At 43.8% G+C, this 576,716-nt stretch overlaps 2 long non-coding RNA genes across 2 annotated transcripts; one reads left to right on the top strand and one right to left on the bottom strand.

Annotated features, from left to right (window-relative positions):
• Positions 1-134,577: 134,577 nt before the first annotated feature.
• On the bottom strand, positions 134,578-429,485 carry LOC146810213 (uncharacterized). Its single transcript, XR_014966562.1, has 5 exons — positions 428,888-429,485; positions 269,786-269,859; positions 170,398-170,566; positions 149,331-149,402; positions 134,578-137,527 (listed from the first exon to the last, which is right to left on the bottom strand). It is a non-coding gene; the product is annotated as an uncharacterized LOC146810213 (long non-coding RNA).
• On the top strand, positions 426,123-499,104 carry LOC146810212 (uncharacterized). The gene is made up of 3 exons (XR_014966563.1): positions 426,123-426,217; positions 431,712-431,785; positions 497,803-499,104. It is a non-coding gene; the product is annotated as an uncharacterized LOC146810212 (long non-coding RNA).
• The last annotated feature ends 77,612 nt before the right edge of the window (positions 499,105-576,716 follow it).

Below are 576,716 nucleotides of genomic sequence, written 5' to 3'. Positions count from 1 at the left end.
GTAGAGGGTGTTTCCGTAGTCTAGTCTGCTGGTGACGAGGGCCTGGGTGACCGTCTTCCTGGTCTCGGACGGGATCCATCGGAAGATCTTGCGGAGCATGCGGAGGGTGTGGAAGCAAGATGAGGAGACGGCGTTGACTTGTCTGGTCATCGATAGGGAGGAGTCCAGGATGACGCCCAGGTTGCGTGCGTGGTCCGTTGGCTTGGGTGCGGTGCCTAGGGCCGGGGGCCACCAGGAGTTGTCCCATGCGGAGGGCGACGGCCCCAGGATGAGGACTTCCGTCTTGTCCGTGTTCAATTTCAGGCGGCTGATGTTCATCCATTCGGCGACATCTCTCATCCCTCCGTGTAGGCTGGCTTTGGCGGTGTCGGGGTCTTTGGTGAGAGAGAGAATCAGCTGGGTGTCATCGGCGTAGGAAATGATGTTGAGGTTGTGTTGGCGTGCGATGGCAGCGAGGGGTTTCATGTAGATGTTGAAGAGAGTGGGGCTGAGCGACGATCCTTGGGGGACTCCGCAGATGACTTCGGTTGCCTCAGAGCGGAACGGAGGGAGGCGTACTCTCTGAGTTCTGCCGGAGAGGTATGAGATGATCCAGTCCAGAGCCTTCCCTTGGATGCCGGTGTCGTTGAGGCGTTGGACTAGGGTGCGGTGGCAGACAGTGTCAAATGCTGCGGAGAGGTCTAGGAGGATGAGTGCCGCTGTTTCACCGTTGTCGAGCAGGGCGCGGATGTCGTCGGTGGCTGCGATGAGGGCGGTCTCGGTGCTGTGGTTGTTTCTGAATCCGGACTGTGATGGGTCGAGGGATCCGCTCGTCTCAAGGAAGGCGGCCAGTTGCTTGTTGACGACCTTCTCGATGACTTTGGCGGGTTAAGGCAGGAGCGAGATGGGGCGGAAGTTCTTGAGGTCGGTCGGGTCCGCTGTTGGTTTCTTCAGCAGGGCGCTGAGCTCGGCATGCTTCCAGCTCTCCGGGAAGGTTGCTGTGTCGAAGGAGGTGTTGATGAGGTCTCGGAGGTGGGGTGCGATGGTAGAAGCGGCCTTGTTGAAGACATGGTGGGGGCACGGGTCGGTCGGGGATCCGGAGTGGATGGTGCTCATCATGCGTGTCGTTTCTTCGGGGGTCACCTCGGTCCATGTTTGGAGGATGGCGGCGGGGTGCGTAGGTTCGGCTGATGGGTATGGGGGTGGAGCGCCGAAACTGTTGTGGATGTCGGCGATCTTGCGGTGGAAGTACGAGGCGAGGGAGTCGCAGAGGTCCTGCGAGGGAGTGATGTCGTTGTTGCCGGTGTTGGGGTTGGAGAACTCCTTGACGATGTTGAAGAGCTCCTGGCTGTCATGGGCGTTCTTGTCCAGTCGTTCCTTCAGAGATTTCTTCTCGGTGGTGCGGATGAGCTGGTGATGTCTGCGGGTGGCAAGTTTGAGGGCGGTCATGTTGTCGGCGGTCTTGTCAAGGAGCCAGGCCTTCTCGAGGGTGCGGCAGGCCTTCTTGGAGTCCTTGAGTTCGTCGGTGAACCAGGGGGCCTTCTTGCTTCTGGGCCTGGTGAGTGGGTTCTTCAGTGGGGCGAGGTCGTCGGCACAGGAGGTCAGCCACTGCGTGAGGTCGAGGGCTGCTGTGTTAGGGTCCGTTGTCCTGACAGGTGGGTTCTGGCTGAGGGAGGTGGCGAGCTGGTCGACGGTGATCTTGCTCCAGTTCCTGTGGGGAACCTGCTTCGGGTGGTGGTGGACCGTGTTCTTTTTGAAGCTGAAGTGGACGCAGCTGTGGTCAGTTCAGTGAAGTCCGGTGGAGTGGCTGAAGGTGACGTGCTTGCTGGATGAGAAGACGGGGTCCAGCGTGTGGCCGGCGTAGTGGGTGGGGGTGTTGACCAGTTGCTTGAGTCCGAGGTTAGCGAGGTTGTCCAGCAGGGCGGTGGTGTTGCGGTCGTTGTTGTTCTGCAGGTGGAAGTTGAGGTCCCCGAGGAGGATGTAGTCGGCGGAGGGGAGGGCGTGGGGGCTGATGAAGTCCGTGATGTCTTCGCAGAACTGTGCGCGTGGTCCCGGGGGTCTGTAGATGAGGGTGCCCCTGAGGGTAGTCTTGGGGTCGGTGTGGATCTGGAAGTGCAGGTATTCGGCGGCGTTGAGAGCGTCGGTGGAGTCAGTTGAGATGCGAATGGTGCTTTTGTGAACGATGGCGATGCCTCCTCCGGTCTGGTTGACGCGATCCTTCCTGATGATCTTGTAGCCGTCCGGGATGGCTATGGCGATGTCGGGGGCTGAGGAGGCGTTCATCCAGGTTTCCGTGAGAAAGGCGACGTCTGGAGATGTGGTGTCGAGGAGGTTCCAGAGTTCCACGGCGTGTCTGTGGACGGAGCGGGTGTTGATCAGGATGCACTTGAGGTGGTTGCTGTTGTCCGTCTTGATGGGTGCGGTGCCGGTTCGGAGGCAGGAGAAGTTGCAGGATCGGCAGGCGAAGGGTCCATGGGTGCGTCGCGGGGATGCTCGGTAGCACCCGGGGGCTCGGGCGGTTTTGAGTGCGATGAGCGTAGCGAAGTCGTAGGTCCTGCGGGGGGGCTGGCGGGCACGGGGACCAGGGGTTCTGGCGCTGGGCGCGGTCCGGTCGCGGACGGGCTTACCTTTGGCGCACCTTCGGCGCTCAGTCGGCGCTCCCGCTGCGCGCATCCGCTGCGCGGTCGCTGAGGGGGTGTCATAAGTAAGGAGCCGGGAGGGGGGTCAGCTGGGAGGCGGGAGGCGGTAGACCAATGGGCAGGGAGTGGGGGCGGGGTCAGGGGTCAGCGGCGGGAAAGGAAGAAGCGGAACCGGGGCCGCGGCGGGGGAGAAGGCGCGAGTGGAGGAGCACCTACCGGGTCAGCAGGTCAGCGGCGGCGGTGAGGCAGAGTAAGCAGAGGACCGGGGGAGCGAGCGAGAGGCAGCAGGAGCAGTCGCGGAGAACCAGGCAGCAGGAGGCGTCCGTGAACAGCAGGCAGCAGCAGGAGGTGAGGAGCGACCGGCCGTGGGGGCACAGGGGGTCAGCTCCGTTTGGCAAAGTTCCAAAATCGGAGAAACTGCTGGGGGGAGAGGGGGAGAGTATACACATGGCAATGTAGTACGACATGTGACCTTGTAGGACCCTTTCACCTGCTCACTGTCAGCAGAGCACACAGTCGGCGCAGTCCGGTGGTACAGCACTATGCAGATCCCATGGACTGTGAGTCGTGTCCCCTGACACAGGGCAATGAGCAGACGCCAAACATCACATTACTCGTCTAGCAAGGTAAGGTGGGCTGAGCGCGTTGACATCCATAATGATTTGTGTTCATTTTTGCCACCCCATTTCTTGCACCTCGACATGTTCCTAAGCTGCCTGTAAGTGTCTTAAACATTGGTCTGCATGTTGTGGCCCTTGTCCGTACTGACACGCACAGTCTAATAAAGTCTATGCAACTTTATTAGTGTACAACTGTGATGAGTGTTGATTATAATGACAAATCGTGTGCCTCCATGATCATTCTCCGTACACATGGAGGGATTGTCTGACGCTTGTTCATTGGGGGTGAGTCCCTATTGCCAGCTCCACCTCTGTGAGCCAGACATTGTGGTTGAGATAGTTGCTGGCAGACCTATGCTCTTACGTGTCTCCAGCAATGTGAGTATGGGTCCAACTTCTTGCCATGTAGATCAAGGTTATCCATCAAAACAGACTCTGTCCACACAGATGTGTGTGAGTAGGTTTGCAAAGAGACGTTCTGTTGTCACATGTGATGGGATCACCATGTTAGGCCTGCTACTGAATTTGACATTTCCACACACAGCCCTATTTAATGCATGGACGTGGGGCTACATTGGGGCATAACAAAATTGTTGTTCATGTGCAATGAGGCCACAGCTAGTTCAAACCTTCACAGTCATCTAATTGGCCATGTGGGTCAGGGTCAAACATGCGCATTGATGACATTTACCAGGGTGTACCTTTTTGTGCAATCAATGTCCCTACATTCATCCATACTTTTATACATGAGTGAACATAGACATGACACATCTGTGTGATTTGGAATATTTTATTCACATTCTGGGGAGTGTCGGAGCTGGAGAAGTACATGGCCATTACAAGCCCACATTACATGGTTGCCCAGTGGTGGGCCAACCAGAGTTTTTGGGGGAATGAAAAGTTAATCTGAAGAGGAAGAGTTCAGTCCGCAGCTGGATTGCTGTGTCATTGATACCAGAGCAGATATGGCAGTCCATGTCGGGGTCCAGGTGAATGTCGCAGAGTGTTTCGGGGGACAGTGGGAGGTGTTCTTCCAGGGCATGTTGCATAGGGCTGAACCAGGCAGGGACCGGCCATATGGCGGGGATGGATGCTACTACCTCCTTCCTCACACAGTCATTACCCTCCACATCTTACTCCTCTGAGACATCTTCTGTGTCCGGTCTGTAAGGTGTGTGTGGTGGTGTTATGGCTGCATCACTGTGTGCCACTGACACATCAGGGTACGAAGGTGATAGGGCTGCATCACTGTGTGCCAATGACACATCAGAGGGCGGAGATGTGTGTGTCGAAGTTCCTACAGCAGTTATCTGGTACAGGCTCAGTGGCAGCAATGTCAAGATGAGGATCTGCCAGGCATGGAAGATCCCAGCTACATCTCGCTGGTGTTCAGCCATGGCAGCCATACTTCCAGCCTGCATCGGCCCCATGGTCTCCATTGTCCTCCGCATCTGTGCCAACTCTGTGCTGTCAACGCTGGAGCATGTCTGACTAGACAGTTCTTGTATCCGAGTAATGGCCCCAGCGATGTCAGCCACGGATTGTTGGTGAGCATGGTGTGGACAGTGGGTGTCCGTTAGGGACTGTAAGTGGTCCCTGATGGGACTCAGACACCCACGTATGGCATCAAGTTTGGCTGCCATGAGATCGAACCCCACCTACAGCTGATCAGCCATCCTCTCCTGGCACCCTAACACACGGCATTGGAATTCCATGTGTTGGTCGTAGGGGTCTTGCGAGCCAGCCTTGGTGGTGTGTGCTTCCTGCTGTGTGGTCTGTGCAGGGGGTTCCTGGCTGGTCCTCCATGGGGCTTGTGGGGTTCAGTGTTGTCCTCTGCATTCGGTCCGGGTGCATCCATGGTGCTACACAGTTTGACTTGGTTTTGGCTTGTTTTCTTTTGTTGCTTTTTTAGTGCATTTTCCCGCATGATACGTGGGAATTGCAGACCTGTCGCTGGTTGTCGCAGATTTTTGTATCGCGATTTGGGGCATCACACGTTTTTTCACGTTCGTGTTTCGCATTTTTTCGGTGTCACGTTAATTTTTAGGCTGTCATTTGGCGCGTTATCCTGCTACTATCGCATGGTGCCGCCGGGTTGGGAATACAACGTTAACACCGTGTTATTTTATCGCGATAGACTGCGATGTGTAGAGTTGCATTAAGCTAATTTTGCGATGGTTATCACACGTTCTTGGAATATGCCCCAATTAATAAGAGGCTGGTGCCTCGAAACACGTCAGGCGAATGAAATGCCTGGTATGCAAATGCCAGTTTGTGTCTCCAATAAAGAACCAGAAGGTTTTATTTCAAGTCAAGTGCATCCTCAATGCTTTTGGGCACTTTGTTGAAAATAAAAAAATTAAAAATAAATATATATATCTATATATATATATATATGTATATATGCATATATATATTACCTACTGGCGGTCGCCAATAGGTAGTTATAGTTAGGACCTAGTTACCATAGGAAAATCGCAACATTCTATTCCCAATAACTTTGACGCCGAATGACGAATCTTCACGAAATTTTAAAAACTCGTGGGGCGCTCCGGTCCGCTCCTATCTTGAAAGTTTCGGGATGATTCGGCAAGCGGGGGCTCAAAACGTGTTTTCCCCATGCAATTTTCCATAGGAACCTTTAGTCGCAGCTACAGCCTGAACTGCTGAACGGAATTACACCAAATTTGGCAAAAAGGTAGCCCTTGGTTCAGAGTCGTGCCTTTTACTTAAATGGTGTAAATCAGTTTAGTAGTTTTTAAAATATTAATGGAAAAAGAAATATGTATATCTGGGTGGAGCCTAACCACACATCTCATCGTGAGATCTGATTGGCTGTCAGCACTTCATCCAAGAAGTGTTGACAGCCATCTTGGGACCAATATACATGAAAGCACCTCATTAAAAAGCATTGCAGTTAATAGAAGGTTTTAAGACTTTAGTTACATTATAAATCATTTGTTAATGGTACCATACTCATTTTAGGAATTGTGGTGTGTTCTAAGGTGATTTTACCATGTGAAAAAGCCTTCTGCTGGGATATCATGACTCATGTTTGAGAGAAAACTATTTTCTCATGCTTTTTCCACAGAGGTTTGGAAGGTGATCTATAAGCTAAACTGAGAGCATATTTTCTGTAAATTCACATTATTTTTCTCAGTCATGTGAGAATGAAGTCTAACATTCTCAGTAAAACATGTACATCCAACAAGGGCAGAGACTGTCAGTTGATTCCTTTGTGTTCTACTGCAGCTTCTCAGAGTGTTCTAAAGAACAACTAGAGTGCTAACATTCCTACTTATGACAAACGTATTGCACACCTGAAGCCATCTTGACTGGAATAAAGTGGTAACTCTTAAAACATTTAATTTAAAAAGGAACAAAATGAGGGGTTCCTTTTGCCATAGAAAGTAAGATTAGTGCTGCAGAAAGAAAAATTAGGGCACATTTTGAGTGACTTCTCAAATCCTCTTCTATTTCATTAAAAAATTCAGACATGTAGACTGAAACATGCACTTTCTATACCAGCAGCAGACTTCCCTGGTGAGCAGTAGCTTTACTACAGTGATCTAATGAGGAACTAGAGTGCTAACATTCTGAATTTATGGCAAATGTGTGACAGATCTGAATACCTTCTTGATGGAATTAAAGTAAAAAACTGAAAGCATTTCCTACTGAGGAGACTGCAGTAAATGAGGAAATTAGGAAACTTCATAACAAATAAATCTCCCAAGATGGCCACCAGAGACAAAAGAGCCCAAATGTAGCACAAATATCACCCAGATGTAGCCCACATGTAGCCCAATGACAGAAGTGTGCAAAACACTTTTTTATTTTTTGTATTTTTGCAGTTTTATATACTGCAGACTTGTCAGGTATTGGAGTGCTTTACATGAGCATTGGTTACATCACACAAGAAAAAATTCCTTTTGGTTGTAGACATGGGGAGATTGAGTGATTTGACCAGAATCACAGAATGTCGAGCTGAAGCAGAAACTCCAACCTGGTTCCCCAGTTGCAAAGCCTGCAGCTCTGGAAGTAACACCACATCCTCTCCCCTAAGAGCAACATTTAATCATGTGGTCAACATAAAGATATATAATTTAAAAGTACTTTGTCGCTATTTGAAAACTCAGAAAATATGTCCTCATTTTAGTTTTTTAGAGCACTAACCATAATTTTGATGCAAATAAGACCCTCTCATATATGTAATTTCTAAAGGAAATGCTCTAGATATTACAGTTTTGATTACATCAAGATGACGTCAGACGTTCCACACTTTTGTAATAAATATAGAATATTAGCAAACTAGTTGTTCATTAGGATACTGTTGAGAGACAGAGGCCAGGGGCACGGACTCTGAAAATTGAAGGCAGGTAGGAGGGTGTAGAGGCAACAATTTGACCACACTGGACAGGCAGGAAGGGCAGTGGCAGCACAACAGACTATGGAGGGCAGTGGAAAGGGGGACAGGGGCAACAAACCAACAATACAGGACTGGCAAGAGAGGCTGTGGCAATATAATAGACCATTGTGGGCAGAAGGAAGAGGCAGTGGTAGTATAACCATACATGCCAACAGACCCGATTCAGCCAGGAAACGTCCAATGTTTTTAAGCCCAAATGGGCTTTATTTGATCTGTCTACTGTCTACAATCTCCTCTTTTTCAATATAAGTCAAAGGGGAAAATCAATACCCCAGTTATTTTTCAAAATCTCCCTCTTACCAAGTTCAAAATGTTAGCAAGTATGGTACATTGGATCATGGAAGGCAGGAGGAATTGGGGTAAGGATATGGACTTGGATAACAGAGGACAGGAGGGACATGGAGAGGTGCACCAAACTGACCCTACAGGGCAGGCATCAGGGTTTGTAGCAGCACAATACACCACACAGGGCATGCGGGACGGGAGTGCAGCACAACAATCCATAGAAAGCAATAGGGAGGGGATAGGACCATGCACATGGACAACAGAGAACAGAGAACAGAGGGGAAAGAGGCAATGGTAGCTAGCTGACCATAATGGACAGGCAGGAGAGAAAGCTGCAGCATAAAAGACCATAAAGGGCAGGAGGGATGGATCAGGGGCATTACAATGGAACAGACAAGCCAGGAGGGAGGGAATAGTGGTCTGCACATGGAAACAGATGGCTGGGGGCAAGGGGGCAGGACAGGAGCAGCAAGATGATCATGGAGGTCAGGCAGGAGAGGCACTAGAAGCAAGACACACCATGGAGAGCAACAGTGAGACTATGATGGCAAACACACAGATCATGGAGAGAAGGTGAGAGGGGGTTAGGGGCAGCTAGCTGACCACACAGGGAAGGTGGGCGGGGCGGTGGCAGCACAGAAGACCATGCATGGCATGTGGGAGTGTTAGTGGCAGCACAATGGCTATGATGGGCAAGAAGGAGGGTGCAGGGGCATGCACAAAGGACCATGGAGGATAGAAGGGAGGGTCAGGACCTGGGCACAGACAAGAGAGTTCAGGGGCCTCATAACAGACCACGTGGGGCAGGCAGGAGGAGCAGTTGCAGCACAACAGACCAGGGAGGGCAGAAGGGTGTGGCAGTAAAATGGACCCTGGAGGACAGGAGGAAGGGGATAGGGGCATGGAATGTGGACAGGCAGGGTGGAGGTGGCAGGGACAGGTTACAGTCATCTGACAATGCTAGGCAGGTGGGAGGGGAGTGGCAGCTCAACAGAACACTTAGAGTAGATAGGAGTGGCAGGTCCATGGAACATGGTGGGCAAAAAGGATGGAGCAGGGGCATGCACAAAGACATTGGAGGGTGGGGGAAGGAGAATAGGGGCAGCAAGCTAAGCACAGAGGCTAAGCAGGAGGTCAATGATGGGGCATACAATTGGGCAATGGAGGGCAGGAGGAGTGGACTGGTACATCATGCTAAATGGAGGGCAGTGGCAGCACATCAGACCATACATGGCAGGCGGGAGGAGGCTAGTCCATGGATTCAGACAACAGAGGATAGGGAGGAGGTGGATGGGGCAGCAAGCTAACTCTTCAGAGAAGGCGGAAGGCCAGTGGCAGAACAACGGCCACACAGGACTATAATAAGGGAGCAGGTACATGGACTTGGACAATGGAGGGCTAGGAGGAGGGAAGGCAGGAGCGGCAAGCTTGGGTGGGGGCAGCACAATGCCAGGCCTTGCTTCCAACCCCCCACCATCCATTGTGATATGCATCTTACTTAACGTTAAAAACAAACCTAGAAATTTGCTGAAAAAACAAAGATTACAGGGACGGTATAGTTAGACTCAGACTTCACTCATACACAACCAGTGAAATTCAGCATTTATAGTTACCTGAGCTAACTTTAACTTACGCCCCCGCAATGTAGTGCTACTGACGTCAGACATTACATCATTCATGACATGGTCAGTTACATCACTCATGACATCACTCATGACATCTCAAATGAGCTGTGAATGGAGTGGAACTATAATCGCTAGAACTTTATTTAGGGATAGTGTGTGTATATTAACACCCCTTTTTTCCTTTTCTTTCGTGTAAGAACCATTATAATACGCAACGTGCCCAGATTAATATGGCCGATAGCCTTTCACTTTAAAGTAATGTGTAGTCCATTGTTCATGTTGATGTTTGCAATTCTAAGTATGTTTATTATGAATAAGTCACGTTGACGAACATACAGGCATGACGGTCATGGGGCAAGATATGCTGAAAAGACATTGTGTGCATATTAACACTTGTTTTCTTTTCTTTATTGTATACATTCCTGAATTTTCACATCATGACCAGGCCAATATGGCCGCCAGCTTTTTGGATTAAAGTAATATGTAGTCCTTTGTTAATGTTGGCAACTGGAGGCATTTGTACATTTAAATAAGGATGCTACAATGACGTCTTGTATCGTTATTAAGGTTCAGACGAGCCGAAACGCGTGGATCACGTCCTTTGCAGATTAAATACTTTCAAACTACAACCTGAGTGCTGATTCCTTGCTTGTAAGAGTGAGAGAAGATTAAATACATATACATAAAATTCACTGAAAAAAACACAAGTTTCAGGACATTATAGTTAGAAATTAGCATTTAAAAAACCTCAGAAATTCACTCAAAAAACCACAGGTTTCATGGACGTCATAGTTAGTTGGACATTCCATTCGTACAAAACAAGAGAAATTCGGCCGTTATAGTTAGTTGTGCTAACTATAACTTGCGCCCCCGCATTGCACTGCTGATGACGTCACATATTACATCACTCATGACATGGTCAGTGACATCACTGATGACATCACTGATGACATCTTAAATGACATCACTGATGACATAATCTACGTGATCGTCTAATGCACCTCCTCACACCCTAAAATACAGACTACCATTCTCGAAACCATAGACACACCAATACTAGTACAGCTACAATATTCTGTGCACTATGCATGCAGACCTCTATTCAGCTATATAGCACTGAGACAGTCTTTTAAATACTCAGTTAGTACCTATGCAGTCTAGGAATCCTTCTGTCTGTCCCATGCACTTGTCCATTCACCCATCCAGCACTATGTACGTATCCTATCACTCTGCCAATATCTAAGCACTTATAAATTTAGCATGCACTCTCTTTGCAGCACTGAAATTACTCCAGTTATTAGTCATATACTTAAGGAATGGCCTAGTCACTAACACAAGTACAGGTACAATGTTTTGTACTCTATGCTTGCAGATCTCTAACATGCTACATACTATTAATACGCTCTTCTAAATACCCAGTTAATACCTATGCAGTGTTGGAATCCCTCTGTCTGTGCCATGCATTTCTCCAATCACCCATCCAGCACTATCTACGTATCCTATCACTCCGCCAATACCTAAGCACTTATAAATTCAACATGTACTCTCTTTGCAGCACTGAAATTATTCTAGTTACTAGTCATGTACGTAAGGAATGGCCTAGCCAGAAAAACTAGTACAGCTGCAATATTCTGTGCACTATGCATGCAGACCTCTAATCAGCTACATAGCATTGATACAGTCTTTTAAATGCTCAGTACCTATACAGTCTAGGAATCCTGTCTGTCCCATGCAGTTCTCCATTCATCCATCCAGCACTATCTACGTATCCTATCACTTCACCAATACCTAAGCACTTATAAATTGAGCATGCACTCTCTTTGCAGCACTGAAATTACTCCAGTTATTAGTCATATACTTAAAGAATGGCCTAGCCACTAATACAAGTGCAGTTACAATATTTGGTACACTATGCATGCAGACCTTTAACCAGCTACATACTATTGATACGCTCTTCTAAATATCCAGTTAGTACCTCTGCAGTGTAGGAATCCTCCTGTCTGTCCCATGCATTTCTCCAATCACCCATCCAGCACTAGCTACTTATCCTATAACTCCACCAATACCTAAGCACTTATAATAACTGAAAAAAATGTTTAGCATTTTTTGATATGTACTACTGTCAAGGTAAGATTAAGTAATCCAAACACTATCAATGCACAACTACATTCAGCTGTGCACTATATATATATAAACCTCTAACCAGCTACTTAGTAAAGTACTACCCATGCAACCTAGGAATCCTCCTGTCTGTCCCATGCACTTCTCCAATAACCCATTCAGCACTATCTACGTATCCTATCACTCCGCAATACCTAAACATTTATAAATTCAACATGTACTCTCTTTGCAGCACTGAAATTATTCTAGTTACTAGTCATGTACCTAAGGAATGGCCTAGCCAGTAAAACTAGCACAGCTACAATATTCTGTGCACTATGCATGCATACCTCTAATTAGCTACATAGCTGTGACACAGTCATTTAAATACTCAGTTAGTACCTATGCAGTCTAGGAATCCTTCTGTCTGTCCCATGCACTTCTCCATTCAACCATCCAGCACTATCTACATATCCTATCACTCTGCCAATACCTGAGCACTAATACATTCAGCACGCACTTTCTTTGCAACACTGAAATTACTCCAGTTATTAGTCGTATACTTAAGGAATGGCGCAGTCCAAAACACAAGTGCAGGTACAATATTTTGTACACTATGCATGCACACCTCTAACCAGCTACAAGCTATTGGTACGCTCTTCTAAATACCCAGTTAGTACCTATGCAGTGTAGGAATCCTCCTGTCTGTCCCATGCATTTCTCCAATCACCCATCCAGCACTATCTACTTAGCCTATTACTCCACCAATACCTAAGCACTTATAAATTCACTATACACTCTGTTTGTAATACTGTAATTATTCTAGTTACTTGTCATGAACTTATGGAATGGCCTAGCTACTAACACAAGTACATCTATAATATTTTGTGCACTATCCAAGCAGACCTCTAAATAGCTACATACTATTGATACACTCTTCTAAATACCCAGTTAGTACTCATGCAGTGTAGGAATCGTCTAGTCTGTCCCATGCACTTCTTTAATGACTTATCTACCACTATCTACTTATCCTATCACTCCACCAATATGTAAGCACTTATAAATTAAGTGTTCACTCTGTTTGCAGCACTGTCATCATTCCAGTTACTAGTGGTATTCTTATAAAATGACCTAGGCACCAACACAAGTACACGTAAAATATTCTATGCATAATCCCTACAAATCGCTAAGCAGATACACACTATTGATCCACTCCATTAAATACTGAAGTAGTACCCATGCAGCGTAGGATACCTCCTGTCAGTCTCATTCAATTCTTCATTCACCCACCAAGCACTATGTTCTTATTGTATCAGTCTGCCAATACCTAAGCACTTATGGGGCAGATTTACAAGCACCCTGCGCCACCAGTAAGTCACTTTTTGTAACGTAGTGATGGCGCCAGGCACTCCTTCATATTTACAAGGAGAGGAAAAGCCACCCTGCGTGTTTTTTCCTCTCCTTGTAAATAAGACCCCTTCATACACAGAACTTTGCGTTGAAGGGGCGTCCCATAGGTGTTGCTGTGGGTGTTCCCACGCAACACCCATAGAACAATACACATCTCCAGATTTATGAGAAATCGTAAATCTGGAGATGTTTGTGAATGCTGCGCCATCCTAGAGTTGGTGTAGCAAGGCACAACGAGGAGTATTGTTTTAATTTCTCCTCATTTTTTCCTCTTTCAATGCATGCTGCATTCCACAGCATACATTGAAGGAGGAAAATGCCTTTACTGATTGTTTTTGCGCAGGAAGGTGTCCCTTCCCGCACAAAAACAATCTCCACACGACACAGACATCCTTGCACCATGGTGCAAGGGTGTCTGTGTCACCGCATGGCTGCAGTTTGTGCAGCAGTGCAGAGGGAAGCACAGAGTTGCAACATATTCATGTACATATGTCACATCCCTGTGCTTCGGAAGTGCCACAGTGCAGTGCAGCTAAAGAGCATGCAGTGTCACGCTGCAGTACTTCCTCATAAATCTTCACCTATAAATTCACCATACACTACTAATGCATTCTTTCAGTCAATCATGCTGTATACATATATTCAACCAAACTTTCACATATTACCTAGCAATTATAGTTCTTTCTTTAACCAGATAAGGTAGTTCTGATAAGAACTTTTTTTTTCTTCTTTTTTTTTTGTATTTTTTTTTTTTTAAATTGAACAATTTTGTATTTTTTTTGGTGTTTTTTCAAAAAAAGAACGAACAAAGCAGGATACATTTGGAATTACATATCATTCCAAAAACAAAAAAAATAAAAAATTAACAACGATGGTTGCGTTGCGCAGCACAAACTGCATCCACCGACTGCTCACTGAAGCATATAAGTTTCTTACACTTCACGCAGTGTTGCTCGCGAAAGGCGAATTCTGGTCTAATGTCCATTGCAGGTGTTCCTGAGGACGCTCCAGATGTACTTTCCACAGCAAGTGAGGGGTTTAAAGCAGCTTGCCTCATTTCCTCCCGAGCAAGATTGAGAGGATGTGTGGTCCAGAGATGCTTGTACATAGAAGCAGTGCCACAAGAGTATTTTTCTTCACTGCCTCTTGACAGGACTCGGTCACAAATTTTGCACGTCACCTTTCTCGCATTTACTTTCTTCTCTCCAGGTGGAAAAGTGAAGAATTTCCACAGGACAGATTCCGGCCTCTGTGGACGTGGTGCCTCCTGCAAGGATTCTTCTTCAGAAGATACTTCCTTCTGCTGCTGCTGTTGTCCAGATGCCATTTTGTTTGATATCTTTGAAAAACACCAAAAAAAAAAAGCAAAAAGGGTTCTTGTAGAAAAAGAGATGTCTCTCTAAAGATGCTCCAACAAGAATGATTAAAATGGGTGGGGTCCTTCAATAGTTATAGTGGGAAATGTTATGAACCAATGAAATCTTTTTTTTTGAGGTCACATGGGATCCGCGCACTCTGCGCTCGCGAAGCACGCACCCGACTCGACTTCGCAAAAATATATTTAAAAATAATATAAGTTTATTAGAAGTACAAATATATTATTTTTATGAATATCTTAGATAGTTTCTTGCCCTAATATGTCTATTAAACACACATAAATATAATTTTAGAACATAAAAAAATTTGGCGGGAGTCGCGCACCCAGCGCGCCCCAGCACGTAAATGACGTCACGCGGGACCCGCCACCGTGCAAGCGTCGCGTACCGTAATGCGCATGTGTCGCCAATGCGCGGGAGCATGAGTCGCAGACTGGTCGCCTACCAATCGCGCATATCACGTAATATTAAATGTATGTGATGTAACTGAAAAACATGCAGCCGTCGCACACCGTACGCGGATCCTTCACGACGTTTCTAAACTGGCGGTTAGAATCCGCGCACCCACCATGAGGTGTACGCTTTGGGTGCGCGATTCCGAAAAAAAGATAGAAAAAAAAAATTTAAAAAGAAAATAATAGGAATATATTAAAATAAAAAAATAAAACAGAAAAATTAAACAATATTTCAGTTTTCATTTTTTGTGTGTGCAATTTTCAGAAAAATATATAATGTTATTTAATGAATAAAATATTTATAAATAAACAGTTAAAAAACTGTAGAAAATCAGTACAAAAAAATAGGTATAACTACTATTACATTTAAAAATCCTTTGAAATTCCCTGAAAAAAACGTAGGTTTCAGAGACGTTATAGTTAGAAATTAGCATTTAAAAAAAATTCACAGAAAAAACCATAGGTTGGAGCCAAAAGGAGCAGGCCCACTAAAATCTCTTCTCATTGTGCTGCATTTGCTATACCAGCTTCTGGTATAGACTGGCCAAACATGGAGGAAGCTAGAAAGGACATGAGTAAACAAGCATTGGCAAAAGCCAATATGTTCCGCCTAAGCATGAGCTATTGTTATAGTCGACAGTGGTGTGGAGTGGCATAGATTGGATTAGCATAAAGTGGCAAAGAGCGGTGTGCCGTAGAGTGGAGTGTCACAGAGTGGCATGTCATAGAGTAGCGTGTCAGAATGGTGTTTCATAGAGTGGAGTGTCATAGATTGGAGTGTCGTAGAGTGGTGCAGAGTAGACTAGAGTGGTCTAGCGTGCAGTGGTGTGGAGTGCAGAGTAGAGTAGAGTGGCACAGAGTACAGTGGCATAGAGTACAGTGATGCAGAGTAGAGTGAAGTGGCTAGAGTGCAGTGGTGCAGAATAGTGCAGAGTAGAGTGGCGAGGAGTGCAGTGCCCTAGAACAGAGTATAGTGGCATAGAGTAGAGTGGTGCAGAGTAGAGTAGAGTGCTGTGGCATAGAGTGGAGAGCTGCAGAGTAGAATGGTGTGGAGTGCAGTGGCATAGAGTGTAGGGATGTAGAGTAGAGTGGTGTTGAGTGTAATGGCGTGATGTGCCCTGGCATAGAGTGGCATAGAGGACATTAGTACAGAGTAGAGTGCAGTCGCGTTTAGTTCAGTGGCATAGAGTGCAGTAGTACAGATTAGAGTGGTGTAGAGTTCAGTGGTAGAGAGTGCAGTGTTGCAGGAGTAGAGTGTTGTAGAGTGCAGTAGTGTAGAGTAGATTGGCATTGAGTGCAGTGGTGTAGTGTAGAGTGGTGCAGAGTAGAGTGACATATAATAGAATGAAGTGGTGTGGAGTGCAGTGGTGTAAAATAGAGTGGGGTAGAGTGCAGTGGTGCGAAGTAGAGTGTTGCAGAGTAGAGTATAGTAGAGTGCACTAGTGCAGAGTAGACTGCTGTAGAGTGCAGTGTCATAGAGTGAATTGGTTTTGATAAAGTGGTGTAGAGTGCATTGGCGTAGAGTGCAGTGGTTTAGAGTAGAGTGCCACAGAATAGAGTAGAGTGGCATATAGCGTAGAGTGTAGTGGCATAGAGTGGAGTAGAACAGCGTAGAGAAGAGTGGCACAACATAGAGCGGAGTGGCGAAGAATGGAGTAGAGTGGTCTAGAGTGCACTGGTGTAGAGTCGATTGTTTCAGAGTACAGTGAAGTGGCATAGAGTGGAGTGGTGCAGGGTAGAGTGCAGTGGTGTAGAGTAGAGTGGGTAAAGTGCAGTGGTGCAGAGTAGATTAGAGTGGCATAGAGTGGACTGGTGTATAGTGCAGCGGCATAGAGTGGAGTGGCATAGAGTAGAGAGGTGCAGAGTAGAGGGGAGTGGTGTAGACTGGAGTGGTGTAGAGTGCAGTGGCAAAGATTGAAGTGGTGCAGAGTGGAATAGAGTGCATTGGCATAAAGTAGAATGGTTCACAGTAGAGCCCCCCTGCTCTTTGGTTTACAGAGCAATGAAAAATTGAAAAAACCAAATGTAAAACTCTGGAAAGGAGCTGGAGGAGGAATTACTCACAGGACTCTAAATCCAACTATAAGCTAGCCTTAAAACATTATCAAGCCCTTTGTAAACTAACTAGAAAGGAATATGTCTCCTCCACTCTCTCCAATGCCCAGAATTGTTTGCATACTCTGTTTAGCATGGTGAAAAAACTTGCTGGCTCTGACACACAGTCAATGCCACCTATTTTAAATCAACAACAGTGCGACAACCTCGCCATTTTTTTTGTGGATAAAGTAGAGCAAATATACTCTGGACTACAAACTACTCAGACAGTGGCATCTGGTATGTCACCTCCCATGATTGAGTCTGACTACAGGGCGAGGAACTCCATTAGACTTGGAACCTGGACACTGTTTGATTTTAATTCTTTTAAAAAGATTTTAAATAGTATTAAATCTGGCTCTCCTTGTGATATTATCCCTGTATCTGTGCTGCAGCAGCTGGACTCATCTTCCCTGATGTTAATTATGCAGCTGCTTAATGCCTCTATTCGAGAAGCCGTTGTCCCCTCAGATTGGAAGCATGCAATGGTTCTTCCTCTCTTAAAAAAGGCCAATGCGGACCCATCTCAGTTATCTAATTTTAGGCCTATTTCTTTGCTTCCCACCTACTCCAAAATTCTGGAAAAACACATTTATCAGCAACTCACTCGTTTTGTGGAATCAACTAGCCTTCTACACCCCTCTCAGTCTGGCTTTAAGGCAGAATATTCTACTGAGACAACTCTGCTTGGAGTATCAGAGGTGCTACGACAGCGACTGGATGCTGGGGACACCGTAGCTCTTATATTGCTCGATTTGATACGGTGTCCCACACCGTGTTAATTAAATCTTTGTAATCCTTTGGCATTATTGGCTCAGCACTCGGTTGGCTCTTGTCTTTTCTTGCTAAGCGGACATTTCAAGTTTTCTCATCCAGAGCCACTTCTAAAATGTACCCCTCTTCCTATGGGGTACCCCAGGGTTCTATTTTGAGTCCTCTTTTATTTAATCTGTATATTAAACCTTTGGCAACAATAGCAGAGGAAGCAGGGCTGTGCCTGTTTTCTTATGCTGACGACACCCAGATCGTCTTTTCCCTTTCTACGGAAAAGATGTGTGGACCTTCTCTGCTTCAGACTGGTTTAAGAAATATTGCATCGTGGATGCAAGCTAATCTTCTTAAGCTTAACGGCGAAAAAATCGAGGTCCTCATTTTGGGGGAAAATAAAAATCTTTGGGGCCCTCAGCATTGGCCATGCGAAATGGGTGATCTCCCTCAGCCCTCTGCATATGTCCGCAATTTGGGAGTCCTGATTGATGATAAACTATCTATGAAACAGCAGGCTGTAAAGGTGGCTGCCACCTGTTTTACCATCTTAAAATGGTTGAAAACAATTATTTGGATGCTTCTGGTTTCCACCCAGAAAACCGTAGTCCAGGCGCTTGTGACCTCGAGAATGGACTATGGAAACATCCTTTATCTGGGATCAAATAAGGATGTTACACGGAAACTACAAGTGGTCCAAAAGGCTGCTGCCAGGCTGCTATGTCAGCTTTCTAAAAACTCGCCAACTTCCAGTGCCCTGCGTAATCTTCATTGGCTTAAGGTTGAAAACCGTGTGAAGTTTAAGGCCATGAGTTATATGTACAAAATTAAAACTGGTTGCTCTCCGAAATACTTACAAACTTTGGTTCACCCTTACCAGCCCTCTCGTGTGCTTCGCTCGGCCACTCAGGGTAAATTTGTGGTGCCTAGTGTTAAACTTAAAAGAATGGGTGGTCGGTCATTTGCCTGTCTTGGTCCAGTGTTCTGGAACTCCCTCCCAATTGAAATTTGTAATGAAACCTCATATCTGATTTTTCGTAAACTTTTTAAAACATGGCTATTTAATCAATAATTTTAATCTGTATTTAGATTCCACTTTAATGCTTTTGGTCCCTTGTCAGGTTTAGCGCTGGGAAACCCTTGTTGGGTAGTTGTGCGCTGTATAAAATTAATCTAACATAACATAACCTAACATAGAGTAGAGAGGCGTAGTGTGCAGTGGCATAGAGTGGAGTGGTGCAGAGTAGACTGAAGTGACTAGAGAGAATTGGCGTAGAGTAGAGTGGTGCCGGGTAGAGTGCAGTGGTGCCATTACAGACAACACATTTTCAATTGAAATGGCCATTACATTTGCACAGATATACAGTTTTACTGATAAAAGTATATAATGCACAAATTATAATGTGTGAAACTGTCATCACCCAGTGATTCATTTTATTTATTTTTATTTTATAGTCTTATAAAGCGCACAGATACCCAAAAAGGCGGACCAACTGAACATCTATCAGAGTATGTAGATACCTTCCTTCAATCTTATGTCAGGAACCTGCCTTCATATATAAGAGATAGCAAGGAGTTACTCTGTAAGTTAGTAGACTTCCAATGGGATACAGACATCTTCACATTCGTTACCATGGATGTGGAGAGTCTGTATACCTGCATTGAGAAAAAACAAGGTCTCAGAGCATTGACCCATTTCCTGTACAAAAGAAATGCTAGTCATCTTGAACACACTCATATGCTACTTGAAATGGCTGATCTTATATTGACACAAAACGCGTTCCTACATGGAGACAAGTGGTTTCTACAGCAACAAGGGACTGCCATGGGCTCCAGGTTTGCTCCGTCCTATGCTAACCTTTTCATGGGACTCTATGAGATGGAGCATGCCTGGGGCCCAGGGGCTCATGACTGGATTGACAACATTCTATTTTATGTCCGATATATTGATGACATCTTATTGGTATGGAAGGGAAATGAAGCAGATTTAAACAGCTACTTTCTGTACCTCAATAACAACACCTTTAATGAAAAATTAACAATCAATAGCTCCAAAATGGAGATTATGTACCTTGACCTGAGACTATATATAGTGGATGATAAGATTCAGAGTGATATATTCAAGAAGGCGACTGCTTGCAACAGTGTTTTACACGCTGATAGTTGTCATCCTAACTCGACCATTGACGCCATTCCCTATGGCGAGATGGTGCGAGCACGCCGCAACTGCAGTCAAGATGCTAATTTTTAAAAAACATTGAATAATATCCAGGAAGATTTCAGGAAGAGAGGATATAGTGACACTTGCCTTGATAGGGCTGCCTCAAAAGCAAAAAGACTTAACAGAAAAGATACCCTGGAAGATAGGATTTCTAAATCTGATAAAAGGTACCAAGAACAGGTCCTTTTCATCACTGAATACGATATGTACAGTGGACATATTTTTAATATACTGCGAAAGAATTGGCATCTACTCCAATCTAATTCTCTTCCTGACATAATTGTTTCTACCAAACCACGGGTTATTTATCTCAAAGGCAAGACATTGAGAAATATGCTCTGCCCTAGCCTTGTCAAAGAACCAGGGACAAGTTCTAAGTCCTGGTTGCCTGATAAACCCATGGGTTTCCACACATGTGGTAGGTGTTGTATTTGCAAATTTGGACAGAATAAATGCAGCAGTTTTTCAATATAATAGCTCGAAAGAATACAAGATATTCTCCTTTATAAACTGCAACACCACATATACAGTCTATGTGTTAAAATGTACATGTGACCTTATTTATGTTGGTAGTAGCATTAGATGTTTAAAGACCCGGATACAAGAGCATGTTATGGATATAAGAAACAAAAGTGCACATTCCCCTGTAGCCCAGCACATACACGATAAACATCCGGACAAACCACAGATCACATTTCATGCCATTGATCAAATTAAGAATAACATCAGAGGGGGCGACAGGGAAACGTGATTAAGACAAACTGAAGCGTTATGGATTTGTCGTCTGAGAGCAGTTGTGTCAGGTCTTAACTACAGTAATGAGTTTCATCATTTTTTATAATGCTTTATGTAGATGCCTGGCTATGAACAATGTACCTTATGATCTATATTATGTCCTTAACTGAAACCGGTATGATCATCTCTAAGTGTGGCATTGTGTTTATGACTAAAGGTACTTGAAATATTAAAGGTGGCCTGTGATCTCTAGAATCTGTATGTCCTATGTTTGGTCTCAGATGTGTTTTTGATTTGCTTCTGAGCTCTATATACATTGGTGAACAAAGTTTAAGCACTGATCCTCGCAATCTTACCCTGTATAACTTCTAACACATAAGATTGCTAAGTAATGGACAAAAATAACAATCATTAGATATAAATGACTGTTTGTCATAAGCATCTTTTAATATGGCAGGGTATTATATGGCCTTATCATAGGTTCTTTTATGAACAAATCATATTAATATGTGGTGCTACGCTATACTAACAAAACCTGTGTGTGGTTGTTGCGCTTTTATTAACATCGTTGACACCTTCAATGTTCTTGTCCACACTGGTTGTAAGATGTGTGGTTACTAGGGTCTTACTGTTGTTTTGGATAATTTCCACCTTCCGCCACTGGGTGGCATCATGACATCGATATACGATTCATGTTACGAGCCGGCATTATGCTGACATCTGATGTGTTGCGAGGTTAATATCAATTGATGGACACATTTTAATTGTCGATACTTCACCTATATAGTCATGTTAACCCCTTGAGTGCCACGCCCTTTCCCCGCCCTGTGCCGGCCCTTTCATTAGCGGGCGGGGTTCATGACGAGATAGTCTCGTCATGGGCACAGCGCAACCGCGGCCCATGACGAGACCATCTCGTCATGGGCACTCAAGAGGTTAAGATGGCGCCCACACGTTCCGAATGAGTCGTGTGACCTGACAGCATCACAAACGAGTACATAGGTGTGAAGCATTATGAACAAGTATAATATACAGAGCGTAACAATGTCCTGTTCCTACACTTTCGTGAACTTCTTGGATTCTTTCCGCTCAGAAACAGCGATATTGCTAATTGCTGGATATGTTACAACTGTTGATACATCGCCCATATAGCCATGCTAAGATGGCGCCCACACGTTACAAACGAGTCATGTAATCTGACAGCATCACAAACGAGTACACAGGTGTGAGGCATTACGAATGAGTATAAAATACAGAGCGTAACAACGTCCTTTTCCGACACTTTGGTGAACTTCCTGGATTCTTTCCGATCAGAAAGAGCGACATTGCTATGTAAGTACTGCGTCCGATACTAGACCCTGTGTGTTGGTTTATGCTACCGTTGTCCTCTAGATTAGATTCACTAGGCACACTTTTTTAGTTAAAAATAAACCCCGTAGATAACATCTGAGGTTGTGATGTGATCAGATTAAGCTATTGAGAACTTCTGGTATGAGTATAATGGCAACATGCCTTTTAACGATATACTGACGGCGCGCAGTTCTGTCCCCATGACTGGGAGATTTTTCTGTTTCTCATGTCACTCGCATCTCTGCACTTAGGATTTAGAGCGCCCGTATTTACCTTTTGACACTGTGGTTTAGTGTTTCAATATAGCATAACATAGCACCTGTTGATATACTTTGTTAACACACGGGTAGGAACGTGAATTTATTTTTTGATCTCTCCACTCTTAGGAGATAATGAGGGCACTTTTACTTAAAATGTACATTTGGACACTATCGTTTTACGTAGTCCTGACCTCGTCTGTTGGTGATGGTTGTGTTTAATCTAAATGTCATTAACCCCTTCGGTGCTCATGACGGAACAGTTCCGTCATGAGCGTCGGTTGAGCTGTGCTCATGATGGAACCGTTCCGTCATGACCACGCCCGCGCAAGAAACCGTCAGCACCGCGGCGGAATTCGCGCCGCATGGAAGGGGTTAACATGACATCTGGGTTCAGATTTGCGTGTTTATAGTCTAGCACGCGTATTCTCATTTTTATCTGTCAAGTTTTTCAACGGTTTGCCCTTAATGGACTTATGTGATAATTGCTCTTGAGATTAAATACAATATGAAACGTATAAGAGTTCTTTTCATCGTGCAAGTACTCATTTGCCTTTACTTTTTTCAAACAGATGCGGCACAAGCTCCTATTTGATAAATATATTCCTTGTAGGCTAGACGTACAATAATTGATGGTTTTTGGTTTAAACTCCATCCAGATTAATGATCGTTTTATCACTGTGTGAATTATAAAGGAACCGTCTAAATACAAGTGTGAGATTTATAAATACACTGCTTAACAATCATGATATTTCTATGAGGGACAGTGTAAGACAAGCACTGTACAGCTTCTGAGTTCTAACTTAAACGTATAGAAATTATGACAAATGACTTGTCACTCTTTGGCTTATTGTTATCAATTATGTCCTGCAGATCGACACTCTTAAATATATTGTGTGGTCTGACCAATACAGAGAACAATACGAGATACCCATTACACGGACGTACTGTGGTCCCTTTGGGGAGAATTCTATTAGTAAGTATTCTTGTTGTGTTCCTCTGAATATATTTATTGTTCGGACAGTGTGCCAACATAGTTGATGTCTGGCTTTGCTTTTTAAGATCTACATCTATATTTAGATGTGTTTACGGTTACCAATTATACCTTACAGATCGCTACTCTTACACACAATACATTGTGTGGTCTGACCGATACAGGGAATAACACAAGATATTTATTACACTGACCAATTGTGGTCCGTCTGGGGAGATTCTCACTAGTAAGTACTTTTGTCTGGTTTCTTTGAATATATTCAATGTTCGGACAATATGCCAACATAGCTAGTGTCTGTCCTTGCTTTCCATTTTTAACCTCCAGATGTGTCCTTTAAAAATTTAAAATTAAGTTGATACGATATTCCTACACAGTGGCAATAATAGACAAACTTACTACGTCATTTAAAGAAATCTGTGCTTTTAGGATAATACTTTATTATTTGCTAGACCAGTTGAGCTGCCACAAATGTAAGGGTCAAATAATATAGAATCTAATATTAGCTAGATCCTGAGGATTTCTGATATGCACATTAAAAGTACAAAAGATATGGTTACTTGAAAAACATTTTACTACTCTTTCTAAGCCTGAAACTTGTTGTTCACCAATAGATATACAACTTAGACAAATATTGCTGTGAAGGGTGCCTTGGAGCTGTACTTATTCATAAAACCAACAACCACCTTATTAAGGTATGGACAAGAGAACCAACGTATTATGGCCTTGATGAACCATTTTCTATCTATGTTTTTTAATATTAAATATTTACTGATGTATTTTCCCTTTTGCCAGGTTAATTAGAGTACTATTAAGTGAACTTCTAGTGAACATTACGTATATTGAGATATGTTTCTCTTTATTAGTTGTAATATTGATGCCTCTCTCTTCCTCCCTTGTCAATGAATGCATTAATTTGTGAATATTATATATATTGAAGAATGGCTTCCTATTGCTAGAAATATGTCTGAACAACTTAGATCCACATGTGATGTAAAGTCAAGTTTTTCTAATCACAAATCCATGTGAACTTATAAAATCAATTAAAATGTATATATGTGTTATTTCTATAATGTATATATCGTAAATATTGTTTTTTGTAATTGCTTCTAGCCCTGAGGAAGTCCCATGGGGACGAAACGCGTTGGCAAGGCAAAGCAATTGTGTGGTGATTTTAACAAACAACGGATTATGAACTCTACATTAAAATAATTTTTTACATTTACTATCTAGATTTTTGTGACTTTTTGCTTTGGGAAGCTATTCATTTATGTACAAAATGTGCCTTTCATTATTAGAATATGTACAATTGTAATACGACAATCATACACTAAATACCTAGCTTGGGTGCAGGGTTAAGTCTTAGGTTTGGATAGTGGTGGTTTTATATCACCTTCTTAGGGTGTATGTGGGTCACATCCTAAACCCGTTGCACCAAGACTTGTTTTGGATTTGATAGGCCAATTACTTGGTTAAGTTTGGTGCTGTATCTCTATAAGCTTTGACCCTGTCCGTTTGTATGACATTTGCACAGACATACAGTTTTACTGATAAAAGTATATAATGCACAAATTATAATGTGTGAAACTGTCATCACCTAGTGATTCATTTTATTTATTTTTATTTTATAGTCTTATAAAGCGCACAGATACTCAAAAAGGGTTTACTGGCACTAAGCATGACAAAAAAACAGATTGTCCACTTAGTATAGCCATGTTTTCAAGCCTTTGCGAATGCAAGCAGAGAAGTACAGCCCCTGAGCGATTAGGGAAGGTAGTTCCACAGTCTTGGACCCAACACTGCTTAAGAAAAAAGGGTCAAACCAGCTCCCCACTATGTCTGCCAAAGGGCAGATGTAGATATTAAATAGCAGAGGACTTAGCACAGAACCCTCAGGGACACCAGAGGTTAAGGCCAGCGTTTCAGATCTAGCGTTGGCTGAAAAGACTTGAAACGTGCAGTGTAGGAGAGTAGGATCTGCTTCTTATAGCTACCCCCGCTTTTTGCTGATGTTTCACTGTTTTTCGGCTTTAGTCTGGCTGGGGCCCTGCTATCCAGGACCACAGCCTAGCTGCTTCCTCTCTAAATTGATTACCTGTACTTTAGGTACACCACAGATTGGATTCGGGGGTACCCTTATAAGTCCTTACTATATGGTATGCTATATACCCAGGGCATAGGTACCCCAGAGGCATCTCAGGGGCTGCAGCATGTATTATGCCACCCAGGGAGACCATTCAAAATGACACAACAGGTCTGCTACAGCAGCCTGTGTAAGGTGGTGTATGCACCCCTTACTTAGATATAGGTTACCTATATCTATCCATATCACTGCACTTGTAAACCTATGGCAGGCCTTAACAATCCTGAAGGCAGGGTACTGGGTTTCATGTGAGAGGGTGTCCATGCATGAGCAGAGCCCCTCTGCAGCTTTCGGAACCTTTATTCCGGGGTTGTTTGTTGTGCAGCCAAACCATACACTTGTAAGTGCATTATAACCTCGCGGTAAAAACTAACTTTGGAATGCCTGCATGAAAACATGTCGTGTTTGGTGTCAAACACCTTGGAATCATACCTCCACACCAGTAACTGGTGTGGGAGGTATGATTCCACCCTACTAGAGGGAGAAACATGACTTCACCTGTACACCCGGTACCAGCTTAACAGAACCCTGGCATCAAAAGATGGATGCTACCAGCCACAGACACGAGTCTGCCCTCCTGCTGCTGGACGAATCTCTAGCAGGGGAGGCCTGGACAATAGGTTTCCTGTCACAGGGCGGTGTGACCACCTCCCAGACAGGCTTTAGTGTTCTGGTGCTGGGTGGGTGCACTCCAAGAGTGCGTTGATGTCTGCACTGGGGGCACATTTGGTGTCCCTGTGCATAGTCCAGCACAAACCGGTTTCAGGGGCACTCAGGCCCTGCTCTGGCATGAAACTGGACAAAGGACATGGGTGAAGCCACACCTCTGTCCTGACCTTCCCATAGGTGGGTCCCCAGAGTTTGTCCCACCCCTTCCTCGGGTATAAAGTAGGAACACCTGGCTACAGGGATTTAGATTACACTCTGATACAGAAACCAAGTGCTTCGATGATCTACACTACGCTGGATGACTGAAGAATCTCCCTTGGAGTAAAGGAGTTACCCCCCTGCAAGGCAGGCACCTGAAACACATCTGACCAGTTTGCATCTATGAAGCTCCTGAAGGACTCTGAAGAATTTGCAACACAGGAGGTGGGTTCCCAAGCATCTCAGAGGCTGACCCGTGCTCTCAGCTAACCTGAGACCTGTAGCCCTCGTGTGGACCATGGAACCGGAACTCCCCGTGCACATTTGCAGCAGCATATGCTTTTTGGCAATCCCTGAGGCTGTGCTTTGGGCTACTTGTAGTCCAAGCCCCGAGCAGTGTTTCCACTGAAGATTACTGGCCTACACTCACTGAGTGTCCCGTTGGCTGGTATTGTGTGATTCCTCTGTAGGTCCCTTCGCGATCCCTGGTCCATCGACTGGTGGGTCCCTGAGAAAGCAACTCCAGATGTGCACTGACTCTCTATTGCTTGGGGAGTCTCCTGGACCTTGCTGGTCCTCACCGAAGCATCTTTTCTCTGATCGCGTGAGTTGCAGTTGCCAAGGCTTGTTGGTGTTCATTCCGTACACTGACCCCCCAGCACTCGACATCCTTTGTGGGACAGCTCACCCCCAGACTTTGGTCATCCTCGAAATCTCCTGGTCCCCGTGGCTGCAGAGTCAAGCTTCACCTCTTTGCACCTGAAGCACCCGACATCGGTGGGCATTCATCTATCATGCCCCTGGTCACTGGCAAGTGACCCAGACTCTGTCCCCTCTGCTTTCAGGTTCTTCACATCTTTGATCTAGGTGTGGATCACACCGTACACTTTTCTTCTTCACGGCAGAGCACTTTGCAGCAACTCTCTATTGGAAACGGCGAAGATTCTCGACACGATTTGACACCTATGCACCCGGCTTCCCTGGGTGAGGTAACACGAGCACTCCGGTGCTCACATGGGTGCTGGCCTTAGAACCTTTTAAGTCTAAAAGGGTTTGCTCAAAGTCCTCTCCTAAGTGTCCTTAAACTTTAAACTTCCAACCGCGACTTCCCAAAGGATTGTACAGAGCTCGCGGCTGTGTTCTCACACTGCACGCGTCCCCCGTGGGTCCCCCATGTGTCACTACCTTGGGTGTTTCCTTGGGGTTCCAGCGATTCTATGTGCTCTAGGCACTGTGTCTAGTCAAGTCGTAGGTCTTATACCACTTTCTTAATATATGGTTTGGTCTCCCCCTGGGGCCTACTGTGTATTGTGCTATTTACTGTCATTTTAGTACTGTGATATTGTGTATCTTGGGCTCTAATCTCATAAAGAGATTAGTAGTGAGTGTTTAGAAATAAATACATATATTTTGTATATACCTTGTGTGGTTCTCCTTTCATTTGGTCATTCAAGGGGTTATAATCTGGTACACCAAGCTGCTTTACACTCCTTCAAGACTTAGCCTGAAGGCTGCTCTCCATAGCTACCACTAGGATAGCTTTCAATAAAGGTTGTCTTAAACCTAATCATCAATAAGGGTTGTTTGGACTGGTGCAATGCGCCCACTATAACTCATGGACAGCATATACCAGGCCAACCTCTCACACTGGTGTGCAGCGGTTGGATCCAAGCTTCCTATTGCTTTACCAGATAATCTCTTTAAGTGACTAACTGAAAACCACTATAGGTACATAGGTACATATAAATCAAGTCTAGAATAAAGTAAGTTCTACTGAACTTAGAGTTGGGTAAGTAAAGGGACCAGCACACCCCTTTTCCCCAACTCAGATAGTTTAGTAGCTCCCACTAGGTTAGGTAGATGACTACACCACACAACTCTAGTATGTCTTCAAGGCCTGAAGCCAGAGGCTACTTGCCATCCAAGTATGACCAACTCACATTCCAAGAATTGAGAATCATGTGTACATCTAGGAAGATGAAGACAGGGAGAAGTGCTAGCACTCAAAGCCTCATAGAGGCTTTGCTTTTAGATGCCCTCAAAAAGACCCCAGGGTCTGATGAGGCAGGCAAGTTGGGTGGGCCAGCAGAAAAGGAAGGGCCAGGAGGTGAAAACACCTATGACCTGGACTCTGATGCTGGTCAGGAGGATCAAGATGATTCTAACCTGGAAAATCCAATCCCTCTTGAAGGTGAGTGATGGGGCCTCAGTGGCCCTCTCTATACCCCCCTTGGAAGGGTGGGTGGCGTGCCAAGAACATCAAGATATCCTTCTCTGAAATCTAATTATTCTGGTACATCTGTAGGGACCTCTATTTCTCATAGGACCTCACCTTCTCAGGAAAGGGAGTCCTCTTATGAGAGGAAATGCAAACTGCTTGAGTTTGAGAAAGCTAAGCTTAGGATCAAGAGAGAGCAGTTGGCATTAGATAGGGAATCCATGGAGCTACAGAGAGCTTCCCAAAGGTGGGGACTAGAGCCCCATGGTGGCAGCAGCAGTGTCCCTAGAGGTAGAGAACATACTCATGAACATAGAAACCTGAACAAGATTGTCTCTCCCTACCAGAATGGGGATGACATCCACAAATGAATAACTGGACTGGAAAGGGCCTGTAAAGTACAGAGGGTCCCTCAGGAGCAGTGGGCAGCAATCTTGTGGCTCTCCTTTGCAGACACAGGTAGAGATAAGCTCCTCACTGTTAGATCAGAGGATACTGATAATTACAAAGTCTTGAAGAGTGCACTGATTGATGGGTTTGGCTTAACCACTGAACAGTACAGGTTGCAGTTCAGAGATACCCAAAAGGCATAGACTCAAGACTGGGTTGACTTTGTAGATTGTGCTACTAAGTCTCTGGAAGGCTGGTTACTTGGCAGTAAAGTGTGTGATTTTAAAGTATTGTACAATTTGATTATGAGGGAGCAGATCCTTAATAATTCTCAAAATTAGCTGTTGCATCAGTACCTTGTGGAGTCTGATCTGACCTCTCCCCAAGAATTGGGCCAGAAGGCAGACAAATGGGTCAGAACCAGTGTGAGGCAGAAGGTTCAGAACCAAGGTGGGGACTCCAAGAAGCAGGATTCTAAAAACTCTGATGGGGTGGGGAGAAGGGTAAGGACCAGAAGTCTTCTCAAGGGCCCCAAAAATCTGCGTCTGGTGGGGAGTCGCAATCTAATAAAGGAAAAGGCCAAAAGAAACCATGGTGCAAAACCCATTGGACAAGTGATTGTACCAAGTCCAAGGACTCAACTCCAGCCACAATTGCCCCTAAGGCAACTGTTCCCCCTAGTTCAGCTCCAAGTGGTGGTACTCAGAATAAGAGCGTAGTAGGATTAACCCTGGGATATGATATGGACTCTGGCTTAGTCAGAGTTCCTACTCAGGCTGTGCTGATCTGTGATGGAGGCATGTATATGGCCTCCTTTGTCAGTCCCAGTAATCTGGGCAAATACAGACAGCAGGCTTTGATAAATGGAAAAGAGGCCTTGGCATTCAGGGACACAGGAGCAAGTGTCACAATGGTGACAAAATATCTTGTGGCTCCTGAGCAAATCATACTTGGTGAGATGTACCAAGTGACCAATGCTAGCAATGTCAGGACAGATCATTCCTTGGCAGTTGTTAATTTCACCTGGGGAGAGGTAACTGGCCCTAAGAAGGTTGTGGTAAGTGCAGACCTCCTTTCGAATGCTTGCTTGGCAATGATTTAGAAACTTCAGTTTGGGCTGAAGTGGTGCTCAGGACTCATGCAGAAATGTTGGGAATCCCAGCAGATGTGTTTGCTATGACCAGGTCACAGGCAAACATATCTAACAATGAACAGGCCCTGGATCCCGGAAGAATGGACCAGGCGCCTTCCAAGAAAACGAGCAGTAGCGGTAAGGCAGTGTCTTCCCCCCTGACTCAGAATCCAGACCAGTCTCTTGAGGGAGCTGATCTTTGTTCTCAAGAAGGAACTGTCCCAGATGAGCTTCAAGTGATCAGGTTGAGTTCTTGGGGACAGGGTGCCCTTCCAGGGCAGATCTGAGCCAGGAGCAGCTGAGCTGCCCTTCTCTTGAACACCTCAGACAGCAGGCTGCTGCTGAGGCTGCTGGGAATGCTATTGGAACCCATAGGATCTATTGGGATGATGGACTCCTATACTCAAAGAGTAGAGACCCAAAGCCTGGAGCTACCAGGAGGTTGGTTATACCTCTGATGTTTAGGGGCTTCCTATTAACACTAGCCATGATATTCCCTTAGCAGGTCACCTAGGCCAAAACAAGACTTGGAACAGAATTGTCCCTCACTTACATTGGCCTCACATGTCTGAAGACACCAAGGAGTTTTGTCGCTCCTGTGTCACCTGCCAAGCCAGTGGTAAGGCAGGTGGTACAACAAAGGCCCCCCTGATACCACTACCTGTGGTCGGCGTTTCTGTTGAGAGGGTTTGGATTGATATAGTTGGTCCCATGGATCCTCAGACAGCATCTGGGCACAGATTTATACGATTGGTGGTGGACCATGCCACTAGGTACCCAGAAGCCATTCCCGTTAGGACCACTACAGCTCCTGTGGTGGCAAGGGCCCTACTTGGAATCTTTTCCAGAGTGGGTTTCCCTAAGGAGGTAGTATCAGACAGAGATACCAACTTTATGTCTAGTTACTTAACTGCTATGTAGAAGGAGTGTGGAGTAAATTACAAATTTACCACCCCTTATCACCCACAATGCAATGGATTAGTTGAAAGGTTCAACAAAACCCTCAAGGGCATGATCAAAGGTCTCCCAGAAAAGCTTAGACGCAGATGGGACATACTTTTGCCCTGCCTTCTCTTTGCCTACAGAGAGGTTCCACAGAAGGGGGTTGGTTACAGCCCAGTTGAGCTTCTGTTTGCACATCCAGTTAGGGGTCCATTGTGTCTAGTGAAGGAGAGATGGGAGTTACCTCTCAAACCCCCTAAACAGGATATTGTGGGCTATGTACTTGGTCTCCGCTCCAGGATGGCTGAGTACATGAAGAAGGTAACTAAAAACCTTGAGGCTAGCCAGGGATTACAAAAGGCCTGGCATGACCAAAAGGCTGTGCTGACTGTTTACCAGCCAGGGCAGAAAGTATGGGTGTTGGAGCCTGTGGCCACAGCAGCCTTCTAAGACAAGTGGAGTGGCCCCCATACCATATTTGAGCAGAAGGGAGAGGTTACCTACCTGGTGGATCTTGGAACTCCCAGGAGCCCCCACAGGGTGCTCCATGTCAATAGGCCCATGCCATATGTTGACAGGGCTGACGTGGGCTTTCTCATGGCTACTGATGAGGAATAGGAGGAAGAGAGTGATCCACTCCCTGACTTTCTCTCTCAGAACCCTGATGATGGATCAGTAGATGGTGTAGCCTTGGCAGGCAGCCTCACTGTCCAGCAACAAACTGATTGCAGAAAAGTTCTCAATCAGTTTAGACATATGTTTTCACTGACTCCAAGTCAGACTACCTGGTGCACTCATGTAGTGGACACTGGAGACATTCTGCCTGTTAAAAAAAGATTTAAAGGCAACCTGACCATGTCAGGGACTGCATCAGGGCTAAAGTCCAGAAGATGTTGGAATTGGGAGTTATTGAACCCTCATATAGCCCTTGGGCTAGTCCAGTAGTCTTAGTGCCCAAACCTCACACCAAAGATGGCAAGAGAGAGATGAGGTTTTGTGTAGACTACATGGGTCTCAATGCAGTCACTAGAACTGATGCCCATCCAATCCCTAGAGCGGATGAGCTTATAGATACTTTGGCCTCAGCCAAGTTTCTGAGCACATTTGACCTAACAGCTGGCTACTGGCAGATCAGACTAGCTGATGATGCAAAGCCAAAGACAGCATTTTCTACCCCTAGTGGGCATTACCAGTTTGTGGTGATGCCCTATGGTTTGAAGAAATCACCTGCCACTTTTCAAAGGTTGGTGAACAATGTCCTTACAGGTCTGGAAGCCTATAGTGCAGCATATCTAGATGATATTGCTGTCATTAGCTCCACCTGGAAGGATCACCTGGTCCACCTGACAAAATGGTTTGGAGGCCCTGCAAAAAGCAGGCCTAACTATCAAGGCCACTAAGTGCAAGATAGGGCAGAGTCAGGTTGTGTACCTGGGCCACCTTGTGGTTGGAGGCCAGGTTCAACCATTGCATAGCAAAATCCAGACCATCATGGCTTGGGTTGCTGCAACCACCCAGACTCAGGTCAGAGCTTTCTTGAGCCTGACTGGGTACTATAGAAGAATTGTCAAAGGTTATGGATCCACAGTGTCACATTTGAATGACTTGACTTCTAAGAAAATGCCAAAGAAAGTTCAGTGGACAGTTAGCTGTCAAAAGGCATTTGATGACCTAAAGCAGGCCATGTGCACTGCTCCCATTCTGCAAAGTCCTGACTACTCCAAGCAATTCATTGTCCAAACAGATGCATCTGAGTTCGGGGCAGAGGCTGTGTTATCATAATTGAATGATGAGGGTCAGGATCAGCCAGTAGCTTTTATTAGCAGAAGGCTGACCCCCAGAGAGAAAGTTGGTCAGCTATTGAGAGGGAGGCCTTTGCTGTGGTTTGGGCCCTGAAGAAGCTGAGGCCATACTTGTTTGGCACTCACTTCATTGTTCAGAGAGATCATAAGCCCCTCTTATGGCTAAAACAGATGAAGGGTGAAAACCCCGAACTTTTGAGGTCGTCCATTTCCCTACAGGGGATGGACTATACAGTAGAACATAGGCCTGGGAGTAACCATGCAAATGCAGATGGACTCTCCAGATATTTCCTCTTAGAACATGAAGATGACAACTGGTCAAGGTTAGTTTAATGTCCTTACGTTTGGGAGGTTGTGTAGGAGAGTAGGATCAATCAATCAATCAATCATGGAATTTATATCGCGCACTACTCACCCGGAAGGGTGTCAAGGCGCTTGGGGGAGGGGGTCTGCTACTGCTCGAACAGCCAGGTCTTGAGCTGTTTCCTGAAGGCGAGGTGGTCCTGGGTCAGCCGTAGGTGGACGGGCAGGGAGTTCCATGTCTTAGCCGCCAGGTGGGAGAAGGATCTTCCTCCGGCGGTGGCTCTCTTGATGCGAGGGACGACGGCGAGGGCGAGGTTCGCGGATCGTAGCTGGTGGGTGGGCGTGTAGAAGGTCAGGCGGTCGTTGAGGTACCTTGGGCCCAGGTCATGGAGGGCCTTGTGTGCGTGGGTGAGGAGTCTGAACGTGATCCTCTTGTTGACAGGGAGCCAGTGCAGGTCTCTCAAGTGGCTCGAGATGTGGCTGCGTCGGGGGACGTCCAGGACGAGTCGGGCGGAGGCGTTTTGGATACGCTGAAGTCTTTTCTGAAGCTTGGCTTTTGTACCGGCGTAGAGGGTGTTTCCGTACTCTAGTCTGCTGGTGACGAGGGCCTGGGTGACCGTCTTCCTGGTTTCGGTCGGGATCCATCGGAAGATCTTACCGAGCATGCGGAGGTTGTGGAAGCAAGCTGAGGAGACGGCGTTGACTTGTCTGGTCATCGATAGGGAGGAGTCCAGGATGACGCCCAAGTTGCGTGCGTGGTCCGTTGGCTTGGGTGCGGTGCCTAGGGCCGGGGGCCACCAGGAGTCGTCCCATGCGGAGGGCGACGGTCCCAGTATGAGGACTTCTGTCTTGTCCGTGTTCAATTTCAGGCGGCTGATGTCCATCCATTTGGCGACGTCTTTCATCCCTTCGTGAAGGCTGGTTTTGGCGGTGTCGGGGTCTCTGGTGAGGGAGAGAATCAGCTGGGTGTCATCGGCGTAGGAGATGATGTTGAGGTTGTGTTGGCGTGCGATGGCAGCGAGGGGTTTCATGTAGATGTTGAAGAGAGTGGGGCTGAGCGATGACTTCGGTGGCCTCAGAGTGGAACGGAGGGAGGCGTACTCTCTGTGTTCTGCCGGAGAGGTATGAGATGATCCATTCCAGGGCCTTCCCTTGGATGCCGGTGTCGTTGAGGCGTTGGACTAGGGTGCGGTGGCAGACAGTGTCAAATGCTGCGGAGAGGTCTAGGAGGATGAGTGCTGCTGTTTCACCGTTGTTGAGCAGGGCTCGGATGTCGTCGGTGGCTGCGATGAGGGCGGTCTCAGTGCTGTGGTTGGCTCTGAATCCGGACTGCGATGGGTCGAGGGATCCGTTCGTCTCCAGGAAGGCGGCCAGTTCCTTGTTGACGACCTTCTCGATGACTTTGGCAGGGAAGGGAAGGAGCGAGATGGGTCGGAAGTTCTTGAGGTCGGTCGGGTCCGCTGTTGGTTTCTTCAGCAGTGCGCTGAGCTCGGCGTGCTTCCAGCTCTCCGGGAAGGTGGCTGTGTCGAAGGAGGTGTTGATGATGTCTCGGAGGTGGGGTGCGATGGTAGAGGCGGCCTTGTTGAAGACATGGTGGGGGCACGGGTCTGTCGGCGATTCGGAGTGGATGGTGTTCATCATGCGTGTTGTGTCTTCGGGGGTCACCTCGGTCCATGTCTGGAGGATGGCGGCGGGGTGCGTAGGTTCGACCGATGGGTGCGGGGGTGGAACGCCGAAGCTGTTGTGGATGTTGGCGATCTTGCAGTGGAAGTACGAGGCGAGGGAGTCGCAGAGGTCCTGTGAGGGAGTGATGTCGTTGTTGCCGGTGCTGGGGTTGGAGAACTCCTTGACGATGTTGAAGAGCTCCTTGCTGTCATGGGCGTTCTTGTCCAGTCGTTCCTTCAGAGATTTCTTCTTGGTGGTGCGGATGAGCTGGTGATGTCTGCGGGTGGCGAGTTTGAGGGCGGTCATGTTGTCGGCGGTCTTGTCGAGGAGCCAGGCCTTCTCGAGTGTGCGGCAGGCCTTCTTGGAGTTCTTGAGTTCGTCAGTGAACCAGGGGGCCTTCTTGCTTCTGGGCCTGGTGAGTGGGTTCTTCAGTGGGGCGAGGTCGTCGGCACAGGAGGTCAGCCATTGCGTGAGGTCGAGGGCTGATGTGTTAGGGTCCGTTGTCCTGACAGGTGGGTTCTGGCTGAGGGAGGTGGCGAGCTGGTCGACGGTGATCTTGCTCCAGTTTCTGTGGGGAACCTGCTTCGGGCGGTGGTGGACCGTGTTCTTTTTGAAGCTGAAGTGGACGCAGCTGTGGTCAGTCCAGTGAAGTCCGGTGGAGTGGCTGAAGGTGACGTGCTTGCTGGATGAGAAGAGGGGGTCGAGGGTGTGGCCGGCTTAGTGGGTGGGGGTGTTGACCAGTTGCTTGAGACCGAGGTTAGCGAGGTTGTCCAGCAGGGCGGTGGTGTTGCGGTCGTTGTTGTTCTCCAGGTGGAAGTTGAGGTCCCTGAGGAGGATGTAGTCGGCGGAGGGGAGGGCGTGGGGGCTGATGAAGTCCGTGATGTCTTCGCAGAACTGTGCGCGTGGTCCCGGGGGTCTGTAGATGAGGATGCCTCTGAGGGTAGTCTTGGGGTCGGTGTGGATCTGGAAGTGCAGGTACTCGGCGGCGTTGAAAGCGTCGATGGAGTCAGTCGAGATGCGAATGGTGCTTTTGTGAACGATCTGCTTCTTATAGTTACCCCCACTTTTTGCTGATGTTTCACTGTTTTTTTACTTTAGTCTGGCTGGGGCCCTGCTATCCAGGACCCCAGCCTAGCTGCTTCCTCTCTAAATTGATTACCTGTACTTTAGGTACACCACAGATTGGATTCTGGGGTACCCTTATAAGTCCCTAGTATATGGTATCCTATATACCCAGGGCGTAGATCCCCCAGAGGCCTCTCAGGGGGATTATGCCACCCCAGGGAGACCATTCAAAATGACACAACAGGTCTGCTACAGCAGCCTGTGTAAGGTGGTGTATGCACCCATTACTTAGATATATGTTACCTATATCTATCCATATCACTGCACATGTAAACCTATCAGTCACCCCTATGGCAGGCCTTAACAATCCTGAGGGCAGGGTGCTGGGTTTCATCTGAGAGGGTGCCCATGCATGAGCAGAGCCCCTCTGCAGCTTTCTGAACCTTTATGTTGTTTGTTCTGCAGCCAAACCATACACTCTTAAGTGCATTCTAACCTCGCAGTAAAAACTAACTTTAGAATGGCTGCATGGAAACATGTGTTTGGTGTCAAATACCTTGGAATAATACCTCCACATCAGTAACTGGTGTGGGAGGTATGATTCCACCCTACTAGAGGGAGAAACATGACTTCACTGGTACACCTGGTACCAGTTTAACAGAACCCTGGCATCACAAGATGGATGCTGCCAGCCACAGACACAAGTCTGCCCTCCTGCTGCTGGATGAAACTCCGGCAGAGGAGGTCTGGACAATAGGTTTCCTGTCACAGGGAGGTGTGAACACCTCCCAGACAGGCTTTAGTGTATTGGGGCTGGGTGGGTGCACTCCAAGAGTGCTTTGAAGTCTGCACTGGGGGCACATTTGGTGTCCCTGTGCATAGTCCAGCTCAAACCGGTTGCGGGGGCACTCAGCCCTTGCTCTGGCACGAAACTGGACAAAGGACATGTATGTAGCCACCCCTCTGTCCTGACCCTCCCATAGGTGGGTGCCCAGAGTTTATCCCACCCCTTCCTTGGGTATAAAGTAGGAACCCTGGCTACAGGACTTTAGATTACACCTGGATGAAACTGATACAGAAACCAAGTACTTCAACGATCTACAGTATGCTGGATCTCCCTTGGAGTAAAGGAGTTACTCCCCTGCAAGGCAGGCACCTGAAACACATCTGACTGGTTTGTATCTACGAAGCTCCTGAAGGACTCTGAAGAATTTGCAACACAGGAGGTGGGTTCCCAATCTTCTTGGAGGCCGACCCGTGCTCTCAGCATACCTGAGACCCGTAGCCCTCGTGGGGACAGTGGAACCGGAACCCCTGGACACCATGCACATTTGCAGTAGCGTATGATTTTTGGCAATCCCTGAGGCTGTGCTTTGGGCTACTTTTAGTCCAAGCCCGAGCAGTGTTGCTCCAGACGTGCCCTGACTCTCCATCACTTGGGTAGTCCCCTTGACCTTGCTGGTCCTCACCGAAGCATCTTTTCTCTGAACGCTTTGGTTGCAGTTGCCAAGGATTGTTGGTGTTCAATTTGGACACTGACCCCCCAGCACTCGACATCCTTTGTGGGACATCTCACCCCCGGACTTTGGTCATCCTCGACATCTCCTGGTCCCTGTGGCTGCAGAGTCAAGCTTCACTTCTTTGCACCTGAAGCACCCGACATCGGTGGGCATTCGTCTATCGTGCCCCTGGTCACTGGCAAGTGACCCAGACTCTGTCCCCTCTGCTTTCAGGTTCTTCAAATCTTTGATCCAGGCTTGGCTCACACCGGACACTTTTCTTCTTCACGGCAGCAGCACTTTGCAGCAACTCTCCATTGGGAACAGCGAAGATTCCCGACACCATTTGACACCTATGCACCCGGCTTCTCTGGGTGAGGTAACACAAGTACTCCGGTGCTCACATGGGTGCTGGCCTTAGAACCTTCTAAGTCTAAAAGGGTTTGTTCAAAGCCCTCTCCTAAGTGTCCTTAAACTTTAAAATTCCAACCGTGACTTCCCATAGGATTGTATGGAGCTTGCGGCTGTGTTCTCACACTGCACGCGTCCCCCGTGGGTCCCCTGTGTCACTACCTTGGGTGGTTCCTTGGGGTTCCAGCGACTCTACGTGTTCTAGGCACTGTGTCTAGTCAAGTTGTGGTTCTTATACCACTTTCTTAATATATGGTATGGTCTCCCCGTGGGGCCCACTGTGTATTGTGCTATTTACTGTCATTTTAGTACTGTGATATTGTGTATCTTGGGCTCTAATCTCATAAAGCAATTAGTAGTGAGTGTTTAGAAATAAATAGATATATTTTATATATACCATCTGTGGCTCTCCTTTCATTTGGTCATTCAAGAGGTTATAATCTGGTAAACAAAGCTGCTTTACACTCTATCAAGACTTTGCCTGAAGGCTGCTCTCCATAGGTACCACTAAGATAGCTTTCAATAAAGGTTGCTTAAACATAATCATCAGTAAGGGTTGTTTGGACTGGTGCAAGGTGCCCACTATAACTAGTGGACAGCATATACCAGGCCAACTTCTCACATGCAGTCCTTAAGAAAAGATGCTAGCCAGCCAAGGCTTTTCCTTCGAGTAAGATTGAGTGAGACACAGTACCAAAGGCTGCGCTAAGGTCTAACAGAATAAGCACACCCATACCACACTCATCCAGAAGTCGTCTTAGATGTTCAGTGACTCCAAGGAGGGCGCATTCAGTGATGTGTCTGGCCCTAAAACCTGACTGTGAAGGATGAAAAAACTCTTGGGTCTCTATGTAAGATGTAAGCAGTGCAGTTACATGCTTCTCCAAAATTTTGGAGAGCCCAGTAGCAGAGAAATTGATTGAAAGTTCAACAAAATCAACGAGGCAAGGTTAGGTTTTTTTAGGAGTGGAAGAACCATAGCATCCTTCCAGCTCTGTGGAGCATGGCCATCACATAGAGGGGTGTTTTGACTGTTTTAAAATATTTGTTTACACCACGCTTCAGAATTACTATTTTTTTCTTTATTTGTGTTTTCCTAATACTGATATATTCTGAAATATCTGCACAGTGCATTTACAGACATTCTAAACTTTGTTGTGTGTTAGAAAAAAAAGCCTGCTATCAAGATTAACACATACATACTCTCGCTTTGAAGTCAGAGAAAGAAAAGTAAACACCAAGCTCCCTCGGAAGACAGAGCCTGACATTTGACCTCTGTGTTTGAATGCACAGCAAATATGAGTAGATAAGAACAAGATTTAAAGGCCTGTTTACAGAAATTGACCACTCGGAAGGATACAGTAAATAAGTAATGCTCCTCGCGAGGGACAAACTCAAGCTATACAGCATAAAACAAATAAAGCCAGCAAATAGAAAGCAAGCAAATGTGAGTTACAAATCACAAACCCATTAGTAAAAAATCAGTGGAAAATATTCCCAGGGAAGTTTTCAAAATGTCCCCAAGGATGTCTTTAGCAAGCCAGACACTGTCTGGTAGGCTTCGATCTCAAAATCAAGGTGCACTGATGCTAGAGAAGGCATACTTCTCACATGCAATGGCACTTAATTTTATATTGGGAATGGGTGGATCAAATATTCGCTAAATTCAGGCACCATAATAAGAGGTCTGCATCAAATGGTGCTGAAGCACCATTCAGTTCAACCATAAAAAAATGATGGCAAAGGATTTCAGCATTGTTAAAAAGCTACAAAACTATTAAATGAAAAATTACGACTCTTCCTTGGTGTGATGGTTATGCCAATAATACTTGCACAGTTGTTCTAATGGGCCTTGGGGCCCATTGGAGGGCATGCAGAAGGTACCCCGAGTTTGTTGCATCTGTTGGGGACTACATTTCCCAGAAGGCAATATGCCTGTGACTCTTTCAAGCAGCCTATCAGAAGGCGAGAGACTCATCATAGCAGCCTATCAGAAGGTGTTTTAATCAATAAAAGTGTGATGTAAATCAAGCAGTGAACTTTGTGCCATTAAGCCTTTGATAAAGGAATATACTTCCAAAACGCGTCAGGCGAGGCAGCTCGAGAGTGATGGATGGCAGGATGTACACTTTTCCCTGAGTGCATCCCCGTTCTTTGGGCAAACTGGAGCATGATGTTACACGGCAGCCCACGCCGTGGGGGAATGCACCACCGCAATCACAGCGGGCATGGACCTGAGGATACACCCAGCATATCCATGAGGCTACAGCACCGAGGATTGTTACCATCCACGCCTTGGGGCCCATTGGAGGGCATGCAGAAGGTACCCCGAGTTCGTTGCATCTGTTGGGGACTACATTTCCCAGAAGGCAATATGCCTGTGACTCTTTAAAGCAGCCTATCAGAAGGTGAGAGACTCATCATAGCAGCCTATCAGAAGGTGTTTTAATCAATAAAAGCGTGATTTAAATAAAGCAGTGAACTTTGTGCCATTAAGCCTTAGATAAAGGAATATACTTCTGAAACGCTGTTCCCTGAGTGCATCCCCATTCTTTGGGCAAACTGGAGCATGATATATATGATATATATATATGATATATATATATGATATATTATCTACTGGCGGTCGCCAGTAGATAGTTATAGTTAGGACCGTGTTTCCATAGGAAATCCGCAACATTCTATTTGGAATAACTTTGGCGCCGGGTAACGAATCCTCGCGAAATTTTCAAATAGGTGGGGCGCTCCGCTCCGCTCCTACCCTGAAAGTCTCGGGGGGATTCGTCAAGCGGGGGCTGAGAAAAAAGGGGGGTCCCAAAACGCGTTTTCCCCATGCAATTTGCCATAGGGACCTTTAGTCCAAGGTACAGCCCGAACAGCTGAACAGAATTACTTGAAATTTGGCAGAGAGGTAGTCCTCAGCTCAGGGAAGTGCCTTTTGCCGGTCTGGTGTCAATCTGTTCAGTAGTTCCTGAGAAAATCAAAAGTAAATTCATATATATATGTGGGCGGAGCCTAACCACACATCTCATCCTGAGATCTGATTGGCTGTCAGCACTTCATCCAAGAAGTGTTGGCAGCCATCTTGGGACCAATATACATGATAGCACCTCATTAAAAAGCATTGCAGTTAATAGAAGGTTTTAAGACTTTAGTTACATTATAAATCATTTGTTGATGGTACCATACTCATTTTAGGAATTGTGGTATGTTCTATGGTGATTTCACCATGTGAAAAAGCCTTCTGCTGGGATATCATGATTGAGAGAAAAATATTTTCTTACTCTTTTCCCACAGAGGTTTGGAAGGTGATCTATAAGCTAAACTGAGAGCTTATTTTCTGTAAATTCACATTATCTTTCTCAGTCATGTGAGAATGAAGTCTGAAATTCTCAGTAAAACATGTACATCCAACAAGGGCAGAGACTGTCAGTTGATTCCTTTGTGTTCTACTGCAGCTTCCCAGAGAGTTCCAAAGAACAACTAGAGCGCTAACAGTCCTACTTATGATAAACGTATGGCACACCTGAAGCCATCTTGCTTGGATTAAAGTGGTAACTCTTAAAACATTTAATTTAAAAAGGAACAAAATGAGGGGGTTCATTTTTCCATGACAAGTATGATTAGTGCTGCAGAAAGAAAAACTAGGGCACATTTTGACTTCTGAAACCCTCTTTTATTTCATTAAAATATTCTGACATGCAGACTGAAACATGCACTTTCAATACCAGCAGCAGTTTTCCCTGGTGAGCAGTAGCTTTACTACAGTGATCTAATGAGCAAAAAGAGTGCTAACATTCTGAATTTATGGCAAATGTGTGAAACATCTTAATGCCTTCTTGATGGAATCAAAGTAAAAAACTGAAAGTATTTCCTACTGAGGAGACTGCAGTAAATGAGGAAATTAGGAAACTTCATAACAAATAAGTCTCCCAAGATGGCCACCAGAGACAAAAGAGTCCAAATGTAGCCCAAATATCACCCAGATGTAGCCCAAGTATAGCCCAATGACAGAATGTCCCAGAGTGTTCTTAAAAACAACTAGAGCGCTTACTGTCTTCATTATGACAAAATTATGGCACACCTGAAGCCATCTTGATTGGAATAAACTGGTAACACTTAAAACATTTAATTTAAAAAGGAACACAATGAGGGGGTTCATTTTGCCATAGAAATTATGATTAATGCTGAAGAAAGAAAATGAGGGCACATTTTGAGTGACTTCTCAAATCCTCTTCTATTTCATTAAAAAATTCTGACATGTAGACTGAAACATGCACTTTTAATACCAGGAGCAGACTTCCATGGTGAACAGTAGTTTTACTACAGTGATCTAATGAGCAACTAGAGTGCTAACTTTCAGAATTTATGGCAAATGTGTGACATATCTGAATACCTTCATGATGGAATCAAAGTAAAAAACTGAAAGCATTTCCTACTGAGGAGACTGCAGTACATGAGGAAATTAGGAAACTTCATAACAAATATATCTCCCAAGATGGCCACCGGAGACAAAAGAGCCCAAATGTAGCCCAAAATCACCCAGATGTAGCCCAAATATAGCCCAATGACAGAAGTGTGCAAAACACTTATTATTTTGTGTTTTTGCAGTGTTATATAGTGCAGACTTGTCAGGTATTGGAGTGCTTTACATGAGCATTGGTTACATCACACAAGAACAAATTCATTTTGGTTGTAGACACGGGGAGACTAAGTGATTTGACCAGAATCACAGAATATCGAGCTGAAGCAGAAACTCCAACCTGGCTCCCCAGTTGCAAAGTCTGCAGTTCTGGAAGTAACACCATATCCTCTCCCTAAGTGCAACATTTAATCAAGTGGTCAACTGGATAAAAAAACATAAAGATAACAAATAATTTAAAAGTGCTTTGTCGCTATTTGAAAACTCAGAAAATATGTCCTTATTTTAGTCTTTTAGAGCACTAACCATAATTTTGATGCCAATAAGACCCTCTCATATATGTAATTTCTAAAGGAAATGCTCTAGGTATTACAGTTTTGATTACATCAAGATGACGTCAGGCGTTCCACACTTTTGTAATAAATATAGAATGTTAGCAATTTAGTTGTTCATTAGGATACTGTTGAGAGGCAGAGGCCAGGGGTACGGACTCTGAAAATTGAAGGCAGGTAGGAGGGTGCAAAGGCAACAATTTAACCACACTGAGCAGGCAGGAAGGGCCGTGGCAGCACAACAGACTATGGAGGGCAGTGGAAAGGGGGGCAGGGGCAACAAACCAACAATACAGGACTTGCAAGAGAGGCTGTGGCAATGTAATAGACCATTGTGGGCAGAAGGAAAAGACAATGGTAGTACAAGGATACATGCCAACAGACCCGATTCAGCCAGGAAACGTCCAATGGTTTTAAGCTCAAATGGGCTTTATTTGATCTGTCTCCTGTCTACAATCTCCTATTTTTTAATGTAACTCAAAGGGGAAAATCAGTACTCCCAGTTTTTTTTCAAAATCTCCCTCTTACCAAGTTCAAAATGTTCGCAAGTATGGTACATTGGATCATGGAAGGAAATGGGGTAGGGACATGGACTTGGATAACAGAGGACAGTAGGGACATGGAGAGGTGCACCAAACTGACCCTGCAGGGCAGGCATCAGGGTTTGCAGCAGCACAATACACCACACAGGGCATGCGGGACGGGAGTGCAGCACAACAGTCCATAGAAAGCAAGAGGGAGGGGACAGGACCATGCACAGGGACAACAGAGAACAGAGGGGCAAGAGGCAATGGTAGCTAGCTGACCATAATGAACAGACAGGAGAGAAAGCTGCAGCATAACAGACCATAAAGGGCAGGAGGGACGGATCAGGGGCTTTACAATGGAACAGACAAGCCAGGAGGGAGGGAGTAGGGGTCTGCACATGTAAACAGAGGGCTGGGGGCAAGGGGGCAGGGCAGGAGCAGCAAGATAGCCATTGAGGTCAGGCAGGATGGGCACAAGAAGCAAGACACACCATGAAGAGCAACAGTGAGACTGTGATGGCATACACACAGACCATGGAGGGAAGGTGGGAGGGGGTCAGGGGTAGCTAACTGACCACACAGGTAAGGTGGGAGGGGCCATGGCAGCACAGAAGATCGTGCATGGCAAGCAGGAGGGTTAGTGGCAGCACAATGGCTATGATGGGCAAGAAGGAGGGTGCAGGGGCATGCACAAAGGACGATGGAGGATAGAAGGGAGGGTCAGGACCTGTGCACAGACAAGAAAGTTCAGGGGAAGGGGCCTCACAACAGACCACACGGGGCAGGCAGGAGGAGCAGTTGCAGCACAACAGACCAGGGAGGGCAGAAGTGTGTGGCAGTACAATGGACCATGTAGGACTGGAGGAAGAGGATAGGGGCATGGCATGTGGACAGGCAGGGTGGAGGTGGCAGGGACAGGTTACAGTCATCTGACAATGCTAGGCAGGTGGGAGGGGAGGGGCAGCTCAACAGAACACTCAGAGTAGATAGGAGTGGCAGGTCCATGGAACATGGTGGGCAAAAAGGATGGAGCAGGGGCATGCACAAAGACATCGAAGGGCAGGGGGAAGGAGAATAGGGGCAGCAAGCTAAGCACAGAGTTTAAGCAGGAGGTCAATGATGGGGCATAGAATTGGGCAATGGAGGGCAGGAGGAGGGGACTGGTACATCATACTAAATTGAGGGCAGTGGCAGCACATCAGACCATGCATGGCAGGAGGGAGGAGGCTAGTCCATGGATTCACACAACATAGGATTGGGAGGAGGGGGATGGGGCAGCAAGCTAACTGTTCAGAGAAGGTGGGTATTAGGAACTCTATTGTTTTTAAAACGTGTGTCTGTGCGAACTACTTAAAATATGAACAAGTATGCAGCATAATCTCACTTTTATTCAGGAAGAAGAGGACGTTTGTGACTGTGACTCCGGGCTCACTTGGCAGAAACACCCCCTGACCCTCCACCCCTATCGCAAAATGTAATGCCCGTGAAAAGGGTAGGTGAACACAGTGTTATATAGAACATAGTCCTGAGAGCACGATTGAAAATGAAAACTAGATATAGTATATGGTATAAACTATGCACCAAAAAGTGTGATATAAGATGAACCGGGCGTGAAATATAATATGCAATACATTGTGCGCAATGACAGATTCATTGGAGAGCGCGAGATAACACAGGCACTAGCGCGTGCTATGTGATGTGCGCCTTGGAGTGTAATATGCACAGGGCAGTGTTGTGTAACCTAACTAGTCTCTAAAGTTGTAATATAAAATATGTGCTGGGGAGTGTAACGTTGCATATGCACTGTGACAAAGATATGGATCCCAGATTGTAATATGTATGGCATAGCACTGTGCGTTATAACATAGGCATCGAGGAAGGCACGTTAGATGGGGCAATATAACCCGTGCCGAAACAAGTGTGGCATGACATATTCACGGGGTGGTGTTACAGTGCACATGGGCTAGAGAGTGTCATAGCATATGCACTAGCTGGTGGAATACAACACAGAGGTGTGTGGCACTCGGCAGGCAATGGTGGGTGTAACACAGCATTGGGCTCTGCCAGGAGCGCGCTGTGACTCTCAAGTGATGTTCGTCCCCTTTCCAGAGAGTAAAATAAAAAGTATTACACATTCGGCAGTGGATGTGTGTTTTATTAACCGCGAGGGGGGTTTCTTACATAGTTTTGGTCGAATTTTTGTCGCATCCCCTTTGAATGGCTTGGTGTGCATGTGTATTAAATGTGCCCGTCAATAGCTACCCATGTTTGTATAAATAAACGATAAGGGTGTCTACCGGGATTAGGCACGGTAGGGCATCAGACATGTCAGAGCTTCACTAGTGGTGTAAATACATTCCACGTGGATTCATTGTATGCATAGTCGCCTTTTAATGAATATCACTGAAATCGTCATGGTGATAGGTACGTACGGTTTGTCCAGCATGTCCTAGGTGTGTCTATAAATATATATTTTTTAAAAATATTAAAAAACAGTGGCCGGCCCTGGGAATTGAGGTCAAAAAAATATAATTAAGAGACAGGCCCTGCGGGATGGGGTCATCAGGGCCAATAAATTAGAATAAGAAGGCGAACCACACAGCCCCCCTTCTTAAAAAATTAAAATAAATAAAAGACTGGCATCGTGCCAGAGGCCACGTCCCCTCCTTGCAGCACTCTGCAAACGCGCCCCCTGGCGAGTTGTAAGTTGGGGAATTAATTCCTCTTCAATACTGAGGGTCCCTGAGGGCCAACTAGCCCAACAGGCATCTCCAGTATGCGCCAGGGAGCTGCGCTGCAGACAGGTGTTCTGAGGCCAAGCCCCTTTTTACACCTCTCTGCAACGCAGCTCTGTGGCGCTTACTGGAGGTACCTAGTGGTCTAGTTTGACCCTAGGGACCCTTAGGATTTAAGGGGACTTAATCTCTCAACTTAGAACAGCCACAGGGCGCGTTTACACAGTGGTGAAGGGAGGGGAAGGGGCCTGAGGTGACGTGTGCAAACACGCACTATGGCACGTTTTAAATTGGGGATATAATTTCCCTTCAATACTGAGGGCCCCTGGGGGCTAACTAGCCCACCAAGTGCTTCCAGTAAGTGCCACTGAGCTGCATTGCAGAGAGGTGGTCCAGGCTGTGCCACTTTTTACACCTCTCTGCAACGCAGCTCTGTGGCACTTACTGGAGGTACCTAGTAGGCTAGTTGGACCCTAGGGACCCTCAGGATTCAAATGAACTTAATCTCCCAACTAAAAATGGACACAGGGCGTGTTTACACAGTGGTGAAGGGAGGGGACGGGGCCTGAGTTAACGTGTGCAAAAACGCCCTGTGGCCTGTTTTAAGAGGTAGTTTAATCCCCCTGCCCTATTATATACTAGGGGCTTACAGAGGAGGTCATGCTAATCACAGGGGGACCCCAACGCATAATGTTCCCTAGTGTATGTAGGTGTTTTCACTGTATTCTAAGTGTCTTTTAACATAGCACTGGCTCTAGGACTGGTTAGTCAGACTCAGTTACCACCAGTATCCGTCTGAATAAGTTGAGGGTACAGGATGATTTTGCAACAAGGATTCTTTCTGCTCTTCTTTTTGTTCTTTCTGCACGTTATCCTTCTTCCTGCAGTTTTCTTCGTCTTTGAAGACTTCTGTTGCTTCTTTCTGCACTTCTTTTTTTTCTTTCTGTGCATGTTTTCTTGTTTCTTCACATGTCCTATCTCTGTAGGCATAGTTAGAAATTAGCATTTAAAAAACCTTTGAAATTCACAGAAAAAAACATAGGTTTCAGGCACGTTATAGTTAGGAATTAGCATTTAAAAAACCTCAGAAATTCACTGAAAAAACCATAGGTTTCAGGGGTGTTATAGTTAGCTGGACTTTTCACTTGTACAAAACCATTGAAATTCCCCCGTTATAGTTAGTTTAGCTAACTATAACTCGCGCGCCCGCAATGCACTGCTGATGACGTCACATATTACATCACTCATGACATGGTCAGTGACATAACTCATGACATCACTGATGACATCTCAAATGACATCACTGATGACATCACTGATGACATCATCCAGTGAATGTCTGTTTTTCTGAAAATTAAATATGTTTTATATATGTATATCTCAAGGTCGATGGAAGAATAAATGGGTATATAAGTGTCTAAATGGATGATTTGTTTTTGAAAAATTGATTGTGTAACTGACTGATTAAGTGTATCATAGTGAATACATGGCTTAGTGAGTAATGTTTAAATATGTAAATATCTGTATCAGTCTCTCACTTTGTGTATAAGTGGCTGCATGGGTTGGTGAGTAGCTACATGGGTGTCTATATAGGTTATTAGTTGGTTTTTTGAGTATCAGTCTGAGTGTCTGCATGGTTCGGTGGGGGGTATTACGTAGTGCATAGGTGCATGAATGAGTGACTCACTGTTTGTATGTGTTGAAGACAGCATGTGTGCAGGACTGTATGGGTGGATGAGTGTGTGTATGGGTGTGTTAGTGAGTGAATGACTGTCTCAATAGTGTCTTTATGAGTAACTATATGTGTTTTAAACTAGTATATGTGACTATTGGTGTATATAAGTGAGTATATGTGAGAGTGAGAGATTGAAAGAGTTCCTGTATGAATAAGTATGTGTTTCTATAAGTGATTGTTTAAAAGACTAAGTATGTGTAAGTTTCCGTAGAAGTAAGTGTGGTGGTGTGTGTATAACTGTATATGCAAGTAAATATATGTTTGATTCTTTATTAGCATGAGTGACTATGTGTGTGAGTAACTCTATGGATGAGTGGCATTGTGTAACAGGATGTATAGGTGTATGAGTACATATGATGAGTGAGTACATGTATGAGTGACTGTATAGGACTGTTGGTGAATGAGTGGATGTGTATGTGGATCTTAGAATTACTGAAGAGGTTGTTGTAACTGGTATTGATATGTCCATTGTTTTGAAAATTTTAGTCTCTATTTTTCAATGTGTGTATCAAAGGTTATATTAGGGTGAGAGGAGGTCTGCCACTCTATCACAAGGATTTGTCATTTGAGATGTCATCAGTGATGTCATGAGTGATGTCACTGACCATGTCATGAGTGATGTAATATGTGACGTCATCAGCAGTGCATTGCGGGCGCGCGAGTTATAGTTAGCTGAACTAACTATAACGGGGGAATTTCAATGGTTTTGTACAAGTGAAAAGTCCAGCTAACTATAACACCCCTGAAACCTATGTTTTTTTCAGTGAATATATATATATACATATATAATCTACTGGCGGTCGCCAGTAGATAGTTATAGTTAGGACCGTGTTTCCATAGGAAATCCGCAACATTCTATTTGGAATAACTTTGGCGCCGGTTGACGAATCCTCGCGATATTTTCAAAATAGGTGGGGCGCTCCGCTCCGCTCCTACCCTGAAAGTCTCGGGAGGATTCGTCAAGCGGGGGCTGAGAAAAAAGGGGGGTACCAAAACGCATTTTCCCCATGCAATTTTCCATAGGGACCTTTAGTCCAAGGTACAGCCCGAACGGCTGAACAGAATTACTTGAAATTTGGCAGAGAGGTAGTCCTCAGCTCAGGGATGTGCCTTTTGCATATATGGAGTCAATCTGTTCAGTAGTTCCTGAGAAAATTGCAGTTAAAAGCACATACATATCTATAGCCGCGCACAGTGCGCGCACCGTGCGAGCACCCTAACGTGCACAAGCGTAATTCTGATTGGTGGTTACATGTTAGTCAACGTACGAATCGGTCGAAATCAGGAGGTATCGGACGCCATTTTGTTTGTTTTCAGTGCGAGAGTGAAAAAGGAAGGTGGCGAACGTGAAAAGGGGGCAGGGTAGAGAGTTCCTGACCCCCTAGCCTTTGTCACGGGGTCCCTGAAGGACCCCGAAGGCAGAAAAAACCATTTTAATTTCTTTTTAAAAAAATCGCGGGGGTGCGCGCACCGTGCGCGCACGGTGAAAAACAAACAAAAAAAAAATACGTAGTTTCTTGTAAAATAAATATATTAAAAAAATAATAATACATACATAACTTAGCATTTAAAAAAACGTACAAATTCACTGAAAAAACCATAGGTTTCACACACGTTATAGTTAGGAATTAGCATTTAAAAAACCTTGCAAATTCACTTAAAAAACCATAGGTTTCACACATGTTATAGTTAGGTGGATATTTCACTCGTAAAAAACCAATGAAATTCCCCCGTTATAGTTAGTTCAGATAACTATAACTCGCGCGGCCGCCACTCTATCACAAGGATGATGTCATCAGTGATGTCATGAGTGATGCCACTGACCATGTCATGAGTGATGTAATATGTGACGTCATCAGCAGTGGATTGCGGGCGCGCGAGTTATAGTTATCTGAACTAACTATAACGGGGGAATTTCATTGGTTTTTTACGAGTGAAATATCCACCTAACTATAACATGTGTGAAAACTATGGTTTTTTAAGTGAATATATATATATATATTATCTACTGGCGGTCGCCAGTAGATAGTTATAGTTAGGACCGTGTTTCCATAGGAAATCTCAAAATTCTATTTTGAATAACTTTGGCGCCGGTTGACGAATGTTTGCAAAATTTTCAGAACTAATGGGGCGCTCCGTTCAGCTCCTACCCTGAAAGTCTCTGGGTGATTCGTCAAGCGGGGGCCGAGAAAAAAGGGGGGTCCCAAAACGCATTTTCCCCATGCATTTTTCCATAGGACCTTTAGTCGAAGGTACAGCCCGAACGGCTGAACAGAATTACTTGAAATTTGGCAGAGAGGTAGTCCTCAGGTCAGGTAAGTGCCTTTTGCAGGTCTGGTGTCAATCTGTTCAGTATTTCCTGAGAAAATAGCATTTAAAAGCATATAAATATCGATACGCGCGCACCTAGCTCGCACGGTGCGCGCACGTACGCGCACGGTGCCGTGCTCGAGCGAAATTCTGATTGGTTGTTAGATGTCAGTCAACATTCGAATCGGACGAAATCAGGAAGTGTCAGCCGCCATTTTATCTCTCGCACTGAAAAGGAAAGGGGGAAAAAAGGTGGAAAACGTGAAAAGGGGGCAGGGAAGAGAGTTTCTGACCCCCTAGCCTTTGTCAGGGGGTCACAGAATGACCCCCAAGGGTGAAATAAACATTTTATATTTGTTTATAAAAATCGCGGGGTGTGCGCACGGTGCGCGCACGGTGCATGGTGCCTGCAGCGCACCGTGCGCCCAACGCGCGCGCACGGTGAAATACCTTAAAAAAATATATATATTAATAAATACATAACTTAGCATTTAAAAAACCGTACAAATTCACTGAAAAAACCATAGGTTTCACACACATTATAGTTAGGAATTAGCATTTAAAGAACCTTGCAAATTCACTTAAAAAACCATAGGTTTCACACAGGTTATAGTTAGGTGGACATTTCACTCGTAGAAAACCAATGAAATTCCCCCGTTATAGTTAGTTCAGATAACTATAACTCGCGCGACCGCCACTCTATCAAAAGGATGATGTCATCAGTGATGTCATGAGTGATGCCACTGACCATGTCATGAGTGATGTAATATGTGATGTCATGAGCAGTGGATTGCGGGCGCGCGAGTTATAGTTATCTGAACTAACTATAACGGGGTAATTTCATTGGTTTTTTACGAGTGAAATGTCCACCTAACTATAACCTGTGTGAAACCTATGGTTTTTTAAGTGAATATATATATATATATATATATATATATATATATATGCATGTTTATTTTTTATTGAACACCTTCCAACATAACAATAAACAATAATACCCCCAGTCTTTCACAGCATTGTACAGTACATTCGGCGCACGTTCACAGCATCATATTACATTTTATATTGGCAGTTAGTGTTACACATCAATTTTATCCTAGTTTACAGTCATATTGATTCTTGGACATTTCAAACTTATGTGGCGGCATGTAATATAAACGCATGGTGGTTAAATTCCTACTGCACTAATATCCTTATTTGTCAGCATATGCGCCAGTGCGGGGACCCACTTATGTCTTTAGCTTGTCATTGGGTCAGGGTTCCCCATTCGTCCTTGTGTCCTCATGACCCCGCACCATTTTGTCTGTTTGAGGTGGCCCCTGTATCATCTGATGTGTACAGAAGGTAGGCTTTGAGGGGATCCCATATATCTCTTGGCCTGGAGGTAGGTGGGAGTAATTCTGCATACGTAAATGATTTTTCCTGCCACAATATCAGATCTTGCAGCCAGTCTTTGAATTTAGGGGCCCGACCCCTACCCCATTTGCATGCAACTTTATGTTTTTCTATCAGAAATCCCAGAGCCAAATATTTCTTATGTCCAGTTCCAACTCCATCTGTGTAACCTAGTATGGCAGAAACTGGAGATATCTGAAATGACGAGCCCACCATCTGTGACATAGCTATAATATTGCCAGTATTCGTATATTACTGGGCACGCCCATGCCAGGTGTAAAAATCCAGCCCTGTCTCTCCCGCACGTCACGCATTTGTCATTATTCCGTAGCTGAAATGTATGCAGTTTGACAGGGGTGTAGTATAAACGATGTAAAAACTTATAGTGGCCGGACACTTTGTCTGAGTCTGACAAACATAAATAGTTCCATAGCTGTGAATATGATGTCACAGAAGAACTGTTCCCTTGTCGGGAATCGTCCATCTACATATAGATCTCCCCATGTCGTTATTTGGAGTTTTTCTAGCAATTGTCTACATTGTCTTTCATAGGTGACCTGTATGTCCGGGTGGTGCACCAGGGGCAAGCGGGGAGAATATAGCATCTGTCTGTCCAGCCTGGTGGCAATTTTTCTCCAAGCGTAGTTGGTGCATGCGACTTTAGTGGGATCGGCATCCCGCTCTTTGAGGTGCATGGAAATGGGGCCTGTCAAGGTAATAGGATCTGTGTATTCCATTTCGACTGCTAGGTGTGGCATTAAGGGGGATGGATGGAACCAGTACATTGCATAGTGTGGTTATGCGCAATAGGTAATAGAGTTCAAGATCCGGTACGTCAAACCCCTCCTGTGAAAATGGAGAGTCAATATTTTCCATTTGAGTCTTGCTTGTCTGCCCCCCATGCTATCCGGATCATTTGCGTTCTCAGAGCCCTGCAATATGGTTTCCCCAGATTATATGGGATATTTGTAATAGGTATAATGTTTTGGGCAATATTACCATTTTTACTAACATAATCCGCGCCGCCATCCAGCGAGTGATGGAGTCTGTGAGGGTTTCTAGGGTCCTACCATAGTTGGTACGCATCAGTTCGCTTTTGTCCCTAGTGATCTTGATCCCTAGGTATTTAATCTCCTTGCTGCACCATTCTAGGGGGTAATCAAGTGTATAGGGTATAACCTTGTCGGTAAGGGGGAATGTGGTTGTTTTACTCCAATTAATATGTTTGCCTGAGTATTCCCCAAACTTGGTAATTTCACGTAGAAGTGGATTTAGGTTGTACTACGGGTCTTTAAGGTAAAGAGTTATATCATCCACCTAGAGTGATATAAGAAAGTGTCTGGAAGGGTATGCTAGTGCCCGTTCCTTATGGTGTTGCCTTAGCTTTGCCTCGAGCGGTTCTCTGGATAGGGCGAATAGTATCGGATATAACGGGCCACCTTGCCGTGTTCCCCTTGTGATTGCAAACGGAGAGGAGCGAGTATCATTGAGGAGGACAGTGGCAGTAGGTTGACAATATAAGAGTTCTATCCATTTGAGGAAACCTGGGGGCATGTGCAGGGTGCCAATGAGATAATCCCATTCTACAGAGTCGAATACCTTGGTGGCGTCGAGAAACACTTCCACTGCGGCTATGTCTGGGTCAATGTTTTGTAAGACAGTAAATAATGTCTGAAGATTATGTGATGTCGCACTCCAAGGTATGAACCCGAACTGATCGGGTAATACTAGTCTGTTCATCAGAAATTTAACCTGTTTGAGAGGGCCATAGCAAGGATTTTGGTGTCACAATTAACCAACAAGAGTGAGCGGTAAGATTTGCAGTGTTCGGCTGGTTTACCAGGCTTAAGCAAAGAGGTGATCATGGCCTTTCTCATGGTTGATGGGAGTATACTGTCTTCACTTGCCTCGTCAAATACTTTTTAAAATATGGGGACTAGCTGTGTTACGTAGGTTTTATAAAACTCAACTGGCAGCTCGTCGGACCCCGGAGCTCAACCAGACTTAATTTGCATAATGGCGGCCGTGATTTCATCCTCCTCCACGTCTGCAGATAGGAAATCTCTCTGGGAGTCTCCCAGCCAGGCCAGAGCAGTGTCTTCAAAATATGGCGTGAAAGTGTGTAAGAGGTCAGTAGTATTTCTGTGAATTAATCCCTTGGAGTCGTTAATTTCGGTAACGTAATTAGAGAACCTAGGTTGCTTGATATAGTCTGCTATGGCTTTCTCTGGCCTGTCTCCCTCTCCATAGCTACGTTCTTTGTGATATTTACTTTTAAATTTGCATTCTCGTTCTGCTGTGTGGTTGTACTCTGTTAATTTGTCACTTAGCGTGGCCTTTGTGATTCTTTCTACAGTAGGCTTGCACATTTCTTGTTCTAGGTCTTTTATCTCAGTGTCAAGCTTGCTAAGCTGCGTGCGAATATCTCTTAATATTTCCCCCCTTTGGCAATGCACGACCCCCTTATGGTGACATTGAATGCCTCCCATAACGTGGTAACTTTGGGTACAGAATCTATGTTATGCTCAAAGAAGTCCTGTATTTCTTGCCAAATTTCAGTTTTAAATACGGCATCTAATAAGGCTGTTGAGTTTAGTCGCCATTTAGTATAGGGCACCTCACATCCCGGGATGGACAACACCATTTTTACTGGAAATGATCAGAATATGTCCTTGCTAGGTGTTCAGTAAGGTCAACCCAATGTCCCATTACCTTTGAGATTATCCAATAGTCGAGCATAGACCAGGTCGAATGTACTGCAGAGTGATGCGTACCTTCTTTAGCGGAGGGGTGTAGAAGATTATCTAGAAGATTATTATCTGTTATAATCCCCGCCAATTGCCCTTGTGCCGCGGTATAATGGTGCGGTGATGGATGGGACCTATCTAGTAATGGTTCTACTACCGTGTTAAAATCTTCCTCCCAGAGGACTAACGTCGACCCTACTGAAAGTATTTCACCCCATAGAGTGACAAAGAAGTGTGGGTCATCTATACAATTGGCAATGGTGACCTCATGGTACCATATATGGCCCCACATAATGCAGTATCAGCCTTGGGGGTCAAGGAGAATGTCTCCCAACACAAATGGCATATTCTTTTTAATAAGGATCGCTACGCCCCTGGCATACGTGGAGTAAGATAAAAGCAGCGCTGTAGTGACCAAAAGTGAGATGGTGTTAGGGTCCAAGTGAGTCTCCTGCAATAGAGCAATTTGAACTTGGTGCCTATCCAGATATCCCAAGATGTGTCGCCTTTTGTGTGGGTTATTTAGCCTGCGGACATTCCAGGACAGGCAGTGAAGTTTGATCAGTGACTTTGGGCCATTATCTAATAATCCAGATGAACCTAAGACTGCCTGTTTTACGACCGCACTCTAAGCTGTGAACCTGCAACGACCTAGCACTTTGATTAAAATGTACATGATACTGTGACTGATGTCCCTTCCCATCCCCCTCCCATGCTGACGTCCCCAACTTGTCAGGTATGCATTCCCTCCCCATCCTTAACATAGAATGAATTTGCAACAGATTACATGTCTTATTTGTAAACATCACTGACAACTAGTCACATACAAAAAAAAGGACACATAGGGTGTTTTCCCGTAGAGGTGCTGCTAGGGGACCCCGTCGTCCCACCACCCCATTTTTGTCCTATTGACTGGGGGACTGTCACTGGATGGAAAGGTGCGGAGGGGGGGGCAAGGCCTGTGATTATGTTTCGCCATTAAATCAAGGGACACAAATTCTAGTAATAGAGATGGGTGCCCTGTAAGCCTTCAAAACTTATAAACTTAACAATACCTTCTGGATCATGTGCGTGAGAACGCCCCGCCCTACAGACTTTCCATTAGATATTAAAAGTCATTTTCGAATGAAGACGATGTTGCTGGTGCTTCTCAGCAATGTTTTGTTTTGCGCCTAATCACCAGTGTGCCGTCTGTATGTCCTCCAGTCCAATTTTGACAGCGGCGGGGTGGTTCGGGATCTGGACCTGTTATGCCTTTGATGCTGTGCGTTGGTTTCTTTTCAGAAAATCTTCTGCTTGTTGTGGGTTCTGGAAAAAGTACTGTTTCCTCTGGTGGGTGACGCAGAGCCGTGCCGGGTACAGCATGATGTAATTGATGTGAGCATTTTTGAAGTTTTCTTTTCACCGGTCTAAACTTCCTTGTAGCTTCTTGGACCATTAATGTAAAATCCAGAAAAAAAGAGGGTAGTATTTTTATATTCAATTGTCTTTATTTCCTGTGCTAGGTGTAGCAGCGTGTCCCCATCACGGTAGTTGAGAAATCTGACAATAACAGGTCGTGGCTGTGCTCCGGGTGGAGGCCACGCTCCCAGTGATCTGTGAGCCCTTTCAATTACCACGTGTTGAGAAAAAGCTGCAACTCCAAACAAGTCACAGAGAAAACGTTCGATGAAATCTTCCATGCGGCCTGTATACGTTGTTTCCGATAATCCTAATATGCGTACATTATTCCGGCGAGAACAGGCCTCCAAATCCTCATTTTTGGCTGTGATAACCTTCAGCAGGTGATCCATTTGGGAGATCTGTTCTTTATTGTTTGTTGCACCATCTTCCAATTCGGAGATTTTATTTTCAGTTTCTGTGATTCTATGATCGTGTTTTTTGATCTTGTGGACTATGGTGTCCATACGGGAGGACATGGCGTCCATTTTGGATTCAATGGACGTACGGTTGTATTTCATAGTGGGCAATAAAGATCTCCAGTCATCGTCTTGGCCGTTGATAGGGGCTTCAGCATCTGTTTGATCTTCTGTTTGTGTTCGAGTGGTTTTCCGCACTTCAAATGGAAATTTCGACTGTTTACCATCCACTCTGCTCATCTTGTCGTGTCTGCTGGTCTGTGCGCACACACTGCTGCTATTTTATGTGGGAGCTAACTGGCGCACTATGAATGGGTGATGCTGCATCAGGGGCTATTTGTTCCAGACCTCTGAATCCTGGTAGCCCGTCCGCGCCTGCCCAGAAGGGTTTCCCATGAGGCATTATAATGGTGGTTGTGTTGGCGTTATTGCGTGCACTTCCCAGCAGTGCGCTAATCACTGATTGCATTGAGGGCAGCTGAAGGCTGTGGGGAGTGGCTGGGCTCACCGGGGCGATGGTGAGGTATCACTGGGTTTCAGACTCGATATGAAGCCTCCTTTTTTGTTTTGTTTTTTTGTTTAGGAATGTCCATAGGAGCCCATCTGTCTGTGAGGCAGGTTGGGAGGGCGATTTTCCTTGACCTCTGGGCCTCTGCGCTTTGCCTCCAACTCCAACGCTCAGTCCCTACAATGGGTGCTCACACCGTCATCCACTTGAAATAAGCTGTGAGACTTCAGGGAAGACACTGCTTTGTGGCTGAGGAGTAGGGAAATTCCCAGTGGAGCTCTCAGCCAGCGATGCAAACAAATGCACGCGATAGGGCCCAGTAATTCATCCGCTCACCTGGGTGTATAATCTTGGAGCAATGGTCTTGGGCTGGTTTTGCGGCAATGTCCCGATTTGGCAGCACATCCAATAATGGGGATACAGAGAGGGTCCCTGTCAAGCCCCCGCACCCATTTACTGATTTTCAGCAGGCCCAGGAGTGTACGTGAACGCCGGCTCTGTGTTTCCACGCCAGCGCTGCAGCAAAATCTCTCCTTCCTCGAGTGGTGGATGTGGTGATAAGGGCACAGGGCCTCAGGGAATCAGCGTCTCCCTACGTTTAAGCCCTGGGTTGGAGGTGCGAGTGGGCGGGTTGTACGGCCTGCATCATGTGCGCAGCACCAGCCTTAATTATCAGCCTCTCCTGCAGCGTCACTGCACTCGCTCCGTCCACTGACTCCACCAGCTTAGCCCATACCCGATTCTCTTACCATTATAGGGGTTTGCCGATCTTGATCAGGCCTGCATCCATATCCCGGCATTTTCAACTACTGGATCCATGTGTTGCATCCCCGGAACTCTGGTGGGAGAGCGTGGAGTTTTATCCATAATTGAGCCCGGCCAGCTCGAGCCTCACTTGCGTGCGGCCATCTTGGTCACGTGCCCATTAGCCAGTTTCAATTAATATATTTGCCTACATGTAAAACACCAAAATTAATAAACACATTTAGTACATGAATAATTGTCAGTTTCACAACACAAGTTCTTCGCTTTAATGTTTTCTGCTAGTTGCAGTCACTTTCTACGTTGATTTTCCACGTTACCTTTTAAGGGCCTAAACACATCATAGTTCGGGTTAATAGATTTCAAACTCTAACACTTCAAGTCTGTACAACAAATGATTATATGCAGGTGCGCTCTACACATGTGATCATAATGCACCTCTACAATAAAATGCAATTTCCGCTGCAACACAGTTAACGCTCTGGCTCTCCGTGTTTGTTCGTTAAGGTGTTCTTCTCAGGCTTTTTCTCTATCGCTAGTACAGTATTGTATCTATTCTCAAACTAATAGTCCTTGTGGAAGCATCTGGAAGGAAAAAGTCATGTAGGCAGAACATAGAAAACAGTATTTTATGCAGACTGGAAAACAGGCCTAGTTAGGATAATTTAAAATGTTAAATCAATGGCGCACATTTAATATGCATGTGCACTTTCAAACGCAAATACATTTAAAATGTCAGTACATTAGACTAATATCAAATTTGGCATATGGTAAATCTTAAATAAGTGTATGTGTAAGTATGGCTAGGAGTAGGAACTACATATAAATGAAATATATGAAACATTAGTGCACGCATTATTTAATTCATTATCGTTGGTAAAGCAAACACATTCTAATAAGTGTGGACGGTTTATTCATCAAGTCTCCAAAGAATATATCATGGAAGACAGTTAGGGTACACTGTATATGAAATGTTTCTACTTCTACAGTGAGTGCACTTTAATAATGGTGTCCAAGGCAACACTCCATATTTGGTTATTAAATCAGGCAAAAAACATGTCATATATTTATGACATGTAAGGGTGGAGGTAAAATCACGCTGTACCAGGATCACAAATCATCAGTGTGGCAAATCTAGAAGCTGTAGTCACAAATGCATATCCCATTTGCAAATGTCTATTTTTCTCCCCACTATGACCTTGAACTTTTCTACAAAATGCTTTGTGTGGAAAAACTGTTAAACTGAACCAACTGAGCTAGGTTTGGCAGGCTCTGCTGGTCCAGCGAGAGGACTTGAAGCACTGGTGCCTTGAAGAAAAGCTCCTAAACCTTTAGCGCTGGTTCTTCAGACAAACATTCATTGGAGCTAGTTTCTGGGTGCCTCCTACAACTCTGCTGTGAGGTCGACAAGATATGTTGAACTGTTCCACTGGAATTCTGATGGAGAAGCAACTGCGTATTCATTTTGTTTAATGTTGAACTTTATTGACATTTTCCTTCATCATACGATTTGAGTATAGGCATTAATGGTATACAGACTTATTACATACATCGTGGAAAGGTCAAAGAGAAAAAGCAAACAATAATTATCATCATTCATCTGAACAGTGTCTTTCTAGTTCCAGCCACACAGTTTCTTTAGATATGACAAGTGGAGCAGTCGTATACAACAAATAACATAGGTATGAATGTACCAAGGAAACAACTAAAAGGGCACTTTGACTGATTGTGAGCCATAGATACAGTGGTGTTAGGGGGAGTGTACCGGGTCCACAAGTGGTTCGATTAGGAAGTAGCCCGATCGTAACTTGATGGTTTGGTCAAGATGAAAGCCAAAAATGGATATGGTGAGGTATTGGGGAGAGGAGTTGGCCTAACGGCTAGGGCGGTCAACATCGAATCTGGGGAACTGGGTTCGAGTCACGGCAATGACGCTGAACATCCTGTGATTCTGGGCAAATCACTTAATCTCCCCATGCCTGACAAAAATGAATGTGTCCTCATGTAATGCAATTGGTGCTATGTAAAGCGCTCTGATACCCGATTCGGGTCAAGTTCGCGCTATATAAAACTCTGCTAAAAAAAATTTGCACTTATAGGAGCTGTCATATTAAACTGTAACATAAAGCCCTGATAAGGAGTTATGGACTAGAGTGGTTTATCATACGACTTGGGTGTTGTGGCCTGGATCAGGGGCTACCAGTTCATAATGAACCCAATGGGCTGCATGTGGAAGATATTGGTATTTAGTTCCATTTGTGCATAGTCACATAGATTTTTCCTCTAGGTAGTGACATCGGGGTGCACAGGGATTGCCAGTTCACGGCTATCGCCCGTTTAGCTAAAATTACGGCAAGATCAATGTAGTTGCTGTTCAATGTACCTTCCTTTGGCCTGGGCAGTAGACTGAGCAGAAAGGCTTTGAGAATATGAGAATATGATGGTGTCACCTGGTAGTTCATGTGGCTAAAAGCTCTGTCACCTCCCCCCACCATTGCTGGATCACCCCACTATACCACACCAAGTGACTGAAGGAGGTCGCTTCTTCCCCACATCTGCGGCAACAAACTGTAGAATTGAGAAACATGGGGGCAGATTTACAAGCCCCATGCGCCACATTTACGCCGACGTTGCGTCACTTCTGTGACGCAGCGACGGCGTAAACCATGCGCCTTGTTGCGCCTTATTTACAACGTGACGCATCTAGGGAGATGTGTTACATTGTAAAGCCCTGCGCCACATGAAACCTGCCTTAGATTTCATGTGGGCGTTCTTGCCAATGGTGGGCGTTCCATCGCAGGAACGCCTCGTAAAAGTGACGCAGTTAAATCTACAAGATTTCACTGAGTCACTTTTACATCCATGCTACGTCAAAACCCTGTGCCTGCTTGAAGCAGGCGTAAGGAGTGATGCAGCATGTTAGGCATTGGGCGCCCCTGAGCATTGGTTGAGCCGCGTCCCGCTTGCGACACGACTTCAGCAATGCGCCGCCCTTACGCCACAGGATGCGACACACATCGCCCTATCCTTGCGCCATGGTGGGCCGCATTGTAAATGCGACCCATTCGTGGTCGCGCAGGGAGGGGAATTGCATGTCACATCTTTTCTGGCGCATCCCTGCTGATTTGCAGAGATGCGCCAGAACTCGTAAATCTGCCCCATGGACTGCAGGCATACTGAGGTCAGGTATGTTTGGTGCATGTAAATAAATTGTAGCAATTTAAGGAAAGAGTAAGCAGATACCGTGCGGATATTGCTAATGAATCTTTGCCACTCCCTCTCCATCAACTCTGTGCCCTAATCACTGTTATATCCTGAGTTTTACTTAATTGTAATTAGCCTAGGTCTTCCTAGCTGCTCAGCCAGAGTGAGAGATGGTAACGGAATGTTGGTGTGACTGTGATGAATGGAATGCCTGGGTGCCTGTGTGGGTGAGTGATGACAGTTGGAGATGGGCTGAGAAGCTAGGCAGGCTGCTCCTGGTGGGGCCGTGATATGGGCTGTTACATGGGCTGACTTAGAGGCTGTAACAAGGGCCTAAGATTGGCTTATGATGAAGCTGGTACGTGGCTGAACCTTGTCTGAAGTGATCTGGAACTGGTACAATAAAGAAGGCTTTGAAACCTACAACATGGCTACAAGTGTCATCCTGTACAGATCACAACATATTAATTTTGGCGACGAGCGGGCCTGGACCCAAGCGTACTCAAGGACTGAACAGAAACCAAGGAACCACAAAGAAACTGTGAACCAGCGCAACTACAAAGAAACTGTGAGAACCAGCGCAACTACAAAGAAAAAAAGAAATGTACATGTAACAGTATGGAGTAAAAGGCAAGCCGGCCCCACCAGTGTCCAGTCATCGGACGGCCCCAATCTGTGACCTGCCTGATCTTACTCCATGGACGTGACCAAAGGTATGGTCTGTATGTTAGGGTGTGAAATGACTGCTTGTCACCCTACCACTTCCTTTTAAATCTGCCGTATGGATGTATCCGGTGGCCGTTCAAGATGTGAGTTGTGGTCCAACTCAGTGAAGTAAAGGAGAGTGGCTGTTCAAGATGTGAGTTGTGGTCCAACTCAGTGAAGTAAATTCACAGGTGCTACACAGGAGAGATGTGGTGATGATAAGACTTCTGCTTTGGTGTCAAGAAGTGCATTTCAAAAGATAGTGCACAAAGTATCTTTCTATTTCTCAAGACCATTTGGTCTGTATGGATCAAGATGTTCCAGGGTCTGCGTGCAAAAGTGGCACACATGGACATTTTAAGTTGGCAACGTGTGTATGTCCTAGTCAGATTCGAGTGAGGCTTTGCAGTTTTAACCACATCTTCATGTTCAGTAAAGCAGTCATCGTCTAGTGTATACTACTTTGTGTTTGCCCTGGATCTGGAGGTCACTACAATCTGCTGCAGTCACTGCTCAAATGGAGAAGTTGCAATTAACAAGCCTAATTCCTTTACGGAGCGAGAATGTGCTCTGTGTTTATGTTTGGTTTAAGAGGCATCTGTTGTGAATGACAGCACAACTTATGAGTTTCTCCGTTTGGTTCTCCTCTGAAACTTTGTGACTTTAATTTTGTGGCAAGCAAATCGGCATTGTGTAAATGGAGTTATTTGTCCAACAAAGTTTTATTCGATTTGGACATGTGTCCGTTGGAACTGCGCTAATGCCCATGTAACCGCCATGCTCAATTTGAAAAGAAACGGAGGCACGAGCCATTCTCTGCACGGGCTCTCTTACCTTGCGTATTTGTCTCCATGGCAACGTGGTTACGTCCTGTTCCCTGAGGCACGGTCAGCTGCCGATGGACGCTCTGCAGCACAGCAACGCCGGGAGCCATCCGGTACGACGTATTAAAAGTGTGCCGCCATCTTGCGGTTAGACGCGCTCCACTTCGTGAGTGCATTTTCTCTGTGGCTCTTAGGCATTATCAATAAAGTTTTCTTATGACGCCTGGCAAGCTGGGGACAATGCGAGATTTTCGTGATGGATTCATCGGTGTTTGTTGGAGGACGGTCAAATTTACGTCGACTCTACAAGGAGGTCTGTCTATTTCACCGAACTTTGTATTTGCCGGTAAACTTCTAAGGCAGGAGACACATTTCAGTTGCATAGTACTTTGTCGATGCAGAAACGTGATATCTTTAGGAGTCCAGCAGTTATGGTGTAACACTGGCCGGTTTGTCAAGGGAGTAAAGATGTGTTCTGTTTCTTTAGTTTTAGTGCGGTCATTTTAAGCTTTTCAGAGTCAAAATAGCACAAGTGAAAATTTCAAAGTTGAGGAACAAGAACATTATGCCTAGTTTAGCACTCGGGTGAGAGGTCGCTCACCGGTGTTGGGTATAGTTTAGTGATGTGTTACAGTGTTCATTTTATGTCGTGATGTCACAGTTGTTTTATGCTGTTGTTAGATGGGACACCTTAGTCTCATGGTGGGTGGTCATCACAGTTCATCCCTTAGGAATAGGGGTGAGGTTGGGTTTTGGTCCCACTTAGTGTCCTCTACATGGGGGTAGGTATATGGATTATCATCTTTTTACCAGTGGGTGTTATTACTGATATATGTACAAGGGTACATTGTTTGTGTATGCCACAGTTTCTCTTATGTGAGGGTGGTTATGGTCTTGGTGGGTGGTTTCCCACTTCTTTGTGTTGTGTGTAAGTCGTCCTGCGCTTCACGTGTTGTTCTGTGTAAGTCGCCCTGCGCTTCAGATGTTGTATGTGTGTAAGTCGCCCTGCGCGTCACATGTTGTCCTGTGTAAGTCGCCCTGCGCTTCAGATGTTGTTGTGTGTGTAAGTCGCCTTGTGCATCACGTGTTGTCCTGTGTAAGTCGCCCTGCGCTTCAGTTGTGGTCGTGTGTAAGTCGCCCTGCGCCTCACTGTGTGTACCCTCTATGTGGTCCATATTTTGGTACATGTGTATGTGTAGTGTTGGTTCACCCTTGTTGTCTGTTTCTGGCCTCGGGTGTTTGTCGTCAGGTGTTTTCACCTTTCACTACATGTATTTCAAATGTTCAGGGGGAAGGATGGGGTCACTGCTAGTTTGACAGTTTAAGTCTTCCCCAAAGTACGCAGTGTTAGTCTGCGTTTTTATATGGTGTAATAATCTTCATGAGGGAGGATGGGTGATGTTGATGCATGTTTTCTATGATATGTCGTTTTTGCCTATCTTTTCTTTATTTGCCTTGTTCTTGCTTTAGTGATGTGTTACTTTTGGTTGCATCCTTGAGTTATGAATACTACGGTTTGTTTTGTGTATAGTACTTTGCTGTAGTAATGTAAACTTTGTTTTCATTTTAAAAGGAAAGGGATAATGTTATATCCTGAGTTTTACTTAATTGTAATTAGCCTAGGTCTTCCTAGCTGCTCAGCCAGAGTGAGAGATGGTAACGGAATGTTGGTGTGACTGTGATGAATGGAATGCCTGGGTGCCTGTGTGGGTGAGTGATGACAGTTGGAGATGGGCTGAGAAGCTAGGCAGGCTGCTCCTGGTGGGGCCGTGATATGGGCTGTTACATGGGCTGACTTAGAGGCTGTAACAAGGGCCTAAGATTGGCTTATGATGAAGCTGGTACGTGGCTGAACCTTGTCTGAAGTGATCTGGAACTGGTACAATAAAGAAGGCTTTGAAACCTACAACATGGCTACAAGTGTCATCCTGTACAGATCACAACAATCACCTTCCCATTTGACCCTGAAGGGAGCTAAATATTTGGCAAGTGTCAAGCCGATGGCTCTGCAAAGCATTGAAGTTGTGTGCCATTGTCAGCCCCAAGTAAGACGTTTTTGTGTTGTTCTGCCAATCTTGCATTCAAAATCTGTGATTTCAATGTACTTTTGACTGCTGGAGTCAGTGTTGCATGGACCCCAGTTGTTGTATTCAGCTCCTAAAATGCAGCAAGCGTTCCAGATTCAAACAGCTGACCAACAGTTCTGAAGTCAGCTCTCATCCATGCAGCCTCATCAGTGAAGCCCGCTATGCACTTAAATCTTTCCATGTCCCATAGGACAAGGTCAGGGGTGTTAGGCAATCCCCTGGGCTGCCTTCCTACATAACGATTTCAGTCATACTTTGACATCAAAAAAAGAAATGATCTAGGCCACACCTGCGTGAGACTGTTAATGATATACTCTTTAGCATTCACCAGAGTTAATTCAGGCCCCACATATGTCAACTCTGAGGAGGCGCCCGGACTATGCTTTGGTTCCAGGGACATATAGTTTCCAGTGCTACTCTGTGTCTTCCTGCCCCCATATCAACGGAATCAATAGGGAAGGAAGGCATTTTGAGGATCAAGGGAATATTTACAAAAAAGTAAAGTAGTCTGGGTAGAAGTATCTTTTTTTTTACAGTTTCACTCATCCTATCACAGACAGTGGTGATTTGCCCCAGTAAGTCGCTGAGGACACGGCAGCAGTTATGATTGTGCCCAGGATTCTGAGATCCTCTTCATCTCAGTACATTCTGACCCCAGACATTTGAACCTATGTCTTTCTCTGCAAGGTATTTAGGGCAAGTTCCCTTGCACTCAATTTAGTGAGTGGAAACAAACATATTTTGGTTTTGTTAATATTTAGACCCCACTAACAAACCCGTCCAACTTGTGTGTACCAACAGAGGCAGTCCACTGCTAGCATTTCTGAAGTTTAACACTATGAGCCTGATTATGAGTTTGGTGGTTGCACTGCCATACCACCACTGTGGCAGTCCCAAGAAGACCACTGAGCTGGTGGTCTTCTACCCGCCCTATTACAATGCCTGCAGCCGGAACTACCATCGACAGAATAGTTCCTGCTAGCGGCATGGTGTACTGTAATGTTAGCAATGCATACTCCTTCGCCGTCAGAGCCGCGGCTTTCCACCAAGCCGATTACGAAAACACAGTTGTACTGGTGGTCCTCTTGCGGTGGTTCCTCGATGGCGATAGGCTGTAGCGGTGTGCTCTCAGCAAAGCATCAGAAAAGTGCCATTGGATGGATACAATAACAACTCAGCTGATATCCATTGACCGAATGGACTCACCTGCAAATCACACTATAAAACATACCCCATCCCAGACTATGATCCTTTGCCTCTCCACTGCTGCACAGCAAGACAGACACCACACTTTTTTGTTCAGATAAGGCAGCCCATTTTTTCCCTATCCCATTTAACACTCTCCACACAATTTTGTTGCATTTATTTCTAAAATCCCTCGGTGTTTTTTGTCATTGTTACTCACTTTAATTTACACTTATGTCACGTTAAAAAAATCCATGTGATGCAGACGTTGAGTTGTCAGTCATGGTGGTTGACATCATAAGAGTAGAGCCACAATTGTTTAGAGCCCACGTCCAACATACTCGTCTCAGTGGGAAAAGGGAAATGTGGGACAGGATAGTCAACAGAGTGAATGTTGTAGGTGCCACCCTGTGCACAAAGGAGGAAACTAGGAAAAGGGCCTGAGGGGGAAGGTGCATTCCCTGGCCTACAAACAACACCCGGAGGCCCAGGGGACTGGATCTGGCCCTCCCAGTGCCACATTACAACTGTGTCCTTGGGAGGAAAAGTCTGTGCCATCCTGCATTCTGAGGGCTTGTCAAGAATAGCTGAGGGGGTGGAGTCTGGTAAGTAACACCTCACTAACTGTCACAACACTTCAATGTCCTGCATGCTCTTTTCTCAGCTTTTGCTATAGTGTTGTCTATCTACTTTCCTAACATGCAATACTGAAAGTATTAGAGATGTTTGATTGTCAATGTTGTCATATGTCCCGTGCAGGCCATTTGTCATTTTCCCTAAGTTAGCATGAGCACATTGCCGACTGTGCTTTCCTTTGCGCCCGCTAATCTACAAACACATTTTACTTGTGCCACACTGTACTTTCACACAGAACATGCTGTTGGTTTTTCATTCTGTTCTTTCCTGGAATTTGGTCTGAACATGTAGACAAGGTCGAACAACAATGTCCCTTGTTATTATTTTCTGGTCAGTCCCTAGCACCTAGACAAAACATGCAAATCCAGCTGTTGTTTGTGAACATGTACGTTTGTCATATAGGCATGCACAGATAGGTAACACACACTTGGAGAGGGACCTTTCCAGGGAAAAGATTGTGACAGCACCTGAGATATAGAACTTTCATCTGTGTATACTAAGCTACAGGGTCCGCTGCTAACACCCAGAGATCTTCTGATATATAATAATTTTGCTTCTGTACAAGGGGAGGGTGGTTAGGATACACTGTCGTATATAATGACAGCCCCGTTTATGATTTACGGACTACTTACTATGCTGACCGTATTTGTATTAGGTATTTTCCTATTTGTCATGGCACGTATACTGCATAGTAGAGCACAATAGTTAAATTAAACATTAAAGTTGTTCTCATGTCTCTGTTAGATCTTATTGTGGACTAGTATGAGTGTGAGAGCGAAAGGGTGATTCTTGAGAGGGTCGGGAGTGTTGTGTTCTTGGGTGTCTAATCACTTATTCCTGTGTGAGTGAGTAGGAGGGCAAGTGAGACACTATAGCTAATCGGTCCCGGGCTTATGAGCACTCATGTGGTAGGATGACTTATCAGGATGTCTACTAAGGCTCTATGCTCCCAAGCATAGTTCTGTGACTCCGCAGAGTCCCTGCAGCAATGCCAAAGTGTATTGTTGCATACAAGATCACATGTATAAATCTCCATTACATGCCACATGTTGGGATGGTGTCTGCAAGTGTATTACTATTAAATTATCATCCCAGAACCCATGATATGGGTCAGTATGTATATGTATTGTCCAGCCTAACTGCATTTTGACAATAGGTATGTTACACTAACCATTTTGCAAGTGTTAGGAAGTAGAGATTGAAATGACTACAACTACCATGAGGCACTGTTTCTGTGACAGAAAACAAGATGCAATAGCGAATTTGCCCATTCTCTCTTGTCTGACATGTGACAACTGATGTCAATTTCTCATGGACTGTGCAATTTACATACAATGCTCTACTCAGAGACATTTCTGCCTATTTAGCTTTATGTTGCCCTGGTCTCCACAACTGAAACTATTGAAGGCATGAGTGACACCATACCAAGTGTGTACCTCAAATATTTGTAAGGCATTAAGCTAAGTCACCTGATTAGCAGTGGCAAGTGACCCTTTGACTGTGCACTGCTCACATGATTATGAATGCTAGATATACAACCACGTTGTATATTCACCTGTTTTGTACACAATTAGGCCTTGGAATGATCAAATAAAGTTACTTTTCCACTGTGTTGCCTAAATGCTTGGAAGAAGTCATGTTCATTCCTTACTCCAAAATGCAACATATCACCACATCTAATGAGCTGCTCAATTCTAGTACATTAGTACATGTATTGAATGTCTCCAAATATCTTGTTAACAAGTTCAATAGCACAGAAATGTATCACAATAGTAATCTCTACCTATTTTGTTTTTCCTAGGTCTCTACTTACTGTGAAACAAAACATTTGGATGTAGATACCACACTTCCATCAATAACAATATTCTCTGTTTCACAACAGGTTGATCTGCCACAGCACCTGAATAGAGCTTGGCCACCGAACAGACTCCCACTCCACCCTCGGATGAAGCGCTCAGTAATGACAACACTCCTGGACAGGTGGAGGTGGATGATGGTCCTGGCACATCTGGTCAGACAGTGGGTCTCACTGTGCCCACAACAACACCTCTCAGCCCAGCTGCAATACCTCAACCAACCCCAGTACTCTCAACCTGTGTACCTAGCAAAGCCAAAACCGTCTTATGCCCCCCAGTCCTTGATCCTGAGGTGACAATCACCAACCGAGTCACAAAGAAACCAGTAACCAGTGGGAGAATGCACCCTGGTCCTAGGGCACAGGCCTGTGAGAGTAGGGTTTGTGGAAGGGTAACTGTGGGCCCACTTAATGAGGCCACTGGGGCCGCTCAGACCCAGGCCACCATCTGCCAAGTCTTGGAAGTCTATCAGGAGTCCCAAGGCATGATGGGTCAGGTATTGATGGAAATCAGGGAGATGAAGCAGCTGCAGAGGCACATACACCAGGAGCTGCCAACCCATAAAAACAACACAGGCCAGATCTTTGGGGTGTTGTAAGATATCAAAACAACCCTCTGCTTGGCTTTTCTACCACCATCTACCTCTTCCTGTGGTCCAACTACATCCAGGCCATAAACATCAGTGGCATGCACAGGAAGGGAGCCCTGTCAGAGAAAGGCACGCTCTGCAGCAGCACATTCCCTCCCACGGGAGGTACGGATGTCAAGACAACCCCAACAGCCAGCAAGAAACCTCAACTTTCATTTCCTCCAGTGTGTGTCACACATTCACTCTCTGGTCAATTTCTGGACGCTTTTCCCTTTCTGATGGGAGTAGTATTTTGGACTTTTGCCTTCCGACAATTTAGGCTCTACAATGATGGTTTCATTCACCATTACTGACTACTTCATTTTTTTTGTTATGTTTGTTTTTGCACAATGTATTTTTTCACCTTTACCACTTTAATAAATACACAAGTCACAAACTCATTGTCTGGTGTGGTAAATCCCATATCCAGCAATGTATATATGTACTTCCACGTGAACTTTACAATGCCAAAACAAGCTACTCATGTAAGCATGGATATGTTGCATGTACACAATGTTTAGCTCATGATCTCAATCATGTCACACCAACACATACATACAAGTGTCTTGTCTTATAACATCTTTATTCCATTGTTCCGATCATAGGCTGGTGTGATGTCAGAAACATAGCAAATCAAACATGACTCAAATATTCTGTCAGTGATCACATTTTCAGGTGCAGACCTTAACAAGATGGAAGGAGGAGATACATCAGACAATTTCCTATAGAATAGGCCAAAATAATTGGTCTATGTTATCAGCTGGAGCCATATCACATACCTCATAAAAGGAATCCCACATCATTTAAACCAATAAACACATATGGCAGTACAACAGTTTCTGATCAAAGAGTCATTTCAATCCAGTGTTGCTGCATCTGGTGGAATGTCACAAACAAATGTCAATGAGGTGCCACAAGCACTTTGGCCTACAATGAGAAGACACATCAACAGATACACTTTATGCACAAAAAGGACTTAGCCAATGTGAAGGGAAAATAGCATGATTTGGCCCCACAACAACATTTTGTTGGTGCACATGATGAACACATATTGCATTAGGACCACCACACAACAAGGAACAAGTCCAATGGATTCCTCTTAACTTCAATCCTATCGCTGTACAAGGTGTCTGTGACAGACGTTCCCAGGAACAATCCATGTCCACTTCGTACGTCCAGACAGCATCATATACCTGTGAATGTCACAACTCTGAAATGTCCAAATAAAGATGTTATGGTGGAAGTAGCTAAAACAGACGAAAACAAAGAGATTAGCTATGCAACCATACATACAACACATTTCACATTGTGAATTTCTGGAGAACACAGCCCATGACAAAATATCAAAGTTAAACAAAGCAAGACTAACAAAATGAGCATGTGTCAAAACATTCCTCCACAAACACCTTCCACCAGAATTTTCCAGAGCTTTAGCTTCCTAATATTTTCCTTAAACATACTCCTCACATCATCACAAGATTTGCTTTAATAGTCAGTCATGACATCTCACAACATACTTACACTCATGAGAAGAAGTCGTAGATGAGATCTTGATCTAAGTCAACTCCTTCCTCTTCACCCCTATCATCATCATTTGGCATTTCAGGATCCTCACCTAGTGGCACTTCATGGTCTCCATCCTCTGCAATATAAGGGATCTTCTGTCGCAGGGGGATGCTTTGAAGCATGCAGCAGACCACGGTGATTTGACACACCTTCTCAGTTGAGTAGAGGAGGGCTCCCCCGGTCTAATCCTGACATCTGAATCTGGCATTCAGGCCCGAAGCCTGATCCACTGGCCATTGTGTTCTTCCATGGGCCTCCTTGAAGCTGACTTCCCCGCGGCGTAGTTGGATTCCTCAGAGGTGCCAACACTCATGGACGGTTTTGATATGCTTTTTCCTAGGTGGAAGTCAGACATAGGTGCATCAGTAAGTTACACACTTTTTGTCATACTACCTGACATCACCCACACAAAGTTAGGACAGATCAAACTTACCAACAGGCCAGGCCCTCTCCAGTAGTAGTTGTGACATCAGCTGGGATATGGTGCTGTTCCATAGTATGAAGAAATCATGGGTTGATCCTGGGAACCTGGCACAGACATTTGAGATATACAAATCTGGTAAGCAGACAACTTGCCAGTTGACTGAATGGAAGTGCTTCCTGTTACTGTAAACTTGTTCCCTGGCTTACGAGGCACTAAGGTAATATGGGTGTCATCAATGGCTCCAACCTCATGTAGGATGCAACCAAATCCATAGAAGTCAACCTTCACATTTGGTAAACCCTCACGTCTGGGGAACTGGATGTAGCTGTCAATGTGTCTCATCATTGCTGAAAGAAAGTCTTGCAGTACACCACTAAACATTGGTTGTGACATACCACCAGATATAGCCACAGTGTATTGAAAGGAAGATGTGACCAGAAAATGCAATACTGCCATAAGTCTAACAATAGGTGGAATACATGTGGCGCTAGTGTTTTGAGGAAGGAGATCAGGCTCCCACTGATGACTTAAATCCTGTATTGTTTGCCTAGTCAAACAAAACTTCTTGATGACATCCCTTTCTTCCATGGTCTGAAGACTGAAGTCTGGAAATGGGCAGAAAACTGGGGTCTGACATCTCCCAGGGTACCTATTGGTGGAGTGAAAACTATTTTAAACATTGGGCACAGTGTCCAGAGTAACAGATATGAAGAGTAAGCCAAAACGTATGTGACAAAACATAACTGCTTCAGAAAGCATTACACATAATTCACATGATAATTGTCTGCTGCCCAACATCCACCTATAATCCCCATATGTGCACATTATACACCCAAAATGTATCATGAGCACTCTAATATTGTAAAGTTTGAATTCTTCTCACAAAATACTGTCACCAGCAGTGTACAGTGCACCGCTGTAACCGGTAGTGTGGTGTTTATGCACAGTAATGTACTAAACTGATATTTGTATAAAGGTAATTACAGAGCAATGGAGTAATACATCTTTAAACATGTTACAACACATTTTTAGTGTTGGTGACACACTTAATAGTCACCAATATTGTACTTTCAACAGCTACAGTGGTGGATGCCTGACCTTCCATAGTGGACATTCAGAACCTGCCTCTGCCAGCAGAAGTCGACCACATGGTGGGTGGTTTCATACACGGCAGAAACAGACACAGGCTAACATTGATGATTATGACAGTTGTGGCCCACGGGCTGTGTCCGTCAACTCTGATGACTGCGTACGTGGCATACATGTATGCCGTGGTTTGAAAAATAACTCACTTGCCTCCTGACCCTGCTGCTATCAATACCTCCTCCACTTTAGCTGCTGTTTGCCACCTCTGGGGCAATCATGCCAGGCCAAGCAGGTGAGAGGGTACCTGCCTTCTCTCCAGAGGAGCTGGAGAAACTTGTTGAAGAGGTTCTTTCCCTGTACAGCCAGCTCCATGACTCACCAGAGGAACAGGCAAGTATCTCACATACATATTTTACTCTGTTGAACTCCATACTTTCTATTCCCACAGGCAACATTGTGCCTCTGAGTCCCAGAGTGAATTCAGATTACTGTTGTTACATTTTGTGCTCCCTACATAGGACAATCATGTAATGGATTGTGGAGCACTGTACTTTGTGTATTTAACATCACCATTGTGATATGTGATACGCCCTATATCCTACTTGTGTTGCATGCACATATCTATGCATGTATACCTTTCATGGTACCTACGATATATTTGCTAATCAGATAATGGTAAATGTGCAAAGAAATGTATTGACTTTACAGCATGAGCTGTGTATGTATACTGTAAGAAGCAGTTGAGGTTGATGTTAGCTATTCGTACAGTCCCACATATCACTCAGCCCACAACAGGGCTCGCCAAACTGTAGTCTGGGAGGTAGCTATACCTCACAGACCCCTTCAGAGTGCCACACAACCTTGAGGTCATGTATTTGATGGCCAGCCCTTTCATTGTGACCTAAGTGTTAGAATGTAGTCTATACTATGGTACCAGCCTGTATGAACTGTATGCATCAAGTCAATGGGCCTTGCTGTAATGGTGTCTGTACAGTCATTCACAAGTAATTTATCCATCATAAGGTAACAATGGTGTGTTGTGTTTTATAGAAGCTCACATCACAGTACATGTAGGATGGCCCTGGGCTACATGATGTTACTGGGCTGGCTTAGTCAGTGTAGGTCATGATCAGGGTTGAGGATAGTCAGCTGATGACGACAAAAGTGTGTATTCATGTCTTTGTAGTGCTTAGCATGTGAGAACTACACTTGTAGTGTGTTAAATATTGATTAATGCTTGTGTGTGTATACAAAATGTGTGTCAACGAAACAGATATCCTAACACTTGCAGTTATAATCTGTTTGAGAGGACCTGAGGTGCTGGATCCGGAAGATCACAGAGGTCCAGCTGGGGATATCCTACTAACGTGGACGGGATTTGTGCCGGACCCTGATCCCCCCTAATGGCCCGCATACTGGCTGTGGCCTACCCTGAGCTTGATGGACTGTTGAGGGCCCAACAGCAGCTACAAGGGAGTGAGTACTGACCAGAGTCATACATTACATTGCCAACCTTGTGTGTTACAGTGAGGCATTTACCCATCAATATTGGTGGTGGTCCATGTGCGACGCACAAGAAGATTTTTTGGTTGTGTAGGTCTGGTAGGTGCATGCTGATTGCTATGTTCCTGGTCAGAATGACAATAGGAAAGCATGAGTCCAGTCCACTACCAATATACTGTCTTGAGCAGACACGTGACTGAGTATAGTGATTAATCAGTTAATGTTTTTTTTAAATGTGTTTATTGGCTTTTTGATTGTTAAAACATTATCACATTACATAATGTTGCACGACATCAGTAGCTGAATCGTGTTGTGCTTATAACATAACAACATCCTTAACATTTAACTCCAGGTCAGTTTCTATTACATTGTTTCTTAGGATCAGCAGACCATTGTTACAATTATTGTACACAGCTGTTTTCCTTTAATACATTTACTACATATTTGCATATTGATCACATCTCGGGGTCAATTGAACAACGTGCATTCATAGTATATACAGACAGCTGAATAAGTTAGATAACTGCATCGTTAGTTTCAGGGCTGGGTGTATTAGTACCCTTGGGTTGGTTTGTGTGTAGCCATTCTAACACAGGACCCCAAATATCTTGAGTCCTGGAGGGTGCGGGCATTAGTTCCCAGAAGGTAGAGAGTTGTGTTTGGCAAAAGGCTACGTCTTGCAACCAGGTATTTACCAAAGGGGCTTTGGGTTTCCCCCAGTGCATGGCCACTCTGCATTTTGCCAGTAGAAGTAGCATGGCATGTCATTTACGGGTACTAGCTGGGGTCTCTTTCACAAATCCTAGTAGTCCCACCAGCAGTGTTGGCTCATCTGAAATCCCCAGGATCTCACCAATCTTGTTGAATATATCTTCCAATATGCGGCCATAGGGGGGCAATTCCAGGCCAAGTGTAGGAACGTTGCTGGTGTGGCCTTACATCTCCAGCAACTAGCATCGGGTTGACGACCCATTCGGTGTAATTGGGCGGGGGTTCTGTAGAATCTATTTAAATGGATCAATCTCAACTTGTAATTAGGCGACAGCATCCGTAGCTGGATGCAGCAGAACCCCCAATGCTCGTCCAACAGGGGGGGGGGGGTAATTTTGGAGTTCCAATCGAGTAGTGCCTTTGGTTTTGTCACCAGGCATATAGTTTGCATGGTGCTGTATAATCATGTAATGAGCCTGCGCGGCGACGAGCTGGTCAGTAGATGTTCGAGGGCATGCAATGTGGGAGGGGGACAAGGGTATGTGGGGCGTGCTCGACGGCAGGCTGCCGGCACTCAATAATATAAGAACTGCTCAGAACACCCTCCTGCCGCACTGGGGGGATGGAAGTTGTCATCTGAATACACATCCGCAAATGTGTTGATTCCCATCTTGTGTGCCAGCACCACACTTCTTTTATCTTCCAGAGGGGGTATGTGTGGATTGTGTGCCAGCAGCACAGAGGGGGCATATAGTACCTCTAATTTGGCTCTATTTCTTAGGCCCTCCCAGCCCCAGCGCAATGTCTCCACTGTGTTAAATTCATCTCGGGGACCTTCATAAGGCTGGTATAGTGCAGCGTGAAGGGGGAGTGGTGCTACCTTATCCGTTTCCACCGCAACCTGTGGCTGGAATGACGTAGGATGGATCCAGTAGTGTAAAAACTGGGCTTGAGCACAGTATGCATATAGCTGAATATAAGGAGCACCTAGTCCACCCTGCGCCAGGGGGAGGGTCAGGAGATCCCAAGATACGCACGCTTGTTTTCCCGCCCAAACCAGAGATATCAGCAGGGAGCACATTGTCCTAAAAAAGGCTTGTGTGAGTGGAAGATTTATGAACAAAAATAGGAATTTGGGTAGTATAATCATTTTTGCTACTGCGATTCTAACTGGCAGTGACAGCGGCAGCCTGGGCCACATCTTTACCTTGCCCTTTAGCCACGCTACAGCCCTCCCATAATTTGTTTCCAACAATTCCTGTATATTCCGGCTCAGCCAGATTCCCAAGTAGCGTACTGGACCATTTGCCCATTTAAGTGGGTACTCCAACAGATAGGGCACTGTGGCCTCAGTTAATGGGAAAAGGACTGATTTTGCCCACTTGATCTGTATTCCCCCAACTTTGAGGATCTCTCTCAACACCGGGTGTAAGTTGACCATGGGATTGTTGATGAACAAAGTTATATCATCCGCATACAGTGATATGATTAGACCTCTAGTTGTAAACCCCAGTCCCCTGGCTGCATGGTGCTGCTGGAGTTTCGCAGACAGCGGCTCAATAGCAATAGCAAAAAGCAAAGGGGAGAGAGGACATCCCTGCCTTGTGTTTGCGGAATTTGCAACTGTTGTGAGACCAATCCGTTTAATCTAAGTCTGGCATTGGTAGCTGTGTAGAATAATTTTATCTGGTTCATTTAGGATGGACTGGATACCATTCTTGCTATTATAGTGAACAGGTACGCCCATGCTAGCAAATCGAAGGTCTTGGTTGCGTCAAGTAGCACCGCAAGAGCCTGTGACTGGGGATCTAAGTAATGCAGAACAGCAAAGAAGGTGCGAAGGTTATGTGACGTGGACCTGCCCGGAATGAAACCTGATTGGTCTGGTCTGGTAATCAGTGGCAATAGGGGCTGTATTCTTTTTCCCAATAATTTAGCGTAAATTTTGGTATCAAGGTTTATTATTAAGGAAAGGGGGTGATATGAGTCTCTCTCATTTGGTAGTTTGCCTGGCTTGAGTAGTGATAATATGATTGCTTCCTGAATTGTTGGGGGGAGTTTTCCAGTTTCTTGTGCTTCCTCATAAAGTGTCAACAATTGGGGTACCAGTAGATCCACATAACTTTATGAAAGTCTGCTGTCAGCCCATCTGAGCCCGGAGCCTTATCAGAAAGCAGGCTATTTGTCACTAGTTTGATATCTTCTGTAGTGAAGGGTTCATTTAAGTAGGACCTGTGTACTCTACCCAACCACAGCAGTTTGAGGGACTCAAGGTAGATCTAGAGTTCTGTAGATATTATGCAGGAGGAGGAAGTGTATAGTTTGGCGTAGAATTTTGTAAATTGGTCAAGTATTTCTTGGGGGGCCCTGACCGGTTGACTAGGATCTCTGGAATGAAAGTAGCATTATTAGGTGAACGTAACATATTAGCTAAAGTGTTTCCTGGCCTATCCCCCTCGCCATATCGTCTAGCTTGGGTAAATTTATCCATAAATTTCACCTCCCTCTGTGCCTCTTCTTCATTTGTTCCTTATCTCACCCAATAGCTGTGCATTGTCTGTGCCATAATATTGCAGTTCTAAATCTCTAATGTTAGTTTTAAGTTTCTTGAGGGATTGCCTAGTGGATTTAAGAACCCCAGCCTGTCTGGATATACATTTCCCACAAATTACAGCCTTGATGGCTTCCCACAGAGTGGCCTGGGTCCTCACAATGCCCGAGTTTGTGGAGAAGTATTCTTCTATGTCCTCTCTGATTCCCTCCCAGAAGACAGTATCAGTGAGGGCATATGGGGGGAGTCTCCAATTAGTTATTTTCGGTGGCCATCCTGATATAGACAATTGTAGTCGGACAGGGGCATGGTCCGACATAGTCCTGGGTAGATGTTTGACATCCTTTGCCCAGGTAGCTATATCTTGAGAAACCAGCCAATAATAAAATCTAGACCAAGCATTACGGTGCGCCGTTATACAAGTACCTTCTGTCGTGTTTGGATACCTTTGTCTTCAAATGTCTGTTAAGTTGCCATCAGCAACAATAGTGTTGAGTGCTGCATTTGACCTTGGGTGTAGCTTACGGACACCTCCCTTTCTGTCCAGGGCATCATACATCAGGCCATTAAAGTCACCACCCCGTATATTCGTATCATATCCCACCATGTTAGTTTTGGCCCAAACCGTATGGAAAAAATCTGGCGTATCTACGTTGGGACCATATATCGCTGCCAAGGTAACATTCACCGTAACTAGCCTGCCACCCAGTATCACATGTCTTCCCTCAGGGTCGATATGTGAAATGATTGTCGACCAGGCTATCCCCTGTTTGACCAATATAGATACTCCTCTTGTGAAATTGGAAGATATGGTGGAGTATATAGAGCCACAGCGTTTGTTACTTAGCTTAGCGCGGTGGGTGCTGTTTAAGTGCGTTTCCTGAATGAAGCCAATGTCGATGTTGTGCCTAGCTAAATAAGAGTGTTTGAGTCTGATCTTCCGATAGTTGTTTAGCTCTCTAATATTCCAGGTAAGTAAATTGTAGGACGTTATGATAAGGCAGGTTTAGAGACGGTATAATGCGATAGAGAGCCTTGCTGCAGTGTACCTCTAATGTCCAAATAATTGTCTGGATGTGTCTTCTGCAAATATATTTGTGTACGTGGCTGCAACCTATGGTATCAGGGCAATTGAGTCTCGCTACTTTCTGTTATCAACTGGTTGAGTAACTCACTGGCCTTAACTAAATAAACATCCCTTCCCTCCCCCATCCCACACCAACCCCCCAAACAGGTTGAGCACAGAATCCCTCCCTCTCAAACAAACTTGGTATTTTGTCCCAGCCCCATGTCTGGGGACAAGAAGTGGGAGTTCTCCCTGGGGGCATGACTAAACCAGCGTACAACCCTGCCTAGAGGCAGGGTGGCCGCTCATGTGTGGGAGAGCTTAAAACAATTGAACAGGTGGTGCAACAGAGACTGTCCCAACCAGTAGCCACGGATCCGTTGCTTTTGAAAAAACATGGCGGTGGACAGTATCAGTAACTACCAATAGCCATAACAGTTTTCATATATTTAACAATACCTTGCAGCGCATCGCACTGCAGTTCAGTCATTGTTACTCAGGCCAGTATATGAAGGGCCCTCTGAGGCCTTTGTAGCCGCCCAGCGTCGGCCGCCAGCATGTTTGGCGAATTTCATGGCCGATTTGGCATCTGTGAAGTGGTGCACTGACCCCTCAAAAGTTACCTTCAATTTGACCAGATAAACCAGTGCATATAAATGAATGAATGAATGAATGAAATAAGCATTTATAGAGCGCATAGCTACCCTAAGGCATCCCAGCGCTATCTGCGGACGTGGACCGAGATAACACCTCTCCTGAGCAGTAAGTTGGAACAGCGAGATTTTAAGTAGTTTCCTGAAAGACAGACGATTGGTTTCCTGTCGTATGTGAAGGGGAAGGGCGTTCCACAGTTTAGGTTCATTATAGGCAAAGGAGCGGCCGCCGCTTCTTGCCCCCTTTATTTTTGGCACTGTTGCAAGTAGCATGTTCATTGAGCGGAGGCTTCTGTTTGGGTGGTAACGGACAGGGACGGCTCTAGGGCCGTGCGATCGGTGCGACCACACAGGGCGATGACTTGGGGTGGGGGCCTCATTTTCGAAAATGTATATTAACATTTTAAAAGCACCTGCTGTCTCGTTCCGGACCTCCAGCAACTTTCAAACATCAATTAAAATGTCCAGAGAAGTCCTGTGATTAATCGTCTTCCTGGAAAGAGACCGGAGGTTTGTCTAGTGGAAATTTTGACTAATCCTAAGGTAGTGCAGAGGGTTAAAATGCCTGCTGCTAAGAACGTGTACCATGCAGATAACGAAGTGCATATAATGTAACTAGGCCAGTGGGTTACTGCTTCTGTAAGAAAGCTCCTTTTGTTACTTGTCGTTTATGAGTCAAAATCCTAATATAAAACTGCTGCAATCTGCAAGGTATTTGCTTGAACTTTGGGGTCAATTAGAATGTTGGGCATATCGCCACCGCCCGCATGGCGGTGGCGATCCACCCAACATTCTCTCCCGCCCGCATGCTATTTACCCCCGCCATATTACTATGGCAGGAGGGACACCAGCGGACGGAAAGACCGTCCGCCGGTTTTCTGCCCGGTCGATGAGTCGACCGGGAGGAAAAGGTTTTAATATTGGGGCGGTGTCTGATAGACACCGCGATCCATATTGAGATACATGCGGGGATTTGACTATCGTTGCGGCAACACCACCACGGAAAGGCATGCGGTGCTTGCCATTGGGGGCCCGTAGTGGGCCCCCAGGAATTTTGGGAGGTGGGGGGTGGACATGGATGGTACCTATGGTACCCCCTGCATTTGCATGCACAATATGGCAGGCACTGCGCGGTGCCTGCCACGTTGTGCATGCAAATGCACAACATGCATTTTTGGCATTGCCGCTGGTGGTGCTGGAAGCACCGGCCGCCGCAATGCCAAGTATGCAGGATGCACGCGCCAGTGTGGCGGGCGCATCCTAATCTCCCCAACGGGACCGCTGCACTTATGGCAGGCAGTCCCTTTTCACGCCCGCCATCCTAATGATGCCCTATATGTTTTATTTGCCCAGTCTTTCATTATCCTAATCTTGTGAAAAAGGTTCATTTGGGTAGAAAACAATACTTATTATGAAAGAGAACCCCTAACAATGATGTTACGTTTTAAATTCTGAACTTTAACTATATTGCCTACCAGTATTGATGACGGTGCGCAGTCAAAATATCGATTTTTTAATATCGACCTACAATAATATAGAGTTTTTAATATCGGAGGGACAGAATATCGATGTCAAGAATATCGGTGACCAGAATCTCGAACTTAAGTTAAGTAATATCGTTTTTTGAAATATCGAAGTAAGTGGATATTGGATATTGGATAGGTATTTATAGAGCGCAAACGTTCGCTCCGAAGGGAGCATCTTGGCGCTGTAAAACCTGGGACCAGATCACTGGAAAGGTGGTGGGGGGCTAAATGGCTGCTTTAGTCCAGTCATCAGAGAGGCTAAAAATCCACGTTTTGAGGTGATATTGTAGTAAGTAGTATCATTAGCAAAAATATCGTTGTTAATAATATCGATATTTATATTAGTGTTATGTATTTTTGTATGCATTTTATATGTATGTTTAACATTTTTTGTAATGTATTTTTATTTTTTAATATATGTAATACATATTTAGAAATTAGCAAATTTTTTTCAGTAAATTTTGCGTTTTAGTATCAGAGCGGGTTGTGGGTTTATAGGGGAATAGGGTGGGAAGTAATTTAATTATAATTAATTAATATGTTTTTATTTATTGTTAGTGATAATTAATTTATTGTTAATTAATTATTAATTGGTAATTTATTTTTATTAATGTATCAAATCAAATCAAAGCAAGCTTTATTCGGTTTTAAACATAAAAATCATAAAAGCAGACATTTAAAAAAGAATACATCGTCAACTATTATATTTTAAAATTCATCATTCTACAGCTTTCGTAGGTAAAATCCTATAAAATGGTAATATACATGTAAACATTCAGTGACTCCCTAAATGATCTATCTCATACTAGTTTATTCCAGCCCAACGCGTTTCTCACAATTCAGTTGAGAAGACCTTTCCTAATCCTTAATGCGCTCTTTAAAAAGCCCTCCATAGAACCAATACAGAAGCAATTATCCAACATCTGTAAATACATAAAGGCAGGGCGACATTGCCTCCAACCTCCCTGTTTTAAAAGTGGTATTAACCATCTATGCCTCTCATTGGTATAGAACTTGCAAAATAAAACCACGTGCATCGTGCTTTGTGATGAGACATTGTCACAGGGGCATAAACATAGTTCCCTTGACCAGTCATTAATGGCTGGGAAAGTAATTAAATGGTGGAAAGTCCCGAACCTAAATCTTGCCAGGAGGTAGTTTAAATATATGTAATACATATTTAGAAATTAGCAAAAAAAAATCTGTAAATTTTGCTTTTTAGTATCAGTGCGGGTAGTGGGTTTATAGGGGAATAGGGTGGGAAGTAATTTAATTATAATGAATTAATATGTTTTTATTTATTGTTATTGTTAATTAATGTATTGTCAATTAATTATTAATTGGTAATACAATTTTATTAATTGATTAATTGATATTTGAAATAATTATGTTAATTTTTATGTGTAGCGGGTTGTGGGTTTATAGGGGAATAGGGTGGGAAGTAATTGAATTATAATTAATTAATTAATATTTTATTTATTTATTGTTATTAATTATTATTAATTGTTAATTATTAATTGGTAATTAATCTTTATTGATTGATTCATTTATAATTATATTAATTATAATTAATGCATTCTTATGTTGCCTTTATTGTTATTGTTAATTATTTTTTGTTAATTTATTAGTAATTGGTAATATTTTTTTATTAATTGATTAATTGATAAATAAATAAATTGTGTTGTTTTGTTATGTGTTGTGGGGTGTTTATGGGGGAATAGGGTGGGACGTAATTTAATGTTATTTAAGTAAATAGTTCAATTTTATTGGTATTAATTATAAAAAATGTTGTCAATTAATTATTAATATGTTATTTATTTGACTAAATTAATTTAAATATTAAGTATGTTAATTTAACACCTACACTATCCAACGTTTTCACTCACTGGAGGGGGACTAGTAATTTTGACCCCTACGCTATCCAACGCTTTCCCTACTGTTGCACTCACTGGAGTGGGAATAGTAATTTTCACCCCTACGCTATCCAACGCTTTCCCTACTATTGCACTCTCTGGAGTGGGAATAGTAAATTTTACCCCTACCCTATCCAACGCTTTCCCTACTGTGCACTCACTGGAGTGGGAATAGTAATTTTAACCCCTACGCTATCCAACGCTTTCCCTACTGTTGCACTCACTGGAGTGGGAATAGTAACTTCTACCCCTACGCTATCCAACGCTTTCCCTACTGTTTCACTCACTGGCCTGGGAATAGTAATTTTTACCCCTACGCTATCCAGCGCTTTCCCTACTGTTGCACTCACTGGAGTGGGAATAGTAATTTTAACCGCTATGCTATCCAACGCTTTCCCTACTGTTGCACTCTCTGGAGTGGGAATAGTACATTTTACCCCTACGCTATCCAATGCTTTCCCTACTGTTGCACTATGTGGAGTAAGTATATATATTAATTTATATGTATATGTTTCATTTATATTAACATTATGGTGCCAATTCCGATCCGTTAAAAAAATTTACCGTCCGACTCGTATCCGTATTTTTTTACGTACGAATCGTACAAGTACCATACAAACTGCGAAGTACGATTCGTACGTGAAAAATACATACGAATTGCGTCGGGAAAATGGTCCGAGAGGGAGCCGTAAATTTTTACGTCCGAATAGCGTCGGGAAAAGTGTCCGATAGGGAGCCGGACATTTGTACGTGCCCAGCCCCGCACCTGTACGCACTGTACCCCAACACCGTAGCACACCCCTGTACCTGTACGCACCGTACCCCCAAACCCCCGTGTAGGTACGCATAGCGCTGGGGGTACAGGGGTGGGGGGACGGCGCGTACCTACGGGGGTGGGGGTATGGCGCGTACCTACATGGGGTGGGGGGACGGCGTGTACCTATGGGGGTGGGGGGACGGCACGTACCTATGGGGGTGGGGGGACGGCGCGTACCTACACGGGGTGGGGGTATGGCGCGTACCTACGGGGGTGGGGGGATGGCGCGTACCTACACGGGGTGGGGGTACGGCACGTACCTATGGGGGTGGGGGGACGGCGCGTACCTATGGGGGTGGGGGGACGGCGCGTACCTACACGGGGTGGGGGTACCCCCACACCCCGTGTAGGTACGCATAGTGCTGGGGGTACGGCACGTACCTACGGGGGTGGGGGGATGGCGCGTACCTATGGGGGTGGGGGTACGGCACGTACCTACATGGGGTGGGGGGACGGCGCGTACCTATGGGGGTGGGGGGATGGCGCGTACCTATGAGGGTGGGGGGACAGCGCGTACCTATGGGGGTGGGGGGACGGCGCGTACCTACACGGGGTGGGGGTATGGCGCGTACCTACGGGGGTGAGGGGATGGCGCGTACCTACACGGGGTGGGGGTACGGCACGTACCTACGGGGGAGGTGGGGGTACGGCACGTACAGGGCCCCCTTTTCCTCGTGCATCGCGGCGTACTTAGCTTTTCCGGCACTTGTTGGCTCCCGTAAAAATATAGCCGTGCGGAGTGCTGTGGGTACGAATCGTACTTGCTGGTCCGTAAAACGCTGCCTGACTCCATGCGGACATCGCGTACGCGCTGTCCAGGATCGGAATTGTATGTATTTTTTAGCCGCACGGTGTTTTTTACGATTCGTACGGAAATGGTATATCTGTACGAATCGTACTTGCTGGTTTGTACGGTGGATTTCCCGGGTACGAGTCGTATGGAGAAAACGCTCCGTACGACCATTTGTACCCGGGTTTTACAGGATCGGAATCGGCAGCCAGGTCTGCCCCTACCTGTGTTTCACTATCCAGGCTTGAGCCAAACCCAGAGGAAAGGGAGGAACTGACCAGAACCGATTTTAAAGTTAGACAAAGGGGTGACTCACACCTACTGGCTGGCACTGGGCACATCTAAGGCATGACATGAAATCAAAACATTCCTGGACTTATAATGACTCATTAAAAGGACTGCCATGCTCTCTGAAGCCTGAATAAATACTGAACCTGCTTGTCTTGAACCCAGAACCCCAGACGTGACTCCAAGAGTCAGTTAGCTGACGTCCTGTGTTAACTACAGGGATACATAAAGTTCCAGAGACCTTTCCTGCTTCCCAGCTGACTAGACAAAACTGGGCCTGATCTGGTCTCTTCTGCTGCCCACATTGAAGCGAGTCCTAACCATTAAGTGCTATCCTCAAGGTCCTGGACTCTTTTCTGGAGTCAAAGTGCACTTCTTCCTGCCTACCTGAAATTTTAACTGGAGCTGATGCAGAGCAACGCAGAGCCATGCAGAGTTGCACAGCTAAAGGTTTACCAAATCTGAAAGAGAGCCCCGCAGAGCAGCATAGCTTCTAACCAAAGACTTCACCAACTTCTAATGCTGCGCTGTGGCAGCTTAACCAGATCTGACACCAAGTGACACAGAGCTACCCAGAACAGGGCTAAGCAGACCGCGCACAGAGGTCAGACGGTAAAACTTCCAGAGGGCCAAACTTGGCCCTGTATCTGGCCCACACTTCATTGTGTTTGGCTTGAAGTTGTGACTTTGTCCTGATCCAGAGAAACGACATACCTTCAGTTGGTGCTTTTCACCTCTAGGCACTATTTGTACCTAAAACTTTAAAGTCTCATATCCCCAGCCCTACTTATTGGATATTTTTTGTTTTGGTGTGATTTTATTTATTAAAGTAATCTCTTTTTCTGAACTAGATTGGGATTTTTCCTGTGTTGTGCTTTCTTTTACCTTTATTACTGTTCAATTACTTCATAAATGCTTTACAGTTTACACATTGCCTCTAGGTTAAGCCTGGCTCCTTGTGTGCCAAGCTACCAGAGGGATAAGCAAAGGTGATTTTTGTGGTCTACCCTTACATGGAGTGTGATTATTGAAGTGGGCTTCCACCCCCTTCAACAGAAAATCCAATTTCGTACAGTGCTTTTACATTCCTGTTATCAATTCCTTTAATTGCTTGTTGAATTGGGTAACGAACTGGAACTGTGATGTGATGTGTGTAGTTATGCAGATTGCAGACAGGAACAGGAAGTGGAACAACTCAAAGTGATCTTTATCGGGCACCTACTTTTTCACATAGTCTATGAGATAGAAAACCCAAGCATTGAATCTCTATCAGTCTGTACAAATGCAGTATAGCCCCCTCCTACCCAGTGCTTAATCTGAGTAAGTGGTAGCAGGCGGGGCCCACTGGCACACATTTTTGAAGACCAGCTCTTACTTTTCCCCATCAGACTTGGACCCAGAGCAAAAGAAAACAAAACAGGAGGAGGAAAGTAGGAGGGAGAGAAAGGTGGAAAAACAGCGACAGCATGAAAGCACGAATGAAACACAACCTGAAACAGTGAGACAATGGGGAAGGGAGTTTCTGGTGGTGGATAAAAGAGGAATGAGGTACAATCAAGACTAAGCAGCCTTGGTATTCATCACCCCTGACATGCAACAGTGCCTGCCATGGGCTTGTGAATAACATTTTAAGCAACAGCACTTATTCTTTTATAAATTAAGCACTGCTCCTACCATCCTAAGGATCGTTACAATACCACATCTAGGCAGAACCAACACCCCTTCCTCCCAATCTTGGCACTCCTCTGTCACTAGGTGAGATGGCACACTCACTTTGTTACTCCAGTAGAGTGTCTGCCATCTGTGCTTTCACTGTGGCTCTTCAGTGTAGGGACAATGCTTTGTATCTGCACTGCTATGTGTGGTAGCACAATCACATAGCACCTAATGCAATGCATAACAGGCCAGTCATTGGTCTGCGGAGGCATTATATTTAAGAATCTTATTCTATTATTTCTGCCCACTGGGCCTGCCAAGCATTGGATGGTACAAATCTAAAATATTGCTTCTAGAACATTCAATATCTCCTTTGGCTCATGAAATCCAGAGTTTTTTGCAGAATTTGAAGTCAGCAAACAATATGTTATTAATGTTAATAAGTGTATTTTGACTAACCCTGGGTGGAGTTCGCGGGATGCACTACGTGGAACTCGGCGATGTGCAAAAAAATCTTCACCGCGCTACGCGGAGCTCCACAAGCGGCGGAGTACGATAGAAAAATGCCGTTTGCGGTGATTGCACAGTGCTGGATTCTTGTCCGCACTGTGCAATCATCGTGAACGGCACCATGCACAGCGCAAGCGGTCCCTGCTTTTCTTTTCTGCCGCTCATGGAGATGTTGACGATCACGAATGAGGAAAAATCTCGCGGGGAGTTTGATTTTCCTCACTCGCAGTCACCAACTTGATGCTGACAAACGCGAGTGAGGCGCAGTTTTTCGGAGCTCTGCGTAACGCAGAGTGCGGAAAACTCAGCAAACTCCGTGAGCGGAGTTCACCGCCCAGGGTTAATTTTGACAAGAGTGCTTCATCTAAAAAGAAAAAAGAGTACATTCTTTTCCGCACTAGTGTATTTTGCAAGTTAAAGAAGGTTGCAGGGGAGAGTATATTACACCAGCCTGAGGACATTGCAATCACACTGGTTCTGTTAGTCACTATGTCCTCCATCAGAAGCAGAACAGAGGGGCATGAGGCACCTACCGGTCCTGATACATACTGACCCCATGCAGGGAGGCATGTACAGTGTCTGGTAAATACCACCTTTCCCACTTTTAAACGTATAAATGGCGCATTGCATGCAGAGTTCGATGCCCACTGCAATGAATTAAATATGTCTGGGTAGTTACTGGACATTATTCCTCTGTTACATTTTGGGAGGTTTGACCTATAATTACCGGGTGCAGCAAACGCCACATTGCTTGGAATTCTGACCCCTGCAAAACAGTGAATTCATCAGGGACCGGAATTGTATAGAACAGTGGCGACGAGATGCAGAAATAAAAACCCTTCACCATTTTCTCGTGTGTTTAAAGAAGTCGGTATGCCTCTCTTTTATATGCCTCTTTGTTTATCATTTGCAGCTTACTTTGGCATTGCTGGTTAGAAACGAGAATCAAAACAAAAAGAAAAGCTAATTACATCCGAGCAGCTTGCCAAGAGCAGAAGAAGTCCTGCCCTCTGCGGCTTCGCGGTCCCAGAACCTGGAGAACAGATTCCTCGCTGGCAGGTTCAGGGGCTTCTCCGAGTAAATGTTTTGTGATTGCATCGAGCTCTTATCTTGACAACCCAGGAAAGTTATGTACTTTGCGCTCACTTTGTTTTGCCAGAGGGAAATTGAATTGAATCTAGATGTGGTGACGCAAAGGCACAGAGGAAACTGGATCTCGCAGAACCGCAGCATCTGTCATCACCTCCGCTGCCGTGATTGTCAGGGGGGCCACGGGGTGGGCTCTCAGCCCCTGCGAGTTCCGCGCTCTGGCTGTGGGTCCTGCAATATGAGATTTACATTCCCCAGTTCTACAATCAACTAATGAAAAGGAAGCCCGAGTGCCTCGGGAGATGCTGACTTGTTCAAGGCAACATTAACATGCATCTTACAGTGAGGATACCGTCTCACAAAAAACAGATCTTTAAAAAGATTTCGTATCGGTCATAACAGAAGAAATACACCATCTGTACAAGTGAAGCCCAGGTTTTCATTCAGTGATTGCACATATATGTTTTATTCAGAGTCCTTATGAAAAATGCTATCAATTAAATATGCTGAAGATGAAGGCAGAGCTATCACCGTCTTTTGGGGGGAGAGGGGGACTAGGATTCAAGACTGACCAGTGCAGGTAAGAGCGGTGCGGCAGGGTGGGGGGACTCGACAGACGCTGACGAAGGAAAATTAAATATACATTTTCCCTCATCGTCGTCTGTCGAACCACACCCACCCCACCCCACCACTGTTACCTGCACGAGCCACTCATGAGGAGTAAAAATATTTTGTTTGGCTCCCACAACCATTTATGTGCAGGATATAGGGTGGGTTTAATGCACACTTCAAATTATTACTTTATCCTTCAACCTTTTCCTTCCTCGACCAACACAGCTCTTTTGTCGTGCACCCTACCCCTCTCTCTGTCACATGCATCTCAGTGATAGAGCGCCATGTGATTCTGAGATTTGTAGGGGTGCATCATATTCACTGTTAGTCGGCACCCGCATATAATCGATGTATGTCTACAAGGGTCATAGAAATATATTTGCTATAATCATATAACATAGAAGTATTAGACATGTAATATAGTTTCACAATCAATGTAATGGACTAAATGTGTGTCACGTTAGAATTAAAAAAGTAGGTTGCTTATTTACAAGATGATCATGTTGAATTAATGCTTAGAATGTGATTTCGTAGTGTGTTTAAATTTGTTAGGTCTAACTGCATATGTAGAAGAGAAGGCCCGTTCATTTCTTATTTTAGCTTTTTTTTACAGCCTGACAGGGATTTCTTGGTTAAGGCTTGAGTTGCCGTGAAATGTAAAACCTCAGGATGTGAAGAGCTTTCCTTTTCGTTCCCATGTTTCTGTTGCAGGTGCAAGGACATTTAGCTCATTAGTGAGAATAAGTCTTTGTTTTAGGAGTTGTGATACGGCGAGAAGCCTACAGGGGAGTGCATTGGAATGTGCAACTGTAACTCTTAGTATGGAAGGTGCCTGGGACCCAAGGTCAAGCTAACGGACGATGGAAGATGGACAGCTCTGGATGGAAATTTACCGGAGGAAGACCTGGTTGAAGAGGTGTGCCGAAGGGCGTGTTCTGTGATTTTGGGGTTTTGTATTAGGGACAGACTCCCCGGGGTTGAGCAGATGAGGTTTAGGCGGGAAGCTAGAAGGAGCACCAAAGATCGAGCTCTCGCTAAGTGAAGACTTCTTAGGGAGTTTCACTTCTGACACCTTTTCCATGATTCTCTTGTTTGGGAGGGAATGCTGAGTAGGGATGCTACTTAGAATAGAGAAGGGACAGAAATGTTTTGACTAATGATTCCTAAGATCGATATCAGCATAACTATTTTTTATTTGATGCTTTTAGAATCTGTAATTCTTTTTATTTTTAGTCGAATGCGAATTCTCCGTAGGCTAGCTTTTGTTTTAGTGCCCATTTATCTTTTGTGCCTCGAATTGAGGTGCCTTTATGTTCAGATGTTTTTGCTCATAATAAAATATCGGAAATTTTTGATCCTGAGTCCTTTGTCCTTTAATGATGACAACTTGCGGTAGTTACATCCTGATAATTGTGTTTACTCCCTCTACGCTATTTGGCAAGTAAAAAGATCCAGTCGGCCTGAGATGGTTCTTGTAGATAATTGGTTAGACAAGAATCCGGCCTTATCAGTTGGTAGCAGAGAAGGATGGTTATTTCCGATAGTGAGGGAAGATCTAGAGTAGGATAAGTGATCCTTGAGGCCCATAGACGCTAAGTGATAGTGAATCATCAGATGGTGAGCAACAGACGACGGCGGCTAATGGACATCGACGAAGAGTAGCAGTGCGGCAGAAAGCAGCAGTTCGAGGAGTGAGTATGAATAGGGTGAGATGTTGTAGATTGCGGTGTCGATTTGTTGTGTGATGTCTTGCGGAGGTGGTGTGAATGTTGAGTGATTGTGAGATCAGGCTGTGAGTGCGCGCAGCCTGGGAAAGTCTTAGGCTCGACGAGTAGCTTAAGCGATTGGGTGTCGAAGACACCCGCGGTAGATTTTGTTGACCACCCTAAGGAGACCGTGAGACGCCATCGATCGCCTGGACCGAGATAGGGGGAGCGAATGTGTGAGTGTATGGCAAACCGACGCTGGTCGTGGGTTGTTGTATGTGGATTTGAGTATTTGTAACCTATCAGAGGCGATCTGTCTGGCCGGACGGGGACGGACAGTTGCCAACCGAGGTCGACAACTTCGAGAGACCGTGGACGTACAGTCAGAGAAGTAACTTATTTGGGACAAACGGTTATTTCAGCGTATGAATGGGACAAATGCAAGGGTGAGACGTGAGTTGTGAAGGAGGGGAATTGCTGCGAGTGGAGAAAAAGTGACGTCAGAGGGTGTCGCGCTGCTATAGGTCGGTTGGCGTGAGTCGCGTTGTCATTGGTGGATTGATATCAGGAAGTAACGGAAAATTGTGTACGTTCAGAATTTGGTCATTATGAAATGCTTTAAAGTTTTCTGAGAATTGTGTAGAGGTGACAAATATGTGGTTACTCGTGGGTGAGAAGAAGCCCCTCCCGAGGATACTCCGGCACATTACATGGCAAGAAATGTGGGGTTGCTTACTATAATTTAGCTTGAAAATTGGCATAAAATGACCCAAGGCGAAGGAAAATTAGCTTTCCCGAGATATGGTTCATTCAGGTTGGAAGTGTTGTACCAGTTGAAGTCTGTGATGGCGGCGTTACGACCTTTGCCAAGGCCAACATAATTTGAAGCATTGCATGCGTGGATTAGAGCAGCGCATGATAGGAAAAGAGATAGAAACCAGGAAAGGATGAAAAAGTCGATTAAGGCGTTCCAGGATGCCAGATGGGATGCAGAAGAGAAAAGATGGAGAGTACAGGCAATAGAAGGACACAGGTTGTATCCCTTACTAGTAAAGACTGATAATTCAAAGGAAAAGAGAGTGGAAGATGAGGATGACAGTGATACTGATGACAGCCTATTAGAGAGGTTATTATCTGAGTGACCACCTCCATACAACCCAGATGCCCCGGAAGGGAGGTCAGCTCAGATGGAAGGGACTGGGGGAGTATCAACCCAGTCAGATGTGAGAGTAGAAGGAAAGATCTCGACAGGGGCTGAGGGTACGAGGAATCAGTCGGTAGCTAGCGCAGAGGTTGGGAGAGGTGCAAGGTTACCGGATGCTCTAAAGGTACCGGTCACTATTGGACCTATTGTTTCTGTTTACGACCCAGATCAAGAGAAGGTCGGAAGCTCAGTACACTCAGCTGTAGGAGTGAGGAGTGTGACCGAGGGAAGTGGGTCAGTGAGTGGAATGGAGCAGACTCCAAAGCCTATAGAATGGAGTACGCCATTGCCAGCCACAGCAGACTCCTCTAGGGGACAGGGAGAGTCGAGACCAGTGAGACCAAGGTCTTTGGCCGAGTCAAGATCAGATTTGCGAATGTGGACACCACCAGTGAGAAACCAGAACCAGAGTGTGTTAACAGTAGAAAGCGAACGAGGCACCATAGTGAATCGTTCTACTCCTATGAGTATGTCAGAAGACAGTAGGTCACAGGAACGAGAATGTGAGTACAATGAAAGGGACAATGTAGGTTGTAGAGAAGTACTGAAGGGAGCCCTGAAAGGGAGGATGTTAGATGTTGTAAGATTGAAGGCAGAGGTGGATGAGATAATAAGTGGAAATTTACCTCTTGAGAGAATCTTAATGTACGAACAAGATGAATTACTCTTTGTAGCAAAGGATGTGACTCGCAAAGCACGAACCGCTCATGAGAAATTGTCGGAATTGGCCAAGCGGTATGATGTGGATTTGTCTAAAACTAAATCATTGCAAGGAAGTCATAGGTTGCAGTACAGTGATCAGGAACTAGAAGAGAAAAGAGTTATGGGATTGAGAACCCATATCAAAGTTTTAATCATAGCAATGCGTGCATGGATTATGCTTGACAAGTGGGAAGAAAGATGGTCCAAGAAGAAAAGCTCTAAGAAAACACAAGGAGAGACACCACCTCCGGGTGGAGGGATGACGGAGATAGGGAATTACCCTTTACGAGAAGTGCAGAATGGAGGATATGTACATGTACCCTGGAGTAGGGGTGATTTGGCTTCCTTCACAAATGATTTTCCCCGACTTAGGGAGAAACCTGTGGAGTGGTAAAATTTCAAAGGTATTGTGGATTGATCTGAACACCTTATTTGACATTGTGGTTCCGAGTGATTTGTGGTCGGCATGTAAAATTGCTGTTGAGTGGCCGACTTTGGAGCCTGACAGCGACCCGATTTCGAATGGTCCGTCGCCTATAGTGATGAAAAAGTTCGAACAAGTGATTACTTGGTTGAAGTCGAAAATCTCACCTCAGGACATCGATTGGGTGAAGATAGATAGGACAGTGCAAGAGCCTAAGGAGACTGTGCATGAGTTTTATGAGAGACCTTTGCAGGCTTTTAAACAGTACAGTGGTCTAGATGTGTTGGATACGAAAGATATGGGACAGTTTGTTTCTAAGTTTGTGTTGGGATTGAGGCCAGAGGTTAGTCTCATGATACAGCAGCATGTGATTTGTTGGCAGAACAAGCCTGTAGATGAGATTTTACGGTATGCTAGATACTGAAGTGATGAGATAGAATCCAAGCACAGGGATGCTTGTGCAGATGCAAACAGCCCAGGGACAGCCTAATGGGGGAACGTTGGGAAGGAAACAGGGAAAAAATCAAGGAGGAATGCAGAATGCCCAGGGTCAGGGAAGGCCAAAGTCAATAGACCCTAAGACAGGAATGGATGTGGCGACATTGAAAAAGACTACAGCATGTCATCTTTGTCACCAGACTGGACACTGGAGATGCGAGTGTCCTCTGAACCCGTTGATCCAGATACAGCAGGAAGGAGAGTTAGACCAGGTTCCTGTGGCGGACGTGGTCCCCACAGTGACTCGACCTAAGATGGTCAAAGGGGGGACGGGTGTACCGCAGATGCAGGTTCCCCAACCACCCAAGATACAGAATATACAACAGGGAGCTCAGACATATTTGCAGATGCCTATGTTTGAGGGGAGTGAGGAAAACGATCTAGACCCGCTGGCATGACCATGCTCAAGAGGAGAAGAGGATTGTGCGCTTGGTGCTGTCCTAGAGGTAGATCAGAAGGGACCCTTTGTGGAAGCAGATATTGACGGTCACCCTACGACCTTTTTGGTTGATACGGGCGCTACTCGGTCGACTGTAAGATCTGCAGTGGTCCCAGACCTACCCCTTTCTGGACAATCAATCAAAGTCGTTAGCGTGGCAAATAAGAAACTGACTAGTCCATTGACGGAGCCAATCCCAGTCAAGATAGGGAATTTCAGCGATCGACATCAGTTTGTGGTGTGTGATTCTAGTCCAGTTTGCCTGTTGGGTAGAGATCTATTGTGCAAGCATAACTGCACTATCTATTGTACCCCAAAGGGAGTGGAAGTACAGACAAGGGATGACGGTGCGACCTTTAAGGTTGCGAATCAGCGTGTGTGTGTGGAAATGTACCCAGCATTGACGGTGGAGGAACTTCCACTTGATCTGAGGGACTCAGTGTCAATTGACGTATGGGACCTCAGTGGAGAGGAGATCGGATTAGTCAAGGGAATAAACCCAGTGAAAATCCAGATTAGGCCAAATGTGGAGTTCCCGAGGACGCCCCAGTATAAGTTGTCACCTGAAACAATTGCAGGGATTAAACATGTAATTGAGTCTATGATCAAGCAGGGAATTCTGAGGGAGATCATGGGGAGCCCATGCAATTCGCCTATTATGGGACTACAGAAGCCGAGTGGGAAATTCAGGATCGTACGAGACTTGCGAAAAGTCAATGAGATAGTTGTTCCATGTTGTCCAGTGGTACCGAATCCGTCTGTGATCCTGTTCCAGATCCCATGTGAAGCTGAATGGTTCACAGTGATTGACTTGTGTCAAGCCTGTTTCTCGATTCCTCTGCATGAGGAGAGCCAATTTCTTTTGCTTTTCGGCTGGAAAATTGTGTGTTAACGTGGCGTCGTATCCCACAGGGGTATACAGAGAGCCAATCTATCTTTCATCAGATCTTGAAGAAAAATCTCGAAGGTCTTGTGTTACCACAGAACTGTTCTGTTCTAGTGCAGTACATTGACGATCTGCTTGTTGCGTCAGAAACTGAGGACGCTTGCAGGATCGATACCGTTGCCCTGTTGAATTATTTGGCGGAGAATGGGCATATAGGCCCACATGCATCAAAGCAAAAACCGGTCGCAAACGGGCAGATTCTCAGAATCTGTCCCTTTGCGACCGGTATTTTTGCATTTGGGATGCATCATCCCAAATGCAAAAATCGCAATTTAAGTAATCTCTGAATTGCGATTACTTAAATTGCGATTGCATTTAAGGAATCTCAAATTGAGATTCCTTAAATGCAATGCATTAAAGTAAAAATATTAGCAATTTCGCTAATAGGGGGAGCAAATTACCATGAAGTTGAACTTCATGGTAATTTGCTAAAACTTTCCATTTCCATTTCACACACACACATGCCCTTGGGGCATGTGTGTGTGCAAGATGTACTCATATGCAGATTTCAGGGGTGCAACAGGGTGTCCTTTTGACACCCTGGCACCCTTTAAATTGCATGAGCAATTTGCGATTCTCTAATTGAGAATCACAAATTGAGAAAGTCTTCCCATTCATTCCTATGGGCCTCTAGGCCCATAGGAATAAATGGGGAGGTATTCCTTAATTGCGAGTCGCAATTTGCGAGTCGCAATTAAGGAATGTTTAGAAATCTCTATTTTGTAAGCGATTTCTACATGCATAGCCTTTTGCTATTCCTTATTAGCGAATCCTTATTTTTCACTAATAAGGAATCACAAATGGCATTGTTGATGCATGTGCCAGAAAGTGTCTCCGAACAAATTGCAGTACTGCTTGAGTGAAGTACAGTATTTGGGTCACAGAATTGAGAAAGGCAAGAGAAAGGTGTCACCAGATCGCATTGAGGCTATTCTGAAAATGCCTGTTCCCACTACTCAGAGGGAAGTCCGAATGTTCTTGGGAATGGTTGGTTATTGTCGCCAATGGATCCCAAACTTTTCCTTTGAAGCGAAGCCTTTACAGCGGCTGAAGCGTAAGGATGTGAGTGATCCGGTACCATAGGACGAAGACTGTTTAAGGTCATTTTTGAGGCTGAGAGAAGCTTTGTGTTGCGCTCCAGCTTTGGGAATGCCCGATTACCACAAGGCATTTGCCTTATTCTGCTGCGAAAGGGAAGGTTGCACATTGGCAGTTCTAACTCAGACTCATGGAAGTGTCCGTAGACCAGTTGACTACTTTTCAGCTACTTTAGATCCAGTAGCTTCTGCGTTGCCCGGATGTCTCAAATCCGTTGCCGCAATGGGTGTCAGTATCGATAGATGTGAGAGCATTGTCATGGGTCATCCGCTTACTGTTTACGTACCACATTCTGTTGAATTGTTGATGACTAGGACTAAAACACAGCACCTCATGAATAATAGGTTGACGCATTATGAACAAGTCATCCTTGCTGCAGATAACGTGACGCTGAAGAGGTGTTCTGTTTTAAATCCTGCCACACTGTTGCCTATTCCAAATGTAGACGATGAAGACTGTGAGGACCATGATTGTCTTGATGTGACTGAATTGTGCACCAAACGAGACCTGACATTGTCGATGAGCCGCTTCCAGAGTCGGATGAAATTTTCTTTGTGGACGGTTCATGCTTAAGAGACAGTGCTGGTCGACTGAAAGCAGCGTTTGCTGTATGTACCCTCACTGGAGTGGTTGAAGCCGCTTGTTTAGAAGGAGTATACTCCGCACAGGTGGCTGAACTTATTGCTTTGACCCGTGCCTGTTTGGCTGCTGATAAGATTCGTATAACGATTTATACAGATAGCCAGTATGGGTTTGGTGTCGTTCATGACTTCGGACAGCTATGGTCACAGAGAGGGTTTATGACATCTTCTGGTTCACCCATTAGAAATGGGGATTATGTGAGGCAATTGTTGGAAGCATTGCAATGTCCAGAAGAAATCGCTGTTGTTAAGTGTTCTGCACACTCCAAGGGGAATGACTTTGTGTCATTAGGTAATAACTACGCAGATGAAGTTGCTCGATTTTGTGCGGAACAGGGATGCATATTCAATGAAAGGCATGTCGAGGGAGGTCAAGAAAGAACCGATCTCAACGTGATGTTAGCCATGGCTGATACATGGGAAGAACTGAAACGGTTGCAGGATGAAGTTTCCGATCAAGAACGGGATAGTTGGGTGCGAGCTGGATGTGAGAAGGGAGATGTGGATGTATGGATCTCGCATGATGGAAGAGCTGTGTTACCGGAATGCCTGTTGAATCCAATGGCAAGATTGATACATGGTGCTGTACATCTTGGCAGAGATGCAATGGTGCGAGTGTTTCGTCAAACGTGGTACAATCCGAAGTTTCGTGCAGTAGCCGAGGCTGTGTGTCAGAGATGTGTTACGTGTCAACAAATGAATGTAGGGAAAAGGACGGCTGTGACGCTGAGTCATATTGGGAGGTCAGGTGGGTCTTTCAACAGAATGCAGTTGGATTTCATTGAAATGCCAAGGTGCAATGGGTTGAGGTACATATTAGTTGTAGTATGTGTCTTCTCTAGATGGGTGGAGGCTTACCCAACACGTAGGTGTGACACGCTCACCGTAGCCAAGTTACTACTGAGAGAGCTTATCCCGAGGTTCGGTTTCTCGACCTCTTTTGAGTCAGACAGAGGAACGCATTTCCATAGTGAGATCATGAAATTGCTTTGTGCTGCCCTGACTGTAGACCAAAGGTTGCATTGAAGTTATCGACTAGAGGCTTCTGGGATTGTGGAACAAGTTAATGGGACTTTGAAAGCCTGGATGGCAAAAGTGTGTTCTTCAACATCTTTGAAATGGCCAGACGCATTACCCTTGGTTCTCATGAGTCTCCGTAGTGTGCCTGATAGGAGGACTGGATTGTCATCTCATGAGATCCTCATGGTGAGAGCGATGCGTTTGCCGGCAATACCTGCCACTGCTTTGATTAACATCACTGATGATTTGATTCTTGACTACTGTAAAGGCTTGGCTGACGTAGTCCGTTCTGTGTCTCAGCAGGTGCAAGCAGCAGCTGTTCCAGCTGCAAGTGACCTGTGCCACGACTTGTGCCCAGGGGATTGGGTACATGTGCGTAAACACGTGAGGAAGAGTTGCCTGGATGCTCGTTGGCGTGGGCCGTACCAGATAATCTTGGTTACGAATACAGCAGTGAAGTGTGGGGGATTGCCGAACTGGGTGCATGCCTCCCATACCCGCAGAGTTCCAGCACCCTTGGAAGATACAGCTCCTCTCGTGAATGAAAATCCAGCTGAGGTGGCAGAGCCATCTGAGAGGGCAAGTCAAGCTGTGAGGGTTGCTGACGCAGTTGGTTGTGCACTAGACCGAGCTGAAAGGGGATGTGCAAGTCAAAAGTCCCGAATTTGACTCAGACGAAGAAAGTGTTGCTGTGGGTGGAGTAGAGTCAAATTCTGCTGAAGAAGGAAGTAGTGCACAGGGTACTCAAAGGGAGAGCAGAAGTGCCACAGAAGCAAAAAGGGTTTGGCCCGTGAGTCAGAGACGGGTAGATTTGCGAGGGGCACCGGGAAGAGATCTTGCCCCAGTTTCCGAAGCGTCTGAATCAGAGCAGAGTGACGAAGAGCAAGCTCAAGGTGGTCTGAGAAAGTCGAGGAGAGCAAGAGTGCCGTGTCGAAGGTACGCCTCACCAGAGTGGACATACGCTGTGACTGATGCCAGGCATATCGAGCACGGGGAGGCTGAAATCCTTGACACTAGTCAGCAGTTCTCCGAACCTGAAGATAGAAGCGTTGCTGAAAATCCCAGGATTGGAGATCGATGGGATATTGACCCTCAATATTCCGAGTCCACCGCTTCTGAGTAAAGTTCGTGAACTGATTTTGGGAACCTTAGTCTTTCCGACTTTTGTTGTTATACCAGCACCTCAAGAGTTGATAACACTTCGAATTGAAATCTTGCAGGGGGTCCTAGAGCTGTTGGGACCGAATATTGTTCTGGACTGATATAAGTTTGAAAGAAGATAACCTAGGCCCGAGTGGAAGAAGAATAAATTTAGGGATTTTCCGTCGGAGAAAACGAAAGAGGGCTAGGGAAGTTTTTTTCTGGACTGTGTAAATAAGGAACTGAAAATTGTTAGGGGTTTTCCAGCTTCCAAGTGGTGACTAAACTGAGTTGACAAGAAATTTTGGATGAGAAAGAGACTTTTACCTGTTGTCATTGAATTGAGCTCTGAGAACTATACGAAGAGGGCAGAAGCTGGAAATACTCACCGTAGGGCTAAAATAGTGATAGGTACACTTTTAGGGGTAGTGATAGCTGCTATAGTTGCGATAGTTGTAGCCTCATATATAGTGTCACACGAGCAGGAGGGGAAGGTACAGGGGACACCTACACCTACCACTTCCAGCCAAAAAGGGGTTACTATAGGAGCTCAAAGAGCTTTGACACTTGAAGAGAGTCGTAGACTTCATGTAGACCTGTCTAGAGGCGATTTCAAGCTTAATGCTTATGCGAAGCTGTTGTATGAGTATGTTGACGCGATGGATGCGAAGGATTGCTATGTGTGTATGCAGTTGCCTTCTTCTGTAGACGAGGGTATTAGATACCATCACCTTCCACTAACATATGGGATTTCTTGCAGCTTATTGCTTAGCCTGTTCTATGAGAGGAAACAGTTTGAGTATTTCTTCTTAAACTATGATGCAGTACTTCCTGAAGTTCGGGCATATAAGCATTTGAACAAGTATGATTATTATAAGTCAGAGGACATACTTCGGACTTATTTCATACCGACTATGAGTTTAGATACAGCTTATGCTCACCGACATAATTTGACGTGCTTATTGTCGGAAACTGAAAATAAGTTTATTGGCCAGATTGACAATAGATATAGAAAACTAACCCAGCAACGAACCACAGGGGAGAGTCCAGTAGATTGGACCGAGGAGGAGAGATTACACAGATCCAAGGGAAGTTATGGACCTATAGCATTAGATCAAGTACAGAGGAGAAATTTGTGCATAGGACCTCCTCAGACCTATTATGACAAAGTTCCAGTGGGACATAGTACGTGTGAGCATACCTTTACTATGGAAGATTCTGCTAAGAACTTTTTGCAGGGTCCGGTGCAAGTGATTCCAACGGTGTATTTCGTATACGGAAAGAATGCTTATGTGAGATTGCCAGTGAATTGGTATGGTACATGCTACTTGGCTATCATTTTTCCGAAGATTTACCATACAAAAGATTTAAATTTGTTAGAGACAGGACATTATTCTAAAGTGCGAAGAGCTGTGAGTGCAGGTGCAGTGATTGGTGATATCTTTGGAGCAATGATACCCGGTTTGGGCGTGGTCTTGAATGACATGAAGATAAGAAAGCTGGCGACTGTGGTTGATGAATTGTCAATGAACACAGCAAGGTCATTGCTGTTGGTTGATGGAGATATGTTATCGATAAGAACAATGGTTTTGCAAAATCGTCTTGCTTTAGACGTGTTATTGGCAAAAGAGGGCGGAGTCTGTAAATTGTTGAAGGTCCAGGAATGCTGTACGTATATTCCAGACAATAGCAAGAATTTGGAGAAATATATAGACAACATTACAACGATTCACCAGTAGATTGTGGAGTTGACTGAAGAGAATGTGTGAGAAAAGATTGGTAAAGGATTTGGTCGTATTGGAAGTTGGTTTGCAAACATGGGAAAAGGGTTCCTCGGATTTGTGCTGAAGCCACTGATTATCGTGAAGAACCAGGGCCTTATGGGCCTGGCGGCGCAGGGCACGCCTTAATCTCCTGAGTTCACCTGCTTTGTTGAACAGAGACACAGAACATTCTGTTGAGCGTAGAAGATCAGGTTTATTAGCTGCAGCTAAGTACAGTTGTCCCAGAAGAACACTCAGTATGTTCTTAGGAGACTGCCACTTTACTCCGAGGCGCACAATCTTTTATAGCACATAGATTCACCAAGAACACTCCCAATGCATACATGGTTATCCAATGAGAAGAGTTTGAAAACAAGATATAACCAATGAGAAAAGTTTGAAAACAAGATATCAAGTAACCCAAATAAACCTCTCTTCCAACTGTTTTTGTCACCCCTCCCCACAAGTTAATCAGTGGTAGTGTCTACAACTCAACTTGCAGGTGGCAGGACATATTTGTATGCTTTGGAGGACAGTTGTGAAATGAGAGAATGCAAGTAGAGATTAGCGAAGGCCAGAAGATAAGATAAAGTCAGGAAAGAATGGTGTGAACCGACAGACAGTTGAGACAGGGTTTAGTCAAACCAGACGAGGATTAGTGGACTCAGCCAGTCCCTGACATCAGTCTCGTAAACAGAGGAAGAAGGTTATTTGACACGTCGCAGTAAGATCAGCAGAAAAACTTTGTTCATTGTGCTGCCTGAGTGAGGGCAACACAAAATGGCGGTGGAACACAAAAAAATGGTGGCTGAATACAAGCGAGATCGAAAATCGAATTTCCTCACACCCTCCTTTTGCCATAACTCAGGCAAAACACACAGATTCACGTTAATCTGAATCAATGTCAATAGCCATGAGGTCGTCAAACTGTTGCTGCAACATCATTTTAATGTTCTCTGTTTTCTGTGACTCAGGTCTTGGGACACACAGAGTGGCAGCGGGGCCACACTGCATACAGAGACAACAGGAAAAAAATGATGGCCAAAACCACTCCAAGGAAGGTTAGTACCTTCCTTCCCCATTTAGATAGTAATCCCCAAAACCATCCTAATAAAGACCAATCTCCTTCGTCTTGATGAATCGATTCGGAGATCATGTGTAATTTGGAGATGGCTTGGTATACTGTAGGGGCGTTGTCAGGTATATAAATACAACAGCTAGATCCGATCAATTTACAGACTCCACCACGATCTGCAAGAATAACATCTAGTGCAATCCGGTTCTGCAAAGTCATGAGACGATCCACCTGAAGTTCAGCTGTGAGATTACTCAAGGCTAACACAGTGACATCTATGGTAGTCTCAACAACACAAACCCCAACAAGCATTTGCAATGCAATAGGTCTCGCATTATAAAAGTTTGAGCTGTTGGCATTGCTAATAATAATGCAACACTAGAAACTCCAAGATTCAGTAATGTGAGACCTATTGCATTGCAATTGTTTTTTTTTTTTGTTTTTTTTTTTATATAGCACGAACTTGAGTGAAAGGTGTGCATTTATGTTGCATTGAGTACAATGTAATTATGTGGCACAGATTGGAATTGTGTGGAGAGTATTTATGTTGCATTAAGTAGAGAGTAATTACGTGGCGTGCAATTATGTAGTACTGAGTGGTATGTGGAGTGTATTTATGTTGTACTGAATACAGGGTAATTATGTGATGTGTAATTATGTGGTACTGAGTGGTATTATGTTGAGTGTAGTTATGTACTCTACTCAATGCAACATAAATACACACCTTTCACTCAAGTTCGTGCTATATAAAAATAAAACAACAACAAAAAAGAAACAATTGGCCCTGAGTTTGTCCTGAATCCGATGCTGCTGGTGTCCGTCTGGTTAAGCCACCACACGGGTCATCGCTCCCATCGTAGCTGGTAAATCACCAATAGAATAGTTAGGGGGTTGAGGGGTTATGCGGACTAGCACATAGTAGCACCATATCCACTTTACAACAGCAGGCACTGCCCTACTCCCATACCGGCCGCTGGTAGTGGTGCTACTATGATGAGTAACAATGGCAGGTGATTGCCCAGTGTACAGCAGAGTAAAGATGGCCTGCGCGGATGAAGATATGACGAGTGTTATGCCCAGCCTACAGTGCAGAATACAGAGGCTGCGCGTGGGGGCTGCAGCCGGGAGTGATGCAATGAGCAGTTACCCATGCAGAGTGGAGCAGAATCCCTACCAACCCGCCTCTCCTGTGTTTCTGGCTCAAATGCTGGTATTTGTTGTTTCACCCCCACTTCTAATCCGTGCAGTTCCTCACGTTCAGACTTCATACCAGATGTATCTGTGTGTGTGGTTTTCTTGTGTGTGTGACGTCCCTTGTGTGTCCTTGATAATAAAGGTAAAGTGAACCAGCTGCAATACTTCACTGGGATTCCCCTGACTGTGACCCAAATATGCTTGCAATACAAGGGTTCTTTAGTTTCAGGTTGGGAGGGGCAGTGCAGTACATGTTTTGCATCGCTGCTGAGTGGCGGTGTGTGTGTCGTGGGATATATTTTTAGCCAAGCCTCACTTGTTAGCCAGCAGTACCTTTCATAGTGTCATTTTGAGCAAATGTTTGCATTGTTGTCGAAAGTTAAGCGTGCAAGCTGTGTGCATCTGTGAGTGCACACAGCGAGTTCCTCTGGTGCGAGGGCCGTGATCTGTGCATTCTGTTCAACATCCTGTGATTCTGGGCAAATCACTTAATCTCCCTGCGTCTACCAAGTAATGAATGTGTCCTTGTGTAACGTAACTGGGGCTCATGTAAAGAGCTCCAACACCTTCGGGTCGAGTTCACGCTATATAAATCTGCACACCAAAAAAATAGATTGAGTTACCTGCGCACTAGCCGTGTTCTCTTGGGTCTTTATTTGCATTCGCTCCTGTGGTAGTTTACAACCCTCATAAATGCAGTGAGTGTTCTTTGTCTAGATGGCTGGGATAAAACGTACGCAGTTCGGCCAACTCCCGTAACACTGTAAAGACGTGCTGCCCAATATTCTTTCTCCACAACAGTCTGCCGTGAATAGGAGGGCTTGTTTACATTAATGTATGGCTGGCTGACTGCCTTGTCATCACATAGCGGCTAGCCGCATCGCCCAGGAGAGTGTATGAGGTCATAACTGACACGTTTTCAGGGTGCATATGTGTGATATTTCTAGGTTTACAGTGTGCTGTTGGGTGGCATTGGCCTGCCTCCCGCGTGACGGTTTAAGTGACAATTTCTGCAAGCGATTCAACAAGAAAACGGGTTTAATGCCAACATTTTCAGAGTCTTTTTTTTCGCTTTGCCCGGTAGGCATTATGTAGATGCTATCCATAAAATGAAGGCTGGGAAGTCCATCAGTTATTACTGCACGTCATACTATCTGCAGTGGACTACCAGCTGTTCCCTGTACAATGCTAAAAGAAAGGCACAGCGTAGAGTGAAAAGGGCTCATCATACAAACTCTCAGATGTACTTTTTCAGTGTAAGAGTCTGCGTCCAACGGAGATTGCTTTCACTTTGTTTCCCGTCACCCCGTGGCATATTGGAACAAGCGTGCACTGAAGCTTACGAGGAGGGAGTGGGAGGGGGGAGTGGGGGCGGGCACAGTGGTGCGGCCGCAGTTGTAAAAGGCAGGGAGAGGGTGAGATTGAGAAAGGGCAAGATAGGGTTCAAAGGAAACAAGCGTCCAACGGAGATTGCTTTCACTTTGTTTCCCGTCACCCCGTGGCATATTGGAACAAGCGCGCACTGAAGCTGACGAGGAGGGAGTGGGAGGGGGGAGTGGGGGCGGGCACAGTGGTGCGGCCGCAGTTGTAAAAGGCAGGGAGAGGGTGAGATTGAGAAAGGGAAAGATAGGGATCAAAGGAAACAAGGACGAACAGGAAGGAGAAACAAAATAGATAGAAACCACACGAGGCAGCGCTTTAACACCTAGCTAGACAATAACAAGCAAGAAGGGGGTGGCAAATGGTGTGCACTTTGATGTCCTCAATGGCCGCGCGGCTCACTGAGGACATCAAAGCGGCCTTTAAAGTGATCAGGCAGTGCTTCTCAGGCTGCCAAATGGTGCGCGCGCCCGGCGCACATGCACTGTATTTGGAGGCCTGAAAAGCACTGTTTGCACTTCCAGATCCCCCTTTTACAAAAGCTCTCGTGAGTGCAGCGCTAAAGCGCTGGCTCAGGCGAGACCTAATGACAGTTCCCATGGAAGGACCTACATGACAGCTGCTAGAGAGGCGCTGTCACTTCTCTCAGACAGAGAAACACGCTCTAGACTAAACGACTAGACTACAGCAGTTTTCTAACAACACTGTTGGATTTAACAGTAAATTGTGAACACTGTTTTTCACTTTTCGTATATTCACGCAAGACAATGCTCGCCCTCGAATGCTGCCACAACAGATGAAACACTGACCTGGCACAAATTAATAGGAATATAATCCGATCAGGCAGAGAGTCATCACCAAAGGCAAGAGCCCGATCACACCACTCCAGGCAGCCTCACCCTGGACCTGGACAGGAACTCCGGGCATCTTACACCCGAATGACCACTTATGCGGAGCTCTGACTTGCTGGTTGCGGGGATTGAAGCTGCGGGCTCTGTTCACTTCCTGATTACTTGCAGCTCCTGTCTGCTCTGAGTTTTTAGGGAAAGATCTGGTAAAACTGAACCCCGTTTCTACTCCTTTCCTAAACACTTTCTTCAATGCCGCCTCTTTCATGGAGCTCTGCCTGGCCATAGGTTCTCGTTAGTCAGCAGGGCTATTATAATGATGACCTTTTCACCAATTTCATGGTACGGTCATGGTCTTTACCTCGGCCTAAGTGACCCATGTTGTGTCTTGCTTTCCGTGTGTTCGGTGTCCCTGCTCCACCAGGTGTATGATGTTCCATGGAATGTTGCTAAGTTACTTGAAGTGTTGTATGGCTCTTACACCAGCTGAGACCAGAGGCTGAGCAGGGAAGTCCTATGCTCCTAGTGGGCTATCCTATAGATGGATTCCTATAACTTGCAGCTGAACCGGATGTTTCCTGAACCTCTATTAATGTGTGAATAAGGAAGCCAACTGCTGCATTGTAGAGTCCAGGCTGGTTACTACGCTAACGGGATTTCATAACACTAGCGGCGAGATTAAAGAAATCATGCGTGTGAAAAGAGCACAAAGAAGAAGAAATAAAGAATTGGGTACCCCACCGGTGCCTTCAACATCAGAGTTACCTGGTAAAGCAACACGTTGCCTAAAATAAACAGGACTTCAGCTGTGCTTTGCCTCTAGTGTCTTAATCATCAGAGTTTACAGTGAGAGAAAATAACCAGATTTCTTACACCCGAGTACCCAGTCATTTTACAAGGTGCAAATTACCTACATCCGAGTACCAAGGGCTGAACGCCTTTCTTGGCTGTGCTAGTCCAGTTATTGCTCTGCCCTCAAATCTGCCAGGGGACGTTTGGGCTTCAGCATTCCTGCTGCTGGAGGGAGCTTGTGAAGGAAGGGACAGGAAAGACCGATTATAGGGACACTGGTAGAAAGGAAGCAGTGTTCTTTCTGCTGTGGTCGTGTACATTAAAGTGCATATCTTCAGGAGTCCTTTGGTGAAAATTACAGCCCTGTTGTGAACTACGAAGCAATCAACAGTGTTTGCAAGCTGTGTGCAGTGTTGTGACGTTCACAGCAGAGTAAACATAAGGGCTGTAGAAAGAAAATATCACACGGTGATGTTGCTAGCCAGTAGCTAGTAAAAAGCCGCAAGCAACAAAAGGAGGCGTTTGGAACACAGTCTTTGCCTGGAATCACAAGGGACACCCAGATGTTTGAAGCATAGAAGCGCTGGGACATGAATAGACTAAGAAAACAAGGCTACACGAGCAAAGTGCTTTGCTGGAGCAGTTCAACAGTCAATACAGCACAGCGAGGAAGAGAGTCACACGATTTTATTGGATATTCGGTATCTTTTTTCATTTATTTAAAACTGGTCTGCATACAGTATGATTCGGAGGTACTGCTTTTGAGACAGGTTTGCTCTTAAAAGACACAAATGTTTTATGTACATGCATCGAAAACGCTCTGTCAAGTAGTGTGTTTGCATTTGATTTACTGAAGCGCTTCACGCGCTCAACATTCCTAGCTCAGCAAGTTTATGGTAAGTAACGACTAGCACGGGCTCACCTCTGTCACAGGAAGAAAGCCTTGTAGTTCCGAGAATGGGGAAGCTTTCTAATGGATAGTAGATATAGAAAATGGACTTCCATGCAGGCCGCTGTCAGAAGGAAAACGGACTTCTGTTTTTCTATCGGAACAGACAATAGAAATCTATATTTGTAAAGGAGAGTTTGTTTTTGTGGCAACACGTTTTTGAGGATGTGCGGCTTCGTTTGTCAGACAAGGAAATAGAGGAGTTAGGTCCTTATTTATAGGTGGTTTACTTAACAAAAGAAAGTGAAAGTGATCGCGTTGGGGAGATGCAAGCAGAGCATCAAAGGGCTGGGTGAGAAGGGAGGGGGGAATGCAATGAGCAGAGGAGCAGCTGTTTTGAGGATGTGGTTTACTTAAAAAAAGAAAGTGAAAGTGATCGCGTTGGGGAGATGCAAGCAGAGCATCAAAGGGCTGGGTGAGAAGGGAGGGGGGAATGCAATGAGCAGAGGAGCAGCTGTGCACGTGCACGCCATCGTGCACTCAAGCTCTAGGCCACCAAACCATGTGGGTAGCACTTTTGAAAACCCACTTACAAAATATCTCAAAGAGACAGCTTTCGCTGTCTCAGCGAGACCTAAAAAGGGCCCCAAAAAGGAAGAAATCATTTGAGGAAATCACTTCCCTCTTGTCCTGCCGTGTCTTTAGAATCAATAATCCCTCTGCCATGTCTGTTTCTATGATGGCCTGAAGGAGCAGTGTATGTAGGAGGGAGAAGAAAAGCTATATAGCATGTTCCTGAAAAATCCGTTGGTAGCCAATGGGTAAGCTCTATCGTGGCAGACAAAATATGTGCCCTGGGATGGCACTAACGGCGGTGAATTCTGAGACGTGTAGATGTATGTATGGGAACAAAAGCTTTTTCTTTGTCCAGTGTCAGTAGTCTGGCCATTCATTTGTAAACAGAAATTACCTTGATGAGGGACAGTCCAAATTGGTGGAGATTTTCCCTGTTTAGTTTTATCTGTAAGGCTAGTAATGTAATGAGCCACGTTCCAATTAGTATATGTTTGTCTCTCGTCAACAGGAACCTTATTATTCTCCACAATTTTAGTCATAGCCACCATTCCCTTTATCAGAGAATTATGACTAAAATCTGGCTTACTACCATAGGAACCAACTGGACGTCTAAATCGGCTCTGATATGCATTTGAAAATATTACAAAATAGGCCCAAGCGGAACCTTCATAAGAAAATGGAAGGGCTAAATATGGCATCCCTTTATCTGTGGTATGAGGCATAAGTCCACACACCCAACAGTCGGTTGTGTTGACTACCAATTGGTGTTGGTGCAACAATTGGATAAATTAATTATTAAAATATTCTGTTCTCCTGATTAGTTCATGTTGGGGAAGTGTATATAATTGATGTGGGGAGATAGTAGAATGAAGAGGCAAGGCGATAGAATTAGGGACAACTTTTTTCTGCATAGCATGAATAACCCAACCTACACAAGCCAATAAGATACACAAAAATATAGAAACACAAAATGTTACGCCACATCGACTGTACAATATTTTACAATATTTCTTTCTCATCTCTTCCTTATTATCCTTCTTTCCTAATTTATCATCCATCCTCTAAAATTGTTGCTCACGACAATCTTCCTTACTCACTTGGCTGTGATTATTAGCCGTCCTATGACACTGCAAGTCCTGGGGGCCTAGACATTATACAGGTCACAAACCAAGACTCCTACCGTGACCCTGCAACCTGGACAGATAATAAATGTAGCAGAAGAGATGGAAATCTCAGGTGTCCTTGACCAATCTAGGTCTTAAATTGTATCTAGTCCTTGTTGGTACAGTTTGGTCTTGAAATAGGGTCTGTGGCTCTGTAGTGTTTAATCGGAGATGGGAAGGTACGGCTTCTTGTAGAATGTCATCATCTTCTTTCTCCGATCGAGTTCCATCCAGGTGTGCACTACTGAAAGGTATGAATCGGGGGACTTTTTCTCCTTCAGAATCACCTATACCCTTACGAACCCACTGATCAAAGACAAGGGCAAGGGCACTTTCTTGCAGTGCACGCCGTGGATCCAGTTCTTTTTCCCTTCGACTTTTACTGCTGTGCGAGTTGTCAGAAGAACTTGTCGAGGCGCCTTCCAGCGAGGTTCCAAATTCTTTGTCCTCTGAAAATTTTTCACACAGACCCAGTCTCCAGGTTGGATGGAGTGACCAGGGTCTGTGGAGGCTTCTGGTAAAGCGTTTTGAACCTGTTGGTGAAGAACACGTAATTTAGTGGTGAGGTCATGTAAATAGTCAATCAGCATTGGATACTGCATATCAGAATACTTTCTAGGGCGAGGGACTCCCCATACATTAGCTGGGTGCCCGAAAACAATCTCGTATGGGCTGAGTCCCAAACGAGAATGTACAGCTGTTCTAGTGGACAGGAGAGCCAAAGGTAAAGCATCGGGCCAATTAAGACCTGTGCTGGCTTGTACTTTTGCAAGCTTTAGTTTGAGAGTGCCGTTATAGCACTCTACCAAACCCGCGGACTGAGGATGATTTGCCGCATGAAACTTCTGCCTTATACCAAGACCGGTACACACCTTTTGCATAATTTGGCCTATAAATTCACTTCCATTGTCACTCCAGACAATGAGCGGCAAACCAAACCTAGGGAAGAACTCTTTTAGAAGAACCTTGGCAGTGGACAAAGCAGTGTTGTCTTTCAGGGGGTAAGCCTCTATCCATCTGGAAAAGGCACATACCACTACCAGAACATATTTAAGATTGTTACATCGATCCATGTGAATGTAGTCGATTTGCAACACCTCAAAAGGATATGTTGGGGGAGCAAAATGACCTGCCGGAGTTGGGGTTCCCTTTCCCGGATTGTACATCAAGCAAATGATACTATGCTTCACCACATTATCTGCACATTTTGGAATCCCTTCGTTCAGCCACACTGGAGCCAGAAGTTTACATATTCCTTTTGCACTGATGTGGGCTGGACCATGCGCCATAGTAACTACAGGCAGTACGTAGGCGTCTGGTAACAGCCAACGCTGGTGTTCTGACAATTCTATCCAACATCCTGTTGCGTCTAACATTCCTGTACTCTCTTTCCACTTTCTCAACTCTTTCTCTGTAGCATCTCCCTGAATCGATCTCACACTTTCTATTGTGTCCTCACACATCCCTCTTTCCCTGACCCAATTCGCAGGGCCCGCAACATACATGCGACTTGTAGCATCTCTGGCTGTCCTTTTTGCTACCTCATCCGCAAAAGCATTTCCGCGACCAACATCATCAGTAATCTTCTTATGCACACTGCATTTCACAATTGCTATCAGGGTAGGCAAAACAAGTGACTCAAGAAGATCAGTTACCAATTGACCATGCTGTATTTTAGTACCGTGGGAGGTAAGGAATCCTCTTTCCTTCCACAAACGACCGAAGCTATGCGCCACACCGAATGCATACTGGCTGTCGGTATACACATTCACTCTCTTTCCTTTAGATAACACACACGCTCTGGTCAAAGCTATCAGTTCAGCTGCCTGAGCTGAATTATGTCTGATGCGTGCTGTCTCCACGATTGTATACAAGGTGGTAACAGCATAAGCTGAAGTTGTCTCACCATTTGGGAGTTTGAAACAAGACCCATCCATCCATAGGATCCCATCTGGATCCACTAACGGTGTATCTTTCAAATCAATCCTGCCTTTTGTCTCCTCCTCAGTATGGAGAAAACAATCATGTTGTTTCCGAATATCTTTCTCTTCTGGAAGAGGTAACAGTGTGGCTGGATTTAAAATATTACATTGTTTGATGTGCACATGACTAGCCAAGAGTGTCAGCTCATATCCAGACAATCGAACACTTGTAAGATGACGTGTTTTCGTCCTATTTAGCAAGGTATCCACTGCATGTGGTACCATAACAATGAGAGTATTATCTAGCACCACTCCAGCAGACTGACAAATAGAAATCGCTGCTGCTGCTGTAGCTTTAAGACAACTAGGCAATGCCTTGGCTACTGGGTCTAACGTAGCTGAAAAATAGGCACATGGCCGCTGTTTGTCTCCAAATCGTTGTGTTAAGACTGACAACGCACAACCCTCTCTTTCATGGACATAGAGCGTGAAGGGCTTACTGTAATCTGGAGTACCCAACACAGGAGCAGAACACAGAGCAGTACGTAAATCAGAAAAACTCTTCTGACATTCGTCAGTCCAAGGAAGGGGTTGGGGTGTGTCTTTCAAAGTGAGTGCTAACAAAGGTTTGGCCAACAAAGAAAAATTCGGAATCCACTGTCTACAATAAGAAGTGATGCCTAGAAAGGCGCGCACCTCTCTTTGTGTAGATGGCACAGACATTTGCGCAATTGCTTGAATTCGTTCTGGGGTTAATCGCCTTCCCTCCTTTGATAAGAGATGACCCAAATAGGTAACCTCTCGACGGACATATTGTAGTTTAGAAGGCGAAACCTTATGATTAAGATCAGACAAGTGACATAACAGTGCAACAGTCACATCCTTGCAGACATCCTCTGAATCAGCAGCAATCAACAAATCATCCATATATTGAATAAGAGTAGCACCTGGGGGCAAAGGAAAAACATCGAGCTGACATTTCAGAGCTTGACTATAAATGGAGGGGCTTTCACAATAGCCTTGGGGTGCGCGCTTGAACCGGAAACTTCGGCCTCCTAGAGAGAAACCAAAAATATCCCTACTCTCTTTGGCAATGGAAATGCAGAAGAAAGCATTTTTCAGATCAATAACAGAAAACCAAGCCGCTGAGGCAGGTATCATAGTTAACAGGGCAGTGATATCTGGAACAACAGGAAACTGTGGTACAACAATTTTATTGACATCCCGAAGATCAATCACAAAACGATAAACAGGAGGCTTAGAAGGATCAGTGCGTTTAAGAACAGGAAGAATAGGACTATTACATACATTTCCTCTCGTTTCCTCAATCACACCCTTAGGAACCAAATCATAAATGATATCCAAAAGCGCTCTTTCACCTTCATTGGAAATTCTGTATTGAGGAATGCATGGCAAGTTAGCATTGGGCTTGAGAGTAACAACATAAGGCGGGATCTCAAGACAACCAACATCATTTGGACACGTAGCCCAGAGCGTTGCAGGAAGAGAGAGCAATTCAGGTGGGAATTGATCTTTGGACAAATACATTGAAGAAGTCAATTTCTGCCCGAAAGTAAGATGCACAACAGAAGGAGAACAATATATCATTGCATGCATTCTTTTCAATAGATCCAAACCCAACAGATTCTCGCCGCAACCAGTCGTTAAAAGAAGAGGAGCTTCCATACCATAAGGGCCAATTGAAATAGGCATAGGACAGGAGACCGGGTTACGAACTGGGGCGCCAGAAAATCCTACCGATACATTTGTTAAGCCAGACAAAGGTGCCCCAGGGAGTTTAGAGTGAATGATAGAACTTCTCATCGCACCAGTATCTAAAAGAAATGGCTCTGAAACACCCATTGTAGTGACATTGACATAAGGCCCATCCTGATTTACTGGAATCGATACAACTCCCTCACTTTGTCTATGGCTGTCCTAGTTAGCGTGAAGGCTTTCATTTTCACCTTCAACATGATAATCATCATTGTAATACTGTGTAGACTGAGTATTCTGCTGATCGAAGTAGTTCGTAGAATTTGGAGGGGGTAAGGAACGCTGTTCTTGAGGCATCACACCTCGACCTCTACCCCTGTATATTATCTGGAAACCACCACGGCCTCGTGGAGCAGATAGTTCTCCCTTACGTTGCAATAAAACCAGGCAGCTATTCTTAAAATGACCTTCCTCTCTACAATAGGCACATTGGTTAGGACCTAATAAAGGTCGCGGAATAAAGGGCTCAGGCTTTTGATACACCCTCTGAAACTGTGGAGGCTGTTGAAACTGGTGCTGAGTATAACGAGGAGGATAAGCTTGTTGCAGAAGAACCTTCGTTTTTAATTCTTTCGTCTTCTTCTCTTGCTTATCTTTCTCCTCTTTATCCCTGTTCTCATAATATTGAGCAGTAGCCAATATCTGGGCAGAAGAAGAAACAGCCCATGAACTCTCGGAGTCTTTCAACTTATGTGACAGTTTGGGAAGCAAATTAAATATGAATTTATCTACAAATAATCGCTGTCCACCCTCCGTAGTCATATCCTGACCACTGTGATCAATAAATGTCTCCTCAAAACGAGTGAAGAAATCAGAGACACTCTCATCTTTCTTCTGCTTACACGCAGCTAATTTATCCCAATTAACTCGCAAGGCGGGCATCATCGTTTTCATTAAAGTAATAATCCTACCAGGGAGTTCTGAAATCAAAACATCAGGCTTAGCACCACCCACTTGGGCTGCATCCGCGCCAGTTATAGCAGCCCAATCGCCACCCAATGCTTGGGCGTGATCGTCTCTACGAATCCGAGCCCATAATGCTTGTGGGACTAGATTTCCCATCAACATATCAATATCGGCTAAATTCATAATACAGGCATCAACAGTCTGGGACAACTCCTTATAATAGCCAGCAGGGTTTTTACGGGGATCCGGTAGAGACTGTTTAAGAGCCAAACCTTCAGATCTCTTCCAGGGGACATGTACCCATATACGCTGGAAGTGCGCGGGAACAGCTGGATTAGCACCTGCTTGTGCAACCGCTTCTCTCCACACTAGAGGAACCTCTCTCATGGGATAATTTTTGGATGTCAGCCTAACAGCCGGATCGGAATCAAAAAAAGTCTGTGAGGAAAATAAGGACCTAAAGGTGACAAGTGTCCTTACGGCATCCTCAACCTTAGAACCCACAATGAGTCCCTTATTGAAATTAGCCTGAACATCTAACAAACCCTGAGGAAGTAAACCCAAATCCATATCCTCCCATTCTTTAGCGAGAGTGTCACACATAACATTAAATACATATCTCTGCGTGGGCGCCTCCCACTGATGAAAGGTGGTCATGATATCTTTCACACTATACTGGGGACCCTTCTCGATCCATTTACGAGCGAGAGAGTCCAATACCACCCGTTCGTCGGAACCTGGGAGTTGACTATGAGACTGTCTTCGATAAAAAGCCGGAGACATATTCAAAGTCTCAAAGAAAGGAGACAGAAACCCAGAGACAGTATCTGTGATTCGTTTGCGCACAGTAGGAGAATTAGACATAAGAACAGGGGACAAGGTATTAGGTGAACTAACAGAAGAAATAACAGTTATAAGGGGAGCCGAAGGCAAAGGAGAATGATGTTCAGGAAACGGAGGCAAAGAAGTCGGTGGCGGAAGAGGTGGGGGTGGCACTACCGGAAGGGGCAAATGCGGAAGAGCCGGAGCAGGCAGAGGCGCAACTAATGGCTGAACTGGTTGTAACAATGGGGGTGCATTAGCGCCTTGTACATAGGGAGGAGGCAATCTCAATAAGTGAGACATCAAAGGGTCTTCCTCCGGATCCTTACTTTTATCGAAAGGGGAAATAGGCAACAACGGATAGCATTTATCTATCGCCATACGATGCTGTCTCTCTGAAATTTCCATTTCATGATTAATCTCATTATCTTTAAACTGCTGGGCAGCCTGTATAATCGTCATACTTTGTGTTTTCTTATCTCGTTTTGCCTGTTTAATTTCTCACTGTTTGGCTTCCTTACGCCAGAGGCGGAAAGAGTCAAACATTGCCGGCCGGGCTTTTCTTTTAAACAAAATTGCTTCCAATTTATCTAATATGTCAGGCTCAAAGCTACCATTCTGTGGCCACTGTAGAACACCATCATTCTTCGTGTATCGGATCCATGCCTCATTAAAGGCAATGGGGCCAACACCATGTTTAGAATTAAGCTCATAAGTGGGAGTTCCAACCGGAGGAATTGGACAAGAGTCCTCCAGCCGGGAATCCGTATCACAACCAAAACAACAAAACTTTCTAAACTTACTCAGACCAGGCATCGTTATTTCACTGGACTGTTCACAAATATCAAGGGGTTAAATCAAATAACACAGCACAATCTGTACTCACCCCTCGGCTTCGGCTTCTGCAATATCCGAATCAAAGGCCCAAAACAAAAAAAAACGAAATAGTGGGAGCTACCCACCAATACTTAACTAAGTGTCTTCTTACGCTAACAGAGGCCCGTCTAACGTCTCGCGATACCATACATCACCAAAAGGGGCCAAAGCAAGGCGGCAGTCAGGGCAGCAGTTGTCAGCAGCCATCAGGAAGGAGAAACCACGCTGAAAAAGACCTTCGGACCAATTCGACATACAGGGGTCGCTTGACGTGGTTCGCGATTCCTCCAGAATTTTCTTGCGGGGTTCCTCACGACCCTCAGGCAAAATCGCTACCTCTGAAGCCGCCTCACAGAGGGCACCAATTGAAGAACCAGGGCCTTATGGGCCTGGCGGCGCAGGGCACGCCTTAATCTCCGGAGTTCACCTGCTTTGTTGAACAGAGACACAGGACATTCTGTTGAGCGTAGAAGATCAGGTTTATTAGCTGCAGCTAAGTACAGTTGTCCCAGAAGTACGCTCAGTATGTTCTTAGGAGACTGCCACTTTACTCCGTGGTGCACAATCTTTTATAGCACATAGATTCACCAAGAACACTCCCAATGCATACATGATTATCCAATGAGAAGAGTATGAAAACAAGATGTAACCAATGAGAAAAGTTTGAAAACAAGATATCAAGTAACCCAAATAAACCTCTCTTTCAACTGTTTTTGTCACCCCTCCCCACAAGTTAATCAGTGGTAGTGTCTACAACTCAACTTGCAGGTGGCAGGACATATTTGTATGCTTTGGAGGACAGTTGTGAAATTAGAGAATACAAGTAGAGAATAGCGAAGGCCAGAAGATAAGATAAAGTCAGGAAAGAATGGTGTGAACCGACAGACAGTTGAGACAGGGTTTAGTCAAACCAGACGAGGATTAGTGGACTCAGCCAGTCCCTGACATCAGTCTCGTAAACAGAGGCAGAAGGTTATTTGACACGTCGCAGTAAGATCAGCAGAAAAACTTCGTTCATTGTGCTGCCTGAGTGAGGGCAACACAAAATCAACACAAAATGGCGGTGGAACACAAAAAAATGGTGGATGAATACAAGCAAGATCGAAAATCGAATTTCCTCAATCGTTGTGGTTTGTGTGATCAGTTTGTGGGGACTTATTAGAGCCTGTAAATGGTACAGGGGAAATAAGGTTGAGAGAGCTCTCAGAGCGAATGAGAGAAGAATGGCAAGACTGCAGGACAGTCAATATCAGAACCTTAAAAGGATGGAGGGGTTCCGACAGAGTAGAATGACAACAAGCACTGTTTAGGTCGGTTCTTTCTCCAAAGGGAATGAAGTTGTGATGGTGTAATGACAATTGTCATCAAAGGGGGGAACTGATAGAGCGCCATGTGATTCTGCGATTTGTAGGGGTGCATCATATTCACTGTTAGTCGGCACGCGCATATAATCGATGTATGTCTAGAAGTGTCATAGAAATGTATTTGCTATAATCATATAACATAGAAGTGTTAGACATGTAATATAGTTTCACAATCAATGTAATGGACGAAGTTTAACGTTGCAAGTTATCGAGAATGTGTTTAGAATAATGTAGAGGATTAGGTTTCACAATCAATGTAATGGACTAAATGTGTGTCACGTTAGAATTAAAAAAGTAGTTGCTTATTTACAAGATGATCATGTTGAATTAATGCTTAGAATGTGATTTCGTAGTGTGTTTAAATTTGTTAGGCCTAACTGCATATGTAGAAGAGAAGGCCCATTCATTTCTTATTATACCTATATTTTACAGGCTGACAGGGATTTCTTGGTTAAGGCTTGAGTTGCCATGAAATGTAAAACCTCAGGATGTGAAGAGCTTTCCTTTACGTTCCCATGTTTCTGTTGCAGGTGCAAGGACATTTAGCTCGTTAGTGAGAATAAGTCTTTGTTTTAGGAGTTGAGATATGGCGAGAAGCCTACAGGGGAGTGCATTGGAATGTGCAACTGTAACTCTTAGTATGGAAGGTGCCTGGGACCCAAGGCCAAGCTAACGGACGATGGAAGATGGACAGCTCTGGATGGAAATTTACCGGAGGAAGACCTGGTTGAAGAGGTGTGCCGTAGGGCGTGTTCTGTGATTTTGCGGTTTTGTATTAGGGACAGACTCCCGGGGGTTGAGCAGATGAGGTTTAGGCGGGAAGTTAGAAGGAGCACCAAAGATCGAGCTCTCACTAAGTGAAGACTTCTTAGGGAGTTTCACTTCTGACACCTTTTCCATGATTCTCTTGTTTGGGAGGGAATGCTGAGTAGGGATGCCACTTAGAATAGAGTAGGGACAGAAATGTTTTGACTAATGATTCCTAAGATCGATATCAGCGTAACTATTTTTTATTTGATGTTTTTAGAATCTGTAATTCTTTTTATTTTTAGTCGAATGCGAATTCTCCGTAGGCTAGCTTTTGTTTTAGTGCCCATTTATCTTTTGTGCCTCGAATTGAGGTGCCTTTATGTTCAGATGTTTTTGCTCATAATAAAATATCGGAAATTTTAGATCCTGAGTCCTTTGTCCTTTAATGATGTCAACTTGCGGTAGTTACATCCTGATAATTGTGTTTACTCCCTCTACGCTATTTGGCAAGTAAAAAGATCCAGTCGACCTGAGAGGGTTCTTGTAAATAATTGGTTAGACAAGAATTCGGCCTTATCATCAGCATCACCTTGGACGCTTGCCTGCACATTGTATAGGCATGCATGGTAAAGGTATATGCATGGTAAACATTTTTGTGGTAAAGGCATATGCATGGTAATAAAGGCGTGGTAAAGGCATGCGTGATAATGGCATGCGTGGTTCTGTGATACATCCAAGACAGCTGTTTACTTCAAAGGTACTACTTGCTCTCCAACAGTGACATACAGTTGACAAGTGGGCCCTCAGAGTCAATGCACCACAGTCCTAACCTGCAGCGACACTGCTGTACTCTGTACCTTTTACTCACAGACAGCTGTGCTTAGGCACCTTATTTGCCACCTACATCAAATCCTGGCCCTTATTTTCCTGTACTTTCACCAGAAAAGTCAGCAAACTTTGACCTGGGGTAATTCATCTGTTTTAGTACTTGGAGCCACAAACACTCAGTGACTCCACTCCTGCCATACCTCTTCCCACACTATTTTAACAATATGACCAGCACACAGCAGTGTGCCTTTGTTAAGTAGAAGGAGCCCACCTGCAATCCCACACTGGAGACCCACACACAGCTCTGCCAATGCACTTCAACATGAAGACATGCGTTGCTTCAGGCTACTCCATTAATTCATTCCTGATACAACTATACTAATACATGTCAATTCAGAGCTGACTTTTAATATTTGAATATAAAAGGATCTCATTATGAACCAAAAATAGACTGTGCAGCATGGAAAATAAAATACTTTTTTTAGGTCTGGCGTTAGCCAACTTCTTTTGATTTTACTAAAATTATATGTAAACTAAATGAACTTTCAGGCAGCTCTCTTCATCCATTGATCTGTTGTATCATTCACATTTTGCTTCCACCCACATAGCATGGGGCAGTGTGTCAGCCTACTTAAGTTATTGGTTAACTTCATTTTGAGTGACTGCATTTTGCTCTCTCACAATCAGCACATTTGCAGACAAGGGAGTTCCCTTCAGTGCCAGTGGTCTTTTTTTAACTGTATTATTGTTGTGTTGCCTCAATGTTTAGAGACTGATGTGATAACAGGACACTTTCTACAGTTCTACAGAGCACTTTCCAGGTGTATCAGTTCCTTCCTCCTGCACATAGTGTTGTAAATTCCTTTTGGAGTGTCCTTTGTTTATCTGAGTGACATTATTTAACACTATACTAGATGGTATCCATTTGAAAGTGTTCTGTATTACAATAGTCTATTTTTATATGCATGCAGTACACAAGGCAGAACACATGTTTTCTGGAATCACTTTCACCAATGATTCCTTAATACATTTTGCCCAGGAAGAAAACTGGCCTTGATTGTGTTTAATTTTCAGAAGCTGTAAAACCTTTTGATTACTTTATTTTTCTTTTCTTTGTCTTTTCTTTGTTTCTATGTTTCTTTTCCTTTCTTTTTCTTTATTTCTGTTTCTTTGTTTCTTTCTCGCCTTATTGTATCTTGATTTATCGCTTTCACTTTTGCTTCATTATCTTCCTTTCCTTTCCTTTTCTTCCTGGCTTCTTTCTTTCCTCTTTTCGTCCGTTCTTGCTCGCCTTCTTTTTTCCTTCATTCTTGCTTCCTTTTTCCCTTCATTTTTCTTTCTTTCAATCTTTCCTTCTTTCTTTCTTTCTCTCCTGCCTTTTTCTTTTCTTCTGGTCATTTCTTTTTTGCCTTCTTTCCACCTTACTTGCCTTTTTGTCTTTCTCTTTTTCCTTCTTTCTGATGTTCGTGACTTCTTTCTTCCTTTCTTGCCTTTTTTCACTCTTTCGTTCTTGCTTTTTTTATTTTTCTTGCCTACATTCTCTGTCTTTCCTTCCTTTTTCTTTCTTTCTTTCCTTCCTTTTTTCTCATTCCTTCCTTTTCATTCCTTCCTTTTCTCTTTCCTTCCTGGTTTTATTCTCATTCCTTCCTTTTTTCCTTTTCGTTCTTTCTATGTTGTATTTTGTCAACTTTTGTTATTTTGTTTTTATTAATCTGCTTTAAGCAGCCAACACCAGAAGAACAGTCATGCAGGCCCTCATCACCACCAGACTGGACTAGGGAAACACACTCTACATAGAAAACACTGCATGCCTCATGAAGAGATCTCAGACAGTACAAAACTCAGTGCAAGACTCGTCCTCAACCTCCCCAGAAGGACCCACATCACACCCCAGCTCAAGAAACTACACTGGCTCCTGTTTCATAACAGATGTCTGTTCAAGATGCTGACACAAGGCCCTGCACAAAAAAGATCCTGCATACATCAACAAACGCCTTACCTTCCTCCAACCTACCAGACACCTTCATTCCGCCTCCTTATCCCTCGCAGTCACCCCATGGATATGCCGAACAACCACAGAGGACTCTCCTTCTCACACCTGGCAGCCAGGGCACGGAACGACCTCCCCCTGCACCTCAGAACTGCACCATCACTCCATCAATTCAGGAAACAACTCAAGACCTGGATGTTCGAATGATCATCCCACCAGCAGCCAACTTCTTCAGTGCCTCAAGCCCCTCACAGGCGATTTGTCGCACTGTATAAATGTTTGATTGATTGAGTGGCAGGTTTGATGGCAGATGAGGCAAATGTTTCAAGACAGGTGGCACCCATTTAGACATTTTCTCTAGTTTGTAATATATTATACACACACACACACACACACACATATTTGTGGAACCTTTTTGTTGTACAAAATGCATCGGTATAGAAGTCCATATATCACAGGGATAATTTTGCACCCGCAAAATATGTCTATATTTTGCAAAAATTACATAATTCTTGTGAAATGTGGATTTCATCCAATGAGAGGCCTACTCAGTGTGTATACCTTACCAAAAGCTAATTACTTTCTAAGCATGACAGTGCATTTAGACAGCCCCAAAGGATTCTGCAGCGCTTTAATATTATTCCTTGTTCATTGATCATTCTATTCATGAATGATAAATAAAACCTTAACATTCCAATTCCAATCAATGGCAATGTTAGTTACACCTTGCAGAGAACAATTTCACTAGTGTCTGTCTTCTGCATACAGGCTTTGGGCCTGATTCAAATCAAGGCAGATGGGCTTTACTCCATAAGGGTGACATACTAAAATACTCTGCTGCTCTGAGGAAGTATTCATCCACCAAATTAAGAGATGTCCCCCAGCTCTGCAGACATCTCTTAACATTGACAGAAACCGTCATCCCATGGAATTTTGTTGTTGAAAAAATAATAAATATGAACTCCCACACCATGGGAGTTGTCTCCCATTGTGTGTGGTCATTTAAATGGTTTCACTGTCCCTCGACTGCCAGGTGTTTCATGGCAGAGAAAGTGGAAGGGCCATTGAATGACCAAAAATCCAATGGCCCGTATTCAGCCGGGCTATTGAAGGAGTAGGTCAATGATGGGGCTGTAGTAGGCTCCGTCACTGACATATTTAAGGTCCGTCCACGTGTAAACTATGTCGGTGGACTGAGGGTTTGGCAAAGAGGGTGTTCCATTGCAGTTGCGATAGAGTACCCTATCTACCAAACTCTAAATCAGTTCCTTTGTTTTTAAGAAAGTAAGTCATTTCTTTTTACAACTATACAGTCTTTTTTTTTGTTTTGTTTTTTCAGTTCAAAATATTTTATTAAATTTTTCCATAATATTAAACAATACAGACAATACAGAAAAAAAAAATTGATCATAAGCGAAAATACCTATGTAAAATAAGAAATTTCAAAAAACAATTCTAAATACAATAGGTAAAGAAGTATAAATAATCAAGTAAAGGAGGGATGACAAACTAAAAAGAAGGGAAGGAGCCAAGAAAAATTGCGATGTCAACTTATTTAGAAAAAAGAGCTATAATCATCATAGAAATCTTGAAGTAGAATGACTGTAAAACGGTGGATCAAGTATAAATAAACAATTATAAAGATAAGTATATATCTATAGGTAACCAGAAAGAGTGAAACAACTTAGAATTATGATTGATCCCTTGCAGGGATAATTGAGCACCTCTTCTTGTAAAAATGACCCATGACCACCAAGCATGAACCGATAAAGACGAAATATCCTTCCAGCAAAAAGTAATGGACTTTAAAGCAGCTGACAGTAGGAAATTAAACAGTTTACCTTCTAATTCAGATAAGTTATGCAAAAGACCAACAGATTTACATATTAATATTTCGTAAGAAATAACATCATGAATATGAAATATTTGTTGAATAATATCCCAAACATCAGACCAAAATTTAAAAATTAATGGACATTCAAAAAGCATATGTCGTAATGATCCAGGAAGTAATTTACAATGCCAACATAGGTCGTCTTGCATCAATTTAGCATGAAATAAACGCACTGGGGTCCATAAACAATTAAATAAAATATAAGAATTGGTTTGGTAAAGTGAAACAGGCAGCCATCCTGAAATACTATTAAGCCAAACAGCCGTCCAAGTATCGTTGGACAAAGAAAGTGAAAGCTCAGCATTCCAGAATGTTGAAATAATATTTAAATTGTTTCCTATAGAATTAGATAATTTCTTATATAAAATAGAGACAGTATGCGATGACATAGAGATAGTTCGAATATATAGTGATAAATCTGCTTTAACATTAAACGGAATACCATGAGGGAAAGAGTCTAAAATTGAATTACATAAAGATTCATATTTAATCAAATCAGAATGAGGTAAACTAAATTTCATTTGTAAAGCTTCAAAAGAAATAAAAACATTGTCAAAATAGATATCTTTAAGATACAAGACATCAGCTTTAATCCAAGCATTCCAAAAATTAACATTTCTATTCAATTTAATCACATTACTATGCCACAATGACAGATCTTCAGTATGATTCATAGGGGTCAAAAAAATTGAATCCAGGTCATATGTTGACCTATTGGACATTGTTAGTAAGGCGGTCAATGGAAAAGGGGCCACAAGAGACTGCTCTATATGAAGCCATGTAGGTTGGTTATTTAAAGAGGAAGGAGGAAACCATATGGAACTTTGTTTCAGTATAAAGGCCTTGTGATATAGAAAAAAGTCAGGCACGCCAAATCCAGCATTGCATTTAGGTATTTTTAATTTCTTATAACCAATACGAGCTGGTTTATTGTTCCAGAGAAATTTGGAAAGAAGTCTATCAATGTCTTTATAGAATTGTAATGGAAATTGAATAGGAATCATAGCAAGTGTATAGAAAATTTTAGGAGCAATAGTCATTTTAATGGAGTCCATTCTTCCCCACCAAGAGAGGTGCAGTGAAGACCATTTAGATGTTTTATCTTTGATATAATTCAGAATAAAGTTACTATTTAATGTTAATGTTGCTTTTATGGAGGACGCAAATAGAATCCCAAGATATTTTAATTTATCTTTTTGCCACACAATATCAGCCATGGGTAACATATCAGGAGTACAAAAAATGTTTAAAGGGAAGAATTCAGTTTTATTAATATTAAGTTTATAGCCAGAAACCATGGAATATTTTGCAATAATGTCTAATAAGGCAGGCATTGAGGATATAGGTTCACTAATAAATAACAGCACATCATCAGCATATGCTAAAGTTTTGATATTAATCTCCTTAATCTTAATACCTTTAATATTAACACATTGTCGTATATGAGTAAGGAAAGGTTCAATTCCAATGAGAAATAAAAGTGGAGAGAGGGGACAGCCTTGTCTCGTGCCTCTAAAAAGAGAAAACTGACTAGATACTTGGCCATTGATAAATAAACGAGCAGTAGGGGCATAATACAGAGCAGAAATCATGCGTATAAACGAAGTACCAAAATTAAATGATAGTAAGGTTTGAAATAAAAATTGCCAGTGAATTTTGTCGAAAGCTTTCTCTGCATCCAAAGCCAAAATTCCTGCAGGGGAACTTAAAGTGGAACTCTGTTCAATAACATGTAATAAGGTTCTTGTGTTATTTGTAGAATATCTATTCTTCATAAAACCGGATTGGTCAAGATGTATAATAGAATCCAATACAGGAGCCAGTCTGGAAGCAAGTATTTTAGCATACAATTTACAATCTTGATTAATTAAAGAAATAGGGCGGTAATTTGAAACAAGAGTGGGGTCTTTATCTGGCTTAGGAAGTACAATAATTAAAGCATCAGTAAAAGAACCGGAGACCGTTCCCGAAGAACCAAAAAAAGTAAAAAGTTGAAATAAATAAGGCAAAAGTTGGGATTGGAACTCTTTATAAAACTCAGCTGGAATACCATCTGGGCCAGGGGATTTATTTTTTTGAATAGATTTAATAGCAGCTAAAATTTCATCTGTAGTAATGGGTAAATCTAGCCCAAGCCTGTCCGAGTGTGAAATTTTGGGCAAATTACATGTATTTAAAAAAGAGTCCAGTATGGAGGGATCATGAGGATCAGGCTTATTATATAAAGTAGAATAAAAATCCAAAAATTCCTTAACAATATCATTATGAGATATTGCAATATTACCATTAGGGCCGTGAATTGAGGTAATTTGCGTTTTATCTTTTTTTATGCGTAAGTAATTAGCTAAAAGCTTCCCAGACCTGTTGGCATTAATACGGAATTTAGCCTTAGAGTTAGAAATTTGGATGCCAGCTCTTGTACTAAGGATTGAGTTAAATTCATATCGAAGTTTTTGTAGCTTGACTTTAAATTGAGGATCATTTGATGAAATAAAAAGCCTTTCAAATTTCGCAATTTGATTTTCCAAACATCTAATACGAGCGTTGAATGTTTTATTTTCATAGGCCATAATTGAGATAGTTACACCCCTAATATAAGCTTTAAAGGCGTCCCATCTATTGACCATAGAAGTGGATCCTTCAGGATTGTGTAAAAAATAGTCTTGAATAGCATTTAAGATTTTAGGCTTATTATGTTCATTAAGAATAATTCCAGTATTCATACGCCACCTAGTTTGGTTTGCAAAAGTTGAAGTTAAGTCCAGAACAAACGAAATCAAGGCATGATCTGAGATGTCAATATTACCAATCTTAGGAGTCTTAACAGATTGAACTAGTTGTGTGGAAATTAAAAAATAATCAATTCTAGAATGTGAATTATGTGGATTAGAGAAAAATGTAAAACATTTTTCCGTAGGGAAGTGCAAACGCCAAATGTCAACTAACTTGGTGGTATGAATAAATGATTTAAAAGCATGAAAAACCTTAGGAGGGCGAAATTTAGTACTGGACATTCTATCCAATAATGGGTCAGTAATAACATTAAAGTCACCTCCAACAATTAAAGGAACTTTTCCCAGTTTTAGAACCTCAGTGGTAATATTAGACCAAAAAAGAGGGTCATCCGCAGTAGGACCATAAACATTGAGTAAAAATATGACTGAATCATGAATTTTAATTTTGGCTATAATATATCTTCCATCTGTGTCCGAAATTTTGTTTAAGACTTGGCAATGTAACTTTTTTGCAACAAAAATAGCCACCCCATTTTTTTTACCAATAGCAGGTGATGAAACAATAGTATCTACCCATTTTTTCTTCATATAAGTTAAGGTTTTGTCATCTATATGAGTCTCTTGAAGAAAACAAATATCTGCCTTACAACTACCTAAATAGTCTAAGATTTTTGTACGCTTAACTGGATGACGTAAACCTTTAACATTTAGTGAAACAACTTTAATATTGTGATTATCAGCCATAATGAAGAAAGAAGGAATAAAAAGGATCAAGAAGAGGAGAAAAAGAGAAAAAGGAGAACAATAATAAGAGAAGATAGTAGCTCCAGAACAAATAAAAAGAGGTGGAAAAATTAAAAAAAAAGAGAGAACAACAAACAGGGTACAAACATATCAAAGATGAGACGCACATACGCTCAACAAGCATGACCGAACCGTTGGAGCCCAATGTAGCATTGACCCATTAACCTGTCAGAAAATACGTAAATTAGCTATAATCAAGTATTAGAGTCATGAGTATCCATGGACTGCTGTGAACGCTGATCCAAAAACTGACGTAAGTCATCAGGATGTTGAAAAGATTTTGACATATTGTCTTTCCAGATACGCATTGTTGAAGGGTCAAAAAGACCATATTTGAACCCAAGACTTCTTAGCTGAGGCCGAAGAGCAGAAAATTCCTTGCGGATTGAGACTGTTTCCTTGGCAAAGTCTTGGTGAATAAAAAATTTATTCCCATTAACCATCAAAGAAGGAATCTCTCGTGCTGCCTTGCGAATCAAAACCAAATGATGATGCCTGAGGACTTTGAAAATCATTTGACGAGGTTTTGTATGTTTAGGATTGCGGTGTGAAGGAATTCTGTGGGCCTTGTCAATCTCAAATTTTTCTGGAAATTTAATTTGTAGAAGCCCAGGAATCAAATTTTCCAGATACAATCTACAGTTACCACCCTCCACATCCTCTGGTAAATTAAAAATGCGTAAATTGTATTGTCTGTTACGATTTTCCATTTCTAGAAGTCGGGTAGACAAAGGAGATATTTTAGCTATCAGTGGAGCGAAAGTCTCAAGCTTAGCCTTATTATCGTGTATTTTAATTGTGTTATCAGAGATTTTCATTGACAGACTCGCCATTTCCCTTCGAACATTTTTAATCTCTGAGGCAATGGAATCTGTGTTGACACGAAGCGCTTGAATTTCCTCTAAAATTAAGGCTAATGAGGGTTCTGTAGACTCTACCGCCTTTGATTTAATTGGCGGAGGCGAAACCTGCTGCTTCCTTTTAGGATGAATATTTTTATTATCCATGTTGATGTAGTATAGTAATAATAACTATAAAATAAAATAACAAAATTGCGAAAATAATATCCACAAAGCAAGAAGATGAAGGAAAAAATATTGCAGCAGTGAGAAAATCCTTATTAAAGCTGGTGCAGCAGCTATAACTGGCTATGGGAGTGGCTAGGCCCAAGCCAGGCCCTTTCCTGAAGGCTTGCTCCGCCCCCTGACAGACAAGGCTGGGAATACCTGAAGGTAGAAGTGGAAGCAGAGGCTGGACACCGAAAAACGCCTCCAACACCGTCCAAATCCAGAAGAAATCACAGCAATCGGCAGGTAAGACTTTCAAAAGCCAAGCGACCTCATTTGCGCCGCAAAACTTACAGGATTCGTCGTTTTAAATCAAAAAACGGGCGAAAAAGCGCCGGAGCTCTCTAAACGGCGGCCATCTTGTTTCGCGCGCTCGCGCGACCTCCCCAACTATACAGTCTTAACTACTTAATTACTTTTCGCTTCCTTTTTCTGCAGACAAAATAAACATTCATTTGGTTTGAAAAAATATGTAAGGAGTAATGTGTAAAATGGTCTACTGTAGTAATCTTGAGGTTCTGGTGGCATTTACAAACCACTTAAGGTTTGAACCTGAATACGGCAATATAGGATCATATTGCATAGTGGTTACTTAATATATATATAATTCACTGAAAAAACAAAGGTTAAAGGTTAAAGTAACATTATAATTAGGTGAATTTTTCAGCTATAACATTAACGTTTTGAACTAAGAAAAACACAAAAATTCACACGTGAATAGTTAGCAGTGATTACTATAACTTGAGCCCCGGCCATGCTCTGCTTATGAACTCCCATATGACATCACTCATGGCATGTTCTATGACATCATTTATGACATCACTGATGACATCTCAAATTACATAATTGATGACATCATCCAATGAGTGTGCTCATTTGGTTATAGTCCAGATTGTGGCAGATAACTATCATATTACTTTTACACTTAATTGTGTACAGTTTGGGTCCAGCTGATGTGTGTAAGCATTTAGAAAACTCATGTCCTCCTAATGCACAATGCACAATAGCTGTGTAAAGGTACTGAACACATCATAAATCCTTGTATTGTAGAGTAACTCTTGTGTACAGGTGACAGAATACTTGTGTTCATTATCATCCACATATGTATTTTGGTGCTGCGAAAACGTTTCCTGCAGGGCAAAGTTTCTACAAACTGCATACAAAGGGGCCGATTCCGATGTCGGACGGACATTGGTTGGAAACTGGAACCGAACGACCTCCTGTCGTCGGTTCCAGCCCAGGAATTAGGATGCGACCGAACCCTGTTTGGTTGCAATCCTATACTTTACAATGGGTGCATGCATTCTGAACGGAATGCATGCTTTCTTTGCAAAGAGCACAGGTGCAGTTTATCCCTGCACTCTGTGGCAGGCACCTCAAGGTGCCTGCCACTGGGTGCAGGGATCAACAGCCCCCTAGGGCACCAAGTGCTGGCCTGGCACCCATGAGGCCCCTGCTGGGGGTCCCCAAAGACATATTCCCAAATCCTTTCTGTGCCAGAAAGGCTGTCACAGAAAGGTAGTGGGAATCTGCCATTGTAATCCCTCGGCTGGCCGAAGGATTACTGCAGGTTTTCTGGATGGGGACGGGCTCTCCGAGCCCATTGGCGGCCATTCCGAAAACCGATTTGGATTCCCTTCCAACCCAACCCATTGAAATCGGTCGGTCGCAAAGGAATCCGACCAGCCTATTACGATGTGGGCTGGAGGGCTCCAACCATTGGTTGGAGCCATTCCAGCCCGCATTGAAATCAGGCCCTAAGTATTGTAAGCTATTATTGAAGAGAATCATCTCAGCATGACAATTTCTCCTTAACATAGAAGACCAGGTACTAACCTTGTTTTGCTTCAGAAGATGGGTATCTTTAAAGTCTTTACCACAGTATGAATGGTGCAGGTGTTAGGATGTTTATCACATTCAGATCTTGGTTATTTTTAGTCAACAATGTATTTTGGCAGCTGTTGCATAGAGTGTGCGCTGTTCTTAGTAGATATTTTCTAATAGTCTATGGTGTATTTCTTATGGAAGTTTCAGTGTTTGCAAACAATGTGGCACAAAGTAAACTCTCTCTATGGAGTAAGCAATGTTTACAGTACTCAGTTCTCTACTGATATCAACTTCATTTCTTAATGTTTGCTCGGTAGGTCAGCTGTTTGATACAGATAAAGGCTGTCCGTAGTAGGGTATTTGTTTTGGAATTGGCATTCACTATTTTGGCTTTCTCTGAACAGTTCTATACAGATTGAACATCATACTCAATGAGAGTTTTCCATATATCTGTGGTTGATTGTTAATGTGAACTATGCTACGTGTAAAGCCAAACCAATTTATACAGCAATATGCGGGAAAACAAAGCTTGGATGATGCCATCAGTGATATCATAAATTATGTCATAGAACATGCCATGAGTGATGTCATATGTGAGGTTATAAGCAGTGCATGGCATGGGCACAGGTTATAGTTAGTGTTGCAAACTATACTGGTGAATTTAGGATGACAGGTGTATATAGTAGGACGTGGGGAGGGACAGCCCTCTCCTTTTAGACCTCTCTCTCAGATGATGGGTGTGTGTAGTGGGGTGTGTGGTGGTAGTGCCCTCTCCTTTTAGACCTTTCTCTCTGATGACAGGTGCGTGTAGTAGGGTGTGTGGAGGGACAAGCCTCTCTGCCGTGACCTCTCTCTGTAATGATAGGTGCGAGTAGGGTGTGGGAAGGGACTGGCCTCTCTTTTTGGACCTTTTGCTCAGATGACGGGTGTGCATAGTAGGGTGTGTATAGGGACTGGCCTCTCAGATGAGATGTCTCTCTCTAATGATGAGTGTGTGTAGTAGGATGTAGGGATAGACTGCCCTCTCTTTTCAGACCTCTCCCTCAGATGATGGGTGTGTGTAGTAGGGTGTTTGGACGGAATTGCCTCTCTGCTGAAACCTCTCTCTATAGTTAGAGGAATGCATAGTAGAGTGTGGGAGGGGACTGGGCTCTACTTTCAGACCTCTATCTTAGATGATGGGTGTGCATAGTAGAGTGTTTGAATGTGCCTTAACTCTGCTCACAACTCTTCTCAAACCAATGAGCATAAATGGTACAGTTTGATAGACACCATCTGCAGTAACACTCCTTCATACAGTAATAAGCATGCATAGAAGAGTGTATTCCAACATCACCCACTCTTTCTTACTTTTCACGATCCTCAAGAGTCTCACGAGATCGTAACATTTTAACAAAAAGATTGTTTTACCTTCCAATCATCACAGTACTTATTTCTCACACACTTCCTCTCAAAAACAAGGACCACAATATTTATTCCTACTAATAGAGTATATTTTTTACTATTATTATTTACTATTACAATCCAGGAGAGTCCCACGAGATTGTAAAAATTAGTTAAAAGCATTAAACATTTATCTTCACAGTAGTTATCCCTTAGACACCTCTTCTCTAAGTCTCGGGGGACAGCATGCCTGTCTGCTTTCAAATCGCGAAAAGCACAATCTGCAAACCAACTTCTAGCTTCCTGCGGAATTTTATGTAATTTCGTTAAGCAGTTTTTGCTAAAACCTGTCTTAAAGATGTCTATGTAAAATGCATGGAGATCTTGTGTTTTGGGACACCCATTATTTCTTAGCCCCCACTTAACGGATCACTGTGAAACTTTCCAGGAAGCAGCAGAGGTGGATGAACTTTGTTTTCTAAACATTTTGTGGAGATTTTTTAAACCCAGCCATAGTTATTAGCAAACCAAAAATCTCTCCAGCCATGGAAAAATAGACCTGACTTTGGCGCTGGTAGTTGAACCTTGCCAGTACATTCCATAAATAGACTTTATCGCCGTATCTCTTTATTGGAAAGGTTCAGGGATATCTGTCAAGCTGGCCAAGAAATAAGGGGTTCCCAAAGGGCAGAATACAATGATGCCGAATCTGGCAGAAAGCCAGAGCTGGCTCGAGAAAGAGTGCTTTTTGGGATTCGGTGTAATTCTGTTGAGTTTTCGAGAAATTAAGGTTAAAAATGTATAGATATTCCAGGCCACAGAATCTTTGCATTAGTACCATGAAGTACTGTGGTACTGTGAGTGCAAAACATGCAAAATGATTGACTGGCACAACATGAAGAGAAGGTTGCACCTGCCATTGTATGACTTGGAGGCTCAGGCCCTGTTTTAAAGAGAAAAAAAATGGAGGTCAGTGCAGCCCCTTGTATTTTTGGGGAAGCTGTACTGGGGCACCAAAATAAAGAAGGGGAGCATGGAGAGCTGCAATACCTTGGGGGTTGGCCAGCAACAGAAGGGAGTTGGATGCCCGCAGGGTGTAAGGAACAGGGCCTGACTTCGTTCAAATATGGTAAATAAATATTACTTCATACTGACAAAAAAACTAAAAATTCACGGAAAAAAATTAAGGTTAAAGTGACATTATAGTTTAGTGAAACTATCAGTTAAAAGCATACATTTTAAACTAGGAAAAAAACACTGAAATTGCACCAGTTACATCTAACTGTAGTAACTCATGCCCTCGCCATACACTGCCTATGACTTCACATCACTCATGACAAATTCTATGACATCATTGCTAACATCAATGCAACATGGAAAACGCCATTGATTGACATTGTGCATTGTGGGGGGAAGAGTGGGGGAGGGCTGCCTTTGATCTCAAGTTAAACAACAACATCAAAGTCACTGGCAACGAAAATACTGATACAGAATGAATTCCTATACATTTATATTTTGAAGTGCAAGCATGGACTGAACTGCTTTCGCAAATGAATTGTTTGCGTTTCAATATAAAAGCTTACAGTTTCAGGGACTCATAAGGAATTCATTGGCAAGCTAACAGGGGGCTAATCACCACTTGCCCTCCAGTTAGCTCTGTTACTAGCTTTCAAATGTCAACCTCTGGGTTCACTGCTATGATGTTTTTCGGTATCTGAGCACTTTAGAATAAATAATGTAAGTGAAATATTCATTGACCTCATCTTACTGTGGGTCTCTGGGTCAAATCAGTGTACCTGGCAAGACCTACTTGGCTTGGGGTAGCAACATTATTATTAAAGGTATTCTGTTGTTTAAGTTGAGTTTTGCACTATAAATGTGTCATTTATTTACATTAAGTAGAATGCAGGAATTTAGCAAGTGTTCCAATGGAATGCATTACGGGTAATATGAATGCAAGGTAGCTTTCTAGTTAGGAGACATATATGAAAATCCTTTTTGAGTTGGCCGAGGACTATAGAGATGTTGGAAAAAAGAAGGATTGTTACCTTTTCATGATAAACTAAAACAATATCTGCTTCCACTTGGGAAATCAAGGGGCTACATTTATCAAAGCGAGTGCCGGCACATATCCCTGGTATACTCCAAAAGAGACAAATATGGGGGCATATTATCAACGGCCAGCGATAATTATCGCTGGCCGTGCTTAGCGATAATTTTGTTATTGCAGGCTATCTCTGGAATTTATCGCCCTGGTAGCGCGTTATTAACAACGCGTTTCTCCAGGGCGATAAAAATTCCAGAGATAGCAAGGTTATCGCCGTTTTGCAGGGAACATCGCTGGTTTTCCAGCGATGTTCCCTGCAAAACGGCGATAACATTGCTGATAGACCCACAGGGTCATATCAGCATAATACGCCCCAATGTTAGGGATAGGTAAGTCTGCATTTTAGCAGATGTTAGTTTTTGGAGAAAACAGTGGTTTTCTCCAAAAAGTAACGTGTGCTAAAAGGCTGGGGCAGCCTTGTAAATATCGCGATGTGAACATCTGCGATATTTGCAAGGTAGTCCATCCGGGGTACGCCCAGTGACGCCCACTTTGCATCTCATTAGAGATGCAAAGGGAGGCGTTGGGAAAAAGGGTGCTAACATGCGATTGTGCATGTTAGCACCTTCTTGTAAATAGAGAGATAGTTTTATCTCCGCTTTTTTGGCTTTTTAAGCCAAAAAAGCAGAGATAAAGCCCTTGTAAATATGCCCCCATGGTTTTGTTAACTGCCCTCCTGACTCATCTTGCCTATCACTCAACTGCCAAAAGTTCCTTTGCGCGCAATGATCATATTCATTCAGAGTTCCAACTGCAGGACTTCATCAGTTTCCCAAAGAAGGGACTTATTGACTGAATGAAAACCAGCTAACATATCGCTAACAGTTAAATACATAAACTCATTAAAAAACCACTTGCCTAAAAATGAACAAAAACAACACAAAAATCTGCCTGATTGTGTTAACCCCTTGCCTAAACTCTCCTTGAACTTGGATAATTATTTATCCATATCTAGGCACACCTGGATGTGCCTCGACAAACCCTTATTCATAAAATATTAAACAAGTGAGTCAAGGAAATTGTTTTTAATAAAAAGGCACATTAAGGTCCATCTTCTTAAAAAATGATAAAGATGTATGTCCCCGGCCCACATTTCTTCTATTTGATATGCAATATTAAGGTCTGCAAAATGCATCAGCCACTCTGTCTTGAAAATCATTAAGTAAAATATAAGATTAATCTGTACATCCTCAAGGTGTCAGGAGTCAAAACTCAGCACAGCCTGTTTCAATATCCCTATGAAAAGCTATCCGAAGCTAGGGCAAATGCCTACTTGTTTGTTATGATCATATAAGAAATCCAGAGAGCAAGGACTTTGCATGGGTACTAAAGGATCCTCTTGTAGGTGCGATACCTTCTTTTTCAGCTACTGGCCATTCCATATTCAACTAGGGATAAGCTCAATTTGGCTTTGTAGAGGCATTTAGTAAAGGGTTCTCTGCAGTAACCCTTGGAACACCTTGATATTTAAAGTAGGGCTCATAGAAGTAGGGAAGACATGTGTTGCTCCAGCCTTGTAGAAGCTGTTGCCTTGAGTCTTCTTAGGTCAGAACGATAATAACGGCAATCTTCATCAGATGGAACTTTGCCGCCCTTCTAAAAGAATAGACAATGAATGGTGGTAATAAGAAGACTGAAGGAGTAAAGGAAGAAAGGGATCTAAAGAGGAGAATGAAATTAGGTCAGAAAAACATCCTAACAAACTTGCTCAATAATCTACACTGTTATAATAAGCAAACAAGAACATATCCAGTAGGACAAATATAGTAAACAAGAGTTACTAAAAAGGTAATGCAGGTGCGATTGAATGGATATTCATGAGCTAAATCCATGCTAAAAATAGTAGATGAAATTTTTATGCAACACAAATTCCATATATCAGTGCTGTTTTCCACCATGAGCACCAGAGCTCAAGTAAACGGTTTTTCCTGCTTTGTGCTAAAGAGTCAATTTTCAACTTTTTCATACAGACTAACCAAAGCATGAATGGTTACTTGGTCTTCTCAAATTTATATTTTGAAAGTTCTCACCGGGGACAACTATCAAAATAATGTTCATCTAACTGGAACAAACAAGCACAAGTCAGATTTCTGTGTTTAAAGAACACCAACATGGAAAATATAACATTCATTGTCAAAGAATGGACAGATAGCTCTTTAGTTAGCAAAATGTAAATTGTACTGCTGACACATATACTGCAGAAAGGATCAAAAAGACCAGGATGTGATCTTGGTGTATTCAAAAACTTTTGTAACGACGTTGTGATTTAATTTGTCCTCTCGCCTCCTCCTCCTCCAGTCATTGTTTCCCTTTCACACCTTGATATATCCCAAGAGAAGAAAAGTTAGAAAGAGGAATAGAATGGCCAGCGTCCCTCAAAACAGAATGATCTCAAACAATAAGATCAAAGGAAATCTTGGTGTTGCAAACAGGGGAAAGAGTGTTAGTGCAGGCAGAAGAGCAGGTATGGTGGAATACAAAGGGCTGGAAAGCTGGCTGGAGCAATGGGAACAGAAGCTGTAAGCTGTGATAGTAAGGAAGATGATTGCAGACAACTCTTTCAAGAAGCTTTGAGAGAAGGGATGAAGGCAAATAGGTTGGAAATTAGCAGGAGAGATATATATAACGGACCTCAGTGACATTGGGATAGAGGGGTGAAGGAGGAGACATGTATTTTGGGCATCGTGGAATCAGAAAAGAGGAGCAAGGAGACTAAACAATACATGTATTAGGGAATCTGACTCATCAGATTTATCTATTTTAGAAGTATAACAAAGTGAAATCAAAAGCTGCCACTGCAGGACAGGAGGCAGGAACACAAGTGTATTTTCTTCCTCAAACCAGGGTGAGGTTCGGGTATATCCTATCCTTTATTAAGGATTTACAAAAAAGTACTGTGCCTGTTCGCATACCCATAGGAGGTTGCTGCACTATATTTGGTTTGCAAATTTGGTTTACACATGTACCTCCTGAGCTTAGCTCATAATGCACTCACAAAGAAGAGGCACACATCATGTAATTAAGGTTGCTCGAATACTGCAATATTGTGTCATTTTGTTAACACCAAAAAAAAAAGTCCAGAGAGACTCTAAAACACTTCATCAGTTGGGCAAAGTATTTACAATCGTGGTAATTTAATAGTAATGCACATCATTTCAGATGATGAATTATTAGATGCATCTGCCAAACTAGATTAGCCTTATTGGCACCTATTCAATACGGGCCAGATGTACGACCCTTTTTTGCGGCCGTAACCGGGAGATCCTCCCGTTTGCAGCCACAAAAAAGGGTAATAGCATGTGCAAATGCTATTTTGCGAGTCACTGACTGTCAAAAACGAGGATTTGCGACTATCGCTATTAGTAAGGGGTGTCCCTTCCTAATAGCGGGTCAACATGCTATGTACTGATATTTTGCGGCCGCATTTACGGCCGCAAAACACTCGCTGTTTACCACCTACTTCAAGTAGGGGGTAAACCACTAGCAAAGGGGAAGGGGTCCCCAGCGGACCCCTTCCCCTTTGTGAGTATGTTGGAAAATATTTTTTAAGAGCAGGCAATGGTCCCAGAGAGCACTGCCTGCCCTTAAAAAAATGAAACTGAAAAGTTTCATTTTTCTTTTTTAAATGAATCCTGTTTTCCTTTAAGGAAAACGGGCTACATTTAAAAAAAAAAATGCTTTATCAAAAGTCACAGACATGGTGGTCTGCTGACCCCAGCAGGCCACCATCCCTGTGAATGCCAGCCAATCCTAGAGGGGTCGCAAATTGCGCCTGCCTCATTAGTATTAATGAGTCATGCAATTTGCGACCCCATTAGGAATCGCAAACAGTGTCTGAGACACTGTTGTGCATTCCAATTAGCGAGTCGCAAATGCGACACAATTTATGACTCGCTAATTGGCGGGTCGTACATCTGGCCCCTAGTATGTATGCTATCCACAGTTCAAGAAAAGGCATGTAGAAACCTAGCAACAAAGGACTGGTGTAAAACCAGGGATGTGCAAAGATTTTTTGGGATGGCAAGGTTTTGCAAAGTTCCAAATGTATTCTGTTTGCAAAGTTTTTTTAAATTCTCAATGTAAAGCGAAGCCATTTTCACTCTTAATTAACCCTGCTAAGATAAAAGAAATGCATGCTGATTTTTTCACCACGAGTTTTCTATTTGCAACTTAGATTGTCACAATAGCCATAGTTTGCACATAAATGTGTTAAAGAAAGCTTTACAACCTTTGACTGGTTGTGACGTTTTACAAAGAAATTTGCAAAGGTTGCAAAAAAGTCTTAGGAACTTTACTCAACCCTAAGTATCGTATGCAGTGAACATCACTAGTACATGCATGTAATCGTCTACAAAATATCACAGTATACTAACCTGCAGAATAAGTAATATTATTCAGTGCCATACATTATAATATTTTACATTTACTGAGCAAAAAAACACAGTTTCAAAGTTGTATCTCTAGCAATTGTACACAAAATAATTAAAACACAGTGCTTGGCAAGCTTTTCTTGCAATAAAAAGGAGAAATAACAACAACTGGCTAAAAGTATCATGGCTTAGGACCTTGGAGTGAATGAGTATGGCTATTTATATTTGAGTTGCTTTCTGCATAAGAGCCAAGGATTTATAAGGGTGTCACACCTATTAAAAATAAAACCGCAATAAAAGCACTCATGGCTAAAATAGAGTAAGGTCACACGATCCTACTCTCTTGGACAGTAGTGTGTTTCCTACTTGCTTTTACTGACCATGGCTTTGAATAACCCAACAGCAGTAAGTATGTTATTATAGTTCAAGTTCAAGTTCCAAATGCATTCTCAAAATCGGTATGGAATACTTTTATTTTGAAGAGGCATCATGTAGAAGAACAGGGAATCAATAACAATATATTTGCATAAGAGCACTCAACAAGACTGCACAGCACACGACCAAACCTGAAAATACTAAAGGAAAGAGCTTTGCTCCCATGCTAAAGCAATGTACTGTTCTGTAGCCAATACTGTATTTGTGTTTTATCACAGCATTCTATTGTGTAGACTTCAAGGCTATCTTCTCAGAGTAATTGAGCCAGGCCTACAAATATATTAACCTTAGGTACTTCAATCAATAGTCCAACACAGCTCCATTTATCTTGGAGTGGTTAAATAGTGGAAGAGTAAAGGAAAATGCACCACCATTATTTCAATGTCACACAATTGTGTTGTCTTTCTACATACCATGAGGTAGTCTAGCTAAAGCTGGTTATTGTGAGAGGATTTCTAATTTTTATGTGTGAGCTGGGGTTTTCATCTTCTATCCTATGAATTTTGCAATTTAATACCACTTTTTTGGTTTAGTTCAATGTTGTTTCTGATAAATCAGGTCTAGTGCGTGCTGTAGAAATTCTATATACATGCATACATACATACATTATCACGCTGATGAGCTAATGTTTTTAGCATCAAAATCACATGGGCAATGTTGAAATCTTGAGTAAATGACCATCAACAAATTCTCTAAAACTGATACTTTTCATAACTTGCATAAAGAAACCAAATTCTTATCCAATTCTTCCACAATCAGCACCGCTTATGTACATGTATATTCATGTTTGTTAGCCAAAACAATTCAAACACTAATGCTACTTGAAAGAACCATAAACATTGATGGATGACAGAATCATAGAAACGCATAGAACAATCATTGAACATTGTGTAACATGGAACAGAAAGTAAGAATTGGAAGCGGGTCACCAGTCGCAGTTGTGTGAATTTCAAAAGCAAAGACAAACGACAATAGTATTTATACCTAATACAATACAGAAGTAGTAGTATACATGCGTACAATATTTGAAGGCTTTGATAGGCAGTTATCAATCCCTATCTTCTAGTACCTGGGGATGGCACTTTGCTTGTTTTAAATCACTGTAGTGAGATGAATGCTCTGATGACTGCAAAACAACTGCAGATTTGAAGGATTTTGAGTAGATATCAAATATGAAACAAAAATTAACAAAATAAGCAGAAAAGAATTTTGGAAGAAAAAGCAAAAGTATTGATAGTTTATGAGATGAAAAGATCAAATGGAGCACATTATGGGTTACCATATTTGATTACTCGGATGTGTTTATGGGTGATAAGGTGAATTAATGGAGCAGATTGAACTAAGGTTAAGGTTGCGGTTGTGGTGGTTGGAACAGTGAATAGTGAGGTCACAGTTTCTTAAATTGCATTGGGTTTGGAAGTAGGATGTGGAATCAGTTGAGAGAGAAGAATGTATAATCGGTGTATGTGATTGAGAGTAGACTGTTTATTATGTAATGCAATGTAATAAAGAACACAAACAGCAGCCTGGGAGGGTATTCTGGCGATTAGTATTGTCAGAGAAGAAGGTTTAGAACCTCTGAGATACAGAGGGCCAAAGAGTGAGGGAAAAGTCTGAGAAGTTTCTGTTTAGAGCTATAGACGGAGACTATTCTATAGCTTTGCAGTTAGATAGAGGTGCAGATAGGGTGTGTGCTTGCAAATCATTGTCTGTGAGTGATGGGATAAGTTTGATGAGTAGCTTTCATGGTTTGTGTGTATGTCTGAGATTTTTGCTGGTCTCATTCTTGCCCCATTTACTAATGAGTGTCCCGTTTGGGTTTTCATGGATCAAAGATTAGACAAAATCTGGGTTTGTGGGCATGAGATAGTGGGGAGGAAAGGAACATGCACAGGGGAAAATATGAATCAAAAGCATGTTTCAGGGCATTGCTAAATTGGTTGAATGATATAGTTTGTTGCAAAGGGGTTTAGATGTAGTTTTGAGTGAATCTTGAGAAGGATTCCTTTTAGAAACATTAGCCAAATTTGCATATGGGGAGAGCAGGAGCAATAGAGACCACTATCTGCAAGATAGTATGGAGAAGGCTGGTTGACTGAAGTCTCAATGATAGGTGGAGAATGAGTCAGTGAGTTAGATATTAATACTGACTCCAATACAAATGACCACTTTAACATTTGCTTTTGATCCCACAAAACAAATTAGAAAGAACTCATAGCAAACATATTTACCAATTACAGTGATTGCCTTCTTCCAGTTTCGATTTCACCAGTTTCTTGCTGCTTACCTTTCAGATGTTTCTGTCCAACCTGTTGAATATTGCAAGAACAATAAGGATTTTTAGGGGCATTATGACTGGGTCAGTAAAACACAGCTGCCCCTGAAAGTCCCTCATTTTTCTTGCTGTCTTTGGTTCCTCTTCAGCAGTTTTGTCTTGGACTCAGGAGTGATGAATCATATTTAAAACCCATATGGTCATTTTTGTAAGAGGCAAACAATGAGGCATCGCAGTGCAACAGTGGCACACCAAAATAGACTTCCAATTTAACATGCAACTGACCACCCAATAGGAGACGAAGCTAACACCACATTTTAAACCAAATAATTATTTCAATAGTAAAAAAGTGCTAAATAATAGAAGAATCCATGGTTTAACATTCATCCCAAACCAATCTGTAGCTTCTAAATGAGACATAATAGTACAGTCAGTTACATTCGCTCTTCATCTCACCCAGAACACCCCACAGATGATTATACTAATTCATGTGTTCAATTGCTCTGATACATGTTCCAAACTAAACTTCATTACTGGACAGAATACTCTTTAAATAAAGGTGAGAATAAAGTGTATAAGATCACAAAAAACTCAAAGGACAGAAACACAGACAACAGTGGCACTCCTCTAGGCTTTCATTTGCATGCGCCGACTGTAGATCACGTTGTAGGGACACACGGAGTTGACTGGTGCTCCTGTAATAAAAGGATTCTTGTATAAGATACAGAGCCACATTCAACTTTTCTCACAATTTATAGCATCCTCAGTTCATCCTATTAGTGTTCAGCTTCAATCAGTCCCTTTTCTGGAGGCTACATTACAGCCCCAGAGAATCCACGCAATATATCACGATTCAGTTACCTTCTGAATGAGGCTGAGGTCTGTAAGTCACCAGTGCATGGGCTGCTTGTGTTAATGTTGACTCTGTGTAGTGCCATTCATGTGTAGGTCAAAAAAAGGGACAGTTAAACAACACGCAGTCGTGTATGTATTTGTCTCACTCACAATTTTGTTGGCTATCTTTTGAGATCATATATATTCTTCTACGAGGATCTCTACTATAAATAGTGATGAGTCTACCTCTAGAGAGGAAACAGGTTTTTACATTTAACAATATGTTATTTAAAAATTTAAAAAAATTAAAGGAAAGAGTTAAGAAGGTGGCACTTGTTTCATTTTCTTGGATTGTATCCGATTGCACAGAATAACTTCGAAAGGGGAAATTCGGGACTTTTAGGAACAAGAAAGAAGTGATATAATAATGTGTTGAACTCTGCCTGGCTATGCAACTTCTTGCGAAATGGACAAGCATAGTGCATACTGCCTGTTGCGAATACTTACATGCAATAATTGGCAAGCTCCTGAAAAGAGGGAGTTCATAGCTGTGTAAAGTTGAGTAAGGTGAAGGATTGGTTTCAGCATTCAGAATTCAAACAGAGGAACTGGGAGAGGGTGCTCGGGGAAGAGGGGTGATTTCTATATCCGTTAATCCATTTTGTGAAGATTGTCTTATTGTTATGAAACAGTCAGAACTGTAATGTTTCATGTCAGGCAGTGGAACATATTTTCTCTGTCCCTTTTGATCCAGTTTTTAGAGAGCCAAACAGTGAATAATTTTAGATGTGAGCGCTACATTGTGAAGTACCCTTTCAGGGATGTCACACTTATGTCTTTAATGTTATGTCCCAGACGGGGAAAATCCACTCAGTGGTTGTGTGGTGCTTCCAATGAACGGTGAGTATTGGTTGCTTGTCCCAGTCTCAGTCCTATTTCCCCTATGTATGAAATCTCAGGGGGTCAGTTTGAGCATACATGATGTTGAAAGAAGTCCAGGTGGGAGAAACCCGTATTATGAAGTCTTGGGTGATTCATGGTATGTAGATCTTATCTGCTGTGATGCGCGCACAGCTTTTGCGCCTTTAGTGTGCACTGTGTTCTCGTTTGGTTTGTGCATTTCACAATCTTTTGTCTAAACTGTGGCTGACAGTGGGTCATTGGGGAACAGGCTTGAGTTGTGCAGGGCTTATAGTTGTCGATGGTAGGTGACCACCGAATAGGTGAAGTGTATAATCATCACTTTCTGTTTGTTGTGTCCAAAAGTTTTTTTCAAGGTATTCAGTTGCACTGCCTTTCTTGGTTCTGTCTGCTGTGCCAGAGAATATCGTTTGTAACATATTCATTGACCAAAAATAGGGGCATAATTACAAGGAGTTAACGCCACCTAAACGCCACCCAAACGTCATTTATAAGGTGGCGTTAAGCCACTTGATGCCCCCTTGTAAATAATGCCCCAATTCACGCAGCACTTAGCGTGAAAGGGGCGGGCAATGGGTGTTGCAGTGGGTGTTCCGCCGCAACACCTATTGCTTTTGACACTGCCCCATATTTACAAGGTATGGGGCTGCGCCAAAAACAAGACCAGGAAATACCTGGTCTTAAACAGGCGATATGAGGAGGAATGTTTTATTTCTCCTCGTATATGCTCTTTCCACATGTGCTGCATTCTGTAGCACACATGGAGAGAGCATATCCCCTGTTAAGATTGTTTATCTGCAGGAAGGTATTCCTTCCTGCACATAAACAATTGCCCCTGCAGCTCAGGCAGCCTACAAAATGGCACTAGGGTGTCTGCACTGGTGCTGGGCAGCTTTTTTCGCTCCAGCACTGGGGGAAAAACAGGGGTGTGCTGTATTTTTTAAATACGGTGCATCCTTGCATTTTAAAACTTTCAGAGCGCTGCGTTACCAATTTTGGAGGAACACCGCGCTCCGCCAATTTATTGTAAATATGCCATAGTTTGTTTTATGGGTGTAAGTTTCAGTTCTATAGGTAACAACAGTACTGTGAGGGTTCACAAATTATTGATATCTATGACCAGATGTTGTACTCTTCCCGTTTGCAAACCAGGAATGTGCAATTTGTACACTGACTGGTTTGTAAAAGGGAATGCAATTTTTACATTTGTGACCACAAGAGAGTTTGGAACATTTGGCCCCATGTTCCTTGTCTGCGTGCATAATATGCTAAATTGACAGCTTCTTGTTTGGGTAAAGGGGCCAGCACTTTCAAAGAATGAAAAGACACAGAAGGATGTAATTAGAACAATTTCAACAAACAGTATAGTGTAATTGGATTGTTTATTAAAAAAGAATCTGCTTAAACTGAACTATGAATGCGAAAGGAAGAGTGTTTCTAAGAGCCAGCAAAACAAACTAGGAGTCAGTCTAATAAAGGTGCCATCTGTTAATGTCACCTTCCTCACTGCAATATTTAGTAGTGGTTTTGTGATGCATTCTGAGTATTAAACATGTTTTAAAAACAATACAGTTTCAGACCAGAAAGCTTGAACAAGGATTGTGTGTAGCGCCCAGGAGGCGAAAGCAACATCTGAAACTGGGCATTTGATTAACACTAGAATGGCTGGTACAACACAGAAGAAAGTAGCTTTATAAATATGCAGTGGAAAGACGAAAAGGTTAATGGAGTTCAGATCTCCTCTTGGTGACAGAACCTTAGTCCCGATCCAGAAGAAAGTAAAAAATATACTCAATCATATTAAAAAGAATGAAAATATAACTGCCTCAACTAGGATACAGCGACTGGATCAACCACTACTTCAGCCCATAACAAACACATTTAGTAAAATGTGTGTTTGCATCCATGTTTTGATGGGCACACACTGCCATGAAACTGCTTGGCATTAGTCTCCTTCAGCATCCGGACCATGTATGGAAAATGGGCATTGGGTGATAGTTGACACATTTATCTACATCCAACTCCTCTACTGGAACTAACAGCTGTACTGCTATTTGCTTATTTTTAGGTGTACTAAGTAAAGTTCAGTTTAGTTTAAAAAAATTGTAGAGTCTTAGAATTCTGAATCTGGCATGAAAGAGCTAATCCGCTTTTACAGGACCCATATCCTACATCTGCCCAAAAATGTATCAAAGTGTTGAAACAGTTTTCTTACACAGTACACTTGCACCGGTGCAAGACATTCTGGAATGGATTTGGTTACAGGAGCTAAGTGAGTGACAGCGCAACCTAACACTACTAGAACAGTCTGGCTCAAAGAATAATCAGCTACAGCTGCTCCAAATGAATGAAATGTAACATTATTACATACAGATATCTCAAGCCACATCGGGATTCTGCGCCCAAACACACAAGGAAGCTGAAGGATGAGTTTCTTCAGGAGGCCACCAAGCTCTCTGGTGCCTAGCATTAACCCTTGAATGTACAGTAGGGGATATTTATTTCCCTATAACAGAGGATCAGATGTGAATCTCCCACACATCCAATTAAGGGCCTCTATGTGAGTTGCCTAATAAAAGGGTGTGGTAACAGTGCATCTGGAATTACCAATAGATGGGGTACTGTAATTACAGAACTATTATGTGTTTGTGCCCTTGGAATGAGGAACAACCACTTCACTGATTTCTGCAGCTTTCCCTTTACTTAGAAATGTGAGGGGGCAAATATATAATGTGTGGCTTTCCTGCTGAACTTAATAATCCAAAAACTCCAATTTACAGTCGCAACTTGTTATGCAGGGCTTAAGTAGTTGGTTTCTTGCTTCTTCTGAGCAAAACAGTCCTCTGGTTGTAATAATGAAGAGTAAACTTGGAATCAAAACTATAAAAAAAAAAAAATCTAAGATGCAGTTTAGAATGTGTCACTATCAAAGCAGTGTCTGTAATTTGTAATGTATGGTAATAAACACATAGATTTCTGTTGTTCTCTGGTAAATCCCAGCACCAGTATCATAAACAAATTTACTTGACCATGCATCCATAAACGCACCCCATACATTGTGGACGCATTTTAAAATCTATATTTTGTGCAATAAACAATAGTGAGTATTAATAATTTTTATGCTGGATCTAATGCGCAAATGTTGAATGAATATGATAAGAGTTGAAACGAGTCTTAATGCGCTATTGAAGTGTGTTAATTAAATCAGTTGTACCACATTTACGCAAAATCTCAATCTTGGATAAAATGGGCGGTGATTCTGTCATTCACTTCTGTATTCCATCTCTCCCACCATGTCTCCTAGCACATCTTCGCTCTTCATAAGCTCAGTGAAACAAAGACAGCTGGTGTAATGTTCTTTTCACTGTTATGAATACAAGGCTTTCAAAGAAACCTTTAGTGTTGCTGATACGTTGCAACATCCAAGGTCTTTCTGCTTTAGTTCTATTGGGTAAACAAGTTGTATTCATTGTGTGAACTGATATTTTCTCAATGTTTCATATTTTGTTTGAACATCTCCAGATGGCAGCGCACGGAGGATGTTGTATGCTTTTTTAAAGTGGGATATTGCTAACTTATTAAAGTAGTGATATTATTCCTTTTTTTTTGCAAAAAAATTGTAACATATGACAATTCTATGATGAATGTCAGGTTCTAGATAATTTGTTAAGTAAGAATTGTGTATAAGACCCTGTTGATTTTGGGAGTGAGACAGAAGATTTGGAACTTTCCTAGATGTTAATACGGATGCCATCTGACTCTTTTATGATTTTACTATTTATTTTGGACTTAAGAATGAGTCTTGGTTTTTTGACTATTCTATAATAACTCTGCATTAGAGCCTATATGGAATTAATTCTGTTCCAGTTGATTTTGAGAATTTTTTTATAACAAAACTCTTCAGCTTTTTCTTCTTATCTGGAACTCAATGTTTGAGTGGTCCCATGCAATTATTTTGATACACTGCCAAACTGATGTAGGGGAGGGTGCCTTTTTGAGCAATTATTTCTAATGGAAGAACAGAGTGAGTTACATTTTGGGGTTTCTGAGATCTGGGGTGTCGTGGAATATTGGGGTATGTTTTTTGCTTCCAAAGCATGATTAACACCCAATGCATCACACACAGCACTCTTGTCTATTAGTAAAAAAGAAGGCAACCAAAGCAAAGCAAAATACAGTCCTTGACCTTGATGTAAACATTCAATTAATTTAAAATGAAAGGAATATTTCTAGAGGCACCTTAACATATGCTGTGAAAGGGGCAGAATGCCACTAAAATAACCCATGGCATTACACAGAGCAATAGCTCGTGGAAATGCAAGGATACCTGGCACATCTACCTCAACGGTGAAGTAATAATAAAGAGAAATGCATATCAATGGAGGAATCTCAAACTACAGAAACACTGGACAACCTCAATGGGGTATAGCCTAATAATGAACTACAACAAGAGCATTCTGTTGCACGATACACACAACATAAGATCCACAAATAGATCACAGGGAGCCATGGTCTATTACAATACAATCACTATGTGCATTCAGATATTATACCTCAGATTCCATCACTAAGGCACACTTGGAATCTCTCTGCCACTCAAATGCAAGCTGCATGGCTATCAGGAGAGTTGCACAATCAATCAAATCCTATTTGGTACACCAAGTGTCCCAGGTTGGGTTGAGGTATGTGTGGCATGTGGCAGTGAGCAATTTACAGTCTGGACAGATTTTGGCCTTTCCACCTCCATTGATGTATGTCATACCATACATCCTTTCATCTGAGTTGTCTTTTACTCTGTGTGCTTCTGTACATTGGGCACACATGGCAATCCAAGAGGTTTTTTACCAGAGAACTGTCTGAAATATATGTCAGCATGATCTGGGCATTAGCCATAGCTTATCTTGGGCAGTGAGCCTATATGGCCATCTCGTTACCCTGTGCCAGCTTGGACCACTCATATTATGTGTTCCTTTGTGAGACTTGATGCAGAAACCTCTTTCTATTCCGTCATGCCGTCTGTGTGTGTGGTGTTGTTCTGGTGAATTGTCGCTGTTTCTATTCCCATATGACTCTCCTCTCACCCGAGAGTCACTGTGTATTTCATCTAGAATTCAAGCAGTATGTGAATGTGCTCTGCACAGGGCCTGCAGCATTTACTCTCTCAAACTGGTTTTGCACGCTTTCTGTGTTTTGCCTGAATGGTACAGAAAGCGACATCATTCACTAGAATTAGAATTTCATCTTTTGTGCGTTCTTGGTTCCCAGCATCTTACTTCAATCGAACTGCCTCTCTGGCCACTCCCTTGTGGGTACTGTTAGTTACTGGTTTGAGTCAGTGGCACTGGTGCTACTGGAGCTGGAAGGGGTCATTGCGGTCATATGTGGTGTCTGCGCTGCCTCGGGCACCTTCGCTTGTAGTCTGCTGCTGTGTGATATGTGGGACTGAGGTCTGAGCCATCCTATTAGTTGTGGTGACTGGGATGTTGTATTGTCCTTTCCTTGCCCCGGCTGGAGCTGGTACCTTCCTCGTGGCAGTGAAAAGAATAGCCGAAGTGGAAACAATGTCACCTCGGCCAGTAGTAATTACTATGGGGCTGATCATATGTAAATCATTATTGTCTACACATAAAAGTGAAAGTAAGCTGCTAGGCCACATTTACTCTGCACAGGAACACAAGCAATCCCAGAAACCTTCAGCCTTGTAGGGTCAAGCTGATAAGGTGAAACTTGAGCCCCGAGTCCCACGTGTGGGCATTCCTCTTTCGCATAAGGTTACTCACTGAGAAGACCAAAACGTGATGCTTACATTTACCTAAGTCACAGAAAGCTTTTTCGGGGCTACATTCCAGTGTATTGTTTATATTTTTTACCTACCCCAAAAGAGACAGCGCAGCCTCATCTGGTAGTGTCTGTCCATGCATTTCCCTCCTGTCCTCCATATTATTTGTTCGAGTCATGTGTCTTCAGCATTAAGATGTTGTCCACTGGGCATGTGGCATGTTCCATGCACTGCTTTTATGAGGATGTGTGCAGGTATCTCTAGGAGAGGAATTTGCTACTGAATGTGCATGGTGTGGCTCTGCGATGATATTGCAGCTAATGATAGGGAGGGCATGTGTTTTGAGACATTTTGTCCTGGATGCTCAGGAGGAGGGGAGACAGTGAAATATGGGGAATACACTGTGGCCTAAATTTCTACAGAACTCTCTGGAAAAGATATGGCTTTCTAAACAATATCATTTGAAAACTGAGCTGTAAAACTAATTGGTTCATCCCATTTTTAGGTCTCGCCTGAGCTAGCGTGCAGGCGCTGCTCTGTGAGGCTTTTAGTAAGGACTTTAAACTCTGAACACACGCTTGTGCTTTTTTTTTTCATCACCAGCTATTGACCTTTGCATGCGTCTTCTTAAGAAAGACAGCACGTAATTGGCCAATGGCAGGTGCATGTCCCGCTTTCTCTCTTCCCTGACCTAGGGAGCTCGAGAGCGAGCAGCATTGCGGCCGGGTGCCATCTGTTTTTAATTAGCAGGGCGGTGCGCAGTGTGCCAGATGGAGGGCAGGCTGCATTCTAGTCTCAGGTTACTTGTTTAATGTCGAAATCCAAACGTTTTTAACTTACATCAAGAAACGCATGGATTGTTCATAGAGAGAACTTTCCGAATTTTTGCGCTCGCGGCTGATGTTTGCAGTGCTCTGAAGTTCACAGTTACTATCCCGCCAAGGCGGGCTGAGCCTTTCATTTTTCCGTGGCCGATACGTACTGTTCTCATTGATAATGACAACTGATTTTATGTACAGTGCCTAGAAATGACAGAAATGCGGTATGTAACACTTTAAAAATATCATTTTCATTATTTACTTTCTCAGATGAACGAGTCCCGAGTTTTCTTGGACTTAACGCATCCTCTGATAGTGGGTGAGCAGACGCCGAAGGGGACAAAAATAACTCAAATAATTTAATAAACGCACAAATAAATACGTAAATAAATAAATAAATAACAGCCCTTTCTGCACAAATGAGCTGCACTCAGAGGATTGCTCAGGTCCGCTCTCCTTACGTCCAAGTCAAGAAGCTATTTTCTGTTGTGGTCGACCCTTCAAAACTCATGTATACGAAATCTCCGAGCAGTATTCGTCTTATGCTTTCCCGAAGTCAGTAACACTTAGAGATAAGTCGAATCCAACAGATTTTCCTTGTGACTGCGACGGTACTCGTCCATTTACTTCTTTAATCCCCCCACCTATTTTTAGTTTGCTTGTTTTTCCCTTTCAGTATTATCTCATTTATATCTGTATTTTTAGTTTTCCTTCGATTTGTGTTTATTCTTGACACGTTCCGGTTTCCTTTGCTTTATCCTGTGATCTTTCCAATTTCCATTTTTTACTATTGAGTATTTTTATTCGATACTTTTGCACTAAATACTAGACTGTTGCATTAATTTTAAATGACTGTTCACACATAGGGCCATATGTAGGAAGCCAAATACCGGTCGGTAACGGCCGAAATTCGGTAAATATACCGTAACCAACCGGTATTGAGGCACTTGAGATGTAGGTGGCTGATTTCTGGATTCGGTATTTACCGAATCGGAATTTTAAGAAATCGGTAAAATACCGATTCGGTAAATACCGAATCCAGAAATGCTATGTAGGGGGCACTCAAGTGAGTGCATAATTGGTGTCTGGATTCGTTATTTACCACCAACTACAAGTTGATGGTAAATGACGAATACCTTTAAAAAAGCATTTTTGTGCAATTTGTGAAGTGCCATGTGGCAGACATACATGCCCTTAGGGCATGTATGTGTGCCACATGTGCACACATGCACGAATCAGGGGTGCAACAGGGTGTCAATGTGACACCCAGCCACCCATGATAATGCCTCCCCTATTACCGATTCGGTATTTACCGAAACGGTAATAGTAACTGGCTTCCCATTCATTCCTATGGGCCTTCAGGCCCATAGGAATCAATGGGAAGGGATGCATTATTACCGATTCGGTAAATACCGATTCATAAATACCGATATTTACCGAATCGGTAATGATTACCGAATAATTACCTACATACTATTTACCGATTCATAAATACCGAATCGGTAAAAATCAGTATTTATGAATCGGTAAATGTTATGCTACCTACATATGGCCCATAGTCTTTAATATCTTACATATATAAGACAATAGTAAAAATCAGCATCGTATTTCACAAATATTCCAAATTATAACGTGATGACTTATTAGTGTAGTATGCAGTCATGAGAAAACCCAAAGTAAGTCCACCCCATAACCTCTTGTTTACCAATGCACTCCGTCTCGCCACATAAAACATCATTTTCGGAATAGTACTCAAGAGTATTTTAATTGTATCTATCTAGTTTGTCTGCACTTTGGCGTCTTCGTTCCTCTTTCATTTTTTGTGTCAGTTTCCGTTGTGTTCTTTGTTTTCCTTATCAACATTTGTTGGAGTTTCTACAGTTCTTTACTCAGACCACATTTACCTATTTCTTTTTATTGTCTTTTTGGACTCAATGAGAATTAGGAAACTCATATTACTATATCAGATTGTGTTTTAGGGTGCAAGGCACAGGGAATGGTATTCTGTAAAAAGTGTATCTTTATAGCCCATTTTTTGTCATATGCAGGCTCTCGTCGCCACCTGTTAAATAATGCTTCCATTGCTTAGCAGTAATTTCATTATTCTGAGTACCAACCTCCTTATTCCTAGCACTGCAAACCGAGGTGCCAGTGCCTCCATAAACAGATATTAGTAAGCCTAAAACCAACTCCTCCCTCCCTCCTTATGCCTCCCCTTAACGCACTCTGCCTGTAGACTGTGAAGCTAAAACACTTTACACTCATTCCTTCCTCTATATAACCATTTGATCAAACATCCAGGAAGAAAGGGAGGGAAGCAAATATTGGAACAAGGAGGTCTGAACTTTGAGTAATAGAATTACCAGTAAGTAACTTATTCCTAGCACTGCAAACCGAGGTGCCAGTGCCTCCATAAACAGATATTAGTAAGCCTAAAACCAACTCCTCCCTCCCTCCTTATGCCTCCCCTTAACGCACTCTGCCTGTAGACTGTGAAGCTAAAACACTTTACACTCATTCCTTCCTCTATATAACCATTTGATCAAACATCCAGGAAGAAAGGGAGGGAAGCAAATATTGGAACAAGGAGGTCTGAACTTTGAGTAATAGAATTACCAGTAAGTAATGTAAGCATTACCTCGTCATCCCCATCCTCTTTCCTCTCATTACAAAAGTGAGGAGTACTCAAGCTAAATCATCAAATGATTATCAATAACAAGCATTGGCAAAGCCAATCAATCTCGCCTTTGTGACCTTATAAGAGTCGTATGCCAACACATTTATTTCTAAATTTGAAGATGATCATATTTTTACAAATCCAGAATGGTCTACAAACCTGGCATTTTATGTCCGGTTCATAGACGACATTTTTCTGATTTGGAAGAACTCACAGTCATCACTTGAATTTTCCATCAAAGAATTGAATAAAAAAAAACACGGATACAATTCACACATAATATCAGTTCCGTGTCATTATCTTTTCTGGATGTATTGATTACCCAAAACAATGGGGTGTTAAACACCTCAGTGTTTTCCAAACCAACAGATCGCAATAATTTGCTGTTGTTTTCCAGCTTTCATCCTCCTTCACTATTACAAAAGTTGCCTTATTCGCAGGTTTTAAGAACAAAAAGAATTACATCAGACAGCAGTCAGCTAGATAAGGCTATTAAAGAGCAGTGCGCAAAATTCATATCACGTGGTTATCCCAACCACGTTGTAGTAAAGGCAGTGGATAAAGCAAATTTCACGTAACACATTACTTTCTCCTAAATTAGGAATACAAAAGACACAACAAAGATTGGTGTTCGTTTCCAAATATTCCACTGAATCAGTCAAGATCAAAAAGATTATAAAGTCAAGAAGGGAATTACTCCAGCAAGAAAATGAGTTCAATGGTTTATTTGATAACCAACCTTTGTTCTCATACACAAGAAGCAGTAATTTGAAAGAATTATAAAAAAAAACACATTATCCAAAGTCAGAAATGCATACAGGTATGCGTAAGTGCCAGAACTGTGTCAATTGCAATAATGTGATAACGGGCAACTCTATCAATCCCCACATTCTGGAAAAAAGATATTGTTGAGATACACTCAATAGCCAGTGTGCAGTGTATGCAGTAAGAGTCTTTTGCGTACGTGTGAAAAGGGGCACCCTCACTGGTGGTCTCCACATATATGTTTAGCCGAAGATTGCACTGTATAACAGAAGGTAGTTGGCACATAGGCTTGTACTCATTTTCCCTTTGTCCACCTACATATCTCTGTGTTGCCCTCTGCTGTCATGAACCCTGAACCAGCATGCCCCACACAATGACTGGGGACAACAACCTCACACAGTGCAGTATGGATGAAAGCAGTTCCTGCATACCTGATACATGGAGGAACATTTATGCACTTTGGCTTGGGGCAAACAGTAACATAAGGTACCCTTAGTGCAGGCCCAAATATTATTGCAACCAAAAGAACACTACATTTCCCACAAGCACCAGGACAGAATCCCATAAAGTGCATGGGCAACCACCTTATTCTCCCATCTCTATATGAACCTCTCTCACTGCCTGACGTGCTCTTCAATCTGAAGAAACGAAAGCAGAAGCTTACAGTGACTGCTCTCACAGCCTTCAGCTACGACTGACCTCACCTGCTTACAGCTCCTTTTTGTTAATCACACGTCCCCTTTTGGTGGTCGGTCACGCACCTCTCAACGTAACATCTGCAAGAAAGAAAGCAGAGAAAGGTGAGTGATGTTAGCGCTGCCAGCAAGCACAACAGTGCATTATAAGTCGCAGATTCCATGCCATGTCCTAGCATCACAAGTCTTCAGAACTGACTACAGCACTATTGAGAGTCAAGAGTCACCGCCCAGAAAGGCATAAGTACGAGTGCCCTCAGCAAAGGAAGGAGGGATTATGATCTACAATCAAAAGGCGTTGCAGTTTGGGACTACTGAACAGTAGGAACAATACAATTCTGCACAAGCGAATCATCAGGCAGAGCTGTCAGAAACATTTCAGACCAACGGCGAAAGTTGGTAGAAGCGCGGTACTGAATCAGACTTTAATAACACAAGGAAAGCGCTCCTCTCCGCAGACTGATCCTTGGCTTCAAACCATTAAACAGGAAAAACTGGAACAACGGGAAGGCGTAACTAGATCTATTGTCTCAAGGATACAATTGTTCCTTACAAACACGAAGCAAAACCTCAGAACACAGCTGGCCAAATCAATCAAAGGTCCAGTGTAGTGCAGTGTACCTCAAAATTCAACTTGTGCCTGTTGTTCAATATCTACGTACACCCCTTAGCACACCCCCAGGTTCTTCCAAATGTATGCACATGATGTGAGTATTCCAACTGGACGACAGACCAGACACCTAACAAACTTTACTGCTTGCTTGAAGCATTTTCTGATCTGGATGGAGCAAAGGCTTCTCTGTATGAACTGAGCCAACATTGAGATCTAAGTAATGCAAGTAACTGAGTTACTCTTTACCTTTTGACTTACAACCAAGCATTTGAATACCTCCCAAAATTTTCCAAAAGTAAGCAATCTAGGGATACTTTTTCACTCTGATCTCTCATTCGTTCCTCAGATATATACAGTAATTGATGGTATCAACTTTCAAATCTCCCTATACTGAAAAACACTGAAAATAACCGAACATTTCAGTTGACATAGCTCTAGCCATTGAACATATGGACTACTGTAACATCATCTTCACTTGTCTCCCAAAAACTCATTACCTGCCTACAAAAGGGTTAAGAATCAGTCCTATACCTCAGAATGTGTAATAGCATCAAACCTACCTTCAAACCTCTGGCTTCTATTTGATGCCGAGATTAAATTCAGGGTATTTCGCACTGTCCAGAAAGAATACTGGGGCAGAGGCTAGTATACCTGCAGAAATTAGCATTCATCACTCAGGAGTCAGCAACCTCCATTCAGCCTCCTTCCAGGGGATTAAACATGCAATCAGGTCCATTTTATGCACTAATAATGTGAAATACCCTGAACCACAAGCAGATATCTGAACCCAATAACAAATGTTTTAGGAAACTTATAAAAACTGAACTACTTAGATGTTGTTATAAATGGGATTCCTGGTTGGCTGAGGTATGCACTCAGGCCAGGCAGGAACCACCATGCTAGTCAGGGTAAGCTAGATACACACATAAAAGATAACCTGTGCTCACCCTCTGGTAGCAGGACACAGAGCAGTCAGTCTTACCTAAAGAGGCAATGTGTAAATATTTGTGCAACACACACACACAGTAACAAAATGAATACACCACAAAAAGACTCCACACAGGTTTAGAAAAATAGGAAATATTTATCTGAGTAAAACAAGACCAAAACGACAAAATCCAAAGTATAGAAGTTGAGATATTGAATTTTAAAGGAATAAATGCAGTAAAGTGCTTATAAGCAAGTAGCGCTAAAAAGGTTACTTTAGGTTGCGCAGGACCGGGGCAAAGTCAAACTCTGGGTCGACCTCATGGAAGCGCAGGCTGGCTACAGGACCGACACAGGCCCCAGCAAACAAAGTACCTTTCCGGGTCGCAAGCAACTAAATGCGTCGATGTCGGGTCCTGCAAATGCAGGATACGTCGATCTTCTCCATGCAGTGAAGTCTATGTGTCAGTTCCTAAGACAGGTGCTGGATTTGAGAGGTGTTGAGCGATGCGCCATATTCTACCACGCAGTAGAGGGGATGCATCGATCTCAGCAAGCTGCAGCGGCGTCAATACGATGTCCAGTGCGTGTATCTCTGGAAGCAAAGTGTGGGTTCCAAAGCGATGCGCCGATCTTACTCCCGCAACCAGATTGATGAGCCAGTTCTGCTACAAGCAGACAGGAGATGCGTCTAAATCTGTGTTGCAAGTATCTAGGCCATTTTCAGTGAGCCAGGCACAGGAGCAGGGGTAGAGACTTTGATATCCCTGAGTCTCAAGCAACAGGAGGCAAGCCAACGGGCCCTTGGAGATCACTTGGAGTGAAGGCAGAGTCCAGCTCTCCTTCAGCAGAGTCAGAGAGCACCAGGGCAACAAGCAGGGCAACAAGCAGAAAAGCAGTCTGGTTGAGTCCTTTGAGCAGCACATTAGTCTTTGTCATCAGAATGCAGATAAATCAGATGAGTGCTTGGAATGCAGATGAGCTTAACTTACCTGTGTTTGTGGCTGCCTAGAGGGAATGCACAATGTGCAGCTGTCACCCAACTCAGACGTATATTGGAGACAGGCTGCAAAGCAGGCACAGTTATAAGCACAGAGGAATGTCTACTTTCTAAAAGTAACATTTCTAAAACAGTAATGCTAACTCCAACCTCATCAGTAAAGAGGATTTGTCATTACCAGTTCCAAGCGTGAATCGACAGGCATGCTGTAAACTGGATCCGCCCGCCGATCCGACTTTTACCTCATGAAGGTTGCTGCAGTGGATGTCAGAGTGCGTCTCCACAGGTGGGAACCATGGAGATTTGAAAAAAAAAAAATATATATATATATATATATATAAATACACATATATGCAATAGTTACCTAGATTCACTGATCATATTATAATACAATCTTGCCATAGTGCGCTTTATTTTTCTACTTCAAAATATCAAACTACAGCCCCTTACACATTTGGTGGATAGTGCCTAATATATACCTGACAGTTGAAACATAAGTACTGTTGAAACTTATAATTTCAGTACAAGATATCATACCAAAATAGGCTACAACTTCCTTTTCATTCTATATAAATATATTAAATTTGTAATAATCTGTGTATTCCATAACATATACAATCCATGATATCTGTCTCTTCATTCAGTAGCCTCTTGCTCTGAAGCTGGTCTAGCACATGTTTGTGCTTTAATACATTTCTCTTCAGAGTTACAATTGTGTTTTAATCTGACCAGCTCCCCACATGGGATGTTCTACTTCACCTATCTTGGATTGCTACTCAAAGCATGTAACACTGTGTACTCTACAGTCTGTATTCTAAATAATAGGATATTTATTTTCCATGCCTTCACCTCTAACCTTATATCAAGAAAATGTATTGAAATTGGACTGTGTCATCATATACATAATATTTATCATTCAAAAGCTTGACAAAGTACAACAGCTTTTTCATAGGACAATTCCAAATCAAGATTAAATCATCTATATAGCTTATCCATGTGAGGATATCTGTTAGATAGGTTCTTATCCTTGAATAAATGGACATGTGTTCCTCCAGCAGGCCATCAATAAATTGGCATAGCTTGGAGTCAAACAGGCACCCATGGCAGACCCTTGTATCTGCTGTACATGAATTCATTAAACAGAAACACATTTTCATGTAAGCAAAACAGAATCATATTCAACAACATAACATTGCGCTCAAACTGACTTATGGGCCTGCCCTAAAAAAATGCTAACATGCATGCATGCATGCATGTTTGATATTAGTATAAAGTGAATGTACATCTAACGCTACCAGAGTATAATTTTCATCCCAGTTAATGTGATACATTTTTTTTAAGATATCTGAGTTGTCACACAGGTAAGATGGTAGAGTTTCTACAAAGCGGACACAATGCAGCCTATATATATAGAGGCCCTTTCCAATGTGCTCCCTACAACTGAGACTGTAGGTCATCTTCTTAGATTGACCATGGTTTTATACACTTTTGAAAGCACGTCAAATATGGGAATGGTTGGATGGTCTGATCTCAAATATTGATATATCTCGTAGTTTGAGACCCTTGTTTTTCCAATTAGTGAAAAGCTCATTATATTTCAGGAACCAAAGTCTGTGGTAGTTCGTATATACTTAAATGTACACTGTTTGTCTTTCAGTTGTCTTAAAGCTTCTTGTATGTACTTATGTTTACTCTACAATACAACATTCTTTCCTAGAATGGATGCAGTCTGAAACAGCAGGGAGAGCTGTTTTAATATATATAGGTAATATATATTAGAACAGCTCTCCCTGCTGTTCCCGACTGCATCCATCCAAGGGAGGAATGTGGTATTGTAGAGTAAACATAAGTACATACAACAAGCTTTAAGTTGAGAACAGCATGGAGAGCTGTTTTAATACACATATATTAAAACAGCCCTCCCTGCTGTTCCAGACTGCATCCATCCAAGGGAGGAATGTGGTATTGTAGAGAAAACATAAGTACATACAAGAAGCTTACTGCCTAGGGTAGTTAATGTACAGAACAACTGAAAGACAAAGAGTGTTACATTGAAGTAGATACTTCTATCTCTCTCAATATATATATTTATATATCTATCGCTCTCTCTCTTTCTCTCTCTCTCTCTCTTTATATATATATATATATATATTGAAGAAACCTCGAACCTGACGCGTTTCGGGTATCTAGTACCCTTGCTCACAAGTCAAGTAAGAAACGATATTCGCCATTTTTAAATACATTGCAGTGTTAAAGTGCCATCACCATGTGATTAAAAAACATAGAAAAAACACTGGCAGACTTATTTAAAGGCAACAGGTCCTGAAGCACACATTTCATTCTGCTTACTGTATTCATGTAGTGCAATGGTGGCGCTACATTGACAATGTTTTTATTGTGTGGAGGGGAAATGAGAAGAGTGCTATGGATTTTATTGACAAAATCAACATCAATACTGCCAATTTAAAATTCACTTCACAGATTAGCAGGCAACAGGTGGAATTTTTAGATGTTAAAATATACATCAAAAATGGCAACATAGCGACCACTCTTCATAGGAAGGCCACAGCTGGCAACACAACTCTACATGCCAGCAGTGCACATCCTCAACACTCAATAAAAAGCATTCCGTTTGGAGAACTAATACGCCTTAAGCGAATTTGCAGCACAGATGAGGATTTTGCTATATGCAAACATGATGCCCTAGAAAGATTTAGAGCTAGGGGCTATAGTGAGTCCAGCCTTGCTGAGGCAGTTAACAAAGTAGATATGAAACCGAGGGAAACACTCTTACCCAAAGTAAACCACGTGGAAAATTGCGATACCACCATGAGTACACCAAGATTAATTACTGCCTTCAATAAACAGGAGAGAAGAATCAGGTCCATCATTAGGCGTAACTGGCCCATTATCATGACATATGGAGTTTTGTCTCCTATTCTACCATCTCAACCCACGATCACATATAGGAAGGGGACCTCCATGACACCACAAATTGTGAAGACTTTTCCCGAACTAGCTACAGCAAAAAAATGGTTACAACCGAAGCAGGGGTTCACTAAGTGTTCCTCCTGCAGAGCATGCAGGTTCGGTGTGAATACTGCCTCTTACTCGACTCCTTTTAGTCCAGACTTGGTTCTCATTAAGGGCAGTTTTAATTGCAAAACTGAGTTTGCAGTTTATGTTCTGACGTGCACCTGTGGCCTCAGATATGTAGGGAGTACCAAGCTACAGGTGCATGTCAGAATACTGCAGCATTTGCGGGCCACTGTCAACAACGATTCCACATAGCTGGCCCGGCATTTTAAATCAATAAATAATAATGATCTCAGTTGTTTGCAGTATTTTGTCGTGGCAGCCATTCCAAAGCCCCGAAGGGGAGGTAATAGGGAAAAAATGTTGAGAAAACTAGAATCGAGAATGATCTTAGAGCTGGACAGTAAAACACCTAATGGCCTTAACAACACGGAGGACTTGTACCATTTTCTATAAAACATTTCTCGCAGTAATGGACCCATTTAGATATGAGTATTGTTGTTTGTGTTCTCTTGAATTAGGACTGATTTAAAATGCCGCCGGTTTTTAAGGTTTTAGCCCTGTTTTTAACTTTGTTGAATAGGGTCATTACCTCTTTACCCAGTGGTTTTAGTTGTAGTATATTTTATTAAATAGTATTAGCACTAGCACTTTATGGGGATCCATTTGGATCTTTTTGCACTTTACAATATATCTTGGCACTTTCTTTTGCGTGTTTGCACATCTCAGCCTTGGAATCAGATAGGGTCATACCCAGCATTTAAGCTGAAAGTTGAAAACAGACTAGTACTGCACAAGGCATTTACATGAGTCTAATAAATATACTGTTTACATAATAATTATGCACAGCCATAATTTTTACTATCAATACGGTTTTTCATGTTTCTATTAATATATAAATATATGGTACATGAATTTCATATGCATTTTTGCACATTTAGAATGTGAATTTGAAGCATTCGTTATGGCTTAGGTATTTTTATAAATTCTAATTATTTATTTATTTATAATATAGAGTTATTACCTTGAAATTAATTGCAATATTATAACATCATGTTTTGTGCATTTATGCAGCAATATTATGTCTCATGTTTACATTGGGAACCCTTTGATGGCTGAAACTTAAAACGATTGGAAAACAGACTCGCTAGTGCCTTTATATAAGTCTGCCAGTGTTTTTTCTATGTTTTTTAATCACATGGTGATGGCACTTTAACACTGCAATGTATTTAAAAATGGCGAATGACATTTCTTACTTGACTTGTGAGCAAGGGTACTAGATACCCGAAACGCGTCAGGTTCGAGGTTTCTTCAATAAATACCATCTGGCCTCATGTCGCTGGGTTCATGTCTCTGTTCGCCAGGTGCCTGGAAGTGCAGAGTTTCAGGATTATTTTATATATATGTATATATATATTCACTGAAAAAACCATAGGTTTCACACACGTTATAGTTAGGAATTAGCATTTAAAAAACCTTGCAAATTCACTTAAAAAACCATAGGTTTCACACATGTTATAGTTAGCTGGACATTTCACTCGTGAAAAACCAATGAAATTCCCCCGTTATAGTTAGTGCAGGCAACTATAACTATAACTCACGCGACCGCAATCCTCTGCTGATGACGTCAGATATTACATCACTGTATTTAGACACTTATTTACCCATGTCTTCTTCCATTAATTTTTAGCTATACATATATTACAAATATTTTTTTTTCAGAAAGACACATGTCATCAGTGATGTAATATCTGACGTCATCAGCAGAGGATTGCGGTCGCGTGAGTTATAGTTGCCTGCACTAACTATAACGGGGGAATTTCATTGGTTTTTCACGAGTGAAATGTCCAGCTAACTATAACATGTGTGAAACCTATGGATTTTTAAGTGAATTTGCAAGGTTTTTTAAATGCTAATTCCTAACTATAACGTGTGTGAAACCTATGGTTTTTTCAGTGAATTTGTACGTTTTTTTAAATGCTAAGTTATGTATTTTTTTTTTAATAAGGTTTTTCACCGTGCGCGCCCACGTTACGCAGTTAGCGGAATTTTTCCGTTTCTACCGTATGCGCACGCTATGCGTACTCCGTGATTTTTCGCAAAAAAATTAAAGGACATTTTGGCACTTGGGGGTCCTTCTGGGACCCCCAAACAAAGGCTAGGGGGTCAGGAACTGTCCACCCTGCCCCCTTTTCACGTTCTCCACCTTTGTTTTTCACCCCCTCAGACTGCGAGAGACAAAATGGCGGCCGACACTTCCTGGTTTCGACCGATTCGAATGTTTACTAAGATCTAACAACCAATCAGAATCGCGCTCGCGCACGGCAGCGTGCGCGTACGGTAAGTTTTACCGTAAGCGCACGGTGCGCGCTTATAGATATATATATATGCTTTTAAATGCTATTTTCTCAGGAAATACTGAACAGATTTACACCAGACCTGCAAAAGGCACATCCCTGACCTGAGGACTACCTCTCTGCCAAATTCCAAGTAATTCTGTTCAGCCGTTCGGGCTGTAGCTTGGACTAAAGGTCCTATGGAAAAATGCATGGGGAAAACGCATTTTGGGACCCCCCTATATATATATATATATATATATATATATATATATATATATATATATATATATATACATATATTATCTACTGGCAGTCGCCAGTAGATAGTTATAGTTAGGACCGTGTTTCCATAGGAAATCCGCAACATTCTATTTGGAATAACTTTGGCGCCGGTTGACGAATCCTCGCAAAATTTTCAAAATAGGTGGGGCGCTCCGCTCCGCTCCTACCCTGAAAGTCTCGGGGTGATTCATCAAGCGGGGGCCGAGAAGAAAGGGGGGTCCCAAAACCCGTTTTCCCCATGCATAGGGACCTTTAGTCCAAGGTACAGCCTGAACGGCTGAACAGAATTACTTGAAATTTGGCAGAGAGGTAGTCCTCAGGTCAGGGAAGTGCCTTTTGCAGGTCTGGTGTCAATCTGTTCAGTAGTTCCTGAGAAAATCAAAAGTAAAATCATATATATATGTGGGCGGTGCCTAACCACACATCTCATCCTGAGATCTGATTGGCTGTCAGCACTTCATCCAAGAAGTGTTGGCAGCCATCTTGGGACCAATATACATGATAGCACCTCATTAAAAAGCATTGCAGTTAATAGAAGGTTTTAAGACTTTAGTTACATTATAAATCATTTGTTGATGGTACCATACTCATTTTAGGAATTGTGGTATATTCTAAGGTGATTTCACCATGTGAAAAAGCCTTCTGCTGGGATATCATGATTGAGAGAAAAATATTTTCTCATGCTTTTCCCACAGAGGTTTGGAAGGTGATCTATAAGCTAAACTGAGAGCATATTTTCTGTAAATTCACATTATCTTTCTCAGTCATGTGAGAATGAAGTCTGACATTCTCAGTAAAACATGTACATCCAACAAGGGCAGAGACTGTCAGTTGATTCCTTTGTGTTCTACTGCCGCTTCCCAGAGTGTTCCAAAGAACAACTAGAGCGCTAACAGTCCTACTTATGATAAACGTATGGCACACCTGAAGCCATCTTGCTTGGATTAAAGTGGTAACTCTTAAAACATTTAATTTAAAAAGGAACAAAATGAAGGGGTTCATTTTTCCATAATAAGTATGATTAGTGCTGCAGAAAGAAAAATTAGGGCACATTTTGAGTGACTTCTCAAATCCTCTTCTATTTCATTAAACAATTCTGACATGCAGACTGAAACATGCACTTTCAATACCAGCAGCAGTTTTCCCTGGTGAGCAGTAGCTTTACTACAGTGATCTAATGAGCAAAAAGAGTGCTAACATTCTGAATTTATGGCAAATGTGTGACACATCTGAATGCCTTCTTGATGGAATCAAAGTAAAAAACTGAAAGTATTTCCTACTGAGGAGACTGCAGTAAATGAGGAAATTAGGAAACTTCATAACAAATAAGTCTCCCAAGATGGCCACCAGAGACAAAAGAGCCCAAATGTAGCCCAAATATCATCAGATGTAGCCCAATGACAGAATGTCCCAGAGTGTTCTTAAAAACAACTAGAGCGCTTACTGTCTTCATTATGACAAAAGTATGGCACACCTGAAGCCATCTTGTTTGGAATAAACTGGTAACACTTAAAACATTTAATTTAAAAAGGAACACAATGAGGGGTTTCATTTTGCCATAGAAATTATGATTAATGCTGAAGAAAGAAAATGAGGGCACATTTTGAGTGACTTCTCAAATCCTCTTCTATTTCATTAAAGAATTCTGACATGCAGACTGAAACATGCACTTTTAATACCAGGAGCAGACTTCTATGGTGAACAGTAGTTTTACTACAGTGATCTAATGAGCAACTAGAGTGCTAACATTCAGAATTTATGGCAAATGTGTGACATATCTGAATACCTTCATGATGGAATCAAAGTAAAAAACTGAAGCATTTCCTACTGAGGAGACTGCAGTACATGAGGAAATTAGGAAACTTAATAACAAATAAATCTCCCAAAATGGCCACCGGAGACAAAAGAGCCCAAATGTAGCCCAAAATCACCCAGATGTAGCCCAAATATAGCCCAATGACAGAAGTGTGCAAAACACTTATTATTTTGTGTTTTTGCAGTGTTATATAGTGCAGACTTGTCAGGTATTGGAGTGCTTTACATAAGCATTGGTTACATCACACAAGAACAAATTCATTTTGGTTGTAGACATGGGGAGACTAAGTGATTTGACCAGAATCACAGAATGTCGAGCTGAAGCAGAAACTCCAACCTGGTCCCCAGTTGTAAAGTCTGCAGTTCTGGAAGTAACACCACATCCTCTCCCCTAAGTGCAACATTTAATCAAGTGGTCAACTGGATAAAAAAACATAAAGATAACAAATAATTTAAAAGTGCTTTGTCGCTATTTGAAAACTCAGAAAATATGTCCTTATTTTAGTCTTTTAGAGCACTAACCATAATTTTGATGCCAATAAGACCCTCTCATATATGTAATTTCTAAAGGAAATGCTCTAGGTATTACAGTTTTGATTACATCAAGATGACGTCAGGCGTTCCACACTTTTGTAATAAATATAGAATGTTAGCAATCTAGTTGTTCATTAGGATACTGTTGAGAGGCAGAAGCCAGGGGCACGGACTCTGAAAATTGAAGGCAGGTAGGAGGGTGCAGATGCAACAATTTAACCACACTGAGCAGGCAGGAAGGGCCGTGGCAGCACAACAGACTATGGAGGGCAGTGGAAAGGGGGGCAGGGGCAACAAACCAACAATACAGGACTTGCAACAGAGGCTGTGGCAATGTAATAGACCATTGTGGGCAGAAGGAAGAGGCAATGGTAGTACAACCATACATGCCAACAGACCCGATTCAGCCAGGAAACGTCCAATGTTTTTAAGCTCAAATGGGCTTTATTTGATCTGTCTCCTGTCTACAATCTCCTCTTTTTCAATGTAACTCAAAGGGGAAAATCAATACCCCAGCTTTTTTTCAAAATCTCCCTCTTACCAAGTTCAAAATGTTCGCAAGTATGGTACATTGGATCATGGAAGGAAATGGGGTAGGGACATGGACTTGGATAACAGAGGACAGGAGGGACATGGAGAGGTGCACCAAACTGACCCTGCAGGGCAGGCATCAGGGTTTGCAGCAGCACAATACACCACACAGGGCATGCGGGACGGGAGTGCAGCACAACAATCCATAGAAAGCAAGAGGGAGGGGACAGGACTATACACATGGACAACAGAGAACAGAGGGGCAAGAGGCAATGGTAGCTAGCTGACCATAATGGACAGACAGGAGAGAAAGCTGCAGCATAACAGACCATAAAGGGCAGGAGGGACGGATCAGGGGCATTACAATGCAACAGACAAGCCAGGAGGGAGGGAGTAGGGGTCTGCACATGTAAACAGAGGGCTGGGGGCAAGGGGGCAGGGCAGGGCAGGAGCAGCAAGATAGCCATGGAGGTCAGGCAGGATGGGCACTAGAAGCAAGACACACCATGAAGAGCAACAGTGAGACTGTGATGGCATACACACAGACCATGGAGGGAAGGTGGGAGGGGGTCAGGGGCAGCTAACTGACCACACAGGGAAGGTGGGAGGGGCCATGGCAGCACAGAAGACCATGCATGGCAAGTGGGAGGGTTAGTGGCAGCACAATGGCTATGATGGGCAAGAAGGAGGGTGCAGGGGCATGCACAAAGGACGATGGAGGATAGAAGGGAGGGTCAGGACCTGTGCACAGACAAGAAAGTTCAGGGGAAGGGGCCTCACAACAGACCACACGGGGCAGCCAGGAGGAGCAGTTGCAGCACAACAGACCAAGGAGGGCAGAAGGGTGTGGCAGTACAATGGACCATGTGGACAGGAGGAAGAGGATAGGGGCATGGCGTGTGGACGGGCAGGGTGGAGGTGGCAGGGACAGGTTACAGTCATCTGACAATGCTAGGCAGGTGGGAGGGGAGTGGCAGCTCAACAGAACACTCAGAGTAGATAGGAGTGGCAGGTCCATGGAACATGGTGGGCAAAAAGGATGGAGCAGGGGCATTCACAAAGACATCGGAGGGCAGGGGGAAGGAGAATAGGGGCAGCAAGCTAAGCACAGAGTTTAAGCAGGAGGTCAATGATGGGACATAGAATTGGGCAATGGAGGGCAGGAGGAGTGGACTGGTACATCATACTAAATTGAGGGCAGTGGCAGCACATCAGACCATGCATGGCAGGAGGGAGGAGGCTAGTCCATGGATTCACACAACAGAGAATAGGGAGGAGGGGGATGGGGCAGCAAGCTAACTGTTCAGAGATGGCGGGTATTAGGAACTTTATTGTTTTTAAAACGTGTGTCTGTGCGAACTACTTAAAATATGAACAAGTATGCAGCATAATCTCACTTTTATTCAGGAAGAAGAGGACGTTTGGGACTGTGACTCCGGGCTCACTTGGCAGCAACACCCCCTGACCCTCCACCCCCTATCGCAAAATGTAATGCCCGTGAAAAGGGTAGGTGAACACAGTGTTATATAGAACATAGTCCTGAGAGCACGATTGAAAATGAAAACTAGATATAGTGTATGGTATAAACTATGCACCAAAAAGTGTGATATAAGATGAACCGGGCGTGAAATATAATATGCAATACATTGTGCGCAATGACAGATTCATTGGAGACCGCGAGATAGCACAGGCACTAGCGCGTGCTATGCGATATGCGCCTTGGAGTGTAATATGCACAGGGCAGTGTTGTGTAACCTAACTAGTCTCTAAAGTTGTAATATAAAATATGTGCTGGGGAGTGTAACGTTGCATATGCACTGTGACAAAGATATGGATCCCAGATTGTAATATGTATGGCATGGCACTGTGCGTTATAACATAGGCATCGAGGAAGGCACGTTAGATGGGGCAATATAACCCGTGCGAAGACAAGTGTGGCATGACATATTCACGGGGTGGTGTTACAGTGCACATGGGCTAGAGAGTGTCATAGCATATGCACTAGCTAGTGGAATACAACACAGAGGTGTGTGGCACTCAGCAGGCAATGGTGGGTTTAACACAGCATTGGGCTCTGCCAGGAGCGCGCTGTGACTCTCAAGTGATGTTCGTCACCCCTTTCTAGAGAGTAAAATAAAAAGTATTACACACACAGCAGTGGATGTGTGTTTTATTAATCGTGAGGGGGGTTTCTTGCATAGTTTTGGTCGAATTTTTGTCGAATCCCTTTTGAATGGCTTGGTGTGCATGTGTATTAAATGTGCCCGTCAATAGCTACCCATGTTTGTATAAATAAACGACAAGGGTGTCTACCGGGATTAGGCACGGTAGGGCATCAGACATGTCAGAGCTTCACTAGTGGTGTAAATACATTCCACATGGATTCATTGTATGCATAGTCGCCTTTTAATGAATATCACGCAAATCGTCATGGTGATAGGTACGTACGGTTTGTCCAGCATGTCCTAGGTGTGTCTATAAATATATATTTTTTTTAAATAATAAAAAACAGTGGCCGGCCCTGGGGATTGGGGTCAACAAAATATAATTAGAAGACAGGCCCTGGGGGAAGGGGGCATCAGGGCCAATAAATTAGAATAAGAAGGTGAACCACATAGCCCCCCTTCTTAAAAAATTAAAATAAATAAAAGACTGGCATCGTGCCGGAGGCCACGCCCCCTCCTTGCAGCACTCTGCAAACGCGCCCCCTGGCGAGTTGTAAGTTGGGGAATTAATTCCTCTTCAATACTGAGGGTCCCTGAGGGCCAACTAGCCCAACAGGCATCTCCAGTATGTGCCAGGGAGCTGCGCTGCAGACAGGTGTTCTGAGGCCAAGCCCCTTTTTACACCTCTCTGCAACGCAGCTCTGTGGCGCTTACTGGAGGTACCTAGTGGTCTAGTTTGACCCTAGGGACCCTTAGGATTCAAGGGGACTTAATCTCTCAACTTAGAACAGCCACAGGGCGTGTTTACACAGTGGTGAAGGAAGGGGACGGGTCCTGAGGTGACGTGTGCAAACACGCACTATGGCACGTTTTAAATTGGGGATATAATTTCCCTTCAATACTGAGGGCCCCTGGGGGCTAACTAGCCCACCAAGTGCTTCCAGAAAGCGCCACTGAGCTGCATTGCAGAGAGGTGGTCCAGGCCGTGCCACTTTTTACACCTCTCTGCAACGCAGCTCTGTGGCACTTACTGGAGGTACCTAGTGGGCTAGTTGGACCCTAGGGACCCTCAGGATTCAAATGAACTTAATCTCCCAACTAAAAACGGACACAGGGCGTGTTTACACAGTGGTGAAGGGAGGGGACGGGGCCTGAGTTAACGTGTGCAAAAACGCCCTGTGGCCTGTTTTAAGAGGTAGTTTTAATCCCCCTGCCCTATTATATACTAGGGGCTTACAGAGGAGGTCATGCTAATCACAGGGGGACCCCAACGCATAATGTTCCCTAGTGTATGTAGGTGTTTTCACTGTATTCTAAGTGTCTTTTAACATAGCACTGGCTCTAGGACTGGTTAGTCAGACTCAGTTACCACCAGTATCCGTCTGAAAAAGTTGAGGGTACAGGATGATTTTGCAACAAGGCTTCTTTCTGCTCTTCTTTTTGTTCTTTCTGCACGTTATCCTTCTTCCTGCACTTTTCTTCGTCTTTGAGGACTTCTGTTGCTTCTTTCTGCACTTTTTTTTTTCTTTCTGTGCATTTTTTCTTCTTTCTTCACATGTCCTATCTCTGTAGGCATAGTTAGAAATTAGCATTTAAAAAACCTTTGAAATTCACAGAAAAAACCATAGGTTTCAGGCACGTTATTGTTAGGAATTAGCATTTATAAAACCTCAGAAATTCACTGAAAAAACCACAGGTTTCAGGGGTGTTATAGTTAGCTGGACTATTCACTTGTACAAAACCATTGAAATTCCCCCGTTATAGTTAGTTCAGCTAACTATAACTCGCACGCCCGCAATGCACTGCTGATGACGTCACATATTACATCACTCATGACATGGTCAGTGACATCACTCATGACATCACTGATGACATCTCAAATGACATCACTGATGACATCACTGATGACATCATCCAGTGAATGTGTGTTTTTCTGAAAATTAAATATGTTTTATATATGTATATCTCAAGGTCGATGGAAGAATAAATGGGTATATAAGTGTCTAAATGGATGATTTGTTTTTGAAAAATTGATTGTGTGGAGTATGGAGTCAATCTGTTCAGTAGTTACAGAGAAAATAGCATTAAAAAGCACATACATATCTATAGCCGCGCACCGTGCGTGCACCCTAACGTGCGCAAGCGTAATTCTGATTGGTTGTTACATGTCAGTCAACGTTCGAATCGGTCGAAATCAGGAAGTGTCGGAAGCCATTTTGTTTGTTTTCAGTGCGAGAGTGGTAAAGGAAGGTGGCGAACGTGAAAAGGGGGCAGGGTAGAGAGTTCCTGACCCCCTAGCCTTGGTCAGGGGGTCCCTGAAGGACCCCGAAGGCAGAAAAAAACATTTAATTTTTTTTTTTAAATCTCGGGGGACGCGCACCGTGCGCGCACGGTGAAAAACCATTAAAAAAAAAAAAGAATTTTTAATACGCAGTTAATTGAAAAATAAATATATTTAAAAAAAAATAATACATACATAACTTAGCATTTAAAAAACCATACAAATTCACTGAAAAAACCATAGGTTTCACACACGTTATAGTTAGGAATTAGCATTTAAAAAACCTTGCAAATTCACTTAAAAAACCATAGGTTTCACACATGTTATAGTTAGGTGGATATTTCACTTGTAAAAAACCAATGAAATTCCCGCATTATAGTTAGTTGAGATAACTATAACTCGCGCGACCGCCACTCTATCACAAGGATGATGTCATCAGTGATGTCATGAGTGATGCCACTGACCATGTCATGAATGATGTAATATGTGACGTCATGAGCAGAGGATTGCGGGCGCGTGAGTTATAGTTATCTCAATTAACTATAACGGGGGAATTTCATTGGTTTTTTACGAGTGAAATATCCACCTAACTATAACATGTGTGAAACCTATGGTTTTTTAAGTGAATATATATATATATATATTTTTTTTAAATATATTTTTGTATGTACTCCTTTACGGCATTCATCTCAGGAACTACCAATGCAGTGGCACAGCAAACTCTCAGCAACCAGGGGTAATCCTTATATTTTTAATTCCATTCTGTTTTTTTCGTTTTTCCTTGTTTTGCGTGCAAACTCCAAAATTATTCACAAAACACCAAATAAATAAAAAGAAATGACTGACACGTTTCAGCTGACGCTTTCCACTGGGTGTGAAGGGCTCTGTGATGCAATGCAATTTAATACCAGTCCTTTCTCCACTTTGATGACCCATAAACAATATAGTGTCAATTCAATTCATTACATAATGGCAGATCGTGTCAACCATGTTTTCATTCAAGAACATTAGAACCTTCAAATACAACAATCCATCACTTTTACAAGCAATTCCTCTTTGCATAACCATTTGCAAGCTTTGTCTTAATGTAACTACTATGGTATTTCATGTGACACGTTCCATTGCTTGTCACTCATCACTTTTGACAAAAAATGGATAGAAATACAAAAACCCATTATCAAAGCAAGGTTTCTAGATCTGAAATAACATTTGCATAGATGTAAAATGAGATTACCCCCAAATATCTTTCCATGTCAGCTATTGCACAAAATCATAATTGTTATTTCAACCTACACCGTTATTTCAATTATATGAACCTCTATGAAGACCTTATCTTTCAAATTCAATTATTACACAAACTCATAATTGTTGTTTCAACATACATTGTTTTTTCAATTACTTAATCGTCTACAAAGATCTTCATGCACTAAATCAAAAGCCTCAGGTTGAGAATCTATATTTCAACTGCCATCTCAGAAAGTATCCCACGCAATGAGTCATGGTGTTATTAGCTCTATACCTTGTGTGTGGGCAGAAATTCCATTGTGCATTTAATCATTAGCAAGTATGAGGTGCATCATATTTATTCAGATGCTCCAAACGTAGCCAATTATTAACGAGCAAAAAAGGTCATTTTTCATGGTTCTCATAAACTCAACGTTCCCCGCTTCCGAGGTGTCTACTTTGAATCATGATACTACCCCCGTATGTTTGAAAATCAAGGCACATTACACAGTAAATTCTTAAGATGTGCAAAAAATGCGATATATCAAAATTCCAGTATCCAAAGTGCACAATGTAGCATAGTAAAAAATCAATCAAGATGTCATGACATCATGTAAACATCCAAAGTGCAAATTGCTCTTAAAGTGCACAGTGCTTGATTTCAAAAGATCCTTCAGTACTTGATATCATGGGGTACAAAACTCCTAACCTCATGGGCGGCAATATCCTTAATCAACCATCTGTAAAGTGCATGATATGAGGTCCTATGTTCCAATCATGTATAAAGTGCAATATATCTGACAAGTGCTGTATTTACAAAGTGCTCTATGCAATATAACTACAAAGTGCAATATTTAAAAAATGTCCCGTAATGGGTAAAACCAGTCTTTTCCTAGACCCTTGTGAGCTCATCTTTTTAAGGAATCTTTAACATATTTTTACTAACCAGCAAATCCTGCATTGTAGATTGATGGAGGAAGGAAGAGAGGGCAAAAGAAGAGGAGAAAGAAGTCCAAAGGAGAGGGAGGATGGCAAAAAGACGAGAAGGAAGCAATGAAAGTCAAAGCGGGATGGAACACTTTAAAACCTTCCCAATTATTATAATCTTTTCAATCAGCTTGGTCTCTTGTTTAGTGCTGAGGAGTAGTAGTCCCAATCAATTTCGTGGTTACAGATGGGCATAAAGTTCCGCATCAGTATTGTGGCCACATGGCACCTCTGCTTCTATAGACAATATTATTTGTGATTCTTATCTCCTTAATTCCTTTTCCCGATCACCTCCCATTGGGTGAGCTCGAATGTGTTTGATGCCACAATAACTGAACGTTGCCAAGAATCGATTGTGGAATTATTCAAAATGGTGTGCCAAGGGATTATTCCGGTCCCCATTTTTTATGGCTCTTATGTGCTGCAAAATGCATAATTTAACCGTTTTAATTGTACTGCCCACGTACAACTTATCACAGACACATTTGAGAACATAAATGACATGGTCCAAGTTGCATGTATCTCTGTCCGTGATAGCCACCTCATGGCCCTCCATGGTTCGAAAGCTTTTGCAGTTTGTTCCATATCTGCATGCCTTACAGTAGCTAAACTTTACAAAGCCTCCCATGTTCATAATGAGCCAATTCTTCTACTCCTTCTTGCTGTTTTAGTGACTAGATACAAGGATATCACCCCAAGATCTTCCTCTCTTTCAGGTTATTCGTGGACCCATCTCCACCATCTCCCGGAGATGTTCATCCTTCTTCAGGGCTGCAAGTTCTTTAGAAGAATCCTTTTGATATTGGGTTGCACCATATTTTATTCTAAGAATAACCTTTTCACTCAATGACCTTGTTCACTCAAACTGTTGTTCTGTGAATACAAAAGTAGCTCCCTTCTTTTTTCATTGGCTCTCCTCTTTGCATCTTCCAATACTCCATTGGGATATCCTCATTTACGATTAAATGAAAAGATATACATCACTTAATTGGTCTGTTCTTGAAATATGTTCTCTGGAGCGAGGGAGCAACCTTGAGGAATGTGTGACTACAGGCGTCCCTCCTCCCCAGTTTGTACTCATGATGCCTCATTGAGGCGTATAACAATACAGTGAACTTTATGACTAAGGGAGTAGAAACAGGGAGTAGCCTTCCTAAGTCCTGACGAAAAGCCTTGGGGTAGGGTCAGGGCTGGACTGGGAACCAAAACCAGCCCTGGCAAAGTGCTCGGCCTGCCCCCCTGGGGGTTGGGAGTGTGGCTGAGCTATTTGCTGGGGCCGTTTTCTGCCGATTTTGTTACAGGGGCTGATTTTGCAGCATAACTGCAAAATCGGCCCTGTAACAAAAACTGCCTCTCAGGGGCCCAAAACCGGCCCCCACCCCACCCTTGCGGCCCACCGGGAGAATGCCCGGTGCCCGCTACAGCCAGTCGGCCCTGGGTAGGGCTTGCAACTAGTTGACCAGAGAAACCCAGGGACATGACCCCATAGAGTATCTTTTATCTCACTTATTTTAGCCATATCGACTATAGTTGATAATAAATAATATTTTAATACTAGCCAGATATCTTTAATTCTTCTTTTTCCAATAATTCCCCCACTCCTATTTTCTCTCATCTGGATAGGTCCTAACATTATCAGTGCTCCCACATACTCATAGGTCGAAGCACAACCCGGTCCGCAGTGGGGTGGGAAGAACCCTATGATGAAGCATGCCACCGAGGGTTAAGCCTGGTGGGTGAGGGTTATTTAAAGAAATGTGTTTATTTTCTCTCAATAAACATTTAGGAGGGTAGTAGGAATAAGCATAATTCACTTTGGACTACAATGACTCTCTTTGCTTTATGTGTAGGATGAGAGTAAACCATGGTATTACCCAGCGCTATAACCCCTACAAACCCTACTTACTGTCTAGGGTAGATAATGTACAGAACAAATTACATATTGCTCAACGAGGATGATATTTTTCTCTATATATAGATGGCCAAAAGAAGTAATGATGCTGAGAAAATTGGAGAAAATATCAGACTTGGGGGTCAACTGGAGCACATCTGTACACTTACTAGTATGCATGTGAGAACCCTCAGTTGAGCAACAGGTGATGAGAGGTGACCTGAAGTGGGAGGCAAATACTATTAAATAGTTGGGGATCCAAATTTACTGGACAGAAGAAGATCTGGTAGAGGGGAACATAATGACGGCTACCGGGAACATGAGGAGTAGTGTGAACGCTTGGAAAACACTCCCATTAGCAGCATTAGGAAGGATAGCTTTTGCAAAAATTGTGACTCTGCCCTGGTTACTTTACTACTTCCCCACCCTCCCTGTGAAACTTGGCATGAAACTATTTCTAGAAATAGACATTCTCATTTGGAGAGCCAGAGGCCACTGGCTATCATTGGCAAGATTACAGCTGTCTTTGCAGGAGGAGGAAGCTACAGCCCCAGATTATGAAATGTACTATCTGGCCGGACAGCCCGATGCTTTACCAGATGGGTAGACCTTTCGCTTTTGCATAGAGTGGAGCAGAGGTGGAGTATACTATCTCTTACTGACATATTGACCCTCCTGACTAAACCCAACGCTAAAGTCCAGAACAAGTCGATACAGATCCGGGTGCTCCACTATAGCTGGGACAGAGCACCAAGACGTTCAACCAATGCAGTTGGCTACAGGAGGATGGCAGCAGAGGGCATATTGCTACACATAGAGGCAAAATGAGGAATAAGCCTCCCCCCGGCTTTACAAGGGCTTGGGATGCCTTACAGGCAGACTTGGAAGATGCAGAAGGAGATACCCTCACACATCGCATAGGATGTCAAAGCCCAGAAGAGGGGCAAGGTGAAAATCACACTGCACCATTGACTGACTCAAAGGGATAGGCTCACTCTTGTATAGAAGCTTTGATTGACTGGGATTACTGGACACGTGGAGCTCGAGGAACCTGACACCGGGGGGGAGAGGGGAATGGGCAACACAAAGCCAGCAAGGGAGGGAGGAATGAGAGACCCGGGACTGCATACCCCCTTTGTTGAGACAGGGACCATTGAAACAGAATTGATCTGAGGATTCCTCCCCTCATTGGGACTTTATAACTGAGATGCATTTGGATGTACAGCGAGAAGAGAACCCCCATGTATTATTGGAATGGTGTAAATGCCACTGTTTACTTTTTCATTGTTCATGTAAGACCAATTAAAATATGTGTTTAAAAAAAGTATATGAAGTATCTTCAGCTGCATTATATGTCTTGAGAGAAATCAATATCTACTTTACAAAGAGTTTGAAAAAGATAATCTCAGTGGTACCAAGTGCTTGAGTTGCATAAGATTACAGTCACTCACCAGGCGGATGATGATTCCATGTATACACAGGGATGGGTTGAAGTTCAACATCATTCTATTGGCGTTATTTTCTTGTAATAGTGTCTTACAGGGGGTTATCACCCAAATCACATGCCATAGTGACATATACTGGTTGCCTTTTCAGAGTCTCTGATCCTGGATTCAATACCTGAAAAAGTGAGAAAAGATTGGCAAAGAATCAAACGCAAAAAACACAGTTCACCATTCACAAAACCTTTACACACAATTTAGTGCAAAACAAATCCAAGTAGATGAGCTACAACCGCAACAAGAATTCTGTTCAGTCATGAGGCATACAGACTCAACAGACTGTCGAAGAATGTACAAGTAACATTTTCCATGCTCAATTCCAAGTTATTTTTTCACACTTTGGTTTTCCCATAAATCCTCTTTTCAGACACTGAATACTGAGTCTGAGCAGACAATGTCTTGGATGTACATAGGATAGGAGTCACTCAATGTGCATTTGCAGATCAGCTGGTTGGAACAATTCAATTGTGTACCTTTCTTCCCCTCTCAGTACAGACAGAAATCTCACTTTACCCTGATTCTGATATCCCTGACAATGTCCCATTAGATCTGAAATATCATGCCCAGACAGTAGGGAAGCTATTTACATAGTACCTATTTTGCCACCAGTTCCTATTTCTTTCCCATTGTCAGAGCTTACCATGTCACCAGTTTAGATTTAACTGCATGTGTACTGTCTAGCCAATGATCAACCTTTGCTCTCAAGATGTGACATGCAGCGGATGCTGAGGCAAGGTGGATGGCTGCGTGGCCTGAGTATATATATATGTGGTAATTATTGCACATGTTCAGACTCACAGCATGGAGAGATTCCTTGCTCCACCACAAGCTATTGGTAGTTCCTATAAAGGAATTGATTATGAATGACTCCTTAAAATGTGCCACTCCCGCGCAAAATCCCGTTTGCACAGGGGCAGCATTTGCAAGTAGGGCAATATAATTTACACCAGGATTTCCCCCCCTTTAAATTCTGCTGAAGAACCTGTCAACATTAAACACAGAAATAAGACCAACTATATACCAGGAATTTGGTGTGAAAAACACCAAAATCCCATAATTTCCCTATATTTAGGAGTAGGCATGCACCTAGTGAATTCTAAAATCCAGAGTATGGGATTCGCGAGGTGCTACAAATAACCCCAGACCCTCTGGTGCATTTGTAATCAAAGCTTTTGTGGTAAATTAAAAGAGAGCGTAAGAACAGTGAGAGGTCGAGGGGGTATTATGGAAGGTATAACTGCATGTGCTGCAAAATGTACTTATAGATTTTAAAGCAAGCCTGCCTGTTTATTAATGATAAAGCAGCTTCCAAATCTACAACACTATGTGGTGTCAGATGAGGGAGCAGTCATGGTTTCTCTTTCACTCAATGATGTTTTATTTGAACTTAGAAACAGATGCTGGCAAGTCTGCTTCTACAGTGACTCCGTGTCGAGACATTCCCTAGCTGAAAAGGATTCCTCAGGGTGAGCAACCTTTTTTGTCTGTTTGCCTCACTGCAGTGTACAAATGACAGCTTGATGGCACTGGAATTTTAGAAAGAGATACAGTACTGTGTACTTCAATATCAGTCTGTTTATATCATTACTGTGCATTTTGATCATATATACTGCAGGTGGTGCTACTGACAATAAGTTACTGTACAAACAAACAAGTAAACCTTGTATAGGGATCATTGGTATAATTAATTTTAAAGGAACATTGGTCCCTACAAAACGCATACGTGATTTGGAATAAACACGATTGTTATTGTTACAAATGTCAGTCTCCGTTTCATAATTAAGAAAAATTATTTATTGCGTAATCAAACAATATAGTGGGTAGTACCAAATGAAATGGCTTTAACTTTTCTTTAAAAACTCAGGCACTTACTAACAAGTGACAGAAAAACACAATTACCCATATATGTCGCAATAAACAAAATCACAAACCAGCCCTATCTCATTACATATACAATAGAGGGTCAGTGTGTTCAGTAGATGACGTTTCGATCCTCCAACATTACAAGGATCATCATCAGGACATTATATTTGAAATGCCTGCAACACAACTAATATAAAAAAGAAAGGAGAAAAGGAAAATGAGGAAGAAAAAGGAAAGTAAGAATCAAATCAGAGGGTTACTCAATTGTCACTAAGAAGATGAAATACAACCATTGGTGATAATAACAGCAAAACATTACGATGAGTGCCCAACTAATCATACCAAGAATTAAAAAGAGTGCATGCTAACCATCAAGCCTGGGAACCACATGCATGTGAGCGGTAGCAATGACCTCATGCAGCAACCCTATAAGGAGAAGTGTATTACCAGGAAGTGAGTGGGGTGAATTGGGGTGCGCGTACCTACACAGAATTGTCATTGCCGTCACACGGCGCATGGAGATCTGGCGCACCTGTATAACAACAAGGAGGAGGGCGCATCTGAATGACAGATTAGCCATGTCCTAATGAAAAGGAAATAACAAAGTGACAACAATATAAATCATGGCAGACCCAACACAGTGAGTGTACAATCTAGGCCAACCGTGATTTTAGCAATAAAAAGGAAACAAGGGATTAATTCCTGAAAATAGGAAATTGTAGCTGCACCAGGGAGTGAGGAGTGCCTGTGTCCTGTAATTAAGGAAGGAATTCAGACCTGTGAGTGCAACTATTCACTGAACGCTAAGATCCAGCAGGACGCATCGGAAATGTCCTGCGTCTGGAATCAACGCGAACAGCCCAACGCGCAGAGTTGCGCATCTTGGGAAATCAACGTGAAAGGGAGCAATGGGCGGGGGCGTGGTAGAGTAAGTGCCCCAATTTCAAGCCGCTAGGAAGTGGGCTGGGCCGTGAGATGCAAAAAAATATCATAGAAATAAAGAAGGGACAAAATAAAGACAGAATGAAAGATAAATTGACCCGATAATATAATGAAATCAGGTACACTTACAATATGGCATTGCAGGAATAAGTAAGAAAGGAAAAGGGTTACAAGACTCAGACATTTGAAACAATACCAATAGTGTTTATTCTAAATTAAACATTCTTTTTGTAGGGACCAATGTTCCTTTAAATGACTGACAATAAGTTATGCACTACTTTTATGTTTTTATTCATACTGCCTTTTAGTGTGCAGCATCTGGGTGTCATCTAGGATATGTCAGAGCCTGACAGAGGCATTTAAGGTTTGCAAAAGTTAGATTTCTCATTCTACTAAGTGTGTCACATGAAAATTACTTCATGAAACAAATAATAGTAAACATATGCAAACATGTAATAGTCTCAGAGGTCCTTTTAACTTCTTAGTTATTAAAACAGCTTACCATTGTCTTCCAAGGCCCTCATTACGAGTGGCAAGGAGAGGATGTGAAAATTATCTTTCCTTTTTAAAAGCTGACAAGCCAGGAACTGGAATTTAGCAAGTACGATAATTATAGCCTATAACAAGAGTAAACACTTTAAATAAGATCCATAACGTGCATTTGGTGCTTTGTCCACCAACATCTGCATGTTCTGGGATGTAGCGAGCATTTTTCCACAATGAATTTTGGCGAGCATTTTTCCACAATGAATTTTGGCGGGTCCGACCTTGCAAGGGATCTCCTGACTACAGCAAAACCTATGATTCCGATCCCTACACATAAGACGAGTACATGTTTTGCCAGTTCCAGAAAGCTGCAAGTTTATCAGAGCCCACGCGCACATGATCCAGAGTCAATCAACCAGCTCTGAACAGGAGTAGCCATGGTGGGCAGGAAAGGGCCAAGCTCACACAGGGCCCACACAGAGGGACAAGCTGAGCCAGACGGTCAGTCATGACACAGTCTTCCACGGACACCTCTTATACTACTGTGCCGTGGCGCAGCAAACGTCTGAAATTGACAGTGCCTTGGGAAAGTAGGCAATCTCACATGGGTGCAGAGCAACACATCGCGGCTGGGTCTTCGTGTTCATTTCGTTTACCTAGTTTGCAAAGTGGTGGACAAGGAGACAGGGTGGAGGTGGGGCCCTCAGCGAGCTGCCTCTGGTGCTTGGTTTACTCGGACATTGGGCTCCAGCGGTGCTAAAAGAGCATCACCTATGTGTGCACATTTAGGATGGCCCAGGCAACAGCAGCACATCATGCAACCGAGGACATCTCCACCCTTTCCCCTTTCTTCACCAGGAGACTCAAATAGTCCTGCCAAGGTGAATACAGTGAGAATGAGAAGGGATAATGATATGTTCTTCTCTGAGAAGTGCCAACAAATAAGGTGCAGTGGCAGTGAGAGCTGTGAAGAGAAAATGTGTGAGCAGCACTCCCAGCTGCCAAGCTTTCAGTTTGTGACATTTCCACATGTGAGCCCTCTCTTTACTTGCATAACCGCCACTCAGTAAAATAAAAATGAGGAAACAGAGACTGCTTTGGCAGGCTTTTCTCCTTGTTAGTGCATTCAACAATAGCATTTAGAGATCATCAGATTCATTTCTTGCGGCATACAAATTCAAAGGTTGGTGTTTTTGACACAATCAAGAAATTGTAATATGGGACTTGAAGGAGTTGTATGTCACTATATTGTGGTAGAGAAACTGACCAACAAAAAATATCACATACACTATATTATCAAGTTATGTAACTATTTAGCGCCTCATTTACAATATTTTGATGCACAGCGGCGCAGCAAGCCTTCCTGCTGCACTGCCATCCTTCCAAAGAAAGGGGCTGAAATGCGCCGTATGTACAAGATAGAGCGCATTCCTGTCCTTTTCCCCTGTGTTCGTGCACAATGGGCTCCCATGCTCCAATGCAGGCATCCTCGTACGATGGTGCAAGGGTGTCTGCGTTGTAGGGGGTCATTGTTTTTGTACAGGAAAGGACACCTTTGTGCACACAAAAAATCACAAGAGGTGTTTTCCTCTTTCTGTGTGTGCTGCAGAATGCAGCATACATAGGAAAAGGAAAAACGAGGCGAAATAATATTTGTATTTCTCCTTGTTGTGCCACCCTTACGCCTCCCCCGGGGAGGCGGAGGAATCTGACGCATTCTCGGTTTACAAAACCTTATAAATCTGGGAATGCATTCCATGGATTTCGTGGGAGCACCCACAGCAACACTCATGGAACGCCCCCTTTACGCAAAGTAATGAGTGAAAGGTGGCCATATATACAGGGCATGAAAATCCATGCAAGGTGGCTTTACGTGGCCTTGTAAATATGGACTGGCACACAGCGCCGTCGGTGCATCAAAAAAAGTGCCGCACCGGGGGTGCAATGGGCTTGTAAATAAGCCCCTTACTTTTTTTAAACTCAACTTGTACTTAAAAAACAAATAGACGTTCCCGAGCAAGAACAAGGCAGTTAAGCCAGTAAGCAATAATTCTCAATGAGAGTGACAAGAATAATTCAAAGTCCAGTGAATCAAAAAAAGGTTTCTTGTTTATTTCCCTTAGTCTTCTTTGTTCGCATTAACAGCACCAAGATAAGAACAGTAGCCAACACGTGTTTCGTCTCGGGTAGGTTGCCCGGCGACTTCCTCAGGGCATAAAATTAATCACATACAAAGTATATGTTCGTTGATCCGCCACATCTATAATGTATTTTTAATGTGGGTCCATACAATTTTGATCGTCTGTGTACAAAAAATATATATCTTTGAACACTTTCTCAATCCCGATCAAAAAATCAGATGAAAAGGGTAGGTTAACGTATCCAAGAACCGAAAAGAAGGGGAAGGGAGAGTGCTCCGATCGCCACCAGTATTCACTCTCATTGAGAATTATTGCTTACTGGCTTAACTGCCTTGTTCTTGCTCGGGAACGTCTATTTGGTTTTTAGTGTTTTCCTCCTATCACCTGTGTGACGGAGAAATATTGGGGCATAGGTGGCTGTCCCTCTTGATGTTTCCCTAGAGCACTTCTCTAATTTAGAATCATACAATCGACAGGATCTTGGATATGCGCGAGGGTGTAACCCTGCCATGGTTCTAAGTTACATTGTCAACTTGTACTTACCTTGATGGTACAGTGACAGTTGACATAGTGAATGCAATAGTTTTGCAGGTCACTATATCTATCACAATATAGTGGTATTACACCATTGAGGGAAGTTTTCAATCTATGTTTCTGAAGGTTTGCAATCATTATATTTTCATGATCACCAAAGGAAATGGTAAAGAAAAGTTGGAAGTACATTCTCTAAATTTAGTAACATAAAATATTCCTCTGTCAAAGTGGTTGGGATTGTTGCCATCAGTCTCTAGTTTTGCAATGCATCTTATGCACTATTAAGTTGCATTGTAAAATGTACAGTCGCAGGCGGTTGCATAAGGACTTATTCAATGAATATGAATAATAATTAGGCAGGTCGCTATTTGCAACCCCTTGTGATTGGCTAAAAACACAGGGATAGTGGCCTGCAACTATCAGCCGGCCAACATCTCTGTAGTTTGCCTTCCCAAACGGGAAACATTTTTTAAAGCCGTTTGTGCTCCCTAAAGAACCAGTGCTGCTTTTAAAAAAGGAGCACAAACTTACAAAATGGGTTTGTTACAGTGTTGAATGAGGGCCGGTGCCCAAAGCTTTGCTCAGAAGCCCGCGGCTGGTGCTATTAACTGTTGACATGCTGAATGCCAACGCTGGGTATTCTTAAACCCACCTCACACCTCTTTAATCCACTATCAGACACTCCCACCCCTTTATCACCACCAATAGGCTCCTCTGCAATGGCGGAGGAGCATCGCCCCACTGCAAAAAGCAAACAAAAAATTACATTATGATAAAACAACTTTTTTTTTGTGTTTTTTTTGCTGTCTGTCAGCTGACACGAGCATAGAGCGGGGTCCGGCCATGTTAAAAGTGCAAGGACTGGGAGGAGGAGTAGTAGGTGCCCTTGAGTGTGCATGTCAGTTAGGCACCAGCTGTCTGAGGCAGGTCAAACTGACGTGCACACACTTAGGTTTCTCCACCCGAACTGTGCTGCATAGCCGAGTGGAGAAAAGGCCCAGGCTCCCTGTCCCTGACCGAGCATCAAAGCAGCCCGCACAGGCCATTCCCCACGCTGCTCTCATGATTGGTATATATAGCATGAGAGCAGCGCGGGGCTTGAGTGGGGACTCAGGGAGCCTGTGCCAGGAGCAGAGGAGCACTGAGGGGGCTGGCAGCATAAGGTAAGCCTATTTTTTATTTAGTATTAACCCCCCTTGTGCCCTTTACCCTTCACCCCCATCCTGCCCTCTCCCCCTGTACCCGCACTCCCCAGCCCATCACTTATTACTTGTATCAGCCACCACTGTTTATCTCACTCTTGCTTGTTGACGCTTTCTCCCTTCCTGACAGTTTTTCAGTTTTTCTTTTCTTCCTTCTTTCCCCTTTGTTTTTCCCCTCTCTTACAAAAATGTCTAATAAAGAAAAATATGATCTGGTCCCCACTGGCAACCACCGGCTCAAATCAAAGACTGGTTCAGGACCCCAATGCAGGTGTCCCCTCAGGCCACAGTACTTCCGTTTTCTGCTGAAGGGACGTACGGTTCCCAAGATAGTTAGCTGATCTTGTGCAGCCGGCTGCTTTAGTACTACTGCAGCGGATATCAATGACATTTCAGATAGGGCACATTAATGAAACTGCAGCCAGTTGCCAAGACATAGGGGAGGCAGCAGTGTAGCACCACTTAGTGTAAAGCTCTTCTCTTTGTCACTGCATCAGGTTGCTGAGCTGAAATCCTTATTGATGAATCAGCACAGTGACTGTTAATGACATATGACAGCCATTTGGATTCAGTAGTCCTGGGGCCCTATCATGTATAGGGCACACTTTCCCTGTTTGCATCCTGGCACACCTGTTTTAAACAGGTGCGCCAGGCGTAAACAGAGAAAGTGCGCCCTATTACATATAATGTGCTGCTCCTAGGGCAGCCGCTCCGTGTTTCACTGTGCAGACGGCAACATGCCTGCACTTTTATAGGGGATTAGAGATCTCCTTGCAGGCGGGTGCAGTCAGTGACTGCACCCACATGCAATGGGGTGTCTGGTGGATCCATGGGACCTCCTCCCCCCTCCCCTCCAAAGGGCCTCTATCAGGGGGCTCACTCCTAAGAGCTTCTTTTCCTCGACGCCCACGTTTGTAATACAGCATAGGCGCGGAGACAAAGGGATTCCCTCATTTGCATGGGGTACACCCCATGCAAATGAGGGAATGCGCTCCTGAAAAAGCTCTGGTGCTGTATGTGCGGCAACGTTTTCCGTATTATAGAAGGGGCCGCACAAGCATCGGTGGCCCCTTCAGTAATACCAAAGTGTCCCGGGGGCACGCAAAGCAGGTGCAAAGCCCGTTGCGCCCCCGAGGCACTTTGTGTAATACTGCTCCTGGTGTTTTTAGTGCAATCTAGCCAAGCAAACGAAATCAGTGAATGACAGTGGTGCTGAGCCCATCACACTGCTCTGAAGGTGGGCTCGGAACTGGGAATCTGAGCCAGGATTATTGCTCATTCAGTGATAATCAGTACAAATACAGCTTAAACGTGCAGTCAGCAGAGAGTGATGGTTTGCATGAGCTGGCATTGAAGCAGAGACTACACTCATTCACATTGGTCTAACATAGAATGCGGGTCACTTGTCAGGGTTGAGCACTACTGTAGCACTGTTGACTGTATTCTCCAGCATTAGGGTTGAGGGTGTTTTTGCATCAAACGCACCTATCTTCCCTTTATTCTATTTCTGATATTTCTAACTTGCCGAGGGTGCATCCCTTTGGAAATATAATGCAGAGCCAAGGCAAGAAAATCATTAGGATATTTTTGATTCAATAATCTACTGCGAGTGGATAGCTGTCACGAATTGATAGGACACAGCGAGGCAGTCGAGGATAGGGAAGAGGAAGGCAACGCGCTTCCCCCTCATGTTTCTCCTCTCCTCTGTTTTCACTACTATACTACATTGATATTCCCTTTGTTTTTGCCAGCCTCGCTATGACAATACCAGTCATGGCAGTAAAATACGTATGCAAATTCTGCTTTGGTGCTGGCTGCCACTTTTACATATGCAGCAGTTAACATGTCCAAGTGAACCTAAATTGCATGCAAATTATTTGGGCAGTGTCTGCCTTAACATTATTTCACAATTTGGATAATAATACACCTGTTGGAAACGGCCCTTTTTGCAGGGTTATCCCCAAACTTTTTGCTTCTTCCTCCTGTATTTTTTCTAACCCGTGGTTGTTGGCAATAGAACTCTGGGCACTTTACCACTGCTGATCAGTGCTAAAGTGCATATGCTCTCTGTATAAATTGTTATATTGATTGGTTATCCATGATTGGTATATTTGTTTCACCTGTTAGCCCCTAGTAAAGTGCACTTTGTGTGCCAGGGCTGGTGATTCAAATGCTACTAGTGGGCTGCACTACTGATTGTGCCACCCACAGGAGTAGCGCTAAAATGATGTCTTAGGCCTGCTTGCAGTGCCTATGTGCAGTCCAGGACTGCCATGTCGACCTGGCCAGTGTACCCACTGACCAGGCCTTATCCTTCCCTTTCTGTACATGTCAGGCATCCCTATGGTGGCCCTAGGTACCCCCCTGGGCTGGGTGCAGTGTATCTGAAAGGTAGGGCATGTACTGAGGTGTGTAACATGCCCTGGTAGTGAATTACAGCCATTTTCGTTTTTCACTGCTGAGAGGCCATCTTGCCCATAGGATAGAATGGGGAAGGCTGTTTACATGCCTATCTTCCCATAAGGGCAAGATAGAAAATCCAAGTTTGGTATCTCTGTGTTCAGAATTTAATTATACATCTTTTTAGCAAGATGGTTTTTAAATTCACTGTGTGAGAATAGCACTTTTTAGAAAGTAGCTATTCTCCTGTTTAACCTTCCTGTGTGCCTGTGTGCTGGTTGGCTGAAGGGTGTCATGTGATGGGCTAGGTGGCTCCAGGAGCCTGGATGAGTCAGCAACAGGGTGAATAGGGAGATCTGCCTTAGATGGGTGGGAGGAGTAGTCCCTGGGTTTGAATAGGGCTGCCCATGCCAACACAAAGCTGGCTCCACCCCCTGCTGGCCAGGCTGAGGACTCTGCCTCTGCTGGCACAAAGAAGGCTCCACCTCCTGCTGAGCGTCTAACGACCCTGCCTCTCACTCTGAAAGGAACCAGGTGCTCCAGAGCAGAGCACACCCAGGAACCGGTTTGAGCAGGGGAATCCCCTCACTGAAACACAAGAGACAAAGACTTGGAGGGGTATAAGAAGAGGACCCCAGACACCTAAAACTTTAGATCACTTTGGAACTAAGAAGGAACCTCTGCCAAGGAGAAAGCTGAAAGGACTGAAGAGGAGAAGACTGCCTGCTTGCTGTTTTGCTTTGCTGCCAAGGAGAGGGGAAGGACTTTGCTGTGTCCCCTTCTGTTGATTCTGATCTCCAAGGGCCTGAGAAGAGCTGGCTCCCTGTTAAGAAGTCCCAGGAACAAAAGGACTTCACCACCAGCTCCCCTGGAACTCTGCTGAGAGAGTTCTGGCCTGCCTTGGAGTGCTTGCCCAGTCTTCGGGCCTCAGGAGGTCGTTTTGCTGTGTTTGGGAGCTGGGAAGCAGAAGCGTGAACAAGAGTGACTGGTACCCAACGCATCATCCGATTGCGTGTCGCAAGATCGAGAGTGCGTGGAAAATCTCATCGCGGCACCATTGCAACACGCAGGGTCCCCGCATCGCCGAGTGCGTCGAGCATCGTCCCGAGGCGTGAAGATTCCTGGCATTGCGAGGGTCGTCGCAGAACCAGTTTGCGAACCGCACCACTGCCGGTGCGTGAAAGTCTCCAGTCGCTGCGTGCGTCGACGCAGAGTCCCGTTCCGTGGTGCATCGAGAGTTGCGGCGCCGGAAGGCAACGCTGCGCCACGCATCGCACCACATCGAAGAGTGTCGCATCGAACCTGTGCGTGAAGCTTCCCCCTAAGAAACCTACGCAACGAAAGCCAAAGGTATCGCATCCTCCCCCTACAGATCGGAGCCGGCGCATCCACCTCTGCTGCGTGAAGCAGGGCTGCTGCAAAGCCTCCCCAGGATCTCAGGAGTATCGCATCGCCTTTGCCATCTTCCTTGTTATAGCTTTTGGGAACCTTATCGCAACTACAGGTACTGTTGGGCACGAGAGTGTCGCATTTTGTGCATTGAGAGTCGCATTGTGCAGGACACTGATTTTGACATCCTGGAGTACTTTCTGCAAACTCTTGAACTATCTTTAAAGTAACCTTTTTGAATTATATGTTGGTTTGTCTGTAGTATTTGGTCTTGTGAAGTTTTTAGTAAAGATACCTTATTTTTCTAAAACTGGTGTGGAGTAAATCTGTGGTGTTTTCACTGTGTTACTGTGAGTGTTGGTACAAATACTTTACACATTGCCTTTGATAGCCTAGACTGCTCAGGCCAAGCTACCTAGAGGGTGAGCAGGGGTTATCTTAACAGTGTATCCCCCTTTCCCTGACTAGAAGCAAGGGTTCCTACTTGGACAGTGGTACCTACCCTGCCAACTAGAGACCCCCAGATCTAACAACACCTCCTTATTCCTTCATAAATAATTTCCATGGTTCCTGTAGTGGACTGACATCATTTTATCATTTAAAGAATCTTGGATTTACTGATAGTGAAGTTCTGAACCCCATGAGAGATATATATGGGCCGGATTCACAGAACTAACTTAAAACAAAATCCTAAACTTACTACCATTTTGGTATTCACAGAAGGCACTTACTCATTTCAGCATTCACAGAAGTTAGGAGTCCTAACTTTAGGACTCCTAAATGCCTTCTGTGAATACCGAAAGTCTTAAAGTTAGGATTTTTCTCAGTTTAGGAGTCCTAAAGTTAGGAGTCCTCACTTTACTACTCCTAAACTGAGAAAAATCCCAACTTTAAGACTTTCGGTATTCACAGAAGGCATTTAGGAGTCCTAAAGTTAGGAGTCCTAACTTTACTATTCCTAAACTGAGAAAAATCCTAACTTTATAACTTTCGGTATTCACAGAAGGCATTTAGGAGTCCTAAAGTTAGGACTCCTAACTTCTGTGAATACCGAAATGAGTAAGTGCGTTCTGTGAATACCAAAATGAGTAAGTGCCTTCTGTGAATACCAAAATGGTAGTAAGTTTAGGATTTTGTCTTAAGTTAGTTCTGTGAATCGGGCCCCATGTGTTTATGACATCACTTTTAATGTAACTTATGACTTCAAAAATTACAAAAATAAGCTCTCAAGTGAAGTGACATATTACCTCATCATTAACCCCTTCCATGCCCAGGATGCAATGGTTATGTCCTTGGCTGTGATGCTGGTATGCTGAGGACGTAACTGTTACGTCCTCTACACACCAGTCAGAAATCCCTCTGCTATATACAGCAGATGGATTTCCTTTTTTCTTTTTCATCCTCGGGAGCTGGGGAAGAGCTTCTCTAGCTGACCGAGGAATTTTCTTTTCTTCAGTATAATGACGATCGGCTCACATGGCGTGCCGAAGTAATTACACTGAAAGTGAAATGAGACAATCGGCTCATATCACTTTCACTGCCTCCGTGTTAGTGGGGCTGTCTCAGCCCCACAAGCACTTGGGCAGAAGGGAGAGGTATCATTGGAAAAAGGAGAATCTCCCCTTTCCAGTGGTACCCTTCCCTGCTAGGGGATCACAGCAGGAGGGCAATACCCAAGCAGGGATCCACTAATTGGCAGCAGGGAGGGGGAAGCTGACCCTTGGGCAAGGGCCTGTGCTACCCCAAAACATATTTGGGCATATTTAGTCTTTCTACCTCCCATGGGGGGCAGATGGGGGCTATAACCCCCAATCTGCCCGCGAGGGCAAAAAGCCCACTAGGAGCCAGGGATTTATTTATGTAAATTTAGGGGTGGGGGCTGCCCCCGGCGCAGAAAGTCCACTAGGAACCAGGGATTAAATGACATTTTTATGTAAATGTATGGGTGTAGGCTGCCCAGAATGGATATACCAATGCCCCACCCCACTCAAAAAGAAATAGACAGTCTTTCTGCCCCCATGGCATAAGGGGGAAATAGCCCCCAAACTGCCCTCTGTGGGTGCAGAAAGCCCACTAGGAAGCCAGGGACTATTTTGTTTAGTTCAGGGTTGGGGGCTGCCCAAAGTGCGGATGCCAATGCCCCCAGCCCCCCCTCCAAAAATAGCCACAGTCTTTCTGCCCCCACTGGAGGGAGATGGGGCAGTATCCCCCAACCTGTTCCACCCGGGGGGACAGAAAGCACACTAGGCACCAGAGATATGTTTATGGGCATATCAGTGTCAGGGAGCAGCCCCTTAGGCAAGAGTCGCTCCCCTTTTTTTTGTGTACACATTTTGGTTACTTCGGCCCCCTTGGGGGCAGATCAGTGATATTTTTAGGCTCATCCACTAGACACTAGCGAAAGTTTCTGTATGTGTGAACTGGATCTCGGCTGGCGGTCTGTGTGTAATAGTGTTTGCCTGGCTGTGTGTGAACCTGCATTTTGCTGGTGGTGTGTGTGTGGACCTGCGCCTGGCTGGCAGTGTGCGTGGACTGTCGCTTGGCTAGCAGTCTGCGTGAATGGCAACTGTCTGGCGGTATGCGTGGACTGTGGCTTGGCTGGCGATGTGTGTGGATGGCGCTTGGATGGCGGTGTACGTGCATGGTGCTTGGCTGGCAGTGTGCATGGATGGGGCTTGGCTGGTGGTGTGGCTTGCGTGGACCCTCCAGCATTTTATTACCCAGAATCCCCTGCAAACCTCAAATTTAGCTAAAAAGTTACACTTTCCTCTCATTTCTGTGTGGAAAGGTTATGGGATCACCATGCTGGCACACATTTCCTACCACCCAGTGTTCCCATCGGTCTAGGCTAAGCAAACCTATCAAACCTGCACATTTTTTAAAACTACACACCCAGGGGAAGCCAGGATGGGGTGACTTGTGTGGCTCTCTCCAGGTTATGTCACCCAGAATCCCTTGCAAACCTCAAAATTCAAAATGTATCCAAAAAATACAACATTTTAAACATATTTCTGTGATGGAAAGTTCTAGAATCTGCAGGGTGCCACAAACCTCCACCCACCCAGCATTACCCCAAGTCTCTCGATAAAAATGGTACCGGACTTGTGTGGGTAGGCCTAGTACCTGCAACAGATAATGGCCCAAAACGCAATGTCAACACATCACATTTTTACAGTGAAAACTGACCCTTTTTTGCAAAGTGCCTATCGGGAGACTGAGGGGAATGCCGGGTGTCTAGTTTTCAAAAAAGTCTGTGTTTGGTAGGTTTCCATAGATGGCTGCCGAGGAAAATGTTTTTTATTTTTAAAAAGTTTGAGCTTTGCAAGGGATTCTGCATAAAAGAACCAGGTGAGAGCCACACAAATCACCCCATCCTGGATTCCTGTGGGTATCTAGTTTTCAAATATTGTTTGGTAGGTTTGCTTAAGTGCCGGCTGAGCTAATATGGGTACCCACTAATTCAGAGATGCACAAATACCCACTGCTTCTAAACTCCACATCTTGTTTCCATTTCAGAAATACATTGATTTCTTTGATACATATCTTTCACTCTTTATATTTTACCAATTGAATTGCTGTATACCCAGTACATAATGAAAAACCATAGTAAGGTTCAGCTCAGTTATTTGATCTGGGTACCTTGAGTTCTTGGCGGACCTACAAGCCCTATATATCCCCGCAACCAGAAGAGTCCCACTGACGTAATGGTATATTGTTTAAAAAAATCTACCATAGTTAGAAAAAGTAACAGGTGAAAATTTAGAAACAAATGGCTGTTTTTTTTTCGACTCAATTTCAATATTTTTTTATTTCAACTGTTACTTTCTATAGAAAAACCTTGAAGGATCTACACAATTCTATCTATTTTTCATAAATGTATAGCTATCCAGGATACATTATTGGTTTCATACCCATTTTTGGTTTTCTGACAAATGTCTGCCTGTTCTTGAAAGCTGGGAAGATAGTGATTTTAGCACCACAAACTCTTCATTGATACCATTTGCAGGGAAAAAACTAGATGCTTTCTTCTGCAGCACTTTTTTCCATTTTTCCCCAAACCCCCAAAATTTTGCTGTATTTTACGTAATTTCTCAGTCTCCTCCAGGGAAATCCACAAACCCTGGTTACCTTTAGAATCCTCAGTATGTTGAAACAAAAGAACGCAAATTAGACGTGGATAACTTATGTGGACAACATTTTATGAGGGCCTAAGTGCGTACTACCCCAAATAGCCAAAAAAGGGCGTGGCACCGGGGGAGCCCTGGCAGCAAAAGGGTTAACATTATAAATGACACAACCTTGGCTACAGTACACTCTCTTTGTTTGCATATGTGTTGTGATTTAAAGATGTGGTATAAAGTCCCTGATCAGGTTCACCCATAGCAGGTCTCCCGGACTCTGCTTATGCCCACTGATTTGCTTAGTGATTCCTCGTTTTACCTGGGACTGACAACTTGCTGCCATCAGCCTCTAAACTTTTGAAGTACTGTGTTGCCTGTTAGCCTTAAATGTCTTTTTGCCTTTCAGGTAATTTTGCCTTTAGTCCATTTTACCTTCGTTTGCAGTTTTTGCACTTCTCTGTTCTAGTTTTCTGACTGTCCGCCGCGCTTTTTGGAGCTGCCTGCTTCTTTCCCACCCACTCTTTCCTGCCCATTTTTCCCTCCCGCTTCCTGCCACCCAGCGCCCTTCCCAGGACCTACTTAATGGAGTCCGCAGTGCAACCCCATTAAGCAGATCCCTGAACAGATTCGCCTGTAGCAGATCTCCCAGACTCTGCCTACGCCCACTGTTTTGCTTGGTGCTGCCCCATTTTGCCTGGGACTGACAACTGTTTCGCCATCATACTCTAAACTTTTGAAGTACTGTGTTGCCTATTAGCCTTAAGTTTACTTTTGCCTTTCAGTTAATTTTGCCCTTAAGTCATTTTACCTTAGTTTTGTAGTTTTTGTGCACCTCTGTTCTGGTTTCTTGACTATCCGCCATGCCGCTAGAAGCTGCTCGCCCCTTTCTTGCCTGCTCTTTCCAACCCGGTTTCCCCTCCCTCTTCCCACCACCCAGCACCCCACCAAACTCCCAAGACCTACCTAATAGAAGCCGCAATATGGGTATGCCAAAGGCAAGCCTGTCTGCGCCAGGACTGCACCGAGTGCCAGAAACCCTGGCTCTCCGGTCGTCCACAAATACTCCGCTGCAGAACTCCAAGCCCTGGAGCTCGGACGCCGCAACAATTTCTGCCTCGCATCTCCTCTTTTAATGGTAGGACCGTTCACCTGCCACCAATGTCTCTTCAACTCAAGACCACCCTGCCCGCACAGAAACCAGCACCACTCCCAAATCACCAACAGCGACCACCCTGGAATGACTCTGATGCCTCCTGCTCAACACCCGATGTCTTGGCACACATTCCACAGAAGTCTGTGATTCCATCTCCACCCTTGCCCCAAAGTGATCTTCATCACAGAGACCTGGTTCAACCCCTTCTCCACCCCCTGCATTACCACCGCTATACTCAAGGGCTACAAGATGTCACACTGGGACTGCACCAACAAAATGGAGGAGGCACCTCCATCATCCACAAAAAAACAATCAGCTGCACCACCACAGAAGGCGACACCACATCGATCATGGAACACCTCAACTTCCAACTCAACACCGATGACAGAACAACCATCAGAGACACCCTCCCCTACAGACCCCCAGGACCATGCACCCACTTCTGCGACAGCATCACCCACTTCATCATACCACTAGCCATTGAGTCCAAGCACTACATCTTTCTCTGAGACATCAACTTCCACCAAGATGGCCCCACAGGCACAAACTCCGCCAACCTCCTGGAATGCATGGGCAACACTGGCCTCACTGAGGTGGTCACAGACCACACACAAAGAGCAGGACACACACTGGACCCGAACTTCACAGCCAGCAACAGAGTCAAATCCAGCCATGTCACAGAACTCACCTGGACCGACCACTCCATCGCCCACTTGACCATTGCAGGATCACCGTGCACCACCACCAGGCCTCCCAACACCTCCTCCTGCAGCTGGAACGGAGTGACACAGACCCAAAGGATGGCTGGCCTTAACACCATGCAGCACGATCCTGCAACCAACCTGACACAAGCAGCCCAGAACTTCAAAATCTGGATCACCAAAACTGCCGATCTAGTCGCCCCCATACAACTAGCCAAGACTTGCAGATCAACCAAACAAGCCAGCTGGTACACACCAGAACACAGGACAATGAAACGCAGATGCAAAAAATTGGAGAGAAGATGGCACAGCAGCAGAGACAACACAGATCGACTCACCTTCAAGTCAGGCCTCAACAAATACCACCAATAACTCAAAAAAGACACCCTAGCAACCACATCAAAGCAAGCACCAAAAACACCAAGGAACTCTTCAGCATTGTCAGAGGGTTCTCCTGCCAAATGGCCACTGAGAACAAGATCCCTCCTTCACAGGAACTTTGCGACGCTCTACCGAACCACAACAAGATATCCACCATCTACAGGAACTTTGAGCCCCAACCCACCGACCTCCACAGCCTCCTCACTCCAACAGATGACTCCCCCAACCAGCCACTCACTGCATGGGAACAGTTCACCACACAGAACACCACAGCCATCATGAATCCATCCACTCAGGAGCACCCACAGACCCCTGCCCCCACCGTTTCTTCAACCTAGGAAGCAAGAATATCAGTCACCAACTCACCACCATCCTCAACGCATCTATCACCACAGCCACCTTTCCTGATGCATGGAAACTCGCAGAAGTCAGACCTCACCTCGAGGAACCCTCTGCTGACCCCAGCAAGCTCCAGAACTACTGCTCCATCTCGCTGCTCCCATTCCCCACCATGGTCCTCGAGAAGGCCATTAACCAGCAGCTCAACGAACACCTGGAGAGAAACAACCTGCTTGATGCCTCCCAATCTGTTATCTGTGCACCGAGACTGCCCTGATAACCGCCACTGATGACATCCGCACCCTCCTCGACAGGGGAGAATTGGCAGCCTTGATCCTCCTCAACCTCTCTGCAGAGTTCGACACACTCATCAAGAGACTGCACTACATCAAGATCCAGGGAGCCTCCCACAGATGGACTGCATCGTTCCTCACAGGACAAACAGAGAGAATCCACCAACCTCCCTTCACCTCAGAACCCAAGAGCACCGTCTGCGGCGTCCCTCAAGGTTCATCCCTCAGCCCTGTTGAACACCTGCATGACACGTCTAACCGACATCATCAGGACCCACGATCTCAAAATGTTATCCTACGCTGATGACACCCACCTCATCCTCTCACTCATAGCAGACACCATCCCCATAAAGACAAACTTCCCCAACTGCATGAAGAATGTCACCGACTGGATGAAGGCCAACTGTCTGAAACTCAGCACCTACACGACCGAGGTGCTGATCTTTGGCAACAACACCTTCCCTTAGAACAACGGTTGATGGCCCACCAAACTCGGATCCACTCCAAAACCGACTGACCATGCCTGCAACCTCGGCTTCATGCTGGATAGCAAGCTCACTATGAAATGACAGATCAACGCAGTCTTCTCCATCTGCTTCCACACACTCCACATACTCTGAAGTATCTTTAAATGACTCCCCATCAGCACAAGAAAAACCGTCACCCAAGCCCTAATCACCAGCCGGCTGGAATACAGCAATGCACTGTAGGTAGGAACCACCACTGAACTCATGAGCAGACTCCAGACAATACAGAACTCAGGAGGAAGACTCATCCTCAACTTGCCCAAATGGACCCACCTCAGCCCACACCTTAGGAACCTCCACTGGCTCCCCATCCAGAAAAGATGCCAGTTCAGGATTCTGACACATGCCTACAAAGCCCTCAGTGACCTAGGAACATCATACATCAAGCACAGCCTGAACATCCACCAACCATTTGGGGGCATTTGCTCCACCTTCCTCACCCTCACACAGACACCGAGCATCCACTGAAGCCACAGTGGAAGCCATTCCTTCTCCTATCTCGCTGCCAAGTCCTGGAACAGCCTTCTCCTCCCCCTTCGGACATCCCCCTCGCTGCCAGAATTCAGGAAGAGACTAAAGACCTGGCTTTTTGATTGAGCCCAGCAAACCTAGCACCTGGATAATCTCACTAGTGATCAGCAGCACTTTACAAATATTGATTAACTGATATGTTGTGATAATAGTGTAAGGCCATAAGCACTGCATATGGTGTGTGAGTTAGGGTTTGCATTGCAGGTGTTTGAGCTATTGCCATATGCCTCCCTCCCTTAAAAAAAAATCGGACCCGGGATGGAGTCCCCTGGGCTTGCCAAAGTCACAGAGAGGGGGGCCTCCCACCCATTTAAACAAAAGCAGCTCCCTAGGATTTGCTACCAGGTGACTACAAAAGGCTCAGGGAGGGCATATCCCCCATTGAAATAAAAGTGGTTCAAGGTGATGAGGTCCCCAGAGCCTAAAAAAGGCTCAGGGAGGAGGCTGCATGCCCCCTCCCCAGTAAAACTATAACCAACAACACCCCCCTGTTCCACCCCGGGGGACTCGTTCGGGGGACTCGTTTTTCTTTATTGGCGTTACAGATCTAAATATCTGTATAAATAATAAATATATATAAATATATATATATATATATATATATATATATATATATATATATATATATATATATATATATATATATATATATATATAAAAGAATGTAAGGTTTGGAAGACGAAAGAACGAACCCAAACTTCGGTGCCAATCACTGAGATTTTTATTCAAATTTCTCTGTACCAGTCCGCCATGACGCGTTTCAGCCCCCACTCGGGCCTTGATCACATATATATATATATATATATTCACTTAAAAAACCATAGGTTTCACACATATTATAGTTAGCTGGACATTTCACTCGTAAAAAACCAATGAAATTCCCCCGTTATAGTTAGTGCAGGCAACTATAACTCACGCGACCGCAATCCTCTGCTGATTATGTCAGATATTACATCACTGTATTTAGACACTTATTTACCCATGTCTTATTCCATTAATCTTTAGCTATACATATATTACAAATATTTATTTTTCATAAAGACACATATGTCATCAGTGATGTAATATCTGACGTCATCAGCAGAGGATTGCGGTCGCGTGAGTTATAGTTGCCTGCACTAACTATAACGGGTTTTTTAAGTGAATTTGCAAGGTTTTTTAAATGCTAATTTGTAACTATAACGTGTGTGAAACCTATGGTTTTTTCAGTGAATTTGTACGTTTTTTTAAATGCTAAGTTATGTATTTATTAATTTTTTTTTTTTTCAGGTTTTTCACCGTGCGCGCGTTGTGGGCGCTCGGTACGCTTTGCGCACCGAGCGCCCAGGTTCAGGTTTCGCAGTGCATGCCGCGATTTTTAGAAAAAAAAAATGTTTTTTTCGCCCTTGGGGGTCCTTCTGTGACTCCCTGACCAAGGCTAGGGGGTCAGGAACTGTCCACTCTGCCCCCTTTTCACGTTCTCCACCTTTTTTTTTCACCCCCTCAGACTGCGAGAGACAAAATGGCGGCCGACACTTCCTGGTTTCGACCACTTCGACTGTTTACCGACATCTAACAACCAATCAGAATTGCGCTCGCGCACGGCAGGATGCGCGCACAGTGCGCGCATGTTGCGCGCGTATAGATATTGATATGCTTTTAAATGCTATTTTCTCAGGAAATACTGAACAGATTTACACCTGCAAAAAGCACTTTCTTGACCTTATGGCTACCTCTCTGCCAAATTTCACGTAATTCTGTTCAGCCGTTCGGGCTGTAGCTGCGACTAAAAGTCCTATGGAAAAATGCATGGGGAGAACGCGTTTTGGGACCCCCCCTTTTTCTCGGCCCCCGCTTGACGAATCACCCCGAGACTTTCAGGGTAGGAGCTGAACGGAGCGCCTTATTAGTTTTGAAAATTTCGCGAGGATTCATCAACCAGCGCCAAAGTTATTCAAAATAGAATTTTGAGATTTCCTATGGAAACTAGGTTGTAACTATAACTATCTACTGGCGACCGCCAGTAGATAATATATAAATATATATATATATATATATATTTTTTTTAACAATACTTACGTCTTAACATTTCCGATTCAATGTTGAACCGACAAACACCTCTATAAAATTACTTGCAGTTTATATCCAATTTTTGATCAGCATATCTGTCCTCTGTGCTTAGAAAGGCACCATTTCCCTCAAAGCTCATTAAGATGTCCTTGGAGGACAGGTCTCAGATGCCCCACTGTTGTAAAAGTCTTCAAGTGCTAACTAGTGTTCTGATTCAGTGTTTCATTCATGTGCAACTTTTATCAGTTTTAAACCCATGTGCTAGTGAAAGGTGCTTTAAAATTCCCTGAAAATGTCCCTAGACAGTTGGCTGTAAGTCGTATTTATCCAATAGTACCGGCATAATGAATGCTTTCTCAGTCAGAACTCCTTTGGGGGACTCCCGAAGTCCCACTGTGAAGGTGTTTGTCAGTCTAACAGTTTATGTTCAGCCACATCAGCCACAAATTCGTAGCTGTCCTTGACAAACACAGTAGTAAGATATGATCATTATTTTAGAATAAAATGTTCGTATCTATTGTCTCTCCTTCAAAAGTCAGCTGGCTGAAAACGTGCAAGACAATAACATTTATAAGAGAAAGAATCCAAAAGTTCAAGAATTCAGCACCATGCGCATCAGGCGTAGACCCCTCCTAAGTATAGTGCCTTCTCTGTCCTGTGAACCTAGTACAAGCACCTTCCTATGTTTGTACTAAAAATGTAGCCCTCGCCCTAAAAGATGGGACCCCGTGCACATCTTGGACAGAACTCTGTTCATTACCAATGCCCTTTAACGAGTAAGTTGACCATGTGTTCCGCTGGTCAACGCTAACCCTACTCTACCGTAAAGCCTGCCATGAGCTGGCATTTACATTCAGAGGACCTGAGTGGCAGCCTCTGCATCAACTGCAGATGGCTCAGGACACCGCGGGAGTAGTTTCTATATTTGAGGACTTTCATACCGCAGAATTCACTGCACACTGTCGTTGGAGCCACTGTAATTAGTGTACTAATGAGTAGAACTGCCATAGGAAATGGCTCCCAGATGCTTGGCAATGTACCCAACATGCAACATTCAATACACTAACTGAATGCACAGCCAGGCCAGACTAGCAGATTGTGTAGGATAACAAGTATTGGCATCTACCCACCTAACATAAAGACACACCCTGGAAAATACAGAACATTTAAACATTCGCTGAAGCTTCCTATACGTAACTCACTCCTACTGTACCAAGTTTGATCAACACGCGAGTGTAAAGATCAGTCAGTCAGGCAGTCATTTTTAAGGGTATAGGTGGCACCAAGTGGAGACTGTACAGCAAGTTATGCTCTTGAGCTTTAGCTGTTTGGGGTGCACGTATGGCACCATGTGAGTGTGACAGAGCCAACAGTGCACCAACAAATTGACCACCACTTGGTGGACGGAATGTCCTGGCTGATGAGAGCTGGTACCCAAGTACCAAACACAGCAAGTAGATTAAGTATTCATTTTTACACGGCTTATGTGGCAATTTAGCTGATACACCAAATACTATAAGTCACTGAAATTGAGCCACTTTATGAGTTGACCCTGCCTATCCTAAAGTAGAAGCATCGCAACAGAAGAAGGGAGGGGCACGTGCATGCATAGAGTTGTGATCACGGTCTACACCTATCCTTCACTGTGCTCATGTACACTTGGTGAGGGTCAGTCACAAGGCGTTCACCAACATTTTGCTTCCATTTTTTGTAGGTGATATAGAGTGATTCCTTCAAGATCTCTTTCCTGTTCAGTGGCCTTAAGAGCCACTATCTTATCATTTGCTGTCCTTAGATTCTACAGCATCAAGGGAATACATTTGCACTAGATTTTGCCAAAACTTAATAGTTACCATGTTGGCCACTTTCTCTTTCGAGATGGCCACTATGTCTCTCAAGACACTCATCGCATTTTGCAACCCCAATGTAAATCCTAATGTCACCCAGCAGTGGCCGGTGCAGGTAAGCGTGGAGGGGCAGGAGGGGGGGAGACGACGGAATAGGGAAAATTAAATAAATAAATAACTCCTAGTCCGTTGACTGTCGACATACCCCACCACCCCACACCCGCCCTGCCGGCCCCCACTGTGCCTACCTGCACTGGCCGCTGCTGATGTGAACTAAAATACAGACTCAGAATGAGAATCATTGATCAGCGCTCTCAGCCAATTCGAATCTAGTTTATGTTAATGGTTCCCATTTCATGGATGTTGGACTGACTTACAAGGTTTCTGCATATAACTGAAGCAAAGGCTGTACTTAAATCCAAGTAGATCACATATGTCATTCTAGTATTTTCTGTATGCCCGGTTATAAACCCCGATTAGGTTTGTTTGATGCAACTTCCCCTCCTGAACCTATGCCACAGAAAGGGCGGAATTCGTTGACCCACCAAATAATTATTTCGGGTCAGGTTTTCTGATTGGGTGGGATGTATGCAAACACTCTACATTCATTATATGTAAATGTTTTCTCCTGCATATTAATTATGGAAATTCTTGATGGATTTTGCTAAGCCTGGCTTTAGTTGTAGTGCAAATCTCCTACCTCTGAATGTAATGATTTTTGCTATATTTTGCCTTGATCTGTTGCCTGATCCACAGGCTGAATGAATAGCCGTATAAATGCGCTCTGTTTCCTGTTTTGCAGAGACAAATCACTGCTGTCATTCATCAGTCTTCCGGTGTACTTCCTTTTATAAGTAAGTGATTCAGCAGAGCTGCTAGTGCTGCTGCTACAAGCAAACATCTGCAAACGGTCTGCTTGTCTTCATCGCTCCATCTGAGATCTTGCAGCAGGTTTGCATACGTTATTACCATATGTAACAACTGTGCTGCTATCCATCAAGCATGATGGGGCAATGTTAATCCACATGTTAACAGAAAAAAAACAATATTCTTTACCTTGACTTTTCTTTTCACAACACAGACCACAAAGTCACAGATTTCATTTTTCACACTAATCTATAACACAAAGCACACATTCCAGACTTAGAATTCAGATCTCACCTTATCACAATAGTTACCAATCCTCCAAACTATTTTAGACGCCCATGTGTACCGATCTACCCTTATACATTTTGTCAACAGTGGTGTTGTGGATTTCTGTTACATGTTAGACAGTGATCTATCTACATTTTATTGCACAACAAATTCTGAGTCGTTGTTGCCATTGTGTCCATATAAAGATTTAGAAGAATTCAGACCTGGAAATAGAACCCTCAATTTGGCTTTTTGCATTTCACCATAGTTAGCATGTACATCACTGTGCTATCATAATAAAAACAAAAAGGGCAACAGTGGTGTCTTGCACTTGTGGAAATGTAATGGGGTAATTATGCTCCAGCATAGCTGGAAATGAAATGCTATCATTACCCTCACAGATTTATTGCATATATAATTAGAATATAGATTACATATTTCATTGTGGATGAATGGAGTATTGCCAGTTCTTTGAGAATCTGCTAAAACATATGACAGATTTTTCTTGAAAACAATTTCAAGCTATAAATACAATGTAAAACTGCACTAAAAGTATAAAAGTATTTTAAAAGGAAAGACAGCCTCCTTAATTACTAAACCTGCAAGAAACATCGCCTTTTTGTGTCACAGAACAGAAGATGACAGCGAGAAAGACTGCAATGAGATATTGAAGATAGTTGGTAAAGGTTGGGGCAATCCAGCAGAAATTGTGCACAGCTGCTAGAGAGAGAATGCACACATCTGCTAGAGAGAGAATGCACATAGCTGTGAGAATGCACACAGCTGCTAGACAGAATGAACACAGCTGCTAGACAGAGAATTCACACAGCTGCTAGACAGGCATGGCACACAGCTGCAACAATGCACACTGCTAGACAGAGAATGCACACAACTGTTAGAGAGAGAATGCACACAGCTGCGAGAGTGCCCATAAATGCTAAACAAATAATGTACCCTGCTACCCAGCAGAGAATGCACACAGCTGCAAGACAGAACATGTTACAGTTGTGAGAATGCACATAGCTGCTAGACAGAGAATACACACAGCTGTGAGAGTGCACACAGCTGCTAGACAGAGAATGTACACAGCTATCCAGCAGAAAGTGCACACAGCTGCCAGATAGAGAATGCACACTGCTGCAAGAATGCACACAGTTGCGAGACAGAGAATGCACATAGCTGCAAGAATGCACACAGTTGCGAGACAGAGAATGCACACAGCTGTAAAAGTGCACACAGCTGCTAAACAGAGATTGTACACAGCTGTGACAGTGCACACAGCTGCTAAACAGAGATTGTACACAGCTATCCGGCCAGAGAGTGCACACAGCTGACATAAAGAGAATGCACACAGCTGCTAGACTGAAAATGCACACAGCTGCTACACAGACAATGCACACAGTTGTGAAAAATACACACAGCTGCTAGACTGAGAATGCACACAGCTGCTATAGAGAGAATGCATGCAGCTGTGGTAAATGCACACAGCTGCTAGACAGAGAATGCACACAGCTGCAAGGATGCACACAGTTTCTAGACAGAGAATGCACACAGCTGCTAGCTGGAGAATGCACACAGCTGCGAGAATGCACACAGCTTCTCGCTGGAGAATGCAGACACATGCTAGACAGAATGCACAAGGCTGCTAGGCAGAGAACGCACACAGCTGCTAGAAAGGGAATGCACACTTAAGCAAGAATGTACACAGCTGCTAGACAGGGATTGGACACATATGCAAGAATGCACACAGCTTCTAGACAGGGAATGCACACATATGCAAGAATACACACAGTTGCTAGAAAGAGAATGCACACAACTGCGAGACAGAGAATGCACAAGCATGCTAGGCAGAGAATGCACACAGCTGCTAGAAAGGGAATGCACACATATGCAAGAGTGCACACACCTGCTACACAGGGATTGCACACATGCAAGAATGCACACAACAGCTAGAAGTTTGGGCGCAACTAGTAGACAAAGTATGGGTTCACAGCTAGGAAAGAGGACAGATAACATGAGCATTTCATGGCGTGGGTGAAGCAGACGGCATGGGTTTATTCAAAGTGTTTTTCCTACAGGTTTATTTTTAAGGTAATATCAGACTTAGGAGATGTTTTATTAAGTCTTGCTTACAACTTTCACAGAAGAAACTGCAGGTCCTTCATTGGCTGGACGGTTGGGACTGATCTTGAAGCAACAAGATAGAGTTTTCCTTAAGTTCTGCTCCTCTGTGTGAGACCATCCCATCTACTAACATATTTCTTGTAAAGAAATGTGAGCCTGTGTTGCAGCAAATGGCGAATAATATCGGAAGTCGACACGTTTTTATCTTTTCTCAGGAGATAGGCTATATTACTGAATAAAAAGCAAAAATAAGAAAAACAAAGAGTGAAGAATCAGCCAACACGTCTCTCGCTCCGGCTTAGTAGGTGATTGCGCTTTTTTCAAGGCAAAGTCGTTTCAGTCAGTCGTTTCTCAAACGCTAGAAGGTCAGCCTTCTTCCCGAAGCCAGCCCTGTTCCCGATTATAAGGAGCAAAAGAAGGGGCACCTCACGGTCAGGGTCGCACTGGAAGTTAATGCTATCAAATATGTCACGTTTTCTTTCAGAATGTATGTTAGGAACTGTGACTCAATGGGATGAAATCTTCCTCTTGTACAGACTTCTACATGTACATCATTTTCGGCAATCCAAGATTATGCCTGTGGAACATAAATGATACATTCCGTCCCTTTACTTTTCTTGGGAAAAGTGCCTTGAAATGGCTTATTTTGAGTGAAGAGCACATTCGGTCCCCACTAGACCAAGCATTAAATATTATTAGCCCTGTGAAAAAGAACAATGTAGGTCCCTGCTGCTAAACATTTGCATAGGATGAACATCACTAAACATGTGTTCTTTTGCAATGGCATACAATGAGTGGCTGATCCACAAAACACGTGTGATCACCGACTCATCCGAATTCCTCGTCCCAGTGCTTACATTGGGAGATTTGCCTTGTTACATAGACAGGATGTACCTATCTGAGCCCTAAAACAAACACTCGCACCCAGACCCTAACGTAGGCTCCACCTCCTCCTTTGGAGCCATAAAGAGGAGCTGCACCGATGATACTCCCTGAAGTAACAAACACCTCTGCAACCTTAGTTACCGGTCCTCTCAGGGTCACGAGAGCGACAGTGACTCGGATGATCTTCTCTATTTCTCTTGGAGATCACACATCCTAAAAGCAGGTGAAATAAAGGTGGGAGACGAGGAAGGGAACTCAGGACTGGAATTACCAACTCACCCAGCAAGTCCTCTTTTCTGAAGGGAAACTCAGGGTAGGTACCACTTGTAATCTGGTAATTCACTCCACCCCTGGAGTTACCTGGACCAGCAGTATCAATACCATTAGGGTTAGGAGGTTACCAGTCAAATTCCCAGGCCACTATAAGGAGACACTTATGGCCATATCAGAATACGAAGCAACTGAGGTCTCCGGGTGTGACTTTAATGCCTGCGTCAACCTGCCCCACGTGATACCTTGCTTCCAGGTTGTGATCTTACCTTGTGTGACACGTCAATACAAAGACGCGACGCTGCTTCAGGAAAGAGAGTGACAGGAAAGCAGTGTAAATCAAGAGATACCCAATCTATGTCGGTTCTTTCAGGCGGGGTGAAGCTAGGATCATGGACGTTGCTGGTGAACTGGAGCCCGGATGGAGAAAGGTTCCATACAGAGGGTCAATGCCTGGGTAGGTGACATGTGCATGCGGGTGCCGCAGCAGGGGAACTAGCAGCAACCATTACTATACCCAAATCTTATTCCTTCAAGAGTAGTGCTGATTGTCCATTAACAACATCAGAGCTGTTAGCTTTTCTGGTGACAAGCGCAGGGCTAGCAGGGGTGTAATATCAAATTCACAGTGATGGCACAACTTTACTTCAATATTTCTTGAAAAACGGTGGCCACCTGGAAACCACAGGGTGAGCCTACGATCAGTGCAACAGATCATTGAAAAAAATAATCATGAATGGTGACGTTAATCTCTGCCAGGGATGATTGGCGGCAATCTTCCTGCTCAGGGGCGTAGCTTCGATGGAGGGTGGTTGTGGTGTTCCATCCCTCCTAATAAATGTATTTTGTGATAAATGATGGGTGCATGCGCTTTCAGTCGGGTGCGTTGAGCTGTCTGTTGTATTTCACCAGGAATTGTTACACACACAGACAAAAAAGCACACACACTCTCTACCTCTCTCTGTTTGGAAAGACTTCAAAAAATGTTGGTTATTTCACTTAGTACCACTACCAATCCGCATTCCTCTCCCTTTTGGCGCCCTGCTTGTCGTATATTGTATTCTAACATGTCCCAGCGTGATCCTTAGGAAATCTGAATCTCACCCCCCTCCCCCCCCCCCCCCCCAATCCTACTGACCACACTGCGCCCTTGTTCTGCTGGTCCTCTACTAAAGTTATCGTGAATCAGTTTATGGATGATATATCTGCTCACTCTCAGGTCCAGCTTGAACATGGGACGTCTGACTGAACTCGGGGAACATAGAATCCGCTCCCAGCTTTTTTCACTCAAGGCCTCCCCTTTCAAACTACTGTCAGCTCACTTGCAACTGTTTGCTTTCAACCAGATTCACTCCATAGTAGATTATAACAGACAGGTTGAATTACAAAAGACAGCACCCTCCCACTGTAAATGGAGCCAGGTGGATGTCCGCTTGTGTCCATAAATAGAAATTGTTTGCATATATTTAATTCAACAAGCAAATATTTAATTTACTGTAAATGTTCCCTGACACTTATTGAGTAATTTTGCAAATCGAGTAAGTACCATGTCAACAAGATTCCCCCGAAACATACCATTGCATGGCATTACAGTAATATATAGTAGAACTCAGATAGCATGCCTAGGTATTATATTATGTAATCTATGAACATCGAAACAGAACAATACATTACTTTTAGGAGCAGCATTACTCAATGGAGCTACACATGCACGCACACCCACCTACAGACTTGTTTTTATTTAGCACTTTTTTTTTGCGAGGATGTACATGTTTATTGATAAAACTATGTAGCTCATAAACAATAATTTGTGGAAATCAGGTTTTAGTGAATATTTGTCATTTGCGCATCACCAAGTAGATCATTACAGAGTACACTGTGCCAATTGTAAACCAATGGACGAGTCACATCGAATGGCTGGTGCCAACGTCCTGCGTTGTTTTCACACCCCTTAATGGATGTCGGCAGTTCAAAGCCTTGGAAAACGTGCTGGAAATCCACTATCTACAGTGATTATCCGCTCATTTTCCCTGCCACCGTGTGATATCGGCTCATCACTGGGAGACCGCATGATGGGAGCCGAAATCATATGTCACACGGTGGCACCGTGTGAGTTGGCAGGTATGGATGGACTGTCTCAAATCATAGCTCTTAATTGTATGCCGTTCCTCCCTATTGATCTGTTTGTCTAGTCCCTGAAACATTTCTTCTTAAGGCTCACTTTTGATTGGATGAGGCGTGTCATCAACTGCTGACATCATGGAAGTGCTTTTCAATTATTTTTCATGTATGATTTGGTATTTAGCACTGAATAGAGGCGCATGTGCTGCTCACTCCTCTTGCTGGGCTCGCGCTCTTTCTCTTGAATACCAAACGTTCTCACCTCATGTTGTCCCTCTCACCCACCTTTCCAGAAGTGTCCAGAGATGTGCATAACTCCTCCATAGCATAGTTCCTGAGGGCGTGCTTGGTGATGCCCTGGATGTTGCCCCCAGCGCTTCCTCCTTGTACCTCTTGGTGCACTCATTCCCCCAAACCTCTACCAACTTGTATCTCCCCTCTTATTCTCTAGCCAGAGATATGCTTGAATCGCTCCACACACTGGCTGGCTGGCTTGGTGATGCCCTGGATGTTGTCCTGCACCGCTTTTCTGTACCTCGTGGCATCCCCTTGCCACCGTCGTCCCTCTCCTGCTCCATGATGTCCAGTGCTGTTAGCTTGACCAATGGCAGATGCCTTTAAAATGTGGCAGCATTGACCACACCAGTAGCGGTCGCGAAACTTCTTAAAATTGTAGAAAACAATATTTTCAAACTTTCAAAATGACCACCACATGGGATGACACAGCAGATGGTCATTGATTGTGCATTTCAAAAGCATCAGCATTGGCAAAGCCAAGAACGCTTACTTCAGAGCCACAGCGAAGCGAGACAGATTCATTTTGCCAATGTTTGTTATTTAACTCCATTGTTTGAGCAACGTATGCATCAAGATACAGGAGAAGCCAAAAACAAGACACTGTATCGTTTGCACCAAACTAAGCACAGATCCTGAACATGAGGATACATGGGCATGTGATGAAGGAAACAGAATCTTAAACCAATACATATTTCAAGGTCCGTAGGCACGAGTGTGAACTGTGAACACATTATCACTTAGCACTGATTAAGAAAGGTCACTCGTTTACAGGAAAAAGTGTAGTCTATAAATACGGCTATTGTCGCCAATGCAGCGAGTCAATGTTTTAAAGGTGTAACTAGTTATGAGGCTCCTCAAAGCGAAGGAGATATTGCAATAAGGATATTGTGTTAGAAGAAAAGGATCGACAATAGCAACGAAATGTAGGTTGCAATTCCGCAGTGTGATAAGAACAACAAACAATGAATACCTGGATATCTCTGGGGCTGATCACAAGCTTAGGTGCTATTTATCACCTGATAAATACAATACCACGGGGTCGTTATTTATCGGGTGCAAAAAATATCACCTATTATCAGTTGGTGACGATTCACAAATGCGGAGTTTGGTGGTTAACATCTCATGACTGACTAGAAAACATTGTATCTGAAAATTAATGAAAAATGGATGACTAAACAGCTCTGGTTAAGTCTTCCTCTCAAAGACCATACTCTATGAACTCAACAGACTAAGGGGCTTATTTAAAACATGTCAGGCTGTACTCTGTTCTTCCAGATCAGCAGCCATGTACAGTCCTCCATAGTTAGAGATTTCTGCCAGGAAGAGGAGATATCTGTGCCTTCGCCGATCCACCACCATGGTTGTCCTGCAGAAGGCTCAATGTGTATCTTGTGGACAAGAGGTTCAATGCACCTGCACAAAAAAGGTTTTTGTTTTTCAAAAGCAAAATGGCAAAGTAGTAGTTTGTTGTTGAAAACCCCCAAAAAGGCAATGACCCTTTTGAGCTGGGAGTTTTTTTCCCCACAGTATGGTAGTTATTAATTCTAGGTCCTGTTCAGGATTGTTAGGGTTGCCTGGAGGTCCCAAACACGAAATAGTGACGTTGGAACATCTGCCTTTAACATGGAGGATAGTTTTTTGGTACACTGACCAATGGTCCAAAGTCAGTGGTGCCATCAGTCAAAGGTTTTCCACAAACTAGACCTGCTGTCAGAAGCATGGTGGATCCCCAAAATCTAACTAGAGTGGGGAACCGCAAACTTTAGAGGACAGGGCACGCTGCCACATTTTTGGTGACGGACCCTCTATGCCAAACTTTTAATAAGGCCTTTGGAAGCTTGATCTGTGTCTGTTTGGGATTTAATATTTCAAAGTTCATTGGTTTCCTAATTCCTACAGAATGTCCCTATGAGCAAGAATCCCATAGGATTCGAGGCATTGATAGTTAAACATAAGAAAACCAATAACGAACAGTTTATTTTTGATTCTTTAACATTTCTTAGTCAATATTCTTTCGAATTTGAAAAGCATCCTCAAGTTTCCACACTTCCACTAACAGCAATCTGCCTATGAACGTGAGTGTTATTGACCTTATGTATTCAAAGGATAGCAGTGGATAACAGTTCTGTTAACGAGAATCAAAAGACAGATTATATATGGAAGTGTGATATGTAAATGAGCAATGTGATCAAAAATATCAGAAGTTAAGTTAGTGATTACATACTGAAGCAGGACCTCAGCCTAGGATATTGCACAGCAGTGCTGCTGTGCGCGAACCCAGCATTGTCACCGCACAGGGTGGAATGTATCTGTCTGTCAATAGCCAATCTCTGAAACCGTTTTATTGTCATAAAAAATTATGATGGCCAATTACTGTTACTTGCAAAATCTTTGGCTAAACACTTGTATATACTTGGATTTTATTAGTAAATGGCAATTTTAAATGCCTATTTTATCAGCAAGAACAAAAGTGCAGTCAATGGCTCAAGTTAACAACACGGCTTTGCTCACAACTATAAAGAACCCACAAGGCCCAAACGATAAGGGAATAGGGTGGGCCTTAAAGAGAGTCATAAGAAAAAAATAGCACTTTGTTGTTCACGTCCTGGCCTCCTTTCAAGCTTAACTTGAATGCTTTGAGCTGATCATACCATTCTGGCATTTTTTATTCAGTTAGTTGGCTACCCTACACAAAAATAAAGGCCGAAGTGTTTGAAAATGTTACCAGATCCCCGAAATGGCTTTACTGCAGTGGCGTAAGAGGGGCCCGAGGGGCCTCGAGTTCAAGGGGCCCCCCTCAGCACTGTACCTTGGATTGATTGCTCCTGTGTGAGTCCTGATATGGGCCACTCCGTGTACTTTGCAAGGGGGGGAGGGGGCTCAAGTTTTGTTACGCCATTGCTTTAATGGACAATTGTGCACACTATTATAAAATAATTATTAGTCTATATTCAATTATCTCAATTATCATAATCAGGTCAGTAAAATGTAAAGACACATGGGAATTAAAACATGGAACCCTGGGAGTATACATGCAATGAAAGTTTCAGAAGAAGAATGTTCTAGATCTTAATGACATCCTTACACTGGGTGTAAAGAGGCCCATTGGCCATGCTCTACAAACCAGACAAGATTCCAAATAGTAAGGTCTGATGTGGTGCAAATCGGTATAGGCAGTAAAGGTACCATGTCTCTAGGGAGAAACCACTACTGTTGTTATTTTGCTATGTTCTGTTTTTAATTGGAAAGGCTTTTGGTATGTTATATTATGCTATGTAAAGCTAAATTACATTATGGTTTGTTGCATCACACTTCAAGTTGTTCTCGAGCACTTTCAAATGGGTAAAAGAAAAAGAAACATAAGTCTATATGTTAAAATTTGATGAGATATTGAAATCTGACAAATCTTATTTTACCCCCTGATCTAATTTACATATCAGTTCCTTTGGCACAACAAAATAATGTGATTTGGCCATTGGCACACACAGTGGAAAATGCCAAATTATTTTTGGGCCCATACTTGAAGATGCGTTGTGCAGCGGCGTATCCGAGGAGCTGTGGTGGCCATGCCATGTCCTGGGTGGAGATGCATTGTGGAGTGGCGGTTACGAGGGCTGGGATGCAAAGTCCTGCATCAGGGGTGCGTCATGCAGTGGTTCCGACACAGAGTCTTGCGAAGCGATGCATAGCATTGCATCTGTTCTGATGGGAGCCACAGCTCAGATGGCAAACCACATTCAGGCCCACCTCCAAGAGTCCAGGACTAGAGTGGCACCACTTGGGGGGACAGGGTTTACAGCTGGCAGAGTCCAGGTGCTGGGCTCAACGTTGTTGGAGTCTGTTCTGTCCCTGAGGCTCCGATCAGGAGGCCAGCCAACTGGCCCTTGGATCACTCTGCTACTCCCGAGTTCAAGATGCAAGTCCAGTCCTTCACTCAGACAGCAGGCAGCAGGGCAACAGAGTAGCAGTCCTTTTTGCAGAGCAGCATGGCAGTTCTTCTGAGTCTTCCACAGGTCGAGAGATTTACGGAAGATTTGGGTCTGATGGTCCTTTATTTATACCTGGGGCCTGCTTTAAAGTAGGAAAAGGTTCTGGAGGTTTGTGTTTGGAATGTCCCGCCTCCCTGCACTGGATCCAGATTGTGTGGGGTCACAATAGACTAGTTTCAAAACCTTTGTGAGTAAGCTCAGGCAGAGCCTTTGTGATGTGCAAGTGTGGTAGGAGACAGCTACTCCCCCTCATCAAGTCAGAGATGGCCCATCCTGCCAACAGTTATGGCCCTTTGTTGCACTGTCTGGGACAAATACAGTGATGTGACCCAGGATACAAGCAGCAGACACCATATACTTAGGAGAAGAAAATGCCAGTTTTCTAAAAGTGGCATTTTCAGAATGTGACTTAAAATCCAAATTTACCATTCTTAAAATCATTTAAGAGGGCTTTAAATTACATTTCTTTAGACACCAAACTCGGCATTTGTAGCTGCTTCCACTTGAAAGTTATTACTTATTAAATATAATAAGTAACTCCAATGTTATCCTATGGAAGAGATAGGCCTTACAGTAGTGAACAACTAATTTGAGAGGACCAGGAGATGTAAAGGTTAAAAGTACATGTTCAACTTTTTAAATACACTGCACCCTGGCCTACGGACTTAATAGGGCCTACCCTAGGGGTCACTTATATGTATTAAAAAGGAAAGTTTAGACCTGAAAAAAGGGTCATTTTGCCAGGACACAATGGCAGTTTCAAACTGCAGTCACAGGCTGCATTGTCAGGCCTGAGGTAAGTTTAAAAGACTACTTAAGTGGGTGGCACAACCAGTGCTGCAGGCCCACTAGTAGCATTTAATTTACAGGCCCTGGAGACATGTAGCACCACTTTAAAAGTGACTTACAAGTAAATTAAATGAGCCAATTTGGTGTAAACTAATTTTTCCATGTTTAAAGGATAGAGCACATGTAATTGCGCAGTGGTTACAATTGGGTAAGTGCAAAGAGCCTTAAGGCCAACAAAATCAAAATCACCAAAAATGGAGGAGAAAGGCAAAAAGTTTGGAGGAAGACCATTGTAAGGATGCCACGTCCAACCCTGGTCTGAACCCTGTTTAATGTTCCCTTCAAGAAGGGCCTGTGGACACAATGTAACAGCTTCTTGCTTCTAGCAGAAGCATTTTTTAGTGCAGGTGGTGATGTCAAGGATGTTCAGGATTTGTTTACGCACCCCCTCCCTTTCCCTTAAAAACAGGAAAGGCCCCAAGCCTAGTGACTCGGGATAGGGGCTGCATGCCCCCTCCCCTTAATAAAAATGAAAGGCTCCGGGATATATAAAATAAAGTCATTTCTGGATGGGGTCCCCAGGCCATAAAGGCTTGGGGAGGGGGGGCTGCATGCCCCTCCACAATCCTTTTTTAAAAAGGGTGTTCTGGGAGGACACCAGGACACCAAAATTAATAATAATAAAATGTGGCAGGAGCCGCTTATTTATAATTCACTTTGTTAGCTTGGCGGTGCCCCTAGAATAGGCACCATCAAACCTTTTTTAATGTTGTGGGGAGCTGCAAGAAGTGTAGCAGCTGCCCAGAAACATTAAAAAAAGCAAGTCTTCTTGGTCATGACCCCAGGAGAAATGTATCATATTTTTTTAAAGCACTCCTGGCTGGAGCTCCATGCTTTTCATCTGGAATGCAAGGCTCTCTAGTGGCTGCTTTTATGATTGCATTTTTGGGCTAAGAAGTTAAAAGAAAGACTCAAAGACATGTTTTTTTTTTTTTTTAAAGTATCTTAGGGGCCCATTAGGATCTCGGGCGGATCAGCCCGAGATCCGTCCCCGTCCGCCATCCATTTCCCCCTCTGCCATATTACTATGGCGGGGGGACCGCGGCGAACGGAAAGACCCTCCGCCGCTTTTCCGCCCGGTCAACAAGTCGACCGGGCAGAAAAGAGTTTAATATGGTGGCGGTGTCTGTGAGACACCGCCAGGCATATTACTATGGACGCGTAAACATGCCTTTCCATGGCGGCATTGCCGCCACGGAAAGGCATGCGGGAAGTGCTTGCGGGGGCCAGTTGCGGGCCCCCCGGGACTCTGGGGGGTGGGGGGTGCACATGGGGGGTACCTATGGTACCTCCCTGCATTTCAATAGACAAGGTGGCAGGCACCGTGCGGTGCCTGTCACGTTGTGTATTGGAATGTGTGACATGCATTTTTAGCATTGCGGCGGGCGGTGCTTACAGCACCGCCCAACGCAATGTTAAATATGCGGGATGCGCCCGCCACTGTGGCGGGCGCATCCTAATTGCCCTCACGGGACCCCCGCCCTTATGGTGGGCGGTCCCCCTTCACGTCGGGATGGCGGGTGGACTTTCCTAATGATGCCCTAAGTCTTTCTTTTAACATTTTCAGGCTGCATGATACAATATTAAAACTATGTTACAAAAAGACTCACAGATGTGTTTTTAAAAAACTTTATTAAACATTTTGATAATAAACACTATTATTAAACATTAGATTGTGTGAATTACTGAAATGTACACAAGATTAAAAATATTGGTAATTTTTGGAGAAAGATGATAGATCTGCTTTCTGTATATATTGATACGCTTACCCCTTGAGAAAGGCAATAGCCTCACTTTTTATATTTTGGTGTAGTCACTCTCTGACAAAGTCAGTAAGTTTGCCTTAGTGCTACCAGAACCTGCAAGAGCAATCGGACGCTGCGCATGCCAGAAGGCCATGTGTGATGTGGGGTTGGTTACTCGCAAAGGGTTTGAATGCAGGGCCTGGCCTAAGGCCTGTCCCTGTAGTCAACCTCACACCATCCATGGCTGGGGTTGCTATCCTGTGACAGGCTAGATGCAGGACCTGGCCGCAGACAAGGCTCTGCAGCCAACACCACACTCTGATCGGCCTTCAGTGAAATCGCAATGTTTTTAACAAAAAAAACCACTGAAATTCACCAGTTAAAGTTATCTCTCATAGCTATAACTCGTGCACTAAGTAACTATAACTTGAGCAGTCACCATTAACAGCTAATTACCCCACATAAATCATTCATGACATGTTCTATAGCATCATTGATAACATCCCTTCAACAACTGAAATAACATCTTTGATGACACTATTGAAAACGCCTATGTTAGGAGTAATGTACATACGTTTATGTTTAAATAAAGGATATGCTAAATGCAAAATTTGGAGTAGGTAACTATACTGGAATGTTATAGACCTGCACTAGATAGATTGCTGAATTAAGTTAGCATAACTGTCGATGCCCGGTTAAAAGAAAAATAATGCATTAACATGGGAAGGCCTGTTTTTCACATTGAACAAGTTGTTTGCGCAAGAAGTTTTTCTTCTTTTCTGCTGCCGATGTTGCAACTTCAGAAGCCCACTGTTAGCTAGTGAATAGACACTTGCTTTGTATTAGACAACTGATAGTGAGGTTCTCATCGGGAGGAGAAGAAAACGACAGGAAGGATGATTCAGGGGAAGAAGTTTTTGACTACAAGAAAACAATGTTTTAACCTTTCAAGGACCAATATCTGAAAGTCTATAATGTTCTGGTGAGAGCATGAGCACAGAACTTGTTCCCAGGAGTCTGCTGATATTTTATTGGTGTATGATAGAAGTCGAAAGAAAATAATGCTGCAAAATAGAATTTGTGTGTTTATATTAGTGTGGGTTCCTAGAGTAGGATGTAATGTAATGTAATGTAATGTAAAATAGCATTTATACCGCGCAGCAGTCACTCCAGGGAGCATCAAGGCGCCAGATACTGATTTAGTGATGAAGGAAACAGGTAGGGATAGGATGGAGCTCACCCAACTGTTACACTAGTGCTCTAACGCGGGAGTCCTGTAGCTTGAAAATCCAGGTTTTCAGTCCCTTTCTGAAATCTTTTTCCCTGTCTAGGGCACGGAGGTCGGGGGGAAGAGTGTTCCATGCTTTTGCCCCAAGTACTGGAAGGGATTTGCCACCTCTTGTGCTGAGCTTGAACCTCGGTACTGACAGAAGATTAGAGCTAGATGAACGGAGATTGCGAGAGGGAAGGTATCTGGCGAATCTCTGCTGTAGGTATTTTGGTCCCAAAGCATGGGTGGCTCTAAAGGTGATAATCAGTACTTTGAAGAGGACTCTCTTGTTAATTGGGAGCCAATGTAGCGTATTTAGTGCGGATGATGCAGAAGATTTCTTCGGCCATTTAAGGACTAGCCTAGCAGCGGCATTCTGCACCATTTGAAGTTTATGTGTGGTGATTTTTGTGGTACCTGCATATAGACTATTACAATAATCTATCCGCGACGTCACCAAAGCAACTGTTACCGTCTTCCTAGCCCCGACATTCTGAATAGAGACTCATCTCAGATCGCTTAGACTTCTTTACATGAGAGGTTACTTAGCAGAATTCTATATGTCTGCTGAATTATGACTGTGAATACATTTCCAGTCTGATTTGCAAAAGTGTTATGCTTGAGGATTGATCTCTCTCTCATCGGAACTCTTCATTGAGTTTCTGAACGCACACCTTTTCTCTCATTCATTCCTTTTCATTTAGAATGGGGAGTTTCCTTTATGTAACACGCTGTTTGTATTATTACTATATTGACTGTGATTTTAACAAATATTTTATTCTATTTTCTAATCCAAATATCGATTGATGGATTATATTAACTTTTGATATTGAAATCTCAGTCTAATGCCTAATGAATAAATAGATGAAAAACTAAGAGATTTGAAAATAAAACCATTTAAATCACACTAACTCTTTATTGATTGAAAGTCTTTAATGATGTATTGTCTATGCAGATGAATGCGCCTCATTCCTCTTCATTGACCATCAAAGGTCCATACGACCAGTGGTGGTGGTTATTTAATGATTACACGCAAAGATTGAGATACAGACAACCCCGCTCCATCAAGTGGAAGCGAGAGGACGGTTAGTGTCACAAGAGAGAGGAGCTGAAATAAGTTGTCCTAACTTAAAATTGCTCATATCCTTTAGGCCCAAACCCGAACTTGAAGACCAAAGGAGCTGCGGTTTTGAAGGCGGTTGCAGTGGTGGAGGTGAGTATCAATAGGGTTATGAGTCACCATTGTCTTTCTTTTGTGATTACGGTCTTATGTTGAGATTATGAGCTTTATTAAATGGCGGTTTTTGCTTAAACGTTGAGCAGTTGAAGTTGTTATCAGACTTGAAGTAGTCCAAGATCCTGGGATACACAGTTGAAATTGTGCTGTTATTTGTATGCAAAGGTTTGTGGTGCCGATTTGTGAGGTACCATCAACTGAACAATTGAGATAGGGACTATAACGATTTGTTGTGGATGTACTCATATTGATTGGTGCTAGTGGAACCTATTGCACAAAGGGACAGCTACATGTGTCATGGTGATTTCCCGCATTCGTGTGAATGTGTTTGTATTTGAGCTTGAGAGGAATGTATGACATTACAACGCATATATTTACAACGCATGCCTTTATAACACAGTTTTTGGATCGCAGCATCCTTTACAACGCATACATTTACATTGCATGCCACTAAAACAAATCTTTTAAAACTACATTTACAACGCATTCCATTACATCGCATTATACCTTCACAATGCATAGCATTACAACGCATACCATTACATTGCATTTAAGGTAAGTGTTGGCTAGTGTAGGGGTAAAAATTACTATTCTAACTCCAAAAGGGTGCAACCGTAGGGTAAGTGTTGGATAGTGTAGGGGTAAAAATTACTATTCTAACTCCAGGGGGTGCAACAGTAGGGTAAGTGTTGGATAGTGTAGGGGTAAAAATTACTATTCTAACTCCATGGGGTGCAACAGTAGGGTAAGTGTTGGATAGTGTAGGGGTACTACACGTTGTAATGGTATGCGTTGTAATGACATGCAGTATAATGCCTGCGTTGTAGTGACATGCGTTGTTGTGTCATGCGTTGTAGTGACATGCAATGTAATGGCTGCGTTGTAGTGACATGCGTTGTAAAGGATTTTGCGATGTAAGGACTGCGTTGTAAATGTAGTGCAATGTAATGACTGCATTGTAAAGGTTGGTTCCTGCTTGAGAGTGTTAAATTCTTATTTCCAATTGTTTTTGCATAAATGAATTAACTTTAATTTCTTTAGTGGAGCAGACAACAGTTATTTGTTTATTGGCTTGCTTAGAGCTGTAGAATTTGTGTACGAGAAAATTGTGAAGGAGGATGAACCACTGCAAGGAGTGAAGAGGTACGTCATAAAGCGCCACACTGGGATAGGTCAGTTGTCTTATGTGCCATGCCTAGATTGGTTGACAAGTCATCAAGTACTAAACTGTGATAGGTTTGCGAAAAAGGGCTGTGACAGGATTGGATTGACGTATACGGAATTAAAAACAGAACCAAAACATTGAAATTCTGAAATTGTTCATTTATTGTTGAATTATTGTAAAGATGAAATGTTTTAAAGCTCTTAGAGATTTGATGAGAGGAGATGTGAGGTGAGGAGGTACCACCGTAAGGTATGCCAGCTCTTATATGGCGACAAATGTAGAGCTCCAAACGTTTGTCGCTTCATCAATGGTACAAGATCACTGAAAATGAAGGATCATTTACATTTCCCCAATATGGTACTTTATTTTATTATTTTAATCTTGTGATTTAAAGATTACTGAAAACATACGAGAAAAGATATATGAAATGAAGCCACCTCCTACACCTATATAAAATACTGGTTCAAGATAAAGACCACGATAATCGGCCCACCGCTTCCATACTTTCGGGTGTTTCTGGGGGTGTCCGCGTGCCTTAAAAATTGGAATTTCAAGCCCCATGGAGAAGTCAAGGCCACGCTTCCAGGCCCTAACCGAAGTCGGGGATGTCGCCTTACATGCCCTTGCAATGTCACGCTTAGCAAGGGTAAGCCGTAAAAATAGCAGGTGCCTGTTTCCTCCGATTTCGTCAATGATGTGGAGCATGATTAAACACGGCGATTGTGGGAAATCCCTTCCCAGGACCTCGGAAAGGCAGGTCAGCACCCCATGCCAAAAACGTGACAGGGCTGTGCATTCCCAAACCGTGTGGAGGAAGGCGCCCTCGGCCGATCCGCGGTTGAGGCAGGAGGGAGAAGCATCATCCCAGCGCGCCAGAGCCGATATCGGGTTAAATATTCTCTATGGAGGTATTTGAATTGAATGAGTCAAAGACGTGCTTCTATGGCCGCACCGCGTGGGGATTCTAGAACCTCCACCCAGTCGTCTTCATCGAGGGGACCCAAGTCGTCCTGCCAAGCCTCCCTTGTCTTGTGAAGTAAATCATGACTGTTAATGACCAGGGTGCGGTATAGAGCTGTGATTTTGTGTGCGCCCATCTCGCCCATGAACACCTTGGCCTCAATAGGGCTAAAATCGGGAATAGTATCTTCTCGTGAGAGATAGGGGGAAAAGGCATGTCAGAACTGAAGATATTTTTAGAATTGGGAGCGGGGCATCTGGAAGTCAGCCTATAATTGTTGGAATAACTTGAGAGTCTGGCCCTGAAGGACATCCCCAACCATTGAGATTCCGATGGCATTCCAGCCCGCAAACCCAGGGAGGTCGAGCAACTGCGGCAGGAGGCCATTATGCCAGAGGGGAGTCTCCTTGGTGAGTTTGCCCCAACAACCGATCTTACGCAGAGCCTGCCAACAGATCGCCAAGACAGTCCGGGTCAGGGCGGCAGCGCAACGAGCGTTGCGTTGGAGTAGAGTATCGTGTGTAATGATTTAGGGTCCATCAGCCATCGTTCAAGCGCATAGGCAGAGTCCTGCCGGTCGCTGTACCACCAGTCATTTAGGACAAGGAGGTGGGAGGCTGCATGATAAAGCTGAACATCCGGGGTCGCGAGGCCCCTGCCATAGGTGGATTGAAAACATGTTCGCAGGGCAACCCGCGTGGGGCCTTCCCCCCAGAGGAAATGCCTGAGAGCTGAATTCAATTGTTGGAACCATGTGTAGGGTATGGGTAGTTTTGAAGGTGGTAAAGTAGGTACGGTAACAAAACCATTTTAAAAATGGCCGACCTGCCAAACAGCGTCAGGGGCATAGACGACCACGTGCTCACCTGTTGTCTAATTCGAGGCAGTAGGGGATCTAGATTTGTAGACCAGGAGTCCGATTGGGATGACAATAAGAACACCCCAAGATATTTAAAGCCATCAGGCACAACCGTGACCTGTTGCGCCCAAGCCTCCAGCTGATCACTCCCCTGCAGAGGCCATAAAAAAGACTTGTGTGCATTCATTTAGAGGCCAGAAGTTTGGCCAAAGATTTCCATTATCGAGTAGTCGGGGGCCAGTCCTAATTGGGCGTGTAAAAAAGAATAGGACGTCGTCAGCGTATAGCGCTATATGATCGGACACCTTACTCGACCACTCAAAGCCATACACCTGGGCATCTACACGCACCCAGGCTGCAAGTGGCTCGATGGCTAGGGCGAACAAGTAGGGGGACAGGGGGCAGCCCTGCCTGGTACCCCGCCCGATATTGAATGGCTGCGAGATGGAATTGATGACTCGCACCGAGGCCATGATGTCAGTCTTTAGGAGTCGAATGTACTGTAGAAGTCTGGGTCCTATGTTTAATGGGTGAGAAGTGCGAGTAGATAGGTCCAACTGAGGGAATCGAAGGTCTTATCCATATCGGCTAGAAGGAGCACGGCCGGTTCATTTAACCGGTCTACGGAGGTAATCGCGTTGTGCACCCGACGGATGTTGTGCCGAGTCGCCCGATTTGGCATAGAGCCCGCCTGGTCGGGATGAACAAGCATAGAGCTATCCGGGAGAATGCAATTAGCAATGATTTTGACGACGAGTTTGGCCTCAACATTCAGGAGGGAAATTGGTCTGTAAAAGGCATGGAGCTCAGGGGGTCAGCCAGGCTTTAAGAAGACCACTATCTTGGCGTGGTGCCAGTCAGCTCGGAGGCAGCCATGTAGACCGTGGCCTGATGAGCCGCTGGGTAGTGTGGTGATATGTGGGACGAGTATTTCTGGAAGAACTCGCACAGAAACCCGTTCGGTCCCGGTGATTTACCAGAGCGCTTGTCCGTAAGGGCAGATGGGACCTCTTCCACAGTGATCGGGGCATCTAGGTCGCCCCGCACGTCATCAGCTAGAGATCGCGAGGGCAGGTCAGCCAGAAATGGGTCAACGGTGTCCACAGTAAGAGTCTCCTGCGTGGCTTATATATTCGCATAATAGTCGGCGAAGCTAGTAGCGATACCCGCTGGATCAGTAAGTACCTGGCCCGTCATTCCAGGAGGGTGCTAGATTTGTCCCTCCATTTATAAATGGGACTACGCATGGCCAGTCAGTACAGCCTGGCCTCATCCAATAGGTCGCTGGTGTATAGCTGTTGGGCGATGGGAAGCTGGCGATGAGCCGCCGCAACATCAGCCTCCCGACTCCTGCGTTCCAGGTCTAAGATTTGTGCTTCCGAGTGGAGCAGCTTCTTGCGGCACTGCCGACACCGTGCGGTACAGAAGGCAATGTCCACCTCTGCAGAGTTGGTTTCATCACCTCCCACAGGGTACCGGGGAATCTACCGTACCAGTATTGAGGGAGAAATATTCAGTAAGGGCTGCGTACATTTGTTGGTGATATGAGTCGTCCTGTAGCAACCAGGAAGAGAGGCGCCAACGGGGCAGAGACCAAGCCGGGCCCAGCCGCACTGCCAGCGAGATGGGAGAGTGATCAGACAGACCTCTGGGCAAAATCTCAGCCTTCTCAATCTTGTGAGCGTGTGAGGGAGATATGAATATGTATTCGAGGCGTGAGAAGGACTTGTGGGTGGCAGAGAAATACGTGTATTAATTTTCAGTAGGGTGTAACTTACGCCAGGTATCAACCCACCCCAGACCCTGTACTAGCGGATGTAGTTTGGATTCTCGTGTGCCTGTCAATGGCCCTGTGGACTGACATCTATCGACCGAGGGACACATTACATCGTTCCAGTCACCCCCAGCCACCAGCAGGACCTGCGGAAAGTCTGCCCATAGGGAGGACACTTGTTCCACCAGGGAAGACGACAAGGGTGGGGGACATAGACAACACCAACATGAGAGGCTCACCAAAGAGCGTGCCAGATACCCCAATATACCTGCCCTGGGGATCAGACCAGGATCGGTCATGGATAAATGGTAGTCTGCGATGAATCAAGATTGCCACCCCTCGGGACCACCTGAGGAAGCTGGAGTGTTAAGTCTGAACAAAGCCAAAGCACGTCAGGCAGTGCAACGTTACTCAAAAGGTGTGTTTCTTGGAGCATAAGAATATCAGCGTTGTAGCGCCTAGCCTGGCAAAGCACCACCCCACGCTTAACCTTATCCAGTATGCCCCAAACATTCCAGCTGACAATAGTTAAGCGCCTATCCTGGGTGAGAGTCATGTCAGGTCAGCAATGCATAAATAACCTAGGTTTTCCCCCTGCTTTTACTCACCCTCCGCATTGCCGCACTTAAATTGTCTCCCTCACCGCTATCTGGCGGCTCTGGCCCTCGCGTTGTGCAACTACTGGGCGCCATCTTGGGTTGGTTCCAGGGAAGCTCTCTCCTCACTCGGCGCTCTAGCGCTCTAGCAGTCAGGTGGTTAGGGCAGAGGCAGTTTCTGGACATAGCTTTATAAGCTTGGACTGAGGTAGGAGCGCCCTATCAGGCTCTACACTACTGCGCGTTGTGCTGGCTTTAAGACGCGTTAGCAATTCTTAAAATATCCCGTTTTGTATATTATTTTGTTTTTAGTTTAACCTAGGTTTTCCCCCTGCTTTTACTCACCCTCCGCATTGCCGCACTTAAATTGTCTCCCTCACCGCTATCTGGCGGCTCTGGCCCTCGCGTTGTGCAACTACTGGGCGCCATCTTGGGTTGGTTCCAGGGAAGCTCTCTCCTCACTCGGCGCTCTAGCGCTCTAGCAGTCAGGTGGTTAGGGCAGAGGCAGTTTCTGGACATAGCTTTATAAGCTTGGACTGAGGTAGGAGCTCCCTATCAGGCTCTACACTACTGCGCGTTGTGCTGGCTTTAAGACGCGTTAGCAATTCTTAAAATTTCCCGTTTTGTATATTATTTTGTTTTTAGTTTAACCTAGGTTTTCCCCCTGCTTTTACTCACCCTCCGCATTGCCGCACTTAAATTGTCTCCCTCACCGCTATCTGGCGGCTCTGGCCCTCGCGTTGTGCAACTACTGGGCGCCATCTTGGGTTGGTTCCAGGGAAGCTCTCTCCTCACTCGGCGCTCTAGCGCTCTAGCAGTCAGGTGGTCAGGGTAGAGCCCTATTTTAACTGGACATTATGACGCGCAGCGTTTGCGCGCAGCGTGAGCGCCACAGTGACGCCGGAGTCACGCCAGAGTCCAGCCCGTCTGCGCCCGTCCGCGCTGAGGACGGGCTGGCCGGCTGGACATCAGGTCAGTGTAGGGAAAATCCTATACCTTCTTCGTATTCTATGAACGATCTTCTCAGGCTGAAACCTCCCAGACTCCCATGTTCCCACAAGAACGCTCCGGATGAGTTTCTATTTCCGTTAGGCTGTGGATGCTCACTGAGAGGTTCTGGGGATTTGATTTCCCCCCCATCCTACCACTCGTCAAGACATAATACCGATATTGGAATCAGTCTGGTGAGTGATGACTGTATCCTTGTTAATGCCCGTTCACTGATAAAGAACAATACTGCTTTTAGGGAGCTTGTACTGGACAGGAAACCCTCATGGGTCTTCGTCACGGAGACATGGGCAAGGGACTCCTCTGGTACAGACCTTGTGGAAGCGGTCCCTATGGGCTACTGCCTGTCTCGGCAGGATAGAATTGGCCGTGTGGGAGGAGGTTTAGCGATTCTGTATAAGGACAGTTTCTATTGCCATACTCTATCTCTATCAGACCCTAAAGATAATTTCCAGGCCATGTATTTTTCTCTTAAAGGTGTTCTTGAGACCACTTTTAATGGGATTTTGATTTATTGTCCCCCTGGTCCCAGAAGGGATTTTGGACTTCAGCTGCTCCACATTTTAGAACCCTATTTTGGTCGAAAAAATCTAACGGTTCTGGGAGACCTAAACTATCACTTAGAGTTGCAGGAGACCACTGATACTCTTTCCCTGTTGGAGGTCATGTCTGCTTGTGGATTGACTCAATTGGTCAGAGGTATTACCCATCGAGCGGGTCATACGTTAGACGGGATCTTTTCGAATGATGAGAGGTTGGTGGTAAAAGACCCCTTCTTCCTCTCATGGGCCGATCATTTGGCTGTCCCGTTTGAGGTGTCTTGCCCGAATGTGGACAGGCACGATAAAGCTCTGAGCAAATTAGAACTCCGTAGGGACTTTAAGAAAATTACTGACAGTTCTTTTGCCCCTTGGGCTCCCAGCCTGGCCATTCCTCAAGAGGAAAATGTTCAGGTGGCGGTTATGCAATTTGAAAAGACTGTCACTGAGGCACTAGATGAGTTGGCTCCTATCCGGGTGCGTTACTCAGCGAGAAAAAAGCCCTCTGCCCCTTGGTTTTCGGAACACCTAAGATCTCTCAGACAGGAAGTTAGGCTTTGGCATACTAGCTGGGATCGGGTGGACAAGGAGGCCCACAAAATCCTGATGAGGAAGTATAAGCTGGAAGTGATAAGGGCTAAACAGGAATACTTTACGTCCCTTACCTCCTCTTTGTCCTCCCCTAAGGAGCTCTTCAGGATAGTGGACTCTCTTATGTCCCTTCAAACCCCGGACCCTGTTACTGCTTCGCAGCAGCTCTGTGACAGCATAGCTGTCTTCTTTCAGATGAAGATCTCTGATATTTATTCCGCCTTAGAGCTGCAGAGGACCCTGACTACTGAGCCCCCTGTATTTAGGGATGTGGCCCCTGTTCCCACGGTTCCCACGGAGAACTTCTCTCTGGGACGTTTGGAGTCCTTCCCTTTCCTCTCCTTGCAAGATTCAGAGATCCTCCTGAATAACATCAAGTCAGGCTCACCTCTGGATATTTGTCCTCTTAAGATCCTTAAGCAATGCAGGGAAACCCTTTTGCCCCCCCTTGTTGACATAATGAATAGGGCCATGAAGGATGGTATCTTCCCCCCTCAATGGAAAAGGGTGGTAGTGAAGCCTTTACTCAAGAAACCATCTCTTGATCCTGGGGTCTTAAAGAACTTCCGCCCCATCTCACTACTCCCTGCCCCTGCGAAGATGTTAGAAACTCACCTTAATAAGCATCTCGCAGCTTTTGTAGAAAGTACAGGCTGCCTTGATCATTCCCAGCATGGTTTCAGGAGGGAACATAGCACCAAGTCGGCCCTCACCATGGTGCTGGATAATATCCGCACACGTGTGGATGGGGGCCAGACCGCCCTCCTTATCCTGCTGGACCTCACGGCAGCCTTTGATACCCTCTCTCCCTCAGTCTTATCATCTCGTCTGAGGGAGATTGGGGTTGAGGGAGCAGCCTTGTGTCTATTGACCTCTTTCCTCGGCCAAAGAGAGCAAAGAGTGAAGTTGGGCGAGTTTCTATCTCCATCCATGTCTGTGCAATGTGGGGTCCCTCAGGGGTCAGCCTTAAGTCCGACCCTTTTTAACATATATGTGACCCCCCTTGCCAGACTAATTAGATCTTTTGGGATGGAGGTAGTTTCCTATGCAGATGACACACAGATCCTCGTCTCTCTCTCCCAGTCAGTTAGGTCGACTACCTCCAATTTTAAATCTTGTATGGAGGCAGTGGGACAATGGATGATCCATAATTCATTGAAACTGAATGGGGAGAAGACGGAGGTGATGGTGTTTGGAGGAAAGGAAGAGGTTTGGTCTCATGATTGGTGGCCGGACTCATTGGGAATGTGTCCTGATCCCGCCTCGTCGGCCAAGAACCTAGGAGTTTTGATCGACCCCACCCTTAACATGTGTCAACAAGTTAATAGAACGGTCTCTACCTGCTGGGGCATTATATATATACTGAGAAAAATTAGACACTATCTCTCGCAGCAGGCAAGGAAACAAGTTGCTGTTGCTCTTATTGGTTCCCGGCTGGACTATTGCAATGCGCTATATGCGGGACTTAATAGAAGTCTGCTGCAGCGCCTGCAAGTAGCCCAGAATGCAGCAGCTAGGTTTGTCCTTGATCTGCCCAGACATGCCTCGGCTACTTCTGCCAGAAAATTGTTACACTGGCTTCATATAGAGGACCGGATACTTTTCAAGACCATGTGTATGACCTATAGGGCTCTAGCTAATGGTAGCTCTTCTGGAGTGGGATCTATTCTGTCTCATTATAGCCCCTCCAGGAACTTGCGCTCCTCCAACAGACTTCTCTTACTAGTCCCCCGTATTCGGAAAGCTAGATGGGGAGGCAAAGCCTTCTCTTTTCTGGCACCTAAGTGGTGGAATGATCTTCCACTGGAACTCAGGTCTCTTCCCACCTTACAGCTTTTTAGAGTTGCCTTGAAAACCCGTCTTTTCGCAAAATCATACCCGTAGTGGTGCTCTGTTTTCTGATTTTGATCTGTTTGTAGGCGCTTTGATGCCTTCGGGTTTTAGTTGCGCAATATAAATCTATCTTCATTCATTCATTCATTCAGTGAGTGGGTATCAGGATATGCGCAAACTCTAAGCAAGAAAGAGATCAGTGTGACATGAACAAACAACAAACAATTCCCAAACACCCCAACCCTTCCACCACCCACCCCCCAATACCTCAAAACCATTGAAGCATCTGTCGCGGCATGGCGAGCTTCCCGCCCCCAATGGGGAGTAGGATCCACTCCCATCCAATGGATCCCAACAAACCATAAAGTGTACATCTATGCAATTAGAGTCCTGCCAGAAAGTACAGAACTATACAGCCCAAAGTATATTGCCATCAAGAGTAATGCAGCTTTAACAGGAGTTCAGAAGCATGCCATCATGTTGGGGACCGGGAGTGCTGACCATCTGTTGCACCTCTACGAGAGCCACTGCGGGGTCCGGATCCGTGCCTCGAGCATGACCGGCGCGGCTGTTTCCCAGTGGGCCTAGGCCCATCCCGATCTGAGCCTGCTGAAGTAGCATCACAGTCCATTCCAGAGGGGGTATTAGCCTTCCGTTTAATCGACTCTTCTGTCCACTGGAAAACCTCTTCCGGAGAGTCAAAGAAATATGTTTGTGATTTAAACGAGATGCACAGGGGGGGCCGGGAAAAATAGTGAATACTGGATTTTCAAGCCACGCAAACGGGCCTTGGCCTCAGTAAACGATTGTCGGCGATGCTGGACCAATTTGGTATAATCGGGGAAAATCATGATGGGTCGTGAGGCATAGGTGAGTACTCCTTTGATCCGGGCCTGCTGGACAATCACATCCCGGTCTCGGTAGTTGAGGAAGCGGGCAATCAATATGGCTTCTCTTGTAAGACGCGATGGGCCCACTCGATGATAGAGCAGGGAGACAAGGATTCAGGAGGGAGCCAATCCGCAAGCCATTTGGTTTAAAAGGCGGCAGCGTCGTTGGACTCGCAGCCCTCGGGAAACCCCACAAAGCGGAGGTCGTTCCTCCGAGCCCGGCCCTCTGCGTCTTCCACCCTGTCCGCCAGGCCATGCGTCAAAGATGAGACTTTTTTCTGGAGTGTGGTGATCACGTCCTCCGTCGCGAAGATCCGCTTTTCCGCCTCGGTGATCCGCTGTACAGCGTTATAAAGGTCTTTCAGGAGGAGCATGACGTTGGATCCCACAGCACCGATTTTGGCTTCAAGGGCATCTCCGGATTGTGTAATGGCCACCAACAGTGCAGCGTTATCAGGGGCGGCAGGTGCTGCGGCCTCCAGGCTGGGAGGTAGGGCGGCAGCCTCGGTGTACTTGTCTACGGTAGGATGCTCAGCCGTGGCTCTGGTAGGTTTATCCTTAACCATCATGTGCAATGCAGGGGAGGATATTCCAGCTGGGAAAGGTGACTGGAAGGGAGAGGGTATCCTGGCCAAGATTGCAGTAGAAGAGTAGGAATAACACATTTAGAAGAAGATTGAGTATGGCTAGGGATGTCTAATGCCGATATCTGTATATAAAGTGAAATAACTGCAAGTGATAAATGAAGGTCATGTTTCCTTGCCGAAAATAAAACATATGAAGCATACTGGTTGAAGTAGCTCACATTTCACTTCTGATTGAACAATGAGAGGGAATATTCATGCATATATATCACATATATCTATATATATGTGCATACATATCTCTGAACATTCTATGTGGAATATTTGGAATAACTTTGGCGCCTGTTGACGAATCTTCGCGAAATTTTCAAAACTTGTGGGGCGCTCCGGTACGCTCCTATCCTGAAAGTCTCGGGGTGATTCGTCAAGTGGGGGCTGAGAAAAAAGGGGGTCCCAAAACGTGTTTTCCCCACGCAATTTTCCATAGGAACCTTTAATCGCAGCTACAGCCCGAACTGCTGAACGGAATTACACCAAATTTGGCAAAGAGGTAGCCCTTGGTTCAGAGTCGTGCCTTTTGGTTAAATGGTGTAAATCCGTTCAGTAGTTCCTGAGAAAATCAAAAGTAAAATCACATATATATCTGGGCGGAGCCTAACCACACATCTCATCGTGAGATCTGATTGGCTGTCAGCACTTCATCCAAGAAGTGTTGGCAGCCATCTAGGGACCAATATACATGATAGCACCTCATTAAAAAGCATTGCAGTTAATAGAAGGTTTTAAGACTTTAGTTACATTATAAATTGTTGATGGTACCATACTCATTTTAGGAATTGGGGTGTGTTCTAAGGTGATTTTATCATGTGAAAAAGCCTTCTGCTGGGATATCATGAATTATGTTTGAGAGAAAACTATTTTCTCATGCTTTTCCCACAGAGGTTTGGAAGGTGATCTATTAGCTAAACTGAGAGCATTTTTTCTGTAAATTCACATTATCTTTCTCAGTCATGCGAGAATGAAGTCTGACATTCTCAGTAAAACATGTACATCCAACAAGGGCAGAGACTGTCAGTTGATTCCTTTGTGTTCTACTGCAGCTTCCCAGAGTGTTCTAAAAAACAACTAGAGCGCTAACAGTCCTACTTATGACAAACGTATTGCACACCTGAAGCCATCTTGATTGGAATAAAGTGGTAACTCTTAAAACATTTAATTAAAAAAGGAACAAAATGAGGGGGTTCATTTTGCCATAGATAGTATGATTAATGCTGCAGAGAGAAAAATTAGGGCACATTTTGAGTCACTTCTCAAATCCTCTTCTATTTCATTAAAAAATTCTGACATGCAGACTGAAACATGCACTTTCAATACCAGCAGCAGACTTCCCTGGTGAGCAGTAGCTTTACTACAGTGATCTAATGAGCAACTAGAGTGCTAACATTCTGAATTTATGGCAAATGTGTGACACATCTGAATGCCTTCTTGAGGGAATCAAAGTAAAAAACTGAAAGTATTTCCTACTGAGGAGACTGTAGTAAATTAGGAAATTAGGAAACTTCATAACAAATGTCTCCCAAGATGGCCACCAGAGACAAAAGAGCCAAAATGTAGCACAAATATCACCCAGATGTAGCCCAAGTATAGCCCAATGACAGAATGTCCCATTGTGTTCTAAAGAACAACTAGAGCGCTAACCGTCTTACTTATGACAAACGTATGGCACACCTGAAGCCATCTTGATTGCAATAAAGTGGTAACACTTAAAACATTTAATTTGCAAAGGAACACAATGAGGGGGTTCATTTTGCCATAGAAATTATGATTAGTGCTGCAGAAAGAAAAATTAGGGCACATTTTGACTTCTTAAATCCTCTTCTATTTCATTAAAAAATTCTGACATGCGGACTGAAACTTGCACTTTGAATACCAGCAGCAGACTTCCCTGGTGAGCAGTAGCTTTACTACAGTGATCTAATGAGCAACTAGAGTGCTAACATTCAGAATTTATGGCAAATGTGTGACACATCTGAATGCCTTCTTGAGGGAATCAAAGTAAAAAACTGAAAGTATTTCCTACTGAGGAGACTGTAGTAAATTAGGAAATTAGGAAACTTCATAACAAATGTCTCCCAAGATGGCCACCAGAGACAAAAGAGCCAAAATGTAGCACAAATATCACCCAGATGTAGCCCAAGTATAGCCCAATGACAGAATGTCCCATTGTGTTCTAAAGAACAACTAGAGCGCTTACTGTCTTACTTATGACCAAAGTATGGCACACCTGAAGCCATCTTGATTGGAATAAACTGGTAACACTTAAAACATTTAATTTAAAAAGGAACACAATGAGGGGGTTCATTTTGCCATAGAAATTATGATTAGTGCTGAAGAAAGAAAAATGAGGGCACATTTTGAGTGACTTCTCAAATCTACTTCTATTTCATTAAAAAACTCTGACATGCAGACTGAAACATGCACTTTTAATACCAGCAGCAGACTTCCGTGGTGAGCAGTAGCTTTACTACAGTGATCAATTCAATTCAATTCATGAAGCTTTATTCGGTTCATAACATATGATGACCATAAAAGCACACAGCAAAAGACAGAGATACAAAGATACAGACTAAAAAGAAACATTTAAAAAATCATACTTTTCCTATAATAAATAGCTTTACAAATAAAACTTGCAGTATAAAAACATATATCAGGGGAATTCATATTAAAAAGCAACCTCATTGCATCTTCCGTATTAAAAATACCATATTTTAAAAACATGGGTTTTAAAAATGTAATCCTTACATTCAAGAACAGAGTGCAAATAAGCATAAAGTGCATACTGCTTTGTTTGGAGTGTCCGTCGCACGTGCAAGAGCCAACAGGGTATCTTTTTTGTTGGGGGAAGGCCACCAAGACATGCACCATTCCTAGCCTTAATCTGGTTAGGACAAATCTATGCGCTGGGCGGGTTACCATGTTCAGGTACTGCTGAAAACCCTCATTTTCAGTGTATTTATTATATAGTTCAACAGTAATAGAGGGACCAGACTCAACTAAACTTTTTTGGGTTCTAGACAACAAAAAAGATTTTTTCATATCATGTTTGACTAGAACTCGTGGGGAATAACAATCTAATAACAAGTTCAACCTAAAAATAGCCTGATAGCTCTCGACAACATACTTAAGCCAAGGGATTTTCATACAGTTATCTAATTTAAAACAGTCCTTGATAACAAGTTGGTTGAACTCAGTCTCTTCCTCAAGCCAAATTGCTTTGTAAAGTGACAGGGGTCTAAGGGAAACAAGGTCACTCAAATAGGCAGCCCCGACCTCTTTATGAATTAACTCTGTTGAGGCAGAAGCGGGAAGACACATTAGTTTCTTGAGGAAGGTGTTTTCTTCCCTCTGAAGACAACCAACGTTAGAATAACCCCACAACCCTGCCCCATATAGGGCAATGGAGACACTTTTGGCCTTATATATCTCCATCATGTCTCTTATTTGTCTATCCCCTATTTTTGCGGCAAATTTAAATATGCCGTAGGAACTTTTGGCTATTTTAGTTCTTACATTTATTAAATCCTGGGCCCAGCTACCATCGTCCGAGAAAGTGACACCCAAATAGCAGAAATTTCTTACTTGCTGCACTTTCACTCCTTCTATAAAAAAGGCGTGGTTCTTACTGGGCTTAGGCCCGCAAATCATAATATGAGTTTTACTTTTATTTATCAATAGCTTCCTCTCCCCTATAAATTCGGAAAACCGATCCATCAGGCGCTGCAAACCAATAGGTGTCCGAGATAGGAGCACAGCATCATCCGCATAAAGCAGAACCGGCACACCTATCCCGGTAACCTGAGGAGCATCAGCCTTAACTGTTTTCAGGCTGGTTTCCACCCCATTAATAAATAAAATAAACAACAAAGGGGCAAGGACACAGCCCTGTCTAATTCCCCGTTTCACACTAAAATTCGGGGTACACTCACCATTGACCCCATATCGAACGCTTGCTTGCATCTTGTTATATACTCTAGCAAGGAAGAAAATAATTTACTTAGGGGCGCCTAATTCTAACAAAACTGACCAGAGAAGCGGATGATTAACTAGATCAAAAGCGCTACTTAAATCGGCAAAGCAAAGATACAAATTGCCACGCATAGCCTTGGTATACTTGCCGATCAATAGTTCTAAGTTGAGGCACTGGTCCAAGGTCCCACAGCCCTTTCTAAAACCATATTGGGAGTTGGCAAGAATCCCATTCTCCTCTGCCCACGCTTCCAATCTAAACAGCAACACCCTGCTCATAATCTTCACCGATGAATCCAACAGGCTAATCGGTCGATAATTACAAGCTAAAGCCTTATCCCCCTTTTTATAGATAGGGACAATAATTGAGTCTCCCCATGTGGGCGGAATCAAAGTGGTTACCGCTGCATTGAGGACCAAAGTAAGTATCGGTCCCCAAATCCGCGGTTCGGCCTTATAGACATCAATAGGGACTCCGTCGGGCCCCTGGGCCTTTCCCCCCTTGCTAGCCTTAATACTGCATTCCACCTCACCGAGGGAGATGTCTAGTGGAAGCATGGGCCAATGCCTTTGCTCATTATCAGTCGAGACACTATCTTGAAAAATAGATGAGAAATGTGACAACCAGGCCTCACTTCCCACATGAGAAGAGAGTTGGGGAATTGTATCATCATGTAGGAAGGGGGAATTATTAGTAGACCAGAATAAGCGGCTGTCCAAAGTTTCTGCCGCCTGAGTTAAGTTATCCCAGGCTTCCTGCTGTAGTTCTTTTTTCCTTCTAGTTAGTGCCATTTTGTAATCATATCGTAAGAGTGTGACTAGATTCTTGTCCCTTGGGGTAAGGGCTAGCGCTTTTTTAAGCTGGGAAAAAAAGGGCTGTGCAAGCATGATCAAACCAACCCTTACCCTTACCTCTCATACCCGGCTTATTTCCCGTAAATATATTATTAATAATCAAATTGATATTAATAAAATTAGTCACAACGGAGATAGCTGAACACCCTGGTGTTAGAATGGTATTAATATCTTCCAAACTTTTAGATATGATTATAGGCAGTACTACTGCAGATTTTTCCCCTTTCCACCTAAGCCTAGTTCCGTTAGCTCTATGCGGTTCAATATTAGCTACGGTTCTTGGCGCTTTCTGGTCTCTGCAATTCCATGACTCAATTCGCATGGTAATGCAATTGTGATCACTCATGCTGGAAACATCCTTTATCATGATCGAACACTGGGGCATTAGACTAGATGAAACCAGAATATGATCAATGCTAGAACTAGCGTCCCTCCCAGTAAATGTAGGGATAAAATAACCACTAGCCTCTACATCAGGCCTCACCAGCTCTAAATCATAGGTTGCCATTATACTATTAATAGCCTCCCCATAGGTGTTATGTGGGAAATGAGGCGTATTTTCGCCACTATTGTTTTGTACCCCACAAGCCCTAGAGGAGGACAAACTGCATATTGTAGAATTAAAATCACCTAACCAAATAAGAGTAAGAATGCATTTTGCTTCTGCTACAAGCTTCATGAGGGCACTATCAATCTCAGCTATTACTTGATGCCGGGAATTGTTACTACAGTGATCAAATGAGCAACTAGAGTGCTAACATTCAGAAGTTATGGCAAATGTGTGACATATCTGAATACCTTCTTGATGGAATCAAAGTAAAAAACTGAAAGCATTTCCTACTGAGGAGACTGCAGTACATGAGGAAATTAGGAAGCTTCATAACAAATAAATCTCCCAAGATGGCGACCAGAGGTAAAAGAGTCCAAATGCAGCACAAATATCACCGAGATGTAGCCCACATGTAGCCCAATGACAGAAGTGTGCAAAACACTTTTTATTTTTTGTGTTTTTGCAGTTTTATATAGTGCAGACTTGTCAGGTATTGGAGTGCTTTACATGAGCATTGGTTACATCACACAATAACAAATTCATTTTGGTTGTAGACATGGGGAGATTAAGTGATTTGACCAGAATCACAGAATGTCGAGCTGAAGCAGAAACTCCAACCAGGTTCCCCAGTTGCAAAGTCTGCAGCTCTGGAAGTAACACCACATCCTCTCCCCTAAGTGCAACATTTAATCAAGTGGTCAACTGAATAAAAAAACATACAGATAACAAATAATTTAAAAGTGCTTTGTCGCTATTTGAAAACTCAGAAGTCCTCATTTTAGTTTTTTAGAGCACTAACCATAATTTTGATGCAAATAAGACCCTCTCACATATGTAATTTCTAAAGGAAATGCTCTAGATATTACAGTTTTGATTACATCAAGATGACGTCAGGCGTTCCACACTTGTGTAATAAATATAGAATGTTAGCAATCTAGCTGTTCATTAGGATACTGTTGAGAGGCATAGGCCAGGGGCACGGACTCTGAAAAGTGAAGGCAGGTAGAAGGGTGCAGAGGCAACAATTTGACCACACTGGGCAGGCAGGAAGGGCAGTGGCAGCACAACAGACTATGGAGGGTAGTGGAAAGGGGGGCAGGAGCAACAAACCAACAATACAGGACTGGCAAGAGAGGCTGTGGCAATATAATAGACCATTGTGGGCTGAAGGAAGAGGCAGTGGTAGTACAACCATACATGCCAACAGACCCGATTCAGCCTGGAAACGTCCAATGTTTTTAAGCTCAAATGGGCTTTATTTGATCTGTCTCCTGTCTACAATCCCCTCTTTTTCAATGTAATTCAAAGGGGAAAATCAATACCCCAGTTGTTTTTTCAAAATCTCCCTCTTACCAAGTTCAAAATGTTCACAAGTATGGTACATTGGATCATGGAAGGCAGGAGGAATTGGGGTAGGGACATGGACTCGGATAACAGAGGACAGGAGGGACATGGAGAGGTGCACCAAACTGACCCTACAGGGCAGGCATCAGGGTTTGCAGCAGCACAATACACCACACAGGGCATGCGGGACGGAAGTGCAGCACAATCCATAGAAAGCAATAGGGAGGGGACAGAACCATGCACATGGACAACAGAGAACAGAGGGGAAAGAGGCAATGGTAGCTAGCTGACCATAATGGACAGACAGGAGAGAAAGCTACAGTATAACAGACCATCAAGGGCAGGAGGGACGGATCAGGGGCATTACAATGGAACAGAAGAGCCAGGAGGGAGGGAATAGGGGTCTGCACATGAAAGCAGAGGGCTGGGGGCAAGGGGGCAGGTCAGGAGCAGCAAGATGACCATGGAGGTCAGGCATAAAGGGCACTAGAAGCAAGACACACCATGGAGAGCAACAGTGAGACTATGATGGCATACACACAGACCATGGAGGGAAGGTGGGAGGGGGTCAGGGGCAGCTAGCTGACCGCACAGGGAAGGTAGGAGGGGCTGTAGCAGCACAGAAGACCATGCATGGCAAGCGGGAGGGTTAGTGGCAGCACAATGGCTATGATGGTCAAGAAGGAGGGTGCAGGGGCATGAACAAAGGACCATGGAGGATAGAAGGGAGGGTCAGGACCTGGGCACAGACAAGAGAGTTCAGGGGAAGGGGCCTCACAACAGACCACGCAAGGCAAGCAGGAGAAGCAGTTGCAGCACAACAGACCAGGGAGGGCAGAAAGGTGTGGCAGTAAAATGGACCATGGAGGACAGGAGGAAGGGGATAGGGGCATGGAATGTGGACAGGCAGGGTGGAGGTGGCAGGGACAGGTTACAGTCATCTGACAATGCTAGGCAGATGGGAGGGGAGTGGAAGCTCAACAGAACACTCAGAGTAGATAGGAGTGGCAGGTCCATGGAACATGGTGGGCAAAAAGGATGGAGCAGGGGCATGCACAAAGACATCGGAGGGCAGGGGGAAGGAGAATAGGGGCAGCAAGCTAAGCACAGAGGCTAAGCAGGAGGTCAATGATGGGGCATAGAATTGGGCAATGGAGGGCAGGAGGAGTGGACTGGTACATCATGCTAAATGGAGGGCAGTGGCAGCACATCAGACCATGCATGGCAGGACGGAGGAGGCTATTCCATGGATTCAGACAACAGAGGATAGGGAGGAGGTGGATGGGGCAGCAAGCTAATTGTTCAAGAAGGTGGGAAGGCCAGTGTCAGAACAACGGCCACACAGGGCTGTAATAAGGGAGCAAGGACATGGACTTGGACAATGGATGGCTAGGAAGAGGGAAGGCAGGAGCAGCAAGCTTGGGTGGGGGCAGCACAATGCCAGGCCCTGCTTCCAACCCCCCACCATCCATTGTGATATGCATCTTACTTAACGTTAAAAAAACTAGAAATTTGCTGAAAAAAACAAAGATTACAGGGACGGTATAGTTAGACTCAGATTTCACTCATACACAACCAGTGAAATTCAGCAGTTATAGTTACCTGAGCTAATTATAACTTACGCCCCTGCAATGTACTGCTAATGACCTCAGACATTACATAATTCATGACATGGTCAGTTACATCACTCATGACATCACTCATGACATCTCTAATGAACTGTGAATGGAATTGAACTATAATCGCTAGAACTTTTTTAGGGATAGTGTGTGTCTATTAACACCCCTTTTTTTCCTTTTCCTTCGTGTAAGAACCATTATAATACGCAACGTGCCCAGATTATTATGGCTGATAGCCTTTCACTTTAAAGCAATGTGTAGTCCATTGTTTATGTTGATGTTTGCAATTCTAAGTATGTTTATTATGAATAAGTCACGTTGACGAACATACAGGTATGGCGGTCACGGGGCAAGATATGCTGAAATGACATTGTCTGCATATTAACACTTGTTTTCTTTTCTTTATTGTATCAATTACTGAATTTTCACATCGTGACCAGGCCAATATGGCCACCAGCTTTTTGGATTAAAGTAATGCACTGCTGATGACGTCACAAATTACATCACTCATGACATAGTCAGTGACATCACTGATGACATCTCAAATGACATCACTGATGACATCATCTACGTGATGCACCTCCTCACACCCTAAAATACAGACTACCATTCTCGAAACCATAGACACACCAATACTAGTACAGCTACAATATACTGTGCACTATGTATGCAGACCTCTAATCAGCTACATAGCTTTGATACAGTCTTTTAAATACTTAATACCTATGCAGTCTAGGAATCCTTCTGTCTGTCCCATGCACTTCTCCATTCAACCATCCAGCACTATCTACGTATCCTATCACTCTGCCAATACCTAAGCACTAATAAATTTAGCATGCACTCTCTTTGCAGCACTGAAATTACTCCAGTTATTAGTCATATACTTAAGGAATGGCCTAGCCACTAACACAAGTGCAGGTACAATATTTTGTACACTATGCATGCAGACCTTTAACCAGCTTCATACTATTGATACGCTCTTCTAAATACCCTGTTAGTACCTATGCAGTCTAGGAATCCATCTGTCTGTCCCATGCACTTCTCCATTCAGCACTATCTACGTATCCTATCACTCCACCAATACCTAAGCACTTATAAATTTAGCACACACTTTCTTTGCAACACTAAAATTACTCCAGTTATTAGTCGTATACTTAAGGAATGGCGTAGTCAAAAACACAAGTGCAGGTACAATATTTTGTACACTATGCATGCACACCTCTAACCATCTACAAGCTATTGATACGCTCTTCTAAATACCCAGTTAGTACCTATGCAGGGTAGGAATCCTCCTGTCTTTCACATGCATTTCTCCAATCACCCATCCAGCACTATCTACTTATCCTATCACTCCACCAATGCCTAAGCACTTATAAACTCACTATACACTCTGTTTGTAATACTGTAATTATTCTAGTTACTAGTCATGAACTTATGGAATGGCCTAGCTACTAACACAAGTACATCTATAATATTTTGTGCACTATCCAAGCAGACCTTTAACTAGCTACATACTATTGATACACTCTTCTAAATACCCAGTTAGTACTCATGCAGTGTACAAATCGTCCAGTCTGTCCCATGCACTTCTTTAATCACTTATCTACCACTATCTACTTATCCTATCACTCCACCAATACGTAAGCACTTATAAATTAAGTGTTCACTCTGTTTGCAGCACTGTCACCATTCCAGTTACTAGTGGTATTCTTATAAAATGACCTAGGCACCAACACAAGTACACATAAAATATTCTGTGCATAATCCCTACAAATCTCTAAGCAGATACATACTATTGGTCCACTCCATTAAATACTGAAGTAGTATCCATGCAGCGTAAGATACCTCCTGTCAGTCTCATGCAATTCTCCAATCACCCATCCAGCACTATGTTCTTATTGTATCAGTCTGCCAATACCTAAGCACTTATGGGGCAGATTGATAAGCACCCTGCGTCACTTTTTGTAACGTAGTGATGGCGCCAGGCACTCCTTCATATTTACAAGGAGAGGAAAAGCCATCCTGCGTGGTTTTTCCTCTCCTTGTAAATACGACCCCTTAATACACAGAACTTTGCGTCGAAGGGGCGTCCCATAGGTGTTGCTGTGGGTGTTCCCACGCAACACCCATAGAACAAGACACATCTCCAGATTTATGAGAAATCGTAAATCTGGAGATGTGTGTGAATGCTGCGCCATCCTAGAGTTGGTGTAGCAAGGCGCAACGAGGAGAATTGTTTTCATTTCTCCTAATGTTTTCCTCTTTCAATGCATGCTGCATTCCACAGCATACATTGAAAGAGGAAAATGCCTTTACTGATTGTTTTTGTGCAGGAAGGTGTCCCTTCCTGCACAAAAACAATCTCCACACGACATAGACATCCTTGCACCATGGTGCAAGGGTGCCTTTGTCACCGCATGGCTGCAGTTTGTGCAGCAGTGCAGAGGGAAGCACAGAGTTGCAACATATTCATGTACATATATCACATCCCTGTGCTTCGGAAGTGCCACAGTGCAGTGCAGCTAAAGAGCTTGCAGTGTCACGCTGCAGTACTTCCTCATAAATCTTCACCTATAAATTCACCATACACTACTAATGCATTCTTTCAGTCAATCATGCTGTGTACATATATTTAACCAAACTTTCACACATTACCTTGCAATTATAGTTCTTTCTTTAACCAGATAAGGTAGTTCTGATAAGAACTTTTTTTCTCTTCTTTTTTCTTTTGTATTTTTTTTTTTACATTTTTAACAAATTTGTATTTTTTCAAAAAATGAACAAAAAAAATATAATAAAACAGGAAACATTTGGAATTACTTATCATTCCAAAAACAAAACAACAAAAAAATTAACAATGATGGTTGCGTTGCGCAGCACAGACTGCATCCACCGACTGCTCACCGAAGCATATACGTTTCTTACACTTCACGCAGTGTTGCTCGAGAAAGGCGAATTCTGGCCTAATATCCATTGCAGGTGTTCCTGAGGACGCTCCAGATGTACTTGCCACAGAAAGTGAGGGGTTCAAAGCCGTTCGCCTCATTTCCTCCCGAACAAGATTGAGAGGATGTGTGGTCCGGAGATGCTTGTACATAGAAGCAGTGCCACAAGAGTATTTTTTTTTGACGGGACTCGGTCACAAATTTTGCACGTCACCTTTCTCGCATTTACTTTCTACTCTCCAGGTGGAAAAGTGAAGAATTTCCACACGACAGATTCCGGCCTCTGTGGACGTGGTGCCTCCTGCAAGAATTCTTCTTCAGAAGATACTGCCTCCTGTTGCTGCTGCTTTCCAGATGCCATTTTGTTTGATATTTTTTGAAAAACACCCAAAAAACCAAGCAAAAAGGGTTCTTGTAGGAAAAGAGATGTCTCTCTAAAGATGCTCCAACAAGAATGATAAAAATGGGTGGGGTCCTTCAATAGTTACAGTGGGAAATGTTATGAACCAATGAAATCTTTTTTTTTTAAGTCACATGTGATCCGCGCACTCTGCACTCATGAAGCACGCACCCGACGCGACTTCGCGAAAATATATTAAAAAATAATATACGTTTCTTATAAGTACAAATATATTATGTTTATGAATATCTTAGATAGTCTCTTGCCGTAATATGTATATTAAACACACATACATATCATTTTAAAACATAAAAAATTTCACGGGAGTCGGGCACCCAGCGCGCCCCAGCACGTATATGATGTCACGCGGGACCCGCCACCGCGCAAGCGTTGCGTACCGTAATGCGCATGTGTCATGAATGCATGGGAGCAGGAGTCGCGGACTGGTCGCATACCAATCGCGCACATCACGTAATATTAAATGTATATGATGTAACTGAAAAACACGCAGCCATCGCACACCGTACGTGGATCCTTCACGACGTTTCTAAAATGGCGGCTAGAATCCGCACACCCACCGTGATGTGTACGCTTTGGGTGTGAGACTCCGAAAAAAATTTGGAAAAAAAAAATTAAAAAAGAAAATAATAGAAATATATTAAAATAAAAAAATAAAACAAAAAATTTAAACAATAGTTCAGTTTAAATTTTTTGATTACATTTTTTTGCAATTTTCAGAAAAATATATAATGTTATTTAATGAATAAAATATTTATAAATAAACAGTTAAAAAACTGTAGAAAATCAGTACAAAAAATTGGTATAACTACTATTACACTTAAATATTACCATTTAATAAACCTTTGAAATTCACTGAAAAAACCATAGGTTTCAGAGACGTTATAGTTAGAAATTAGCATTTAAAAAAGCTTTGAAATTCACTGAAAAAACCATACTCACTCATGAAAAAAATTAATCACACTTACATTTACTCACTTACACAATTATACAGACAACACCTCATTTATTCAAACACATAGTAACTCATAGTTAATATGTTAAAAAATCACCATTACAATTATACACTCATTCATATAGTTACTCTCACAATCACTGACTCTTATATATACTTATTTATATACACCAACACTCACATACAATGCCTTTTATTTTTTTCCTTTTTTGAAGATGTACAACTAAAACATATAGTCGCTCACCAACACACAAATAAACTCAGTCACCCAAACAACTGTTTCCACATGCACTCTTAAACCTATACATCTAGTCAATCAACCATTCACACATATATGCTTAGAGTTACACACACCCCATCCAACCACACACAAACTCAGTGTCCCATACAAATACTCACCCAACTAATCAATAACTAATATACACACTCATGTAGTTAGTGACCAACTGATGCAGCATGTTATACAACAACAGAGACAGTGATGCACACATTCACATAGTTTAGTTACTAATCCATGTATTAAGCGCGACATTTTTAATTACTCACTTAAACAGACAGTCAGACAGCTATTAAATCCTCCATCCAGACAATTTTATATCCACTCAATCTTCAATACAGATTGGTATTTATATAATACATATTTAAATTTCAAACTAAACCACATTCACTGGATGATGTCATCAGTGATGTCATCAGTGATGTCATTTGAGATGTCATCAGTGAGGTCATCAGTGATGTCACTGACCATGTCATGAATGATGTAATATGTGACATCATCAGCAGTGCATTGCGGGCGCCCGAGTTATAGATAGCAGAACTAACTATAACGGAGGAATTTCTATGGTTTTGTACGAGTGAAATGTCCAGCTAACTATAACACCCCTGAAACCTATGGTTTTTTCTGTGAATATATATATATATATATATATATATATATTCACAGAATACAGGCATGCTAGCATCCATTAAGGATGGATTACTTTTTTGTATGTCTACTGACTATCAACAACATGTGGACTCTACCCACTTGGGTATTATTTTCACAAATTGCTAATTTTGCATAATTTTGTCCAATGTCGCACATACAGGTGTTCATTTTTATAATTTGAATGATTTTTAACCTGTTCTCTTTTGGTTTTACCTTAAAATTAGATTGCACTTAACATATGTGTTTTCTTTGTTTTTAAGGATTTTTTAACCAATTGTAAATATGTGCTTGCATATCTGATGCTGATGTTGTATTGATTGACGAATTTCACCGTCTGTAGACTCAAAATGTATATATTTCTTTCATGTCTACCGTGCTATTTGGGCGTCAGCCAATCGTTTCACATTTTTCATTTGCACTTGCACTTTAAATACAAACCTGCTTAGCCTTGGCGTCATGTGATCAAGGCCTCCCGAAGGCTGAAACGCGTCATGCAGGCATTGCTGTGAGATAAATAAAATCCCTATTACTCACCTGCATTCTTGGGTCAGTGTTCGTCTATTCCTGCTCTTTTCGTGATTGCTGGTCTGCAGGAGTGTTTCTGGCGAAGTCTTTAGATATATATATATATATATATATATATATATATATGTATAAATATATATATATATATATATATATATATATATATATAAATATATATATGGGTAGGGTAGGGATTCCTTGACCTCCTAGGCCCCACATAGGTGGCTAAAATAAAAACAAACCTAGCAAAAATTGCTGCATAAAAAAAATGGCAGCCGGGCCGCTTTGTTGTATTAATTGGAGGGGGTGCTTGACCTCCCCCCTTCCGAGCCATCAGAAGCCCCGGGGAACCCACTGCCAAAAACATTGCATAAGGGGAGGAGGGCCATGCAGCTGAGCCATGGCAGTCCTTGGGGAGCCTACTCAAGGGTCAAAATATGTCAAAAAGGGGAGGGGCTGTACGTCTCCTATCCCTGAGCCATTAACGGCCCCAGGAACCCCATTCCCCGGGGCCGGCTCACTAGCTATGTCCCAGGGAGTCAATCCCGGGACATAGAGGTTTCACTTCCTGCACCAGCACTGGCAGGGAAGCCTGTGTTTGCTCCTGGTTGGCGGTTTTCAAAACTCGCCACATGGGAACAAACACTGACTCTGCTCCCAGTCGGAGGGACTTTTGAAAATGCTCCACCCAGCTGATAGGGGGCTTTTGATCTGCTTCCCTGCCCATACTGATGCTGGCAGGGAAACAGATCAAAATATTGGTCCCACCCTCAGGGAGCAGCATTAGTAGCTGCTCCCTGCAGGCGGGAGCAATGCCGGCTCACACTGCAAGCGGGGAGCTGGCTGAAGCTGCAGGGGACTTGGGGCTCCCCTAGCAGCCCCCAATGAACATATGTTGGGTGCCCTAGGTGGGCACCAGGGCACCCATTTTTATTGATGTGGGCCCCGGGGAATGAGGTCCCTCGGATCAATAACGGCTCAGGGAGGGGGGTATTTTAAAGAGTTGCCCCAAGGGATAGGGTCAGCAGGGCCTAACAAGGCTCTGGGAGGTGGGCCACTTGGCCCCACTCCTCTTTATTTTAAGGAGTAGGCCTGACAGATGGGGTCCCCAGGGCCTAACAAGGCTCAGGACGAGGAGGAGTGGGGACGACACGGCCGCCTCCCCTTTAATTAAAATAAACAACCCTAGGGGATGGGACTCCCAGGACCTACGAAGGATTGGGGAGGGTGGCTGCATCTTCCCTTACATTTAAGTAGTGGCCCCAGGGGATGAGGTTCCCAGGGCCAATTTGGCTCATTGAGGTGGGGCTACGTGGCCCCTCCTCTTTAATTAAAAAGAAAGCCCTGGGAGACCTCAGGGCCTAATAAGACTCAGGAGGGGTGCCACTTGGTCCCATCCCCCTTCATTACCAAAAAAAACATCCTGGGGGATGGGGTACTCTAATTAGGCTTGTGGATGGGAGCTACATGGCCCCCTCACGTTTAATTAAAAAAAAACCCTGGGGGACCCCAGGGCCTAATAAGGCTCAGGGAGGAGGGCCATGCTACCCCCACCCCTTTAAGAAAAAAAGGCCCTGGGGGATTGGGTCCCCAGGGCCAAATAAGGCTCGAGAGGGGGGGCATGTAGCCCCCTCCCCTTTCATAAAATAACTGCCCGGGGTGATGGGGTATCCAGGGCCTAATAATGCTCAGGGAGGGGACCATATGGCCCCCCTCCCCTTTAAAAAACAAAAGACCCTGTGGTCAACCTCCCCCCTTATACATCCAAAGGCAATGCACAGCTGGGTTTGGCTTTACATATGTAGTAAAATACTACTTTACATTAAAATAAACATAGAAATTCACTGAAAAAGACAAAGGTTAATGTAACATTATAGTTAGATAAATATGTCAATAACAACATTGCTTTGAACTAAAAAAACACAGAAATTCACCAATTATATCTAGCAGAGCTCACAATAACTTACACCTCTGCCATGCACTGCTTCACATATTGCATTTCTCATGACATGCTCTAGGACATAATTTATGACATCACTGATGACATCACTGATGACATCACTGATAACATCATCCAATGAGTGTGTCAGTTTGTTTTTCAGTTCACACAGTTGCCGGTAACAACTATATTACTTTTCTATCTAATTTTGTATAACCTGTGCCCAGCTAATCAGTATAAGTGTTAACAAAATGCATGTGCTCCTAATGTTATGTTTATGTTTAATATATGTATGTATATATGACCAAGGCTATGGCTGAAACGCATCAGGGAAGCTATGCATTCAATTGGATTACCGCATACAAGAAGTGTCTGAGTATTCCTGAGTGCGACTCGCCTCTCTACTGGTAAACAGCATCTTTGACAAATATATATATATGTATGTACAGACAGATTAGTGCCACAGGGTATTCCTACAGAGCACTGCCCTAATTGGGAGCAAGGTATTGTGTTTGAAAGGGTTGTAGATAATAATCTCCTCTGCCAAAATGTAGAGTAGATAAGTGTTGTAAATAATAGGTAGTCCTGAAAAAGTCTTATTTAACATGAATGTCTATGCCAGGATTTATTAATCTTTCATACAACACAGAAAACAAATTCTCTGTGCTGTTTTGCACACGAGGAAAAGAACAGCACAGAGTCATATCTATTAAGAATGGTCTGCTGCTGCTATTTTTGGCTGTTCTGGTGCCCTAGCATGGTTGACAGCTTTGCATATGGTGCAGAGAAAATTACACCTTTTGAGGCCAAAACACATTTTGCACTGGATAGAAAATATGATGAACCACTTTGCAATACTTTGTTTGGCACAAAACCTTAGTAAATCTTTGCCACAAATGCCTTCACTTATAGGTAACTCTTTTTAACATTAGATCTGTTTTTAAAAATTAAAAAGTGCATTTATTTTATACTTTAGTGGGGTGTATTCTCTTTCATGCACACCACATGCCCCCTTTCCAGGCTCATCTTCCCTTGCTCTGCTTCTCTCCAACCCTCATCATGCTAGTATGTGCAGTTTTTGTTTCCTATTTTAATTCTTCCCTTCACCCTCCCATCTCTAGTGCCCTCTTCATTTGCCTCATCATATAACCTACTTCCACACTCTCTTGTCTGTGCGTTTGTGTCTCTGGATGCTCCACTTTAGAAGTGTTTCCTTCCACTTTACGTCCTGATCTTGAAGTAGACCTCTCCTACTTGAGAGGTCTCTGATATCTGGATCTTTGCATAGCTTGAGTTTACATTATGTTTGTGGTATTTATTAAGTATAGCAGTGTTTTCCGAAGCAAGCCTTTATTCTGGCTATGACTTTTCTAGTGAACTACATTCTATTACTGCTTTTGTTATTCTCAGTTTTCACTACCAATCATCAAAGGGATTAGGGGTATTTTCCTATGAACCCCCCTGTGCTTGGCTGGTCCCATCAGGCATATACTTGTAGGTACAGGTTAGTAACTGCTGCAATGTAATGGCCTGCAAAGTCCCTCTCCCGTTTGGCCTAATTCCAGTAAAGCAATTATGAAAGTCTGTTGGTTAGTCGGGACAAGAACATTCTGACCCTGCAATGCAATAGAACAGTTGGTGACATTTATCCAGAAACTATAGTTATCAATGGCCAGGCCTAAGCAGTTTCTATTTAATTGCTAAATAAATACAATCATATGAAAATTGAAAAGGATTTTACACATTAGAAGTGCAAGAAAGCAATAGGTTCAGAATGATAAAAAACAAATAATAGCAGGTAATATCGTTAGAAATCAAATTCCACTGTGTGTAATATGTATAGCAGAAAATTTACATTGCTTGCCAAACATAAAATTACAAAAGAATCACACTGATTAAAATCTAACTGTTTTGATTACAACACCTGCATTTTAATCTTTCCAAAACCATCATTTTCAGCCATCTACATTCCAATGATCGGTAGATATGACAAAAGAAGAGAAAGAAAATCCAGTAGAGCATTGTTAAACATATCAATAAATTAGGCCAACAAGATAAAATTATCCATCTGTGCACGGTTGCACAGAACAATTACTGTGTATCCTGTCTGACCAACCCAACCATTGTTTCATCTCCTTAAAACTGGGTTTCAGATAATCCCCCAATTTGGAGGACTGAATATAACAGTATTCTCATCTAGGTGCTTATTCTGGAAGGCCAAGGGTCTAACACTGTCTAATAATGTAAATGTTCAGCTGACATGTTGGAAATGTTTGCTCTCTATGGTTTCTCTCCCCCTTCCTATTCATAAGTATAATTTAATTTTTCATCTCCACTTCTCCAGAGAGACACTGCCCTCCTGCTTGCCCTGTATGGTTTATTGTGCAGCCACTATCCCTGCCAACTACCCTGTAGGGTCAGTTTGCTTCCTTTCTCTTGCCCCCTTCCCTGCCCTTTGCTGTCATGTGCATAACCCTGACCCTCCCCCCTGCTCAATAAAGGTCCATTGTGCTGCTACTGCCCATCCTGCCTGCCCTGTATGGTCTATTGTGCTGCCACTACACCTACCGCCTGCCCAGTGTGGCCAGTTTGCTGCCCCTTTCACCAACTACCTGCCCTAATTGTCAGAGTACATCCCTCTACCCAATCCCTCCTGCCCTCTATAGTCTGTTGTGCTACCCTGCCCCTCTCTCCTAGTCTCCATGGTTTGTTGTGCTGCCAGAGCCTCTCTCTCTAGTGTTGCATAGTTGTCTTGCTGCCCCTCCCCCTGCCCTCGATGGTCTGTTGTTCTGTCACTGCCCCTTGTGCCTGTCATGCATCTTATGTTGTGTCGCCACTGTTCCTCTCACATGTCTGGCGTGGTCAGTTTGTTGCCTGTGTTTTCCCCACTCTCTGTTGTCTGTGCACCTTGCCACCTCCCTCCCCACTATGTTCTAGTGAACAACTACAGCCCTATCATTCTGTATTGATGACAAAAGTAAGACACATCTAAAATCATCTAGATGGAATCAAAACTGTAAAACCTAAAACATTTCCTTTAGAATGGAATAAAATACGGGGGTTCTTTTTCACAAAGAAATTATGGTGCTACTGAAAGCTAAAATGAGGACACGTTTTCTAAGTTCTCAAATAGTGACAAAGGGCTCTGAAACCAGTTGCTCTTTGTAATTATTGTTTATCCAATTGATCTCTCTATTGTTTGTTTCACAAGTTACTTAAGTGTTTTGCATACTTCCATCATTGGGCCACATTTGTGTGATATCTGGGCTTCATTTGGGCTATTTCTCTCAAGCACCCATATTGGAGGACTTTTTATATCAAGCTCACTCATTTCTTCACTTATTGCAGTGTCCTCTGTAGGAAATGCTTTCAGTTCCTCAGCTTTGATTCCATCAAGATGGTGTTCAGATTTGCCACATTTTTGTCATGAATACAGAATGTTACAATTCTAGTTTCTAATTAGATCACTGTGGTAAACCCGCAAATTGATCACCATGAAGTTAACTGGCAGCCTGTTTCTGGTGTTCAAAGTAAATGTTTCAGTTTTTAATGTCAGAATGTTTTACTGAAATGGATGAGGATGATGTTTGAGAACTCATAAAAAATGTGTCTCAGTTTTGCATTCTACAGCACAAACCATAATTTATATGACAAAAAACCCTAATTTTCAACAGAAATGTTTGGATTCAATCACGCTGGCTTCAAGTGTGCCAAACTTGTCATAAATAAGAATATTAGCACTTTAGTTGTTCATCAGAGCAATGTGGGAAGCTTCAATAGAACACTAGGGAATCAAATGATAGGTTGCTGATGCTTTTGGAAGTACATGTTTTTCTCAGTATGTCAGACTCTGTTCTTACATGGCTGAGGATGATGGTGTCAATTTACAGAACATATGCTCTAAGTTTAGATTTTTGGTGCAACTTCCATTACCTCTATGAGAATTCTTAAAGCTAGTATGGTACCACCAACAAATGATTAATATTGTGACAAAAATCTGTTATCACTCTTTTTTGTGCTCCTTTTTGCAACCCTCAAAAACAGGCTTTCTCTACAATCCATTTCAATGGAAACCAAGTCCCAGTGTCATGTAATGGCTGCCAGAACATGCTGTTCATGATTTGGCCAGCCTATCAAGGTGAGGTCCTTTGGGAACACCCCTCATGCCCTTTGGGGTCAGGGTGTGCTCACCCTGCCCCCTTGTACACACACACACACACGCACATATATATAAATATATTTAATTCGTATTCAAGACACAGGGTCCACGCCTCTGAGTCCTGTAACGGTTGCTACAACATATTGTTCAGGTTGTGAACAACTACTCAGGATTGACTAGTCCCCTTTAAAGGGGCCAATCAGAACATATCTGGACACGCCCCCCCCTCAGATATTGCTAACGTTTGAACCTTAATCTCTCAAAAACGGTTGAAAGGATTTACACCAAATAACAAAAAGCAAGCTTTCTGAGTAAATATCAAGCTTTCTACCAAAGTTTGTGCAATTCTGTTCTGCCATTTTTTCTGTATCCATGAAGTAAATGTGTTTTGGGATCCACCCTTTTTCTTGGGCCCTACTTGACAGATCATCCCAAAAAATTTCAGGAAGGAGCTGAGGTGAATGAACTTTTTTTAATGATTCATGAAGATTTGTCAAACTGCACCAAAGTAATTAGTTTAACAAAAAACAATCTTCCTATGGAAAGTCTGAATAGCTATAACTAAATATTATTGACCACCACTGTGGTTACAGCAACGTTGTAGTTTATATTTATGTATGGTACTAGGATCATATGTTACGTTAAAAAAAACCTCAGAAATTCTTTGAAAAAAACAAAGGGTAAAGCGACATAATTAGGTAAGGTAGTAAGATTTTAGCTTACGTACAAAAATACAAGAAATTAACTGTAAAAACCAAAGGTTAAAATGATGTTATAGTTAGGTTAAAAAACAAAAAATATTAATGTTAACATTAATAGTAAGTTAAAAAACACACACAAATTCACCAGTTATAGTTTACTGCGCTAACTATAACTTTCTGCCTGGCATGCACTGCTTATGACCTCACATATTACATTGCTTATAATATGACGTCATATTTCATGATGTCACTGAGGACAACTCTGATGGCATCACTGATGACACCATCCAAGCTACTTCTTCTTAAACTACTCTATAAACTGCTATATCAATTTAAAAAACAAATTAGGTAGTTAAGGCCCACAATCATATACAGGATAGATTGACTGTATGTACATGTGTGTATCTACAAAATACAAATAGCGCAGTTGTGGATTCAACTATGATTCAGTATTGTAAAAGTTATATGACATGCACCTTAGTGATAAACTTTTAAGTTGAAAAACTACTTCATTTGAAGAAGGAAGAGACTTAACACAACTACTGTAAGTTCTGGACCTACATCTTATGACGTAATAAAAAAAACACACTTTATGAGTAAAGATCTAGATTTCTGCCAAATTTCTGTATAATTCTGTTCAGAAGTTTTTTCTAAAATGCTTCCTAAAATTCCTACAGGAAATTGCATGGTGAAAATGCGTTTTGGGATCCCCCTTTTTCTTTGCCCCGACTTGCCAAATCAACCTGAACTTTTCCTGAAAAGAGCTGAGGTGGATGAACTTGTTAGGAATTTTTTTTTTTGAAAATTCATAAAGCGGTGCCAGAGTTCTTAATGAAATAAAAATGCTGTTTCTATGGAACTCTGATGTAACTATAACTAAAAAGTTTATATGTCAAACAGAGTGGCGGTAGCCACTCTTTGGTTACAGCTATGGTGACCAGAGTTAGGGATTTGTTTTATTTTTGTCTGTGAAAAATTTTGCACAACTTTGCATTCCTACAGCCCCCGTTTCATTCTCATAGTACTGAAAGTTTTGCAGCGTTTGGACAAGGAGATCCAAAGAAAAAAGGGAGATCCCAAATCAGGCGTAAAATCCAATGCATTTTACATAGCTTTTTGTACTTCGTGAAGCACAAAAAATGTTAGTTGGATTTCTACAACATTTGGCAGGATGATATATTATGGTGCGCAGATGATTCTGTGGGACTACAGGTAAGTAGGGGGAGTATTTTGTAAGTGTTTTAAATTTAGCTATATCTGTGGCTGCTGTAGTACAGCGATACTGCCCAGATATATTGTGATGAGACGCCATTAGCTGATTGCTATTGACTGCCTTTATAAAAGTTGAAGGCAGCCATTTTATTTTCAGCTTGAGTTTCCCTCTGTTCAGCATTACGCCTTCCAATGAACATAAATATTAGGAGTGTTATTTTTTCATACCTATTATCACTCCACTAATATAGAAAGGGAAAATACTTATGAGTTTATCTATATTTTATTTTTAAAGTACTGCAGTACCAAAAATAAATTACTGATAATTGGATAATGCACTATAAGACAATATATTTTATAAATATTGTGTGCTAAAGTGTATTTTCACATTTTAACATATTTAAATATGCTGAAAAATGTGTACAGATTAGTGCGGTAATTACTAAAAACTATTCAGCTACTTAAAAAAAAACACTGTTCCCCATAGAGTGCTACAAAAATATAGAAAAAGTTACAGATAAAAATGGCAACCTTAAAAAGTAATTCTCTGGTATTGTGGTAGTACTGTGCTACTCCCTATTTCTACAAAAAATATAAAGAAACATAAATATTTAGCAAAACCTATTACCACTTCAGTAAAGTGCTAACAGGTGGGGCAAAAATACCAAATCAAATATTTCCCTATATAACCCGTTTATATGTAAAGCTCACATTCACCCAGAAGGGTATCTTGGCACTGAATAACAGATGTTTATATCTGTAGGTGTTACACCTTCGGATATAAACATCTGTTATTATGCAGGACACTGGCAAAGTGGACCTAAAAACAACATGCCTTTCACTTTTGTAGAGGCAGTCATTACCCAATCAGCTAAACAAACCATGCAACCAGATCTTACAAAGTTTAAATAAATTAAAACTTATAAAGTAGTTACACCACTTACCTACACTACCCAAAATAAACATCGGCACCCTATAATATCTAATTCAGGCAAGTTTTAACAAAATCCGAATGACGGCGCAATACGCACGCTAAAACTATTTATGTTAAACACATTGAATTGAAGCACATTTTGGGATGCCCACAACATTTACATAATTTAATATATATTATAAGGAGAAAACATGTAAATCTTTTGACACACTTTAACACTAAATTTTCTTTAATTTACATACTCCAGTTTCTGCCGCTCCACTGTCTAACTGTTCACTTTACATCACTCCACTGCGCGCATTTTACAGTTCACTATTCCAGTTCACAACACTACAGACTCCAGTATATGCAACTACATTCTACGCTAATCCACTGTACATTACTGCACTCTACTTCACCCAACTGGACTGTATGCTTACAATTTACACCACTATGATTTTATATTGTTCCCCATTGTATTCTTTTACACTTTCGTGTATGTCACTTTACTGGATGCCCCTAAGCTGTAACACTACACTTTACCACACTCCAGTTTATGTAAACCCACTGTACACCAATCAGCTGTACCCCACTACACTCTATAGCAATACAGTATACTCCACTCCAGTGTATGCTATTTCAGTTTACTCCACTTCACTGTTCCACACTTACCTGTACACCACTCCACTCCAGTACACAATATTCTAATATAGGCCCCTACACTGTACACCACTCCACTGTATAGCACTCTGCCGTACATCACTATACAAATACACTACAATATTTACAGGACAGAACTCCACTTTGCCACACTCCACTTTATGCTATCCCACTCTATACTACTGCACTGCACTGCACACCACTGCACTCTATGCCACTCCAATATACGCCACTCTATTGTATCCAAGTTCACTGTATGTCACTCCAATATATGCGACTTCACTCTACGCCACTCCACTGTATGCCATTCCACTATACACTACACCAGTATGCTTTTTTCCACATTACACCACTATACCACGATATCTTGGAGCAGAGTACACTTTACAACACTATCCGCCACTATATTGTACCACACTCCATTTAATAATACTTCACTCAACTAAACTGGACAAATATTACAAAATTGTTACTAACATTGTAAAAACCATTGAAATTCACACAACAAAAGCAAGGATTAAACATGTTACAGTTTGGAAAACTTTATTTAAGTTTGGTAAAGAAACCCAAATTAAACTCCACAAACATTTGAAATTTTACAGTTATATTTATGTCTTAATTGTATAATTTATATGCCACTTACACACTTACTTCCTTCTTACTTCTGCCAAACACACCTTATACTACACAACCATAACAAATTCAAAATGTATACTTATCTATTAAATTATCATTTATGCACTGCATTCACGTTACTGTAAGTCATACTTATAACTCACATTTATACTTATGCATCACCTTTAAATTAATATCACTCGCGCACTTCCGTATAGTCTTGTCACCTCGCTCTTCACACTACATTAACTATAATTCAACACCTTACCATGCACTGTGTTCTGGCAAATAATATCATTTCTCGTGTCACAAGTGTTTTATTTTCTGCAAAAATGTAGGGTTAGCTAGTGCATGGAGAAGCAGCGAGTTATAGTTACTGTTGTATGGCGAGTGAGATGACAAGACCGTGTACGGAAGTGCACAAGTGATATTAATTTAAAGGTGGTGCATATGTATAAATGTCAGTTACAACTATGACTTATAGTAACGTGAAATCGGTGTATAGAAGATAGTTTCATAGAAAAGTATATGTTTTAAATCGGGTTTTTTCTGTCAATTTGTAGGATAACGTAATATTTTACTACCATACATATAGTCAACCATGCATGGTCTGTGGCCAGGCACTGCTCCAACCCCTTGTGAGCTGCCAACTCCCCACTGTGAACAGCCGTCGGCCTGTGGCCAGGTCCTGCAGTCAACCTCCCTGCAGCCAGGCCCTGCGCCACACCCATTGCGAGCAACCAACCCCACGAAACACTTGACCTTCTGGCATGCGTAGCGTTCAGTTCATCTTGCATGTCCTATTAAAACTCAGCTGACCCCATTCTCTGGGGCGGATTTGTCAAAAAAAGGGTAGTGGGTATGTGGGTTACCCATGGACCCAATACCGGGCTGCTGTATTTTTTTTATTAAGGGGTGGAGCACGCAACACTCCTCCTTGAGTTTTTGCAGGCCCTGGAGACACTATCCCCATGGACTTTATTTTAAATTTAGGGGACGGAATACACAGCCTCCTTCCCCGAGACACTACCGGCCCCCCACACAAGTCTTTATGGCCTTGGAACCCCATCCCTTGGGCCTTTATTTCTTTAAGGGAGGGAGCACGTGGCTACCCTCCCCAACGTGCTCAGGTCCCTGGGTAGCCCATCCTCTGGAGCCAAAACAGATATTTAGAGGACAGCGGGATCAGCTCCATCCTTCACGAGCCACTGCGGACCTCAAAGACCCCATCCCCTGGGGCCTTTTTTGATGAAGGGGAGGGAGGGGAATGGCCACCCTCCCTGAGCCACTCTGTGCCAAAGGGATCACATCCCCTGGGGCCTTTTTCTTTTAATTAATGGAGGGGTACACGACCCCTTCCCTAAGTAAATAGTGGCCCTGGGACCACATTCCTGGGGCCAAAAAATACTTGTAAAGGGGAGGTGGCACACAACCCCATTTCCTTGAGCCTTTAAGGGAATGGGGTGTCAGGCCTCCCTCCCCGATCCAATAGTGGTCCCGGGGACCCCATTCCACAGAGCCTTATGTGGGGCCCTAGTGCCCACCCGGGATAACCACAGCGCACTATGATTGGGGCAGTAGTAGGATCCCAGGGTACCTGTGGCCCACCAGTTCTCCACATTAACCCATCCTGGGTGATGCCGGGCGGGAGCAATCTGAGTGTCCTTGCCAGCAAGAGTGCAGGCAGAGAAACAAAAGTCTGCTTCCACCCAGCAGGAGTATTTTCAAAGCTACAGCCAGGTTAGAGCAGACATGTTTCCCTACCAATGCTCTTGTGGGTAGGGAAACCACAGAAGAGCCGGCCCAGGGGATGGGGTCTATGGGATCTTTAGAGGCTTTGAGACAGGGTCACATGCCCCCCTCCCTTCTAATTAGATGCCGGCTCCAGGGGATAGGGTTTCTGGGGCCTATCCAGGCTTGGGGTAGTGGCAACACACACCCTTTCATTTAATTTCTAAATGGCCGGGGGATGGGGTCCCTGGGGGCTCAGTGAAGCTGGGGGAGGGGATGCCATGCACGTCCTTCTCCTTTGTTATTCACAGTGGCCTCTAGCCACCATTTAAAAAAAAAAAAAACATTTTAAGTTGTGATCCTGCAGGAGTCCTGCAGGACTCCTGCAGGATCGCAGCTTTTTAAAATGAATATTTATATTTAGGCCCCCCTACAAGGCCTAAGAAGGCAGGGTATCGGTACCCTGCCCCCTTATAAAACATTTTTTAAATGTAGTCCGGACCGGGGACTAAGTCCCTGAGTCCTCTAATGGCTGCCTGCAACATTTTTCCTCATGGTGCAGGCAGTCAATATTCTCATTGCTAGCTGCAATTTGAAGAAACAGCCCTTTTAAGATAATTAGCCCAAAATAAATATGTAATATGAACTAAACTGTAGTAATCACGCAGGTCAGAAGAATAGTTTGTAGTACTTATTTATAAGTACATCTTCTTCATGTAGTAACCTCCAGCAGACTGGCAAAACAAACTGCTGTTAACAGAATCTCAACATAGTAATAATTCTGAACACATCATCAATGTCCAGGCCAACAGTAGAACATCTCCACACATCTCCCCCCTTATAATATAATCAATATAACACAAAATATATCATAAAAAAACAAAGATTTACATAAACATTAAATGTGAGTAACATCAACAGGGCCTTTGACTTTGCAAAGACTTCCTTCACTCCAGAACTTTCCATCACTCAACTGAAGAACAGAATTTCTCACATTGATCACTTTTTGTAATCGACAAAATTTACTTTCACCTTTCCTTATGTGACCAAACGTTTTTATAGCCACCCAGTCACCACAACTGACATCCAACTCTTTAACCGCTTTCCTGTTGTCATAAACCATCTTATTTCTCCTCTGGGACTCCATTGCTTTTGTTAACATGCCCTCACAATCAACCCACACTTGATTTTTCTTGCACAACCACAAAGGTGAATCCTTCGTTGCAGGTTCCCTTCCTTTGAGAGCTACAAATGGAGATACGCCTGTTGTAGAATGTGGTGTAATTTTATGGGCCCAAACCATTTTATTCAATTCAGACTTCCATGCAACACCATTAGCTAAGGATAACTGGATATTCTCCATGATTTTTCTGTTGCCCTTTCCACTAGTCCATTTGCTTGTGGTCTAAATGATACAACTTTTTCATGTTTAATACCAAGTCCCTCAAGACATTTTGTCATGACGGTAGAATTGCACTCCGTTATCAGAAACTAACACTTTAGGAATTCCTTCTTCCAAGAAACCTCCCTTCAAAAACTCTACCACGCTCTGACTAGAAGTGTCACTCATAGACTTGACCACAAACCATTTACTGTGATAATCCACCAAAATTGCCAAAAACCTGTCTCTCATGCCCAGCTTATCCACAGGACCAATAACGTCTAAAGCCACTCTTTCCCATGGACACGTAGGAATATCAACACATCCTAATGGTGGTTGTCTAACCACTTTACATTTGTCACTATTGCCACAAGCAACACATTCACTAACCACTCTTTCAACTTCTTTGTCCATTTTAGGCCACCAGAAGTACTGTCTTAACCTTTTCTGAGTTAAACTTCTTCCTAAATGTCCCTCATGGACAATTTTCATAATCTTACCTCTCAATGTTATTGGTTGGAGGTATAATGCGACTACACCGAAAAACTTTATCCTCATGAATGCACAACTCATTCTTCACCACAAGATATTGCTTCAAAGACTCATCAAGAGTACTTAACCCTTGCCATTCATTGGTAATCAGAATCTTCAATTTTCTGTATTCATCATCATTAAGAACAGCATCACTCCACTCCTCTTGTTTCAAAGCTAACTCCTCATCCACAGGACTGACAATAAACTTGTCTGACAGAAAAACATCCTCCTCTTCCTCAGCAACTGGTAAATGAGACAAACAATCTGCCACCACATATTTATTTCCCCAGACAAACTCCACACACAAATTAGGATCAGACACAGACAAAAACCACCTGGAAATGCGAAGAGTGACATTACCTTCCAATCCTCTACCACAATTGAATATGTACAGAAGCGGCTTATGATCAGTCTTAAGCTTAAAGTGCAAACCCCAAAGATAATATCTAAAATAGTTCAAACCCCAACAACAAGCTAGAGCCTCCTTCTCAATAGCTGAATAGGACAATTCATCCCCTTGTAATCTCTGTGAAGCGAAACCAATAATCTTCTCTTCACCTTGGACCATTTGTGTCAAAACAGCCCCGAAGATCACATTACTAGCATCAGTTGTCACCGTGTTTTTTTTTGTAATGTCGAAATGTCCCAATGTTGGTGCGGTGGCAAGAGACTGTCTGACAGAATCACAATCAGTTCCACACACATACTCCACTCCTTCTTTTTTAGTGAGATCCTCAAAGTCTCTACTATATCTGCAAAGTTAGGAATGAATTTAGAACAATAGCAAGTCCTAAAAAGGACTTTAATTGATCCTTATCTTTAGGTTGAGGTGTATCCATAACAGCTCTTACAATACTTTTCTTTGGTTTAGTACCTTTTGCTGAAATTTCATGGCCTTAATAAGGCACTTTTTTTTCACGTAATTGACATTTCTCCCTCTTCACTGTCAAACCATACTTCTCCATTCTTTTTAAAACCTCATTCAGCAAACCATCATGATCACTTTCTGACTTTCCCACCACCAATACATCGACGTGAAAACACAAGACATTTCCCTTACCATGAAAAATCTTCTGCAAAACCCTCGGAAGAACTGCAGAAGCTGAGGCTAGACCAAATGGCATGCGACAACAACGGTAAGTCCCAAGAGGAGTTACAAAAGAAGTTAATGGCCTAGATTCTAGGAGTAAATTCACTTGATGGTAAGCTGCAGACATATGAAGAACACTAAATACACTTACTCCTCCCATCACACTCAACATTTCATTAATATTGGGTAAGGGTTGGCGATCTACCCAAATATTCTTATTCAAATCGCGTAAATCAATGCAGAGACTAATCTTATTATCAGATTTAGGAGCGATCACGATTGGAGAAAGCCATTCTGATGACTCAATAGGTTCAATAATATTTTCTTTCAAAAGCTTATCAAGTTCTCATTGAAGAGGTTCCCTCGTGAGAAATGGTATGGGCCTCAATTTATGGACCACTGGAACAGCATTTTTTTAAATTATCTTGTGGGTAAAACCTTCTAGCATATCTATTTATCCGTAAACACATTTGGATAAGATTGAAATAAATCTTCACTCCACGTAGTATCATCATCTTGCTTGAATATAACATTGTTTTTCCAAATTCTATAGCCATCACAGGTTCATCTGCATTGGGATTCAAAACAATATTCAAATCATGTTGATGACGCCATCCCTGGAGACTGGACCCCTTTCTCAGTCACAAACTCTCCCATGAACACCATTATCCTTGAAAAATATATTCATCCACGTCACACCAATGATATTAATTTCCCTTCCTCCATACCCCACTGCTTTCACATCAGTTGGCAATAACTTCTCCAGCTTTCCTGGATATCCTTCAGATAAGTTTCTTTTGAAATCAAAGTAAAAAAACTCCCTGGACCCGATTCACAGAATTAACTTAAGACTAAATCCTAAACTTACTACTTTGTGGTATTCACAGAATGCACTTACTACTTTTGGTATTCACAGACTGCACTTACTACTTTTGGTATTCACAGAATGGATTTACGACTACTAACTTTACGTCCGCACTCGGGCCGGAAATTCCGGCCCGGAGGTGGAGCTTCCGGCCTGGAGGCGGGGCTTCCAGGCCGAAGGCGGAGCTTCCGGCCCGGAGGTGGGGATTCCGGCCAGTGGCGGAGATTTAGCCATGGCCGAAATCTCCACCTCCGGGCCGGAAGCTCCGCTTCCGGGCCGGAAACTCCGCCTCTGGCCCGGAAGCCCCGCCTCCGGCCCGGAATTCCAGCCCGAGTGCGGACGTAAAGTTAGTAGTCGTAAATCCATTCTGTGAATACCAAAAGTAGTAAGTGCAGTCTGTGAATACCAAAAGTAGTAAGTGCATTCTGTGAATACCATAAAGTAGTAAGTTTAGGATTTAGTCTTAAATTAATTCTGTGAATCGGGCCCCCTGAGTCTGCCAACACAGTAACTCGTGCAGTAACTAGAGAAACAGTACAATAAGGTTTTTCTAGGGGTTCAGAACTTTCTCTTTTTACTCCTTGTAAATTACTACCTCCATATACAGGTTCCTGAACTATAGAACACACATTTTCACTTACAGACACACAATCATCAACAGTAGAAATGATTTCATGTTGGATTTCTTCCATAACCTCCACTACTTTAAAGAAGAATCTTGCACATAGAAATAATTCTGAACACATCACCAATGTCCAGGGCAACAGTAAAACCTCTCCACATAAACATGTCTGGGAAAATGTGAAATATGGTCCTATATTGCCATGTAGTGGTCCTGATGACAATCACAATCTGGTTTATGATGTCATCAGTATCACTCAATGGCAATATTAGACTATATTACAAGGTTCTCTGTTATGTATACTCTCACTTTGTGTGTGTGCCTGTGTACTGTCGTTTGGACAATGTTTATGTTTCACTAAAATATATATCAACTATTTGTTTCCAAAAGTCTTCTCAATATATACTTTGCAATCCTTCTTTGTATGAATGTATTTGCCATTAGAAATAGATATCCATTACTAGGTGTTTTGTCCGGGTATGAACCACTATATCTTTAAGACCGAAATGGTCCCTTTCTGAGCAAATGTAAAAATAAATAATCTTAATTTGACAATTTTCTTTTCACTTTGTTAGAAAATAAAGTCAACAGAATTACATATCACAAAACAATATGATTCTCCACCAGAAGCGAGCAAGGCGATGTATAAGTAGCCAAAGAAATATTATTACATTAGCTGGCTACAGGTAATGGTCCCAGGATAAAGAAAGAAGTACAAAATAAATCTGGACAACCATATTTCCAACATGAATGAGCATTCAGTGACACCCTCCCTCCCTCCCTCACCCCCGATTCAAATCAATTCCACCACGCCACAGCCTACAAGGTCAGCAGTAGTTATCAGACCCTGAGCGCACACCAGCGCTTATCGAGTTATTTCACATATGTCAAGAAGGGGACCCATGTTTTGTCGAAGCACAACTTTGTCTGTCATACCGTGACTGTCAAATTCTCCATAGCATATAAATCCCAATTCTTGACCCACCACACAGCCATAGTAGGGATCTCTGGACCCCTACATCGGAAGCCAATCACCAATCTTGTGGCCAGCAAACATTGTGTGATCAGTTTACTTGAAGAGGGGTTGAGCTGGTAGAGTCCCTCCTCATCTGACACCCCCAGGAGCACCTGAAGGGGGTGGGGATAACTTGTAGGATAACAGAGATTTGATGGAGCACCTGCTACCAAAAATCTGAGACAAACGGGCATTCCCATCACATATGGATATATGTGCCCTGAGTCCCACACCCCTGCCAACAGCTGTCACTCATCCCCATCATGTGGGACGGATGAGCCAGGGCGAGATATTAGAGCAGGAGCGATTTATAAGCACTTTTTTTGTATTGGACATAAATAGAGGTCTTAGCTACTCTCTGCCACAATGCGCCCCAGTCACCCTCTTTGATTTCCATACCCAGATCCTATTACTACTGTACGATATATCCAACCTTAGTAACATCTAGGTGGGGTTTCCAATGCTCTATAGAAATGTGAAATCACTTTTCCCTTGTCTCCTCCACTCAGAATATCTTCTAGCAAATGCATCTCCTTGTCTTCCCCCCCGAGAGTTTTGACCTGATGAGTCCAATGGGTCAGCCACATCGCTCTGTTCAAGTCAGTGCGATATATTGAGAAGTCAGTCATACACTGGTCCTTGGTCTTGGGGACCCCATCTACATATAAGTCTTGAAGGGTGAGGTCCACATTCCAACTCCACCTGCGGAACCTCCCCTCAAAGTAGAAAGTCTGAGTTACCAAGAACTGGGGTGTGGGAGGAAGGGTATAGCCTAAACTGATGAGTGTGGGCAATCTGTCTCCAATGATGTAAGGAGAACAAGTTAGAGGGCAGCAAACTGCCAACACACGAAAGGCTGCTTAGCGGGAACCATGATAAATGCTTAAGAGGGAGCTGTTCTAATTGAACCCAGGGCTTAGTGGGGTATGAGATCCAGTCCAACGCCTGAACAATATGGGCAGCCATAATATAGTGAGCCACATTTGGAAATCCAAACCTACCCACCCACAAGGAATGATAGAGGGCCGCTTTAGCCACCCAAGGGGGCATGTTAGTCAATGTCCAAAACTTCTTCTGGATGAGTATGACCCCCGCTTTCGGAATATGGAGTAGGAGAACCCAAACTACATATTGAAGCCTCAGTAAGAAGTTCATTTTGAGACAGTTGCCCATCCAGGAAATTACTAATCAAACCTATCTATAGAGGTCCTTAAAGAGAGTGTCCAGCAGAGGCAGGATTTTCAAAAGGAAGACATACGAAGGGTCCCACAAGATAGAAACCCATAAATACTGAAAATCGCCTGAGGCCCAAGCAAACCCCCTGGACTCGACCTGTAGTTGAAAAGCAGTCATCAAGGTGCTCACTCCCATACTGATCAATTTTTTTTATTGATTTTGAAAGTTGCACACCTCCCTATACACTCTGAGAGTGGCCTTGAGTGAGTCTAAAGAATCAACAGGGTGAGTCTGTCTTCCGCGAACACCATGATCTACCCATAGGAAGCCCCTTTTTGTCTGTAGTTTGCCCAGACTCTCTGTATAAGAGGTTCAAAACAAAGGGTGAGTAACGTGGGAGATATGGGGCACCACTGAGGGGTCTCTCTGGATAGTGTAATCGGGTCAGCCATGAGATCTTAGGTCTAAATCTTTGTGGATGGCATTGCAGATTTGGCCTAGATACAGAACCATAAACATGGGCCCAACTTCGTCAGGGACAGGACCTTGGTCAAAAAAGGACAGTTCACTCTATTGAATGCTTTCTCCACATCCAAAGACAAAATGACCAACAGCACACCGTCCGTCGTGGCTCGCATTACGTGCTAGCGGAATGTTGTCCCCTGTCTGAATCCAATCTGAAGCGGGTCATCTTTGTCTCTAAGCGCCAGGATACCCGTTGGGAGATAGTCGCGCTATATAAAAGAGTTATACAATACAATAAAATATAAGCACGGGCCAAACTCTGACTAAGAGATTCGTTAGAATCTTAGTGAATATTTTGTCATCACTGTTTAAGAGCGCAATCGGTCTATATGACCCACATTGGTCATGGGGGTTTGGACAACTTCAATATCATAGAGAGAGTGGATTCCATCATTGATGGGGTAATCTTGCCAGTGTCCAGGAAAGAATTAAAGACCTTTGTTAAATGAGGGACTAACGTCTCCCTGAAAGACTTGTAAAAAGAATTAAGGAACCTGTTGAGACCCGGGGCTTTATTTTTTGGCAGGGACTTCATCACCTCCTCCTCTGTAACAAAAAGATCCAGTTCCTCCCCACCCTCTTCAGTGATATCCAGGAAGAGGAGGGCTGCTAGGTACTGGTCTTGCTTAGCTGAGTCCAGGATTCCCCCTGGTACAGCTACTTGTAAAAGGAGACGAAAGAATCGCTAACGTCTGCATTTGAGGAAAAATAGGATCTCTCTGCTATCGTGATCCCCTTTATGTAATTCTTGGCCCGGACTTCCCTAATCTTGTAAACCAGCCATCTGTTGGCCTTGTTCCCTTTCTTGTAGTACAATTGTTTAGTTCTCAACAATTTATAGGCTGCATCTTTGTTCAACAGGGATTCTAGTTCTCCTCTCGCTTTGCGAAGCTTTCTAAAAGCAGCTAGCAAGGTTGTCTGTTCTTTTTTAGTTTTGAAATTGCATCTTCTAGTTCCCCCTGTTGGAATTTACAAAGATGGAAAAAGGTAGGACTATACGCTATAAACTCTCCTCTAATCTCTGCTTTGGCCACGTCCCACATCGTGGCCCAGAAGAGATCGTCAGTTAAATAAAGCTCAAGCACCTCTTTTATGTTGGAACAAAGAACTGGATCGTGGAAACCGTTCTTGTTCATTTTCCAGGGGCAACATGACAGACCATGGAGGCACGGTCAAAAGCGACAAAGTGACGAATGCATAACGGGACAAAACTTGGGTCCCAATAGTTGTATTATCTACTCTAGACAACAGGCTGGCAGAGATCAGAAAAAAATCGATTTGTTAAAAAAATATGAATAATCCTGCTCATGGGGGTGAAAATGACGCCAGGCATTCACCAAGTTCAAGTCGGTCATGCCTTGGGAAAAAAGACTGTGGAGGGTGAGATGCTCCCCATGGGGGGGGGGGGAGATCCAACTCTGGATCTAAAGTCACATTATAATTCCCTCCCAGTATTATACGGCGGCCAGAAGCAGCCGCTGTGGCTGGGAACAAGTCAGCAAAGAAGGGAGCCTTGTGGTAGTTGGGACCATACATGGAACCTATAGTGTATGAGATGGTGTCATCAGAAGCTTTTGAATCATAACCCATCTCTCCTCATAAATGGGAGAATTAAATTGATGGGGATAGAGGCGCGGCCTGAACCTGGGGACATCTTTTGCCAGCAAGTGGGTCTCCTGGAGAAGCACGAAGTCTGCATGCCCGGAGAACAGCCAACAGAGAAGCGTTTTGCTCTCACAGGGGGAATTGAGGTCTTGCACATTGATGAACCAGAATTTTTGCATAGGATAAACTGCCATGAAGGGGAGTTAACCAGAGGGGCCCTACCCACTCTGACGAATAAACCTTGATCAGCAAAGAAGCAAGCGATTACAGCTGCACATAGCTAAAGATGCACCTCTATTAGTCATGAAATACCAGTATCATACTGCACCACAGAGACGGTCTAGAGCCCCAGGAGTCAGCAGCATCGAGTCCCAAGCAACACCATCACCAGGGTCAAGCAGGACCACCTTGGAGATGGAAAAAGATTTAAAAAAGGGGGGGGGGGGAAAGAGAGACAAAGAACTCCCGGTCATCAATGATGCTTGTGCCCATCTACAGTTCACTGTTCATGCTATGTTGGCCATTTCTCACTGGCATCGTAGCGATCTGCGGGAGCACTGTATCTTTCATTTGGGTTGGATTGATCCCTGCGAGCTTGTGAAGTCACCTTCTTCAGATAACAGTCCCAGCAACCACTTTCCTTCATTAACAGAAGAGAGCGCCACAGGCTTGTCCTGGTAGCGAAAGAGGATTTTAAAGGGGAAACCCAGATGGTAGGAAATGTTAAGGCTCTGAAGATGGTCTGTAATGGGCTTAAATGACTTGCAGGGTAAATGTTGATATTTGTAGGTGTACGTGACAGAGGTGAGGACAGTGAGCTAGAGACACAGAAAGAAGTGGAAGGGTGTAGGTGGCAGAGGTGGGGACAGTGAGGTAGAGACAAAGAAAGGAGTGGAAAGGATTTAGGCGGCAGAGGCGGGGACAGTGAGGTAGAGACAGAAATAGGAGTGGAATGGGTGCAGGTGACAGAGGCGGGGACAGTGAGGTAGAGACAGAGATAGGAGTGGAATGGGTGAAGGTGGCAGAGGTGGGGACAGTGAGGTAGAAATGCCAGAAACCGGTCCTAGGAAGCTTGTTTCCGGTCCAGGGAAGACATGGCTTGGCAGTTCGGGCTGGACTGTTCCCATGAGGCACAGGGTCAGACTGATTTGCATATGGCCATGTCTGAACTGGGGTGGCAGAGTGGGCTAAAGAACGGTGGTGGATTAAACCCAGATCAGTTGACTGGGGGTGAGTGCTTGCAATGTTCAACACTCCGTCCATCATTTCCTTTGGTTTTGCTTTGTTCGCCATAAGTTGGCAGGGTATGCTCAGACGTGAGTCCCTTGCTCACTTTGCCACTGGATTCAAGCAAGCCTGGCTGAAGACGGCTGAAATGCCAGAAACCGGTCCTAGGAAGCTTGTTTCCGGTCCAGGGAAGACATGGCTTGGCAGTTCGGGCTGGACTGTTCCCATGAGGCACAGGGTCAGACTGATTTGCATATGGCCATGTCTGAACTGGGGTGGCAGAGTGGGCTAAAGAACGGTGGTGGATTAAACCCAGATCAGTTGACTGGGGGTGAGTGCTTGCAATGTTCAACACTCCGTCCATCATTTCCTTTGGTTTTGCTTTGTTCGCCATAAGTTGGCAGGGTATGCTCAGACGTGAGTCCCTTGCTCACTTTGCCACTGGATTCAAGCAAGCCTGGCTGAAGACGGCTGAAATGCCAGAAACCGGTCCTAGGAAGCTTGTTTCCGGTCCAGGGAAGACATGGCTTGGCAGTTCGGGCTGGACTGTTCCCATGAGGCACAGGGTCAGACTGATTTGCATATGGCCATGTCTGAACTGGGGTGGCAGAGTGGGCTAAAGAACGGTGGTGGATTAAACCCAGATCAGTTGACTGGGGGTGAGTGCTTGCAATGTTCAACACTCCGTCCATCATTTCCTTTGGTTTTGCTTTGTTCGCCATAAGTTGGCAGGGTATGCTCAGACGTGAGTCCCTTGCTCACTTTGCCACTGGATTCAAGCAAGCCTGGCTGAAGACGGCTGAAATGCCAGAAACCGGTCCTAGGAAGCTTGTTTCCGGTCCAGGGAAGACATGGCTTGGCAGTTCGGGCTGGACTGTTCCCATGAGGCACAGGGTCAGACTGATTTGCATATGGCCATGTCTGAACTGGGGTGGCAGAGTGGGCTAAAGAACGGTGGTGGATTAAACCCAGATCAGTTGACTGGGGGTGAGTGCTTGCAATGTTCAACACTCCGTCCATCATTTCCTTTGGTTTTGCTTTGTTCGCCATAAGTTGGCAGGGTATGCTCAGACGTGAGTCCCTTGCTCACTTTGCCACTGGATTCAAGCAAGCCTGGCTGAAGACGGCTGAAATGCCAGAAACCGGTCCTAGGAAGCTTGTTTCCGGTCCAGGGAAGACATGGCTTGGCAGTTCGGGCTGGACTGTTCCCATGAGGCACAGGGTCAGACTGATTTGCATATGGCCATGTCTGAACTGGGGTGGCAGAGTGGGCTAAAGAACGGTGGTGGATTAAACCCAGATCAGTTGACTGGGGGTGAGTGCTTGCAATGTTCAACACTCCGTCCATCATTTCCTTTGGTTTTGACAGTGAGGTAGAGACAGAGAAAGGAGTGGAAAGGGTGTATGTGGCAGAGGTGGGGACAGTGATGTGCAGATAGTGGTAGGGGTGGAATGGGTGTAGGTGGCAGAGGCGGGGGCAGTGAGGTGGAGACAGATAGGAGTGGAATGGGTGCAGGTGACAGAGGCGAGGACAGTGAGGTAGAGACAAAGATAGGTGTGGAATGGGTGCAGGTGGTAGAGGCAGGGACAGTGAAGTAGAGACAGAGATAGGTGTGGAATGGGTGCAGGTGGCAGAGGCAGGGACAGTGAGGTAGAGAAAGAAATAGGAGAGAAATGGGTGCAGGGAGCAGCAGTGGGACAGTGAGAATGTCAGATAGAGATAGGTGTTTGGTGGGTACAAGTTTACAGTGGTGTGAATAAGAAAAAAATGTGTACATGGAAAGAAATAGGTTGGGAGAGAAGCGGGCTGGGAATTGTACCAGGCAGAGCGATGTATGGCCACAGCAATGTACAGGCAAAAAGATATTAAGTGACATGGACAAACTTTGCCATAGTCAAAAAAAGAAATGCATACAATTAATCACTAAGGGGCACATGCATCATTCTATATACCAGTCACAATGCGAATCTGCCCATTTGCGACTGGTATTTTTGCATTTGGGATGCATCAACCCAAATGCAAATTCGCAATTTGCGATTACTTAAATTGCGAATACATTTAGAGAATTGCAAATTGTAATTCCCTAAATGAAATGCATGATGCAATTTTAAATTGCGATTTTGCAATTGGGGATCGCAAGTTAACATCAATTTAAACTTGATGGTAGTTTGTGAAAACTTTGAACAATGCACTGAAGTGCATTTTTCAAAGTTTCATGTTACACACACGCAGATGCCCTTGGGGCATGTGTGTGCACAACATGTGGTCATATGGCAATTTCAGGGGTGCATCAGGGTGTCGTTTTGGTACTGAAGGCCAATAGGAATGAATGGGAAGCTATTCCTTAATTGCGATTCACAATATGTGAGTCGCAATTAAGGAATGTGTAGGAATCGCAAAATTGTTTGCGATTCCTACATACAAAAGTAATCACGATTCCTAAATTGCGATTTCTTAAAACTTGCAATTTAGGAATCGCAATTTGTTACTTTGATGCATATGGCCCTAAAACCCTTGTTTTCTAAAGTTGAAATGCACCACATTTATAAAGCATTATTAGTTTAGTTTCAAGAAATGCAAACCACAGTAAACATGCTTGCTTATTAGTTGAAAACAGAAAAATTGTGCTGTCTCACAAAAAACTTACACAAAATGTCAGATTTTCTTGCACTTTTAAAATGTCTAAGTGTATGCAAACGCTCTGTATATCAGACATAAGTTCAACTCTTAATAACAAAATCGCAGCATATCAATAGCCGAGATACCTAGACAGAATGCCAGTATCTGGTGCATTTTTCAGACGTCCTATGTGTGTGCGAGTCTTGTTATAAAAATATGCTGTATAACTCACTTTTTAAAATCTTTGTTAAAAATGTTTTTAGTGAATCATTTCGCTTACACTATTGTGTTACAGCGTTCGGAATATAATATGTAAACTTTTATTTGGCTTCCTACAAAGATTACAGGATACAGATTGAGAAAAGATAAGCGTTAGCGCTGTCCAGCGGTTCTCAATTAAAAGCTACAGGCCATGTCCCATCTACAATCTCTCCGAAGGACTAATTCGGCCTCCATCTCCAAAACCTGATCAGTATACAAATAGAACAATGTATCCATCTATAAAATGCCAAGGACTCGACGGACAGCCCATCCAAGCAATCACCAACCATGATTAACACAAGCAAGCCAATTCCGTAAGGGGCTGACCCTGAACTCATTCTCTCTACTTACCATCAGTGCTTAATTTGTAAAATATGAAGTGCAGGTGCTCACATTTGTTTAGGATGCCACCCCCACTTCCCCGGCTCTGCCAACAACCTCCAGTGGCTCCACCCACTTCCTTTATTGGCTCAAGCCACATCCACAAGCCTAAACACATTAGAGCTACCTCCTCACTTCTTGAGGTCCGCAAGAAGCTGAAGACCTAGTTCTTCACATAAGCACCTCGAGGACCTCACACCTACACACCTGCCCAAGGGCCTGGATACTCTCTCGGGTGATTAGTACGCTATACGAATCAATGTAACATAACATATTATAACATATGCGAAGCCTATGACAACAACTTAAAAGTGAACTTAAATGAGAGAATGTATGTAAATCTCAAAATGCAGCTTCAGTAGGGTCATTTGAGGATCTGAGGCAGCTTTACAAACTAAAGAGAATGTGTTTGTTCTGTGCGGTTTAAAAGAAATGGATTTATGAAGGAAGGAATACATTAAAGTAGACCGCAACGAATACAGGCAGGAAGGTGAGTACTGGAGTGAGGAATTAAATGAGAAATGGATGAAAGGAGGAGGGAATAAGAAAAGAATGTGAAATGAAAACATGATGGGATAGAAGGAATGAGGTAGAAAAGAAGTGAACGATGTGTGATGGATGAATTGAAAGAAAAAAAGGAACTGAAAAGCAGAAGGAAGGGTTGAGGATAAGAGAAGAAATGAAAGAAGGGGAGAAGGAAGGAGCAGGAAGGAGCAGGAAAAAAAAGTAGGAAACGAAGGAGGAACGGAAGAAATGCACACAGGGAGGGAGGAAGGATAGATGGGGAATGAATGAGGGTGTAAGGAAGCAAGAATGGAAAGAGGAAAGGAGGCATGGCTGGAGGTGCTGAGGAAGAGAACAAGGAAAGAAAAAGATGGCACGAAGGTAAGGAAAGGAGGTCAGGGGAATGGATACGTGTATGAAAGGTACTGGATCAACAAGGGACAGAGGGCTGGACAATACTGCAAAGAAATTGAAAAACAGAAGATTAAAATACATATCGGCGTCCTTAACACACATTTATGCTTGTAAAGCACATACTAACCAGAGGGGGCCTTGACACAGAATTAAAATTATTGTTATCCAGCTCAATGGCACTAATTTTATCGACCTAAGAAAGAAAAAAGACTGAGTGGCCACACCAAGATTTAAATTTGTGGCCCTGACATCACAGATTCCTGGAGTGGATATAAATAATACGCTCAAGAAGGAAAAGCATAAAAGAGAGTGAGGAAGGAGGAGAGGTCTGAAGGCAAAGATAGATACAGTAGACAAAGAATGTGAAGAGAAGCGGAAAGCAGAGATTGAGTGTGCAAGACTGAATTTGTACATGATGAGAATGAAAGGTGGAAACAGGAGATAGTCAAGGAAAGGAAGGCAGACAGTGGGGAATATGTAAAAGGAAAGTGAAAGGCAAAGAGTTAGGTGAAAAGGCGGCGATTAAGAGGAAACATGGACAAATGGCAGACGGTGAGGGAAGAATGGAGAGAAGGGCATGAGTGAGGTGTGAAGAGGAGAAAGGAAAGCAGATACTGAGGGAGAGCAAGAAAAGAGTAAAACTCTGCCTATACAGTACTTCATTATGTAAAGTTGAGGGGTGACAGGGGTGTATCATTCTTTGGCCTGTCTCACCAATGCATAGCTGTGCTGTCCAAGACACACAATAGTAATTCATTAACTGTTAAGGTTTTATGCTATCAAAAGATGTTTTGTGGCATCATAATTGGTACTCCTGCTAAAAGATAAGTGTCAGTTAAAGGCCCGAGTTCAGGGCAGAGGTGGCACAGCAGAGCTGTGTGTGAAGGGCCCATGTCCAGCCAGTGGGAACTACGGATCAGGAGATAGCAGCACCGGCACAGACCTGGGGATGCGCTGATGCTCTGGAATTATCAGAATACCTGTGTTGGTTTATTGTGCTGTGGCCGTCGGGGGAGAGCTGGAAGCAGGCATGAGTGTTGTGTAGGCTCCTAAACTGAGCTGCAGCATTAGGGGAAACTGATGAGACCAGGGCTGCGCATCCTGGGCACAGGCACCCTCTGAAATATCACTTGGTGCAGGCCAGACTGGGCCCCTCCCACTCTGCCCCTGCTATCATCCATTAGGACCAACTTGTCTTGCTTCTGTTCCTCACTGTTTTGCATTTCTGCTTCCAGTTCATAATGTGTATTTTGTGAAACGCACGCTCAGTCCTGTGTTTCCAACTCAAGAATACATATTGTCGACCTAGAGGATGAAAGCCTGCATGGTCTTGCCAGGTTTCGAACTTATGACAATGAGGCCAAACACAGATAGATGCAATGAATTAATTACTCAACTGACTCACCAGACCCTGCATCCAGGCACTCTCTCCATCATCATATAATTTGGAAATTGCTGACTTTCCTGTTATTTTCTCAACAGTGCCTCAAATTATTTTAGGCTAATGAAAATACCAACTCCCTAGCCACCTATCTGAAGTGTTTCATCTTTTCTATTACTTCCCTGGGTTTTTGAAACTCACCCTTTCAAAAATTGAAAGAATTCCAGCCTACACTATGTTTCACAGATTTTCAAAGTTTTGATTCTAATAGTAGCTCATTCACCTGCGTGGCATGTGCCCTGCTTTGGCACCTTCCACACCGGGCTAAAGACAGGCCAGCAGCCATGGAAAGACTGCTTGTAGGCCCTCTGCGAGACTGGCATGAAAACAAGGAAAAAACACCATCTCTACATGCAGCACACTGACAAGGCAGTTGTTAGATGCTCCCATTGCCCATTTACCACCAATTAATATCGCCACACAAGCAACACTTGACGCAGCCCGCCATTCAAAACGTATAGTGCAATGACATCTTTTCCGGTACAGCTTCAAACTTGTGCACTGAATGTGACATCACACCTGGCATGAAATGGTAGCTCTGATCGTACAGCTCCTAAGAAGCATGCTGCAGTTTCTCAGAAGAACCCTGGGCATGTTTTGGAGGATGGGAGGGGGGAGTGGAAATAAGGGATTCACGCTCAAAACCTGCATCACTTTTTTTCCCTGCAGATTTATTTAGCTCTATCTCGAAGCATTTAATGCCAGGTACACGTGAGCAGTTGTGCTCAACGGTTTCAGTTTCTATTCTCTGCCGTTCGCTTCAACTGCATGCACTGTCCAGGGACACGTAAATAAAATAATTTTCTGAGCTGCTGGTGTTTTGGCATCTGCGCTGAATTAAGTTAGGTGACTGCAAACTTCGTGTGAGTGGAGAGCAGAGCTTGGGTGGCACCGCAGGAACTCACAGCCCAGCCTGTGACTGGAGCACCTGTCTCTGGCGTCGCACATGTATACTTATGCGTGTGCATGTTTCTCTGGGTGTCTGTTGTTTTGCTCTTGTGCCAATATGGTTGTTGTTGGCCCCTCCAGTACATGGCCTCAACCGCTTGGCTGGTCTTGGTGTTAATGCTCTGCACGCAAAGCATAGGTTCTGCAACTCCACCTGCCTCGGTGATCCAGTGTTTCTTTGACCCGTGTCTAGCCTGATTAAAAGTGAAAACAAGTGCAAGACTTAGCAGAAGAGCCCAAAACAAGACAGGCCCACATAACGAGGAGACCGGATTAGATTGGAAGCTTTCGGCGTGCATCAAATTGGAATTCCCCTGCTGAATATTTATGAATGTTTAATTCTGTCCTCCCCTACATAGACCCGGCCCTGAGAAATAAGTGCTGGTGCTCAGCACCGGAAAGCACCGGCACAAATTAAGCACTGCTTACCATCTTATTGTACCTTTTGAGAGACTTGATAACATGATGTCATAGCCACTCCTAAAAAAGGGGCTGAATTCCCAGTAGACTGAGAGAGAGAGAAGGGGAGAGAGAGAGAGAGAGAGAGAGAGAGAGAGAGAGAGAAAGAAAGAGAGAGAAAACAATGTGAAGCAATGAACCTCCAATGCAAGTGCTCCCACTCTGTCTCTTCCAGATGCTACGCTGCAGTTCAGATCTGGGACAGGCAATGGCACCCATCAACACATCTGCACCCTGAGGTAGGATCAACACAGAGGCCAAGGCCATAGCACTGAACTTGCACCTTTGTTCTAACCTGCAGAGGCAGATCATAGCCTCTAAGTCTGAGATAAAGAATTCAAGGCACTGTGTCTTGTCTACAAAGCCTTGAATCATACAGGCCCCTCTTTTCTTCAGAATCTCTTTGCATGGTACCAACCGACCAGACATCTTCGGTTGAAGGGGGCAAGATTGCTTTTGGTGCCTAGAATTCGTACTGCACATTGGGGTGGCAGCAGTTTTCATTACGGTACATCTAAACTCTGGAACTCTCTTCCACTGGAACTTAGGAATGCCAGCTCTTTAACTGGTTTTAGAAAAAAATTAAAAACTTGGCTTTTCTAGTGTTAGGCGCAGAGCTTGCTGTTTGAAGTCCCCAGTGCCAAGACACCCGTGGGTATTTGTGCGCTTTTATAAATCTCATTAACATTAACAATTGAAGACCTCCTTGATCAGGGATATCTTCATCTAGGCCTCAATCAATTATCTGCACCTGTGTTTATCTTTATACATCTATGTTTCCTTAACCCCTTCGGTGCCCGCCCCTTTCCCCGCCCTGTGCCGGCCGTTACATTAGCGGGCGGGGTTTGTGACGAGCTGGACTCGTCATGGGCACAGCGCCACCGCGGCCCATGACGAGTCCAGCTCGTCACGGGCACCGAAGAGGTTAACCTAGTAGAGATTGTATGATAAGGCAGCAAGCGCCAACACCCTGAGGCAAACAAAGGCAAGGAACACAAACTCAGGGCATACACACCCGACAGATGTATGATGATACAATGACATTTATCGAGCTGATGGAACCAGATCCAACAGCGGTGTGTGTATGCCTAATTGTTGCTGTCATGTCGATGGAGTCCAGCGGACCACGCAAAGACAGGTAAAGACGGATCGTGGTTTGGAGAGCTCTCTCAAAAGCTGAAAGGGTTTCTTGGAATGGATTGCAGCTGTTCCTTCCCATTGAGGTTTGTGTCACGTCCAAAGGTATTACATTTCTTCAACTTTCCAGCCAAAATGTAATTGCATTAAATCTGCTCAAAGGCACTATTTATTCAGGGAAATTATCATGGACAGCAGCCAATTGATCTTGTATACAGCACGTGAAATGATTCTTTTTTGTTTGAGATGCAGCAGGCTGGGAGCACTGCTGAGCTGGCTTCAGGGCAATGCAAAGTCATCTACATAAAGGGGGAATTCAGACTAAGTCCTCCTCACCTGGGAACTGGAGCTCACCCTGGGGCCTGCTGCATGTCACACATCTAAGGTGAATTGGCATGAACATCTAATGACTTCTTAACGGTATAACCCTGCTGGCAGTTACACCATTTTTTTTGCTATTTCTTAGGAATGGCACCAAAAAAACAAAAAGTTCACTGTTGCAGCAGGCAAATGCAAAGCGTTATTCATTGGAGTTAACCAGACAAGTTGTTAGAATTTGCAAAGCAACTGGGACGTTGGTAAGTTTTTAGAAAATTAATAAATTATAAAACCGAACTTTGCAAATATTAGAAAAATGGCGCCGTTCCTGAGTTTATAGAAAACGATTAAATTATAAACCGAACTTTGCAAATATTAGAAAAAATGGCGTCGTTCCAGAGTTTTTAGAAATTCATTAAATTATAAACCCGAACTTTGCAGAAGTTAGAAAAATAATTATACACGCTGAAATATGCCATTTGATTTCAGAAATGGCTGTGTAAACGATCGTTAGAACATGTTATTGCTAGCCAACTCTATAAGATCTTATTTTTATTTCCATGCCAGTATCAACATGGGAGAGTAAGTTTAGAATACAGAGAGAGAGAGAGAGAAAGAGCGAGAGAGGGATGGGAAGATGGGGTGAGAGTAGTATGTGTGGAGTTTTTGTGTGAAATAAAAGGGCATCCTCTGTGAAACTTCGGACATATATGAAGGCCCTTCTTTATGCACAGATATGACTCATTATTTTGCTAAAAAAATGAATGTTTTCTCAAGGAATAAACAAAAAGATTTAAGATGTGACATTGGACATGTACGAAATGGAGTCTTCAGGGAGTTTACTGGACTCCAAGCAAAATGGGACAAAACGAATTGCTAGATTCTGGGAAACGCTAGTGATGTCAAATCCCTCAAGCAGATTGTATTCCTGCGTTTCTCGACTTCCTGTTAATTTGAGAGAGTCGAAAGGAAATATTATTTGAATAAATCTGATCTTAAAATTTGCTATAACTCTGCCCTCTATAGAAATTCTTTTCAAAGACTCAATAAATCTAAAGTTACTCGGAAAGAGCTAACAACGATGGCTACAGTAAAGTCTTCTAGACTTATTTAGAAAAAATAGAACCCCACACGAAAGCTACCTTTGATACTGGAACCCTTGAGGTGGCAAACCTAGTACAAATACATTGGGGCAGATTTACAAGCGTCAAATTCTTATGCCTGCTTGAAGCAGGCGGAAGGAGTGACGCAGCACAATGAGGATAGGCCTCCCCCTGCATTGCTGGAGTTGTGTTGTGCTTGCGGTTCGACTTCAGCAATGTGTGACTTTTGAGTCTACAGATGCGTCAGAATTTCTGACGCATTTGTAAATCCTTGCGCCATGGTGCGCCATATTGTAAATACGGCGCATCCATAGTGGTGCAAGGGTTTCTAATGGTGGCGCAGGAAAAGTGACACATCTTTACAGATGCGTCACTTTCTTGTAAATCTGCCCCAATATATTTTGCTCCAACTCAGAGGTCAATTGCATTGGGAAGAATTTCTAGCTCTCTGTTTACATTTTAGGAAACCAATCTTTGACATATTTGTAATTTAAAGCAGTCTTCAGTGTTATCTTACTATAAATGGAGCACAACAAGGGAGTATTTAGGGAACTGTATTACTTTACTGTGTATTTATATGTTACCTATGTTTGTATGTCATGGACGTTTCTACTTACTGCACTTCTGATTGCTGTTCAGCATTGCCCTCATCATTCCATTTGTTATGCTTGTAACTTAAACCTTGAGAACAAGACGCTGTTTATAGTCCTGATTCTCATCTGAATGTTTAACCTCTTCTATGCCCATGACGAGATAGTCTCGTCATGGAGCACGGTTGCGCTGTGCCCATGACGAGACTATCTCGTCATGGACCCCGCCCGCTAATGTAACGCCCGGCACAGGAGGGGGAAAGGGCGGGGCACTGAAGGGGTTAAATAGTTAAATGGATAAACAATAAGTTAAATGTGTTAAGCATTAAGAGTAGACAAAACATATTAATAAAAAAATAATGGAGCAATGGCTAGCAAATGGCCACTAGACTGGTGAACCATTAAGGAAAATAGAGGCAACCGCCTTACGGCGCTAGCACCATAGGCAGCAAGATAGTGCCAGACTGCAACAAATGGCCTTGTTAGAGAGTGTGGGGAGCACCTCAATGACAACATATAAATGTGCCTGAGACTTCATAAATCATTTCCCAAAACTAAAAAGCAAAGCCCATCTGAGAGGTACATGTTACAATATACATTTCATCAACGTAAATACCATGGTAGTACTGGATGTGGTGTTATAAAGTTGGGGTAGAGTGTTGGCAAATGATTACTTGGTTTTTGCAAAGATGGTTGATAAAGCATGTAGATAATGAGTAGTTCCCTGATTTTCTAGGCTGTGAAGGAAGAGAGCACCAGTCAATTTGTCACTACAAAGTGCATCTGAAAGGCCAGGCAACCCAATAATTCTCATCACACAGCTGTATTAATTGAAGTATTCTTTTAGTTAGAGGTAAATGTTAAGAGCTAACAATAGCAATACGTCCATTAGCTGGCAGACATGTCCTTGTAAAAGGGCACGAAGGCAACACATTGAAAAAGTCCCATCTCAAGAGAAAAACCTGGGTTAAACAGTGGTGATGGGCACTATTCTCCCTGACTCTAACCACTAAAGCAACACTAGTTGATTGCAGTGCATGCATTGAAATCTGACTGAAAGTCTAGCTTCAGTGACTATGCAGGGGTCCATATGAATCCTGATAGGTACAACATAGGCACTGCACTGGTCCAGTGCCTTCAATGCACCTTCATATAGTCAATATATGGCAAGTTTACTCAGATTACATACCTATCACTTAATGCCCAAATTGAGACAGACACCAAGGTAATAATGAATCGGGATAGGAAAAACAGACGAGTCTCAGCAGCTTCAACTGATGTGCGAAATATGTGCACCATCTTTTGCCTGAGAAAATTCAGTTGAATGAAAAGGTTGCCAATATGAATGTTTTGTGATTTTTTATCCCAATTTCTGATTTAAAATCTGTTCCATCCTCTACATATGCTAGAATTGATTTTGGATGCCTTCTTACAAACATCGAATGTCACCTAGAATGCACCCTACAGGTTTACTGATGAAGAGCCTTCTTCAGATGCCAGAAAATCATAACAAAGATGAGTACCCACTATCTGTCAGTCAACCACACGGAGGAGGAACTCGAATGGGTAGCCCTGGCGACACTGGATGACAAAAAAGATGCAGAGCACACTCTTTTCCAGAAGGAACAACGATGGACCTACCGCCTATGAACCTTTGACAAAGGACTTGATGATAATGGCTATCAGTTATTAACTAATAGCATACAATGTTTCTCCTAGGATGTCCAATGAGCCTCCAATGTGCCCTCTATTATAGCTATTTTTTTCCTTTATTTCATCTATATGTATCACAGGCATCTATATCAATAAAGAAGAAAATCTATTCTCTCCACCCATCTCAAATCCAAAATTTAGCAGTAGTCAATCTTCTTTTTGGAGCAAAGACACATTTTCAACATCTTTATCTATTTCTCGCCTATGAAAATAACAGCCGTCTAGAACTGGACATCAGTCCGACTGCTGTTCAAAATTCATGTTCAGAGTTCAATGTTTAACATTAAAAAAAGAAGGAATTTTCTTTTTCATATAATAAAAATAATTTAAAAAATCACAATTTTTTATTTAGAAATCTTTCTTCTTTGAAGATACACGCCGCACTATCGGCGTCGCTTTAAGATTACGAGCTCACACTGAGCCAAGGCAAATTTTTTCATAATCTCTATCTCGCTTTCTCATCTATGAAAAACAGATGCTCAGTACTTAAAATCAGATCGATGGCTCTCTAAAATTCACACTATAGAAGTTTTCTTTTTGAAGAATTTCCGAAATAGGCTATTTCAGTTATGAAAGTCTTTCATCCATTAAATCGCCCTTTTGGAAGGTACACGCCAAACTCTCAGCGTCGTTTTTTCGTATTATGGGCTCACATTCAACCTTCTTTCTACGCTCTCTTTGAAGATACATGGCGTACTATTGGTGTCGTTCTTTGATTATAAGCTCACATTGAGTTTTCTTTCTACATCCTCTGGTGCTCCAATTAGGGATATCTACGTAGGGGACACACACCTGTGACCAGTAGAAGCGGGATAGTCTGTATATATACTCCAGCTCTCTTGTCTCTTCTCTGCATTCAAGACGGGAGAGACACAAAGAACTTCTCCATTCAACCTTTCTCACAAGTAAATGAAATAATCCTGGGTACAGAAAGCTTGAAATTCACCTTTTCATTTCCGTTATCCTTGATCTGGTTCCCCACTTGGGTTTTATGTTTTTATACATCTCTATTCAGATGTGAAAGACCCGTATTTGGTCCTCCCCAACCCATGAGGCATTACACAATCCTACCATGTGGTATTTCTGTACCCGTTTTTACTGTTTATTGCATGTTCCTTTTTTAAGAATACTAATTTTAAAGAATATCCTTTGGATAAGAGATCACACTATACACCGCCTAAGCTTGTAAGCTCTAGTCTCCTTCTCTTACTTTACCTTCACTATAGATTTGACAAAGAGTCCAATTACAATTTAACTGTTTATTTTGGATTAAAAATCCATAAAACACATCAAAACAAGTACAGTTCTGTGTGGACATTAATCACATATAAAACATTCTAAAAATTAGTAGAGTATACAAATGTTAAAAACACAATTGTAACAATTAAAACGAAATAAGATGTTAAAAACGCAACCAATAGAAAGTTTATACTGTACCCTTAATGTGCACAATAGTATTCTTGTGTGTGACAGTTGGTGTGGAGACGGTCACTGGTGAGTCCCCACACCAACTGTCATTACCCAAGATTCCACCCTTGAGTCCGGAATCATTGCCTAGCAAGATTCCATCCTCAATCTTCTTAGCATCAAACCTAAAGTACTAAAGTGTCACTAATCCTAAAATGGGAGAGAAAACAGATGCCAGTGACAGTAAGCCATTTCCTAATAAACAGGCACGCAGGCAATGTCTTACCATTTTTAGAGTTCTGGATCTCATCAGAAAATTGAAGCCACTTCCCTTAACATGGATTTAGGAATGCAATACATCTGTAAAGACACAAAGCAATATATTAGTCCCAGTATTGAATTTGGCACTATTTTATGCAAACCCAAACAGAATAAACAAAATACCCAAATATATATATATATATATATATATATATGGTCACTATTTCATGTCAAGAAAGTGGAATGCAATGTACTCAGCAGCCAAGCTCCACCTACATGGCTGAGAGTAGTTATTCCTATTGAAACCTTCATTATATTGTATTGTACTGTAATTGCATTTATATAGCGCTTGCTACCCCTGACGAGGTGTCAAAGCGCTTTTTCGGCAAGTAGCACGCTACTCTGGACCCATAAAGGATTAATGTTGAGTTAGTATAGTGAGATATGAAAGTAATTTGAGTGGTGGATAGGTTAGTCAGTTATTTGGATTCAGAAGGATAGCGGAGGTATAGAAGATGGAAAAAAGGTTAGCATTTATATCGCGTTTGTTACCCCTAATGGGGTGTTGAAGCACTTTCTTGGTGAGTAGCACGCTACTCCGGAACCCATAAGGATTAGTGGTGAATTAGTATAGTGAAATATGAAAGTAATTTGAGTGGTGGATATTAATCAGTAATTTCGATTGAGAAGGATAGCGGAGTAGCAGCCTTTTAAACATGTCTGTCTTTTCAACAGCAACAGGAATTCACAGCCACTGCACATGGAACAGGAAGAAACTCATTGTAAGCCGCACACCAATATTCAGGAGGCATTTGTTTTTAAGAACATAATCCAAATATAGATTAAAATAGATTACTAAAAGAGGTAGCTCCAAATTTAGTGATAAAGCCTCTGACACACTCTCCCTACACCAGTGAAGGCATTGGGCAGAGGCTGTTTGCCAGTTTCCCATTCCTGATAGCAGATGAGGGAATGACGGAGGGAAATAATATTGTTGATACTGCACCCAGTTCATGCTTTACTTCTGAAATACCTAGCTCTTCCCCTGAGCTTCTAAAGGTCGAGAAAAAGGTCTCAGGAGAGCAGGATCGTGAGGGCAGGAATTGCATTTATGTTTTTTGTGGAAACATTTACCATTTAAGGGATGAAGAATCTGAGCAGTTAAGAGATATAGCAGCCTACATTTATTTGGACAGCCCACCATTATTACTGGTATCAGAGCATACTTCACCAAGTTGTTGGTATTAGAGGGCTAACCCTATTGATTTGAGTGGCCCTATTCATTCCACATCCAGAGACGTTTTAAAGCATGGGCAAAGTGGGCTCTGGCCCAGGGCCCCAGTCTTTCAGGAGACCCCTGATAGAGCCACCTCTTTACTGCAGAGAGTCTTGCCCTGATGACCTTGAATAATTCTTAAACAGATTGTAATGGACTCTCACACATCACCCGCTATTCCAAATAAATGAAAGGAAAATGATTTTTGAAACAGACATTTTGCAGGGAAATGTTGCATTTATGTTTCATTCTTTCAGATCAAAGCAGGACCTAACATATTCATGTCACAGGTTATTTACAGTAATATTAGTGTGCTGCTGCTGTGTTACAATATTGAAAACACACCTCACTATCTCTTAAATATTAGATGTAAACACATTTAGAATATGGACCGGTCTGCCTGTCCACTGTCAATGACCTGGGCAGAGAGGGCATGAAAGAGCTGAAAATGGATCATAGATTCAAAGCTGTTGCGAACAGGGGCCCCCAAAATACATTTGGCCCAGGGCCCCCAAAATCCCTAAAATGTCCCTGTCTACATCGAGTTCTTCGACAAAGCCCATTAGTCTCTAAACTGACAAACACTGTCCAGGGAACCAGGCAGCTTCCCCATGCCAGGATCCTGCGTGAGTTGCTGCACATCTCTCTTCCTCCCCTCATTCTCAGTTGCTCATCTTCCCCAGGGTGCCTTTGTGGGCTGCCTGAAGGCTTTATTCCAATTTGCTCACAGAAAATATTTCAGATTATAGCTCAGTTACGATTCAATTCCAAGAACATGGAACTCATAGCTATGGCACACAGAGATGTCAAGAAGTTTGCAGGACTTCTTAGGTTCTACAGACTAGTCACATAACTCAATATTTAAGAGTTTATACTTATAGTATGTTGATTGTATTGATGCTCACAGAGTAAAGCTTTGAATAACCACAGTGCTAGTCTATGTGTGTGGCCTTTAAAACTCAGATTTTGCATTAAGCATAGTACCCTTCTCCCATCATTCCCTCTCTATTTCACTTTCTTCTGCTTTCTTCTAGCTTCAGACACGTTTGTCAAAGGAGATCTGACCTATTAATATCTATGTTCGGCTGCAGATATCATTTTTGATTTCACTTATAATATACTTTACAGAATCTTCAAGTTCTTATATTTACTGATCTATCATAGAACTAGCAAACTAGCAAAACAGCCTATGATCTCACAACATCTATACCAATAAATCTCAACACCTAAAAGCACAAAAAATATTCAAACAAATAAATAATACTTTATCCATAGCTGTCTCATTCATAGTGTTGATCATAATGTGAAATGTAACCTGACGTTATACATAATTTTTAGGTTTTCGTTAGCTAAGACCTTCTGATTTAAAAATATATATAAGTACAATATACTTATTCAAAGGGCTTTAAGCCAGCTTTCTTCATCCATTAATCTGTTTGTGTGTCATTCACATTTTGCTTCTGCTCACTACAGCATACAGCATGGGGCAGTGGGTCACCCCACTTGCGCCACTGAATTACTTTACTTTGAGTAACTATATTTGATTAACTATACTTTGCTCCATCTCAAGGAGCACATCTGCACACAAGCTAGTTTCCTTCGCTGCCAATGTTTTTGTTTCTAATTTATTACTTTGATGTTCCCTTTGTGTTTACAGTCTGATGTGATATCAAGATGCTTTACACAGTGAGCCAGGTGATGGGACAGGCCCCATTCCACACTTTATAAGTTCAAGTATCTGGCCAATTCTGTTGTAAATTCCTTTTGGATTGTCCTTAATCTGGCTGCTAGCATTCACAGCATTACAGATTGCATCACTTTGAAACTGTTCTGTAATAAATTTTGAGAAGCTTTAATATTATACATGTTTATTCTGGACTCAATTTCAACAATGGTTCTTTAATAAATTTTGCCCAGGAAGAAAACCAGCATTTATTGTGTTTAATTTGCATCACTTATAACTCTTTTTAAAAATGCTCTTCTTACTTTCTTTTTTCATTCTTTCCTTTCATTCCTTTTATTTTCCTTTCATTCTTTCTTTTCCATACCTTCATTCCTTCTGTCCTTTTATCTATTCGTCTTTCATTCCTGCTTTCATTCTGCTCTTCCTGCTTTCTTGCTTTCCTTTTTTCATTCATTCATTCACCCCTTCCCCCCCCCTTTTTTCCCCCGGAGTTTTATAAAGACTGAACTTGACCCAAAGGTATCAGCATGCTTTACATGAGCACCAGTTGCATTACAGCAGCCACATTCATTTTGTTAGGCACAGGGAGATTAAGTGATTTGCCCTGAATCACAGGATTTTGAGCGTCCCTTGCCGAGACTCAAACCTGGTTCCCCTGCTTCAAACACTCTAGCCATTAGGCTGTATCCTCTCACCCTCTTCTTTGCTTTCTTTTTTCTTTCATCCCTTCATTTCTTGCTTTCCTTCTTTCTTGCTAACTTTTTTCTTTGAATACTTCTTTCTTTCTCTCTTGCCTTTTTTCTTTTCCTCTGTCTAGCTTTCTTGCTTTCATTCTTGTTTCCTTCTTTCTTCCTTTCATTCCTTCTTTCCTTCACTCTTGCTTTCATTCTTCTTTCTTGCTTTCATTTATTCTTTCCTGTTTTCACTCCTTTCTTGCTTCATTTCTCTCTTTCTTTTTCTCTTTTCTTTCTTTCTTTTTCCCTTTTCTTTATCTTTCTTTCTTTAATTGTTTCTGTCTTTTTTTCCTACTTTCTCGCTATCTATTTTCTCTCTTTCCTACTTTCATTTGTTGTTTATTTCTTGCTTTCATTCCTTCTTCCTTGCTTAGTCTTTCTCTTCTTTTTTCTTCCTTCTTTCTGTCTGTCTTTCTGTCTTTCTGTCCTCTGTTCTTTCTTTTTAGTTTTCCTTTCTTCTTTTTTACCTTTTTTCTTTTTTCCTTCCTTCTTTCTTTCCATTGTTCTTTCCTTCTTTCTTGCCTTCTTTATTTCTTCGTTGCTTTCTTTCTTTCTTTCTTTCTTTCTTTCTTTCTTTCTTTCTTTCTTTCTTTCTTTCTTTCTTTCTTTCTTTCTTTCTTTCTTTCCTTCTTTCTTTCTTTCCAATGCAGCGTTGTGATTTGTTTGAGCGCCGTGGTGGGGAACTTACAAAGAGCGCATGAACTATTTGGCTGGCCCAAGAGGGCCGGCCAAACAGTCATGTGCACTTAGGGAGTGCAAACCACTCCTCCCCTGCTCTGGCTAGCCCCATGAAACTCCACATTAAACAGTGTCACTGATTGCAATAGGAAAAATAAAATGATAATAATGATACGTAATTGTCATTTTATTTTTCCTTTTGAACAGTGGGGCGATGCTCCTCCGCCTTTGCGCAGGTGCCGCCACTGAGTTTGTACTATAAGCAGTGGGTTAGGGCATCTGTCCATTGTCCCAGACCTTTCTGCAAATTAACATTTGGTGTAATCTGTGTACATATTTATCCTGCTTCCACATCATCCACCATTTTGTTTGGTTTGATAAAGCTTTGGGATGATGTGTCTCTCAGGGATTCAACGATGATCTGCACAACCTAAGACGCTAGAATAAACTTAATTGATTTAACACAATGGACGGGAACAACATCCACAGAAGAGCCAGAGGGCTACTAATTGTCATACATCTCTCATAATCGTCAGTAGAGAGTAGCATGAATTCAGAGAAGCCAATACCCTAAGCACTCATTGGTGGAGGAACGGAATATGGAGTAGGGAATATTGAGAGACCAAAATGTCTTAGCCAAAATATTGATGATCAAAATATTAACAAGTATGTATATACGGATAAATGTAGGTTTACTTCGCTTAAAATCTATATCTATACATCTTTAAGGTTCGTAGAAGGAGTTAGGAATAGTAAATCTATAATTTATTTTTATATACGTACCTCCTCAATAATTAAGTTCTTAATATTGACTACAATATTCTAGAATGTCAATATTCCCTGCTATATATTTCAGACTACTGACGCTGTCCAATAAGTCTTGTCCTTACGATTCTTTTCTTTTTCACTGTTCTTAGGATCTTGAGGTGTGCCTTTCGTAAACCCTCCAGTAGTTGAAATCTGATCTTCTCCACTTTTTCAGAGAAGAAAGTAGATAGATTATTTACCATCTTTTGCGATGGTATTATTTTTTTGGCCAACACCACTGGTATTTTGAAGACATTAATAGTCTTAAAAATTTCTCTAAATAAACCTTCCTCAAGAATACATACTTTTGTGAATAATAGGCTTTTTTCGCTCAGCTACCATATAATTAAATATTTCATAAAATTAAGGGCATGTCCATTTGTTTATACCATTTTATCTTAATCTCATCTGTTATCATATTTTCTCTATTTTTAGGTCAGAGTTGAACCATGGAAATAAGAGAAATTTAGTTTTTATACCTTTTTAAAGAGGTGAATTGATGTTAATGAGACAGAATCTATGTACTTTTTGCAGCAGGGTTCATTATTAAGAACAGTGATATAGTGAAGCAAGTTCATTAGTTAATATAAATATGGGCAAAACAAAATGAAGGAATAATTGCAACAAAAACAGTGTTGTGATGTGAAGACAGTTCATTCTAGTATAAGTTTATGGATGAAATAAAGAGCTCAGACATGGAGTTTGGCAAACCAACTGACGAACAGCTGACGTTTCGAGGTTCCAACCAGGCAATGCAATGTAGAAAATTGAACAAACTAGGGGTTTCAATGACAAGCTCCATACATTACCAGTGAATTTAGGGCATTTATATCAATGCCTTTATGGCTTTTTTCAAGATCACAGGACCTTTGAGTACATGTTGTCACATGACTTAACTACCAATGAGATTGAGCTTGAGGTGCCGATTGACACCTTTCTTTCCTAGGAAGAGAGGGTGTTGCAATTATGCTCTATATTTTTCTCTTTGGAGGTCTCTCTAAGCTCTTGGTCAAGGGAGAAATTATCAATGTTAACTTTGGAGAACATAACCCTGTGTCTGCCTCAATTGCACACCCTTCGTTGACTTTCAGCCATTATGCTGAGACTCCAATTCGCATGCAGTCCCAACACAGCGGCTTTAGGCTGGCATTATGTCTCCCCAATCTTAATACATTTTTAGCTTTGCTGATCAGGAATGAATTTAATATGTCTTACTGGACGACTTTTAGGGGATCATATAATGGCTGTTTTTTTGAACTTATGTAACAGCATTAGAGTTGCTTTACTTAGGCCTGTGCAAATTTTCATCATAATCATACCTTGTTGGTTTGATGCATCTTTATTCTTTGGCAAACAGATGTTTAAGCCTTGCATTTTCTTCTAGACCAAGAGTTGCTACAGAGGTTACATTCTCTCATGCTTTTAATAAATTCGGGGTTTTTTCAAAAAAAGGAAAGCAACGATAGTAAGAGAAAAATGGAAACCTCTGGATTTGCTGCCTCATTGAAGAACCTATAGTAGCTTTGGTCAACCATGAATTCAATTCGAAATATTAACAGCTCAGTCTCTAACATCAGCTGTTATATTATTGGTGATGATTAGGTTAAACATTTTAGGGCATTTATTACCCACCTTCTCATTCTTATACACCTATCTCTTCTATTGGTTACTTGGTCAGGGGTCGCATGTTCATTTTTACCCTGGATGAAGTGACTGAAGCCATCTAGTTGAGTACTGAGAGTAAAACCCCTGGACCCGACAGGGTGCTCATTAATGTGATTAAATATAATATAGAGCTATGGGCCCTGCTCCTTCATTAATGTGTTTAAAAATGTGGATACCTTACAATTTCTTAGTTCATGGTCCACTTTCATTACAGTACCCATATTTAAAAAAAGGAAAATCAAGCGGAACTTTTTGTTACAGGCCAATCTTGCTGATTGACTCCAGAGTCAAAATTAGAGGCAGTCATCTACAATAGGATGCATGATTAGGTCTGTGACAACAATTTACTCAGCTTTTGTCAGTATGATTTAGGGAGTGGCTTTGTACAATGGAGCAGTGCATAAGTTTACTTCTGATCATGAGTAAATATGCCATTGCTAAGCACTGCCCATTGTACCTAGTCTTTAGGATCTCATGTCTACATTTGACTGTGTCAATCGCACAAAGCTATGGACTCCACTGTTCGAATTAGGGCTTGATGTATACATGATACATTCTCTATCTGTCCTTCATAGTGATTTCTCAGCCAGAGTGAGATTTGGATCTTGTGGCGACCTTCCTGACAAGTTTTATTTACATGGAGGTGTTCTTGCACCCTTACCTTTTATCTTATATATTTACAAACTCAACTTCTGCCTGATTAAAAGCATGGTCAGATGTGGCTGGTGTTCGTACGTCAAATTCTTTTATAAGCAGACAATGCTGTATTCATTTCCAATGCCTTGAACGCCCATCGTCAATTAGTTAGAGCTCTCCCCCAATTTATGGCGCACTTAAATATTATCGTTAACTTTTCTGGCTCCCATATTATGATGGCCCGAAATGTCCAAGATTGACCAATTTAAGCTTTAACAAGAGTGGGTAACTTTCCTTATTTAGACATCTTTTTGACACCTCAGGGACTTGGGATAAAAACTTTACTAACCGCTGTCTGATGTTTACATAAGCTGTGGGAGATATTCTTAATTCATCACACTGTGTAGGTGGGAAACCTATCATCCCCTTCTGCTGTCTGATGGTTAGACAAGCTGTGGGAACTATTTTCAATTAATCACACTGTGTAGGTGGGAAACCTATCTTCCCCTTTCTTGAGGTATAAAAAAGCCAATTTGTACCTACGCTCATCTACAGGGCAAAGGTTTGGGGGTATTTCAACAGCTGGTCATTACAGGCAGAGCAGAATCGCTTCTGCAGGTGTCTTCTCTCTGTCCTGCCCTCTACACCACAATATATTTGCCACAAGGAGACTGGCCTTAATTATATGGAAGATCTAGTAAATCTGGACCCGATCTGTTTGTCGCACTATATTTGGCTTAATCCCAATACAACATTTAATCATAAGAGTATTAGAGATTGTCTGTCATTTGAAAATGGACACACACTTCTGTGGGTGGCTTATAGCCCAAGAGAGCTCAAATAGCTTAGGGCAGGCCCATCTTTTTGATGATCCATCTTCTTCGCCACAAAGATAAATCTCAGATTAAGCGCTTATTTATGGAGAAAAGGCTAATAATACGGGAAATGGATGAACTTGGAAAACCTATAGTCAGGTTACACGCCGCCCTTACGACGTGTCATGGCATGGAGCCTAACCTGGTTCTAGTTCCAAGCCACTGCGAGAGATCCCTCGTACTATAATTTAGAGCAGGCCCGATTAGAGACCTGTCTTAGGGGTGGGGCTGAACTCACAGAATTTCACTCCAGGAATACTACAGAGTTACATTAAAAAAACACAAGATTCCGCGGAGTTTGGCCATTGGGCGGAAATTTGCATGCTGCGCTGCTCGTGCTGTGATTTAATGCCGGGAGCAAGTCTTGTGCTGAAAAATCTATGCGAAAGGCACCACACAGTGCACAAGCGTCCACAGCAATTCAAGTTGATTTTGCCTCTGCTTGAGTAGAAAATCTACTTGAGAAGTAGCCCTTTGGCTGCTCCCACAACTGGTCATGAGTGCCCATGTTAGAAAATCTCACTGGAAGTCCTGCTAGCAACCGGAAATCACGCTAGGGGATGCCAAATCTCACGTGCTCACATTTTTGAAGCCTCACAGAGAATTAATTCCGTTATGTGGCAACTGGCAGAATTTGGCTGGAACTCTGCATTGCAAGAGTAATGTAGAGTCGCCAAATTCCGCCAATTCCGGAAGCTGACATTTTCTGCCCAGGCCTATTTCGGTGCTTGCCTTGAAGGCAACAGTGATAGTGCCTGTTTATGTCCCTGTGATGGAGCCTCCAAACAGTCTTATGTTGTTTGCACCAAACAAACTTTAGATTCCCTCCTAAGAAATATCAACTTTAATAAGTGCAAGGTTGCGATATGCTATTTACAGCTATTGAATGAGCGGTCTCATTTCTTGAATCTGCTGTATACCATCAAAATTCCATGCTATTCTAAGCTAGTCCTGTTTATTTTTATGTGTCTATATTTACTGGAATTTGCAGCTGCTTGTATTTTATCTTGTGCTTTAATGAGTGTCCGTGACATCTGAATAAAGACAATTTGAATCTAAGTTTGAATTATGGCTAAACAAGGTCAGAAGCAGCTGGAGGATAGAGGCAAAACAAATAAATTAGTAAACAGTTGTGTTACATCCTCAGATAAGAGTTGTCGAGTCGACATGCGTCTAGAAACTGAGTGTCATTTTATTTGAAGGCTGTGGCATTTTGAAAGCTACAATTGTGTTAAAAATGGACAGCTGTGTATTCTTTCTTAGCAGGCAACTTTAGAAGCTCAGTCGAGATACCGCGGCCAATATCACTCCAAGTCAGATAAATCTGACTTTTTATCAAAAGCGTAGGAGCTTCAAATAAAACTAAATTAAGAATGCAGAAGGAATTGCATCTCCAGTGTTGCACTGATATATGTGAAATGTTTCAATCAGGACTGATCACAGCTAAATGCATAATGTGGTGTTAGTGGCAGTTGTGTAGCGCATAATCTGCCATAACTATGGCCCCATAGAGCCTTGTGTGGAACAAAAATCTTTATAATCCATAAACAATAGTAGTTTCCAGTAACCCAGTTGTCTTTCAGGCTTATGTATGTCGCTACACAGAATACAACTACATTGAAATACAACCACATCTAATCCACTATATGTTAATCACTAGTCCTGAGATTGCCACTATCAACAATACCACTACTAAGAATACCTCTAAAGCGAAAATGGTAAATTACAAGCGTATGTGTACTAATCTTACTCTCATCCTAAATCTTATTATGATCCTAAACCTTGCTCTGTATACTGACACTAAGCCTAGTCCTAAATCTTTATTGAATTGTACTCCTAAAGCTAAACCTACCCCACAACCAAATCTTAATCCAAATGCTAACTGTATCGCACCCAACCTTACACCTACAACTATCCCATACTCAAAACCTGCTTTTTCTGAATTGAAGTCGTCTCCAATGATAGAGACTCTGGGGGCTATTAACAAAGATAAACTTACACATGAGTATATCAACATGTCTACGTTTACTCTTACACTTCGTAGTAATTTGACTACTTTTGGCGAGTCACCATATTCAAATGTAGAACAGAAGGCTACAGTAATATAAACGTAACTGTAAATGAATTATTTATTTAGTTGATATACAATAATTTATATAAAAATTATTTTTTAAGATATTTCATTTACACAGCTAAAGTAAAATGTTTATATGTATTTATTATGTAGACAAAACATATTAAGTTATATATAGAATTAATTCCAATTAGTTTAATGATTTTTTTAAATAAAATAATTATTATCAATTAGTATATACAAAATGTTAAACATTTAATTAAATATATATATTTATATAAGAAGTCAAAATAAATCTATTTATTTTAACATTATGTCTTCTGAGCTGCCCCATTATTTTCTACGGGAGGGTATTTAAGTACCAGTGGTTGGCCGTGGGTGGTGTTGGGCTTACTCCAGGTGTGAGCTGGAGTACATTTACTACTGATTTGGTACTTTTGTTTGACTGTAGTAACTTTAGAAGTGCTGTTTGTGAATAGCTATAGGCTCACTGTTTTGTGGGTGGGTGCATAACCTCCCAAAACGTCTTCTTAAACTCTCAATATTCCTCCTAAAACTCCTCACATTTAGTAGTAAATATTCTTCATTTTCCAGCTACGTCCCCTTTCCCTCCCACGCTTACTACCAACACATATGCACGAAGAACAATTGATGGACAGAATGCGAAACAATGTCAAACATTCACCCCAGTACAGAGACCTGGACCTAAAACATTCACCCCAGTACAGACATCTGGACTAAATCCATAGTTTGTTTTGTTTGCTCTCCATGCCTTTCCAGTTTAGACCCAGCCATATGCAAATCAGTTTTGACCCTGTTCCACATGGGAACAGTCCAGCCCGAACTGCTAAGCCAGGTCCTAGGGGTGAGTGTCTGAAAAGTTTCAGTGCTCCGTCCATCATCTCCTTGAGTTTGTTTTGTTTGCCATAAGTTGGCAGGGTATATCCAGACGTCGGTCCCTTGCTCACTTTGCCACTGGATTCAAGCTAGCCTGGCTGATGAGGGGTGTTACCCCGAAACCGGTCCCAGGATGCTTGTTTCTGGTCCAGGGAAGACCTGGTTTGGCAGTTCAGGCTGGACTCTTCCCATGAGGCACAGGGTCAAGACTGATTTGCATACCACTGAGTCTGAACTGAGGTGGCGAAGTGAACTAAAGAACGATGATGGATTCAACCCAGATCTGTGACTGGGGGTGAGTGTCTGAAAATGTTTCAGCGCTCCGTCCATCATCTCTTTGTGTTTGGTTTGTAAAAGATATCTGCTATATCAAAACTAGTGAAAGACGCCTTTACATAAGAAATCCAGGGCATTTTATGCACGTTGTCAAATAACAGACAATCAGTCAAAATCAGACGATTTAATTGGGCACCCTCCCTAGACCATAACTTGACCCAACACAACAGGGGCTTTACCGCCACCAAGTCGGCAATGTATTTAACATTCAACTCTACGTGTACAGAGAAGGACGGAGTGGTCTGGGCCACCCTCAAGATCTGCATTAAAAACTTGTTCTGTGCAAGCTGTATCTTATGCACGGGAGTGTACACCCACACTGCACTTCCATATCAGACCTTAGAAAGACATTTAGAATGATAAAACTTTATTAGTACACTTGGCGACCAAGAGCCCAGTCTCTGGGCATAACTAGCTAGGGCGCCCATTGGCTTGTTCATCTTGCACACCTTTCCCTCTACCGGGGACTTCCAATTCAATTTAGCATCGAAGAGCATACCAAGGTAAGAGAAATACGGGACCTTTGCCAGTATAAGACTCTCCACCTGAAAGGTTTTGGACCTAGTCGACCGAGGGTCAACTTCCAGAACAAAAGATTTTGTGAAGTTGATCGTCAGGTCTAATCTGTCCATAAAAAAAAAAACCTGTCTATTAAGCCCTGCAAATCCATGGCTGTACGGGCCATAAAGGCTGCATCGTCTGCGTACAATAAGACTGGCAATGATTTTGTGCCAACTCTAGGGCAGTCAGACTGTACTGAAGAGAGAGCATGTTCTAAACCATTAATGTACAAGGTGAACAGGAACGGCAAAAGTATGCACCCTTGAAGAACACCTCTTACACAATTGAACTGATCTGTAAGGCCCACCCCTTGAGAATGTCTAACCGCTGCTGTAGTGTGGGCATGGAGGTTTTTAATAGGGTTGCAATGTCCGGGTCAGAGCCAAATGAGAGGAGAACTTCCCAAAGCTTCTTTCTATTTACCCCACCGAAAGCGGAAGTAAGGTCCATGAATGCTAAAAACAAAGCACCAGGCTGGGCCACAGTATATTTATTAATCATTAGATGGAGGTTTAAACACTGGTCAGCCATTGATTTGCCCAGACGAACACCATACTGGACCCTACCAAGGACCTTAACAGCAGCATCAATGAAAGAAATGGGACAATAACACTGTGGAATGTTCTTATCACCTTTCTTAAAAACAGGTACTATAATGGCTGAAGACCAAGATGACAGGGCACCCTCCCTTACTGCAGCATTTAAAACCAAAGTCAAAACTGGTCCCAAAACCTCAATGTTGTCCCGAAAAAGGTCCGGAGGAATACCATCGGGCCCTGGAGCCTTATTGCGGGAAGGACCTGGTTTCCCTGACAGAACTCCTCAAGGAAAAATGTAACATGGGTTTTCCCCAATATCAGATCTGTCTCCTCCTCTGCCCTTTCATGGAGTCCAAAGTTGTACACACCCTTAAAATGTTCCACCCATTGTTGAGCAGTAATATGATGACATAAGACTAGCCCAATGGACTCAAAAAAGCAAGGTCTATTTATGACTCGTCAGAATAGCGCACTATCCATCAGCTTGGTTTACCAGATTATAACCTCATGAATGACCAAATGAAAGGAGAACCACACAAGGTATATATATAAAATATTTATTACTAAACACTCTTTGCTATCCTCTTTATGAGATTAGAGAGCAAGGCACACAATATTACAGTTCTAAAACAACAGTTAATAGCACAATATACAATGGGCCCCAGGGGGAGACCAAACCATATATTAAGAAAGTGGTATACGAACTACGACTTGACTAGACACAGTGCCTAGAGCATGTAGAATCGCTGGGACCCCAAGGAACCACCCAAGGTAGTGACACGGGGACCCACGGGGGACGCGTGCAGTGTGGGAACACAGCCGCGAACTCCGTACAATCCTATGGGAAAGTCGCGGTTGGAATTTTAAAGATTAAGGACACTTAGAAGAGGACTTGGAGCAAACCCTTCTAGACATAGAAGGTTCTAAGGCCAACACTCATGTGAGCACCGGAGTACTCGTGTTACCTAACCCCGGGAAGCCGGGTGCATAGGTGTCAAATTGTGTCGGGAATCTTCGGTGTTTTCAAGAACCTGAAAGCAGAGGGGACAGAGTCTGGGTCACTTGCCAGTGACCAGGGGCACGATAGACGAATGTCCACCAATGTCGGGTGTTTCAGATGCAATGAGGTGAAGCTTGACTCCACTGCCATGGGGACCAGGAGGCATCGACGATGACCACAGTCTGCAAGCGAGCTGTCCCACGAAGGATGTCGAGTGCTGGGGAGTCGGTGTCCGGATTGGAGACCAACAAGCCTTGGCAACGGCAACCCACGCAGTGCGAGTAAAACAGCTTCGGTGTGAACCCGCAAGGTCCTGTGGACTCCCCAAGCGATGGAGAGTCAGGGCACATCTGGAGCATCCAGGTAAGCCCATTGAAAGTTAAAGTACCCTTCTCAGGGACCCACAAGTCAACGGACAAGGGATTGCGAAGGGACCTCGAGAGGAATCACTAAATACCAGCCCACAGGACACTCGAGGAGTGTAGGCCAGTAATCTTTGGTGAAATCACTTCTCGGGGTCTGGACTACAAGTAGGACAAAGCACAGCTTCAGGGATCGCCAAGAAGCATATGCTGCTGCAAATGTGCATGGTGTCCAGGGGTTCGGGTTGCACGGTCCCCACGTGGGGCTTGGATCTCAGGATTGCTGAGAGCATGGATCGGCCTTAGGGAAAATTGGACACCCACCTCCTGTGTTGCAAAGTCGTCGTAGTCCTTCAGGAGCTGCGTAGTTGCAAACCGGAAGATGTGTCTTTGGTGCCTGCCTTGCGGGGGAGTAACTCCTTTACTCCAAGGGAGATTCTTCGGTCATCCAACGTCGTGTAGATAGTACAAGTTCTGGGATTCTGTAGCAGAATTTTGTCCAGGTAAATCTAAAGTCCTGTAGTCAGGGGTTCCTACTTTATACCCAAGGAAGGGGTGGGACAAACTCTGAGGACCCACCTGTGGGAGGGTCAGGACAGAGGGGTGGCTACACCATGTCCTTTGTCCAGTTTCGTGCCAGAGCAGGGGCTGGTAGCCCCTGCAACCGGTTTGAGCTGGACTACGCACAGTGACACCAAAAGTGCCCCCAGTGGAGACATCAAAGCACTCTTGGAGTGCACCCACCCATCCCCAATACACTAAAGCCTGTCTGGGAGGTGGGGACACCTCCCTGTGACAGAAAACCTATGGGCAGAACCGTGTCTGTGGCTGGCAGCATCCATTTTGTGATGCCAGGGCTTACAAAGCCGGTACTGGGTGTACCGGTGCTGTCAGGTTTCTCCCTCTAGTAGGGTGGAATCATACCTCCCACACCAGTTACTGGTGTTACTGGTGTGGAGGTATGATTCAAAGGTGTTTGACACCAAACACGACATGTTTCCGTGCAGCCATTCCAAAGTTAGCATTTACCGCAAGGTTATAATGCACTTAAGAGTATATGGTTTGGCTGCATCACAAGCAACCCCAGAATAAAGGTTCCGAAGGCTGCAGAGGGGCTCTGCTCATACATGGGCATCCTCTCACATAAAACCCAGCACCCTGCGTTCAGGATTGATAAGGCCTGCCATAGGGGTGACTGATAGGTTTATATGTGCAGTGATATGGATAGATATAGGCAACCTATATCTAAGTAAGGGGTGCATACACCACCTTACACAGGCTGCTGTAGAAGACCTGTTGTGTCATTTTGAATGGTCTCCCAGGGGTGGCATTATACATGCTGCAGCCCCTGAGAGGCCTCTGGGGTACCTATGGCCTAGGTACATAGTATACCATATACTAGGGACTTATAAGGGTACCCCAGAATCCAATCTGTGGTGTACCTAAAGTACATGCAATCAATTTAGAGAGGAAGCGGCTAGGCTGGGGACCTGGATAGCAGGGTCCCATCCAGACTAAAGTCGAAAAACAGTAAAACATCAGCAAAAAAAGTGGGGGTAACCATAAAAAGCAGATCCTACTCTCCTATACGACCCCCCTCAAATATAAGGACATTAAACTCACCTTGACCAGTTGAGTCTTCATGTTCTAAGTGGAAATACTTGGAGAGTCCATCTGCATTGGCATGGTTACTCCCAAGTCTATGTTTCACTGTATAGTCCATCCCCTGTAGGGAAATGGACCACCTTAAAAGTTTGGGGTTTTCACCCTTCACATGTTTTAGCCATAAGAGGGGCTTATGGTCTGTCTGAACAATGAAGTGAGTGCCAAACAAGTATGGCCTCTGCTTCTTCAGAGCCCAAACCAAAGCAAAGGCATTTCTTTCAATAGCTGACCAATGTTTCTCTCTGGGGGTCAGCCTTCTGCTAATAAAAGCTACTGGCTGATCCTGACCCTCATCATTCAATTGTGATTAAACAGCCCCTACCCCCAACTCAGATGCATCTGTTTGAACAATGAAGTCTTTGGAGTAGTTAGGACTTTGCAGAATGGGAACGGTGCACATGGCCTGCTTCAGGTCATCAAATGCCTTTTGACAGCTGACTGTCCACTGAACTTTCTTTGGCATTTTCTTAGAAGTTAAGTCATTCAAAGGGGTCACTATGGATCCATAATTGTTGACAAATCTTCTGTAGTACCCAGTCAGGCCCAAGAAAGGTCTGACTTGAGTCTGGGTGATTGGAGTAACCCAGTCCATGATGGTCTGGATTTTGCTCTGCAATGGTTGAACCTGGCATCCACCCACAAGGCGGCCCATGTACACAACCTGTCTCTGCCCTATCTGGCAATTAGTGGCCTTGATAGTTAGGCCTGCTTTTTGCAGGGCCTCCAAAACATTTCTTAGGTGGACCAGGTGATCCTCCCAGGTGGAGCTAAAGACAGCAATATCACCTAGATATGCTGCACTATAGGCTTCCAGGCATGTAAGGACTTTGTTCACCAATATTTGAAAAGTGGCAGGTGCATTTTTCAAACCAAAGGGCATCACCACAAATTGGTAATGCCCACTAGGGGTAGAAAATGCTGTCTTTGGCTTATTATCATCAGCTAGTCTGATCTGCCAGTAGCCAGCTGCTAGGTCAAATGTGCTCAGAAACTTGGCTGAGGCCAAAGTGTCTATAAGCTCATCTGCCCTAGGCATTGGATGGGCATCAGTCCTAGTGACTGCATTGAGACCCCTGTAGTCTACACAAAACCTCATATTTCTCTTGCCATCTTTGGTGTGAGGTTTAGGCACTAAGACTAGTGGACTAGCCCAAGGGCTATCTGAGGGTTCAATAACTCCCAATTCCAACATCTTCTGGACTTCAGCCCTGATACAGTCCCTGGCACGGTCAGGTTGCCTGTAAATCTTATTTTTAACAGGCAGACTGTCCCCAGTGTCCACTTCATGAGTGCACCAGGTTGTCTGACTTGGAGTCAGTGAAAACATATGTCTAAACTGATTGAGAATTTTTCTGCAATCAGTTTGTTGCTGGACAGTGAGGCTGCCTGCCAAGGCTACACCATCTACTGATGCATCATCAGGATTCTGAGATAGCAGGTCAGGGAGTGGTTCACTCTCTTCCTCCTGTCCCTCATCAGTAGCCATGAGCAAGCCCATGTCAGCCCTGTCAACATATGGTTTGAGCCTACTGACATGGAGCACCCTTGGGCTCCTGGGAGTTCCACGGTCCACCAAGTAGGTAGCCTCTCCCTTTTGCTCAATTATGGTATGGGGGCCACTCCACTTATCTTGGAGGGCTGCTGGGGCCACAGGCTCCAACACCCATACTTTCTGCCCTGTCTGGTAAACAGTCAGCACAGCCTTTTGGTCATGCCAGGTCTTTTGTAACTCCTGGCTAGCCTCACGGTTTTATTTGCGTTCTTCATGTATTTAGCCATCCTGGAGCGGAGACCAAGTACATAGTCCACAATATCTTGTTTAGGGGGTTTGAGAGGTAACTCCCATGCCTCCTTCACTAGACACAATGGACCCCTCACTGGATGTCCAAACAGAAGCTCAAATGGGCTGTAACCAACACCCTTCTGTGGAACCTCTCTGTAGGCAAAGAGAAGGCAGGGCAAAAGTATGTCCCATCTGCGCCTAAGCTTTTCTGGGAGACCTTTGATCATGCCCTTGAGGGTTTTTTTGAACCTTTCAACTAACCCATTACATTGTGGGTGATAAGGGGTGGTGAATTTGTAATTCACTCCACACTCCTTCCACATAGCAGTCAAGTAACTAGACATGAAGTTTGCATTTCTGTCTGATACTACCTCCTTAGGGAAACCCACTCTAGAAAAGATTCCTAGAAGGGCCCTTGCCACCACAGGTGCTGTTGTGGTCCTAAGGGGAATAACTTCTGGATACCCAGTGGCATGGTCCACCACCACCAGTATAAATATGTGCCCAGATGCTGTTTGAGGATCCATGGGACCAACTATATTAATCCCAAACCTCTCTAAGGGAACCCCCACCACAGGTAGGCGTATCAGGGGGGCCTTTGTGGTACCACCTGCCTTACCACTGGCTTGACAGGTGACACAGGAGCGACAAAACTCCTTGGTGTCTTTAGACATGTGAGGCCAATGAAAGTGAGGGAAAATTCTGTCCCAAGTCTTGTTTTGGCCTAGGTGTCCTGCTAAGGGAATATCATGGGCTAGTGTTAATAAGAAGCCCCTAAACTTCAGAGGTATAACCAACCTACTGGTAGCTCCAGGCTTGGGGTCTCTACACTCTGAGTACAGGAGTCCATCATCCCGATAGATCCTATGGGTTCCACTAGCATTCCCAGCAGCCTCATCAGCAGCTTGCTTTCTGAGGGGTTCAAGAGAAGGGCAGCTCAGCTGCTCCTGGCTCAGATCTGCCCTTGAAGGACCCCCTGTACCCAAGAACTCAACGAGATCAGGTTCAAGCTCATCTGGGACAGTTCCTTCTTCAGGACTGAGATCATCTCCCTCAAGAGACTGATCTGCTTTCTGAGTCAGGGGGGAAGACACTGCCTTACCCCTACTGCTCCTTTTCTTGGGAGGCGCCTGGTCCATTCTTCCAGGATCTGTTCAGTGTTAGACATGTTTGCCTGTTACCTGGTCATAGCAAACACATCTACAGGTATTCCCAACATTTCTGCATGAGTCTTGACCTCCACTTCAGCCCAAGCTGAAGTTTCTAAATCATTGCCAAGCAAGCATTCAACAGGGAGGTCTGCACTTACCACAACCTTCTTAGGGCCAGTTACCCCTCCCCAGGTGAAATTAACAACTGCCAAGGAATGGTCTATCCTGACATTGCTAGCATTGGTCACTTGGTACATCTCACCAAGTATTATTTGCTCAGGAGCCACAAGATCTTTTGTCACCATTGTGACACTTGCTCCTGTGTCCCTAAATGCCAAGGCCTCTTTGTCTTTCTTATAGGCTGCTGTCTGTATTTGCCCAGAATACTGGGACTGACAAATAGGGAGGTCATATCCATGCTTCCATCACAGATCAGTACAGCCTGAGTAGGAACTCTGACTAGGCCACAGTCCATCTCAGATCTCAGGGTTAACCCTACTACACCCTTATTCTGAGTACCACCACTGAGGTTCCGTGAGAATCGTAATGACACTTTTTGGGTGTGTTCGAATATGGACGAGTTTGGTATCTACGAACCGCAAATGACGAGTTTAGTGGGTGTACGCGTTTTCGCTACGCTACTATGTACGGTTCGTCTCATTCCTAGGTATGTCCATCTGAACCCTCGGGTTCCATTTTAGATGCGGCATCCATTTTGTTTCTTGCCCTCAAGTAGCCAGCGCACGGACCTTGTCCGCTTTGTGACCCTGGGATTCCCGAGCTTTCGCGGAGGACACGTGCTTCTTTGAAGGTGTCTTTTATGATGAGGGGGCTGACACTGCAAGGGCAGATGGCTCCGCTCGAGGCTCATCTTGCCGTGTTAGTCTATTGTTTCAGTCGTGCATGCATTAGGCGAGTCCTTTGATCCTGCAATCAAGTTCCCGATATTGCTCTTTTACACTCTTTTCCAAATCTGTTGTGCATCCTTGTTTTTCCTTTGCATCTGTTTCTGTCCCTTCTCCTAATTCGTTTACAGTCAGAATGGAATGTGCTTAATGTGGGGATAATGTGCTTTTACAGTTGGGAACCGGCAATGTTGCTGTAATTATGTTCCGGGCTTCTGAAACATGAATGCGACCCTTTGAAGTTTACTGTGGGAACTGAGTTGTAACCTTTTGTTCGTCATGTTGTGCAATGACGAAAATGTGTATAAAAGGAGCGATCCACTTGTACAATTTGAAGCAGTCTCTCAGAACCTACACGTTGTGTACTTCTTGCGATTACTGTCTCCCTGCAGTAAATAAACGCTGATCTTTGACGCCGCAGGAAGTGTCCCGTGTCTCTGTGTTTTGTACGCCGGAACAGGTAACCCACGAAGGTTTCAGGTGTTGTCCCCTGGCACCGCTGGGCCTTAGAATAGGCCAGTCCTTCAGTTGGTGCCCAACGTGGGGCGACATCAGCGGTACCTATCGTATATAATGAATATTGGATTCGTTATACTAAAAATGATGGTGTTCTTAGTTGGCCATCACATGGTAGTTTCGAAACTGCAATATTAGATAATCTTGAAGCTAAATTGTTTAAAAAGAAGGCGAGGCCGGCCATGTTTGATTCCTTTCGGTTATGGCGTAAAGAGGCCAAGCAGAAAGAAATCAAACAGATCAAGAAAAATAAGAGAGATGGTGTTATTACGGTGATGCGAAATGCAGAACAGTATCAGCGAGACAAAGACGAAAAGGAGCAGGAAGTTTCTGCTCAACTGCATCATATGGCGGTGGATAAATGTTATCCGGTTTTACCGTCTAGTTCTGATAAGACGGGAGAAGAAGCGGTAGAAGTTCCCATATTGTCTTATCTATTGAAATCACCACCTCCCTATGCACCGGACACTGTGGGTCCTGTGGGTCCTCCTGTTCCTCAACCTGTTGTTCTGGCGGCTTCTGGTCAGCCTGTCGTTCCTCCTGTTCTTCCGAATCCCCTTGTGCCGCAAATTGTTCATCCTCCCTTACCCGCTCTTTTTCCTACTGCTCCTTTGCCAGTATCTCATCAGCCCAATCTTACTACTACTCCTGTTATCCCGACTACTGCTACTGTTTCTACGTTTACTCCTAATGTCGTTGCTCCCCTTGTGCCTTCTTCTTCTCCTTCCGTTCGTAGTCGTATATTTAATGCTGTCGCTAATCTCTATTCTCCACTTTTTGGACCGATACTCGGGTCCGATCTTTCTGATGTCGCTTAGAGGCGCAGTCAAATTCCTGATGGTAGGGAACGTGAGTCGTTAGTGAAAATGGCGCGTAAATGGATTAGGCATCCTGCGAAGTACACTTCGCGTATAGTTTTTGAGACATTTTCCCAGTTTAATGAGCCTACACAAAGATTCGTGTTCGAGGAAATGTGTAAATCCTTGAGAGAAGAGTGGGATAATGAGGAGGTAGACAATGTACCGCCCAAGATCACAGAGCTTCAGAATCAATTTTCGACTGGTATGATTGTGGGTGGTAATGTCCAACGTGCTTTAGAGCGTCTGTTATCTTTCCGATCTACAGTACAACCTCGAGCATTGTTTAAGGACGAAACTGAGGAGCGGATGGCACAACCTGGTCAGTATCCTATGCGGGAAGTTCCCCCAGTATGGATGCCGGGTGATCCTGCTGCTAATCCTGTTGTTCTACCACACTTTCAGAGAGTTTGGATACACCTCCCGTGGAAGCGATCGGAAGTTTTGCAGGTAAAGCAAACTTTGCCTGACCCCCGCAAGAATCCTGCAGGTTATTATAAGGAGTTATCCCAATTAGTGGATGCTACTGTCATGAACCTGGCCGATATCGACATGTTGTTTGGTAACGTAGTACCTCAACCGATTTGGGCGAAGATTCGTCAAGAGAATCACGCAGCTGAGTTAGGCGGTGATTGGGCTGCTCTTGCGGCGGCTGACGCCCGGCAAGTTGGTGGGGCTAAACCTGAACAGATCATTGAGAATCTGCCCCAAAGGATAATTACACTTATGAAGACACTTATGCCAGCAATGAGAGTTAACTGGGACAAATTGTCTGCGTGCAAACAAAAGAAGGGCGAGAGTGTCTCCGATTTCTTTACGAGATTTGAGGAGGCATTTATCGATCATAGTGGTCAGGATATGAGCTCTGAGGGAGGTCAGCGATTGTTCGTTGATAAATTTGTATCGAATTTGTTGCCTGAACTAAGCAACAAGTTGAAGAATTCTGAAATTTCGTGGGCCGTTTCTACCACTGCTCAGATATTAGCCACGGCCCAATACTATGAAAATAGAGAGAAAGAAGAAAGCGAACGCGCAGATAAGAAAACGAAGGATCTTAAAACTAAGGTCTTATTGCAGCAAGCGTATCCCCCGCGCTCGAATCAAAATGACTCGCAACAGCCAAATCGATTACACTCACAGTTTTCTAGGTCGCAGTCACGTACTGACTCCTCTACACCTCGATCTATGTTGGGGTATAATCAATGCGCGTATTGTAGGGGTGAGGGCCATTTTGAAGTTTAATTGTCCAGTTTTGCGTGACCGAAACAATGGTGTTTCGGCTCGAGGAGGTCGTAGTGGTCCTCAACAAGCGTCACGTGGTAGAGGTCATGGTGTTACTCAGAATCAGAATGAGCGTTTTGCCACTTCATCAGACTCACAAATTTGCTTTGATCGGCGCGATTCATCGTCTGGTAGATCTGGACAGTATCATGTGGACGATTATTATGTTGAGCATGATGTTGATGCTGACGGTAATTACTAGGACAGCCATAGACAAAGAAAGGGAGTAGTATCAGTTCCGGTTGATCAGAGAGGGCCTTATGTCGCAGTTGCCACATTGGGCGTAGTTGAGCCTTTTCTGTTGGACACTGGTGCAGCGAAAAGTTCCATCATGCATTCGAAACTCCCTGGCGCGCCTTTGTCTGGCCTAACGAATGTTTCTGTTGGATTCTCTGGCGCCCCCGTTAGCAATCCAGTTTCTAGCCCTTTGCCCCTCACAATTGGGTCTCGTGAGTTAGAAGCTCCTTTGATTTTGACTACTGGTTGTGGTGAGAATCTTTTGGGCCTGGATTTGTTGAAGCGGTTATATGCGACTTTGTACTGTTCTCCTGCGGAAGTGGAGCTTATGTTGGGTCAGAGAGTGATCTCTCCTATGTATTTGTCAACTGGTAAGCTCCCACCGGAATTGAGTTCTCTTCCTGAGTCTTTGTGGGCGGCAGGTCCCAATGACGTGGGCCTGCTGGATATACCACCTTATGTTGTTCAATTGAAATTAAATGTGCGATTGCCACACATTCCCCAGTATCGTATCTCCCTTGATGGAGAACGAGCACTATTAGCGATCATTTACGAATTGATCGATAAAGATGTCATCGAAGAAACTCGGGGTAACGTGTGTAATAGTCCTGTGTTACCTATTTTGAAACGAACTGATCCATCCAAGCCTCCTGTGTATCGTTTTGTTATTGATTTAAGGGAGGTAAATAAGATTGTTATTCCACAGTTTCCCGTGGTGCCTGACATTACAGCTTCTGCATCATGGTTCTCGGTAATTGATCTGAAGGATGCTTTCTTTAGCATTCCAATTGCTGAGGAAAGCAGAGATCTATTCGGTTTCTCATTAGGTGGTCGCAGCTTCAGGTTCAAACGCGCACCTCAGGGCTACTGTGAGAGTCCATCGATCTACAGCCAAGCTCTTAAGAGTCAACTTGATGCATTTGTGTTACCGGCTGGTGCGGCCTTGATTCAGTACGTTGATGATCTGTTGGTAGCTGCTGACACTGAACAGATTTGCAGAACTGCTACAGTATCACTGTTACAGCATCTATGTGACTTACATCACAAAGTGTCACCTTCTAAACTACAATATTGTTGTCAAGAAGTAACCTATCTAGGTCACTTATTGTCAAAGGCGGGAAGAAGGTTGACCCCTGAAAGAATCGCAGCAATTGCTCGAATGACTGTGCCAATAACTCAGAGAGATGTGCGTGCCTTTCTAGGTATCACGTCATACTGCAGGCAGTGGATTCTGAACTTTTCACTGTTAGCGAAGCCATTGATAGCTCTCACGTGCAAGGATGTTTCGACTCCTTTGCCATGGACGGAAGAATGTCAGAAAAGTTTTTCTGAACTACGTGATGCGCTGTGTTCAGCTCCTGTGTTAGGTACTCCTGATTACAGTAAACCATTTACACTATACGTTCACGAGAGAGAAGGTTGTGCGTTGAGTGTTTTGACGCAACAATTTGGTGGTAAGCAGCGTCCATGTGCATATTTTTCCTCGACCTTAGACCCGGTAGCTAGAGCGTTGCCAAGTTGCTTGAGAGCGACAGCGGCAGCTGCGGTGTCTATTCGACAATCCGCAGGTCTGGTCATGGATAATATGCTCATAGTGATGGTTCCGCATGCAGTTGACACTCTCCTGAATCGGACAAAAACTCAACATCTGACGAGTGCAAGGTTGTCCGGGTATGAGTTGACACTTTTGACAAGTCATATACAGATCAAGCGTTGTAATGTGCTGAATCCGGCGACATTGTTGCCGACTAATATGGAATCAGATGATGTACCACAACATGATTGTTATTTACGAACTGAGGAAGAAACGAAGGGTCGGGTGGACCTGAAAAACACTCCATTGACAGACCCCGATGGCACTTTGTATGTTGATGGTTCATGTTTCAAGTTGCCGAATGGTGATGTGACGACTGCGTATGCTGTAGTGACGTTGAACACGGTTGTGGAAACTGCGAGACTGAGTCAGAATTCAGCGCAAGCGGCAGAATTGATTGCGTTGACAAGAGCGTGTGTTTTATCTAAGGGAAAGCGAGTAAATGTGTTTACCGACAGTCAGTATGCGTTTGGTGTTGCACATAGTTTTGGTCGATTGTGGAGAGAAAGAGGATTTATGACATCGCATGATACGAAGATCCAGCATGGACAGCTCGTGAATAATCTTTTGGATGCACTTACATTGCCTAAACAGGTGGCGATCATTAAATGTAGTGCGCATCGAAAGGTTACGGATGATGTTGGTCGTGGTAATGCATTTGCGGATGAGATTGCTAAGGAAACGGCTAAGAATCTTGCAACCCGAATGTATGTTACGAGTTCAGTGAGGTGGCCGACGAAGACTGGTATGTGTGAAGACACTGTTGAGAGCGTGAAAGCAATTCAGAATGAGGCCACTGAAACTGAAAAGACCAAGTGGAAAGAAAGCACAGGGAAGTTAGACACGCATGGATGTTGGGTTGACTTGTCAGAACATCAGAGGTGGATGTTACCGGATGCATATGTGCTAGCCGTTGTGACTATGGCTCACGGTTTGTCACATATTAGCGCGAAAGGAATATGTAAGTTATTGTCCCCTGTATGGAAGAACGATGGTATTGCTAAATGTGCTGAGAGAGTGGTTAAGAGTTGTATGGTGTGTTTGATGCATAATCCTGGCAAGGGCACCCCCACTCCACCCGGTCATTTTTCTCCTCCTGCCTGTCCCTTTGAGGTTATCCAATTGGACTTCATCCATATGGAGAGATGCAATAATCTGAAGTACGTTTTAGTTGTGGTTTGTGCATTCTCCAGATGGATCGAGGCCTATCCTCTAAAGGATAATACTGCCCTGTCCACAGCGAAAGTCCTACTGAAGGAATACTTTCCTCGGTATGGAATGCCACGGATTGTGTGGTCAGATAACGGAAGCGAGTTTGTGGGAAGCGTGATGCAGAGTGTGTGTAAGGGCCTTGGAATTCGACAGAAATTCCATAGCGCCAATCATCCCCAGGCAGCGGGTTTGGTTGAAGGGTACAATGGTACTCTGAAGCTGAAACTTGCGAAAATACAAGTGACGACTGGTTTGTCATGGCCTGATGCTTTGCCTCTGGCTCTCTTATCAACCAGAGCGACTGTGCACTCTCGAGTAGGGCTCAGCCCATATGAGATTGTGTTCGGCCGCCCTGCAAACATTTGGGGAGTCCCGAGGCCTAAGGCCTTTGATAGTCTTGAGTATCCAATGCTAATTGATTATCTTCATGATCTGACTGCTAAACTGAGGTTAATTCATCAACAGGTCTTTGAAGCTTTACCGGCACAGACAGAGGGTCCTGGACATCGGCTTCAACCGGGTGACTGGGTTGTTACCCGCAATTTTGGCAGAAAACGTAACTTGGAGCCGAGATTTGTGGGTCCCTTCCAAGTGCTGCTGGCTACAAGGACTGCAGTTCGGTTGGAGGGCAGAAAGAACTGGGTGCACGCCACCCATACCAAGAAGGTTCCGATCCCTTCACCAGCAGACAATTGGGTGAGAACTGGTATTGCGGCAACGGAAACCGAGACCCCTCTATGCTTTGTGCCGTTTAGTGATGCTCAGTCTGTAGGAGACAATTCATTGCGGCCAGACACATCTGTTGAGTCGTCAGTTTTGGAGAACTCAAGGTCTGAATTGTCATCTGATCGACTGAACACTGTTTCACCAGTTGAACAATTATTTGAGGAGCAGACTCGACCTGGAAGAAGTCGATATTTTCTTCGTTCACGCGACAAAGACTAATAACATTTTTCCTGTATTTTCCTTTACTGTTGCTACGAACATTGAGAACGATTGCATCCTTTACTGATTTTCAAGTTCCTTTCTACGTGTGCTTTTACAGCTGAGAGATTTTTTATTAAATTGGGTGTTTGTTTGAGAAAACCTATCATCCGGGTTAACCGTAGGGCCGTGCGGGTACTTCTTTCTGTTTAACAGGTTCCTGACACTAGGTCGGTTACTTTTTATTGACTCCTGGGAACTCCTGGGAATTGATAATCGCTACTCAGAACGAAGTGCGTCAAGGACGTCACGGACGGTTTTTAGAGGATTTCATTCTCTAAGCTGTTGGAAGTAGAAAGGATGTCGGCGCAAAGATCGAAGTTGCATAAGATTGTACGAACGAAATGTTTTTTGTTTCAGGTATTCCTGCTGTTTCTGACGGTTTCTATGCTATTGGTGGGTGGAGTGTATTTTGGAATACAGTCGATATTGCCTTCCATTTCACCTACTTTTCCTCCTAAACTAAGTTCTATTACCACTGTTTCTCCACATTCCTTTCATCCTCTGCCCCAACATGAACAGGTTAGACGTGCGGAATTCATGAATAACTCCTTCGTTCAACTCCTACATCAGCATCAGTTGGTAATGAATACTACCAACTGTTGGGTGTGTGGGTTAATGCCACATACCATGGATAGGGGTATTCCGTATTTGGTTCTTCCTTATAGCTCCCAAGGGTCAGCTCGAGCATTCCAAACTATGTTCCGTAGTGCACTAGATTCCTACCCCAGTCGAGAGCCACGCTCTGCAAATTTCGGTCCTGGTCCGTACCACAAGCCTTTGGCGATAGCGATTGCTGATTTAGATAGAGATATTTTTGATGCATCGTTTATTCCAGATGAAGAGGTGCAAGCCTATAAAGATCTGAGTGAGGCTGAGTATAGTATGTCAGTGGGTGATAGACAGCTTAAGAGCTCGTCTCCAATATGGATCGTACCCCACCTCTGTCATTTCTGCTTGAAAGGTCTTGGTAAAATCTGAGAGCTCAACTTGGGAAGAGTGCTTGTACTGATACGTATGTTCTACCGATGCTCTCTTCCCCTGTTTTCTTGACTGCCAAGGGTACCTATTTCGTATGTTATGAACGTGCATATACATGGTTGCCCTGTGACTTCTCGGGTACCTGTTACATTGCGAATCTTTTGCCACCGACTTTTACGGTTGCCTCAGACTATCACAAGACTAGAGTTGTGAGAGGCGTTATTAGCGTAGAAGACACTGCCGGTCAAGAAGCAGGAGACTTCTTTAAGGGTTTCTTGCCGTTTTGGGGACCTATGGTTAATAGTAGGAACCTGAGACAGCTGACCCGTGTGGTAGAGTCGACTGCTAACATAACTGCGAGTGCTCTTGGTAATTTAACAGCAGAACTTCAGGCGGATAGACTTATGACGTTGCAGAACCGTATGGTTCTAGACGTTGTTCTTGCAGATAGAGGTGGTGTGTGCAAAGTGATCCATTCGAGCTGTTGCATTTTCATTCCTGACAACGCTCCAACTGTTTACCAGGCCATCTCGAAGTTACATAAGATCTCCGAGTCCATACACGTGGACGAAGGTGGTTGGACACTTCTAGGATGGTTTTGGGGCCTGATATCAACTTGGCGTTGGAAGATTCTGATGATCGTAGGGGTTGTTGTAATGTTTCTGTTCACGTGTTGTCTTTGTGTGCAGTGTGGTCCTGCCTTATGTGGTCTTTGTGCCACAACGTGTATAAGACGGCCATCTGTTACCAAGGAGACATTGATGGATAGAATGATGTTCCAGCAACAACTGAACGATTTGATGAATATCGAAATCGATTCTGATCTCGACTAGTGCTTGCCTACATGAGGGCAAAAGGAGCGTCTGAGGTTCCGTGAGAATCGTAATGACACTTTTTGGGTGTGTTCAAATATGGACGAGTTTGGTATCTACGAACCGCAAATGTGAGTTTAGTGGGTGTACGCGTTTTCGCTACGCTACTATGTACGGTTCGTCTCATTCCTGGGTATGTCCATCTGAACCCTCGGGTTCCATTTTAGATGCGGCATCCATTTTGTTTCTTGCCCTCAAGTAGCCAGCGAACGGACCTTGTCCGCTTTGTGACCCTGGGATTCCCGAGCTTTCGCGGAGGACACGTGCTTCTTTGAAGGTGTCTTTTATGATGAGGGGGCTGACACTGCAAGGGCAGATGGCTCCGCTCGAGGCTCATCTTGCCATGTTAGTCTATTGTTTCAGTCGTGCATGCATTAGGCGAGTCCTTTGATCCTGCAATCAAGTTCCCGATATTGCTCTTTTACACTCTTTTCCAAATCTGTTGTGCATCCTTGTTTTTCCTTTGCATCTGTTTCTGTCCCTTCTCCTAATTCGTTTACAGTCAGAATGGAATGTGCTTAATGTGGGGATAATGTGCTTTTACAGTTGGGAACCGGCAATGTTGCTGTAATTATGTTCCGGGCTTCTGAAACATGAATGCGACCCTTTGAAGTTTACTGTGGGAACTGAGTTGTAACCTTTTGTTCGTCATGTTGTGCAATGACGAAAATGTGTATAAAAGGAGCGATCCACTTGTACAATTTGAAGCAGTCTCTCAGAACCTACACGTTGTGTACTTCTTGCGATTACTGTCTCCCTGCAGTAAATAAACGCTGATCTTTGACGCCGCAGGAAGTGTCCCGTGTCCCTGTGTTTTGTACGCCGGAACAGGTAACCCACGAAGGTTTCAGGTGTTGTCCCCTGGCACCGCTGGGCCTTAGAATAGCCCAGTCCTTCACCACTTGGAGCTGAACTCGGGGGAACAGTTGCCTTAGGGGCAATGGTGGCTGGAGTTGAGTCCTTGGACTTGGTACAATCACTTGTCCAATGGATTTTCTGTTTACAGATTTTACACCATGGTTTCTTTTGACCTTTTCCTTTGTTAGAATGGGACTCCCCACCAGATGCAGATTTTTGGGGCCCTTGAGAAGACTTCTGGTCTTTACCCTTTTCCACACCCTTATCAGAGTTCTTAGAATCCTGCTTCTTGGAGTCACCACCTTGGTTCCGAAGCTTCTGCCTCACCCTGGTTCTGACCCATTTGTTAGCCTTCTGGCCCAATTATTGTGGAGAGGTCAGATCAGAGTCCACCAGGTACTGATGCAACAGCTGATTTTGGCAATTATTAAGGAACTGCTCCCTCATAATCAAATTGTACAATCCTTTAAAATCACACACTTTACTGCCAAGTAACCAGCCTTCCAGAGACTTAGTAGCACAATCTACAAAGTCAACCCAGTCTTGAGTCTGTGCCTTTTGGGTGTTTCTGAACTTTAACCTGTATTGTTCAGTGGTTCGGCCAAACCCATCAATCAGTGCACTCTTCAAAACTCTGTAATTATCAGCATCCTCTTCTCTAACAGTGAGGAGTTTGTCTCTACCTTTGTCTGCAAAGTAGGGCCACAAGATTGCTGCCCACTGCTCCTGATGGACCCTCTGTAATTTACAGGCCCTCTCAAGTGCAGTTATACATGTGTGGATGTCAACCCCACTCTGGTAGGGAGGGACAATCTTGTTCAGGTTCCTATGGTCATGAGTATGTTCTCAACCTCTAAGGACACTGTTGCTGCCACCAGGGGGCTCTAGCCCCAACCTTTGTGAAGCTCTCTGGAACTCCAGGGATTCCCTGTTTAAGGCCAGCTGCTCATTCTTGATTTTGAGCTTTGCTCTCTCAAAGTCAAGCAGTCTGCACTTCCTGTCATAAGAGGACTCCCTTTTATGAGAGGTAGTGGTCCTTGTAGAGAAAGAGGTCCCCACAGAAGTACCAGAATGATTAGATTCCTGAGAAGGAGATCTAGATCTTTTTGGTAAACTGTTAACCCTTCCAGGTGGCGTAAAGAGAGGGCCATGAATGCCTTCTTCCTCACATTCACCTTCAGGAAAGATTGGATTGTCCAGGTTAGAATCATCTTGATCCTCCTGGTCAGCTTCAGAGTCTAGGTCCTGGATGTTTTCACTTCCAGTCCTGTCATCTTCTGCTGTCCCACCCAACTTGCCTGCCTCATCAGAACCTGGGGTCTTTCTGAGGTCACCTATAAGCAAAGCCTCTATGAGGCGTTGAGTCCTAGGGTTCTTCCCTGTCTTCAATTTTCTAGATGCACACATATTTCTCAATTCCTCAAATGAGAGATGGTCATACTTAGTTAGCAAGAAGCCACTGGCTTCTGCTCTTGAAGACATACTAGTTTTGTGAGGTGTTGCACATACCTAACCTAGTGGGAACTACTAAACTCTCTTGAGTTGTAGAAAGGGTGTGCTAAGCCCTTGACACACAACTCTAAATTCAGTAGAACCTACTGTATTATAGACTTGATTTATATGTACCTAGTGACTCAATGAGATTATCTGGTAAAACAATAGCACGGTTGAATCCCACCGCTGCCACCAATGTGAGAAGTTGGCCTGATATATGCTGTCCACTAGTTATAGTGGGCACCTTGCACCAGTCCAAACAACCCTTATTGATGATTAGGTTTAAGACAACCTTTATTGAAAGCTATCCTAGTGGTAGCTATGGAGAGCAGCCTTCAGACTAAGTCTCGAAGGAATGTAAAGCAGCTTGGTTTACCAGATTATAACCTCTTGAATGACCAAATGAAAGGAGAACCGCACAAGGTATATATCTAAAATATATGTATTTATTACTAAACACTCTCTACTAACCTCTTTGTGAGATTAGAGAGCAAGGCACACAATATTACAGTTCTAAAACAACAGTAAATAGCACAATATACTATGGGCCCCAGGGGAAGACCAAATCATATATTAAGAAAGTGGTATAAGAATCACGACTTGACTAGACACAGTGCCTAGAGCACGTAGAATTGCTGGGACCCCAAGGAACCACCCAAGGTAGTGACACAGGGGACCCACGGGGGACACGTGCAGTGTGGGAACACAGTCACGAGCTCCGTAAAATCCTATGGGAAAGTCGCGGTTGGAATTTTCAACTTTAAGGACACTTAGGAGTGGACTTGGAGGGTCCCTTTTAGACTTAGAGGGTTCTAAGGCCAGCACACACGTGAGCACCAGAGTACTCGTGTTACCTAACCCAGGGAAGCTGGGTGCATAGGTGTCAAATGGTTTCTGGAATCTTCGCTGTTTTCAATGGCGAGTTGCTGCAAAGTGCTGCTTCCGTGGAAAGAAGTGTCTGGAGTGATCCAAGCCTGAATCGAAGATGAGACGAACCTGAAAGCAGAAAGGACAGAGTCTGGGTCACTTGGCAGTGACCAGGGGCACGATAGACGAATGCCCACCGATGTCGGGTGTTTCAGATGAATAAATGACGATACAACGTGTTCCATTACAACGCGGTATGTTACATCGCGGTTTTTACTTTGCAATTCATTACAATGACTTGTGCTCGGGCGCTGGACTTTGGAATAGTATGATTTACTATTCCAACTCCGGTCTGTGTTGACAGTAGGGAAGGTGTTGGAATAGTATATCAAATTATTACTTAGTGTACAGTGCCATCCAGCGCAAGTCGTTGTAACGACTTGCGTTTTGAAAACCGCTATGTAAAAGTATCGTGTTGTAAATGTTGCGTAGTAAAGGATGTCTCTCGTTTCAGATGCGATGAGGTGAAGATTGACTCCACTGCCACAAGGAGCAGGAGGCATCGACGATGGCCACAGTCTGCAGGCGAGCAGTCCCACAAAGGATATCGAGTGCTGGGGGGGTTCGTGTCCAGAATGGAGACCAACAAGCCTTGGCAACGGCAACCCACGCGGTGAGAGTAAAACAGCTTCAGTGTGGACCCGCAAGGTCCTGTGGACTCCCCAAGCAATGGAGAGTCAGGGCACGTCTGGAGCAACCAGGTAAGCCCATTGAAAGTTAAAGTACCCTTCTCAGGGACCCACAAGTCGACGGACAAGGGATCGCGAAGGGACCTTGAGAGGAATCACTAAATACCAGCCAACGGGACACTCGAGGAGTGTAAGCCAGTAATCTTCAGTGGAATCACTGCTCGGCGTCTGGACTACAAGTAGCCCAAAGCACAGACTCAGGGATCATCACGAAGCATATGCTGCTGCAAATGTGCACAGTGTCCAGGGGTTCGGGTTGCACGGTCCCCACGTGGGCTTTGGATATGAGGATTGCTGAGAGCACGGATCGGCCTCAGGGCAGATTGGAAACCCACCTCCTGTGTTGCAAAGTCTTCGGAGTCCTTCAGGAGCTGTGTAGTTGCAAACTGGACAGATGCGTCTTTGGTGCCTGCCTTGCGGGGGAGTAACTCCTTTACTCCAAGGGAGATTCTTCGGTCATCCAACGTCGTGTAGCTAGTACAAGTTCTAGGATTCTGTAGCAGAGTTTTGTCCAGGTAAATCCAAAGTCCTGTAGTCAGGGGTTCCTACTTTATACCCAAGGACAAACTCTGAGGACCCACCTGTGGGTGGGTCAGGACAGAGGGGTGGCTACACCATGTCCTTTGTCCAGTTTCATGCCAGAGCAGGGGCTGGTAGCCCCTGCAACCGGTTTGAGCTGGACTATGCACAGGGACACCACATGTGCCCCCAGTGCAGACATCAAAGCATTCTTGGAGTGCACCCACTCAGCCCCAATACACAAAGCCTGTCTGGGAGGTGGTCACACCTCCCTGTGACAGAAAACCTATGTCCAGCTTCCCCTGCCGGAGTTTCGTCCAGCAGCAGGAGGGCAGAACCGTGTCTGTGGCTGGCAGCATCCATTTTGTGATGCCAGGGCTTGCAAAGCTGGTACCGGGTGTACCGGTGCTGTCGGGTTTCTCCCTCTAGTAGGGTGGAATCATACCTCCCACACCAGTTACTCGTCTGGAGGTATGTTTCCAAGGTGTTTGACACCAAACACAACATGTTTCCGTGCAGCTATTCCAAAGTTAGCATTTACCGCGAGGTTATAATGCACTTAAGAGTATATGGTTTGGCTGCATCACAAACAACCCCAGAATAAAGGTTCCGAAGGATGCAGAGGGGATCTGCTTATGCATGGACATCCTCTCACATAAAACCCAACACCCTGCCTTCAGGATTGATAAGGCCTGCTTTAGGGGTGACTGATAGGTTTATATGTGGAGTTGTATGGATAGATATAGGGAACCTATATCTAAGTAAGGGGTGCATACAGCACCTTACACAGGATGCTGTAGCAGACCTGTTGTGTCATTTTGAATGGTCTCCCAGGGGTGGCATAATACATGCTGCAGCCTCTGAGAGGCCTCTGGGGTGCCTATCCACTAAGTACATAGTATACCATATACTAGGGACTTATAAGGGTACCCCAGAATCCCATCTGTGGTGTACCTAAAGTACATGCAATCAATTTAGAGTGGAAGCAGCTAGGTTGGGGCCGTGGATAGCAGGGTCCCAGCCAGACTAAAGTCAGAAAACAGTGAAACATCAGCAAAAAAAGTGGGGGTAAACATAAGAAGAAGATGCTACTCTCCTACACAGGACTAACCCTGTGCAATGACCTCTGCTCCGCTCTCGGAGTTTGCATAGATTTGTTAACTACAAATGCAAAAACAACAGTTGATGGACAGAATGCAGAACAATGTCATACATTCACCCCAGTACAGAGATCCGGTCCAGGGAAGGCATGGCTTGGCAGTTCGGACTGGACTGTTCCCAAGAGGCACAGGGTCAGACTGATTTGCATATGGCCATGTCTGAACTGGGGTGGCAGAGTGGGCTAAAGAACGGTGATGGTGATGGATCAAACCCAGATCTGTTGACTGGGTGTGAGTGTTTGATTGGTTCTGATGCTCCGTCCATCACCACCCCCTTTTGTACCGCTTTGTTCGCCATAAGTTGGCAGGGTATGCTCAGATGTGAGTCCCTTGCTCACTTTGCCACTGGATTCAAGCAAGCCTGGCTGAAGACGGCTGAAATGCCAGAAACCGGTCCTAGGAAGCTTGTTTCCGGTCCAGGGAAGGCATGGCTTAGCAGTTCGGACTGGACTGTTCCCAAGAGGCACAGGGTCAGACTGATTTGCATATGGCCATGTCTGAACTGGGGTGGCAGAGTGGGCTAAAGAACGGTGATGGATCAAACCCAGATCTGTTGACTGGGTGTGAGTGTGTGATTGGTTCTGATGCTCCGTCCATCACCAATCCCTTTTGTACTGCTTTGTTCGCCATAAGTTGGCAGTGTATGCTCAGACGTGAGTCCCTTGCTCACTTTGCCACTGGATTCAATCAAGCCTGGCTGAAGACGGCTGAAATGCCAGAAACCGGTCTTAGGAAGCTTGTTTCCGGTCCAGGGGAGGCATGGCTTGGCAGTTCGGACTGGACTGTTCCCAAGAGGCACAGGGTCAGACTGATTTGCATATGGCCATGTCTGAACTGGGGTGGCAGAGTGGGCTAAAGAACGGTGATGGATCAAACCCAGATTTGTTGACTGGGTGTGAGTGTTTGATTGGTTCTGATGCTCCGTCCATCACCACCCCCTTTTGTACCGCTTTGTTCGCCATAAGTTGGCAGGGTATGCTCAGACGTGAGTCCCTTGCTCACTTTGCCACTGGATTCAAGCAAGCCTGGCTGAAGACGGCTGAAATGCCAGAAACCGGTCCTAGGAAGCTTGTTTCTGGTCCCGGGAAGGCATGGCTTGGCAGTTCGGACTGGACTGTTCCCAAGAGGCACAGTGTCAGACTGATTTGCATATGGCCATGTCTGAACTGGGGTGGCAGAGTGGGCTAAAGAACGGTGATGGATCAAACCCAGATCTGTTGACTGGGTGTGAGTGTTTGATTGGTTCTGATGCTCCGTCCATCACCACCCCCTTTTGTACAGATTTGTTAACTACACATTCCATGAAAACCACGTAGTCAGGCACAAAATCCAATCCACCACGTAGCGGAGTCAGTTTCTAAACTGCACCCACAAATGCTTTGATAAAGCAATTTTACATGTTAAAAAGCATAGAACCAATTCACAAAAGTGAACTTTGAAATTGAAAAATATCAGGCAATGAGAGAGGTGATGATTTTGGGGTCCCTCCTAACCTAGGGGGAAGACCAAGCAGATGCCTTGAACACAAAGAGCACATCTTGCTGAACGATTCAGTGATGGTCCCATCTTCTTAGGACCACCCCAAGCACAGTTATTATGGGCAAAAATACAATCCCAACCAAAGGCCCTGCAAAGCATTATGGGAGGAGATTAGCAGTGGGCAGTGAATATTATAGTATCCAATATCAAAATAATTCTACAAAGAGCTGCAGTTCAACTCGTCGTTACTAGGTGTCCCTCACGAGTCAAATGCAAAAGCATTGAATCAAGCTGCAGTTCCACTAGTCGTTACTAGATGTCCCTCACGTGTCAAATACAAAAGCATTGAAACCCTTTCATGAAGCTGCAGTTCAGCTCTTTGTAGAATTTATAGTATTAGCTCTCAGCTCAGGGTTTCAATGCTTTTGCATTTGACTCGTGAGGGACAGCTAGTAACGACTAGTGGAACTGCAGCCTGATATAATAATTTCAATGCTTTTGCAATGCTTTTGGTAAAAATGGAGAAAAATAAATGAAGCGGGGTCTCACCCGTTCATTTAAATGAGCACACTGGTGGGTAATGTTCCGGGGCCAATCCTATTATTATATTGCGGGGTCTCTGCAGCACTGGGGATCCTAATCTCACATGTAAATTAGGCGCGGGAGGGCACAGAGACGTTACACACACTAGGGGATCGACACCTCCCCGGGTATTGTTTACGAATTGTTCGGGGGGCTTCGAGGCCAACTCAAGACCAGGGATCGGCAACTTACGGGGCTTTATTTAAATATGCAGGGTGGGACTCGCCAGTACTTGAAGCCTCGGTGGCCCTAGGCAGTGCCTTATTGGTTCTGAAATCACACAGGCAGTTCTCATGGTGTTATAAAGTGATACACTCATAGAACTCTTGCCGTTGTACAATAACCCAGGCTTCATTTATGTAATAGTCTGTTGGTTTATATTTGGTAGATGCACCGGAAAAGTAAACAAAAATTCCCTTATAACCTACTATCAACTGCCGATTCTCATAATAAACTACAGACAAGTGTTGTCAGAAAAAGAAGACCCATACACTCAGTTATTTATTGGTAAAAAAAAATTACTTTTATTAACACAACACAAATAAATGGAAATGTAACTTTATAAGAGCAACAGTAAAACATGAAAGAAGTGGGTGGTACTCCTCCCGAAGCAGCGTACAAAACCTGCAAGACAAAAAAGAAACATAAGTATGTGTGCCATGTCTAAGAGAAAAAGAAAGGTAGTGAGAATGAGCGGAGGAAAGTGAGAATGGGACAGAGAGTGAGTGGGTGGAAGGGAGAAGGGGAGGGAGAGTGAAAAGAACAGAGGGAGGAGGAGACAGAGCACCGGCCTACTGCACCCAGCCCTCACTGTTCATGTCCCGTCACCCGTGTGTCTGGGACGCTGGGGTCCACTAGAAAGAGTGCGGTCCAGCAAGTCCTTAAAATGAAACAGAGATATGAATGAGGTCAGAGATTGCATTATTATCTATGGCAACATCGCTTGCCTGCACCTGTGCACCCAGGCTGCTGTACCCCAGCCCCTTTCTCCGCTCTTTGCTCAATTGCAGCTTCTGCGTGCCGAGGCTTGACTGCTCACCTGCCACAACCGGTGTGTCCAAGGACGTGCCGGTGCAAGCTCCAACGCCGGGGTGCCGCTATCAGGGTGGCCCAGCAGGTCTCCGGTCAGGGACGGTGTCTTGATACCACGGTGGAAGGCGTCAGAATGCCCAGGGCATCATCACGGGGAGGGCACCCGCTCCGCCCATTTTGGCTTCACTAACCCAGTGTCTGAAAAGGGAGAAAAAATATAATGTTGGAAACGTCTTGAAGTAAATGAAGGTTTCTTTCAACGTTAATAGAGAACACCAGTTGAGTGCATTCTTCCTTCTTGAAGTACGATCTTCGAATTGTTAGTGGTAATCGTGGTTCAAAGAGGAGTTGGAGTGCATGAGAATACACAAGGTTAAATAATAATATGTTATGCCAGCGTTCACATACAAAGGAACAGAGCGCATGCTAGGAGTATAATGTGCATGTGTAATGCAGTGGCGCAAGCCTGTGTGAATGTACACTTAGTAATCAGCTCACTACAGTGCCCCAAAAGCCAACGCCACGTGTCTGTAGGGCAGTGCTGCCCTCTGGCTCAGGCCTACAGTACGGTCCAGCAGGTCCTTAAAATGAGACAGAGATGTGACTGAATGACGTCAGAGATCACATCGGTACGCAGGGTAACATCAGTTGTTCGCACCTTTGCACACAGACTGATGCACCCCACCCCTCCCGCAGCACTGCGCTCAACACATGTCTGTAGGGCAGCCCTGCCCGCTGGCTCAGGCCTACAGTACAGTCCAGCAGGTCCTTAAACAGAGACAGACATGTGACTGAATGAGGTCAGAGAACACATTATTAAGCAGGGCAATATCACTTGTTTGTACCAGCGCACCCAGGCTGATGCACCCCACCCCTCCCGCAGAATCGCGCTCAATTGCAGCCCCTGTGCACCCAGGCCCCACTGTTCACCTGCTGCCATTGTTGTGTGTCCAAACACGACTGGCAGCAGTGTTCACAATTCAGGTGCAGTGTTGATTGCGACGATGGTGTATGTGTCATGGATCCCTTTTTTTTATTGCGCATTGTGATGTGCGAGGTGGATGCGGCCATATCACCTGAGGCAGTGTAGAAGAGCGGGGACATGTGGCGTCGTCGTTATCCTATTTATACGTACGCAAAGTGGGCTGGGCTTGCGTACGCCAGGCGAGCGTAGGAGTGTGAATAATTGTTCCGGGGACCTGGGCGTTGTTCAGTTCCTGCCTGGCCAGGAAGTGTACTTATGTGTGTTTCTGTTGCAGTTTTGACGTCGCAGAATGCGCAATTTACATTAATGTAGCATGTACCGGAAGAGCGGCAACTATCGCTAATGAGATGCTGTTCGAAAACATTGAATGGCCAACATCACATGTCGTTGTCAAGGTTGTGGATATGCCCAGACACTCATGTCAATGGTGTGCGGTATTATTGAAAGTGTTGCTATCGCGAAGCGCACACATGTGAATGTGTTCGGATGGAGGGAGGATCAGCAGTGAGGCTACATCATAAATAGTGATAATGGTTATTATAGTTAAGCAATGCATGCCAAACGTGAATCTGAAAGTCTCACATATGACACACTACTATACTGGTAAAGCCTGACAACAGAGAATACAGCAATACAAATGTACACATTACTGTTTACTGTTTGTCACATTTGATCTAGGATGTGCACTCTGCCCGTGGCTGATGATACCCCTTCAGGCCAGCAATACCCAGGCCGAAAGGCAGCACAATAATGTGCACACACACACACCAGGGGCATCATGTAACACACATTTGATTTTTGATGTAAAGTTTGAGATGCATGGCCATCACAAGTGGAAGGCTAATATACAGACCATGAATATTGATCAAGATGATCGTTGCATGTTGTGTGTAGTAGAAGATATGTGTACACAGCAAAAAAACGTTTCAAAAAAGCTCTCTTAGCAGAAGGGGTGTGTCTCATCAAATGCTGTAGAGAGAATGACTAAAATGGGTGGGGTCCTCCAACTGTTACAATGGGAAATGTTATGAACTAATCAAACGCTTTTTTTTAAGGTCACATGGCAATCACGCATCGAGGGCGCAAGGAGAAAATATATTTATCATAATATAAGTTTATTACAGTTAGAAATATATAAATGTTTAAAATATTTTAGATTTTCGCTTGCTCTCATATACAGTTTAAAGTTATTTAAGATATAGTTCTGAGACATAAAAAAAAACGAGGGAATGGCGTACCCGGCGCGACACCATATGTATATGACGTAACACAGGGCCTGGCAGCGTGCACTCGTCACATACGCAACGCGCAGTGGGCGCGACCCTATATGTACATGACGTAACGCGTGGCTTGGTACTGCGTACCCGTCGGATACCTATCTAGCAGCTGGCGCGAACTCATACGTATATGATGTTACGCGGGATGCGGTGCCACGAATTAAAACAAAATGCGCATCCTTTACGAGTATAGCAATGTGGCGGATAGGATTCGCGTGGTGATGGAGCTTGGTACACTACCGGTATGGGAGTGCAGTTTTCTAAAAAAAAAATAAAGATATACATATTTTTGGGGGAAGATATAAAACATTACTTAATTTTTAAAGTTAAAAAAAAGAAGTATAATAGAGTTCCAAAATATTACAAAAAAGAATAGAAAAAATATAGGTTTTAGAAACATTAAAATATGAAATTAACATTTAAAAACCTTTGAAATTCACTGAAAAAACCATAGGTTTTACAGACGTTATAGTTAGGAATTAGCATTTAAAAAATCTTTGAAATTCACTAAAAAAAAAACATAGGTTTCAGGGACGTTATAGTTAGTTGGACATTTGACCAACTAACCAGAGAAACCAGAGAAATTCACCTGTTATAGTTAGTTGAGCTAACTATAACTCGCGTGCCCGTAATGCACTGCTGATGACGTCACATATTACATCACTCATGACAAGGTCAGTGACATCACTGATGACAACACTGATGACATCTCAAATGACATCACTGATGAGACATCACTGATGACATCATCCACGTGATAATCTGATGCACATACTGATGCCCTAATATAAACTTTGATACACTCATTCTAAAATGCAGACTACAATTTTTGAAACTATACACACAACTATGCCATATACTACATACCACTCACTGTTTCCTAGGTCTACACACACATCCAGTCACTTATACATGTAGTTACTCATCAATACAGAAGTATAATATGCACTCATACATCTATACATGCAGTCACACTCTGCCGCTCATCCATAGAGTTAGTCACACACCTAGTCAGTAATGCAAAGAATCAATCACATATCCATTTACTCATGTATACAGTTATACACACCAAGTCCGTTATTTATAGACACACCATATCACTTATTTATAGAGATACTAACACATATTTACTGTCTTATACAATTACTGATACAAGCAGACACTCATTTATACACAAACTCTTCAAATAACTTACTCTCATGTAGAGTCATTTATATACTCCAACACTCACATATAGTGCCTTAAAACATATGTAGTTAGTCACACATATACCACTGAGACATTCATTCACTCACCAACACACCCATACACACAGTAACTCATCCATTGAGCCCTTCCCAGATGCGCTTTTGAATCCATACAACCAGTGAATCACCCCCTCAGACATCTATGCACAGAGTCATACACCCCCCCATACAGATACTCAGGGACGCATACAGATAGTCAGACAACAAATCAATAACCAATATAGATACTCATGTAGCTATTTAGCAACCCAAGCAGTTGCTTACACACCAACTGAGAGTCTAATACAGACTTTCACACAGTGTAGTCACTAATCCATGTATTCAGTAAGACATGTTCAATCACTCACTTATACAGTCAGTCACGCACCTACTAAATAATCCCTTCAGGCACTTGTAAATGCCTTCATTCTTCAATACACCTTGGCATAGATATATATGAAAAATATTTAAAGTTTACAGAAACATACATTCACTGGATGATGTCATCAATGATGTCATCAGTGATGTCATTTGAGATGTCATCAGTGATGTCATCAGTGATGTCATTGACCATGTCATGAGTGATGTAATATGTGACATCATCAGCAGTGCATTGCGGGTGCGCAAGTTATAGTTAGCTCAACTAACTATAACAGGCGAATTTCTCTGGTTTTATATGAGTCAAATGTCCAACTAACTATAACGTCCCTGAAACCTATGTTTTTTTTTGTGAATTTCAAAGGTTTTTTAAATGCTAATTCCTAAATATAACGTCTGTAAAACCTATGTTTTTTTCAGTGAATAGATATATATATATATATATATATATATATATAAATATATTAATCCTCCTTCGGCTCCTTTCGCTGATGTGGCGTTCTGTCAGCTGTGCGTTGCCTCGCGACCGAGCCTGGCCGCCGTCAATTATCATACCCTTTCTGCAAAGAAAGAAATAGGTCGCACTCTGGTAAAAGTTTCCCACTTTTGTTGGTTTTATTTTCAATGTTTTCAGTTGTACTCCTGAGGCAATAACAAACCAATGCGTTTCGGTCTCCACCGAGACCTTGTTCACTGTAACGCTCCTTCTGGAAATCACATGTTATAAACATTTGTTTATCATTACATAATTTCCTGTGTCTCATACTGGGGCATTATGGGATTTGTAGTGAATTCTTTCTCAAATTGAGTCCAATAAAAAATTCACATTATAAATAATAACCAAATTTAAACAAAATTAAAACTTTAAGGCTAAAATAACCTTTCCTCAACCTTACACTTCATATATTTTATAATTATGAGTGCATATATTTTATTTTTTATTTTTGTTTATCTTAAATTATGTTTATATTCTTTTTTTATTTTTATTATCATTTTAGGGTGCCCTTACATTCATCAGCAAACTTTTCCGATATTTTTGATTTCATAATTTGCATTTTTTGCTTATTTTTATTATTGTATATATATGTGCCTCTAGTGGATTTATCAAGCATCAACACACATTTTATATTAATTCCCTTAAACAAACTATAAAAGTTTTACAACTCCTCCAGTGGAGAGTCATTCCTAATTGTTTGTTTTTTAAGGAACCAAATAAATTTACCATTTCTTACTTGTGGCACACAAATCATGATTAAGTCAAAAACGAATGTTTTATAAATTAAAACATATATGAAAATTAACGAATAAACTAATAAAACTTTAGTTCATATCACTATATAAACGAGGGGTTCAAGGCTTTTCTTATTACTGCTTCACCTTATTATTCTACCAATCATTTTTTATATATTTTACAAGTGCGTATAAAGTTCTTCACTTTGATTGAGTCCATGTGGGGTGAGAGACCGTAAATTCAAAATATGACGTGATTCTTTCTGTCTCAATTTTCTCTCTCTGTCCCCACCTCTTTCCTGCTTCTTTACTGTTTCGATGCCAAAAAAGTTCAGCAATTTCCAATTACTATTACGGTACGTTTCCATTAGTTTTGCAACCGCGTTGCTCCTGTCTTTGTGTATGGTTGCTCGCACATGTTCAAGTATACGTTTTTTTAGTTCACATATGGTACTGCCAACATATCTTAGGTGGCATGGACATTCTATTACATAAACAACATACTGACTTTTGCACGTAATAAGTTCTTGTATGTTCCAAATTTTTCCATCTGCCATTGTTGTTTCTTGGGTATTTTTTGCAATTGAGCATACTTTACAGTTATGGCATTTCTTAAAACCTTTACTCTGAAGCCATGATTTGCTTTTTTCTTTCCAGAAATGGCTGTGTGTTAAACGATCCTTGAGGTTAGTAGCTCTTCGATATGTTATACTTGGTGTGTTTCCCATAATTTTTCCAACTGTAGTATCCAACTGTAAGATCTTCCAATTTCTTTTTAAAATATACTTAATCTGTTTGGATTCTTTGGAAAAAGTTGTGATGAATCTTATTGGTTCTACTTCAGGATTTTCACTTTCATTATTCATATTTGATCTTAATAGGTCTTTTCTGTTTACTTGGTTTCCCCTTTCCCAACCTTTGTTGATTTGTGTTTTTGGATAACTTCTTTTTTCAAATCTTTTTGATATTAAGCCACTGTGTTTGAGCCATTCCTTATTTTCAGAGCAGATTCTCCGCAGTCTTAAGAATTCACCATATGGAATATTTAGAACAAACATTGTTGATGAAAACTACTTGCATGTAACATTGCATTTGTTGCAGTAATCTTTCTGTGTAAAGTTGTTTGAATTTGATTTTCTGAGATATAAATTTCATTGTCCAGAAAAGTAACTCTCGTTTGACTTAATTCATATGTGAACTTAAAATTTGCTGATGTTGTATTGAGAATTGCAAAGTATTCCTTGAACTCCTGGTCCGATCCATCCCAAATAATCAGGAGGTCATCGATGAAACGTAACCAAAGAATTTTATTTAAACATTTGTCATTATCGGATTGCCAAGCCCATCTTTGCTCCCACCAGCCCGTTGTGAGGCAGGCGTAGCTTGGGCTGAAAGAAAAACCCATAGCGGTGCCTTTTGTCTGATAAAAAATGTCCTCTCCAAAATAAAATACATTTTGTGTTAGGTACGTTTCAATCATTTTTTCCAACATGATGTTATGTTGATTATGGTGGATGTTTCTTTCTTTTAAGAAAAATTTGCAGGCTGAAATCCCAATCTTATGGTTTATATTCGTGTACAAAGACACAACGTTCATCGTTATCAATTTGTAAGATGTTTGCCATGGGGTGCCATTCAGATGTCTCAACATGTCGCTAGTGTCCTTGATGTACGAGCTTAACTTGGGAACAAATGGTAACAAAAAATGATCTATGTAGTTGGCCATCGGTTCAAATAAGGATCCATTTGCTGATACTATAGGACGCCCTGGTGGTCTCGTGCAATTCTTATGGATCATGGAGAGAAAATACATTGTCGCTGTTACGGGATGTTCAACTGTCAAATATTTACATTCATCTTGATCTATTAATTCCAAATCTAGCCATTCTTTCAGTGTTTTGTCCAGATTGATCTTCATTTTTGGTGTGGGATTTGTTTGTAATTTTTCATAATAAGTTGTATCATTTGTTCAAATGCCACATTTATATTGTCTTGTTTATCCCAGATGATAATATTTGCACCTTTGTCGGCCATTTTTATTTCGATTTTTTCATCTTGAGTTAAGGTTGCCAAAGCTTTACGCTCCTCCACCTTCAGATTATCCACATATCTTTGTTTTTTTATTTTATAGATATCTTGAATGATGGCTTCATGAAAGACATCTATCTTATTTCCTGCTGGCAATTGTGGATAGAAGTGGGATTTAGGTCTCTTTTTGGTTAGGCCTGCTCCCAATTGTGTGCATACTTCCTCCAAAACCACATGTTCTGACTCAGCTCTTGCATCGAAATTCATTAAAGTTAAAAAACCTTCTGAATCTTTTGCTGAGAAAGTTGAAGTTGGTGTATCAATTGGCATACTTTGATGTTTAAATTCATTTTCTTTTTTTTCTTAAAGATTTTTGCCAATTTTATTTTTCTTACATATCTGTACAAGTCAATACGAGTCTGTGCAATGTCCATGTGTGCACTGGGGCAAAAATTGAGGCCTCGTTTTAACAAAGAACTTTCTGAATCTGTGATTGGTCTGCTGGATAAATTCACAATTGTTAATTCCTGTGTGTCTTCTAAAAGGTTTTTTTCACTCGCATACTCCGAGTAGTCACTCCTACTTTTTCTCCACAGGCAGCCCCTCCTTCCTCTTCTTGTCTGTTTACATTTGTACGTTGTTTCCCTTTCCCTCTTCATTGACCTCTTTGATTCTGCGACTGGTATCCCAAGTATAAAATATATGAAGTGTAAGGTTGAGGAAAGGGTATTTTAGCCTTAAAGTTTTAATTTTGTTTCAATTTGGTTATTATTTATTATGTACATGTTTTATTGGACTCAATTTGAGAAAGAATTCACTACAAATCCCATAATGCCCCAGTATGAGACACAGGAAATTATGTAATGATAAACAAATGTTTATAACATGTGATTTCCAGAAGGGGCGTTACCGTGAACAAGGTCTCGGTGGAGACCGAAACGCGTTGGTTTGTTATTGCCTCAGGAGTACAACTGAAAACCTTGAAAATAAAACCAACAAAAGTGGGACACTTTTACCAGAGTGCGACCTATTTCTTTCTTTGCGGAAAGGGTATGATAAATATATATATATATATATATATATATATATATATATATATATATATATATATATATATATATATATATATATTCACTGAAAAAACCATAGGTTTCACACATGTTATAGTTAGCTGGAAATTTTACTGATAAAAAACCAATGAAATTCCCCCGTTATAGTTACTGTAAGCAACTATAACTCACGCGACCGCAATCCTCTGCTGATGCTAATACTGTATTTAGACACTTATTTGCCCATGTCTTCTTCCATTAAATTTTAGCTATACATATATTACAAAAATTTTTTTTCATAAAGACACATATGTCATCAGCAGAGGATTACGGTCGCGTGAGTTATAGTTGCTTACAGTAACTATAACGGGGGAATTTCATTGGTTTTTTATCAGTAAAATTTCCAGCTAACTATAACATGTGTGAAACCTATGGTTTTTTCAGTGAATTAGCAAGGTTTTTTAAATGCTAATTCCTAACTATAACGTGTGTGAAACCTATGGTTTTTTCAGTGAATTTGTACGGTTTTTTAAATGCTAAGTTACTTTACGCCATTCGTGGCGTGCGCGCCCACTTAACGCAGTTCGTTCAGTGCGCGCACCGTGCGCGCACAGTGAGCACGTGGTGCGCTTTGCGCACCGCGCGCCCACTTTACGCAGTTAGTGCCGTACACGCAAGGTGGGCACGCAGTGCGCTACGTGCACCGCGCGCCCACTTTACGCAGTTAGTGCCGTACACGCAAGGTGGGCACGCAGTGCGCTACGTGCACCGCATGCCCACGTAACGCACCGTGCGCACATGGAGGACATATTATGCGCTTCCTTGTGATAGGTAATCTGTTAAATTTAATTTGTAAGTGATGACAATAATATGCCATGCACAGAGAGTGCGTTTTTTTTTTTTTATATATTTTTTAGCGTAAGCGCACGGTACGCGTACGGTAAGCGTAATCGGCGAAATTTTCAAAAAATAAAAATTTACCGTTTTTGGCCTTGGGGGATCTTTGAGGACTCAACTAACATGGCTATGTGCATGGGCGCTGTCTAAACAGCCCCTTTATATGTTTTTTCCCTTTGTTTACAGCCCCTCCCTCACAGTGCGAGAGAGAAAATGGCGGCCGCCGCTTCCTGGTTTCGACCGATTCGAATGTTTACTTAGATGTAACAGCCAATCAGAATCGCGCTCGCGCACGCCACCGTACGCGTACGGTAAGCGCACCGTAAGCGCACCGTAAGCTGGCTCAGATATATATTGATTTAAAGGCTATTTTCTCAGAATCTACTGAACAGATTTACACCAAACCAACAAAAGGCACTTCCTTGACCTGAGGACTACCTCTCTGCCAAATTTCAAGTAATTCTGTTCAGCCGTTCGGGCTGTAGCCCTGTCTAAAGGTCCTATGGAAAAATGCATGGGCAAAACGCGTTTTGGGACCCCCCTTTTATCTCAGCCCCCGCTTGACGAATCCCCCCGAGACTTTCAGGGTAGGAGCGGAGCGTAGCGCCCCACCTATTTTGAAAAATTCGCGAGGATTCGTCAACCGGCGCCAAAGTTATTCAAAATAGAATGTTGAGGATTTCCTATGGAAACGTGGTCCTAACTATAACTACCTACTGGCGACCGCCAGTAGGTAATAAATATATATATATATATATATATATATATCTAGAGAGAGAGAGTTGGCCGGGAGCTTTGCTCACGGTAATGATAAGAGGCTGAAGTGACCATACATCATCATGGTCACCAACAGTAATAAACAACAGCAAATCGTATAAGTGTAGATTAGAGTTCAAAAGCGGCTGCCTTTTGACATTACGTTCATTGTATTGAATCATACATATAATCCACACAATCACGTGTGCTGTGAACATCAAATAAAATTATATTAATGTTAAACTGCGTACTTTCAGATTAATGTGCGTTAACATTAACAGATTGCAAGTGATAGTTTGTTTATCCATCACACTGCAATGTAGATATTGGGCACATTAGACAAAATAAAAATAAAAAATATATATATATAAGCAATAGGGTGCAAAGCAACCCTCTCACATACGACATGTAAGGCAAATCCTAATCAGTATTCTGTGCCCTGGTGTTGTATGAAAAGGTGTTGTGGTGACAAGCCCGTAAATGAGATGACTTGAAGTGAGGCCAAATAGATTGCTAGTGGAAAGGTACAGTATGTATCCAATCCCACATGATACCCTCCAAAAAATGTAATTGGCTGTGACAATCATAGTTTGGGTGTAACAAAAGAAGCAAAGTAAAGATGGAAATACCGCAGTGCCCATATGTGCAGGGTGGTTTGACAGTTCCGGATCTTGAAACCTACTATCATGCAGCACAACTGCAGTTCACAGCTGGCTGGTACGATATGGAAAGCTGCATAGCAAAAGCCTTGCTACAGGGTGTGCCAATAGGAGAAAATCACAAGAAAGCTGTAAAAGAGAGCAAGTGCTGGGGTGAAGGAACTGCAAATAATACAGATGGCATTATATGCTTGGAATACGTTGAAGGCTAGATGGGGAAAGGCACATCCCTACTCCCAAAGACAGCTGTTGTGGGAACTTCCAGATTTCAAGCAGACAGACAGAGAACTGGGCATGAGTTGATGGAAAGATGGTTGCAAAGAAGTAGGAGACTAGTATGAGAAAAAGGGCGTTCATCTAGGGAGTGGACAGTTTTTTACACTATTGAACAATCTACAGAATAGCCAAGAAGTTATGAAGAAGAGTTTTGGTCCAACTCACTAGAATTAATAACTACTAACAGATAACAGCAGGGGAAATATTACAATGATCTATATCGCGTTGAGAGCGAACTTGATTAAATCCCCACGGAGGACCTAGCACAAGTGGGAGGCGGACTATGATAGACGCTTCACAGACAAACAATGGAGGTAAATTTATGTTGGGTAATGCATCTCAAAAGAAGTACATTTATGCTGAGTAATTCATTTTAAAGGATAAGAAGAACAAGGATGATGGATTTGTCTCTCAGGCAATCTTTATGTGACAATATCGTATCAAGATGTGTGTCACATGATTGCATGGCTGCACTGAAGTAAGCAGTATTGATTGTAAAAGGAACCTCATGTTGGAACAAATTTTGTATTTTTCCTGCTTTTTCTTCTTGTAGTTACAACATAACTTGTAACAGTGTTTGCTGCAAACCAAATAAATCTTTTTTTTAGTGTGAGTGATATGAATTTTAAAGCATTGCTTAGTAAATAATATTAAAAGGATAATTAATGCATTAAAAAAATTACAATTTAATACAAAGTTAACATTAGGAGGTATTTTATGCTAAATTATGTGTGTTTTTTATGTTGTAATAAACTTCATTACATTTCCTATAGTTTCCTATATGGAGATCTGACAGTGGCAGTGATTGTCACAAACAGGTGGAACGGTATTAATGGCAACTTTACACTCATAAATTTAGTCATTTGGAAATTTTAAACATAAGTGAAGGGGTAGGTTTATACATGAATCAGGCCCTACATATCTAAAATCCAGTTAGCAGCAGGTAAAATAGAGACTACCATGTTTACCGAGCCAAAACATACATTTAAGAGAGCGGAAAATATAGCAGAAGTGATTCAATTATCAGACTAATGCAATTTCTTTCATAGTGTACTATAATCAGATTTTCTCGTGCTCTGAAGGGTACATGTGCTTCAGCTTCAAGGTAACTGCCTGAGGAAGGGATTTATGCAGCCCTAACAGCTTGCAGCCTAAAGAAGTGTTAGATTAATATAAGACAATCTCAGCAAAATTATTTTTAAACTATAAAAGAATGGCAGAATTCAAAAGCAATTGTTACTTTTTCATGAGGCCTGAAGTTTTAGATGCTGTGTTTCTTGATAAATCTTTGGGCTGCTACAGCCTGAACATTACAGTGAACGTCACATCTGCTGCGTTCACCACAGCTGTGCAACCCTATTTGGGATTTGCAAGCCCTTCTCTTACGCCTGCCCATTATCATGGACCATGAGGCAATTAGCCCTGTGTAAGGAGAAAGTATAGGGAAGGGTGCCGCTCCAAATCTGCTTATTTGGTAACTCAGACTTTATAACTTCAGAAATTGTCTGAGCAATGTCATAGTGGCACAACTGCATGATGATTAGTGTACAGTGCTCAAAGTGAGATGCTACTGTGCCATCAAGTGTGCTGATCAGGAACCACTGTCTTTTAGGTCAGATCAATACGTCAAGACTTTAAGATGTACAGCCCTCATTTAAAACTGAGGAAAATTCAAGGTAAAACAATACTGAGTCCGAGTCCCCACCAGTAGATTCAGGAATTGCAGCAACAGACTGAAAAAACAAACAAGCAAGTAACAGTTCAATTGCAGAGTAATTAAGGCGAAGGAAGAAGCTTGAATTCAGAATCAGATCATCACAAAATACCATTCTATTTTAGCAATACCTCCGTCATGAACCAATCTTTTTCACAAAATGTTGTTCCCTATCTCCACAAATTTAAAATACAAGATTCTTTAGCACTTTCAAAAACTTTAACAGAGGAACCCTATGCAGAGAAATTCTGCTTCAAAGACCTTGAGGCAATTACTAATGCCCTTTCTTTAGACTAAATATTCAGATGAAACAAATGAACTCTGTTGTTGACTCATGAGTTACAATTTCAATGATCATTTCAGCTAGAGTTACTGAGGTATCTGACACCAAAAGATATGGATATTAACATTCTGAAGTCGAAGAAGTCCTCTCTTGCTATCTCCAGGATTTCCCCTCATACACAAATTAGAAGATTTAATGCAGTTATCTTCTGTAATTGACTCTCCTCCCCATGAACCATTCCACCTTGACAGGACTCCACCAGATTATATATTTAATAATTCCAGCATGCCAAACTCTCATTGATGCTGCCACGGCTAATGAATTTTAAAAAGTGGTTAACACCAAAACTTGGTTTGTCAGTAGACTTCTTGATAAGGAAACCTTGGTTCAGGAGTCCCATGTCTGCATGGTGTTAGCATCTTATAACTCTCCAAGAAGGCAAGAGTATCTGGAATGGAACTATTCATAACAGACAAAGAGTTGACTAATGGCTCTGACAAAGGTGGACCATATCCCGAAGTGGCAAAGTCGGCCACCTGATGCTATGTATAGGCTATGCTGAAAGGTCATGGAAATAATAGTACATGTAATAGTACATTAATTTCTTGGAAGTTCTAACACGTGGGTAGGCTGTTATTATGGCCCTGAACCAGCATAATACTGTACTGAATGATAATTTAGTAAAGTTTATGTCTGTATTTATGAGTATGCTTAAGTCCCAAGAGCTCAAAGATTGAGTAGTGAGCCATCCTTTTATACTTCTTCCTCTTATTAGATATATATATTCATGTTTTTTTAGGATTACTCTTAGCTGCTACTTTGCTGTGGTTATTTATAATAAGTGAATGTTCTCTCTCCTTCCATTTTTTGTAACATGTTTTAAATATTATTACACAAATCTCATCATATATCAAATTTTCACGATAAACACATTTTATTTGACAGGTTTCATTTTAGCTCCATGCCTTAGGTTTGATTAGTTAAAACATATGGCAATCCAAGCTGCCATTCTGCTTATCATGGACTCTTATAAACAGACCTGCTCTCCTTGGCACTTTGTTTTTATAAAGGCACATTGGCACTTTGATAATTATTCTGTGTTTTAGAGTAGAGTTGAATGTTATATGATATTTCTTTCTAACCTTTGTAATATTGCCTCAATGATATTTATAGTTGTCCTGCAAAGGCTTTTACTGTAATTTTTGTAATATGTCTTTGTCATACCTGTCACTACTGCTGGGAGCCTTTCTTTGATGGATCCAACGCCCTGCTGGTGGGAGGCTGCGCAGGTTATTACATTTCTGGCACTCCAACTTAGAACTGTCCCACCGCCCAGGAGGAAGCCTACAGCATCCAGGGTGCACCACATCAAGCGCAGCTGCCGCGAGTGAGGGGGAGGCGTGGTGATCACGCTTAAAGCTCTGCCTCTCCACCCGCGGCGCGGGATGCGCGCAGGACGTAGCCCGGACCAAGCCTGGACCAAGGGCGGGCCCGTCTGAGGCCGTCAAAGGCTGAAGGAGGCTGGGCCACGTAATTCGGCTTTGGCAGAAGCCATCCATGTTGTTCTGACCCCTGTTCTGGGAATATCCAGCCATGAAGCTGTTTGTCAGTTACTGCCCCCCATTGTATTGTTCTGCGGGTGTGCAATTGGGCCACTTGGCAATTATTGACACAAAATGAGTAAATCAAGAGGAGTAGCCGGGACTCTAGACGCATTTATTGTGAAGGCTGAGTCGCTGCTAACGCATGAAATTGAACTGACCGAGAGACGGCTGTCTCAGGACCCTGCCACGCTACAGTCCCGTTTATCACTAGGGGGTCCAATTTCAGTTAATGTAACACATCCAAACACAGAAAATGTATTACTAGCTTAGACCGGTTCTGTTTCACCTAATTCACCCCTGTTAAGCTTGGACTCACCTAACACATCTGTACCATGTGCGTCCTGTATTAATACCAGGGGACAAGTTGCAAAGTCCCAAAGGAATGTTAAATCAAATGTTCAACTTATTAAAAGGAAGAGAAATGCCGACATCGCTAGGACTAAACCCAAAAACACAAAAGGTTGTCAATCTGCCAGCAATACAAATGACCATGGGGTTGTCACTACAAACTCAGTAGCTACCCAGACAGACATCACTTCAGAACTTTCGTGCAATGAGGCTAACACAGACACTGTCGGGGAAGCCACATTTGCAGGGCCTGCAATGAAAGTACTTGAAACTACGCTGGCTAACATTAAGGAGGTGATTGACACAAATTGTGATCTGCTTTGGGGAAAATTAAAGCATTTGGACTCTGTTATGGACAATCTGAAGCGGTAGAAAGGTGAACCATGTTGCCAATGATGTGGGGGAGGACCCTATAATATCTGTGGTTAACAAACATGGGTCTGATTCGCAATTGATGGGTATTGTCCCTCATTTGGATACTCCCCTTGCTAACCCTTGTGTACCTTGTTGTTACCCAAACAAACTTCCTGTGTTGAACCCCACTCTTGCGCAGAGGGAAAGTCAAGATATGCTCCGAGTGCATAATGTAAATAACCCAAATTTGGCCCTAGGGAGCGTTAATTATAACCAGTCACAGCATGGCGTCATTGCGGTTGACTCAAGCAGAGATATTATGGACTGTTCCAGGGGCACATGCTTGAGCCCAAATACTGATGTCCTGAGCCTACCCCCGGCCTCTAGTCCTTATGTGCTAGTTTTGGCCATCGTTCCCAATCTTGCTGGGTGCCAGAGGGAGTCTCTTGGGTAGATGTCCGCAACAAATCTGAAGACTGGCTATGTAAACATAAAGGTTTTCACCATTCCTTTATGGATGAAATCATTATGGCCAGGAGAGTAGGGTGGGTTGGCCAATCGGATAAGAACATTAACGGCGACTGTATCGTCCTTAATTTCCGTAGACCGCAAATGGTCCGTCGTTTATTAAGTGTTCGAGAGCAATCTTGTACACAAAGCACTGGCATTTGTGCACTCCCTTTAGGCTATTTTTACAAACCACCATCTATACCGATTAGGGATGCTTACGCACTGCCTCTGGCAGCCAATAGGTTTCATGTACTTTCCAGTCTAGATGCCCAGGATTGACAACCACTATTGATGACCAACACACAGGATCATGAGGAGGATCACCAAGGTACCACACTCCCATCTTACAATGACAAGCCAGTTCCAACTAGGGCTAATATGGGAACTGACTTGAGCATCCTAAGTTGGAATGTAGCAGGGCTACAATCCAGGCTTGGTGACCAGGACTGGCTGCGAATAATAAAGGAACAAGACGTAGTCATGTTCCGGGAGACTTGGGCTACTGACGACTTATATATTGAAGTGTTACACTGCTTTAGTGTAGTAGCCTCAAGCCCCAAATAGGGCAGACCATCGGGGGGGCCTATTTATTGGGATTAATGTGGCTGTTGGAGGGAGTTTCAAGGCCTTATCAACTAATAGTCAAAACTATCAAGTTGTGGTTTTTAAAAGGAGAGTTTGTTTTTATCTGGTAAGTTTTTATAACAATGAGTTCCATTTTGTCCCTAATAGGAATTTTATTGGGCTTTTTGATTTTATTTCTAATTTAGATTGCAGGCAAAGCTTGGAAGGGCCTATTGGGATTCTCTTGGGTGGAGATTTTAATGCTAAATTCACTGATATGGCGCCTGATGCGGGGACAAGTAATTCAGGTCCCCCTTTTTGTAGGGGTGCAGAGCTGGCAATGTTCTTAAGATCATATAATCTGTCCAATGTTATGGATTTGGTGGGTGGTGCAAATGTCACCAACCACAAACTACCAACATTTAGGGGAAGGGGTTGTTGTTCAACTCTAGACTTTATTTTTATTTCCCCTTCTCTTGAGGATCAACTAATGGCCGCAGAGGTCATTGCCACGGACCATGGGGACCATAACCCTATTACAATAGTATTGAGGTTGGCATCCCAGCCCGTGTTTTCTTCTGAATGCGGGCCCAAAAACCTCACGCCCTCAACTGACAACTTAAGGCTAATATGGAAGGGCGCTGATAGTGGCGAACTGTTTAAATCACTAGTCAAGGACAACATGCATCTCATTAACTCTTGCTTGTCATTACAAATTGCACATACAGAGGTAGTTCACGATTTCTCTAAACTCTGTCTGGCCACCAAAACTCTTCTGTCGAAACCTGCCCTTTGGGCAGGAAACAACCCCAGATGGTTTGACCGTGAATGCTCAGTGGCTAATAGGAACCTCCGCAGGGCATTGTCATCCAACCCAAGGTGTGCCATAGATGTGCAATTGGCAAGGCGGAAGTATAATACAGTGATTTCAAATAGGAAAGGAGCCCTTTTGAATGAACGCTGGGAAGTCCTATCACAGGCCGCCACTATAAAAAAGGGTAATATTTTCTGGTCCGCAGTAAGGGAATTCCGATCCATGGGTCAGCTACTAACCCCTATCAGTTGCAATATCTCTAGTGAGTCTTGGGAAAACCATTTCTCAAACATGTATGCCACTACCTCACCAGAGACAGATCAGTATGACTTTGGCCCACTGACCAACATAGAGCTAACTATTTCTGAAGTAGAAGAGGCTATCCATCAGAATATCGGGAACAAAGCACCTGGCCCCGATAGGCTGCCAATTGACTTAATAAAATGGAAACCAGGTTTCTGGGCCCTGTTACTTCTGAATGTTTTTAATAGCCTAACCCATGCCACGCTACCTGATACGTGGGCCAAGAGTATCATAGTTCCAATTTTTAAAAAGGGGGATCGGTCCCAGCCTAGTAATTATTGGCCGATCTCACTAATTGACAATTCTCTAAAAATACTGGGAAGAGTTTTATACAATAAGATCTTAGGCTGGTCAGAGGAAAATGGTATTTTAGAGCCCTGCCAGTTAGGCTTCCGTAGCAAGGTGGGTACAAATGAACAATGTCTTAACCTCAATTTGGTAATTTGGAAATACACCATTGCGCGGAAGTCCCCGGTCTATTTGGCCTTCATGGATTTGTCCTCTGCATTTGACCTTGTTAATAGCTCAATGCACTGGACTATCATTTTGGCATATGGGCTGGACGAGCCTTTGGTACATTTTTTAGCGTACATTCATAAAGATCTCCAGGCGCAGGTGAGGATTGGCATGGGTGGCGAGGTTTCGGGAGCCATTAAGGTAGGAAGGGGGGTCAGACAGGGCTGTGTCTTGGCCCCCCTCCTTTTTATTATTTACATCAATGGGCTGAACAACTCGCTAAAAACCTCGACCCATGATGTCCCCACAATCAATGGGAAAACTCTTCCTGTGTTACTATACGCAAATGATGCAGGCCGCACCCCGAATTCCCTGCGTATTTTAGTACAGACTTTTGTCAAGTATGTGGATAGTTTGGATCTATGTGTTAATTTAAAAAAATCATTTTTAATGTCCTGTGGTCCTGGGAAGCGCCAACTAAGCTCCATTGTTGTGGGCAGCCAGAAATTGACAAACCCCCGCACATTCCCTTCTCTTGGGTTGTTCTTTGCTGCAAACGACTCCTGGGCTGAGCATCTTGCCCACTCCAGGAGCAAGTTCTCAAAGGCCATCAATTCAATTCTTAGCGTTCCCCGCCCAAAGGCCACTGGTGCTATTTTAGCTATTCAAAAAAAATGTAAACTACAGTGCGTTCCAGTAGCCACGTATGGGACGGAGATTTGGGGTATTGCAAACAGTTCCTGTATTCGGCAGGAAGAAAATATGTTCTGCAGATAACTGCTGGACATCCCAATCTCCACCTGACAATATATCTGCCAAAGAGAACTCAATCTTAATTTTATATCGGATTTTATACGTGCCTGACCGGCTCTTTTTTGGTTATCAGTTTGGAAGAATCAGGCAGCTTCCCTTACCAGAGAGATTATCACCGACTGTTAAGTGTGAGAAAGGGATGGATGGTTGATTGGAGTGCACCAAAGCTTGCGCAGTGTCAACAAAGAATGCATCTTTTTAAAACCAAGTACAGTTGAAACAGTGCCCAAAAAGGAGCTTAGAGATGCTCTCTATTCTTTATATAATACAGAAAAGATTGGTACGGAATCTAAGAAATCTTCTGTTCTTAGTTACATGTCCATTGAATAGTACCACCATCCCCTACCTATATATCTCACCCTACCCATGAGCCATTGGGAAAGGAGTCTACTATTCCGCCTAAGAGCAGGAACTGTTAGATTTGCACTGTGTTTTCCTCTTGGTTACCATCCCAATCTTGATCACGTACCATGTCCTTGTGATGGGGTGAGTGGCCAATCAATTTTACACTTCTTATTTTTCTGTAAATACTATATGAAATATATTAAGTGGCTTTTATACCCATTTTTTAAAAAGAAGAGGCCCATTAGTCTGGATAATGCCTACTCGTGTTTACTCTCCTTGGTTGATGAAGAGTTGATTTTTCGCATAAGTACATTTTGGAGAATCGCCACTAGAGAACGCAAGACCATGTCCAATCCCTGAGATTTCATTATGATTGAATATTTTTGTATAATTGCTGGATGAAATAATATTTTATATTATAGTAATTTATTTATTTATTACCAATGAAGTTCTTTTTAACTTGCTAAACTGTTATGGCTACATCATTGTAATCTTTTTATTACCATGTATCTCTTACTCTCCGCTTGTCATTTAATTTGTTATGATGCTGTGCTTTTATGGGTACTAGCTACCCGAATAAAGTTTATAAACTGAACTGAACTGTAATATGTCTTCTTTTTGCTTTAATTCTATTATATGCTTGTTTGATTTGTGAAGGTTTTTATTAACCATGCAATTAATATATACGTACTGCCACTGCTAATTGGTGAACTTTAATACACACGTCACAATATTACTAACTCTTAGAGATCATGTTATTGCTTTCAATTGTAGACATGAGAGATTTCTTGTGACTACATATATTAAACAGGATAATCCTCTTAAAATATAAATTGGAAGTAAATTGTGAATTGGAAGCCAACCTAGCAATGCACAGTTTAATATCACCACTTTGAACGCAAGGATATTCTAAATGAGAACCTCAGAATCATTGTGTGTGAGAAAGAGGAATGTAGATTTTATTCAAAACATACTGATACTCCTGATGCAATTTTACATTTTGATGAACAACACGATTAAACAAAACCTGGCCCATTGAGCATTGTTTTCCAACCTGAGCAATAAAAAACTTGCTAAAAAATTGGAAAAAAAGGTCAAAAAGCGAGAAAAGATGCACAGTCTAGAAGTCTCTGCGTTCATGCAACCACAATGTATTTCTTTATAACATACACATGGATATTAAGAATGGCAACATGAGTAAATATAGGTGTGTGCAAAACGAAGGAGTATGGCCTTAGCAACTGGTGGGATGGTGATTTTTAAATTTTTATATCAAGCATTTGCACAAAAAGAAGAAGAAGAAAAAGAAAGAAAACATATGGTTGCATACATATGGCAGAAATATACTTCCAATGCAAATCCTATATAAAAATAAATAACCATTACATATAAATTTAATAGAAAATTACAGTTTTACCTAGCAGGCAGGTGCGTGTAGAACAGTTATAGATATGTTTATATCTCTAATGCAAGTAACAGTAAAATATGATTATTATTGGGGCAAGCAAAAGGTATTATTGTCTTTACATTATTGTAATCTGAAAACATAATTTAATCACACAAAGATCGTTGAAAGAAAAAACAATGTATAGAAAAAGGCATTTGCAGACATTATTTAGGTGTATGTGCACATGTGACAAGAGATATGCCATCACTTGCAGAGTAAAAGAGCCAATGGCTGAATTGGGATGACTCACTGGCCCATGAGGAATGCTGTGATGGGTGGAAGCAAAATATGAATAACAGATAGTGTGACTAATCAATGATGAATGAAGAGGGGTGACCCTAAGCCCTTCTATGTACATGTACTTTTTCTTTGTCAGATTTTTGATAACATGAAGTTGGTAAGAAACTAGGCCAGATCTTAAAATAGAGTAATCACTGCTATGTGCACCGAAATCAAGCTAATATTTCTGAGAGGTGTCCAGATGATATATTCAGGGTTCTGATCCATGACACATCTGATTCTTCTAATACAAACAAAATGAGATGTGTCTCAAGTATGGAAATAATAAAACGCTTGCTGTCTCTGACAAAAGCATTAATTATTTCCTATGAGGTTTTGTCTGATTCTTCTGAGCTGCAACTAGAACTGTATCTGTAAATGTTATATATAGTATGCTCCCAACAATTCATTTATTTGACACTTTTTTTAAAGTGCAGCCCTACCCAAAAGGGTGCAAGTATCCTGTGCAAAACCAACGTTACAGATGGCACATCTACAAAGAATACAACGAATAGCTAGAGAACCAAGCAAGAAACATTGGTGGTATATTTCAGGTATACAACAAGGGTAAACAGACATCTGTGGAATGGCAGAAAGAGTAAGATGGTAATGGGTAAGATGGGGTAGAATGTGGAGAAAAATAAGAGTGGGTAGTTAAAAGGTAAGGATAGAAATCATAAGGGGAAAGAGGATGCAGGTCAAGAGGGCATTGGAGATGAGAAGATCACTGAAAATGTAGGAAGTAACGAAAAAAGAGGGAGGAGGCCTAAATAAGAAAGTAAGGGGAATATAGGAGTGAAGAAAGAAAGATGAAAAATATTACTTCAAATATACTATAAATAGATTCGTTTCAGTTTTGCCTAGAAACTTAGACAGGCCCTTAATGTATCTTTTGTGTAACAACCAAGAGTTCCATAGAGTGTCAACTTCTCCAGAAAATGGTGAGCTGTACTGAAATCGTTCTTAAAGGTTTTTTTTGTCTCAAGTCTAAACGGGATTCTGCTATTGTTTTCATTGCCAACGATTTTCAGGGAGTAGCTGAGGAATTTGTGTTTTTTCAAGGGGCACGGACTTGAAAATGATGCATGCCAATATTAATTTCATTCTTGAGATAAAGAAGAGCCAACATAGTTTTCCAGTGGCCGCATAGTTCTAGTGGCCTTGCTTATATTTTGATGTTAGCATGAGAAGTGTACATATTTTAATGCTGTTAAAAATGATGCCCTGTGTTTTCCTTTTCCTTTGTCTATTTTCCTTACTTATTTGCAATGGTCATGAACATTAAATGCTACTACATTAAAAGAATCTCCCCTCTCATCTGGACCAACTGGGATATAAATGGATGTTTACAAATTAATCTTCTTTGTCAAACTTTTTTACTTTGGTCTTTTCCATGGTTGCATAATTTAGCTTATTTCCCACATCTTGGAAGAGATATGTTATGCAGCCAGTTTTTAAAACAGTGATACCAAAAAAATCCTACAACTATTAATAAATGGCACTTTGAGATAGTAAAATTAAAGCATTTGCTAAAATTGTATTGAACTTAACGTATGACAATATTATGGTGCTTTCCCTGTTAGTAAAGAAATAAAAGGTAAAGGCTCTGTACATGCCATATAGCCTATTCTGTAGTATTTAACAGGATATTTCGCAATAAACTTTAGAAATAAATTTGGGGACTGCATCAACAAGCTCCACATAAAGATGGGTGACCCACTCTGTAAGAAAATATTAATACCAGAGCCTTAAACAAGGCTGTGTCTTGGCACTTCTAATATTTACTTTTTTATAATATAGGCCCAGGAAAAACTGAACACGTAAACCATTACACCTGCTTAGGTATGCTAATTGTGTGCACCCTAACTTGGAATTGGTATCTTGAATCCATCATGCTAAAGTGAAATCTTTTTTATTTGCCCAATGAAAATAGTTAAAAGATATTCATGGCCCTTGCAAATTATGTATTATGAAAGTGTGTGAAATCTCACTACCACATTTGACAGTGTTGTTGCTGCAGGTAAACTACAGCTGTCTTATGTTGTTTGGGTTCCCACATTTGTGGAGTCATTTTATAGAAAAAGTAGTATCATTAGTACCAAACCTTCAATGCAAGAAGAGTTACTTTCGTTTAGAAAAAAAATATATATTTAAATATATTGTTAGCAGTTATTCAGAACTGAGTCCTTTCTACAAAGAAGCGTGTTGAGTACTCTACCAGAACATTCTAATTATCAATTTCTTTCAATAATTTTTTCTGTTCCCAATTAGGGAATTTAGAGAGTTCTGGGGACAACTTCACAAAGTGAAAGGTAGATCTAATGTTTTAACCCTTGCCTCGGCCCACGGTCGGCTGACACATCAGAAACGTTACTTGAAAACCTTTGTTAATATGTATCTAATTTACTCTTTGTTACAGACTACTGGCTTCTGTTTAAAGGGAGCTAAGAAGTGATCTGTGCCAGAGCACTAAAGTATAGTACAAACATGGCCAGTAGATTAAATCTCACTATGGATCAAACAGTTTGAACGTTTTCTATATTATGCACACAATACCTATGTACATAACAATTATATCAGTATATTGTATTGCTTCTATGTCACGTGGTTACCTAAGGTTTTGTATTTGTTATTTTAAGAGCCAGACCTCCCTGCTGCAAGAATACTGTTGGCCTTGCTTCTGTTCTGTTTAAATGTTGTTTACCGTTTACATTTACAGCAGCAAAACTGACAAATACACATTGAATTGTTGGATTGGGTGAGACTATTTTGCAAAAATAAGTGACCATAGTAAGAAATATGCTTTGGTAGCTCCACAGCAGGGATGATTAATTTAAGGTGAGAAAGGACATTAAAATGTCACATTCCTATAAACTAAACGTCAAACTAAGAAATGCTGCTTGACTACTTAAAGAATCTGCTGAAGTGAAAATAAGTCACAGCAATTGGGTGTGTTATTGGAGCTACAGTGTCCATGATCCTATGTAAGCAGGTGCCGTAGCAATAAAAAATGTTTTTACAAAAAAAAAAAGCAGGTGCCCTAGGCCCCTAGCAGCTGCACTTACCTGTGCCTTGGTCCTCCAACCTTTTGTGCCGTATTGGGTTCTAGAGTTTTTTTCTTACCTGTCACTCTTTTTTGCTACACCCCCACTATGGACCTTATCCCGGTCTTCCCTCCATCTTCTTCCAGCATGATCCCAACATCCTTTCCCTGCCTCCCACTCTCCCTCCTCCTGCGCCCCACCCAGCCCTGCCCACTGACCCTTGCTCTCCTACCCTCTGCCAGGACCCCTTATGGCGGCCCCAGTTTGAATGTGCCACTGGCTCGCTGAAGGCGTGCCAAAGGCAAGCCCCTGCGCCTTCACCAAGTCCACGCTAAGAACCATGGTCTTACCCCCACTCACCGCTACCATGCTGAAACCTTGCTTGCTCTCAACCCCTGCCACCTCTCACTGTGATGTTGAAACACCACACAACATGGAGGGAGCAATCTCCTGTATTACCTGCAAATTCTCATGCACTATCCCCCATCCATAACCCCCACACCCTGCTCATGACTCTCACCCACCCACTCTGAACGGCCTCCGGCCACACTTTCCTGCATGCTCCTGCTCACTCAACATGCCACAGAGATCTGGGACTGCTGCACAACCATGCACCAGACCTTCTGTTCCTCACTGAGGGCTGGGTGAACTCTGTGTTGGCTCTGGACATCACCACAGTCACCGCACCGACTACAGGATCACCTGGAAAGACAGACTTAACAAGCCTGTTAGTGGGGTCAGCATGATCAACAAGGGCGCTATCATCTGCACACCTCCTTGGACATGTCATCCACCAACATGAAACACATGTCCTTCAAACTTCACATCGCAACCAACTTCAATCTGACCAACACTCTCATATACAGATCACCAGGGAGACCATTGCAAATTTCCTCGCACTCCTTGACCTCAACTCAAGCTACTAAATTCTACTGGGAGATCCCAATGTCCACCTAGAAGACCCCGCTGACCTCAAATTGATAGCACTCCTCGAGTACTCCGTAAATCTGAGCCTCTCCCAACGAGTGAACAGACCCACTTATGTCACCAGACACCTTCAGGACCCCATTTTTAACTCCATTGACAAAATCTTAGTTAATAAGCCCACACCAATTGCCTTTTTTGTATGCCCCCACTTTTTGCTCCAATGCTGATGGTTATGGCTCTGTTGGCACTGTTTGTGCCAACCTGAGTGACCCAGATAAACTGATGACAGCAGGCCTGACTTTGTAGACTGCAGAACCAGTGCAAATTGCTCGAATTCGACTTTGCCCTCAGCAGGTATAGCAAAGTCAATGCACTATTTTTAATATATGTCAATCACTCCTAGGGAAAGCCTCCTAAGCCCAGGAGGCAGGGTGTATTATATTAAAGGTGTGGACATGTAAGTGCAAGGTTATATGCCCCTATAGTGGCCATTTTCCTTAAATGCTACTGTAAGTGATCAGCGGCCCATAAGATAACATGGGCTGGCACCCTGGTACACTCGAGGTTGCCAGCTCCATTATGGTACCTCCAAAATATGTCATGTTTGGTATCAAATAATGTGCCAGCCTTTCCTGTGCTCTGGCTGCCAGCCCGCAGCTGCTGCCGCCAAGACAGGAATCTGAACCCCTTCCAGGAGGTGTAAACTCTCACAGGAGTCAGAAACAACGGCCTGAACAGGAAGGAAGTCACACCTCCCTCCCTGATAGGATGACTAGTGAAGCGGCACATCAAGGTGTTGAGCTTCAAAGCTTTCACTGTCTGCAATATGCAACCCGGCTGCATCTCATTCACATTTACACCCGGGCAAAAGAGAAAATTAGGTATTCAGGAGGTGTACACCCCCAGAAGGCTAGCCACGCATCTAGGGTGGGCTACCTGATCTGGACAGCTAAGGAAGGTGTGGAATGCAAGAATGAAGGTACGCTGAGATGAAGTTGTATCCAAACGATAGATTTATTCTTCAGTTCAATCAGGACAGGAACATTAGAAGATAAGATGGTTGTAGTAGTATCAGCCCCACCAGGACCAGCATCCCTGCTGCTCAGCCCACATACAACTGACTTTTCATTCAACCATACACACAATGGCTGAGCAGCAGAATACAGAACACGGAGAAAGGACTAAACATAAATGAGAGCAGGATACCACAGAAGGTTTCTGCCATTTTTAAAAGTGGCAGAATAGAGGGTTCGGGGTAGAAACTGTAGAACCCCCCCGCCCAGATGTGGCCACCTCAGGGGCGGATTAGCCACTGGGTGGGGCTAGTAGCCCATTGGACACTTGCACCCACGCCCCTAAATCTAGGTTTTAAGGGCTACCAGTGACACCAGAACCTCAGTTCTGTTCTGGCTTGCAACTAAGGACAAAGAAGAGAACAGTGTATGTGACAGTGGCTGAGATTAATTCAAGTACATCACCCATTACTGTTTTGCATACTTAGTGAGTCACCCTAAGTGGGACAGGTATGCCCACACGTGGGTCCCATGCACACTGTGTCACTGAAAGCAAGCTGTACCCCGCTGATGAGCCCATAACTAGGGTGAAACGGGTACTGGGTTGCTTGTGTTACGGTTCAGGGAAGAACCTGGCTTGGCAGTTCGGGCTGGAGTGTTCCTATTGGAGCAGGGTCGAGACTGATTTGCATTCAGCTGGGTCCAAACTGAGGTGGCATGGTGTGCAGAATAACAATGGATTGGGATGTGGTCCAAGTGATTACCAGTGGCTGAGATTAATTCAAGCATTCCATCCATCACTCTTTTGTATACCTTTTGTGTCACCCTAAGTGGGACGGGTATGGCCAGACGTAGGTTCCGTGCACACTGTGTCACTGGAACCAAGCTGTACCTGACTGATGAACCCATAAGTAGGGCGAAACCGGTCATAGGTTGCTTCTGTTCTGGTTCAGGGAAGACCTGGCTTGGCAGTTCGGGCTGGACTGTTCCTATTGGAGCAGGGCCAAAACTGATTTGCATTTAGCTGGGTCCAAACTGAGGTGGCATGGTGGGTAGGTTAATGATTTGATTGGGATGCGGCCCTGAGTGATTACCAGTGAGATTAATTCAAGCATTCCATCCATCACTGTTTTGTATAGTCAATGCGACAACAGGATCTGCACAAAGTAAACACGTGATGCTCTGCACCTGTTGCAACCTCCCTGGAACTGCATGACTGCGGCTCCTCCCGGACCAAAGACCATTTCCCCCAGACTGAGGGAATCCTTTGAGAGCTAAAGGCATCACCAGACTCCCCTGGACTAGTGGCAGTAGGCCCCTTCATACCGCAGGTAAAAACAACATACTGGACCCAAAGAATCGCTGGGCATTGGGCCCTATGAGGGATCGCCCAAAAGTAGATAGCCCAGTGCATTGTGGGAAATGTAGTCCTGACCTCCAGCAAGTTTCAGGTGGCTGCTGTTTTCCCCTGGATGTTGAAACAACTTCCTTCTGAGTCTAGCAACCACAGCCTTTACTCAATGCTACACCTTGAGGGGACACCACAAAACCTTCATCTGACATCCGCAGTGGCTTCGTTGTTGACTTTTTGCACCCGGTTCCTCACCAGCACTGTGTAAGCTGTGAAACCAGCTCCCCTGCAGCACCCGTTTCAGCACCACGGACAGCCAGGAAAACTCAGCACCCGAGCTTCTCAAGACAGGTAAAATCGAACTGACTGCTGTGGCTTGGTTTTGGGACCCACATCACCCTTACCTTCCTTTGGTTCCAAGCAATTCGACCTGCAAGTGACCGATTGTCACTAATTATTTTTCCCATTGACCGCAATGCTAACATTTTGCAGTGATTTATTATTGCTTTTAAAATCTATTACTCCGGTTGTACTTATTTGATTTACTTTGCATTGGTGTCCAAATTTATATAAAAATCTGCTTTAATTTTATAAATTTGTGTCAGATTTCTTGCAAGTCGTGTCAATTACTTATTGTCCTTGTTAGTTCTCTGAAATGCTTAACACATGTTCCTCTAGTAAAGCCTGACTGCTCTTTGGCACTCTACCAAGACTGAGCTAAGGATTTATTATTGTGAATCCTAGCACCATCTTTGGAGTATTGTGAGAGTATTGCATAATGAAATCTAACCAGCATCACTAGATAATGCCACCTTCCTACATCAATCACCTGGATAGACCACACCTTCATCAAGTTCACTATTCCCATCCTACTCCCATGCACACACACCATCGCCAGACAATACGGTGGAAATTGGAACAACATCCTGGGCAAGGACTGGCTCACTGCTCTCATCCTCCATTGGGCCGATCACAGCAGCAGCCTCCTAGAAGCCATAAGGAAATTCAACAGCTGGATCACCTCCAAGCTGATGAAGACAAGAGTACTTTCAAATCCGTCCTGAGACAATATCACCAACAGATTTGGTCTACCAAATACACAACCCTGGCAGACTGCTTCAATGCTAGCTCCAACAGAAGTAAAGTATTATTCGCCACTGTGAAAGACTTCACCTAACAAGCAGCCACCTCCTAAACAACCACCCCTCACAGGACCTCTTCAGAAACTCTCTGAATTCTTCAGCAGTAAGATAAACACCATAAACAGCAACTTCAGCCCACAAACAGACCCGACAGACCTATCTCATCCCAAGAACCAATGCTGACCACATAGACCGCTATCACCACAGACAAAACCATCACTACCATGAAGTCCATCCACTCAGGAGTCCCATCGGACCCATGCCCCCACATCTACGGCAGAGGATTTCAACTCATCAGAGCCACGCTCACACCTATACTGAATACCTCCATCTTGTCCGCAACCTTCCCCAATTCTTTGCAACATGCCACAAAACTATCCTTCCTGAACTCCCCTTACTGAAGAAATTCCACGGACTCATCTACACTCACCAACTAAAGGTCGATCTCCCTGCTACGCTACCTGGCCATTTTCTTAGAGGAAATCATCAACAGATGTCTCACGAACTGCCTCAGAAACAACCAACTCCTCAACACAACACAGTCCGGTTTCAGACCCAACCACAGCTTTGAAACAACCCTCATTGCCTCCACAGACAACATCTGCATGATCCTGGACAGAGGCATAGGTGACCCTCCTTCTCCTTGACCTCTCTGGTGCGTTTGCCCTGGTCTCCCACGCGATCCTCATCCAATGCCTGCACAACATTGAAATACAATGACCCACTCCCTGCTGGATCTGCTCATTCCCTATCAGTCAGCTTGGCTCCCTTCACTTTGTACACCCACAACCTCATCTGTGGAGTTCTGCATGGATCTTCTCTGACTCCTACCTTCTTCAATGAAAGCAAGATCCCTCAACACTCAACTTATTCTCTCCCTTTCGTACAAGTCTCCGAGCACTGGGAATAGGTTTGCAGCCTGCAAGACCAATATTGCTGACTGGATGAAGACCAACTGCCTGAGACTGAACACCAGCAAGACCAAAGTTATGATCTTCAGGAACAGCACCTTGACGCGGGACTCCACCTGGTGGCTGGCAAAATTAAGAGCCACACCCACCATCAAAGCCAGGAACCAAAGGATCATCATCGTCAGCAAACTCAAAATGATCCACCCAAGTCAACACTGTCACTTCCTCATGCTTCCAGACCCTAAAGAAGAATTTCAAATGGCTTCCTATCAGCATCTGAAAAACCATCACTTACGCCATTGTCACAAGCAAGCTGGACTATGGGTACACCCTTTATGCAGGGATCAACAAACAACTCACCAGAAGACTGCAGACAATACAGAACACAATAATAAGAAACACCAAGATTCCTTCTAGATATCATTTATCATAAACATTCAAAACAGTAATTGATTATTGGTTAATCCAATCAAAAGCACAAATATTTGTAAATATCAATATATGGAGACTTAAATTTATCTACAGAGAATTGTTGAAAAGTACAAAATTATATATAAAAGGATCTCCAACGCATAATGATGGAGCTTTATGAAGTGAGGTGATCACACAGTGCAAGTGAGTGCAGTGATAAAAAGCAGTAACAAGGTGATCATACATAGGTATTTAGACAATGGGCTGGTCAGTTTCAGAACTAATACATAAGGATTGCTAATTATAATGAGGAAAGAATCAATTATTATTATGTAATATTTATTTATTTTACCATGGTTTTCTATAGGGCTACTTCACCAGGTGGTGTTAGGGCGCTTTATAACGAAACAACATACTATTGGAGCATAACATGAGTACAAGTCACATAGAGATTATCTGTGTATAAAACTTAAAACAAGAGGGGCAGGGGAAAGGGAGGGGGAGTGTTAGTAATGAAGGACAAGGGTATCACTAGATCTCTTCAAAGAGAAGGTGGATTGGAGTATAGGTTCGAACTATTAAGTGTTTGGCATTAAATGGTTTTTGAATAGAAATGTTTAAAGTTGTGTACTGAAGGCAAGGATGTCATGTGCCTTTCTTATTTTGTTAAGTAAAGAGTTCCAAAATGAGGGAGTGGCAACGGACAAAGACTGTTTTTGAAGCAGCGATTATTTTAATAATGGAGGTTCTAGCAGGAGGGAGGAATTGCTGCGGAATTATCTGATTGCACCTGATATTTTCAGTAGATCAGCGAGGTAACTGGGCTGGCTGGTCTGAAGTGTTTTAAAAGTAATGCAGCCAATCTTGAATTTGATTCAGGACTCAAGTAGAAGCCAGCGAACGGGCGAGATGTGGTCAATCTTCATTTTGTCTGAGATGAGGCATATTGTGGAATGGAAGGTCATTTTCTGTGGGTGTAAAGCACTTTCCCGTCAATTCTCGAGATCACTAAGGCTTTGGCTGCCATTCTGAGATGATCGTTGGTGAGGAGATGTTTTATTCTTTTTAGTTGTCTTAGGTGAAATTTTGCTGCTTGGGATAGTTTCTGTACGTGTGGTTTGAGGGAGAGTTTGCTGTCTATGAGGAATCCCAGGGATTTCACCATTTGATAGTAGGAAGATTAGTGATGGATCAATTCTATTGGCTACTTTGCTTGCAGGTTCAGTTTTAGTGAGTTCATAGAGGCCCAGATAAATTCTGAATCTAGACCCTCCTTGAGTGCAAGGGCATCTTTGTACAATGAGATGTTTAATTAATTTGGGATATTGTCAGCGTATTGGTGAAGTTTGATGTTGGATTTTTCCAGCGGTAGGCTCAGTGGTTCTAAATATGATGGGGGGAGAAATTAAATTTGGAGAATGCAACAATTCATCTTTTCCAGTCTGGAAATGTTGGAGCCAACTTAGGCTAGATTAGAGTGGTCCATGAGGAATTCTTTGAACCAGTTTAGAACTAAGACTTTTATTCCCATTCTGAGTTCCAGTGTTTTAGTAGTATTTAGTGGTCTTCTGTGTCGAAGGCTGTGGACAGGTCTAGGAGAATTAAAAGGCAAGAATCGCCATCATTCATCATTTTCAGAATATCATCTAGAACCTTTATAGTGGTCGTTTCCATGCTATGACCTATTCTGAATCCCCAATGGCATGGTACTAAGAGTTGATTTGATGTGATGAAATTGTTTAGTTGTACGGGAACACATTTTTCAATGGTTTTGCTAATCCATGGGAGATTTGTTATTTGTCTGTAGGTATCCAGGATTGTCAGGTCTGAATTAGGGGTTTTAAAAATCAATTATACATGACCCATTTTGAGGTTACTGGAAAAGGCACCTTGCTCTAAGGAGGCATTGATCAGGAGCAGCCAGTAGGGGCTAGATTTGAGAGCTAGATTTGACAATTTTCACCAGAAGGCTGTCCTTGAAGTAGGTAGTAGGTTTTATAAGCTTGATGACCTTGGTGATATCATCTAGTTGGAGTAATTTATATAATTTCCAGGATTTATTTGTCTTCGGTGAGTAGTTAGGCTTGTGTGCAGGAGAGGTAGGAAGTTGCATTTTTATTTTGTTTATTTTGTCCCTAAACAATTTGGCAATTATGTTGCAGTCAATCTCTGATCAGGCTTGGGTAGAGTTAGTTGTTTGTGTGATTTTTCTTTATATAAATTTGAACAGAAACTTGGGAGGGCTAAAAAATTGGACAATTTGGGTTTGGATGTAGATTTTCCTCTCAGCCTTAATGGCTCCTGAATAACCAGTTTTGTGATTGACTGTCTCTGTGCTCTCTTTTTGTGAACGGCATTTCGACCTTTAGGGCAATTTCTGGATCAACATCAGGACAGAAAACATGTTGCACAGCTAAGGTAGATCCTAATTCACTTGATGAAGAATGTCCAGAGGAAGTAGTGGCACTGTCCTGTGTGCATTTAGGATGTGCTGGAAAACAGAAATAGACTTGCAGAAGCTTCAGTCAAGTAGTATGAAGAAACTGTCTGAAGCGTAACTGAACAATGGCAATGAGTTAGCCAATGATATAGTGAATAGGAGCGCGTGAGAAACAATCTCTCCAGGATGCAAATATTCAATTTAAGCAGCCTGTGGGAGTTTCAATAAACCAATGCAGAGGAACAAACTATTCCCAATTACATCATGGCACCCAATCAGACAAGGAAGAAGCTGCGCAAGTGCTTCATGGCTATTCGGTTCTCTAAGTGGAGCGCGGGGGAATGAATCACTCTGTCAGCACATCTCCAAGACTGTGAGAGAATGAATCTCTCTGAGAGCACGTCCAAGCAAAACTATCCAGAATACGGCAGCTAGAATCATGCTCGACCTCCCATGCCGCACACACTTCTCAGCTCAACTCAAGGACCTCTACTGGCTATCATACCCATATGAGCACATTTTAAAGTCCTCACTCACACCTACAAAGCACTACACAACCCTAGACAACAATGGGTCAGCATCCCTTAGAAATTACTTCTGTTTTCACAAACCCTCCCAACACCTACGGTCATCCAGATTCCTACTTGCACACATCCCACGCATACGGAAAACTAGAGCAGGAAGTCAAGCATTTTCCTACATCACTTCTAAAGCATGGAATGACCTGCCACTACACATGTGAGCCTCCTCTCGACTTCTTGAGCCCCGCAAGAATCTGATGACCTGGCTCTACGAGTTATCCCCCGCTGTCTTAGGCAAGGCTGAATTCACCTGGTCAGTGCATGGATAACCTACCGCGTATCCAGGCACTATACAAATCAAAATACCGTAACATAAGACTGTTAGGTCTTGTTGGTATCTGCGGGCTGTGGAAAACTTTCCATAAGAGTAAGCTGAGAGGAACAGCAGAAGAGGGGTTGAACTGAATGCAACTGATGTAAATGAGTGCGGATGAACAAATGATATGCTAGTGAATAAATATTATTTCATCTTTGAATGGTTTTTAATTAACAAATACCTCTAAAAGGTTTTTTTAATTTTGTTTATGTCACAGCACAGAGTCTGAGTCATCCCACCAAATGACATCTGTGGCATCTAGATGTCTTGTGTTGGTCATTTCTGAGGCATATGGTATGTGGCTAAGTTAAGGAAAATGTGATGTATGAATGTTCTAGATAGGTGAGGGTGGAAAGGAAAGAATAATGGTTGCAGAAAGAAACCTCAAGAAGAAGAAACATACCTCACCAGTGAAATTTAAAAATAGGCCAAGAAAAGGGTTGCAAGATGATACAAACAGAAGGGGCAAAGTTAAAATGCTGCTCTGCTGACACTGCAGCTTGCTGCCTAAATGGTGCCATTGTTAGAAATCACATCTAAGAAAGGCTCTTGGTAAACCTACATTCCAGGGAAACAATGCAGCACTACATTAGATGAAGAGCATGTTCATATTAGAAAGGGAAGCAGCAACAATGAAATATAAACTTCACACACCATGGATAGAATTCAACATACCATTGCTGAGAGTGAAGATATTCACTACACCTACAGAACTTGTTGCTCTTTGGGGGTACTTCTTTGTTTCCTATTACCCTTTAGCACTCCGCAGAGTGTCCATTAGCACTCCCAGATCAGTGAAGGACCACCAATGGCGGCAGGATCGGTGGACTGAGTTGTCTTTAGGATATTTTGGGATATTTTAAATTCTATGTGCTGCAGCAGTGTATCACAATATTGAGCTTACACATAGGTGAATTAAATTCTACATGTGTGTGCTCTCATCAGCTTAATAATTTCCCATCTTAAAAAACCCCAATAGGTCCCTTGGGACAGGCATGAGAAATTGAAGGAATCTCTCCCAAACCAACATAACCACCACATATTCCCTGATGAAGATAAGCTATTCAAGAAGTCAGTTGACAGCCATTCATCCGGCCCATAGGTACATAAGTGATATCTATGATTATGTTGCAAAATGTGAAAGCTACATCCTTGACTTAGCAGAAACCCTGTTATGTAGACAAGTTTATTACCCACAATGAGCCACTCTCACTGGACACAAAATCATCTGGAAGCCAATTCCATCTGGAGTCCAAGAGAGAGTGTGATGTTAATTAGTAAATGGCTTGCACAGAGATAACCAAAACTCCAACATGCAACTCAATCGTATGTATTTTTGTTCCACGTGAGTTTCATTTAAACAAAAGCGGATTGTGATCAGAAGTTATCCGTGGGCAGACCACTATTCGTGATATATCTAAAAAACTATTACTCACAGAAGTAAGATCCATTCTTGAGTATTGTTGGTGAGGTGCAGAATAATAAGTAAAGCCCAATAAAGTAGGATGTAATGTTCGCCATAAGTCTAAAAGCTCATGAAAAATACCTTTCGGACCTTACACATTCTAGGGGATGCAAATTGATTTGCTGAATCAATTGTATAGTTCAGAGTACAATCGAAGTCCCCCAAAATAATTATTTCTCCCTGCCATTCAAGCAACTCCAACATTAATTTGTTAAAAAGGGCAGGGTAGTCCACATTTGGCCCGTATAGTGCACAGAGAACACATTTCTTATTATACATTTCAAGCTGCAAAATGACCCACCTGCCACCTGGGTCAGAAGCTTGCTTAAGTTTCCTACAAATTAAATATTTATCTTTGAGAATCGGTACCCCTCTGATTGCTGCCCCCTGTGAGGTACACTCCATCATCTCATAACCTAGCTGTTTAAACTGTACCCTATCCTTGTAAGCTAAATGTGTTTCAACCAAAATAACCAAGTGTGGTTTATATATCCTGAGCTCTTCTCTAGCCAGCTGCCGTTTAGTTGAAGAATTTAGCCCAGCCGTATTCCAACTTAAACATCTCATTGTCCCCATCATAAAACATATACCAGGCCAGATTCAGAGCCATTTCTAACCTTCACTGAGCATAGTCTCCCAAACGGATTAACAAAAAAGAATCTAAAAGAAGAGTTTTTTGAAGCCTTATTCATAAAGAAGATGAGCTATTATCTTCATGCTTTTGAATTTTATAGTTTACGTCATCATCATTTTTTTGGATTTGACCTGTGCCCTCTGTTTTTTAACCCCTTGCTTTTTAGTACACTACCCATTGAAAAACTGATACCCAATCACCACCCCTGCATCAAATGCAATTCCACCCCCCAGTGTCTTAAAGAAGGAATCCCCCCTAACTTGCTGTCGATCAAAGACAGCACAGGAAAGCAGTGCCCTCATAAGTGTTCCCGACTAATTAATTAGTGATAACCTAATTATGTAAGCGGTTTTTTTTTTAAAGCGCAAAAAACTGTCTAAAAGAAAACAGTTCAAAGTCCAAAAGTCCAACTAAACATTTTACAGTTTCCCCATCAGAAAAAATACTAATCCTTTCTAATCTTTCAAGTTATTTAAAGTTATGTTGCAGTTTATCCAGCGCTATCTTTGCCTCCTGATCTGAATAGTAGATCTCTGTGCTACCGTCCTTGATAATCTTCAAATGAGCAGGTTCCTGTAGGTATACTAAAGCCCCCAAGGCTTTCCAGGGATCGATGAGCTGTCTCATCCTCCATCTCTTATCCATTGTAATTTTACATAGATCAGATTTGCAGTAATAGAGAATGACTCAACTGATACTGGAGTAATAGGTCGAGCCTTGATTGCGATAGCCTGGCGTAGTAAAAATTTACCAACGTAGATCAGAATTGGCCTTGGTCGACGCAAATTAGAGTGATCTGCTTGAGGAAGAAAAATTGGCAATCTATGGGCTCGCTGTATTTGGGAGTCCCAATCCCAGTCCGCAAGATCAGGGATAGCCTTCTGAATCAATTGAACAATAAATGTTCGTGGGTCTGAGCCTTCCTTGCCTTACGGAATCCCAAAAATGTGCAGGTTATTTTGAAGTTGCTGATTCTCAAAATCTTCAGCCTTTAGCTGCAGGGCATTAAGCTGAATATCATGCTCTTTAAGTATCATAGTAGTATGCGAGAGTGCATCCGCATTCTCAGATACTCTTTGTTGTATTGTAGTTAACTCAGTAGTAAGTTCAGCAACTTTACCAATTACAGCAGTCAGTGCTGCTTGAATGTTAGCATTGTCCGCCCTTAACTGTGTATAATGCTCCTGTGCTTCAGATCTTTGTATTGCCAATGCCTGAATGATTAAGGCCTTCGAAGCATCTGATGCCATAACTGAACCTGATGCATCCACAGGGGCAGAAATAATTGGTGTTACAGATCCATTTCTTATTAATTGTGTATTATCAAATGCATTATCAGATGGTTCGACCGCTTCAAAACTTTCAGCGACATTAACATTTTTTGATAGATGACCCACAAGGGGAATAATCTGCCGTTCACAAGCAGCTACATGATTTTGCACAATACCAGAGCTGGATAGCCTGAGATAATTGCTTTAACTTCCACCTTAGACGTCACCCATTTTCGTAAGGGGCTCTCTTGATTTTTTGTTTTTACTTTCAAGTTTGCTGCAGTCAAAGCTCCACCCTTGTGTTGAGACATGTTACCATTCCCTTTGATTTCCATTCATTTCCGGCCAGGTTTTGTTTGTTTGGCACCTTTAAAATTACGTTTTTTTCTTTTTAACAGAATGCAGATTAGAGGTCTCTTCTACAGAGTAGTCAGATAATTCATCAATATCCCCGGATGGCAAAGTGGAATATAGCTCATCCGCATTGATAATCTGTAATTTGACCTGTCCGCTATTTTGCTGACCATCCCCGCCCATAGGTAATTCGAGCGTTTCCTGTGGTCTCTGAATTGGTGTACACACAGACTTATCTATACCTCCCTGCCATAGCGACTCCAATTTAAAGCTTGACATTATAGCTGGTGAGTCACTTACAACCTGAAAATTAGCCTCCTCCATTAGCCCAGCAAGAGCAAAGTCTGTCCCAGATATATTAGAGATTGTAGAAATTATGTCTTTCAGTTGATCATTACCTGTTAATTTTAGTGGTGAGGCAGGCATAACCCCAGAAGTATCAGAATCCTCACTCACCCTAGTAGGTAAAGATTTTAACAATCCACAATAAGAGCTACCATCTGCCTGTGTCTCGACCGCTCCTCCCAGAGCTGTTTCCAAAACTGCACCTTTCCCTAATTGATTCCGTGCCTCAGGTGAATCCCCCAGCTCGCGCTGCACTGCCTCCAGCACCGTCTCTGCCTTAGCGGCTTTGGGTACAGCTAAGAAAAGATCTGTTGCTTTTTCCGAGTTGAGCAGTTGTATCACTGGTCTGCCCACTCGTGAGGTGTTTTTCTTTGTCTCACAGTCTGTTTGTTCTGTAGCTGATTTTCGGCGGATACCGCTACCATGTTTTGGTTCAGACGCCCAGACCATTGTTCTCCCGGTTTTGGCGGAGCCATAGATGACCAAAGTGAAGACAAGCAGGTTGCCGAAAAGATGTAAGTGCCGAGAATCCAATCGAAGCATTCACAGCAGGTTATTTCACTTTTCTTTCCCCCACCGATTGCCAGTTCCTCCCAAAAAGCCTATAGTTCATGGATTTTAACTACTAGCATTTAGCGTTTAGAATGTAGCGCTCAAAAGTCATATTGTGCGGGTATTAGTTGTATCTGACTCCCTAGTTGGGAGCATTCCTAGGACGCCGCTTCTCATAGCGGAGTCAATCCGGCATCTTCCTTAGTTTTCAGCTTTCTATTGAGGAGAAGAATTCTCTACCATTCTCGTTCCAAAGGTACTTGCTATCTGATCCTCAATATATTTCATATACTCAAGGGGCTCTCAATGAGTTTCTACAATTTAATATGAATACTGCTCCCCCATTTATTATATGGGACACAATAAAAGCTTACATGCGCGGCTTTACGCAACAGTATATTTATCAATTAAATAAGACTTCCAGAAATAGCTTTAATGAAGCTTGTGATAGTTTAAGAAAATTAGAATTAGCACATGCAGCAGAGTTGATCTCTAAGGGATCAAATAGTGAGTCAATATATTCTTCTATGATAAATACATGGGCTATTTTAACTAGGCAGTTCAAAGAGAAGACCGCAGCAGCTTTAAATAAAAACCGCTGTACTCAATATGAATATGGAGATCAGGTCGGTAGGATACTAGCCTATCAGAATGCAGACAAAAAGGCTAAAACTCGGATCAACTCAATTAGGGGTAGAGACGGTCTGCTTCATAATACTACTAATACGATCCTAGAACAATTTAAGCAATTTTATATGGAGCTGTATAGGCAGCCTGAAGATGTTGGGGATGAATATTTACAAGCAGGGGAACTTAATTCTCTTAGCACTGGGGCAGCAGAGTCTCTTCAACAAGATATAACTATAGAAGAAATTACATCTGCTATAACTGCTACCTTCTGGTAAGGCTTCAGGACGATGCCTTACCAGTAGAATTTTACAAAGTTTTTAAAAGTTCTATTCTTCCATTATTGAGCATGATTATACATCAAATTGGAGAATGTAAGAAAATCCCCAAGTCTTGGGATATGACTAATATTGTGTTTTTTCTTAAAAAGGGGAAAGCGGCAGATGAATGTGGGTCTTACCGACCAATATCACTAATCAATGCGGATGCAAAAACAAATTCTAAAGTATTAGAAAAACCGTTTAGCACCTTATATGTCTGAGCTTGTATCTGCACATCAACATGGATTCATAACTGGTAGAGATACTACTGCGCATGTTGATACAGCCATAACTGCATTTGATATTGGTAATAGGACACTTTGCAGCTTGGGGATGATTTTATTAGATGCTGAGAAAGCATTCGACTGGGTGGTATGGGAGGCACTATGGCTTATACTGATTAAGTGCGGTCTACCAGGTCAATTAATGAACTGGATTTGGGCGTTATACATTAATCCACTAGCTAAATTTATGTATACTAATCTGCATTCTGCGATATTCCCGATACAGTGCGGTACAAGGCAGGGATGCCCACTCTCTCCCTTGCTTTTCGCTCTATATATAGAGCTATTTCTTAAAGCATTAAATCGGAACACTGGTATCACTCCATTTAGTAACGGAATGTTCTCTCTGAAGGCTATCGCGTATGCTGATGATATCGCGGTTTTTACTGCCAATCCAGAAACAGCATTGCATATTGTACAGGAGGAAGCAAGAATTTACGGCTGCTTCTCAGGGTATAAATTAAACACACATAAAACCCAAATCTTGCACAATATACAATCAATTACACCGATATTCTACAACAGTTTCGTACTATTTGAATGTTGTACTATACTCCTGAAAAAATAAGCAAGTGGCGACAAATATCACGGGGATCCGGTCGAGATGCGGTGGATAAAACAAGATGTCTTAAGTGCGGCCAAAGGGCAGCTGACATACTTCATATGTTTTATACTTGTCCTGAGCTGTCAGATTTCTGGGGGAAAGTCATGCAAAACTTGGGCCAATGCTTAGGATAACGTATCATTTACTGCTAAAGAAGTTATGTTAGGATATAAGGTATTTGATAACCTTTCTATTAAGATTTTTTTTTCTATAATCTTAGTTGTGGTTCGTCTTTGTATAGCGAGAGAGCGGATCACGCCTAATCCTCCTACTTTATCTCAAAGGTTGACTCTTATGAAAGACATCTACAAAAGAGAGCGCGCATTAGTTAAAACTAGAACTATTCGCTCAATGAAAAAATTTGAACGTCTATGGAAATATTTTGAATGAACTAGGATCTCGATGCAGAGCACTGGTCCGGGACCAGGGTTCGATTCCCGTCGCGGCAGGGTCTCGGGCTATAAATTAGGCGGACCGGATATTCTCGCCTCAGTGCCTATTCTAATCATGGGTCCCACGCTGCAACTCTGGGCAATAGCTTGCTTAATCTCCACAACGGCCCCAACAGCGCTAGGATGCCTGGCCTTCACCATGGGGGTGCCCAGGAGTGGACACCTCGGAAGGAAAGCCAGGAAGGGTTCCTTCAGCGGTATGAAGACAGCGCTGAGATACCCATAGTGGTGATCGGCGCTATATAAAAAAAACATACATTTACATTTACATACATACATACATACATTTTGTTTATCTATATGATGAGTACATGTATAGGTACTCATGGTTGCTTATGAATATTCCTTTTTAAGATATGGGTATAGCTTTTACCTTTTGGATGAGACCTGAACCTTCTGCAAAAATATGTTTTTTTTTAAAAAAGAGTTTCATTTAAACAAGTAGAGATCACAGCCATGAATAAATGAAAGGAGACTTTCAGAGTGCAGCTAATGCTTCATAAGAAACATCCTGGTGCAAAAAAGATCATGGGAGTAAAGGCAGAGTCTTCAGTTCACGGAACAGGAAGGCCTTCAGTTGAGCCTTAAACAGACTTTCACTGGGATAGTAGGGAGATGCAGTGGTAAAGAGTTCCAAATACTGGAGACAACAAAGAAAAAGTTTTTCTACCAAATTTGGCTTTGTGTACTTTGGTAACGTACGGCAGATTGTGATTTGCTGAACGCAGTGTCCTAGCAGGGAGATATTTTATTAACCTATTCTGGATGTTCAGCAGGCCATTCTGATGGAATGCTTTGAATGTGACCAAGAGTGTTTTGAGCTTAATTCTAGACTTAATTGGCAGCCAACGTAGTTGCTTTAAGCCAGACCAGATAGATGCCTTTTAAGAATATTTAGCACAAGTCTGGCTGCAGCATTCTGGAGACTCTGACGACATGAAAGCACTTCTTGAGAGACTCCCAGAAAGAGAACAATAGGATAGTCTAATCTGGAGACAAACAGAGCATGTACAATCCCCTTCCAAGTGATCAGAGGTAGATACATCGATATTTTAAAAACGTTTCCAGTGATTTTAGAAACCCAAAACAAGTAGCAGCTGTAGCATGGACTAAGGGTTTTGAAAGATAATGCTGTATCCAAAAGCACCACAAGATTCCTGGCCACTGTTTAGGAAGACAGAGTACGGCCCAACTTGGGAGGCAACAGGAGAGGGAGTACCAAATACCAAAAGTTCAGGTTTATTAGAGTTGAGTTGTAAACAGCTGTTACACATCCAATCGGCAACAGCAGTAAGACAGCACTGAGAATACTCAACCACAGAGTCTTCAGGCTGTTGAAATGCCAACATAAGTTGTGTGTCATCTGCATACGATGCAATATTCAGACCCCACTGTTGCACAACGAGGGCCAATGGATCCTTATAGAGGTTGAAGTAAGTAAGGCTCAAAGCTGAGCTCTGAGGCACACCACCACATATAGGTCTAAACTGAGATGTATATGGCAATGGGAATACTGCTGGCCCTGCCCCCTATTTCTACCTTCTCCAATCTTTACGTGAGGATTTTGTGAGACACCGTACCGAATGCAGTGGAAATGGCCAATGCCTTACGAACCACATCAAGGATCATTTTGATGTATTCAGTAATATCAAGACAGCAGATTCCATGCTTATCCCTGCTCGGAAGTCTGATAGAGTAGGATGGAGACTACTGTTTCACTCAACATGATTGGCTATTTGGCAATTCACAATGGATTCCAACATCTCCCCTAAAATAGGGAGGAGGGGGATTGGTCTATAATTACTCAGAGTGAGTGGATTGGTACTGTTTTTTTAGAAGGGGCACTACGAGTGCCATTTTCCAGATAGAAGGCAATTCACCCCGTCCAGAGAAAGGTTCAAAAGAGCATTAATCTAGGGGTTAATTGCAGTAGAGGCCTTAGATAGTATGTGAGAAGAATCAAGAGGGGATCCAAATTTAACTTTGTGAATGATACGGTCCGAATCTGCTTGCGAAATTTCTTTAAATGAATCAACCATTGGACATTCCTTGTCTTGGAGGAAGTGGGAGATGGACCTTGACAGGGGGAGGCATCCTATTTGAAACTTGCACCAATTATTTGCACTTTCGCGAAAAAAATAAAGATAAGTCATCTGCAAGCGACTGCGAGGTTGGAATGATTTGTTTGCACGTCTCAGGCTTTAGGAATGGTTTGACAATTTGAAAATCTGCTCTAGGGGTATTTCCAGATGTGTCTATTTGTTTAGCATTATAGGTCATTTTGGTTTTCTTGATGTTAAGGCTAAATGAGAACTAACCCGCGGAAAGGTGCAGATCCCTTCCTAGTGTGGGTTTTTAAGGTTGCCAAAGTGTCAAAACCTGACAACAAGGCATCAGTAAGGGATCAGATTGCATGATCAGTTCCATTGATGAATTGATCTTTAATTGAGAGTACAAGGTCGCTAAACTCAATTCAGAGATAGTATGCCAGGGTCTAGAAGGCTCTTTATCCTTACTATTAGCATTTTGGACCAAAGCATAATATGCAGAACAAGCATTGGCATAGCCAATAGGTCTCGCCTTTGGAACCTTATAAGTGTTTAGCCATGCAACAGTTGCATAACTAAACACTTATAAGGTCCCACAAGCGAGACCTATTGGCTATGCCAAGTGGCCGTGCACCGCAAAAGTGAAAGTGATCGCTATCGCGATCAAACGCAAAAGTGAAAGTGATCGCGATCAAACATCAAAGCGGCCGTGCGGTCGCTAAAGTGAAAGTAATCGCGGTAAAAGTGGCGCGCGCGCCCGCGCACATGCACTGTAGCCCTAGGCTGGCCTGGTAGCACTTTTTGGAGCCCTCTCAATAAGTCTCGCCAGACCAGCGCATGCGCTGGGTCAGGCGAGACGTAAAAAGGGCACAAAAAATGGTCAGTCGAGGTGAGTTGAAGAGGTGGGTACATCACAACCAAAGATTGACTAGAAGAAATCAGTTTGAGGATATGATCCCTGATATGAGGAGCATCCTGAACAGCCTGTATAAGATAAAGGTCAGCCATAGATTCCTTAAGCTGCTCCGCTAATCTATTGTTGGGATCATCTGTGTGTGCATTGAAATCCCACATTACAACCACATTTGAGGATTGTAAATAAAAAAGGGTAATTGCATTGATGATCACATTCACAGACTGGGAGGAGGCTTTATGAGGACGATAGATTAGGGCACCAGACAGCGAAAACTTTTCTGAGATCTTTAAGTAGAAAAGCAGCCTCTCAGTTAGTCCCAATCCCTCCAGCTTAGTAGTAGGTGCATACGAATTCTCTAGAAGCCATGATCTACTTCACTCCAGGGTCTGCCGCACACATTCAAGATAAGATCCTAAAAATGGCATTGCACCTAAAAATAATTTCCCCAAAAATACTGCTATAAAACACTTCCACTGATAGGTGGGCAGTCCCAAGAACAAACAGGTCTCATTTGGGATAGCATGTAGCGAGGGCCCCTGAGCACACAACTGGACCAGTTCATAACTAAGTAATCAGTAATAATGCTTAAAAAAATAGATTTTCATCCGCAGCGGTGATCATACTAATGTCTGATTACCATCAAGGTGTACAACTTGAAATAAAAAATCACACTCCTTTAACTTGCAACAGCATGTATTGCTTTCATTCAAACCTTACCATGAATTCAATGGGACCAGTTTTCATAATTCAAATGAGAGATACTGAGTAAAATCACAAAATCTAAAAATATGTAAATCCCAAGTGATTTCCTGAAATCCCTAAAAAACTCAAAAACAATACTCCAACCAACAAATGGTAAAACTGGCCTCTGACTGACCGGCCAGATTTTGGAATGACAATAGTGGCAGTCCAAATCTATTGTATACAGCACTGATTGAGAAATGCACAGGAACACCAGTAAATATTCATTCTTTCATGAACTGATTTTGTGCATACAGCACTGATTGACATAGGTGCCAAGTTTCCCAGGTACATGACTGATGTTCTGCTCAGCCCAGATTGTAGTCCTGGTATATAATGGAATAAACAAGATTACAAGTCCCAGAATTCAAAGTAAAACCTGGACCGGGACACTCCTGGGAGTAGCCGTGCGCTTTATAAATACCATATTAACATAACATAACATAACATAACTAGAGCAGCACATCATGCATGGACCTGGAAAACTTGCCTGAACTAGATTTAGAAATACACATGGGTCCCGATTCATTGAAGAAATCTGAGACAAAATCCTAAACTTATTACTTTTGGTATTCACAGAAGGCATTTAGTAGTAGTAAAGTTAGGATTTTGTCTTAAGTCTGTCTTAAGTCTGTCCCAAGTTTGTCTTAATTCAATCTTAAAACAAAAGCCTAACTTTACTACTACTAAATGCCTTTTTTGAATACCAAAAGTAGTAAGTTTAGGATTTTGTCTCATTTTTGTTCTGGGAATCAGCCCCTCCAACTCCAGGAAATATTCAATCTTTCATGAACAGACTTATCCAGAAGCCAGAAAGACTCTCGCTTCACAACCTAGAGCCATACTGAGGACAGCTATTTGGTAAACCCAAAGCAATACAAAAACAAGATAAAGATTGACAAGTTATCACATGATGCTATAATGGGAACCTTTCCTAGAAAATTTCGAGACTTGTAGGTTATATTTTGTTGGACTTGGCCCTTTTTGCGGTGTCATCTCTAAACTTTTTGCCTTTCTCCTAGTCTTTTTTCTGACATGGTGTTGGTGGTTCTAGGACTCTGAGCGCTTTAGCACTGCTGTTCAGTATAAAGTGCGTGTGCTCTCTATGGTAAACATGGTAAGATTGGTCTACACCTGTTTGGCATATTTAATTTACCTGTCAGTCCCTTGTAAAGTTGTATCTCATATACCCAGGGCTGGTAAATTAAATGCTACTGGTGGGCTTGCAGTGCTGATTGCGCCACCCACTTAAGTAGCCTATCCCAGGCCTCTGCCATTGCATGTCTCGCTTTTGAGTGACAGGGGCTGGTGAGGTGTGTGCGGCTCCGGGAGGGGCAGGGTGAGTCAACACTAGGCTGAATGGGACATCTGCATTCGGAGTAGTGGGAGGAGTAGTCCCTTGACCCTGAATAGGTCTGTGCCTAGCCTGTACAATGCTGGCTCCGTCCCCCTGTGGTGTGTCTGATGATGAGCCCCCACCTGACAATGGGGAAGAGGAGCCTTGTAAACAAAGTGCTTCAATTCCCCCCTGAACCAGTTTTGGCTGGTCCCCCCAAGCCCCTGTGCCAGTGCAGACAAAAGAGGAATGTAATATAAATGTTCGGGCTGCGACCCCATGTGGGGTGCTGTTCCTGTACTTGCTGGGGGCTTGCTGCTGCTGGGGGCCAGGAGGAACCGCCATGGGGGCTTGCCTCCCTGCTGGAGGGCCCTGTGTGCTGGCCTCCCTGGGCCCAGCTACGCCCCTTGAACTCTGAACGACTCTTGCGCCAGGGGTGCGCTTTACTTTTAATTATTGGCAAACCGAGGAGCCTTTCGTGGCTTGCAGCGCGTTGCTGCAAGGTGAATGCAGGGGGAATCCTGGTGTGGGGACTTCCCTGTACTGCTGTGGAAGGGGCGGGAGGCGGGTGCCCACCCCGCATTTTTGCCAGGTTTCATCGGGCGCCCACCCCGCTGTTTTGCGCCTCTTTGAGCGGGTGCCCACACCGCTTTTTGCATATCTAAACGGCGGGTGCCCACCCCGCAGTGTGCTTCCTAGCGGGAGCCCACCCCGTGTTTTGATGGTGTAAGCGGGTGCCCACCCTGTAATGGTCTTTATTTCAAATGGTAGCCTACCCCGTAGTGCCGCAGAGATTGGGAAGAGAATCACCACCGCGGCCCAGCAGCCAGGCAAGCTGCTTGAACCAACTCTCATCTCCCCCTGCAGATTGATTACGCAGCTATATTCCAGGATGCAGGAGACCACGGCGATACGCATCCCTACCAGCCAGAGCGCATGGTATGCAGACCACACCTCCGCTCACTAACGACCAAAGGCGGTATTGTTGTGTACAGTCTTGTGCGCTCTCCCCTAACTATAGATTGCGTCTTGTACATTTTAAATATCTGCACAGACTGGAGAGAATGTGCAGAATGATGTCCTACATCTTGCATGGGACTGCGCTGGTCTTTAGCAGTTCTGGGTTGCAGTCTTTGAGGCACTCGAAGAGGTCACTGGACATGCACTGGAGAGCTCCCAATGCAGTGCGCTCCTGGGATACATGAAGGATGTACTGCCGGAAGGGCGCAAGTTGACACTGCTCCTTCTCCTGCTTCGTAAGAGCGATGCGATGAGGCTGGCGCATGCCACTGTGCACGGCTGATTGGCTTAAAGATGCAGAACAATGCCAGGAGCAACTGAATGCTTTTCGAAGCTTATGCCGCACGCGCCCGACCTAAAGATGTCTGGTCCTCTTTGGAGGTATATCTTAATGCCCAATCAGGACTGGGTGAGGATGTGAATGCTGATGATGAGACTGCTCCACTTGAGCCCATTACTGCGGAGGCACAGACCCCATAAGGCTTCCTGTTTTACTCAAGTTAAACATGTTGACCGCTATACAGCAAGAGTCAGATCTGTAAAGCTACAGTGCTACACCTGCTTTCCTCTTTCGCTATCTGAGTGGCCCCTACCCCAATCCCTTTTGTTTCCCTTCTCCCTCCTATAGTTGTATTGTATGGAATGGAACAGTAAATGTTGATTGCACATTTGGAACAACATTTGCTCTATGCTGTACATACTAGCGTTGTTTGAAATTCAATAAACAGAAATTTGTTTTAAAGAAATACATTAAAAGAAAGTTCTCTCTTTTCATAAAAAAATTATTAAAATATTTTAAAATAAAATATGTCCTACCTTTAGATTTGCTTTATAGTTAAATTATATGCATTTAACATTATTTCCTATGGGTTTTTATTTTTTAGTCCATACCTCCATTCTTTTTTAGGGGTGATGTGTTGCAGTGCAAATGGTGGGCCATGAGTGGTGCTCGACTTACTCCAGCTCTGAACGGGAGTACTGTTTTGGCTATAGTAACTTTAGAAGTGTAGTTTGTGAGTAGCATTGGGCTTACTCTTGTGTGTCTCTCTTCCTTACTAAACTTCTCTTAAGTCTTCCCTAAACCCTTTTTTACTCCTCACATTTATTAGGTATCCCCATTTCCTAGCCACTCCCCCTGTTCCCTCTTGCATTTACTACTAAGTAGTAAACTTACATGTGTGAGGATCTCCACTTAGAGAAGAGAGGAAAGGTGGAAATTTACAACTGTAGGTTTGTGGACTGAATGTTGTAGTAAGTAAGCAGCACTTATGTATTACCACTGTAAATACTACAACATGCAGTTTGTGATTCGGGCCAGTGGTGGCCGGCAATTAGCATGTAGGGGAAGCCGAGGGGCCACACACACACACATGCACAGTTACTCACACCCATGCATTCACATCACACACTCACATATACATTCATACATACACATGCAGGCATGCACCAAACATTAAATAAAAACATAAAACTTACCTGCTGTACCATCTCAGGGAGGGAAGCCTCTGTGGTTCCAGAGGAGTTGGGATTGCAGGCTCCTCTCATTGGTTGACCTAAGAGGTGGCAGCCCCTCACTCGTCACAGAGAGAGATGGGGTAAGTGAGACTGCTGACCCCACCCCATTCTGTGATGAGGTGTCAGTTATAGACACTAGGCCCTGGGCACTTCAGGGCTTAAAACTGAAGTTCCCAGGTTTGAGGCTATTCTGTGACACTCCCCCTTGTTATGAGGGGGAGGACCTTAGACATTAAGCCAAGCAGAGGAGGTCACGCACACAGGGCTGTGACATCTGTAGCCTGGCAAAGTTTAGCTCAGGCAGCCAGGCGCCTGCAAATTGTAGTGCTTGTTTAGTGCCTGGCTGCCTGACCTGAACATAAAAGGTGTCCATCAGGGTGACCTTGGCTCAGCCTGACAGACATTATTAATGTCACCCTCGGCACCCGCTGCTGACTCAGGCCCAGTATTGTAACTTGAGAAAAGATGTTAACAAAATCAATAAAAATACCGCAGCTTCAACAGCCTCAATTTAGATCCAGGACATAATTATAAATTCAGTGTCACATCATAAAGGAACATTGATCACAGATGTGACACCTAGCTTGCCCCTTGTGGCCCCCTGGGACTGCTTTTGGAACCCCTTGCCTAGAGGAGAATGTAAACAGTGTTCTGAGGAGCACTGTTTACTTTAGGCAGCAACTGCTGGGAGACAGGAAATACCCTTTCTTTTCTTTAAAATATTTAAATTCAGTAGTGCAAAGCACACTCATATTTAAATAGAAGATTAAATAGAAAAACAAACTTTTTAGGTCTCGCCTAGCGTTGCAGCACACATGTGTTGCTTGCTCTGTGAGACATATTGTGGTAGATGAGATTTCAGAAGGGGACTTGATGCCCCGCCCATTATTTTCATTGGCTGGCGTCGTTTATCCTAAACGGTGGCCTCTGATTGAAAATGAGGCTTCTTTGTTACCGCCCTGCCTCCTTTTGGAACGGCCCATCGAGACTGGATCGTTTTCTTGAGGTGTGTAGTGACGGATCATGTTTCCGAAGTTAGTCTGTGAGCTCTACTTTCTTTAATGAGTTTTTCCCACTGCAGGGATGCACAACGCGCAAGGCGCGCTTTTACTTTCCTAGCAGACCATCACTTGTTCTCACAATGCCGACAGCTTGTTCTAATTAGCTTTCACTTTTGTGCTTTTCGTTTCTCGGCCGTTCATTAGCCGGAATGCACTATATTTTTCTCACAATGCCAACAGCTTGTTTGTCATTCCGGCTGTGAAGCACAATCGCACTCCGTTGTCCATGAATTTTCGCACCCCTCTCCCCTCGCTCGCACTCCGTTGTCCGTGGATTTTTGCACCCCCCGCCCACAATCCACTGTCTGTGACTTTTTGCACCCACGAGATCCCTGGTCATTTTAGGCGCCAGGGAGGTGGGTGCTGCAGTTAAATATTTCGAACTGTACTTATGCAAGACTTTGTCATTTACAACGTCATTTGCAACACCAATAGCTCTAACAAAAGCAAATGCGAGACCTATTGCATTTCCAATGCTTGTATAAATAACTTATTACCATGTTTCAGTCTTGTGAATGCATGACAAATGATATGTGCAAATAAACTTCCCCTATGTATTTCAAATGTGAGATAGAGGGTTACAGGCCATCATAAATCAAACTTTCCATAACAATAAGGAATAATTCAAACCAACAGCGTAGTTAATATTCAATTTATGGGAGCTGAGTCTCAAAAGTAGTAGTAAAACTACACTCTTTTCTGTAATCCTACATCGAGTGTACTTTTACTCGTTTTTGGAATTTCCAAATGCTGATGGGTATCAACATGTACAGCTGCTGTTGGCACAGGGATGACTGTGGATTCCATGAAAAATCATATGATTTCTGTGCTTGGTATCCATTGCGCTTGTGTGGAGATCTCTGAGGCAGAAATCTCCACAAAGTGGGAATGGAATCTTCTGGACCAATGCACTTTTTATGATTCGGCCAACCCTGGAATGGGATTTACGCCCTCACTTTGCTGGAGTAAAAATATGAACCTTTCCAGGTTGCAAAGGGGAGTAGTAAGAGTTTGTGAATGCTAATAAACATTCTAGCTAATGGGCGTTCACAAACTTCCAAGCAAACCATGTCTTTAAAACACAGTGGCGGCTCGCATAGGGCGTGATGCGGGGGGTGGGGCACAGGCAGGGAAGGGGCAGGGTCGGGGGGTAGTAAACTCGGACATACGACAGAGCGGAGCAACGTAATAATTACTTTCTCCCGTTCTGTCGTATGTCTGAGTTTACTACCCCCCACTCTTACCCTCCCCCGCCCCGCCGCCCCGCAGCACGCCCTACGCAAGCCACCTCTGTTAAAACACCCAGGACCACCCTCCGCCCCAACCATTGAGTAGGATTTTATGGCTGTGGAGAGCTGTACACTTGTGGTGAAAATCTCTACGCCTGTAAAAGGGCTTAAGTCTGCAAGGAATCCTTTTGTGAATACCTGGCAGATGACAGTCAGGTAAATTCACTTGTAAACTTACATTTACAAACAAATTTACCTTTGTGAATAGAGCGTGGGCAATATCAAAGAATTCAGGTAATTTAGATGAACATAAAGACTGTTGTTTTTTATTTTTTATATTTTGCCTCTCCCTATGATTTAATAAAATGTTTCCCATTGAAAGATGCACTACTGGAGCCATTATTTCATGACATTTTGTGATATAAAATAATGAAGCTTCTCAACGTTGTTCTGTATATTGTGGCATTGCAGCCTCCTCTGCAAAAGAGCGCATAGTTTTTCACGTACGACAGAAATGAATTAGTAATACTCCTTTGGCATATTATGTCAGCAATCTAAATTAAAATGTAGTTTTTATCGAAAATACACATTTATCTGTGTTGTTATATTAATCATCAGTGGCTTAACATAAGGCCCCGCAGCCCCTGAGGTGCGGGGGCCCCCTCAGCAAAGGTGGTAGGTGGTGGGCTGGGGAGGGTCCCCCTCCATATACTTTGCAGGGGGGGGGGGCCTCAAGTTTTGTTACACCACTGTTAATCATGCAATTATTATGGAACTTTAGCAAGGCCAGTTACAGCAATATTTCGGCCCAAATTCTGACTAATCCAGTAAACCATTAGAGTCGCCCGGGACATGAGGCAGACGCAGGACAGATGGTTGACGCTATGAGGAAGATATGAGAGCATGATACTATTTGCCTTGGATGTCATATACACACAGGAGTTCAAGGAACGATCTAAATACCAAGTCATGGGTTCTTAAAACTAATAACAAGAAATAGATAACTATTAAGCCTTTTGAAAGAATAGAAAAACAAATGATTCAAGGGCTTGTATCAAATTCCGACCTTTAGGAAGGGCTGCGAGCCAATATTAGGATAGCTCAGACCTATCAGATATCTACTAGTTGACCTACTAGTTGATCCATGTTAGAACCGGCGGTCTCTAGTTGGCAGAGGTATACACTTCTGACAAATAGGGACCAACCAACTCTAGTCAGGGAAAGGGGATTACACACTCAGATAACCCCTGCTACCCCCTTGGTAGCTTGGCAGAGCAGACAGGCTTATCTCAGAGGCAGTGTGTTAAGCATTTATGACCACATACAGTAATAAAGTGAATACACTACAGATGGACACGACACAGAAGTTATTATAAAAATAGTATTTTTATATAAGGCTTAGCACAAGACCAAATAACGACAAAAATATACCACAGTCTTAATAAATACTCTTTGGAAGGAAAAATAATAGTTCAAGTAAGGTTTCTTCTTGGCAAATAGTTCTTTAGCAACAAAATTAAGTATTCTTCTGAGCACAGTTCTTTGGCAACAATGTAACCCCCACAGGAGTCACACGACGTTGAGTCTACAAGATTCCCAAGGTTCGGCGTCGACCGCGAGGAGCGCTACGTCGAGCCTGGAGTTGCAACAGACCCCACAAGTACAGTACCTTGAGAAATGAAGAAAACGATGATCCACGGCGTCGAGATGTCGGCGTCGAGGTCGGCATCGATCGTGCCTCGGAGTCGGGTCAATCCGCAGCGGCGTCGAGGGATGTCGGACCGGAGCAGCGCTCACGGCGTCGAGAAGGGCGTCGAGTCGATGCGATCAGCAGCGGTGTCGGGGCGGGGTCGCTTGGAGGTGGAGCCGATACTCACTCCTCACTGGCGTCGATACCGGCGTCGAGACGGGGTCACTTGGAGCCGGGGCCGATACCCACTGCTCAATGGCGTTGCTGCTGGCGTCGATCGGGCCCGGCGGCCGGCGTCGAAGGCTCGGGACACTGGAGCCGTTACTCACGATGTCGAGCTGGATTCGGCGGCGTCGGCGGCGTCGAGACTGCAGATTTTCCCTTGTGTACTGGAAACAACACTTTCCAGCAATTCAGCAATTCAGTAGATGGTGAAGTCCTTTGGTCCTGTGACTTCAACAGGAGACTGGCACTCTTCCAGCCCTTGGAGATTTTCTAGCAAGCTTTTAGAGAGTACACACCAAGTTCCTCTCTCCTTGTTCCTTGGCAAAAATAAAGAAGCAGCTTTCAGGTTCCTCCACAGCAAAACAGCACTCTGGCAGAAAGGGGAGGCAAGTCCTTAGATCAGCAGGCTTCTTGTTCTTGGTACAGGTTTCCTTGTCAGAAGTGATCTGAGTTCTTGGTTCAGGGGTCCTTCTCTTATACCCCATTTCTCCTTTGTTCCCTTTGTCCAAGCAGGGAAATTCCCACCATCTCAGGTTTGTTGTGGGTGTTGCCAGGCAGAGGCACCTGGCCTATTCACTGAGCAGGGCAGGGTCCTCAGCCGCCCAGCAGGAGGCGGAGCCAGTATTGTCACTGGCAGGAGCAGGGCTATCAGTCGCCCAGCAGGAGGTGGAGACAGCATTGTGTCAGGCAGGGCAGGCTACTCATCCCTCACTCTATGTGTAAATGCCTCATTCACCCCACACTGACTCATTCAGACCTCTGGAGCCACCCAGCCCCTGACACACACACCAAACCAGCAGAGACCGGTGGATAGTTGGACAAGAAAATAGCCACTTTCTAAAAGGGCTATTTTCAAACATAGAATTTAAAAACCATCCATCCTAAAGGGTGTGTTATTAAATTCTGAGTTTAGGGATACTAAACTCGACCTGCTACCATGCTCCCTGAGTCAGATAGATTATAATGGAGTTAATAATCAGTCTGCCCAGTCTGGCCTATTGGAGGCAGGTAGCCCTTCAATAGTGAAAAACGAAAATGGCTGTAATTCACTATTAGGTCATGCCACACACATCAGGGCATGACCTACCTTTTACCAACAATGCACCCTGCCCTAGGGCCTACCATAGAGGTGTCTGAAATGTGGCAAAGTGAAGGTTTAGAGACTGGCAAGTAGGTTTCCTTGCCAAGTCGACATGGCAGTCAGGGACTGCACGCAGGCGCTGCGGTCGCAGGCCTGAGACACATTTTACAAGCTGCTTCTGTGGGTGGCACAACCAGTGCTGCAAGCCCACCAGCAGCAGTTAACTTACATGCCCTTGGCACACGCAGTGCACTAGACTAGGGTCTGAACAGTAAGTCAACCAAGCCAATCATGGTAACACCAATCAATGTAACAATTTAACATAGGGAGCACTTGCACTGTGGCACTGATCAGCAGTGGCACAGTGCCCAAAGCAATAATCCAGCAAAAACATCGTAAACAGAGGAGGCAAACAGAAAAAAATGGAGGAGAGACTCATGCCAATGATGCCAGGTCTAACAATCCACCAGTTTGAAGCTGGTATCTCAAGTGGTCCCGAAGAACGTGGTCATGTAAATATACCTCCCACCGAAGCATACGTAGCCTGGAGTGAACAGGATCCCAACCCACGACAACGGTTGAAAAAGGAGTCTGTTTCCCGTTGTACATGGACAGTGATTGTAATGGGTGGTTGGAATAAGTGTGAATGTGAAAAGTGAATGAGTTAAGGTGTATGTATGTAAGTTGAGAGTGGTATTTGAAATACATGGGGGTATGAGTATGATTATGTTAATGGCAAAAGGCAGTAATTTACTCTGAATATTTGTCTCTGTATAGAGATATGTCTCTGTGTTCTTTGTATGTTTTTTAGCATAAGGGTTCTTTGTATCATCTCTGAATATGAAGTGAAAAGTATGATCAAAGAACCATTTATTTTTATAAAATTGTTCTGAATTTTATATATTGTATGCATTTATACTATGTTTTATGTATAATTTGATTGCAACTTGCAAAATGTATAAAGAAATTAAATAAACTCAAGAAATGAATATAAAAGAAAATAGATTGACACAAAGACTACATGTATTATATTAAAGGGAAACATACATAGAGCCAGCTGTAGGAGCTATTCACAGCCCCGTAGGAAGAAATATAGGTCGCGTGGGACAGTGCTTTCCAAGAGATGCAGAAATATCATCAGGGTAAATATCATCAGGGTTAAGGTAATGTGACATCACTTCCTGGGACAATTCAGGGTCAGAGGCCCTATGATGACGCTTCCAGTAATGTCACTGAGGTCAAAGGGTGTGTGATGTCACTTTCGCTAACCCTGGCATTTTGGTGAATCGATGTTCATGCTAGGAATGTGGATGGCAATCTCAATAACTACACCAAAATGGTTTTAGTCATTCCTCCAAAAATACAGAAAGAATATCATGATAAGGTCTACTGACTTCTCCAAGATAATGATGTTGTATGAGATACCAAAGGGATCGCCATTGTCCCCTAGTGGCATCAAACATTTACAACACCATCTGCAATTGTGGATGTACACCAAAAAGTCATGGTTGGGCTAACCAGAGGATTGTCATCCTTTTCCGCCAGCATTTGGAATATTGCTGAGAAAATGTCTTCTAATTGATCAATAACAGACTTCAAATAACCCATCTGTGAAAGGTGATGGTAGTCGAGATATGCATTAAGACATTAAAATGCATAAAACAGCGAATTCAAACACAATAGGCCTTTGGAAAAGGAGTTTGCTAATATTTCAAATAAACCTCGTTGGAAAAGTATATCATACAGACTACTAAATAAAGACTTACAGTTACTCAAAATCAGCTTTCGATATTTCTAAATGACTTTCTACTGCCTTATTGTGCTAAAATCTCAGTCCCTTTTCTCCACTTGCAGACTCTGTCCCCCATTATTTTGGGGCTTCTGATGGTCCAGTGTCTGGGATTCCAACACCTTTTTAATGCTTTTTTGGGTGGGGTATAGGCATTTAAAGTAAATTCTCCCACCCCATCAACTCAGGGATGCCCCACCTGATGAAGAGGTGGATGGGCCACATAGTCTTGGGGGAGCCACCAGTGGCAAAGTGAACGGCAGTGCCTCATCTGCCGCATTACCTCTACCTTTGCTGACTCCGGGTCTCCATCCTATTTAGGGAAAACATCCTGAGGAAGATTCGCCCTTCCTACATATTCCGTGCGCAGACCCAGTTAAGGACAAGCAAACAGCACAACGTTTGCTGCCACTTTTCCACTCCCGGCAGAGACTTGGAAGGGGTAGGTGTAGAGGAGATAACACCCCGGCAAAATTCCCAGTAATGTGCGGGCATTCCTTGCTCTCGCCGGTGGAGGTATCCTCATAACGCTATGAGGTTTTCATCAGGAGCGTTCGTTCATCATGCAGCTGTAGCCACACTATAGGTATACAGGTTACTGCCTCGCCCTGTTGAGTTAGAGGGTTCAATAATTTTCATCACGTGCACTTTATATTTTTGCTCTGGTCCTGAAGAAGCGCCAACGACCCTTAAGGCGACACAAGGCGCGAAACATGTTGACCTATGACCTCTTTGATACCCGGACATAGTGTGCCTCCGGGGCTAGATTTTAACTAGCAGATTATCTGCCAAGGGTTTACAATTCACACATTGGCTGCATGTTTACCCTTTATTAACTTTTTTCACTACCTAGCACGCACTTTTTTCACTCTCTTTTGGACCCTAACCCCACATACCCACATGCACCATCCGGCAGTCCTTAAAAAGATCTCCGATAAAGAGACCCTTCGGGGGACCCGTAGGGAATTGCAGCGCCGGCCCTACGAGGAGCAACTGCCCAATGATGAAGCATGACACCTCTTGGGGTGTGTGAGGGCAACAGAGGACAATAAGTGTTTGTTCCACTTCACCATCTGGGTCCTTCTTTCCTAGGAATTCCTGTCTCTTTCTATCTGTTCACCTTTTCGATCTTCAATGCACGGGTGACTATTTGCACCCCTATGCGTGGGTGACTTTTTGCACCCCGCATACAGGAACAGTGCCCCCCTTGTTAAAACTAAGGACAAGCAAACCTCATGCTAGTCAGGGCTATTGCCATCTTGTGTTTTTCTGAAACAAATCCACGCTTTTGGTGATTTCTTCTGAGAAACAAAAATGGAGTGCCAAGCAAGCTGCGCCAACATGAAGGTGCACTCAGCATTCTATATTTGTCAAAGGTGCACCCACCAACATCGGCATAGGCAGTTTTGGGAAAGAGATCCCACCAAGCAGAAATTCATCTCTCTGTTCAGCAGCTGACCCTCAGCTGGGACAGATGTGAGAAGCTATGCTGACCCAGAGGGCTGACAACACCCACCAATGAATAAATAACCCCCTTAGCCTATTATGTTGTGTTAAAATTACCTATACAAATGTAAGCAATGCTGAACAGCCCTGAGTTCTATTCGGTATACCTATGCCATAAAGAAAAAAATGGTGAGATGTAAAATTGAGTTCTGCGTTGAAGATTTAAACACGATGGAATAATAGCTCAGTGGCCAAATGATCATTAATAATATGTTTCTTCAACAAGGCGATGACAATCTCCTTTCTAGGTCTGGCTAGACAGCACAGACATCTAGAAGACATATTGTTAAAATTCTTTAAAATGTATATACAGAGGCGTATTACCCTGTCGCCTTATACTATGGCTACTTGGTTATCATAGTACCTTCCAGGACGTATTTCCATTGGAATACCTAAGGGACTATTTTAAATCAGAAAAGGGCTTGTCACATCCAATTACTTATGCCCTATATGAGTTCAACATAGAGAGAAATCCTTTTTTTTTTGCTCCTTTTCCCCCACCATTAGCAAAGACATTAGGACCGGCTTTAACTTGAGAAGAGCTGCGTTTACATGTGTTGGCACAGTAAAGATAGAGCATTGGCTTTGCCAATACTTGTTTGGGCCATATGGTCAAGGGGATCTCAATCAAGTTTCTTTAAACAGCCGGCACAGTATAACATGGATGCCTCAAAGGGCCTATTTCACAAGTTCTCTCGCTGATTATTAGTTATAAGTTTGTGAGGCCAAGCAGGCTGGAATAATATAATATAAAGAAGGCAGGTTGTGTTTGCAATAAAGTCAATAAACTAAGTGCCTTCTGCAGATAGCCTTTTCTGGCTTACTGGGGAATAATGTGACATTGAGCGTGGTGTAGACATTTGAGAAATGTAAACAGAAGAACGATATTCTTACAAAATAGGTGGTATATAATATAGCATTCAAGATGTCGCTATATAACTGCAGAATGAAATACATATTTTTCTGTTTTTTTGAGCAGATAAGGAAAGGAAAAATGTTGCAGCTACCGGTAATTACGCAGGGTTTTTCTAGTGGTATTAACCGTTTGTGGGGTTGCCACCTTTCTCAGAGAAATATGCCACTCCCGGGTTCATGTTATAAGATTCTTTAAGAGTCAGGAAAACGCTTTATGTAGAATGCACTCCACTTTTTTTACATGGGAATTCTGTTACATTTTATTTTAATTATCAACGAGGAATCATTTTAAGTGTTTTCTTTTTTAAATATATGTGGAAAAAGGGGAAAAAACATCAGCTTGACTTATTCGCCTAACTTTTTAAGTGGCCTTGACATAAAAATACTAGTCATACTGGTAAAATACAGGCCAGGTGGTAACCTTAATGGGTAACCTGTCGCTAATATAAAAGCATCTCCCAGTAACACAGGACTCATTTTCACCGTGATGCAGAGTGGAAAGAATGTCCAGAATCCCGACTGCTGGACATGTTGTCTGGGCGCACAATTCCCAGCAGGTTGGTGAAATATCCCGCAGCAGGCCTCTTTCCGCCAGCGGCCTCGCTCAGGCAGGACCTGCTGCTGTTCTGCGCACCTCTAGCTTGAATCTTCCACATGTAAGAGCATCCGTAATAAATGTTCTACAAAACGCATACATGTCTAAGAAATAAACATTGCCGCGTTTTCATGGCTTTGCGCTTGGCATGCAGCCAAGCAATCTTCACGGCTGCTGTTAGCTGGCTTATTTGTACTGGCCGAGGAGCAGCACAGGGTGAACTGAGCGTCAGACATTGTTCTACATTGTATCAGGGGAGGACACGTTCACGGCCTTGCCTCTGGATCTTGGCTGCACTGTAACATGTCTAGCATTCCATCCTTCCAGCGAGCCTCCTTCGAGGAGGAGAGGACGGGCACTTATCCTCACCAAGAGGGCACCACAGAGCACCACTCCCGCCTACTGGCTTCGAGCAGCAGGAGCTGCAGCCTTCCAGTCTGTCTAACCCTCTTATACCGCTCAACCAGTCCTCTGTCGCAGCACTCTGAAGACCTCTCAACTTGGATGCATTCGTTTAATATATAGCTGAGAAAGCATTACACAAAAAGCCAGAGCTGTTTCTAGTTCTGTTCTCCAGAAAAACTGGGCAGAAAACTCAGATGTCTAGTGCTGGTACTGACACACTATGGGGCATATTATCAAGCAGGGCGTTAAACTTATCGCCGCTTTAGCGGCATAAAACTGCCGCTAAAGCGGCGATATGGGCATGATAATATGCCGCAGAGAATTTCAATAGAAGCCCATGTTGACACCAGAACATGGGCTTCTATGGGAATTCTCAGCGGCATATTATCAAGCCCATTATCGCCGCTTTTCTGCCGCTAAACCGGCGATAATTTTAACGCCGTTTCTTGATAATATGTCCCTATGTTCTACCCAGAAGAAATGGGCCAGTTTAGGCATGAGTTCAACCGAATGATGGCAGACCATGTGGGTCTACAGACAACACATCAGCTGGGGTGAACTATTGCTACCACTTTGTCCCTCCTACTCTTTAAAGCTTTTATAAAATACTTCTGAGTCTTGTCAGGAAAACACACACTTTTGATAGCTCTTTTGATCCTGTCTGTTCCCTGTGGGAAAAAATATCAAGGTTCCCTGTCAGAGCATAATTTTCCATAACATGTTTTGCAAGGATAACGTTTGGAAAAAAAACATATTTTACAAAAATACTGTTTTTCTATGTAGTGTATTATTTTGAACACATCATTTCAAAAATGTGACCTGCCTTTGGCATATTTTACACCTCCCTAATTTATATAGATGATGTTTTTAATGTTTCTATGATTTTATTTTTGTATTTGTTTTTGGGAGGGGTATACACTCAAACCCCCGTTGTGTTTCATATGTGCATTTTCCTTACCTATCTCCCTTTCCATAAATATGTATTCATAATTATATGTATTTGTATCATTTTATTTTATCTATTTATCCTCAAATGTACATTTACCATTACAAAATATTCATGTTTTACATTAGTTACAAAATGTTCTTCAGTGAAAGTTTTGAAACTGTGTTGCCAAATTACAAATATCTTTAAGCTAAATGTTATTTCGCGCGCCATAGAATGCAATGCTTATTATGTTGGTCTACAATGCTATGGGAAAATCATGTTACTGTGAAAAATGGTATTAAAATGTCATTTTTGTATAAATATGTTTTGGAAAACAATGTTACTGCATGCTACCAAATAGTGATGTAAAGTCCTATGGTCTGACGCCATCTTATGTGGGCCCTGACTCAATGTTAGTTCATGGAAGCCGCCACATGACCTGATTTATGCAGAATCATTGTCATGGTTGCCTTGTAACAACGATGTTGCCAGACTTATCTTTCTAGAAACTGATATTGTCGTGTTCTTCAATCAATGACATTGATACAACATCTAAGGCGACATTTGTCTGTGCTAAATCTCTCCTCATTATCTTGTCAAGATTAGTAAGAACACACACAGACATATAGTCAGAATAACCTAGTCTGAATTGACGTCGTTTTGCTTTTTATGTTCATCTGGGATGCATACCTTCATACGCATAATCTGAGCAAACATTCTCAAATTTACATCAGAAAATCCAGTTTCTGTTAATATTTAATATATAAGGACTGCCACTTCACCACTTGTCAGGAGAGGTCCTTCGCCAAGATTATCACCTGAGATTCTGCTGGAGACCGTCTCACCTGCTGCCAACGCACTTCACACTTCCCAGATGATGCATCTCACATGAAGACTGCAGTTGATAGAGCCAAGTCCCAGAAAAAGACCGCCTGACTGCTACTGCAGTGGGTGTTTGACCTTCACAGGGAACACTGTCTCCACGCTTGCGCTGATAAAGACAGCCTTTGCTGTCAACAGGATATGCAGCGTGTCCCTTCTCCCTAAGAAACTCTAGAATGCAAGTTGCCCCGCTTTTCATGCTCTCATAATTTAGCGCATAGAAGTATGCATAAAGGTGCTAGGCTTTAGATGACATTTTTAATCTCGTTATTTGCAATGTATTTTCTTCCTGTTTTGACAACATTCTGTTTTGGATGTACTAAGAAAAAGATTATTCCTGTAATTATACATACTTGTATCTTAAAAGTGTGATACTATAAATAACAAAATAAGGTTTCTTGCTGTTTCCACAGTGCCCCTGATCCCTTTATAGGAATGTTATTAACTCAAAAGCAATACTTTTATGTCAATTACACATTGCAGTGTCTTGTGGGGATACAATAACTGGTCTTTCACATTCTTCACTGGTGCATTGAACCAAGTTCACCCTTGTCACCTGTGGGCAGAAAAGCACACCTTGTAGAGTTATGACAAAGTCATAACGTACACAACAATAGAAGTCCTTTCACCAATAAGCCCTGCTTTGTCACACCACATTAGAGCTGCTCTGTATCCCAATATGGTTCCATTCTTACACTCTGTGGTTGATGTGCATTTTTATTACATCTGTGGAGAGGGTGTTCTACTCATAGTAACATCCAGAACCCACTTTAGTTCATCAATTGCAAGGATGGGTGTTTCCATGCAAGCTGATATCCTCTCGTCTTGGCATTATTTTTGGGTACTGATAAGGACAAACGTGCAATCAGCTCCTCTTCTAAATGTCCTACTTGTGTATCATTATCTGCCAGGACCTTAGGGGAGGGTGTGCCCGCATTTCCAAACCTTTGCCTCATATATCAGCATATTCCCTTTCTCAGAATCGAGGGGGGGGCAGTTTATGTGGAGCGGAAAACCAACCACCTCCTACAATGTATAAGTCCAAAAGTGTGGGCATTTGTTTCATCCGAAAGGCAACCAAGAATTTACTGTTTAAAACCTCCCCCATCTTCACCCTCACGAGAGCACCCCTTTGTATGGCAGGATGTCAATATATATCTCTCTGTGCTGGTGCATCCTTACTCGACCTAAGGTTATGAAGGGATATTTACAGTAGCTGATAACATCCCTGTGACCTACATGTTAGAAGATTGGACCTTGGTGGAAGCTTGCTGTTTAGGGATTGGTCACCCATCTCTGAAATGGGCAGATTATGTTGGGGATGGGCAGAGGTTGGAGGGATATTGCCATCCATGTGGGTATTTTATGAGTGGACCCGAAGACATGATATGCATATGCATTCCATGTTATCTCCTATCTCATTACTTGTTTTCAGGAACTGGAACACTACAATTGGTCGAATATTCTAGATGACTGTGATTCTCAGCCAACAAAACCTACTCCTGCTGTGCTCCCTGGGTGGTGTTTTTCTGGTGATGCGTATTCTGGAGTCTGTGATCTCCAGTTATGACTCTCCCCTTCCTCTTTTGATGTTTATTATTAAATTGGTTGTTTAGTTGTTCTGTAATCTGTAATATTCAAGTTTCAGACCAACAAGCTGAAGGTGATTTGTTGTACACCTGTTGTTACAGATGAAGTTGTACCATGGTGACTAATGTGCAATGGCCTTTTAGGTTTCATTGAAAAAAGTTCCAATAAACACCATTGTTGGTGCTGCTGGGGTGACTCAAGTCTATCTGAAGCTGAGATACTGCAAATAAAACTAAGCAAGTTTCACGATTATCCACCCTAACAGGCAGACCATACAGTAATGTTTCAACATTTCAACCTTCCTCAGTGGCATATTTGCATAGTGAGCAAGCACAGCATATGTCCATCCAAGATAAGGTCTCCTTGTAGTGTCCTATGTTCTCTGTAGGATATTTTGCTTTTCAGAAGCTGCCAGATTAATTCAGTCAGTTGAGCTCTTTCTGCTGTGTACTAGGTTAAGGATGGGCGGAACTAATGAAATTTCACTCCAATCTACATAAAAACTCCACTTTATCCCACCAGTGGGCGGAAAATATGCACCTCGAGCTGCAGTTGAGTGCTGGTAGCATGAGCAGGTTGAAAAATCAGCCAGAACGGCGCCATGAGCTGCGCAAGAGTGCACGGCCATTCAAGCTGATTTTGCTGCCACTTGAATAGAAAATCTACTCAAAAGCAGCCCTCTGACCACGATCATTCAAAACCACCAGTGACCGCCCACATTAGAAAAGGATGCTTGGGACACCAAAATCTCACTTGCGTCAGCTCGCATGTCTAGAGCCTCACAGGAAGAAATTCTACGACACATCGATTGGCGGAATTTCCGAGGAACTCCACGTTACAAGTATAAAGCGAAGTCGTCAAATTCCACCAGTTCCACTGGCAAAATGAAACATTTTGCCCACCCCTAAACTAAGTGACACATTATGGTCAAAGGTAAGAAGTCATGTTTTTATATTTCTAATATTGATAACACAATTTCTCTTGAGCTGAGGTGTGATTTGGGGTGCAGTTACTTACAGTTTATTTATGCCACAAGCTGTTAAATGTAAGCACATTACAATTACCACATCAATAAACTATATAACTGATGTTCTCATTGAGGTCTATTCCTATGCCATTAAATTATCAGTTCCAGTTTCTTTCATAATGACCTGTAAATTGGGAGTGGACAATGCAAAATGTAATCAACATGAAAAATACAAAGAACAAATTGTAGGTTATTCATGGAGTGTTAAATCCCCTTGGCGGAGGAGCCGCCCCGGACTGGGCCAATGAGAGCTCCGTACAAATAAAAAGTGCTTTGTGCTCCGTTGTGTGTGCAAAATGTGCTCCTGTTACCTTTAAAACCGCTAATGGACATTTTGGATTCTGGTTCCTTCTTTCATGAACTTTAAAAATCAATCTGTTACCTGGCTAGTAGTTTGTGTCGTGGAGGAAGATCAGAAGTTGGCTTGAGAGACACAATGCTTAGTGGGAGTGGATGTAGTGAAATGCCAGCATGATATACCTTCAAGGGCAATTACTTCCCATTGCGTCCTTCATCAGAACTGCTCCAGAATCAATTTATCAAACACCAAGCTTGCCTCTTCAGGCCCCTTATTGCCTCAGTGCATTACCACTTTCCATTATTAAAAGGCTCAATCGGTTCCATTTTCTGAATATGTGAGTAAATAGTCTTCTTCAACTGTAATAGTAGCAGCTTATTACAGGGCGCTTCATACACGCTTCTGCAGTTTCTGACCAGTATAAAAAAAGGTGTCCCTATAACTCAATTTGATTGTAGTTCATTTACCTGCGTCGAAAATAAGAATGCTGAATCATCTGTCCCAGGATGTGAGCTCGTGCCCTGCAGATCACTGCATGCTGCTAAGGTGATTTTTCAACTCGCTGTGCCATCCTGCCCGCTCACGCTTTCAAACGGAGCAGTGAATGTGCCCTCAAATGCATGGAGCCCGTATACGTTTTCACCTCTGATGACGTCAGTCGGTGAGGGATTCACTCATCTCGGTGTGCATGGTTCCCCCAAAGGACCCATAATGAGCACGACACAAGGCCAAGAATATTTCAAGCACAAATATAGAAATAAAGTTTGTGGGCATTAAAGGGAAGGTGTCCTGCTTCACTGCCAGACCATGGAGCAAGAACAATAGGGAAGAAAACGCCACCCGGCGTCTGACGCATTCCACTGATGCTTCCATGCAGCTGGAAATGCACCTGCTGGTGAAGAGCCCGGGCAAGGCAATGTCGCATGTCACAAAGGTTTTAGTGAGCCACTCTCGAGCACCACATCATAACAAAACAAACTTCATGTGCAGCCCAGTCTTACTTCCAAGTGAATGATTTAAATAAAGATTTTCTATGGACAATTGCATTTTTAAAAGTCAAGCAAAAGCAGCTTCGTGAAGAAAAGATTAACAAACGCGTTTTCAATACAACAGGGGTGTACGACGTCGGTCTGTCAGAGCTGAGCCCATGCCAGATATGAATATCTACTCGAGAGAAATATACATCCAATATAACCAAATGTAACTCATCTTCACAGTTAGTGGTGCTGAAAATCTGGCACGGATCCGACCCCACTGCACACTGGATGGAGACCCATGCTATAAATCAAATGCATATTTTCATGATAATTCTGAACAGTTGTAACTAAATTGATCTGCAAAGTGTTTGTGGGTGATATTCTAAAGCCACCTCAAATACCTTATGGCATGGAGAAAGAATTGTACCAGGTAAGGAGCAAGGGGTTACATTTAGCATTTCTGTTAAATCATTTCACAAAGCTTTGAGTGGAACGTCAGACCACGCTTCCAAGAACTGGCTCAGACGCAGACCTCGCGCAAAGACTCTCAAAGAGTGAGTCACTCCTAAGCAGAAGGAAAATTCACCAGAGCCAACAATAGAGGCAGGCTTTATGTTTTCTTGAGGAACATACTCAGGCGAGATGCCATGTAATTAAAGGGGGAGATTTTGGAGCTGGACATAATGATCACAGTGATATTCTCCCCCTTAGCAAAGATGATGGATGAAGTGTTGAACCCATTCAACCACTCACCCCCAGTCAAGAGATCTGGGTTAAATCCATCATTCTTTTGCTCACTATGCCACCCCAGTTTGGACCCACCATATGCAAATCAGTCTTGACCCTGCTCCCCTTGGGAACAGTCCAGCCTGAAATGCCAGGCCAGGTCCCCCTGAACTGGAAAAAAGCATCAGCCAGACTAGCTTGAATCCAGTGGCACAGCGAGCAATCAGCCCTCATCAGCCAGACTAGCTTGAATCCAGTGGCACAGCGAGCAAGGGACCCATATCTGCCCATACACTTGGCCACTTAGAGCAAACATAGCAAACACAAGAAGATGATGGACAGAATGCTGAACCTTTTCAACTACTCACTCCCAGTCAAGAGATCTGGGTTAAATCCATAATTCTTTTGTTCAACGTGCCACCCCAGTTTGGACCCATGAGGCGTAAGTTGAATGTCCTTCTGTTGGCCTCCAGGGAGGTACCACAGAAAGGGGTTGGCTTCAGCCTTTTTGAGCTTCTGTATGGGCATTATTTGAGAGGACCTCTCAGTTTGGTAAAGAAGGACTGCGAGCAAGCTCCTAGGAAGCCACCGCAGGATGAATTCAGTTACATGCTGGCCTTTCCGAACCAGACAGCCAGCTTCCAGAAACTTGCCCAGCGGAATCTGGAAGCTAGCAAGGAGAACATGAATCACTAGCATGACCAAAATACCACTCTGGTTGAGTTTCAGCCTGGCCAGAAAGTGTCGGTGATGGCCCCGGTAGAGCTCTCTGTCAGTAGCGGCTCGTGAAGGGAGTGCCGCGGGTTGGTGAGGCGGGTGGGGAGGGGCAGTTTAGGGGGGTAGTAAACTCCGGCTCACAGCCGACCGGAGTAATGTAACTAAATAAATAAATAAAACAAATTTTATTGCGCGCTCTGAAACGCCAAATGCGTTTCAGCGCACGCAATGAAATTTGTTTTATTTATTTAGTTACATTACTCTGGTTGGCCGTGAGCCGGAGTTTACTATACCCCACCCTGCCCCTCCCCCACCCCACCGCCCCAGGGCACTCCCTCCACAAGCCGCTACTGCTCTCTGCTCTGCAAGACTGCTGGTCTGGGCCTTTTGATGTGAAGGAGTGCAAGAGTAATGTCACCTATCTGGTCGGCATACAGACTCCTAGGAACCCTTTGAGGGTCCTACAAGTGAATCGCCGCAAACCACATTTTGACAGGTCCGAGAAGATCATGCTCTTGGTCACAGATGATGACTTGGAAGAGGAGAGTGAACCTCTCCCTGACCTCTCAGCCTCCGAAGAGCAGGGTGGGTCAGTAGGTGCTGTGACTCTCTCCCCTACTCTGACCCTAGAACAGCAGGGAGACTGTTGCCAGTTGCTGGGACAGTTTGCCTCTGTTCTCATTCATCCTTGGAGTCACTGAATGGTGCACCAACGACAGTGACACTGGGGACAGCTTATCTGTTGAGCACAAGTGTTACAGGTTGTCTGGCAGAGTGAGAAACAGCAGCAAAGAGGAGGTCTCCAAGATACTGGAGTTAGGGATGATTGAGCCCTTCAACAGTCCTTGGTCCAGCCCAGTGATTTTGGTCCCCAAGGTTGCTCAACCCGGTGACACAACTGAACAGTGGTTCTGTGTTGACTACCGTGGGCTCAATGCCGTCACTAAGACTGACGCTCACCCCATCCCCTGAGCTGATAAGTGCACTGACCGGCTTGGAGCTGCCAAGTTCCTCAGCATGTTTGATCTAACATCTGGGTCCTGGCAGGTGTCTTGATTGAGGGGGCACAAGAGAGGTCAATGTTTTCAACAGCAGAAGTTCAGTACCAGTTCCATTTCATGACTTTTGGGTTGAAGGACGCCATGCCCCATTCCAGAGGTTGGCCGACCAGGTCCTGGCTGGGTTGGAGAACTTCAGTACTGCCTACCTTGACGGCATTGCAGTCTTCAGCTCCAGTTGAGAGGACAATTGGTACCATCTTTAGGAGGTGTTGAAGGCCCTGCAGAGTGTAGGCCTTACTATAAAGGCCAGAAACTGCCAGATAGGGTAGGGGTCTGTGGGGTACGTGGATAGCAAAGTGCAGCCCCTACAGCAAAAGATTGCTAACATTCTGGCTTGGGCTCCCCCCAAGACCCAGAGTGAGGTGAGGGCCTTTTGAGGCCTCATCGGGTACTACAGGAGATTCATCAAGGGGTATGGCACCATTGTTGCCCCCTCGACAGAGCTGACTTCCAAGAAGCAGCCCCGTCAGGTGACCTGGACCGAGGCATGCCAGACTGCATTTTACACCCTGACGGAGGTCATGTGCACGCGCCCATGATCCTGGCTCCTAATTTCTCCAAGGAATTTGTGGTGCAGACTGATGCCTCAGAGCATGGTGTGGGAGCCATGCAGCTAAATGAAGAGGGACTAGATCAACTTGTAGCCTTCATTAGTAGTAGGTTATTTCCGAGGTGGAGTGCAATAGAATGGGAAACTGTTGCTGCAGTCTGGGCACTGAAGAAGCTAAGATCCTACTTGCTTGGGTCTCACTTCCGGGTCCAGACAGACCACAGGCCCCTGAGATAGTTAATGCAGATGAGGGGTGGGAATCCTAAACTGTTGAGGTGGTTCATCTCCCTATAAGGAATGGACGTTATGGTAGAGAACATGACAACTCTGATGGTCTTTCCAGATTCTTCTGCCTTAGTGATGAGAACTCCCAAGAAGTTGGGTAGCTCCCCCCACTTTCAGCCGGGGGATAAACATGTTAGACCAGGAATATTTTGGTATGGTTTCCCCTGTCTTTTTGACTCTGACTTCCTGTTTTTGACTGTGTGATGCATTTAATTTTTGCTGGAGTTAGGATGCTGGTCACTTTATAATTGCTAATAACTTCTAACTATATCCTGCAACACATGTGGGCAATAAATAATGGCGATCAATCATACCCTGTAGCCCGACACTTTGAGATGATGCATCAGAAAGATCCAACTCAAGTCAAGTACTTTGTAATAGATGCAGTACCATTGAGTAGGAGGGGTGGTGATCACATAAGAACACTATGCGATCTCAAAACTAGATATATTCTCACACTTGATAGTAAGATACCAAATGGGCTGAACTGTGACGAGGAAGTCCATTCATGTCTATGATATTTGTGTTGAAACAACTGTTTATATTTGGGAGTATTTATGAAATTAAGCTGTACTCTGATTCACTCCTTGCAAATTTGGCCTGCTTCCACTGGCATTAAGAATAGCAAAATGGTATTAAATGCCACGAGCCGGGCTTAAGTGTTATCGGAAAGCATGAATCATGACAAGGTGATTGGAAACTATCTGATACATGCCATTGATAATGAGAAAATGAATTATTTATCCGGAATAGGTGCATTAAACGGGCACTTGCCTACGTTATCAATGATAGCACCATAGATTTGATGATTATGCACTTTAATCCGAATAAGACACTTGTCTTTAATTTTCTTTAGTAATGAAATTATGAACTGCTCATGGGTGTACTTTATGCACTTTAAATTTGAAGCAGGCACTTATCTCTGAGTTTGGATTTGTCTATTGAATATGTTGTTTACACTTGAAATTATTTAATGCCACAATGCCGTAGAATCTGCAAGTGATTATAACTTGACAAAATGAATTGTATTTTGTGACATAAGGGAAGGAGTCTTTCTTCTATGTTAGCTTGACTCCCGGAAACAAAAGGCAATCCATTGGCACGGAAACATCATGTGATCAAGGCCGTCGTGACGGCCGAAACGCGTTATAGCTAACGTGATTAAAGCAACCTGAAGAATCCGCAGTTGAGTCGCTCCGTTTGTTGTGAATTTTGGCAAGCGTGAAGTTGATATATTTATATATATATCAAAACAATTCCCTTCAGGCATAGAGTGACGCATAAATTATGCAAAAACAGAAGTAGAGAGCTCTGGATGGTTCTCAAGTTTAGGTGGAAAGCAGCTCCAGTTTAGAGCAATCTCAACACCAGCGACACTTTAAATTTGCTCACCTCAAGTGTCTGCTTTTCTATCAAAGTCTTTAAGCGTAGGATTAGCACAGTGACATCCACGCCGAGATAGAAAGGGACAAAGTCTTTTACCATATCGACAGCAAGGTTTTTAAGCATAGGATTAGCACAGTGCTATCCTTGCCGAGCTGTAGAATGGCCAAAGCCTTTTACCACTCCAGGCACAGTATTACAGCTTTCAATTGGTAAATACCATCCAAGCCAACCTGAAATGAATAAAAGCAACCCCTGACATGTGTTTCGCTCTTATTAGAGCTCTTCAGAGAGTTATAGCTTGGTCCAGACACAAGAGAGCACCCAGTATAAGTCAAAACAATTCCCTTTCAGACATAGAGTGACGCATAAATTATGCAAAAAAAAGAAGCAGATAACTCTGGGTAGTTCTCAATTTAGGTGGAAAGCAGCCCCAGTATAGAGCACTCTCAACACCAGCGACACTCTAAATTTGATCACCTCAAATGTCTGCTTTTCTATTAAAGTCTTTAAGCGTAGGGTTAGCACAGTGACATCCACGCCGAGATAGAATAGTTTTAAAATGGAGCGCCCGCCGGCTGCAACACAGGACATGGACGAAGTATGGATGGCAGGGCCACTGTGGAAAGTGACTTTGAAGCAGCCAGAGTTTGCGAGTGGTTTGACCCGTGCACTTCGTGCTTTTGGAACACTGATAAGAAGACAAGTAACAAATCAACATAAGAGCTGGGTTTTAAAATTGAAAGCAGAACTTTCTTGACATGGAACTGGGACCCAGTGACTCTGCCATACATGGTACTTTCCCTTTTGAAGGCGTATAAGAAGCACTGGGTGTACAGTGAAAGCAAGTTAAAAATTTAACAAAGAGGAAACATGGAATGATGCGTGATGATAAATCAACAGTAATGGAGCATTATGAGTGTTGTAGTCTCAGCTGCAAAAGAAATAAATTAATGCAATGGTGGCAACGAACATTATGGAAATACTTTATTTCTAAAGGAATAACCTGACTTTAACCGAATGAAATACTCACTATTTGCATGAACCAAACTTACCTAGAACTCCATAATGTTTGATTTACTGCCTCTTTAAACAAAAGACTATATGTGTGGGCATTTAAGTCCTCTTCAATGTTCTGAGCAATGCTTTAAAAAGCTAATGAACCCGCTAAGTAACATTTGCATATGATTAAGACTCGCATGAGTCAAAACGCGTAATGCTTTGCCTCTTAATAAATGATTCTAATGAAGCACTGTTGGTGAGCCTGTTTCACGTCATTTCAAAAGTGCGTATTTTCTTTTGGAATACATACATACATACATACATATATATATATATATATATCTATATATATATTTTTTTTTAAACTAATGGCGATCGCCAGTAGGTAGCTGTAGTTAGGGTGTAGTTTCCATATGAAGAGCATTTTTCATTTGCCAATAACATTGGCGTTGTTTCACGAATACTCGCAAATTTTTCAAAACTAGATTGATACTCAATCCAGCTGATGTTTTGAAAGGTTTCTGGTGATCCATCAAGTTGGAGCCTAGAAAAATGGGGGAGGGTTCCAAAACACATTTTCCCCATGTTAATTCCCATAGGAACTTAAGACAAGGCTACAGTCCAAACTGCCAAACTGAATTTCACCAAATTTGTCAGAAAGGTAGCTATTGGTCCAGGGAAGTGCCTTTTGTGATTTGGTGTAAATCCGTTCAGTAGTTTTAGAGATATTAACCAATATCAAAATGTGTACATATAGGGACGCGGATCTTCTGCGAATTTTAGTGTGGCAAGGGTATTTTTAGGGTTTGGGGTGGGTATGAATTCTTGAGCAGCAAAGGAATTTTTAGTGTTTAGGGTGTGTGTGGGCTTTTGGACGGCAATGGAATTTTTAGGGTTTAGGGTAAGTGTGGGTTTTTGGGTGGCAAGGGAATTTTTAGGGTTTAGGATGGTTGTGGGTTTTTTTGGTGGCAAGGATATTTTTAAGGTTTATAGTGGGTGTGGGTTTTTGGGTGGCAAGGGTATTTTTAGGGTTTAGGTTGGGCATTGGTTTTTGGGTATCAAGCATATTTTTAGGGTTTAGGTAGCTGCAGACCTTTGAGTGGGAAGGGTATTTTTAGGATATAGGGTGGGTATGGGTTTTTGGTTGACAAAGGTATTTTTTGGGTTTAGGGTGGGTATGCCTTTTTGGGTGGGAATGGTCTTTTTAGGGTTTAGGGTGGGTGTGGGTTTTTGGTTGGCAAGGGAATTTGTAGGGTTTAGGGTGGGGGGTGTTTTAGGGCGCAAAGGGTATTTTTAGGGTTTAGGGTGGATATGCTTGATTATAAAAACTTTTGCAATGTAATACATGATAAACACCTATACAGTAACACATACAATTGAACTGTCATTCAAAGCAAATTCATAGCAATAAAATCAATCAAAACCCATTCCTCTGGCCAAATGGGCCCCTTTCCCTATGCAAGCGCTACTTTGTCAGAAGGTGCAATGGCATAGTAAGGGTTAAAGTGTGAATGCTCATTTTAGAGTTCAGTGCAGGTGCAGGGACAGATTAAGTAAGCCTTAGGGGATCGGTGCCCTGCTTTGCTAAAAATGTGAGTGTTTATTACAAAATCAAAGAAAGATAAAATCTAAGAAAGCAGTGCGACCATAAAGTCAGAGTTCATTTTGAGATGAAAGTACAGATGCTCATTCGAGCGCTCTAGGGCAGTGCATTATGATGAACCATTATGGTGAAAGTGCTAATTTATCAAATCTAGTTTTATAAAATTGAGTGTACAGATGCTTATGATAAAATCTAAAGAGAGCGCTAGCAATAGGAGCAGTGACCATTCTAGAGAAGAAGGTCCAAAGTGCTTGTTAAGTGGTCTAAAGAGCCGGATTTTTAAAGTTAAAATGTGATTGCTCACACCTTAGGAATAGGAGCGATGGGCATTATGGAATTTAAACATGAATGCGGCCATGTAGTGGGCAACTGAGGAGGTTTGAGATGTGGATGTACATAAGGGTGGATACGGGTTTAGGGACTGTGGGTTAATAAGGCAAGAAATATATATATATATATTATTTATATATATATATATATATATATCACAAACAAAGTCTCCAAGCACAAGGAGCCCCCGACCCTTCAGGGCGGCCTCATGGAACAGTGAGCATGGAGCAGCTCACCAATAGTCATCACAACAAGGCAAACAAATGAGGCCCATTTCTTAGAGCAAGTCATTTATTCCGAAGGCAGCAGCACACATTTTCCTTTCCTTACGCGTTTCGGCGGATGCCTTGATCACAGGTTGGAAATGATTAAAAAAGCAAAGTGCGTCGTGCATGCTTTAAATACGTAATGTCACATGACCAGTTCGTAAAAAATACAGGTTCCACAATGCATTGTACTGAGTTTAAAAATGTTCCACATAAAATCTCAGTAGATCTGTTATTAAGCATGTGCAAAAATCGTTCTTTCAAAATACCTGCATTGTTTCAGTGGCAGTATAACTCATGCAGCCATATGTTTGTTCTTATTTATTCCTGCAAGTGCTCACAATCAACGTCGGTCTTCGTAAAAAATCATTGCTCCTCAGAACGGTCAAAAGCGGGATGTCATCCCGTCTGACTCCCTTCCACACAGTCATCTTATTTCACGCTCGTGGCATTTCCTATTGTAGGTGGGGTGACTGTAGTGGGTCATGCTCCCGATCAAAATCACAAACAAAGTCTCCAAGCACAAGGAGCCCCCGACCCTTCAGGGCGGCCTCATGGAACAGTGAGCATGGAGCAGCTCACCAATAGTCATCACAACAAGGCAAACAAATGAGGCCCATTTCTTAGAGCAAGTCATTTATTCCGAAGGCAGCAGCACACATTTTCCTTTCCTTACGCGTTTCGGCGGATGCCTTGATCACAGGTTGGAAATGATTAAAAAAGCAAAGTGCGTCGTGCATGCTTTAAATACGTAATGTCACATGACCAGTTCGTAAAAAATACAGGTTCCACAATGCATTGTACTGAGTTTAAAAATGTTCCACATAAAATCTCAGTAGATCTGTTATTAAGCATGTGCAAAAATCGTTCTTTCAAAATACCTGCATTGTTTCAGTGGCAGTATAACTCATGCAGCCATATGTTTGTTCTTATTTATTCCTGCAAGTGCTCACAATCAACGTCGGTCTTCGTAAAAAATCATTGCTCCTCAGAACGGTCAAAAGCGGGATGTCATCCCGTCTGACTCCCTTCCACACAGTCATCTTATTTCACGCTCGTGGCATTTCCTATTGTAGGTGGGGTGACTGTAGTGGGTCATGCTCCCGATCAAAATCACAAACAAAGTCTCCAAGCACAAGGAGCCCCCGACCCTTCAGGGCGGCCTCATGGAACAGTGAGCATGGAGCAGCTCACCAATAGTCATCACAACAAGGCAAACAAATGAGGCCCATTTCTTAGAGCAAGTCATTTATTCCGAAGGCAGCAGCACACATTTTCCTTTCCTTACGCGTTTCGGCGGATGCCTTGATCACAGGTTGGAAATGATTAAAAAAGCAAAGTGCGTCGTGCATGCTTTAAATACGTAATGTCACATGACCAGTTCGTAAAAAATACAGGTGCCACAATGCATTGTACTGAGTTTAAAAATGTTCCACATAAAATCTCAGTAGATCTGTTATTAAGCATGTGCAAAAATCGTTCTTTCAAAATACCTGCATTGTTTCAGTGGCAGTATAACTCATGCAGCCATATGTTTGTTCTTATTTATTCCTGCAAGTGCTCACAATCAACGTCGGTCTTCGTAAAAAATCATTGCTCCTCAGAACGGTCAAAAGCGGGATGTCATCCCGTCTGACTCCCTTCCACACAGTCATCTTATTTCACGCTCGTGGGAAGGCCACGCGTAAGGAAAGGAAAATGTGTGCTGCTGCCTTCGGAATAAATGACTTGCTCTAAGAAATGGGCCTCATTTGTTTGCCTTGTTGTGATGACTATTGGTGAGCTGCTCCATGCTCACTGTTCCATGAGGCCGCCCTGAAGGGTCGGGGGCTCCTTGTGCTTGGAGACTTTGTTTGTGATTTTGATCGGGAGCATGACCCACTACAGTCACCCCACCTACAATAGGAAATGCCACGAGCGTGAAATAAGATGACTGTGTGGAAGGGAGTCAGACGGGATGACATCCCGCTTTTGACCGTTCTGAGGAGCAATGATTTTTTACGAAGACCGACGTTGATTGTGAGCACTTGCAGGAATAAATAAGAACAAACATATGGCTGCATGAGTTATACTGCCACTGAAACAATGCAGGTATTTTGAAAGAACGATTTTTGCACATGCTTAATAACAGATCTACTGAGATTTTATGTGGAACATTTTTAAACTCAGTACAATGCATTGTGGAACCTGTATTTTTTACGAACTGGTCATGTGACATTACGTATTTAAAGCATGCACGACGCACTTTGCTTTTTTAATCATTTCCAACCTGTGATCAAGGCATCCGCCGAAACGCGTAAGGAAAGGAAAATGTGTGCTGCTGCCTTCGGAATAAATGACTTGCTCTAAGAAATGGGCCTCATTTGTTTGCCCTATATATATATATATATAGATATATATATATATATATATTTATATATAAGCGTTATACTTACCAGTAAATATCTTTCCATGCATAGTCCCCTGCACACGCTAACAGTATATCAATTATATCAATAAGAGTGTGACAAAAGCTTGAGTCTTTGTTGGAACATGCACTTCAGTTTATTCACAAATTCCCAACAGCCTTAGCCAACGCGTGTTTGGTTGCGCTTACGGTTGTGCGCAGCGACTTCTTCAGAGCTAAATAACAAACAATAGTACAGAATTGGGAATGAAAGGTATGCAACAATAGCATCTAAATGCCAGTTTCCCATCATAACTTTGAAGGATTGGATCATGTTGCCTACTCGAGCCTGTGGAAACTCATACTGTCTTAAACATGTCACCTCGGTTGTTTAGTGACAAACTAGTGTAATTTAAGAAAAATTATAATAACGCTCTTAGATAAAATAAACTGGTCCGGAGTTAAGGCATGCTTGTTCCTTGTGAGTCCAGTTCTGACATATGAACCTAAACAGTCAACAGTGACTTTGCTAAAGTGAATTTAACATAATGACACCCCCTTAATGTTGCCTGGTACCCAAAGGTATGTAATAAGAAATAAAATACCTATACTCAATACGTGAAGAATCTATGGGAAAAGAGATGGGTAAAAAAGACAATTATGCTAAGTATACAAGCCCTGTAAGAGCAAGTTTATGTGCTAAGGTGACCAAATCTGACCGGGAAACCAACCTTAAATCCGGTTGTATTTCTGTCCCGAATGGGATTCAATAGGGTCCAATGTTAGACACAAAGTTAAGATTTCACATAACTTGTGTCAAGAAATAATCCCTCCTATCCACAGTATATGTATCCTGGATATGTTTCCCAATGAAGAGTCCCTGAGGATGGGTAAATAAAGAAAAACGCCTAATTGCATATAAAAATACACCCATAGGAAAAATGGCTGGGGCATATTCTATATACTTAAAGAATATGGTAATGTGGTCCCATGTACCTTAAACGAGGATTTAGTGGTAGTGCAAGTTTATTCAGGCATGAATAAATAAAATCTGTGGTGCATTGCACTCTCTCAATGCAGGTTGTATTAAACAAAATAACCGGTAACCATATCCTTGCCGGTATTAACACGAGACCTTTGCCTAATAAAAAAGATCAAAGGAAAGTGTGTCAGAACAAGCGAGTCGACAGACCCCGCGTGAGTATTTAAAAGATGCCCCCAAACGCAGATGCTTGTATCTAGTGTAATTGGCACTGTAACGCTAATTGTAGGAGAAAATTCAGTTAGTTGGCACTTACCTCTGTGATAAACAGAGTTCCTTCGGGCATGTACGCTGGAGACCTAATGGCCCGCAGGAGAACACACGTTCACATCGGCCTGGGAGCGGAAACAGTTGTAAGACTGTTTCCGCTCCAAGGACGTTGGCCATCTTGAAATGGTAATTTCAGTACCCCGCTTATCAATGGAGGTTAAAAATGGGACATTCATCTGCCCCTGAGGTGTGTTGATGTAGAGCTCATGGGTCGTGGGGTATTGATCAGCATTATGCTCGAATGGCTAATGCATAGTAGTAAAACGAATACCGCCGGCCATCTTGGAGTGTCTAATCTCCACATCCGGATTAATAACAGAGGTAGTGATGAGCAAATAACGGCGGAGTAAAGAACATAGCTGTATGCATCCAAGAAGGATCTGAAAATATAATTTCAATTATCGCTGAATGCATACAGAAAAAAAGGTTTATAGAAGGAAAAGAATGCTGATGCCCCCATGTAATGGTGTGTCCACAGCAAGTTTAGGAATGTAAAGGAAAAAATATATAATAAGACATAATAAACGGAACGTGGGCAAACCATCCCTAGGATAACAAATCCATCTGGGTATAAGTTACCTGAAACAATAAGTTTTTTAATATTTGAATCCAAGAAAAAAGAGGGTTCTAAGGCAACATTAAAGGAGAGTCAAGGGAAAGGGATTCCCGAGTTCAGTGTGTGCTGCAACCGTCTAAGTGGAACAGTACAGAATAATAGTTATCATAAATCTAAATAACACATATTGTATACCCACAGGATCTACATACACAATCCTGTGGGTCACCTTGAGATAGTTAAACATACACAGTAAGTACATCAGTGCCAGAGTTAGCATATTGGTTCCAGAGTAAAGAAGAGAGTTTGTGATAGTAGAATCCTAAATTGGAGGGGATAGGAGAACAGGTGTGAGTAGCATGATAGATGGTTAATGAACAAATGAGCTCCCCAAGTGACAGCCTATAGTCCTGAGGAAATCAAAACCATGTTAGGGTGTGTAGTCCTAGGTAAGCTTGTACGTAAGCGAATGGAAGCAGACTTCAAAACTTCAGTTCGAACTCAAAAGTAGTAGTAAGATAGAGATCAAATCACAAACAGTCCGAAGACCACATAGAGATTGTGGTACTGAGTAAAAAGATAGTGTTACAACTGGGTAACATTACGCCTCATGTGGGGACCATGAACGCTAGTCCCCCAAAAAGTAGTGTAATTCGTGGTCTGTGTTTAGGCTCATTTCCACACTTCTTAATCGCATAATCCAAGTTGCCTCCCTTCTCCTCAACACTAGTTCCTTATTGCCTCCTCTCACGTCTCTGGGTATGGTGTCAAAGCCATAAAAGGAGAAGGTTTTGAGGCTACCCAGAGCAGGACATTCCAATATGTGCATGGCAACAGGGTACCTGGTGTCAGCCTGTTTAACCGCTCTGATGTGTTCTAAGATGCGTTCTTTCAGAGAACTGGTTGTGCTGCCAATGTAGCTACGTTGACATTTGCATACAACTGAGTAGACCACATAGTTGGTCTGACAGTTGATGTTAGTATTTATCTTGTAAGACCGGCCATTCGGGCCAGAAAATTCTTTCTTTTAGTCAGTGGCCCATCTGCACACAGTGCACCATCCACATTTGAAAAAACCAAGTCCGTGAGTCGACAGCCAATCTACCTGATTGCCCATCCTAGGATAACTAGGGCTAAGTAAGTTTTTAAGGCTCTTCCCCTTGCAGAAAGTCTTTTCTGGTCTGGAAGAAATGAAAGGTTTGAATGTCTTATCAGCACATAGTAAGTGCCAGTGTATCCTCATGCTTTTTGTGAGTGTCATGCTGAGCACATTGTAGTCCATGACATGCCAAGTAGTGTTGGCGTCCTCTTGCTTGCTTTTATCCTGAAGTGTCTGTAGTCTCTCTACTTTTGAGATCCTGTTCAATGCATTGTTTACTGTCCTCTGACTGTAACCCCTGCACTTGAATCTGTCCCCCATGTTTTTGAGGCAACTCACAAAACTGTTTGTTACTTAGCCCTGAAGAAGTCGCTGCGCACAACCTTAAGCGCGTCGAAACACGTGTTGGGAAGGTTTAAATACAGAGGGAAATGGCGCACTTTTTAGGCTGACAGAGGCTGTAAATATAGCGGAAACACGTTCCTATATGCTAATGCACTCTTTTAATAAAATGGAATTTCCGAAGGATTGGGGTGCAGGCTTCTCTCTTGATAAGGAGGAAGGAGTTTTGTAGATATATATAAATATATATATATATGTATATATATATATATACACACACACACACACACACACACACACACACACACACACACACACATATATATATATATATATATATATATATATATATATATATATAAGCCGCTAATAGGAGATATCCTGCTATGTATATATCCTACCAGTAGGTAGATATAGTTAGGACCATGTTTCCAAAGGAAAAGTTTTTTTTGACTTGCCTATATCTTTGGCGCCGTTTGACAAATCTTCAGGAAATATTCAAAAAAATTTGAACCAGTGAATCTTGTTCTGCATGGAAAGTTTTGGGGTGGTCTGTGAAGGGAGATCAAAACAGTGTAGTTCCCATACTAATTCTCATAGGACCTTTAGTCGACCCTGCAGCCTGAAACACTGGACGGAATTACACCACATTTAGAGGAAAGGTAGATTTTGTTACGCAGATCACGCTTTCAGTTATTTGGTGTGAATCTGTTCAGTAGTTGTTGAGAAATGTAAGAAAACAAAGATAGTGATATCTGTGCCAGTGGCTAATTCACAATGCTGGTGTGATTAATCCCAAATGCACGTGCCAACAGGAATGCTGTGATTGGCAGGCAGTACCCTGAGCAAAACTTTGCAGATGCCATTTTAGGAAGTGGGACTCCTTCCTGGGACTGAACATTTTCCACAAAAGTGGTATAAGGACTCAGGGTAGAGGTACCCATAGACTCACTTCAAGACTCATGTACCCAGTCACAGACCCACTCAGAGTCATGCACCCACTTACAGACCCATTCAGAGACTCATGCATTCACTCACTGAGCTACTCTGAGACTAATACACCCAGTCACAGACCCACCAGGAGACTCATGCATCCAGTCACAGACTGACACAGACTTATGCACCTATTCACAAGCCCACTCAAGAGACTCATGCTCCACTCATAGACTCACTTTTAGTCACATTGGGCCAGTGAGGTGGACTCCACTCCGTACGTGGAGTTTGCAGAATTTTCCACACTCTGTGGAGCACACAGAGGTCGACAAAACTCGCGGAGCTGAGTTTTTTGCTTGCTCTGGGAAAATGCAATGCTAGAGCACCTCCCAGTGAGATTTCTCAACGCGGGCAGTCGCGGATTGTCACGACCGCTCGCATTGAGAAACCATCTGTTTGTGCTAAGGAAGCTGCCGCTGTAGTAGAATATCTACTTGAGTGACAGAAAGAAGCAGCGCCCTCTTGCACCATTGGTGCCATTCACAGTGATTTTCCAGTGCGGGACATCCCCTCACAGACCCACTCAGAAAGTCATGAACGCATTCACACACTCACTCAGACACTCACACATGCTCTCATAGATGCAGTCAAACTGTCACACACCCTCTGACAAGGAGCGTTTTACTGGTCACAGTTTTAGATTGCCCAGACGGGATGGCAAAAAATGTCCAAGCAATGCTCTCCTTTCTTGCTGGTGGCTCTTCTTCAGGGGCCTCCCCTCCTCCTGCTGCTTCCTCCTAATCCTGAACCTCAGGATTCACTGGTTCACCTTCTTCAGCTCCTCCTGATGCCATTTTATTTTATAAAGAAGAGGCACACAAAAATACTTCAAAAATAGGTCTGTATTATAAAGTACAGGACAGCTCCTGGAATACTGCTAACTTCAGCTACAATATTTAAGAAGGAACAAACAGGAGGAAACTTCCTTTGTGGTTAAAGGAAAGTGTCTCCTACAATCACATCTCTTTGTTTAGAGGTCACATGATTTTTCGAAGTCACTGCGAACACCAAGGTCATCGCGGACACAAACCTCATCGCAAAAAAGTACTTAAAGAAATACAAGTTTCTATACTATAAAATTAAAGGACTGATGACAAACACTAATCAAAATACCTTTATGTATCTGCATTATATTTTTTTACATGATATTTGGGCTTAATGGTATCACTGAAATCTACATATCACATTGCTTAGTGTCATCGCGAACACCAGTGTCATCGGGTTGTTGCACAGAATACAAAAATTAAAAGAAGAATATGGGGAAACATAAAAATAACTCTACATTAAGGTGTTATGTGAGGTCATAAGCAGTGCATTGTTGGTGCGCAAGATATAGTTAGCTCAGGTAACTATAACTGCTGAATTTCAATGGTTTTGTAAAAGTATAATCTGAGCCTAACTATAACATCCCTGTAACCTTTGATTTTTCAGTGAATTTTTAAGTTTTTAAATTCTATTTCCTAACTATAATCTCCCTGTAACCTTTGTTTTTTCCATTAAATGATTTAGGTTTTTTAATGGTATTTCCTATTTCCTAACTATACCGTGCCTGTAACCTTTGTTTCTTTCAGTGATATATAACCTACTGGCAGTTGCCAGTAGGTAGTTATACTTTAGATGTAGTTTTCATAGGAAGAGCATTTTTTCATTTGCCAATAACTTTGGGGTTGTTTGACGAATCCTCGTGAATTTTTCAAAACTAGTATGACACTCACTCCAGTTGCTGTCTTAAACGTTTTGTGGTGATCCTTCAAGTGAAAGGCGAGAAAAGGGGGGGTCCCAAAATGTATTATCCCCATGTTAATTCCCATAGGAACTTTAGACACAGCCACAGCTCTTACTGCTGAACGGAATTACACCAAATTTGGCAGAAAGGTAGATATATGTCCAGTGGAGTGCCTTTTAGTGATTTGGTGTAAATCCATTCCATTCAGAAGTTTTAGAGATATTAACCGAAATCCAAATTTGTATTGTAAGGATCCTACAATCGCCTTACTCAAATCTGATTGTCTGCCAACATTTCATACCAAGAAGTGTTGGCAGCCATCTTGGGACTCAGCTTGAACCAAGTCCTAGAAAAAAAAAATGATAATAAGAAAAAGGGCAGGGTATGAATACCCTGACCTTCTAGGCCTATAGGGGAGGTCCCAGAAGAATCCTGCCAAGATAAAAGACCTTTCATTAAAAATAAAATTTCGGCATCCGCCAAACAATTCAAAAAAAGAGATGCTCATGCACTTCTCTATTAATAAACCCCCGGTGGGCAAGGTCCCGGAAGCATCCAGCCTTTAATATTTAAAATAGATGGGGGGTTTTGCAGACCCCCCATGCCCCTGGGGCCGCCACCTCCCCAGCGATATTTATGAAATGAATGCAGGGGAGGCCTGTATGGCCTCCATCTGAGACTGCCACCTCCCTGGGGCTAATACCAAAGAAATCCGGGGGGCCCACCACCTCCCCTTAGAGGTCCGCCAACAGCAGACTTTTTAATTTTGAAATGGGGAGCCTCACAGACCCATGGCCTCGGGGACCACCACCTCTATGACCAAAATATATATTTTTTTAATGGTGGCATGCGGTCCCCCACCCGGGCCGTTTCTTGTCCCTGGAGACAGCCACCTCCCCAGGGCAGGCCCTAAAACAAGGAAAAAGGAGGGCCGCGTGGCCCCACTCCTGGAGCCAATAATGGCCCTGGGTAACATCACCCCCCAGGACCGGCCCCTGCTATGTCCCAGAGTCCCCATATATGGCAAATTTCCCTCCAAAAGAAAGAAAGGGCCTGAACTCTCGATATGGCCATAGTAATCATTTTATTGCAGTAAAATTACTGGGCGTATCTTTCTGGCGCTTTTCGGTCTTATGAGACCTTGTTCACTGGTGACAGCAATCTCACTCCAATGACAACCATAGAGTCCCGATCAAAATGTTATAGTGCTCGCCCCCTTGTGGCTACCCTCATGGGCTTGTGGCTACCCTTTTGGGTGGAAATGCATGAAGGAACTTGTGGTTTTGTCAAACAGTACTTTAAAGTCCAAGTGAGACATTTTATATATATATATATATATATATTCACTGAAAAAACCATAGGTTTCACACATGTTATAGTTAGCTGGACATTTTACTGATAAAAAACCAATGAAATTCCCCCGTTATAGTTACTGTAGGCAACTATAACTCACGCGACCGCAATCCTCTGCTGATGCTAATACTGTATTTAGACACTTATTTGCCCATGTCTTCTTCCATTAAATTTTAGCTATACATATATTACAAATATTTTTTTTTCATAAAGACACATATGTCATCAGCAGAGGATTACGGTCGCGTGAGTTATAGTTGCCTACAGTAACTATAACGGGGGAATTTCATTGGTTTTTTATCAGTAAAATGTCCAGCTAACTATAACATGTGTGAAACCTATGGTTTTTTCAGTGAATTTGCAAGGTTTTTTAAATGCTAATTCCTAACTATAAAGTGTGTGAAACCTATGGTTTTTTCAGTGAATTTATACGGTTTTTTAAATGCTAAGTTACTTTACGCCATTTGTGGCGTGCGCGCCCACTTAACGCAGTTCGTTCCGTGCGCGCACGGTGCGCTTCGCGCACCGTGCGCGCACAGTGAGCACGCGGTGCGCTTCGCGCACCGTGCGCGCACAGTGAGCACGCGGTGCGCTTCGCGCACCGTGCGCGCACAGTGAGCACGCGGTGCGCTTCGCGCACCGCGTGCCCACGTTACGCTAGATGGGCCATGAGCGCACGATGCGCTTCGCGCACCGTGCGCACATGGAGGTCATATGATGAGCATCGTTGTGACAGGTAAAATATAGGTTTTGTTTATCTCTGATGAGCCATGCACAAAAAGTGCCCTTCGGGCACCTTTTGCACACTGGGTGGGGAGAATGTGGATATATATATTTTTTTTTTATTATTTCTTACCGTACGCGTACGGTAAGCGTAATCGGCGAAATTTTCGAAAAAATTAAAATTGCCTTTTTTCACTTGGGGGATCGTTGGGGACTCCCTCGACATGGCTAGGTGCTTGGGAGCTGTGTAAACAGCCCCTTTACATGATTTGCACTTTGTTTTTCAACCCCCTGTCAGAGTGCGAGAGAGAAAATGGCGGCCGCCGCTTCCTGGTTTCGACCGATTCGAATGTTTACTAAGATCTAAGGGCCAATCAGAATCGCGCTCGCGCACGCCACCGTACGCGAACGGTAAGCGCACCGTAAGCGCACCGTAAGCTGGCTCAGATATATATATTGATTTAAAGGCTATTTTCTTAGAATCTACTGAACAGATTTACACCAAACCTACAAAAGGCACTTCCTTGACCTGAGGACTACCTCTCTGCCAAATTTCAAGTAATTCTGTTCAGCCGTTCGGGCTGTAGCTGTGTCTAAAGGTCCTATGGAAAAATGCATGGGAAAAACGCGTTTTGGGACCCCCCTTTTATCTCAGCCCCCGCTTGACGAATCCCCCCGAGACTTTCAGGGTAGGAGCGGAGCGTAGCGCCCCACCTATTTTGAAACATTCGCGAGGATTCGTCAACCGGCGCCAAAGTTATTCAAAATAGAATGTTGCGGATTTCCTATGGAAACGTGGTCCTAACTATAACTACCTACTGGCGACCGCCAGTAGGTAATATATATATATATATATTCCAGTTTCCAAAAGTAAAGCGCGCTCTCAGATTAGGGTATATCAACAGCGATCTTTATTCCGACGTCGGAATAAAGATCGCTGTTGATATACCCTAAACTGAGAGCGCGCTTTACTTTTGGAAACTGGAATCGAAATTACGCCGGCTGTGGCTCTACCGGCCCCGCGCGCCAACTGACAATGGGCGGATATCCCAGGAGGAGCTGAACCTGTCGAAAATATATATATATATATATATATAAATATATATATATATATATATATATATGTATATATATATGTATATATATATATATATTATCTACTGGTGGTCGCCAGTAGAGAGTTATAGTTAGGACCGTGTTTCCATGGGAAATCTCAAAATTCTATTTTGAATAACTTTGGCGCCGGTTGACGAATCCTCGCGAAATTTTCAAAACTAATGGGGCGCTCCGTTCAGCTCCTACCCTGAAAGTCTCGGGGTGATTCGTCAAGCGGGGGCTGAGAAAAAGGGGGTCCCAAAACGCGTTTTCCCCATGCATTTTTCCATAGGACCTTTAGACGCAGCTACAGCCCGAACGGCTGAACAGAATTACTTGAAATTTGGCAGAGAGGTAGCCATAAGGTCAATGAAGTGCCTTTTGCAGGTCTGGTGTAAATCTGTTCAGTATGTCCTGAGAAAATAGCATATAAAAGCATATCAATATCTATACGCGCGCAGGTGCGCGCACCGTGCGAGCACCCTTACGTGCGCGAGCGTAATTCTGATTGGTGGTTACATGTTAGTCAACGTTCGAATCGGTCAAAATCAGGAAGTGTTGGCCGCCATTTTGTTTGTTTTCAGTGCGAGAGTGAAAAAGGAAGGTGGCGAACGTGAAAAGGGGGTAGGGTAGAGAGTTCCTGACCCCCTAGCCTTTGTCATGGGGTCCCTGAAGGACCCCGAAGGCAGAATTATTATTATTTTTTTTTCTAAATCGCGGGGGTGCGCGCACGGTGTAAAACCCCCCAAAAAAAGAAAAAATGCTTTGTTTTGTTTTTAAAAATCGCGGGGTGCACGCACCGTGCGCGCACGGTGAAAACCAAAAAAAAAGTTCAGATAACTATAACTCGCGCGACCGCCACTCTTTCACAAGGATGATGTCATCAGTGATGTCATGAGTGATGCCACTGACCATTTCATGAGTGATGTAATATGTGACGTCATGAGCAGTGGATTGCGTGCGCGCGAGATATAGTTATCTGAACTAACTATAACGGGGGAATTTCATTGGTTTTTTACGAGTGAAATATCCACCTAACTATAACATGTGTGAAACCTATGGTTTTTTAAGTGAATTTGAAGGTTTTTAAATGCTAATTCCTAACTATAACGTGTGTGAAACCTATGGTTTTTTCAGTGAATATATATATATATATATATATATATATCAAGCTCCTTACTTCTCAGTAAATTAGGGCCAGCACTCGCGTTAGGTATAAACCTTTAAGATTTATTAACGAGACTCGATAGTAACAACAAACGCGTTTCGGCGTCAGCCTTCGTCAGTGTCGACGAGTGCCGTTGTCTTGGCAACTTAAATTCAAAACGAATGCATGAAATGAACAAAGGACTTCTGCTCGATATCGAGCGCCATCTTGGAATAGTGGCGCACTACCTAAAGTTTGAGATAGTTTCCTCCCATGAATTATATGTTGGATCTATCACAATTGAAATGCATATGCTTATAAACTGGTGTTTTAATCAATAGCGCGAGCCCATATAGGGCGAAACTATGTTCTAATCAATTTAATTGAAATTATGCGCTTAATCTGTTTATTAATTTGTGGTTCTGAATTAATTATGCTTTAATTATTGTATAATTTGACCAGAGTATCACATTACAAAGCAGGATATGTGATGAATAACATATTCCAAGATGGCGCTCGATATCGAGCAGAAGTCCTTTGTTCATTTCATGCATTCGTTTTGAATTTAAGTTGCCAAGACAACGGCGCTCGTCGACACTGACGAAGGCTGACGCCGAAACGCGTTTGTTGTTACTATCGAGTCTCGTTAATAAATCTTAAAGGTTTATACCTAACGCGAGTGCTGGCCCTAATTTACTGAGAAGTAAGGAGCTTGATATATAGCGGTTTGCCACCGCTGGACCGGGCACCCGCTCATGAGTGCGGCAGCGGGCAAGACCTACGGAGCAGCGATATATATATATATATATATATATATATATATATATATTCACAGAAAAAACCATAGGTTTCAGGCACGTTATAGTTAGGAATTAGCATTTAAAAAACCTCAGAAATTCACTGAAAAAACCATAGGTTTCAGGGGTGTTATAGTTAGCTGGACTTTTCACTTGTACAAAACCATTGAAATTCCCCCGTTATAGTTAGTTCAGCTAACTATAACTCGCGCGCCCGCAATGCACTGCTGATGACGTCACATATTACATCACTCATGACATGGTCAGTGACATCACTCATGACATCACTGATGACATCTCAAATGACATCACTGATGACATCACTGATGACATCATCCAGTGAATGTGTGTTTTTCTGAAAATTAAATATGTTTTATATATGTATATCTCAAGGTCGATGGAAGAATAAATGGGTATATAAGTGTCTAAATGGATGATTTGTTTTTGAAAAATTGATTGTGTAACTGACTGATTAAGTGTATCATAGTGAATACATGGCTTAGTGAGTAATGTTTAAATATGTAAATATCTGTATCAGTCTCTCACTTTGTGTATAAGTGGCTGCATGGGTTGGTGAGTAGCTAAATGGGTGTCTATATAGGTTATTAGTTGGTTTTTTGAGTATCAGTCTGAGTGTCTGCATGGTTCGGTGGGGGGTATTACGTAGTGCATAGGTGCATGAATGAGTGACTCACTGTTTGTATGTGTTGAACACAGCACGTGTGCAGGACTGTATGGTTGGATGAGTGTGTGTATGGGTGTGTTAGTGAGTGAATGACTGTCTCAATAGTGTCTTTATGAGTAACTACATATGTTTTAAACTAGTATATGTGACTATTGGTGTATATATGTGAGTATATGTGAGAGTGAGAGATTGAAAGAGTTCCTGTATGAATAAGTATGTGTTTCTATAAGTGATTGTTTAAAAGACTAAGTATGTGTAAGTTTCCGTAGAAGTAAGTGTGGTGGTGTGTGTATATAACTGTATATGCAAGTAAATGTATGTTTGATTCTTTATTAGCATGAGTGACTATGTGTGTGAGTAACTCTATGGATGAGTGGCATTGTGTAACAGGATGTATAGGTGCATGAGTACATATGATGAGTGAGTACATGTATGAGTGACTGTATAGGACTGTTGGTGAATGAGTGGATGTGTATGTGGATCTTAGAATTACTGAAGAGGTTGTTGTAACTGGCATTGGTATGTCCATTGTTTTGAAAATTTTAGTCTCTATTTTTGAATGTGTGTATCAAAGGTTATATTAGGGTGAGAGGAGGTCTGCCACTCTATCACAAGGATGATGTCATCAGTGATGTCATCAGTGATGTCATTTGAGATGTCATCAGTGATGTCATGAGTGATGTCACTGACCATGTCATGAGTGATGTAATATGTGACGTCATCAGCAGTGCATTGCGGGCGCGCGAGTTATAGTTAGCTGAACTAACTATAACGGTCGAATTTCAATGGTTTTGTACAAGTGAAAAGTCCAGCTAACTATAACACCCCTGAAACCTATGGTTTTTTCAGTGAATTTCTGAGGTTTTTTAAATGCTAATTCCTAACTATAACGTGCCTGAAACCTATGGTTTTTTCTGTGAATTTCAAAGGTTTTTTAAATGCTAATTTCTAACTATGCCTACAGAGATAGGACATGTGAAGAAAGAAGAAAAAATGCACAGAAAGAAACAAAAGAAGTGCAGAAAGAAGCAACAGAAGTCCTCAAATACGAAGATAAGTGCAGGAAGAAGGATAACGTGCAGAAAGAACAAAAAGAAGAGCAGAAAGAAGCCTTGTTGCAAAATCATCCTGTACCCTCAACTTTTTCAGACGGATACTGGTGGTAACTGAGCCTGACTAGCCAGTCCTAGAGCCAGTGCTATGTTAAAAGACACTTAGAATACAGTGAAAACACCTACATACACAAGGGAACATTATGCGTTGGGGTCCCCCTGTGATTAGCATGACCTCCTCTGTAAGCCCCTAGTATATAAGAGGGCATGGGGATTAAAACTACCTCTTAAAACAGGCCACAGGGCGTTTTTGCACACGTTAACTCAGGCCCCGTCCCCTCCCTTCACCACTGTGTAAACACGCCCTGTGTCCATTTTTAGTTGGGAGATTAAGTTCATTTGAATCCTGAGGGTCCCTGGGGTCCAACTAGCCCACTATGTACCTCCAGTAAGTGCCACAGAGCTGCGTTGCAGAGAGGTGTAAAAGGTGGCACGGCCTGGACCACCTCTCTGCAATGCAGCTCAGTGGCGCTTACTGGAAGCACTTGGTGGGCTAGTTAGCCCCCAGGGGCCCTCAGTATTGAAGGGAAATTATATCCCCAATTTAAAACGTGCCATAGTGCGTGTTTGCACACGTCACCTCAGGCCCCGTCCCCTCCCTTCACCACTGTGTAAACGCGCCCTGTGGCTGTTCTAAGTTGAGAGATTAAGTCCCCTTGAATCCTAAGGGTCCCTAGGGTCAAATTACTAGGTACCTCCAGTAAGCGCCACAGAGCTGCGTTGCAGAGAGGTGTAAAAAGGGGCTTGGCCTCAGAACACCTGGCTGCAGCGCAGCTCCCTGGCGCATACTGGAGATACCTGTTGGGGGCGCGTTTGCAGAGTGCTGCACGGAGGGGGCATGGCCTCCGGCACGATGCCAGTCTTTTATTTATTTTAGTTTTTTAAGAAGGGGGGCTGTTTGGTTCCCCTTCTTATTCTAATTTATTGGCCCTGATGACCCCATCCCCCAGGGCCAGTCTCCTAATTATATTTTTTTGACCCCAATCCCCAGGGCCGGCCACTGTTTTTTAATTTTTTTAAAAAATATATATTTATAGACACACCTAGGACATGCTGGACAAACCGTACGTACCTATCACCATGACGATTTGCGTGATATTCATTAAAAGGCGACTATGCATGCAATGAATCCACGTGGAATGTATTTACACCACTAGTGAAGCTCTGACATGTCTGATGCCCTACCGTGCCTAATCCCGGTAGACACCCTTGTCGTTTATTTATACAAACTTGGGTAGCTATTGACGGGCACATTTAATACACATGCACACCAAGCCATTCAAAGGGGATTCGACAAAAATTCGACCAAAACTATGCAAGAAACCCCCCTCACGGTTAATAAAACACACATCCACTGCCGGATGTGTAATACTTTTTATTTTACTCTCTGGAAAGGGGACGAACATCACTTGAGAGTCACAGCGCGCTCCTGACAGAGCCCAATGCTGTGTTACACCCACCATTGCCTGCCGTGTGCCACACACCTCTGTGTTGTATTCCACTAGCTAGTGCATATGCTATGACACTCTCTAGCCCATGTGCACTGTAACACCACCCCGTGAATATGTCATGCCACACTTGTCTTCGCACGGGTTATATTGCCCCATCTAACGTGCCTTTCTCGATGCCTATGTTATAACGCACAGTGCTATGCCATACATATTACAATCTGGGATCCATATCTTTGTCACAGTGCATATGCAACCTTACACTCCCCAGCACATATTTTATATTACAACTTTAGAGACTAGTTAGGTTACACAACACTGCCCTGTGCATATTACACTCCAAGGCGCATATCGCATAGCACGCGCTAGTGCCTGTGCTATCTCGCGCTCTCCAATGAATCTGTCATTGCGCACAATGTATTGCATATTATATTTCACGCCCGGTTCATCTTGTATCACACTTTTTGGTGCATAGTTTATACCATACACTATATCTAGTTTTCATTTTCAATCGTGCTCTCAGGACTATGTTCTATATAACACTGTGTTCACCTACCCTTTTCACGGGCATTACATTTTGCGATAGGGGGTGGAGGGTCAGGGGGTGTTTCTGCCAAGTGAGCCCGGAGTCACAGTCACAAACGTCCTCTTCTTCCTGAATAAAAGTGAGATTATGCTGCATACTTGTTCATATTTTAAGTAGTTCGCACAGACACAATGTTTTAAAAACAATAAAGTTCCTAATAACCGCCTTCTCTGAACAGTTAGCTTGCTGCCCCATCCCCTTCCTCCCTATCCTCTGTTGTGTGAATCCATGGACTAGCCTCCTCCCTCCTGCCATGCATGGTCTGATGTGCTGCCACTGCCCTCAGTATGATGTACCAGTCCACTCCTCCTGCCCTCCATTGCCCAATTCTATGCCCCATCATTGACCTCCTGCTTAAACTCTGTGCTTAGCTTGCTGCCCCTATTCTCCTTCCCCCTGCCCTCCGATGTCTTTGTGCATGCCCCTGCTCCATCCTTTTTGCCCACCATGTCCCATGGACCTGCCACTCCTATCTACTCTGAGTGTTCTGTTGAGCTGCCACTCCCCTCCCACCTGCCTAGCATTGTCAGATGACTGTAACCTGTCCCTGCCACCTCCACCCTGCCTGTCCACATGCCATGCCCTTATCCTCTTCCTCCTGTCCTACATGGTCCATTGTACTGCCACACCCTTCTGCTCTCCCTGGTCTGTTGTGCTGCAGCTGCTTCTCCTGCCTGCCCCGTGTGGTCTGTAGTGAGGTCCCTTCCCCTGAACTTTCTTGTCTGTGCACAGGTCCTGACCCTCCCTTCTATCCTCCATCGTCCTTTGTGCATGCCCCTCCACCCTCCTTCTTGCCCATCATAGCCATTGTGCTGCCACTAACCCTCCCACTTGCCATGCATGGTCTTCTGTGCTGCCATGGCCCCTCCCACCTTCCCTGTGTGGTCAGTTAGCTGCCCCTGACCCCCTCCCACCTTCCCTCCATGGTCTGTGTGTATGCCACCACAGTCTCACTGTTGCTCTTCATGGTGTGTCTTGCTTCTAGTGCCCATCCTGCCTGACCTCCATGGCTATCTTGCTGCTCCTGCCCTGCCCCCTTGCCCCCAGCCCTACTCCCTCCCTCCTGGCTTGTCTGTTCCATTGTAATGCCCCTGATCCGTCCCTCCTGCCCTTTATGGTCTGTTATGCTGCAGCTTTCTCTCCTGTCTGTCCATTATGGTCAGCTAGCTACCATTGCCTCTTGCCCCTCTGTTCTCTGTTGTCCATGTGCATGGTCCTGTCCCCTCCCTCTTGCTTTCTATGGATTGTTGTGCTGCACTCCCGTCCTGCATGCCCTGTGTGGTGTATTGTGCTGCTGCAAACCCTGATGCCTGCCCTGCAGGGTCAGTTTGGTGCACCTCTCCATGTCCCTCCTGTCCTCTGTTATCCAAGTCCATGTCCCTATCCCATTTCCTTCCATGATCCAATGTACCATACTTGCAAACATTTTGAACTTGGTAAGAGGGAGATTTTGAAAAAAAACTGGGGTATTGATTTTCCCCTTTGAGTTACATTGAAAAAGAGGATATTGTAGACAGGAGACAGATCAAATACAGCCCATTTGAGCTTAAAAACATTGGACGTTTCCTGGCTGAATCGGGTCTGTTGCATGTATGGTTGTACTACCATTGCCTCTTCCTTCTGCCCACAATGGTCTATTACATTGCCACAGCCTTGAAGGAGGGTAGATTTTGTATCACAGGGGGCCCCTGGCCCGTTCTGTCCACACCTGAAGTATGAGACCCTTGTCCTTGCCCTGCCAGCTGCATTTGTAGGCCGTATTAAATTGACCAGCGGGTCCTGTGTTGCTATATAATTATCCTGAGACATCCTTACCACTCAGCCAGCATAAAACCCCTGTGTAGGCCCTTCTGTTCAATATGTAGGCCTCTTTGTTAAATTGACCATAGCTCTGCAATTTTAGTGTATAGCAGTCTGAAGGCAGGTCTGCGAGGCCTTCTGATCCAAACTAGTAGCCCCCACCCTACCCGAGTGCTCCGTGCTCGGTATCAAAGTTCAACATCCCCCTGAAGCTGTCGACATACAGTAGGCTGCATCCTGGACTGGTACTTGCTTCCTGGGCAGGTTTCCCGCTTTTAAGGAAGTGGCAACCGCAGAGCGTCAAGTTAGGAGAACTGAGGAGATTTTATACATGAATATATTGAATTCCCGTACAATACCCATTATTTTCTGCTTGCTCTATGGAACTTACGATAAGCGATTGGCCTGAGAGACTGACCTTTTCACCCAGTCCATTGTCAGCATTAAGTGGGTAAATGACGAAATGTCTGGTAAAATCTGCAGACGAAGCTTTTGGGTAGCATACGTAGGTAGATGTAGCGTGCAAAGGAGCCCACAAAATGATATAAAAAGGGAGCACCCACAGATATCGACGGACTACCTCGCCGTCTGTATGTAGGTTAACAGGCAGTGCAGGTTTTCCCCAAGAGCTGGGAGCTCTTGTCTTCCTTTGCTTAAAATGTCTTGCTCTGCTTTGCTTGAAGTATCTTATTCTATTTTACCTATATGAAATGTCATGTTATGTTTAACCATTGTTCTCTTTACTTTTGCATTTAAAAGATTTTGTATTGTAATTGCAGGAATGCTTGCTCTAAGAGTAAACGTGAGTGTTCCTAGGTAACATTTTCCTTGGTGTAACTTGTTTCTCATGATGCATTTATAGATGTGTTTTCTCTCTCTCTCTGTCAGTACATTAATTGAGATACAGAGAATATCATGACAGCTGTATGATTATCTGGATTCTGTATTTTGTACTTTATGTCTCTATTCTGCGGTTTCTTTGAAGTTGCATCTTCTCATTAAACTGCCATTGTATTCTGCCTCCAATTCCATGTCTCATATGTCTGTTTTCTTCATTTTTGGAGCAAGCGTTCCTAGGCACCCCGGCTCAAATTAAGGTGCCCCTTTTGTCCCTGACTCACTCTCCTGCTCAGTTCTGTGGTGGCTCCCGGGGATCTGGGGACCGCCCCTAGCTTCCTTGACCCGTAATAGATCTTGCCTCCAACAGCCTCTCTTGCAAGTCCTGTATTGTTGGTTTGTTGCCCCTGCCCCCCTTTCCACTGCCCTCCATAGTCTGTTGTGCTTCCACGGCCCTTCCTGCCTGCTCAGTGTGGTTAAATTGTTGCCTTTGCACCCTCCTACCTGCCTTCAATTTTCAGAGTCCGTGCCCCTGGCCTCTGCCTCTCAACAGTATCCTAATGAACAACTAGATTGCTAACATTCTATATTTATTACAAAAGTGTGGAACGCCTGACATCATCTTGATGTAATCAAAACTGTAATACCTAGAGCATTTCGTTTAGAAATTACATATATGAGAGGGTCTTATTGGCATCAAAATTATGGTTAGTGCTCTAAAAGGCTAAAATAAGGACATATTTTCTGAGTTTTCAAATAGCGACAAAGCACTTTTAAATTATTTGTTATCTTTATGTTTTTTTATCCAGTTGACCACTTGATTAAATGTTACACTTAGGGGAGATGATGTGGTGTTACTTCCAGAACTGCAGACTTTGCAACTGGGGAACCAGGTTGAAGTTTCTGCTTCAGCTCGACATTCTGTGATTCTGGTCAAATCACTTAGTCTCCCCATGTCTACAACCAAAATGAATGTGTTCTTGTGTGATGTAACCAATGCTCATGTAAAGCACTCCAATACCTGACAAGTCTGCACTATATAACACTGCAAAAACACAAAATAATAAGTGTTTTGCACACTTCTGTCATTGGGCTATATTTGGGCTACATCTGGGTGATTTTGGGCTACATTTGGGCTCTTTTGTCTCCGGTGGCCATCTTGGGAGATTTATTTGTTATGAAGTTTCCTAATTTCCTCATGTATTGCAGTCTCCTCAGTAGGAAATGCTTTCAGTTTTTTACTTTGATTCCATCATGAAGGTATTCAGATATGTCACACATTTGCCATAAATTCTGAATGTTAGCACTCTAGTTGCTCATTAGATCACTGTAGTAAAACTACTGCACCATGGAAGTCTGCTCCTGGTATTAAAAGTGCATGTTTCAGTCTGCATGTCAGAATTTTTTAATGAAATAGAAGAGGATTTGAGAAGTCACTCAAAATGTGCCCTCATTTTCTTTCTTCAGCATTAATCATAATTTCTATGGCAAAATGAACCTCCACATTGTGTTCCTTTTTAAATTAAATGTTTTAAGTGTTACCAGTTTATTCTAATCAAGATGGCTTCAGGTGTGCCATACTTCTGTCATAATGAAGACAGTAAGCGCTCTAGTTGTTTTTAAGAACATTCTGGGACATTCTGTCATTGGGCTATACTTGGGCTACATCTGGGTGATATTTGGGCTACATTTGGGCTCTTTTGTCTCTGGTGGCCATCTTGGGAGACTTATTTGTTATGAAGTTTCCTAATTTCCTCATTTACTGCAGTCTCCTCAGTAGGAAATACTTTCAGTTTTTTACTTTGATTCCATCAAGAAGGCATTCAGATGTGTCACACATTTGCCATAAATTCAGAATGTTAGCACTCTTTTTGCTCATTAGATCACTGTAGTAAAGCTACTGCTCACCAGGGAAAACTGCTGCTGGTATTGAAAGTGCATGTTTCAGTCTGCATGTCAGAATTTTTTAATGAAATAGAAGAGGATTTGAGAAGTCACTCAAAATGTGCCCTAATTTTTCTTTCTGCAGCACTAATCATACTTTTTATGGAAAAATGAACCCCCTCATTGTGTTCCTTTTTAAATTAAATGTTTTAAGAGTTACCACTTTAATCCAAGCAAGATGGCTTCAGGTGTGCCATACGTTTATCATAAGTAGGACTGTTAGCGCTCTAGTAGTTCTTTGGAACACTCTGGGAAGCTGCAGTAGAACACAAAGGAATCAACTGACAGTCTCTGCCCTTGTTGGATGTACATGTTTTACTGAGAATGTCAGACTTCATTCTCACATGACTGAGAAAGATAATGTGAATTTACAGAAAATAAGCTCTCATTTTAGCCTATAGATCACCTTCCAAACCTCTGTGGTAAAAGCATGAGAAAATATTTTTCTCTCAATCATGATATCCCAGCAGAAGGCTTTTTCACATGGTGAAATCACCTTAGAACATACCACAATTCCTAAAATGAGTATGGTACCATCAACAAATGATTTATAATGTAACTAAAGTCTTAAAACCTTCTATTAACTGCAATGCTTTTTAATGAGGTGCTATCATGTATATTGGTCCCAAGATGGCTGCCAACACTTCTTGGATGAAGTGCTGACAGCCAATCAGATCTCAGGATGAGATGTGTGGTTAGGCTCCGCCCACATATATATATGCTTTTAAATGCTATTTTCTCAGGAAATACTGAACAGATTTACACCAGACCTGCAAAAGGCACTTCCTTGACCTGAGGACTACCTCTCTGCCAAATTTCAAGTAATTCTGTTCAGCCGTTCGGGCTGTAGCTGTGTCTAAAGGTCCTATGGAAAAATGCATGGGAAAAACGCGTTTTGGGACCCCCCTTTTATCTCAGCCCCCGCTTGACGAATCCCCCCGAGACTTTCAGGGTAGGAGCGGAGCGTAGCGCCCCACCTATTTTGAAAAATTCGCGAGGATTCGTCAACCGGCGCCAAAGTTATTCAAAATAGAATGTTGCGGATTTCCTATGGAAACGTGGTCCTAACTATAACTACCTACTGGCGACCGCCAGTAGGTAATATATATATATATATATATATATATATATATATATATATATGTTTTTATATATATATAAAAACATATATATACATATATATATATATTTAGAAGGGCTCCTTCCATGAGGGACGCCCTAGTTAAAGCTAGTCCAGAATTAATCAAATCTACCAATTGGCTTTCCAACCATAAAGGTTTTTTTAAATGTAGTTCTTGTAGGGCATGCAAATGAATATAGTGATGCCTTTACCCAAAATGTAAATAAGATTGATGGTTTTTTTACATGTAAAACAGATCATGCTGTTTATGTGCTTCAGTGCACTTGCCATCTTTGTTACATTGGAAGTACTAAGCTTCAAGTTTTTAATCGAATTCTGCAACACCTTAGAGCTATTGTTAACTCTGATTCGAGTTATCCTGTGGCGCGTCATTTTAAATTAGTCCATCAAAATAACCTTAAAGATCTTAGCTATTTTGTTATTGACGCAGTCCCATCTTCCAAGCAAGGAGGAGACAGAGAGAGAAGACTCAGACAGTTGGAAAGTCATTATATTTTACTTCTGGACACTAAGATGCCTAATGGATTAAATACTGGGGAAGACCTTCATAATTTCTTATAATGTGTATTGCATTGTTCTTTCCTCAGTTGTTGTTTTCAACTTGTAGAGCCCCTTTATGAATCTAACACTTTTTAAATTGCTACTGCCATTCTTTTATACCAGTATTTATTTGATTTTAGATCTCTTTTTTCTACTGGTTTGAACTTTTATCCTGATCTTTTTATGCCTTTTTCTTTATCGTTTTTAGCTGGTTTTACTCTTTGGTTTTACCAGTTTTATTCTCGGTAGAGATGGGGTGTTGGGGATTGGGTGATCGTTTAGCTAGTGGTAAATTGATTTAAATCATGGTATCAAATTACTTAATCCATCCTTATAACAAAATTGATTGTTATTGGTTGAATTTTGTTGTTGTTGTTGGTTTCTTTTCAGTTATTGTGTCTTATCCATATGGATTTTAGGAAATTGGTTTTCATTATAAATGACAAGATTTTGTTTTTGTTGTTGTTTTCTAGATTTTATACTTATGAAATTGTTTACCATCGTTCTGGAATTTATTCCATGGGATTTTCTTGCATATTGTTCTGCCCTTGATGCATTTTTTGCACTAATTTGATATTTTGTGCACTATTTTGCTCACAGGTGTCCTTTTTTGTAATAATTAATTATTTATTGTATTTTTATATATATTGTATTTATTAACAGTGCCTTGTCCTGTTGGCTGAAATATGTTTGACCTTCATTAGCGTGATATATTTATATATTTATATATTTTTTACGCTTACACTTTTCATAGTGGTAATATATTTTCAACAACACTTTACCTTGTGGTGCATTTTTAGATTGCCTTGATGACTATTCCCGCATTAGAATTGCAGACTTTAGCTACTACTGCTAGTATTTTTTCCATTTCCACTTTTTAGTGGTAGGTGTTTTGGCGGCCAACTACACTGTATATAAACTCTATGGTCTTTGCCCATGTCATGTGATCAAGACCGGGTTTCCCGGTCGAAACGCGTCATGCTGCTGTTCCTTTGAAGGATAAAGCACTTTATTTTCTAGTCACGGAGTGGTCTGTTCCTGCTTTATGCATCATTTGCATACTTCTTGGACTTTGGAAATTATTTAATTTCGGCGGAGTGGCTGTTTCCGCCTTATACGGACCCTCTCTTCTAAAAGCGGCTGGTTACTTGCAGTCAACATCGTTTTGCGATTCATGTGTGACCCGGAAGGAGTTCTTTACACCAGCCACCCGCAGCCAGGAAAAGAAGGTATTGGCAGTTGCACCTCGGCGCCATCGGAAGGTCTGAACCGGAGGATTGCGAGGTTTCGGAGGACACCTGCGACCCTTCGTATTTTGATTGAGGTGAGCCGGTTGTTGCTTCTGCTACTTAACGGACACTGGCAGGTGAGGAGATTGTGACTTTGAGCATTTTGGAGTTGTTGGATTGCATTAACCAACATCGCTCCTGTTACTATAGTGCATAACTTTTTCCCTTCTAATTTTGCCGACATGGCGACAGCAGCGGACGTGCTCAAAGACCGCGAGTTAATGGCGGACGCCTTGTTTTTTAATCTACCTGATGTCACTACTGTTAACAAGGGCAGTAATGTTATGACTGAGAAAAACGACATTACAACCAAACTGAAAAAACTGGAGAAATTGCTCCGAACGGAGTTAACGAAATGGTGGGAAAAGAAATCCCTAGAGAAGTATAAGGAAGCCGGGAGGGTGCCAAGGGGGTTGAGGGTTCTCATTGCTCCTTCTTTTGAGAACCCCAACCCCCTTATGCTGAAGGAATGGGCTTCCAATAACTTAGAAGCATCAATGAATATGGTCTGCATCCTTATCAAATATGCTGAGATTGATAGGAGTGATATTGTTCGTCAAATTGATGCCTTAAATGTCGATTTAGATGCCAGTGATCAGCAGGAATTAATAGTCAAGACAAGAGATGATATTAAAAAACGCCTTGATAAACACGAACAAACAATCAAAACGCGTAAAGTTTTCAAATTTGCACGCGACAAAGCTGATTACGAAAATGGTCGCATTTTCACTTTTCAAAAACGTTCGAATCTGTAAAACGTCAGGCTATGACTAACAAAGCACCAGTCAACCAACCTCAGCAAATTGACAATCCAGAAACTTCTGATACTGACCTTAGTTCATTGATTAGTAGTAATGAATCTGATGATGACAATCAAAGAGTGGATCTCCAGCCGGCATTAAGTGGTTTTACCCCCTCTAAAGAATTGGGGTTTATAATAGAGGACAGACGGCACACTTTAAGGCCGAGAGGACCATCCCAGATGAAAGACGGCGGAAACGTAACAAAAGTCGGAAACAGAGGAAGAGGCAGAGGCGGCGCAATGAGGAAAGCGAGAGGGAGAGGGAATCTTCAGTCAAATTAGATAAGACAGCTATTGCTAATGTGACTAACACTGTTATCAATCTGACCGATCTTGATTTAAATACTGCAGAAATTCAACTTTTATCTTTAGGCTTGTCCTTTTGTCCTAAAAACAGTTTTAAATATGTACAATCCCGTATTGATGTGTTTAAGTTCATACGAAAACTAAAGTTTATTAAATATTTTAAGTTGAATAAAGTTAACAGTGTTGCCACTAACATTATTTCTGATTCCCAACCAAGTAAAAATATTTGTATCTCTGATGTCTCTACCCTGAAAACACTACACTCTCTATCTAATGCCAGTGAAAATATTCCTCTCAGCAGCCAGGAAGAATTGAATCTAATGGGCATACATAGTAGCAGTGCAGTAACCAGTCCTTTCTATCCCCGCTCTACGTTTGTCCCCATGATGCCAAGAGATGCTATTGATGTTTTTAGCGACCGCATGATTGAAGATCTGAAGGGATTAAACCGTTCTATTTCCCTCAATCGTAAACGGCGTAGCTACACAGAAATACAATATTCCAAACTCATTCGTAAAATTAATGCCCATGGGAATATTATTGTTAACAAAGCAGATAAAGTGGGTAATGTGGTCTTATGGCAGCAGGATGTTTACATCACAGAAGCAGAAAGACAGCTTAATGACTCCCAGTGCTATAGAAAGGCCTCCTTTCACGAGCTCAATCGAGTTAAAGAGCAGGTTCACAGATATTTATCTGAATGGAAAGGGCAAGGTTTAATTAGCAAAAAGGAGGACTTGTTTCTGAAAATGGATCACCCTATCATCCCGACCCTTTATCTCCTGCCGAAAATTCATAAGGGTATGTCTCCTATACCTGGGCGCCCTATCATTTCTGCTCAGAATGGGTTACTTGAACCTATTTCCAAATATGTAGATTTTTTTCTGCATAACTATATGGAGTCCCTCCCTACTTACATTAAAGACACTGGTCATTTCTTATCTAAATTAATCAATGTCCTTTGGAATCCTGATTATTATTTCATTGTTATGTACATCTGTTCCCTTTATACCTCCATCAACCATCAAGATGGATTGCGTGATATTCAACACTTTTTATCTGATAGAAATGTCAGTTATTATGAGCATAGTAAGATGCTAGTAAAAATGATTGAGATATGCCTCTGCAACAACTATTTCCTCTTTAATAATGAGGTTTTTCAGCAGTTGCGGGGCGTGGCTATGGGGGCTTGCTTCTCCCCCAGCTACGCGTGTTTACACGTGGGCTGGTGGGAGGAGCATGTCCTCGGCCGCGTCCTTGCGGGTGCAGATATCCAAGGTAATGGCATTGTTCACATGTGGCGTTTCATAGATCACGTGTTTTTAATATGGCATGGATCTAGAGAAACTGCCGAAAAATGTGTTACTGACATTAATACCAATGATCTGAACTTGGAACTCACTGCTACCATAAGTAAGGAGAGAGTTGAATTCCTAGATGTTGAAATCTATGTTATCAATAATGAAATACATACCAGATTACATAGAAAATGTACACCAGGCAATTCAATTCTTCATGCTTCTAGTTCCCACCCTCAAAGCATCCCGTATGGGGAGTTTTTAAGGATTTACAGAATTTGTAGCAACGAATCTGATCTTAAAAAGTGTCTAGATGAATCTTTTCAAAGTATTTCTAGCTTGTGGTTATAAAAGAGGAGTTCTTCAAAGCGCTATGAATAAATTGAGAATTACTACCAATTAATTTTCTCAGGTCCCAAATACCAGTGCTGTTATTTCAGTTGATGACAGATTACCTTGCAATGAAGACTTGGCTTTGAGATTAATCACTACTTATAGCTATTATGAGTAGAAAGTCAGAAACATTCTTAAATCCAATTGGCTATTTTGAAAACTGACATTACTCTTGCTCCCTTAATCACTGAAATTCCTGGCATAACCTTTAGAAGGGCTCCTTCCATGAGGGATGCCCTAGTTAAAGCTAGTCCAGAATTAATCAAATCTACCAATTGGCTTTCCAACCGTAAAGGTTTTTTTAAATGTAGTTCTTGTAGGGCATGCAAATTCGGTGTTAACACAAGTGAATATAGTGATGCCTTTACCCAAAATATAAATAAGATTGATGGTTTTTTTACATGTAAAACAGATCATGCTGTTTATGTGCTTCAGTGCACTTGCCATCTCTGTTACATTGGAAGTACTAAGCTTCAAGTTTTTAATCGAATTCTGCAACACCTTAGAGCTATTGTTAACTCTGATTCGAGTTATCCTGTGGCGCGTCATTTTAAATTAGTCCATCAAAATAACCTTAAAGATCTTAGCTATTTTGTTATTGACGCAGTCCCATCTTCCAAGAAAGGAGGAGACAGAGAGAGAAGACTCAGACAGTTGGAAAGTCATTATATTTTACTTCTGGACACTAAGATTCCTAATGGATTAAATACTGGGGAAGACCTTCATAATTTCTTATAATGTGTATTGCATTGTTCTTTCCTCAGTTGTTGTTTTCAACTTGTAGAGCCCCTTTATGAATCTAACGCTTTTTAAATTGCTACTGCCATTCTTTTATACCAGTATTTATTTGATTTTAGATCTCTTTTTTCTACTGGTTTGAACTTTTATCCTGATCTTTTTATGCCTTTTTCTTTATCGTTTTTAGCTGGTTTTACTCTTTGGTTTTACCAGTTTTATTCTCGGTTGGGGATTGGGTGATCGTTTAGCTAGTGGTAAACTGATTTAAATCATGGTATCAAATTACGTAATCCATCCTTATGACAAAATTGATTGTTATTGGTTGAATTTTGTTGTTGTTGCTGGTTTCTTTTCAGTTATTGTGTCTTATCCATATGGATTTTAAGAAATTGGTTTTCATTATAAATGACAAGATTTTGTTTTTGTTGTTTTCTAGATTTTTATACTTATGAAATTGTTTACCATAGTTCTGGAATTTATTCCATGGGATTTTCTTGCATATTGTTCTGCCCTTGATAAATTGTTTGCACTAATTTGAAATTGTTTGCACTATTTTGCTCACAGGTGTCTTTTTTGTAATCGTTTATGATTCAATATCCGATTATTTATTGTATTTTTATATATATTGTATTTATTAACAGTGCCTTGTCCTGTTGGCTGAAATATGTTTGACCTTCATTTATTTTCAGGTCTACTCTGCTATCTCCGTGATTCTTCACTATCAGCAGTCTATGGGCACTTGCCCATTATATCTTTACCCTTTTTTTTTTAATTGTGTTAAAATTAGCGTGATATATTTATATATTTATATTTTTTTTACGCTTACACTTTTTATAGTGGTAATATATTTTCAACAACACTTTACCTTGTTGTGCATTTTTAGATTGCCTTGATGACTATTCCCGGATTAGCATTGCAGACTTTAGCTACTACTGCTAGTATTTTTTCCATTTCCACTTTTTAGTGGTAGGTGTTTTGGCGGCCAACTGCACTGTATATAAACTCTATGGTCTTTGCCCATGTCATGTGATCTAGACCGGGTTTCCCGGTCTAAACGCGTCATGCTGTTCCTTTGAAGAATAAAGCACTTTATTTTCTAGTCACGGAGTCTAGTCACGGAGTGGTCTGTTCCTGCTGTATGCATCATTTACATACTTCTTGGACTTTGGAAAATATATATATATATATATATATATATATATATATATATATATATATATATATATCCAAAACAGCCTCCGAGCAAAGGAGCCCTTGACCCTACAGGGCGGCCTCGAAACAACAGGCACGGAGCAGCCCATCCATTTGATCTATATATTAACTTGAACTCCGTAGGCTTGCGCAGACTTAAACAACAACGAAGCACAGACCACAAGGTAAACCAGCGGAGGTTTTTATTCTTGAATCCCCTCGACCATTACAGCCATGACGCGTTTCAGCCCGGAAGGGCCTTGATCACATGACACGCTCTGTCAGGTGATCGGTTATTTTACAGCTTTTTTTCTCTTTTTTTATGCTGTGTTTACAACAAACTTTATTAAGTGCTTAGGTGAATTGTAAATAAATAATAGCAGGAAAAACAATTTAGTGTATAAAACAAATGTTAAAACACATTGTAATTAGCTAAAATTGTTTACATATCGAGCAAACTAGATGAATAAATAAATAAATAATTCCACTTTGTTAAGATGACGATTTTTTTCTCTAGTCAAGCAACATTGTTGTGGTTTGCAATTGGAATCTTGTCTGCATAAATGCACCCAAATGACTGGCTGTTTATATTATTAATGGCGAAGTAAAATCACAGTATAAATACTAAGAACTTCACATTAACAATAATAAAAAAGCCTTTTCAATAAAATTGCAAAATGTATCTATTCAGAAACAAAATGTTGCTGTTAAATTGCTACTAGAATTTTCCTGTATGAAGGTTCATTAATAAAGTGCTAGTACCAACTACTCTAAAAAATTCACCAATTCCAATATACGTAAATGTGATAAAAATATCTAAAATACCTATAAATAACTAAAAAAACAACCTATAAGATCACCCCTATGTGCAAAATAGTACCTTAATAGATTTTATAACAATAAAGGCGGCGGACATGTTATCTGATTGAATGCCATACAGTGAATGTTGATATGCATGAATGCCATTAATCTATCCTATAGATAAATATCTAATAAGATAATTATGGCAGAAATTATGCTAGTTAAGGGCATGTATGGAGCTCCTCAGTTGCATTGAGACCTCTCGGATGTTTTGTATCTAAATTCAAAATGTATTTAGTTTCCAAGCGTCTCAATTCTTTTTGCCTGTTTCCCCCTCTTTTGTTGTAAGGGATTGAGTCAATTAAAAAGTAGGTAAGGCCTGTTGGATCAGCACTATGTGCCTCATTGAAGTGTCGGGCCACTGGATATTGCTGATCTCTGTTTTTGATTGCTCTTATGTGTTGCAGAATCCGCTTGTGGGCTTGCAGAATAGTACTGCCGATATATTTTAGACCACAAGGGCACTGCAACACATATATCACATATTCAGATTTGCAGTTGAGGGCTTTTGTAATAGGTTTTTCTTCTACACAGAAAGGTGTTGTGAAGGATGTTTGGTTTAGACCATGTTTACAAGCCTTACAAACCTTACATTTAAAGAAACCCTTTCTTTGGGCTAGCCAAGTATTAGAATTAGTACTGGCAGGATCATTTTGGACTAAGATGTCCTTCATAGATGAGGCCCTAGTATATGTGATAGCTGGCTTTTTTGACAGGGTTTGACCAATAACAGGGTCACTCAAAACCAATGGCCAATTTTTTGTAATCAGTTTTCTGATTTCTTTTTCATGTTTACTGTATTGGATGATGAATCTAAATGTATCTTCTTGGTCTATCATCCCATATTTAGCATAAAGTTCAAGCAACGATTCCCTGGACTTGCTTCTACTTTTAACAATGGCTTTGTATAGACATTTGTTTGTCTTGCCCCTGTCCTGGAATCTTTTTTTACTGTTGTGTTGTTCCTTAGTAAGATCACTATCATTGCTGCAAATGCGTCTCAGCCTAAGCATCTCACCGTAAGGAATACTATTGATGAGATGCCTAGGGTGAGAACTGCCCGCATGCAACGTAGTATTCCCAGCTGTCGGTTTTCTGTGCAGTCTGGTTTCAATTTTCCCATTTTGTATGTAAACTTCCACATCCAAAAAGTTTACAGATGTCTCATTAATAGATGCAGAAAACTCCAGATTTAGGGCATTGATATTAAGTAGACTAAGCTGGCCTGCATGAACACGTGGGAGGCCTGCGCCATAGGCGTCTTTCGCGCAAGTAAGCAGCACAAGGTGCGGACCCGTTTTCTCTCCCTTGCGGTGCTCTTAGCCAAACGCAGCATCGCCATGCACTGGCGCTCCCCCACCGGTCCACCGCTGGCGGCTTGGGTGGGAGCAACACACAAATGGGCGGCGGCTGAGGAGGAGACATTACGGGAGGAGGAGGTGAGAGGGGTCCGCAAACACCCAATATCTATGGAATGGGCCATGCTATTATATCAGTTCAAGCAGCTAACCCCGGGAGCAGATCCAACAGACGGCCCGCCCACATTGTCAGCCCTGCACACGCAGTCACAGACCCCACCCAATCAATCTTTCGAAATAACGACCGCATGAACTCCACACGAACACCAGCATCAGGGGTGCTATCGTGGCTTCAGATCGAATCGAATCTGATAGGCAACCGTGAGTCACAGTGGTGCCTTACCCATACGACGTTCCATACCCTCGCTAGAGATTCTGGAGAGGTTCTTCCATGCCCGTTCCCTAGGTTATGCCCCGTTACACCCCAGTTCCTGTGCCATGTCTGGAACCTGAGACAACAGGGTACACTCATCACGATATATCTGTAAGTTGTTTATGCTCCCACTTGATGTATCACCAGTATATACAGATATTATGTACCACCATGGAATATACAGTCTAACCTCACTATTCGATAACTTTGTATGATGTACGATGTGTGAAATATGAAAATGGCAATAAAAATATGTTTAAAAAAAAAAAAAGTAGACTAAGGAATTCTTCTGCTTCAATTTTTGACCCATCCCAAATTATAAACAGGTCGTCTATATACCTCAGTTCCTCATTCAAATAAGGATTAACGACGCCGTTTACTGGCCAGATGGCTTTTAATCAGTCAGCTGGTAGGACACGTTTCGCCTGTCCTGCAGGCTTGATCACCAACAACTTTTACCGTTTACAATTGGCCATTTTAAATAAAGTGCTTTGTAGCGTGTCACATGACATGACTACAAGAAAAGTGCATTAGACAAAAGACTCGTAGTTTTACACGCAGAACTAGTCAGCTTACAGTTGAATATATACAAATCATTGCAAAGAGTTACATTTCAATGTTTGGCCACATTATACTATTCAGCAAATGAAATTCATAGCTAAATGCTTTGTTCAAAAACCATATACTGCAAATAAAATGCGACTTTAGCACCAATTTGAAAGCGCATTATCACAGACTTGGTATCACACTCTTACTAGCATCACAGTCTGCCATAAAATTCAATCAATTGTATAATTAACCATAAGTGATATTAATAGAATTATTTGCTAGCTACTTGCTTATCCGGTCCATGTGGATTAAATATCTATCCTATATAGGCGCAGATTATTGGATAAGATAATCTCCCTTGCAAGCCTCAATATACAAATACTAACTCACGTAGTACTTAATATCTAGCCCCAGTGGGCACTTACTCATTCCTTGTGTATACAATCCATGTCTATTTATGTACATGTTAAAATAAAACTTGTGACTATGTGAATTTACAAAAAAACGAAACGGTTAAAAACAATTGATGAGAGGATGCGCATTAATGTCTCAGTAACAAAAAATCCCCGGAAAACATACATAGAGTACATTCACAAATGTGTAATCAGGTCCTCTTCCATATTTAGTCCCATTGGGATTCGTGAATTTAGTTCTAAGATGTAGCAAGACTCTAACCCTCTGAGTTTCTTTTCTCGATTGCCCCCTTGAGCATTTGGTGGAATCCAATCAATTACAATGTATGTTAAACCTTGTGTATTTTTCTCATGATGGGCCTCGAAATGGCACGCCACTGGGTAGTTTTTATCGCCATTCTGGATGGCTCGAAGATTTTGTAACACCCTTTTATGGACAGGGTGGATTGTGCTTCCTACATACCTCAAGCCACATGGGCATTGTAGGATGTAGACAGCAAACTCTTGTTCTTTTAGTGGCTTTCCTAGTTGCAGCTTGCACATTCTCTTTTGTGTAGCCTCTAGCTTGGAACCGAGAACTAAGATTCTCCAATTCCTCGTTTCGTACATCTTGCTCACTACAGTTATGAATTGTCCTTAGGCATTCCCCATACGGTATACTTCTTATCATATTTTGGGGGTGGAAACTAGTCGCATGAAGCAACGTGTTCCCTGCCATTGGTTTCCTGTAGAGTTTTTAATGTAGTTTGGAGTCTTTAACATAGATAGTCAAATCCAAAAAATTGACTGAACCGTTATTAATCGTGCTGGTGAAGCTAAGATTTAAATAGTTCACCTGCTGTTTTTTTATAAAGATTTTTACTGATTCTTCAGTTCCTTTCCATATGACGAATAAATCGTCAATAAATTGACTCCAATGTAGTACATTCTCTTCCCACTCCATCTGATACACGACCTGGACCACCTGCTCCTCCCACCAGCCCATATCCAGATTTGCATAGCTTGGAGCCAAGCAGGTGCCCATCGCCGTGCCACCAACCTGATTAAACAATTCATCATTAAAGAAAAAATAGTTGCTTTTTAAACAGACAGAGATCATGGAGAGTAGCATCTGTGTATGTGACCACAGCTTGATTGGACGGTTACTAAGAAAATGTTTCATAGCCTTAAGTCCATCCTCATGTTTAATGCTAGTATAAAGGGTGGTCACATCTATGGTAACTAGCAACAGATCTTGTTCCCATGGCAAATCATAGATTTTCTTTAGGAAGTCTCCCATATCTTGGATATAGGAAGGGAGAAGTTTAACAAAAGGACATAAAAATGAGTTGATATATTTAGAAGTGTTTTTGAAGGTTCCACCAATGGCAGAGATAATTGGGCGACCTGGGGGATTCTCCGCATTTTTATGCACCTTAGGAATCAAGTAAAACACGGGTATTACAGGGCTATCAATTTTTAAAAAACGAAATTCCTCCTGTGTTAATAAACATTAATTGTACCATTCTTGCAACTGATCATTATACAACCTGAAACTGCCATGCATAATTCCTTCAGTGATTTTAGCATAGTTATTCCAGTTGTTAAGTTGTTTATAAGCTTCTTTGAGGTAGTTGGCTTTATCCCAAAGGACAACGTTCCCACCCTTATCAGCATCCCTCACAATACAATTTCCCTTAGATGTAAGTTTGGTAATCAAGGCAGAGTACTCTTTTTCATGCTGTGAAAGGGATTTATGTTGAACACTTGTGCACTTTTCCAGATTTTTTTAAATCATGAATTACTAGTTCATTGAACACATCTACTGAGTCTTTAGTGCTCATTGGGACAAATCAGGAAGCCGGTCTGAAACTCGTGGGTGCCTTGCCACTAATGTCTACTTCTTGTTCTTTTGCTACTTCAAAAACTTGACTGTCTGAGATTGCCAAATCTTCAACATGGCTCGATGGATTAGTTTCTGCAGAAATATTTAAGTTAAAATTCTGTGTGTTTTCTTCAGATGTATCCAAAAGTCTGAGTTCAAGCATAAGATCCATGTCTGCCACAGATAGATTGCTTATTGTAGCCTCATTCCTAAGTACACTAAGTGCTGAACATGGTTTACGCTGTTGGTTTTGTGCAAAATGTTTCCTTAATTTCAAAGTTCTTACAAATTTGAAAACATCCACTCTCGTCGATACATAATTAAATTCTGCTGGTGGACAATATGATAGGCCAAGTTTGAGTATATTTTTCTCCTTATTAGATAGTTCAATATCAGTCAAGTTGATTATTGTAGCTTCATTTTCCATTGCTAATGGTCCAATCATTTGTTATTTTTCGTGTTTATGGCGTTGGGCTTGTTTGGCCCCTTTACGCCTCCGTTGCTTGTTCCTCTTTGTTTGCCTTCGTAATTCACTTGGGGTCTCGGTCGGAGATTGAATCACCTTTCTTGTTCTAAAAAAACAAGTTCCTCTAGAACTGATGGCACTACCCCACTGGCTTGACGGCTGTGTCTTTCCTGTAAATCAGTGTCGACTTCGGAGCTTTGAATGCTACTTCGGTATGAATGTGCCTCTGCTCTTATCTGCCCTTTAGGATTCATTCTTAATCTTCTTACATTTTCAAAAAAAAAATTTAGTGATATATAACCTACTGGCAGTCGCCAGTGGATAGTTATACTTTGGATGTAGTTTTCATAGGAAGAGCATTTTTTCATTTGCCAATAACTTTGGGGTTGTTTGACGAATCCTTGTGAATTTTTCAAAACTAGTATGACACTCAGTCCAGTTGCTGTCTTAAACGTTTTGTGGTGATCCATCAAATGAAAGTCGAGAAAAGGGGGGGTCCCAAAATTTATTTTTCCCATGTTAATTCCCATAGGAACTTTAGACCCAGTCACAGCTCATACTGCTGAACAGAATTACACCAAATTTGGCAGAAAGGTAGATATATGTCCAGTGGAGTGCCTTTTAGTGATTTGGTGTAAATCCATTCCATTCACAAGTTTTAGAGATATTAACCGAAATCCAAATTTGTATATACAGGTATGCACACTCTCCGAGGATCCTACAATCGCCGTACTCAAATCTGATTGTTTGCCAACACTTCATACCAAGAAGTGTTGGCAGCCATCTTGGGACTCGGCTTGAGCCAAGTCCTAGAAAAAATAATAATAAGAGAAAGGGCAGGGTATGAATACCCTGACCTTCTAGGCCTATAGGGGAGGTCCCAGAAGTATCCTGCCAAGATAAAAGACCTTTTATTAAAAATAAAATGTCGGCATCCGCCAAACAATTCAAAAAAAGAGATGCTTCCGCACTTCTCTATTAATGAGCCCCCGGTGGGCCAGGTCCCGGAAGCATCCAGCCTTTAATATTTAAACTAAATGGGGGTCTTGCAGACCCCCATGCCCAAGGGGCCACCACCTCCCCAGCGATATTTATGAAATGAATGCAGGGGAGGCCTGTATGGCCTCCCTCTGAGACTGCCACCTCCATAGGGCTAATACCAAAGAAATCCGGGGGGCTCACCACCTCCCCTTAGAGGTCCGCCAACAGCATACTTTTTAATTTTGAAATGGGGGGCCTCACAGACCCATGGCCTCGGGGACCACCATCTCTATCACCAAAATATATATATTTTTAATGGTGGCATGCGGTCCCCCACCTGGGCTGTTCTTGTCCCTGGAGACAGCCACCTCCCCAGGGCAGGCCCTAAAACAAGAAAAAAGGGGGGCCGTGTGGCCCCTCTCCTGGAGCCAATATTGGCCCTGGTTGCCATCACCCCCCAGGGCCGGCTCCTACTATGTCCCTGAGTACCCACATATGGCAAATTTCCCTCCAAAAGAAAGAAAGAGCCTGAACTCTCAATATGGCCATAGCAATCATTTTATTGCAGTAAAATCACTGTTTTAAAATACATTCTACAGTGCCCAGATTTTAGATCAGGCACTTAAGAAAGTGAATGGAATCAGAAGAGAGGAATTACTTAGACCTAATGAACCTAAAATATCCGACAACAGGCAGGCCAATGAGGAAATACGGATGATTACTGGATACAGTGTTTACCATACTAGGGTGAGAGACTGTTTGAGTAAGCACTGGTATCTAGTAAAGAGAGATCCCATCTTGAGTGCTGTGATCCCACGCAGACCTCAGATTACATTTAAGAAGGCAAGGTCAATGAGGCAAGACCTGGTGAACAGTAGTCCAGAAATTGGAAGAACAGAGGGATGGCTTAAAGCAAGTCCTGGCTTCCACAAATGCTTAAGGCCTGTAAGATTACACGAAATGAGAAGTAGGTTATGTCACCACTAATAAAGAGTCCTTGGAAGATCAGGAGCTTCTTGAATTGTTGAAGTGAATATGTGGTGTACATCCTGTAGTGTTCGTGCCCCAAAATGTACGTGGGAAGCACCATTCATATGGTGCATGTACGAATACTTCAGCACTTAAGGGCAGTAAAGAACAATGACAAAAGCTACCCTGTTGCTCGCCAGATCAATGAGTAACATAAAGGCCATGTGAATGACCTTACGTATTTTGCGAGTGACCAAGTGGCAAAAATGCGAAGGGGAGGCAATCGAGAGCTTAAATTACAACAGCTAAATATATACTTTTGTTCAACACCAAGATGCCGTCAGGATTCAATTGGGAGGAGGATTTACATGTACATTTAGGAGTTTAGTGGTATCCATGGTCAGGATTTTAGATGTTAGCATGGCTCAATAGGTGAAAAGATACCACATTGGAAAGTGTTGAAATGATTTTATAATATGGGAATCTATATATATGATGAGTTTGATGATGTTTGTACAAGCTTTGGTACTTAATCAAGGTCAACTCTGGAGGAGGTGGCTTTGAAGTAAAAGTCACTCATGAGTATTTGCCATTAGTCATTTGATTCTCTCAAAAATGGATGGGAGAATCAAGTAATGTATACAGTATGCAGAAAGGAAAAAAGGCAATGATGATATTATACCCTAGAATGACCACTTGAAAGGGAATGAGATGCTCTTTGTGTGTTGGCCCATATCATCCATTGCAATGAGGACGGATCTTAAAAGCACTTGCACAATACATAGGTTGTTTTGCACAGATCATATCAACTCAAGTGAAACAGTTTGACAACTGAGTTTATAATGTTGCACTGGCACTTTAAGTAAATGCACTCTATCAAGCATTAATTGAGCCTTACAATGTTCCACTAGCACTTTATACAACTGCACTTTACTAGTTATTACGAGAGATAACAGTTGAGAGTGAAGAGATAAAGAACTAAAACTGTATAAGCACTTGCACTTTACATTGTTTAAATCTTGCATTACTAATAATGTAAATACTTGAGATGCTATCATTTATTAGTACATTTTACAACCGTTTTGCATTTGCACTTTAATTGTTGAGGGATATGTGTCTTCATACCAGAGGTGCGCAGATCATGAGATCGGGATGTGGCAGAGCCAAGAACCAATGTGAGAAATTTAAACCATCTGACGCATTATTAATGTATCTAGGTTGCTATCAAGACTTGCCTGCCTGTGTTGGAAAGTTGATATTTAAGGTATGCAATGACATGAAAATTGCAGAAAGTGGAAACCCTATTTTAGCTTAAATGTTATTTTTAATTGTTCAGTCCATTTATGTTCCCACCTTGAGCATTGTGGATTTCAGTGAACTTCAAAATGTTAAATTATTCTAGCACTTGCACTTTTGAATATTTGAATTTTCTGTAATATAGATTCCCAGGTATTAATGAATTTTTCAGTCTGTAAGTATGAGAAAAATGTATCATATTTACTGAAATTGGCATTCAAGCACTTTAAAATTGTATTGCATAAGATGTGGTAATGGAGTAAATGTAGAAGCTGCACACGAGGAGAATCGGGTGCAGAGTATATCTTCTATGTCATTTGGATTAGGTAATCATGTGACCTTGAGCCCAGCTATTTTAATGGTTACTGGTAAATGACGTTTGTTGTGTGAGCAAGGCAGGAAATGCCGAAACAATAAATGAAGAGCGTATGAACGATTCAAGCCCTTATGTCAGTGGTCAATGTCCGTTTCTAATTGGGGAGACTGGAACTGGTATATGTATATATATGGAGAGAGAGAGAGACAGAGAGACAGAGAGAGAGAGAGAGAGAGAAGAGAGAGAGAGAGAGAGAGGGGGGAGAGAGAGAGAGAGAGAGAGAGAGATATTTAAAGCTACGAATCATGTCATGTTCCATTCAAGTACTGTCCCATATGAAGCCCTTCGGAGATCTCTCATGTCCCTGCTTTTCTTCATACCATATATGTACTTATATTCATGATACTTTGGGTCTCAATATTTAGTCCATGATATTTTGTACTCCAGATTCTGAAATACAGACTATTATTTTCTCAATCTTTTGCTATTCTAAGCTTGCTAAGAAAAAATATTTGGTTACTAATAAACACAAATTTCATATGTCAGTGATTAATAGAGTCTTTACGTTAATAGAACTAGAAAGATTAGACATTTTTACACTGCATTCGAGTTCTCATCATTTTTAGGTCGCGCCTACGCAGTGCGCATGCGTTGCATAGGAAAAAGACCTTTTGGAATGGATTCACTTTTTGCCCTAAAAATGTGCACGCGTTGCATTGCTTTCAATGGCAACGCGTGCACGTTTGGCGATTCCCTTGCGGGAGCGAGCTTTGACACCATATGTTTGTAATTAACTTGCAAACATATGGTGCCCCAGCTCGCTCCCGCAAGGGAGGAAACCGGCGTAGGCCCCCTCCTCTCTCCCCTCCCCCTGCTGCCTACTTTCAGCACGAGGCGCACGCGCTTGCTTTTTATTAAATGTCCGAATCCTAATTCTGGTTAGCGGGAGTGCTCTGCGGATGAAATGTGATATAACTACAGCAATGTATGGTGGTATTTATTACAGTTCCCTCAAATTAATTTTATTGTTGCCTGCGAAACATTGGGGTTAAAACATCACTGTTCTCAGATCCTGCCCAAATGACCCCTGGCACCGAGGGGGGGCCTTGAAGAGACATTGTTGCAATAAATCAAGAGATGTCCTGCAGACCTGGTCAGTGTGCATGAGTGTTTTATTCCAGGGCCCGTTGACTTTTTATTTTAAGCATTATTTTATTGCTTGAAGCATTATACTGAGCTCATCTTGAATCTTCAGTCACCGCGCTCTGATCCCCCGGTCTTCACCCTTCCCCACTGCAGAACCCCGCAGAGTCCTGCACCACCATCCGCTGCTGATGTCACGCTGGATCCCGGCCAGCACAGAGACGCGCTGTCTGCCCCGCTGCACCAGGCCACGGCCCTTTGGCATTCGGCGTAGGGCACTTTGTCTCATCGCCATGCGCCGGGCAGTGCAGCGCAAGCTATTTTAGTCTTCAACGTTCAACACAATCCTTCATCACCACAGCTCTTTTTTCTGTTTTTTAACAGAATGTCATGGTCATGTCCGAGTGCAGCCTGGGAACGGTATACGCAATTTCTGCCACCAGGAACGAACAAATTTGGGTACAGAACTCTCCTTGAGTACAGGACAAGATAAAAAGATTAATGCCCGCCTCCCCCTCCCCTCCAGCACCCAAATAAATTGCAGGGAAAATTTGAGGCTTTTCAATGAAAACGTAATTAGTTATGAGGAAGGTTGTTTCTTAATGCTAATATGCTGATAACATTGCTTGGTGTCATGCAGAGTTCGTTCCTGTCTGGTATGCGTGATGTCAATACGGCCACCCAGGCAGATTCACGCAAGGCAATTCCTTTTCTTTACATCTGATTTATTTTAAGAACATGCAAGTGACGTCATTCTGCTCTTTCACAAGGAACACATCTGCACACTAAGTTCCTTTTAGTGCTAGGGATTACAATGGCAAGTAGTGATTTTGAGACCAGAAAATCTTTTTGTTTGTGTATAGTTTTTTTTCACATTTGTCAGGGATTAGCACCCGAGTACCGTTTTAGAAAAAACATGGAGAAACAAGCATTAGCAAAGCAAACTTTGGAAGTCAATGCAGACCTATAAGCTTTGCAAATGCTTGTTTTTCTCTTTTGGCTCAGCTTAAATTGACAGTATTTGCAAGGTTCAGCCTTGTGAGTGCATATTGTATTGCTGTTCTTATTCGCTATAATCGCATTAGTATTCATAATATCCAGAGTCTGTGAAAACAGTGCGCTTGGTGGAGTGTCAGACCGAGAACTTTGCTCTTTAATATTACAAGACACCTTAAGATCTTTGCTATATAAAAACTGGTTCCAGTTGAAGTACTGCTTCTCATAATACACTGGCTCATGTGGAACTCTTTATAATACCCATTCCCGCTCAGAGCTCTGTTCATGACAAAAGTGAGACTCTGCGCCTGTTAAAAAGCAGGGTAAATTTGAGCACAGCTCCTGATAACACCCATATTTAAATCTTTCTACCATAATACCCAAACATAAAGAGCTCTGCCAATGATGACACCTAAATATTCATATCTCTTTATCATACTCAAAGTCACTCAAAAATCACTCTCAATAATACCCAAATGTCAAAGAGCTCTGCTAGGGATGACAACCAGATTCGTAGACATGCCCAGATGTATTCAAAGCTCTGCCCTTGATGAGTCAGACTAATTCTGATCTCTGCTCTTAACACTAGTTTGAGCCTCCAATAAACCTGTGTTTGGTAATACCCAGACTCGTCAGAGACTTGTCGCTATGATTAGCACAGTTTGTCGCACAAGCTCACACTCTGTTGACACCCAGAGTGACTAAACATACTGCTCTTGATAATAGCTTCAGTTACAGTTCTGCTCTTGATAAGTTCCAGAGCCACTGGGCGTCTTGCTCTATAATAGCGCCTCACTCATACCTCTGCTGAGTGCCTGTCAGAGAGACATCCTAGTGCCCAGCCCCGGCTCTAGTATGAGATGATGCTCATGAGACAGGATCGTGTTCAGGAATCTGTTGAACCGAGGGTATGGCGAGGCGTTAGGGTGGTATGTGTAACTCGAAGAGTTCTAGCCGAAACACTTTAGAAGGGTTTTTAATGTGTTACCTTACACACATTTGCAATTTAAGGGAGCTGACAAAAATCATACAGATGTTCTGCTCAGATGATATTGTAAGGATTAAAACCCAGGTCTGGACACTCCAAGGTCAACAATTTATTGCAGTCCATTTATCCAGAATCTCTCAGTGCAGCAATTGTCTACTACCCATGTTAGAAGTGTGACACTTATGCAAACTGAGTAAACGTTGTACCCTCTGCTATCTCAAACTCCAAAAATTGAACAAACTCCCCAATATCCTAAGATCCTCACCAAACAAAGCCATTGACAGCCTGCTCTCTGGCTGCGGTTGCTACCTTAGAACAGCATGGTTCCAAAGATAATAGAAGCTCACCCGTCATGTGAAGATGAAACGAACACCTCTATCTGGTACTATCCCGAAGAGCATTCCTGACCCCACTCCCCAAATGAAATTCAGATCTAAGTGAGATCTAAACAATACATATCAACTGGTTAACTTTACTTTCTGTGAGAAACCAACTCTTGAACATTTGACATGTCTAATTTGTTGAAGTCCTCTAATATCTAACCTAGCTTTTTCAGAGAGTAGTTTTGTAGAAGCAGTGCCTTTAGTTTTAAGCAATTAACTTTTAGATGATTTGTTATAATTTGTTTGTATGGAGATCCTAAAAGTGCATTGAGTTTGATAACAGCGAAAACTGCACGACCAGCACTGGACTACTATCAGAGGGCAAAAGGAGAACTACAGATAAAAGTTTCCTGCACAACATAGCATAATTTAACAAGCATTGGCATAGCCAATAGGTCTCGCCTTTGGGACCTTATAAGTATTTAGTTATACATCACAATATCCTTACTGCAACAACATTAACTGTTGCATTGCTAAACACTTATAAGGTCCCAAAGGTGAGACCTATTGGCTATGCCAATGAGTGTTCTCTTAAGAAAGTGACAAGCTGAGTGTCTTTGTTTCCTCGAGGTCCTTGGCTCCAGCTAGTTGCCAGCCAGGATGAGATTGGAACAAAACATGTGCTGTTGGCGGGCCTCTAAGTGAGGCATTTGTGTTTGGCTATGCTGGAGCTGAAAATAAGAGCCCTCCCTCACCCCTGGCAGGCTGCTGCTCGGAAAGCTCGCGGTGTGGGCAGCACGGATTGCTTCCTGGTGTTGGAATCAGGACACAGTCAGCACATATCACTAGGGACAGGCCAAGACCTGGATCCGGTACAATAATAGCTGAATTCCCCTCTTTTCGAGCACTCTAGAATTTGGGGGGAAACACGTGGCAATAGACACAGAAACACTCATTACAACAATAATGTGGTGAAACTGCGTTCAGAAATGACCACACAGTGCAGTGTCAGGATCTTCACGTGCGATCCAATCACACATATAATCGACATTAATGCAGTGGCAGGTGAGCCCCCACATGCACCTCCGTGCGAGAGAAACTTAGTTGGTTCTTACATACACGTTCTTCCATCTCAGTACTAAAATGTTGCTTTTAGTGCGGTACTTAAAATAAACTACATTGTTAGGAGTTAAAATTCAGTTTTACAGAATTCGCTGTCAGGCGAGCTACATCCTGGAGAGAAATGTCAGCGTCATCAAAAGAAGTTAGAGAAGCGTCTGTCTCGTGGGTTCTTGTGTCAGCTGCCCTGTTGCTTCGGGTCGTTTGCTCAGCGCCTTGAGGCCCTTTATTCAGTAAACCCTGCGCTATGCAAACATCGTAACTTATTCCAAGTGCTAATGCAATATTTTTCACTGAGGTGACCTTGGATGAACCTCTTTCAGGGCACGAGCCAATCAAACCTTTTGAATTACTGCCCTTCACAATCTATGAACATTGAGCGCTCTACCCAGCAGTGCACTAGTAATAAGCAGCGTTTAATGGCTGCTGAGATGGGCTGTGCCTGCCATTCACACGCCGCCTTTAATGCCGAACGTATCTTGGAATACATCTTGTTTCTTTAACATCAAGCATAAATGTGGGGATGGCTTAATATATTTTAATAGCATCCCTTTGTGCAGCTCCTGAATTCCCTGACACGCATGTGGTTAGCGTCAAAGACTCTCAGCAAACACTTCGATAACATTGCAAACAATGCTTAGAGCAAACACTTGTATATCACTTGAAGCAGAACCACTCTCCACGATCAATGACAGTCAGTATCTGCCTCAGCCTGGAGTGTGGTTTTCAATGTCAGGTTCCAAGTTGATATGTTCCCCAATCACGCTGCCACAGAGTGGAGTCAAGTGTAAGTTATGTTGTTTCGACGGAGATGTGTATGCTGTGTTGCTGGCCCATTCGGCAAACACTGCGAGAGTCAAGTCAGCACCCGAGGCGTTCATGAGAGCAAACAAGTCAATAAAAGTAAAAATCATCAGTTTCAATGTCATCGCATATACTATGGTATGACAGCTGTTCTACCCAAAACTTCCGTCTCCCCATTTTCACGTTGTAGTCAACCACTTCCAACTTTTTCGGTTTCAGGTAATCATGCTCACATTGTTTTATGAAATTCTGCAAGTCATATATATATATTTTTGCACGTCGTGTTTTAACGTCCCGTCTCCTGCTGCTATGCCCCAAGGGTATGGAATGCCCTTCTGATTTAAATTTGGCGCCACTGCCCATTCTCCACTTCAGAAAACTTAAAAACCCTGCAGCGCGTATCTTATTTCAGGAATGTGTCCCTCTCCTCTTCCCTTCCTTAGCTGACCAACTCCCTGTAACTCAAGCTCACACTCCCCTTACCCATCAGCCCCTCCCTGCCTTCACACTTCTCTCGTTACCCCTGACCGACACTGTGCTACCTCATGAGCCACAGCCACTGTACCCCCTGCTCCTGCCAGTCCAGAGGTTTGTTGTACAGCTGGGCTTGTTCTATACACACACATACATATTCGGTAAATGCATGCACTTAGGGAAAAAAGGGTGACTTCCTTTATGCTTCGTGTACCTTATTTTTACAAACATCATTTTCTGAGACCTGCACCTGTGATATGTGTGATCTATTTAATACTAGATATTGACAGCGAGTCTGTCGCAGTGTTTCCATAGGAAGTATTGGAGTCGACATCTTTTATCAACTCGAAATGCTTCTTCTCGGGAATGCCAAGAGAAGTCTTCGAAATATAGAGTGTCGGCCAATGTTTTCGTGTCTCTGTGGCCCGGAAGTGAGTTAAGGTATCACCTTTTGTCACATATGCCTAAAATATGTGCAGACTATAATACGGTGTCAGAAAAACACGGCTGATGTGTTTTACCACCATTAACATGTGTCCAAAAATGGCACGCTTAGGTTTTGCAGGGTTTGAGGCACGAGATTTAGCCCTGAAAGGGCTAGACACTGATTTTGAAACGCAGATGAGAAATGGACCTCAAGAAGGGAAAGTTGAGGAAAAGAAAAGGGACAAAATGGCTGCCACTAACCATACACTAAGGCTACAGATCTTTCAGAGGCACCCGCCTCTCTCATCAGTATGATGGATGCATTTATTATTAGTTCTAGTCACGAGTCCCATTGAAAGGCAAACGGGCCTGCCCCCACTGCTTGTATGGGACCCATATGCAACAATCCTAAAGTCAAAGGAGCTGGTGAATGCTGGAAACATTTAAAATGTGAATCATATATATTCGAATTTTTTAAAAATTGCCGTTCATTGTTCATGCATCTCTCATATAAGAGTTATACTTCGATGGATACATTGTAAACTGCAAACACAACCAGCTACCTTGCTTGAGTTTGCGCTGCAAGCCCGGCCAGTGAGTGTCCCGCATGTCAAAGAGTGACTGAACTTTAAATCTGAAATGAAATGGAAAAGTAAGAAGCCATTCTCCAGCCATTTTGGGGATTGCACTTTCAAACCTGCTGCTTCGTCATAAGTCTCTAACAAACTGAACAAACAGACTTCCTCTTACGTGCATACATGGTCAGAATATGCTAGAAATGAGTTATGTGTGTATATTAAAGTGTAATAAATCGTACAGCAGTTAAAGAGCCCCACGGAGCTGGGGCGTGTACTACACGATTCTGCGTGGCCTGCAGTCAGAATTCTCACAATAATGCATCCCCGGCACAGATTACAAAGGGCTCGCAAAGCCCTGGCGTCATGCAAGGTGACGTAGGTGGTGCACGGCAATGGAAGCCCTTAAATCTACTAAACCACGCAGAGCCACCCTGCATGGCTGGCTCTGCGTGGCTTAGGAAATCTAGAGTAACACAAGGCAACGCAAGTCTGTGTTGGAAAGGGTTCCATGGGAGGAGTGTGGGTGCTCCCAAGCACCCTCCCGTGGGTTTAGAACATTCCCAGATTTAGTAAGAGTAGTAAACCTGGGAATGAGTCAAAATGCTATGCCATTCCAACAGAGGCGTAACGAGGAGAAATATCTTTATTGTTCCTCGTATTTTCCTCTTTCTACATGTGCTGCACACACAGGAAGAGGAAATACCTCTGAGGATTGTTTTTGTGCAGGAAGGTGTCCCTTACTACATATAAACAATCCTGCTTGTTACGCAGGTACCCATGCACAATGGCGCAAGGGTGCCTTTGTTGGCGCTAGGCAGCATTCAGTGCGCCAGCGCACAGAGACTGCAGGAACCCATCATATCTGAGTAAAGCTGGCACATTCCTTCTCTCGTCATCTGGTACAGTGCAGTGGTCTTGCTGCGTTACGTTGCACCAAATGTTAGTAAATCTGGGCCAAAGTGTCCTGATGACCAGCTAAAGTGAACAAGCATTGGCAACGCCAACACATATCAGCTGTGAAACAAATCTGCTTTTCCAATGCTTTTTTTAATTATATATTTGCACGCATCTGCAGCAGTCATCTATGAATGCATTTTTTTGTGAATAAAATGTTTCAAAAAGGCACTAAAGTGAAAAGGGACTGCTTTCTGCATGTGCTTGCATTGGATAAAGGCTATACCGCATGATGAAGGTTCAGAGTATTTTTGAGATGTAAATCAGTCCCTCAAGCATTTCAATTCAAGCACTCCTTAGCAGATGGAAGGATACGTCGAATAGCCAATAGTAAGAGGTGACAGGGAAATAATACTCAGGCAGAGCCGAAGCCCAGTCTATGAGAATTTTAAAGAATTGGTAACAATAGGTGTTGTAAAAAGAAACATTGTCAGGCCAGACCTAAACATATTGATATTTCGTGATTTTGAACGGAGAAATGGGAGTCTGCTACCCCTAAGGACCTCCATCACTACATTCCCAGTCCTTTGGATAGTATGTGCAAACCCAGTTGTAACTGGTGCCAACTTCATTCTCCAGTTGAAAACAACTTAGTTTGCTCCCCCACTTTAAGTCATGACGTGACTCATTAAAATCTATACTATTTGCAGAACATTTTTATTCACACTAACTTTGAAAAATAAAAGTTGTACTTTGTCTTAAAGTGGTGATTATTTTTTGACTTGTAATTTTCTCAAAAATCCAAAAGAGGTTCCTTCTAGGTGACTCATAAGAGCGCGTCAGTCTCTAAGAAATATTTTGGGACTTCATATTTCCACGATATGTTTACAGCACATAATGGTAATGGGAAACTGTTCAGCTGGGTGAAAGGCACTAAAATTAGAGAGTAAAATGCAACAATTAGAGGCTAACAAAAGAGCACTGAGTTCAGCATCAAGGCCGGACACTGAGGCCTCCGTCGGTCCTGTAGGGGCCAGAAGGTTGCGTCCAAGTGCTAGAGCTAAATCAAAACGTATATATGTACCAGAACTGCTATGCATGCTCTCGGCCCTTTGCATCTGCAGCTGGTCTGGCCGACATCTGCAGCGCATTATGGAAAAGGCCCTTACCGCACTCCTAACGCCAACCCCTCAGTGTGTCCACCGTCCGCGAGCGCAAAGCGGCACCAGGCATCCAAATATCTGGTTTCTTCTCTCCCTTGCAGGCTGGCCAGGGAACATTGTAGGGTTCAAACACACCGAGGTGCCGAGGGAGGAGTAAAGCGGCGAGAGGCTGCGGGCCACTGTAACGCAGAGCTGCTCACGGTGGAAACTGCTGCTCGCCGGGACAGTGAGTTCGATCACACTTCAGAGATCTCAAGAAAGGAATTCTTGAAATCAGTTACAGCCCCCCTCCGCCCCCCCCCCCGCCCCCCACAAGGAAAAACAGAAAAGCACAGAAACTCCTTAGTCAGCAAGTGCACTTTTTATTGCATACTTTGTAGCATTTCCCGTACAAGAGTGCACGCGGCCAGGGACATTATGTTTACGCATGCATTATAAATGACCAACGCACTACAATGGAATGAGTGACTCAAGCAACCTGTCACGGAGCCTCCACACAAGCAGCTTGTCTTTTTGTTTAGGATACAGTGACGCATTATATTTTCCTGACTGATCCTGAAGACCTGTTCGAATAATAAATGTTTGGGGCAGTATAGGCCGTGACAGGTTCAATAGCCTCGGCTGTGGGTAACAGGCACCAATGCACAGACAGGACCTCCGATCTGAAAGAGGCTGTCCCCCGAATATGCCCTCTTTATGTCTATATATAACACCCTGCCTGCCCGTCCGCGCTTCTTGCACAAACACGAGACGAGGGAACGCCTCGTGTCACCACAAGGTGGGGGGCCCTTTCACCAAGGACAGAGTTGACGGAACTCGCAAACCAAGCTCGCGGCTGCTTGAGACACAATCTTACGAATATTTCGGGGCGGGGGTGACTAAAGACCACTAATCCATTAGTTTCCCTTAAAAGTTGAAGTCTTCTTCCTAAAATGTTATATAGTTTCTGTAGAGTTCATGTTAGTTTATTAATCTGACTTTGTATTACATACTATATATGTATACCTATGTGTAAATCTTCATATATTTATTTATTCACAAATGTAAGTGTTACGTGGTTGGGTGTTTGGTTGCACAAAAGTCTGCGATTTAAAAATCCATATTTCACAGGGAGCCATGAAATACGGAACCCATTTCACAGTTCCTCGTGAAATACGGAGCCCATCATTGCAAGGACAGCGACGGCCCTCGACAAAGCGTTATCACTGTCAGCACTACTGGGATTATGCAGCACATTGGACCAAATAAAGTGAAACAATTATTTAAATTATGTAGCAACAATGGGAATTAAATGCGTACTCTCTTGCAATATTGTCATCCACTTGAGTTTTGTGATATATGTAAATAGATATATATACATACACACACACACACATATATGCGTGTGTGTGTGTGTCTGCCAGCTTACCTCCAATACGTTTTACAATATTTTAATATATAATGAAAAACCAAGAAATTGCCAGAAGAAAAGCTGCGTAAAACTGTTAACATTTTATTCAAGCCCGCTCGAATCGATGCCACTCGCTGACTGCAAGGACTGTGCCCACCTCGAAGCCCCCCACCCTCCGTCCCTCCGACCCCGTCTTCAGAGGCTGCGGGCGGCTTCCTGTCCTGTATCGTCGAGTGGAGTCGGAGACACCGTGAGTCAAGAACTGGGACTTTATAGGCCAGTTGGCAGCTGATCTCATCTGGCCCAAAAAGACCCAGGCCTCAACCCACTATTTCGACCAGGTGTTCGAAGAAAGTGTGAATGTTTTCTTTTTATCGTGCAAACCAGGGCTCTCACCCTTCCTACGTAGCGCTTCGTTTCTAACAAAGCTAGGCCCACGCTGTGTAATTACCACCACATGCATACAACTTACCTACACATACCACTGCGGGCAGAAGATTCCGGCATTTTGTGAGAGCCACGCTTCCCCCGTAAGAATACTGACTAGTGTTGCCCCATCTTGTGCGACCCCTCCGCCATGTTGCACCAGTCCTGGCAGTTCGGAGTGCGACTGCTGTCACCCCTCCAGGCCATGGCTGTCAGCCTGGCGAGGCGAGGCCTACTCACCTTTGAGCCAAAATAGCGCTTTCCTTGCAGCACCCAGAAATAAACTTTGAAACATTTGCGCAAACCTAAAAATGCTTGACTTTGTAAACGAAGTCAAACAATAAAAAGAGGTATAGACCTTTACACTACGAAGAAACTGATTTATTGATGATGCAAAAACATAGTTGTTTGTAAAAGCAACGAACAGGCGGAGTAGAAAAACATGACAAGCAAAGAGGTGCACTCGGGCCCCACCCAGGAAAAAAAACTCCGGCAGACAGACAGATATATATATATTTTTTTAAGTGTTATACATCAATGACAACCAAAGACAGACTTAAGTAGTAGTAAACCAGGAGACACCCAGAAGTAAGACGATAAAACCCAGAAGGGGGGGTGTCTTTCTCCATGACACTAACGTGGGTTCATGTGCCCGCAGCCACCGGCCGCAGCAGTCGACTGTAGAAGTGACCAAACTTTGTACTGGTTACGTTATCCACGATTAAAGCCTCTCAACACGGGTTCTCTAGTTACCCAATCAAAGTGCTGCTGGCCATAAAGTGCAAGGCTTGTCCAGATTTAAGAAACGCAACGTTAAAGGCATTTGACTGTGCTGCGGTGACCTTCTGTGTATTTGCAATAATTGAAAACATAATAATAGTTATACTCGGGTTTATATAGCGCTGCTAATCATCCTTGGGGTCTCTAGGCGCTACCCGAATTCCTTCTAGCTTAACCCTTCTCCATGTAGCAAAGATCTCCCCAACAGAATCTTTGAGAGCTGAACATAATAACTAGAAACTGTTAGAGCACTTTTACCATAAAAACAGACCATTCCATCAACTTTAAACATATTATTACCTTTGTTTTTCAGGCATCGCGTATCAGTCGTGTGTCTCTTCTTTGCGATTATGGCTTCGATGCAAGGTCTCCAGACTGCCAAATTTCTCCCGTGGTACAAAAATATACTGTTCACACCACATGCTGTCCACAGAAATGGGGCGCGGCAAGGAGACGAAAAGGGGGCAAAATGAGAACATTACAACGTCGTTTGGGAGACCATTCCCAGGCCCTCCGAGCGGGACAGCAAGCTCCGGGAAAGTTGGATGTCAGGGCTCGCAGGCAGCAGAGGTCTGGGAGCGCTGGAGGCGCTGCAGTGGCTGCCGGGCTCCCGCAGACTGACCCTGTGATCTTTGGCAGAGGGAGCCTCACAGTCCCCACCCACAGCTCTGCAGCGCGGCACACTTGGCTGCTTCTTTCTGCCACCGCTTGGTCTTGACTGCTCTCTCCACATCCATAAGGGAGTCTTTAAAAGGGTATTAAAATAAAAAGAATAAGGCACACCACCGCCAATCTCTGCGCCTGCCCAGCCAGCCCCTGGGTCACGGTCCGCCACGGACCGCCAGTCGCTCCGCTTCCAGTCGCTTCGCGCTGCTCTGCCGTCAGCCTACACATGTGTGACCCAGCAGGTCCCTCTAGCGGCTCCGTGTCAGAATGAGTCCTCCTTCCACAACTTGTTGCTGACTCACTCTTTGCGCAGCTCAGAACACATTACTAGTGTTTTACTTCAGGAATAGCGAGCCCCAGCCCCAGTGCATCAGGGCGCTGGGAACCCACGGGGCGATGTCCCAGCCGCCTGCATGCGGTAGCCTGTGTTAATCACCCCAGCTCCCCCAAAAACGGACACTTCTCGGTACCTGCTACGGGTCGCCTTCTTTCTAGGAAGAAGGAATGAAGCAGAGACCGCTCGCGCATCAACAGTACCGCGGGCTGAGAGGATGCGTGTAATTGGGAAAAGTATCGTTTATTTATGGCCAGACCTCCCGCCCTCCTCGCAGCCGACAGAGGGCACCGCATCGGCTTTGCCATCAGAAGCGCCTTGTTACACGTTTTCGCACCACCGTGATAAGAACGAACATGTTCGCCACACGCTTTTGCGCATTATTTTTTGCAATAATGACCTCCATATTTTTCAAGGTCTCGCCTACGGACAGCTGTTAGTGGTCATTTGTACACAAGTTGGTCGCACACTGCTCGTCACACCAGCAAGTTGCCCCAAAGGACTGTGGTAAATGTAGTGGCGACGGCGGGTACGCCTATGCCACGATGTGTAAGGAGAACAGTATGTGTTGCATTTAGCCATCCCTGGACACGTGTTTCGAGGTAGTTGCCTCTCGTCAGCAGGGAGCAGGACAGTGTAAAGGGGTGCCGTGTGGACTGCCAAAATGTAATTAAAAACAGGTCAAGTACCTCTCATGGCGCGCAGGTGCAGATCCAAGGCTCGTCAGCCCGTTAGCTCAAGGGAGCCGTAATAATTTGTACACAAGTTGGTCGCACACTGCTCGTCACACCAGCAAGTTGCCCCAAAGGACTGTGGTAAATGTAGTGGCGACGGCGGGTACGCCTATGCCACGATGTGTAAGGAGAACAGTATGTGTTGCATTTAGCCATCCCTGGACACGTGTTTCGAGGTAGTTGCCTCTCGTCAGCAGGGAGCAGGACAGTGTAAAGGGGTGCCGTGTGGACTGCCAAAATGTAATTAAAAACAGGTCAAGTACCTCTCATGGCGCGCAGGTGCAGATCCAAGGCTCGTCAGCCCGTTAGCTCAAGGGAGCCGTAATAATTTGTACACAAGTTGGTCGCACACTGCTCGTCACACCAGCAAGTTGCCCCAAAGGACTGTGGTAAATGTAGTGGCGACGGCGGGTACGCCTATGCCACGATGTGTAAGGAGAACAGTATGTGTTGCATTTAGCCATCCCTGGACACGTGTTTCGAGGTAGTTGCCTCTCGTCAGCAGGGAGCAGGACAGTGTAAAGGGGTGCCGTGTGGACTGCCAAAATGTAATTAAAAACAGGTCAAGTACCTCTCATGGCGCGCAGGTGCAGATCCAAGGCTCGTCAGCCCGTTAGCTCAAGGGAGCCGTAATAATTTGTACACAAGTTGGTCGCACACTGCTCGTCACACCAGCAAGTTGCCCCAAAGGACTGTGGTAAATGTAGTGGCGACGGCGGGTACGCCTATGCCACGATGTGTAAGGAGAACAGTATGTGTTGTATTTAGCCATCCCTGGACACGTGTTTCGAGGTAGTTGCCTCTCGTCAGCAGGGAGCAGGACAGTGTAAAGGGGTGCCGTGTGGACTGCCAAAATGTAATTAAAAACAGGTCAAGTACCTCTCATGGCGCGCAGGTGCAGATCCAAGGCTCGTCAGCCCGTTAGCTCAAGGGAGCCGTAATAATTTGTACACAAGTTGGTCGCACACTGCTCGTCACACCAGCAAGTTGCCCCAAAGGACTGTGGTAAATGTAGTGGCGACGGCGGGTACGCCTATGCCACGATGTGTAAGGAGAACAGTATGTGTTGCATTTAGCCATCCCTGGACACGTGTTTCGAGGTAGTTGCCTCTCGTCAGCAGGGAGCAGGACAGTGTAAAGCTGTTAGTGGTCAGATGCCGATTGTGGACACTATCAATAGCGGGCATTGGCTCAGCCAGTTGCTCACCAGTGGTTGGCTTTCTTGTCAATCTTATTTGAGTCCTCATCATTTAATGTTGTTACTTCCTCTTATTAATGTATTTGTCCCTCCCCTGATCACAGCTTCTTTGCCAGCCTTTAAATTGGATGGTTTGTGTCCTTATGCAGCTCAACATCACTATTTTTCGGCTTGTCTGTCGTTACTTCACAGGTTTTTCGGTGAGGAGCCACCACTGCACCGGAAATCATTCGACCCTAAGTACCTTCACTTTCGCATCTGTGTTTGTAAGTTTACACATTTATATTTATATTTAATTGTATGTATGCTCTCTCTCTTTCGCTCTCTCTCTCTCTCTCTCTCTCTATATATATATACATTTATATATATATACACACACACACACACACACACCATATATAGGGTAAATATGTATATGTGTATATATGTGTGTGTATAATATACGTATTATACACACACACACTCCCTCCCATATATACACATACATATTTATGTGCTAATCTACATTTAAGTAAGTTTTCTTTTTCTTTTATTTTTCTTTTATGGAGTTTTATATAGCGCAAACTTGACCCGAAGGTATCCGGTATCAGAGCGCTTTACATAGCACCAGATGCGTTACATGAGGACACATTCATTTTTTTGTTAGGCACGGGGAGATTAAGTGATTTGTCCAGAATCACAGGATGTTCAGGGTCATTGCCGAGACTCAAACCCAGTTCCCCAGATCCGAGGTCGACCGCCCCAGCCGTTAGGCCAACTTCTCTCCCCAAAAAACTCCTCTCCCATAAAAAACTATTTTTTATCAGAATTAATCAAGAATTTAAAAAGCCCTTGCCTTGCTAATTTGTTTTTCAATTTCTATATTATGTGTGTAAATCAATCTATCTATCTATCTATCTATCTATCTATCTATCTATCTATCTATCTATCTATCTATCTATCTATCTATCTATCTATCTATCTATCTATCTATCTATCTATCTATCTATCTATCTATCTATCTATCTATCTATCTATCTATCTATCTATCTATCTATCTATCTATCTATCTATCTATCTATCTATCTATCTACCCATATTTAGATGCATTTATATTTGTTGCTATTTTCCATTTGATATATTAAGATTTTCATTTTTTAATATATCTTCTCAGTAGCACACACACATACAAATGTTTCTAATTTCAAATGTTCGTTTTATTGGAGGGTGATCCCACAGTACTCCTTTTTAAAAGATTTTTTTTTTTCTGGGGGCGGAGGGTTACACTCTATGCCCCCTTTTATATTGTCTCTTTGAAAAGTCTTTATTTGAAATTATCTACTATTTTTTGAGAGGGGGGCTGTGCCTCCACTCAATTTTCTTTCTATTGTGTCTTACTAATTCACTAAACCTATTCATATATTTATAGGATTCCTATAGATAGAAATTCCTCAGATTTATGCTCGCTAATAATTTTGTGCCCGTTTGACAAATTTCCCCGAAACTTTACAGATGTGTTCTTTTTTCTACATTGGCAGATGATGCAAAATGTAGTGGAGCTTTGGCAAGGGGGTGCAAAGAAAAAAGGGGGGTCCCAAAACGCATTTTGGGACCAATGCATTTTCTATAGACATTGCACTCATGCGTAGCGCAAAAAAGGCTGAACAGATGTGAATGAAGTTTGGCAGGAATGTAGATTATGGTGTGTAGATAATCCTTTTGGGTATTGCAGGTAAGTAGGGTAAGTATTTTTAAAGTTATAATGTATTTAAACTTAGTGATATCTGTTGACACAGTAATTTTGTGAAACTACAGTAGTACGTAGTGATGACAAGGCATTATACCATTTGCTTATGACTGCCTTTACAAACAAGCATTTACAATGCAATAGGTCTCGCATTGACGCGAGTTTGAGCTATTGACCAGTGTAAATGCCATGATATCTCCCATGCTGCACTTTAATGTATCTTTAGAATCTAACATTGATTGCGTCTGACCTGGAATAAGTCGTGTTCCCCACCTGCTACCTCAGCAGTACCATCTCCTTTGAACATCCGCATCAGGAAACAAGTTATTTTTACACAAAGCAAGGAGCACAGTGTTAATCTTACCGCATCCTTACAGAGCCAATTTCAATTTCCAGGTGGCATGTCTTTTAGATGATAATTCAAAAGATAAAAGGTGATCGTGCAACTCGCGGACTGACCTGTGTAATCTTTTAGGGCATCTGGGCTCCAGTGTATTGTCAGAAGAATTGTGTGTGTGTGTTTTTCTGCATTCCCATCTGCAGCCTGTGAGAAGGAAATGCGCTTAGAGGAAAGGCTCTAATGACCCATATGACCTTTCTCAAAGGAGCATTTAGCACACTCTATCATGGCATCGACTCGTTCACACCGCCCCCAGAGACAGAAATACAGTAGCGCACGCACACTGCTGCAGAATACGAGTTGCCATCAGAGCAGGGCAGTAAACTGGAGGCGTGCGTCGTTTCACAGCTGAGTTGCTCGAAGACAGGCTGTCCATTACACGCAGCAGCCGCAGAATCTGCACCCGCTCCCCCCTCTTTCATTCCAGCCCTTTACAAGTGTAACTCCTTTATCGATATGACTCTTATTTTCCTGTCCCTGCTCGGAGTGTATAATGTGTTTTTTGATGTCACAGCTCAGCATCCTGAAAAGATAAATACTGGATCTGAACATACAAAGCATGTTGATTGCTTCTCCTTTCTGTGCAGCATCTCGCTCCTTTGGGATGCTGCTATCTGCAGCGTTTCTTTTTCCTCCGATTAGAACACCGATTTGTTCAGCTCTGTGATTCCTGGAACTGTCTGCGCCGTGTAGTATTATGAACACCGTGAGTTCAGCAGACTTATAAGCGGTAGGAATGGAATAACTTTACAGAAGAGCATAAATGCGCAGGTGCCTGGGGCACTATCTGCGACTCTGTATCACTCACATCTTATTATTGCAAATGTATTTTAAAAGAAAAATGAAGACTTTATAAACAAGCAATGGCTAAACCAATAGGTCTGGCTCTAAGGTACAAATGCATGGAATTAGAAACACAAGCTTAGCATGGTATCGCCAGATATATCTTCAAACAAGAGACAGACTAGACTGCGGTAACATTAGGAAACGAGTGGTGCGCGCGTGCGTGCTACAGCGAGCAATCTGTTTTCAATTATCGCGCCCGTGTCTGGTCACGATAATTGAAAACAGATGTCGGCGTGTGGGTAACAGACACCAATAGGCCATTGGCAGAGCAACGCGACCGCCTTTGGCCTATTGCGTGCTGTGTTTCTAAAAAACAAGCATTCACAAGCCAATCCCATAACACCAAAGAAAAAGCACACACACGAGCGTGTGCGCTTCCAGGGTCTGTTTTGGAACCCTCCACAAAAGGGCTCTCGCCGGCGCGAGCAGTGCTGCGCACTGCATCGCTAGGGACGAGCCCTAAAAAGAAAGGCCGCCATGTTGATTTAAGTACACTTTGGCTGTGTTCTCTCTTACGCACTTAGAAAGTATTAGGTATTATTATTTTCCCCTACCTATTAGTAGCGAACATTATTTATAAGTTTCTATATATTTAAAAAAATGTATAGCATACTGCTGTACTTCCTAGGAAGTATCACAGTAATTAAAAAAAGTAAAAAGAAATAAATATGTTGACAATTTTAAATAGACCATAATATACTATATTTGACAAATATGCTGCACTATAGTGTATTTTCAAATTTGTACCTATTTAATTCTTTACAGAAATGTCTACAGAGTACCGCACTAATAGCTGAAATATTGCCAACCTACTTAAAGGAATAAAAAAAAAGCATGGTTCTCTGTAAACTGCTGCAACAATATGCATGGAAAAATATAAATTCTGCTAGAAATTGGGTTGTTGGCTGACTGGGTGTAAGCCCTGGTCAAGCAACAGCCACAATGCTTTGCAGGGTGAACTACAAAAAACGTATTAAATTAACCTGTGCTTAACCCTGTGTAGCTTGGTACAAAAAGCAGTCAGGCTTAACTTAGAGGCAATGTGTAAAGTAGAACATAAGAAAAATCACACACCAATTTAGAAACATGGAGTACATTTAATAAACTATTTGCCATCAAAATAACATAAATCAAAACAGAAGAACCAGAGTTATGAATTTTTAAAGTTTTTACAAAAAACGAGTGCTTAAAAGATGAAAGCGCCAACTGCAGACATCTAGGCGCGTGAACTAGGTCAAAGTCAAATGGTACAGCCAACCGCGATGGAGTGGGATTTTGGATACAAGATGTGGGTTGGGCCTCGTCAGCGCTCACCTTTGCACTTTGAAGAAATTCTGAGAAAAAGTGTTTTAGAAGGTAAAGTTGAGCATGGCAAGGCAGCAGGAGGAGTCTGAGGAGATAGCTTTGTCGTCGAATGGCCTTGGGTCAAAGCCGCGATGAAGATTTCTACATTTGGACTTAGTTACCAAAATGGAGGTAAAAAATCTCCAGCGGGACGAGTCTGAAGGCTGTATCTCAAGACAATTTTACAAGGTCGGATACCCCTTTGGCGAAGGGCCGATGAAAAGGATTCGCTGCCACATAGAACAATGTAGTAGGAGAAGCTGTAAAATCAATCTGACAGGCACTGCACCTCAGACGGATAGACAAGCAGGTTGGTCCCGGTCTCGACCTGGTTCTCAGAGCACCAACATTTTTCCTCCATTTTTGGACTGGCCATCTGGGCACCTTTAGCACCACAACCAAGGGTCCAGGGCTGGTGGTACACCTGTTGGGGGTTCAGGACTCACCCAGGCTGGGTCTAGTTGCAGGTTCAAGATGGTGGGAGTCTTTTATGTCCTTGTGGCTCTGAACATGAGGCTAGCAAACTAATCCTTGGAATCACTTCTGGTAGTCCTGGGTGCAGGTAAAGATGCAAGGGTCAACAGCAGGGCTGGCCTCTGAGGTTTCAAGGTAGGCTCCTGGCATCAAAGCAGTCTTTCCTGGTACAGCAGCAGTCTGGCAGTGAGCACTGCAGGTAACAACAGCAAGCAGTCCTCTGAGAGTCCTCCTGCAGGTCCAGTAGTGAAGTGAAAAGTTTGTCTGAAGGTCCTGATTTTATACCCTGGTACCCTTCTTCTTGAATGTGGAAGAAGCTTTTGGAAAAGCTCTTTGAAGTGCATGGAATTTTCTGAATCCCCTGCTGTGGCTCCAAGCTAGCTGCAGTGACAATGCAGGGTCATTTGGCCCTTTGTGTGAAGTCAGAGCACAGGCTATTCGGTTGTAAGTGGGGCTGTGCTCAGCTCTGCCAGTTGATGACCCATTGAGGCACACCTAAGCCTTCTATAGTGTAATTGTTTCGGAGAAATTCACAAAGTCTAACTGTCAGCTACACCCAGTTATGTGACCTAAAACAGGCTGCAGGCACAAAGTGCAGGAAAATGGCAACTAAGTGGCATTTTTAAAATTGTAATGAAAAATCCAACTTTACCATCAAAGAGGGTTTATAATTACAATTTCATAAACACCAAACATGATACAGTTACCAGCTCTCAGTTGAAAATTACGGCTTATTAAATGTAATACGGAATCCCCAATGTTATCCTACGAGAGGGGTAGGTCTCACAGAAGTGCAAAACACATTTAGGGGTTTTTCACTACCAGGACATGTAAACCCAAAACGTACATGTCCAGCCTTTTAATTGCACAGAACCCGGCCCTATGGGATACCTAGGGCCTACCTCAGAGTAATATGTAATAAGAGGGGAAATTAAGACTTGGCAAGGGGATTCAAATGGCAAGTCAACTTGGCAGTTTACAGCTGCATGTAGGCTGCAATGGCATGCCTGGGACATGTTTTAAGGTGCTATGTAGGCCCACTAGTGGCATTAAATTTACAGGCCCTCAGAATACGGTATATCACACCAGAAGGGACTTATAGGCAAATTAGACATGTCAATTGGATATAATCCACTCAAAGAATGTTTAATGAAGATAACACAAGTACTTAAGCACTGGTTAGCAGTGATAAAATGCCCAGAGTCCTAAGGCCATTAAGTATAATGGGGTTTCCCAGTGACCCTCAGAACCTGGGTGTCTGAAATCAAAGGTAAGGTAGGTTCTGTCGGGAGTTAGATAATTACTTTAACAGCATTTATAAATAAAAAGAAAAAAGTTAAACACACCTAGATTGATGTAATCAATATCAATTGTATTCATAAATTAATTCATTTTTCTGGTATACAATTAGGATTATATTTTAGTCAGATTGTCACAAAAAACGATTTTGTTTTAAAAAAAAAGGTGGTGCAAAAAATAAACTAATCAGTGATAAGGTGATCTAGAAGTGACACAGTGCTTTGGGTGAATAACGTATATACAGTGCTGTACAAAATGTATATAACATGTTCATCCAGTAGACATCAATCCCTATTTCATTGAATCTCCAATCCATACATGGTGCTGCTATTACATGGAGTGTAGAGAATGGGGAAAGATTGTGTAGGCACGTCGACGTTTCGACCCAAGAAAGTGCGTGATTCTATTGAAATCACATTGGGTTACTTCAGGACAAGGTAGGACAGCCTATGAAACAAATTAGCCATAAGTACGGTGTGTTACATAGTATGAAAGGATTGACCAGTGGTTGTGAAAACCTACCAGTAGTAGTAACCATCAAAGATCTGATGAGTGCTTCGATTGGTCAATCCACCAGGGGTTGGATTCTGTGGAATTAATGATAGGGCAGGAATCAAGGAACTGCATGGAATTTAAAAGAATAAAAGTTGGACCAGACCGAAGTGCTGGATGATTACCTAATCAAGAATGAAAAACGGTGTCATTGTAGAACCATCAGGGGTAGGTTGAGTCAGTTTCTGGATGCCGGAATGTAGATGAGTCACATCCACTGCCTTGAGAATCAAGGGGCTGTGGGGGTAAAGAGGTATTAAGGTATGAACCTCTTGGGAACCTCTTGGGATAACTGTTAAAGATGGACAGAAGTCTCAGAAAAAGTGACTTAGTGGGCTTCTTGCTTAATTAGCCGGCAGTGAATACGTCCAGGCGCCATGCTTGTGATTTGTTCTAGAGACATGCGTAATGAAGACCTGTGCCTTCACTTAGGTCTAGACAACAATTCTGCAGTAGTGTAGATATGCGCAGTGGTGAAGGGCCGTTGCGTTAGCAACAAGTATCTGCCAGGAGGTGTGCAGTGAATGAGGCCGCACGTCTTTGGGGAGGACGCAATGATTTAAAACAGGTGTGCGCGCTCATAAGAAGTTCACAGTGATTCAAGTGATTAGAGTAGGGCTTAAAATTCACGCTTTATAACAGGTGTGTGCAGTCCAAGCCTGGTAGATGGCACGTAGTGATGAAAGCCACACGTGTGATGTGTTGGCTCCATGCTTGATGACAGGTGTGCGCGCTAAATTCGGGAATTGATGCGTAATACATATGATGACACCACTCCACTGTACACTATCACACTCTGCCACTCCATTCTATGACTGTCCAGTCTATGCTCCCCATTGTATGCCCCTCATCTCTAGGCTACTCCACTGTACGCTAGTCCAAGGTAAGCAATTCTACTGTATGACACTACACTCTACGATATTCCACTCTATGCCACTCTAGTGTATGCCAATCCACCGTATGCTACTCCACTACACACCACTCTACGGCATTCCACTGTATGCCATGTCATTCCACTGTATGCCATTCTGCTATACGCCACTCCACTCTGGCACTCCACTATATGCTATTACACTGTACTCCACTCCACTCTGTGCCACTCCAGTGTATGCCACTTCACTCTACGCTACTTCACTCTATGCTATTCTGCTATATTGCACTCCACTGTATGGCACTTCACTTTAAGGCACTCTAGTTTATGTTATTCCACTGTACCTCACTCTACTGTATGCCACTCCACTGTACACCACTTCACTCTACACTATTCTACAGCAAGCCACTCCACTATACAGCACTCCAGTGTACGCTATTCTACTATATGCCACTCCACTGTATGCCACTCTACTGTATGCTGTTCTACTGTACACCACTACATCGTACCTTACTCCACTCTACATGTCTCCACGCGACACCACTGCAGTATACGCCACTGTACTGTACGCTATTCCCCTCTATGACACTTCACTGTATGCCACTCCATTGTACGCTATTCCACTGTACATCACTCCACTCTACACTACTGCACTCTTCACCACTCCGCTGTATGCTATTCCACTGTACGCCACTACACTGTACACCATGCCACTCTATGCCACTCCTCTCTACGCTATTCCAGTATATGCAACTCCACTGTATGCCACTCAACTCCACTCTACACTATTTCACTTTATGCCCCTTCAATCAATGCCACTCCACTGTACGCCACTTCACTATATACTGCTCCACTCTAAGAATTCCATCCTATGCCACTCCACTCTATGCCACTCCAATCTGCACCACTCCACTATATGTTACTCCACTCTATGCTATTCCCCTCTACACTAGTCCACTGTATGCAAATTCACTCTATGCCGCTCACTCTACATTATTCCAGTCTATGCCACTCCACTGTATGCCTACAATGTACACCATTCCTTATATGCTATTCCACTCTACACCACTTCATTCTACGCTATTCTACTATAGGCCAATCAATCAATCAATCAATCAATCTTTGATTTGCGAATCACACTACTCACCCTTGAGGGTCTCAAGGTGCGGGGGGCAGGGGGCTTTGAGCAGCTTCGTCTCATCTGAAGAGCCAGGTCTTGAGTCTCTTCCTGAATGCTTGTAGTGATGGGGATCGTCTGATGCTAAGGGGGGTTTGTTCCAGGTCTTGGCCGCGATGTAGGAGAAGGCTCTTCCTCCCATTCAGGCTCTGCGAATGTGTGGGATTTCGGCCAGGGCAAGGTCGGCGGAGTGGAGGTTTCTCTTGGGTGCGTAGAAGAAGAGCTTTTCGTTGAGGTATTGGGGTTCGGTGTTGTGGAGGGATTTGTAGGCGTGAGTGAGCAGCTTGAAGGTCACTCTCTTTTCGACGGGGAGCCAGTGGAGGTCTTGTAGGTTCTGGGTGGTGTGGTCTTGTTCTGGGATGCCGAGGACGAGTCTGGCTGCGGCATTCTGGATAGTCTGGAGTTTTAAGAGTAGAGATTTGTTGATTACAGCGTAGAGGGTGTTCCCGTAGTCCAGTCTGCTGGTTATGAGTGTGTGGGTGATGGTCTTTCTGGATTCGAGGGAATCCATCTGAAGGTCTTGCGGAAAATGCGGAAGGTGTTGAAGCATGTGGAGGAGACGGGGTTGACCTGTCAGTTCATGAAGGGGGAGGAGTCGAGTATGATGCTGAGGTTGCGGACATGGTCTGTGGGTGTGGGAGGGTTGCTGAGGGCGGTGAGCCACCAGGTGTTGTGAATATTCTCAAGTAATTCAACTTGAAAGCAGTGCGCACTGTACATGTTTATATCTCAACAAACGTAATCACCTTACTAAAATATCTTTACATTAGTTTCCATTATTTATTCTCATTTTTACCATGATTCACCATTGTATAATTCATTCACATTCATGAAAATACATTATACTATATGTTCTTCAGGGGAAATGTTTCTGAAAACCGCATGAACCCAAAATCCTTGAGTGAAACCTTCTTAGATTTGTTCAATTTGAATGACGTCACATTCTACCAAGCAAAATTCCATCCCGTCTTTCCTCAATTCAGCTCTGCCTGATTTTTGTAACTGCTTGAAAAATGCTACCTCCAGCATCTGATTATTATTGATATATGTGTGACAGCATACTTTGCGGTGTAGCACCATTGGTTAAATAGCGTTAAATAGCTTAGAATTTATTAAACTCAAGAGTGCACCTCACACCCAAACCAACCACCAGGTGTTGTCCCATGTGGAGGGGGTGAGTCTGAGGACGAGGACTTCCGTTTTCTCCGAGTTGAGCTTCAGGCAGCTGCGGCTCATCCAGGATGCAACGTCTATCATTCCTTCAAGGAAACTGTGTCTAGTGATGTTGGATTCCTTGGTGAGGGAGAGGATGAGCTGGGTGTCGTCGGCGTAGGATACTATGCTGAGTCCATGTTTTCTGATGATGGTAGCGAGGGGGGCCATATAGATAATGAAGAGCGTAGGGCTGAGTGAGGATCCTTGGCGTCCTCACTACACTCTGCCTCACTTCAGTGTACGCCTCTCCACTCTACACCACTCCACTCCACTCTGTGCTACTACACTGTATGCTATTCCAATGTACACCACTCCATTCAACAACAATCTATTTATACTATTCCAGACTGCACCTCTCCACTGTACGCCACTCCACTGTATTCAACTCCACTGTACACCACTCCACTCTAAGCCACTTCACTATACGCTATTCCACTATACACAACTAGTCTACACCACTCAGTTCAATGCTATTCGACTCTACGTCACGCCACCTCACTCCACTGTATGCTATTTCACTGTACACTACTCCACTCTACACCACTTCACTCTGCGCTACTCCACTGTACGCCACTCCACTGTACTATTTTCAAGTCTACGAAACTCCACTCTACACTACTCCAGTGTACCCCACTCCCCTGTATGTCCCTCCCTTGTATGATACTCCATTCTATGATATTTCAGTGTAGGCCACTCTACTGTATGCCATTTCACTGCATGCCACACCACTCTATGCTACTCCCCGGTTCGCCACTCCACTGTATACTATTGCGGTATTTGCCACTCCACTCTACCGCACTTGACTCTATGCCAGTCCATTCTACACCACTCCACTGTACGCTATTCCACTGTATGCCACTCTACACCACTCACTATACTCTATTCCACTGTACGCAAGTCCACTGTACACCAGTCCTGTTAACGCCACTCCACTGTATGCCATCCCACTATACGCCACTGTATTCTATGTAAATTTCACTGTACATAAATGCACTCCACCCCACTCCAGTGTACGCTATTCCACTCTATGTAACTCCACTGTACGCCACTGTACCTATTCCACTGTACACCACTTCACTCTACGCCATCCCACTGTATGCTACTCCACTCTACGTTATTCCAGTGCATGCCACACCACTCAACTCCACTCCATTCCACTTCACTGTACTCGGTTCAACAACACAGTTTTATTTATAAGTTTTATATAGCGCTAGCTAGACCTGGGGTATCAGAGCGCTTTACATACACAAGGGAAAACAAGTTGAATTACAGAGCAGGACATAAGGATGCATAAAGATATAAGCAAACATTATAATTAGGCATACATTACTTAGCAGCACATAAGGATGCATAAAGCTATAAGCAAAACATTATAATTAGGCATAACAGTGAAGGGGAGGGAGGAAGCTCGGGAGGTTGAGACAGTCAGATAACCATCTATCCTTGATGGACAAGTGAGCGGGGAGTCAGCTGGGTTATTGAAGTATAGGTTCGTTGACTTGGACGTTAAAGTATTTCTTGAGGAGAAGGAGTTTCAGGTCCCTTTTGAAGCAGGGGAAGGAGGGGTTGCATCTGAGGTCTATAGGGAGTGAGTTCCACATCCTGGATATGTTACCAAAAAAGGATCAGGACTGAATGGTTCTCCTTTTCAATTTCGGAGGGATGAGAAGAAGTGACTCCACAGTACTCCATTTAACAACAGTCTACGCCCCTCCACTCTACCACACTATATTCCACTGTTTAACACTACACTGTGCAAGGATGTACTCCTGCCAATGACAGTGTACAACACTCCACTTCACTCTACACCACTTTACAAAACTCTACTTCACTCTACGACAGCCTACACAACTGCCTCCATGCAGCTCCACCCCAATTTACTAGGAGTGGGATAGTTTTGAAAAACATACAGGAAATGTGGGAAATCCATAATTTTAAATAAACCCATCGTGGTAAGTGGCAGTGCTGCCCAATCCTCACTATCCTTTCTGGTCCTGTAAATAATGGAGATATACTGAGTTCCCAGCCTAGAGAGGCATCCAGGGAAATCATGAGTCCTAAGTACTTGAAATGTGATGTAGCCACCATCGTATTCAAGATCCTCCAGAAGCACACCCCACCAGAGGCAGGAGAACCAATTTATCTAAAATCCCCCTGAGACCAGAAACCACACCAAATACCTGCACCATCCAGAATGCCCTGGGTGTTGAGCATTCAGGTCACTGGACATACAATTAGAGTCATCAGCATAGAGGGAGACTCGGTCCTAAGAACCACTGCACTACCAGAATTCCCACAGACCTGAAACCTTTCATATTCACTCTACTAGAGGCTCAATCACCAGTGGAAAAAAAAGGGATGACAGCAGACACCCCTGACAAGTCACACAGCCAATGAGAAAGGGCACCAACAAGGCACCATTAACACAGACGCACGCACATGGTGAGGAATACAACATTTTATCATCACCCAGGAAACGCCAGCTAATGGCCGTTCTGTGCAGTACCCACCCCAAGCATGAAGGGCCAATTAACAGTGCCGAAAACCTTGTGAAAGTCTATATATAGCAATACAGCCTCCCCCTGCAATTCACCAGAGTTCGCCACAGCTGCCTGCAGGCACCAGAGACAGTGTCGAGAATATCTACCTGGCATAAAACCATTTTGGTTACGTGTCAAATGGGGGTCCTGAAACCACCAAGCATTCAGTCGCAAGACCTGATCTGTCCACCCACCTGCCTAGTGAGCTCAGCTTCCAATGGGGAATGGTCAGAGAGTCCCCTGGGCAGAATCTGTACCTAAGAGATGGTAGTAACCTAGCTGGCTGGTATAAAAATATGTCAATACGAGAAAATGAGTGATGTGCAGCTGTACTGTGAGTGTATTGCTTTACCTTCAAGTGCCATCTACACCATACATCAAATAATCACAGCAATATCATAAAGTTAGCCAAGCAGGATTTCCTATTTGTGCACATGAAGCTAAGTACATCCAATTTCGAGTCCATTACAGTATTAAAGTCTCCGTCAATAACCACTACCTCCAAAGGCAAACTGAGAACCAAACTTGATAAGCTTTCCGAAGCGTCCCCAAGTAAACCAGGCAGAGCACATACACTAATGAGATTCCAGTACATCCCTTCCAACAATCCCCATATGAAAACGTACCTGCCCAGTGGATCTGACTGGATTGCAATGGATGTGGGGGGAAACGTCATCTTTTCAACGAGTAACGCAACCCCTTTGGAACTCCTGGCAAACCCAGCTTGAAAAACCCTTGTATTCCCAAATCTACCCAGGAAAGTACAAGATGAGATGGATTTCTTGCAGAAGCAATGCAACAGGGCCTTGCCTTTTGGCATATAACAATACTGCCCTCACTTTGTTTTGTCATTGTGGTCATTCACATGCCATGAAATTATACAATATTGATTATTACATGGATTATGTCTAGGCAAAGCTGTATGTGTCATGTCTGTGTGTAATATAAAATGCAATGGGAAACAAGTCTCCCCCAAATGTGTTTGTTGAGGGCTACACTCTCCCAGTTTGCTGACAAACCTGTAATGCCACACTTTACCACTGTACTTTGCAGCTAACGAGCAATCCAGTATCCTCCAGAAGAGATCCACCAAGACGCAGAATTTTCAAGTTGGCCTTCTAGAACCCAATCCATATTGTAACTGTACCTAGAGAGCTGCGACTATTCCAGCCAGTGGCCACCACCAGAAAATAGGCAGGTAATGGGGCACACTACGACTTACAGCTCCACTCTAACAAATGGGCACAGCACAGCTCCAATGGAAGCCACTCTTCTCAGTTGGCTCCTCTGCGGTAGAAGGCTGCCCCACAGGTCCAGGTACCTTTGGTTCCTGGCTCCCTCAGAGTGCAGAAAACTGCCCAGCCCATGTCCCTCTGCCTTCTGCCTCCAGCCATCCAGGGGCTGCCACAGCAGTTGGGGGAACCCAGGTCCTCCACATGCACACTTCCAGGCTGCAAGTTGTTAGTGGCTTGGCATGATCACCATGTTAGAATCCCACAGCTATGCCCATTATCAGTTTGTGTGCCAACCAGATGGATACCAAGCAAGAAGAATCAGGGCAAACTCTTCATGCCCACAGTATCAGCAGTGCCTTGCAGAAGTTGTGCAGGCTGGGAGTCTCACTGAGTCAAGGATCTTGATGGATTATGAGGGAGGTGTGGAGGGGAACGCAATCAGGCATACAAAATGTTTGGCTGCTAGTAAACACCCCCAGTGGTGCCCATATTTACTGAAGAATATAAAGCAGTACATGTAGCAGGGGTGGCTCCTGGTGTTGGGAGAAGGGGCTCCAGCTCTTCCAAATCTAAAAGCCATGCAGATGGTAAGTGCAAAAAGTAATTACATTCCACATTTCTTTTAGAATGAGTGCCTGCCAGATATGACCCTCGCAGCTCATGTAATGTAATGTAATGTAATGTAATGTAAAGGTGAATTTATACCGCGCGGCTACCACTCCAAGGAGTATCTTGGCGCTAAGTCAACCAGATGGAATAGTTGAGGGGGGAAGACATAATTCACGCAGGCACCAAGACTACACCATTGCTGGGCAAGCCGCATCAGTAAGAGAAAAGATCCATGTTTTTAGAGCCTTTCTAAATTGGGCCTCCTGCGACAAGGATCGGATGAAAGAGGGAAGACCATTCCAGGCTTTAGCGCCCAAGACAAAAAGAGATTTGCCACCCTTGGTGGCTAGCTTGAATTTAGGGATAGTGAGCAGATTCAGTCCTGAGGATCTCAAACAGCGTGCCGGATGGTAACGTTTAAAGCCATTGCACAGATACTTCGGACCTTGCTGATGGAAGGCCCTAAAAGTAAGTAAAAGGATCTTAAAAAGAATCCTTTTACCAATGGGGAGCCAATGAAGTGTATTCAGTGCCGCTGATGCAGATGATTTACGAGGCCAGCGTAGTACTAAACGAGCCGCAGCGTGCTGGACTATTTGTAGTTTACGTAGTACTGTTTTATTGGCTCCAGCATATAAACTATTACAATAGTCCAGCCTGGAGGTGATCAGAGCAACTGCGACTGTCTTCCTAGCTGGCAAGGGCAGGAGATCAAAAAACTTCCTTAATGATTTTATTATACAGAAGCATGAGCCTGCTACAGTCAGCGCTTGTTGTTTGAAGGATAGCTGGCAATCAAACCTGATGCCCAGATTCCGAGCAGAGGTGATGGTCATAGGGGGAACTTCAGCATCCTCGGGCCAGCAAGTTGTTGGGGAAAACAGATTTTGTTTACCAAAGGGGATAATTTCTGTTTTGCCAGCGTTGCATTTGAGGTGATTGTCCGCCATCCAATGAAAAGTAGCAGCTAGGCACTGTCTGAGATTGTCCTCACTATCTAAATGGTCACCATCTAGTACTAAAATAAGCTGAGTATCATCAGCATACGAGACACTACTAATCTGGAAGCTTGTAATTAGTTTCATCAGGGGGACCATATACAAGTTAAAGAGCAGTGGACTCAAGCTTGATCCCTGAGGGACTCCAGAGCTAAGGGGTCTGGCCTCCGATTGAAAATTACCAAGCACTGTAACTTGTTGTCTGTTTGTGAGAACATTTTTTAGCCAGGCCAGAACCACCCCACCTACTCCTGCGGCAGCCAGACGGTTCAGAAGGATGTTATGGGAAACCGTATCAAAGGCTGCCGACAGGTCAAGTAGGATTAATACAGCTTTCTTACCCCGGTCCAAGGCCATCCGAAGGGTCTCTGCTGTATACAGCAGGGCAGATTCGGTAGAGTGATTAGATCTGAACCCTGACTGATTGGAATGCAGAATGTTATTTTCTTCCAAGAAACTCGTGAGCTGGTAATTCACGAACTTCTCAGTCATTTTGGATAGAGCAGGGAGCAGGGATATTGGCCGTAAATTGGAGAGGGTGGTCGGGTCGGCTAATGCCTTTTTTTGAAGAGGCTTAAGAGCAGCAAGTTTCCAGTCGTTTGGAATATCCGCTGTGGCTAGGGATGAGTTAATGATCCCATTAATAATGGGATTCATTACTGTGGCTAGGGTATGTAGGACTAATGCGGGACAGGGATCAAAAGGCGAGCCCGATTTACAGGCAAGAATGGCCTTTAAAGAGTCTTCTAGCGTTACATGAGAGAATATTTCCAGGGTGGCTGTACTTTCCTTGCTCTCTATGCTCTCAGTGATTTCGGTGATTTCTACAGTGGACGATGTTTGGGGGAAAGTCTTAACTATGTCCAGGATCTTATTTTCAAAATACACTGCAATTTCATCACAGTGTTTCTGGGATGGCGGGATTTCCTGCCGAAGGACTGACGGATTAGTAAAATCCTTGACTATTTTAAAAATTTCTTTTTCCTTGTTGCCTTGAGCTGCCATAGAAATGGCCTGGAGAAAATAGGCTTTCTTAGCTGACTTTATGTGAGCATGATAGATTCTTCTTGCTTGTTTGTAGATGTCCCGCGCAGAGGCTTCATATAGCCTGCGCCATCTCCGCTCCAGTTTTTTTAACTCTGTCATCAACACTGACGTCAGACAAACAGGCAGTTTTCCTAAGGCATGGGCACTAGAGCATATCTACCAGAAAATGTCTTTACTCTTGCTGTTATTTTTATGGAACCAATGAGCTAAGATTAATCCAGTCCTGGCCTTGAAGACTTGGGGGTCCTCAAAGACCCCCCCATTAATCCCTTCGCTGCTAGGCCTTTTCCCCCCGAGCTAAGCCTTTTTTGGCTATTTGGGGTACTTTGCCTAAAGGCCCCCTAACCTTTTGTCCACATAAGGTATCCATGCCAAATCTGCGACCTTTTTTGCCAACATCCTGAGGATTCTAAAGGAACCCAGGGTTTGTGGATTTGCCTGGAGGGGACCAAGAAATTAGCCAAATTTTGTTTTTTGAGGTAAAAATTTGAAAAAATAAAGAAGAAAGTGTCTGTATTTTCCCCTGCAAACAGTATCAATGAAGGGTATGTGGTGCTAAAATCATCATCTTCGTAGCTTTCAGAAACAGGCTGACTTTTGTCAGTAAACCCACATTTTCTACACAGTTTTGGCGTTTTACTGGGTCATAGCCCATTTTTCCTATTTTTTGTGCTTTCAACCTCTTTCCAGTTAGTGGTAGAAACGGGTGTGAGACCAATAATGGATCCAGGAAAGCTATACATTTAGACAAAATTCTGAATTTAGCAAGGGGGGATCATTTGTGCAGATTCTTCAAGGGTTTCCTCTAGAAAGTAACAGTTGAAATAAAAAAATATTGAAATTGAGTTGAAAAAAATCCAGCCATTTGTGCCTAGGTTTTCACCTGTAACTTCTTCTAACTTTGGCAGATTTTTGAAAGCAATATACCATTACGTTTGCTAGACCCTTATGGTTGCCAAAATATATAGGACTTGTAGGTTCACAAAGAACGCGAGGTACCGAGCGCCAATAACTGAACAGAACCTGCAATCGTTTTTCATTGTGTGCCGGGTATACAGCAATTCATTTAATAAAATATAAAGAGTGAAAAATAGGTATGAAGGAAACCTATGTATTTCTGAAATGGGAACAACATAGGGAGTTTAGAAGAAGTGGTTATTTGTACATCGCTGAATTTGTGGGTATGCATACTAGCATGTAAATTAGAGGGCATTTTTCAAAATGACTTCTTTTTACACACTCTCACATCTGGAATGCGGAAATGCATAGAAAGACAATTGGTAATAATACTTGTTCTACTATTCTGTGTTCCCCTAAGTCTCCCGATAAAAATGGTACCTCACTTGTGTGGGTAGGGCTAGTGCCTGTGACAGGAAACGGCCCAAAATACAATGTGGACACATCACATTTTTCCACTGTAAACTGTCCCTTTTTTTGCAATGTGCCTAGCTGTGGATTTTGGGCTCTAGCTCAGCTGGCACCAAAGGAAACTTAGCAAAACAGTACTTTATGAAAACTAGACACCCAGTGGAATCCAGGATGGGGTGACATGTGTGGCTCTCACCATGTTCTGTTACCCAAAATCCCTTGCAAACTTCAAACTTTGACAAAATAAACACACTTTCCTCAGAGATTTCTGTGATCGAAGGTTCTGGAATCTACAGGGAGCCACAAACCTCCACCCACCCAGTATTCCCCCAAGTCTACTGATTAAAATGGTGCCTCAGTTGTCTGGGTAGGCCTAGTGCCCATGACAGGAAATGGCCCAAAACACAATGTGGACACATCACATTTTTCCACTGAAAACTGATCCTTTTTTTTTGCAATGTGTCTAGCTGTTGATTTTGGGCTCTTGTACAGCCGACTGCTAGCACACCTGTACATTTCTGAAAACTGGACTCCCACGGGAATCCAGGATGAGGTGACATGTGTGGCTCTCACTGGGTTCTGTTACGCTAATCCCTTGCAAACCTCAAACCTTGTGAAAAAACATATATATATATATATATATATATATATATATATATATATATATATATATATATATATATATATATATATATATATATATATATATATACTGCTTCAAAAGTGCCCGGAAAGTGAGAAAGCACTCCAAAGCCAGCATCCGCTGAATGCTTTAATGGTATGAATGAGTCACGGCACGTCGATTCGTTTTGCAGCTCACACGTCCTCCAATGCCTGACGCGTTTCGGTGTCCCTTTCTCAAAGGCTGTAGGCTGTGAAATGTATGCGCTGTTTGACCTCAGTCCTTATAATCATCATGACACGCCCTCTGATGGGCTGCTCGGTTGAGCCTGTGCATAATGGGACTCGTAGTCAATGAGATGCGCCAATGTTACTGCAACTTAAAATTTAAAGCCCTAAATGGGCCTCGGCATGACGTCCTCATTCTAAATCCTGCATAGCTTTTCCGCAAACACAGTTCGGGTAAATACCCAGCTGAGCGGCCCCCAAGGATACCGGGGTGGTGCTCTCTCGGCGGCGGGGCTGCCGCCAATATATACTTAAAATTTAAAGCCCTAAATGGGCCTCGGCATGACGTCCTCATTCTAAATCCTAAATCCATATATATATATATATATATATATATAAAAACTTGCAAATTGCTCCTACTGGAACGCTGGGACCCCCGAAGTGTGGCGTACACTCCGGTGGAGCGTACCGGTGCTTCAATTCCAAACCAAAAGTCAGTCTTGTACGCTCTCAGGAAGAATACAGGCAAACAACAATCTTGATATCCAGTTTTAATCCACACAACGCGTTTCGGCGAAAGCCTTGATCACGTGTGTAAGTGCACGATAATACAGACACTGATAAAGTTTCACGATAAAAAATTAACATAAACAAAGGACAATCTTCACTTCCAATACCACTGGTAGTGGCAGCCATCTTTGAATGGTAAAGAACATAATCAGTAGAAATATAAACAGTTGTTAATTTATGCTTCAAATGCAGGTGCCATCAGAAACCGTATTGAGGACAGTATATCATTAGCAGCTGTTAATAAAAGGTGAAAGGTGTATGCCCACAAGTGCATGTAAGAGGTACGACTGTACACAAATGCGTCAGTTGGCTCCAAAATACAGTCTTGCTGAAAGAGACAAATCAGGTACAGTGACAGTGACACATTACATCCTGGATATTAATACAAACACGCAATGCGCATACTCTCATTCTCTGTGTCTGAGGATTAAGGTAACTGAAAAGTGAGTGCAAAAAAGATATGCAAAAAAGATGTATACCCACACACCTGTGCGTGCGGGGAGACTTAACGCCAATCAGTACATAGTACCAAAGACAGCAAAATATTAGCACAATATCAAAGAGTCACCACTTATGAGGAGCTGCGCGCCAATGCGCGTGCTCACATAATCCGTGTCTAAGGATTATTGGCATCGAAGAACGTTGCCTGATATAACAGGCAATGGCCTAAACACGGATACCACAGCTGAAACTGGGGCAAAATAGGGAGCCTAAACATGAACTCCACAGCTGAATTCAGGGTGATGCAAAAGGGGCAGTACAGGGCAAGTGCCCAAATGTTGTACAAGGCACTCATTGAAACAATGGCTAATATAGATCGTGCACCTACCAGTGACCTGTAATTGACAGCTAGAAAAAACATACTCAGGATGTGACAGGTGTGCATTCATACCGGATGAAAAGGGTAGGTTGCCCGTGCTGGTGAGTACGTGTGAATGGGCCCCTTTCTTTTCTCCTGTAAAAGACAAGGGGGAAAAGACAAAAGGTTAAAATCACTGAACGGCATCAGAAGTTAATACTATATGTATGAAAACATATAAGGCAGTTAACGACAGCCGCACATCCAAACAAGGGAAGGAAGCAGAGAAGCATGAAATACAATATGATACAATATATTCATAAAAATTAGAATCACTGACGAACTGGTGCACCCCCAACCAGAGTCCAGAAGGGGGTGAATAACAACTGAAGGAGGGAAAATTTCGACCCTTCTCTTAAATGGATGGATAACTCCTCATCCATATTCAAACCTCCCGAGTTCTTGGTTTGGAAATCTATAATGTAATGGGATTCCCGCTGTCTAAGGATGAGTACTCTATCCCCACCTCTAGGATTCTTGGGGATGTGTTCGAGGATCAGAAAACTCAAATCAGAAACATTAGAGAAATGCTTCTCTTCAAAGTGACGTGCAACCGGGTATTTGGGGTCATGGTTGGTGATTGCTCTTAGATGTTCCAAGACCTTCTTTTTGGCTGCACACGTCGTACTGCCAATGTACCATAGTTTCCAAGGGCATTCAATAGCATAGATAACAAAGCTGGTGCTACATGTCAAAAATTGTGTGATCTTTCTTGTTATGCCATTGTATATCAGACCACCTCTGAACTTGCTATGTCTGCACGCCTTACAATGGCCTCATGGATAAAATCCAATGAGGCCGTGGCTCATGGTAGTAGGATGTTGTGTAATATCATTCCTAACCACTAGGTCGCGAATGTTTCTATTGCGTCTATATGTGATGGTCGACCTCATAGTGATACTGCTCCCCAGAACCCTGTCGCTTTTTAGAATTTCCCAGTACTTGGCAAGTATGTGTTTCACTTTGTGTGAATCTGAGTTAAAGGTAAGAATCACCCGTGTGTTGTCATTTTCATCGTCTAGTATTGGCTCTGTTACATTGTGGAGTGTATGAGTTCTTTCTATTGCTTCTGCCCGATCTTTGGCCTTTTTGAGAACCCAATTGGGATAACCTCTAGATTGAAATCTCTCAATGATGTTATCCTTCTCTTCCGTATATGCCTCAGTGTTGTTGCAGTTTCTCTTAGCCCTCAGCTATTTATTCAATCGGTCAAAAATATGATCATTCACATTTCAACTACAGTACATGATCATTAAGAACTATAATAAAATGTGCACCAATATAAAAACCGCAAAAAATATTTAAAATACAGTAAAACAAGCTACTAGATTATTATTATTTTTTTTAAATCAATGAACATGCGTCTGAGAAATGCCACTTAACCTAATTAAAGTTACGGCACAAGAACATGTTTGCTCATTTTTAGCCTTTTCCACCATGCAAACATTAAAAACCTTGAGACAGCAAATACTAGCCAGCTTGTAGTATCTGATTTAAATATACGTATTGCTTCCAGTGGACAATTAAAAGATAAAATACGACATACAGGGGCCCGCCAGGTTTTCCTAAGTTCAGCATAAAAGGAACAACAGAAAAAAAAGTGCTCGATGGTTTCGGAGGAAATATGGCATAGAGGACACAAAGGATTTACAGACATGTTTCCCCAAGAGCTCTTCAATGCATTCAAAGGAAGGGTTCAATATCTGAACTGAACATACAGGGCTCGTGCCTGGGGTGGTTCTATATCATCCAAAACCCCTTCACAAGCAAATACTTCTTTAACATTCAAGAACCCCACAGTCAAAGTGCCATGTGCAAACCGGTCAACCCTTTCTGAGATCATTAGATCCCAAAACCGTTTTTTAACAAGGGGGACCGTGAGTTTGGTCATAGATCCTGGATCCTCCCAGAGTTGCACCATCTCAATTTTTGAAAACCAGGACTTGATCTTACTAAACCACTTGATGCGGCCTGTTGATTATGCAAGGCAATCAGCTCTACCATTGCCTCCCTCAGGGGCACCTGAGTTTTACTTATCCACACCCTGATCCAAAATAAGATTGACCTCAAAGTGGCATAATGATCTATAGGTTTTAAGCCAAGATCAAGTCTAAGTGGCAAGAGTGGTGTATTCACTGGGAGGTTCAAAATGGCTCTGATAAATTTATTTTCAGCACAAATTAAGTCTGGTAGGTTTTCCAGCCCCCACAGTTCGGCCCCGTACAGGGCTGCACCTAGGCCTTTAGCCCTGTGGATTTCAAAAATGGGGGATATTGGCCGAAAAGGGGGAGCTCTAGCCCTTTGAACTATAGCACAGTCAACATGCTGGAGGGTCGCAATGCTTTTTTCTATCTGCGAAGTCCATGCCAGCCTATCGTTAATACGGATACCCAGGCAGTCAAAAGAACTAACCTGCTCCAAACTGTGCGTGCCCAGGGTAAGTTTTCTCTTATTTGATTTATACGGGATAAAAATCATATATTTAGTTTTTAGCCCATTTATTTCTAAACCCTTATCTTTACAAACTAAGGCAAATTTATTTAGGAGATATTGAATACCACGGGGTGTTCTGGCAAAAAGCAGTGTGTCATCTGCAAAAAGCAGGCAAGGCGCTACCTTGCCAGCCAGTTTTGGAGTTTCGCCACCGCAGTTAAAAAGTTCTCCTATTAACCCATTAATATAAAGGATAAACAGTGTGGGGGCAAGAACGCATCCTTGACGAACGCCCTTCTGAACAGCTATGGCGTTTGTCAGAGTGCCTTCAGTATTCCACCTGACCCTGGCAAAAGTGTCTTGATGTAGCCTGACAAGAATTCTGAGCAAATAAGGTGGTAATCCCAATGTGCTCAGCGCTTGCCAAAGTTGGAACCGATCAATGGAATCGAAGGCAGTCTTTAAGTCCACGAACACTACATTTAGGTGACCTCCTCTGATTGTGACATCTTTCCAAACTAGCAGGAGGGACCTAAAAACTTGGTCCGTGGTACTGGTTGCTGCCCTAAATCCTGCCTGTAGGTTTGACAAAACACTGTTTCCCTCTATCCAGTTTTGGATTCTGGTTAGAATGATTTAGCAAAAAAAGTTTTTGCGATACATCGATAAGACTGATGGGCCTATAATTCCCCGGCGACCCTTTATCACCCTTCTTATGAATGGGAATGATTTCGGCACCCCGCCAAGTCTCTGGAATATCACCCCCCTTCAGGATAGTATTGTAAACCCTTTGAAGCAGCGGCCCCAAACAGTCGGTTCAGCCCTAAACAGGTCTCCTGGAAGTTTGTCAAGACCCGGTGCTTTACCGCCCTACAGGAACCTAATGGCCGTAATTGTTTCCACAAGAGTGATGTTTTCAGCATCAACTACTACCTGTTCACAAGAATTCATGCTTAAGGCTGGAGCGAACGAGGGACCTTGGTCTGCAAACAAAGCCCCAAAATATTCTTCCCATACGTGGGGCTGAATGTAGAAATCAGTTTGTGCTACCAGTTTTGGTGATCCCTTTGCCAATAGATGACAAAAATATTTGCTGTACTTATGTTTAGCGGCCTCTAAGAGCAATGTCCAATTTTCACACTCCCAGTCCCTTTTTGCTTTGTTTTGGGCTAGTTTGTATAACCTCCTACTGTTCACAGTTTCTGCAGGAGATTTGGTTTTTACCATCACCATTAGCTCGTTCCTAGACCTTTTGCATGCAACCAGGGTGCTGTTTGCTGCTTAACTCTATTGCTTTGTCTATAAAAGACTGGTTTTAATTTTGCAGTTAGTTCCTGAAAGATACTCATGACAGCCTCCAACCCAGTGGTAGGCATACTTAGATCTAAAAGAGACCGCTCCACCACAGAATATATTTGGGGAAGAGAGTTTGGGTCGGCTAGGATCATTGGCCACTTAACTCTCCAATTGTTGTTATTTGTGATGATCTGTGTGGACTCAGCCCTGCGCTGGGTAGCTAACCCCGTCATCGTTAGTGACAGAGCGTTATGATCACTGTCTTCCCGGGCAATGATGACCATATCCTTAACTAAAGGCCACAGATCTAAGTCAACAAGGATATAGTCAATCTGTGTCTTCGATGCCCCCCTCTTAAATGTGTGACCTGCTGCTCTATCAGAATCAGTTCGACCATTACAGGCTCTGACACCATGGGCAATAGTAAACGATAGTACTTGTTGCCCCACCCTTGTGGCTTTCTTAATGGGAGGGATGTGAAGTTTCGCAATCCCCCTAGCTTTATCCCCCTCCAGGATAAGGTCCTGTATATAGTTCACCGGTTCAAAGATTGTGTTGAAATCTCCGGCGACAATCCCTTGCAAACCTCAAACATTGTAAAAAAACATATATTTTTACTCACATTCCTGTGATGGAAAGTTCTGGAATCTACGGGGAGCTAGAAACTTCCACCCATCCAGCATTTCCCCAAGTCTCACAATAAAAATGGTACCTCACTTGGGTGAGTAGGCCTAGTTGCAGCAACAGGGAACAGCTCAAAACCCAACGTGGACACATAACATTTTTCCACTGAAAACTGACCCTTTTTAGGTCGAACATTCGAGACCTCTTGTATATACTTTTATCGATCCAGGGATCAGCAGGTACGGACCACCAAAGTCTTTGAAGTTTTTGTAAAAAGGCATCCAAAAACAGGTTACAGCTTCTTTGTATAATTTATTAAATGTCACCAAAAAAAGTGTGTGCAGACAAGTGTCCACCCCGTATATACTTATATGTGTATGTACTTTGTGGGCTCTGGAGATCAGCCCTAGGACTTGTCTGCTTCCGCTTAGGGAATTTATTTTCTGTTCAACTGCCTCTATTTAACTGTTTTAATAGAAAACGACCAGCAGAGGACAGTAAAATACCAGAATTGCTTTCTGCTTAGGGACTTTCTTTTTTTATTTTTGTGGAACCTGCCTCTATTTTCCACTGTAGGCCAATCAATCACTCAATCAATCAATCAGGGATTTGCGAATCACACTACTCACCCGTGAGGGTCTCAAGGTGCGGGGGGCAGGGGGATTTGAGCAGCTCTGTCTCATTTGAAGAGGCAGGTCTTGAGTCTCTTCCTGAATACTTGCAGTGACGGGGATAATCTGATGCTAAGGGGGGTTAATTCCAGGTCTTGGCCGCGATGTAGGAGAAGGCTCTTCCTCCCATTTAGGCTCTGCGAATGTGTGGGATTTCGGCCAGGGCAAGGTCGGCGGAGCGGAGGTTTCTCTTGGGTGCGCAGGAGAGGCTTTCGTTGAGGTATTGGGGTCCGGTGTTGTGGAGGGATTTGTAGGCATGAGTGAGCAGCTTGAAGGTCACTCTCTTTTCGACGGGGAGCCACTGGAGGTCTTGTAGGTTCTGGGTGGTGTGGTCTTGTTCTGGGATGCCGAGGACGAGTCTGGCTGCGGCGTTCTGGATAGTCTGGAGTTTTAGGAGTAGAGATTTGTTGATTGCAGCGTAGAGGATGTTCCCGTAGTCCAGTCTGCTGGTTATGAGTGTGTGGGGGACGGTCTATCTGGATTCAGGGGGATCCATCTGAAGGTCTTGAGGAGAATGCGGAGGGTGTTGAAGCATGTGGAGGAGACGGCGTTGACCTGCCAGTTCATGGAGAGGGAGGAGTCGAGTATGATGCCGAGGTTGCAGGCATGGTCTGTGGGTGTGGGAGGGTTGCTGAGGGCGGTGAGCCACCAGGTGTTGTGAATATTATCAAGTAATTCAACTTGAAAGCAGTGTGCACTGTCCATGTTTATATCTCTACAAACGTAATCACCTTACTAAAATATCTTTATATTAGTTTCCACTATTTATTCTCATTTTTACCATGATTCACCATTGTATAATTCATTCATATTCATGAATATACATTATACTATTTGTTACATGTAAACACAATCCTCTTTCATGCACATTATATGTTTGCATGAACATACTATAACCATGCTGAATATTTCATGCACAATGCGTTCTGGGACTTTAGGTCCCTTCTTCAGGGGAAATGTTTCTGAAAACCGCATGAACCCAAAATCCTTGAGTGAAACTTTCTTAGATTGGTTCCATTTGAACGACGTCACGTTCTACCAAGCAAAATTCCATCCCCCGTCTTTCCTCAATTCAGCTCTGCCTGGTTTTTGCAACTGCTTGAAAAACGCTACCGCCAGCGTCTGATTATTATTGATGTATGTTTGACAGCATACTTTGCGGTGTAGCACCATTGGTTAAATAAAACTCAAGAGTGCACCTCACACCCAAACCAACCACCAGGTGTTGTCCCATGTGGAGGGGGTGGGTCCGAGGACGAGGACTTCCGTTTTCTCCGAGTTGAGCTTCAGGCAGCTGCGGCTCATCCAGGATGCAACGTCTTTCATTCCTTTCAGGAAACTGTGTCTGGTGATGTCGGATTCCTTGGTGAAGGAGAGGATGAGCTGGGTGTCGTCGGCGTAGGGTACTATGCTGAGTCCGTGTTTTCTGATGCTGGAAGCGAGGGGGGGTATATAGATAATGAAGAGCGTAGGGTTGAGTGAGGATCCTTGGGGTCCTCACTACACTCTGCCTCACTTCAGTGTACGCCTCACCACTCTACACCACTCCACTCCACTCTGTGCTACTACACTGTATGCTATTCCAATGTACACCACTCCATTCAACAACAATCTATTTATACTATTCCAGACTGCACCTCTCCACTGTACGCCACTCCACTGTATGCAACTCCACTGTACACCACTCCACTCTAAGCCACTACACTATACGCTATTCCACTGTACACAACTAGTCTACACCACTCAGTTCAACGCTATTCGACTCTACGCCATGCCACCTCACTCCACTGTGTGCTATTTCACGGTACACTACTCCACTCTACACCACTTCACTCTGCGCTACTCCACTTAACGCCACTCCACTGTACTATTTTCAAGTCTACGAAACTCCACTCTACACTACTCCAGTGTACCCCACTCCCCTGTATGTCCCTCCTTTGTATGCTACTCCACTCTATGCTATTTCAGTGTAGGCAACTCTACGGTACACCATTTCACTGCATGCCACACCACTCTATGCTACTCGCCGGTATGCCACTCCACTGTATACTATTGCAGTATTTGCCACTCCACTCTACCGCACTTGACTCTATGCCAGTCCATTCTACACCACTCCACTGTACGCTATTCCACTGTATGCCACCCTACTCTACACCACTCCACTATATGCTATTCCACTGTACGCCAGTCCACTGGACACCAATCCTGTCAGCGCCACTCCACTGTATGCCACTCCACTATACGCCACTGTATTCTATGTAAATTTCATTGTACATAAATGCACTTCACCCCACTCCAGTGTGCGCTATTCCACTCTATGCAACTCCACTGTACCTATTCCACTGTACACCACTTCACTCTATGCCATCCTACTGTATACTACTCCACTCTACGTTATTCCAGTGCACGCCACACCACTCAACTCCACTTCATTCCACTTCACTGTACTCGGTTCAACAACACATTTTTATTTATAAGATTTATATAGCGCTAGCTAGACCCGGGGTATCAGAGCGCTTTACATACACAAGGGAAAACAAGTTGAATTACATAGCAGGACATAAGGATGCATAAAGATATAAGCAAACATTATAATTAGGCATACATTACATACTAGCACATAAGGATGCATAAAGCTATAAGCAAAACATTATAATTAGGCATAACAGTGAAGGGGAGGGAGAAAGCTCGGGAGGTTGAAACAGTCAAATAACCATCTATCCTTGATGGACAAGTGAGCTGGGAGTCAGCTGGGTTATTGAAGTATAGGTTCGTTGACTTGGACGTTAAAGTATTTCTTGAGGAGAAGGAGTTTCATGTCCCTTTTGAAGCAGGGGAAGGAGGGGATGCATCTGAGGTCTATAGGGAGTGAGTTCCACATCCTGGGTACGTTACCAAAAAAGGATCGGGACTGAATGGTTTTCCTTTTCAATTTCGGAGGGATGAGAAGAAGTGACTCCACAGTACTCCACTTAACAACAGTCTACGCCCCTCCACTCTACCACACTATAGTCCACTGTTTAACACTACACTGTGCAAGGATGTACTCCTGCCAATGACAGTGTACAGCACTCCACTTCACTCTACACCACTTTCCAAAACTCTACTTCACTCTACGACAGCCTACACAACTCCTTCCATGCAGCTCCACCCCAATTTACTAGGAGTGGGATAGTTTTGAAAAACATACAGGAAATGTGGGAAAGCCATCATTTTAAATAAGCCCATGATGGTAAGTGGCAGTGCTGCCGAATCCTCACTATACTTTCTGGTCCTGTAAATAATGTAGATATATTGAGTTCCCAGCCTAGAGAGGCATCCAGGGAAATCGTGAGGCCTAAGTACTTGAAATGTGTTGTAGCCACCATCATATTCAAGATCCTCCAGAAGCACACCCCACCAGAGGCAGGAGAACCGATTTATCCCAAATCACCCTGAGACCAGAAACCACACTGAATACCTGCACCATTCAGAAGACCCTGGGTGTTGAGCATTCAGGTCACTGGACATACAATTAGAGTCATCAGCGTAGAGGGAGACTCGGTCCTAAGCACTACCAGAATGCCCACAGACCTGAATCCTTTCGTATTCACTCTGCTAGGGGCTCAATCACCTGTGGAAACAAAAGGGATGATAGCAGACACCCCTGACAAGTCCCACAGCCAATGAAAAAGGGCACCAACAAGGCACCATTAACCCAGACGCACGCACATGGTGAGTAATACAACATTTTACCATCACCCAGGAAACGCCAGCCAAAGGCCGTTCTGTGCAGTACCCCAAGCATGAAGGGCCAATGAACAGTGCCGAAAGTCGAGTGAAAGTCTACAGCCTCCCCCTGCAATTCACCGGAGTTTGCCACAGCTGCCTGCAGGCACCAGAGACAGTGTCGAGAATATCTACCTAATTAATTCATTGATTGGGGGTGCACTCCCTTTTAAAAAAAAAACAAAAAACTTCTCTTTATGTTTTGCCTATATTTTTCCTCGGGTGCTGCAGAAAAGCAGGGGCTGTCAACTCTTGCAGTATATAAAAGATTAATTTCTAACAAGTACTAGGACTTGTGTGTGCTGCACACTATTCACCTGGTGCTAACACCACTCATTTAACATTCAATTTTTGATCTGATATACATTTTATTCTTTTTGTATCAAATCAATTTCTTAAGCGATAAAGCAATTTAACTGTACATTTCATTTGGTCGGTACAATATATACATCAAATCACAGTATATACTTTGTTAGATCTGGGGGTCTCTAGTTGGCAGGGTAGGTACCACTGTCCAAGTAGGGACCCTTGCTTCTAGTCAGGGAAAGGGGGATGCACTGTTAAGATAACCCCTGCTCACCCTCTAGGTAGCTTGGCCTGAGCAGTCTAGGCTATCAAAGGCAATGTGTAAAGTATTTGTACCAACACTCACAGTAACACAGTGAAAACACCACAGATTTACTCTACACCAGTTTTAGAAAAATAAGGTATCTTTACTAAAAACTTTACAAGACCAAATACTACAGAAAAACCAATACACAATTAAAAAGGTTACTTTAAAGATAGTTCAAGAGTTTGTTGAAAGTACTCCAGGGTGTAAAAATCAGTGTCCTGCACAATGCGACTCGCAATGCACAAAATGCGACACTCTCGTGCCCAACAGTACCTGTAGTTGCGCTAAGGTTCCCAAAAGCTATAACAATGAAGATGGCAAAGGCGATGCGATACTCCTGAGACCTTGGGGAGGCTTTGAAGCAGCCCTGCTTCACGCAGCAGAGGTGGATGCGCCGGCTCCGATCTGTAGGGGGAGGATGCGATGACTTTGGCTTTTGCTGCGTAGGTTTCTTAGGGGGAAGCTTCACGCGCAGGTACGGTGCGACGCTCTTCGATGGGGCGCGATGCGTGGCGCGGCGTTGACTTCTGGTGCCGCAACCCTCGATGCGCCACGGGACGGGACTCTGCGTCGACGCACGCAGCGACAGGATACTTTCACGCACCGGCAGTGGTGCGGCCCGCAAACTGGTTCTGCGACAACCTTCGCAGTGTCAGGAATCTTCACGCACCGGGACGATGCTCGAGGCACTTGGCGATGCGGGGACTCCGGGTGCTGCGATGACACCACGATGAAATTCTTCTCGCACTCTCGATCTTGCGACTCACAACCGGATGATGCGACCCTCCAACGGATGATGCGATGGGTACCAGTTACTCTTGTTCTCGCTCTCTGCTTTCCAGCTCCCAAACACAGCAAAACGACCTCCTGAGGCCCCAAGACTAGGCAAGCACTCCAAGGCAGGTCAGAACTCCCTCAGCGGAGTTCCAGGGGAGCTGGTGGTGAAGTCCTTTTGTTCCTGGGACTTCTTAAAAGGGAGCCAGCTCTCCTCAGGCCCTTGGAGATCAGAATTTAAAGAAGGGGACACTGCAGAGTCCTCCCCCTCTCCTTGGCAGCAAAGCAAAACAGCAAGCAGGCAGTCTTCTCCTCTTCAGTTCCTTCCAGCTTTCTCCTTGGCAGAGGTTCCTTCTTAGTTCCACAGTGATCTAAAGTTTAGGTGTCTGGGGTCCTCTTCTTATACCCCTCCAAGTCTTGGTCTCTCTTTGTTCCAGTGGGGGGATTCCCCTGCTCAAACCGGTTCCTGGGTGTGCTCTGCCCTGGAGCACCTGGTTCCTTTCAGAGTGAGGGGCAGGGTCGTTGGACGCCCAGCAGGAGGTGGAGCCTTCTTTGTGCTGGCAGACGCAGAGTCCTCTGCCTGGCCAGCAGGGGGTGGAGCCGGCATTGTGCTGGTAGAGGCAGCCCTATTCAAAACCCAGGGGCTACTCCTCCCACCCATCTAGAGCAGATCTCCCTATTCACCCTGCTGCTGACTCATCCAGACTCCTGGAGCCACCTAGCCCATCACATGACACCAGTCAGCCAATCTGCACACAGGCACACAGCAAGGTTAAACAGGAGAATAGCTACTTTCTAAAAAGTGCTATTCTCACACAGTGAATTTAAAAACCATCTTTCTAAAAAGATGTATAATTAAATTCTGAACACAAAGATACCAAACTTGGATTTTCTATCTTGCCTTTAGGGGAAGATAGGCATGTAAACAGCCTCCCCCATTCTGTCCTATGGGCAAGATAGCCTCTCAGCAGTGAAAAACGACAATAGCTGTAACTCACTACCAGGGCATGTTACACACCTCAGTACATGCCCTACCTTTCAGATACACTGCACCCAGCCCAGGGGGGTACCTAGGGCCACCATAGGGATGCCTTACATGTACAGAAAGGGAAGGATAAGGCCTGGTCAGTGGTTGCACTGGCCAGGTCGACATGGCAGTCCTGGACTGCACATAGGCACTGCAAGCAGGCCTAAGACATCATTTTAGCGCTACTCCTGTGGGTGGCACAACCAGTGCTGCAGCCCATTAGTAGCATTTGTACTACCAGCCCTGGCACTCTCAGTGCACTTTACTAGGGCCTTGCAGGTAGAACAAATATGCCAAACATGTATAGCCAATTACATCACAATTTCCCTAGGGAGCACTTGCACTTTGACACTGATTAGCAGTGGCAAAGTGCCCAAAGCATCTATACCAGTAAAAACGACATCCAGCATAGCATCAAAAATACAGGAGGTAGAGGCAAAAAGTCAGGGGTAACCACGCCAAAAGATGCCAGGTCTAACACATGTCCCCTCTAGCTGAAATGTGGGGAGAACTACCCACCCTCTTGGGAGTTCTCATCACTAAGGCGGAAAAACCTGGACAGACCGTCAGCGTTGGCGTGGTCTGTACCGGGACGGTGTTCCACCGTGAAGTCCATCCCTGTAGGGAAATGGACCACCTCAACAGCTTAGGATTCTCACCCCTCATCTGCATCAACCATCTAAGGGGCCTGTGGTCTGTCTGAACCCGGAAGTGAGTCCCAAACAAGTAGGGTCTCAGCTTCTTCACAGCCCAGACCACCGCAAAAGCTTCCCTCTCAATAGCACTCCACCTCTGTTCCCTGGGAAGTAGCCTCCTGCTAAGGAAAGCTACAGGTTGGTCCAAGTCCTCATCATTTAGTTGTGAGAGCACTGCTCCCACTCCATGCTCATAAGCGTCTGTCTGCACTATGAATTCCTTGGAGAAGTCAGGCGCCTTGAGTACAGCTGCTGTACACATGGCCTCCTTCAGGGTATCAAAAGCTTCTTGGCAGGCACTGGTCCAAATCACTCTCTTGGGTAACTTCTTGGAAGTTAGTTCTGTTAAGGGAGCAACAATGGTGCCATACCCCTTGACAAAACGGCAATAGTACCCGGTGAGTCCTAAGAAGGCTCTCACCTCTGTCTGGGTCCTGGGGGGTTCCCAATCCTGGATGGTATCTATCTTGGCTTGTTGGAGGGCCACCTGGCCGCTTCCTACCTGGTGTCCCAAATACACCACTGAACCCTGCCGTATCTGGCACCTACTAGCCTTGATAGTGAGGCCTGCACTGTGCAGAGTCTTCAACATTACGCAGAGGTGTTGCAAGTGTTCTTCCCAAGTGGAGCTGAACACAGCAATGTCATCCAGATATACGGTGCTGAATTGCTCCAGCCCGGACAGTACCTGGTTGACCAGTCTCTGGAATGTGGCAGGGGCGTTCTTCAACCCAAAGGGCATGACACAGAACTGGAAGTGCCCCTCTGGCGTTGAAAACGCAGACCTCTCTTTGGCCCCATCAGTTAAGGCAATCTGCCAGTACCCAGAAGTTAAATCAAACGTACTGAGGTAGTTGGTAGCTCCCAACTGATCCACAAGCTCATCAGCTCTGGGGATGGGGTGTGCGTCAGTCTTCGTGACCGCATTGAGCCCACGGTAGTCCACACAAAACCTAAGTTCTGGAGTGGCACCTGGCGCAGCAGCTTTGGGTACAAGTACCACTGGGCTAGCCCAGGGGCTGCTGGAGGGCTCAATCACCCCTAGATCCAACATCTTAGAAACCTCCTTCTTGATGCTGGCCCTGACCTTGTCAGCCGCCCGGTAAAACTTTTGCTTTACAGGCATGCTATCTCCAGTGTCCACATCATGGACACACCAGTTGGTGATACCGGGGGTCATGGAGAACAGAGATGCAAACTGACCCAACACATGGCGACAGTCCCTCTGCTGTTCTGGGGTCAGGGTGGGCGAGAGGACCACTCCATCCACTGACCCATCTTGCTCCTTAGCTTCCAGGAGGTCAGGAAGAGGATCGCTATCCTCCTCCATCCCTGCATCTGTAGCAAGTAGCATTGTTACTTCAGACCTCTCAAAATGGGGTTTGAGGCGGTTCACATGTAGGACCCTCATGGGGTTCCTGGGAGACCGCAAGTTGACCAGGTAGGTCACTTCACTCTTGCGCTCCACCACCTCATATGGCCCAGTCCACTTGTCTTGGAGCGCGCAAGGCTCCATTGGTGCCATCACCCACACCATCTGCCCAGGTTGAAACTCCACCAGAGTGGTATGCTGGTCATACCATCTCTTCATCTCATCCTGGCTGGCTTCCAGGTTCGCCTGAGCGAGTGTCCTGAAGCGCTGTGTCTGGTTGCGGATGGCCTGCACATAGCTGAACACATCCTGGGGGGTTTTCCCAGAGGATTTCTCCCAACCCTCCTTCACCAGACTGAGAGGTCCTCTAACAGGGTGCCCGTACAAAAGTTCAAAGGGACTGAACCCTAGAGACTTTTGTGGTACCTCCCTGTAGGCAAATAATAGGCATGGCAAAAAGACGTCCCACTTCCGTCTCATGGGCTCTGTCAGCCCCATGATCATGCCCTTCAGGGTCCGGTTGAACCTTTCAACCAACCCATTTCCTTGAGGGTGGTAAGGAGTGGTGAACTTATAAGTTACCCCACACTCCTCCCACAGAGACTTCATATACCTGGAGATGAAGTTGGTACCCCGGTCAGATACCACCTCTCTGGGGAAACCCACACGGGAAAAGATCCCCATCAACGCACGGCCCACCACCGGGGCTGTGGTTGTCCTGAGAGGGATAGCCTCCGGGTACCGGGTGGCATGATCCACCAGGACCAGGATGAACCTGTTGCCCAAGGCTGTCCTGGGGTCCAGTTGCCCCACAATATCTATCCCCACCTGCTCAAAAGGGGTGCTCACTACAGGAAAAGGCTGGAGAGGGCCTTTGCACTTCCCTCCAGCCTTGCCACTTGCCTGGCAAGTCTGGCATTATCTACAAAAGGAACCGACGTCCGTCTTCATCCCGGGCCAGTAAAAGTGGGTGGCAAGCCTTTGTCGGGTCTTGTCCTGCCCGAGATGTCCTGCAAGATGCACGTCGTGAGCCAGACCCAGTAGGAAGTGTCTGAACCCTGCGGGTACCACCAGGGTACGTGGTCCACAGGGCTCAGCAAACCTAGGCTCACTTGTACAAGTCATTCTCCCAGTAGAGAAATAAGTTCTTTGGATCAGCACCTGCTGCCTGGTCTGCAGCCTGGTGCCGCAGACCTTCAAGAGTAGGGCATGTCTTCTGCGCCTGGCAGAACTCCTCTCTGGAGGGACCACCCTCTTGCTGCCAATGGGTCAGCTCAGGTATGTCTCCCAGCTCAGCTACCTGTTCCCCTGTAGGCTCCAGGGCACCCCCTCAGGGTCTGCTCCTTCCTGGACCGTGGGAACAGCGGGGGTGGACGCACCACACCCCTTGCCCTTCCTCTTTCTGTCAGGGACCCGGGCCACTGTTTCAGGCTCCTGGTCTGCTTCACAACCCTGTCTGGCTGCCATGGACCGAGTGGTCACACAGACCCACTCAGGCAAACCCAACATCTCCAAATGAGCCTGGCGTTCCACCTCCTTCCACGGGGAACTCTCCAGGTCATTATCTAGCAGTCAGTCTACAGGCATGGATTGACTCACAACAACTCTGAGAGGCCCTGAGGACCCCCCCCCCACTCAAAGGGAACATGTGCCACCTTGCAAAGGCGCACGGAGTTGTCAGCTGACACTACAGGGTGAAGTACATCGGGAATGATCAGCTCCTCGGGGACCCACTGACACCTGACCGAAGTCACACTGGCTCCAGTGTCCCTGAGAGCCTCCACCCTCTTCCCATTGATGGTCACCCACTGCCTGTACTTCTTAGTGTTATTAGGGACAGGGGGTTCCCGGACCATCTCTGTGTCTCCTAAAGAGACAAGGGACATAACTGCTAATCCCTCCAAATCACTAGAAATTAAACCCCCCCCAAAGCTACACTTGCTATACCCGGTGTTGGAGCACCAGAGGGTGCCTGGGATTTCTTGGGACACACAGGGGATTTGTGACCCAATTCCTGACAGTGATAACACTTAATGGGACCCCTGTTATCCGACCTGCCCTTAGGGGGCCAGGTTGGTTTGGGTTTTGACTTGGGGGGCTGGGACTGGTTACCCTGGGAACTGTTTTGGGGCCCTTGGGAGAACTCCTTTTGGTTACCCTTGTCCCCCCCCCACTCTTCTGCTGGGGACCCTGCCCACCTTTGGCACAAAACCCCTATGGACCCTGGTACTGACCCAGCGGTCCGCCTCCTGTGCAAGCTCAAGGGGATCAGTAGGCTTGCGGTCTAAAAGATGCTGGCGCAGCTCTGGAACACATATACTACTCAAGTGCTCCCAAATGATCAAATTCAACAACCCCTTATAATCATTCACCTTGCTGCCCTTTATCCAACCTTCCAGTGCACGTGAGAACAGATTTACACATTCCACCCAAGTCTGGGACCCCTCCCTCCTGGAGTTCCTGAACTGTACCCTGTTCTGTTCTGGGGTTAACCCAAACCTGAGGCATAAGGCCTCCTTCATATGGGGATAGGTCAGGTTACCGGCTGCTTCCAAGGGCTCTAGAGCACTCCTCCCTGAGGCCTCAAAATGCTTCCACAGACCTGCACCCCAATCTTCTTCAGGCACTCTATGCATCTTACAAGAAATCTCATAGGCAGAAAACCACCCATAGATATAATCACTCACTCTGTAACTCTGAACCACATCCTTGGGGATATATACCTTACCCCGTTTCACTGGCTGTTTGCTGCCACCATTTGAGCCAGTCTCCACCTCTCTGGCTTTGATCTCCAGCTCCTTCATGCTCAACTCATGAGCCAAGAGCAATTTTCTTTCCTCAAAAGCAAGGGAATTCTTCTTCTCCTCCTTTGCCATTTCCATTTTCATTACTTCCAGCTCATGTTCTCTGATTCTTTGATTCTCTTGTAACTCCTCTGCTGGGGAGAGACCCCTGCTGGAATGGTGGCTCCCCGCTCCGCTGGTGGGGTTGCCCACTGGCAAATCATTTGCCCCAAACCCATTCTCTTCATTATTATCATCTGCTCCCTCAGCCTCTTTAGCCTCCCACCAGGTTTTCAGAACCTTCTGAAGCTCTTCCTTTCTGAAGTTGCTTTTTATGGGGCAACCAAAATCCTTGCAGAACTGCTTGAGCTCCTCCACCTTGTATGAATACAAATCCTCAATGGTGAACTCTAGCTCTCCTTCTACACTGGCTGCTTTCTCACTTGGAGCCATGATAATTCAAGAGTTACCTCACAAATAGAACCAATAATCAACAATCGGCAGTATGTGGCTGTGTAATGGTCTGCGCTCCTAGTGACGTACACCAATTACTGTGGGTCAAGTACAAATACAAGTTCAATCCTCACCGCTGACCACCAATGTTAGATCTGGGGGTCTCTAGTTGGCAAGGGTAGGTACCACTGATCAAGTAGGGACCCTTGCTTCTAGTCAGGGAAAGGGGATACACTGTTAAGATAACCCCTGCTCACCCTCTAGGTAGCTTGGCCTGAGCAGTCTAGGCTATCAAAGGCAATGTGTAAAGTATTTGTACCAACACTCACAGTAACACAGTGAAAACACCACAGATTTACTCTACACCAGTTTTAGAAAAATAAGGTATCTTTACTAAAAACTTCACAAGACCAAATACTACAGAAAAACCAACATACAATTAAAAAGGTTACTTTAAAGATAGTTCAAGAGTTTGTAGAAAGTACTCCAGGGTGTAAAAATCAGTGTCCTGCACAATGTGACTCTCAATACACAAAATGCGACACTCTCGTGCCCAACAGTACCTGTAGTTGCGCTAAGGTTCCCAAAAGCTATAACAATGAAGATGGCAAAGGCGATGCGATACTCCTGAGACCTTGGGGAGGCTTTGCAGCAGCCCTGCTTCACGCAGCAGAGGTGGATGCGCCGGCTCCGATCTGTAGGGGGAGGATGCGATGACTTTGGCTTTCGTTGCGTAGGTTTCTTAGGGGGAAGCTTCATGCACAGGTACGGTGCGACGCTCTTCGATGGGGCGCGATGCGCGGCGCGGCGTTGACTTCTGGCGCATCAACCCTCGATGCGCCACGGGACAGGGACTCTGCGTCGACGCACGCAGCAACTGGATACTTTCACGCACCGGCAGTGGTGCGGCCCGCAAACTGGTTCTGCGACAACCTTGGCAGTGTCAGGAATCTTCATGCACCGGGACGATGCTCGACGCACTCGGCGATGTGGGGACTCCGGGTGCTGCGATGACGACGCGATGAAATTCTTCTCGCACTCTCGATCTTGCGACTCGCAACCGGATGATGCAACCCTCCAACGGATGATGCGATAGGTACCAGTTACTCTTGTTCACGCTTTCTGCTTTCCAGCTTCCAAACACAGCAAAACCACCTCCTGAGGCCCCAAGACTAGGCAAGCACTCCAAGGCAGGTCAGAACTCCCTCAGCAGAGTTCCAGGGGAGCTGGTGGTGAAGTCCTTTTGTTCCTGGGACTTCTTAACAGGGAGCCAGCTCTCCTCAGGCCCTTGGAGATCAGAATTTAAAGAAGGGGACACAGCAGAGTCCTTCCCCTCTCCTTGGCAGCAAAGCAAAACAGCAAGCAGGCAGTCTTTTCCTCTTCAGTTCCTTCCAGCTTTCTCCTTGGCAGAGGTTCCTTCTTAGTTCCACAGTGATCTAAAGTTTAGGTGTCTGGGCAGGTAGAACAAATATGCCAAACATGTATAGCCAATTACATCACAATTTCCCTAGGGAGCACTTGCTCTTTGACACTGATTAGCAGTGGCAAAGTGCCCAAAGCATCTATACCAGTAAAAACGACATCCAGCATAGCATCAAAAATACAGGAGGTAGAGGCAAAAAGTCAGGGGTAACCACGCCAAAAGATGCCAGGTCTAACATACTTATTGTACATTTTTTCGTGAAAAAGAACAATGTTCTGTCAACTTATTCATGCTATTTTAAATTATGCCCAATGCATTTCGGGACACTAAAGAGTCCCTTCCTCAGGGGCCAATCTGTAATAAACACAAAACATAAAATAATGATGTACTAAACTAATAATAATTTAAATGTGCAATGCTATAGTCGCAAGTATGCGGGGGGAAAAAACGGCTGTTAGAAAATCAATAGCAACGTGTATGATCTCAGGAGCAAACATCAAGTTGAGACATACAAGTGACTGCAATACGCAAAATGTAATATACTGTATAAAATGTCCATGTGGAAAAGCTTATGTTGGAAAAACTGAACGGAAAATGAAAACCAGGCTCACAGAGCATAAAAGTAGGATCAGAACAAAACATTTACATTCGGCACTAGCAACCCACTGGACTGAGGCAAATCATGTAATTTCGCAACTCAGATTTCAAATTATAGAAAAAGTAAACAGGTATCCAGGGGTAGACAACTACAAAAAACTACTTCAATGTGAAGTGTACTGAATAAAAACTCTTGACACCATGATTCCGAAGGGGCTCAATGACAGGTTAGACATGTCATGTTACATGTAGGTTCAGCGCATGGCCATATAGGAATTTATATTAAGGTGACACATCAGTATAACATTGAACAAGCAGGGTCACACACAGCAGTCTAAATATAACATAAACAGGGTTCACATTTCATCATGAATACCAATAAAGGACACAGGAGTGTAACTAATGTCTTTATTAGCTGGTTCGGGAGTGTTGGAATTGAGTACATGCTAATAGACTAACGTCGTCATAGTATCTTGATTAGCCGGTTTTGGAGTGTTGGAATCGAGTACAAGCTGATACACTAACGCCGTCATAGTGGTTCGGTAGTTGTTTTACATAACACAGTTATTACAGTGATACAACCAAGGTGTTAACACAGCGTATAGATAGCAGCATGGCTTTCCAGGGTCAGTGCTTTGAAATGGACCGTTCAACTCGTCATACACGTTGCTATTGATTTTCTAAAAGCCGTTTTTTCCCCCCGCATACTTGCGACTATAGCATTGCACATTTAAATTATTATTAGTTTAGTACATCATTATTTTATTGGCATACTTGGGTCATCCGTTTTTACACTTTTTCATAAACACAGACGATTATACACTCTTCCAATATGGCGATTTCCCTCAACACACAGTAGGTGGCTTTCAGATTGAGAGTCCGTCCTCTGTGTTGATGAACGCACACACATATGGTTTGAATCGCGAACGCATCCGGTAACGAACAGATAGTGCAAGTAACGGGACTTGTTTTCGGATCGTACAATCATGCATTTAGGTAAGACTTTGTTGCGGGCCCCAGCGGTTATGATAACATGGATATGTTATTGAGAATATGTCACGCGGACATTAGCAATAGTCTGACTCCTATGCTTCTATTATTTTTAGATTTTGGCCTCAGTTGGTGATTTTGAGGTAAGACACAGTCGCGAGACGCGGAGTCAATTGTGGCATGATGGCATTGTTGTGGCTAGTTGAAGATAATATCGGTTCTTTAATATGTGGCATTGGTCTGTTGTAGATTTCTAGAAGCAGGAATCTATTGCTACGAAGTTGAAGGTATGATTACACAATTTACACACAAGAAAACATTAGATTTCATTTCTAAATGCACAAGACATAAGCACAAGCAAGCATTATGAGTTGACAAGAGATTTATTTTTCAAAAGATAGTGTTAAAATAAGTGATATTGGGCCTATTTGAGCAGCCAGTGAACGTAATTTTTTATGTTTTGTGTTTTTTACAGATTGTCCCCTGAGGAAGGGACTCTTTTATGTCCCGAAATGCATTGGGCATAATTTAAAATAGCATGATTAAGTTGACAGAACATTGTTCTTTTTCACGAAAAATTGTACGATAAGTATATACTGTGGTTTGATGTATATATTGTACCGACCAAATGAAATGTACAGTTAAATTGCTTTATCGCTTAAGAAATTGATTTGATACAAAAAGAATAAAATGTATATCAGATCAAACATTGAATGTTAAATGAGTGGTGTTAGCACCAGGTGAATAGTGCGCAGCACACACAAGTCCTAGTACTTGTTAGAAAATAATCGAGAATATCTACCTGGTATAAAACCGTTTTGGTTACGTGTCAAATGGGGGTCCTGAAACCACCAAGTATTCAGTCGCAAGACCTGATCTGTCCACCCACCTGCCTAGTGAGCTCAGCTTCCAATGAGGAATGGTCAGAGAGTCCCCTGGGCAGAATCTGTACTTAAGAGATGGTAGTAACCTAGCTGGCTGGTATAAAGATATGTCAATACGAGAAAATGAGTGATGTGCAGCTGTACTGTGAGTGTATTGCTTTACCTTTAAGTGCCATCTACACCATACATCAAATAATCACAGCAATATCATAAAGTTAGCCAAGCAGGATTTCATATTTGTGCACATGAAGCTAAGTACATCCAATTTCGAGTCCATTACAGTATTAAAGTCTCCGTCAATGACCACTACTCCCAAAGGCAAACTGAGAACCAAATTTTATAAGCTTTCCAAAGCATCCCCAAGTAAACCAGGCAGAGCACATACACTAATGAGATTCCAGTACATCCCTTCCAACAATCCCCATATGAAAACGTACCTGCCCAGTGGATCTGACTGGATTGCAATGGATGTGGGGGGAAACGTCATCTTTTCAACGAGTAACGCAACCCCTTTGGAACTCCTGGCAAACCCAGCTTGAAAAACCCTTGTATTCCCAAATCTACCCAGGAAAGTACAAGTGGAGCCAATGAGATGGATTTCTTGCAGAAGCAATGCAACAGGGCCTTGCCTTTTGGCATATAACAATACTGCCCTCACTTTGTTTTGTCATTGAGGTCATTTACATTCCATGAAATTATACAATATTGATCATTACATGGATTGTTTCTAGGCAAAGCTGTATGTGTCATGTCTGTGTGTAATGTAAAATGCAATGGGAGACAAGTCTCCCCCAAATGTGTTTGTTGAGGGCTACACTCTCCCAGTTTGCTGACAAACCTGTAATGCCACACTTTACCACTGTACTTTGCAGCTAACGAGCAATCCAGTATCCTCCAAAAGCGATCCACCAAGACACAGCATTTTCAAGTTGGCCTTCTAGGGCCCAATCCACAATGTAACTGTACCTAGAGAGCTGCGACTATTCCAGCCAGCGGCCACCACCAGAAAATAGGCCTCTTAATGGGGCACACTACGATGTACAGCTCCACTCTAACAAATGGGCACAGCACAGCTCCAGTGGAAGCCACTCTCGTCAGTTGGCTCCTCTGGGGTAGAAGGCTGCCCCACAGGTCCAGTTACTTTTGGTTCCTGGCTCCCGCAGAGTGCAGAAAATTGCCCAGCCCTGGTCACTCTGCCTCCTGCCTCCAGCCATCAGGGGCTGCCACAGCAGTTGGGGGAACCCAGGTGCTCCGCATGCACATTTCCAGGTTGCAAGTTGTTAGTGGCTTGGCATGATCATCATGTTGGAATCCCACAGCTATGCCCATTATCGGTTTGTGTGCCAACCAGATGGATACCAAGCAAGCAGAATCAGGGCAAACTCTTCATGCCCACAATATCAGCAGTGCCTTGCAGAAGTTGTGCAGGCTGGGAGTCTCACTGAGTCAAGGATCTTGATGGATTATGAGGGAGGTGTGGAGGGGAACGCAATCAGGCATACAAAATGTTTGGCTGCTAGTAAACACCCCCAGTGGTGCCCAGATTTCCTGAAGAATGTAAAGCAGTACATGTAGCAAGGGTGGCTCCTGGTGTTGGGAGAAGGCGCTCCAGCTCTTCCAAATCAAAAAGCCATGCAGATGGTAAGTGCAAAAAGTAATTACATTCCACATTTCTTTTAGAATGAGTGCCTGCCAGATGTGACCCTCGCAGCTCATCAACACTGACGTCAGACAAACAGGCAGGTTTCCTAAGGCATGGGCACTACAGCATATCTACCAGAAAATGGCTTTACTCTTGCTGTTATTTTTATGGAACCAATGAGCTAAGATGACTCCAGTCCTGGCCTTGAAGACTTGGGGGTCCTCAAAGACCCCCCCATTAATCCCTTCGCTGCTAGGCCTTTTCCCCCCGAGCGAAGCCTTTTTTGGCTATTTGGGGTACTTTGCCTAAAGGCCCCCTAACCTTTTGTCCACATAAGGTATCCATGCCAAATCTGCACCCTTTTTTGCCAACATCCTGAGGATTCTAAAGGAACCCAGGGTTTGTGGATTTGCCTGGAGGGGACCAAGAAATTAGCCAAATTTTGTTTTTTGAGGTAAAAATTTGAAAAAAGAAAGAAGAAAGTGTCTGTATTTTCCCCTGCAAACAGTGTCAATGAACGGTATGTGGTGCTAAAATCATCATCTTCGTAGCTTTCCGGAACAGGCTGACTTTTGTCAGAAAACCAACCTTTTGTACACAGTTTTCGCATTTTACTGGGACATAGCCCATTTTTCCTATTTTTTGTGCTTACAACCTCTTTCCAGTTAGTGGTAGAAATGGGTGTGAAACCAATAATGGATCCAGGAAAGCTATACATTTCTGAAAAGAAGACAAAATTCTGAATTGAGCAAGGGGGGATCATTTGTGCAGATCCTTCAAGGGTTTCCTCTAGAAAGTAACAGTTGAAATAAAAAAATATTGAAATTGAGTTGAAAAAAACCCAGCCATTTGTGCCTAGGTTTTCACCTGTAACTTCTTCTAACTTTGGCAGATTTTTGAAAGCAATATACCATTACGTTTGCTGGACCCTTCTGGTTGCCGAAATATATAGGACTTGTAGGTTCACCAAGAACCCGAGGTACCGAGAGCCAAAAACTGAACTGCACCTTCCAATAGTTTTTCATTGTGTGCCGGGTATACAGCAATTCATTTTATAAAATATAAAGAGTGAAAAATAGGTATCAAGGAAACCTATGTATTTCTGAAATGGGAACAACATAGAGAGTTTAGAAGAAGTGGTTATTTGTACATCGCTGAATTTGTGGGTATGCATACTAGCATGTAAATTAGAGTGCATTTTTCAAAATGACTTTTCTTTACACACTCTTACATCTGGAATGCGGAAATGCATATAAAGACAATTGGAAATAACACTTGTTCTACTATTCTGTGTTCCCCTAAGTCTCCCGATAAAAATGGTACCTCACTTGTGTGGTTAGGCCTAGTGCCTGTGACAGGAAACGGCCCAAAATACAATGGGGACACATCACATTTTTCCACTGAAAACTGGCCCTTTTTTTGCAATATGCCTAGCTGTGGATTTGGGCCCTACCCAAAGGAAACTTAGCAAAATAGTACTTTTTGAAAACTAGACACCCAGTGGAATCCAGGATGGGGTGACATGTGTGGCTCTCACCAGGTTCCGTTACCCAAATCCCTTGCAAACTTCAAACTTTGACGAAATACACACACTTTCCTCACATTTCTGTGATCGAAGGTTCTGGAATCTACAGGGAGCCACAAACCTCCACCCACCCAGTATTCCCCCAAGTCTACTGATTAAAATGGTGCCTCAGTTGTGTGGGTAGACCTAGTGCCCATGACAGGAAATGGCCCAAAACACAATGTGGACACATCAAATTTTTGAAAACGGATCCTTTTTTTTGCAATGTGCCTAGCTGTTGATTTTGGGTTCTAGCTCAGCCGACTGCTAGGGAATCCTAGCAAACCTGTACATTTCTGATAACTAGACTCCCAGGAGAATCCAGGATGGGGTGACATGTGTTGACCTCACTGGGTTCTGTTACCTAATCCCTTGCAAACCTCAAACACTGGTGCTTATTTTCCCTCCATGTTAAAGAACAGTAGATGTTTCAGCACCCAGGGTAATGTGCTGCATAGCTAAATACATATAAGGTCCCAAATGCGAGACCGATTGCATTGCAAAAGCTTGTTTGCAATGTGCCTAGCTGTGGATTTTGGGCCCTAGCTCAGCCGGCACCAAGGGAAATCTGGCAAACCTATACATTGTTTTAAACTAGACACCCCGGGGGATCCAGGATGGGGTGACAAGTGTGGATCACACCAGGTTCTGTTACCCAGAATCCCTTGCAAACCTCAAACTTTGCAAAAATAAACACCTTTTCCTCACATTTCTGTGATTAAAAGTTCTGGAATCTGTGGGAGGCCACAAACTTCCACCCACTCAGCATTTCCTTCAGTCTCCCGACAAAAATGGTACCTCACTTGTGTGGGTAAGCCTGGTGCCCCCAATAGGAAATGCCCCAAAACGTACTGTGGAGACTTCAAAATTATCGATCACAAAATGATCTGGTTTTGCGAGGCAGCCCCATGCGTTTTGGTCCCGGGCTCAGCGGCCATTTAGGGAAACCTACCAAACCCAGACAGTTCTGAAAACTAGACACCTGGGCAGTGGAGGTGTGGCTTGTGTAGATCCCCCAATGTTTTCTTACCCAGAATCTCCTGCAAACCTAAGTAAGGTATTGTTTATATCACGGGATTGAGGGGAATGCTGGGTGGTAGGAAATTTGTGCTGGCGCATTGATCCTTCAAATTTCCCACACAGACATGTGAGCAAAATGTTACATTTGAGCTAACTTTGAGGTTGGCAGAGGATGCTGGGGAATCCATGCAAGCCACACCGCCAGCCAAGCGACAGTCCACACACACCGCCAGCCAAGTGCCAATCTACGCACACCTCCAGGCAAGTGCTATCCACGCACACCGCCAACCAAGCGCCAGTCCATAAACACCGCCAGGCAAGCGCCATTCTACACACACTGCCACCATGCGCTAGTCCACACGCACACCACCAACTAAGCACAAGTCCACACACACCGCCAGCAAAATGCTAGTGCACACAGCCAGCCAAATGTCAGAATATGTAGACCGTCAGCCGAACCCCAGTTCACACACATACAGAAACATTCCCTGGGGTAGATGAGCCTGAAAATATCACAGAGCAGCACCCAATGGGGGCAAAAATGGCTAAAATGTGTGCCTCAAATAAAAGGAGAGCGACTCTTGACATTTGGGCGGCTCTATAACATGCCTTAAACATATCCCTGGTTCCTACTGGGCTTTCGGCCCTCACCCGGGGGGGGGGGGGCAGATCTGGTGTAATGACCTCCATCTGCCCCCCCAGAGGGGTAGAAAGACTGTGCCCATTTGTTTTTTAGGGGGTAGGGGTATCGGCATACCCATTCTGGGCAGCCCCACCCTACACAAAAGTAAAAATTAGTTCCTGGTGTCTAGTGGGCTTTCTGATCAGGGGGACAGAAAGACTGTCCCTTGGCAGAAAGTCTATTTTGAAAAAAAAGTTTTTTATTGAATCATTGAAAATTAACAAGTGGTCTTGGCACATACAAATTATTATGTAGAAAAAACATCAGCAAAATCAGGCAGTGGAGCTTCCACAAATCGCATTCCCAGCACAAGAGAACAAAATCTTAGGTCATGAGAAAGCAAGGAGGATAAAGAAATTAAGCAATGAAAATCTGAGCAGATATGCAAATATACAAAAAACCAATCTTAAAGATGTTTACCCAATCCAACTAGCAATTTGGCGACCAAATCTTTCTCCCCATTTCCCCTTTCCTGCGCCCTTTCAGTCTGTAAACAGCTGACTCCATATTATAAGTGGATAAAAACTTAGCCCGCCAAGTTATGAATGTGGGAGGGTCAGGGCTAATCAAGTGGGAAGTAATGCATGTTCTAGCAATAGCCATTGCAACAAATAAAAATCCACATTCAGATCTAGACCGAACCATGGTCTCCTGGCTCCCTTCTACCCCCAAGATAATCATCTCAGATGTTAAAGAAACTGGTATGCCGAGTATATGGTTCAGAAAAAAATCGATATCCTGGAGGAATTTGGTCGGATTGGGGCAGGAGAAGACCATATGTATCGTATCTGCAGCCCATGCTCCACACCTACTGCAGGACTTACCCCATGGACCTGCCCATTTAGAGATCTTCCCCGGAGTATAAAATAAGTCAAATGCCGACATGAAATGTTGGATCCTCAGGCTGCCAGTAATTAAAATCTGGTTGGCAAATTCCAGAGACCGCTCTAAGTCAATACCATCTTTACCAAACTTCTTTCCCCATCTATCAGTCTGGGTAAGCAGGTCGTCAGGAAGACCAGCCAGCAGCATTTGATAAATTGTCCCAATACGAGATCTATTCCCTATAGTGTTGACCAGGGGTATTTTACCCATGTTTGCATCTGTTTGAGCCATGACTTTATCCAGGTAACTCCTGATCTGCAAATATTTGAAAAAGTGTCTCATAGACAGCCCAAACTTTTCTTGTAAGTTAGAGGTGATTTGTCCCCCGCTGCAGACATCCCCCAGAACATTAATCCCTAAATTGCCCCAACTGGACGCGGTTGGATCTTGAAAAATTGAAGGTAAGAGTCTAAAAACGGGGTATAAGCATTAATATTTGAGATGCCGAGCTTCCGCCGTATCTGTTTCCCCCAGATAGAATAGGCTGATTGAATGATTTTAAATTTGTTTTTTTAATAATAACTCAGCTCTAGAATTTTTACTAGACATTGACCAGCAGACTCACCCAGTGCTACCTCGTAAATGGTAGGTCTATCAGCGGCAGGGATACTGCATTATCCCCGACCAGCAATATCCCCATATGCTGTAGTAATGTAGCCCAGTGATAGAGGAGAAGGGAGAAGGCTGGGCATCCCCCATAAAATACATAAATAAATAAATAGAGGCATTTGTAGAGCGCGCAGCTACCCCAAATGGGGTGTTCCGGCGCTATTACAGACCGTAGGCAGGATAAGGGGCCACACAGAACTCATCATGCTGACTAAAAAGCCAGGTTTTCAGGGACTTTCTAAACTCCTGTTCGGACTGCATCGTGCGAAGGTGCAAGGGGAGGTTGTTCCAGCATTTGGTGGTACCCACCTCGAATGGTCTGCCACCCATTCTAGCTTTTGCAAAACGGGGTATGAAAAGAAAACATTTGTTTTTAGACCTTAAAGATCTGGTTTGTTGATAGGGTCGGAGTCTCCTCCTCAAAAAGTGTAGCCCTCTTCCTTTAACTGCGCAAAAGGCAAACGTCAGGGCCTTGAATTCAATCCGCTTGGCTATTGGCAGCCAATGTAGTTGCCTAAGGTAAGGGGAAATGTGGTGTCGAAGCGGGATGCCACAGACCAGATGGGCAGCAGCATTTTGAACAATCTGGAGTCTGTGGATCAAGCGAAAAGGAAGGCCCATATATACAGGCCATTCGCGTAATCAAGGTGAGAGGTGATCGGAGCATGGATCACGGTTTTGCGGGTTGCAACAGGCAGGAAATTAATAAATTTCCTAATAGTTTTAATTTTGCCAAAGCAAACCGCCGAGACAGTTTGAACATGAGTCGAGAGGGACAAATCTTTGTCCCATCTCACACCTACATTTTTGACCGAGTCCTTTGGAGTGGTAGCATTGCCCAGTTCCGAAGGCCACCATGCATCAGGCAGGGGAGGAGAGGGTTGATTAAAAAACAAGACCTCGGTCTTGTCCACGTTAAGTTTTAAAAAATTGCGGGTCATCCAGTCGGCGATGTTTTTGAGGCATTCTTTTAGAGGGTCAGATGTGGAGACTGACGCATCTCTAAAGGTGAACAGTAACTGAGTGTCATCCGCGTATGATGTTACTTTAATCCCTGTTTTGGAGATAAGCTCCGCCAAGGGTGTTAAATAGACAGAGGAGCAGGCTCAGGGCTGAGCCCTCAAGAACTCCCCATTTAGGAGGATTGGCGGATGAGGTGAAGGGGTGTGTCAGGACCTGTTGATTACGGTCACATAAGAAGGATGATAACCAATTCATAACTGTTCCCTGGATGCCTGTGTCCTTTAGTTGATCTAAAAGGATTGGATGAGACACCATGTCGAATGTTGCAGATAAATCTAACAGCACCAACATGGCCTTTGAGTCTCCATCCACTGCTCAACATATGGAGTCAGCCATTTCCATCAAAACAGATTCTGTACTAAATCCTGTGCGGAAGCCCGACTGAGATTCATGAAGGAGGCTGTTGGACTTGATAAACCCTGCCAGTTGCTGGTGCACTAGTTTCTCCAGAACCTTCGCCGGGGCGGGGAGCAGAGAGATAGGCCTGTAGTTGCTAGTAATTTAAGGGTCAGAGTTGGCTTTTTTCAGAATAGGAAGAAGAAAGGCATGCTTCCAGGCTGCAGGATAGATACCCTGCCTGAGTGAGGAATTCCAAATGGCATTTAAGTGGGGATTAAGACACTCTGCCAGGGCACTGTATTGTTTTGCCGGCCAAGGGTCGCCAGGGGAACCTGATTTACACTTCTGAAGCTCTGTCAGTGAGGCTTCCATAGAGATCTCCACAAATTCAGAGAAGACTGACCTATCAGTCTGCTCTAATTTGTGAGCATTAGTCATCTGAGGGACGTTGGGTACAACAGGGAAGGACGAGTAAATGAGCGCGATTTTCTTTTGTTACATAGTATCTGTGAGGGAGGGCGAACGTGGGTGAGTGCGAGGTGGTTCGTGAAAGACTTTACAATTTTAAAAATTTCCCTAGATTAATTCTTAAAATTAGTAATCGGTTCGGCCAGAAAGTCTCTGTTTTTTCCAATAAGGAGTTTGCGATATTCTTTAAGTACTGCCCGATAACAAGTTTAACTTTCCTCGGAGTAGGTTAGTCTCCAACTACGTTCTAATTTTTTACATTCAGATCTTTTTGCTCTCATCTCCTCAGAATACCAAGGTGTGGAGGGGGCGTTCTTGAAGAGTTTACTGGTTTCAAGGGGGCCAAGAAATCAAAGGCCTCGCTAACCCATTTATTTAAATTTGCGATGCTGGCATCTAGATCATTTGAGAAAGAGGGCTTGGAGTCCTTTAAGTGTTGGGAAAGAGACTCAGGGGTGACCCTACGCAATTTTCTTCTAAGATCTTTGGGGATGGAGGTGGCTCTCCCATCGCTAATCAGATGTAATTGAAAAGGGATCAAGAAGTGATCTGACCAGATCGCTGGAACAGGAGGGTGGACTACAATGTCGGGTAGATTAGAGCAGATAAGGTCCAGTGTATGACCAGCCTTGCATGTAGGAAATCGCACATGTTGTATTAAATTGCAGCCGGTCAGTGTGGAAAAAAAGTTGGTACTATGTGGGAAGGTAGGATCATCCACATGTAGGTTAAGGTCGCCTAACAGTGTAAAGTTAGAGTACCGCGCGCTGGCCTGGGCAATATAATCCACGAGGGTGGCGGCAAATTTAAGGCTGCAGTCAGGTGGTCTGTAAAGCAGGAGTCCTGAGCAGGAGGTGGACGCTGAGAGTTTGACACAGAAGGGCAATCCTTCAATAGTATCACTCTGCTCGAAGTTGGAAGTAGCAATCTCCCATTTAGTTTTATGGATGATTGCTAACCCACTCCCAGGTCTCCTGCTATGCCTATTGACACAGACTATTCCATAATCCTCGGGGATAGCTAAAGTCAGCGCGGAATTGGAATCATCCCGTAGCCACGTCTCGGTCAAGAACATGAGGTCCCAGCTGTTGTCTAGAAGGGACTGATGTATGTCCAAGGATTGCTTGGACAGGGATCTGCAATTGATTAAGCAAGCTTTACCCTATGTCTGGGTAAAATCATCAATATAACTGCTCTACGATACCCCCAAAGGAATCTAACACATACCCTCTCGGCCTTAGAAATACAAGATGCCAGAAATTCCAAGGGTATGGTCCGAAACAAGTATACAAATTTGGGGAAAACCGTCATTTTGATGACATTGCATCTGCCATGCATTGATAAATGCAGATGATCTAGTCTCTCAAGTGTCTTGTTAATTTTTCTTATTATTGGCAGAATGTTTAACTCAGGTATATGCTCCACTGAGGCCATAATCTTTACACCTAAATATGTTGCTGCGGATACAGTTGGAACTTCTTCCGGAAATGATGTGGCTGAGTGTAGGATCTCGGTTTTATCGATGTTTAATTTGTAACCCGAGACAGAGCCAAATATCTCTACCGACTACTTTAATGCCGGAAGAGCTGATCTTATATCGGACGTAAAAACGGCAATATGGTCAGCATATGCCAATGTTTTATAAGCAATACTGTTAACCATAACAGCTTTAATCGATGTATTTACGTCAAGTTTATTCAAAAAGGGATCGATATATATTGTAAATAATAGCGGGGAGCAAGGACAACACTGCCGAGTTCCTCTGCTTATAGTAAATGATCTAGATATTTGAACAGATATCCGAATACAGGCCTCAGGAAGTACATATAGTGCCTGAACTGCTTGTATAAAATCCTTAGGTAGGCCTTTTGCATACAGGGCGGACCAAAGAAACCCCAGGAGACCCTGTCGAACGCTTTCTCTGCGTCCAGCAGGATCATCCCGAGAGGTGTCCTTGTGGCCTGAGCCCAGTCAAACAGAGCTATGGCACACCTGACGTGGTCCGATGTGTCTCGACCCGGGATAAACCCGTGTTGGCATATGTTAACCAATGGAGTAATGACCTTGCTCAGCCTTAGGACAATTATTTTAGAATAGATCTTACTGGCAGTGCATATCAAAGAGATAGGTCTGTATGATGATGGGCTTAGCTCAGGTTTATCCTTTTTTTTAAAACTACTATAGTGGTTTTATGCAAGGAGTCGGGAATCTTGCCCTTCTGGGCCATTTGGAATAAAGATTCAAGCACACCTCGAAGTGTTTGCCAAAACGTGCGATAAAATTTGAGCGGTAAAGCGTCAGGGCCGACAGCCTTACCAGCTGCTAGCAAAGTTAGAGCAAGCTCGACCTCGTCCCCCATGATTGGAGCAGACAGCACCATGCTTTGTTCCGGGGTAACCTTCAAAGTTTCGTAGTCCCGCAAAAATTCCTCCCCAGATGTCGCTCCTACATGTCTCAGCGGTATATAGCTCCTGATAGAAATCCTGAAAAATCTTCATGACCTCCCCTGGTGAATCCTGGATCTGACCTGATTGATCCTGAATACGAGGAACTCTATTAAAAACTCCCCTTTGTTGTATACTTTTCGCCAACAACCTGCCTGAATTCTCCCCATATTCATATATGTCCACCCGGTGCTGAGCAAATTTAATAGCCAATTCATCACAAAAAAATTGGTGTATTCTGGCCTTTGCAACTGCTATCTGCTGCAAGCATTCATCTGATTTTTGCATATCCCTGATTACCCGCATAAGCTCTTCCTCCGCCTTCTGTAGCTGTTCCACCCAGCCATTAGTCTTCTCTTTGACCATCCTTTGTCGATAAAGGGAGAAACTAAGAGTCTGCCCCCGTACTGCCGCTTTAAAAGTGTCCCAAACTATTACTTCAGATGTGGTGCCCCTGTTGATGTTAAAAAACTTGGTAATCCATTTGGTCATATATTGACAGTATGCCTGATCCAGCAGTAACTTCCTGTCAAACGTCTAGGTCACCGGAGGTTGTGAGAAGGAACTCGTTGTAAACTCAATCACTAGCGGGTTATGATCTGATATTATCTTTGGGAAGAGCTCAATATTGGCCTTTTCTGTGATTTGATCAGAAGCAAAGAAGTAATCCAATCGGACAAATTTGCAGTGAGGTGCTGAAAAATAGGTGTACCCTGGCTCCATCTGCCCATGCCTCTGCCAAATATCGATCAGTCCATGTTCCCTGACTAACCCATGCAGAGCCCTAAAAGTCTTACCCTTCCTTCCCTGCTAAAGAATGTTACTGAAGAGGTTAAGACTACTGTTCAAATGGATATTAATATCACCGCAAAGGATTACCAGAGTGGGCCATAAAGCCAATTCTATAAAAATAAATCCAGAATTTCTGGAACATCCAGATTCGACCCATACAGAGAGCAGATGGTGAGAGGGACATCTAAAATTATAACTACGGCGATTACCCATCGGCCTAGCTTATCTAGCTTAGCTTGCCATGACAAATCAAATAGAATAGTGAATGTGCCCCCCACCCACCCTTCACCAACCCTTCAATCCCACCACACCCCACCTAATTCCACCCTACTTCGAACAGAAGCCCATACCCTCCACCCTCCCATCCCCCCACCTTCCCACCACATGAGGCATGGGGACCGATGGTCCCTGGTGATGCAGAACTGGCCCAGCGCCCCCTCCACTGGTTTAGAGCCCCCCCACTCCCTCCCAAAAATGTTATGTATCATGTCATGAATGAATAGAAACAGAAAGAAATGCAAGAAGGAAAGACAAACCATACTTAAATTGTTAAGCATGACAGAGACCCCCTTGATCAAACAGATACAATGCAATGCAAATCATATTCCGCTCACAGATCCCTGTAGTGAAAGCATCAATTCTTTAGCTTGAATTTCAGACTGGAAATAGTCTGTCTGCCCCTGAAAGGCCACCTTCAGTTTGGCCGGGTTAAGCCAAAGAACCTGAGCCCTCTTTGCCTGAAATAACAGGATTAATTGGCGCATTACCATCTCTTTTCAAGAGTTGGCTGGCAAAAGTCAGGTCTTACAAAAATTCGTAGCCTTTGCCACCCCTTTTCCGATCTGGCCTGGCTAAATCATACAGGGCTTCCCTAGCAAAAAAATTGTTAAGACTGATCACCCTGACCCTCTTTTCACCGCTGAGTAAAGGGGAAGCGGTGAGCCCTTTGCAGTAGCGTTTTCCAGTCCCGGTGGCAAAGTTCGGGGGAAAGCCTCCTCAAAAAGTTCAATCATGAACTGGCGGATATCTACCCCCTCCTTTTTCTCCGGGATGCCCAAGATTCGGAGGTTATTCCTCCTGGATCGATTTTCCAAGTCAATCAATTTCAGATGCATGTCGTCCTTCTTGGCTTGCATAGACTCGGTCAGAATCTTCTGTGAAGCCAGCTCGTCCTCCAACTGGGAAATTCTTGTCTCTGCCTCTCAAATTCTTGTCGCAAAATTGGAACACGTCTTTGCAACCTTACGTATTGCATGCTGAAGTTTCCGACACACGCCTTGAGTCCGAGAACTCTCAGCTCTTGTTTCCGCCCGGTGGGCCATTATAGACTGATATATGGTAGCGAGGGTAATTTCGTCAGGTTCGTTGGAATTAGATACCGCGGCTCCTACAGGTGCGTCTTTATCTTCCAAATTTGATGAGAAGGAATAATCCCAGGTCATTGAACCGTTCACAGCCCCGGTCTGCAAGGATAGAGCAGGCTGGTCTTTAAGTGTTCTAACTGTTCTGGGAATTATCAGAGATTTGTCACTCTCTTCCTCCCCAAAAAAGACTACTAGTATCACTTTCTGCTCCTGCCCAGTCTTTTGCACAACTGTCATCCCTGGAGGAGTTGGAGTGATCAGACAGGGAGTAGAATTTGTCCGCTAAATCCTCCTCCCTACATGTCAGCATACTGTCGGCCTCCCTGCCAAGGAAACCCTGATCCACAGCCCCTTTAGAAGGACCATTACAAGCGGAAACTTCATGTACCAGAATGCACTGGGCTGATTGATCGGGCAATTTACCGGCTACCAGCTCGGGGGGGCAGCCCTATCATGCTACCAACCTCCCCACTCTCACCAGGGAGGCTGTTAGAGTCGGGGATCTCTGGTTGGCGCAAGGTTGCCCTTGTGTCAAGCAGGAACCCTCTCCTCCACGTCAGGGCGCAGGATAACCCCTCGCGAATGACCCTTGCTCACCCTCTAGGTGCGTGGCGTGAGCAGCCAAGGCGATTCCTCAGGCGTTGTTGGTTAGGCACTTACAATCGTACACACAGTAAATACATCAATCCCCCCAGAAACGGACACCAGACTTGGATATATATAAAAATACGATTCTTTATGTCAAAATAAGGTATATATATCTCAACAGACTTATCACAAGACCAATAACGTTTTCGCTAGGCCACCAGGTTATACAGCAGGCAAATGATCTTGTTTGTAGCTTCAAATGGATGGTTCGTAGTCTCTTTACTTGTAGTTCCAGTACTCACAGAGATCGGTTCCTGCGAACGGGGAAATAAGGCGTTGCGGGCCCCGAGCCCGATACTGGAACTTCCTTAGTGATGTGGAGAGTCGGCACAGGTCGGTGCGACTCTCGGCTTGGGAAGTGTTCTTGGGTCCTCAATCAGCAGGTGTGGGCACGTAGGCAGGCGCGGCCAGCGACCCTTTAGCACGGCGGTGCAGGAGGGTCTCCACAGCGGAGGCGGCGCGGCCTGAGATGTCCGGGGATAGCGAAGCGGGGTCGCAGGGCACGGTCAGTGCAGCTGGATGACCCGGCGTAGATCACAGTCGTCGGACGGCTTCCGGCGGGAGGGGTGATAGCGCGGTCAGCGCGCTCCAGTAGCAGGCGGTGACAGGGATGCAGGCGGCCTGGCCCGGGGACAGAGAGCGGCTCGGGACGGAGCGGGGCTCTCACGGGTTTGAGGCAGGCGAGCTTCTGAGTGTCACGGCCCTAGGAGGGGCGATGAGGGGCGCAGTCTCTTTTCCAGCGGGATGCACACACGGCTCGAATTGGAGGACGAGCAAGAAGCACAAAGAACCCACTGTTCCTGGGGTTCAGTTCAGGGGGCAAGCTCAGATCAAGCCCTTGGAGAGTGTTCAAGCACAAAGTAGCAAAGTCTTTTCAGTAAGTCTCTTCCTCTCCTCTCTCAGCAAGGCAAGCAGCAGGCCAGCTCCTCCGGCGTCTTCTTCTCCTTCTAGTCGGGCAGAGGTTCTTTGTGGTAAACAGGATTCTGATTTCTGAGGAGCCAGGCTCCTACTTTTATACACCAATTCTTTTGTTCTTTAGCGCCAGGGGGCCTAGGCCTGGCTCAGTCCAGTTCTGGAGCACTTTGTTATGGTGACTCTGCTCTTTCCTTTCAGCAGCAGGGCAGAGACATCAGCCGCCCCACAGGGGGTGGCGCCGGCTTTGTGGTGGCAGAGCACAGGTCTATTCAAGAGTCAAGGTGTACTCCTCCCACCCATCCAGGTGTAATCTCTCTACCCACCACCTGGCAGCCAACCTGTCTCTGGGGATCCCCCCACCCTGCTCCTTACTGTTGCCAGGCAGAACACATACACACAGCAGAGGCGGACTGAGATGGTCAGGTCAGTAAATACTAACTTTCTAAAAGTAGTATTTACAAACCCAGGATATTAAAATAAACTTGACTACAAGAAGTATTTTATCATCCTGAGTTCAGGCATACTAAACTTGACACTTCTACCATGCTCTCTGAGTCCACTGGGGTCACAGCGTTGGCGGGATCCCGGCAGCCCATTCTGGCCTATGGAGAGCAGGTAGCCTTCAATAGTGAAAAATGACAAGGGCTGTAATTCACTACTAAGACATGCCACACACACCAGGGCATGTCTTACCTTATGCCTACAATGCACCCTGCCCTTGGGCCTACCAGAGGGGTGGCTAATATGTAGGTAAGGGAAGGTTTAGGGACTGGCAAGTGGGGGCACTTGCGCAGTCAGCGCGACGGTCCGGGACCGCGCACAGGGTCTGCGGTGGCAGACCCTAGACACACTTTACAAGGCCGCTTCCGTGGGTGGCGCAACCAGCGCTGCAAGCCCACCAGCAGCATTGGCATTCACAAGCCCTGGCACCCCTGGTGCACTCTACTGGGGACTGACAGTGACTCCAATCAACCAATCATGGACATCAATTACAGGTACACTTTACTTAGGGAGCACTTGCACTGCGGCACGGATTAGCCGTGGCGCAGTGCCCTGAGCGGACAACACCAGCAAAACAGTCGAGGCACACCATCAAAAAGTGGAAGGGAAACTCACGCCAAGGTGCCAGGTCTAACACGTGTCCCCTCCAGCTGAAATGTGGGGAGAACTACCCTTGCCCAGGGGGTTCCTCGTCACTAAGGCGGAAATACCTGGACAGACCGTCAGCGTTGGCGTGATCTGTACCAGGACGGTGTTCCACCGTAAAGTCCATACCCTGTAGGGAGATGGACCACCTCAACAGCTTCGGGTTTTCACCCCTCATTTGCATCAACCATCTGAGGGGCCTGTGGTCCGTCTGAACCCGGAAGTGAGACCCAAACAAGTAGGGTCTTAGCTTCTTCAGCGCCCAGACCACAGCAAACGCTTCTCGCTCAATTGCACTCCACCTACTTTCCCGTGGAAGTAACCTCCTACTGATGAAGGCTACGGGTTGGTCCCAGCCCTCCTCAGTCATCTGTGAAAGAACAGCCCCCACACCATGCTCTGAAGCGTCTGTCTGGACTAGGAATTCCTTGGAGAAGTCAGGGGCCAAGAGCACGGGCGCCGTGCACATGGCAGTCTTCAAGGTGTCGAAAGCTTTCTGACAGGTGTCAGTCCAAATCACGTTCCTGGGCTGCTTCTTCGAAGTCAGCTCTGTCAAGGGGGCAACGATCGTTCCATAGCCCTTGACAAACCTCCTGTAGTACCCAGTGAGCCCCAGGAAGGCCCTCACTGCGGTCTGCGTCTTGGGGGGTTCCCAAGCCAGGATGGTCTCAATTTTGGGTTGCAAGGGTGCCACCTTGCCACTCCCCACTTGGTGTCCCAAGTACACCACGGAACCCTGCCCGATCTGGCACTTGCTTGCCTTGATCGTGAGGCCTGCTCGGCGCAGCGCCATCAACACTTCCCAGAGGTGGCGCAGGTGTTCAGGCCAGGTGGCACTGAACACTGCGATGTCATCCAGGTAGGCGGCACTGAACGCATCCAGCCCAACCAGTACCTGGTTGACCAACCTCTGAAAGGTGGCAGGGGCATTCTTCATCCCAAATGGCATGACTCGGAACTGGAAGTGCCCATTTGGTGTAGAGAATGCTGACCTCTCTTTGGCCCCATCGGTCAAGGCGATCTGCCAGTACCCAGACGTTAAATCAAACGTACTGAGGAACCGGGCAGCCCCCAGCCGATCTATGAGCTCATCAGCTCTGGGGATGGGGTGCGCGTCAGTCTTCGTGACTGAATTGAGTCCTCTGTAGTCCACACAGAACCGGAGTTCAGGTGTGGCTCCCGGCGCAGCAGCCTTTGGGACCAAGACCACGGGGCTGGACCAAGGACTGCTGGAGGACTCAATCACCCCTAGCGCAAGCATTTTGGAGACCTCCTCCTTAATGCAAGCTCTGACCCTGTCAGTTACCCTGTAAGCCTTGTGCTTCACAGGTAAGCTGTCTCCTGTGTCCACATCATGGATGCACCAATCTGTGACACCAGGAACCAGGGAGAATCGGTCGGAAAATTGTCCCAGCAAGTGGCGGCAGTCTTCCTGTTGTTCGGGCGTCAGGGTGGGTGAGAGGTTAACTCCATCCACTGACCCATCTTTCTCAGAGGCCACTAAGAGGTCAGGAAGAGGCTCGGTCTCCTCTTCCATTCCATCATCAGTGGCCAGCAGCATGCCCACTTCGGTCCTCTCTAAGTGGGGCTTAAGGCGGTTAACATGTAGGACCCTTAAAGGGTTCCTGGGAGTCTGCATGTCCACCAAGTAGGTGATAGGACTTTTGCGCTCCACAACCTCAAATGGACCTGTCCACTTATCCTGAAGTGCACAAGGCTCCACTGGGGCCAAGACCCACACCTTTTGTCCAGGTTGAAGCTCTACCAGAGTGGCATTCCGGTCGTACCACCGCTTCATCTCCTCCTGGCTGGCTTCCAGATTTGCCTCAGCAAGTTGCCTGAAACGCCGAGTCTGGTTTCGGAAGGCCAGCATGTAACTATATACATTCTGGGGAGGTTTCCTGGGAGATTGCTCCCAGCCTTCCTTTACCAAACTCAGAGGTCCTCTTACCGGGTGACCATACAGAAGCTCAAAGGGGCTGAATCCTAGAGACTTCTGTGGCACCTCTCGGTAAGCGAAGAGCAGGCATGGCAAGAGGACGTCCCACTTACGCCTCATCGGACCGTCCAGGCCCATGATCATGCCTTTGAGGGTTCGGTTGAATCTCTCAACCAACCCATTTCCTTGGGGATGGTAAGGAGTGGTGAACTTGTACGTTACCCCACACTCCTTCCACAGGGATTTCATATATGTGGATATGAAATTGGTCCCCCTGTCGCTCACCACCTCTAGAGGGAATCCCACTCGGGAGAAAATTCCCATCAGTGCCCGTCCCACCACGGGGGCCGTCACTGTCCTCAGAGGGATGGCTTCAGGGTACCGGGTGGCATGGTCCACCAAGACCAGGATGAACCTGTTGCCCAGGGCTGTCTTGGGGTCCAGAGGCCCCACAATGTCAATACCCACTCGTTGGAATGGCGTACCGACCACAGGGAAAGGTTGCAGAGGAGCCTTGTGCTTCCCTCCGCTCTTACCACTTGCCTGGCAAGTCTGACAGGTTCTGCAGTAGGAATCTGAATTCTTATGCATTTGGGGCCAGTAAAAGTGGGTGACAAGCCTGTCATAGGTCTTGTCCATCCCCAAATGTCCTGCTAACGGCACATCATGAGCCAGCCCCAGTAGGAAGGTTCTGAACTTCTGGGGTACCACCAGCACACGGGCTGACCCAGGTTCAGCAGCCTTAGGCTCGGAATACAGGAGGTCACTCTCCCAGTACACGTAGTGTGTTTTGGCCTGAACACCGTTGGCCTGGTCTGCAGCCTGTTGCCGCATACCAATGAGAGAAGGGCATTCTTTCTGCTCCCTGCAGAATTCCTCCCTGGAGGGACCTCCTTCTTGCTGCCAATGGGTCAGCTCAGGCAGATCTCCCAGTTCGGCAATCTGTTCCCCGGTAGGCTCCAGAGCATCCCCCTCAGGGTCTACTTCCTCCTGGGCCGTGGGAACTTCGGGGGCCGGTTTCCCGCGCCTCCTGCGCCTTCTCCCTAAGGCCGGTTCCTGGACCTCTCCCTCAGGCTCCAGGACCCTCTCAACACCCCTACTGGCTGCCATGGACCGGGTGGTCACGCACGCCCAGTCGGGTAGACCCACCATCCTCAGATGCGTGGTCTTCTCCACCTTTTCCCAAGGGGAGCTCTCCAGGTCGTTCCCTAGCAGACAGTCTACAGGCATGTCAGTTCTCACAGCGACTTGTAGAGTACCAGAGACCTCCCCCCACTCAAAGGGAACTTGAGCCATTGGACAACGACTCTCTACGTTGTCAGCATTGACAACCCTACAGTAGGCATTGGGTACAATTTGCTCTTGAGACACCAGGTGTTGCCTCACCGAGGTCACGCTGGCTCCTGTATCTCTAAGAGCCTCAACCTTCTTTCCATTGATGGTCACCACTTGCCCATATTTCTTAGTGTTAGAGGGCAGGTAGGTTACAGGGACCATCTCACTGTCTCCTAGCGAGACTAGGGTCATCTGCCCGGGACCCCCACCCTCCTGGACTGCTACTTCCTCCCCAAAGTTAACACTAGCTACTTGCCGGGGTGGAGCACCAGTGGGTGCGGTCTTACCAAACAGGCGACACTTCGGATCAGAGGCAATGTGACCCGGGTCACCACACTTGTAACAATTGAAGGGCCCCTTTGGAACAGGTCTACCTGTCGGGGCCCCGTTCTGCTGCGGGGGTGGGGGAGGCTGAGAACCCTTCTGCTGGTTCCCTTGGGAATTACTTTGGGGGCCTTTTTGGAACCCCTTCTGTTTACCCTTGTCCCCCCCACTCTTCTGCTGGGGACCCTGCCCACCTTTGGCGGAGTCTCCCACTTGACCCTTGTGGACCCTGGTGCTGAGCCAGCGGTCCGCCTCCTCAGCAAGCTTCCTCGGGTTGGACAGCTTGCTATCTATCAGGTGCTGGCGTAGCTCAGGAAAACATTGACTGGACAAGTGCTCCCATGCAATTAAATCAAGCAGCCCTTGATAATCATTCACTTTGCTACCCTTCACCCAACCATCCAGTGCTCTGCAGAAAAAGGTCACATACTCCACATACGTACTCTCAGGGATCTTCTTGGTCTCCCTGAACCTCTGTCTATATAGCTCAGGAGTTAACCCATACCTGGTCATTAAAGCTTCCTTCATATGGGGGTAGGAGACTTGGAGATCTAAGGGTAAATCTAACAGTGTGTCACGTCCTTCAGCAAGGAACCTTCCCCACAACCCCGCTCCCCAGTCTTTCTCAGGGACCCGGTGTGAAGACATGGCCACCTCATAGGCTCTAAACCACTGCCCTATGTCATCCTTCCTAAAATACTCCTTTACTACATCTTTGGGGATGTACACCTTGGACTCTACCTGCACCGGTGGAGTGCTGCCACCAGAAGGAGCGGTGTCCAAACTTTTCGCCTTCAGCTCCAACTCCTTCAATCTGATATCGTGATCCATTTGGCGTTGTTGTGCCTCCAGGGCCAACTTCTGCTTTTCCATTTCCATTTGTCCTGCCAACTTTGCCATCTCCATTGCATGCGCCCTGTCTGCTGCCCTGTCTGCCAGCTCCTCTGGCGACCGGACTCTGCTGGGCTCCTCAAGGTTGTCGGGTGGAACGATGTCCCCCGCATTCCGTGGGTCTCGTGACTCCCTCCAGGCTCTTAGCGCCTTGGCGTACTGGGTTCTCCTCTTGAATCCAGCATGGGGAACTCGGAATTTTACACTGTAGCCTTTCAATTGCTCCATCGTGTAGCCTTCCAGTCTCTCCCAATCTACCTCATCTATTCCAGAAATCACAGAGAGTGCTCTTCCAGCGGAGTGCGAGCCAGGCATGGTTGCAGTAATGGCAGATGTCTCAACAAAGTTCAGAAAATGAAAACCTGTGGCTGCGTTACTTGGTCTGCTCTCACTATCTGGTGATTAATAATTCACTGTATGCAAATTACAAGTGCAAATCCGAAATCCCAACCGCTGCCAACAATGTTAGAGTCGGGGATCTCTGGTTGGCGCAAGGTTGCCCTTGTGTCAAGCAGGAACCCTCTCCTCCACGTCAGGGCGCAGGATAACCCCTCGCGAATGACCCTTGCTCACCCTCTAGGTGCGTGGCGTGAGCAGCCAAGGCGATTCCTCAGGCGTTGTTGGTTAGGCACTTACAATCGTACACACAGTAAATACATCAATCCCCCCAGAAACGGACACCAGACTTGGATATATATAAAAATACGATTCTTTATGTCAAAATAAGGTATATATATCTCAACAGACTTATCACAAGACCAATAACGTTTTCGCTAGGCCACCAGGTTATACAGCAGGCAAATGATCTTGTTTGTAGCTTCAAATGGATGGTTCGTAGTCTCTTTACTTGTAGTTCCAGTACTCACAGAGATCGGTTCCTGCGAACGGGGAAATAAGGCGTTGCGGGCCCCGAGCCCGATACTGGAACTTCCTTAGTGATGTGGAGAGTCGGCACAGGTCGGTGCGACTCTCGGCTTGGGAAGTGTTCTTGGGTCCTCAATCAGCAGGTGTGGGCACGTAGGCAGGCGCGGCCAGCGACCCTTTAGCACGGCGGTGCAGGAGGGTCTCCACAGCGGAGGCGGCGCGGCCTGAGATGTCCGGGGATAGCGAAGCGGGGTCGCAGGGCACGGTCAGTGCAGCTGGATGACCCGGCGTAGATCACAGTCGTCGGACGGCTTCCGGCGGGAGGGGTGATAGCGCGGTCAGCGCGCTCCAGTAGCAGGCGGTGACAGGGATGCAGGCGGCCTGGCCCGGGGACAGAGAGCGGCTCGGGACGGAGCGGGGCTCTCACGGGTTTGAGGCAGGCGAGCTTCTGAGTGTCACGGCCCTAGGAGGGGCGATGAGGGGCGCAGTCTCTTTTCCAGCGGGATGCACACACGGCTCGAATTGGAGGACGAGCAAGAAGCACAAAGAACCCACTGTTCCTGGGGTTCAGTTCAGGGGGCAAGCTCAGATCAAGCCCTTGGAGAGTGTTCAAGCACAAAGTAGCAAAGTCTTTTCAGTAAGTCTCTTCCTCTCCTCTCTCAGCAAGGCAAGCAGCAGGCCAGCTCCTCCGGCGTCTTCTTCTCCTTCTAGTCGGGCAGAGGTTCTTTGTGGTAAACAGGATTCTGATTTCTGAGGAGCCAGGCTCCTACTTTTATACACCAATTCTTTTGTTCTTTAGCGCCAGGGGGCCTAGGCCTGGCTCAGTCCAGTTCTGGAGCACTTTGTTATGGTGACTCTGCTCTTTCCTTTCAGCAGCAGGGCAGAGACATCAGCCGCCCCACAGGGGGTGGCGCCGGCTTTGTGGTGGCAGAGCACAGGTCTATTCAAGAGTCAAGGTGTACTCCTCCCACCCATCCAGGTGTAATCTCTCTACCCACCACCTGGCAGCCAACCTGTCTCTGGGGATCCCCCCACCCTGCTCCTTACTGTTGCCAGGCAGAACACATACACACAGCAGAGGCGGACTGAGATGGTCAGGTCAGTAAATACTAACTTTCTAAAAGTAGTATTTACAAACCCAGGATATTAAAATAAACTTGACTACAAGAAGTATTTTATCATCCTGAGTTCAGGCATACTAAACTTGACACTTCTACCATGCTCTCTGAGTCCACTGGGGTCACAGCGTTGGCGGGATCCCGGCAGCCCATTCTGGCCTATGGAGAGCAGGTAGCCTTCAATAGTGAAAAATGACAAGGGCTGTAATTCACTACTAAGACATGCCACACACACCAGGGCATGTCTTACCTTATGCCTACAATGCACCCTGCCCTTGGGCCTACCAGAGGGGTGGCTAATATGTAGGTAAGGGAAGGTTTAGGGACTGGCAAGTGGGGGCACTTGCGCAGTCAGCGCGACGGTCCGGGACCGCGCACAGGGTCTGCGGTGGCAGACCCTAGACACACTTTACAAGGCCGCTTCCGTGGGTGGCGCAACCAGCGCTGCAAGCCCACCAGCAGCATTGGCATTCACAAGCCCTGGCACCCCTGGTGCACTCTACTGGGGACTGACAGTGACTCCAATCAACCAATCATGGACATCAATTACAGGTACACTTTACTTAGGGAGCACTTGCACTGCGGCACGGATTAGCCGTGGCGCAGTGCCCTGAGCGGACAACACCAGCAAAACAGTCGAGGCACACCATCAAAAAGTGGAAGGGAAACTCACGCCAAGGTGCCAGGTCTAACAGAGGCTGTCTGAACTAGTACCATCAGGCCTTTGGTCCAGAGTCCCCCCATCGGTTCCCCCTTCTGTGGGCTCACCCTGAGTCAGCTCTGTCGGGATTAATACAGCATCCAGAGCCAAATGGGCAGTTTCAGGTGCGGGTGGAGGAGTATTGATTTTCATGTTAGTTTTGACTCCTACTGCTGGTAGTTTCTTCGTATTTTGCGCTTTAAACAGAGCGGGGACTGTTTGCTTAGTACGAGTGGCAGTGCCATCCCTACCCTTGGGTTGCACACCAACACTCGGAGTTTCCATAGCAGACCGTCGTCTGCCAACACCAGGACATCCTCCTTGAAGCGGAACAGTTTTTCCCGGACTGCCAGAGACCACCGGTGGCCCCCTCACCTTAAGGCTCCTGGAGGCTGACTTCGCCGGCATGGATGAAGCTGCGCCGGTGGCCAAAGCAAGAGAGGCTGACAAACTGTGGGTTTTTCGAGTCGTTAACCTACAGGGCAGTGGGACCTCCCACAGCCAAAGCCACGAGCGCCCAATCATTGACAGTGGGAATTGGAAAGGTTACGCTGCTATATCATCATCACCATATCTATTTTTCTTTCCAAAGCTTGACCATAACTCCATACTAAACACACAGTTTAAATAGATTTGGATTGGTCCCTGCTTTCATGAAGTCCAGTGATGTGTTTGAGTCATTCGCCTTTTAACAGCTGCCAGTGGAATTAGCCCTTCGCATGACTCGGGGATCGAGCTCACAAACCCTTCGGAAATAATCAGCCTCTCACAATGTACCACCGCGACTCGCGACCAGAAGTCTTTCGATCATTTCCCAACCACTTGAAGCACTTAAAGCACTTGCACTTGATACACTCACCGCCTCTGTCAAAGCAAAGCCCAGCGGGTGCTACCGGCAGCTCGCAGCAATGTCCAATTTTCCAAATCTTCCAGGGAGAAGCGGAAGACCTGGGGTGGATTACCACGAGACCGGGCAGATTGAAAGCCGAGAACCGAAGATGCAGGGCAGCTCAGCACGACCGCAGCCCTCCGCGTAATCCAAATGAGCCATCATTGTCTCTGATTCTGTCCTCCATCAGGCCTCAAAGAGCAGATTTTCAAAACTGATGCCACATCAGAACAGTAGAGCCCCAATGTATGCGGGTAGGGGGAGGCCCGGGAGCTACCAGCTCACACGTCGGACGCCATCTTGCATCTGACATTTTGGGGCAGAAAGTCTAAATATGCCTATAAAAGTTTGGGGGGAGAAAAGGCCCTTGCCCATGGGGTAGCTCCTCCCTCCCTAGTGTCTAGTGGTGGATCCCTGCTTGGGAATCACCCAACTGCAGCCATCTCCAAGCAGGGACCCACTAGGAAAGGGTACCACTTCAATGATACCTCTCCCATATGCCTAGGTGCTCAGGGGGCAGAGATAGCCGCACAAGCACTTAGGTATTGAAAGTGAAAAGAGCTGATGGGCTGATTTCACTTTCAATGTAATGATGTCAGCGTGCTGATCGTCATTACATTGAATTTTAAAAAATGCCTCGGGCTAGAAAAGGGAAATCCCTCTGCTATAAACAGCAGAGGGATTTCCTGGTTGTATGCAGAAGAGGGAAGCATTCCATCCTCAGCATGAACCGGTTAATGATGCGAAGCAACACAATATTTTGAAGCACCTCCAGACTTGTTCAACATCATTCCTGCAACTGCACACGTGATGCTGTATGACAGGGAATGAAACCAGAACTGCAATAGTGAAAGAGAAACAGAGGAGGCTGCACAATCTGGAGAGGAGACCATGCCGTCCGAATATATCAACTGCATACATCAATATATCAACTGCAAGTCTGTACCTTCAGGACACAGATGCACCACCCGACTCTGCAGTAGTCTGCACTACCCCCACAGATCCCAGGAGCCATAGCTACAGGAACACCACATTGAGGATGATGACAATAGGTCTCTGTGGTGTTTGTATTACTTAAGTGTGCACTTCACAGTTTAATAATTCAAACACCATGGAGATCATGTTACTGTTGTCATCAGCTGATAACACTGTTCACATTCATTAATGGTCTCCATCCATCCCACATACACCACATTCCATAGTGAGACCCTATCTATGTCACTGGATTACCCAACACCCGGTTAGTCAAAGTCCGTAAAGTCGATTCACAAGAGTGGAAAGTCTGCTTCAGCTGCAAATAACTGAAACTTTTGCTGTAAATAACAGCATTTTAACTTGTAGAGACAGCAGAGAGATGAGCTTTTAGAGGAACAGGAAAGATTCTCACATGTCTACATACTTGTTATGGCAACAAATTGACTTTGGAGAATGGTTTGGGTGGGAGTTGCAGACAGTTTTGCTTCCTTAACAGTAATTTTACATTGTAACACACACCAACACAAAAATATATGTGCACTGCTGCACACACACACACACACACTCACATAAAGGCCCTGGGGGTTTCCCAAAGGCTTGGGTAGGAGTGCTGTGTACCCCATTCCCTTAAAAAAAAAGAAAAGCCCCAGGGGAAGGGAGCCCTGCGGCAGCAAATCCTTGGGGAGGGTGGGGGGGGGGCTATGCACCCCCCTTCACCTTAATAAAAAAATATGCACCCTTGCCATGCACAGCTAATTACCCCTAATATTACATCACCCATGACATGTTCTATAACATTAGTGACAACATCACTCCAACATCTGAAATGACATCATTGATGACAAGACTGTGCATGGCAGGGGAGCGAGGTATAGTTACCTTAGCGCATAGTTGCCACATTTTTAGTAACTTGTCCCGTTTGAGCTAGAAACTATTTTTTGGATTAAAATCTGCATATTATGCAGCAGATAAGGGATTATGTATCAAATGCGGTAATCAATAATTCTGTGAAATATGCTCACAATAACCTAATTCCAGTGGCCCTGGAAATAACCTAATACCAAAGAAACATGGAGGTTTAGAGAAAGACATTCAACTCTCAACCATTATTTTAGCCTAACTAAAAGGTCATTTTTTCTGTTGTTTTATCAGCTTCCAAGCAGCATTTGACCTATTAAATAGTAACAAACCATGGGAGAGACTAAACATATGGGGAGAGTGTAGAAATTGATAAAGATGGGCCTCTCAAAAGGAAGATTTCAATTAATAATGGCTTGATACAAGGCTGTGTACCAGCACCGTTTTATTTGCCCTTTTTCTTTCAGACCTCCTGGCAGTCCTTGCAAACACTTCTTCATTGTAACTGAAAATGGGAGGAATCCACACACCATGTTTGCTGAATTCTGATGACCTAGGAATCAAAGATACCACTGAGGCTGGCTTACAAAGGAAACTCACTAAATTTAGTAACTATTGTCTTGATGGGAAAATGAGAATACGTTTGGATAAAACAAAAATGATAATCTTCAATAAGAAAACGATCAAGTTTACTTGGTTTAGAGCCCCTAATAAATTGGAGGAAGTCAATTCCTACAAATACCTCTGTATTTGGTTCCATAAAAGTCTAAGTTGGTCAAATCATATAAAGGCAGTAACCATGAAATGCATAACAAATGTACTTGGCTTAAAGAAAAGTAATAAAGAATATGGGAGCCCTTCCTCTAGTCCAGTACTGAAGGGACATTCAGCAATGATTCAACTGTGGATACTCTATGGAGCAGAGATGATATATTTGGATACTAAACAGAACTGGGATATAATTGAGGGCTCTAGTAACAAAAAATGCTGATTTTGCCCACAACTCTATGATACAGGTAATAAGAACAGAGAAAAAGTTAAAATAATGGGCTATATGACAGTACCACTTACTTTGCAATTTTGGGAGATGCTCAAATAGTTGATTGGGTAAAATTGTCAATTACTGTCAAGAAGAGATTGAAATAGTGAAAGATCTGGGGCTGTAGGGCTAAGGAAGAATTTACTTAGAATGGTAAAAACCCAAATATACAGCTGTCTTCCCCAAAATGCTTGATGGATTTATCAAAAAAGAAAGAAGGTTTAAAACATATTTAGATTCAACAAAATCTATGTTATCAGGATGATAATAAATTGGTGAAATATTTTATAATTTGTGGCAAGAACAATCAAATAACTGTTACTTAGTTTGAAAATGTAGCAAATGCTCCTCATGTTGAGAATAGACTGTATTTCCTTCTTTGCAAACTCAGAGTTAGGATGCCAGATTTGAGATAATAATGCAAACTGTATATGCAGTACAGATTTTCAATGTGGTATTGCTCATGTTTTACTGCATTGCTTATTGTTTTTAAAAATGAGTGTAACATTTATAAAACCTATATTATATAGATATGAAATAAGAAAACACAAAGATGCAAGTACGCTACTATTAGTTATGGAATCCTTTGATATAATCTGTGTAATGGATCAGTTTTTAATTAATATTAATGAAAAAGAGTTTTAATGGAACTGCATTTTTGACAATTGATGTTGTAATATTTATTGTGTTGTTTATTAGACAAAGGTCTAAATAAACTAATTTTTAATGATGATGACCAGGGTCAATATGTGGTGAAAAAGAAAAATCCTTGCATAGTAAACTTTCAAGCTGAAAAAACTGTGAAACCTAGGCGACACAATGAGTTGCATTTCTACAAAAAAGTGCAGCCAATGGTAAAACAGAAGTCCCGTCATCTGGGGTAAGATTGCAGTAACATTAAATGTACTGTTCCAGACTCAAGACTCTGATTAGCTCACTTGGTTTACCCATTAGATTGAGGGTGATAATCAGAGGAGAGAGCTTGTTTGTTTCCTAGTGCCTTGCAAACTGCCTTGTAGAAGCGTGAAAGATCTTAGGTTCATCTCTCGGAAATTATTGTTTGTGGTAACTCATGAAGAATGGAATTGTCTGCCAGAAAATAAGGAGCTATTTCTTTAGATGAAGGTAGCTAATGCAAAAAGGAAAAACGAACTACCTTTGAGAAAGCATCAGTTATAACCAATATGAATTAATATCCTTGTGACGATGGAAGATTCCCTTGTAGATTAAGTAGAGATGGTATGCAATGTGTCAGTAGCTACCGCAAAAAGCCACAAATATTCAAAAGAACCAGGAATATAAGAATATAAATTATAATACAATGTGTTAGACTTGGGGGTCTCTAGTTGGCACAGGTATGCACTTGTGACATGTAGGGACCCTCGCCTCTAGTCAGGGTAAGGGGGTACAATCCTAAAATAACCCCTGCTCACCCCCTTGGTAGCTTGGCACGAGCAGACAGGCTTATCTCAGAGGCAGTGTGTAAAGCATTTACCACAAGACCATTAAATGACAAAATACACAATACTGTTACTTTAGATGGTAGAATTTTGCTTAGTTCTCTTAAGTTCTTAGATGCGACACTTTAAGTCAATGTACCTTTAAGATGCGACACGCAGGGCAACGAAAGTGTTGCAACGATGTTGATGCGATGAAGTTTTTGGTGCAAAGAAATAAAGACGGGAAGATCTTCCAGATGCGGCACACTTCTCCGATGTTGTGAGAAGACTCGACTCGATGCTTCAGCTGCAGCGGCGACACACTTTACGCGATGCGACTACAGCGGCCTTGGCAGCGACACTCTTCGACATTTGCGAGACGCTTCCGCTCGATGCGATGTTGCAAAGGCGACACCCCTTTACGCGATGCGACGACAGCAGCTCCGACGGCGGCACGCTTCTCCGTGCATGCGAGGTGCTTTTCTTGAGGCGGTGCAATGCGACAACTACGATGGCTGCGATGGCGACACGCTTCTTCCTCGATGCAAGACTCTTCTCTTGATGTGGTGCAATGCGTCAGCTACGATGGCTGCGATGGCGACACGCTTCTTTGGCGTTGCGAGACACTTCCTGGATGATGCGAGACGCTTTCGCTCGATGCGATGCTGCAGCGGCGACACACTTTACGAGATGCGACGACAACAGCTCTGACGGCGGCACGCTTCTCCTTCTTGAGTCGCGCTTCCAGCTACTTGCGACACGCAGTCCCTCAGAAGGCCCAACAACAGCAGCAGGCACTTCCAAAGAACTCTGGGGAGCTGGGGGGTGAAGTCTGTTGTTCCTGAGACTTCAGCAGGAGGCAAGCTCTTTTCCAAGCCCTTGGAGATCCTTCTCAAGTTGAGCAAAAGTACACACAAAGTTCCTTTCTCCTCTCTTTGGCAGTAAGTCAACCACTGCAGGCGAATCCCCCAGGTTGAGGGATAGTTTTCTCCTCAGCTTCTTCTGCTTCCTCCCTCAGCAGAGGTTCTTCTTGTTTTCCCAAAGTGATCTAAATTCTTGTGATCAGGGTCCCAATACTTATACCCCAAAAGCCTTTGTCCTCTGAGGGCAGAGGGGCCTTTGCCCAGTTCAAACCAGTTCCTGAGCACTCTGTTTACCAGACTTCTCCTTTCCTTTCACAGTGTAGGGAAGAAACATCAGACACCCCACAGGAGGTGGAGCCAGCATTGTGGAAGGCAAGTACAGCCCTGGAGCACTTTGTTGACATGATTCCTTCTCTTCATTCACTGTGCAGGGCAGAGACATCAGCCGCTCCCCAGGAGGTGGAGTCAGCATTGTGGAAGGCAGGCACAGCCCTATTCAGGTCCCAGGTGCAACTCCTCCCACTCATCTAGCTGCAGATCTCTCTATTCACCACTGGGACACCTCACCCTGTCTCCTGGAATTCCCCAGCCCTGTCACTCAAAGAAACCAGACAAAGGAATACACAGCCTAGCAGAGGCAGGTTTGAATGGTTAGACAAGAAAAGGCCTACTTTCTAAAAGTGGCATTTTCAGACACAGAATGTTAAAACCAACTTCACTAAAATATGTATTTTATCATCCTGAGTTCAGGCATACTAAATTCGAATTTCTCCCATGTTCCCTGAGTCAGTTAAGATTATAAAATGTAATAACCAAACTTCCCATTCTGGCCTATGGAGAACAAGTAGCCTTGCAATAGTGAAAAAATGAAAATGGCTGTAATTCACTATTAGAACATGCCACACACACCAGGGCGTGTCCTACCTTATACTTACAATGCACCCTGCCCTTGGGCCTACCATAGGGGTGTCTTATATGAAGAAAAGGGAAGGTTTAGGGACTGGTAGGTGGGTGCACTTGCCCAGTCAGCATGACAGTACCAGACTGCACGCAGGCTCTGCAATGGCAGACCTTAGACACATGTTTACAGGTTGCTTCTGTGGGTGGCACAACCAGTGCTGCAAGCCCACCAGCAGTATTTGGATTTACAAGCTCTGGGCACTCCTGGTGCACGGTACTAGGGTCTGACAGGTAACCCAAACCAACCAATCATGGAATCACAAATCATACATTAATTTACAATAGGGAGCACTTGCACTGTGGGACTGGACAGCAGTGGCACAGTGCCCTGAGCAACTAACACCAGCAAAAAATACATGAGGCAACAGCGAAAAATGGAAGGGAGACCCACGCCAAGGTGCCAGGTCTAACACAATGGTACTCTGGTTTGATGATTGTTCTTACATTGAAGGTGTCATAAATACTTTAAGGTCCTGTAATCAGCTGGGATTTCAAAAATTTCCCACCAATAGATGTCTCCATTCATTTCAAGCCATTTTCATTGATAGAAACTCTCGTCCTCAAACTGGAATGTTTTGCTCAATTTCTTACAAAATATGGGACAGTTAAAAAACAGACAGTTCTCATATTACTTTCTTGCAGTTCTATCAGAACAGTCCCAACTGAACTTTCATAAGAATCGGCCTCTACTATACATTTGTATAGGTGTCAGGATGAAACAGGATAGAAGCTTGAGTGATCATTTCAAATGTTTTTAGGCTTGGGAATGCCAATGAAAGCCCCATTTCATGTTTTCCTTCCTTAAGACATAGATAATGCAACCAGTGGAATTTTTTTAAGCATGTAATACACATTTACCAATCAAAGGATATTTAGACAGGAGAAGGCAAATAGAGGATGGCTGCTACTTTCTTTGGACCTGAAGGCAGACCAGATGCATTCTACCTAAATCCAATATACTCAATCTCCCCTTTCTCAAATTCATGTTTCAGGCTTCCAAGTTAATTAGCATTGCTGGAGTCTAGACAATACCAAGGTTACATGCTCTTAATATTCAGCAATATATTTAGAAAATAGCACAATATCATCCAAATAAATTACAACAAAATTATTCAAGATCATAGAAAAATGGAATCTATGAAATATGGAAATTTCAGGGGCATCACACACCCTGAATGGCATTATAAAATGCTTAAAATGTTGAAATTGTATGCAGAAAACTATTTCCAGTCAACATCCTCTTTTAAATGCGAAAGATGGTAAGCATCTCTTAAATCAAGTTTCTTGAATACTTGGGCACCGCGTATAGATTCTTAAATGTCTTCAATAAGAGGTAAAAGATACTGAGCCTTCATTATGACTTGATTCAAACCTCAAAGGCCGATACAAGGTCTGAGATCCATTTGTGAGTTCTACTGTAAATAAGCTGTTAGCATCTTTTCTGATTATCGGACACAAAATAGATGTGCCCAAATGATGCAACAATGCCAGGTTAAATTGATACAGCATCATCATATTACCAATGAAGGGGAAGCTAGCAAGCTTAGGGTTTAGAAAAGGACATAGTATAAACATTAACCATAATTAGATTTGGAATAGCTGTGGAATCTTTCATTTCTTCAATATATGGCCACTAGCCACCCGATGTATAGGTTGTGACAAAATTGAGAAGATAATGATATTGTCTTGGTAGCCCAGTTAATATACAGATTATGTATTTCTAGCCAATAAATTCCAATGGTAATAAAGCCTCCCAAAATAGCCCTAAGGCCAATGATGTACAATCAGCAGTCTGAACTAGCTCATGAATTTTTACTCACTTGGGATTAATATTCTTTAGAGCCCAACCTTGATCAAAAAAACATTATACATACTCCAGTATTCAACAGTCCTGGGACATTAACAGTCCCTCCTACTTCAGTTATTAAGATGATTTGAAAGAGGAACAATTCACTGTCTGAACAACTCATTGAAGATCCAGTATAAGGTAGTCATTGCAACCTCACTCTCTTCTCTTTGTTTGACGTCAGATACTTACTCAAGTCCCTTTGAAGCCACATAGCCAAGCTTGGATCAAATGTCCATTATCACCACAATATAGGCATAATCAAGTCTTTTGTCAAAGTCCTTATTCATCCTCTGCCAAAGGATCTCTGGCCTCACCTCTTAGGCCAGGGGACTTGAAACTGGGGCGGGGGGACTCTAAGGGGGCATCAAGTGATCCCCAGGGGTGCTGGGCTCTGGCCAAAAGAAGCATTATGCTAATAACAGTGCTTTATTGTAAGTGGGAAAAAATGAGCGACAGTAAGCTGCTCTGTTATGGGCAATCACTAATATCTTTTGTCATTTCAAAGTCAAAGTCAAATATAACTTTATTTTGGCAAAAGGCATAAAAATATGCAATAAATAAGACACAAAAATAAAAAAAATACAACACTTTAAAAAGGGAAGAAAGCCTTGATTAGCAGCAAACATCTGTTGGAGTTATAAGTTGTGCAAAGATTTCTCAAAAATAAGCATCAAATGAGACAGAATCCAACAAGTAGATAAAAAACATGTTCCAGTATGTCACTACATATTATCACAGTCATTTGATGGCAGTCCTTCTTTTCGCCCACATGAGACCCAGAAATTTTGCAACCGCACAGGTATACAATGGACAAGAATCCGCTCTTGACGTGCGAGCAACACCTGCGTTATGGACTCAGTTTGATCGTCACAGAAAGGGCTTACTTCAAAAACAGATCCCGCCCACTTTACAGTAAATAACTTCATGGGTAGAGACCCCACACTGAGTTGATGGTATAATTTCCTGTCAAGTGGAACTGTGATCAGATTCCAATAACCCTCTAGTACATGAATAGATTTAAAATTCAAAAATTCCCCTGTCAGTATAGTGCCCACAACATTTTGTTCCTCCCTGTGTACTGTAGAAATAGCCAGTACTGTTTTTTCAATATTTCCTTAGCAGGACTGTGAGCTGCAGTTGAGTGGACCCAAAATTCATCAAGGCCTAGGGAAAGCAACAGCTTTTTAATTGAAATCAACCATGGAATTTTGTTGAATCTATCTACCCTGGTGATATCTTGTAGGGCGGCAGCATAGTGCATCATTTCTGGGGTAGCCCAAATTCTGCGCCAAAATAGCAACGGATGTAGGAATGTCTTTAGAGCTACCTTTTTAAAACTTATATCCAAAGATAGAGGGCATAACTGCATACTAAACGGAAAACCAGGTCAAAAGAGGATTTTAGATCAAAGAAAGGCAGCATATAAGTTGCCCCTGCTGATCAAAACAGCCTTCCAATAGATTGTAATGAATCGAAGTACCATGGTAGATGTTTTGGGTGAAACCCAGCTTGAAGCAGGCCTCTGATATCATTTTCAGAAATCCAGTGCTGGACGATTACAAGAACAATACAGCAAAAGACTTTATACAATCAATTAGGCTGATGGGCTTATAATTGGCTGGGAGACTCTTGTCGTCCGTTTTATATACCGGTATTACCTCAGCTCCTTGTCACGAGTCCGGTATAGGGACGTCCATCGCAATAGCATTAGCTAGAGATAATATATCATCAGCCCAGGCGTCAATATCATGCATAAAAACATCTACCGATAGGCCATCTTGGTCTGGAGCCCTACCTCTTGTGAAGGTGGCAAGGGAGTCAATAACATCTGCTACAATAAATGGCGGGGTGTTAAAATTCTGAAGGAACCCTCAGTAGTGGTGGCAACCTCATCATGGTATAGATCTGAAAAATGGGTAAACCAGTTAGAAGGGGGCACATGGTTCTGGGACTCAAAGCCTAAAGAATTCTCACCGTTCGCAACCAGCTTCCTGAAGCGTGAATGGTCTTTGGACAAGGATGTATGTTTTTTAAATCCCGCCATCTATTATTGTCCCACTGTTTCTTAGCTTTCAACATGCTAAGCCTGTATGCCTTTCTGGTAGTTGAGATCAGGGCAATATTTTTCAATTTTATAGCCAGGGTGCGCCTTGAATGCCTACGCTCATAAGCCAACCAACCATTCCTTATGGAAGGAACTTCTTACTGGTAGTAAGAGGAATTATACAATAAGCTGCACTGTTCTCGAAGAACACTTTATGCAACTCACTAATATCTGATACTTTATATTATCTTAGGCAATATTGCCTTTACATCATTCCTAATATTTAAAAGAATTTCTGGTTTTGTGATGACCTGTCGCCAGTTAAGGCAATGCCGGTTACGTGTGTGCACAACGTCACCAGTACTAATGAGAGTTGAAGGATCAGCTATATACTCTCAAACAAATCTAGCATTGTAAGACACAAGGGTTTATGATCGCTCTCCACTCTTTCCCGTATGACCATGTCATCGACTCAGGACCATAATCTTGAGTCAACCAAAATGTAGTCAATACGGCTCTTAGATAAATGGCTATTAAATGTTTACTCCCTTGGAATCTGATTTAGTTTGGCAAATAGTTGCCTTAACACCCTGTGTTTGTGCTACGCTGTGTAAGAAGCTTACACTGTGTAAGAAGCTAGATCCCCTCAGGTTGCCACCTTTTATGGAAGAACTGCTGGTGGAAGCTACTTAAACTAATGCACAAAAATCCTTACAAGAATGGTGACTTGCAGGGAAAACCTTCAATGGAAATGGAGAATTCAAAATAGCTCCAGAGACTTCCATTTGTCAATCGTAAGTGTCCAACCCTGACGGGGCTATTTGCTAGCCATATGGGTTCCGCGTAATAGTGGGATGGCTGTCTCCTGACCCTAAATACTTGAACTAGATAGTGGGTTGATATCCTAGCTGGGATTATGTGTCAAAACGGAAGGGACTGCAAATATTCTTCAAAATCCCCACCCTCATTTCCAATAATCACACTGTGGATACTTTTACATGTTAGTAAGGCCTGCCTGACCAGTATTATATGTTTGGCAATTATCTATTTCAGTGGATTTTTAGAACAGTAACAGAACTTTACTGCAATTATTTAAATAAGTCTAGACATATTTAAACATTGCCAATTTAATAGACTAATTGCGAAAAATTCAGAGGGGGCCTGATGATTTTTCTTTTCCATTCGGGTGAGGGCCTGGCATTAAAAAGTAAAAAGACCAATGTCTTAGGCTGAATAATATAAGCTCCTCTACGATCTGCAAGTATAATAGAATCAGCTGGAATTGGAAAACCTCACCCGAGACTTTGTTCTTTGATTTAATTTCTCCTGGAGTCTAGGTCCACTGGTTAGGGGAACAATTTCAGAGAAAAGTAGGACAATGAGTACAGACTAACTCGTCCTTGATCTTGTTTTTTAATCCAAAATAAAATGTCATTTGGGTCCTCTCAACCCAAGTAGCTTTGGCTGAATATCGACCAAAAAGAGCCATATATGTCAATACCTCTATGCCTTCTTCTTGAATATCACAAAGAGCCTTCTCAGCAGGACATGGAAACATCATCTTAAAGGAAAATAGCAAAGTAGCATAGCTATCCATGGTAATAACTAAACATTTGGCCTAAACCTAGCCAGGCCAAGTGAGAGGGCTGATTAGATATCCCGGCTTGGTTCAGTCTTGTGAAAACTGTGTGGGATGGAAGGCAAAATGCACCATTGGGGAATCCAAAAATGTTCTCAATTTCACTGTTTCCCCAGAAAAATGTTGGATAGTCGAAGGACACATCACCAAGGGGGAACCCGGGGGCAATGAAGGTCCAGCACACAAGCCCCAAGGTATGAACTATAAACAATAAGGTGCGCTGTTCCTAAAAGAAGATGGGGGAGGGGTTGAAAAAAGGAAGGAATAGCTCCTATAAGGAGCAAGGGCCCGAACAAACAGCAAGGGGTGTCATGCTTCATCAAAGGGCAGCTCCTTGTTGGCCCGATGCTGCAATGCCCAACAGGCCCCGCAGGGGAGCTCTTTGACGTAGATCTTTTACCTATATTCCTGCCTGTAGATAAAGCTGGTGTGTGTGTATATATGGTCTAGACAGGAAATTACTTTACAGGGAAGAAGGTTGTTACCATCTTGGATTGGAAATCTTAGTTGACAAACACTGGAAATGCACCATACTGGATAGGAATAGATGTAGGCTAGACACGCCTTTTTCAGGAGAGTGGTGCTGCATCGAAGTGGCAAGCATAAGAAGAATTTTCATTTTAACATCCTTCCTTTTTTCCATCCTCTTGTGATCCACCAGCCAATTACCCAGCCCAGTGCTCTGCACTGCTTTTCACCAGAGGGAAACTTTCAAACAGGTTTGATTGCGGCAGCACTGATGCTAGCTTGGCAGAGCAGGAGCAACGTTCTCACCGTGTGCCGAGTGCTAGGACTAAAGATGTTTTGCCTTCTCTTCAGCAGGCACAAACCCAGCAACAATGGAGCTGCCTCTGGTGATTGTCATTTCAATATTTAACAGGTGTCTGGGATCAACTATGATACATTTGACTGGATACATATAGAAGAAGCATCAGAGTATTTTGCCAGTAAAATCTCAAGCTTTTTTAATTACACTCCTTTACCATTCCAAAAGTGCATCAATGCTAAGCACAAAGTCCATAGGGATATAATGGGCACAGTTGTAATTTACCTCTCTTGAGGTGAAATCCTTCTGACAACATTCAATCAGTCAATAATCTTGTATGTTTCCTATTTTATTATGCAAACATGCCACCGAGATTTGGGACTTCATCACTACCCTCACACCTGACGTCCAGTACCTCACATTGACCTGGCTCAAACTTACATCCTCACCTGACATTACCACTGCGATACCTGAAGGATACAAGACCATTCACTGTGACCCAGTAACAAGCCATGCAGAGGTATGGCCATCTTACACAAGGAATCGATTGAATTCACCATTGCAACGAATGACATTGGCTCAGCCATGGAACACCTTAACTTCCGGCTCCAAACGGATGGCAAAACTACCATCAGGGGCACTCTTGCCTATCACCCCCCTGGGACCAAGACCAAGCTTCTGCAACTTCATCGCTGACTTAATCGCCCCCACACCATAGACTCCAATGACTACATATTCCTCAGAAACCTCAACATCAATCTCGATAACCACTATGACACCAACACCACCAACCTCCCCGACAGCATGAACAACATCGGCCTCAACCAGCTTATCCACCATCCCACGCACACTGCAGGCCTCATGCTAGACCACATCTTCACCTCCTGCTACCACATTAAGTATAGCCACCCCACAGAGCTCACCTTTGTCCACTTCAATGTCACCAGCTCACTGACCTCCTTCCCCAATCTGCCAAGCGCCCCCCACAACAGCTAGGACAAAGTCCCAGAGGACAAATGGATCAACACCCTCACACAACCCACCCCAACTCCACCAACAACCTAAACCATAACATCGGAAACTTCAACACATGTATCACTAACTGCACTGACAGCATGGCTTCCTTTAGCAATAACACTCACAGAAGGCCTACAAAGCTGGCAAGCTAGTACACCCAAGACCTCAGAACCGCTAAACGCCACTGTAAACAACTGTAAAGGATGTAAAGGAGATGGCGCACAAGGAAGGACACCACTGATAGGACCTCCTTCAAGACAGCCCTCAACCTCCACCACAGACATTTGAGAGAATAGAAGAAAAAAGCCCTAGCATCATGCATCAAATCAAGTTCGAGCAACAGCAAAGAACTCTCTAACTTCATCAAGGAATTCTCCAAGCTCTCAGCTTCAACAAACAGCATCACCAAGTAACAGAAACGCTGCGACAACCTCGCAAACTTCTTCCCCAACAAGATTACCAAAATCTACAGGAACGCACCCAATAATTTGGCAAATATGGGCGGACTATCATGGGTTGGTTCAACCAAGGCAAATAACGAAACGGATGCTATTGACTCTGAAATTCAGGTATATGATGCACAGAGATGATGTATACGTTGAGGCAAAACTTTCGAACTATGGATTGTATCTAACTACAGTAGATGTAAAGGTTACTAGTGCATTGGGGTTGTTTTGTTGTTAAATTGTATTATTAAAAGTGAATGATGTGCTAATGCTTGTATGTATCCGTAAGGAATGATGCAATATCAAAAATATACTAATAAAATCTGTTTTAAAAAAAACATCTTCAGGAACTTCAATCCCCAGCCCAAGGCCACTGACTTCTTCAACCAACACAACTGCCTCACTACCACCACAGACCGAATTGCACAAGCTCGCCAATGGACACCACCTCCCTCATGAATTTGGTCCACTAAGGCGCCCCCACAGACATGAGTCCACACCACATCTTCAACATAAGTGGAGCCAGGATCAGTCAAGAACTTACCACCCTGTTCAATACCTCAGTAGCCACGGCCACCTTCCCCGAGGACTGGAAGCATGCAGAGGACAATGCCCTATGAAAGAAACCATTAGCCAACACCTGCAAACTCAACAACTACCAACTAATCTGCCTGCTCCCAGTCAAAGTATTAGAAAAAACAATCAACCAACAACTCACCACTCTTCTGGAACATTAACATCTACTCTATACCTCCCAATTTGGATCTCCCTGCAAACACAGGTCTGAGACAACCCCTATCACAGCTATTGATGGCAGCCAAGCCCTACTCAACCAGGGTGAGACAACTGCACTGATATTCCTAGATCTGTCAGCTGCATTCAACATGGCCTCCCACCACACGCTCATTGCAAGACTGCACAACATCGTTATCTAAGGAGCTGCCCTCAAATAGATCGCCTCTTTCTTCACAGGATGAACTCAAAAAGTCTGCCTACCACCATTCACCTTTGAACCTAAAGAAATCATCTGAGGAGTACCTCAAGGATCTTCAATCAGTCCTACCCTCTTCAGCACATACATGACATCACTGGCTGTTGCAGGGATTCTGCCCAAGAACAGGACTATGCAAAAACAACAATTGATGGACAGAATGCAGAACAACGTCATACATTCACCCCAGTACAGAGACCTGGGCCTAAATCCATTGTTTTTCGCTCACCTTGCCATTCCAGTTTGAACCCAGCCATATGCAAATCAGTCTTGACCCTGTGCTCAATGGGAACAGTCTAGCCCGAGCTGCCAGGCCAGGTCCCTTGCTCACTTTGCCACTGGATTCAAGCTAGCCTGGCTGATGAGGGGTGTTAGCCCGAAACTGGTCCCAGGATGCTTGTTTCTGGTCCAGGGAAGACATGGCTTAGCAGTTTGGGCTGGACTGTTCCCATGAGGCACAGGGTCAAGATTGATTTGCATATAGCTGTGTCTGAACTTGGGTGGCGAAGTGAGCTAAAGAACGGTGATGGATTCAACCCAGATCTGTGACTGGGGGTGAGTGTTTAAAAAATGTCAGCACTCTGTCCATCATCTTCTTATTTTTGCTTTGTTTGCCCTAAGTTGGCAGGGTATGCCCAGACGTGGCTCTCTTGCTCACGTGGACACTGAATTCAAGCTAGCCTGGCTGATGATGGCTGTTAGCCTGAAACCGGTCCCAGGATGCTTGTTTCTGGTCCAGGGAAGACATGGCTTGGCAGTTCGGACTGTATTGTTCCCATGAGGCACAGGGTGAAGACTGATTTGCATATAGCTATGTCTGAACTGGGGTGGCGAAGTGAGCTAAAGAACGGTGATGGATTCAACCCAGATCTGTGACTGGGGGTGAGTGTCTGAAAAGTTTCAAAACTCCGTCCATCATCTCCTTGTGTTTGCCAAGAACAGAACTATGCGCAGGATTATGGGACCTTACTGAGCAGGGACTGAGTCATCCTACCACCTGAGTGCCCATACACCCAGGACCAACTAGCTATAGTGTCTCACTTGCTCTCCTACTCACTCACAGAGAAACAAATGATTAGACACCCCAGAACACAACACTACCAGATCTCTTAGGAATTGTGGTAACAAGACACACCCTTTCACTCGCCTTCTTGTATTTATCCACAATAAGATCTGACAGAGACATGAAATAGTTTGAAATATTTATTTTAACTAACAAGCCCTAACATGCAGTATACGTGCCACAACAAGCAGGCAAATGCATAGTACAAATACAGTCAGCATAGCAGCTAGTCCATAATTCATAAAGGGAGATGTCATCATGGAAAGATATTAAAAAGCCTAACCTCCCTCCCCTTGCTAAAAAGCAGTATTGTTATATATTAGAAGATCTATACCTTAGCCTATAGATGGTAGATCTACATCATAGGTGCTGCTCTTCTCCCTGGAAAGGTCCCTCTCCAAGTGTGTGCTACCTATTTGTGTATCCCACTAAAAACTAAAGTACGTTGTCCAAACACAGCTGCATCGGTTTGTTTTGTCAAAGGGCTAAGGCCTGGCCAGAACAAAATAACAAGGGGCATTGTTGTTCGACCTTGCACACAATGTGAACAGAGCGATGAGTTCTCATGTGAAAACAGCTATAGTAATTATAGCAACAAAAAAAGACATGTAGTAGCGTGTTCAAAGCAGCAGGCAGGCTGCAACATGCTCATGCTAACTTAGTGAAGAAGACAATGTCCCTACGGGGCACGTGACATGGCCAGCACCATCAAAGCCCATGCACTCAGCATCATATCCTACACCGACGATACACCACTCATCCTCACCTTCTCCGAAAACACCTACATGACCAAGACCAATTTTCTTAACTACATGACAAACGTTGCCAAATGGATGAAGGATAACTGCCTGAAGCTCTACAGGGACCAGACAGAAGTACTGATCTTCAGCAATATAAGCTCCCTGTGGGGCACCTCCTGGTGGCACACATAATTAGGACCTACTCTAAACCTGACTGACCATGCTAGAAACCTAGGCATCATCCTCGACAAGTTAACCATGGCGTCCCAGGTCATCGCTATCTCCTCCTCCTGCTTCTTCATTCTACCCATGCTTTGTAAGATTTTCAAATGGCAACCCTAGAACTCAAGATGCACAATCACCCAGGCCCCTACTGCCAGCGGACTGGACTACAGAACAGTCCTCTCTGCAGGGATCCCAGCCGACCTCCTCCTCCAACTATAGACCATACAGAATACTGTGGCCAGACTCGTCCTTGAACTCCCAAGATGAACCCACAACACTCCCTACTCCGGGGAACTCCATTGGCGCCCCATACAGAAAAGATGCCAGTTCAAACTCCTGACCCACGCATTCAAGACCCTACACAACTTGGACCCTCCTACGTGAACCACCACCTGAACTTTCACCAGAACATTAGACACCTCTGCTCTGCTTCCCTCTTGCTTGCCTACATGCCTGCATCGACTTAGCAGAAGTAGAAGACACTCCTTCTCTTACCTAGCAGTGAATACATGAAAAAAACTACCCCTACATCTCCGGACATCCACATCTCTTCCTGAGTTCTAAAAGTCATTAAAGACTTGGCTCTTCTGCTGATCAACTGGACCCTGCTAGTGCCGGTATACCTTCATGGGTGACAAGTTGCCCTCTACAAATTGATTGATTTAAAAAAATAAAGTGGCATTTGCATGTCCCAGGCTGAAAATTCTCAGAGTCAACTATATTAAATTTCACTATACCTCAACTGTAAGGTCAGCCAATTCTAGGGAGAAAGTCACACACCTGCATTTCTGGTGTACTTTTTGCCATCCCCACCCATTTGGAAAGCCACCTGGTGAAAATACCCCAGTTGACCACATTTACACATGTGTGTATTGTGAGGGACCTATTTTACGTCTGTCCCGTCCCCATTCGAGCTGCTGCACAAGTCCAGTCACTGTCCTGACCAGTACAGCCTTGGAGGATGTGGATTAGGGGCATCTAAACTACCACACATCTACTTCAACGAATGAGGATATTTTAGTCACCTGTAGTGGTTATTTACTTTACAACTGTCAAAACTAGCTATCTACTGTAGGCCATCATACATCGAACCTGCAAGGGATGATCTTAGCACCGAAAAGAGGTGCTGTGGATAGAGCAGAAATGCAAGACCTTACGGAAAACAGTAGAGTGCATGCCCTTAAATAGGTCAACTACCAATGAACTACAAACTGCCAGCAAGTGGGGAAAAACACTACGACATATCTAGTTCCACAGATGGCCAGGAGACTACCATCGGCTAAATGGCATTGAATGGTTCACATGGGTTGAATAGACTCCTAGCACCACTAATTTGAGGTCAGACTAGGGCTGCTGTAATTATCTGTATAAGAAATATATACAGGCACATGCATCAAGAAAAGCTTTTGCGAGTCCTTAGTTGCGATTATTAAGGAATCGCAATTAAGGACTCTCAAAAGCCTATGCATGATTCCTTACATGCGACTCGCAAATTTCGAGTCGCAATTAAGGAATGCTTTCCGATTGATTAGGAATGAATGGGAGATTGCATGCGCAATTTGCCAGTACCAATAGGTTCTCACAAATTGCGCAAGCAATTTCAAGGGTGCAAGGGTGTCCAAAGGACACCCTGTTGCACCCCTAAAATTGCTCTGTGCTCACATGTTGCGCACACAGGGCATGTGTGCGTGCAACATGAAACTTTGAAAAATGCACTTTTCAAAGTTTTAGCAAATTACCATCAAGTTCAACTTCATGGTAATTTGCGCCCCCTTGTAGCGAAATCGCTATTTTTAAATGGTTGATGCATATGCCTGTAAATGTTTCCTGACGTCTGTGACAGTGCCTGTAATGTTGCAAAATTATTTAGCTGAGACATAAGTAAGCAAAGATGAAGAGCTAGAAAGAAACTATTGATTATAGGATGGTGTAGCAGGAGAATATAAATTATGAAAGATGTGTGACAATGCAATCCAGAATGTTACTCTAAAACTGAGACTAAAATGAGGTAGAGGGATATTAAAATGTGTGCAGAAACCTTAGATTTAAAGGACCTCATGGGGCTAACAAATGCTCCAAACTTCATGAGAATATGAAAATTTGTATCAAATTCACACCTCAACTGTAGCGTCGAAAAAATGTCATGTGCCCAGACAATCTGTATTGAGAATAGTGTATTGATTAAACACATCTATCGTTATAATTAAAAATATATGACTGAGAATACTTTTAAAGTGGTGAATATGAAATGGAAAGGCTCAATAATAAATATACTCCTTCAAGAGTAAATCTGCTGGATGAATAACCTTACTATGTGACACAATCTAAACAGGTTTCACTATGTATTCATGCACCTCAGGGAGGAGGAGTGTTCAAGGATAGCCCAGCTAAAAGACCACACTGTAAAAACACAGATCTGGCCTGCACGGAGGCAAGAGGCCCATTACATTCACCCCATCATAAATTAAGGGGGTTTAGCCAGCTGCGTAAATCCCACTGAGAGCTTGGGTGCACCAGAGCTGGGCAGAGGTCACTCCACAGCTCGTTTTCAAGCCGACAAAGCGCGCTCCACATGACTTAGGCCATATAAAATGATTGATCAAACAGCAGCCAGGTATTTCAGCACCGAGAGCTATAAATCGTTACACACTAAATGATTCTTGTTGCAGAAATAGGTTCAGGACCGGAACACTTCCATGCAAGAGAGAACGCGGCGATTTACAATGGGAAGACCTGAGCATCTGATGAATTCAACAAAATATGATACTAGCACGTGAATCTGTAGACCGTCTGTAAATCTTGGAGCAGGCGAGATTCCTGCGGGACTATCAGATTCCTGCGGGACTATCGCTGGAATTTCCCTAGGTTCTTCTTTTAAAAAGCCACATAAAGTTCAGGATAAAACGAAGTGCACGGTTGTCTTGTCTGTATATCACCGGCGTGATAGCTATTTGAGTTTTACAAAACATATATTTGTTTGATCCCAAGCAAAACGTGGATACTCAAACAATCAGATTAGTTTTGGCTTATGGTGAAGTATATTATTTTTTTCTAAAAAGTATCATGTATATTGTGGGATTTACATGGTGCTTCACACCCCTACTGTGGCAGCAAAGCACTTGTGTTGGATGTAATGTCATTGGGGCAGATTCACAGAACTAATCTGAGATAAATTCCTAAACGTACTACTTTTGGTATTCACAGAAGGCATTTAGTAGTAGTTAAGTTAGGACTCCTAACTTCACTACTACTAAATGCCTTTTGTGAATACCGAAAGCCGTAAAATTAGGATTTTGTCTCAGTTTAGTAGTAGTAAAGTTAGGAGTCCTAACTTTACTACTACTAAATGCCTTCTGTGAATACCAAAATTAGTACGTTTAGGATTTTATCTCAGATTAGTTTTGTGAATCGGCCCCATTGAGAGCAGTACATGGCTACCTATGGCAGGTAAAAAGAGGAGAAGAGAGAATAATGGGGGCATATCAGCAACAACCGGCGATAATTATCGCTAAGCGCACTTAGCGCTAGGATAATTTTCACTGGCTAGCATGGATTTTTATCGCTGAGATAGCGTGCTATTAGCAACGCTTATCTCAAAAGCGATAAAAATCCTCACGCTAACTGCCTAACGTGAGATTATCGCTGGAAACCCAGCGATAATCTCACGCAATGTGGCATTAGCTTGATGATAGGGACTCACAAACTTAGCCATGATATCCACCTTCCATAAGATATCATGGCTAAGTCAGTACTGAAGCAGGCGTAAGGAAAGTAGCGATAACAGGGGTTATCGCTACTTTTCTTGCCGCTATGCTTCATAGCGTGGGGCTTGATGATAGGAGAAATGTCGCTTAGCGACATTTCTCCTGTCATGTCAGGTCAGGAACGCCCACTTTGCATCTCATTAGAGATGCAAAGCTGGGCGTTAGGAATTCCTATGCTAACGCAAGTTTTCATGCATTAGCGTGAGCTTGCTAATTAGGCGATAAAATTATCGCCACTTTCTGCCGAAAACGGCCGCAAAAGCGGCGATAATTCCATCGCCTCGCCTTGCTGATATGCCCCAATAATCTTGGGTCGTGTCAGAAAGAATGAAAACAAAACTAGAAAGCAAAGAGTGAAGTACCTCAGAGGACAGCATAGTGGTGAAGGAGAAAAGATAATATAGGGTCATGTCAGAAAGAAGGAAAACAAAAATAGAAAGCAAAGAGTGAAGTGCTCAGACTTACTTTGGACCGAGGACCACATTGATAACCACCTCTTAAGCGTGTACCCTGGTCTCCAGGTGGCTTTAACACATCTGTGCTGGACATTTTACTGCTCTGAGCACTGCTAGAGCTGAAAAGAAGGGCATCAAGAGACGCCAAATCCCTAGACTCCCTTTTAGATTTCCATCTATAGAAAGCTTTTCGTGGTCTGGCAGAATGCCAACTTGCAGCGTTTGCATGTCGATTGTCGAAAACCTATTGTTTACATTACAGTTCACAGAGTAGGTTTAGGGTCAGCCCATTGCTCATGCATGACTGGATGGCTTTCTGCCCTACCTCAGCTCCCTTCTACTTAATGGATGGCTTCCTCCTCCAACTGTTTTGCTTGTCCAACTCCTGGAGCATTGCGTATTTGCTTATGAGACATGATTTCTTCCATTGCTGCCCTAAGGGGAGTACCTGTTTGGCCTATGGCTTGACAGCACAGCTGTTGCCAGATAACGATGTGAGAATCACCAGGAGAGAGGATTTGACTCTGCTCACATGTTGGGCGAAAGGAGTACATGCTTTGATAGGGCAGAAGTTGTGTGCTTCCACAAAAAATGTGTTTTCCCTCCACACAGCTATGATCATTTTATTTATCCTGCAGCCTGATCTTGAACTGTGAACACATGACACTGCAATGCTATTAAAGTAGCTTAGCTATGTATATAGTTTCTGGTGTTGTTCTCAGGTAGCAGCACAGATGGGAGGAGGGTAGTCAATAACCTACATGGATTTTTAGGTTTGAGAGTGCAACTGTCACGTCACCTTTTATTCTGCACCAATATTGTTATACAGTTTATTACTGCCACACAAATAGGTATCCCTTCCCATGCTATCTACTTGCAATGCTTCACATTAGAATACAATATTTCTTTAAACCTAGACCTTTTGGCATTGCCGATGTTTGTTAGTTAGTTAGTTTTGTTTCAGCACTCTCCTTTCTGCCTCTGTCTCTCACCTCTGCTCACAAAGCAACTATGCTTGTCCATTGCTCCCCACACCCTGCTTTTTTTAGGTCGATTCTGGGCAGCTCATGCGCAGCTCTGCGAGGCATGCTGTATTCAGGTTTGGACTTGAAGCTACGCCCATATTTTTCATTTGCCTGTGTCATTGTCCTTTGGAAACTGTGGCTTTTCATTGGTCAAAAGGCTTAGTCGTCCTTTCTTAGTACCGCCTTTTTTCATTTTGTAACCTCCCATGAGGACACCCTGTTACATGTGTTGTTACTCAGTTGCCTTGAATTACAGTATCCGAGAAATATTTGCTTAAATGGTTTTCTCCTGCCTGCTGTTGCAGGCAAGACATGCCCTCCCTCATTGCTTTGATATTTTTTTCTTCATAGCATGGCACACTAATGCAGTGGCGGCCGTGTCTTTGGTTTATTTGCACAACCGAACGCAGCTGCATATTTCTTTTTTTTTAGTAGCTATTAACTTTTTTTTAAACTGCCCCATGCAGCACTTTAATGGCGTCCGCACCCCTTTCCTTAGACGAGCCGTGTTTAAGGAAAGGGGCGCGGTCGTCATTAAAGTGAAGCCGCGGCATGGGCCACATTCTCAAAAAAAGCATTTGTCCAGGGGGACCTGGCCAGGCAGATCGGGCTTGACTGTTCCCAAGGGGAGCAGGGTCAAGACTGATTTGCATATGCCTGGTTCCAAACTGGAATGACATGTTGAGCAAGAAAAACTATTGATTTAGGCCCAGACTGGGGTTGAGTGTTTGATATTGTTCAGCATTCCACCCATCAATTGTTCATTTTGCATCACTCATTGGATTCTGTTATCAGTGATGTCATCAATGATGCCGTTTGAAATGTCATCACTGATGTCATAGAACATGTTATAATTGATGTCATATGCAAGGTCATAAGCAGCATATGGCGAGGGCGGAAGTTATAGTTAGTGCTGCTATCTATAACTGCTGAATTTCTGTGGGTTTTTTTGTTCAAAATGTGAACGTTATCACTGAGAAATTCACCTAATTATAACGTTACTTTAACCTTTGTTTTTATCAGTGAGTTTCTAATGTATCTTTTAAACGAAAACTGATCTTTTGATTACAACAAACTACGTTTCTTCAACCTTTGGTTTTTTAAAGTGAATGTCTAGGGTTTTTTTAAAGTCATTTAAATATTTTTTTATGTATGGTAGAATAACTGAATAACATATCCTGTGTGTAGACATAATTCTGGGTCCCAGGGGCCTGAATCTGCCCATGGAGGGGTGCCGCATGGCCCCCTCCCCTTTAGATTTTAATATAATAAAGACAGGCCCTGGGGGATGGGGTCCCCAGGTCTGAAATGGGCCCGGGGTGGGGGCACAATCCCCCTCTTTGCATTTAATGAAGGCCAAGCTTCAGGGGATGGGGTCTTTGGGGCCGAATCGGCCCAGGGAGGGCCCCCTCCCATGTGGAAAAGAGAAGGAAGCAGAAAAAGTCAAAACAAGACAAAACAAAAGGCTGAAAAACAACCAGAAAAAGCAAAACAGAAGGCAGAAAAAAAGCAAAAAAAAGGCAAAACAGAAGGCAGGAAAGGCAAAATAGAGGCAGAAAACCAAGCAGTAAAGGCAAAACAGAGTGCAGAAAAACTAGGAGACTCATTCATCCACTCACAGACCCACACAGGCATTCCCTCACTGACCAACTCAGAGGCTCACACATTTACTCAGAGACTCCCACACCCACTCACAGACCCACTCAGACACTCATGCACCCACTCAGAGATACTCAGACACTCACGCACCCACTCACAGACCCACTCACAGACCCACTCACAGACCCACTGAGACACTCATACACCCATTCACAAACCAACTGAGAAACTCATGCACCCACTCACAGACCGATATTCAGGAACCTGCCCAGACCCACTCAGTGATTCATGCACTTATTCACAGACCAACTGAGAGACTCATCCACCCACTCAGAGACTCATGCATCCACTCACATACCCACTGCGAGAGTCATACACCCACTCACAGAGACACTTAGACACCCATGCCCCCACTCACAGACCCACTCAGAGATTCATGTTCTCACTCACAGACCCACTCAGAGACTCACGCACCCACTCATAGACCCACTGAGACACTCATGCACCCACTCACAGACCTATTCAGAGATTAATGCACTCACTCATTGACCCACTCAGACTCACACATTCACTCACAGACCCACTCAGACTCACACACTCACTCACAGGCCCACTCAGATACTCACACACCCACTTACATACTCACTCAGACACTCATGCACTCACTCACAGACTGACACACACCCACTCACAGACCCACTCAAACTCAGACTACTTGTTGTAGTGTTGTCGCGCGGACCCTGGCTGACAGCGCTTTTTAAACTTCCCTACCTTTACTTTTTTTAAAACATTGCTAAGAATTGTACTGTATTGTATTTACTTTGACTGCTAAAACGGAAAAACGCACCTTTTGCACCGATCACTGCTCCATTTCCCCTGCACTTCCCCACCCCCGCGGCCTCAGCCTTTCGGCCGGCAGGAGGAGGAGTGGAGGCGGGGCTTAGGCTTCAAAGCTGACTTCAGCTCGGGAGTGGGCATACTTGTTGTAGTGTTGCCACGCGGACCCTGGCTGACAGCGCATTTTAAACTTCCCTACCTTTACTTTTTAAAAAACATTGCTAAGAATTGTACTGTATTGTATTTACTTTGACTGCTAAAACGGAAAAACGCACCTTTTGCACCGATCGCTGCTCCATTTCCCCTGCACTTCCCCACCCCCGCGGCCTCAGCCTATCGGCCGGCAGGAGTAGGAGTGGAGGCGGGGCTTAGGCTTCAAATGAAGGCCTCAGCGCGGGAGCACCGACAGCGTGCCGAGGGCGCGCTAAAGGCAAGCCCGTCTGCGCCCGTCCGCACCCTGACGGGTCCCGGGGCTCTGTCACTTGCAAATGGTATCTCATACTCGTCCCCCGACCTTCGGCTCTTAGCTGATCACTACGTCCCCCTCAAACCCTCTATCCAGAAGATCCTAATGTATAATACCATCTTCAAAAAACCTCTTACCTCGATTAATCCACTTCTCCTTACCCCGGTGTCCTCTGAGCCGCCGATGGCCAAATCTCTGCCCTTGCACATATTCTACCTCAACACCCGTTCCCTGGTTAGGCACCAGCTCGATGTCTTCCTCCTACTGTCATCTCAAAAACCAGGCATTTTTTTGGTCACCGAAACTTGGCTAACCGAGGACTCTGCCCCTGACATTTTGGCAGCACTCCCGGCTGATTATTATATCCTGCATGCCAATAGGTCTTCAGGCAGGAGTGGTGGTGGGGTAGCTGCTATCATCAACAAAAACCTGAGGGTGGCCTCACTCCCCCCCCTTGCTTTGCCAGAAACTGAGAATATTGTTCTCAAACTTGACACCAACTATGGCTCCATTGTCTTTGCACTTATTTATCGCCCTCCTCAGGTAATGCCCACCTTTCCTACACTACTCAGCGAACAAATGGCGGACCTTCTTACGAATTACTCTAATGTCCTACTAGTAGGAGACCTAAATTATTGGTATCAGGATCCCTGGGTCGGTCCCCACGCTACCGAACTCTCTGAGTTGCTCTCCAATCTTAAAATGACCTAACATGTACTAGCTCCCACTCATGCTAAGGGACACATCCTGGACCAAATTTGGTCCTCTAATTTCAGTATCTCAGTACCCTCAATCCTACCCTGTATCTGATCTGATCATCACTTGCTAACTTTTACTGCCTCCATTAACGCTAGGTTCAAAACGCCCCCAACTACAGGAGGGGCGACTAGGAAATGGAGGGCACTTAATGACTCACATTTCATTAACACCTTGTCTAACACTGCCCCCACGTCCAACCCCGATATTAACATCATGGAAAAAATATATCTAACTGGTTACTGTCGGCTTCCAACATTCACGCTCCACTTACTAAATTTTCCCGCGCCCGTCACTCAGATGCTCATAGATGGTTTTCGGCAGAGCTTAAAGAACTAAAACTCGCGCTCCGCCAAAAAGAGAGGAAATGGAGGGCCAGATATTCCACGGAAGATATATCACTTTTTGTACAGGCCCGCAAAGAGTACAAAATGTAATACTGAAGACTAAGGCCGACTACTTTTCAGCCAGAATTCTTAATGCTCAGAACAAATCAAAAGAAATTTTTACTATCGTGGATAGTCTATGCAACCCTGAGCGCACTCGCCCTACTCAGTCTCCAACTCAAGAGCTATGTAACTATCTGAATAATTACTTTCTGGATAAAATATCTGTCATTAAAGCCAGCATACCGACTTGTACTTGCATGGACGCTTTGCCCAGCGGGCCTGTTAACTCTTCAACCCTATCCCATTTTCCACCCATCTGTCCTCAGTTATTTTCGGACCTGATGATCCGTGTTAAATCTGGGTCCCCAAACGACTGTTGTCCCCCCCAAGTCATGAAGCTCGCTCTTACCAACCTTCCGCAGCATGTACTTCCCTTTCTTAACCAATCCTTAGCGCAAGGCTTAGTCCCCACAGCCTTTAAGAACGCTATTGTGATCCCCCTGCTGAAAAAACCAGGATCTGAACCTTCACTACTGTCTAACTATCGTCCTATTTCTCTCCTTCCCTTTTTGGCTAAAATCTTGGAAACCCATGTTACAGGCAGCCTCTCCTCCTTTATCGAACAGACAGAATATCTAGAGTCACATCAAGCCGGATTTCGGCCTGCCCATTCTACAGAATCTGTGATTCTCGCAGCCCTGGACACCCTTAGAGCCAACCTAGACAAAAATATTCCCCAGGCCCTGGTGCTACTGGATTTGTCAGCCGCTTTTGACACGGTCGACCATAAGATCTTGTTGGACCGTGTCACACAAGCCGGCATACAGGGCTCCGCTTTTAATTGGATAAAGTCTTTTTTGGAAGACAGGACACAGGCAGTCCGCCTCGGCTCTTTCACAGGCCCCAAAATTTCTACTACCTGTGGGGTGCCTCAGGGCTCGTCCTTATCTCCACTTCTTTTCAATCTATACCTAAAACTTCTGATTCTCTCACTAAAAAGTAGAAAGGTGACTACTTACAACTATGCTGATGACCTTCAGCTAGTGTTTACCCTTGATTCTGCTGATTCAGTGGCCGAATTTCAAGCCACGATGTGTCATATCCAGCACTGGATGGATCTTAACCATCTCAAACTCAACCCTGGCAAGACGGAATTGGTCTTGCCCGGGAAAAGTGCGTCCCTATGGGGCCATCATTTTTGGCCTCCTGAACTAGGTACCCCTCCTAACCCCTCATCAGCTGTAAAGAGCTTGGGGGTGACCATTGACTCCGCCTTGTCTCTTAAAGGTCAGGTAGGGGCAGTGGTCTCCTCCTGTTTCTTCCAACTACGTAAAATTCGCAAGATCTCTCACCTACTATCTTCTTCAGCACTCACACAAGTCGTAATTTCCTTGGTTCTTTCACGCCTCGACTTCTCTAATTCTATTTACTTTGGTCTCCCCCTGTTTCTACTTCACCGCCTCCAACGGGTTCAGAATCAAGCTGCAAGATTAATTCTCAAAAAACCCAATTGGCAATCCGCAAGATCCTGCCTATTCGATCTTCATTGGCTCCCTATAGCCCAACGCACATTATTCAAGACCAGTTGTGTGATATTTAAAGCACTACACTGCAGGAGCCCTAAATTTATTAACGACATGATTTCCAAACACACACCGCGTCGCAACTTGCGCTCTGCTCACCTTCACCTCCTCACACTCCCCCGCTTCAAACTCCAGCGACAAGGTGGCCGCAGGTTTTCCTACCTCGCCCCGAAACTATGGAACACCATACCCCTATCAATCAGGAGATGTGACAACCTTTTAGGCTTCAGAAAAGCACTTAAAACCTGGTTGTTCACGCAAGCCTATGCTTAAGCCCTCTCGCTGTCAACACTATGCAAGCTCAGCGCCATGAAACCCCCCGGTGTCCATGCGCTCTATAAGTTTTTCATAACATAACATGCACAAACTCACAGACCAACTCAGAGACTCACGCACCCACTCACACACCCAGTGAGACACTTATGCAGTCACTCTCATACCCACTCAGACACTCACACACCCACTGGCAGACCCACTCAGACACTCTCACATCCACTCACAGACCTATTGAGACACTAATGCACTCAGTCACACACTCACTGTCAAAGCTTGTTACAGTTAAAAATTTGCGTTAAAAACCAAAGGTTACAGTGATGTTATAGATAGGAACCGTGAAAATTCACTAGAAAGGCAAGGGTTGCAGAGGAATGTTATAGTTAGAAATTAGAATTTTAAAAAACTTAGAAATCCACTAAAAAAACAAAGGTTAAAGGGACGCTATAGTTAGGCTCGGATTTCACTTGTACAAAACCAATGAAATTCAGTCATTATATTTCCTTGAGCTAACTATAACTTATGCCCCGCAATGCACTGCTTATGACCTCATATATTACATTACTCATGACAAGGTCAGTGATGTCACTGAAGACATCACTGATGACATCTCAAGTAACTCACACACACACACTGAAAACCCCCATACAACCTCTCATTCGTTCACTCACATACCCACACAACCACTCACATATACATTAAGAGCCTCATACAACTACTCACACACCCACTCACTCATCCATAGAGCCACTCAAACACCCACTCACCCATACAGCCACTCTCACCCATACAGCTACTAACACAGCTACCTATGTACCCATACAACCAGTCACACACTCATTCACTCACCCACACAACCACTTACAGACCCATTCACACATCCATACAAACACTCACATGCCCACTTGCTCACCTATACAGATACTCATACAGACAGACTGTGCAATACAGCCACTCACACCCATACAAACAGCCACTTACTCACCAATACACCCACTTAAACACCCAGTCACTCACCCATACAGTCACTCACACAGCCACTCACCAGCACATACAGCCACTCACACAGCCACTCACCCACCCATACCGCCACTCACACACCCACTTACTCACCAATACAGCCACACACAGGCACTCACCCACCCATACAGACACTCACATACCCACTTACCAATACAGGCACTCACACAGACACTCACTCACCCTTACATCTACTCACAAATGCACTTATTTACCCATACAGCCACTCACATAGCTGCGCACCAACCCATACAGCAAATCACACACCTACTCACTCACCAATGCAGCCACTCAGCCACCCATACAGCCACTCCCATACCCACTTACTCACCAATACAGCCACTCACTTACCCATATAGCTACTCACACACCAACGTATTCATCCATACAGCCACTTACAAACCTATACATTCATTCAGTCAGCCACTCACACACAGATTCCGACAGTCACTAAGCCACCTAGATGACATATGTTAGAAATAGTATCACTCATTAGTAGTACAGAAAGAATAGTAATTTAACTTGTGCAGTTTAGTATATATCTTTAAGTGTCAGAAACGTTTTCAAAACACTTACACTCACTGGATGATTTCATCAGTGATGTTATTTTGAGATGCCATGAGTGATGCCACTGACAATGTCATGAGTGATGTAATATGTGAGGTCAAAAGCATTCCATTGTGGGCGCATAAGTAATAGTTAGCTTAGGTAACTATACCTGCAGAATTTCACTGGTTTTGTACGAGTGCAATCTGACCCTAACTGGAACGTCCCTGTAACCTTTGGTTTATGCAGTGATTTTATATATATATATATATATATATATATATATATATATATATATATTATCTACTGGCGGTCGCCAGTAGATAGTTATAGTTAGGACCGTGTTTCCATAGGAAATCCGCAACATTCTATTTGGAATAACTTTGGCGCCGATTGACGAATCCTCGCGAAATTCTCAAAATAGGTGGGGCGCTCCGCTCCGCTCCTACCCTGAAAGTCTCGGGGGGATTCGTCAAGTGGGGGCTGAGAAAAACGGGGGGTCCCAAAACGCGTTTTCTCCATGCATTTTTCCATAGGACCTTTAGTCCGAGCTACAGCCCGAATGGCTGAATAGAATTACTTGAAATTTGGCAGAGAGGTAGCCCTCAGGTCAGGGATGTGCCTTTTGAAGGTCTCGTGTAAATCTGTTCAGTATTTCCTGAGAAAATAGCATTTCAATCAATATATATATCTATAGGCGCGCTCCGAGCGCGTACCGTAAGCTTACCGTACGCGCACGCCGCCGTGCACGAGCGCGATTCTGATTGGTTGTTAGATCTCAGTAAACATTCGAATCGGTCGAAACCAGGAAGTGTTGGCTGCCATTTTGTCTCTCGCAGTCTGAGGGGGTGAAAAACAAAGGTGGAGAACGTGAAAAGGGGGCAGGGTGGACAGTTCCTGACCCCCTAGCCTTTGTCAGGGGGTCCCAGAAGGACACCCAAGGGCAAAAATTAATTTACATTTTTTTTCCAAAAATCGGCGAATGCGCGTAGCGTACGCGCACGGCGTAAACGGAGAAATTCCGCGAGGAGAAATTCCGCGAACTTCGCGTACCTATTCCGCGATTACGCGTACCGTACGCGCACGGCTAAAAAAAAAATTCAAAAAGCAAAGCTTAAAAAAAAATTAAAAAAATTGTGAGGTAAGGTTGGCTCTTAAAAGAGCCGTTGGGTTAATACAGGGATGGAGGAAAGAAAGAATGGGAATATTATGAGCGTCTACAAACGTGCTGGTCTATCTTATTGTTAATAAGGGAAACACTGGTCTCCCCAAAAACAATAAAACCACAACACGTTGTACACCTCATTGAAACCCTCCGAAATCGAGGGTTAATGTTCAGAGGAGCAGAAGAAGGTGATGCTCCCACCTCAGAGGAAGGGCTCAGCTGAGCTGCCGATGATGTACTCGGCTGAGCTTCTGAGGTTGGGCTCTGGTGACTTACTGAAGAGTTTTCTCCAGTATGTCGAGCAAAGGTCCTGGGATGTTTATCCCTAAGGTGTCTCATCATAGAGTGATTTCCAAAGGAATACTTCTTCCTTGAATTTCCTCTAGATAAAACACGGTCACAAAGTGTGCAAGTGACCAATGGAGCATTGACCTTTTTCTGCCCCTCTGGAAAAGTAAGATACTCCCACACAAAAGAATCCTTTTGTTTCCTCCCTCTCTGTCTGATGATGGTGCTGCTAGGCTCACTCTCAGAAGAGGTCTGCTGCTCTGCCATTGTATCTCAATGTCAATTCAGCTCCTTCTCCTAGGGGATCTCAAGCAGTAATGAGGGGAATGGGTGTGGTGTGGGAAGTTTCTGGAACTGAAAGTAGTTTCAACCAATGAAAAGTGTTCTTTGTGGATCACATGACCTACCGTGCGCGCTCCGTAAGCTTACGGTACGCGCTCGTAAACAAGTACGCATGCACAAATGTGACGCTTACGGAGCGCTTACGGAGCACGTACGTAAGACACACTTGCGCATGCGCATTACACGCCCCTGCGTAACCGCGACATTGATTCCGCGCAACGCGCATGCGTGTACGCGTACGTCACGTACGTATCACGTAAGCGCACTGTACTTATGACGTACGGAGCGCGTAGCGTCAGCTTACCGTACGCGCATCGTATCACGTAAGCGCACCGTACTTATGACGTACGGAGCGCGTAGCGTCAGCTTACCGTACGCGCACGGAAAAAAATGCATAAAAAAAATAATTAACCATTCCATAATGCAGGATATAGTACATATATTATTTTATACATAGGTTTACCAAAAATCTCAAAAAAAATTTGCATTTAAAAAACCGTACAAATTCACTGAAAAAACCATAGTTTCACACATGTTATAGTTAGCTGGACATTTCACTCGTAAAAAACCAATGAAATTCCCCCGTTATAGTTAGTGCAGGCAACTATAACTCACGCGACCGCAATCCTCTGTTGATGCTAATACTGTATCTTTAGCTACACATATATTACAAATATTTATTTTTCATAAAGACACATATGTCATCAGTGATGTAATATCTGACATCATCAGCAGAGGATTGCGGTCGCGTGAGTTATAGTTGCCTGCACTAACTATAACGGGGGAATTTCATTGGTTTTTTACGAGTGAAATGTCCAGCTAACTATAACATGTGTGAAACCTATGGTTTTTTCAGTGAATTTGCAAGGTTTTTTAAATGCTAATTCCTAACTATAACGTGTGTGAAACCTATGGTTTTTTCAGTGAATATATATATATATATATATATATATATATATATATATATATATATATATATATATATATATATATATATATATATATATACATATATATATTTATTCACCAACAGCTTACTTCACAGGAGAACAAAGAGTACGCACTCACAGGATTCTTTATTGCCCCAATTTCCTTTAATTATTCAATAGCATCCAGTTCCAAGGAAATACCGACGCGTTTTGTTATCGACAGATAACTTGATCACGGTTAATATTGTCCATTCAAATCACCCTATAAAAAGTGAGATGCCAAACATGTGACTACTGATGTCACTCATTAATTTGCACAGACTTCTGTTATTTGTAGTCAACAAAACATACAATGTGTTAATGTTTTGTTTCAAAAAGAGGCAGTAACATGTCAAAAAAGATTGTATATTTATAACATGAATTGTCTCATCTTTTATCAATAAAATACTTTCATTTACCTTATGATATATTATCGTTATTCTTTTCCTAATAAATTTTTACAGAGAGAGGGGAATTGGTTTTTACCTCGTGGTTTCAACTGAAACTTTATTGATTTTCCTATTCATTTTGTCAAAATCGGTATTGCGCAGACTGGGGTGTTCTCATTAAAATTAAATCTCTGCAGCAGCACTTTCATCATTTTAGAGATACGGTCACAAGTCCATGATTATTACATTCAGACTGTGCACTAGTTTAAATCGGAGCTCCGATTCCCACTGTTTATAATGAGAACCCGACCTTGATTGTATTTTATAATGCGGCAAATTCTGTTCCGCATATAATTCAATTTTACCATTATTGAGCCCTCCAGTGGGCTTTTCCGAAAGTCACCTGTGTTGCTGTGTGACAAATTCTATCCTCTCCCTGTTGATATAATCACTTTACGTTATTTTATGTTTTTGTACCCTCTAGTGGGCAATTTCATAATTTATTATCTTAAACGACATTATCATTTTACTTCATTTAATATAACCTTGTTAGACAAATAAAAATACAAATACAGAAACCCATTCCAGTATGAGAGGAAAACCCCCCGTAAACATGTACACTAATCAAAACATTTTTTGTCCCCTCTCCCCTTTCTCAAGGTAAACATCACTGTGTCATGATTGTCATTTATGCAGTTCTATTTATAGGTGAACATATAATTCTTCACTTTGATTGAGGTCCCACGGCGTGAAAGTTCTAAAATTCAATATTTGGCGAGGTTCTCTATGCCTCAATTTCTTTTCCCGATCTCCACCTCTTACATGTGGAGATATTGTTTCAAGTGCATAGAAACGTAGAGATTTCCAATCTCCTTCATGGCTAAGTTCCAAATGTTTTGCAACTGCATTACTCCTATCCTTGTTAATCGTTGCTCGCACATGCTCGAGGATTCTCTTTTTCAGCTCACACTTCATGCTGCCTATATATTTTAGATAGCACGGACATTCGATCACATACACAATGAATTGGCTTTTACACGTTATCAATTCTTTTATTTGCCATGTTTTGTTGTTGGGTAACCTGACTTCCATCATGTTTTTAGCGATCTGGCAAACTTTGCATGTGTGACATTTTAGGAAGCCCTTTGTCCTTAGCCATTGTGTCCCTTTCTTTTTATCTTGATCTTGATGATGGCTGTGTACTAATTTATCTCTCAGATTTGTGGCACGGCGGAACGTGATGTTTGGGTGTTTACCCATTATTCCGCTCACATTCTCTGGTATGATCCAAAATTAGTCTCACTGTGGTGTCTTCCGAGTGGATTACAGTTGATTTTTTTAAAACCTTACGATTTTCATCCAAAATATCCTGTCTTTTCTTTTCATTGGCACGTTTCCAGCATTTTTTGATGATGCCTTCTTTATATCCACAATGTTTAAATCTCTACGCTGAATTTTTACTGTGTTCCTCCCATTCTTGTTGTTCAGAACAAATCCGCCGCAGTCTCAAAAATTCTCCATATGGGATATTATCCATCACTGATGACTTGTGAAAACTGACTGCATGCAGGGTGGCATTAGTAGATGTCTCCTTCCTATGAAGTGTGGTTTCCAATTTATTATTTTCGATGTAAATCTCTGTGTCCAGGAATATTGCTCTTTCCTTACTGATGCTGTACGTGAATCTTATTTTAGCATCTGTTGAGTTTAAGATTTTAAAATACTCCTCAAATTCCTGTGCCGTACCATCCCACACTATTAGGAGATCATCAATATATCTTAGCCACTTTGTGACTTTGTTTACAAACCTGTATTTATTAGGATGCCATGCTATTTGTTGTTCCCACCATCCCATAGTGAGACTAGCATATCCTGGACTGAAAGCGAAACCTTCGTGCATCCCTTTATCTGCTGGTAAATCTCCTCACCAAATAGAAACACATTTTGAGTGAGGCACATTCGATCATGCCTCCTGGCAACAAAATCGATATCTTTCAAGAAGCTGTGGTACAAGATATATATAAGATCAGAGGAACCAAATATCGAGATAATTTGAAAAGAGAAGAGAGAACAGCCCTAAAGGAATTAATGGAGCACAAATTATTTAACCATAAAAATGGCAGACAAGGGTGGAAACATCGTCATCTTAAATACCTGGGACTATGTATCAGAAGCCCACTCACAACTAAAAAATTAAGTATACTATAGAAAATTGGATAAGAATCCAACACAAATATTCAAAGAGAATTTGGATAAAATAATCCATAAGTGGCAACAACTGAATTTGATTGATGACGACGAAAGGAAATTTCTGAGTACTGAGCACCCTATCACAGCAACAATATATTTTTTACCCAAAGTACATAAGAACCCACTAAAACCACCAGGGTGACCTATAGTTTCTGCTAAGGGATCATTAATGGAACCCGTAGCAAACTATATTGACTACTTTTTAATGCCCTTTGTGCTCAATTAGAGTTCATATTTAAAATATACCACTGATCTTTTGAGACACCTTCAAGAACTACCATGGCAAGCATCCTATATGTTGATCACAATGGATGTAATATCGCTTTACACTAATATTGAAAACAACATTGGTCTCATGGCATGCAGTTGTTTCCTAAAGGAGCGAGATATCCAATTCAAACAACACAATCAAATGTTAATGGATATGATCGAAATGTGCCTCACTCAAAATGTGTTCCTATTTGGTGAGGAGATTTGCCAGCAGATAAAGGGATGCGTGATGGGTTTCTCTTTCAGTCCAGGAAATGCCTGTCTCACTATGGGATGGTGGGAACAACAAATAGCATGGCATCCTAATAATGACAGATTTGTAAACAAAGTCACGAAGTGGCTAAGATATATTGGTGATCTCCAAATAGTGTGGGATGGTACGGCACAGTACTATGAGGAGCATTTTAAAATCTTAAACTCAACAGATGCTAAAATAAGATTCACGTACAGCATCAGTAAGGAAAGAGCAATATTCCTGGACACAGAGATTTACATTGTAAATAATAAATTGGAAACCACACTTCATAGGAAGGAGACATCTACTAATGCCACCCTGCATGCAGACAGTTTTCACAAGTCATCAGTGAAGGACAATATCCCATATGGAGAATTTTTGAGACTGCGGCGGATTTGTTCTGAACAACAAGAATGGGAGGAACACAGTAAAAATACAGCGAAGAGATTTAAACATTGTGGATTTAAAGAAGGCATCATCAAAAAATGCTGGAAACGTGGCAATGAAAAGAAAAGACAGGAAATTTTGGATGAAAATCGTAAGGTTTTAAAAAAATCAACTGTAATCCAATCGGAAGACACCACAGTGAGACTAATTTGGGATCATATCAGAGAATCAAAACAAATAGTGGAAATCCTTAAGAAAAATTGGAAGCTCTTACACTTGGACCCAACAGTGAGCGGAATAATGGGTAAACACCCAAACATCACGTTCCACCGTGCCAAAAATCTGAGAGATGAATTAGTACACAGCCATCATCAAGATCAAGATAAAAAGGAAGGGAAACAATGGCTAAAGACAAAGGTCTTCCTAAAATGTCACACATGCAAAGTTTGTCAGATCGCTAAAAACATGACAGAAGTCAGGTTACCCAACAACAAAACATGGCAAATAAAAGAATTGATAACGTGTAAAAGCCAATTCGTTGTGTATGTGATCGAATGTCCATGCTTACTAAAATATATAGGCAGCACGAACTGTGAGCTGAAAAAGAGAATCCTCGAACATGTGCGAGCAACGATTAACAAGGATAGGAGTAATGCAGTTGCAAAACATTTGGAACTTAGCCATGAAGGAGATTGGAAATCTCTACGTTTCTATACACTTGAAACAATATCTCCACATGTAAGAGGTGGAGATCGGGAAAAGAAATTGAGGCGTAGAGAATCTCGCCAAATATTGAATTTTAGAACTTTCACTCCGTGGGGCCTCAATAAAAGTGAAGAATTATATGTTCACCTATAAATAGAACTGCATAAATGACAATCATGACACAGTGATGTTTACCTTGAGAAAGGGGAGAGGGGACAAAAAATGTTTTGATTAGTGTATATGTTTACGGGGGTTTTCCTCTCATACCGGAATGGGTTTCTGTATTTGTATTTTTATTTGTCTCACAAGGTTATATTAAATGAAGTAAAATGATAATGTCGTTTAAGATAATAAATTAAGAAATTGCCCACTAGAGGGTAAAAAAAACATAAAGTAAAATAAAGTGATTATATCAGCAGGGAGAGGATAGAATTTTTCACACAGCAACACATGTGACTTTCTGAAAAGCCCACTGGAGGGCTCAATAATAGTAAAATTGAATTATATGCGGAACAAAATTTGCTGCATTATAAAATACAATCAAGGTCGGGTTCTCATTATAAATAGTGGGAATCGGAGCTCCAATTTAAACTAGTGCGCAGTCTGAATGTAATAATCATGGACTTGTGACCGTATCTATAAAATGATGAAAGTGCTGCTGCAGAGATTTAATTTTAATGAGAAGACTGCAGTCTGCGCAATACCGATTTTGACAAAATGAATAGGAAAATCAATAAAGTTTCAGTTGAAACCGCGAGGTAAAAACCAATTCCCCTCTCTCTGTAAAATGTATTAGGAAAAAAATAACGATAATATATCATAAGGTAAATGAACGTATTTTATTGATAAAAGATGAGACAATTCATGTTATAAATATACAATCTTTTGTGACATGTCACTGCCGCTTTTTGAAACAAAACGTTAACACCATGTATGTTTTGTTGACTACAAATACCAGAAGTCTGTTCAAATTAATGAGTGACATCAGTAGTCACATGTTTGGCATCTCACTTTTTATAGGGTGATTTGAATGCATAATATTAACCGTGATCAAGTTATCTGTCGATAACGTAAGGCGTCGGTATTTCCTTGGAACTGGATGCTATTGAATAATTAAAGGAAATTGAGGCAATAAAAAATCCTGTGAGTGCGTACTCTTTGTTCTCCTGTGAAGGAAGCTGTTGGCGAAGTAATTACGGCATGGCTCTGCTGCAGTTTCGCACCGAGTAAAGAATCGCCAGGGGTCCATAAAACTGGGCCGAGCTGTGGCAATATATATATATATATATATATATATATATATATATATATATATATATATATATATATATATATATATATATATATATATATTACCTACTGGCGGTCGCCAGTAGGTAGTTATAGTTAGGACCACGTTTCCATAGGAAATCCGCAACATTCTATTTTGAATAACTTTGGCGCCGGTCGACGAATCCTCGCGAATTTTTCAAAATAGGTGGGGCGCTCCGCTCCGCTCCTACCCTGAAAGTCTCGGGGGGATTCGTCAAGCGGGGGCTGAGAAAAAAGGGGGGTCCCAAAACGCGTTTTTCCCATACATTTTTCCATAGGACCTTTAGACAGAGCTACAGCCCGAACGGCTGAACAGAATTTAATGAAATTTGGCAGAGAGGTAGTCCCCAGGTCAAGGAAGTGCCTTTTGTAGGTTTGGTGTAAATCTGTTCAGTAGATTCTGAGAAAATAGCATTTAAATCAATATATATATCTATGGCAGCTTACGGTGCGCTTACGGTGCGCTTACGGTAAGCTTACCGTACGCGTACGGTGCCGTGCGCGAGCGCGATTCTGATTGGCTGTTAGATCTTAGTAAACATTCGAATCGGTCGAAACCAGGAAGCGGCGGCCGCCATTTTCTCACTCGCACTGTCAGGGGGTGAATAAAAAAGGTGGATAATGTGAAAAGGGGGCAGGCTCGACAGTTCCTGACCCCCTAGCCTTGGTCAGGGGGTCCCAGAAGGACCCTCAAGGGCAAAAATGAAATTTATTTTTTTTTCGAAAAATCGCCGTATGCGCGTAGCGTACGCGCACGGTGTAACCTGCGAAATTCCGCGAAATTCGCGGAATTACATGTACCGTGCGCGCACGGCAAAAAAAAATTTGCAAAAAGGAAAGCTTAAAAAAAAATAAAAAAAATTGTGAGGTAAGGTTGGCTCTTATAAGAGCCGTTGGGTTAATACAGGGATAGAGGAAAGAAAGAATGGGAATATTATAAGCGTCTACAAACATGCTGGTCTATCTTATTGTTAATAAGGGGAAGACTGATCTCCCCATAAACAATAAGACCACCACATCTTGTACACCTCATTTCAACCCTCCCAAATCGAGGGTTAATGTCCACAGGAAAAGAAGAAGGTGATGCTCCCACCTCAGAGGAAGGGCTCAGCTGAGCTGCCGATGATGTACTCGGCTGAGCATCTGAGGTTGGGCTCTGGTGACTTACTGAAGAGTTTTCTCCAGTATGTCGAGCAAAGGTCCTGGGATGTCTATCCTGTAGGTGTCTTTTCATAGAGTGATTTCCAAAGGAATATTTATTCCTTGGATTTCCTCTAGATAAAACACGGCCACAAAGTGTGCAAGTGACCAATTGAGCATTCACCTTTTTCTCCCCCTCTGGAAAAGAAAAATACTCCCATACAAAAGAAGTCTTTTGTTTCCTCCTTCTCTGGATCATGGTGGTGCTGCTGGCCTCACTCTCAGAAGAGCTCTGCTGTTCTGCCATTGTATCCCAATGTCAATCCTGCTCCTTCTCCTAAGGGATCTCAAGCAGTAATGAGGGAAATGGGTGGGGTGTGGGAAGTTTCTGGAACTGAAAGTACTTTCAACCAATGAAAAGTGTTCTTTCAAGCAGTAATGAGGGGAATGGGTGTGGTGTGGGAAGTTTCTGGAACTGAAAGTACTTTCAACCAATGAAAAGTGTTCTTTCAAGCAGTAATGAGGGGAATGGGTGTGGTGTGGGAAGTTTCTGGAACTGAAAGTAATTTCAACCAATGAAAAGTGTTCTTTGTGGATCACATGACCTACCGTGCGCGCTCCGTAAGCTCACGGTACGCGCTCGTAAAAAAGTACGCATGCGCAAACGTGACGCTTACGGAGCGCGTACGTAAGATGCACTCGCGCATGCGCATTACACGCCCCTGCGTAACCGCGACGTTGCTTCCGCGTGTACGCGTACGTCACGCACGTATCACGTAGGCGCGGTGTACTTATGACGTGCTGAGCACGTAGCGTCAGCTTACGGTACGCGTATCCTATTACGTACGCGCACCGTACTTATGACGCACGGAGCGCGTACTGTCAGCTTACCGTACGCGAACGGAAAAAAAAGCATTAAAAAAAAAAACCTTTCCATAATGCATTATTTTATACATAGGTTTACAAAAAAATGTCAAAAAAAAATTTGCATTTAAAAAACCGTACAAATTCACTGAAAAAACCATGGGTTTCACACACGTTATAGTTAGGAATTAGCATTTAAAAAACCTTGCAAATTCACTGAAAAAACCATAGGTTTCACACATGTTATAGTTAGCTGGAAATTTTACTGATAAAAAAACCAATGAAATTCCCCCGTTATAGTTACTGTAGGCAACTATAACTCACGCGACCGTAATCCTGTGCTGATGACATATGTGTCTTTATGAAAAAAAAATATTTGTAATATATGTATAGCTAAAATTTAATGGAAGAAGACATGGGCAAATAAGTATCTAAATACAGTATTAGCATCAGCAGAGGATTGCGGTCGCGTGAGTTATAGTTGCCTACAGTAACTATAATGGGGGAATTTCATTGGTTTTTTATCAGTAAAATTTCCAGCTAACTATAACATGTGTGAAACCTATGGTTTTTTCAGTGAATATATATATATATATATATATATATATATATATATATTACCTACTGGCGGTCGCCAGTAGGTAGTTATAGTTAGGACCCCTTTTCCATAGGAAATCCGCAACATTCTATTTTGAATAACTTTGGCGCCGGTTGACGAATCCTCGCGAATTTCTCAAAATAGGTGGGGCGCTACGCTCCGCTCCTACCCTGAAAGTCTCGGGGGGATTCGTCAAGCGGGGGCTGAGATAAAAGGGGGGTCCCAAAACGCGTTTTTCCCATGCATTTTTCCATAGGACCTTTAGACAGGGCTACAGCCCGAACGGCTGAACAGAATTACTAGAAATTTGGCAGAGAGGTAGTCCCTAGGTCAAGGAAGTGCCTTTTGTAGGTTTGGTGTAAATCTGTTCAGTAGATTCTGAGAAAATAGCCTTTAAATCAATATATATATCTGAGCCAGCTTACGGTACGCTTACCGTAAGCTTACCGTACGCGTACGGTGGCGTGCGCGAGCGCGATTCTGATTGGCTGTTACATCTAAGTAAACATTCGAATCGGTCGAAACCAGGAAGCGGCGGCCGCCATTTTCTCTCTCGCACTCTGAGGGGGGGCTGTAAACAAAGGCAAAAAACATATAAAGGGGCTGTTTAGACAGCGCCCATGCACATAGCCATGTTAGTTGAGTCCTCAAAGATCCCCTAAGGCCAAAAACGGTAAATTTTTATTTTTTGAAAATTTCGCCGATTACGCTTACCGTACGCGTACGGTGCGCTTACGCTAAAAATTTAATAAAAAAAAAAAACACTCTCTGTGCATGGCGTATTATTGTCATCACTTACTAATTAAATTTAACAGATTACCTATCACAAGGAAGCGCATAATATGTCCTCCATGTGCGCACGGTGCGCTACGCGCACCGCGTGCCCACCTTGCGTGTACGGCACTAACTGCGTAAAGTGGGCGCGCGGTGAGCAAAGCGCACCGCGTGCTCACTGTGCGCGCACGGTGCGCGAAGCGCACCGTGCGTGCACGGAACGAACTGCGTTAAGTGGGCGTGCACGCCACGAATGGCGTAAAGTAACTTAGCATTTAAAAAACCGTACAAATTCACGGAAAAAACCATAGGTTTCACACACGTTATAGTTAGGAATTAGCATTTAAAAAACCTTGCAAATTCACTGAAAAAACCATAGGTTTCACACATGTTATAGTTAGCGGAAATTTTACTGATAAAAAACCAATGAAATGTCCCCGTTATAGTTAGTGCAGGCAACTATAACTCACGCGACCGCAATCTTCTGCTGATGACATATGTGTCTTTATGAAAAAAAAATATTTGTAATATATGTATAGCTAAAAATGTATGGAAGAAGACATGGGCAAATAAGTGTCTAAATACAGTATTAGCATCAGCAGAGGATTGCGGTCGCGTGAGTTATAGTTGCCTGCACTAACTATAACGGGGGAATTTCATTGGTTTTTTATCAGTAAAATTTCCGCTAACTATAACATGTGTGAAACCTATGGTTTTTTCAGTGAATATATATATGTATATGTGTATGTTATCAGCCTGATTGCTAACATTTGGCTGAACTAATCTCCCTAACTATTTTATTCCAAACCATGTAATTATCCCTGCGTATCTAGGAAGCTGGTGGGTCTTCAGTTGGAAAATAGCGCTATTGCATATCCCTTCAAACAATCAGTCTTTGTGTCTGCTCCATCCAAATTCCTCAGTCTCTTATACCCTGATTCGCTGTGTCGAATCAGAGGGGGGCTAATGTGTGGTCTTTCCTACTTGCATTATAAAGCATGAAAATGTCTCTGTTAGAGATGTGTTAGAAAGGCTATAAATACTGCTTTCTCTTTCCTTCCAAACTTGTTCCATGGGAGGCCAGAATGCCTTGCAGTGTTAATCACGATGCATATTCCTACAGGACTCAAAGTGAAAGAATCCTATCTGCTATGCCTCTTGTTATTTTTATTAGCTCGACAATATCTACTTGCTGCTACAATAATAAGGCAATCATGCACACCCTGTTAGCTAGCATCACTATTCAGGCCCTAAGTCTTACCCTTACACACTTAACCTGGTAAGAATGTAACATTTATGTATTATCAGGAAGGCCTAGCCACACAGGATATCTGTTTGCTGGTGCCTGGGTGGGCAAAGAACATCTGATTAATCTGGGGGGCTGCATACAGACGGACATGCCCACACCCAGTCTCCTCTGAGGCTTTTTAGTGACTGCTTCTGATCTCTACCTGCAGTGAGATCAAACCACTGAGTTCACCCAAGTGGAACATAGATCACTAGGTGACTGAATTCCTATGTGCTGCACAACCAGGGGCAAGAATTCAAGCATATTGCGAATCTGACTTTTGAGGAACTAAAATCTGTACATGAGCTCACTACCATAAACTGTTAGTGAACAGTTTCATCTAGGGTTACGCAGATGGGAGGCAGCCTGAGATGAGATAAGAGGTGGAACCACACAAGTAAATCCAAGAGTGTGATCAGATTCACTACCGTCCATACTGGATTGAACTGTGTAGTACTGCTATGAGATGAAAAATCACTTTATTTCTAAAAGATTAACACTGAGCAGGACACTGAAGTTAATGTGTCAGTTGGCTGATTATGGAGTTCTGAGCTCATACCCTTCCTCCCCTCACACTGCCTCCCTGGGAAGCCTGAGACTGCTCAAACTCACTACTGTGAGAGTGAAGAGCAGAAAGAGTTGTACTTAGCTCAGCTTGCAAAGCCTTAGCAGGATGGGCCCCAGGACACCAGAAGCAAACAGTCTTAATCAAAACAGTTGGGGCCCATTAGCCTCTGTCTGCCGTGTGGCCTCTGAACAGGTTCAGACAGCATCCATAGTGTACGGATTTTTGTATAAATCGAAAGAAATACATTCAAAGATGCTCACTGTACGTGAGCATTCATATTCCATGGCCATCTTTGAATGATAATTTTTCTCTTTATGAATCATCATAAAATAGCTGCTCACACAAGCATGGTGGTCAGCTAGAATAAGAAAACTTTGGCAAAGTCATCAGCGGTCAGAATTGAAGACTTATTTGCTTTGCTAATATTTTTTATGTTCCTTGAAGCTGGCTCTTGCTGAGCCACCAGGCTACTTCATATGGTGGCTCAGTGGTCTAACACATCCATTGAGGCAATTCGCCTCAGACCCCAGAGCCACATGCTTGAATTCCTATGGACCTACTCAGGAGTTTTATTCGTCAAAGGTCGATAAAATAAGTACCACTGAGTGGGTCACGATAAATGTTTAACGGCCAGTAGCATCTTGTGGATGAATGTGATCTCTACAAATATGCCTCCGATGCTATTTTGTGAGAGCAAAACTCTGCAACCAACTGGACCAAGAATATAAAATTGTAATCATTCTTCCAATGGGTGTTGATTACACTGTGGGGGGTCTTGACAGAGATACTCTACTGGCTGATAGTGCAGGTACACAGTGCTGGGGGAATTGACAAGTCTCTCAATGCAGCCAGCCACTACAGAGGGATTGTTTTACCGACAGCATCTTACATATATTAGAGCGAAATATAACGAATATCTGCCAGGCAAAGGAATTGCCAAAAAGATCCTCTATTCAGTTCACAAAAGGGCATTTTTCTCCAGATATTTGCTTTATATAATTTCAATGGGAGTTCCCCAAATATTTGCCCGAGCATTTTCCTCTTTTTTGAATCATATGCAGTCTGTAGTATCCTGTGGTAGTATTCTGTGTTAGTTCTGCTTTAAGGAATTTCTATTGGTGCCTAGCTACTTGAGAATGTTCATGTGTCACTCTTGATTTGGAGGCAGTTGAAGCTGTACATGTTTTTCCTACTATGTAACCAACAATAAATCAACTCAAGATAACAGAAGATTCTGGCGTCTTACTACACAGTCATATGCAGATGATACGCAGCTTATCATTTCCTCCGGCCCAGATAAGGTGAAAGGCAAAGTTGCAAATTGCATGAAACAAACCACTGTTTGGATGAATAACAACTGTCTCCAATTGAACAGTGATTGTTGGTGGAACATGAGAAAGGTGGCTAAAGATCATGGTCCTAATCAACAAGAATCTTCAAAAGTAGAGAATAGTTCTGTTTTAAGAGAGAGTAAAACTATTCATACTGTCAGGAGAAGTGTACGCAATATCATAAAGCCTGAACGTTTTAAAGTTTGAAATTGTTTGTATTTATTTATTTATCTATTTATTTATTTTTTTGAGGGAAGGTTATTCTTTTTTTTTGTTACAAGAAGGGTAGGTAATGTAGTATCCTGTGGTAGTATTCTGTGTTAGTTCTGCTTTTAGGAATTTCTATTGGTGCCTAGCTACTTGAGAATGTTCATGTGTCACTCTTGATTTGGAGGCAGTTGAAGCTATACATGTTTTTCCTACTATGTAACCAACAATAAATCAACTCAAGATAACAGAAGATTCCTGGCGTCTTACTACATTTTAATTGGCGACGATTTTGGTTACATTTGAGCTCAGCGTGCAAACACAGATGAAGATTACTGTCTACCAAGACGAAAGCATCGAGTGATGACACAATTCTGCCTCCAGTGTACCATGATATTCAAGTCTACTGTTCAACTCATGATACGGTAGGGAGTGTTCCTGCTCCTGTTCACCCTACCCTAATTCTGAGTCTGTCTGCCTTAAAGGAGAGGAAAAGGGAAAACGTGTCGGATTTCACTTGTTTCAGTTACGTGTCAGACTTCACTCGTTGCTGTTTCATGTTATTCTGGTCAACATCCTATGTAAAGACTGTGCATCCTATGTGCATACTGCTTACATTCTCTGTGTACTGTTGTGGTTCCGTGAATTCTGAACCCATTCAATGAAGGTTGTCGTATCGTGATGGTTTTGGTATCAGCGAACCGCGACTGACAAGTGCGGTATGCGTAAGCGTTTTCGTCATGCTACACCGATGGATTCACTGTGTATTTAACGATCTAGTCTGCACCCTTGGGTTTCATTTTGTGCATAACCGCCATTTTGTGGTTGCCCTCACATAGGCTAATGACTGCAGGATGACTGTGGCCAAGCAAGCCTCTAGGGACGCATACACCTTAGCTTGAGTTCGTGTTGACTCCTGTTTGACCTGAGTCAACTGACCCTGTTGCCCAAGGCTAAACTTGTTGAGCCAGTACCTCGTTAAGCAGCTGGTCAGATAGAGATCAAAGAGCAGGACATTATTGATTCTATGGCACACGCACACACCGCTCTATCTTGCCTCTCATCTGTTTCTGCTCCTTCCTTTTATGGCCTTATGGCCTAATTATTGATTTGGGTTGAGGTCTTTTATGATGGGCCCGTCCGGCCTGTTCGAGCAAGAATGCTGGATTTTTGCCTTGTCATTGGCGATGGGCTGGATAACTGAAAGTGGGTTTGTCGTTATGTGATGCCTCTGTAAATGTCATCCTCTGATTGGTCAAATTTGTAAGTAATTGATACTAGCCGGGAACGTGGTTTTTGGCATAAAAGACGATGCTCCGCTCTATTTTGTTGAGCAGTCTCCTGAGAACATACACCGTGTTGTACTTCTAGGATCTCTGTTACTGGCTGCAGCTAATAAATTTGATCTTTGATGTCAACAGAAGAATCCCGTGTCTCTGTACTCTAAGACAGGTGAACCCGAAGACTTCCGGCGTGTCCCCTGCGCCGCTGGGTTTAAATCCCGGTTCTTCAGTTGGCGCCCAACTCTGGGGCGACTTCAGCGGTACTGGTCCAAGCCTGAAGATCGTGAGGAGCTTCGTGTGAAAATTCTGGAGGGAGGCCTACCACTTCATCGACCCCTGTATGTCGTCGTGGTCCGAAAGTCTTTGCTGCGAAGTGCCCCGCATTCCGACGGCTACAAAGGACTGCTGCCCTGACTGTCGCCCTGTCTTGGAGCCCTTTGATGACTTGTAAAGCGAGACGATAGACGGGTCTTCTGGCGACGTCATCGATATTTCAGTTAAGTATGAGTGGAGCGTCTCCCAGTTTGTTTTGGTATCCTTCGGGATCGCTTTGATTTGGTACCTGCAGGCCCCAAAGCCGAGGGACTCGTGTATTCACGAGGCTATCGTTTTGATATTGCCTTGAAGTTTGAAGCTAGACTAGTGAGCGAAGATGCCTGGTCTTAGCAGACTTGGAAAGATATTCTGTTATGGTTGTAATAGGGATTCCCGATTGGAGGACTCGTGTCCGGTGCCTCCGATTGGAACTCCGACCTATGAGCTCTATTTAAAACACGGCGTGGGCCCCATCACGTATAATGATGTATGGATTAGGTATACTAGGAAGGATGGTGTCCTAAAATGGCCCCAATATGGTAGTTATGACACGGAGATTTTTGATAATTTAGAAGTTAGACTCTTCAAAAAGAAAGCCCGGCCGGCAATGCTTGACTCTTTCCGCCTTTGGCGAAAAGAAGCCAAACAGAAGGAAATTAAGTTAGCGAAACAAAATAAGCGTGCACGAGGTATGTCGATGGTGCAGGCTGCTATACAGTTTAAGGATAATGAGGAAGAGCAAGAAAGCGAACAGATGTTTAGGCAACGTCAATTAGCGGTAGACAAATGTTATCCAGCTTTGCCGCCTCAACAGCAAGAAGAAAAGAAAAATCTTGCGAAAGATCCTTTAATGTCGCATCTATTAAGTTCACCACCCCCTTATGCTCAGAGTGCTACCGCACCTCCGCCACTTGTAGTTGCGCAACCCCCGGTTGTTTTACCTCCAGTGGTTCCTCAACAGCCAGCTCTCCCTCTACTGGCTACTACTGCTTCGGCGCAGCCTTCTCAAGGGCCGCCGTCTTTGCTACCTCCTTCGTCTGCTACTCCTATACCTGTGTTGTCTGTTCCTTCTGTTACTGTTCCGACTTCGGTTCCTTCTCATTCTGCTTGGTCCCCTGTTCTTTTGTCACCTTCTCCTTCTGCTCGACGGAGAATGACTGATGCGGTTGCTAGTCTTTTTTCTCCTCTAATGGGTTCATTGGGTATGTCTCCTGTTGTAGAGCGTAAGCAATTGCGTAGTCAATTGCCTGGTCCTGATGAACGGACAGTGTTGGATCACTTGGCGCGTAAATGGGTTACCTTTCCTTCGCACTATGATCTTGAGGGTGTTATGGATGTTTTCCATCAATGGGAAGCACCGAAACAGAGATACGTATTTGATATGATGTGTTCTTTCCTTCGTGAACAGTGGGAAGATAGTGAGGTAGGGCAGACTCCGCCTGAGTTGTTCCGTTTACGGTCCGAGTTTGCGAAAGGAACTATAGTGGGTCTTGATGTTGAAAGAGCAGTCGCGACATTGTTGTCGTTTAGGAGTGAGTTTCCTTCTAAGTCATTATTTGAGCCTGATTCTTCAGTTAGGAGAAAGGCACGTCAATACCCGATGCGTGAGGTTCCTCCCGTTTGGAGACCTGGTGATGCGAATGCTAATCCACCTGTTCTGGCACATTTCCAGCGCGTTTGGGTACATGTTCCATGGAAGCGTGCCGAAGTCCTAGCTCTAAAGCAGACTCTGCCTGATCCACGTAAAAATCCGACGGGGTTTTATAAGGAGCAATTTCAAACTGCGGGTTCATGTATTATGAATTTGGCTGATATAGATCTGTTATTTGGGAATGTTGTTCCACAGCCTATATGGAGTAAGATTCGTCATACGGATCATGCGCAGGAATTAGGTGATACATGGAATAACCTTAGAACTGCAGATGAAAGACAAATAGGTGGTGCTAAACCCGAGAATGTGATTGCTGATCTCCCTGGTAGAATTATTGATTATATGAAGACTTTGATGCCTGCTATGCGTGTCAATTGGGACAAGTTGTCTGCATGCAAGCAGAAGAAAGACGAAACTGTGTCCGACTTTTTCACTCGATTTGAAGAGACATTTGCAGACCACAGTGGTCAAGACATGAGTACAGAAGGTGGTCAAAGGTTGTTCGTTGACAAGTTTGTGTATTATTTTCCTTCCCGAGTTGTGCAATATTTTAAAGGATTCTGAAAGTGCCTGGGCTGTTTCTTCGTCAGCACAGATATTGGCTACTGCCCAGTACTATGAGAATAGAAATAAGGATGAGATAGAGAAAGCGGATAAAAAGACTAAAGAATTGAAGACTAAGGTTCTTTTGCAGCAAGCATACCCGCCTCGCAATACCCAGCGTGATTATCAGCAACCCCAACAATATCAGAGAAACTCGCAAAGGTTCGAGTCTTCTCAACAGCGTTTTTCTGTAGGCCCTAATCAGTGTGCGTATTGCAAAGAAGAGGGTCACTTCAAGAATAGTTGCCCGATTTTATTACAGCGCACGAATGGTGTTTCTGGTATGAGAGGTCAAGGTGTTCAACAAGCTCCGCGAGGTCGAGGACGTGGTATGTCTCAGATTGCGCGTTCCTTGCCTCCGCAGAATTCGATGAATTGTTTTGATCAACAGAATGGTGCGTCTGGTAGGACGGCTCAGTACTATGCGGATGATTATTACGTTGAAGGTGAGAATATGGAAGGTAATGATTGCTAGGACAGCCACAGACAAAGAGAGGGAGTCGTTTCAGTTCCAGTAGATCAGAGTGGACCTTATGTTGAAGTGATTGCATCAGGTGTGTCAGAGCCTTTTCTGTTGGATACTGGTGCTGCGAAGAGTTCTATCATGCACTCTAAACTCCCTGGCGCACCTTTGTCTGGCTCAACTAATGTTTCAGTAGGCTTTTCTGGTGCCCCGGTTAGAAATCCGATTTCTAGTCCTTTGTCTCTTTCTGTTGGACCGTGTGACTTCGAAGAACCCCTCATTCTGACGACAGGTTGTGGTGAGAACTTGTTGGGATTGGACTTGTTGAAGAGATTGTATGCAACACTTTATTGTTCTCCTTCAGGAGTGCAGCTTACATTGGGAAAGAGAGTGATCTCTCCGATGTATTTGGCTAAAGACCAACTTCCAGCTGAATTGTCTTCTCTTCCTGATTCTCTTTGGGCTACTGGTCCCAATGATGTGGGTCTCTTGGAGATTCCGCCATATGTTGTGACATTGAAGGCGAATGCTAGATTTCCACGCATTCCACAGTATCGTATCTCAAGTGATGGTGAAAGAGCACTTTTGGCGATCATCTCTGATCTAATTGAGAAAGGTGTGATTGAGGAAATGAGAGGTAATGTGTGCAATAGTCCGGTGTTGCCTGTTCTGAAAAGAACCGATTCTTCACAACCTCCTGTATATAGGTTTGTGATCGATCTTCGCGAGGTGAATAAGATCGTTGTTCCACAATTCCCTGTTGTGCCTGATATCACCGCTTTACTGACTTTGATTCCGGCTACAGCCACGTGGTTTTCGGTGATTGATTTGAAGAATGCTTTCTTCAGCATCCCAATTGCCGTGGAGAGTAGAGATATCTTTGGCTTCTCTTTAGGAGGCCGAAGTTTCCGGTTTAAACGCGCTCCTCAAGGCTATTGTGAGAGTCCATCGATCTATAGTCAAGCTTTGAAGATGCAACTTGATTTGTTGGTTTTACCTGATGGTGCCGCCCTTATTCAGTATGTTGACGATCTATTAGTCGCTGCTGACAATGAAGAGACTTGTAGAGAGGCTACTCTGTCGTTGTTACGTCACTTGTCTGATTTCCATCATAAGGTTTCTCTTTCAAAGTTGCAGTATTGCCGACAAGAAGTTACCTACTTAGGTCACCTCTTATCGAAGGAGGGAAGAAGATTGACCCCAGAAAGAATTCAAGCGATTGCGAAAATGAGTGTGCCTACGACACAGAGAGAAGTGCGTGCATTTCTAGGTATTACATCGTACTGTAGACAGTGGATTGCTAATATTTCGTTGCTTGCAAAACCTTTGATAGCTCTTACTGTTAAGGATACTCCGAATCCTATTCCTTGGACTGACGAATGTCAGAAGAGTTTTTCAGAATTGCGTGATGCCCTGTGTTCGGCTCCTGTGTTGGGTACCCCCGATTACAGTAAACCTTTCACATTGTATGTCCACGAGAGAGAGGGATGTGCATTGTCAGTTTTGACTCAACAGTTTGGCGATAAGCAACGTCCATGTGCTTATTTTTCGTTGACTTTGGATCCGGTAGCTAGAGCGTTGCCGAGTTGTTTGAGAGCTACAGCGGCAGCGGCTGTTTCAATCCGACAGTCTGCTGGTTTGGTGATGGACAATACACTGACTGTGATGGTTCCACATGCAGTGGATACCTTGCTGAACCGTACCAAGACACAGCACTTAACTAGTGCTCGGTTGTCAGGTTACGAATTGACCTTGTTAGCAAGTCATGTACATATAAAAAGATGCAATACGTTGAATCCAGCCACGTTGTTGCCGATCTCAACTGAGACAGATGATACCGAACAGCATGATTGTTTTCTTAGGACTGAGGAAGAAACGAAAGGGAGGATAGACCTTAGGGACACTCCTCTTGCAGAATGTGATGGTACTTTATGGGTTAATGGTTCGTGCTTCAAGCTTCCGAATGGTGATACGACTATGGCATATGCGGTTACGACTTTGCATACGATTGTTGAAGCTGCTCGTATCCCACATAATTCAGCACAAGCGGCAGAGTTGATTGCATTGACAAGAGCGTGTGTGTTGTCGAAAGGGAAAAGAGTGACTGTGTACACTGACAGCCAGTATGCGTTCAGTGTTGCTCTTAGCTTTGGACGATTGTGGAGAGAACGTGGGTTTCTGACTTCGCATGGGACCAAGATCCAACATGGTCAATTGGTGAATGAACTTCTTGAATCTCTTACTCTGCCGTTGCAAGTTGCGATCGTGAAATGCAGTGCGCATAAGAAAGTCACGGATGATGTTGGTCGTGGTAATGCGTTTGTGGATGAAGTCGCGAAAGAGACTGCGAGAGATGTGATGAGTCGAATGTATGTTGCGGGTTCGGCGAGATGGGTTCCAGATAGAAGTATGTGTGAAGATACGATTGAGAGTGTGAAATCCATCCAAGCTGAAGCTACAGAGAAAGAGTTGAATGAATGGAGAGAAAGCAAGGGTAAATTGGACTCGAATGGTTGTTGGGTTGAGTTGTCAGAGCATCAGCGATGGTTGTTGCCTGATGCGTATGTACTTCCAGTGGTTACGATGGCACATGGAATGGCCCATATCAGTGTGAAAGGGATTTGTAAGTTGTTGGCCCCAGTATGGCAAAATGCTGGAATTCCTAAGTGTGCAGAGAATTTGGTCAAGAACTGTATGGTTTGTTTGATGTACAATCCTGGTAAGGGAACTCCAACTCCAGCTGGTCATTTTGCTCCTCCCACGTATCCGTTTGAGGCTTTGCAGCTAGATTTCATCCACATGGAGAGGTGCAACAACCTGCTCTTTTTCTAGATGGGTGGAAGCCTACCCTTTGAAGGACAATACTGCCTTGTCCACAGCTAAAGCCCTTATTAAGGAATTTTTCCCTAGGTATGGGTTGCCGAGAATGGTCTGGAGTGACAATGGGAGTGAACTTGTGGGTCAAGTGATGAAGAGAGTGTGTGATGGGTTAGGAATCCGGCAGAAGTTCCACGCTGCCAATCATCCCCAGTCAGCTGGTCTAGTTGAGTGCTACAATGGCACGTTAAAATTGAAATTGGCCAAAATTCAAGCGAGCTCTGGTCTACAACGGCCTGATGCTTTGCCGTTAGCCCTTCTGTCCACAAGAATGACTGTGCATTCGCAAATGGGTCTGAGTCCTTATGAGGTTGTGTTTGGTCGCCCGGCAAATATTTGGGGAGTGCCGCGGCCGACACAATTTAGTGAGATAGAACACCCTGTATTGCTTGACTACCTGTACAAATTGACGGCTAAATTGCGTGTTCTGCATCAACAGGTTCATGATACTTTGCCACAGGTTTCTGAAGATCCAGGGCACACCATTGAACCTGGCGCGAGGGTGCTCGTGAAGAATTTTCAGCGAACCAAGAACGAGCAGCCCCGCTGGACAGGACCTTACCTGGTGTTATTATCTACCCGTTCTGCGGTACGAGTGCACGGTAAAAAGAACTGGATTCACGGCGTACATTGTAAGAGGGCCCCGTTGCCTCTGCCGTACGACCGGTGGGTCCAAAAAGGACTTCCTGATTCCGAGACTGAGACCGTGCCTCGTTTTCTGCCTTTCAGCGATGCCCATTTGATTGGAACAAACACTGAGCCAGAAAGCGATAATCTTCTTCAAGAAGCTGTGCCTCCATCGAACCGTTTGAACACTGTTAAACCTGAGCTACTTTTCAGAGAACAGACATTGACTGGCAAAGAGCGTTATAATTTGCGACCAAGAGTCGCGGGACAAATAACAAATTAAGTTCCTTCTTTGCTTTTTTTAAGGTTAGCTCCCCTCCGAGAAACTATTTTGATTTTTGTTTTTCAAACCACCATCCGGGTTCAGCTGTAGGGTCGTGGTGCCAAGTCCTTGGAGTGCAAGCCGAAGACGTTAGGTCGACGGTTCTGGTTGGTCTAAGGGCGTTCCCTGGACCGACAGGCGCATTCCTTAGCACGGAACACCCATCCGCCACAAGCAGCACGATTAGAGGATGGAGTTTTTCGGGATGGAGAGACCTACTAAAAGAATGAGCTTCAAGAACGAAATGTGTATAATAATGAGTAGAAAACGTTTTTTGATATTATGTCTGTTTATACTGTTTAGTTTAATGATGTTTTTAATTGGATATGTGACATTCTCTATTCAAGTAACATTCATGCCCACTGCACACCCCATGCCTCCTCCTACTGTTTCTTCGCATTCTTTTCACCCTCTGCCCGAACATGAGTCCATTAGGAGAATGGAATTCGCTAATAATTCCTTTGTTCAGCTTCTGCACCAACACCAGCTAGTAGTGAACACAACTAATTGTTGGGTGTGTGGCCTTATGCCCCATACTACCGATAAAGGTATTCCTTACCTGGTCCTGCCATTTAGCTACAATGGTTCTGTGTGGGCATACAGAACAATGTTCATTTATGCCCGTGAAGGTAACCCCCTACGTTCTGTGAAGGATAATCCACAGAATAGTGCTCTGGTCAACGGAATAGTCGACATGATTAGAGGAATAGGTTCTTATGAGACTATCCCGAGAGATGAGACGCTAGCGTATATTGGATGGAACGTTACTGGATATGGTGCTAGTCTGAGTGGGAACCAGCGAGCGAAGAGATCCTCTCCGATTTGGATAGTACCCCATCAGGGTCATTACTGTCTGCAAGGTAATGGCAAGAATCCTAGAGCTCAGCTAGGGAAGAGTGTTTGCATAGAGACATATGTTTTTGCATCCCAGACTTCCCCACCATTTCTAGCAGCTAAGGGTACCTACTTCATTTGCCATGACAGAGCGTATACATGGTTGCCCCCTGATTTCTCGGGCACATGTTTTGTCTCGTTCTTGTTACCTCCTACATTTACAGCTGCGGCAGATTACCACAAGATGAGAGTCGTTAGAGGTGTCTTCAGAAAGGAAGATACCGCAGGACAAGAATTGGGAGATTTCTTGAAGGGTTTTCTGCCGTTTTGGGGACCTATGGTTAACAGTAGGAACATACGGCAATTGACGAGAGTAGTTGAGTCCACCATAGTCGAGACTGCCGGCGCCCTTACTAATTTGACTGCTGAGCTCCAGTCGGATCGCCATATGACTCTTCAGAACAGAGTTGCGTTAGATGTCATACTTGCAGATAGAGGAGGGGTCTGTAAATTGATCCAATCAAGCTGTTGTGTTTTCATTCCAGACAACTCTCCGACAGTTTTCGAAGCCATCTCCAAGCTACATAAGCTCTCCGAGTCCGTACATGTGGACGAAGGAGATTGGTCGTTAATGGGATGGTTCTGGGGATTGTTATCCACCTGGGGATGGAAGATTCTGATGGTCATTGGGATGGTATTAGCTATCCTTTTCCTGTTCTGTCTTTGTGTACAGTGTGCTCCTGCTATATGTGGCCTTTTTGCTACCTCGTGTTCGAGGAGACCTGTCCAGAGAGAGTTACTAAGTACCAGGATGATGCTACAGCAACATCTCAATGATCTGATGAATATAGACCTGGATTCAGATTGACGTGAGTTTAGGTTATTGCCTATGTAAGGGCAAAAGGAGGGTCTGTGGTTCCGTGAATTCTGAACCCATTCAATGAAGGTTGTCGTATTGTGATGGTTTTGGTATCAGCGAACTGCGACTGACAAGTGCGGTATGCGTAAGCGTTTTCGTCATGCTACACCAATGGATTCACTGTGTATTTAACGATCTAGTCTGCACCCTTGGGTTTCATTTTGTGCATAACTGCCATTTTGTGGTTGCCCTCACATAGGCTAATGACTGCAGGATGACTGTGGCCAAGCAAGCCTCTAGGGACGCATACACCTTAGCTTGAGTTCGTGTTGACTCCTGTTTGAGCTGAGTCAACTGACCCTGTTGCCCGAGGCTAAACTTGTTGAGCCAGTACCTCGTTAAGCAGTTGGTCAGATAGAGATCAAAGAGCAGGACATTATTGATTCTATGGCACACGCACACACCCCTCTATCTTGCCTCTCATCTGTTTCTGCTCCTTCCTTTTATGGCCTTATGGCCTAATTATTGATTTGGGTGGAGGTCTTTTATGATGGGCCCGTCCGGCCTGTTCGAGCAAGAATGCTGGATTTTTGCCTTGTCATTGGCGATGGGCTGGATAACTGATAGTGGGTTTGTCGTTATGTGATGCCTCTGTAAATGTCATCCTCTGATTGGTCAAATTTGTAAGTAATTGATGCTAGCCGGTTTTTGGCATAAAAGACAATGCTCCGCTCTATTTTGTTGAGCAGTCTCCTGAGAACATACACCGTGTTGTACTTCTAGGATCTCTGTTACTGGCTGCAGCTAATAAATGTGATCTTTGATGTCAACAGAAGAATCCCGTGTCTCTGTACTCTAAGACAGGTGAACCCGAAGACTTCGGGCGTGTCCCCTGCGCCGCTGGGTTTAAATCCCGGTTCTTCACTGTTCTCATCGATTCGCACAAGTGCCATACAAAACTTACAATGTATGCCAGGGCATTGTTAAAAAATAATTATTTGCAACATCCTATGTAAAGATTAACTTTGGGGACTGTTATGCGTACTGTTTACATTCTCCGTGTACTGTTTTCATCGATTCACGCAAGTGGGACATTATATTTTCAACGTATATTTCCTCATCGCGAGCACATTGTTAAACAATAATTACTTGTACCTTACTTGGAGCGTGTCTTAGCGCGAGCGATACTCGGCTTTCCTTCAAGTGCTCATGGCAGTGTCAGAGCGTCAGTGTACGACGTTACGTCTGCGTCCTCAGTGATGTCAGACAAACGCGTCTCCTAGCAACGTCTTCACACGGAAGTCCACGGCTATCCGACGTTTGTGTACTCAGCCAATAAGCCAATGGAAGTTAATATTCAAGGTTAGCATTGAATGGAAAGGAACTCAACAAGATAACGTAGTAGCGCTGATGCACACAACCCATCGAATTGTTTTCTTCAAGCTTAAAAGACATCACGGAGTAGCGCTGATGCGCACAGCTCATCACAGATCGTCTTGAAATTCGAGTTCATCACGAAGAAAGTTTTCCTTTTTCAGTCTGCATGACAAGGAAGCAGTCACTGATGCGCACAGTGAGAAAAACATTGCGCATTACTCATTGTTCCAGAATATTACAGTATCCACAGTTTTATCATTGTTACATAGATATACAATCTTATTAGAGCCCCTATGTAATTAATTCAGGTACAGTTTTTTCTGCCACATTTTTGTGTTACCAAATGTGTTAGTTATAACTCAAAAGGTTGTAGTTGTTTTCTTATGTTATCCATCCTTTTAGCATAGTATCTTATATGTGCGAGAGACGAAATTCTATACAATAAGGATTGTCTGGGGTTCTGAGGCATTTATACCGTTAACATTTTTTTTTTTTTACATTTTTAGCACTAAATTGTATCACTATGTGCACTCTCCAATCAGTAAATCCTCCACCCGCTTTTCTAGATACTCCAGGGGAACCACCAATCAGATGGAAAATCTGGTATGATGCTTTTGAAACATATTTAGGAGCCATTGGTGCAACCAGATTCGCCGCAGAAAGAAAGAAAAGTTTACTTTTACATTCTCTAGGTCTCGAAGGGAGGTCTATTTTTAAACACTTACCAGAGCTTCCAGTAGGGGATCCTGCACTTAATGATATCTACCAAGAAAAACTTGAAAAACTTAAATTAAGGTTTGACAAACAACCTAGCCTTATGGTCCTTAGACACAAGTTTTTAAGAGAAAACAAAGCGACAGCGAAGACGTAGACTCTTATATTTCGGTCTTACGTAGATTGGCAGCTGAATGTAGATTTGAGAATTTTACTGATCAACACATCAGAGATCAGTTTGTCTGTCACTGCAAGGACAAGAATATAAGACAAACGTTACTCACTATGGGGGACCCTTCTTTAGACGAGACAATAAACTAGCTAAAAGTATTGAAATTTCTATGGTTTCACTAAACGAATTAGAGGAAGAAGTAGTGGAATCTGTTAATTCTATTAACCTCAATTCTTCTTCCTTAAAAAATAACAAGAAACCTGCAAAACATGTGGGAAACAAAAATTAAAAGGGAAGTAAATTTTCTATGCCAAGCAAATTCGATCCTTCTGTCTGTATGAGATGTGGGAACCCACCTCATTTTAAGGGATCGAGATGCCCTGCTTCTAATGTCACTTGCAATTATTGCAAAAGGGTCGGACACTTTGCCAAAGAATGTCTCAAGTTAAAAGGTCAAAAGAATTTCAAAAAACCAGCTGTATGTATGGTTGATTCGGATTCTTCCTCAGAATCAGAAGTTGTTTCTGTTGTGACAGATACTTCGATTTCTGAAATTAGTGAAGGTGATCCCAAAAATTGTGTAGATCCCATAATAGATATTGAGATTGGCAGCAAATGGATTAAGCTTCTTGTCGATTCTGGTGCAAAGATAACCATGATCACCCAACAATTATTTGATGATATTTGGGAAGGTACTCAACCCCTTCTTCCTCCTGACCACACGCCAGTATCCTATGAAGGTTGGAAGATTGATCTTGTGGGTTACTTTGAAGATGAAATGTGTTTCAAAGGAAGAAGATTTAGGGGGAAAGTCTACGTTGCTGTCAAAGGCCTTAATATTTTAGGATGGTTCCATCAAGGTCTCTTTAAGATGATTTTAAGACCTGGAGCCAAAGAACAAGTTCTGGTGGTTGATTGTCCTAACGACGTACAAGTTCTCCAAGACAAATTTCCATCTGTTTTCAGTTCTCAACCAGGAAAAATCAAAGGATTCAAACATAGAATAGTTGTTAAGGAAGGATGTTTGCCTGTGAAACATAAACTTAGTGGTGTTCCTTATAGTGTCAGAGAAGATTTAGATAAGTAACTCAAACTGTTGTGTGAGAAAGGAATCATAGAGCCAACAGAGTCTTCACTATGGCTTTCGCCTTTGGTCATCGCTAGGAAGAGGTGCGGTCAGCTTAGGGTATGTGTGGACTTGAGATCTCTTAATAAAGAGATTTGGGTAGATTCACATCCTCTACCTAAGATCAATGATTTGTTTGCATCAACCAAAGGTGCCAAGTTTTTCACTAAGTTAGATCTTGCCAGTGCCTATCACCAGGATGAGTTACATCCGGAGTCACGTCATTGTACGGCTTTTGTTTCTCCTCTGGGGACGTTTCAATATCGACGGATGCCTTTTGGTCTCGCTTCAGCGGCGGCGGTATTCCAAAGGGTAATGACAAACCTCCTCAGAGGTGTTGACGGAGTGCTGGTTTTTCAGGATGACGTACTCATTTTTGGTAAAGATGTTTCTACACATGACTACAACTTAAACAAAGTTTTGGGCCTTTTCCAAGAACATGGTGTTGTTCTTAAAGTAGAGAAATGCAAGTTTTTTTGTACCGAGGTGGAATATCTAGGTCACATTATCACTCAAGATGGTATCAAGCCCAGAACTGGTCTTCTCGAAGCAATCTCAAATGCCGCTACTCCCACAGACAAGACTGGAGTCAAATCTCTACTGGGGTTATGTGAATACTACTCAAGGTTTATTCCCCATTTTGCAACCATTGTGTGTCCCATCAGCAACCTACTAAAAACGGGGGCTAAGTTTGTGTGGAATAATGAGTGTGTGTTGGCTTTTCAAGAAGTGAAGAACCTTCTATGTGATAGCTCTGTTCTTAAGCCATTTGACCCCAGCATTCAGTGTTGTTTGACAGTTGATGCGAGCCAAGTAGGTTTGGGAGCAACTTTAACGCAAATAGAGGACGTTGTTGAAAGGACAATAGGCTTTTCCTCAAGAGTGCTAAGATCGCCTGAATTACAATATTCAGTTATTGAGAAGGAGTTATTGGCTTGTACATGGGCTATAGAAAAATTTTGTTCATATGTGTGGGGTAAACGGTTCCTACTCTTAACTGATCATAAACCGTTGGTCAATATATTAGGAGGATCTGTAACAAAGTGTTCCACACCTAGAATTATGAGGATGGTCTCTAAATTACTTCAATATCATTTTGATGTGAAACATATATCCGGAGGAAAGAATGGTAGGGCAGATTTCCTTTCTCATTTTCCCTCTGGTGATGCTCATGATGATGATGTGTTGTTTTCTGACCTCATTAATGAGGATTGTGAAGATTGTTTTGTGGCAGGTGTAGACATTCCGGAATTGAAGTGTTGTTCTGAAGACGAATGGAGAGTGGCCTTTACTAATGATTCTATTCTTCAAGAGGTTTGTAAATTTGTTAGTCGTGGGTGGCCCAGGGAAAAGGTTCTTTCAGCTCCCCTCCAGCCCTTTTCTAAGATTGAAGAGGAGTTGTCAGTGGAGGATGACATTCTTCTTCGCAATGACAATCTTATCCCTCCACATACGTTCAGGAGGGGTATTATTGTTAGAGCTCATGAAGGACATTTGGGATCTTTGTTTACGAAGCGTCGCATTTTGGTGGCCAGGGATGGATTCTAAGGTTGATGAGTTTGTTATGGATTGTTGTATATGCAAGTCATCTGATAAATCTCTAGAGACTTCAGTTCCTCCGCTCATACCTGTTGAGTGTCCTGATCTTCCTTGGGAAAAAGTTGGTATAGACATAATGGGACCATATTTGTCTCTTTTTGGTGGTTACAGATTTATTTTGGTTGTGATTGATTATGCATCTAAGTGGCCTGAATATAAATTGGTTAAGGAAGCGGATAGCAAAAACATTATTGATTTTTGGAGAGAGGTCTGGTCCAAAGAAGGTCTGCCCGCTACTCTTGTTTCTGACAATGGGAAACAATTTGTTTGCAACGAATTTGAAGTGTTTTTGCCGTCATCTGGTGTAAAACATATAAAAAGCTCTTTTTATCATCCTCAAGGAAATGGACTGGTCGAGAGAATGAATCGAGTATTTGGGGTCTGTATAAAGTGGGCTAAAGCTGGAAATCACAATGTTGCAAAATCACTCAGTAGCATGATATGGTTTTAAAGGACCACCCCACATTCTTCGACAAAGGTTTCCCCTTTTGAATTGATGAGGGGTAGGAAACCCAATACCTCTTTCCGCCCTGGGTGGATGTCGAAATGGCTTAATACTGAGTCAAATGTACAGAAATTGATGTGTTTGGTTAAAGGTAATGTTTCTGCAACTCAAGCCAAGCAAAAAATTAATTTCGATTCTAAAAACGGATCAAAGATGGTTACCTTGAAGGTTGGCGATCAGGTTCAAATAAGAAAGTCCGTTCATGTCAAACAGGTGAAAGTAAATTTGGTCCTCTGGTTAAAGTGGTTAAGATTTTTGGTAATGCTGTACAAGTTGAAGGTGGTTGTTGGTGGAACATGAGAAAGGTGGCTAAAGATCATGGTCCTAATCAACAAGAATCTTCAAAAGTAGAGAATAGTTCTGTTTTAAGAGAGAGTAAAACTATTCATACTGTCAGGAGAAGTGTATGCAATATCATAAAATCTGAACGTTTTAGAGTTTGAAATTGTCTGTATTTATTTATTTATCTATTTTTTTTTTTTGAGGGAAGGTTAATTTTTTTTTTGTTACAAGAAGGGTAGGTAATGTAGTATCCTGTGGTAGTATTCTGTGTTTGTTCTGCTTTTAGGAATTTCTATTGGTGCCTAGCTACTTGAGAATGTTCATGTGATTTGGAGGCAGTTGAAGCTGTACATGTTTTTCCTACTATGTAACCAACAATAAATCAACTCAAGATAACAGAAGATTCTGGCGTTTTACTACACAGTCATATGCAGATGATACGCAGCTTATCATTTCCTTCGGCCCAGATAAGGTGAAAGGCAAAGTTGCAAATTGCATGAAACAAACCGCTGTTTGGATGAATAACAACTGTCTCCAATTGAACAGTGATACGACGGAGATCATGGTATTTGGCAAAGCCACAGAGCTATGTCCAGCAGACTGGTGGTCCTCAGAAGTTGGCCCAGCCCCTGCACCTAAGCAGGTACTGAAAAAGCTTGGAGTGAAACTAGACCAATCACTATCCATGAAGGACCAAGTTAGTGCCACATGTGGCACCTATTTTGCCACCATAAGGCTTTTAAAAAAAGTCTTCCTGTGGATTCAGATACTGTCAGGAAAGCTCTTGTCTAAGTTCTTACTATCAGTCGCTTGGACAGCGGGAATGCGCTGCTGGTATCAGTAAACGATACACTGATGTCTAAGCTGCAGGTGGTCCAGAATACTGCTGCACGGCTGATTTGCAACCTCCCCGATCCTTAGGAAGCTTCACCGGCTGCCTATTAGAAAGCGTGTCATTTGTAAAACTATGCTGCCTGTCACACAAGGCACTCCACAAAGCCTGCCCAGTCTATCTGTCATTTCGACTTAATCTCTACCTGCCTCCTAGATGTCTTAGGTCTTCGGATAAGGCGCTTCTGGTGACTCCACGCATCTGTACCTCAAGACATGGGGGCAGATCTTTCTCTTATGCAGCTCCACATCACTGGAATAAACTTCCTCTTCATCTTCGTTCCTGCCCAGATTTCACTACGTTTAAGATGTTAAAAATGTGGTTGCTTTAGAATGTCTATCCTTCTCTTGAGCATCGCAGCACCAAAATACTCCTCCGGAAGTGAGTTGTGCGCTATACCAAGTGTCCGAAATAAATAAGTAATTCAATAAAGGATACCGTAGTCCACTATTTTAGTGTTCAGAATCTTGCACACCAAACTCCAAAGTGTCAATGATTCCACAGATGATTAGTACAGTTAAGAACAGTTTCCTGCAGTTAAGAGTCCTTCGAAATGCTACTGTGCTCATCTGAAAGAAGCATTAGGGAATGGTTGTGATGGCGCTGATGAACTCCTGATTTGACTACTTCAGTTCATATACCCTAGGGTGCCACACTGTCGAATGCAGTCCCTCCAACTAGCCACAAATGCATCCACATATGTGCTGGTGGGTTTGAAGAGACTAGAACACATCTACGAATTTGATTCGATAAAAATCTATAGTGACCTGTTTGTCATTTGAAGGCTACCACCAAGTGCAGCCAGTGTACCAACTGTCCCACTAGAGCCTTATGCTCTTTACAGCAGTCTGCTTAATGCCATCTCATTCAGACTAGAGTCATGAAGCTGTGGAGAAGTGTGGCTCAATGAGTGGAGAAGTGTGGCTCAATGATTAGAGCGGCAGACCCTGATGCAGAGGTCTAGCCCGGGACCAGGGTTCAATTCCCCGCCTCGGCGGGTCTTGGCCTCAAAAATTCAACGGACCTGATAATTCTTGCCTCGGTGCCATTCCAATCATGGAGTGCAACTCTGGGCAATAGCTTGCTTAATCTCCACAACGGCCCCCACAACGCTAAGGATGCCTGGCCTCCACCTTGGGGGTGCCAAGGAGTGGACGCCTCACAGGGAAAGCCAGGATGGGTTCCACAGCGGTATTCGTACAAGCGCCTTGAGACCCTTGCGGGTGAGTAGTGCGCTATACAAGTATCAATTTACATTTGTATTACTGTATTTTGTGTCATTGCTCACACTGTGCCCTCTTGTAGCCTCCCCTCTTCCTTGTGTACACCCGTTGATGCTGTAGCTGCTTGTTTCCCCGCCGATCCCCTCCCAGCTGCTCGCCCCTCCCCCTACTTAATGGCAGCCACTGCGGGGGAGTGCGAGCAGGACCTCTGACCCTCCGTCTGAGGCCCGCTCTTCTCCCCAGCAGCTCCGCTGTGCTCTGCTGCACAGCAGTTCAGATCAGGAGCCCCACACTGGTAGGGTTCGAGACCGCCCTGTGCCGGTGACTTCTCTGCTAATTTACTGTATTACTGTATTTTCTGTTATTGCCCACTCTGTGTCCTTCTTGTTTTTTGTATTATTGCCCACACTGTGCCCTCTTGTATTCTCCCCTCTTTCTATTGCCCATCTGTTGTTGCTGTAGCTGCTTGTTTTCCCGCCGTTCCCGCAACGCTCCCACCTCCCAGCTGCTCGCCCCTCCTACTTCCCCTACTTAATGGCCTAGGCAAGCCTGTCTGCGCCAATCCGGGACCTGACCACGACCAGAGCCAGGAACCCTGGATCTCCAAGACCCCGCTAATACAACTCCACCGCCCTCCACGCACTCAACCCTGGAAGACAAAACGACTGCCAAAGATCCACACCTAACATCACCCACTGACAGTTCTCCTGCAGACACTGCTGATGATCCTTCACCATCAACAGTGCCCCCACGACAGCCAAAGGACTAGAAGATGCCCGCATCACTAAAGCCCTGACTTTCATCCTCTTCAAAGTGCGCTCCCTACACAGACACGCCGTAGAGATCTGGGAGCTGCTCGACACCCTCTCATCCGACGTTGCCTTCTTTACGGAAACCTGGACCAATGCCACCTCCAGCCCCGACATCGCTTTCGCCATCCCCGACGGATTCAAGATCCAGAGAACGGACCGCCCCCACTGCCTAGGAGGAGGACTTGCCATCGCACACTAGGCCTCCCACCGACTCTCCACCTCCAGCACTAGCGACCCCCACTCCAACACAGAACACCTCCAGTTCCAGATCCAGACCAGCCCCAGGACAACACTGTGCGGTACCCTCGCCTACAGACCCCCCGGTCCTCGCACCCAGCCCGCAACTACCATTGCCGACCTCGTCACACCCCACGCCATCAGCTCCACGGACTACATCCTACTTGGAGACCTGAACTTCCACCTCGACAACCGCAGCTACCACGACTCCGTCACCCTCTATGACAACCTCTCCAACCTCAAACTGAAGCAGCTCGTCACCACCTCCACTCACAGAACAGGACACACCATCGACCTCATCTTTGCAGGTGGGACCAACATTCACTTCAGCCACACCACGCAGCCCCTCTGGATGGACCACCACTGCGCACACTTCACTTTCAACACCACCACTGCACACAAACCCGGCCCGCACTCACCACGAAGAAACTGGAGCAAGATCACAGAGGAGCACCTCAACACCACCCTCCTCCTAGACCCCCCCTGGGCCACCACCGATGCCAACTCCACAGCCAAAGAACTTCACCGCTGGATCTCCAGCTGCGCCGACAAGCTCACACCCCTCCGCCACGCCATCAAACAACGCCCCCTAAAGGCCGTCTGGTTCACCACTGAACTCCAAGAAGCAAGACGCTCCTGCAGACGCCTCGAGAAAACCTGGCGGAACCGGAAGACCACGGAAGACCTGAATAACTACAAGAGTGCCCTGAAGGAATACCACCAACGCATAGGAGACACCAAGCGGACCTTCATCAAGAGCAAAATCCACACAAACGCAACCAACACTAAAGAACTCTTCAACATCATACAGCAATTCACCAAACCCCACAGCAAAACCACGGACGTCACACCATCCCAGGAACTCTGCAACAAGCTCAGCTCCTATTTTCATCTAAAAATCAAGGCCCTATACGACAACTTCAGCGAACAGATGCCGGACACCGCCCCCCCGCCCCACCACTGACAACAAGCCGACCATCACAACCTGGACTCCTGCCACTGCTGAAGACACCACTGAGACCATGAAGAACACACACTCAGGAGCCCCCACGGACCCCTGCCAACCGCACATCTACCACAGGGCCGCCGCCACCATTGCACCGGAACTAGGACGGACCATCAATGCCTCCTACCAATCTGGCATCTTCCCAGAGGACTGGAAGCGGGCAGAGGTCAAACTCCTGCTCAAGAAGCCCATGGCCTACCCAACGGATCTGAAAAACTACCAGCCCATCTCTCTCCTCTCCTTCACTGCCAAAGTCACAGAGAGACTCGTAAACACTCATCTGACCGCCTTCATTGAAGAGAACTCCATCCTAGACTCCTCCCAGTCTGGATTCCGCAGCAGCCACAGCACCAAGACCGCCCTCCTCGCCGCCACCGATGACATCCGCATACTACTCGACCAGGGACACACTGCAGCCCTCATCCCACTAGACCTCTCTGCAGCCTTTGACACCATCTCACATCGCACTCTCACTGCCAGACTTTACGACACGGGGATACGAGGAACCGCCCTCAACTGGATCCAATCCTTTCTCTCCAGCACAACCTGAAGGATCAGACTCCCTCCCTTCCTCTCTGAGCCCACAGAGATCAACTGCGGAGTTCCCCAAGGATCCTCGCTCAGCCCCACACTCTTCAACATATACATGGCCCCCCTCGCCACCATCGTCAGACAGCATGGGCTAAGCATAGTTTCTTACGCTGAAGACACCGAGCTCATTCTCTCCCTCACGAAGAACCCCAAAGACACCCGACACTGCTTCCAGGAAGGAATGAAGGGTGTCGCATCCTGGATGAAAAACAGCTGCCTGAAACTCAACTCAGAGACTGAGGTCCTCGTCCTCGGACCCTCCACCTCAGCTTGGGACAAAACCTGGTGGCCTGCCGCCCTCGGGAGCCCACCCACCCCTACTGACCACGCACGGAATCTCGGCATCACCTGGACTCCTCTCTCACCATGACACGCCTGATCAACTCCGTTGCCTCCACCTGTTTCAACTGCCTTCACATCCTCCGCAAGACCTTCAAATGGATATCCCCCGAATGCAGAAAGACCGTCACCCACGCACTCATAACCAGCAGACTGAACTACGGCAACACCCTCTACACTGGAATCAACAGAACTCTCCTACACAAGCTCCAAACCATTCAGAACACTGCAGCCAGACTCAACCTCGGGACCCCACAGCATGAACACATGACCCAACAGCTACGAGACCTCCACTGGCTCCATGTGGAGAAGAGAGTAACCTTCAAACTGCTCACCCACGCCTACAAGGCCCTCCACAACATCGGACCCAAATACCTCAACAAGAGAGTCTCCTTCCAGGTACCCAAAAGAAACCTCCGCTCCGCCGACCTCGCCCTGGCAGAGACCCCACCCCCGCATCCGCAGAAACAGAACAGGCGGAACAGCCTTTTCCTACGTCACAACCAAGGCCTGGAACGAGCTCCCAATCAACATCAGAAGCTCGCCTACCCTGCACATCTTCAGGAAGAAGCTCAAGACCTGGCTCTTCGACTGAACCGGAGCTGCTGCACTCCCCCATCCCCCAGTCCCTTGAGACCCTCATGGGTGAGTAGTGCGCTTTATAAACCCCTGATTGATTGATTGATTGATTGATTGATTGATTGATTGATTGATTGATTGATTGATTGATTGATTGTACTATTTTTGAGACAATGTTCCAATCTATCTCTGTATCACTATCAAGTAAACTATTCTTCTAGTGTAGGTCAGTGTGAACACTAATAATATAACAACGTGATAAAGACGCTTATGTCTGTTAATTGCATTTTACACAAGGGGAATAACAGATGCTCCTAAAGCCCCTGAGCAAAAGGAGGCCCACAACACATCATGGGACCCCAACCTGTCAGGGGCTCCCATTTAGACCAAGTCCAATGAATCTTTTTGATATATGGTATACTCAGGGGCCCTTCTTAATCTTGTGCAACAGGGGTCCCAGCACAAACACCCCCGCCTTATGTCATTATTGGCTCACTCACAGCCCTTTCCCCTGAATCCACACAGAGACACACACTGTGGGGCAGATTTATCATAGTGTTGCATTGTTCTTGCATCACGCAAGGGCAACACAGCATTAAAGTCAGATTTATCAAGCAACACAAGGACACCTTGCGTGGTCCTGCTGTACTGGTTAAATCTTGAGTAACGCAAGGCAGCTCAAGTCGATGCCTTGCGTTACTCTGAGCCAGGGAGGCATTCTATGGGTGGAGCGTGGGTGTTCCCAAACATCCACCCATAGATGTGGAGGCTTTCTCTCTGACACCCTCCCAGATCACCGGGAAACATGGCAGGGATGCCCTCTCTCCCCATGCTCCCCCAGCGTTCGTGGTCATATCTGGTTACAAAGTAAACTGGGGTAAGAGCGAGGCCTTCCCACTTTCGAGAGTTACCACCTGTGCTGCTGTCACCAGATTACCATTTCAATGTAAGGCTGCTCACCTAAAATATCTGGACGTCTATGCCAATATGGGCTTGGAGTTAATGATAGAGGACAACCACGACCCACTCATGAAGCGCATGCGGCACAACATTGATAAGTGGTCACACCTGAACCTGTCCCCCTGAGGCTAAACACCAGTGATGAAAATGGTGACCCTGCCCCGCTTCACCTTTGTACTGTGCATGCTCCCCATGTTAACGTCTCTCTCGAAACTTCGACAAGTGGGCAAGACCATCAAGGTCTTTGTATGGGGTTATTGAGACCACATTTAGCCATTAAGAAATTGAATAGCCAACAGATCCACAGGGTGCATGGGCCTCCCTTCTGTAGCTCACTACTGTATTCCTCTCCACCTTCCACAGTTGGCATTCATGCATACCCGGGTTTGGGGTCCCCCATTATGGGAGACAAGTAAAAATTGACTTGTCCATGGTTCGCTGGGGTTGGTTCCCCTCTACCGACCTGTACCCACCGGAAATGAGGCCCTAAACCCTATGGTCCAGGCAATGTACAGAACCTGGGCGCGAGCCCACAAGCTCCTCTTGGTGGAGGTCTACCTTCATGACAAGTGTAACTGCAACAAATGATGGACGGAATGCATAATGATTCAAACATTCTCCCCCAGTCAAGACATCTGGGTTGAATCCATCGTTCTTTGGCCCACTATGCAACCCCAGTTTGGATCCAGCCATTTGAAAATCAGCCTTGACCCTGTGCCTCATGGGAACACTCCAGACCGAACTGTCAAGCCAGGTCCTCCCAGGACCGGAACCAAGCATCCTGGGACCGGGTTCGGGGTATGTCACCCTTCATCAGCTAGGCTAGCTTGACTCCAGTGGCACACTGAGCAAGGGACCCACGTCTGGGCATACCCATCCCACTTAGGGCAAAAAGTGTAACTGCAACAAATGATGGACAGAATGCTGAATGATTAAAAAATTCTTCTCCAGTCTAGAGATCTGGGTTAAATCCATCGTTCTTTTGCCCACTACGCCACCCCAGTTTGGACCCAGCAATATGCAAATCAGTCTTGACCCTGTGCACCATGGTATCAGTCCAGACCGAACTGCCAAGCCAGGTTCTCCCTGGACCGGAAACAAGCATCCTGGGACTGGTTTCGGGGTATGGCACCCTTCATCAGCCAGGCTAGCTTGAATCCAGTGGCACAGTGAGCAAGAGACCTACGTCTGGGGATACCCGCCCCACTTAGGGCAAAAATCCCACTTAGGGTGAAAAGTATATCTGCAACAAATGATGGATGGAATGCTGAATGATTCAAACATTCTCCCCCAGTCACGAGATCTGTGTTAAATCCACCGTTCTTTTGCCCAACACGCCGCCCCAGTTTGGACCCAGCCATATGCAAAGCAGTCTTGAGCCTGTGCCTCATGGGAACAGTCCAAACAGAACTATCAAACAAGGTCCTCCCAGGACTGGAAACAAGCATCCTGGGACCAGTTTTGGGGTATGCCACCCTTCACCAGCCAGGCTAGCTTGAATTCAGTGGCACAGTGAGCAAGGGAACCACGTTTGGGCATACCCGTCCCACTTAGGGCAAAACAAGTAACTGTAACAAATGATGGACGGAATGCTGAATGATTAAAAAATTCTTCCCCAGTCAAGAGATCTGGGTTAAATCCATAGTTCTTTTGCCCACTACACCACCCCAGTTTGGACCCAGCAATATGCACATCAGTCTTGACCCAGTGCCTCATGGGAACAGTCCAGACCAGACTGCCAAGCCAGGTCCTCCCTGGACCGGAAACAAGCATCCTGGGACCGGTTTCAGGGTATGTCAGCCTCCATCAACCAGGTTAACTTGAATCCAGTGGCACAGTGAGCAAGGGAACCACGTCTGGGCATACCCATCCCACTTAGGGCAGAAAGTGTAACTGCAACAAATGATGGGCGGAATGCTTAATGATTCAACCATTCTTCCTCAGTCAAGAGATCTGGGTTACATCCATCGTTCTTTTCCCCACTACGCTACCCCAGTTCAGACCCAGGCATATTCAAATCAGTTTTGACCCTGTGCACCATGGGAACAGTCCAGACCGAACTGCCAAGCCAGGTTCTCCCTGGACCAGAAACAAGCATCCTGGGACCGGTTTCGGGGTTTGTCACCCTTCATCAGCCAGGTTAGCTTGAATCCAGTGGCACAGTAAGCAAGGCACCTACGTCTGGGGATACCCGTCCCACTTAGGGCGAAAATACCACTTAGGGCGAAAAGTATATCTGCAACAAACATCCTCCTCGGAGACCTGAATTTCTACCTTGATAACGCCGATGACAGCAACTCCGTCGCTCTGCTCGATAATCTTTTCAACCTCGGACTCAAACAGCTCGTCACGACCCCCACCCACACCGCCGGACACACGCTCGACCCCATCCTCTCCGTCAGCAACCATGTCACCTTCCACATCACCGAACTCCACTGGACCGACCACCGTTGCGTCCACTTTACCTTCAGGAAACCCACGACACACCACCACCCGCATCGGATTCCCTTCCGCAGCTGGAACAAGGTCACCGAAGACCAGCTCATCACCGCTCTCGCCCAAGACCCATCGATAGACACCACTGACACCGACGCAGCCGCCAGCAACCTCAGGCAATGGACCGACAACTGCGCCAACACTCTCGCCCTGCTCAAAAAACCCTGAAACAGACGCACCGACAGAAAGGCCAGCTGGTTCACCACCGACCTTCAGGAATCCAAGCAGACTTGCCGAAGACTCGAGAAAAATTGGCGCTATGAACTGACACCGGACAACCACGCAGCCCTAAAAGACGCTAGCCGCAAGCACCACTAACTCATCCGAGCTACCAAAAGGACCTTCTTCAAGGAACGTATCGACAACAATGCACACAACAGCAAAGAGCTCTTCAACATCGTGAAGGAACTCTCCAACCCCAACTCCAGCTCCAACAACATCCCACCGTCGCAAGACCTATGTGACTCCCTAGCCACCTTCTTTCACCACAAGATCGCAGATACCCACGACAGCTTCAACACCCAGACCCTCCCTACAGCCACTGCCACTACAGACTCACCACCCCCCAGCCTCACCAACCACCTGCTCTCTTGGACCCATGTCAATGATGACAACACCATCAAGACCATGAACACCATCCACTCCGGCTCACCAACCGACCCCTGCTCTCACCATACCCGTCCCAATTAGGGCGAAAAGTGTAACTGCAACAAATGCTCGACGGAATGCTGAATGATTCAAACACCCTCCCCTAGTCAAGAGATCTGGGGTAAATCTATCATTCTTTTGCCCACTACGCCACCCCAGTTTGGACCCAGCAATATGCAAATAAGTCTTTTCCCTGTGCCACATGGGAACAGTCCAGACTGAACTGCCAAGCCAGGTTCTCCCTGGACCAGAAACAAGCATCCTGGGACCGGTTTCGCAGTATGTCACCCTTCATCAGTCAGGCTAGCTTGACTCCAGTGACACAGTGAGCAAGGGACCCATGTCTGGGCATACCCATCTGTGAGGGAGGGACGGGGACCCGTTTACGGGGCTTACTGGACGCCTCCTGGGCAGATGCCATGGTGTCGGGGATGTTGGAAAACAGGCACCTGAAGGATAACCCTTCCACCTTTCCCGAACAGGCTTCGTAAAGTCATGCCCAGCGAGAGGACCAATCGCCATTTCGGACCGGCCTTTAAAAGGAGGTCCCACAGAAAGCACCAGGGGACCGGAAGGAGGAAGACATGGAAAGAAAACGCTTCAACAAGAAGGAAGACCAACGAGAATGCGTGGCGTTCCAGACCTCGGGTACCAGAACAGAGGAGCCGAGTACCGGGGAGGCAGAGGTGACGGGACTTGACCCTGCGGAGCGGTATCCCGAAGATGACGACCCTGACGTCTGGACAGAGGACTGGTGGATGCCCCAGGAAAGCCAGGAATCCCGCCGTAACTCCAGGGAGAGTTACGGCTACTGCGGTGGTTGTCTAAGGGGAAGTGCGAGAGAAATACACTAACGCACAGGGTTGTTGTGCTTCACTCTCTTACAGCTTTCACTGAGGGGGAGGGGGGACTGGCAACTTCATCAGCGCTATAGCAATGTCATTTTTGTGTTTGTTTATGTTTCTGGGTACTCTTGTTTCCCATTTCTACTGCAATACCTCATTGAAGCAAAGTGTAGGAAAGCAGTCATTGAGGCCACAGAGATATTATTTTGTTTGTTTCTCCCGTTTTCAGTAATGCCTCATTAGGGAAAAGGCAAGAGAGAGTACATGATGCTAAAAGACTGACTTAAACCCTAGCAAACTGCAGGGGATAAGAAAGAACAGGAAAAGAGCAGCTTATTCATCATTTGAGGATATCTGTCATTAAAAAATAACTACTACAGAGAGAGAATGTATCTATACTCTCTACTTCACAATTAAGGAATCCACTCTGGGTGCGGTGAAGGCTATCCTGTAACGTTTTCTTTTCTTTTTTTTAAATTAAGAAAAAAAGAAACCCCATACTCACCGTGCCTTCTGTTTTCTCTCGAGCCTCCTGGGGACGTCGATGTACCAGAGCAGACCCCTGAAGAAAGAAGAAGAAAAGAAGACATAAACACCGACAAAACCAAGAACCAAAAACAATAACCTCCCTATGTATATCTACAAGGAAAAGGAAGTCTCTCGCCAAATCCAACACCTTTCATTTTTTTTTGTTGTTCCATGAAGTATTGAATAAAAGTGGACAAGATTGAGAATCTCATCAGGCCTCCTTGATTTTGTTTCTGCCCATCCCTCCGACAAGTGGTGTCAGAAGTGGGATCTCGGAACATGAAGGCCGCCCTTCAGAAGATCGCAGAGGGCCAAGAAAGGCTAGGACGAGTAATGGGAAAATTCCTTGCGGTGGCTGAAGAGGATCGTGAGAAACTACTTAAGACCTTAGCCGAACAAAGCCAGACCCAGGGGACAGCGATTAATAAATTGGCAGAGACATTAGGTCAATACCGTGACCACACTCCCATGCCATCGTTTGTGCTACAAAAATATGTTTTCTCCAATTTTGAGAGGATGGCAAAGCCCGCTGCCTGGCCCACCGAGCAGAGGGGACATACCTAGGACCACTGCTTACAGGAGACCTGCAAGCAGCATACTAAGCGGCCAATCCGCTTGGTCTGACACCCTTTGAAGATATCAAAAAAATCATCCTTGAAAGAATGGGGTAGATGAAGAAACGTATCAAATTCGCCTCCGACAGATATGAGAAGGGCCACAAGAAACACCAAGGGCCTTATACTACCAAATTCGCAACATGACAGATCATTGGCTACAACCGCTCACCTCCACAAAAGAAGAAATCATGGAGAAGGTTTATCTGGAACAATACCTACATTCCCTACACCCTCCTATACAGAAGTGGGTCCGCCAGCACACTAACTTGACGCTGGAAAGGGCGGTAGAGATTGCCAATGCCTGTAATAGAGCACAGGAAGTCCAAAAGGGCTGAGAAGAGACACAATGGCTATCCACAGGAGGAACCGGAGCCAAAACAACCAAAACGCCCCCCCCCAAAGAAAACAGAGGCCGTCACACCACCTAGATCTCTTTCAGTTCCTTTTTGGGCCTCGGCGATACCAGGGCCATTGTGTCTTCATTGCAGACAATACAGACATATTGCCTGAGCTTTGTCTCAAAAAGAAGAACCAATGGACATCAGTCTTGCCAAATCGTTTTTCTGTACCCCAACCGAATCCCAAGGTCCCCCATATCACAGACAGGTTAAGGTTAATGGTGAAGTTAGACAAGCGTTAATAGACACTGGATGTCTTCAAAGCGTTATGCAGCCCCAGGTCATTCCTGGCAGTGTCCAGACCCTTACTGGGCATGTGCAATTCCAGTGTGTACACGGAAACATGAAACAGTACCCCACGACAGATGTGCAGATACAACCAGGACCCACTGTAGACCCGGTCACCCTTAGGGTAGGACTAATTCCCAGGTTACCGGAAGACTTTGTCCTGGGTAATGACTTTCCACACATGGGGAATCTCACCCGAGAACAATGGAGTGAAGGGGAAGAATTGAGGAAAACTGCCCCCTTTCCTCGAATAGAGGAGAGAGATGCTACCACAAGTAGACTCTGAAAGAGCCGAAAACAGAAAAAGAGAGAAAAACAGGAATGGGTCAGGGTAGCCTCATCCAAATTCTCTCCTTCCTCAGTATGAGTGCAAGACGCGGATTTCACACCGCTCAAAGGGAACACCACAGTCTGCAAGAAGCCTGGAGGCAGACTGCAGTACAGGAAAATCCCAAACAAGTAGGTCCCCAATTCATCGACAAAAAAGGCCTGCTATATCGAAAGGGAGGACATGACCAGGAACTACAGTTGTTAGTGTCCCAAAAATACAGGGAACATGTTCTCTTCCTCGCCCATAGTCATCTGTTAGGAGGACACTTTGGGGGTGAGAAAAATGAGAAAGCCATCCTAGAGAATTTTTACTGGCTAGGGGTATATCATCACATCAGGAGATACTGTAAAGAATGCCCTATCTGCCAGAAAAACAGCCTAACAATCTCTGCTAAGGTTCCTTTAAGACCTCTACCAGGTATAGATGAACGATTTTCCCGAGTGGGAATGGACATAGCAGGCCCCCTCCTCCCATCTCGTAGTGGGTGTCGGTTTGTTCTAGTTCTGGTGGATTATGCCACAAGATTTCCTGAAGCTGTGGCCCTAAGACAACCCAACGCCACAACAATAGCTAAGGCCATGATAAATATATTCTCACGAGTGGGGTTCCCTAAGGAGATAACAACAGATCAGGGAACCCCCTTTGTTTCCCACCTGATGAAATAGGTTTGCCAGCAGCTGGGAATAAAACAACTGCGTACAGCAGCCCACCATCCCCAGACTGATGGGTTGGTGGAAAGATACAATGTTATCCTAAAAACCACATTAAAGAAACTACTAGACTTGGAAGCCCGGAAATGGGAGAATATGTAGCCCTTGTTTGCCTTACGGTGTAAGCAACAGAAAAGTATAGGGTACTCTCCTTTTGAACTGTTATACGGGAGACAACCGCGCACTCTGCTTAATAAGGTGAAGGAGGAATGGGAGGAGGAACCTGAGGGTGCTAAATCGTTGCCTGAATACGTACTGGGGTTAAAAACACACCTTCAGAAAGTTGGGAGCATAGTAAAAACCCATTTAGAACAAGCCCAGGCTTCCCAGAAGAAACAGTATGATAAAAAAACCTAAAGAGTGCACCCTAGAACCCAGTGATTGGGTGTTGGTGATGACGACAACTTCCGAACATAAACTCTTGGGATAACGGCAAGGCCCATATAGAGTTGTTGACAAAATAACCCCTGTTATCTATTGCTTAGAGCTAGATCCTCACAATAAGAACACTCAAATTTACCACATCAACTTACTAAAAAATGGGAAGGGGAAAGACCGGTGTTATTGGGAACGGTAGAAAACGGGGTCTGCCTATTTCATGAAAGCATGGACCTGGACTTGCCGACTCAACAACAACAAGAAATAAGTAACCACCTGTATCCATTTAGAGAGGTCTTCTCCCGCACACCAGGAAGGACAACCCTGATTGAACATGCAATACCCACTGACCCAAAAAAAGCAGTGAGATTGCAACCATATTGAATACCAGTATCCCGAAGAGAAGCTATTGAAAAAGAGGTAGAACGTATGTTAGAGCTTGGCATCATTGAACCCTCCACTAGCGAGTGGAATTCACCGATTGTCATTGTTCCTAAACCAGATGGGTCTATAGGATTCTGTATTGAATTTAGGGAAGTAAATAAAATATCCCAGTTTGACGCCTATCCCCTGCCTCGAGTAGACGAAATGATAGAGTGGCTGGGAAAAGCCTAGTATATCAGCATGCTAGACCTTTGCAAAGGGTATTGGCAGATGCCCCTGAGGAAACAAGATGAAGAAAAAACTGCCTTTTCTACCCCAAGTGGATTGTACCATTTGAAAGTACTCCCTTTTGGTTTACAAGGAGCCCCAGCCACTTTCCAGAGGCTTATAAACCATGTCCTAAAACCCCATCAGGCGTATGCTGCTGCGCATATTGATGACATAATCATTTATAGTGATACATGGGACCAGCACCTACAGGGGAACAACCTTTACAACGCAACTTTTACAACGCACTACCATTACAACGCATTTTTTACAACGCATAATCCATTACAACGCATGATATTACAACGCATGACACTACAACGCATTTTTAAAAACTACCATTACAACGCATTCCATTACAACGCATAGTACCATTACAACGCATACCATTACAACGCATAATATTACACCATACTATCCAACACTTACCCTACTGATGCACCCCCTGGAGTTATAATAGTAATTTTTACCCCTATACTATCCAACACTTTCCCTACTGATGCACCCCCTGGAGTTAGAATAGTAATTTTTACCCCTATACTATCCAACACTTTCCCTACTGTTGCACCCCCTGGAGTTAGAATAGTAATTTTTACCCCTACACTATCCAACACTTACCCTACTGTTGCACCCCCTGGAGTTAGAATAGTAATTTTTACCCCTATACTATCCAACACTTTCCCTACTGATGCACCCCCTGGAGTTAGAATAGTAATTTTTACCCCTATACTATCCAACACTTTCCCTACTGATGCACTCCCTGGAGTTAGAATAGTAATTTTTACCCCTATACTATCCAACACTTTCCCTACTGTTGCACCCCCTGGAGTTAGAATAGTAATTTTTACCCCTACACTATCCAACACTTACCCTACTGTTGCACCCCCTGGAGTTAGAATAGTAATTTTTACCCCTACACTATCCAACACTTACCCTACTGTTGCACCCCCTGGAGTTAGAATAGTAATTTTTACCCCTATACTATCCAACACTTTCCCTACTGTTGCACCCCCTGGAGTTAGAATAGTAATTTTTACCCCTACACTATCCAACACTTACCCTACTGTTGCACCCCCTGGAGTTAGAATAGTAATTTTTACCCCTACACTATCCAACACTTACCCTACTGTTGCACCCCCTGGAGTTAGAATAGTAATTTTTACCCCTACACTATCCAACACTTACCCTACTGTTGCACCCCCTGGAGTTAGAATAGTAATTTTTACCCCTACACTATCCAACACTTACCCTACTGTTGCACCCCCTGGAGTTAGAATAGTAATTTTTACCCCTATACTATCTAATACTTACCTTAAATGTAATTTAATATTATGCGTTGTAATGGTATGCGTTGTAAAGGTAGTATGCGTTGTAATGGTAGTGCGTTGTAAAGGTATTTTTTAAAAATGCGTTGTAGTGTCATGCGTTGTAATGTCATGCGTTGTAATGGATTATGCGTTGTAAAAAATGCGTTGTAAGTGCATGCGTTGTAATAGTGTGCGTTGTAACGTCATACATCCGCACCTACAGCATGTAAAGGCTTTGGTGGGAGCCCTGAAAGAAGGCAGACCCACTATCAATCCCACCAAGAGCCATCTAGCCACCCGATCCGTAAAATACCTGGGTTACCTCTTGGGAGAAGGCCTAATTAAGGCACAAGAAGAAAAAGTGGCGGCCATATCCAAGATACCCTTTCCCCAGAGCAAGAAAGAACTGAGGGCTGTTTTAGGAATACTTGGGTATTATAGACGCTTCATCCCCTCTTTTTCAGAAATGTCAACTCCCCTAGCCAACATCCTAAAGAAAAACATGAAGGCAGAAACAGTACAGAAACAGCCTAGCCCCAAACTATTGAAAGCCTTTGATCAGTTGAGACACACTCTCACCAGTCAACAAGTACTATGAAAAGCCCTTTATCCTAAAAACGGATGCTTCTGACCATGGTTTAGGGGCAGTCCTTTCTCAAGAAGACCCACAGGGACAAGAAAGATCTGAAATTTTTATCAGCAGAAAACTCTTTCCTAGGGAATGGAAATACGCAGTAATAGAGAAAGAAGGATTGGTCATAAAATGGGCTGTCAAAGCATTATGATATTACCTCGAGGGTAGAGAGTTCACCTTGTTCACTTATCATGCCCCCTTGGAGTGGTTATCGAAGAACCGGGGGTATAATGACAGGGTCCTACGTTGGTTCTTAGCCCTACAACCATATAGGTTTACCATCCAACACAGGAAAGCCAAAGAGCAAGCCAACGCTGATTATCTGTCATGGTATCCCAAAAACCCTGATCCCACAAGTAAGAAAGTTAGGGAAGGGGGATGTGAGGGAGGGACGGGGACCCATTTCCGGGGCTTACCGGACGCCTCCTGGGCAGACGTCGTCATGATCAGGGATGTCGGAAAATGGGCACCTGAAGGATAACCCTCCCACCTTTCCCTGACAGGCTGCGGAAAGTCACGCGCAGCAAGAGGACAAATCGCCGTTTTGGACCGGTCCTGAAAAGGAGGGCCCACAGAAAGCACCAGGGGACCGGAAGGGGAAGTCATGGAAAGGAAACGATTCAACAAGATGGAAGACCAACTAGAAGGCGTGGCATTCCAGACCTCGGGTACCAGAACAGAGGAGTTGAGCACCGGGGAGGCAGAGGTGACCAGACTCAACCCTGCGGAGCGGCATCTCGAAAACGACAACCCTGAGTTGTGGATGGAGGACTGGTGGAGGCCCCAGGAGAGCCAGGAATCCTGCCGTAACTCCGGGGAGAGCTGCGGCTACTGCGGTGAGTGTCTAAGGAGAAGTGCGAAAGATATACACTAACGCACAGGGTTGTTGTGCTTTCACTCTCTTACAGCTTTTACTGAGGGGAGAGGGGGGCTGGCAACTCCATCAGCGCTATACCAGTGTCGATTTTGTGTTTGCTTATGTTTCTTGGTACTCTTGTTTCCCATTTCTACCGCAATACCTCATTGAAGCAAAGTGTAGGAAAGCAGTCATTGAGGCCACGAAGATATTATTTTGTCTGTTTGTTTCTCTCATTTTCGGTAATGACTCATTAGAGAAAAGGCAAGAGAGAGTACATGATGCTAAAAGACTGACTTAAACCCTACCAAACTGCAGGGGATAAGAAAGAACAGGAAAAGAACAGCTTATTCATCATTTGAGGATATCTGACATTAAAAAAGAACTACTACAGAAAGAGAATGTATCTATCCTCTCTACTTCACCATTAAGGAATCCACTCTGGGTGCTGTGAAGGCTTTCCTGTCCTGTGTTCTTTTCTTTTCTTTTCTTTTTTTTTAACTAAGAAAAAAAGAAACCCCATACTCACCGTGCCTTCTGCTTTCTCTAGAGCCTCCTGGGGACGTCTATGTTCCAGAGCAGACCTGTGAAGAAAGAAGAGGAAAAGAAGATATAAACACCGACAAAACCAAGAACCAAAAACAATAACTTTCCTATGTATATTTACAAGGAAAAGGAAGTCTCTCGCCAAATCCAAAATCTTTCATTTTTTTTGTTGTTTTCAGAAGTATTGAATAAAAGTAGACAAAATTTGGAATCTTATAAGGCCTCCTCGATTTTGTTTCCGCCCATCCCTCCGACACCGTCCCACGTAGGGCGAAAATCCCACTTCGTGAAAAAAGTGTAACTGCAACAAATGATGGACAGAATGCTGAATGATTCAAACATTCTGCCCCAATCAAGAGATCTGGGTTAAATCCATCATTCTTTAGCCCACTACGCCACCCCAGTTTGGACCCAGCCATATGCAAATCAGTCTTAACCCTGTGCCTCATGCTAACAGTCCAGACCGAACTGCTAATCCAGGTCCTCCCTGGACCAGAAACAAGCATCCTGGGACTGGTTTCTGGGTACGTCATCCTTCATCAGCCAGGCTAGCTTTAATCCAGTGGCACAGTGACCAAGGGACCCATGTCTGTGCATAACCGTCCCACTTAGGGTGAAAAAAGTAACTGCAACAAATGATGGACCGAATGCTGAATGATTCAAACATCCTCCCCCAGTCAAGAGATCTGGGTTAAATCCATCATTCTTTTGGCCAATATGCCACCCCAGTTTGGACCCAGACATATGCAAATCAGTCTTGACCCTGTGCCTCATGGGAACAGTCCAGACTGAACTGCCAAGCCAGGTCGTCCCAGGACCGGAAACAAGCATCCTGGGACCGGTTTTGGTGTATGTCACACTTCATCAGCCAGGCTAGCTTGAATCCAATGGCCCAGTGAGCAAGGGACCCCTTTCTGGGCACACCCGTCCCTCTTGGGGCAAAAACTGTAACTGCAACAAATGATGGACTGAATGCTGAATGATTCAATCATTCTCTCCCAGTCAGGAGATCTGGGTTAAATCCATCGTTCTTTTGACCACTATGCCACCCCAGTTTAGACCCAGCCATATGCAAATCAGTCTTGACCCTGTGCCTCATGGGAACAGTCCAGACCGAACTGCCAAGCCAGGTCCTCCTTGGACCGGAAACAAGCAATGAGGGACCGGTTTCGGGGTATGTCACTCTTCATCATCCAGGCTAACTTGAATCCAGTGGCACAGTAAGCAAGGGACCAACGTCTGGGCATACCCGTCCCAGTTAGGAATGAAAAGTGTAACTGCAACAAATGATCAACAGAATGCTGAATGATTCAATCATTCTCCCCTAGTCAAGAGATCTGGGTTAAATCCATCATTCTTTTGCCCACTACGCCACCCCATTTTGGACCCAGCAATATGCAGATCAGTCTTGTCCCTGTGCCACATGGGAACAGTCCAGACCGAACTGCCAAGCCAGGTTTTCCCTGGACCAGAAACAAGCATCCTGGGACCGGCTTCGGGGTATGTCACCCTTCATCAGCCAGGCTAGCTTGAATCCAGTGGCAGAGTGAGCAATGGACCGACTTTTGGGCATACCAGGGCAGGGTGGGGCTGGTGGCACCGAGGGAGGACTGGTGTGCACACACTAAGTGTGCATGGCTTTTTGGCCGGCCAAACTGTCATGCACACTTTGCATGTTCCCCACCAGACTTTAATACACAGCCTGGTGAGGAATATCACAGGCTCACTGTCCCCGGCTGAGCGACAAACTATAATGCTCAGACCAATCATAACGCTGCATTGCAGCAATGTGATTGGCTTAGTGCATGGAGCCTGGGTGCTTCCTGGTTCTAGGACTCCCAAGAAGCGAATCAACAATGGTGAGACGGCGGCGGAGAAGAGGCAAGTGTTTCTTTTTTTTTTGTTCAACCCCCATACCGCCACCCCCGTTCCCTGCCAACTGCCACTGGTCTTTGTAAGGCTCTAATCTTCTTTAGTCAGTTGACCCCTGTTGGAGTCAGACGTCCCTCATCACTTTGTGTCCCTGAAACAGGCTTGTTTCTGTCCATGGTCCTCCTTGTCCTCTTAGTCCTAATGCTGGTTCTTCTAGTGTTGGTTCCATGGTTTTGTGTTCATGGCCCTGTCCTCTTAATCCTGCTCCTTTCCGCACTGGAACTAGCCCGCCTGGTCTTCCTTGTCTGGTCCCCCTCATCCTTGTCCTGGGCAGAGTTTCACTCCGCAGAATTCTGCGGGGTTGCCAAAAACTCTGCCAAATTCCGCGGAGTTCCATGAGTGGGTGGAGAATTGCTCGGCCACCACTAAGGAAGTCGCTGTGGATGCGAAGAGTAGTTGGGGGCCAAGATCCCCTATTATTGCCACAAGTAAGTCCCTCACTGCTGGATTGCTGAGATGTTGTCGGAGGCCCGCCCCCTTTCTCAACCACTCTGCAAAGGGGAATCCTGATGCACTACTGGTTGGGGGATGCAGTCCCCTTGGCTGCTGAGGCAGTTGGGATTGCTGAGACATTGTTGAAGGACCGACCCCTTCCTCAACCACTCTGCAAAGGGGCCTCCTGGCGCACACCCCGGTGTCAGATCACGTGGGCCAGAAGAGGGGCTTAGGCAATCAGCAGCCATTAATGTCGGCTGCAATGTGGGAGCGGGCACTTTAGGTAAGAGGCTGTCACCCAGAAACAGCGCTTTTTTAAATTGCAACTTACTTGCATTTTTTTTTTAAACTTTCACTATTGTATTAATTTGATTGTGTTTTTAAACATCCACAAAGCAAATTTGACCGCACCTGAGCAACGATAGTCAGCGCGCTCCAACTGCTTCCTGCCTCCTCCCTGGTGTCAGATCACGTGGGCCAGAGGAGGGGCTTAGGCAATCAGCTGGCATAAATGCCGGCTGCAACGCGGGAGCGAAGCAGATGCACGCAGCGGCCGCACCGGCCGCGTGCCAAAGGCAAGCTCGTCTGCGTCCGTCCGTGCCCTGACGAGCCCAGTGCCCAATCACTATGCCCAAACTCATAATTACTCTTTCCAAGAA

The sequence above is a fragment of the Triturus cristatus genome, chromosome 7 (assembly GCF_964204655.1).
Source record: "Triturus cristatus chromosome 7, aTriCri1.1, whole genome shotgun sequence".
NCBI lineage: Eukaryota > Metazoa > Chordata > Amphibia > Caudata > Salamandridae > Triturus > Triturus cristatus.
Note: the sequence above shows the minus strand (reverse complement) of the source record. Positions and strands in the feature narration are given on the sequence as shown.